Source organism: Anser anser (assembly GCF_964211835.1).
Source record: "Anser anser genome assembly, chromosome: 5".
Taxonomy (NCBI): domain Eukaryota; kingdom Metazoa; phylum Chordata; class Aves; order Anseriformes; family Anatidae; genus Anser; species Anser anser.
Window position 1 is genome coordinate 51,409,394 of NC_139725.1, and position 500,794 is coordinate 51,910,187.

The 500,794-nt window shown below is 40.3% G+C and overlaps 6 protein-coding genes and 3 long non-coding RNA genes across 23 annotated transcripts; 1 reads left to right on the forward strand and 8 right to left on the reverse strand.

Annotated features, from left to right (window-relative positions):
• Positions 1-631: 631 nt before the first annotated feature.
• On the reverse strand, positions 632-32,057 carry LOC310901172 (uncharacterized protein). The gene is made up of 9 exons (XM_083840301.1): positions 31,985-32,057; positions 29,361-30,006; positions 24,128-24,398; positions 20,370-20,517; positions 19,034-19,216; positions 4,354-5,011; positions 3,155-3,425; positions 2,342-2,489; positions 632-1,531 (listed from the first exon to the last, which is right to left on the reverse strand). The coding sequence occupies exons 2-9, from the start codon at positions 29,992-29,994 to the stop codon at positions 1,337-1,339; spliced, it is 2,508 nt and encodes an 835-aa protein (XP_083696427.1). The 5' UTR covers positions 29,995-30,006; positions 31,985-32,057; the 3' UTR covers positions 632-1,336.
• Positions 32,058-40,707: 8,650 nt separating this feature from the next.
• Positions 40,708-51,463, reverse strand: LOC310899782. 2 transcript variants are annotated; one of them, XR_014584661.1, is made up of 4 exons: positions 50,294-51,463; positions 47,478-47,584; positions 44,044-44,129; positions 40,708-41,154 (listed from the first exon to the last, which is right to left on the reverse strand). It is a non-coding gene; the product is annotated as an uncharacterized lncRNA (long non-coding RNA). The 2 variants fall into 2 exon arrangements; XR_014584662.1 differs by having other exon boundaries at positions 43,984-44,129.
• Positions 51,464-121,528: 70,065 nt separating this feature from the next.
• Positions 121,529-123,310, reverse strand: GSC (goosecoid homeobox). Its single transcript, XM_083838721.1, has 3 exons — positions 122,680-123,310; positions 122,207-122,466; positions 121,529-121,841 (listed from the first exon to the last, which is right to left on the reverse strand). The coding sequence occupies exons 1-3, from the start codon at positions 123,005-123,007 to the stop codon at positions 121,689-121,691; spliced, it is 741 nt and encodes a 246-aa protein (XP_083694847.1). The 5' UTR covers positions 123,008-123,310; the 3' UTR covers positions 121,529-121,688.
• Positions 123,311-123,418: 108 nt separating this feature from the next.
• On the forward strand, positions 123,419-124,518 carry LOC310900568. Its single transcript, XR_014585223.1, has 3 exons — positions 123,419-123,958; positions 124,054-124,145; positions 124,379-124,518. It is a non-coding gene; the product is annotated as an uncharacterized lncRNA (long non-coding RNA).
• Positions 124,519-149,469: 24,951 nt separating this feature from the next.
• LOC310900567 lies at positions 149,470-152,785 on the reverse strand. Its single transcript, XR_014585222.1, has 3 exons — positions 152,107-152,785; positions 151,499-151,671; positions 149,470-150,101 (listed from the first exon to the last, which is right to left on the reverse strand). It is a non-coding gene; the product is annotated as an uncharacterized lncRNA (long non-coding RNA).
• A 2,984-nt stretch (positions 152,786-155,769) lies between these two features.
• LOC310899785 (uncharacterized protein) lies at positions 155,770-238,821 on the reverse strand. Its single transcript, XM_083836687.1, has 5 exons — positions 237,348-238,821; positions 212,267-212,401; positions 209,106-209,234; positions 163,483-163,542; positions 155,770-158,775 (listed from the first exon to the last, which is right to left on the reverse strand). Exons 1-5 carry the CDS (start codon positions 237,638-237,640, stop codon positions 158,733-158,735), a joined length of 660 nt encoding a protein of 219 aa, XP_083692813.1. The 5' UTR covers positions 237,641-238,821; the 3' UTR covers positions 155,770-158,732.
• A 386-nt stretch (positions 238,822-239,207) lies between these two features.
• Positions 239,208-311,756, reverse strand: DICER1 (dicer 1, ribonuclease III). 8 transcript variants are annotated; one of them, XM_083836682.1, is made up of 31 exons: positions 311,278-311,440; positions 293,737-293,802; positions 292,763-292,863; positions 290,500-290,675; positions 288,734-288,836; positions 285,157-285,349; positions 284,091-284,253; positions 283,521-283,651; positions 281,736-281,870; positions 280,699-280,859; positions 279,289-279,457; positions 276,740-277,212; positions 272,492-272,624; positions 270,637-270,879; positions 270,385-270,539; positions 268,895-269,027; positions 268,328-268,403; positions 267,168-267,307; positions 264,621-264,800; positions 262,055-262,268; positions 261,506-261,659; positions 257,155-257,337; positions 256,732-256,837; positions 256,461-256,636; positions 255,409-256,192; positions 253,850-254,005; positions 249,112-249,994; positions 246,905-247,173; positions 244,505-244,667; positions 244,336-244,411; positions 239,208-244,049 (listed from the first exon to the last, which is right to left on the reverse strand). In XM_083836682.1, exons 6-31 carry the CDS (start codon positions 285,298-285,300, stop codon positions 243,884-243,886), a joined length of 5,766 nt encoding a protein of 1,921 aa, XP_083692808.1. In that variant the 5' UTR covers positions 285,301-285,349; positions 288,734-288,836; positions 290,500-290,675; positions 292,763-292,863; positions 293,737-293,802; positions 311,278-311,440; the 3' UTR covers positions 239,208-243,883. The 8 variants fall into 8 exon arrangements, with proteins under 8 accessions (XP_083692808.1, XP_083692810.1, XP_083692807.1 ...); XM_083836684.1 differs by lacking the exons at positions 288,734-288,836; positions 290,500-290,675; positions 311,278-311,440 and adding an exon at positions 311,642-311,756 and having other exon boundaries at positions 285,157-285,346; XM_083836681.1 differs by lacking the exons at positions 288,734-288,836; positions 290,500-290,675; positions 311,278-311,440 and adding an exon at positions 311,642-311,756.
• Positions 311,757-318,598: 6,842 nt separating this feature from the next.
• On the reverse strand, positions 318,599-396,372 carry CLMN (calmin). Of its 3 annotated transcripts, none has more exons than XM_083838723.1 (13): positions 396,163-396,372; positions 344,265-344,326; positions 341,550-341,645; positions 339,920-340,003; positions 337,001-337,093; positions 335,578-335,768; positions 333,641-333,834; positions 332,552-332,634; positions 329,845-331,152; positions 328,598-328,782; positions 327,600-327,660; positions 326,415-326,469; positions 318,599-325,273 (listed from the first exon to the last, which is right to left on the reverse strand). In XM_083838723.1, exons 1-13 carry the CDS (start codon positions 396,242-396,244, stop codon positions 325,119-325,121), a joined length of 2,649 nt encoding a protein of 882 aa, XP_083694849.1. In that variant the 5' UTR covers positions 396,245-396,372; the 3' UTR covers positions 318,599-325,118. The 3 variants fall into 3 exon arrangements, with proteins under 3 accessions (XP_083694849.1, XP_083694848.1, XP_083694850.1); XM_083838722.1 differs by having other exon boundaries at positions 318,599-325,272; positions 326,408-326,469; XM_083838724.1 differs by lacking the exon at positions 396,163-396,372 and adding an exon at positions 344,732-344,971 and having other exon boundaries at positions 318,599-325,272; positions 326,408-326,469.
• Positions 396,373-428,116: 31,744 nt separating this feature from the next.
• SYNE3 (spectrin repeat containing nuclear envelope family member 3) lies at positions 428,117-493,248 on the reverse strand. Of its 5 annotated transcripts, none has more exons than XM_083838124.1 (18): positions 493,001-493,248; positions 471,539-471,696; positions 468,659-468,831; positions 467,894-468,203; positions 463,159-463,320; positions 462,025-462,369; positions 460,679-460,815; positions 458,527-458,674; positions 457,580-457,762; positions 457,172-457,315; positions 456,231-456,365; positions 455,097-455,258; positions 454,227-454,390; positions 453,171-453,294; positions 452,837-452,992; positions 452,081-452,230; positions 450,690-450,728; positions 428,117-439,258 (listed from the first exon to the last, which is right to left on the reverse strand). In XM_083838124.1, the coding sequence occupies exons 2-18, from the start codon at positions 471,680-471,682 to the stop codon at positions 439,064-439,066; spliced, it is 2,871 nt and encodes a 956-aa protein (XP_083694250.1). In that variant the 5' UTR covers positions 471,683-471,696; positions 493,001-493,248; the 3' UTR covers positions 428,117-439,063. The 5 variants fall into 5 exon arrangements, with proteins under 5 accessions (XP_083694250.1, XP_083694252.1, XP_083694253.1 ...); XM_083838126.1 differs by lacking the exon at positions 493,001-493,248 and adding an exon at positions 492,700-492,937; XM_083838127.1 differs by lacking the exon at positions 493,001-493,248 and adding an exon at positions 492,252-492,410.
• Between the last annotated feature and the right edge of the window lie 7,546 nt (positions 493,249-500,794).

Genomic DNA, 500,794 nt, shown 5'->3' on the forward strand with positions numbered 1-500,794 from the left:
CTGAGTTCTTTGTTGATTTGGGACTTGCATTGCCTTCTCAGTGCTTACAACACATTGCCAGAACCACTGTGGAAATGAGCAATGTACATTCCAGAACACCATCTTCCAAGGGACAGGGACTAAACCCTGCTTGCAAAACATTTATCCAGGGTCACTGTGCAATGGCATGAATCAAAGGGTGTAGTGCAGTGGGAGAGCAGCTGTCAAAGCAGGAGTCAGCCTCTCCTTGAGACTGCAACTGCACAATAAAGGGTTTGCTATACAGGTCAGCAAGGCTGAGCACCAGGCCCCAGTGCACCTCTGCAGTAAGAGTGGGAGATCTGCAGACCTGCAATGGCAGTAGGGTGCTTATGTGTCTCTTGAAAATAGGTTTTACTCAAGAAAGCACATAAGGAGAGAGTACAAAGAATTGCTGTCTCCATATGAGAAAATATGGATTCACTTAACAGCATTTAAAACATATTTTACAGACAGTCTGCTATGTTAATAAGAGTGACTGAAAGCTTTCGTTGATTTTAAAAGATTTATAGCAAGATACCAGAGACATTGAAAGTCAGTCTGTAAGTGATAGATTTAAACGATAATGCTAATCTTATTCATTAGCCATAGCAGTAATTGATAAAGGATATTGTAGCAGGACAATTCTTTAACACTTTATGTTTAATGTCGTTGTCTTTCACTATTTTTTACTGACCTTTTGGGCTGCAGAAAGACACTTTTTGCTAAAGCAGAATGAATCTGTTGTCTCAGAAATTTTATATTTTTGTCAAAGTTTTTAAAAAGACTTTAGGCAAAGATTTGGCATGTGAGAAAGGAGAACAGGTAGCTTGAGGATTAACAACAATGGACTAGGCAGCAAAGAGATATGTAAGGGAGAAAGGACTCTGTAGGGGCTGGCCCAGGTGAGCACTGATCATCAGCAAGTCCCAGAGTAGGGGTAACAGAATGACAAGAGGCTTGTTACCCATTGGGAAAAAGCTTTTGTTGAGTAACACAGAACTTTAAACAGGCTGGGCAAAACTGCTTAGCAGAGAGAAATCACTTACAAAAACAACAGAACTCTCTTCCAAGGAAAATTTGGAAAATCTATTAATAACTTGAATTACTCAACTGTGATAATGTTACATTTTTAAACTGTCTGTTGGTTGTGGGTTTTTGTTTTTTTTTTTATTTATTTTTTTTTCTTACTAATTTGATAATGAAATTCTACATTTAACTCTGAATATCCCTTAATTACAGAGCAGTTATAAGAGCACTGACCAGCCCACATGTGCAAACACGGCTGCCATTATAAACCATGCCAAATACATGCCCAGCAAGCCCAATAACTCAGCAATTACTTCTTAGTAGGATCAACAATTTTCCCCATGAAAAGTGTGGTGCTGGTTGCTTTGTCACAAATCAACACAATGAAAGGCCTGTTGAATTTGATTGTAACTGAAGGATGGAAAACTTTGGTAAGGATTATGGCTGTGGCTCCTGCAGCCTCAGTTCCAGTCTCATCCACTTCCAACAGAGCCTTGTGAATTGCCTGTGGGGAAAAGGAGCAAAAGTAGTTGCTATATGTGGCAGCAAGAAGGAGGTAAAGATAAACTCTCATCTTATGGAATATTTAGGAGAGGAAAGAAGTGATAAAATCCAGCGGACAAAACTCTTGTATGGTAAATCTCCAACAACTTGCAAGGAGTGTTTTCTATTCCAGGACTAAATGGACAAAAATAAAAATAGACACACAGCAGATTCAGACTCACCAGTCCTGAGCAGAGAGGGGATAACAACTGTCTGGTTTATTTTCTTATATGGTTTAGACTTCTACTAGCAACACTTTCTCTGTTGTTCCAAAGTTTACGGAAGCCTGCTATTTAAATGCTAATTTAGGAGCAGTCTTTGCCTTCTCTATGACTTTAGATAGTAGCTTAAGCTGACATGCTGAAATTCTGCTACTGTAAATTAGAAGTTTCCTGGAAACTGAAAATATTTTTTAAAAATGAGGTATTTATCAACACAAATATCATAACACACATCTCATTTGTAGTTTTAATGACAAAACTGCATGTAAACTATTGTATTACAGTGCCAAAAAAGCATTCAAATCTTGTCCAAATTTTCCATGCACTTAATATCCAGCCTATTAATCATGATATTAAAATAATTCAAAGGTGGGACATCAGACCCCCTCTGCAGAAAAACACAATTATTAAGTAAGCCTGTGGCCACCATCACAAGTTTTGTTTATAACTTCAGTAAGACAAGGAGGGAAAACAAGTCATTAAAAATCCCAAATGTAATTGATCAGAAAAACTAACAACCACCCCATCACTAGCTCTGTCCATCCACTTACTTGTGAAACTCGAAGATCCCGGCTGCCGCTAATTCCAGACAGATCAGCATTACTAGAGAATACATCAGTAATGCCCATTTCCTTGAACAAACTTTTCACATCATAAGACCCACTAATAGAAATCTTTGGCAAGTGCAGATCTGCTCTTCTGTTGAACAGAGAAAACAAAACAGCAGTGAAAAAAGGCAGTCTTGTTTCAGCCAGCAGGCTGGATAGTATGCAATTCAATGATATTTGTCTGTATTCTTCTGATTGCTAATCTGCTTATTGGCAGCATTTGTATTTGGGCATCCAGAGAGATGCCCAAATCCATCTTCTTGTACATACACTCTTTCAATAGATTTATTTACCCTGGAAAAAACAAACAAACAAACAAACAAAAATCTTCATTGCTACTCTTTCATCCCAGTGTCAAGACATGCATACCCAGCAGGATTTTGTAGCGAGAAGGTTACAGAGAGTAAACAGACCAGTTGTGGAAAGCATAAAAGAAGGGTAAAGGAAGATAAAATCTAGGATACAGTGAAGCAAATGAATTAGGTTAGCTACATGAAAAAAAGAGGTATGGTGTCCAAAAGGTAGCCAACCAAGTCTTGAGGTAGTTCTTGCAATGTCATGTCCATTTCTGTCAGGTCAGAAAGCCTGTAGTTGCTTATCAATAATGTTTTTCTCTAGCTTATCTTGGGAATCATTTAAAACCCTGCTTTACGAAATCACTACATGAAATCCAGGAGAAGGATATCTGAAATTAATGCTTTCTCTTAAAAATAATTTTGTTTCTGAAATTATAGTAATTCACCTACGTAGATTTACCTGGTTTCAAGTTTGCTATCCCATTTACAAACAGCTTCCTTGGAGAGAGCATCTTCTACTTGTTTCATCTTCCCATCATCAGGCAGAATGAGCAATGCTCGTGCAGTGCCCTGGTAAGGCAGCTCTACCACCTCACAAGAGAGATCCTGGTCATAATAACTGTTATAGTCACTGTCACGCTGCATCATGTTGACTTTAACGGGTGTATTTGTGTTCACAAAAAAATCATCCTCATATGTATGTGTAGGATCAAAAGACTTTTCCCAGGCAGCTAGTGGGGGGAAGGAGACAAAGTTTCATTTGAATATATGAAGATCATAAAAATGGCTGATACAAATCAGACCAACTTAAATGTTAGGATGCTGGAGCACTGTTTATGGGAAAGGATTACTAGATCACTTCAACTTCCTGCATAACACACAATGAAGCATTTTAGCTGTGTGGTGAGTTTAACAAAGTTATTTTGACTAAGTCATGTCTTGCTGAAAAGCAACCAAAGTTTGATGAGGACTAACTGAGAGAGAGTCATGCTTCTGTTATAGCCATATGTTCCCATCACTCTCTTGTGCCTTTTATGTTATCTAAATTAATCTACTTTGATTTTGCCACAGGATCTTGCTATGCCTTTCCTGCCCTTCTATTTTCCCGTGTTAGGGGATGCCCCATACCAGATGCAGACTGACTGCCCTCAGTCCGATGAGGAATTCTTCAACAGAATAAAAGATCCTAGCATCCAAGCAGGGCTCCAGATGCACAGACCCTCAAAATGCTAGGTCTTAAATTTTTACACAGCATATCTAGTAGATATACCTTAATACTGGGGACCTTGGAAGTGCAAGCATGTAATTCCTCCACAAGTTTCACTGGCATAGCATAGAGATTTCTGAAACATCTTTAGTCGTTATGTCCCAGACTACTGAGTCTGCATGCTATGAAACATTCCTGTCTATTAGGCAACCTACCAGACTGGGACTTCTCTGTCCATAACTTTTGGGCAAATTAGGCCACAATCAAGCAATCAGTAGTTCTTAACAATCAGATACTTTGCTTCTGGCCACATCTAATCTTTATGTTGAAAGTCCTCCACAGATTAGCTCTTTCTTAAGTTGTCACAGTGCTAATAAAGCATCTCGAGTTTGCTACAATTTCTTTGTTTTGCATCAAAATTATCCATTGTAATATTATGTTATGTGTCTTACCTTTAAAATAAATGTAGTTAACAAGAACCAGTATAGTATTTGGATCAAGATGACCAATTAATTCAGGTATTTTCCCCTGGGTTTTCTCCTTTACATAATTATTGATTTGTGTCTTAGCTTCTGTTGGTTCATGGAAATTGCTAGTAATAAATTCTGCATCATAAAACTGTTTGGTATTTTGTAAAAATGTCTCCTGAGGTTCATACCCAATAGCAGTGAAAAGGGCATTTCCTATATTTAAAGTGATGTTAACATCAGTACAGTTCAGTACTGCTAAAACTTTATGAAAACTTTCATGTATATCATTTACCCGTGTCTCAGTCAGATGGTCAAAGCCCAGTCCTTCAAAAATCTGAGTCAGGGTGCTGGACTTAGCACCAAGAGCCAACATGGCAAAGGCAGTGGAGATACTTATAGGAGAAAAGAAAATGTTTTTATCAATTTCTTTTGATATAGCCTGCTTGTAAAATTTAAATACAAAGTCTGCATAGCTGGAGCCTTGGTCTTGACAGTTGTGCTTTAATAAATTCTCTGTTCCATCATGTAGATTTGTGTTATTGACTTCATGGCAAACATCTCTGCGATGGCATTGTGTTATGGCACAAAGATCAGCAAGGAATAAACACAGGTACAGGAGACACTTCATCCTCTTTTCAAATTATTCTGTCACAAAATAAACAATCATTAGTTGAACAGAAGGTAATGATGAGCTTGGCAGTAAGAAACAATGAATAGTTTGTTATGATAAATAGTATGTATGGCAACTGTAAATAACTAATATACATAGAACATTTAAAGTAGCCATGCAAACAATATCATGTCTCCAATAAATTCAACCAAATTATTAATTAAAACATCAGACAATGAAATTAGAATATTCCACTGTAACTTTCATGAAAAGGCAATTCTCTTCCTCTTTGACAAAGAAAATATAAAGTCAAAGTCTATAATAATCTTTATTAAAAATGACTTTTGCTCCCCTGGATCATATAGGCTACAGCTAAACCAAAAATTTACCATAAGGTAAGAAAGGGTGGGAGTGTCAAAGACATTGAATACTCCATGGTACCTGCCCAAGTGAAGTTTGGAAAATGTGAGGAATCTCAAGGCAGCTCACTTCTCACTGAAAGTGGTATGAATTCACTCACTTCCATAGTGGTAGCACACACAGACAAACAGCTGTCATGGACTATCCAGTAGTGGTGGTTTTACTCAGCTGGGCAGGTGCTCTCCACCACAGGGAGCCACCTCTGCAGCCCCCCACTACCAAAACCTTGCCACGTAAACCCACTACACCAGTGCACCTGACATTTACAGTTCTGTTTACTTCGTGGTTTACTACTCATGTGGCCATCCGATAACCACAGCTGATAAGTGATGGGTGAAAGCCATTTACATAAGCTTCAAGACAAAATTCAAGGCAAAGGCCAGGAAGCAACCTGTGCCATGGCAGCATGGCACTCAGAAGTGGGCATAAAGATGTGGGAACCAGAAGGTTTGCACTAGATGATGAGGGACTTGTTTGGAACAAAGAGAGCCCCCATTTTGTGGGCTGCACCAAATGCTTGTAGCGTGTTACATGGTGCAATGCCCTTCACCATGGGTTAACCTGCTAATACAGCCACAGGTGGATGGAATGTGTGGCTCCCTCTAGAGCAGGAGAAAGGACCTGGGTCCAAAAGGAAAAGAGGAGCACAGATCCCATTTGGCAATCAAACGATGCTCTAGATTAATCCCTTATGGGGGCTTCTTCTTCTAATACTGATAGTGTATGCTTCACACAAGCCTCCTGCCCTCCATAGGAGCTGGAACAAGTCTCTGTTGAATTTAGTTCCCTGTGGAGACATCTCACATAAGCCTGCCTCACAAGTGAGCATACCAGGAAAATGAGATTTTTGCCCTCAGAGCTTCTACATAAAAACTTTTCTAGATTTTTTCTACTGGTATATGGTTATTCTTCCATATTCCAGCAAACACAGCCTGTCTTTATTCTTCTCTTCTGGGAAAGTATTTTCACAAGTCTTGATAAGGTGAAGTTCTTTTTGTCTCTTGTTCATTCACGGATATGAAAGGTCATTGCACCTACTATCTAAATAAAATCTAAGTAGAGTTTCTGCTTTTAGCCCAAATTCCAGGATTCTTGGTCATAAACCAGATGATTTATTCCTTTATCTGTATAGTCGTCTCTCATTTTTTTTGTTTGTTATGAATATAGTAGCCCTGTGATCTCATGTTTGACATGATCTGAGTATGCTGAGTATGTGTGGGAGCAGACAGTAACTGTTGTGACCTTAGTAAGAAGAGAAAATACTAAATCTTAATGTCCCTAAACTAAAAGATGGAGTCTGGCCCTAGATGGAAATATGAATCAACTACTTGAATTTATTTTAAGCAGAACTCTCCCTCTGCCTTCCAGAAAATAATAACAATAATAATAAATCCTTATGTACTCCAGATAAATGAAACAACAAAGTAGTGCAGAGGGTGTTGCAAAAGTGTTGTTTAACGTCTCATAGACTATTTTTCTTTAGCTATTTAAGATATTACACTCTTAAGTGAAAAACAGAAGGATTTTTCTCTGTCCATGACCAGTTCCTATGTCCAAACAGAACTTAACCTAAATTTTAAAGCATTTTTGAAGCAAAGAATATGGTTTTCCTGAAATAAGCTTATGTTAGGCATGGCTCTGTTCTTAAATTCTACTAGTAACAGGTCAGTTCAAAACCTTCTCTTAGCATTACAGATCTATAGAAATATAAGAGAAGTACTTCTACCATAAATTGGACAACACTGAAATATTGTCATCAAGTTTTCCCTGCACATTTTTCTCTTTAGAGATGTTAACCACACTAACTTTAATATTTTAAAATTAGAAAATTCCAGCCACCAAATTTTTTTGGTTAATATGTCAAAGCCAAAGTAACCATAAAAGCTTTATTATATCTGAGATATATGTATAGGCAAATTTGAAATTCAGAAATTAATTCTGTGCCAAACCACAGATCAGATTGTCTATGAGAATAATAGGTGCAATTAAATTTAAATCCATCCACCCCCTACACTCACACCAGTCCTAATTAGAGAGCTTGGCCTCAGCAATTCAATAGTTGTTTTACACATTAAGTCACCAGAAGAGTTTATAAATTGAATGTGGTTGTTCAGTCACTCCTGGGATTATGTTAATTTTGAGTCACATCGAAGGCTATTTTCAACGTGAAAGGTGATTTCATCAGGGTTCTTCTTTACAAACATCTTTAAAAGTCCCCATGACTTCAATGGTTGTTTGATTCCAATTTGAGACTAACCATATTCCCCCAGAACAGCATATCTCACTGGTCCTTGCATATTAATTAATATTTCACATCAACATCCCCACACAACAAATTTACAAGTGCACAAGTGAAATAAACTTAACACGACAATTCCTCAGAGCACAGAAAGCATCACTTTCAAGTCTCTAAGAAAAGCGCCCCTGCAGTACTTACAAAATCAGAAGCCCTTCAGTGTTCAACTGACCATGCTGTTCTCCACACTGTTACTTATAAGGCTAAATCATCTTCTGCTTAATTTCCACTGTTAAATATTAAACAGACCTGATAAAGCATAGAGCCAAACCAAGAAAAAAAATAAAGGGGAAATAAAGGGGGGGAGGTGAGGCAGGAGGGGAGGGTAGAACAAACATTGATTAAATATGTTTTCTGAAGATAATGTCAGCCAACGGAGCTGACAAACTTTGACTTTCTGAATTGTAGCTGTGCCTTTCTGTCTGTTGCTTCTGACCATGTGGGGGAGCTTAGTGCAAATATTGTGTAATTAGGACCCTACTGGAAACCATGAGTTTGTGCCTGGAACCACTGGAAACAGATGTTAACACTTGGTGCCAACAGGCAGCAAAAGCCCGTCTTGTGCCGGAGCACACACAGAGCTGTCAGCTACACATCATAGCAGCTTGGCACTCTTCCAAAGTCTGACCAGAGCCAAATTTTCCTCCTGATCACCAACCTGAACATAGACTCCAAATTGCCTGTACCTTCTCAATCTGACTCCAGCTGTATGCCATTGAGAGGATGTATGTTAAATAAGTTTCCTTGATGGATTTCTTTCTCTGGCTGAGGTGGGCCCTGCAAATCTCTGTTCTGTGTGCTTCTGAATTACTGCTCCAGGAAGATGGTGGGAATACAAGTAGCAAACTGTTACCTTTGCTCCTGCACATGCAGCATGTGCACACCCACTTCTTGCCCCTCTTGCACAAACTGAAATTACTGGAATGGAAAAAAGTCATGCTTGTTACTATTAACTTTTTTTTTTCTTTTTTTTCCCAATAAGAATAAAATGCTAGTGGATTAAGCAGACAACATTTTTCCAGCTAACAAGAAAGACCTTGATTGAGCAGTGACATGAAATGTGTTTCCCCATTTGTGATGTCTATTTCTCTTATACTTGTTTACTGACATGCGTAATTTTGTCATTATAAACATAGATAAACATAGAGACAGGACATAGATAAACCTTGCCTTGACACGCCCCTTCTTTGTTTTCCTTTTTCCTCCCCTCCCCCCCCCCCCTTTTTTTTTAATGTACTTGTTCCTTCTAATTCTATCTGTAAAAGGTCACAAGCACAGAGATTATTTTACTCATCAAAGCCTAGATAAATGAAAGGTCATGGTGGTCAAGGTCAAACTGTGCTACAAAGTGGTTATATGCCTCTTGTTTTCTTTTTGTTTGTAAGTCTTTGTAATTACTGTTTTGTTTATAATTATGTTAGGCTACACTTCAACAAGGCATTTCCTTAGCATTTCATTATGGCAGTAGAAATAAGGTGCAACACCAGCTTTAAACTAAAATGATGAACATATGCATGGGTGACAGATGTGCCACACACTGCCATGAGCCAAATACAGTCCCATCTTTCTGCTGATCACAGTTTCAGCTCTCAAATTATGTCATGAAACCATATTAACCACATTCATACTGGTCATTCATCTACTGCACTAGATCTTGCTTCTCTAATAATTATTTTTAACAGGAATTGAAGTCCAGAATACTGAAACAACCAATCAAATGTGGTTTATTACTTCTGTTGATTAAGATGATAATCTACCAGTCATGAACTCTACATAACCCAAGTCTATGCTATTGCTGGGTAATTCATGTAGATCAGTGTATATTCCATAGTTCATCTCACACTTTGACTTCTTTACAAGAAATTTAATCACATAATATTTCATGTATTTACCAACATTTTGCAGACAGATTCTTGCTAGTAAATTTTTTTTTGAAGAAATCATTCCAAAGCAAGTTTAAAGAAATCTTAAACAAAGGCTGGTATAAAAGCTTGTTCAACAACAACAGAATCATGCACTTTGTCTAGTGTTTTTGTTATGTTTCTGCAAGGTAGGTCAGAAAATTACAGTTCTGACATTAATTTAGCAACAATAATAACTGTTCTGGGATTATGACTTGCAGACAGACAAGTTACTTCCACTATCAAAAAGTCTTTTTCACTATGGGTCTATTACATCATAAGTAACACAAGGTTTTGTAAATGTAAAGTGCATAGCCCACAAATATTTTGACATAGCAGCAAAGTGAAGGAAACTGAGAGTGGAATTAGGAAGGGAAATGAACATGCATTTCCCCTTCTTTTCACCTGATAGTTTTGAGTTATACTAGTCTCTGGGAAGGATCAGGCAGTCAAAGTTGTGGGAAAATTAAGACCAAAGATGTATGCATGTCTGGTAAACTATGGTTCTTCTAGCCTGGATAACATATATAATGAAGAAGAAAGACTCAATCTTCACTCAGTGACCATACCATATCCTTAGTACTTCCTGGAGAACTTCGTCCACTGTCCTGCCAGGAAGGCAAAATGGGTATCTGGGGCAATGGGAAATGGGGATGAAATACAGTCTGTATACAGTGACAAGGCTGTTCACTGGAAAAGCAAAGTTCTGCTCAGAGAGCTTCATTTCATTTGAATTGGTATCACTAATTATTTGTAAGAACTATGTAGACAGCAGGGACTAGAATTTAATATATTCATATACTATACCAATGATGATCAATATTTACAGTAATCCTCATTTTTAAGTTACAAGACCAATACTAGTTACAAATTGCCTACTTAAACATAACAGGTGTCTTACATGTGTGGTATACGAGTAACAACTATACCTCCTACTGCTGCTTCAATTATGCAGGTTGGCAGATATGACACAGGAATTACAGACAACAGGAGCCCTCCTGAAAAAAGAGCAGAAGACTAGGCAATACGTTCTAGCATTAGAAACCTTTATTTAGACTCCAGGTTATTTCAAAAGATGTCTAGTTTTTCATTATTTCTGCATGTAACAGCTTCCCTGTGGAGATTCTTTTCAGACTGGAGAGTTTAGTAACAAACAAATATTAGTAACAAAATAGTCTTCTGAGATTTTCATATTCAAATGATTTCCAAGACAGGGAGAAACAAAAAACAAAACAAAACAACACAACAAAAACAGTTGACAAAATAAACATGCTGAAATCATCAATATGCTGAAATCTTACTGAGTACAAGGAGCTCCAGGAACTGTTTCCATTGCCCAAATATTGTTGAGAATACTGGAATGACTTCAGAATGGAATGGACTGCCTGATGCGTGAAGAACTGGTTTGAAAATTTAAGATATATTGCCAGCTCTGTTGAGCAGCTCAGCTTTGACCTTGGGAACATCACTAACATTGTTGGACTTCAGTTTTTTCATCTGTAAAATAAAAACAGCACATTAGTTTCCTCATTGATATAGGACGGAATACAATGTGAAAATACAATGTTACCCTCAATGGACTTGAGCACCATTTTAGTTCTTTACTACTGAGTTTAATGAAGACAGGTTTATCTTTTAATCTGTTTCAGACCATGGCACCTCCCTTGGTATCAATGACACATAGTTTGAAAATCTGTGGTCTGCAGGACTACAGCTTCATTTATATAGATTCAAAGTGAAGCTAGAAATGCTCTTGAGTTGCAAATTTCCATAAATAGTGCTCTGAACAGAAAGGGGAATATTCTGATGCGCTTAGTACCTGCATCCAAGAGGTGCTAGCTACATTATAGCACGAGAAGAGGAGATTAAGCACACATAAATTGCAAGTGTTAATAATTTGTATGCATCACACAACACTGCCTGAGCCAATGCTTTTACCAGATTTTTTTTCTTTCATGACCAGAAAATGTTAAATATATGTTGCCAGTTCATAAAGCACAAGTATCTTATATGAGAAAATAAAGATGGATATGACTGTTGTGTTCACTAAAAAGTTATTTTTCACCTTCCAGTTTGACACAAATACCTTGAAAGCTGGAATCATTTCACCTGAACCTCTTCATCTACTGCCAGTCTTGTGTAGGTTTTGTGCTTTTAAAATCATATTATTTATCTGTGTTTAGGCATTGGAATCCTCTGCTGACTGTTTAAACAAAGAATGAAAGGACTGCCACCCTCTGCTGATAGCTATATGCAGACAGGAAGCTAAGTTTATATGAACTGAATCAGTGGCAGAGCTGGGAAGGGAAGCAGAAATTTCAAAGTCCCAACCCAATGCTGTAACCACTGGCCCATCCTTCTTTCTTAATAATGTTCTTGCATTAAAGAAAGAAAGAAATTAATCAATTAATTATGGGTTTCAAACAGTAATATAGTACTTAAAATTGTAATAAATGTGTGTCTATACAACATGAAAATATAGTTAACAAGAACCATCCCAATGAGTAATTCAAGGCTTAAGCAACTTAAATTATTTTGAAAGCCTTCATTAAAAAGTTCTTCTTCATCTTCCCATTTGTTCTACTGACCCTACTATCTGGGACCATCTCAGCTGAACTGCTTCCTATACCTCCTCTGTACCTCTGAGCAATACCAAATCAAGTGCCTACGTTTAACCATGCAGCTGATCAAGTATAACTGATCAAAGTAGATTGAAGTAAACTGTAATGACATTATTGTGTGACTCAGAAGCACAGCTGCCTAAGCACATAATATGGATTTTGGCTAATGTTCAAAGAAAGGTCCCAGAAAGTGGTCTTGCAAACCATGGAGGCAATTTGCCTTGCTTATTACTCCCTGTCAGTCTCTCTATTCATACGTAACAGCTTAGTTGGAAATATAGGGACAACACCAAGAGTCTACCAAGTAACAAACACAGAAAGTAAACAGGTCTCAATTTTATTTTGAATAGATACAGCATAGAGTAAGCTTTGTTCTGATTGCTACATTCAACTATGTAGGAAGAAGACTTAGGCCAACACCACATGGCTTATAAAAAAAATCCTACTCCAGGTCTATGCAAAAACAGGTAACGAGCCATTTTTTCATGAATTGAATCATTACACAAGCATCTCAGATTGGTTAATTGTAAAAGAAAACTCATTGAATTGTGACTACTCCGGTACAGATACCAAATTTCCCTACACAAAACTAGTCAATACCCTATCTGGTGCTGGTTCTTACATATTGATATCTGTTCTGACATTCTTTTTCTGCCTTTCTCACGTCATCCAGAGTCACTCTGATCAGCAAACCACTCTCATCTCCTTGGCACACCAGGCCTCTCTTCTCCATTCCCTCCAACACCTTAGACAGAAATGGTGAATAGAGCCAGTTGAAGAATCAAAACAGGAAGCATTCCCAAAGGAATCACAACAAGATCCTTCATCAAAAGCAAACCTTTGGGGACCAGGAAAAGCCCAGAATGATTTTCACCAAAAAAAAACAAAACAAAACAAAACAAAACAAGTATCATCTTCCACAGAGAAACAGAGCATTACAGCAGTCTTAGGGCTGGTGTAAGCAAGAATGGGGCCCAGCCATAAAGAGCAAAAAGGTTAATCAGGTCACAAGAACTAGGTGACAATGTCCTGCTCTCAGGTTCATTGATCAGGCAGTGAGAGTTTTGCCTTGATTTTTTTTTTCCTGGATGATGCAATTCTTTTAAATTAATGCCTTTGGTTGAGCTTAGGTGGGTGGGGATTATGGAAACCAGTTTGAACTGGTCTCCAGCCTTTGTGAATGCTCCAGCTCTCCTACTAATGATGATTGAATTAATCTCTTAACAAACACGTTTGTTTTTCTAATTCGCCTCCACACTCATAATTACTATAACTTCAAACCCAACACTCAAATATTACAGCACAGATGACACTTGGCATCCCTTGCTCTTCAGAGATCTCTGAACTATTGAGATTCCTGCTGAGGTAACTTGTGAAGCACAACAGCTAGGATCTGCTTATCAGAAACCGAATCCTGGAAGCCAGGAATAAACCTTAGAGGATTCGCTGTCTCCAAAGGAGGCAAATTTTACTGGCATGTTCTAAACACACTTCCCTTCATAGTTTACTATAAAACCAGTCATTTCTACTATTAATCTATGGGGGCACAGTGCAAAGTCAAAGCTAACAAGTCCATCAGTTCTGGGGATACTGGTCCCTCCTTGTTTATGGTAGTAGGCTTATAACTGAGGTACAAGTTTATGATCTTAAAATTACTCACTGAATACAAAATGTGTCACAAACTTCAACTTCTTCTGCATCTGAGATACTTTCAGGGATTATGCAAGTACACAGAGTCTTCAGTGTGCCTGTAGCCCTTATTGCCCATTATAGTTCCTTTAATAGTCCTTTCTCAGAAAAAAATTGGAAGTTGTCTGAGGGAGCAATGCAATGTTTATTTAAGAAAGCAAACTCGGAGAAGTCAGAACATTTTCAGGAATGTGTTGGCTTTGTCAGCATTTTCAAACAGAGATTATGAAAATGTTCCTCACCGGTTTATTTGGTAAGATGCTACCGAGTAAAAAACCTTTCTACCACTTATCAAAAAAATGGAAGAAGACAGTTTCAAAACAATTTTTAGGAGAATTGTTGAGACTTCAAATTTTTGCCCCATCTTTGGAAAAATTAACGTTGGAATATCTCTTGGGCTAGAAACATTGTTTATTAGAAGTAAATATAATACAAACATGGGACTATGGTCATTATCCATACACTGCTGTAGAAAAAAAACTGACTGGAGAGACAGCCATTGTTCTTAGTACAGTTTAGATCAAGAATTTATTTCAAGTCAGGATTGAAAATCTTCTGCAACAGTTATAGTGGACCTGAACAATGAGGAAGACATCATTTTGGCACTCAACATTTTATTTTCATTTGCCTTTTTAAAATGACTTAAATGTAGATCTGTCATATACTGTAAAAACAAGGGTGTAGAGGGAAAAGTTTAGAACTAGTATATTGACAGTTAATTCACATTAAAAAATCATTTTTAAACAAGGAAATTTGGAGTGAATCTGAGGGGGCAGGCTGGTAATGAAATCTTCCCATCAAAAAAATAATAATTTTTGATCGATAAATAAAAGAATTAAACCCAGAAAGATTAAGAGATGTGATGGACTGGTTAGACTCTCTTTGTGAGCATACATTGGTAAATAGCAAGGCCATCATTCATGGGATTGTAAGGAGCCAATGGTTGTAAAAAGACCAAAATAACAAAACAACATACAAATGAAAGTTCACCTACTTCAATCATTCAACAAAAGTGATGAAAAGACCCATGTAAACTACCAAAAATTCTGCAGTCATGTAAGTCAGCTTTGATTTTTATTTCCTACTGAATCACGGATCTGATTAGAAGTGTTGCTGTTGTCTTGGACACCCTCAGGCACAGCAAAATGAAATAAACACTTAGTCTTGGCTCTGAGTTGAGTACATACACACAATATGTGGCAATGCCTGATTTAAGAGACCACCATGCCATATAAAACAGGGGCTTATTTCCTCATTTTCTTTCTTTCTATTTATTGACAGCCATTTTCCACTGCCATTGTATCAGTCAGTCACTTAGTACAGTGAGGTCCTTACACACAGTTCATTTTTTAAAACCCATGAACAAGGTGGGACTATCAGAAAAATATATGACCTCACAATACATTACATTCCCAAATCATCTGAATTCTCTGAAGGATACATGCCTGAATTTATTGCTTATAAACCCATCTAAAGGGTTTCCCTCTTCCGTTAGTTTGTGTGTTTTTTAAAGATCCTTCATGGAAGATTTCTTGTCTTTTTTGTTGTTGTTGTTGTTGCTTGTTTGCTTTTTCTCTGTGTTATATATGAATCAAATTTTAATCCTCTCACACACTCCACAGCACTTTCAAGGAATTCTTCAGCAAAGCCATATTAGTTCTTGAATATTTTGTCATGTGTATCCATATGACTAAAAATTCTACAGTTTCCAATATTCCAAGGTTGGACTAAGTGATTTTCAATTCATTGCATGATTACTTGCATCTTTTTTTTTTTTCAGTTGTGTCACATTTGTAACTTCTTATTACTCTAATACAGTGACCAGTCTAAGTGATGCATCAGAGTGAAAGGTTTAACATTTTTCTTCTTGAGACAGCTCAGAGCTCTTGCTTGAATACTAAACAGTCCTGATGCTTTGTTGTTTCTTGATCTGACCTTTTTTTTTTTTTTCCTACAATCTCTTCTACTGTTACTTCAACTTGAAATAGTTCCTCAGGCTCAACTACTGCAAAAGAAGTACTTGTGCAATGGATTGAGCTTTTTCACTCTGGAGTTACTCCCCCTGAGCACTCCTTTTACACTTTGAACATCAGTTGACCCCTCAGGCTCTCTGGCAGGTTTCTGATGTCTTTGAAAATGAATGTATTATTTAGCTCCTATGGCAGCTAATAAACTTATGCAGTTTATTTTTTTTTCTCAAAGTAGTCTTTGTCCTGTCTTACTGCAGCTTTCTATTTAATGATTTGGTATTCCATTTTCTGAAGTTTTTCTTCATAATTCTCATTTACTTTGTCATGTGAACATGCCAAAATTTTCTTTTTTTTTTTTTTTCCCTTTTTTTGCCATTCATTTTTAAGTCAGATTTTTTGGATGTACATCCATTCCTACTACATATTTTTAAGGAAAGAAAGATGGAAGATCTGGTTATGTCAGAACACTGTGACCTGGTCTGCAGTGTCTGTAGATAAATATAGAATCACAGAATGGTTTGGGTTGGAAGGGACCTTAAGGACCATCTAGTTCCAACTCCCCTGCCATGGGCAGGGACACATTCCACCAGACCAGACTGCTCAAAGCCCCATTCAACCTGTCTTTGAACACTTCCAGGGATGGGCAACCTCTTCCAGTGTCTCACCACCCTCATAGTGAGGAATTTCTTCAAATATCCAATCTAAATCTATCCTTTTTTAATTTAAAACCATTACTTCTTGTCTTATCACTACACTCCCTGACAAAGAGTACCTCTTCTGCTTCCTTGTAGGCAGTTTCCTTGTTCCTTGTTTAGGAACTGAAAGACTGCAATGAGTTCTCCCCAGAGCCTTCTCTTCTTTGTATTCTATATTAGAATATAAATATTATGAGATTAGAATACAAAATTAGAATAATATTTTACATTAGAATACAAATTTCAGAATTAGAATATTTTATATTAGAATACAAAGGTCTGCAAGAGCCTGTAGAAAAATGTCCTCTGTTAAGGTTTGCTGTAGATGCAGTGATATAGTCAAAGACAAATGAAAACAAGTTGATTATATCTAACTTTTAATTTGTGAGATAATGAGCTTATTCTTCCTTATTGCCCAATTTAAATGTCACACAGATGAGTTTTTCTTCTCTGTTGTATACCTGTGATATTATTTGGAAATAAGTTCCTTTACAAAAAGCTCATAGATTCTACGTATTTCTTTCATTTTTCTGTCATAATCTATTAAAGAAAAAAAAAAAAAGAGTATGATCTAGGTGGCTGACTGAATATCACTCTATCACTCAGTATAGAATTTAGGAGCAAACATTTTGTTTATGGAATGAAGTAGCTGAAGGAAGAAGAACTGCAGCACAAAACACATGTCAAGACTGGTAACATAACAATCAGACAGAGTCAAGTGAGACGTTTTCAGAACAGAGATGACGAGGGACACATATAAATCTATACATTAAATAAAGTAGAAGCAATATGTTGTGTATAGCCTTTCAAATAAACACTGATGTGTCAAAGAAATGCCCAACCTTCCCAGTAACTGTTCCTCCTAACAGAAATAACCTGCTATGTGCTGAATGAGATTTAGTGCTCAGGCCAAAGAGAGAGGACTTTCTGAAGTTTGTTACTGGCATTATCATGCTGAGCAATATATGCTGGCATATGAGCAATATATAAATGTTTGTTGATACTGGTGAAAAAAAATGCTGGAACCGTACTTCTTAATTCTTAACTCTGAATTACAGGAATAAAATAGCAAAATTAGAAACTTTTAATGTCATATTTATTCATTGTTGTTCTTCTACCATAGTACATTTGACTGTGTATTTCAAGACTGTACAAAGACTGTTGTTAATGCTTAACACCCATTAACAGACTAACCCATTTTAGTCAATAATTTACCCCTCCTGCAACCAGAAATCAGATATATACCTTGAACATGAGCACAGAAATAAAATACTGATAGATGTTCTGAAACAAGAAGTAAAAATAGATAGGAAAGTAAACTTAAGAAAAAATAAATAAGCTTGTGCATTATGAATGTGGCTTTTGGTATTGTGTATCCTAATAGTGAAAACAGATCCTATAATATTGCTGCTATACTAACTATGAAGTAGATGATAAATAGAATACCAATGTTGTGTTACTGGACAGTCCGGGAACAGAAGGGGTTATATCAAGACATGGTAAAAGTCACCAATGGGGTATAAGGTGCTACTGGTAGGGTGCTCAGTCCTACAAACAATACTGCAATGGTGCTTACTACCATGGGTAATCTCCCAGGGCCAGATGGTAATGCTACAGGCACTGGCACCACAAGGAGATGGCTTATGTTTCCTCTAGTAGCTGGTTTAGGTGCAGGCACAGGCCAGAAGATACTCTGGCTGCTCTAAGCTGTATATCAGATTTACAAAGGTCTGATCCAGGAAGCTGTAGAGATTTGATCTATGTCTTCTTTTCTTAGACCCAAGTCTGACACATCTGCTCTGGGATGAGTTTGGATTGGGAACTCTTACAGAAACAGTGGATAGACAAGTATATATCTGCAAGGGAAAAACACACCTTCTCTGTGACCCCCTTTGCAGCAGCTTAGATGCCAGAACAGCTGAAAGGCAAGGAGCTAACAGACTCACTGAACAATGGTATTATGCAAGGTAGTAAGCACTATGTATGTTAAAATCTATTCTAAATTTGAACTTCATGTTGGTAGGAAAATGGGGACAAGTAGTAAAGTGCGATAACTTGCACCTATTTGTCAGTCAATGAAAAAAAAAAAAAAAAGAAGTGGTGAGAAGGCAGCCATGAGGGAAGAAGCAGGCTTACACAATCCTCTCCACCCACACGCTCATATGCTCCTCATCTTCCCTGCTAGAAAATGTATATATGCTGTCGGTATTACACAGGCCTACTTTGTTCCAGATCTAATGACAGTTTTGCCTGAATGTAAACTTCTTTAAAAAAAAAAAAAAAAGGCCCAAACAAACATGCAACTATGACAAATTGTTGAAGTGTCTCATCTACAAAAAAACAGTGAATAACATAGTTAAGAGGTGGAGAGCCCTCTGTAGCCATGCTATGCTCATCAGGTGAAACGTTGGATTTAACAGTGTTGATAACTGCGTACCTAATATGTACATCAATTTAATCTTTTTTCAGAGGGTTCACAATTTTTCCCATGAAAAGTATATTGTTCTCCAAAGTTATGACCATTAGGAAGGGCCTGTTCAATTTAATAGTAACTGGAACAGACATAGGCACTATTTCCATGCCTGTGGCAGCTGCTGCTTCGGTGCCAGTCTCATCCACCTTCACCACAGCCTGATGTATAGCCTGTGAAGAAACAGACATGTTACAAGTCAGTGGGGTACAAAACTAGTTACCTAAACAAGAACTTGAGCTAAAAGTCTGTGAAGATGTTAGTAAGAAATTATCATCAGAAAGCATGGTTTTCTTAGCCCTAAAGAGAAAAAGCTCAACTCCGAGGTAAGAACATCTCTCTGCTCATAAAAACTTTTGCTTTGTTTCTTTTCCTGTTTCCTGTTGTCTCTAATGCAGATCCTTGGAGCTAGAATAAAGCTTAAAAGAGAGCAGAATCACATTTAATTGTCTTTGACAAGTTTGTATAGTTGAAGAATTAACATGCAGTATAACACAATGAATAGCACCCTGAAATTATTTTTTTTCCATGTTCCTTAATGTCTTTGAAAAAAAAAATGGGAATAAAGGAGGGGGCTAGAAATGGAAGACAATGAATTAGAATCTCTGAATGTCTTGATTTTGCAAATTGAAACTTATGGAGAAATGTTTAAGTTTTAGTTTCCAAAATCAAGGCATTCACAAATCCTAATTCATTGACTTCCACCTGCAGTTTGTTGTTTTTCTCATATTAGACAATGAAATTGGCACTGCCTGTTAGCACTGATTGTCATCTTTAAACTGCCTGTATCTTGAAGTATAACTTATCTGTAGCTTTTGCCTGAGACTGACACTAATGGAACTCATTGCTCACAGGCTTGAAGCCAATTGTTTTCAGGAACTGCATTTTCCTTTCTCCCAAAATGTTTAAAAGCAAGCATTGTTTTTCCTCTCCCCTTCCTACCATAAAACACAAGCAATGATACACCCTACAGTCCCTTTTTACCCACAGACAGGCAAAAGAAGGTAGACATAGAACCATAACAACACAGTGCATGAGGGCACCAAGATGTGGGGAGATGATAACTTGGTCTTGTCTGTTTTATAAGGTGGTACCAGCAGAACAAAAATGACTCCCGGATTAAAAAGTTATGGACTTGTTACCTGCTCCATTGCAATGTGAATGACAGCCCAAGTAACATGGGTGAAATACTCCGTATGTCAAATTCTGCCTTTTCATGTGAAGTGAATCCTTCTTATGTGAGTTTTGCATCATGGGTGTTTAAAAAGAAAGTGATGTGAGCATCAGTAACCGTGGGCCCATAAAACAAAAAGCAGTATGACTTACCTGGGAAATTCTGTGCTGGGGCTGTCCAGTGATCCCAGAGAGATCAGCCTTATCAGTGAATACGTCCATGATGCCCATTCTATATAGCATATTTTTTAGGTTATACCTCCCATAAAGAGTGAATTTCGGAAGATAAAAATTTGCTGAGCTGCCAGAAAAGAAGCACAAGAATATGATGAAGCTTTTGGTCAGATATCATGGTTTAACAGAGTCCTGAGACACAACTCATTTTGCTTCAGGCTTTCTCTAGCCTAGATGGGAGATTATAGAACCATAGAATGGTTTGGGTTAGAAGGGATCTTAAAGATTACCTAGTTCCAACCCCTCTACCATGGGCAAGGACACCTCCCACCAGACCAAGTTGCCCAAACCCCATCCAACCTGCTGATGAACATCTAGGGATGGAGCATCCACAACTTCTCTAGACAACATGTTCCACCCTTATAGTAAACAATTTCTTCTTAATATATAATCTAAATCTACCCTCTTTTAGTTTAAATCCATTCCCTCTTGTCCCATCACTACATGCCCTGACAAAAGCTTCCCCCCCCCTCCATCTCCCCTCCCCCCTCCCACTTTCCTGTAGCCCCCTTTAGGTACTGGAAGGCCACTTCCATAAGGTCTCCCTGGAGCCCTCTCTTCTCTCCAGGGCTGAACAACCCCAACTCCCTCAGCTTGTCTTCATAGATGAGGTGCTCCAGACCCTTGATCATCTTTGTGGCTCTCCTCTAGATTCATTCTAATACTTCTATGTACTTCTTGTGCTGGGTGCCCCAGAGCTGAATGCAGCACTCCAGGTGGGGCACATGAGCACAGAGTAGAGGGGGAGAATCACTTCTCTTGACATGCTGGCCATGCTACTTTTGATGCAGCCTATGATATGGTTGGCTTTCTGTGCTGCAGGTGCACATTGCTGGCTCATGTCAAGCTTCTCATCAACCAACACCCCCAGGTCCCTCTCCACAGGGCTGCTCAATCCACTTATCATCCAGCCTGTATTCATGTTTGGGATTGCCTTGACCCAGGTGCAGGGCCTGGCATTTGACCATATTGAACATCATGAGGTCATGAGTGGCATTAATTAGGGGAGAAGAAAAAGTTTATAACAGTGTTGCAAGACTAGTTGAGAGGCTAAGGTCTCTAGTCTGCAGAGTGAGCCAACACAACAGTACATATGTACCTCTTTAATGTTCTTCATCTGTCATTTTCAAATGTTAGTGATGCATTGTGCATTCTGCTGGAAAGATCTTAAACATGCCCCATTACTGGAGGATGCAGAGGTTTCACCTTGTGAAAAAGATATTCTTTCAGGTGTCCCAGGCTGGACACAGAAAATCCAGCACATCGAAGTTCACTGATCACTTTTGAAAGAAACGTTGGCCTTGTAAGTTTATCATATAAAATCAAGGACAGAGAAGATATAGCAGAGAAGGACAATATCTGGCTGTGATTGTACAGATGACAAAATAACAAAAAAAAGCACTTTGACAGAGTCCAGCTACTAAATAGATAATTATTTAGCTGTGTCAAGTCTGCTGTCTGAGTTACTCAATGTTATTTTATTTTATTTTGGAAAGTGACTAGTTTGATGCTTTCAATAAATTAATAAGAACCCCATATTTCTGACTAATTTCTTCCTTGATCTTTCAGTAAGGATCTAACAATTTATTTTCTAAGGTTAAAAGGAACATCTACAGCTAGAAGCAGCACTTGAGTTAGAGACAGTGATGACAATGTTGATTGTAGGTACTGTTTTCTGGTCAGAAACCAGGAAAACTGTTCAGGATTTCAGGGCAAGGAGAATGTGGAGCACTTAATGAAATTTGCCAAAGAGCAAATCATCCAGTGGGCAGGTGGAAAGTGAAGGGCTCATACTTTCACAGCACAGCATCTCCATAAATCTAATGCAAAGTCTGGCTGGTAGCCAAAAATGAGAGTGCTAGTGGATTGATAACGGCTTGCTGATCTCTTCTGCTTAATTTGTGATGGCACTGATTGCTGTCTCAAGTGAGGACGCAGCAATCATTGCATCATCTGTCTATCTATTACATAAAGGCACTCATTTACAAGCCCCCACTTGCTTTCAACATGCAGGAAAGGGAAAGCTGTAGGCATATTGCAATAATGTGACCGGACAGGAAGCACCGGGATAGACTTTCCAGAAGAGAAAGGGATATTTTCTCCACAGTTCAACCATTAAATAGATCTAAGCTGTCTGTACTCAGCTGTGTCAATACCTTGGCACATTTGGAACTCAACAATAATGAACAATGCTCCTCACAATACTTTTGCGAATTGTGTCAACGTCAGTTTGCAGGTAGAGAAACAGGGACAAAAATAACTTGCCACAAACTGTTATATCATTCCCCATCCTACCATCAAACCCATTTATTGAGACATCCCATAGACTCCAAAGGATAGAAAAAATGCCATCAGTTGCTTTGAAAACTACAGGAAAAAGGAGAAGTCTGTCTCATTATTTTGCGGGAGAGAGCTATCATGATGAAAAATGGGGACCCGTGTGAAAGAAGCTCAAGGTCTTTGGTAGAGTTGCCTTTTTTATAATATAAGTTGTGCGCCTATTCATCTATTTCAGTTGAGGGTGGGGGGGGAAGGACTGGGAGAGGAAACATAAAAACTCTCATTTGTATTTAGCAAATTTTTTGCTGGTTTTAAAAGCAAATTGTGTTTCTTTGGCAGAAATGATTCATAAGTAACTTGATTCAGTTTCTGATATGTCTTATAGTGATTTTAGTGACCAACCACATAGCTGTTCCCAGGAAGTTAAAAACTGTGAAGCTGCACTGAGAATCGGACATTCTTCTTCTGTCCTTTTTTTTTTTTTTTTTTTGTCTTTTTTCCCCCTCTGGAAAATAGTTCAGAATTCTTCGAAAAGTTTTGACTGTGAATCAGGGTAAAGAGCATGACACAGTTTGACATATTAGGATGTCATTTGCAACTTGAAAACTGATAATTTAAAACACCATTTTCAAATGTGAATGTGTGAAGGTCTCTTACATATTCATAAATCTGAGGAACACAGTGGCTTAATTTTGTAAAAGTTTTGCCTACACTTGTACACATATTTTGTCCTATCAAAGGCTACTCCTACTTGTGAAACTAATGAAGCAGGAATCTAAATTTTACATATATATATATATTTAAAGCATATGAACTTTCTGTCTTCTACTCTCAAAGTTACCTTGAAACAAATATTTGTTAATACAATATCACCTTCCTATGTCTTCAGAGAGCATGAATACATTGGCTCTGCAAAGTCAGATGCTCTATACACTTATCACTTAGTTTTATCCCCACAGTGGGCAAATGGAAGGTGCCATTTCAGCATTTAATGTGTGATTACCAAAAAATATACAGAGAGAAAGGAAGAAAAAGCCAATAAAAAAGCTGAAGGAAAATGGTAGTAGTTTAGCTGTAAACAGAAGACAGAAGAAGATGACAGGAGAGAAAAAAAAAAAAAAAGCTAGAAGAGGTATTAAGACAGAGAATTGGGGGCTATAGTTGAAAATAGGAAATAAAATGCAGGATCAGAAAAGTCCCATAGCAGTGAAAGTTTCCACTTCATGCAGTACTAAATTTAAAACCACAGGAGCAGCAGAGAGCCAAATTTCAGCTTTGGTCAGTGGGAATTCTTCCACAGATTAAAATAAAATTAAAAATAATATCCTGATCTGTATCATAGCCCAACTGATGGGCTTCCTTGCCTACTCTCTGACCCAAGAACTGCAGAATTTTACCTTTTTGAGACTAATGTCCTCCATCTTGCCATACGTTCACAAGACAATTTTTTCTCCAGCTTCCTCATTCTTCCTTGATCAGGCAGAACAAAAAATGCTGAAGCACCTCCTTTATAATCCATTTGCACAACTGTGGAAGACAGCTGTTCATCATAGCCATGCTTGAACAGGCCCATTCCAAACATCATTGGGACTTCAACAGCCTTGTTCCCATCCACAAAGAATTTATCCTTTTTAGTATACTTTGGGTCAAATGGTTTTTCCCATTCAGCTTGAAATATAAGAGACAGAGTTATAGGATATTTTGAGCACACTAAACCATAGGACACATTCATAGAGGTAGAAACTGTTACACCTGGATCAGCTTGAAAGATAAACCAGTTTGCAACAAGCACTTGGTCTTACTGAATACTCATAATAGTTCAATAGCAAGGAGACTGTGATGTACAAAACCCCCTCATTTCTTTCAGCAGGATGGAATGTACTTAATTTAAATTTGTCACCAAATATTCTAATATATAAAGGGATGTGTGCACTTTTCCTTCAAAACAACAGTTTTAAGGTGCCTATAAAGCCCTCATATGATGCAGCCTTTAAACAGGAGCTAAGAAGAAAGATTCTCCCTTTTGTTTGTTCCCACCAAAGGGACTTGTGAAGGGAGAAATGAGGGTTAAATTCTCTAGAGAAATAAAGAGATTCAGGTTACTTCCAGAATGAAGGGTTTCATATGGCACTTTACCTGATTGCCATTAAAATCACGAAGAACCTAATCATATGAAACTGCTGGGGTAAAAAATAAAATAAATAAATAAATAAATAAACTAAAAACATTAAATTTCCAAATGCTCTTCACTTAGTCATAGTGAAACAAACTGTCTACATTGAAACTCTGAAGGATTATTACTGGGGAGAAATTTCTAAACTGAATTCTAGATACCCACCTCATCCATTTCAGAGGCTGAGCTAGATATAAATAAGGAGGAAGAAGGTTTTTGTTTTTTTATGGTGCTTGTTTGGTTTGTTTGTTTGCTTGCTTTTTGTTTCATTTTTAAAGAAAGAGGCATTTCTCTGTAGTAAATTTTGCTTTGAATAACAAAGGTCACCTTTGATCAAGTTTAGTGGGTAAAAGCAGAACCACAATATTAAATCAAGTGCCATCAAGAAAATCATGAAACAAGATGCTATTATTTTTGATTTGTGTTTGAACAATGATTACTAGGCAGCTTAGTATAAATGAACTTATCACCTGCTGTCTCTACCATCTGTGGAATAGACATGAACAGCACTTATATCTTACTTTGAAAAAGTGAAATGAGATTTAATTAGTGCATGTCTTGGGCTACAAAAATATAAATTGACAACCATCATTACTCTTAAGACAAGACAATTTACTGCTTTCATGTTTCTTCATTAGTAGTGACCACAATAACATAGTTCTGAAGTTATTGGCTGACTTGCTCTGAAAATTTCCCCCCAAAATGAAGACTTCTTTCATCAAACATATAACAGGCAGGACTTCTGCCTTGATAAGGTTTAAGGAAAGAAAAAAAAAAAGAAAGAATCAAAGAAACTTGAATGACACAAGTCCTGAAACACTCCAACAACCTTTACGCAATGCTCAACTTAGGGAAAACACCCACTGATTTCAAAAAGAGCGTTGCTTGATTAAAAACTGGGTAGAATGTTAGAATTCAACACACAGGTTTGAGAGAGACGATATTCAGTAATCCACTCCTCCTCTTTCATAGGAACTCTCATTCCTTACACTCTCCTCTTTCTTATGAGGTTACCTTCTAGGATGGCATCTTTCTCAAATGCTTTACAGAGTTCAAGTGGAAAAATTAACCTCACTGTATGATACTTCATGGTGATCAGCTCAACTAGGGAATGATAAGGGACTGGTGTACTGTGGTAGAATAGCATGTCCACTGGCTGAGAACCAGGAAAACATTTCCAGACTTCTGTCCTTAGGGAAGGACTTCTAAACTAAGTTATACCACAAAAAACAGAGAGGACAGTCACCAGTACTGTGCAAGGAAAGCTGTAATGTATACAGAGAGAACAAGACTCCAGAAGAACATTGATAATATGAAGTTTCTCTGTCCCCCATTGTGTATTAAGTTTTCCCTCTTAGAACATTTGAGGTTTTACTAAATCTATTGCTCTGTCTGCAAACACCTTTCAGAGGAAAAAATTGTCTTTTTTTTTTTTCCCTAGTTTTGAAAGACGTGACATATGGTACTTAAAAACCTCTCTTGAAAACATTATTTCAGACAAATTAGTATGTATTCAAGAGAATTAAGAAACACTAGTCATCTGGATTCTAAACAGCTTCATTTAACTCTGGCCAAACCTTCAGAGATTAACACAAGGAACAGGGGCACAGACGAAAAATAAAAAAATAAAAATCTGATTATGAGTTACTTTGGGGGAAATCGTCATACTGAGGACAGAAATGGAAACACCTAAGTTAATAGTTTTAAAAGAATATAATTTCTAATGCATGCCTTCTCCATTTCAGTTTAAAAGCTTAACAATATTTTAAACAGATAAATTGCATAATATTATTTTTCTGAGTGTAATTGTTTTGTTTTCAGAATGTGATAAAATGAGTAAGAGAGAGGTTTGAAAGAATGAGAGTAGAATTAGAATAGTTCAGTTGGAAAGGACATGTAAAGATTGTCAAGTCTAATTTCCTGACTACTTCAGGGCTAACCAAAAGTTCAAGCATATTATTGAGTGCATTGTCCAAATGCCCCCTGAACACTTATGGGCATGGGACATCAACCCTCTTTCTAGGAAGCCTGTTCCAGTGTTTGACAACCTTCATGGTACAGAAATTTTTTCTTATATCTAGTCTGAACCTACCCAGGTGCAACTTTGTGCAGTTCTCTCACATTCTGTCATTGGTAACTAAGACGAAGAGATCAGCCCTTCCTCTTCTCAGGAAGTTGTAAAGAGCAATGAGATCACCTCTGAGCCTCCTCTTCTCCAGATCAAATATCTCAAGTGTCCTCAACCTCTTCCCATACAACCTGTCTTCCATCCCTTCTACCAGCTTTTTTGTCTTCCTTTGGATGCATTCAAGTACCTTAGCATCCTTTTTATATTGTGGAGCCCAGAACTGCACACAATATTCAAGAAGAGGCAAGATCAGTGCTAAATATGGCAGAATAGTGACCATCTGCTAGCCCCATTCATTACAACACTTTGAGCTCCACCATTGAACCAGTTCATCACCCAGTGTAGCATGAACCTGTTTATCTCACAGTTGGACAATACCTTCAGAAGGATACTGTGAGGGACAGTATCAAAGACCCTACTGAAATACAGAAAGATTACATCCACTGCCTTCCTTTCATCTGCTAAGTGGATGACCTTATCAAACTACTAAGGCAGGATTTTCCCTTCATGAACCATGGTGACTACACCTGCTAACAGCTTTGTTCTTTAAATGACTTTCAATAACACTCAGGACAATCCTCTCCATGACTTTTCCAGGCACTGATGTCTATCATTTCCTGGGGCTTCTCTCATGCACATCTTGTAGAATAGTATAATGGCCAGTCAGCAGAGACCTCTCCAAACTCCCAAGACCTTTGGCAAACTGTTGAGAGGGGTCCAGCTATAACATCCACTAACTTCTTCAGTGCTCTTCCAGTACACTGGGGTGCACATTAGGCCCCACAAACTTATGAACATTCAGCTGGTGGAACATGTCCCTTGTAATTTTGGTGACCACAAATGGAAAGACCACTGGTTATGAAGCTTAAAGTCTACTCTCTTCAAGTCCAGGATGGCAAATCTGCTGACCTTTTTTTTCTTATGACACCAAAAATTTTGAACTCAACTATTTCATGATCACCGTGGTCAAGACAGCCACATACCATCACATCTCCCCGAAGACCTACAGAATCAGTGAATATGATATCAGTGCTATCATCCTGGGTGGGTGGTTGATAGCAGACATCCAAAAAGACATCTGCTTTGCTATCCATCCCTATAAAACCTCAGCCAGAGGCTCTCTACCACATTATCCCAACCTAATTTCAGGCCGGAAATTAGGAAAAATTTCTTCTCAGAAAGAGTAGTTGATCTTGAAGGTTTTTTCCAAACTGAATGATTCTATGATTATCCCTAACTACAAGGGCTATACACTCTGATCTCCTTCTTGCATACAGTGCAATGCCTCTGTCTCGCCTACCCTGCCTATCTGTCCTGAACAGCACTCCATCCCAGCACTCCAACTGTGGGACTCGTCCCAGCAAGTCTCACTAATACCAATGATATCACAGCTCTAGGAGAGGACCAAAGCTTCCAGTTCATTTCCTTTGTTCCTCATACTGCACGCGTTGAGATACAAGCATTTCAGATGTGCTCCTAGAAAGAAGACACAGTATCTGTTATTAGATAACTGATTAAGCCTTACAACCTTGCTTCTCTTCTTCTCATTAGAGTAGCAGACTGAAAAGCTCTGGGAAGATCTGTAGACTGTATCTAAGCAGACTGCATAAGTTAATTAAGAAAAACAAGCTTATTATCAGAAAGCTTGTATTTGATACTGGGGGGGAGGGGGGAATCCATTTCTTCACTGGAAAATATTAGGATCTGTAAATCAAAAAAAAAAAAGATAGGTTGAAGACCTATGCCTTTAGGCACATCAGCACTACATCCACACTATTATTGAAGGTATAGTGAAAACAGAACATCAGCGTGAAAGTAAAACTATTTTTACACATTTAGCTTTGGATACATAACTATACTCAGTAACTGCAGAAATATTGAGTAAGTGCAAGGCTTTGCTTTTAGGTAACATCTTGCTTTACTTTAACAGTGTTCTTTGAATTTATCTCTCAAGTTGTTAAACCAAAAACCCAAAGTGGAGAAGAAAAATGTCTTACTAGAAGAATAAATCTTACTAGATTGTAAAGGACTACATACCTTACTGCATAGAAATGCCTTCCTGAAAGTATATTTCACTTTTTATCGGGAAAGAAATGTATACATTAAAATATATAAGGAAAATATGCCTTAAATTTTGCTAAAAACTATCATCAGCATTAAGCAGAAAATAATTTCCAGTAGCTTTTTTTGTAATTAAGCGTGAATGAGGACCAAAAGGAAAACAAGATATGATTCCCTGTGAGAAAACATATTGCAAAAAAAGGTGAAGTCCAAGACTGACCTGAGGAAATAATACATGAAGTAAGAGAATAAGATATGTATGTCTTACCGTTAAAATAAATATAACTAATGAGGAGAATTTCAGTAAGTGGATCAAGGTTATTTATGAGGTCCCTGATTTTCCCATTGGTTCTTCCTGCTACATATTCATTGATCTTCATCTGGGCTTGATTAGCCCTCTTGAAGTTCATAGGATAAGCTTCTCCTTCATAGAAGTTTCTGAGATTATTTAAAAATTTATCTTGTGGTTTCAACTGGTCAAGCACAAACAGGACATTTCCCATATTCAGCTGTAATGCCTCATTCTTTCTGTTTACCATTTGCATGAGTTGACGATAACCTTCATGTATTTGGTTTTCAGAAATTTCACGTGGGTTAAAACTAAGGACCCTAAGAATCTGTGTCAGAGTGTCAGATCTGGCACCGAGAGTCAGCATTGCAAAGGCAGTAGAGATGCTCAAGGGAGAAAAGAAAATATTCCCACTGTTTTCACGAGAAGAAATCTCCTTGTAGAAACAGCATGCAAACTGACAAACGCTGTTCCCTACAGTCTGCTGCAGCATATATCGATTTTCTTGGCCTCTTTGATTCTGGTTTCTTACACCTTGGCGATTAGGCTCATAGAGATAACTGTTGGAATGAATCCCAACAATTAAAAGGCACAGGAAAAACAACAGCTTCATGTTTGTATAAATCTGTAAAAGAAGAAAAGAAAAATAACACTTGGCTTACAGATCTTTTTACCTCACGTTTTCCAATAAGTCAGCCCCTTCACTGTACAGAGTCGGCTTAGTACCAGTGATTCCAAGCCAATTGAGTTCAGAGATACCAGCTTTCCATTTCAAGGAAGCAGGCTTTTGAATATTACTCAATCTACTGAACAAATTATGAAAGAATAAAAATTAAAATCAAAGAAAAGTGAAGTAATATGAAAAGCGCCCTCATTAAGGATAGGAAACTTTTTCTTTGAAACTTGTTTTTTTTTTTTTTTCTTTTTCTCTCCCCAGAGTTCTGTTTTTAATGTGGTTTTAAGTGATAAAAAAAACTGTAAGTCAAAAGTACAGGTCTATAGAACAGAGGGTAAGGGAGCCAGTCAAGCCTAGTCAGTTAAATTTAGCAAGATGAAAATAAATAAATAAATAAATAGAGTGAAAGAAACACACAGTATTCCTCCATTGTGACAATCAAAATACTACACATATTTTTAGATAGGCTATGGGTAAACATATAGGCAGGCACCAGAGAGAAAGTAAATGCACTTCTTAATGAGGAAGTGATGAAAATTTACAGTAATTCCATAAAGCTTGAACAAATAAGCACTATTTAAAAACAAGCACCCAAATAAACTTCCATGTAACTAATGAAAGAGAGAAATCTGCTTTGAGCAATTAGTAAATCATCAAGACCATTGAAAGACAATATTGGTTATTAAAAAAGGGAAAATGAGTTAAGTATGCAGAAAAACAAATGGAATCAAGTGTGCCTGCTGCATGCAAAGTTTCAGATTTGTGATTGAAAATAATCGTCAAAACAAAAAAAATAAACAGAGGAAACACCTGACCAATCATGCTTTTATCATCACAAATCCAGTGAGAGGTGATTTTAGGATAGAAGGCTGCAATGCCACAATGTGAAGATGAATGAGTGAAATCTAGAGGAACAATACTAAAAGATACCCACAGAACAGGAAAGCCTTTTCCAAAGTAGCAAGAAAATAATCCATTCACATCTGTAGCAATACCTTTAACTCTAGAAATTAGTATTAATGGTACCATAATTAGTTCAACAACTTTTGTCAACAGACAGAAGAAAGTAAATATGTGGAACATATCTAGAAATCCAGAACATCCTCCTGTAGTATATTGCTTTACCTACATAATCTTTAATAAAATAAAATACTCCCTACAGTAAAATAAAAGGATTTTGAAATGGAAAACCTAAGCTAGGTTTCCAAATCAGACACCTGTCTGATTTGCAATGTGAAACGATATTTAGACTCTCATGCCTTGTAAAATCATGTTGACTTGTTGAATCTTTACCAGCTCCCACCATGACTCTGCATTTGTATTCTCCACTTTCCTATGTCTTGGTTCTCCAAAATTCAGTGAATTCAGAATATGGATCTCTGCTTTTATATATTGAAACTCTTTGAATATCATGGTTATAACAATACTACTATTGCTAGGAAGAGCATCTTCCTGCATCCAACCTGAACCCCTTGCCGAACAACTTTCAGAAAGTTTGTTTTTATATCTACATGGTTAAAACTGTACGCTGATTTGTTTGTGACCTGCTCCACTGTCACTCTTATTCTAATTCTTTCAGCCTTTCACTTTATCCATTTTTTTTCCTGAGATCTCTAGAATCTTTAGAAAGTAATACTTAAATCCCCACTTCTGCTTCATTTCATGCACCTTATTTGTTATTTATCACACCTTTACTTCATTTAACTCTCTCAAACATTTCAACGTGTTTTCCAAAAGAGGATTATGCTATACGAATGTGCCCTTACAGAGGACATATCTTTTATATTTAAAAAAATAAAGTAATAAAAAAATGCAAAAAGCTTTAAAATGCATTTTGAATAAGAAAATACAATTTATCAATTGATTATTTAGAAACAGTTGTAACAGTTGACAGTAATTCCATAGCAAAAAAAAATGCATGACTTACGGTACAGTCAAAAGGGTCTCCTGTTGTGTTCGCCAGGTCTGCACAGGTCCTTGCTCAGTTGTTTATGCTGCTGAACACAAAGCAGGGTATCCTCTAGTAAAGGTTAAGATCATCTAAGGGCTGTGACTCACACATTATAATTTTAGAGATTAGGCAGAGCAAACAACGTTGAAACTAGTTTTACTGGACACCTAACTTTGCTGAATATATGTCTCATGTGACATTTTATTATTCATGAATATCTGATCGCCCTGGTTAGATTCAAACCAATTTTCTTCAAACTGAACCTGCTGCTTGTTAATATCAAACACTCATACACAGCTCAATTGCCAAAATCTATTTTTTCTATGAACAAGAGAGTCACCGGAAATAGTAATCAGAGTGATAGATCGTGAACACAACTTCCAATGACTATAGCATTTCTGCCACTAAGGTAAGAGAACAATTTTTTTTTTTTTTTTGTCTCTGTGTGTGTGTGTGTGAACTAGCCTGTTTGTCTCCTGCATATCCATGCCTGGGCATGATTGTCTCCAGATGATCTCAGTGATGGTTCTAATAGTTGCAGAGCTTAAAACACTGTTTTGCTACATTAGCAAATGCAGCCATAAATGTACCTCACTATCCACTCCCGCATGGAGAAACTGCTAGCAGTGTGAGCTGCTATAGCAACTCCGGGGCCACTTGCACAGCCGTGTGCCCAGGTGAAAAGGAATGCAGCCAGGATGCCATTGTATGCAGGTGATCCCAGTTACAAGTATGGCCTAGGGACAGGGGGTGGAAGCCTGGGAACGTGGGTGTTGAATAGCACAAGCCTTTAGACCAGCTTACTATCTTGTGATCTGGCATGTGGGGAGCAGGCCCCTCTGATCATGTGCCAAGTTCAGCTGGGTCAGATCAGACAGCCTGGTATCCTGAGCTCAGCCCTACTCACTACAGTAATCTGTGACTGCTGTGGCAAGCCAGTGGGAGCACAGTGACAGCAGTCTTGAAGGAGGAACCTCTGGAGATCACGTAGTACAACCCATTGCTCAAGGCAGGGGGATTGATGCTTGCAGGGAGGTACAGCAGTTTGCTCAGGACTGTGTCCAGTAGGGTTTTGATTGTCTCCAATGACGGAGACTCCACAATCTCTCTGGGCATAATGTTTCGGTGTTTGAGTACACTGACAATAAGACAGGTTTTCTCACATATTTAAATAGATTTTTTTCTGTCTTAATCTATGCTCATTGAAGCTTGTCCTGTCACTGGATGCCACGGAGGAGAGGCTGGCTCTTTCTATACTCCTCCCATCACCAATCAGGTATTTATTAGGTGAGCTCCCCCCAGGCCTTCTCTGAGCTAAACAGTTCCAGAACTCTCAGACTCTCCTCATATGTCAGATCACCTTTCTTGACCATTACTGGAATCACTCCAGTATGCCCAAGTCCTTCTTGTACTAGGGAGCCCAGCACTGGTCACAGCATTTCAAATGTGTGCACAAGCAGAGGGGAAGCATTGCCAGTCATGACCTGTTGGTGATGATCTTCATAATGAAGCAAGCATTTTAGGGCAGGGATTAACCTTTACTACACACAAAATAGATTGAGTGCTGATCTCAATGGTGTTTCTAAACACCATTAAAATACTAACCACAACAATAACTCAGTAACATTTTCTGGGAGGAAAGATGCAACCAGTGAAAGTCATTGATGATTACCCCTTATCAAGCAACTCGTAGATTAGAGAAGAAAAAAAAAACACCTCTTAAACAGGTTGTGTATAAAGTCTGAGAAATAGGAGGCTTTGCAGTTGTATACTGGACTCTCATATAATTTATTCTTTTTATTCTTTAGGCATAATACTCACGTGAAAGAGTACTTAATATATTATTTTCAATGTTTCTAGTAGAGTCAAGAATCTCACCTAGAACTTACTTTTAATAATGGGCTGCAGCTTTCACAGTGTTTGAATACTGATTTCTGATGAAGAAAGGAAGGAAGGAAGCCCAATTAAATACAGACGCCATGCTAATGACAAGGTGACAGATGAATGACTAAGCTAGATTTGAACACACCTAGACCACACCTCAGGACACTTGTAGGAGAAAGCCTGCTAGTGGACATGGAAAATCCTGTCCTACAATTGGAAAGAAAGCAAAGAAAACTAATACAGGATCGACATATATATATGAAGAATGTGAATCTCTTGACACTAGTACTAAAGAAGGTCCAAATCTGTTTATCACATCTTTCTAGTGTCAAGCTATCAGAGAACTTCATATAAAGGAACAGTTTCTAACCCAACTGTATAATTTCTGTATTTGAGGAAAAAACTGCAACCACAAGCAATTATTTATATCTTTATTATAAACAGAACACTGGTTTAAAAAGAATTCAGCCATTTAGTTCAATTTCAAAGACTGGGATATTCCAGAGTAATGATGAATGTGTTGAAGATGTGATATTGCTGGTGAAAGAGGAAATTGCCTCATCTATACTTGGAACTTTTTAAAAAGTCCCCACATTTCCTAACACAACTAGCACTGAATTGTTCATATGTGATTAAGCACCTGCTGGCAAAATTTAGTGTAAACACATCCATTTGAAACAAAGATATTGAAATCAAGAGGTTTATTTATGCAAAGGTCTTCTCTGCTATACCTAGCAACCACTGGTAGCATGAGTAGGGAATTCTACTTCATAAACAAAGCCCCAAAGCCTCTCTTTAGCCTGTGCTAAACCACAGATACCAGGTGTGTATATACTTTCAAAGGGACAGAGGAATCTCTTAATTTGTTGTCCCATTGAAACTAAAGCACCATAATTAAAAAGGGAGGCAACAGGGACTGGAAAACAGATTCATAGTAAGTTGTACCTTTCTGGAACTGTCAGTACTTTCTCCAGAAAATTTAACAGATTGAGAGTATACAGCCTGCATAATCTGTATGGTTACACCTAATTTAGTACACCTAGTTCCCTGCAACAGCAAAAATACTGCCTTTCAAAAGTGGTTCAGAGCTTGTAGGATTTCTCAAAAATGATTACTCAGGAGGTAGAGCACTGTTAGTGATGACCTACAGAGACAGAAATCATTCCAAGGCATCTCTGTTTAGTTTTGGGATTTTCAACAATCATTTAGTTCCTACCATTGCACTACACAACAAACAGGATGAGGAATTCACCAAGACTGGAATAACTTGGAGTGGGCTGGCAATTCCAGAAAGCATACAGCTATACTGTTGCTGGTCCCAAAATCATCTGAAGTGTTTGTCTACCTGGAAGAAAACATTTAACCATAAATATCTTGAAATGTCAGAAAGCTATGGCAGATCTCTATCACAGGCTGGACAGCATCATTTGGACTAGTCTCACCAGCATTCAGTGTTTGAGTACAGTAGAATGGATTTGCATACACTAAGCTGCCTTTAAAAAATGAAAGGGAAATAAAAAACAATCAATAAACAAAACAAACTAATTAAATAAATAAAGGCTGAATTTTTCTCTTCTTTCAACATCTTAATTATATTTCCAAAGATCTTGCTCAGTCTTTCCCTCTCTCTCATCTGCAACGGAACAGACAGCAACCCACATATGTCCTCAGGATCCTGGTCAATACCTCAGCTTTCAATCTCCTTCCCCTCTAGAGCCCCTCTTCTCCAGAGCCCCAGATTCAAATTCACATGCTGTCCTCATTTACTCTCCAAGGGCCTATGCTAATCACAAATAAGTAGACCCACTTTATTCTTCAGCATTCCTTAAATATACTTACTATTACCTAACCTATCACTGTGAATGCATGGATGTATGTAAGTCTTATAATAATAGCTTTTCTTGAATTAGGTTGCTATCCTCAAACCTAGCAGTGTTTCTTCAGAAATGGGAACACCTTTCAGGAAAAGGATAGAAGTGGCTGTGGTTTGGTAGCTCTTCTCCCTCCTGCCTCGCTCACCACCTCTCTCTTTCCCTGGAGAGGAAGGAGGGAAGGATCCCACTCAGCTTCTCCTGACATCCCTTCTGCTGAGGGTTCAAACGTTCTGACTCAACAGAGCCATACCATATTCCTGAGCCTCCTCTACTCTTTTAGCTGTTCTTGCTTTCCTAGCCTGAAGTAAGGGCTCCAGGAAACTAGCAGGAAGAGTAAGGCAAAAATGTTGGACAGGACAGGCCTCCTCAGTGCAACACCTCTCCTCCTGAGTTAGAGGGCAGTCTCTCACACTCAGCCTTACCAATGAAATTCAGTGTCCTTTCAGCCCTCTTTTCTTGTGCCCCTTCAGACCCCTCACCCCATACCACAAGCCCTCCACACAACACGTTTCCAGTCACCACCTCCTCAAATGACTTCCTTCCAAGTCCCCTTCAGCTCCACTAACACCTCTTGCCCTCACCTCCAGCATCTCCTTTAGCATCAAAGAGGCTACAGGAGAGGAAAAGAGGAGACAAAGAGGTGAGGACAAGAAGTAAATAGCAGTTTGTCTCAAGAAAGCTGAAGAACAATCACTCTGAAGAACTCTGGTGTTTATTTACTCTTCGTGGCTTCTCTTCAAAGCCAGGGAATTGTTTCTTCTTCTGAATTAGTTCCCATCTACCTCAGCAGGTCCTTCAGCTATTTATGAGTTTCCTGCTACCAAAGAAAATTCCTTTCCTTTTTCTCCTCCTATGCAGTCTGTCTCACACTTCATAACTTTTGCAATTTTAATGGCTTGCCCTTACAAATTCTCTTTGATCTGTCTTTTATGAAATTATACTGCTTTTAGGTTTCTGCCTGCTGAGAAAATTGGCATAATTCAGTTTTTCTCTTAGCTTCAGCCATCTAATTGTCTCAAAACACTAACACCTTGAATATCAGACATCAAGGTTACTGACTTTCTGTGGTCAGTCCTTATCACCAGCTCTTAAAATTTTAATTAAAAGAGGAGGCAGAAACACTATAGAGAAGAAAATCTTTCTATATTAAAATGAGATTCACAGCTCAGCACAAAGAAAAAAAATCAATATTAAATTAATAAACCATAAACGTAGACAACCATCCCAATAATGTCTTCAGTCTTGTTTTTCACTTCCTCCTCCCTGGACTGATCTCCTTTCTGCAAGACATTATGTCTCAAAATACACAAAACTAAAGAATTTCATGTGCTACACAGATAGAGAGATTAATGACAATCCAAGCTGTAGTACTCTAGAAACATGTACATGAAGAAAAAAGAATGTTTATTCTGGCACCAGACACTAACACATTTTTCATCAATAAATTTCAACATGCTTCATATTGTCAAAGGTACATCAACATCTGTTTTGTAGAGAACATGTAAACAGCAGCATGTTTGTTGTCAGTACAAACAACAGAAACCAGGAAAGAGGATGACAGGACAGTTGTCAGAACAGATATTGTTTGTTTTACGGATTTTTTTTGGACAAAATCAAGTTCAGGTTCATTTGGCTAAATGCTGGGCTATCTAAATACTGCTGACTACCAGTTACCTAAATATTCAGACAACAGGTGTAACAATTTAGTTAATTCTTTCGAGGGCTGGGAGGAGAACATAAGAGATTAACATAAACTACAGCATGCATTCTCAAGGTTTTCCAGCTAGACATGCAGTAAGACATCGGAGGTTATAAACTGAGGAGGGCAACTAAGCAGTCTCAGAAAGTAAGTACCACCATCCTTCATGTATGACTGATACATGGAAAGGAGAATTTTCATTGTAGGATCAAAGGGAAGATAAAACTAAAAAAAAAGAAAATAGAGCTGTGAGAAAATAGGGTTGAAAAGAAAACTTTTCCATTTTGGGAGCTAGTCCTAGAGATTGCTATGCTATGCAACAGATTACCTGATGGCACCAGAACTGAAAGCAAGATAAGTGAGGCAGACAACACAATGCTGAAGTGGTGCAGACTTCTAGAAGTCAAGCTAATTATGCTGCTGTTGTGCTACTGTTCAGACATGACAACTCAGCTCTGCACATCATATTGGTATGCCATACAATTATGCCAGTTTATTCAGAACAAACTTAGGTGTCTAGCATGACTTAACATTGCACAAACTGATCACAAACACCAACTCTCTCATCAAAAGCAGCACAAAACACCCACAACTCTGAGTGGAGTTCAATATGCACAAAAAGCTCAGAGAGCTGAGAATTAGCCATAGGCAGCAGTTCCAGCATTGCATTAAAGGAAGTTGCATGGTCCAGAATTAAGCTGGAAAACACAAACGGTACTTTGCATACTCTGTTTCTGACACGCCTGAGAATCCAGAGTGCTAACAAAAAAGTGAGGTCCAACTAGAAAGACACATCCTGGGAAGCAGCATGCATCAGAGTGCCAAGCAGCATGATTCCACTGTTTCTGATATCTGACCTACCCCATCCAGGATTTCCTTAGACACGTCTGTGAACAGCTGCTTTGCATAGTGTAGGCAAGTTCTGGGAAGTAAGCAACTCTGCTAAGAGTAGCTCATGATGCATCTTGTGACCACGAGCCCAAAGCAATACAGATGTTATTATACAATAAATAGATAAATAAATGAAAAAGAAACAAAAATGTAAGCAATACAATGCTTTGGAAGAATTTACAAACCACAGCAGCTGTATAGTACAGTAAGATCCTCATTCTTTCAGAGTAATTCAGAAATGTCTTTTCACTAGACAACATTACACCATAAGATGAATTACTGATAATTAGAAGACAGAGAGGTCGTCGCTCATTTTAAATTGGATCCTGGTGCACAGACCCTTCTGGAGATTAAAACTCTGAAATTACAACTAAAGAAAAAACTATACATAGTGGAAATCGAAGAGGTAAAATTCAAACTTTACACCAACAAGCTGCTGTACACAGAAATTGTGTGAATTAGAGGTATAGATAAATAAATGGAGGAAAAATAATGTATTCTTTCCTGAAAGTAGAATCTGTAAAAACATATCATACCCTTGGTCTCATAAATGAACTGGAAAGGGAAATAGGACAGAACAACTGAGAAAAAAAATTCATTGTCTCCCCTAGAACAGAGCTCTCACTGGAATACAGATTAGATCTGAGAAGTGACCTCTCAACCAGACATACTTCAGACTTAAATAAACATACTTCTTAACAGGACACACTTCATACTTCAGCAAGCACTTTCTTCCCTTCTGGGAAGATGCAGGTGAAGATTGTTTTTTTTGTTTTGTTTTTTCAAATGATTATTTTTCAATTCTGCAAAATAGTCTTTGGGTGAAATACTGCAGCTGCACAGGTAGTTGTTCTATTGGTGCATTGCACTGGGCCTATTGTTCAGCAGACACACAATTTCCAAACACGCTACTGCAAATATTTGCAGTTGTATTCAGAAGGCTAAACTCCATTATCTCCATTCTGACAGACTGAAAAGCTGAATTCTGACCCGAATCTTGCACTCTTTACTAAAAAAAAAAAAAAAAAAAAAAAAAAAGAGCAAGTCAGGGTTTGTCAAGTGCGATATTTAATTTAGCAGAAAACAGACAGTAAAAATGCCTTTAATGTCTTTAAGCTACAGTCACGGCAGCTGTAGGTCTGCACAATTCTACAGAAATTAAATTGTTTATTTGGGATCCTGGCTGTGTCCATCACTTCACACTCATGATGAAAATCACAGTAATAAAATGATCATAATGAACATGTGTTCAGTGAGCTAAGGAAATCATCATCCAAGCATGGACTTTTATGCTGAGGATTAAACAACACCTCCAAATTCTGAAAGGAACACAAACAAGGTACATAGGATTTGCAGCTTTTCCTGAAAAGGCTTCTGTTAGGCAATTTTGACCACAGTCCAAAGAAAATGAGCTCTAAGACAATAAACAACAAGAATCAATAGTCCTGGTACTGGAAGAGGGAGCCATAGGTCCAGAAGGCAAAGCACATCAGAGATTACTGAACTTGGTCAGTCCATTTAACTGCTAAACTGCTTCTGGGTGACTGGAGCTATCTACAACATCACTGCATGGCTAATATATTTGAGGTTGGGATAAAAGATGCTGAAAATTGTACCCATAAGGGTTCAGCTCTGTAGACACAGATAGTGTGGGGTGTATCACTGGAGAATCAGTGTGAGCTACCACTTGTGGCAATAAAAGAAAAGGGAATTGCCTTCACCTTAATGGCCACATAACACACATTAGATGGTATATGCTCCTGTTGTGGTTTAACCCGGCTGGCAGCTAAACACCACACAGCCGTTCGCTCACCCTCCCCCCTCCCTCTCTGGGATGGGGGGAGAGAAACGGGAAAGTGAAGCCTGTGAGTTGAGATAAAGACGGTTTATTAAGACAGGAAAATAATAATAACAATAATAATAATAATAGTGATAATGGTAATAGTATTAACAATAATAATGTGTAAGAAAACAAGTGATGCACAATGCAATTGCTCACCACCCGCTGACCGATGCCCAGCCTATTCCCGAGCAGCCGGCCCCCCCACCCCGGCCAGCCACCCCTATATATTGTTTAGCATGACGTCAGATGGTATGGAATACCCCTTTGGCCAGTTTGGGTCAGCTGTCCTGGGTCTGTCCCCTCCCAGCTCCTGCTGCACCCCCAGCCTGCTCGCTGGCAGGACAGAGCAAGAAGCCGAAAAGTCCTTGGCCTGGTGTAAACACTGCTCTGCAACAATTAAAACATCAGCATGTTATCAGCGCTCTTCTCATCCTAATCCAAAACATAGCACCCTACCAGCTACTATGAGCTACTTAACTCTGTCCTAACTGGAACCAGGACAGCTCCAAATGATTCAGCTCAGTTGTTACACAATTTTTTAGTTTTTTATTTTTTTTTTGACAGTAATCTGTGAAAACCTTCAAAAGCTAAATATTCCTTTAAACCTTTTGGGAAGCAGAGAGATTGTAAGTGTGTCAACACTGGACATGAGAATGTAAGTTGGCTGAAGATGTTCTGTGGAGACGTGATGGCACACCAGTGGCACAGTGCAGACACTGTGTTTCTCATGTCAGTGCTGGAACGAGGATTCAGTATCCTCACTTAAGGCCATTGCTCCACAAACAGCATGCCCTTTGTCAGATCCTGCACGCATACATACTGCGTCACCGAGCTGGGCACGTGGCACCTTTAGCATTCAGCTCCTCTATCTGACAAGCATGATACAGAACAGCCCCCACATGGCACATCTCCGATGGAGTGACATTCAGGATGAATCTTCTCCCCCTGTGAAAGACTAACACATGTGGATACCAGAAATGTTGATTTGCTAGGAAAAATCCAAAACAAAACAACAACAAAACAGCACCATAAGGGGAAAAGACATACTTTCTAGAGAAAGAAAACAGAAAACAGCAAGAAGCTTTGTTTTCCTCAGGTCATAACCAGACCGAAACCTCCTACAGACATGTGTCCCTTCTACCTCTTCAATCAATGTACAAGCCAGTCATTGAAGACATGTATATATTATATATATATATATGTATGTATGTATGCGTTTTTAAAGTTGCTTAATAATGGGCTGTGGCATGAAAGGAAAGAAAAAAAATTAACAGTTGCTCAAGAGCTCTTAATTGAGGAGACACTTTGTAACAACTACTAAAGCAGGAAAAGCTTTGGCAACCATGGAACACAAAAAATACAGAGGAACTCACATTCTGGATTGGTCCCATACTGGCTGCTGCTTCCTGGAAAGAGCCTCATCCAAGCAAGCTAACGACAACAGGAGCCTTCCTCCCCAGTTTCAGTGGGATCTGGATCAGGTCCCTGCTGCAGTGCCCACCACACCCCACCACTCTTTCTCGCCATCTGCAGGGCAAACTGCAGGTTCACAAACTGTTCGTGCAATGGCAAAATGATGACAAAACTTTATGTTTGCCTCGGTCTGCATCACCTGATGCAATCTCATAACATTATCTCTAAATTCCTGCAAGATTGCCATAGCCTACTTTTGTTACTGAAGGACAAAAGAAAGGGCCTAATCTAAACACAAATGAAGTCAGCAAAGAAAACACCAGTTGTTGCTTTTTCAAGCTCATAAAGGGAATCAAGCTCCAATGGCTTGGAGTTTCCTTCATATTTCACAAGCTCTCTTCATAAATTTACCTATTGCTATGGTTTTCTGAACTTATGGGAATTAAACAGGTTACTGCAAGATAAGCAAGGATGCAAGTTTGTATGTGCTGGATACTTTCCTGTAAATCCCTACATGTATGCTCAAATCCTCCGGTAAAAATGCACTAATTTACTTCTCTTTCATGTAGGAGCAGGTTACCTTTCACTTATTGCAGGGTAACAGTGGGCACTCAAGTGAATATATGTTGGATAGTGTCCAATGAGGCGGCTCTCAAATTGCAAGGCAAACAATACAACACAGAGAAAAAGCAGGCACCTGCTTTTGTGGTGAGATCAGTTCTGGAGATACTGGTTTTGTTTTTACTGACTCCTGAAGAAAATGGGTTGTACATTCACACATAAAAAGCTATGGTAGCGCTATTATTATTATTATTTTTTTTTTTTTACATCAAGTCATGATTAATTTAAATTTCAACTAGCTATGAGCTCTAAAAGACACATTTTGTTCTTTACTCCCAGTTTTAACGTATGTATCCGATGGGTTTGGAAGTTTAATGGGATTCTCTTCATAACTCTTCTAAAAATACCATTCCAATTTTTGTACTTTGCTAAAAGAAGACCTGTGCTTGCCAAGGTACACACTCTCCAGATAGAGCAACCATTGTCAGCAGTCCCTTCAATGTAATTTTCTGCAGTTTGGCTCAACATGATAAATTTTGATAGGAAGGCATAAGACAATATTTTCAGAAAAGCCAAAATGTTTTCAGAATCAAAGTCCCATATTTAACAGTGAGTGAAGTTCTAAGGATACTCATTTTCAAAGGTATTTAGACAGCAAATAAAACAAAGAGATTTGAGTTTTCAGCAGTGTATATGCAGGCTAGTAGACAATTTGAGTACTTTAGAAAAAGGTAGTTCTTTTTACATCCATTAATATTTTTAAAAATCTTTTCCTTGACAACTGTAGTTCCAATGTTTTAAAGAATTGAATATTGAAATATTAAAATATTTTATTGAGACATTACTGTGTCTATCAAAAGTAAATGAAAACAAAAACATAAAAAAAGAAAAACTAAAGTTATAAATACTGTTCTAGCAATTAGATACCCACAGTATGTAGGGTTTAATAATTAAAAAGATACAGATATATCAGGACTAACAACAAAAATCTCAGTTTTCCTACCTGATGAACCAAACAACGTTAGGCAAGCGGTATATAAAAATTTCAGATGAAACGAAATGGAACTACCAGAAAAAGTGAGCAATAGCAAGTTAGATTGAATAACAGAAAAAGAAGGAAAAAGTTAGAAGGAGTGGAGACAAAGAGGAGACAACGGGCTTTTCAAAATGAAGTTAAATACATTAACCTAGTTACAAACAGTCAACCTTCTGTCTACACAGAATAAAGTCAAACTATTCATAGTGATGTTACTTTGTTAAAAAAAAAAAAATCCAGTGCTGAACTCTGTAAAAGGGGATAAAAATAAAGTTAAAGGTCACTTTCTGTTTTAGAGGCAGAATTGCCTCTGAGTCTCTCAGTAATTCATGAAGTATATTAACTACTTCCTTTGCCTTCCTGTACTAGCTGAATAAATCAATGATGCCTCCAACTTAAGTGCAGAAAAACGTTTCAGTAAAAAGTCAACACAAAATATTATTTGCCTAAAACATTCTTCTCCAAATACTCCTGGTGGACATTTCATGACACAAAGGAGTTTCGCAATAAAAAAAATGCACTAACCCTTTGCCTCTTATTAAGATGATACTGAGTACTGAGTTGTAAGTAATACCCTTCTAAGTTTCCTTTCTGTTTATACAACCTTTTGCTATGGTAAATGTATACTACACAAACAAGTTGCTAAGAGATAACACGAATTGTGAAATTATGGTACATTAACATCAACTGCTTGAATGCCCATGTAATCTTACCCCCATTGAGTGAAATGTAGTTTGCACCTCAATGGATGGGTGGCAAAGACCTTACATGTACCTTAAAGAGAAGCCATTGGGTGGAGTACGTAACATGCTGTAAATCCACACCCCAACTTGCCTCATGGTAATTTATCCACGCAGGTATTCCTCTGGTTGTCTGGAGATGGATATCCTTTCCTTCTCTAAAGGAAACAAGGAAACTGCCTGGTAAAAGACAAAATGAAAAGTTTATATAAAGTGCAAGATAATCCATTATTGCAAATAATTGAAAGGTTAGAAAAAATGTTTGAAAATTTTAGCTATAAGCAGAGTTATTTGAAACAATAGATTATTTTCTATTCTGTTAAAATTGAGTGCTGATTTTAAATTCTTCTAATAGAAATCCATGGTCTGATTTTCAAAAGTAAAGGTCTGATTTTAAAATAGTTTTGAACTCAGAACTCCATTGTATAAAATAGAGCTGAGATGATCAAGGACCTCAGGACTGACCTCTCAAAAAATGAAACAAAGTCTTTACCTGAATGACCTGGAGCTACTCTATGTAGTGAAACCTAGTGTAAATAGAGTTTGGGATTCTGGAACTCCGTTAGCTATGCAAACTATATAGTTTGCATTTTTTTCTTATGATTTGTGTATGTATTTCATCACATAAATGAGCCAAAGAGAAAGATCTGAGAGGGTGTTTTTGCGTTTTGGGACTGTTTGGATTCAACTTTTCTTTCTTTTTTTTTTTTTTAACTAAACTTTATTAAGCTAAAAGAGATTAATTTTCAAACACAGTTTAATTTGTAAGTGGAGCATTCCAAATCAACACTGCATGTATGAAATGAGTGTATGTGTTCATTTTTGTGTGTTTTATGTTCACTCTGCAGTTAAAGCTATCCATGTATGTGTCTTGTTGATATACTAAGTTTTATTCTGCTGAAATTTAGTTCTAAGATCATTTTCCCATTAAAAAGCAAACTCCCATGATCACTCTTTTAACAGTGTGTAGTTCTTTAGATAGTTTTAACTCTTGAGAAAGCAACTACTTCAGCTAAGTAAGATTTGCAGGAATTGTAATGAATATTTTTAGGTAGAAAAGACAGTAGAATCACAGAAAGAAACCACTCCATATAGTTTTGGAACGATGTGTTACTGTGTTTTATCTACTCCTTCCTCAACATAAATCTCAGATAAAAGGCATACTCTGTAGAATATTACACCAATTAGTAGCTAACTGGTGAAGGAAGTCAGGAAAAATAAAAGTAAGATGGAGCAGAGAAGGATTAGCAGAAAAGTAAAAGAGTGTTTATTTGAATACCTGAATCTTCCAGCCCACACAGTCTTAAACTGTCTGACTAAGTACATCATGGCATTCACTTGTTAACTTTACTTTTTTCCATGAGGATTAGTTTTGTGTGTTCCAAGAACTCTCTCTTTTTGAGCTGGAATTTTGTAGCTTGAAAGGCAAATAAATGTCTGGTCATTCAGGAAATTTCATGATGCAATAGTACTAAACACAATAACTACTTTGAACTACATGGAGATCCATAGTATGGAAGGCCAAAGAGAGCAAAACCTGCCATGACATCAACAAAGCTACAATGATCTGCTTTGTGTCAATTCAAGGGTATAAAGCAACAAGCTCAGAGCCAAGTTCAGGCTCTACAGTTAGACAGGCAATCCCTACATACAGACAAAAGGATCAGCTCTAACTCCCTCCTGATGCAGGAGCGAGAGAGACACACCCAACATCAATGACTGGAGAGAGATTTACTTAAGTGAGGCATGCAGGGCCAGTACAGCAGGATAAGTGCAACAGCACAGTACGCATCCCAACAGACAAAACTCCATAGCTATTTGAAGAAGTTCCTATTAAACTCTTGCCTCATTCTCAGTACCACCCTGAAGGAAGGAATGTGTTTATGGCACAAGTTAACAGGCCTGCCCACACACTTGTCATGGGTGAAGGCACAGCCCAAGGAAAATGAAAAGAGGTCAAGCCACAAGATAAAGCCTGTAATAGAAACAAATGGTAAAAATACAAGACACTATCAACTTCAAATGAGATAAAGCAATGTAAGGCACCAACAAAATCAGGCCCAAAGACATCATCTGATGCAGTAAATGACCGTAGTTTGCTTGTTAGTATTACGGTAACAGCAAAGTAGTCTGTATGTTCCCTAATAAAGGACTTCATGGTTCTCATAAGTGACAACTCCAAACCAACAAGACTCTGGTGGAGACTGATGTATGCCTGGAGAGACAAAGGTACTACTCCAAAAGCAGAGAAAACAAAACTGTCCAGGTCAGCTTGAACAAGAAAACTGCTGGGGAACCAGTGCTCCCTCTTCCTGTATGCTCCTATCTCCACCTGCTTTTATAGCATGGTCTTCTGTGATCCCCATCAAATTCTTCCTCATCACTTCCCATTTATCACATGTAACTTCTCACTCTCCTTCCAGTCATTTCCTCACATGAGCTTGCTTTGGTCACTCCCATTATAAAAACATCCCACTTAAAGCCAGCTTGTCTCATCACTATCACTTCATATTTTCTGTTTGTTTTGAAGCTCTTAGAACAAAACATTTATTGGTTCTACTTGGGGGTTTCTCTCCTTGTGTCATTCCTTCCTTCTGCAACTGAAGTTGTTTTTACCAGAATATTTAATAATACTTCTGTAGTCAAGAGGTACATCAGTAACCTGTGATTTGTGGGAAGGGGGTGGTGGGAATCTGTGTACCTTATACTTGATGCTATAAAGTTGTTATGAAACTCTTGAATCATGGAAGGCCTCATTAAATAGGGAATCCACCATTTGTTTACAAAGGCTGTATCACAACCCTCCCAGACAAAGCACAATAATGGGTTGTTATAACCTTAATGATAACCTATTCAAAGAACCCTAGGACAATTAGTTGGATGAAGTCTAAAGAAATCAGCTGAATAACTACTCTGCATGAAATACAGAGTGGAAAATCCCCAGGAGGAGAACAAAAGAAATCAGGCCTTCAAGGAAGGAAATCAGACTTAGAGGCTGGATAGATTGACATTAGTAATGAGTGGGGAACTTGGCAGGGGTGGTGGGTTCCATGTAGCTGCAGAAACTTAGCTAAGTCAGAACAGCTTGAGAGCAAAAGATAATCTTCTCTTTGGACTTCTCTGAGTTTCCCCCAGTTCTCTTCCTGCCTCCTTGAACACTCCTTCACTATGATGTCCCTCAAAGGCATCCTACAACAAAATCTAGCTGCACATTTGCTTTTGGCTACTCACTATATTGATGTTTGTAGTCACAAACACTAGATCTTTGGCTTAACAAGTTCCTGAGGAATCTAGTCAATGCATTACAGTTCATTAGCCTGTACCAAAGGTACATGCCTTTAAAATTATTCTATGACACAAGGATAAGGGTACCATTTTACAGATTCCTACTGGCAGTACAAGCATTTATGTTTGCAGTTTTACTCCAAACAAAAGACAGAAAAGGTAAGTGTTTCACTAAGCTTTTACACATCATTGTTTTGCTTAGCAGGAGACACCCAAAGGTTACAAATCCTAAGAAAAACTTACTAAACACAGTGACTCTTCTGCTAATTCTCCTTGTCTTTCAGAAGCTCCAGAAAGTCCATCTGTGCTCACCAAAGCTCTTTTATCCTGCAGTGAACACCTGAGCAGTTCTTGTAAAAAAGAGAGAGAGAACAGCTCCGTTTGTTTTCATGAATTCTTTTTTTCAAACTGTCCTTGAATTTGCTTTCTCATAAGAATATACAGCTGACTGTTTGTAAGATCAAAGGCAACTCACTACTCGTTCTCTTACTATGATTAGCATTGGCTCTTTAGAGATACAACATAAGAATGAGGTCAAATAAATGCTGACACTTCCTGGTTTATCCTCCCACCTTGTGGCAATCAGTATTTTAAGGATTTCCTGAGTCAGGGGTTGCCTCCAGAGTTGACTAGTCCTTGGCAGAAGAAAAGCATCTGAATTTCTTCAAAGAATTTCTGAACCCATTTACACTTCTGGCTTCCTATCGCAAGGAAGTTCACAATTTAATTCCGTGTTGTCTGAGGAACTATTTCCTTTTGATTGTAAACCTGGCACCTAGTAATTTAATTGGGTTCCCTTTAGTTCTTGTAGTAGAGAAAATACAAAGGAAAAGATATTCTGAGAAATTTGAGTGGAGGGAATAGGATGGCTCCCAAATTACACTCCTGCCTGTCCTCCCAGGTATTTGAGCCTTCCCCTTCATTCATTGTGTAAGTTTCTGCATGAAAGACCTGAACCATGGAAGACCTTACCTATACCTCTTAATTGACAATAGCTTAAAGAAATTGAATGTCTCTACTGAGAGACTGTCACATACGTTTTAGAAGTTCAAATGCAGTATATCAACCAGATGTTTTAATCTGTGAAACACGATTCACTTTTAAATAAACCACACTGCCTCTTCCACAAGACATCCCAATTATTTCTATATCAACTAATTTTATCCTTTCTTATAGTTTCTAATAACTTGCTTGGTATAAAATTTATACTTGATAGTGCTCACTGTCCTGGATCCTCCCAAAAACCTACAAAAAAAAACTTTAAAGACTAGGATTGTATTTGGATGAAGGTGTGGTGATATTCTCACTCATTTTCCCCATTTGTTCCACATCTTCCAAATGACTCAGTGTTCTAAAATCTTTCCTACAGCATTTTTAAGTAAATTTGTTGTCAGGAAGTCTGCTCTCTTGAGAAACTAATTCAGTGGATTTGTTTCACTGTGCAGGATGCATGTTAATATTAACTCTGTCTAATCATCCTCTGTTTCTGTGTTTGTGCCATCACTCCTAAGAACTTGAGCCCCATAAGAATTCAGAGAAAAGACAGGAAGATCATGATCACCACTTAGCTAAAAATAAAACTTTTAATCTCAGTTATGAATACAGGGAGTTCATGATACAAAGGAAACACTTTATCTTGAGGAACTTGTCTGTGATACTATCACCCTTCCAATTTCTAATATGGATTTTATAGAATAACAGCTTTAATTTTCCTTCTCTTCTGTGCCTTTTCATGGGATATTTCATCCACAAATAATAGTAGATACACTACTACTGAATGTGAGATCTGCCCTTTTCAGTCAATCTGGAATCTAACCTTGTCTAACCTGACTTATTGTCTAGACTCCACATCAAGCTCAGAGCAACAACAATAACAAAATACTCTAGAATGTTTCTCAAAAGGAATTTCTACTACTGCCTACCATGAACATACCAGGGCAAGGACAGCTATAGCCTTAAATGTCTGCACAGCCATGAAGATAGGGCTCTAGTGGGAGACATGGAAGCACACACCTTGCCGGCTAAAACTACTGTGGAGATTAAAACTGCCATAGTCTTTCCTCCCAGGAAATATGTGCCTGGGCACCACTATAACCTAATTCTTGTTTGCTAGTAAGACTTATAATCCGCTTCTTTTCCTCTGATCTCCCTAGGGCTTTCACAAGCAGTGCAGTTTAAGTCCTGGAGATCTCTCTCTCTCTCTCTTTTTTTTTTTTTTTTTAACATAACATTGCCATTGTTGTCCGTGCACACAGCTAATTTTACTCAGATGTACCACCAACTCCTTTTCTCTGTTCCTTAGAAATGCACTCCCATAAGATTTTTTTTCCAAAGAGTAACACCGTCCTTCTCTATGCATCTCTTCACTCTCTTTCTTATACCAAATATAAAATGTTCATCTTCTCTTTCAGAGCCTTTCGCAGTCTTTCTGCTCCCAAAATCTATCATTCAGTGTCAAGAGGACAAATTCTGTCCCTGACAAGCCCTTGTGCCCCTCCCCGTCACTCCCATATTAAATTTTCAAACAAGCACTTTCATATAATCTCACATCTTGACACTAATGTTTTGAGGGAGTTCCCTATAATTATCAAACACAGCAAACATTTAAGCATTCTTCTTTAAATCTTCCTCATGCATTCCTTTGTTACGGTGCTTCTAAGGTATAGAAGAGCAATTACACTGTTCATACAGTTATGATTTTGAGTGAAAACTCTAAATCATACTAGGCAGTAGGGTCTCATTGCTGCCACTGCTACTCATCAGCCTGTATACATTCACCTTTCCTCTCTTGTCTGACTAAAATGAACATTCTTTTATGTATGTATTTGTGATTAACAAAGTCAAAACCACAATAGTTATGAGATACTACTACATATAATGCACTAGAAGCAACTGATTTGTGTAAGTACACTAAACATATATGGCACAAGAACCCTGTCTGATTCACTGCAGATAGAAAGGGAAATTAACTGATACCAATATTGCTAGATGGCATCTTTAAACACTCGAAAGCAGCAACAACATTCAGATGAGCAAGCATCTTTGTGATTCATTCCTACCTGTCTGTTGATAAAGAATATTACAGGTAGCTATTGTGATTACCACCTTCTTCAACAAACATCTGTAAGAATTCCATCCTCACCGAGGCGTGACAGTGAGCACAGGACAGCCAAAGGACACAGGAACCTGACAAGATCTTACACTGCTGCAGCAGATCACCAAGATGACCCTGAGTCTTGTGCACTCTCTTCTCCACTGTCTGCTAATTATTTTGTTGTTTCCTATATTATAATCTTACTGTTTTTCACATTGTGCAAGTTAATGCAATATCATTGTAATCCTTTTTCAACACAATACTGTTTGCTCAGTTAGATCCTCTCTACAGCCCCATTTTTTCCATGTTATCAAAGTTAACTGGGAGAAGGAAGCACACGTGGTGAAGCTTCTTCAAAACATCACATACACCATCATTTTTTTTTAATTTTTATTTTTTTTCTAATTCACTGTGGCACCTGCCTTAAATTGGATTGCAAATTTACTGGGTCAGGTAATTTGCACTTTGGTCAAGTGCTCTGTGCATCTTGCCATTCTATGGAAATGGTAAACATCAATCACCACCATAACATAAATAAATGAAAATTAAACAATGCTGCAGGTGCTATGCCCTCAGAAAGTAACAGTCAGCATTTATGTGGTTTTTCCCCTCCCTTTCCCCCACCCCCCACCTGCAAATACATTACTTAATTAATTAAGGGTGAATGACAATGTCATAATTAGCCTAGCCCAGGGTGCTCTTAACAGTGATGGGGCTACTAACATAATGAAGGCATTCACGATTCCAGGAAGGTACCCATTGTCATCTCACTGTACGAAACTAAAACACTGTGCATGCACAGAATGATCAGAGTCTTGTGACAGCACCAAGTCTGTACAGAATTGTAACAAACATGGGAAACGAACAGAAGGAGCTTGCAGCTTCACTCAATAGCAGGTAACCACTATACAGGATCTATAGAAACAGTATCTGAACAGAAGTCCCTAAGTCACAAACTTAGGGACAACACACTGGGGTCTACAGATCAACTGTTGGAATACACATAGTATGAGTTACAGAATTAAAGTCAATAAGGAACTATACGTCAGCTCTATCCTGTACTTGGAAACTTACAGAAAAAAGATGAGTTACTGCCACTCTGTTAACCACAGCCTACCGATGAGCAACAATGCCAGGAAAGTCCCTTCTTTTCCATATACCTTTTATCTTAAGCAGTTAGATGTAAAATAACCAACAAGATGGTGTGTTTAATCACTTTTAAGAAAACAGGCTCTTTAGTTACAAAACTGGTTTCATCAAAGCCTCTACTTGAAGTAAATCAGATAGAAGCTAAATGAATCATCTATATAGCCCACCAAGGCCTCCAGAAGCAATGTTCTCCATGACAAGAATGTGTATAGTCTACTGCTGTCTCCTGAAGTGAGTCAATAGCCAATCATATGTGGGGCATAAAATCTACAAAGTAAGGAATACTGCAAAAGTCAAGAGAGAAAAAGAGTGATTCGGCCTCTGATTTCTCACTAACCCAAATGAAACAGCATGCTGTCTTCAGTCATCACTTTATGCACTATCCTCATGCTCAGCAATGCATGATTGCACAGGGGACAAGGAAGGCCATGCTACTATGCTACAAAAATAAAATAAAATAAAATAAAATTTACTCTCTTGAGATTTTTGATCAGTGTCACAGAAAAACTACCTCAGGACTGCCCATGCACTGTCAGCTATGTGAAAACTGCCCAGTTACACCAACTTTCCCCCAAACTATGATGTGTAAGGCACAAGAGCTCTGCGTCTGCCTGGTGAAGGTAGTCATGTGTGCACAAGTTGCTAACATGCCCTATTTCCTAATTCACCCACCACAGGCATATACATGTAAACCTGCTGAATTCCAAGGAATAGCACTGTGATTAAGAGCAGAGGGCTAAATTCTGTGCTATGACTTAGACTGCAGGAGTTAAGGAAAAACGACCTGAACCTACTGCAGCTAGAGTGATCCTCTGAGACGGTTAGGAGTCCTAAGGCTGTTCTAATTTCACAGAATCACAGAATCGTCTAGGTTGGAAGAGACCTCCAAGATCATCTAGTCCAACCTCTGTCCTAACACTAACAAGATCTCCACTAAACCATATCACTAAGCGCAACATCTAAACATCTTTTAAAGACCTCCAGGGATGGCGACTCAACCACTTCCCGGGGCAGTCCATTCCAATGCCTAACAACCCTTTCAGTAAAGAAGTTCTTCCTAATATCCAACCTAAACCTCCCCTGGTGCAACTTTAGCCCAATCCCCCTCGTCCTGTCACCAGGCACGTGGGAGAACAGACCAACCCCCACCTCTCTACAGCCTCCTTTAAGGTACCTGTAGAGAGCGATGAGGTCTCCCCTGAGCCTCCTCTCCAGGCTAAACAACCCCAGCTCCCTCAGCCGCTCCTTGTAAGACTTGTTCTCCAGACCCCTCACCAGCTTCGTTGCCCTTCTCTGGACTCTCTCGAGCACCTCGATGTCCTTCCTGTAGCGAGGGGCCCAAAACTGAACACAGTACTCAAGGTGCGGCCTCACCAGAGCCGAGTACAGGGGGACAATCACCTCCCTAGACCTGCTGGCCACACTGCTTCTTATGCAAGCCAGGATGCTGTTGGCCTTCTTGGCCACCTGAGCACACTGCTGTCTCATATTCAGCTGCCTGTCAACCAGTATTCCCAGGTCCTTCTCTGCCAGGCAGCTTTCCAGCCACTCATCTCCCAGCCTGTAGCGCTGCTTGGGGTTGTTGCGCCCAAGATACAGGACGCGGCACTTGGCCTTGTTGAACTTCATACAGTTAAATTTACCATGGTCTCAGAAAAAACATCAACCAGATGTCTCCCTGTCTTTCGCTTTCCCTGATCTTTCTTTTCTCATCTCCCAGAGAGTGGTGAGCTGGAAACTGCAAACAAGCAATGTGTGCCATCTCCAGGCTGCTTCTAATATAAAGAAATATCCTTGGGGATGCAGTTTTTTGAGAATCCATACATACCACTTCTAGTTCTGTAATTTGATCTATCGTTCAGATCTTTCAAATAGCAAAAATATTCAAACATTTAAGCAAAAGGCAAAGGCTTTCTGTCACTGGCTTCCAAAAAAAAAAAAATTAAGAAATTAAGCTGTTATGTTTAGTGCTTTACAGATTCACTTCAGAATACGTCATAAATATTGGGGGTGAGGGGAGAATACCTCCTGGAAAACCTTGCAATTCTCAGCATCCCCTTTGTTGATAATATCATCAAAAGCCATGAAACAAGTCAAGTCTGGTGATAAAAGCTATGCCCATACAGTTATCAAAACACCATATCGCTGCTATCACCAACTGATGTTTATCCTGGGCACACAAAAACATCTAAGCAACCAGACCTCCTGAGCTAACTACCAAGCACAGAATTAAGTCAAATATTTTGCGTACACCTGCTGAAAAAGTATCTACTCTCTATCACCTGTCTGCCAAAGAAAATGAACTGACCAAATATAAACACCATGCACCAGAGATTTATTTGTGCATGAAAACAACTGAAGAGTAATCTATCTGTTATTTTTAATATATTCTCCTCCCTGTGTGTTGGCTCACTGTTTATCATACTGCTTCACTACTTCTTCAGCTGTAGAAGTGGAAGAAAATCAGCTTATCTAGGTGCCAGTCATTTTCCATGGACTGCTGTGTGAAAGAGCTGTGTTGGGAGACAGCAGGGAGGAAAATAGTCTGTAAGGCAGTTTCAGTGGAAACACCTGCCTTTTTCCTTGCTCTCAGCTGTTTCTTTCAGTAAGAAAAGGGATCTGGCCACTTTTACAAACTTCCTATCACTTTCTGAAGGTCCTTTTTCTTCCCAAAGGATAGAAGGACATGCAGCTACATCCAACCACTACCAGGTGAAAGGGTGATATTCAGTTACAGCAGCTTAATCAGCTGGACTACTATGATAAGAAGAAGAGAGCTACATTGGAGTCTTCATTAGTTAGAAAGAGGTTCCCTATAACCATTTGATGCATGAACATCAAACAATAAGAAAGGAAGTTGTACTGCAGCAGTCTAGTGAATAAGATGGCCTTAACAAACAGAAGCTCAGCAAGCAGTCCCACAAAAGAGTAGACTTTTAAAGAGACACTAAGGACAAGAAGTAGGCTCCTCTCTCACCACTCATTCAATGCTTGATACATAGTTCTTTGCGAAACCTGTATCTGATCTGGCATGAGAGTTTAGACCACAGCACAAGTGCAGAGACAATAATGGAGGTGCTGATCATGCACGTGTAGTTTGATTGCCATTTGGATAACCACACCATCACAATATGAATGAACTAATTAGAGATGGGCATTACATGAGGATTCTTGCATGTTACCAATAAGTCTCTTCAGCCTGCTCCTAGCAGCCTACTGGGAAGGAGTAATTGCCATCATTGCCAGATAACTGCAAATCTATTATTTTGAATTTCAAGAGAGAAGGGATACATGGGGCACTGCAGAATATCTATGCAGATCTTTTTACTGTAATATCTTGCTTTATGGTGCCCACAGTGAAAATTATGTTTTGGTTGTTCATGTCTTGCAATGAACCCTGGTACACAAACATGCCCATATGACCCATTGTTCAGTTTTACTTAAGATCTCGTGGTATCTGCCATGCCCTATACTGTATGTGTGTGTACATACACATATACATATATATGCACAATCTTTGTACAGCACTTCCTATGAGTTCTGCTGAGTATTTGTGTGACATTCTCCTTCTTACTCTCTTCTGCAAACCCTTTTGTTGCATACAGAGTAGAAAAGACTCGTGGATATCCTGTTCAACTGGAACCTTTGGGTGGAGCAATACTGTTGGCAGCTGTACCTCCTGTTTTCTCTTCTTCTTTAGGCGTAGTCCCATCACTGGTTATCTACAAGGCTTTATCACAGCTATTCCTAAACTCTGGCATTGCTCATCTATGGATGACTTACATACAAGCCACTGCTGGCTCCTCAGTGTTCTCCTGCACAACCCTTCTAACCAGAAAGTCAAGCACTGTTTGACCTTACTTCACCACTTCAGGGGCACTAGGAGCTAATGTATTGCTCCCTTGCTCCCTGGATATATGCTCTGGAGCAAGAACAATGGCAGGGAAGGCCCAGCTCCTGGGATACAGAATTGTGTCTGATAGACACAATGACAAGCATGCTTGGTGTTGCTACTGAGAGACTAAAGTGACCATAAAATTCCAAGAGTGCTTTCTGCGCTTCTGGCTTTTCACATTCCTGCTCTCCAAGATTGCCTTTTACTTTGCTTCAGTTTTCTGCCATATCCCAAGCTTCCTCAAAAAATCCTCATGCACTTTTTCTCTTCTCAGAATCACAGCATCACAGAATGGCTGAGGTTGGAAGGGACCTCTGGAGGTCATCTGGTCCAATCCCCAGACTCAGTCAGGGTCACGTTGAACAGCTCCAATGTATCTATCTTCTTTAGAGCCATCCTTCATGTATTTAAGTACATTGATGAGATTTCCTCATCAGAGCTTAGAAACAAGCATATGGAAGATGACAGGTGGACAAAACAAACAAACAAGTAGCAATACATCATGTCAGTTGTGCTGCTGTTAGTACTAGACAGAGTATATCAAATGGTTAGTCTTAGCACATAATCCTGGACTATTAGAATACCTCAAAATCATTGTATACTACTTTTTTATGTGTACTATATGTAATACCTGTGTTAATTTAAAATTATTGCACAATGAGATATATTATTATTCTCCACTGGTTAAACATAGTGACATTTAAGTATCAGCACATAATATTTATAGACAATCACTACAATATACTACAAAACATGGAAATTTTCTACCTTAATAAATCCACAGATCTTCCAAAAAAGACTATGATATAAGAAACAGAGTTTAAAAATAATAAATAGAAAAGTGGGTTAAAAATAAAATACAATTTAAGATTGGATAGATTACGATTAAGTGATAATTAGACAAAATTATTTATAGAGATTAAACTTCAATAACAGACCAGGTGTGTACCTAACAGCTAATCTACGCAGGAGGATTTTGTGTGCTCATACCATGGGAACATTCAGAGCATATCTAACACAAGAATAGTTTAACAAAATAAACTGGTGTAGATTTAAATGTGCCAGTACAGCCTTTCAATGCAATGCATCTTGATTAGGCATAATTGTGTAACAGATTGTATAGATTAAATATATTTTTGTGTTATTGTAAGCAAAATCTGACTTGGAATATGCCAGTTCAAATTTTACTATTATTTATTTTAATTTATATTTACAACTAGCATAGCCCTACAAATACTATGTATAGATTAGGCTTTACTTTTTTTTTTTTTTTTCTAGAGTGTTAGAGATCATAAAAATGAACAAACTACATAACTTTTTGTTTTTGTTTTTGTTTTATTTTGTAATTTCAAGAAAATATTGTATTTGTGAAACCAATTACCTTTCTAAAAAGTCTTCAGTTTTGTTTTTTTTTTTTTTTTTTAAATATTGTTAACTTTTAATTTATTTTCTCCATCCCCAGTTTTTTTTTCTTTTTTTTTTTTCGTGGGATGCAATAAATGAGTTTTGGGATTCATCCTTGCTCTTGCTTTTTTTTTTAGGCTGATGGATTTTGAATACTTTCTCAGGTTGGAAACATCCAAAGAAAAAACTGTAAAACCTTCAGGGAAAGAGAAACTAATTCTGCTCTTCCAGAGGTTTAAAAATATATAAGAATTACAAAAAGTTATATAATGAATGTTATAAAATTACTACTCTCTCTGTATCTTCTCTTAAATCAGAAAAGCTTTTAAATAAATTTCTTGAATGCTTTAGAATGTTCTGGAAGAAGAAAACAAAAATGAAGAGAGGAATAAAGGGGGAAAAAAGGAAAAAGAAAGAAGGGAAAGGATGCAAAATAAACTCACATTCTTTTGACAATACTCAACTTACCAAATGACAGAAAGAAAAATATGAAGGAAACAAGATATCAAAATTGAAAAAACTCAAACCATCTGGAAAGCACGTTTTGTGAAAAAAATCTACACACTTTCCTTTATCAACCATTTTGAGAGAACCATCTTCTAAATTTATATATATTCCCCCCCCCCAAAAAAAAATGACCACATATATCCATAAATAACTCTATCCATATATATCACATATATATATACCACATATATCCATAAAACCTCCTAACAATGTCTCAAAATTCTGTCTTATGTCCCGTGGCCTTTCATACAAGGTGAATGGAGACAACTCTTTTCTAGCCAAGTGCTATTCCATATAAGACTCTCATTTTGATAGGAGATGACAGAGAGATAAAATGTATGGAAAACAGTACTTGAATGTAACAAGCCCTGGTTCAGTCTGGGTTAAAACAAATGACCATGAACAAACAGACTTGGGGTGGCTGCTGTCAGGGGGTCCTGGGAAGTCATTTACCAAGTTCCAGCTTTCTCTGTTCCCAGGAAGGGCTCTGGTAGAGCTTCTCTGGTTAGTATTAGCTAGCTGGCTACTTGGGTATGGAGAATTTCGGACCAGATATTCCATCCTGGATGAAGAAAATGGTGTTTACTCTTTGATGGATATTGAGACAATAACAGCATCAAAATTACTTCACTATAAATCCCGTATCAGTTCTCTGTTAAAAGCACTGAATTTGTAAAAGGACAGAAATCCATTCTACCATGATTAGATAACCCACACCTTGATCCCTAAAGTATCTTCACCAAGGTTGTTATTTACAACTACAATAAACCTGACCCAAAAACACGCAGACAGCCTTGAGCTACAAATCTAGCACTGCTATAAGATATCCTGCTTCTCCAGATTTGCCCTGTGGCAGAAGACTGGATGGCAAGTATTCAGAGGCATTAAAGTATAGCTGAGACAGCATTACCTTTGCAAGACAAATTGTTTGGTGACTTCTAAGAGTTTTCTAAATGTTACTTGAACTCTCAGGAAGTACTTTTTTCTTTTTTATTTATTATTTTTTTTCACTGAAATGTCAAAGGTGAAATCTCCCCAGAGGGTATCTTACTCCCCTTCCAAAACTGCCCTCCAAAACTGGTTGCCATATAATTTTCTGGGAAAGACCAGGGTTGAGTTCATCATCAATGTAAATGCATTCACTCCTTTAAATAAATACCCTTGTATTAACTAGATAGCTAATTTCTGAATTAACCTCATGAACATAACACTGCAGAAAAGGTGTTGTGAGCACAACATTAGAGACAAAGATGCCATGTGTACCATGGGTTCCCCTTTCATGTGTAAGATGTGCATGTTTGTAAGTTGTGTGTAAAAATTGTTTCAGTGCTCAGAAGCAGATTTGAAAGGAAGTCAGTATCCAGTCTGCATGACCTAGTCTGGATTTTCAGTCCTGTGGAAGGAGAATGAAGGCAGTGCTTTGAGACACAGCCAGAAATGTTAAGAGTGATGTTCATACTCCATAGCCAAAGTTAAATGAGTATGCATTAGCCTGGAAGACATGAGAGGCAAGATGGAATCTTCCAGACCCTGCACAAGTCCATCCCTGCCTACACCCCCACTCTTAATTCCTCTTATTCTTCATTTCCATTATTAATCCAGTGCCTCTGGCATTACTGCTTCCTTGGTAACTCCCTCTGCCTCCACTTCCCAGCTGCTCCTTGTACATGAAACTCATTCTAGCTCATGGACAGGGAAAGGCAGACACCCTCTTTTCATCTTAATCCCTTCTAAAATACACACCGCCTTTTACTGAGCCTGCCAATGCAATCAGAAGTGGAGCTACACAACTAATAAAAATAATTACCAAGCTTTGATGATCATCCAGATAGTTTTTTGTCTGTTTTCTCTCTTCATTAACATAGTAAGTCTCATACGACTGAATTTCATTTTCTCTGCTTCCTATCAGCCCTTAAAAAATAATCTCATTGATAAAAATATCCAAAGCTGTACACAGAAGGGCTTTTCTCGTGTGTAAGCTCAATCTCACCCATGCAGGATTTCTTGCAGGGCATATGTAGACTCTATGCAATGTCACAATAGCAATTAAATTTGAACAAAATTATTTACCTATAAAGAATCAGAACAAACCTTTTAAGTTTCAAAACAAGAATATACAGGCTCTAGTTTGCATAAAGGAAAAGCCATTTTCCCATCCTTAAAATCCTTTCACAAAAACACTGGCAAGTGAGGAAGCCTGTTTCTGTATATATGTAACTGAGGTTTCCTTGTGCTTTCAGAACAAGCCAGGTAGGATTCCCAGAAGAAATCCTTCTGTAGAGCCCTATCACCACTGCAACGCAACCATCTTCTAGTGCCATCTAGCAGCCACCTGAGATACCCACATCAGTGATGACAATTTTTTCACCCCATTGTTTTTGTAGCTCCTACAACACATCCTGCCTTCCTCTTTCATTTCAAATCTCTTTTTAATTCAAAGTCCAGTTCTCAAAAGCTGAGACAAGCCTGAGTGGTCTTCCAAGAGCTATGGAAGACCCATGCTGCTGCAGGTTATTGCTTTCAGCAGCATTCTCATGCTTGTGTTATCTCTTTGGGGGATTTTTGAGTCACGGTGGGATGACCAAAGGTCTTGAACACCTCTCCATTGGCACCTAACCTCCTCCAGGATGGTGTTTCACAACTGACAAACGCAAAGTGGCTAACAGCTACCTCTAGAACTTCAGAGTAAAAGAACTTTCAAGTTAGCATACCTCAAACCCTACTTTCACATGCTGTTGGCTAAATCCTGCTTTCCCCACTGACTTCATAAAATCACAGAATCATAGAATGGTTTGGTTTGGAAGGGACCTTAAAGATCATTTAATTCCAACCCCCTTCCATGGGCAGGAACACCTCCCACCAGACCAGATTGCCCAAAGCCCCATCCAGCCTGGCCTTGAACACCTCCAGGGATGGGGCACCCACAGCTTCTCTGGGCAACCAGTGCCAGTGCCTCTCCACCCTCTGAGTGAAGAATTACTTCCTAGAGTCTAATCCAACTCTCCCTTCTTTCAGTTTAAACCCATTCCCCCTTGTCCTATTACTCCACTCCCTGACAAAGAGTCGCTCCCCAACTTTCCTGTAGCCCCCTTTAGGTACTGTAAGGCCACAGTGAGGTCTCCCTGGAGCCTTCTCTTCTTCCCAGGACTGAACAACCCCAACTCCCTCAGCCTGTCTTCATAGGAAAGGTGTAGGAAAGATGACCCTTGATTATCTTTGTGGCCCTCCTCTTACTTCCATGTCCTTCTTATGCTGGGGGCCCCAGAGCTGGACACGGCACTCCAGGTAGGGTCTCAAGAGCACAGAGCAGATGAGGAGAATCACTTCTCTCAACGTGCTGGTCACAATTCTTTTGATGCAGCCCAGGATACGGATGGCTTTCTGGACTGCAAGCACACATTGCTGGCTCATGTTGAGTTTCGCATCCAACAACACCCCCAGGTCCTTCCCACCAGGACTTCCTTGGCCAAGGTATAATATATTCATTACATAAAATGGAGTTAGAGAATAAGAGATAAACATTTTTTTTTCTGTTATTCAACATCATGTGCCATTTTCCCCGGTAAGGAAACCTCCTTATTTAATAGCTCATAACTGGGTAAATGTCTGTCCAAGTTATATTGACTCACTACAGTTCAAAGGAGTTTTTTTGTAATTTTATTTATGAGGGAAGAAAGTGACTTTTTTTTTTTTTTAACCCCGAGAATAATTAGCTATTGATCAGTCCTTCAGTTAATAAAATATAAAATTGTTTCAAGATCCTGTGTTGTTTTTCCAAGTCTTTCTCCCAAAACAGCTTTTTTTTCATCAAAATATTGGTGATCTCAAACAGAAAGCTAGGCTGAACTGGAATTCTTTTTGTGCTGAATAAGCAAATCAAATTAATCTCATAAGCCTGGCAAAATCAACTTTCAAATAAAGGAAATTAACATATCGATTTTTTAAATTTCTTACATTCTCTCCTACTGCAAGAAACGGCTTCAGCTAAGTCATAAGGAGGCTGTGGCCTTTTAAGAAAGAATCTACCATCCTTACAGAACCTGAGGCAAATGTGCCGTGATGCACATCAACAGTGAAGAGACCTGGTAAAAGAAAAGAGAGGGACAGAGACAGAGAGAAAATGGACCATGACTCTCCTGGTTGCCAGCAGGGTGGAGGCAACACCTGGGAGGACAGGGAGGCTGCCGGCAGATCTGTGACTGCCTTGTTGCTCTGTAATATGTCCCTGTTTTATAAAGCAAGGAGTCAATTTGTCCAGTCACCAGGGCTGGAATTCCCCATGGAAAACGTGGCCAAATGTCTGGCAAGGGAGGGGTGGAGGATGAGGCAAGAGTTTTGTCGGAATCACTCCTCCACATCTCAGTGTAGGATGTGCCTTCCACGGAGCCGTCCTCCAAATACCAAATGCCCTGAGCTAAAATCAGCCCAATTAAAAGAGTTGGCAATTTAATAGATGAAACACTTTACAAACTGGTATTTAAATGGCTAGAATGAAAGATTTAGTGTAAGAGTGTATTCTCCCTCGGAAGAAAAAACAAACTACCCTACCAACAAAATAAGCAAACCAAAATCTGCAACTCTGTTCAGACAAAGTGTTTAGAGAAATGAAAAGGGTTCATACTCATGAAATCAGGACCAGATCCAAACCCACTGACTGCCTTGGCATTTCTGCTTAGGTCTGAATAGGCCAAGATCAAGTAAAAATCCCTGAGTAAGAGTATAGAGCATTGGTGGATAAACTATTTTAACCAAAAAGCCACCAGGGCAACATAATGAAAAATATCAATGTTGCTTTCCTGATCATAATTTTTGTCTGTCATCCAGTCAACATAAATAGAAGAACTTTAATACAATTTTGATTCAGTGTTTATTCAACGTATTCTTTATACACGTTCTGAAACCAAATCAAGCTGATTTGTGCCATCTACTGGTAAAGAAAGGTTTTCCGAATCCTAAATACTTTACTACAGAGATACAATTTGTTTTAAAACAGTTTATTATTCACCCTACACAAACATTAGTTCATTGCACGCAATCCTATATATGATCTGTCTGATAAAGAAGATCCCATTCACATTGTCAGAGGATGATCAGCAGCATTATATTGGACAAATTAATCCATCAGCAGCTTTAATTAGAGTGATGATTTTATTGTGATTTTACTGAAAAATCTCAAAGGCACATTTTTTAAACTAAAACTTTCATATAGTAAGCCTGAAAGTTTTGGGTGCATGGTAAAACTTGTCTTAGCTTGCAGTGTCTTTCTGCTTATGAAATATAATGTTCATTTTGTCACATCTGCAGGCACGCTCTTTCACATCTGAATTACCTGTTTAACATGGAACCCTTACTCTGTTTACAACAAAGCAAAGGGTGTGCTGCTCCTTTTGTACAAGGCACTGGTAAGACCTCACACTGAAACACCGTGGTCAGACCTGGCTATTCACAGTCAAAAAGGCAGAACTCAAACTGTGACTAGCTCGTTCAGGGAAGGGAGTCTCTGGAGAGTGGAGACGCCCTTACAAGAGAAAACCCCAAAGAACTTAGCTTGTACAGTGCAGCAGAATGAATAGATGGGACATGCTATCTCCTTCATCAAGGGGTTGAAGTGAAGGAGAGTTTTTTTCAGCTTCAGGACAGTGTTGGCAAAAGAATAAATGGGCGTCAGCTTGCCATGAATATATTTAGGTTGGAAATTAGAAGGCTTCAAACCATCAGAAGAAAGAGGTTCTGTGACAGCCAGCCAAGGGGAGCTGTGGGGGCAAACTAGTTTTAAGATAGATCTTGGTAACTTAATGAAAGGGATCATGAAACATGGACATCTACAGCAGTAGGAAACTGGATTTAATGACCCAGGCAACCCTTTCTAGTCCTCTGTTCCCACATTTCCCAGAATGTTCCTCTTTGACTTCAACATGGTGCCCAATTTCTGACAGGAGCAGATTTAGCTGCCTGTCAGGAGACTCCAAATTACCAAAGAGTTCTGTCGATCTCAAACCCTCTCATTAGTTGGGATATGATTTGGTAGGAGTGGCCAATTGCCTTTTGTCTCTAAATCCTATGTTGCATTTGTCAGATCTGCCTTCTAAAGCTTTTAAACATAGTTTGCATTCATTTTTATTGTAGGCTGCAGGCAACTGGTACATTAAAAGTGAATTAAGCAAAACCAACCACTTTTAAGTACAATAGCCAAGGGATCAAGTAAGATGTAATTATCTGTTCAACAGATATGTTTAACAAAATCACCATAACACAAAAAAAAGGGGGGGGGGGGGGGAAGTCACTAAATATGAGTTGCAATGTAAATAACTTAGTAAAGAATGATGATTAAATTTTAAAATGACTTCACATGGCTTTAAATTTGGGGTATTCTTCAATACATGAGACATTAAAAAGGCTAATACATGACTCAGTATCTGCAGACACTGGTTAGTTACTGTTAAGCACCAATGACATGCTGTTTAAAAATATTGAGCCCCCAGATTTTCAGCTGTAAATTAATACAAACAGCAAACAAAATGAAAAAGTCCTAAATGTCTCAAACTGAGCTGTAAAAAGTGTAAGTCCTTTTCGAAAATACCGTTCAAAAGTAAACATAAAATTAAGGTTATCAGCTGATACTGTTAAAAATAGTCCTCTACCTTTCTCTCTCTGGTTGCTGTTTTACCCTCTCCAGCTGTTGCTGAGATAATTTGAGTATAATAAAGTAGCAGTGTAGTGCTCAGGAAGCGATATGGAAGTGTGCATGCTTGTGAGTCAGTGTATAAAGGGCAGAGAAAACACAACATGTGCAACTCCCCAGGCACTGCTGGAATTCTGCACCTCCTGCTGCCTACGATTAAGAACACTGCACAAGGTTTTTATGAGGATCCTCTGAGAACCATTTCATTTTACTTTCCTGAAGTAGGAAAATGTCAAAGTTCTTGAACTGCTTCATTCAGATGTCCAAGTGAATCATATTTAATTCTAAAAAAGTGGAAATACAAGAAAGCCAGGACCTCATACAATTTCAAATTGCATTTAGCTGATCTTCCCTGTTTTGGAAGGATTTGCTGTTTGGAAATGTTTAGCCTGGTTAGACTCTATTTTACAGCCAGAATATACTAAAAGAACAATCAATCAGACGTCTCAAAAAACATTCCTCTGGCATTCCTCTGGTGTGCCTGGCTGTACTTTCCATACAGAGTTGAATCATTTGGGAAAGAAGAGGAACTATGTAAAACCAGCTGTAGAGGATGTCCTCTGCCAATATCTCTATTATATGGCTATGTAGACTAACTTCTTACATGACTAAAGTGAGTGAGGTCAAGAAATTTCCATTGAGCACAGTGGGAAAAGTACTACAGGCAGAATATGCATCATAATATTTACCTTTTTAACCAAAGGTGAGTGCCTTCCCCACTGCTGCCCCAGGGCAGCAAAAGGATTGAACACATTAATGACAGCCTGGTCCTAGCCTCTGGAGAACAACCCTGGGAAACAAAGTAGATGTATCTTTCTCTTTTTGATGAATTAATTCCTCCCTCCATTACATGAACTGCAAAAAGCTTCAATATATCAGCATTCCTTCCTGTTGGGTTTCTACTTTCAGCCTTCAGACTCAACAAAAAGGTGCCGTTGGGAAATATAATGTAGGCAACAACCAGGTTGTAAGAGTGCTCCCAAATGGGTTTTCAAAACGGTTCTGCAACTCTGCTTGTTTTCCTCCACTAATGCAGGTGTACAATATGCCATTACCCTACAGCTGTTGATTATTCATGTTCTCAGGCAAAATCTAAACTTTTCGCATTAGGATATAACATCATCTAAACATCAAGTAAAAATTTCTAATGATGTACTGTTTCTTCAGATAGCCACTCCACTGGCTATCTGGCTAGCTGACTGATATCAATCTGAACTTTAGCTTTTCTTGTTGTTGTTTGTTTGGTTGTTTTTTTAATTTTTATCAGACCAATTTCTGTCAAGGGACTACAGATTCCTCAAAAAAATCCTTTATTTAAGAATGAATAAAATCTTTTTTCCAACTTGTTCCTTTCCCCTTCCTGCCCTCTACTTGCTCTTAAAATATAAGCAGCAAGGTATTGAAAAGAGACCATGCTGCAGTATGCTCACATTTAAATACACATTCATTTGGAACCGTTTGCAAGACTGAGCCTAATAAGCCATGTGGCTAAGATTCCAGTCTTTCCAATAACAGCAGAAGTTATGCCATTTCCTTCAAGAGGTTCCAGATTTCAAACGTAAGATGTCAGATTCCCAACATGGAACGATGTGCCGTTTCTCACTTGCCTAATCACTGATTCTCCTCTTTTTCCTCCTTCAGAAACTGTTTCTTTTTCTACTAAACACTCCATAGCATCTTTTTTTTTTTCCTACTGAAAATTCATTTGGGGATGAGATTCTGGAAAATAATTCACCTATTTCATTGTACTTTTTATATTGTTGGGTTTTTTTGTTTGTTTGTTTTTCACATTAGCATGCAAACAGTTTATGACATCATTCCCAACTTCATTTGATTTTTCTTCCTCAGATAAGATGTTGCTGATCGAGGGTAGTTTTCTTGGTCTTTAATACTACAGTGACCTAGAAGACTGATTGTTCCCTTTGCAAAATGGGTTATGCCATGGATGTTTGCTTGCATGTAGATCTTATGATTTGCAAAATCAATAAAAGAAACATACAGCTGTGATCTTCCTATATAGTACATGCAATAATTTTAACTTAAGCCAGGGTAATTGCTAGTTAATACATATTTAAACCATTAGTTTCACTCCCACACTGTGATCACAGTAACAGCAGCTTTCCACTTTATAGCTTGCGTGCTTTTTTTACTTCCACAGAATTGCAAAAACTGGCAATTGTGTGGTATTTTTCTTTTTTGTTGTGAAAGAAACTCAAGAAGTTGCATGGTACAGATAGTTTTCTAACGTCTCAGATGATAACTTTCCATTTCTTTATTCCACTCCTAAATTAGTGTTTACCATTAATTCAATAACATTGTTTCTCACTTCAGATATTAAGACCCTGTAATCTTGGGGTGTGAGCAAAGGAACAAAACCAACCAAGTTATCTAAGTTTAACAATTTACCACTCATCATCTCAGCTATGCTACCTCATCTTGTGCTTCTAGCCCTTTATGTATATAAGGAAACACATGCTAGCTCATCAGCAACAGTTCTGGATACTTGCTTTTGCAGCTCTTTGTATCAAAAATGAAACAAATCACAGATTCTGGAAAATCACAAAAGGAGAAGAGAGACTGGAAGGAGAATGTTGCAATGATAAAACCACTCCAAACTGTTTAGCAGCAGAAAACGCCTACACAGTATACCCTCTTTTTCCGGTAGACACAAACTTCTTAATGCAAAGGAAGCCATCCCTTCAGATGGTATGTATTCTGACCCTTTGCCACTATAACCATTGAATGCACCCACAATGATTTTTCAGGAAGAAAAAAATGTTTTGCTTCCCTGACTCTGAACACTGTGTAGATAAAAATGTACATATGAACAGTAAGAAATATTCACTGCATAATGTCAGTATTCCTGACATGAGCAGGGTACTTTGGGGATTGTTTCTTAGGCAAACCACTCTTAGTATTTATTCACCTTTGACAATGTAAGAATATTTCTACCTGCAGAGAGATAAAACTATATTTAAAAAAAAAAAACTATAAAAAAGCACTATAACAGCTCCACAGACATAGGTTAAAAGTTCCCTTTAACTTATTCCATCTAGCTGGGCAGTCTGTACTTATAAAGTGCATGAAGCATTTATATTATTTGTATGTGAAGCAACAATGATTGGAGTAAGTGGAAGTCAGGGGATTCGTCTCAATGTGACTTTTGCTTGACGGCAAATTCTATATGCAAAATTAATATGGACCTGAAAGTTATAAAATTCTGTAGTTGCACATGTTATCAGGCCATGATTTAAATGGGCAGAAACCCAGATGGAGTATGAACGTGTGGTAAGGCAGTTCACTGCATGGAGCTACAGAACTTTTACAAAGCAAGACCCTCATTTTGAAATTCATATTGGTTCAAATAATCACGTCTGGTTGAGTATTACTAGTGAAAAGACAGTCAAAACTTCTGGATCAAGCTCCAGATAATTAATTTCAAGTAGTTTGGTTAGCTTCTACTTCTGATCTCCAGCCAAATACATGAGCAGCAGAAATTCATTGGCGTGGGGGGTTTGACGGATAAGATTCCTAATTACCCAAAGAAAGTGCTTTTACACAGGCACTGCATATTTACATAATGTTCAGTCAACATCAAAGTATAAAGCACTTGTACTGTAATGTGCTATTTAGACTAGTGTGCTAAGTTGCAGCCACCTCCCCCTGTAGCCACAGTGTCTGAACAGTGTTTGCAATCACCAGTTTGAAGCACATAAGGGTGCACAGCACTCCCATCTAGGCAGGCTGCAAAAACAGATACAGCTCAGAGCTTGATGACTAGGTTCTGACTAGGTTCTCTTCAGCTTGTTCACCACTGCAGAAATCTTAGAACTGCACACTTCTGCTGCATCATAAGAAACAAAATTTACACCTCACAAAACTATACTTAATTTGAGTAAAAATACTTTAATGATAATGTGGATATTTTCATTCAGGCCAGCAAAAATTGGTGGTAGGGAAGATAAAATGAGAATCCAAAGTCTATGTGGGAACTAACTGCTTCAAATGGAGGGATTTTATTGACAGCATCATGTTAAACAACGTTTTACACAATGACAGGTCTGAAGTAGTGTGTTGATGGATGGAAATGTGACAGATCTGCTTTTTGCCTGCAACATGCCTGAAGCTCACAAAAATCCAATGAAAAACTATATTTTTTTCTCCTATATGCATATGAAAATTCAACAGCAGGAATATATGAACTGTAAAAATGCTGGGATAGCATTATTTGCCCTCACTCACCTTGAAACCTATGTTTGAAAGCTGCACTAATTTCCACCCAAATACCTGATTTTAAAAAATGTTGTTGCTTTTTCCATTTATTTCCCATTTTCTTCTATATGCACATACAATCTAAGACCACACATGATCCCTTTTTCTAATATATGGACAAAACTGAAACAATTTATTCAAAACCATTTATCAACATCAATACCATTTATTGCAATTGACATGTTAAATCTCACAATACTGGATGGGATTTGGGGGAAAAGTCCACTCAGTTTCACCCAAGAAGCTACTTCTACCTTCAGTTAATGGAAGTATAACTCAGAGCAAACTTTAGTCCACAGGTTAGCTCTGACACTATTTGGGGAAACTCCTTTCCTCAGTATTCAAGACCTTCTTATGGTTTGTGGAAGAACTTTTATGGTACAGTTGTTAAACTAATGACACAGAAAGTACCTGCTGTGGTGGCAGACACAGCATAGCAGCTTTTTGATGAGAGTGTTTATCACTATGCTGTGGTCAACAGAGACTGTGAGAATTGTTACCTGTCAGCCTCATTTGGGGGGGGGGGGGGGGGGGGGGGGTTGGGAACGACACAACACAGAGAGAACACTGTTCTGCCCAGAGAGAAACTTAATTCTGCCCAGTCAGAAACTCCTACCTGATACATATTTTGTGTCTCCATAGCACTTCCATCTTCCCTTATATGTAACTTAGAGTTGTTTCCATTAAGTCACAGAAGTATTTTCAGGTTTAATTCATGTCTGCAGGAGCAGACAGCCATGGAGAGAATGTTTTGTGTTGTGTTCTACATTGTAGAAGTACAAGAAAAGGTGAAGGATCATACTGAGCCCTCAAGACAGTAAGCAGAAGCAGCCAGAATCTAGTCCATCATTTTCAAAATTTCAAAATAAAACCACCACACTAACCAAGAGAGAAAGGGGCACAGGACACGAATTCTGGAGATCACAAAATTTTTACACAGTGAAAAGATGGTGTACGAGTAAAAAATACAAGGACAAAGGACAGCATGAATTTCCGGCATGGAAAATTGTTCTTTCAATTGCAAATGGATCTATATGCATTTAGAGACATGTGGGGTTTGGAAACAAATAGGAAAATATAAAGCAAATGAGCATATGCAGAACTGAAAGGTAGGTCAAAAAAATCAGATCAGAAACCCATCAGCAGCCTTTGTGCATTAGAAATCAAGAGGGAACTTAGTATCTGCCAACAAAATGGTAGGTGGGAGCTTGCCAAAGAGAGCCACGTGCTGTTGCTGGAAAAAATCTTTCATGACTGAGCTTGGCATACATGTCTGAATCTGCCATTCAGGGAGCAAGATAGACTAGCTAAACTGCAAAATTTTCATTGACCACAATTAGCATGAATATATTTAAAAACAAGAATGTGAATGCAGGCTATCAGAAGCCCTGCATTTCATCTGCATGCACCTGGGTCTGTAGTTTAAGCACTATCAGGGTAACGCACCCAAGCAAATGAACTGAGATTTATAGAGCAAACCGGAACACAGGCCAAAAAGCTATGTGACACAGCAGTGCCAAATCCTCCTTCTTTTGAGAAACATGTTTCAGCTGGGAACTTGCAAATAGTGATAGGGACATGTAATCATACAGGATCAGAATAGCCTCTCCCCTGGTATCTGGAGAACATACTGACCGATAACTCAGACTTGGAGCCTCTGGTTGTTGTGGGCTGCCACAGATGCAGGCTTGGCTTCAGAGGTGGGCACATGGTAGTCACCACCCAGGGTTCTACATCTCGTTCTTAGTGCAGGGGCTGCCAGAGCACAGATAACAGTGGGAGTTCCAGCCATGGAGAGATAAATGCTTTTGTATTATATGAGATTGGGATGAGGAGTTAATTCTAGGTACTTGGAAGTTTTCTTTCTTAAAGCTATATACATAATCTTCTAAACTATGCAATAATTTGAAACAACCTAGTTTTAAAAGTCTGAAATACCAAGAACATCCCTCAATTTTATTCCTTTGGTACTGTTTAAAAGAACTGTCTGCACAGCCGATATGGTTGATATTCTTGTATCAGCTTCTCTGTTCACATTCCCTAACACGATGGAAATAAAAGTAACCAAAATAATTTCCAAAGACACAACACAATAGCTTGAGGCAAAATGACGAAGACTTGAAAACTGTTCCCTGGATAAAGAGGTTTAATTGGAATCACATGAAACAGATATTGCTCTAGACTTAAAATCCTTGAGATGCATGTAATGAAACATGGGTCATTTAGACGTAAGAACAGAAGATTGTAGATTAGATCACTGGGGAAAAAAATTAACCACATATATGAGGTGCATATAAAATATTTTCAAATGAACTTAACAGGAAAAGTCTTTTTGGCTTGATCTCACAAGCAAAGCAAATTGAAAATCTAACAGGATATTCTATTTCTTACACTTGTCAAGATCCCTTCCATTCTGAAAGACTAGAATACGGTAATTTCTCTGCCTAGACAGAACAACTTCCACTATTACTAAGAGGAAACAGTCACTTCAGGTTCCCATCTCAGGAACATCAATCTCCAAAACCTGTCTCCAAAACAAATTATTCATTCATGACATTCATTAAACAGTACCTATTTTTCTTGCAAAATGCTCCAGACATGACTTCCAGGTCTCAGCTACCCCCTTCCTGTTGGAAAAAGCTGAAGTCTCTTTTACCTTTTGAAAAGAAATTCCTTCAGAATAGATTAGTAGGTTCTGGAGGTCATCTCAAAAGAGTCCTGAATATTCTTTCCTGGTTCTTTTGACTGTACTCAGGTAGAGTGCCAAGTCTTCACTCAGAAGTTGCTGAAGAACACTCTCAAAGAGGGCCATGAGCAAATGTTCCAGGAAATGCACAAGCATAAGTCCAAGAACATAATAATACTTCCAAATAACAAAATTTTTGTCATTCATCTTCACTAGTGTTCTCACTTAAAAACGAGCATAACAGTCGAGATTCATGGGGTTCCTGGCCTTAAGCTTGGATGTCATTTTAAAAACTAGCTTCATTTCAGCTGATTTATATTATGAGTTATTTTAAATGATTACCATGAAATAAGGTGCTAAATGGATACCAGAATATGCCTTAGTTCAATTATATGCCTAATAGTCATCATGCTATACTAAACTTGCTGAAGTTTGGAAAATAGATATGAAAATGAGCCCATATTTTTCCTCTCAAAATTTCCAGGGCCTTTCTTATTCTAAGTGAGCAGATATTACCACTAAAATACTTCTGCTCTAATATTTGGTATAAAAGAGGACAGACATACAACATTGGAATTTTGTTAAAACCACAAATGGTAGAGGCCAGTTGCAGTACAATAGGCAATGGTTTCTAGTCATCATCATACTGAAGGAAACATTCACACTGATGACCTCATTCTGAATTAAAATAACCAGATCTATGAAATGCAACTTTGTATTCTGTTAAACATGCTGTTCTCATTCGGAGCATTCTAGGTTGACTTAATAGCCTGGCTAAAGAATACACTGTGATGTTTCCCAGACCCACACCAAAGTGATTTTCTCCCTCAAAGTGCTCATATGGCTGAATTGCAAAAACCAAGCAAAGAGGCTTCCCAGCAATGCACTTACACACCTGCTCTAGCACTACTGATACTGGTGGAACTTAACTTTCTGTTTACACCTTTTCTTTTGGACTAAGCTGGAAAGAAGAATTAAAGGAGGCACACAAATGGAAAGCAGAGGGGAAAAAAAAAGAAAGAAAGAAAAAAAAAACTTTAAATCAATGATTATAGATTTTTAAATCCTTAAAAAGCAAATCTTTAAAAAGTTGTGGTAACAACTTCATTTTTCATCTTTAAAGCATCTCATAACATCGACATTTTTAGTCACTGAAACATCGGGTATTGCAGAAAAAATATATTACTAATATTTAACATAATGTAGAAGAGAACTGAAAGTGACTTGACTGAGTGACTAAGTTGCTTTGCCAGAACTGTGACTGGAATTCAGGAGTTTCCAATACCTGATACAGTAGTTGTATTTACACTTCATACTCCTCTGTTTTGGTGCTAGCTTGCAGTACAGAAAACAAAGTAATAGGGCAATATAGTATACATAATCTGGGATAAATTTTCTCTCTAGACCAAGCAACAAATCCTGCCTGGCATAATAGAAAAGAAAAAAAAAATGGCCGGGCTTCCACTTAATGAGTGATAATTTGAGACAATTTCTCACAAAAGCTGTTTAATTTCACCTGAAAACAAAAACAAAAACCACAACCAACTAACCAAACAACCGACAACAACAACAACAACAACAAAAACAACCAGTGTTAACCCAGACAATAAACTTTATTAAACAGAAATAATGAGGGGGAAAAAGTAAAGAAGTAAGATTCAAAACAAGAGAGACTTAAGTAATGCCATGTAGCAGTATGAGCATGGTAAGAGATGTAACTGTCTGACAAAAATGAGTTAGCAAGATTATTTACAAATTGTAGGATTAATATTATAAAAATATTCTAAAACTTTCAGAAGAAATCTACAATTATCACCCACACAGAAATGAAATTCAAAGAGAATTTTTGTCACTTACCAAGGGTGTTATGTAAATTGCTAAGCACACCATAGACATAAATTCACAACTACCTTAAATTGATCTACCTGCAGGCTACTGCAAAAGGGTCAGTCCCACCCTTTTTTGCAGGTCCTATTGCAGTCCTTGCTCATACTTTGTTTCAGCTCTAGCAATGATTCAGTTTCATTGCACATCAGATCATCTTGCTGATCATATTTGAAACACTTCTTGTCAATTTCCAGTTAACTTCCAGCCTGATGAACAACTTCTTCCACAGCCTCAAGAGTTCTAGATCTGATATAAAGGAAGAGGCAGGAGCACACGGCCAGGGCAAAGGTGGGCATGCACACTGCAAGCAGCATGGCCTTACATCAGCCTAAGATATTTATGAAACACTATGAGAGTATGAAAACAATGCAGTTACAATGAGAGGAGAGACAGATGTGAAATCATGAAGATCAATTCAAAAATACGTCTTAATTGATCTTAATAGCTTCTGACTAAATATACTTTATGTCACTGAAATATTGATGAGTGTTTGTGTATTACTATATTATGGTAGTTTTGGAACTGAGTCAAGGCATTCGGACATATAGTTACTTTACACAGGAGGAGTTTTCTTGAAGTCTTGTTGATGTACTTATATAAGCCACCTCCCCAGTCTGTCTGCCCTGATTTTCATTTCTTCACACAGCTTTGCAAAATCAGTAATAAAGTACTGGTTATTTAAGAGAAACAGGAATTAACTTCTAATAAGAGATTCATAAGAATAATCAGCCACCTTCTAGTGAGAAAGACTTTCACCTTTGAGATTAAGCTATTGGAATCTGAAACTGCTGGTTTTAAGAAGATGGGTTTTTCCTAAGTTACTTAATACGTATTACTTATAATTAATGTAAGACCTGAGCTGCTAACTAGAAGAGGTCATGGTTATATTTATGTCAACAGTAAATAGATAACATAAAAAGGGCTAAGCAGTATTGCAAAGGGAATATTTTGGTAAACAGAAAAAATCCCAGAAAATTAAGATAAACTTTATGTGCAGCTCTGAACAAAGAAACAAACAAGTCCAGAAAAGAAACATGAAAAAAAAAAAAAAAAGATGAAAAACAATGGGAGATCTGCAACCATCAAACATCTGACTCATTGGCATCAAATCACCCAATGAAGCTTGCATCACAGAGATCCAGCTAGATGACATTTCAAGCCCTGTACTAACCAATCTACTCTCCACCCCACATGGGCAGGACAAGACATCTCCCAACACACTGTCTTCCTCACAAACATCACATTTAATAAGATTGGTTTCCCTTACGAAAGACAAATACCACTGAATTCATTTATTCAGCAACAGAAACAAATTTAATGTAAAATCACATTAAATTATAGACAAACATAAAATAAGAATTTAAAGGTGAGGTCAGTGATACTTTAATGGAGATACTCAAGAAAGATCTGTCATTCTGGGCAAGTTCAAGACACATGTTATCAAAGCCAGATGTCTAAACTCCAAAGTTCACTTCTCTCCCTCTTACTTTCACAAGGCACCTCTAGTCCAACACAGTAGGTCTTTCACATCTGTGTTTTTGTCAGTGCTACATCTCCAGCACAGTCTTTCATAGGCCTTTAAAACATTGAGATGATAGAGATCATCAAACAACAGAAATGTTAGGTGAGAAGGGACCACAGGAGATCCATTTTAATTTCCAGCTCTGAAAAAAAAGAGAGTAATTTTAGACTATCCCTGACACTCCAATGTTCTTTAAAAAAAAAAAAATCTAATTATGGGGATTCCTCAATCCCCAAAATCTTAATCTTACCTGTCTCAGTATTAAAATAACCTACAAAAAGAAAGTTGTTTCTAATATTTAATCTCAATTTCCTTTCAGTGTAAACTGATTTACTATTTACTGTTTAAAACAAAATCAGTTTAATGTTATCCTTCTTGTTATAATATATAAGAATTGCAACATCTTTCCTGATTGTTCTCTTTCTTAGACTTGCATAGAGTAAGATCTGATATTAGATCTTTCATTTATTTTATTTTTCACCTCTGGACACCCTTAGCTTTTTTACTAATCATTCTCACAGTGTGATGCTCTGCTATGGACAGTTCTCCAGATGAGATCTCACCAATGCCAAAAGAAAGCAACTATTTCTTATTCTTACATATGCCATTCTGCTAAATTTATTCCAGAACTCCTTTTGCTTCTTTTGAAAAGACATCACACACTTGACTTAAATTTAATGAACCAATAATCCCAAGGTCCCTCCTGTTCTACTGTGGCCTATTTTTCTAGGTTTATTATTATATTTCTGTGTAGGATTTTCTCTGTCCAACAAGAAGAATTTTGCACTTTTCTCACTCAGTTTCAGCCTTTTGAGTTGGTTGAGTTGTTTCTTCAAATGATGAGAATTATTCTGCATTCAAATTTTGTTTTCTCCAAGTTTTTTTTTTTTTTTTGGCTGTGCATCAGATTCATTCCACTGAAATCCAAAGCCATAAACTCTGATTTGTCTTACAGTTCTAGGAAGAGACTGAATTAATAGATGACATTATGGAATGATCTCCCAACCAGTAAGACACATTCAAGAACCTAATAAGAACCTAATTCAAATAAAGACTTATGGACTCCATCACTTTTTCATTTCAAGGAAAGCAACACACTCCAGATGTGAAAAAATACAGGACACTTTAGTCTATTTAGATGATAGGAACATAGAATACACACAGCAAGGAGTTGATGATTTGGTAAATCATTATTATTGTGTATGAACTACATAACCCAACTCCAAAAAGCTCCCTATCTCCTCATTACCCACATAGGTGCATGACAGCTGAAGACAAAAAATTACATTCAAATGGTTATAGCAGAAAGCAAGAGCTGAGACAGGCGTGATAAAATACAATGAATTTCTCAAAATATATAATTAATTTGCATCACAAGCCAAGGAAAAAGTCCCATCAGCCTCCAATGTAGCAGTTAAACTGTCTGCCCATGGCACTCACAAGAAGATACGTATCTAATGGATCACAACAATTTATGCAGTGGAATATAGCAGTATGAAGAAGTCATGAAGCAAGCACTGGAAATCCATGTCTCTCCTCACCTATAAAACAAAGCAAGGAATCTAGTGTGTGTCAGGTCTTGAAGCAGTCACCAAGTCTGTCAGAAAAAACCTTCCTTCATCTTTCAAATGTTCAATGGGCAAAGAAATAAGAAAACACTTTTTGATATGATAGTCCAAACCTTTCATTCCTAAGCAAGTTCTTAGGAGAACTAACCCTAGACCATCTTCAGAATCACTGAACAGATTATGTCCTACATAGCACACAATCTGGATTCAAGACCTGGAACTGAAAATGTCATTTTAGTGACAATGAGGTTTTATCTCTTCCTGTAAAGGTACGCAGGATTCAATAAATACATAACTCAGTGTGAAATATTACAGACAGATATGAGAAAGACTAGCAGTCCAGGTAATTCTCTCAGAATTATTGGACTTCTCAAGTCGGGAGACGCATAACAACAAATATCGGTAAGCATTTGTTCATCATTAGAGCTACCACTTCCAAAGTTGCATGAGTTCACTCTATTTCCAGTCCTCTATACTTGTTTTTTTGTTGTTGTTGTTGTTGTTTTTTTTACCTCTATGTGGGTTTTTTTTAGAAGCTTAAACTGCACAATATATTAATAGGCATCCTATGAACAGTACAAGCTACCATAAAAACGTCACACGCATCCTCCCCTCTCTTCACCGGCTACATCAGTTTTCTGCAAAAAAAAATCAAAATATTCATCTTTTACCTTGAAATTACTCAGCTTTCTGGCAATGTAAAATAACAGATTTCAGTTTTAATATGCACATGTAATAATATGCTCTAAAAGAAAAATAAAGATTCTTTATATGTGATTTTTTATACTTAGAGTGTTCTGAATTTAAAGTGACTTTTTGAGAAAAGTATTTTGACATGCTGCATACAATTCAGCTAAATTGCAGACAAGAACACAGATGCTATTTTGCATGAGGGATGGAACAGAGCAAACAATCTTTATAGGATCAAGGTCACATCTGATATACACTGAACATTCATCTCAAAGGATCCTGCAAAACAAACAGGTGAGAAGGAAAAGAACAAAGAGACACAGGCTGGGAAATTTAAAAGAAAGCAGCAAAGAATATCAGCAATAAGCACAGACCTGGAAAATCCAAGAAAAGAGAGAAGACTAATTATTTTCAAAAGGAGGTGAAAAAAAAAACACATAGTAAAGTAGCAGATACCCGTGGACTTTGTGTCATGTCTTGTAACAAGAATAAACATTTCAGTAAATTAAACAAGTATTAGGGGAAAAAAAAAAAGAAAAGAAAAACAACAAGAAAATGACATTGGGATTTTTGTCCTAAAGAAGGATAACGAGACTGAGAAATTATATGAAAATCTATCTAGGTATTTATGTCAGAAACAACAATTCCGTAGGATGATGCTAAAAAATGTATGAAGAGCATATCACACTTTAGGCCTTAAACAATCTCTTAAATGCTAGTAGGTAAAATAAAATCCAATGATGTGGCAGACAGTACCATTTATATCTACTGTGGGGTGTTCCCCTTGTTCTTTGAAACATCCGGAACTCACTGCTGTCAGATCTATCCCCTTGGAGCAAATGTCTGAGCCAGTATGGTATCTCTGAAAATCATGAACAGACAGATTCATAAAACCATAATGCCAACTTACAATCACATTTAATTCAGCTTTGCAAAAAAGGAACACAAAAAAAAAATTTTACTCTTGAGTGGTAGCTGCGCTTCCTTCTGCTTATGTTCAGTGTTCTCCTGCCTATTTCTCTCCAACACTGCAGTTCTCAAAAGGCTCCCTTCTGTCTAACCCTAGATGACTTTCTGATACTGCAGATAGTTATCCAAACACTGAGATATATTTATAATAGGAAAGCACGTTAAGTGAGGATCAAAAAATGAGTTCCCCAATCCATAGAATTTCTAAATAAGCAATTAAAAGGCATCTGGACCCCAAAAGACTTTGCAACTAAACATGCGGTTCTTAATTAATTCTGAGGATGGTTTTGATTGGAAAAAAAAAAAAGTAGAGTGAGGGGAAATGTACTGTTATTAAAACTTAGTCGATTAATAAAAACGTTCTGTTTATTAAAAAATAATAAGATTCTTAAAAAAAGGATTTTTTCTTAAAAAAAAAAAGATATTGGATATAGCATGTATAGTTTACAATTCATTCTCATCCATATGAAGTTCATTTCCAAATTCACTTTGATACTATGTCTGAACTAGAAAGAGCAGAGGTTAACTAGGAATGAAACAGGAAATGGAACAACAAATAAAAGCTATGAAACAAAACCCTATGTTTTCTGTAATTTGGTCACTAATGGCTTTATGCAACAGGAACACTATACATGGGGGAGGCCATGGAAGGCAGCAGACTGTTGTGTATCCAACTCCTGTACCCTGCCAACCTACTCAGCAGAAAACTGGCTTGAGTCCAAGGGTCTAACTAGGAAATACAAAAATGCAGTTCTGAAAATACAACTCTTTCAAGCTCCCTGAATTTTGCTGAGTTCAGAAAATTGCTGAATTCCTCTTTTGGACATCTTTTATTTATTTATTTTTATTTTTATTATTATTTATTTATTTATTTTGGTGCAGAAACAGCTGCAGAAACCTTTTTTTTATTACTTCAGAACTTTATCCTAAAACTAGATTAGAAATGACATATCTGCTTAATCTTGGACCAGAAAGCTTAGAGCAGATTCTTTATAGACATTTCTGGCTACAATTCATGCCCCCACAAACACACGATGCTCATGCATGGTCTCTTGGCTGCCTTTACATATAACCATCTGTTAGGCAGAATCACCCATTTGCAAACCATTTCAACCTGTTTCACAATAGTTTCAGACCCAAGCAAAAGCTGGCTGAGATACAGAATTGTGTTGTTGTCACTTGCAGGAAATATCTTTTGCCTGACTGTAATGCCAATCACACTGATCCCACATATTTCTGTAGATTTTATCACACATAGCAGAACTTACAGCCAAAATGAACAATGAGTGAATAATGGGAAAAGTGCTTTATAGGCGCTTGCAGCTTCAGTGTTTTATAGTATAATCTGTCTAGTAATGTAGGGAAATTAGGTAGAGAAGTGGCCTCAGCTTTTGCTGATCAATGAACAATGATACTCAGCTAATCTCACCTTCAGCAACATCAGACTTTTAAGTTTGAATATTCCAATCTCACGTGGTTACATGCAACATGAAAACAAACCATGAGCTGTGCAAGCATTGACACAGGGCCTGAAAATATATTACATACACATATAGGATGGAACCTTGTTAATGGAGGCATGGGAAATATCCATCAAAACTAAATGACCTAAAGAGACCCACAATCATATTTTAGTCCAAATCAACAGCAAATCTGTCTACAAGACTGCTGTTTCTATTTCTTTGAAACAGGTAGATGCAACTCCAGATATAACAGTGATGCTAAATAACTAATCACTATTAGCATTTATGTCTTCAGCAGTTTTCTCTGTAAGAAATTTCTCAAACAAGAGAGGGCAGGTATCTGATAAACTTAGAACAGATCCATGGGATAGTAAGTGAAATATTTTTTATCATTTCTCTGGGAGAGAGCATTCTTCCCTATTTTTGGTGAGGTAAAACTTGCAGAGTAAGTTAATACCTTAATTAGACAAAACGGTATAGCTGTAAAAACAACAGCAAAAAAAAGGAAAGATTTTTCAGCCCCATTGCTGGGTACTTTCAGGATCTGCCTGTAGCACATGCTGATAACCATCAACTATTATTTTTTACAGAAACCTATAATTCTGGAGACTCACTCTTGTCAGGATTGCCCAAATTTAGTAAAGTATATGGGCATGTGTCTGAAATCTCAGTGCACATTTTGCATGGAAGTTCTATTACCTTAAAAATGAAAAATAAATTATAAAAAATAGGTAAGGAGGTAGCAGCCATACTCAGATAGCTGATTCTGACAGGGATCAGAGACCCAAGGTAATCCTAAGGCCCAGCTCCACCAGTCTGTTTTGTTCTTACAATAATTTCAGCTGCTTATAAAACCTACCTAATTTCTAAACAGGAAACGGTGGAATCTTGCTACTGTAGATTTCAGCCGTGACTTTGTCCTATCCAGTCTCTGGGACATCCTTCCTGCCCAACATCAGTTGTGCAATATCATTTCAGGACCAGGTGGGAAACACAGAGAACAAACTTGTTCTCTTCCCAGTTGTCTCCAAACCTGACTTCAGTGAGATCCTATCAGTAAACAGTATGGATGAACAGTGAATTTGGCCTCAAGCCCAGCCTCCAGGTCAGTCTTAAAAGACAGTGAAGATGTAGCCACTATGTTTTGCTGGACTGGGGCCAAGGCATTCAGTACTTTGCGGGAGTACCCAGACCTTGAATCAACTTTGAAAATTACCCTGAACTCAAAATCCAGACTCCCTAATATGTCTTGAAAAATGGACTGTTCTATAGGTTATTTGGTGACATAGAAGTCAATACTGTCATGTCTGATGTCAGAATAGTCTTAAGTCATTCCAGTTAAATAGTAGAAACCTACAGTGTCTCAGCTGCCAAAACTCAGATTTATTTTTTTTTATTAAACACAGCTCTACATCTTTCATTTGAGCATGCTAATAAGCATCCACTCCAATTCTTCAGAAAAAAAAAATATAATATTCCTAATTGCACACATCAGCTTGATATTAATTTTTATTGGAGTTTTTTCCTCATTTACGATATAGTCAGTCTATTCATCTGCACATTTGAAAGTATTGCACTTTTCAGAGTTTGTCATCTGACTTCTTGTAAACTTTTCAGTTGGCACTAAATGCAACGACCATGTTGATTAGAGAAACTGTATGACAGGGGGTTGGAATTGCTGTCAACTCATTACAAAAATATATAAGACCTCACTTTTAATTACTCACTTAGTAACAGATTAGTTCTTATTGCCTGCCAACAGCATGACCTCTCTTTCTTTCAAGGTCAACATAAATCAAAAGAAATCAGATGAGCTGGAACTTGTCGTTTATTCACTTCTAACCCTTTCATAAGAAAATCTGTTTAACAAAAAAAGCAAGTCTCCATTCAATAAAGAGACCATTATTAGGGCTAAAGAGTCAAATTTCCTGTTGTGTGTTTTTTTTTTTGTTTTTTTTTTTTCTGAATAGCCTCAAGTAATATTCCAGGAAAAAGGCCCCGATACTGTTTTCTTTGTCGAATAAAAAGAAAATCAGCATTAGAAACTTGAGATTGCTTACAGGTTTCAAATACCAGTACGAATAAGGGTTTCTTGGTCCCATGCTTTAAGGATTAACAGTATTAAGCACTACAGAATGACATTTGTCATGTTTACTTTAGCTGTCTTGATCTGACAAACCATTGCAAGACTTATAAATAGGGTTTGAATGTAGCTGTTTTCTGAGATGGCTGTCAAATAGCGCAAAACTGAAAAAAAAAAAAAAAAAGTATCATTTCACTTTCAAGGGAAATCCTAAATAAATAAAAGTTATTAAATATAATTAAATAGTGCTGCTTTAATGATTAATTATGACTTTGGGATATGAAAGACTTGGCTGCATCTGTCTGTGTCAGTAATAATGGCTTCGAGGTTTTGCTGTCACTTCAGTGTTCTAGCACCTACATTTTCAGTAATTATAAAATTATCTTTGTGGGCCTTCTGGCCACAAAGAATGTGTTTTACTAGCCATCTAGAGCAGACTACTTTAACAAAGAGCTGTGTATTTATGCAAGTGCCCAGCCAGTTCAGATAGAGGGCAGGTGCCCAAAGGGCTGGACCTCATGACATTTTTGTATTCCCATAAATATTTTCAGTAGGTTTGTCTTTTTTATTATTAGTAGTAGCAGTAGAATTTGAACAGAAGTGCTTACTATGGCCTATTCCATAATGTGCATAAATTCCACGCTCTGGTAAGTTGTGCTTCATTGTATTCAAACCGACCTCCAGTCTCCATAAAGAAAAAAGCTACATCAACAGAAATACATACACAGCAGTATTTTGCACTCATAAGTGCCTCAAAGCTGGAACTACATTTGATTAAGCATACACAGAACAGCCTTTACTCAGAGGACTTATTTTGTTGGGCCTTATTGCGGATATCCATGAAGCTAGAAAGAGAAATGAGCAATTTCCCAAGCTTCAGTACCATTTTTCATCCACGAGACTGTATGAAGGGCAAATCTGCCTTTGTCCTATGAAGAATACATTCCAGACAGGTAACACTGGATGAGGTAGTTTTAATGTTAAAGAAGACATAAACGTTCCCTAAGAAACAATACTGGTGATATGCAAAAAAACTTTAAAGAATACATTCATATTTATCATCTGAGATATATGAACAATTATTAAGGTACAATACATTCCAAACATAACCTTCTTCAACTCTCTATTCAGATGACAAACTATTAGCAGAACATTTGACTAATTCAGTCATCCATAAATATTTCTGCAGCATGATTTGTGGGCTAATTATAGCAGGAAAATTATAATGACAAATATATAGACAAAGCAATATACATTATTCATATACGCAATAAAAACATCAGTTGTATTGTCATGACTTATTGCAGTGCAATGTGTATGGCCTTTTTGGCCAGATGATACACCAGATGTTTCCTTTCCTTTAGATTTGAAAAGTTCACATAAAGCAGAAGTCAGGTCCTGAGGGTAAGGGTGGAGTTTAACTCTTTAAAGTTAAATGTGAAAATATTGACAATTAATAAACTGTTAAAGTCATATAATTCATTATCTGCTTAAGTGTTATTTTGTCCTGTCCATATCATTATCAGAATGCACAAACTGCTCAGAGAGACTGTAGAGAAAGTCTTGCTTATGGTTTTGCCTTTCACTTTCTCCCCACCTTTCCTAATTTAAAATAAATTTTATTAAATTTTTAAAGTGTAATAGGATAAGAACATCTAACTATAGGATGCATTACAAGCAGAATTATATCACTTATATAAAGCCATTCTTCTGACCAGAAAACCACCACCACCAACAACAACAAAACAGGGAGATAAAAAGTTACACTTTATTTTTAAGTATCAAAGACATGTTTGCTCTCTGAATAATTTTGTCTGAAAACAGAAAAATACAAATAAAATATTGTATAGGTACCGACTTATCCCTTATGCCTTCTGTGCTTGGGTCTTCTCGTGTATCTCATGTTTAACTGATGTTAAAAAAATAAAAATAAAAAAATAATGGGATCAGAATTCCAGACAGAAATACATGAATAAGGAATACATACAAAAAAAGTACAGGTAAAGAATGAAGGAGTGTGCTGCCAACAGAGTAGACAATGCATTCAAATCTTTACTGAACCTTTGGACATAGCAAGAATATTGCTGAAGATTTCACTAGAAATGAAACACTTCAACTTGATTTTATTTCTTTTTAGTACCCTTCCAGCTCTCTGCTCCCTTCCAACAAAGCAGCAGCGTTTGACTGGCCCATTCCCTCATTTTAAAAACAAAAAACAAACAAACAAAAAAAGGCAGTAGCCACTAGTTCTCCCATCAGCTCCACAGAATTTTCATTGAAAGTTTAGCAATACTCAAGGGCATGGTCCAAACCTGGGCCAACCCCAGCAGGTGCAAAGGGACTATAAAACCCTGCAACACATAAGGATCCCACCTTTCTTTCCTGCAACAACTACTGACCTCTCAGGAGGGAGGCAGAAGCAGTCTTGCACAGTTTGAGATTTTATGGATCTGAAGGGGACCAGGGAGTGTAAACTGCAGTTAGACCTAGTGCACTGTTAAATTTTAAAAAGATAGTTCAGAAGGATTTTCTGGGTCTCACAGATGCCTGCATACACCCTTTATAGGCATCCCAGCAGATTTGACTCAAGAGACGGGGAACAGATCAGGTTGTCTTTTCATTTTCTGATGCTGTTTGCCTATCCTGAGCCCTAACAAAGTAAGAGCCTGGAAACTGAATAAACCACAATGGAAACTGTATTAACACTGCACTCTGCTGTATGTTATATGCTATACATCCCTTCTATAATTTCTTCTGTGCAACTCTGTTTAACCTCGGGAAATAGTTTGAGCTCTGTTTTGTATGGTATCTGCTATTAAAATAAAATAAAAAATAAAAATAAAATAAAAAAGGAAGGAAAGGAAGAAAGAAAGAGTCATGGAGCACATCTGTGCTTGCTTCTTTAGATATCCAGAATGTATCTTCACTCACTAAATGGATGTAGACAGTAGACTGAAGAATTGTGAAAAGAAAGCCACAGACCAAAACCATCACTTCAGAACAATAGGTCTCCTTTGGGATTGTACAGATTGTTCCCCATTAACTACACAGTCATTTGCAGAAGAGTCTTTGATCATCTTCCTCCATGATCATCTTCCGATTGTATTTCTCCTATTATCCCTGTAGTGGATAATGAGATCAATTTTCACTTACATTTTTCAAACTAATAGAAAGGCTTTTTTATATGTCCAGTGTTTTTCACGACAAAGGAAACTTTGAAAAGCAGAAAGAAAGAAAAAAAATCGCTTTATGCACTCAAAATTGAAGCAGCACGTTTCAAACGCTAGGTGGCAGCACAGCAAATATTTTTTCTTCCCAGAGATGAAAATTGAAAACTTAAGGGTAATACTTTACAGTCCATTTCTTCACAAAATGACATGGCAGAATTTTGCTCAACTATAAAACTGTGAGTTCTACACTGGGCACAAGCCGCTTCTCAGGTGATTTGAACAATATGGGTATCTAGAGTTTATCAGCTCTGCCTTCACCAGAAGGAAGTTGTTCAATACACAGGATAGCACCAGAAGACTGGGAGGAAGCTAGTAAGTACCTACAAATGTAGGTCTAAAGAAATATGTTGCACATACTGTCTTGGACTGGACCAGAGGGAGATGCTTTTTTACATCTTCTCAGCTTTGCAGTTCCCTATGCTTTCTTTTTCTTGACTATTCAATATGTTTCTTGTAGTCTAGTATACTCCAGCAAGATGCCTGGATTTTTCTGAAATACGCTGAATGCTTATATGTAACAGCAAGCTATGATCATTCTTGTTTCTGACCTAAAAAGAAACTCCTCTGGAAACAATTCTGAACTTCAGTCTCATCCTTTAAAGAGTGCATGAGCACCCACACACCCATACATAGACACATGTACAACCTTTTGGTTGGTGTTTAGCTTAGCAAATTAATTCCACTGTTCCTGACCTTTTTTCAACTGTTGACTTGGTGTTGTAGAGGGTCCCAGAGCATGAACTTGACTGGAAAAAAAAAAAAAATCTTAAGAAACTGAATGTCTGAGAAACTGAGGAGCAAATGTAACTTAATGTTAGTATATGTAACATGGGCAAGGGAAAGAACAACCACTTAAACACTCAAAATGATAGACACAAAGTTGTTATAAAAATTTCATTAGCTCCCTGCTCAGTGACAGTTAAAAAGGAAAAAAGGGGGAGGGGGAGGGGGAGGGGGCGAATAGAAAAAAATAGAAAATAAAAATAGAAAATATAATAATGACCAACCCATAGCTCAGCCTCAGGACACTATGAGCCCTGTCTCTCAAAGACACAGCAAAATCAGGAAGTGCACAAAATTTATAGAGATGAACACATATATGAAACTGTCTCCGTTTGGTGAAGGATCAGCTGGTATATGAGTCTTCAGCTTGGAAAGAAAACAACTGAGAGAAGATATGGTAGGCAACCTTAAAATCATGAGTGGTATAGAGAATACAAAGACAAAATGATTACATTTCTCAGCATCTTGGAATATGTGCGCATCTCTGCAATTATCAAGCATCTGATTTAAAATGAACAAAACAAAATATTTTTTGACACCATAATCAGCTCTTGTTATCACAGAACATTAGGGAGACAAAGTATAAAAGGATTTTAAATGGACTTGACAACTTCAGGGAAGACAGGACTAGACATGATCCTAATGAGATGGCCCAGATGCAAGCTCCATCTCTTGAAGTTTATAAAACACCAAATACCAGATGCAAGGAATGTCTACTACGGAAGGATTACTATAAAAATCCCAGTGTTAATAGCTTCCCTCAGTATCAAGGACAAGACCCTGGCCTGGATAGACCATTGGTATTGCATAATAAAGCTGTCCTTGAATGCTATGCTAGAGCAAACAAATGACTTGCACAGCATACAAGTCCTACAAATTAAAGATTACAAATATCTGTACATAATAATAATAATAATAAACCAACAACCTAAACAACATTGAGTGTGATGTGCTGCATTGACCCATTTTCCTCCCCTGTCATTTCCCTGCCAGGGACTCTTCAGCTGGCTTTCCATATATCAGTACTGGCAGTGAACAACTAGAGACATCATCAAAGGCTTCTGAAAGCATTGACCTTATGAATGTCAGTGGGATATTTTTCTTATGTTAAGTAAATGTCACAAGCTGCCCAGAGGTTGTGGGTTCTTCCATCCTTGGAGATCTTCAAAAGCCACCTCGATGTGGTCCTTGGCAGCCTGCTCCGGGTGGCCCTGCTTGAGCAGGGGGTTGGACCAGATGGTCTCCAGAGGTCCCTTCCAACCATTCTGTAATTCTGTGACCTGATTCTTCAATTTGAATTCCAAACATGAATTTGCTCTACCATTCCCAAATTTGAAAATGAAAACATCTCAAAGAAATATAGTAGATTCCTTGCAAATCCAGATGTTACACAAGCTTGAGAAGGACATAAGATCATTAGTTCCACAGTATATCGTCCCTGATAGACACCCCAGTTAGTGGTGATTAGGGGAAGAACTTGCTTTTTCAGCCTTTATCCCTAAGCAAACAGAGTTTGTGTGATTATACTCTTTCCACATGTTCCACTTGTGCAAATTTTATGAAGACAGGTGCCAAGCACAGACAGAGCCAATTTATTAAAGCCTCCACAAAAAGGAAGGGTACATAATGAGAGGAAGTATCTTCTTACATGCCAGAGGATCCACACGCAGGATAGCTGCAAGAAGTCTGCTCATAGAACTATCTGGTTTTGCAACACACTCACCACCTGGAGAAATCTGAATGAAGACGATTAATACGTAGGAGGTTGGCTGTATTTCAGGGAGTAGACAAACATGTAGAATATGATTAATTGACTTGAAGACCAGAAGAGGTTACAGTGATAATCAGACAATCTCTTGTATACAATAGGGAAGCAAATTTTCCTAGACCTTGTGCCTTTGACCCCAACTTCTCTGTCTGAGTTACAACATGATCTTATGAAAAGCATCCACATTTCTATTTCACATTTCCAATAATGAGGAACTTGGTAGGCTGCTCCAGTATTTAATTACTACTAACGAATTTAGAGCCCCATTTAGTTTCATTTGTATACTAAGAGTAAGTCTAACTCTATACTCTAGAAATGTATTTTATTGTTTAATGAATAAAGTAGGATGAACTCATTTTCAGAGTAAAATGCGTATTTTCCAACTCTTCCAATCAGGTTTGTAGGTTCTTTTTGAACATATATTGTTTTTTCTTGAATTGCGGTTACCAGAAATTGACTTCATGATCCAGGTGTGATTCCAGGTACCAAAGAGTGAGGTAATAAAACTTTTACATAGTTACTGAATATTCTCCACTCTATACCTCCAAGAGTTGTTCTTGTTAGCAACTTCTCTATCCATAGGTGAATTAAATCATTTCCATAGGCAACAGACTGCTGGAGGAGACAGACAACCATAGTGATACTAATTTACTACAATAGGACCTTGAAAAATCACTTCTGTTACTGCTGCTATAGCCAAGAAAGGAAACATAGGTGCAATGTGGCAAAGAACATCGGAACAAAGGCTGGCAGCTCACAGCTGCTACCATACCTCCCTTAACTTCTGCATCCTTTCTCATGTCCCCCCCTCATCCTGCCTAAGGTAGCAAGAAAAGAATTGAATCTCACCTCTTCCAACAGTATTCCGTATTCACTTGCTCCACATCTTTCTTTGTCCTGACTGGAGTTAAGCCAAACTTGACCTGAGTTTGAATACCAGGGTTGTCATTATTCATCCTGCTCCCATTTCTGGTTTGGGGTCATTTGGCTCACCAGATATCCACAAAGAGCTGAAGACGCACCTGGGCTACTAGGATAAAAGCTACATCATGTAGATATGGCTCACTTGCCTTCTTTTCTGACAGGTGAGTCTATAATTCACCAGAGTAAAATTGCTTGTTTCTTTTCTGTAGCCAGAGCTGAAGGTAATTAAGACAGCAGCTAAAGAATGGGGAAGTGATAAATGGACAGAGCAATATGTACTAACAATAGTCTCATCTTCCAAACCAATGACATAAGTATGAAGTAAAATGTTTTTAAATGGTTAAGATGCAAAGACACTAAAATATGTATAGATGAATTATAAGAAAGAATTTAACACAGTGAAACTTTGGTTAGAAAGCTATACTGTAACAAAGAACTTCTCCAGAGCTAATTCTGCTTGAGAGGAATGGGGAAAAAAAATGAAGAAAAAAAATAAAGAAGAATTTAGAAATCAGATACCACCAGATAAGATAACAAACAGTTAAAAAAATGTAAGGAAAATGTAATTAATATATCTGCATATCAAGAAGTTGGGGTTTTTGTTTGTTTATTTTCATTTGTTTATTTCTTTTTTGCAAGATGAAACTGTACGAGTGATAGGAAGAAGAGGCTGTTCTGTGGGCAAGACACTGTCCAAGCTGCACTGAATATAAGTGGGAGATGCTACAGTCATCTTAGTTCCTGTTTTGCCTAAAATCTGGCCAGATCCACTGATGGAAGAGGAGCCCTTCTGCCCAGGAGTTTTGCTACCTGTGTAATGAAAATGATTCCAAACTAAAGCCAGAGAAACAGGATATCTGTGGGCCACAGTACCCAGAGGGATTCAAAAGAGGTTTATATTAAATGTTCCAGTTTTGGATTAACTCTGATTTCAAATGTAAGTAACTCTAATGCACCTCATGTGACTCACTGCATAAGGGTTCCTCCCTTTTTTGACCCAGTTGTTATTGGAGAACTAGTTTTTCAAGCTGTGAAATCCACTTTATAGCAAGTCCTTAAAACCTTGGCAATGCCTTTGAATGACAAATGCAGGCCTTCTCTGAAATACATTTCAGCTATGTGACCCTGATTTAAGTTAAAATTCATAGACTGTTAATTAGCATGTGGAACAGGAAGTTCCTAAATAGCTCACCAGGTATGTATTTGGCAGGCAGTACACCAACACTTGAAGTGTGGTTAAAAAAAAAAACACTTTTTTACATCACTGAAAGTTTAATAAATATTTATTTCTTCAGGGACCTCCTATGTTAATGAAACCTGTCTGCTCTTGTTTGAATCTTTAAAACTCGTGTTAAATAGTAATGCTGAGGTAGTGTCTCTGAAATTACACCACTAACAGCAGAGCAAATACAGAGTATAAGTGTTTTTTGTGTCTACTTAACAGCTTTTATGTGTCCATTAAGTGCTTGTTTTCTGTTTTGTTAATCATTCCAGCTCCCATAATAATTAGACGAAAGAGGAAATCACAATCTCAAATGCTACTGTTTCTCTAGTTCTCCAGAGTTAAAAGGAGGAAGCAGGATTAGATGGCTTTCTCAAATGTTTGCGTTTTTTTTTTCTTTTGCTAATCATGCCAAAATCACATTTCTGTGCACATTAAATAGTCAGATAGCCCATCAAAATATTGTGTTATTTGTTTAGTATCAGGAAGCAATTCCATTTACTGTACTAAGATAACATTCAATGACCTGAACTATTATTTTATCAATGTTATCTTATTCTAAGACCTTGTCCCCTGTCCTCAAAACTTGTTCAGCTACTGGTCCCACAATTTACTAATCTGCCGTTTAGCTTTCCAGCCCTGGAATGACATACTACATGGCAGAGCAGCTTGGCAGCCTGATAACACATACAGCAAAATGCTTCCAGTGCCAAGAGTTGTTTTCCAAGAGAAAGGTCACAAAGTCTCATGTTGAAAGGAGTTCTGCTCAGACCACTTTCTTTACAGGAGACCTACTTTCCATTTAACACGCCTCCCACCTTCAAATCATGTTTTAACTGGATTATGTATCGCACTTCTGTGTTTCAAGTCAATGTCTGCATACTTTATGTCATCAACCAACCTCTTGAGATGCCTTCCAACCTCAAGATCCTGTGAGTGTTACTGAAAGAGCCTGCAACATCTTAGTATTGTGGTTATTACTCTTGTTCATTATCCAGTTACATACGTTCATCTCATTATGCGACCCTGGCAGATGCATTCATTAGGACACAGAAAATGTAAAAGCCCACTACCATATAAATCTGCCCCAGTGAGAGATAGCACTGCTGGGCTTGGGCACTCAAAAAACTGTCTTCTTTTCAATTCTGTTCCCAGCTTTCTATGAGAGTACTGCACTTTTATTGTTTCTTTCAACCAAAACTTCATGTGACAGAAGATTCTGGGAGATTTAGAAATCTAGTCCTTACAATGACATATTGCTTACAGAATAAATCAAATTCCTATAATCCTACAAGGGGTCTCAAATCTTGGAGATGCAGCTTCATTTACAGGGCCTTTCCTCCAAATGAAACCTGGGAGAAACACTCAACTCTTACTCCCTACTCCATAAGAAACATTTCTGCTGGAGTTGTAAGGCTCATGAGGCAGTTAAAGTGAGAGTAGAAGACATTCCAGGAGTGCCAATGGAGAATAAAAGCCTGAAAATAGCCAATAATGGGAGGTTTTGTTCCAACAGTTCTACAGTTCTGATTCTTGGCCAAGCCAGCCAAGCCAGCTCTAAGGGGTGTTGGTGGTACCTCATATTTGCTCAATAGAGAATTGCACTTTCAGTCTGAACAAATGCATAAGCCTGCAAGGGTTTTGTTTTTCCAGATTGCTAGAAATCTACACTCTCAATATTTACAGTATACTAATCTTACAATTTTAATACCACATTCTATTATAGAAGATAATCTATTGTCAATGTAAAGCTTCAGCTCAAATCTAGATTGTCTACTGTTTTCTGAATTTCCAGCTTCATATCCTAAATGTGTGCCTCATTTAATTTATCCAGACTAGGAGTACATCTGTTCAGTATTTGGCATATAAAATATTAAGAAGTACACATTGAAGAAATATCCAGACTAAGTTATCAGCCCACGTACAAAAAGGAATTAAACTGAAATTTGAGAACTAATTTCACCTCTCTGATCTGTCTGGCAGATCTTTTCCTTTTTATTGTCTTCTCCAATACATTCATTCCCATAATGCCAAATAGGATTTCATATACATAAAGGCAATAAAAAGGTAGTGGTGAGATCCACCCAGCAGACACGGTACTAATGTCAATGGTCAGCTGGCACAGAACAAAAGAAAAGGAAAGTAAGATACTTTTGATGAGTTTTACCCTGCAGGTGGAAGGAAAGAATTTGGCACACATTTCAAAATGACAAGGGGGAGTAGCTAATTCTCTTTTTCAACATATGATTTTCCATTTATTAGCATGATTATTCTTTTTACTGGAAAAAATATCTAAACCCTGCAATCCATTTCATTGCCCTATTTCCTCTAGAAACACACTGATATATGGCAGTGCCATAGTGGCACTTTAAAGAGGACTACTAGTCCTTCCTGTGGGAAGGCAACTGGAACTTCACATATCAGAATGTCATAATCTCTATTGTAAGCATTATGTGTTTCTTTCACTTCCAAATAAATGACCTAGATATGGAATAGATGGAAAACAAACAAACAAACAAGAAAACACTCCTGACAGAACTTGACTGTTCCAGTGAAGAAAAGGGGCATAATAGCTTTCAAAACATTCTTCCTCCAATACTGTTTTCCCTCCCTTCCTATACTGCTTTCTAACTTCAAATACATCCTGTTCTGGGAGTCAATGCTGCAGAGATGGTTGAGCTGATTGCCTGCCTCCCATTCTGACTACAGGCAGCATCAGATCCTTTCCATCTAGTGTATCTATCCTGTCTGGCAACCTATCAATATCACTGTTCAGCACACTACAGATATGGTCATGACAGGTCAACACAGCTTATCATTGTATTGATGCAGCATTCTCCCTTACAAGAAGTATTAGGAAGTTCACAAGAATATAGATATCCTTAAACTGAACATCAATCAAAGCATAACTCATCTATCTTTCCTAAAGTCAAGCTTTGCAAATATCCTTAATAGTAAAATTCAGCCCATGAATGCAAACAGAACTGAAATGATGTTTCAGTAAAATCTAGGAGCTAGTGAGAAGTATACTGTTACTTGTACTGAATAAAGATGCCAGACGCTAAGGAATAAACAGAGCAAGATCCGTCTTTTCCAGCTGTGCAGTGATCAGATGGGGAGCAATTCAACAACTGAGTAGTATGGTCCAATTTCTGCCAGTAGCACCACCACAGTTACAACATAAGCATTACTGGACACAGGTTATCTTCTCTTGTGTTCATTTTGTCATAGCATCTATTTCTGATACTGAGCCATCCGCTGAACAAGCAAACTGCATAACAAATACTTCAGGCAAACAGAGGTACTAATTCAGGCTTGTTGTCTGTTAAGACCTGAAGAAAATTCAACTTTTATCCACCCCATTGAGGATCTAACAAACCTAAACTGTAGAAAACAAATGCTTCGATCTGTAAATTTTTATTGGCAATATGAACTATCTTAATCATATCAGTAAATCTATCAAAATATTAGCAGCTGCACAAAGTTCCTCAGCATTGTGAAAACATCAAACCACTTATTTGGGTGCTTACTTAGATGTGATCTGTCTAATAAACAAAAGATAACAGGACGACCCATGGCCCAAGTCACTACTAAAGCCCGCTCCAGTTCTCACCACTAAAATCTCTTTCCTTCTTGGGGTAGTTGTCTGAAGTGAACAAGGTTTTTGATTTAAAAAAATATAGTAATGTTCAGTAGTGTTTCATCTTATCATAGTGTACATTGTTGGACTGAATGGTTGTTTTAATAAAAAAAACAAACAAAAAAAACTTCATTTCAGAACCTCTTTCTGGGAGATAGGACACATTATCTGTTGATATAGATCTCCAAAACTCCACTCATTCTTTGGATTGCTTAATACAGATGGCTGATAACTATTTGAAAATTCCCATATTTACTAGTCAATGCAAGCCTCAATTCATGTCTAAATATATCCTTATACAGGAAAAGTACTTAAGCATGTGTTTAATTCCCAAAGTCCCAGGCTCAAACACTTTCTGCAGTAGAGTTGTAACTGTGATTGTCTAAAGAGACTGCTTTCCAGATTTTTTTTTTTTTGAATAAAGGCCACAGCTCATTTTAGAAATATGTGCCTGTCTTACCAAAATGAATGGCACACTGTTAGGGCCAATGCTCCCATACTTCTGTGAAGTGACTACGCTTCAGCAGCACTGGGCTTGCTCCTCACAGCAGCACAGTGATGAGGGAATTTTTTGTGAATTAAAAATCTTCAGCTTTCATGTCATCTGTAGTCTTGATTTCATAATTCTGAAATGTGAAAAAAGAAGTCTACATTTCTTAGCTCTCAGATTTCTGTGGATTTCCATGATTCTGGGAAGAAGTACAATTTTATGGAGCTGCACTAATCATTGCTAATTTAAAATGAATATAAAAACATATTTTAGAGCTAAATTACCTTTTTCAGAAGAAATGTTGCATCATTCTTTAACCATAATTTATATGATTTCAGATTGCAGTTCAGGGACCTGGAAGCCAATTTTTTATTATTTTTTTTTTTAGTTACAGTAAAAAATCTGCATTAACAGCATAGTTTCTGTTCATCAAAGTTCTAATTTCCATTGGTTTTTTGGTTTTCAGCTCTATAAATACTAAATGTGCCTTTCATTTATTTTTTCCACACTTAAAGTACATCTGTTCAACGTTTGGTTCATGAAATACTAGGAAGTATGCTCTGAAGAAACATTCACTTTACTTGTCAGCCTACAAAGAAAATGCAACAAATCTGTTCTAAAGTTTTTCTTTTCAGTAGCTCACTTAACCAGCTAACTCCCACACTTACTAAAAACACATCGGTAATTTACTTGACACAAGGATAGTCCTATACATAAAACATTTATTAAAATATGGTTTCCCATTTCTAGAGTGTTAGAATCAGAGAAAGCAATAAAACAATATTATAATGTCTTTAATTTATATTATGGCAAGGCAAGTTAGATTAGAATTTATTTGAATAGATATTTTGTCCTCTCTTATTAGCACTCCCATCAGCTTTCTCTTACTTAAATAGTGTAATATTTACTTTTTGCAACACTGAATTCTATACTGGGACAAAGGTGTTCCTACCTATTTCAAAAATTTCCTCCTATTTCAAATATATATATATACCTACTCCTCTCTCATAACTAGAGATAAAGAAACATTAAACAGAGAGCTAAACTACTTTGCTCTGCTACAACCCAGGAAATAACAGAGCAAATGTGTTAAATGCTGGTGGAAGCCATACTGCTTCAGATGAATGAGAATGCAAAGTGGCAATAAAAATGCTGCACACTTCATAACACAAATCATTTCAGCTCCTCAGTGATCTACTCCAAGTCACGCCAAAAGAAAAAGAAAAAAAAAAAAGTTTTGACCTGTTCTAGATTCTGTAATTTCTGTAAATTCTGATTTCAAGTGAGTATGACATCAGTATAAGTTTTAGTGGAGCTACTTCTCTCCAGTTACATGATGGAATAGCAAAGCTCAGTGTCTGGCCAAGGCACTGATTATTCTGCAGGCTGATGTAAGTAAGTTAGGTCAGCATACAAAAGCTGCAAACCAAACCTTTATGCACCAGTCAGACCAATAATACCTGCTGACTGACAAAATACAAAAAAAAAAAAAAGTTTTCTCTAAAACCCTTCTCTACCTTCATTCTGTCTAAATGTAAGGCTTCTTAGATTGATGCAATAGCAATGCCTCCAAGTGAAAACTGCATGCTAGCTATACAAGACACTGAAGTTCGCAGGAGACATTTCAACCCATCAGGCCGTGAAATAAACCCTAGTATCTTGGGAAGGGAAGGGAAGGGAAGGGAAGGGAAGGGAAGGGAAGGGAAGGGAAGGGAAGGGAAGGGAAGGGAAGGGAAGGGAAGGGAAGGGAAGGGAAGGGAAGGGAAGGGAAGGGAAGGGAAGGGAAGGGAAGGGAAGGGAAGGGAAGGGAAGGGAAGGGAAGGGAAGGGAAGGGAAGGGAAGGGAAGGGAAGGGAAGGGAAGGCTGTATGAGTACTTGGGGAAACACCATTCTTATTTAACAGTCCTGTATGCAATTTTCTCGGTAATAATATTTTTTTTAAAAAAATCTACATTTCCTTTCAATTACGCCAGTCTAACATCATATAAAAATAATTGATTTTTCCCTGCTGGCTGCAAAGCTGTCATAACTGATATATTTTTCTTTATTTTGATGTGCATGTGTAAATGCTCAGAGTAGTAACTGTGTGCTTCAAGCCTGTTATTTAAAACTGACTGATTCTAGCCTGTATCAGAAGCAGAAAACGTTAAAATAGATTTGAGTAATTTCTGCACAGGTATTAATGAGAATTCCAGTGGATTTTGACTGCTTGTTGAAAAAGTAGATTCTGAGCATCAACGTTTATTTTCTGCATTAAATTTGGCAACATCACACATTCAACAGATTGATAATTTTCCCTGATCTCCTTTTCCAGTTTTTTTGGCTTCTTAAAGTCCCTTATTAAAAGTGCTCAATCCATTTATTAGCTTATAAAAAACAGGACTGTTTTTGAATAGAACAGGTTAGAAGTGCTGGAAAGTTAGTAATCTGAACTCCCCAAGTGAAATGAAATTTGCAAACAGCTATTGCTGTTATGGGGGATAATAAGGAGAATGGTTTAGATATGAAGTTGTTTTCTTTCATAATATTCCACCAGGTGCTGTACAATCTGTAGCATGGGTTACTCTGTTACTGAATTCACCCTTGGGAGGTAATGATAAAGAAAATTAAAAAAAAAAATACCCGTGAGTCTATTGATCTGCTTCTTATTTGAAATATCTTTTTATTTGATCCCTAAAAGGTAACACTACTGGCACGCTCCCTCAAATAGCTCATCCACTAAACCCTTTATTAGCACAAGTGGCCTTATATGCATTAAGACCTAGAGAAAGAGATTTCTTTATCTTTTCTCATCACAGCCTCAAAGCATACTTTTGGTTCCTTATGAGAGTCATTGTTTCCCCAGAGTAAATCTTCAACAGTCTCTGTACTTATATCCTTAATGAGTCCTAAAACTGTCAGTACTGGCTGAAGTGCTGCATTGTAGAAGAGCATTAAAAGCTGAGCAACATCACCAAAAAGGCATATCTCAAATCCATACTAGTCTGCCTGCATGAGTCCCGGTAAAAATATTGACTTATTTCTGAAAAAGGAAGCCGCATAGGCAAAACCTCTGCAACCTATAAGCTATTTACGTGCTTAGCTTAGATGGTATAATATCTTAAGCAACTCATACTGAATTTCCATCTGATGTTGTTCTTGACCAAGAGTTCTTTTCCCTTCAGCCATTCCTACCTGGTGCCATCTATAGCAGCAAGGCCACCTAGGTGGGAGGTCCATTTAATTTATTATTCAAACACTGAGAAAGGTATAGGTTCAGTTTAGACGTTTGGTGAGCCAACAGTCACACCACTTCGTTGAAAGTACAAACATTTTAATGGTCAATATTTAGCCTCACGAAACGTAATCTTGGTAATTTTTCAGTGTTCCTTATTGCTTTAATTTTCTGTTACTATTTAGCCCCCAATACCAAAGGTTTCTGGATTACAAATTACCTGAAAGCCACAACATTTAATGACATTAGATTAAACTTACAAGATTTTTTCCCTGCAAAGCTAAACATAGTATAAATACTTTTTAAAAAAAAATTTATTGCACATTTTATACTTTGAGGAGCACTGAAAGTACATGGTTTCCACCAAACACACGTGACTCAGATGAATAAAAACTGCAGTTAGGCTTGTAAAAAGCATATTATTTTTAAAGCCCTAACCCAATGTAGCGGAAAAGTCTTGTATGTCTTTACCTCTTTTATAGGAGAATATTAAGTGCAACCCCAACCCTTTATAACAATGTATCATCTGTTTCAAATTGGAAGGAAATCAATTCTCTAATATGGTAAAATAACATATAAGTTAATTTTCTAATTGAACTCTCTGGTCTTAGACTGCCTGCAATAAACCTTGACAATCTGAGACCCAGGCAAGCTCTGGTATTTTGGAGAGTGGGTTGAATGTTACTAATTATATATAGCTGAGTATTTCCACCAGTATAAAGGAAGAGCAGTTGTCTGCATACTCAACATTCAGTGCAAAAAAATATACTAATGCCATATTATCTTTGAGAACTAAAACCTGCAACAGTCAGGAAATTTTAAGCCTTGGTTCTCATAGTAATTACAGCTCAGCAATATCCTCCCAGCAGTATTATGAACTAATTAAAAACTCACCATTAGCATATGCATGGGACAGGACTTTATGGACACTTGTAACCTTTAGGTTCTTTCTCCCTGTCCCCCTCTCCTCTCAACAGTGTTTACAGCAATCCACAATGGAATTCAAGTGCTTGTGAGCCAGCAAGATTTTGAATATTTTGGAATGGAGAAAGTTCACAACGTGAGTTTCAGTCATAAGGTTATATTATAACTATTCAAAGCCTGTTCTCCCAAGCCATAAGGAAATGCATTGCACCTTCCCCATCCCTGAATGCTTTATTATAAATGGTTATTATGAACAATGTGCACTTCACCACAATATTCAAGGGGCTATGCACAAACACTAGACAGCATATAGTTTAGGAGGTTTGAAGTCCAAGTTTTCGGACATGTTGACTCCCCCAGATTCCCGCAAAGTTACAGGTTGTAGGTACTCAGCACATGTGACAAATAGGACTGCAGTATTCAAGGCGTACAAGGAGGAAAACACTATTCTTTGCTGAAAGACCATTTCTATCTCCATTCAACAGACATGCAAGCTGTAAACAGCTTTACTTCATCTGATGCTTTGCTCTGTGCACTGGAACAGCTTTTCAAGAGAGAGTTGCCAGCTGAAACAAACTTGGGAAGTCATATCTTGAAAGTAACATGGAATTAGTCCTATAAATACTGATTAGTTATCAAGCTTAACAAAGCTCAGTTAGCAGGAGAGAAGCCATATTCAAATGATTACACTGAAAAAATAACACGTATATATATATATATGAGTTAACTCTTGTAGATCTGAAAAGAAAAAAGAAACTTTATTTTACCTCTTACCACAGTGTCTAACTCTCACAGTGGCGAAGTACACTTACAAGTCTCTCGAGTTATCAGGAAAGGTCTCATTATTATAGTGTGTGTATACAGAACAGATATATGAGAGCCTATATATACATATAGGCTCCCATTCATCTAGATTTTTTTTTCCCTGAGATCAGTGATCTTTGGTTACATCATGGCCAAGATTTATTCCCAGTTTCCATTCCAGCATCAGTCTAGTAAATCCATACTTCAATAGTGGGTTTTAACAAGCTTCAACCATGAGAAGAATGCCTTTATTAAAATATGAATATGTAGGCTTATACTCTGTACAACTTGGTTTTCCAAAACAAAACTTATTTTTTTCTCTACAAAAATGAGACAGTCCCAGAAATAGTCCAAGAAAAATACAAAAGAGTTCACTGATACAGCTGGTAATCTGCTCTATTCTTCTGAACTTCCTATTGTGTTACAAAATGATTATCTCCATTTTGCAAGAGATATACACAAAATGTATTTCTTCTTCATTCAAATAAGGGGGAAAAAAAAGTTCTGTTTTCTTTTAAATGAAAAATAAAATCTTCCTGTTAAGTTCTCTCTTCAGAATAGGTCTCCTGAAATCACCTTAATTTCTTACATAGCTAAGTAAAATAAAGTATGATATTAGTTGGACAGGCAAGTTATGCTCAGGGTGCTCAGAAAAAAAGGATCTTCTTTCCAAAGTCAGAAATTTTCTCAAGTTGCAAAGAAACCACAGAAATGCCTCTTCTAATGCCTACGGAAAAGAGGAACCTAAGCCAACCTTTGTTTTGTTGTTATAAGGGTAATTTTGTCACAAGTATCAGACTTTGACCATTTCAAGAGTCAGGTATGCAGCTGAAGTTGTTACTGTACTCTGCAGCTTCTCTCTGAGAAGAGCAGTATGGACTGCAGTGAAATACATGGTCGTCTTGGTTGTTCATCTTCAGGCAGTGGCAACAGGTCTCTAGTCTACTGACTCTAATTAAGGATCATTTTATATCTAGGAATCATTAACATAGTCCCAAGAAAGCTGTAGGGCTAAATTTAGCACGGCACAGCTTTCAGAAACAGCAACTGAACTAAGGTAGGGAAGATCAGGAGAACTGCACAATTGGAATAAGGAAGAAAAGAAAGTAATACATGGTTTAACATACTAAACAGCTGGAAAATAAACTTCCTTTTAATTAAGGATTCAAGTCTGGGAGGTCATCTCTGCATGAAGACTTTGTTTATTTATTTGTTTGTTTATTTATTTATTTTTAAAGGGGGAAACCAAATCTGATCTTGCAATACTCATGGTTGCAAATGCAGATAAAGTTGAGCTTTGCCAAACTGGAAGGACAAACATTCTAGGTGCAGAGCCAATTGTAATGCACACCAGTCATGACCTTCAGTGGAGAAATGCTGCAGTTCAAGAGATCAACTAGAGTTTAAAATTTTATTGCATGAGATTTTCTTTAAAAGCCCTGTTTGACTTTATGATTTCTCTTCAGTGACAACCTTAATATCTATACTAAGACTGCTGTAGCAATAACCATATACAGAAAAGTGAATTTTGAATGTGCTTTCAATGAAAAGCAATTTACAAGGCATCTTGGGGCGAATCTTCAGTGAGCTGTACAGGGTATTAGCCACCTGACTTGCATTAGCATCAATAAGAAATGGCAGTTAAATCTCTGCACACTGAGCTAAAAATAAAAAAATAAAGTAAAATAAAAAAATCTATCTGCATGTATTGAATCGTTAAAAAATGAAAGTGTACAGTGGTTGCAGGCAACATGAACTGAGAAGATCTTGTGGCTGCTTGGCATATTAGATATGTGTGGCTTAAGAGATGTCCTTACATTAATGTACAACAGTGGAAGGCCCAAATATCTATCAGCAGTAACCTCCACTGTTTGTGTTCCGTAAGAATATTCACATAAATAAATTTGACCATGAAGTAGACTCCAGACAAGGCTAAATATGTTCCTGATTATTATAGTTGGTTCTGTTCTGCAGTGACACCTCTTTTATTCTAAAAGAACATGACTGCACATTCTGCATCCCAAAAGCATATTCTGATTAACCTTTCAAAGCTGCATCATCTTGATATTTAAAAGGCAATGTATAACCAAAACTTTAGAGTGAGAATCCATGCACTGTAATTTTTCTGTAAAACGTTTGGTTTGAATTTCTGCCTTTAGACAATGTGGGCAAATATGATACTCCAAAATCATACATTTCCATCTGAATTAGGTATGCTCTTGAGGCAGGATGGTTGTATGGAAAGTTTTTTAACTTCTATATGCATATGCACCAATGAACTCTCTCAAACTCATAGTTCCATATTCTACCTGAGATAACTTTGAATTTCCCTCTTTAAATTATTCAATATACACAAAGTATTAAGTTTAGATTATCCTATGGACGTTGTGTCTTTCTTAACTGGTAGATGATCTCACTTGCTGAGGGACTCAAAACATATTTTGAACTGAAATCCAATCAGTATGTTGAAGGAATTGTTAGCATATGCTTCATGGTGTAGAAGCCATACTTTGTAAAACACCCTCAGTTAATAACTTTCATTCTCAAGAATATCTTAACATCTTTCTTTCACAGCCTCTGTCTACTTGACTAGACCTCTGATGACAAAGATGTACAATACAATCAATCAAAGAGAAGAAAGTTATTGTTAGGGTTAGATTTTTATGTGGGTTATAATTATTTATCTTTTTAATTTGGAATAGGAAATAAATTCTGACCTTTGTGATCAGCTCACATGATTATTGCTCTTCTGAATGGAGGAATGGGAGAGGTATAGAACATCCCAGTTAAGGCAAAAAAAGGTTTGAAAAAGTTTGATAAGAACAGATAATGAGAGTATGGAGAGAAGAACAACTCTGTTGACTACAAAGCACAACTGGTCAAGCTGATGTAAAGAAAATGGTTAGGAAAACTGAAACCAGCTCATGAGGAAACACTTCTGCTGTTTCTCAGCACATCACAAACATTCTGCAGCCTGATTAATCTGCCTGCCTATAATATTAAATTCACTGTATTTGTACTTTTTGGCCTGTTACACATAGTTACAAACTCAAACAAAAAAATAAAAACCTCACCCCCGATCTCTCTACTTGAGCAATGTTATTTAAAGAACTAAAATAGTTTTACTGTGTTTTCCCATTTTTTGTGTTGCATAAATATATGAACATTTATGCATATTCTAGTCAAGTAGTGCCCTCATCTTGCTTCTCACCACTTGAACACAAACATCCTTGTCTATAGGCTGACATGCAATACTCAGCTGAGTAGAGGGCCGAGGAAGAGACATACAGGAGAACAGTCCTTACATACCACCTATTATTCAATACTGACTTTTTAAAAAGTATTTTTTTTCCTCCTCCTGTGCTGTGAAAATGAAAGACAACATTTTCCAAATAAAACAAGACAAACACCAAGAGAAATGAAAGCACCCTCTTTTTATCCAATTATTAGGAAATTCCAGCGTGCAACTCTGAAAGACTTGTTACTAGCTCAAAACCCCCACAACTTTTCTCCCTTCAGTGATGCTCTTCTAATGTCTCCTGAGCCTTGACTACAGCACCCCACAGTGGATGACTGCAATGAAACCAGGATTTAGAGGTGGCAAACTGAAGATACAATCTCTATTCCTCTCTGTGTTGCTTCTCTCATCTACTTTGTGCCCCCACATAGCTACAAAACCTTTTTGAATATATTTTGAATATATTTATAGAAAATATCTGTTAAAACTTGACAGCCACTCACCATGTGGTTACAGCACTTCACAATTTGGAGAAGACAAAATAGCTTGCTACTGCTCAAGGCCTAGAGATCCTAATGAAACAAGCAGGATTTAAAGGCACTCTGCATCTTCCAACTGAAAAACAGATTCATAAGTGGAGTATGCAGCTTGCCCAATATTAAAAAATTGTGTACTCACCACCTTGTAATACTGAACATCTGTATATAAACAAGTCATTAAAAGGGGCTGTTTAAACAATATCACATTAACTATATCCTGTTCCCACTGAAATGATGAGGATTATAAATTAATCATCACTGCACAGTATTACTGCCTTTAGCACATTACCCAAATGGCCAGTTATTACTGAAAATATGTTTATTTTGGTTGACTGGACATGTATACCTGCTTCTCCTATCAAGATATTTATCTAGGGAGTAATTAAAATTAACAAACAATTATCAGAGTTATAACTGGAGACACAACAACTAGATATTTGTAATGATTTTAATGACAGCAACAGGTGCTTTTATAGGTTTTTTGGCTCCTTCTCACATAGAAATTACTGAAATACAGTTAGAATCAAATGTGATGTGGTATACCAGTCAAGTCCCCAAAATGTAAGATGTTACGATAGACTAAAAAGAAAGTAACTCTAAATAATCACCTAGTAAATAACCACTAAGTCCCAGTGCAACATTCACTGCAATATAACAGATTTGACATATTGAAATTGACATATTGACAGATTGAAATACTTTTAGGAAAACAAAAATACTTCGTTTCTATTTGTAGATGTGTATTTTTTTCTCCTCTTACCTATGGATTTAAGCACAACTGAAGTGCATTACACAATAAAAATAAGTCCTTGCATTATACATTCTGTTAAAACAAATGACAGATAATCAAGTGACAGACAGGACATAGCACTGAATTCCTCCTGTCAATGAAAATCCCATATGGTATCAGGCTTTTTGTCACACTTGGATAAAGCTATTTGTGAGAGAAATCTCCAGCACACAACGTCCATGAGCACCCCACAAGAACAGTTGCTGTGGATCAGGAACACCAAGTGATGGCCCACGACACAGTTGTATTCAGCCTCAACCAGGCCAACCACATTGCAAGTATGGCTGAATGTTGCTGTTTGGAGAAGGATGGGAAAGGGAAAGAGTGTGCATATTGAGACTGGAAGGTCTCTAAAGTGAAGTGGCTGTATCTGGTCTACCCAAAATACCTCCTTGTGAATATAGTGGCCCCTATAGAAAAGCTGGTTATCTCTGCTGTTCATGGCCAGTGATGGATCAGCCAATAGGCTGTGGGATCTGTGGCAGCATCCCAAAAGTTTTTGAGAATCTACAACACTAGTTGTGATGTGCTGCATTATTGCCTTGTGGCTAGTCCAAAGGTGGCTGGGTGTAGAAAGTTCCAGCCCAAGTTTGGGAATGTGGGAATTCACCCACCATTACCAAGCTGTCTGCACAAGTACTGTGTAAAAATAACAGACCTCAAGCTTTGTTAAAAACATCTCAGGGCTAACTACAGGAAAAAACTCTATGCACCATTAGCAGGCCCAAACCAACATGCATTTCTGCACTTTAAAAAACCTGTTAAGTAAATGACTATCAGGCTAAGGCAGTGTTCTGCTGGCAGAGAGGAGCAGATTACCCCTTCATACGGTGTTTGTTGAGCCAAACCCAAGTCCTCCGGGGAACAGGGATTGGGACTAAGGTCGATGGGTTAGGTAAAGTGCTTATTTTAACCAAGTATAAGCTAGCATGCTAACGCAAACCACCTACATTTCCCTACAAGGGGTGGGAAAGGCACATATGTTATTTATTTTGAAGTTCCACATTGTAATAGTCATTTATCTTCCCTATTTATGAGCAAATATAAATTTATATGCAGATTTAACATGTCTAATATTTGAGAAGGAACAAAGGAAAACAGGGAGGTTAAGAAAGACAGAAGCACATTGTGGCTTACACAATGAAACACAAGTTCAGAAGATAGTACAAGAGTTGAAATGGCAAGAAGCCAGAAGTTAGGACAGAGCAGACTGGTGACAACCCGTGTTTGAACAGGAAGGCACGGCAAAAAATATTCACGCATTGAGGAGCAGGACTGTGCCAACCAAAGGCAAAAATGGGAAATAGATGTACACAACAGAAATCTGAAACACAATATAGAAACATCCTAAAAAATGTTAAGCACCTGGCAGGGCTCCCTTATACTCAAAGGTGGGGCTAACGCTCTTGTGGCTCTTCATCCAGGCCCCTCCTGGTCACACTCTGCATGCTAACTTGCAGAGACACTGGCCGTTTCCAGCTGCAGCTCTGATGGCCTCAGGACAGCTTGCTAGGTGGTGTCAAGGATCATGTGTTTAGCTGTAGGCAAAGATACAACTGTTGTACTGAGGCTGTCATCATGGTTGGGATCTCTAGTAATAGCAGAGGCCCATAATGCAGCTTAATAAAAGAGATAATGTATCTGCAATGTCTTTCTTTTTTTTTTTTTTTTTTTCCTATCAGAAATACTAAAATACTATGAGGCAATTCACAACAACATGTAATTTAGCTGGTAGTATAGGGCCAAATTAATAATACTGAAAATCTTGAAGCAACAAGCCAACTGTTATAACCATGGGGACTAGGCCTAGTACTTTACTTACTTTCGATCGAGGGTATGTGCTAGAACTCTGGACTCTGCTATTAATTTCTGTGACATTGTCTGACAATTCCTGCTGTGATCTCATCTAATATGTCCTTTCTTATTATTATCAATCTTTACGTTACTTCTTTTTGCCTCTACTTAACAGTACCATTATTGCTTACAACTTCAAGCAACACTCTCAGTCCTAAGCAGCTGACAGTGTCATCAATTTGCAGCAGTGTTAACTTGATGGACTTTTTATTGCATATGCAGACAGAGAAAGCATCATTAATAAATACATTGCTAAGCTATAGTAAAAAAAAAAAAAAACACTGTGATACACAAGGAATTATAACTGTCTGCAGCACATAATGTATCAAGTGTCTAATAATTTTCTGTTTAGACAGCATTTAAAAGTATGTTTTACAGTTACTTAAAATCATGAAAGAAGCATGTCTCCATTGCACGCAAACCCTATAATCTGCTGATCAGGCCAATCCCATCTCGTTCACTCTCTCTGAACTAGTAAGTACTCCTTGCTAGCAAAGGCAGCAGGCAGAAATCCTTCAACTCACATGATCAGCCCTGCTGAAGTCAGTGAGATGATCAGTACAGGCTACAATGGGTAAGCTTGGCCCCACTGCACCTTGTTCAAGATGGTCATACATATGGTGTGTTGGCAAGATCAATAATGTGCTTCATGAGATAAAGATTATTAAAATTCACTTCTGAGGTTTTTCAATATTCTTTGTGGGCTTCACCCCCTATTTACACCAGTGAAAAGCCAGATTAACTCCAGTTTATAAATATGAAAATATTCCTATCTTATAGGTAAACGAGCTACAGTATACTAGAAAAGGTCAAAGCGATAATCCTCTGTAGAAAAGAAGTATGCAAACGAATATCAGCTAATCAAGGAACACATGCTGTTTTTCAAAATGTTAATATAAAGATTAATAGCTCTTCTTTGACATACAAGAGCCTTTGGAAACTCTTCATATTAAAACACTTTGTAAATCACTTTTAGAGAAAAAGCATTCAGGGGACCCTATTTAATCAAATTAACTACTAGGGAACCTTGATAACATTCAATAAAACTGCATGTGCTTAGAATTCTCATCACTGTTCCTAGGATATGTAATTATTTATGCTGCTTTATACCATTTTACATTGCTGTGAAGCCTTAAGAGAGAATTAGAAACGGTCAAGATGACTGTTCATTCCCCTTGTGTCTGCTCATCTTGGACACAGTCCTGATCCCAGTGAAGTCAAATGATTCCCAATGAATCTCTGGCAAAACTCCCAGAGACTGCACTAGGAGTAAGAACAGACACATAAGGCCCAATCCAAGCCCCATTGAAGTTGATGCAGGACTTTCATTCCTTTCTAATAGGCTTTGGATCAGGCCCCATCCACAAAACATGTTCAGAATCACCATTTCAAACAACGCTTACAGAGGCACAGAAGAGATTTCTGTCCTGCTGCATGCTACTGACAGACGGAGATTTCTGCACACATTCTGCCTGGCTTGGGTCACCCACTATGAACTGGGAGCAGCATCAGCGACTGGCCTTGTCTCGATGGGGCCATGAATAAATGAAGCTTGTGTCTAAAACCAGTCATACAGACAACAATCACAAAACAGCTCAGCGTGGAACTCAACTAAGCCTGTAAGATGTAAAACAAAGCCCAGGAACCAAAAAAAAAGGACTGCTTTTTTTTTTTTTTGGGTCTCCATTCTGTTATTCTGTGCATTCTCCAGAACCAGATGCAATGCTAACAGTCACAGGAGCCTGTCCAAACCGTGTCATGGCCCCCAATCTCTCTAACATCATTTGCTGGATGAGGCTTTAACAACACCCTCCAAGCTCTATTCAGAAGTTAGCCAGAGGACCCTCAGAAAGTGACCTTCTAGCTGTCCGCAGTCTATGTTGTTGGGGTGTGGAATATTTCTCTCATATCTAACTCAGTGTCTCCCACACATTCTCTCTATTTTATTCCCTGCAAGTTGAGGATTCACTCTGTAAATTACACCAACATTCAAACTGACTTCTTACTTAAGAATATAATTTACACAGAAAGGTTACTGATCCTTGAACTTCAGTTGTTCCTAAGAATCACAGAGCCATGGAAATCCTGAGTTCCCATAAATTTTGCCACTGAGTCATTGTGAAGTGCAAGTACCCTTTTAGCCTCCCCGTGACTCCATTTTTTTTCCAGCTGTAAAATAGACATGTTGATATAACATGCCTATATCAGAGAATTTTCAAGACAACTTACAAATTGTTTTGGGTATATGAAGTTCTACTTACAGATAAATACTACGTTTCACTCTTAGAGCCTACACCTGGACCGTAATTCTGAAGTCGCAAGACACATTTGTCTCTAGAATCTTACTTTAGCCAGGACCAAAGCCTGGGACACAGAATTAAAGTTCTGGATTGCTGGCATCCTGCAGGAGTACTTGGAAAAACATAGCCAGAAACTCAGAAGGGGGAAAGGTGACAACAATATTTTACCCCATCTGCAATTCCCACAACTGACATTAAAATATGCAGTGATGTATTCTTTACCAGTAAGCACATAATCATTTTGGGGTCTGATGTTCCTCCCACTGAAATACAAGAGAGAAATTATATATCATATATAGTGAAGATTTTGACATTTGATTCCTCCCACATATTTGAATGGGAGGAAGACATTAAATGCCAAAACCAAAAATGAGCATACAGGACCTATCCCTCAAAACTGTAATACATTCCAAGGCACGGCACTCATTTTGTACTTACACTGACCTCCATCCCACACAAAGCAAACCCAGTGGTTGTCCCCCAGAATACAAAACACATTTTTGCTATTTAAAATTGTGTGCAAGACCAAAGTTCTAGCACATCTTCTACAAGTGCATGTAGGTTTAAAAGTATAAATATCCATGATTTCAATTTCCCTTCAACTCTGATTATTTGTTTTACTTTGTTTTATCTGTAGAATTCCTCTGTTCAGGTTCTTATCAGAGACAAGATGAAATCACCAAAGAACCCCAGATTACTGATGAGCAACTATTAATATGGGAGCCTATTGTGTACACAGGCAAAAACTGCACACATGAGAGATACAGGCACATGCCTTGTGCCTGTAATCTACAGGTGGAAAATATTATTGTTTACATTACATAAATTCCCCTCACCCATCCCCCTTAAAACATGCTTTTTTTTTTTTCTTTTTTTTTTTTTTACTGAAATACACTCTCAGAAAGTTCACCTTGCCCACTGTATGCACACATTTTAACACTGGCACATATGGACACTATCTTCGCCACCAAAAGAGGCTGGTGTGTGGCTAACATCTCAATTTAAAGCTTCACTAACCAATTTTAAGATATATATTTTTTTTAAGAAAAAAGGGAATAAAGCATACCATCATGCTCCATGCCAAAATTCTATCTTCTACTTCTCCTGTTTTCATTCTACCTAGATGTTCCAGGAGCCTGACATTATATGTTGTGAGCTGTATATGCTGGGTGCTACTGAAGCATAAAGAAAACAATCTCAGAGACTCCATCATGGATCAGGACCCAGAATTTCTCAACATCTTAAGGGTAGGGACTCGTCTTTCTAAGATATATACTGTCATGGACACTTTGCCATTTACAGAAAAGTGAAAGCTAAAACAAAAGGAAAGTATCAACCATATTACTTCATTACAAACTTGTGTGTTTGCTAAGGTTGGCAAAAACAACAACAATAAAACACCCTGAACAATAACGACATGAACAGGAATAGGAAAATATAAGAAAGTGAGTATTGTCATTTTGAACTCTGAATGTCTTAAGTGACATTCCCCTCTTGTCTCCCAGGTTTGGAATAACACAGTAAATATAGAAATACTGTGCACAGAAATCCCTTCCATTTTGCTCTCATTGCTCTCAAAGCTCTCAGAAGCTACACAAAGCTGGCAGGTCAAGATTTAACTAAGAAGTCTCCATGACCTACCAGATGTGACAATAACCCTGCAGAGGATCTCTGCTAGGTCAGCTGTAGGCTGACATACATGTTGATACATGACTGTTTTCACACTACTCAAGTTTTAACACTGTCTTACCAAATTAATTTTTGTCTTTTGGAAGGTTCTCAAAATATCGTGCTATTGCAAATTTTGAATATACAAATTGTGCATCAACTGAATGTACCATTTATGACAGTAGCACCTTTATCACAAAAAGTGTCTGATGAAGAAATGGCTTTGGTGTGCCATCAGCACCTACTGCCCCTGTCAAAGCTTGAGCACAATCTGACTCAAAAGGCCACCGATAAGTTCAGAGTAATTCTGTAACTTGAAGTAGCCTAGAGATACAGAGGGGTTTGACACCCCCAACTGACCTACAGAGATGCTCAGCACTTCGAAACAAGAAACACTTATTGGTACCTAATTAAGATGATAAACCTAAGGTACCTGGATCTTAAAATTTAGACAGAACTTCAAAGAAAAAAAAAAAAAAAACAGTCTGCACTTGCTCCAGTAAATTATATATTGTTGTATTACTAACATATTATTGGGACAACATATTGTTCAATTGTTAGTCTCACCTAAACATTGGGTTAAGGCAAACAACGCAATATCCCTTAAAGTATCAACAAGTATCTGTGCTTGGATTGTTTGCCTTGCAGGTTACAGTTCTATTAAAAATCCTCCCCCATATACTCCAAGGAGATTCCAAACCCAATGAGGTTCTTAAGTACAGATGTTTACAAAGGGATCACTACACCAGCATGTGTATTTATAAAAACACATGTTAGAAGTTGGCCTTCTTATAACTGTTCCACATCAGAAGTGGGTGAATTTCTCCACCACAAGGATAAAATATCTCGCATGAGTAAACTGAACCTCACTGAAGTGGTTTGGGACAGAATAAATTAAATGAGCAAAGCACAGCACCAAACATGCCCTTTTGGGCCAAATCATACCCATTTCTGGAGCTGAACTATCTGAGAAAAGAAAGATGTGGATTTGGACCATTCCATAATTTGGAAGAATGTCTCAGAACACTAGCTGAGTTCTGTAACCACAACCAACATCCTTTTAGCTTCTTTTTAGGAGCAGCTATTGGAGACGTAACCAGAACGTCCCACTAAGAGAACACATGTATTCATCTGAAACCAATACTAGATTTGCAACACATGCACATGCAACAATAAAATGGAGCTATAGAAAGACACAAATATAAATTAGTGTAGAGAATAATCGTCTGAGGACATATATGTCTCTATTCTTAGAGGAGGCAAAGTCAGTCATTATTAATTCTGTCCTTTCACTTTCAACTGTCTGGATATAAGAAAAGCACAGGCAGTAGCTAATCTTACCAAATGTATGCATACTAAACCACTAATTACTTTTTTTAGTTGAAGCTTCCCCCTTCTTTTCCCAGACTCACACACAAAACAAAACTCCTAAAGCTGATTTAGACCAAATGGGTATAACTGCAAAACAAACAGAAAATGCAGCAATGTAAAGCTCTCCAGGCAGCAAAAAGTAAAGACACTCAGCAAATCAGTGACATTACTGGAAATGTACAAAAACCTCAAGACCTGCAAACCAGAAATGATCTGAAACATGACATGGCCCTGACATCCACCTGCACTTATGTGGTACTGGTAATGAAAGCACTAAATGTTCAGGATATTTCCAGTTTTCCTGTCTTGATGGAAGATGCTATGGACCATCTATCTTCTACCAGGACATATTACATGCCTTGGAAACTCTAAGTTTTTTTTTCGGGGGGGGGGGGGGGGGAGGTGTTTTTTTCCCCTGCACGCCTCTGCTTCACCTCTTCCCCTATTACTTTCTAATAGCTCAAATATACAACCACTAGTAACAAAAGAGAATCATTCAATACACAGAAGTTGTGTTTAAATCAATTTTTCTATAAACTGTATTCTTTAAATGCATAGGAGTATTTTTTGTCTAACAGAAACTATCTTTCTTGCCACTAAAAGACACAAAAACTCACAGAATATATTATTCTTTCAACTGATATTAATCACGTAGGCAAGACATTATAAGGAAAAGCATACTCAAGAGATGCTACAAGCCCACACAAGACACCTTAGTCACCATCGAGTGGAAGCACAGTTCAGTAAATGATTTAGTTCCTAAAGCATTTCCAAAATAAATGTCTTCATTGTATTTGGTATGTAAAGAAACTTAATTTGCTTCATAAAATTAAATAATAATAACTACTAATTATTTTTTACCAATTCACTTAATATAGACACATATTTGCATATGCTTACATACACACACAAAAAAAAGTTACTTATTCTTATCTATAATGTATATAGTTTATCTTCTCAGAACTTAGGGAGGGGGAAAAATAAAGCAAGTAAAACTCCACACTATTATGGAGAAAATAAGCAGCATTCTACTTATTTTTCGATTATGAGTTATAAAGTTAGATCACAGGCTAAAAGGCAAGTTACTATGAAGCTTGTTTCAGTTTAATTACTTCCTTAGGGATTTCTCTGGCATGGGGAAGTCCCCAGGTGTAATGGGGTTGATCTCCCTCTATTAGTGCAAGGACAAAGTAATGGCATGAGCAAGGTCAGCAAGCTGTGACATTTGACCAAATCCCAACTGCTGTGTCCCATGCCTTGGATCAAGAACATGGCAGTTCCAGAATACAGTCAGCTGGAAGGTCACGTGCAGCCAGTTCTTCAAGATCCCATGCTCTGTTTCTTAGGGTTGCCCTGTGGTCATTCCAAAAGAGTTAGCCCCTTTACAACCATTTTACTCTTAGTTGTTGCTTTCTCTGGGAGAAGGAAAAAGATGGAGGGACACGGAAATGTCGGTCAATAATGAACCATCCCCATAGTAAGAATTATTTTACATGAATAAAGTACACTTGATTTTGGGGCAAAGCCTCCATGCTACTTCACGTACCAACAGACTAAAACCCAATGTTCCAAATGGTTGCTCTGAGGCCACAATAATTTTCAGCTCAGCTCAACACCTGCCATGAAGTGGTTATCCACCTTACCACAGTGGAACATTACTGCCTTGTAATTTGTTTTGATAGGGAGCAAGTGACAAGCCAGAAAAGATTCCAAAACATTAATGAAATTACAATGTGTAATGATAACATTTAACTTTCTATTAGTGATTACAAGCACATTTGATAACTGTACGCTGTAAGACTTCTCTATGGGATGCTGACAATACTGAAAGAAAAGCTATTCTTCTTGAAAATGCAAAAACAGGCATATGTAATAGAAAAAAAAAATATCACTTGTAGATACAGATCAAGAAGTTGCCAAGCTCATTAACCATTGCCTGCACTGGCAGGTTAGGGCATATCAATGTATTTACTCCCCACCCTTCTGCCTCCACTCCAACTGATTAACCCTTTAATTCCAATCCCTCTCTTTAACAGTTCATTGGAAACAGTTCAGAAAAGAAACTGCTTCAAACTCTCACTGTGACAAAGAACACAGATTTATATGCTTCTGTTCCCCCCTTACTCTTGCAATCTCTTCTACAGCCTGTGCACTGTCCCTTCCCCTAGAACTGCAGAAAATATGGCAGAGCGCCAACTCGAGATATTCTGATTTAGGAATCTCACACTTGTTCAGATGCCTCTGTGATGAGTTCTAAAGTCATCTTATCCCTCTTTCAGGATGGCTTTTAAATAAGATTTTGGAGGGGAAGTAAGTTCCAGTTTACAAATCTATCTACTGCTGGTGACTCTACTGATGTTTTCTGGTTAAGTCATATTTTGCAGCCTTTTCATTCTCAAGAATCTCTTTGATCTGATAGTACAAATCCATCTAAATATTTTTATTTTCCAACCTAAAACATAGCTCTAACTACCTGCAGTGAATAGGGGAGAATACTCACCCAGAAGATACCCTGATGGAGAAATAATACCTAGTACCTCCTATCTGTGCGTATCATATAGAATGACTTCTATTTTCCAGATGGAAACATATGTGGCCTAGCTGAGATTATAGGCATCCATCAGTTTCTAATAATATCTCTTCTACTACCTTCATATTGGTGTTCTGTCTACTGAATTGTGACACTCATTCTTAGTTTGTGCTGTAAGTATTTTTCTTTCTTCATTGAAAAGTATCTGGCTAGAAGATCTCAAGAAGACTCTAGCCTGGAATGCCCCTTCTGGTCCTAACAAGTTTTCTAAACCCTTTGGTATTGTTACTGAGTTCCACTTCATATCTGCTCGTTATGGGTTCAAACTTTATGAAATGGGTAAATAACAACCTCAGTCCTTACAAGTGCTATGTGCAACAGTTATGTATCATTAGCCTTTGTGTGACCTTCCATTTATTTTTCTGTACAAAGGGCTCCTCAATACCAAAGATAGATTTTGGATGTTTTCAGTTTTATAGTAAATATCATCCCATAGGTCTCCTGAGCTGCCTGAAAAATGACTGGTTTATGTGGAACCTTACAACCTGAAAGTCACATATTTGTAACTATGAGCTATCAGAAAATCTTAGGGTTTCTAAAACGAGCAAGAATGCTTCAGTTATTTACAAGTGTAAATTCCTATCTTCACAACTTATGCTGAAACAACAGTGGAAGAACTTCCAGTAAAGGGAAGTAAAAATAAATAAAACGAAACAAAAACACATGATGGTATACAAACAAAACTGCATTTCAATTTTTTGTTCCAAAAATAAACTTGAAATGTATCTCATATTGTTTAAAAATTCTTAAAACATCAGTTGTACAAACATACTTTCAATCAAACCTTAAATGGTTTTAATCTTCAGCCAAAACTCCCAATAACTCTATTGGTTTTATCTGTGGTCCAAATCCTCTTAACAATAGTCATAGCCACTCATAGCCACACTCAGTTTAAATCTACTGTTGACTTGGAAAGCTGGGGAGACATCTCTTACCTGCTTTTCTTCCTTCTTGATCTAGAGCCATGAGTGGCTTGGCAATGTAGTTTGGAAGAGTACTGCTTCCAGGCCACACCAAGTCCTTTTTTGTCCAGAAATGACTTTAGACATTTTTCTGGGACAGCTGTTTCTACTTTGTGCTGATCCAGAAGTGATTTAAAGATTCAGATAAACTGAATGGGATCAGTAGACCAGTTCTAAGCTAGTAGCTAGTCATCATTTAAATGTCCAGTGGTCTTTAACCAAACTTAGATTTGTGACTGAGAAAAGAAAAGCAAAAACATGCAGAATTTGGCAAGACTAATACACTTTCAAGAAGATTATTTTTAACATCTGATCTAATATAGAAACTTTTCCTTTTTCTGTTTTAATTCTGAGGTCATCTGACATCCATCCAGACAAGACTAAAATTTTCAGCTCTCAAGAGAAAAGACTGTGAAGCTGCAATGGAAACTGATCCTGTTCCTAAGACAGCTACTTCAAAGAGAGGGATATTAGTAAGAATGATTCTAGTGCACCTAATGTCCTAGCTCTTAGTCCTCAACATGAAATCTACTTGCTCTTTAACTGCAATGTGTCTGGTGGCTGAACAGTTTTCCCAGTGATCAGTCAGCCATAGCATTAAACCATCATAAGCAATATGGCCATAATCAGTCCCTGTTTCGATGTTTTTTCTTCTGATGTCAGAATAATTTAGATGCCCGGATATCTGAAGCAGCTGCACCAATGAATACGTGAGCAGAGAAAAACACAGCTGCTTTCCAATTCAGCAACATTGTTCTGGATTTTCTTAAACATCTGGTAAATCAGCTGTTCCTCTAAGGGCAAGCATTATGGGTACCAGTAAACTTTTACCTTGCTTTTGTGCTGGTGAAGATAAACCTTACACAAGGCCTGAGAGCTTAATGTTGATATTAGTCAAGCCTCATTGCATGGAAAATACTTCTACATCAAGAATACACTTGCAACAATATTGCTGTCTCTGAAAAGCAGAACTAATTTGCTCATTTAAATACTGCTGCACTAGTATAATTATTTCAGTTTAGTAACATGACTTTTATCCCCAAATGAAAATGACTAAAATTTTTGTCATGAATACAGATACATCCTTAAACCTTATTCCGTTAACAATAGCATTAGCTGCAGTGACTTTAGCAATACAAACCCATTTCTACTAATAAAATCTACCCACCTGGACAAGGTGGGTAGAACCACTTCAGTTAAGTCAGTGCAGAACACAGAAAATTCTAAGGAGATAAAATTCCCCTAAAATTACCAGTGGTCCTATAATCATTTTACACCTTTTGACTAGGGCTTAGTGCCCTATCTTCATGGAATATATTACAAAATAATCCCATCCATTGACCTAAATGGGAAATATTACCAACCTGAGAAGAATATTTTCCATTAATTCATAAAAGCTTTGGGTCAGGCCTCCATTTTATCCTTTTGATTGGGCTAAAGGAGACGACAGTGAAAAAGCTTTGTCATGAAGATGTGTCTCCTTAGCATCAGGGTTAACCAAAATTAAAAATCCTGTATGTTCTAAAAACATGCACAATAAGCAGAGTACAAAAAACAATTGAAGTATTTTATTAAACAAATAAGACCTAATAACTCATGTAAATATTGCCTGAGACTTTCTGTACAGTGACAGGAAGCTCCACATAAAGGGTACTGGGTTCATGCCCTTCTGAATCGCTACAGTTTCCACAGAAGATATCAGCCTCCTTAAAGCTCTTAGGTTAGGGAGATTTATAGTGATAACAATAGCAGTAGTTTATTTGAGACAGTTAATCAAAATTCTAGCACTTATAAGCCCTCTGTGGAAACTACAAATTTAAGAAGTTGAAGACTAAATATTCAAGAGTAAGCTCACAATCTACACATGTACAGTAAATTTCGGTTATGTGTTTCATTATGCTGGTGCCTTGTAGCTTTTAAGGGGTTTACAACTTGGCTATAATTATCCACTATGGGGTGAAACTTGGCATTAAAATAACTCTTTTCCATTCTCTGTTCTTAATAGAATGTTACTCACTCTCTACTGGCACTGCATTCCTTGCACATGCAACACTCTCGACAAATTTTTGGGTGTGCAAGCAAAGCAAGTCAGGGATTTCATTTTGTAACTTTTTAAAATACATATTTCATACACCAAAAATATATTACACTTTCCTTCATTTATCTTCCATTAATTTAGCCTTCAGTTTGGGTTCACTCACATGGCAAAAATGTGCCATTTCTTCATGAAGCAGAAGTTTTATATATAATCACATAAAGCATAACCATGAAGGCTTTACTTCTACCAGAAAAGCCAAATTACCATCAGGATGAAAGGAAATCATGGTGATAGTATAAAATTCACCACCAAAAGTATGACATCACTTCTGCTTCTCCACACTGTGCCAAAAATTTCCTGCATGTCTCCTTGAGGACGGGGTGCTTAAGCTTCTCCAACAGTAAAATGGATTAATGCTAATGAAGTAGCTCTTTACCTTGGGACTACTCAGAAAAATCACAGCTAAATTATTTGACAGTTTGCCAAAAGTCCTAAATAAAGGAAATAGTTATAATCAGATTCTACATTCATAACACCTTGGAGTCATGAGTGATGCTAGCTTCAGAAATTCCTACCCTCATTCTCAGCAACTCATCCCAGCATTGTAGTTTGCAGTACAGAGCAAATGGTTTGTGATGCTATGTTGCAAACCAGATCACTGAAATGATACCGTTAGAGTCAGAGGCTGGCTCTGAATTCTGATTTATTTTTTTTTCTCCTAAGAAAAGAATGTATTAAATCTGCCTTGTCCACAGGTCCACCTACATTGCACAGGAAGGGAAGTCAAAGCCCTGCTGGAAGCTGCTCTTTTGAAGGAGACAGTTCTACATGGAGGAGTAAAGAGAGGAGGGGTTCCATATACCTAGGTTGTCCCTCTTGCCAGGGTGCAGCCAAGATCAAAACACCATGCACAATGTTAGCAAAGCACTCTGCAGTTACTGGATAGCAACCACTGAATAAATCCCCTCAAAGACTGAAACTCATGAAGATTTATCATAGTCTTTGTGCTGACGTAAATAAACACATGCAGACTCTGGTGAAGATTCAATGCTTAGTTCAGAAATCTGGGGAAAGGCCCTTTGTCTGGATATAATGTAAAGGGACAATTAGAACTTCTAAGCTGGCACACTTATTAAATATGTTTTGAGGTATACGAATTAGGTGAAGCTCCAAATCTCCAAGGTAAGCAAGCATGTTTGTCCAGATGAGGAGAAGGAAAGAAATGCAAACAGTAGTATTCAGACATCATTTAGAAGACAAGGATGATGTAACTTTCAACATTCAACTGCACAGGTACTTTCAAGCTATAAGTGTCGTGGCCTTTCTCCTGTTGAGGCTCTATACTATTCCATTCAGTTGTGCATTAGGTTTAGCTTTATGTCCTTGAGGGACATAGGCTATGTTTCTCTGCAGACATCTATTCTATCCTGAAAACAAAAAGTGAAAGAAGCCTGATTTTTTTTTTTTTTAATTTATTTTGAAACTTCCACTCCCTCTCTGTGTAGTTATGATATTCTGGTTTGCACCAAAACAACACAGGTTTCTATGTTTAAAGTTGTCAGAGATTTTAGAGATAGGTCACTTAAACTTTGTATTAATTGCTTACAATCTAAGGTATTGCAGCTACAACTGTTACCATGTATAACAGACTCTGTATATCAAATCATGGTAAGTGGCAGCCCCAGAGAAACAAAGTAATTTGACTGAACTTCTCTGTCTAGATTTAGTCAAGTCTCCGAAGTAGGAAAACATAAAGTGTAAATGGAATGAAACCCTAAGGGAGTAGAACACAAAACAAAAACTCTTTGGGTTTTTGTTCATTTATGCTCCATGGTGTATAACCCCAGAGAACCAATAAATGCAGACGGAGCACAAAAATATATGAACTCACCTTCGTGTTGCATTTATTTATTTATTTATTATGACTTTCACTAATCCAAATGTTTGCTTCACAAGTCATGTAAGAAAGAGCTTGCATGGTTTATACTCCCAGGATCCCATTATGGTAAAGCTCAGAAACAGTTCACTTGAGTATTAGTAAAATTGAAAAGGGGGCTGGGGGGGGGGGGGGGGGGGGTGTCGAGATTTTCAGATGATAATAAATCACTTTACGCCAGCCAAAATAATTTGACCTCTGCTTTCCAGTCTTACTTACTACAAGACTACTTGAATAGATGTGTTAAATAGTGTATTAAACAGGAACAAAATTTGGCCATCTAAAGACAGATGGCACAGATGAAGATATCCATCAGATTGCTCAAGCTGACTCTACACAGCAGAATGTTTCTGTCTTGTACCCTTACTTCAGTCTGCTCTCCCTAGCTTTAAATGTCCCAAGTTATGACTTTCCGTTTCAAGAAAATTTCATAACCTGAAACAGCTTAGTGTTAGGTAGATTTATTTAGTGTATGGTCCTATTGTATAATTATTCAATTATTTTTATAATGCATAGCATTATCTGGAATAATTCTTCACTACAACAGCATGCCTCTGAAGTAGCTTATATTTCTTCTTGTAAGCCTCCCCCCACTCTCTCTCCTGTGAGATCTGAAAGGAATATTATTCATTTTACAATCAAATTTAGAAATAAAAAGTCCTATGCTTCACAGAAAATTGGTGAAAGAAAATCAGTTTCAGCAAGAAACTGAACTTGTGTTCTAAAACCTAGATAGTATGTCAATACCATGAACCAAACAATGTGCCAAGCAAGTTCTTCAGTCATATTAAATCTTCTGAGAATGGGTTTACACCAAGATGTGATGTTGTAAATTACAGTGGAGGAGACACAGACCAAAGGAAAAAAAAATCTGTTTCAGACTCCTTATACAAGTATGAACATACAACACTGCAACTAGCTTTTTCAAAGCTCCTTTGTCAGAACTGAACCTGTTAGAACATAGCAAGTATTCAGGTCCCCTGCCTTGCCTTACCCTATTACACTTACAGAGAAAATAATGAAAATTGTTTTGTGGGATTTGCATTTTGGCATGTAGGAGTTCATCCAAAATAAAAATCGAGGCAAACATCTAGAGCCTGCTTATGCCTTTGAAACACAACAATTTAAAGAGAGATTTTATTACAATCATCTTCATCCTGTGAAGCATTTATTTTCTACTTTCTTGATCCTTTTGATGTCATCTTCTCACTACTTTTCAGTTATCAGGTTCTTCCAGGCTAGATAGGATCTGATTTGGTAGTGTAAGAGAGGGAGAACAAAACCTTTAGGTTTTTGCCACACACTGTTGAGAAAAAGAGTGAGAGAATACTCCTCTTTCAAAAGAGTAGCCAATACTCCTACTGGTTAATGGTACAAATACCATTTTTAGTAAGTAATCTAAAGCTTTTAGATCAAGATTAAAATTGCTTTTCAATTAGATTTTAAAGGAATATTATCAACTCTAATAGATTTACATCTACATGTAGTATTAAGAGCAGATACCAGTGACTGCAACATCAGGCTTTGGTAATCAAGATTTCATAGGAAACTCAGATATTAACTCAGATTAAGGTACAATATAATTTTAAAGCAATCACTGGTGATTTCATTACAGCCTCAAGCATAGAAAGCTAGTTTTGGAATGTAAGTTTTTTGTTCTAATGTAACATCATTTGCTTCCACAGAACAAAAAGTTGAAAATAAGTCCACAAATGGGCAAGTTCTGTGACCTGGAACTCCCACAGCTCTTGAGCACCTTGGTCCCCTGGAAAAGTCTAAACCTCTGAAGATATGAACTACAATTTTAAATAACTAGTACTAGTTATCAGAAATGTATTTAAATACCATCCCTTACAAATCCAGATCCAGTTTAAGTCTCACATCGAACTAAGTAGGCTAAAATCCTTAACAGTGACTTCCAAAATTACCATCCTCCTGTACTTGCACAGCAAAAAAGCAAAACAAAACTCTGCCAAGCTCCCAATGTAGCAGTGAGGCTATTTATACATGGGAAATAAAGGAAATATTTAAACATTTGCAAAATCCTGGTGAATGCTCTCCTTAGACTTGTTTTTTTGTTGGTCAATTTGCCACTTTAAAAACCTAATAATGACTAAATACATAGGAGATGATGGATTTAAAACATACTCAGTGAGACTTCCTGCATATAACATAACAAACACTTATTTTGAAAACTAATTTTCAGTAAATTGGAAAATAATTTTCAGTGCTGCTTGGCTGCAGTTCAATATAGTTTATGGAGATCAGATATGCATCTATAGTAATAGGGTAGCATCTCCAAAATGCAACAGCTCTGTAGAACCAGACTGTGATATGTATCAAAGCAGAAGAATCCATCGAGAAGTTTGCTCTTCACCTTCCTTCTCTGCTGTGCTAAGTAACAAAAGAGGCTAAATTTCTTTTTTTCTTCAAGAGAGTAGTAGCTATGAAACTGTAAGCCCCCTAAAGGACTGACTTGTACAAAACCAGAGTTAATTTCTTCCACGGCAGATATACCTACAGCTTGGTACACTGAGAGCTTGCTCAGAGATACCACATCTGTGAGGAAACGCGAGTATGTTAGGAAATGTTACCTGAGCAGATAACCACTGAGATCCTCCCCGTTCCACTAGCACCTACTCTATGCACCGTGATACAGTACCCATAAAAAAAAAAAAAAAAAAAAAAAAAAAGAGAGAGAGAGAAGAAGAAGAAAAAAAGAAAAAAGAAAAAACAAAGAATGCAAGGGGGAAAATGCATGAGGACAAGCAACACTGCTGTAGAACATTTCTGGTGTCACCAGAAGCAATGATGAGATCATTTGTACAAACAAATATTTTGTCTAACCTGGACAAGCAGAATGGATACAGGTGAGTTTAGGCATTGGCTGTAATTAAGGAAAATCATCTCACTTATTGCTAATTAATCTTAACTTCTGAAGGAAAGACACAACGTGCAGATTTCTATCTGGAGGTTTTCTGCATTGACTTCACACCTTCGTGTCATTTGTTTTCAATTTATAGTCTTCACTGACAAGGAGAGGGAAAGGCCTTTCTCAACAAAACAACCTGAGGAAACGGCTGTCTCGGAGAGGTAGCTCAGCTCTGGAGGGACGAGTGCTCAGAGTTTGGGAGTCATAGGAAAAAATGCATAGAACAAACAGGCATGAATTTTACAGTGAGAATAGGTGTCTCTACTACGAGGGCCTCCCAAGGGGAAGAGTCAAGTGAGACCTGCTTTCCTAATAGCGAAGGTGCTGCCTCAAAGGGGACTAAAAATCCATTTGTAACTTCTGATTGAACATCCCCCAAGAGCAACATGCAAGTGCTCATACTGTCTGTTACATATAGTGCTTCAGATAGTGGCTGAAATTTATTAACAGCAGATCTGAACACTGCTGTGTGCTCGTGCGATCGGGCATCAGAGACAAACTCTTCAGAAACTCATCAGGGCATAGGTCCAGAAGGCAGGAAAGAGTGAGAGAAAAGTGCAAGGAAATACAACAGAGTAACAAGTGGGAGGCTGGATTTGCTTTGCCTGCAAATAGTTTCGAAGACCGTTGCTTCCAGCTTGACTCAGGTTTGCGAGCCGGGAACACAAAGGAGGTGAGGGAGCAGCAACGGGGGCGGGGGATTACCCACCAGGGCTGTTAGGGCGAGAAAAGAAGAAAATAAACTAGAAGAGAGGCAGGCGTGCTGCCGCGGGCCTAATAAATCCCGGATCGATATGATCACAGGCGGCTGGAGCGAAGAAGGACGAGAGAAGGAGCAAAGTTTGCAGCCGCCCGCGGCCCACGGCCCGCAGCCTCGGCCCCCAAGGGTCCCTGCGAACAACCGGGGCGGGCCGGGCCGAGCCGAGCCGAGCCAAGCAGGGCCGAGCCGTGCCAAGCCTCAGCGCTCCGCCGGAGCCCTCCAAGCGGCACCTGCCGGCCTCCTCGCCGGGGGCGGCCGCTCTCTCGGGCCCCGGGAGGGGAAAGGCGGCCGGCCCCGGCCCCGGCCCCCCGCCCCGGCTCCCCCCCGGCTCCCCGGGGTCCCGTCGGGCCCCGTTGCGCCGGCTCCCACGGCGCAGACCCGCCCGCAGCAGCCGCCCCTCGCCCCTGCCCGCCGCCGGCCCGCAGACGCGCCGCCGTCTACCTGTGTAACACCTCCGCACCACATTTTATTTACACGCAATCAACTCGGGGTATTGTACATTATATACAGATAGTTTCCCCGTCCGACAAGGCAGAGCCTGTGCAAGATAGTAGCATCCTCCAGAGCGTATCCTACAGTCCACGGGAAGCGGCCCCCCGCGAGGTATCAGCTGTCGGAGTCCAAATCGCTTTTGCCGTCTTCTTGCCTCTTCTCCGGAGAAGTTTTGGATGCTTTATTCCATTTTTGCGCGTTTTCCGACTCCTCCGAAGACGACCTCTTTTGCCTCCTCCATTTCGCCCTGCGGTTTTTGAACCAAACCTGTCGGGCGAGGAAGCCGAGTGGTTATGTTAGGGGGACAGTTAGAGGACAGGCAGGTGGTTAGGGGACACGCAGCCCCCGGCCCCCTCCCCGGGCCCTGCCCTGCCTTGTTCCACCCGCAGCCCCTTGCAGGCGGCGGCCGCGCTCCGACGGGCGTTCTCCCGCCCGGGTTCCATTGGGGGAACGGCTGCCGCCCGCCGCCCCCACAAGGACACCCTGGGGAAACGGGGAAAAAATAAAATAAAATCCCCCCCAACCTATCTCAACCCCTCTCCCCCCGGCAAACCTGTTACTCTGGAGGAGCCGTACAGAGGCGCCTCCACCCCGCGCGTTTAAAGGCAAGGGGAGGGGGCGGCCCGAAATACCTCCACTTTTTCCTCTCTTAAATGCACCCTCCTGGCCAGCTGTTCCCTGGTGCCCACGTCCGGGTATTTGGTTTCCTGGAAGAGGTTTTCCAGCGCTTCTAGCTGCTCGTCAGTGAAGATAGTCCTGTGCCGTCTTTTTCGCCTGCAGTGCAGCTGGTTGAGTAACTGCAGCTCCGTCCGGGACAAAGTGCCCACGTTCATGTAGGGCAACATCTGATGGGGAACAGGGGACATCAGCACTGAGCCAGTGCCCTCGTAACCTACGGACAGACAGACGAGACGACGACAGGCTTTCGCATGAGACTGCTGCTCCCCCCGGAGAGCCCCCGCTCCCCGCCACCCCCTCCTAACCCCGCGGCTCCGGGAACAAAGAAAGCCCGTCCGGTCCTGTCCGGTCCCGTCCCATCCCATCCAGTCCCAATCCCGTCCCAATCCCGTCCCAAACCCGTCCACCACCCCGCCGTGCCCCTTACCTGCGGGGGGGACGCAGGAGCACTGCTGGGCTCCCAGGGCCGGCACGGCCCCGCAACACGAGGGGCCCACGGGGGACGCGGGCACATGAAGCTGCCCGTAGTAGTAGTTGTTGTAGCCGAGCCGGGACCCGCCGACCGCCGGCAGCGCCGAGGCCGGTGCCACCGCCCGGGAGTAAAATCCGCCGTAGTCGGAGGCGCTGCCGTAGAGCGAGTCCCCGTGGAGGCTGGGGAAGACGACGGGCGCGGCGCTCGGGGGCAGCAGCACCGAGTCCTTGCAGCGAGGTCTGGCCGCCAGGATGTTGTCGATGCTGAACATGCTCACAGGCATGCCCCAAACCGTGCCGGGGCAGGGCAGCGGGGACCGGCCGCGGGGGGGAGGGAGGGTGGTTGCGGTGGAGGGCGGGGGAGGCCGGAGGAGACGGGGAATCGAAACTTTTCGGAGGAATTTTGGAAAGAAAAAAAAAAAAAAAAAAAAAAAAAGAGGGGGCTCGGAGAGAAAAGAGCGGAGCTTTTTCCGAGGGCAGCTGGCGGGCAGAGTGTGCGTGTGTGTCTGCGCGCCGCTGTGCGTGTGAACGCGCGTGTGTGTGCGCTGGATCCACCCCTGGAACTTTCCCCCCTCAACTCTCGCCTGTTTACTGATCTCAACCCAGAGGGCTGCACGGAGTATAATCCATCTGAACCTCTTCCCTTTTTTATACCCAGGCGACGTCATCCTGGATTTAGTTCCTGGTAATATGCAGATGACAAACAAAACCAGATTTGATTTTGCACCCCCCCCCCCCCCTTTCGGTGGGGAAGAGGTGGGGGTTACACAAAGGAGTGAAAGGAGCCTGGGTCTGTGTATTGAGAATTAATGAAATTAACGTAATCCTTTCCATTAGTGGGCTTTTTTGAAAGGCCCCAGATTTAGGCTTGATCTCTGCTGCACCGGCTAATTGCCGAGGTTAATCTTATTAATGCCATTGTGCAGAAGTGGTTAGCAGCTCCTAGCCTCGTCTATTATGCACCTACTTTGCTCGTGTTAGTTCACATTAGTGGGTGCGATTTCCTCCGTCTGAAGCTCGGATTCATTATTTATGCTCCGAATTGGTTAAGAAGCAAGTTTTAAAAAAAAATAATAAACTTCGGTATAAGCATGCAATCCCCCCTCCCCCCAAGTGTTTCTGTTAGCTGGGTTTGAGTTTTGCGTCCCCCGGCTCGGAGAACTGAAGCGGCATTGAGGAGTGTGCGTTGCGCTGATTTAAGCTTTATGCACTGATGCAACAACGTCTTCTGCTGAGTAAATGAACTATTTTTTTCCTCTTTTCATAGATCACCTGGCGGAACTGGGACACGTGAATGTTGTAAACAGTTTTATTGTGTTTTATTCTGCAGATTCAGATCCAGACAGGTATCACTTTCTATTTTTAAACAAGCCAGAAGGTGGAAATGTTAATGACCACTGCCATCTCAAATCCCCGGGTCTGGTAGGTGTTCCGATTCGCTTTTGATGTCCATTCCGGTGCCTTTCTCTTTTCTTTTTCTAAGGAAAAATAAATTCTTTCCTAGCTTAGAAAACGAAGCTCATAGAGTTGCGGTATTACGGCAAACTTTATATTTTGCATGCTCCGAGAATTTAAAATGGAGCAGTTTAAAATCCCTAAAACTCTTCCTGTTAAGACGTTTGGCTCTCTTGGTAGCTGGCTCTTGTGATTTGCAGAATACTTCGTCTGTCACGACTGTCACTGGGAATCCACAGGAGGTGAACTGAATAAGATTAGACTATTTACCCCATCAGCCCTCCATCAAAGAAGGTAGGAAATTGTACGCATGAAATGAAAACAACCCATTAAGGTCCGTTTGTGAGGAACACATTATTTTGCCTCAACAAAGAATATCTTCGTTAGCGCTTACTCGCACTTTTATCCTTCCTTTCCTCGAAATTCCGGGATTTATAACTGCATCTGAGAATGATCTCAACCAAAAACCTATTTCTAGTAAAAGGCTCGTATGAACGTGGAGGAAGAAGAACCCCAGGACTTAATTCTCACTTTATTAATACACCGCGATGAGACAAATTATTAGCGTCGTTTGCTTTACTTCATTTATTCCCTGATCAATTTCTTTCCGCCCTCGGTATTTAGGAGCTGACCTTTGTGCGGATTTTGCAAATTTGATATAAAGTGAAACTATTTGACGTGGAGTTTTCTTTTTCTTTTAATTTTCCTTTTTTTTTTTTTGTTAGTTTTGTGTGTGTGTGTTCAAGGTTTTTTTTTGTGTGTGTGTGTGATTTTGTTTTGGGTTGTTTTTTTGTTGGTGGTGGTGGTTTTTTTTTTTTTGGTAAGTAATATTCGGGGTCTGGCTCGGTCACGCCGCACACAGAGCAGCGCGGGGCTTAATTCCTCCATCGGGATGCTCGTCCACGTCCCCAGCGGCCCTGCTGCAGCGCTCGGTAGCATCTCCCCGGCGGCCCCTGCAGCTCCCGGCGGGGACGGGGGCTTCGGGCGAGCCGTGACCCCAGCCCGAGGAGAGCCGCGGGGGCACCGGCGGCTCCCCCCGGGCTCTGCCTCCTCCGCGGGTGCCCTGGGGGCCTCCTCGGAGCCACCCCACCGGGCCGGGACGGGCCGAGCCGTGCCGAGCCCCAGGCGGCGGGGACACCGCGCTGTCGGGGACCCCCCCGGCGCCCCGAATTGCTGTCCCTCTCGGTGACCCCAGGTCCGCGGTGGGGTTCCCTGGGTGCTGCGCCCCGCTCCCATCGGGGAGTCCACGCCGCTCCCGTCCCGCTTCTCCCAGGTGGCAGCTGCACCGCGGCGCAGGGGCGGGCATCGCGGGACCCCGCCACGTCCCCCCCGGGGACAGCCGGGGGCTGGCAGGGCATGCACCGCTTGTGCTGTGCGAGAGCTCAGCTTCTGAGCTTCCCGAGCAGTTTTTCGATCTATGGGGCTCTGCTGAAGGATGATCTGCCACGCTGCAATGCTCACCTTTCTTCTCAATTGACAGCTTTTTTTTTTTTTTTTTTTTTTTTTTCAAGAGACCTTGTCACCCCCGTTGGGAAAGTTCTCGTTTTGTTTTGTTTTAATCTGGGAAATCTTGCCGTGCAAACCCCGGTTTTGCTACCCACTTCGCAAAACCTGCTCTAGGAGTTTCTCATTTCACATCCGCTCCTCGCTAACTTTGCAAACGTAAAATTGCGTTAAACAAACAATCAGTTGTCACACAATGTCGGGATGAAATTGTAATAACAAATGAAACGCAAGCAAATTGTGCTGCATAGTGTTGCTAAGCAATTGTTTGTTACCAGAGGACAGTCACAGCATGGGCTGAAAGGGAGATCTAAAGAGGAGGATAGCACCGCGCAAAACAAGCTGTTAGGTATGAAATAAAGTAAACACTGCACTGATTTTCAATATTATTACCCCAACACGATTTCATACAAAGCAATCACCATGCACAAGTCTATGAAAATGCGCTTGTTGAGAAATCGGCTGGGTTTTTTTATTTTAAGGTATTAAGGACTAAATGCCGGGGATGCGAAGCGCACCCGCAGGGCACGGGGGCTCCGCAGCCGCGCATCTCCCGCGGGGCCCCGCGCAGCCCCAGCGGCACAGACCGGGGCCTCCCGGAGAAGGCGACCGGGGAGCCTCAGCTGCCGCTGCCCGGGGGGATTCTGAGACGGAGCGGAGGGTTTAGTGCATCACCCTCCCCGAAAAACCTCTCGGAAAGAGCGCTTCGCAGCACCTCTCTCACGTGCGGATGCCATCGTCCTTCGGCGTTCCCCGAGTTTGTTTCAAATTGATTGCATCATTACTTCACCGAAAAAAAAAAGTAAAAAATCATACAATGCGAAATTACGGTAATTTGTTCCCAGAATAAACTTATCTTGAACTGATTAGGAAAGTCAGTCATTTGAAAACGAGGCAGAAACGCGTTTTTTTCTAAAGCTTCCCTCTAACAATATCAGCTTCTAAAGTTTTCATTCATATAAACTTTATTAATGAAGATCTTTTATTTAAATGTCAAGGGGATTTGAAATTTAGAGTAAATTATGAAGCATGCATGTCTTGCCAAGTCATGGGTCAAATGCATTTGTGAAAAACTGCTAAAAGAGCATATGGTTTTGAATTTTTCTACAATGACTAGTGTTTAAATAAATTGCTTGTACTGCTTAACTTCATGTATAATTTTGACAGAAATTGGCCTATAGCCTTTTGATATGTAAACATTTCAGGCTTTTATGCGGTATAAAAAGACACTTGCTTTTTGGGATCAGCTAAAGCAGTCACCCTGTAATTCAGAAAACTGGCACCTAACATTACATTCTTGCTACATTTCAACTTTCAAGTTGCAGCATAAGGGGGGAAAAGCGAAGGGACATTTCAAAAGCAATGTCCAATTGGAATTAAAATCTGCAAATGAGGTGAGAATGTGCCACTCACTATCTGATTGAATTGGTTAAACTATAGCATTAAAGTGAATTTTCTGTCTTGTTTTCCAAAAAACAACAGACGAATCAGTGAAAACAGGCTTCGACGCAGCACAGACCTGACTTGCAATTCAAATACATGCCTTAGAACAAAATCTGCCTGAAGTACAAATAGGTGTGAGAAAGGAAACCGAAATATCCCTTTTGAATGTATTTCTATGAATTCTTTCTCTTTTACAAACTATCTGGGTCTGTAAAAATCAAAACGGACCTTTAGGTATGGAACATTGCCTACAATGGATACTAATACACCATAATCCTTGGATTCGCCATTTAGCAAACTGCATGCCCGCTTGCATTTCACCAGTTCCCAAGTCTTTTGCAGGTATTCCTGCAGCAAACATCCCATCGACTTTTTTTTTTTTTTTTTTCCTGGTGAAGAGCAGGGTAGACCTTCTATAAGGGCTTCAGCCTACAGTGCATACAAATAGTGGGTCACTCAGTTTTAAGTCTCCTTAAACTTAAATGATTTTGTACATGTATAAATCCAGCAAGCTACTGAATAAATCCATTTATTACTAATATATCTGCCTCACATAAACTTCCTAATGTTGATTGGATGGATAAGCCTAGCCCAGCGCTAGACAGCAGAGGACCTGGATAGTTGCCTGGTGCTAGACAGCTCAACATGTTTATTTCCTATGTGCTTTAGCTGGGACTAAGCTGAAGTTGGAAAAATGTTCAAATGAACTATATAATTTCAATCTGTTTCTGTAGTAAAATTAGTATTTATTGTATATGTCAGTTTGTCATACACAGAGTTCTCAAGATACACTGCCCCTTTTGTTAGTGTACGGAGGTGATTTTTTTCAGAATTGTAATGAGTCAACATTCTGTTGTAGACGATTCGGATGCTATAACAATTTAAAAATCGATATGAATTCAGTCTGATGTGAGGTAATCTAGTGAAGAATGTAGAATCTCTTAAAGGTGTCCATGAATGTGAACAAAGGCAAAAGACTTTTTTTTTTTTTCCCAGCCTTTTCATATATTCCAGCATAAAACAAACTTAGCAAATGAGGAGGTGTAACACCACTGACATAATAGGAAAAAGATATATTTGTTTCCCCCTCTAAACAAAGGAATTATGCTACATATAATCTGTGCAGATCATTGCAAAGAAGACTCTTAAAGTATTTTTTTCAAGGGGACAGTGGGAAAATATTTCTGGTCCTTGACTGCACCCACAGGTGTCAATGAGCAGATGTCCTGGTAATTGGTAATTTTACTTTCAATTTTTTTTTCTTTCAATTTTGCTTTCCATTAGATGCAGTTTGGGTCAAATGCTTTACTCATTGATATTGTGATCAAATTTGTTTAAGATCACTAAAGTGGGATGATGTGGACATCAATGTTATGAAAAAGTTTCATTCCGAAGGAAGTGTTGTAGAGGCTGACACAGCACAAGTCTCCTGCAGAGACATGACTGCCCCACAATTAGGAAGAGGCTCTCTGTCACAGTAGAGCCAACAGCCAAGATTTCTCCTGAAAATTGAACCGTACTGTAACAGTACAGTTACAAGCTTCAAAGACAAGGTGGCTTCACTCCAACATTTTAGTATTTAGTACTTTGGTTTTCTCTGTAAGGATAATTCTAATTTTACCTATATTGTACGTACAGTCACATATAGCTATGCATAGGTAGACATTTGTTCATGTAGCTAATCCCTACATGTAATGTGCCTAAACTGCGCTCATTTTAAGCATCATTATGTTATTAAACCTCTTTCTATGCTAGGGTTTATACTAGTATAAGTATAGCATTTGAAAAAAAATACACACACACAAACAAAATAAGCCAAAAGACTTCTTTCCTGATTGACAAACATAAACCAAACTAAGACCTCTGTTGTTGATTTGCCTTTTTCCAGTGACTGAACTAAGTTTTTGGATCATCATGTAGCACACTGGATTTTAAACCACAAGAGATCCTGAGCACACACAGCTACAAATCAAGTCAACAGAAATTGTGTGTGGTCAGCACTTATCATTCTGCACAAGCATTATTATATTGGCTAAAGCTCTTCTTTGTAGTATAAACTGTACATACTTAATGTCTCCTCTCTCCAAAAAGGCCCTGGGAGATTACACCCAAAGTAGTCATTTATTTGTAATGCAAAGAGACTCAAAAGGCTTTTCTAGGGAGTTAGAGAAACAAAGTCAGCTTTAAAAATAAATAAGTGAACCATACAAAAGACAGCTATTGCATTGTTTTCTTTAAAGTATACATGATGTCTTTTTAAAACTTATACTTTTTTAGGAACTCCAGAGTTTATGAGTATCACTCTAGCATAATCTAATAGTTTTTACTCTAGTAGGACTAAAACTGGAGCTCATTCCTGCATCTGTGGAAGTCTGTTTGTTAATTGCCATGGATTTTGAATCAGAACTTAGAGAGAGAGAGAGAGATGGATCTTCCAACTAAATGTTGTATTATCATTACCAAACACCATGTAACTAAAACTTAACAGACTTCCATGACTGCTTGCTTGCTTGCTTCTCTTTTCTTTCTTCCTTCCTTCCTTTCTTTCTCTTTCTTTCTTTTTCTTTCTTTTTTCTTTCTTTTTCTTTCTTTTTTCTTTCTTTTTCTTTCTTTTTTCTTTTTCTTTCTTTCTTTCTTTTTCTTTCTTTCTTTCTTTCTTTCTTTCTTTCTTTCTTTCTTTCTTTCTTTCTTTCTTTCTTTTTCTTTCTTTCTTTCTCTCTCTCTCTCTCTCTCTCTTTGACTTAATTGTGCCAGATATATATCATGAAGGTTTACAATTTTTAAAGAACACAGGAAATTATATTAAAAATGAATGTTTGCAAAGGTCAAAAGTAAAATACTGGATAGTTATAGTAGAGAAATATATAATGAAGGATAATGGATTTAAGGCAAGTGAGGCAAATATTCCAAAAGGAATTACAAAATTGCTACCTTGGTTAGAAGTTATTTTGAATTAATGAAATTAATAATGTCACTATAATTGTTCTCAGTGACCACTGGTTACACTAGACAGATAAAATAGGATCATCCAGTGAAACAACTCAGGCAGAAGAATTATTATACTTACCTTCTAATGCTCTCAACCTTAATCCAGGTCTCTAGATTAAATCACACGACTGTCAGTCAACTATTTGAGTTCTAATTTATGCACTATGGGGAAAAACAGCCTGTTTACAGCAAAGTTAATTTGTGGAATTGAACACAAGACTCAAACCACTAGAGGACAGAAGTAAAAAGCTATGTTTATATGACATAATAAAGCTTGGGTTTGTTTCTTACTATTTCTAAACCCATTTTAATTTGTAATGTTAGTACATATAAGAGTTTTGATACCTTTCTGAAAGTTAACAGAAAAATTTTAAATTAAATAGGATTATCTTGAAGTCTAGATTAATTGATGGCTTTCCCCTTCCTACTCAACCATCCCCAGTCCAGGATTAGAGTTTCAAATTCCTGCAGTATATATTTAAATACTTGCAGCTAACACTTCTTATACTTTCAATCTGATCGAATGAGATAAGGCATTTTTATAATTGGGAATTATATCATGTTCAGGGGCAACAACTGTGTCAGCTACTCCCATGGATCAGGAATGTTATGCCAGTATCTACACATTTGTAGCTGTCTTCAGGACAAGATAATTTGTCCTTTCATCTTTCACCTTTCATCTTTCTTTCTAATTCTTATGCATAGCTTCCATGCAGTCTGGTCTTCAACCTTTTGGTTTGGAAGGAAAGTCTGTTCTTTTATGATAACTCTGAGTTTTCTTGATGGATTTGTTCCAAAGTTACAGTAAGATATGCAAGAACATGGTTTGGGCCTGTTGCCTGTTTTAGGAGGTTGGTGTGGTGTGTAGCTGGACCATGAACTTAGCTGAGAACTTGGTGCAGCAGCCAAAAGTCAAGAATAGTTCATATTTCAGAAGTTTTATCAAGGACATTTTCTTTGTTTATGTCCCAACATGATATAACATATGCTTTTGAGAGTAAAGATGAATTGTTACATGATTTTTGCCGTTGGTAAGATATTTTCAGAGAGGGAATACTGACTCCTTCCCACTCTGCTTCTTGCAGTGGATACATCAGCATATATCAGCAACTCATTTGCGAATTAAATGTGCTCAAAACTCTGACAGATTGATATCAACATTTCTCAGGCCACTTCTTTAATATGCTTTAACCTCAGGGTAGTATATATGCACTAGCCACCACGTTGAGAAAATCCAAAGGGCACAAAACATGCAGGGGCAGACCTAATAAAGAAAGTAAGTGTACATAGAATGTGAATTTATAGAGCTCTCTCAGTCTACACTATATTTGCACATGGAAAAGTTTTTTCCGACTGAGAATACCTTGAACCTTTCAGCCATCACATTTCATGCATGCCATGAGCACCTGCACAGCCATCATGATGAAGACAATGAGCTGCAAACTTATATCCAAATCTTACTGTGTGCTCCTAAAGAAAGTCCACAGTTTCACTGAAGGTGAGAAGACTTACCTTAAGGTAAAGTTGTGGGCTTCTGGATTACTTGACTATCAGAAATTACCTGAAGATAAGGAAATGCATTTTAGTAGCAATGATCTTACTGAGGTGACTTTTCAGAATTCAGTGACAGCTGTCATAGTGTCTGTCTGTGCCTCAGTTTTGTTGCTCCAGACCTTTAAACTTGATGTTGGTTACAAAATTTGCTGTTTTGAACAGGGCATGAAGATGGATTTGAAACAGCAGTTGGTGGCAGCAATGTCTGTTTGTTTTCATTGCTATTTTGTACATCTATCTGAAATCTTATCTGTCTGAATATCTTAAGGCATTGCAAAACCTATGTTGGATGTGATGTGAAGTTCCAGAATGTATATATTTTGTAATATACATTGGAAAAAATGGTAAAAAGGAAAACTTTCAGAATATTTGCAGAATGGTAGGGAAACTTTCAGAATATTTGCAACCCCTACAGTTTCCCCATTATACATATGCTCCGTTCATCCAAAACAGGTAGCAAAGTATTCTGGTTTCTTTTGATTGTAAAATATTTTCTTTACAAAGACTTCTGAAGTCATTGGTCACCAGATGACTAATGCTGTAGTCTAGCAATCAGAGTTTAAATCCCACTAATTTTAGGTTCTCTTAACCTCAGCCTGCCCTAATTTAGCAAAAGATGTCTGGCCTGTGTTGAAACATTAGCAGAATCTAGGGAAACCAGCGCATAACTCTAAATATTTTTCTACAAATATTCCCCAGCCTATACTCTGGCCCCAACAACTGGATTCTTAATACAAAGACGATTTCAACATGACCATCAGGCTCTTGAAAGAGCTATGTTAAAAGAAATTGACTATCTTGTGCACAGAGTACCTCGACTTCAAAACTGACTATGGTTAATGTAAATGTTGGCTTAGCATGACATTTGCTTGCTCTATACTCAAAGAGAGAGTGATATATAGACAGCCTTTGGATTGTGTCTTAAAAGTTTCTGGACTGTAAAACAAACTTTGCTGTGTTGTGTATTCTGGGGTCCCAAAGAGGAAAACTGAAACATTCACTCTTCCAAGGTAACCCAGGAGTCAGTCTACACACAGCAGCTCTACTGACAAATGTACTCCTTGATTGAACTGGTGATATTTCTCTGTGAAAATCCAGAAGAGAAACTTTAGCAATTGCAAAGTAATTCTGAATCTGCAGTTGGATTTTCTGCTTATTTATAGAATACAGAACGATTTTGTGCTGAGTGTTCATGAAATGTGGGATAGAATAGTCCGGTTCTTTCAATGACCAAAGTTACAGCAAACCACACCATTGTGCTCTGAGGGTTTCTGCAATATTAAAGATGCTAGTCATTATTTAAATGCTATGTCCAATTATGGCATAAAGTCACATAATTTTGGCATTTCTTCAAGTCACATTAACCCCCCCCAGCCTACATAACACTCCGCTTACCCTGCTGCTGCTTTCCCAGCCTGGCTGCTGTCTGCCTGTCACTTGAAACTGAGGGCTGATTTCAAACATTCTCAAGCCTGACTGGTAAAACACGTGCTTCTCTCTGATGTGTCGTTTGCAGTGTTCATTCAGTGGGATTTAAATGGAGCCTTGATCTTACAGCTTGAAGGAAAATAAAAGTAGAGGGAAAGTTTATTGTTTTGGCACTTGGCTAAGCATTGTATAGCAATGCATAAATGGAAAAGAAAAAATACTTACTACCAGAAACAACTCTGAGGTTTTTCTATTAAAAGCACTCATTGCTATGTAGCACTGTATAAATAGGGTAGAGTAAGGGTCAGTAAAAGTTGTTCAGGTCAGGGAAAAAAAAAAAACACATTTAACATTCATGCCTCCAACACAAGGCTGTAATACATAAACACGTACAAATATACATACAGAAGAGATTGTTACATTTCAGGCAAGAAGCAAGTGTCAGTGCATTTGAATTTATAGCACTAAAAATCAGCTCAAACGGCCATTGCCACAGATTTCTTCCTCGGATGATTTGGACTTTGTGTAATCATGCTGTGTCCATAATGCACCCCTTGAATTAAGTAATTCGGAATGCCAACCAGAGAAACTTTCGGCTGCAGTCAGTAATCCTCAAGGGCTACAGCAAGCGACGTGTGTCCAGCTAAGATCACTTTGATATCGTTGGTCTATAAACTCCACATGCTTTGCCAGATTAAAATATGATTCAGTGTTCCCAGAGGGAGCCGGGAAAGTCTGCGCCATCGTCTAGCAAGGGTGAGAGCTGAGCTCATCCCCTCTTGCTTTGCTGTCACTTTGTTCTCTGGGACTGCTCTGGACCAGGGCAGACAAGCCCACCGTGACAGGTCAGCTGTGCATGGGAGAAGCTCAAGCCCCCAAACAAGATATGCTGGCACTGAACTGACAGCAAGAGAATTTCAGCAAATCTTCAGCACCTTTGATTTTAACAGGTGTTGGGTCAGGTTTTATTTCAGATTACATTGCAAATACCTTCCCGCATGATAACAGGTTAATTGCAGGGATAGATGAAAACCACAGGACCTCTGGGGGAATTAAAACTCTCAAGAAATCCGTACTTACTCTCAGGCAAATTATCTTGTTGTTGACACTAGGGGTAAACCACAGGTCCTCCTATTCCTTGTTCAACGGGGCAGTAAATAGGTTGGCAAACATAAAAAGAGCCAAACACTTTAATACCATTACAGAAAGCTCTGCTAGACATCCTGCTGTGCAGGGTCCAAAGAGTCACTTTTGTTACTGAATCCTTGTTCTGTACTGACCCTTTACACTACTGCTGAAGCTGTGGTAGTTGAATACTTTTTCAAGTAATTTGTTCTACCTCAAGCAAATTGCAGATTATCAGTATAAAGTCAGCATGATTTATTTTAAAATGTTATTTTGAGATAGCTTTTACACTAGCCGAGCACTATGAAACACTGATGGTTGTTTTAAATATGTTTATGTTAGCTGAGTTCAACCATTTTAAGAAAGACTCAAATCAGAACGAGATATTCTAGAACTGAGAAAAATACTTTTGGGCCTATATAATGATTTGTATCAATTTAATTAATTCAAATTAGAGAAAAACTAAGAACATTTTAGTTGTCAGGCAGATTGGAAAAAAAAAAAGTATTTTTGAAACATTTTAGAGAAAAGCTTTTGGGGATTACTTTCTGCTAATGTATCAGAGGATTATTTCTAAATGCTGAAAGTATCAGAGCTACTTTTTATGAGAAGTGGGCCAAAATTGCAAGAACAGATTTGAACTCTTGAATTTGTGGGTTGGAATGTAATTCTCACACCTATTTATCCTGCCTTGCCAGACTTATTACCACTACTTGAGCCCTAGGAGTGAACCTACTTTTACAACTTAGTTTCCTGATCAGATGCAAAATTGCAATACGTGTATTTTATGGTTTGGGAGTAGGCAGAGCCAAAACCGTGTTCAGCATCGTTCCACTCAAAACCAAGTATTCTCATCAAGATCACCTAATAGTTGAGGTCTTCCATTTGGAACTTTATTTTGTTGAAGACACTTGTGGGAATTTAACATGATGTAAGTGAAGCACAGCTTAATGCAGATCCAACACCAGAGTCTTCAAACTCTGTCTCTGGCTATTCGTCCCAGTAGCTACAACTAGTCTGGAAAACCAGTTGATCTCGTGCCAGTTGTTCAGACAAACAAGTGGTGTTAGCAGAATTTGGTTTCTGAGCAATCTTTTAAAGAAAGATCATCCCTTACACATTCTAGAAACTAATTTTTAAGCCCATCAAATATTTCTTTCTAAAGTATATGCACATAAACAAAAGTAATCTTTACAGTCTTAAAAACATGGAAATTACAGAATCTCGGACTTCAAACTGTTCCTACTTGAGACACATTTGGGAAAACAGAATACACATTCTCCATGAATAAAAGCCAGTCGTTAAACAGTACAAACAACTGTAACCTAATCTATTTTTCTTTTCAAGATCACTGGCATCCTATTGAACACCTTTGCCTCCTATTATACAATTCTGCTGTAGCAATAAAATCAACTGTCTGCAACAGTTCTAGTTCGTTGTATGGTTAATACCAATAATGTACTCAAAATTGATGTTTAACAGAGTGAACTGATTTGTTAGAGTGTTAACAGCCACAGACTTTAACTAATAAACAGATCATTAACTGCTGGTAATAAACAACTTGCCAGGATCATTTATTATTTAAGAACATACTTTGTCTTAAGAAAAGATGGCCCCATTTAGGTCTATGTATGACACCTTTCTGGCTGCCATTCAAAGTGTGAGGCACAGGCAAGGCTACAGAGAAACCATTCCACACACACTAGATCAAAATACTTTAAAAAACATTTTTTCATCAGAAAGTAATTAGAGAGAAAAATATTAATTTCTTCCAGTGTTCAGTATTATAGTCAGCATATTTTCAAAGCTCTTTCTAATAATGCCTCTAACTGCAACGTGAAAAATCTAATTTCCAGCTCTGATTAAATATCATAACTTCCTCATCCTTCTTACTATATGGGATGCCACTACTACAAACATTTCCTTCTGGAATTAGTTCTATGTGGGAGATACTATTTACATGTGAAGAGCTTTCATAAGGGAGAAGAAAGGATGTTGAATAGAAGAGCCACATGGATTTTGTTCTGGGAGAGACAAGAAAAAAGTAGCTTGAAATGGTTTTTTCTCAACAAAAATATAAACAAACAAACAATAACAAACAATAACAAACAAAAATTAGAAAGAGAGTTTTCTTGTGAGGAGAACTTGTTGCCCAGAGAGGTCGTGGAGTCTCCCTTCCTGTAGATATTCAAAAGCCATGGTTCTGAGCAGCCTGCTTAAGGTAGCCCTCCTTGTGCTAGGAGAGGGTGGAGAAGATGACCTTCAGAGGTCCCTTCCAACCTCAACCATTCTGTGATTCTAAGGAAGAAGCTAAGAATTTCCAAATATATAATTATTTTATATGGTGACTGGAGATTTGCAAGGGACAAAAGAAAGCCCTTGTCTTCCTATGGTCTCTCCATTTGTAATGAAACAAAGTCTTTCATGAATAAGATAGACTTTGTATGTTGGGATATTCTAATTTTGTCAGTCTTTCAAGCTGAATGAGACAGTACCATTTCAGATTCCTTTTGGCCCTCACCCATGAAAGGGGTGATGTGGCACTATCCTGCAGAATACCACCATATTCTGCTGAAAAACAAAGATGCCTTCTAAAACTTACTGTTGCCATTAAATTTAAGCTACCAAAACAATCAGATGAAGGTGCCCTAACCTTTTCTCTTCATTACACCAACGACCTCATTACCCAGTCCCATAAATATGCAACCTCATGTTCTGAATAAAAGTGATAGGGAAGAGCAGCTCAATAAGTTTACTGATACCCACATCTTAGATTAAGAATTATATAGTATTAATTTATTTTCCAGTATCTCCTTAGATACATTGGAAAAAAATGAGATTATCTTGCAAGAAGCTGTGTAAATAAATTGCACAAATGCCCCTAAGAAGTTACAGGCTGACTGCAAACAGTCTCAAGGCTAGAATGGCACCCCTTAACAATTAACTTCAGATTCCTGCTGAGACTTACATATAACACTTTAATCGCAGACAGCCTATAGAGTAGACGGATGCCTTCTTTATGCCAGATCCTTTAAAAGTGAAGAAATGTCCTTTCAAGAAAACTTTTCACTACTTTTTTTTTTTATCATCCCCAAACAAGCTGGGGAGAAGGCATTTTAATATCATCATTAAAATAATTCTGACCTTAAACTAATATCACAAATTGGCTATTACTTGCAGTAAGAAACAAAAACGGTATTTGCATGCTGGTTGGAAAAATGCTTCCATTTAATTGCTTGTGGAAGAAGCACTTTATTTATAGACATACTGTGCAGGAGGAAATTTGGCTCTCCTACTATATAATAAGATGCATGGCTCCCTGCCAGGACGCTGGCTATCCCAGGACATTTGGTGTTCCATATACCAAGAATGTGGAACTGTGCTGCCTATAAACAGAAGGGGTTTTTTTTTTTTCCAAGGATACTTTGACATGCTTTTTCTTGGATGCAAAAGTGAAGAATTAGTGCAGCAGTTATGTGGTTGCAAGAGAAGGAACATTATTTAGTATATTTATCACCAGATGCTTTGATTAGCTAAGGAATTACTGAAATATTACTTACCACTCTTCCTTTTACCATTTATGGAAGCTGCTGAAAAAATCCTCCTGGATTTTATGGGTTTTGAATATAATTCTCAAAAATCAGGGTATTACTTACACAAGTATTTCCACTCAGCAGGATGACTCACATAAATAAGGATTGCAAGACTGGGATTTGCTAATCTGTGAGAGACAGAGCATCCAATTAATTAATCTGTTTATTTAAGTAGGAGTTTCTTGCTCTTTATTATCTTCAGTGTCTCTGACCACAGCGGAGAGAAGGCAGGGTGGGAGGGGGAGGGGAGTTAAAGACGGATTTTTGAAGGGGAGCCATAATTAGCTCAATCCTTGGATTGAACTCAGGAATGTTGTTGCTGCTAAATAGTTCCTTAAATGGAATATTTATAAACTAGAGGCAAAGCTGTAATATTAGAAGGGAAGAAAAACCCAAAATAAAATAAATTTAGATGCAAAAAACCCGAGGTTAATGCCCTGGCACGATGACATAATCCAACCCAGAGGACAGGGAATGAAAAAACGTGTGACCGACAGTAAATCAGTGCGTAGTGCGCAGCTCTGTTGGAGCCCAGAGGGGATCGTGAGACTTCAGAGGTTGGATCACCCCTGAAGATCCCCAAAACAGTGCCTGGCTCGCACACGTGGGCCACACAGCCTTGATGCCTCCCACCTCCCCCCTGTCATGCCCTGCAGCCAAGGTGCCTTAGGGTTTTCACTTGGTCACCCCTCTCCTCCCTCCTGCCCTCCCCAGCAGCCACCCCATGAGGGATTCCTGCCCAAACAGATGGAAACAAGAAGCTTTGCCCGGAAGCTGCCAGGCTGTTTTTTGCCTGGTCTTGCAGCCTTCCCACAGCAGGCATGGGGCTGGGGTCTACCTCAAGGCATGTTGCAGCTGCTCTGAAAATAAAAATATATTTTACATCCATGCCTGCCCAGCCATGCCCAGCCATATCCTGGACCCAGCACAGTTTATTCAAAGCAGATTTCATTTTTTATCACACAATCTATAAGGTCTGATCCAGCTACCATGGAAGTCATTTGGACTTAAATAGGGACAAGTTCAGGACCACAGTTACTTTCCAAGCAAAATAAATCATTAAGCTATGATGCAAAGGATTTGTGCCAGGCCTCCACACAAAACTGAATTTAATCACTGCAGATCAGGGTATTTGGGGACAACATCTATTTTGTAACTTCATAAAAAAAAAAAAGAAAGAAAAAAATCAAATAAGTGAGCCACAGCTTGTCCAAAATTTAAAATTATTTTCCACATTTAATATTTTTTCATAGACGAACTTTACTTGCACTGTAATATCCCAAGGAAGCTTGTTAAATGGCTTTCCAAGGCTATATGATCTTTATTAAAAAATTATAGCATTGTCTCCTAGACACAAGGAGAAAAAGGAATAATCTATTTTTCAGATCAAGCTCTTGAAGGCTTGCAGTAGTGGAAAATAAATCTTACAAATTCTCTCTCAATTTCCATTTAACATTTCCTGTTCCAAATGCAGAGACAGTTGTCTCCTAAATGCACTGCAGTGCGTTCATAAATTGCAGCAATACTCTTTCCTTGACAAATCCATTTCAAATCCAATAAAAAAATAATGGGATTAACTGCTTGGAAATTTAGTCAAATAGTTTATTTTAATAGAGCAAACCCCAGTATGTTAATATATTAAGAGCACAAAACAAAGTTAGTAAGGGGAAATGGAAAGCAGAGAAGTAGAGAAGCAATGGGATTTTCTTGCACCTGGGTGTAAGTGGTTGTGTAGGAATTTGATCCTGAAATGTGATTTCCCCTGAGTGGTGACTGCAAGCGATGCTTCACACAGAGCCCAGGGGTAACCCCATGAGGGAGAGGAAGGAGGGAGGACATGAGGCTGTATGGTCAAATCACAGCATGGGGAAGAGCTTCCTCCTGGTTGCACCATACAGAAAATATTACAAGCTTTTTGTCTGCTGTCACTACAGATGTTTGACCCAACCAGTGTACACAGAGCTGTGGTGGCAGCTCGGCATCTTCATCAGCGCCAGTGCTGGGAGAATACCAGCAATGGTGCTGGGAGAACTCTGCCACATCTTACAATGCCTTTCTGTACAGGAGAGAGTAGGGACACAGAAGTGTAACATAACTTCTCTGAAATACATGTACACATACATATACATACATGCACACATATATATATCCATGCATATATGAGAAAGTTTTCTTCTACATTTTTTCCCTTGACCATTTTATTTAAGATATAAAACTCATAGGGAGAGGAGGTAAAGAGGTAGCAGGGAGTGAAGTTCTGCTTCTTAATTGATGTTTGTGGAACAAAATGAGTTACATGGTGAACACACCATTTCTGACTAGCCCTGAGGAGCTATTGTAATAAATACAGTAGATAGGCTTTTGTGTGGGCCAGAGAAAATGATCAAAACACTGTAGCCAGCTCTGTTTGGTTTGGCATTGCCTAAACTACAAGTCCATTTTTAAAAACAAGCTATAATTATATTGGTAGAAAAACCCTAGAAAAGAAGAAATACACTTTATTTGGAGCCAATTCTATTCAGATATTTGAATGTCTCATTTTCTAGCAAGAAATTATTTTTAAACTTTTTTTTTTTTTTCTGTTCATCTGTTTCAGTTGCTTGGTTCTTCAAGCAAGTCACACACACACACCAAAAATACTAATAAAAATAAATAAATAAACTGCATGACTGGAATTTACCACATAGCTGTAAAAGCTTTAGTTGATTCAGATACATAAGTATAAATAAAACGTGGTGGGAGCGTGAGCTGAGTTAAATATTGATCGGTAAACTATAAACATGGATGGATGAGTAAATGTTGAAATAGTAACACACTGTTGTAATTTATGAATTTTCCGATCAAAGTTATTTCCAAAGTATTTTTATATTTGAAGACAAATACACTCCTAAGTGTTTATCATTTGCAAGCTCTTTGTTGTGTATTTCTTGCTGGTTGCTGTTCATGACTCATAACAAAACACCTCAGGCACATGGAACTGGTTTTTTTTCTCTTCTTGGAGGACAAAAAAATGAGTCCTTCAGGAACTGAACGTCATATTTGTAATGTATTCTTTTTTTTTATTTTTATTTTTTTATTATTTTGTAAACCCTCTAATTAGCACAAATGATTCCAATCACTTTTTGTAGAAAAGGAATTGAAACATTTCAAAATATCTTGCAAATAAATTCATTACGCTTATCACTCTCTCCCCGCCCATTCCTTTGCCATTCCTATGCAGCTGTGCACACATGGCCAAAATTAAAGGATTCTCCTATCACAACATATGACATCAGAATTTTCTATTAAAAAAAAAAAGTGCTACAAACACCTACTATGTTCAAAATAAGCTTCCTGGTAATGTTTTCATATGTTATGTTCATAGATAGAGAAATACTCCGGGGCAGAAATCTCTACTGGACATATGAATACGCTGTTCACCCAGCTCACCTATGATTGCTTCTGTGAAGGCTCAGCACCTTTCAAGTCAATCTTACAGGCCTTCGATCTAGAATAGCAAACATAAAGACTATAAAATCTTTTATAGTTACAAATAGGTATGAAATTTATTGAAAAAATAATAATCCATGAACTTAATAGATCTACTGCCAGCCTCAAAAACTCAGGATTTCTGAGTCAGACCCAATGACTGTAAGATTAATTTAAGAACTGGAATTTTAAGAATTTTTGGCCTTTGTCTTCTATTTTTTAAGTCTTTGGGGCTCAGACTTGCATGTTTTTCTCTGCAACCACAAGAGCTAAAAGCATCCCTTTTCAATGAAAGCTGAGAATCACAGGTAATGAGATGTCTCTAGGAGCTGGCGTTCGAAAGAAAAACACCAAACGTCATGAGACTTGTAATAAAATCAGAAGTGTTGGAAGCACTGTTATAGTCCTGCTTTCAGAATACAACAATTCTCATAAAGTACAAAATAGTGCATGCAAAACCATTTTATTTTCATATTAATACCTCTACATTTTGTACTTACAATGGTAGGCTGAGGGTCATATGGCTGCTTTTTTCATACCACAACAATTTACGGGGCCATGACAACAAAATTCAGTTGCTAAAAAACAATATAATTCGAAGACCAAGGAAAGGAAACAGACTAGTAAATCAAATATGATTCTTGTTCCTACTTACTATGGACATAATCTGACTTTTCATCTCAAAGCTTTACCTTACGTGACCCTCTCATGGGAAGGACTACAGAACTTCTTCTAAATGGAGAAAAGTGCTTTGTGGGTGGCAATATTTTCCCTGAAAGGGAAAAAGTTGCAAGCATCACGTCAGGAAAGTAAAGGAAAAGACATCACACATTTGGAGTGCTGCAAGCAATAAATTTATTGTCAATAGTCAACTTTAAATAACATCATCTGGGGAAAAAATCCCTATAGAACCACAGTGTGGATGAGAAGAGAATTTTGATCACTTGAGTTCTGACATTTTTATGAATTTAATTTAAGGTGGCAAGAAGTGACCTAGTAAAAATGGCTGAATGCCTACCAAAGGGGGAAATAAATAAATAAATAACCCTAAAGAAAATGAAACACTTTTTTTTTTTTTTTCAGAAGAAAGTCTTTCATAGCTGTTGATGTGTTTTTAGGTTTCAAGCTAAAAGTATTTGGAGCAATGTTTCAGAAGCGGGACAATAAGAAAAAACAGTCACAGAAACATTTCAAATACTCCGATCTCAATTGCTTTTAAATGAAGGGTGACTTTGTAGCATAAAATGAAAACTGGAGCAGGTAATTGGGGCTCTTGATTTGATTAATTTCTTTTGTGACTTTGGGCAAGTAAAGTGATTTACTATTCACCAGTTTTTACAGAGATGCCATATTTCTGTGAAGCAAAGAGATCCGCTACTTTCAGACGTGCACCCAGCATAGCCTTTGTGACCCTTAGAGGAAACTATATTTTAAAAAAATCTTGTATTTTCCTGTCCCTCCTTCTTCTGCCCCCTCCCACTCATACATATTTAATGGCACGTTGCAGAAAGGAAAAGATTTAAAGTGATGCCTTTGATATAAAGAGCATTTTTTAGGCAATGAATAGTAACTGTATGCTCTTCCTAGATGTGCACAGAAAAGGACAAGAGGCAACAAACATGAGTTGCAGCAAGGGAAACTTCAGTTAGATATAAGAAAAAAAATCTTCACAAAACACTGAAATGTGTTGACCAGAGAGATTAAAGCTTCTCCATACCTGTTGATCTTCAGAACTTGGCAAAGAAGTGAACAGTAAAATTGGCCCCACTTTGAGAGGGGAGTTAGATCAGATGTGATTATGATGAGTCAAGTCTCCTTTTCATGCCAAGGATAGAAGTTTGTGAGGTCTCTGGGTTGATGAGGTTTTTGTCTTTTAATTCTATGCCATTAGAGCAATCTAATTTCCACATTTTTTCTCCTTTAGAAGGATGATGGTTTTCATTCTAAGTGCTACTGCTGAATTTAATGTCCTGCCTTCACTGTGTACATTCAGCCCAAGGTGTGACAGTTGTTCCTATGGATAGGAACAATAAGCAAGCTTTAATCTACCATCTTCAAGACCTGCTAGCTGAACAAGTTATAACAGCATGGAACTATTTACGAATTTCCTCAAATATTTGATGTCATTTTTGATGCAAGATTTTGCAAATATTTTGCATTGCATGCTACCACAACCAAGTGTAATATCTAAGCTGTTTTGGATATACATCCATAAGCTGTAATCATGCATCTGACTGAAAGGTGCTAGCAAAATTGGTATGGTACTAGCCTGAATAAAGATGTCCTATGTAGAGTACCTAACAGATGAGGTTCCTGTGTCTTTATCCAGAAGCAGACCCTTAAACACTAGGAACAAATACATTAGTGCTATTTTTGTAAAGTGTCTTTCCATGTAGTCTTCAGTTTTGCTTGCTATTTGCAGTGGCATCTTGGGTATTTATCCAATAGTTGCCATCTTGTTGCTCTGCTGTCCTGCCTTCTCTGAGCTATCAAAGGTATCAAAAAGGAATCAAAAAAGATATGAAAAGCCCTGGGAAGCCCAGGAGCTGTGGGTGAAGACTCAACATCCACAGAGGAACATTCTCCTGTCAAGTTTTTGACGTGACAATCAGGGAGCACATCTTTAAAAAAAAAAAAATAACAAATATAAATAAACAAAAACAAAATCTGGGGAACTTGAGATACACTCACGAAGCACCTGAGATCATTTCAGGAAGGTTTTGGGGACCTTGTTCTGTACTAGATAACCTAACAAATTGCTGTTATTGTTGTTGAAATAATACACATCCTCTAGATATGCCAGACCTTGAATTTCCACAGGATGGAGCATTGGATTTGCATTGGGACAACTGCAGCAAGTGAGGTCTGCACTGTTTTTGAGATCCTGGGTAAGCAATCATGTCATCACATGTATGAGGATGCTGACCTTTCTGTGCTTTCCACAGTGAACACCATTTTGTGAGACACTGCACCATAAAAAGTGACAGCACTGCTCCAGTTGAAACACGATTATCAAATCATGTGCAGCTCCCCAGCTAGAAAGAGGCTCGTCATCCAGATGAACAAACCCACATGTCACGCTGTTAGTCAGTCACCTGTATATCTAAATTAATTGCTACATATGCCAAATAGGATTCCCATTTACCTATTTCATGCATGCAAGTAACTATCAGAAATCTTGAGCTATTGCAGAGTTGGGTTCAGAAAACTGTCAGACAAACCAAATAAAAGTGTCTGTTGTATGGGAAATACTCGCATCACCAGACGCTACTGTGATCCCACATGAACTGAAGTTGGATCTGTGAGGAGATCCATGGAAGACCACACTCCAGCTTGCATAATTTCACACTAGTCTTACCAAATGTGGTTGTGAATTCATGTATTCAGCTGGGGGCCAGTTTTGGAGAAGAACTTGAAATGTATTGTAAGTTTATGAAGCAGACCAAGCTGTGGTTAGGGCACCAAGTTTGTCTAAGTTGTAGACAAAACCTGAGTTACTCTTGATCAGACCAGATCTTGTCTGTTTTTTTCTGACTAGCTGTCCAGAATTTCCCGAGTGAATGAATAGACAGCCCTTTTCTCAAGTGAATAAGTCAAAGAAAATTCTAAGATGCTCCACTTTAGAAATTACTATGATCACTGGATATAAAAAACACTTTCCTTGGTAAATAGTGGCTTTTCTTAAAGGCATAATTCTGAGTATCATTTTACTCTCAGTGATGATTAAATTTTCAGATTGCGACACCTTAACAATTGACCTTGATCAAGGTTTTGAATTGCCCGTCATATGAAAAGAGCTTTAGACACCAAGCAATTATTTAGTGATAGCCATCAGGATAAATATTCACCAAAAAGAAAAATAGAATGAGTGCACATCTCAAATAGTAAGTGCAAAAAAATATAATCAAAGTCAAAACTTAATTTGCATGTGTCCACAACTCGGCACTGTAACTTTTCCCTCCTCAATTTCCATCTATTGGAACATACCAAAGGTAAAATTTAAGTCTTCAAAATAAAATTACATCTTTTCAATAGCTATCATGAAAGATGAGGAGCAGAAATCTAATGTCAAATCAAATTAAAGCACATTATGGTGCAAATTCTATTTGCATTTTTCACATTTTAATATCTTGACTACTTACAAGCTAAAGAGACATTCTATGTAGACACAGCTACTTCTGAAATCAGAGAAAAAGCACAAATGACTTGCTTTGTTTCAAAGCAACAATGATGTATTCAATTAGAATCAAGCTACTTGCTAAATTTATTACATTAGAAGAGTGTTTATTACAAACAGATTCTCTATCCGTTCTTTTATAAGGAAAGGAGTATCATATTCCAAGGAGAAACTACTCAAGGTGAAGTAAAAATTTTGAAAAAAACTTGGAAAGAATTCACGTACTGAAGTCCTGCCCACATGTCAGAGAAGGTTTTATTTATTCCTCATGACTACAGGGGGGGAAAAAGCAAATATTGCTTACTGGACACCATAAATCAGCACAATATCTCTCTATAGACAAGTGAAGAGTATCACCCTCTTTCCAGCAACAGTACATCGAGTTAGCTGGTATCTTTGTTATGTCCTCTACATACGCTTTATCCTAAAATACAAGAAAGGCTCTCCTCATATGCCTTGTTGCATTTCAGTTTAGAAGAGATAAATCTCTGTGTAGATGTTTCATTGAGCAGAAAATTTGAGTCTGGCCCCATCTGAGTTGTCATTTGCAAGGTGAAAAATTAAATACTACTTAGCTAAATGTTTATAATTCTTCTGGATGTGAGGAAAAGATCAAGGGCATAAGTAGAATAGTTGGTATGGGGACACATGAACACAAAGACAACTTAGAGTAAAGAAGGATAAACTTCTTTTGTTAATAAGTTGCTGGCTGCACCTATAGACCTAATGAGACCAACTGACATGTCCAAGGAATGGACTGGGACACTGTGTCGACCAACAGGAGTTTTTGTGCATTGTGAGTGGAGGGCACTAGGTTGCCTTAATCCCACTTCACCTGCAAGAGACCGCAGACATGCAACAAAAGAGCAGTTATGTAATTTGATGCTATGGAGTTATCTATATTGACATAACAGCATGCAGTTACCCTTAAAGTCCAACCTTGAAAGTCAGAAAAGTGAAGAACTGGAAAACAGATCCATACCCATCATATATGTATGTGTGTGTGTGTGTGTAAGTACACATTGATGACTTCTGAGAACTCAGGATAGGCCTCTGGGAGAACATGAGGCCTGAGCTCAGAACTGAGGTATTGGCCACTTGGATTCGAGAAGCATCCATGATCGAGCCACCTGGCAGTGCTGAGGACATCTGTCCCTCTTAGCCCACCAACCCTGACCCAATAGCAGACTGTACCTGAAATCTCACAGCTGTCAAGGCCTTCGGCACCTTGCTTTAGACCGCAAAGCCAGACCTGTGTTAGAACTAGGCTTTCTGTGGAGATGCAGACACACCCTCTTTAAAAAGTCTCATATCAACATCATCCCCCCCTTTCTTACCACCCCCCACCTAAGATTTAAGTACCTGTACAGATTTGGGCCTAACTGCTTAATTTGGGAAACCTACTGTAAACCAGCATGGCCATGAAAGTCCATTATTTTAAGCTTCCATTTTCTTGAAGATCTCTTTATATGTGTTGTGACAACAATAAAAACGCTCCTTCAAAGGCTCATCTCCATTTCAACTTTTTACATTAAACCTTTTTTCTTTGACATTTATTTTAGTTAATCTAAGGCATTTCACAAAAATACATAGTCCCACCATTTGTCAGGGACTCTCAAGATGTCTTTTCAAGTTGTTGGGTTTTTTAATATCTCCTTGTCTAAAGACCAGGTCAGGTTGCCCATATCCCTTTGTGAAACTGCAATACCTTTACTACACCTATCATCCTAGCATTGCTGTGTCCAAGAATTGAGCTCTTCAGCAAATATATCTCTAAGTACTACGTGGACTAATGCTTTGCTGAGTTACTCTTTCTCCTCACAGCAGAGATGGACTACTACTGTCCTTTTCTAATCCTGACAAAATCTCTTACTGTTCCATATTGCTAAGAACTTTTTCAAGCATTTCTGTGGTAATTTGTGATAATTTTGGCTGGAGTTTTGGCTAGAGTTAATTTTCTTCATAGAGGTTCACACAATGCTGTTTGGGATTTTTGATGAAAATAGATGTTTTGAGTTGTTGCAGAGCAATGGTTACACAAAACCAAGGACTTTTTTTTTTTTTTTTTCCTTCTTATGCTGCCCTGCCAGCGAGGAGGCTGAGGGTACCAAAGAAGTTGGGAGGGGACACAGACTGGACAGCTGACCCAAACTGGCCAAAGAGATATTCCATACCACATGGTGTCATGCTCAGCAATAAAACCTGGAATAAAGAAGGAGGAAGAGAGGGACATTCAGAGTGATGGTGTTTGTCTTCCCAATACACCATTATGCAGATGAGTCCTGCTTTTCTGTTTGTGGCTGAACACCTGTCTGCCAATGGGAAATAGCAAATGAATTCCTTGGTTTGCTTTGCTTGCGTGCACAGCTTTTGCTTTACCTAATAAATTGTCCTTATCTCAACCCATGAGTTCTCTTGCTTTTACCATTCCAGTTCTCTCCCCCATCCCACCTGGGGAGGGTGAGTGATCAGCTGTAAGGCTCTTAGCTGCCTACCAGGGCTAAACCACAACATAACTTCATCAATACCCCATGTCACCCTTTCTCCCTGTTACCCAGCTTACTTTTGAGAATCTTCCCCTTCATTTGTGTGGTCAACTCAAATTCTTTTGAGTTCTTGCTTTTGGGTAGGATTCAGAGTAGTGAAAAAGACAACATCAGATTGCATCTCTTTAACAAGAGGGCTTCTGACAAGCTACTTTTGTGCTTTAGAAAAGTTCTCTCTTCTGATACTTTCTCTGAAACCAGAAAAACCAGCCCAAACTGGATGCTGCAAAGTAAGTGCAACAAGCTTTGTATTACTCCAATGCTCAAAGCATTTTTTTCCTCACTGATTTTCTTGTGATTAAAAAAAAAAAAAGCTTAGAAATTCTCTTTTATTTTAAATTTCAGTCAATGTAACTGCAGATAGATACTGGTCTTTTTTTTGGCAACTTGCAGGTGGGAGTTTTGCAATCAGACTTCTGGCATGTACCAGTTCTGAGTCTACTCTGAAACGAGGAGGTTTGAATTTTGCTACTTGGAAGGCCAGAAAGGGTCAGGCTCTGCCATTCAAAAGCAGTCTCAAGATGTTTGGATAGCCATCAGTAAAGGATGCAGCAGTGGACATGGCCAGGCCTACTGTGTTAAGAACAGGGAGGTGCAGGGTCAGGAGCTCTGGAGCACAGCACTGACTCTCTAAGGGAGAGAGATAGGATCCCAAGATGAAGGGTCCACAAATATATTTCCCTTCTTCTACTTTGGTGTCCAAATGATCTGACAAACAACAAAGGCTTATTTTGAAATGAAGGATGAGAAGGCTTGACATTAATGTCTTTTTTTCTGAAGTCTAAACCATAATGGGCCACATAATAAACATAACTCATGGTTCTTAGATTCCTCCCAAGTTCTCCTCTTTAATAATGTTTTGCCTGTTGTCAACTGAACTGTCATTTGCAACAGGCCATCTAACTTACGGGTTCCAAGCAATGAATAAAGATTTAGCAAAGACTGTGTGTAGGACAGTATACAGGCACAAAGTATACAAAGTAGTATTTATACTCTGCATACTATTAAGACTTATCATTCAGCTATTCTTAACTGCATACTATTAAGACTTATCATTCAGCTATCCTTAATCTTATTTTTCCCTTTTGATTAGTGGGATTGGTAGGTTTAATCCACTTCATCTCTGTCCACCTCAGTGTTTGTCACTATAAAATAAGATAATGGGGGAAGTATAACATGTACAGTCTATAATACTTATAGCCAGTTCTTAATATTAGTGGGAATTTTGCCACAGAAAAAAATGTCAAGATCTGCTTATGATGTTTAGCTGTCTCATCCACTCAGGTAGAACTCTATAAAGTTACACCATTACAGGAAACACTCAAGAATTTGTCTTCCTAAACTGATTTGTTAGGGGTTGGTTTTGTTCATTTTCAGCAGCCACAAGAATTGTTTCTAAACATTAAAAAGTATATAAAACAACTTTTAATTTAAAACACTCCTGCAGAAAAAGTTCACAGAGAAAACAGCTGTTCTATGCACAATAGTGACACAGTGACTTACAATGACTAATTAATGAGAACACCTGGAGTATCTTTCAGAGCTAAACTGGAAACAAAATACTGGAGATTAGGTTTTCAAGCTACTGGTGGTCCCCACTAATCTCTTTCAGGTGTAAACCACAGTGTACGTGGAAAGCAAAATCTGACTCATTCCTGCGAGACAGGAGGTCTTCGGGCTAATAATTGCAGCATGTAGTTTCCATAAAATTTACAAGGTTGGCTTTAAATTTTAGTAGTGGCAGGCCTGCAATAAATGCCAATGAGGTCCATCAAAATGAGTATTTGTGTGTGTCCTCATAAAAATAGATCAATCTTTTTAACAGACTCCATGCAGAGGAATTTGTATAATTACAACACATATCTACAGCTTTAGAGTCCTTTCCACACCAAAAACAACATGCAAAGTCATAAATACAGCGGAAAAATAAACACAGGAACATAATAAAAGAGATTTGGTTGGGTTAAGTTGTTCTCTCTCAGCTGCCATGTTGTAGCTAACAGAGTTTCCACTAGGGGTGGGCAAAGGGATTATTTTCCTTGTTTGTCAGCTTTCCTCTCACCTTTGCCTCTTGCACTCTTGGGGATGGCAAGCGAGTCTGTTCACATAAAGGAAAGGAAAGGGAGAATCAGAAGGGAGGAAGGGTTCCACCACATTCATTCCCAGACCTTGCATTAACTCTTATCGTGCTGGTCTCGATAGAGACGCTCAGCAAGGAGTGAGGGACACAAAGCAGCCCAAAAGAAAGGACAAATTAAGTTCACATCTTCTGTGTTATGCCTATAACTTGCCAGCTCCACAGTCACAGCTGAATTGTCAACTCCAAGTAATAAAATATGGTTTATGTACGAGATTCTCTACCATGCCAAGTTTCCACACAGTTCAGCTGAAGAGGAGGAGAGGTTATGATTCACTGATTCTCTCCCCAGCCCTGCCACAGCTCTCATCCTAATGAATTATCCACCAGCAGGGGAGAGCTGGAGTGTTGTGTGTCACATATGCTCCTCATCCAAGCTTACCTCTGCTGCCAGGGGCAAGAGCTGTGGAGCATGGAAGCAGGAGCGGCCAGGGGTGCAGAAGCTGGGGAAAACGGCATTTGGAGACCTGTATATATTTTTTGTATAGTGCTCTCCCTAATAATACTAGAGACAGGGTTTTATAGATGTTTATATACCTCAAGTACAGATAGGCATTTAGTGAGATCTTCAATTAATTATCTCCTAATTTCTATGGGTCATAGGAGATTTAAAGGCTCAGGAGGCATTTTTCTACACCTTTAGACTCCTAAGTGTCTTTAAAAGGTCTGGTCTAAAAATTATTCAGTCCTTTCTAGATTGGTTTTCTTCCCCCCCCTCCCCTTTTTTTGGTGTAATTTGAATAACCACCTAGTATTGCATTGTTTTAATGGACTTAATGGATTCCATTTTTTTGTATAGCAGCCAGAAAACAGAGACTAAGTGTGGGATTCAATTTGACTTATTTCACATGTCAGAAAGTAAGGTGTATGAATCTCAGCTAGTTGCCTGATCTTCCTGTAATCACTGGATAGAGCAGACACCTCTGAAAGGGATGAGTCATCCCCTAGAGGTGCCCTTCTCCCTCCATTGACCACAGAGGGAGCATAGACAACAAACTCAGATTAGATGCCTAATTCATAACAGCTGAAGCCAGATGAGATGAATTCCTCCTCCTACAGTGATTTAGCCAAAGGCATATAGAAAACAATGGGAGAGCAAAACACTGAATTCAGTCTCCCAAACCTCCAGCTAGTGTTTAACCACTGAAGTGAACTTCCACTTGAGAGGAGGTGTTGAAGGCTCTTGCCAAAACTATTCCAATTTGTACATGACAGAAAACAATGAAAGTTGTGCTGACTAATAACTACAGAGTTGGGAACTGGAGGGAAGCAAAGGAAGATATTCAAGCTTGAAGCCCTTCCCCAAAAGACAACCAGTTCACAAGAGAAGAGGTAAGGCATGTAAATGCTATACCCACCCAAAAAAAGAGTGTTGCTAATGGAGGAGCAGGATGCTGCCCAGCCATGGGTCCCAACAACAAGAATAACACATCCAAAGGCAAAACCAGTTCCAGGTGACCATCTGTGCTATCTTGCCCCATCATGCATCTATCACACTACCCCATCAAGGTTAAAAAGCACACATTTTTACCTTAAAAATATAACCATAATTAATATTGTAAGTAACAATTGTTTTCAACTACTTCAAAATCCTAATTCTGAAGTCCTGCAACAATGTGCAATACTAACTCCCTGAGACACAAGAATGAAGAGCTCGTATAAAAGAATGAGGTCAAATATGATTTGCATTAAAACTTCCTATTTCATTTGAAGTTTCTTTTTATCATTTTTCATGACATCTTATGTTTGTTTCTCATTCTGACCAGGAAATTGTTCTCCCACCAATGAATCCTGTGGGAAGAGGGTTTGAAACAAACTTAAGAGGCAAGTCTCCTTTCTTATTTTTTTTTCTCCTTACATTGCCTATGAGATTTTAAATAACAAAAAGTACCAAAAAATACAACTTTTCATTACGAACCCAACTGATTCAAAAACAATTGCTTCAAAAGTTAAAACAGAAAGATACCTCTAATGGCTGCTAAAGGCAAGAGAAATTTTTCAAAGTCCCCTAACTGTATACTGTCTCCTGCTCTCAGCACACTGTAGAACTTTTTGTCATAACACTCCCCTGTCCCCCTCTTCTTCTCCCTCATTACTTTTAAATGATGTTCAAGAATACAAAACACCTGAGCATCTACAGCAGATGGGGAACTCACTAGCAAACCCTCTGTTGTCAGTCAGGGCAGGCTTTCTCTCCACCTGTGGCTTGCAAAGCACTGGGCAGAGCACAGACACAGATGGACTACAGACTTGTCTTTCAGGACTGGGGTCTGGCAGCAGCTATTCGACGTAGCCAATAAACTTATTATCATCTTCTAAACACTTATTGTGGTCACACTATGATCTCAGAAGTTCAGTACGACATGCAATTACTCTTATTCCAATCAGAAAAACATCAACCAGTAATTTTGTGTTATTCACATTTTACTTGTGTTTCTGCATGACTTTGAGCTTCTTAACACTGTCAGTCACTGCAGTGCCTGAACACCTCTCATTCAAGGTGCACTTGTAACCCACCATCTCCAGTCCATCTTTTCAAACCACTGGAAGAAGTATTCACCTTTAAATTTTCTGTTGGAGAGTTTGCTACGTAAAAAATCAAGCAGAAGTTATGCTAACTATGGTCAATACATAGAGAAACAGGCAACACCCCAGAGGGTTTACAAAATAAATAAATAAATAAAAAGCATCCTCCCTCCTCCACAGGGTCTTTGCCCAAGCCTTGTTTTGGTATATTTCATCCATGGTTAAGGGGAGTCTCTTGCTACTCCAACCATTCATTTCCAAAGGGAGCTTAGCTTAGTTCATCACAGAACAGGATTTTAACCTCAATGTCTGTTTCTCACAAGACAATACTCTGACACTTGCCTTTACCCTGGTGGCTTGGTATGGGAGGGTGACTTCTCACTAATTCGCTCTCTTTTCTTTTCCTACCATTTCATGATTTACAGCAGAAATAACAACGGGGAAATGGGGTACATCTGAGGTGTGTGTAAAGAATGCTATTCTTTTTAATAGCTTTTGACCTGGAACAGATTTGACTTAATTAAATATCAGTATTTAAACTTTCATTTAGCTGTACCAGTCTACCCATTTGCAAGATGCACTGATTGCTGTACATGCAAAATCTTCACATTCCAGTACAGTTGCATCTTTGAGGCAAATGAGATTTGCTTTCTGACATATTCTGAAGCTTCTTTACAGTCCAATAAAACAGCACATTCTCTGCCCACACCCTAAACTTCCTCCATTAGATATGGAAGCTTTTGAAAGGTGACTATGACATGTTTGATAAGCAAGTGTATTGTCTCTGGAGAGCAGTGCAGAGGGCCACCCATCCGAACTATGGGACAAAGCAGGGTGAGAAGACAACTGCCCACACCCCAACAGTGCATTTCCCCTACAACTGCCAATGCAATACAAAGAGGTATGGTCCTTTTTAGTCACACAGGCTTTGAACATGAAACATTGTAATGGAGGAAGGAGGAGACCTGGTGTAATGTCAAACAAGTTGTACACACAAAGCCATCAGCATTGATCTCTCGCAGCCTGGGCTGCATTTTAACAAGTGAGCTGAAGATGAAAGGATTTCAGTTTCCATTGTAAATCCTTAGAGCCATCCATTCACCCTATCATATGTTCACTATCAGAAACTGTTCTTCAAAGCTGAACAAAAACTACTGTGCTGCATAAAATTGACAAAGTTAATCGTATGCAGCATGTTTCCTCTACCATAAATATTCCCAAACACCATTTGTTTCTGGATTTCACTGTTCTCTTAACTAAAGAACAGCTACATTATTGTTTCATCTGTAGCCCAACTGTTTTCTTTACATTTTTACCACTAAATTGAATCTACTGCCAGTAATCTAATTTACATTTAAAATGCACAATATGCCAACATGACCAGACTTCAATAAAATTTTTACTAAAACTCATAAATGCCTTGATTCTGGTGTTTATAGAAATTTTAGACTGTTCATTCCCTGAATGTTATGTTGCTAGCATCCTGAAATCATTCCCATATGAAATAAGAAACATTCTTAGATTCATGCTGCGTCAGGAAATAAAAAATATATTGTCACTAGCCATCGCTCTCAAAATCAAAGATTTGTCAGCTTTCAACAAAATAATTTGGATGGTGTGTCCAGACTGCAGTAGCATGGGATATTAGCTCTACTCACCTGCTATGGTTACTGCCTGCTGGGCATCTTGATCCATGCATTTCAGACTACAAATGCTTTTTACCACCTTTGCTTCATTTACTTTTATTCCTGTGCATACAACTGCTTGGTTTCAATATATTACAGAATTCTTTAGGACCCTTGTGAGTACTCCCCGTCATGACAGAATCTACCCAAAGTTATCTTTCCTGCAGAGCTACTTGACAATACCAGGAAATTCATTCTCTAGATGTTTGGATTACATTTCTCAGCTGGATACTGATTGCCAAATTTGTAATTTTGGTGAAACAAAAACTTATCAGAAATTCAGGTAAAATTTGGAATGAGGTTTCATGGTTTCCTTCCTTCCTTCCTTCCTTCCTTCCTTCCTTCCTTCCTTCCTTCCTTCCTTCCTTCCTTCCTTCCTTCCTTCCTCTCTTTCTTTCTTTCTTTCTTTCTTTCTTTCTTTCTTTCTTTCTTTCTTTCTTTCTTTCTTTCTTTCTTTCTTTTTCTTTCTTTCTTTCTTTCTTTCTTTCTTTCTTTCTTTCTTTCTTTCTTTCTTTCTTTTTCTTTCTTTCTTTTTCTTTCTTTCTCTTTCTTTCTTTCTTTCTTTCTTTCTTTCTTTCTTTCTTTCTTTCTTTCTTTCTTTCTTTTTCTTCCTTTCTTTCTTTCTTTTTCTTTCTCTCTTTCATTCCATCTTTTTCTTTTCTTTTATTCATTTTTTTTAAAGTAGAAATGGATTATTTTGTAGACATTATTGTAGATAAAAAGATTTTGTAGATAGATTATTTGTAGATAAAAAGATTGTAGATAAAGATTTTGACTTAATTTTTAAAAGCAATGTTTTCAGAGAGTATTAGCTAAATAGAGGGGGAGGTTAATTAAAAAGGACACATTTGCCCACTATTAAATTACTTTTTATCTGACTTTGAAATGAAGTTGGTAGGATGCGTGCAGAGATCCTGAGAATTAAAAAGGTTTGGTCTTTTTGAGTCAAACCCTCAATTAGTTTTTTGTTTGTTTGTTTGTTTGTTTTTTAACTTCAGCAATCAAGACTACTACCAATTACTCTTGACACACTCATAGATATTATTATACCCTCTATATCTTCCAAATACTCTTTGATTGTGAAGAAACTTTTTTTTTTCCTTCCCTACTCATATCAGAATGCACACAAACTATATCAGTAGCAGGATCGATAACCAACTTGTCAGCATAGTCACAGTTGCAGTCAGTATCCACACGCTGTTCTACAGTGTGAATTCTCTGATTCAATAAATAGCTACTGATCCAAAGATACTTGCTTATCTAACACCATTTAGGCAAAGTTTTGCTTTGCAATTAGGATCAGTGATATGTGCGTCTTGATCCAAGTGGCTGAGAGAGAACACTGGGCCATATTTTACTTTACATCACATTTTAAAAACTAAAGCTTTATATGCTGACATTGCTCTACGGAGGGGGAAAATATTTATCTAGATTTTATTGTAAGGTTTTTTCTTTAGAGCAGCAAAATGCTGGGGAGATGAATTAAGACAGAGGTTCCTTCTTGCCTAGATATTGGATCATCGTTTCTTTAGGTAGAAGACTAGGTTGTAGCTGTTTCTTTCAAAGATGAATCAAATACCTTTGGGTATATTTTTTATGTCACCCCTAAATGCACATAATCAGCCTCCAAAAAAATGCAGGAGTGCATTATATTGCTTTGAAATATCAGCAGTTCAATTACGAATATGCTTTCTTATACTGGAGCCTAGGACTGAATTCTAAGGGATCAGTGCTGTATTTGGGTGCACACATCTAAAGGCACGATTTGGCTCTGAATGAAGAAAGGAGTGAGAAGGTCTGGTTTCATGCATAACAGACCATTGCTCAAACCAGGAAAGTTCTTCTCTCAGAAAATTTTAATAGGATTTTTGTGTACAATAGGATTGTTGTACTCCAGGGTGCAATTATTTATGTAAATATAATCATGCTATTTATGTAAGAAATTGAAAGGTTTACAATAAGAATCAAGAACGATTTCATCCTGAAGGAGTAATCATTTAATTGAGAATGCAGAGTTAAGGTTTAACATTTCCTTTTTTCCTTTTCCAAGTGGTTTTTGCTAGCATTCTTATTACACTCAAAGCTACATAAAGTAAATATACATTTTAGCCAAGCCAAAATTGCTGTGCCAACAGAAAGCAATACCCTGCACCTGCTGAGAAAATCTTCCTTCCCAGGGCCTGATCTCTGCAAAAGTCCTTGCTGGGACACAGAAGCTCTAAGCTCTCTGGCCTGATCAGCAACCACCACAGCCCTGCTGAAACCAAAGCACTCTCTGCATGCTACTGGGAGAGCAGCACCAGATACTTGAAATCATGTACAGAACTACCCGGGAGATAATGAGTTGGGGTTTTTTTGGTCACTTATTTAAATTTCAAGAGTCTGCTCCTATACATTTAGTCTACGTGACATGATAAACCAGATCCATATCGACATGTGTCAATGTGTCAATGAGTGTCAATGTGAACATGACTTCAAGTGTGTGGTTCATTCACTCAAAACTCCTCATTTGCTCCATCCACCTACAAGGGTCCAAGCTGCTCTGGTGCAGCCTTTATCCTCCCTGCAGGGAATGTCAACAGAGATTTAGTGGTGTCTTGAAGTGGTAACCTGAAGAGCAGAGTGATAATGTGGCACAGTTAGCTATACTACTGGACACCCTCTGGTGCCTGGGGAGAATAATCAAGGAAAAAAACTTAGAGAGTGTTAAGCCTAATAAAAAAGTTCCTTCCTACCCATCTGGAGATTTCAGCCTTGGTGTAGGTTTCCAAACAGGGTATTAAGGAAAAGTTACATTAAAAGTTTTAAGAAGAAATGTGATAACCCCACCAAGGCACAGAACGAGTCAACTCCTGGAAATAGAGAATTAAACTTACAGCAGAGCTCTCTGGATGTCCAGTTACAAAGGGGGCATAGAGGGGGGATTGAATGGTAGTAAATACTTAACACATTTATACATTTATATAATACTGAACCAATATTTCTGGACTTTCACTGATTACTTGGGAGACCAGGAAACCTTTTTTTTTTTTTTTTTCCCCTCCCCCACTTTTCAGTTGAACAAGTTGTTTCTGGATCGTGGTTTTCCCTACCCTTGAAGCACTGAATAAACTGACGGCTAGGGACAAGATATAGTCAAAGACTCTTAGTGTTCACACTAGCATTAGACCAACAGACCATTATTTCCTGTGATAAATATTGTAGGAATAGTGGAAATTTGATTTTGCTCAATAGCAAAAGCTATTGAAGCTTGCAACATGGGTCCACCCAGTTGAAGCTTAGGCTACTTCCCAGGAGCATCTATGAGCTTCAGTTCTGTTATGACATTCTCTGTTGTCATTGGGACGAAAGCTATTGGAGGTGGTCTTTTCTTTAGCTATGATTTCCATTCTTCCTGTACAATAGATCTCCAGTTTTTCACACAGTGTTGAGGTTTGCTGCTTTGAAGATCACATGGAGCAGAAGCTTGGTAGACCAGGGAGCTGGCTGTAGTTGAGGGCTTTAACTCAATGATCCAAAGAGTGTTGTGCATGTCTCTAGACCAAAGACACTAGACTAACATGTTAATAAAATAGAACTCTCTGTTAAATAGGATCTCCACTCCTGCTTGGCATTAGCATCAGTGGTAGAAGCAACTGCTCAGGATGACTCCAGCCATAATAAACTATTGGTTGAAGGACAGCATGTGACAAAAATGTACAAAAAGATTGTTTTGGAACTCCTTGCTCAGGCTGTAAAATCTAAGACAAACATTTCTTAAAAGAACATAGAGCAGCAGTCTAAATTTATTGGTAAATTTAGCCTAAATGACACATTTCAGTGCAATCAACTTTAAAAGTCAGACATCTAAGCACAAAATACATAGGTTTCACTTATGAGTCTGGGAAATGGCATCTCTGAAGAGACTTGGGGATCTTTGTGGATATTCAGATGAACATCAGCTCCACCACTGTCTCTGAAGTGTTAGTCCTTCTCTGGAGTGGGCACTGATGGGACAACTGAATGAGAGGTTGTAAAATCCTACGTCTGGGCACTCAGACAGCTACACAGCTGTCCAAGCTGCTTCACATCAAGTACCCATACAGGCCACACACATATGATGACTGGCTTTGTCAATTTTGGAGAGAAAAAATGTACAAGATCCACTGGATGAAAGAGGAATCTGGGTATTTAAAATCTTCAAATGAGACTCATCTGCCATGTGAGGGGATGTAAACTGTACAAGGGGACTCTGGCATGGGAATGTCACCATGCTGTGGGAGGCCTTCTGACACTGGAAACTGGAAACCAAGATTAGAAGGTTGGGTTTGTTTGTTTTTCCTAAAATATATGCTCTAGTTCAACTAGTGTTGTTACTGGTCTTGGAACTGCAGTCAAGCATTCAAAGTGCATTGTCACAGCGGTCTCTTTTGGTTATCAAAAACCTACAAAAAGAAACAAAGCACAAACAACACTTCAGAGGTTTATATTGTTAAAAAAAAAAAAAAAAGCCAGCAAACAAACAAACAAAACACACCAATTTCAACATGTAAATTCAATAATTAATTAGACTTCTCGTGCAGTACACCTCCTTGCCCTGCTCTCAGCCTACCCTAGGGCCAGGGGCATGGAGACTGGGAGTTATTTGACCCAAGGACTTCATATTGTTGTGAGTTTCTGTGACTGCTGATTAATCTGAAGACTGAAAAATTCACCATGAGTTTCAGAAGGAGATTCAGACTTAACTCTGCCCTGAAAATCCAGTTTCTCCATTCTCAAGGTGCTCGTAGACTATGGTGGCTGTTGGTGTTAATGAGACTGACACAGAGCTAAGCACTACTGGCTCTATCCAGCAGAGGGAAGCAGCAAAAAGAGAGCTTTTTTGTTGGTTTATCATTTTAACAATTACTAAACAGAATAACTAGTTACTGCCTAAAGAAATATATTCATAAACGGCAGCCAAAGTCAAACTCCTGACAGGCAGACTTTTTCATTTCTACCCATTTACATTTACCCATGTAAACAGTGGGACATTTTATTACACATAGATGTTTCCTCAAATCCCTGCAAGCAAAAAACAATCACTGCAGATGATCCTAAACTTACACTTTTACCTGCCCCTGTAAAATTAAATCAAAAAGTAACAGTACTACTATTGTGATTCACACATAATTGAGTGTGCCAACTAATAATCTTTAATATCCACTGCTGACAGAATGGAATTAGCTGCATTTTTCCCTGTCCAACTTTCATTTTTTTCCTGTGGTGTAAGCCAGTATCTAATCCCATCCTTATATCATTTTGGCTATATTAACTCAATTGAGGAGAAAGTACTTAGCCTAAAGCAGGTTAGGGTGAGACCTTCAAACAACAATGTTTACACAAGCTAAAGATGTCTTTTGTTGAAGCTCTCGGATGATGCTTGCCAATAAAAGCTTTTCATGCACAAAAGAGTCAATACCGAATTATAGTTAAGCCATGTAATAATTATCCTCATTAGACGTAACCAGAGCATGGATAGGATGAATTCAGTTATAAACTCTGCTAATACTCAGGAAGCATATTCTATATGTAATTTAATAATCTTGGAAATAAATACACAATTCTTTCTGTCTTTTAGCACAAAGTCTACTAATGCAGACAAGCAATTCACTGCACAGTGAGAACATGGATGTTTTTATTGTTTGTTTTTAACTTATTTTGGTGAGATCTTTTGAATACTGTATTTAGGCGAGGACTTTCTGAGAGCAAGAGAGCTGAGACCCACTGACCATCCCGCCTTAGGTATATCATCCTGATGTGGAGATGGACATAGGTAGGAACTTCTTCTGGGAGCAGGGAGTGTAGACAAGGGTGTACTTTCTCCAAAAGTGGTGCAAAGGGAGATGACTACCTGCAAAAACATCCCCTGGGCAGACCGAGGTTTCCAGTTCTTCTGTCCCTGGCTCATGATCTCTGCACTCCTTGATCCACCTCCTGTCAATTTTTTGGAGATCTTTTGTCTGTTTTTAACATCTGAAGTGGTGTTATCATGAGGAGCTACCATTCAGATCCTGGCTAGAGGATGTCAAACCACTCCCCAGAAAAATCCTGCTTGGTACGTCAGAGGCAGGTTATAGGACAACATGAGAGTGCTGCTGGCAATGCTGGCATAAGTAACTCCTCCTTCCATCCTGCATCAGAAATAACGTGACCAGCAGGACTAGGGAAGTGATTGTCTCCCTGTGCTTGGCTCTCTTGAAGCTGCACCTTGAATACTGTGTTCAGTTTTGGACCCAACACTACATTGACTTGCTCAAAACTGTGCAGAGAAGAGCAACAGAGATGGTGAAGGGACTAGAAAACAGGAATTATGAGGAGTGGCTGTGGGAACTGGGTCTGTTGAGTCGGGAGAAAAGGAGTCTGAAGGAAAATCTCATCACCCTACATGAAAGAAAGTTGAAGCAAGGAGGGTGTCAGTCTCTTTTCTCAAGTAACAAGTGGTAGGACACGAGGAAATGATCTCAAGCTGCACCAGGAGAGGTTTAGACTGGATATTAGGATGAATTTTTTCATTGAGTGGTTGGCCAAGCATTGGAATGAGCTGCCCAGGGAAGTGGTGGAGTCCCCATCCCTGGAGGTATTTAAGAGATGTGTGGACACAGCACTTAGGGACATGGTTTAGTGATGGGACTCTGTAGGTAAGGTTGATGGTTGGACTTGGTGATCCTGAAGGTCTTTTCCAACCTAGATAATTGTATGATTCTATCCCAGTTCTAAACCAGTTGTTCTCCCTTGCTTTTTCCAGTTTTTGGCTGCATGTTTTTCAGGTGGTACTGTAGGCAGGTCATCTTAAAAACCTCACTGAAAAAAAAAATAAATAAGGGAAGAGAATGGTGGAGGAGAAGGTTAAAAAAAAAAAAAAAAAAAAAAAAAAAAGCCTTTTCCTTGATCAAGCTTACATCATCTGTCCACAACAATGGACGGTACTGTTTCTAATATACCCATATTGACAAATGGTGGCAACTTTGGACATCTCACAGCATTGCATACCCTGTGTATGCACAGGTAGCATGACTGCTCTTTTCCCTGAACTTCTCTTCCCCTAGGGGAGGATGCCTGTCTCGGCTGCCTGAATACAGCATCAAACCCCGAGATGGTCTGGAGTCCCAGAGTCACCTGGGGCTGTTTGCCACTGAGCATCTCACATGCGACTTCTCTGGCTTTGCTTCTTCTTCCGTAGCAGAGGATATAACATTATCTCCTATCACAGAATTATCCAGCTGTGTCAAAGTGCTCTGAAAGCATGAAAATATCATGGTTTTCCTGTTCAGCATTTAAACCTGATGTCAGTTTGTGAATGAAATTTTCCAGAAAATTAGCTCATGGAGTTTAAGAAACTACAAGTGACAGGAGACCATTTCAATGCTGCTCTGGTTAAACCTCAAGACGTTCTAGAAGACAAGGGAAGCAGAGCAAATTTCAGCAATTCCCATCCTCACCTTGCTTGCTCCAGCCTTGGAAGTGCTGAGCACAGAGAAATGGGTATGTCAGTAAGATCTCAGTGGCAGTGGTTGCGAGACTATACATGAGCAAATATTTTTAAATAAATCAAAGAAAAACAGTGCTCATGCACCACATCACTAACAGCTACAGCATTCATCTCAGAGATGGCATGGCCTGTGGGTCAAGACCTGCTGTTTTTTATAAATGCATCCACTTCATCTGAAGTTAGTGGCATAAATCCCATAATTATAATGGGATAAAACTCTGTCCTTTCTAGTGGTGTAACTCTGACGTAGTTATCAAAATTGGTGGTAGTAATCTGGTGTGGCAATAATGCAATTCTGAGACTACCGAGGTAAGGGAAGCAAACTGAATGTGGAAAAATAAATCACTTAATGGATTTATTTTTCCCATGGTTATTTATTTACTTTTGGCAAAGTGCAAAGTTATTCACAGAAGACTGATTTTTCAAGTTTTGTCATGTTTTTAGCCTTCACATGTTTTACAGTGATAAAGTGATCAGCAGTTCTCAGATTGTCACGAAAAAAGCCCATGTTTCATGGAAAAATAATCTGTAAAATAACTGGTGTAAGTATGTGTTTGTGTAGTCTGAATATTTTTAAGCAGTGAGGCCAGGCCACTAAATTAAATATCCCATATTTTAAGTTTTCATTGCAGAAATAGTTTGTAGTTACATTTAAAGTTATCAACATTTGAAGAATGATATAAATAAGATCTAGCCTCCATGCTATTAAATTAAGCTGCTGCCAGCATTATTATTGGCAGTAAAATTACTTTGATTGCTATCAGCTATAATCAAATATAGGAAAGGCCTGGAATGCTGATATCTTCCACAGTAGTATGTTCTTCAACAGTCATGTAAAAAAAAGTAAAAACAATAAAAAGGCTCTGACATGACATATCCATTTAAAATTCTGCTCTACAGTAGCAGATAACATAATAAATTCTTGAGTTGCTGCAACCTACATGTTTAAGCTCAAGTTATTATTTTATTTCCATTTGTCTGTTTCAACAGTTTAATGTTGTAAGCAAGCCATGGCTCCGTATACTGAATTATTCACAAGCCTGATGCGTGCAGACACCTAACACCACAGCTCTGGAGAAACCTCTCCTAGTGCTCACCAGGATGTGCATGCAGAAATGGAGAGGGCATTTCTCCAGCACTGAGATCCCCAGCCCCTCAGAGCCCTGCCCAGGAGCAAGCTGAACCTCTGCTTCACCAGCACTGAAGCGCAGGAGCAGCTCAGAGCACAGCAAAGTGATGTGTAGCCCAAAGGGGAGAAACTGCACTTGAGCAGACCTTTAGGGCAGCTTCTCAATCAGCCCTCAGCTAGGATTGATGCAAAAAAAGCACACAGTTCCTGGGCTGAGCCTGGAGGTTTTCTCCACTTGTGGTTTTCATAGAAGCCAAGGGAAGATGGGACAAGGTTGTAAACACAGCTGGATACCAGGCATTTGTCCTTTTCCAGCTAGAGCACCGGTAGGGCTGGTCTTCCCTCAGCCCCAAGATACCCGCCTTCTCTCCTCACAAGGACATTTCCCCCAAAGACATCTAAATGTAAACAGCAGAGGGCGGGACTTGCTGGGCAATGTCCCCACAGGTCCCCTTGGGGTCCTGGGGATGTTCATATTCATCCCACACTCACCCTGTGAAAATCAGAAATCGCAGGAACTGGGCAACTTCCAGACTCCATGAAGACACGCCACTGGAGGAAGAAAAAAAAATTATTCACAAAACAAATAGCACAGGATTTCCTCGCAGTAATCCTCTGCCCAGGGTACCTGCATTGGTTTAGCTGCCTGCTGCTACGAGGAGTGTAACTGCTGGAAAAGCAGCTCTTTCTTGCCTGCTCAGCTCTTTTTCCCCCACATATTCTGGAAAGAAAAAAAAAAAAAAAAAAGAAAAAGGAAAAAAAAAAGAGAGAGAGAGAGAGAGAGAAGGAAGGTACCTCCAGATGCCCTGTCTCAGGATAAGGACATCTACATTTCTCACTGAGGTTCATGCTTTGTTGCTGAATTCCACCAAGAACTGTAGTTACTGCACTTGGACTGCACCACAGAGAGCTTCTTGCCTCCATAAATGTGGTTGAACTGACAGCTGGGATTTCCAGAGGGGCTGCACAAGACAGTGTGACTGAGTGCCTTTGAAAATCTCAGTCAAAATGCAAACCAAAACAGAGCATCCCTCCAACTAATTTGACGTTCTATCTGTGACCCAGCTATGGATACTAATTCAGGAACAAACAAGATATGCTTGTGCCAATTACGCAATGCACTTCCAGAGATAAACTAGCTTTCTTCTTCTATCTGGTGTTCAGTGTGTACCACAAAAATTCCATCAGATACCAGATAGTCAATACCGTATGAGACAACGGATGCCAGAGGGGCTAAATTCAGCCCCCAATAGTGCTACAGTGGTTGTTATAATTAAGCTTAGAATAAGAAAGGGCGGGTATTTTTAATAGTTTATTATTTTTATTAGGTGCAGTTAAGATTGTTGAAAGAACAAGTGCTATTTTATATAAGTGGTAGGGGAAGTGCCAGATACCATATTACTACTAAATGAATTGTATCAGCTGATTCTTTTCTTCAAAACTCTGCACGGCTGAAACACAAAGTCGCACTTTACAAACCCAGAGGGCTGCAGGCATGAGGTGCAGAGGGAGCAGCACCTGCAGCACTCATGCCCGTGTGTCCTGGGCACCTCCACAGGCAGTGCAGGCTAAGAGAGGGTTCCAACAGGGGCTGCTCAATCAGCCATGGCCAGGCACAAACTTCTGCCACTGCCCATCCCAGCTGGGCCCAGCTGATCGTCTCACGCTGTACATAAAACCAGCACCCAAGCATCCCTTCCTGCCACTCTACAAAGCAGGCAGGCACGGTGAAGAGGTCAATAGCAGCACGCTCTTTGCACCGATTCACGCTAAAAGCTTTTCTTTATGTTTTGAAAAGGAGGTTTATATCTGATCTCACTGCATGAAAGATAAAATTTGCTGCTTTCAGTTATGTCACTGCATGCTATATAGGAAAGCATGGACATTAGCAAAGAGCCACAGCAAAGCATTGAGTGCATCTGAATTCTTTGTCTGCAGCCTAGGCTTTTCCTGCCTCACAGTGACAGGATCAGGGAAGAATTTTCTGTGACTAATTAGGTTTTAACTTGCCAGGGAGAACATGGACATTGGCAGTCTATTGTATAATAGTGAAGCAAAGTTTGAACTAGATTGAACTTAATTTCCTTTTCACTGAAAGGAAAGAAAGATTAATGAAATATCCCCAAATCCATCCTGTTAGCTTTTATTAAATCAGCAAATGAAATTTAACCTCCAATTCTGTTATAAAATCTTTTCCTGTAGATTAAGTTTCTACAAACATAAATGAAATAGACATACTCTCCTCTGCAACATTTTAGATATGAAAATTACATTACTTCAATCAACATCAATGTTACTTTAGGCAAATGCCATATTAAGAAACAATTATTTTTTTTTTCACAATGTTACTTAGATTTTATTAAATGCCAGAACTTCACTAGCAATTTCTGAAGACCATTTGCTGATATTCCAACATCTCCTTGCTCCTGTTGCCAACAGTACAGCGTGAACCCTCAAGGAATACAGGGCTCTCTTTTATTAATGTTATACTTTTCATCTGACAGAATCTAAGTATTGTTTCAGCATTTCTACTGCTCCTCAGTTCTAGTTATTGCATTAACACCCTGCCTTACTCCTCTTCTAAGCAACTCCCTGAAGTCAACACAGTTACATCAGGAAAAAAAAAATAAGGAAAAAACCAAACCAAACCAAACCAAACCAAACCAAACCAAACAAACAAAACAAAACAAAACAAAACAAACAAACAAACAAACAAAAAGCCTCAGTAGATGAAGACAGGTACTCCCATTGGGTGAATACAGTTCTGAAGCACCCTTTATGAAGAATCATTCGGTCAAGCTTGGTGCCCTAACTTGTTTCCAGACAACGCTGATGAATCAATAGAGGTTAGATCTGACTGGAACACCCATAACTGTATGGTGACATCTACACCTTAGGAGTTATTTATCTGCAAATGTTGAAACAAAGGGGTTGGGGAGGGGGGGGTTCACTATTTCTCACCTGGTGAGTAAAGCAGAACTGCAAACAACAATGTAATGAGCACATCCTGCATGGGGACTGCTCCAGCCCTACTGCCCACAGACAAGGCCTTCATCCTGCTGGGAAGTGAGAATGAGGGGCTCTGAGGGCTCAGCAGAGCTACACAGTGCCTGGTCTCCGGGGAGGGGGTCCTGCTGCTCCTTGCAGGTGAGCACTCCTACCGTGCTCAATGTGCCCCTTCACCACTCAGCCTTCACAAAGCTCAGGGCATGAAGGGAGAATAGTGTTGCTGCCACAGAAGTTAAAACATTAACACTGTTTACATCAAACTGCCAATGCTCAGTACTTCACCAGACAACATGAAACTGTATAAAATATTTGGAATGATTGCCAAGAAAGTAGACGCTGCCAGTACTCCAGAGCACATCCTCTGGAACTGATTACTTCTAATCCTTTCGAAAATGTATAAATAAAATGATGCCAAGACTGATGGACAAGCCAGGGCACCTACTCATGTTTCTAATATATTGCTTTTCCTCCACCCCCTTCCTTTCTCCATACAAAATACTCTCCTTTTTTAGTAACTTAAGTTGACAATCATCAAAAGAAATCAAACTGTATATAAATGAACATTCTGAAGCATGTCACAGTATGTCAGAAGCTATTGAAATCTACTACAAGTCTCCAAAACAAGTATTTAAATCTTTCAGTAATGCTTTAGTAGAGTGATTATTTAACTTACTAGCAAGAATGCATTTAGCAGGAACACCAGAGGCGTTTACCCTTAGTATTAGCTACTCAATCACAGCCTAATCCCAGAAGCCTAATCTGCGCGTTAGTGGGAACACAGCAATTATCTACATTCATTAGAAATTAGAAAGGGGGAAGGTGAAGGAGAAAAACTCATTGGATAGATAATTAGCTTCACATACTCCCATTGTTTGCACAGGGCCAAATCCTTCAGTCGGCATGCCTGAATCCATATTGCCATTGAAGTCAAAGGAGCTTTGCCGAGACTGTCCTGCCCTTTCTTGCCATCCAGACCACCAGCTATGATCTGCAGGGCTGCTTGTCTTAGCTGAGGAGACACAACCTTGTCCTAGCCTTAAATGTGTTAGAATGGTCTTTCTTTCCCATAAGTGTCTAGTAAGCTAGAGCAAGTGGATTTCAATAGCCTGCTTGTTGGTACTGCAGCTGGTGCCTGCTTTGGGTTCTTTATTTTGTGCTTAACACAATACTGCTTTAGAACAGATGGATTTAGCAAAGTCTGCTAAGATACTAAATAGGAATAGGGTGTTCTTAAAGCAGCTGGACACAAATTGGGTAAGCATATAATGGAAGACCGTTTCTCTCATTCTCCATTTCCTAATAAACACGTAATGATTTATCATATAGCCAAAGAACTGACATTCCTCTCCATGGAAAGATAGTGTTATGCCTCTGTGTGAGTCCTCTTATACGTCAGCATGACCTCTCTCAACTATTTTTCAATGGCCTTGGGAATCTGGAGAGGTCCCAGTTGACTGGAAGCTGGTAAACATTGTTCCAATTTTCAAGAAGAGCAAGAAAGAAGACCCTGGTAATTACAGACCTGTCAGTCTCACTTCGGTACCTGGTAAAAATATAGAGAAGCTTATTCCGAGAGTCATTGAAAAACACCTGAAAGACAATGCAGTCATTGGTCACAGCCAATATGGGTTCACGGGGGGAAGGTCCTGTTTAATGAACTTAATTTCCTTTTACAACAATATTACCCACCTATTTGTCCAAGGGAAACCAATTGATGTAATCTTCTTGAATTTCAACAAGGATTTTGATACTGTTCCTCACAGTATCTTTCTGGACAAAATGTCCAGAATACAGCTAGACAAAAACATAGTGTGATGGGTGAACAATCAGCTGACTAGGTGTGCTCCAAGGAATTATAGTAAATAGGGTTATATCAGGCTGGCAGCTAGTCACTACTGGAGTTCTTCAGGGCTCCATTTTAGGGCTAGTTCTCTTCAATATTTTCATAAATGACTTGATGCAGGACTTGAAGGTGTACTGAGTAAGTTTGTGGATGATTAAACTGGGAGGAGCTGTTGACTCCATCAAGGGTAGAGAGGCCTTTACAGAGAGATCTTGACAAATCAGACAGCTGGGCAGTCACCAACCCTATGAAATTTAACAAGAGCAAGTGCCGTATTCTGCACCTGGGAAGGGGCACCCCTGGATATTCGTACAGACTGAGGGACAAGAAGCTGGACAGCAGCCCCACAGAAAGGGATCTGGGGGTTTTGGTCAACAGTAAAATGAGTATGTGTCATCAGTGTATCCTGGCAGCCAAGAGGGCCAACCATACTATGGGGTGCATCAAGCCTGACATTGGAAGCTGGTCAAGGGAAGGGATTGTCCTGCTCTGCTCTGCTGTGGTGCAGCCTCACCTTGAGCACTGTGTGCAGTTTTGGGCTCTACAATATAAGGACATATAACTGTTAGAGAGTGTCCAAAGGAAGGCAACTGAGATGGTGAAGGGCCTAGAGGTGAAGATATATGAGGAAGGCTGAGGTCCCTTGGTTTGTTCATCCCAGAGCAGAGCAGGCTGAGGGGAGGCCTCATGGCAGCCTGCAGCTCCCTCACGAGGGGAGCGGAGGGGCAGGCGCTGAGCTCTGCTCTCTGGGGACAGCGATAGGAACCGAAGGAATAGCATGGAGCTGGGATAGAGGAGGGTCAGGCTGGGTGTTAGGGAAATGTTCTTCACTCAGAGGGTGGTTGCGCACTGGGACAGGCTCCCCAGGGAAGTGGTCACAGCACTGAGCTCAAGAAGCATTCGGATAATGGTCTCAGAAAAATCATCTGATTTTTTGGGTGGTCCAGTCAGGAAGCAGAAGCTGGATCCCCCCATGATCCTTGTGGGTCCCTTCCAACTCAGGGTACTCTATGATTCTATGACTAATTCCAGGCAGAAGATAAAAACATGCTACTATTGCAGCATTATTTCTATAAGCTCATTATAATTACAGCTGTTTTCAAGCTGAAGAATTCAGACATATTCCATGTCTCCAACTTTTACTGTAGCTCTTTTTAGCAGCAGATCCATGTTCATTTTCAGTCAATGCCATGGTAGTAATAAGATGTTCTGCAGTATCCTGTAACACTATATGCAGATATTTTTTCCTTTACTGCAAGACATTGCTGAAACTGATGTTACTAAAGGTATTTGAACTCTTTTGTTGAGTGACCAGGAATCTGTGCAACATCCTTTCACAAATAGCTATCCAAAGCTAAGTGTTCCTTAATGCTCCGGAGACTGTTATTTAGAGAAGTCTTGTCTTCAGTGTTAACACATCATAAATTTAAATATTAGGTACTTTCTAGTATGAAGAGCTTTTGAAATGTTAGTAACTCCTTTTCCTCATAGAACATGTGCTGAAATAAGTCTTCCTTATAGGTCAACTGATAAAATCTACATTTAAACAGCAAAATGTGTGAACCCATCTTGAGCACAACTGCTCACTGAGATATAAAAACATTGCTCCACACATGTGATTCATATTCTCTGCTCAGCAAAATTCTGATTTTTGCAAGGGCTCTGCTAAGGAAAAGTGCTGAGATGAGAGGAGTTTAGGACCAAGCAGGGTGTGATGGATCTACCCAACATTATGTCCAAGGAAATGTTTGACGCCAGCTGCATTGTGACTGCAGAAATGACTTGAAAATATCTCTGAAGACAGTAAGGGATTTTTGTGACAGTGAAAGGCCTTCAGTTTCTGAATCCAACCAAAAAAGAGTTCTCAGACGTGGCAAAGACCAGTTACTTCAATTTTGCTGTGAGAGTAGAGAGAAGTGGAGGGAAATAATGCTCACAGAATGTTGCTGTGCTGCGCAGATGCTAATGGACCACATCCACTTGCACACCCAGATACCATAATGCCCAGTATGGCCTTCTGCAATGTGAAAGTTTGGCTGGCATTTCACCTGCAAGTGCTCAATGAAGAAAAATACCAAATGAAAACAACTAGAAAAAATATAGCCTTTAATTCATTTTCAGAGGGAGGGAAGGGAGAGTTTTGTTAAAATTCATGTAGGATCATAGGATAATTCAGGCTGGAAGTGACCTCAGGAGACATCTAACCCAGCATCCAAAGAACATCTCTACAACACAGACACATATATCCTCTTTTACCCAAAGAAACCCCTTGTAATGGGGAAACATGGTAAAAATACAGCATTGCTCAAGGATTACCTTTTGCTAGGGTATTGTTTCTACAGTTAAAACAGGCAGTGAAAGACCAGTCTATGATGACAAAGAGTTGCAATGGTGCTAGAGTCAAGTACTGAAACAAGAATTTAGTGGTGTGATTGATTAATTAATTTATGATGAAAACTATGACTGATGTTACCTCAGAAACTCTGTACAATTAAGTTAAAAGAAACAGGTCCCAAAAGCAAGAAGACAAACACCTTCCATGCTGCCCAAAAGCAGATAACCTTCGCACAGCAGAAAACAGAACTTGAAGATGCTTCCTGGAAAAAAAAATATGAAGTGCTCACTGAGAGTTTCTTTCCAAGATGTGTGTTGTTGTTTCCCTGCTTTCTGGGTGGTGGTGGTGGTTCTGCTTTCTCATGTATCAACTCAGCCTCAGACACAAACTCATTATTATGTAAAGTACAACATGCGAAGTCAGAATCTAAAACCCTATAATCTTAAAATCCAGCATATGGAAAATGTAAATAAGTGGTATGAAGCGAGAATTTGTTTTCATCTACTTCTGCCAGCAGCTGATGCCCAGAAGAAAAAGAACCACTTTGTTTATGTGCCATCCTTACACCAAAACAATTTTCAAAGAGCCATCATCTGTCCCAAATGAAGCCACTGATTGTTTCATTCACAAACATCTGAAAGTACAACTTCAGCCGTGTGAATAAATGAATTTAAAGAATTTTACTGAAATAATTCCATTTTTTTCTATGGGCATGGAAATAAAACCACAGACACTCGTCTTGTGACTACCACTTACTCATTGCGTAAGGCAGGAGTGACAGAGGGGTGGTCTCCGTTCCTTCTCCTGACGGAGGCATGTCTTTGGGCAAAGGCAGCAGGGGAGGAGATGGCAGCGGTGCATTTCATAAAACCACACATCTGGACAGGACGTGGAGGTCACTGCCCAAAGAGCTATGGAGACTCAGCTAAACAATGGCTGGGGAGTTGTCCTACACGTGGTGCAAGTGGTTCTGCTCTATGGTCACACATTATGGCCAGGTGGCACAGAGGGACAGCAGCCTCTGGCAGCCTGTGGAGGGATGGAGAGGAGCAGCCGGTGGGGCCAGGGACTGGCAGCTCAGGCAGGAGGAAGGGATTTTACATGACAACTGCAGGGAGAAAGTCAAGAGACAAGACTTTCAAAGTTAAGGTAAAAGCCAGGCCTCTCTACATGAGGAACCCCAGTCTCTGTTTCACAAAGCTGCCTTAAACAGTAATGCTGCAGGACAGCTATTGTTATGAGAGGCTTTAAAATGCAGCTGCTCAACATATCTACCCAAATTCAGTTGTAAACACAAAAAGCAATGTACTGCAGGCCATACATATTTCTACCAATAGCCTGGGCCCAAGCAGTAAAGGCACCTTTATAAAAACCAGTTAAAAGTATCCTGTAAAATAACAACTGTAGAAGCCTCCAGAGTTATGTCAAAAGACCAACATACAGTGTAAAAGGACACAGCCCAAGATTACAAATAGCATTGCAACAGCTATGACCACATTTGATAAACAATCTCATTATGTCTTTAAAAATTTCTCATAGGTTTTTAATTAAATTTTAGAGGATCCAAGTGATGGTTTTGCTGTTGCACAGTATATGTTTACCATGAGATTAGTTCCGGTTGATTGATGTGCATGCACTCGAGACAGTTCAGAATATTCTGCTTACAAGGCACGCAAAGTCTCCTTGTGCTGCAGCATACCTCAGCCACAATTAGCTGCCATGCATTTATTTCCAGGGAAGGACTACTTATTTTAATTATCTTTATGTTAAATGCCAGGTGAGCTGGTTTAGCAATGATTATATTTCACTCAAACTTTTGTCCATTTTTAGAAATGAACTAAGGCAGATATTAGCCTTCTTACCTAAGAAAATGAGGCTTTTGCAGTCAGTCAGGTTGTTTCTATGTGTATGTCTGCCTACTCATCCACGTGTCCCAGCCTTGGACCTTTTGAACTCCTTAACAGTGTTCAACTGAATTTGACAGAAGGGGAAGTTCTCTAAGACACTGTTTCCCTGTGTTTAAAGAACACAGGCAATCTTTTGGAGAACTGAAACTCTGTGAGAAAATCTGCATTATTAGACTAGCATTATTAGCATTATCAGTATTATAATTAGCATTATTTTCTCTGTGAGAAAATCTGCATTATTATGAAAGTGTCTTCCCACACTGCTGAGAAGAGCCTGGCCCCATCTTCTCCATACCTCCTTTGGGTACTGGGGGGCTGCTGTGTGGTCCCCCTGAAGCTGTCTCCTCTCAGCCAAACAATCCCTGGTCCTACAGCCTCTCCTCAGTGGGCCTTTGCTCTGCCTTCCTCGGGCAGCACTTCAAATTTGCCCTTGAAATTACAGAAACCTTATGAAATGCAATCCACTGGCCACCCAGCTGCTAGTGTCAGAGCCTGGCCCTCTGGGATAGTCCAGCTGTGCTAAGTGGCAGCCGTAGCTGAGTGGCTTTCCAGCACACCAAGAGCGATACAGGACATCTGCTCCCAAACAGCATGTTAACCAGGCTGGCTCTCATCTCTGTTGTCAGAGATACAGCATAAGTCTATTTTAATGTTTACTTATTTTAAACATATTTTGAAGGCAAAATTTTGCCCTCAGCACTTGGCAGTGGTTAGGAAAGTGACTGTCACATACTGACCTGCCATCCTGCAGGACTGGACACACACTGAGATGCTGTCCATCTGGAGCAGCACCCATTTCCCAGAGGTGTAGATATGGGGGACCAAGAAAGGAGAGAAGTGGGTTCCAGGTCCAGAGCAAACCAAAGCAAAGAGTGCTTCATACAACCTACGGGTAAGGAGCTGCAAAATGCTGATTTGAGTTCAAACAGCATCTGGATAAAAGAAAAAATGTGTTCAGAGAGATCACATTCAGAATTACTACTTTTGTCTCACAAAAAAAAAAAAAAAAAAACCAGTGGAAGATAGGACTTTATTCTGCAGAATACTTATATGCATTTTTGCCTTGTTCTTATACTCATTCATTCCTAGATATCTGTGCAAGGCTACTACCAACGATGGGACACCAGGTGGGACAGGTACCTAGCATTGCTCTGACATAGAATGGCTTCTCTTGTAATCAGCCAACACATGAGGACCATGCAAGCAGGCCACCTGACAAGGATAGGACACCATTCTGTAGCCATTGTGCCAGGGCATGACAGACAGGCCCCTCTGCATTGGGCTGCAGAGCGAGAATTGGGGTGCTGTGCCCGCTGCATGCTCCGCACCCCAACCCCCAGGAGATGGGGTGCTTTCCCAGCCTGATCCCACAACCAGACACATGACACTGCACAAGATCACAGTGCCATCCATTTTCTGCAGCTAGGCTTAAAGCTCCATTCCCATTCAGACAGTGAAGACCCCAGAAATTGCCCAATTTCAAACTGGACCAGAAGTCTGTCTGTTCAGTGGGGCTATTTTTCACTCTATCAATGCTTTCTTAAAGTACACGTAGTAATGACTTGCTGAAAAACTAGGCTATTTGACATTGTTTTGAAGTTCAGGCTGTCTTCAAGGTCCTTACCTTCAATTCACATGTTGTAAGCCTTTCGAGTCTGGTATTAATAATAAATATTATTGCCATGCATCCTTATTTTTTGCTTAATTTAATTACAGAAAATGTAATAGCCTTATGAAAACAATATATGAGTTTTCAAACCTAATTAACATGATACAAGTGCACAGGTCACTAAAACAGTTGTTTTATCTGGAAGCCTTCCATGCAAACAGATAAAAACAAAACTACATTTAATTCAGCAACTTCAGTTGAAAGTTAAATCAAAGATGACTAGTTCTAGCCTAGGGGTGCAGCCTTCCTGGTAATAAATACTTTCCTCTTGTCATGATTTTAGAAAAAGAGAAAGAGATATGAGAACCCTATCAAAGAGTTTAAAGTATATCCAAGTCAGCCATGACCAAGGCTTAGCTGTTAGACCAACCCTCTATCACCAAAGAGAAAATCAACCCAGATGTATCATATTGTTTTATTAGCCTAACAGCGAGTTTTATTTTTAAGGTAAACTCACCTATTTCCCCCTAACCCTGCCCTAGCATACCTACTTTACCAGCCTTTAATACTCACAATCTGATCCCACAATTGTTTTAGGGATATAATGTGAGTCAGTGGGGGTTCTGTGTCTGGTCCAATAAAAACAGAGCCTTATGCTTTCACTCTCATTTTACATTTTCTTGAATGTTCTTCAAGTGCTGTCCTGAAGGAAAAAAAAAAAAAAAAAAAAAAGCTTGATAGTGGCAGAAGAGCCACTTGTAATTCAGGCCTGGAGACCTGCATTCAGCAAGTGGTTTATTGCTCCCAGTACAAAGAGAGGCGATTCCCTCATTTCTTGGAAGAGGGGAAAAAATGGGTCTGGTATCCAGGATGTCACGTGTCTGCCTGCCCACAGGCATTTGTCTGTCCATCCGCCAAGGAGAAAAACTGCCCACTGACGAAAAGACAACACTGTTTGACAGGCACTAAGGCTGATTCATCAGAGGGCTAAAGCAGATAATTTTGTTCTCTGTGGCAGTTGAAGAAGGTCCTGCCTCCTGTAACCTTGGTTGCTGTTCCTGCTCCTGTACAGCTGCTTGGTGACCCTGCAGTGTCCTCCCCATGTCTGCATGCACAGCCACCCTGCCCCCTGCACTGTGGGAAAAGCCTCTCACCCAGAGGGCATCCCCTTGGGTTCTCCATGGGCTGTGTCAGAACACAGGGGTGAGAGTAGAGGCAGGGGAAAAACCACTCAAAGGAAACACTCAAAGACCCTTGGGTGCGATTTGGGAATCCAACCAGTACTGCTCAGAACAACACACCAGCTGCTGGGTGTCTTGGGGCTTGAAGAAACCTTCATCCTCACCACAGCTCTCAGGAAAACAAAGCTCTCCAATAAGCCCAGATGCACATTTATTGGGGCTAAGTGGAATTTTAGCACCTGTATTTTCTTTGGAGAGGCAAATACACTTGGGATTAAGAAATTAGATGCTCCCTTACTGAGAGATGCCTCCAGTCAGCAGGTTGAGCACACATTGGCAGCATGGACACAAGTGCATGGCAGCTGTTGACTACTCTCAGTCTGAAACAGCTGGGGCCAGGTTTCCCAAAATGCCTCCGTGGCTACAAAATCCACTCATGAAATGGGAGACCTGCTCTGCTGTCCCTCTCAAGCTGAAGGATTCAATCCCTCTCTCCTCTCATGAAACTACCTCAACCACCACCAACACAGCACTTTGGGCTGAGCCCTGGCAAAACAGCAGACCTGGCTTCTGGCACCCGCCTCCGTATTTATTCGTTTCCAAATACAACTGAAAAAGCTGCACAGGCAGAGCAGCAGGAGACGCAGAACTGCAGGTGGTTTCCCACCCCTGCCAGTGCCAGCCATCCTCCCGCTCGTGGTGCTCCCACGGCCATCCCTGCCTCGTCGTCTTTGAGAGGGGCCCTGTCTCTGCCTCACCTGCAGCTCCCCAGCTCCCCAAAATGTCGCTGGTACTTCTGCAGCAGAGCTGTAAATGATGCGAGCACACAGCTCCCCCCACTTCTCCAGGAGCTTCAGAAGATACCGAAGAGGTGCATGAAGACATAAAAATCCCCAGATCTCCGTATTCTCCATATTTCCATAACATCGACATTCCAGTAACCTTCTGTGTAAAAATCCCTTAGGAAATTGTTAGAAATGGGCTCACAACTTTGTGATTATAGAGCCAAAGTCACAGCCCAAAGCCTGTATTTCTCCTTAAACTAAAACATATCCCATTTTCACTGGGGTTCAAAGTTTAATGCTGTTTTTCTGCTTAGCTCAAACTCTTAAAGTATTGAAAGATGCTACCCACTAAAACCATTACCTCTACAATCTAGTCTGTAAAAACATATATATATATATATATTTTTATTTTTTTTTTAAGATCTTGATGTCAGGACCTTCTTTATTTTTAAACTTCTTTACAACATCTACACCTAATTCATAACAAAAATGTCCATTTTACAAGAGACCATAACAGCAGAAGGGCAGGCTTTGGATGAGTGCAGATTTACACAGTGAAACCAAACAGGGTTTCCCCAAAGAAAGGCTGGTCATATGGCCAGCAGCTGTGACTGAGCAGTATCCTTATGTAATGTGAAAAGTAGTAATAATTACCATTTCTAGTGCTCCCCATTTCAACAACAAGTAAATGATAGCTTAGAAGAAAAAGAAGAGAGGTAATGTTTCTTTGCAAAGATTTTTTTTTTTTTTAAATGAAGATTAGGAAGGGGGTAGGGAGAAGAGAGCTGAAGAATGAATGAAAGGAAAAATTCTTCAGATAGAAAAAGGAAGCTTTTGTACATGCTTCCCCAGACACACAGGGCAGATTTCAGTCTAGAATTACTGGGGACAATTAAAATGAAATAATAACAAATGTGTAGTCCAAGGGAGAGGCAATCCGCTTTCTTCCGATCGTCCCTCTCAGCCTGCATCTGATGCAGAGGGCACAAGGAGTTTTGTCCCCTGCAGGCAGCTAAAGACAAAAGCACAGGAGAGAAAGGCAGCATACGGTGACACCAAAATGTACATCGGTGCAGCTTTCCCAGCAAGCACAGCAGGGATTCTGTGGTCAAAGCCAACACTACCACATATAGGTATTTCTTCCATCTCCCCTCTTGCGACACTCCCCTCTTCAGATATTAGGGAAAAAGCAGCAACCCATCCTGGTCACACATAGGAGGAAGGGTAGAAGCTGTGAGGACTGATCAAATAATTAGAAGCACGAAGGAATAGTTACGAACACCCAGAAATTCCTCTGGAACAAGCAAAGAAAGACGTGACAAGAGCTACCAGCTGGGAGAGGAGACAGAGTGAGTGATGACAGGACCTAAAATGGCTTACAGTTGCTTCTGGGCTGCAGCAGCTACTTTTTGCTATATTTAAAGAGCCAATGGCAAGAACAGCATTTTGGGAAAACACTCCTTTCGCCAACGCGCTTCTGCATTAGAGAATGTCACTATTCATCAGGGGAAGGAGGCCTTGGGAATCTATTTGGAGAGAGAGGGCTGATGCTATGTAATAATACATACAGTGATGAACCCCTGCAGATTTAGCTTGTCAAACTTTTTGAAAAACCTCCTCCAAGCAACACAGTCTGAAGGAACAGCTCCTAAATTCTGGATGCAGAGAGCTACAGAGATTATCCTGTCATACATCGCCATGGCACTCTTCCCTCCCTCATTCTGTGCCAGCCCCAGGAGGCTAATACCCATAGCTCGGCACCTTTCTGTGCTCCACAAATACTCTTTGGCAAGGTCCTGATTTCCACCCAGGACCCCAGACTGCTACCACTGCCCCAGGGGTGCTCCATAAAGTTTTGGGCTCTGGAGTCCCTCAGTCAGTCCCTCCCGACAGGTGCTATCACATAGACACCAAGCAGGACTTCCCAACAGTGCCTGAGGTTGTTTACCTGTTTACCATTATAAACAAAACCCAAATATGCCATGGAAGCATGCATTCTGCAGCCTCGGCCACATCTCTGTTTCTATGGAGAGGTGTGGGGCAAAAAATATGAACGTAATAGGGCTACAACTTCTCTTCTCTTGTCCCATTTTGGTTAGGTATATGCCTCAAAGCAGCTTTCTTTAGGCAGTTTCCTATTCCCTCCAGTCATTTTGATGGCATTTCTATTTCTCTTTCTAATCACAATCTCCAAGGCCAGAACAGCAGGAAGAAATGAGAACTGCAGCAGTCTCGGATCTCAAATAGTGATGAGGAAGTGATGTGCAGGGAGAACGCTGTTTGCTATAATTCTGGCTTGCCCCAAATCCATAGAAGTTCAAAGATTCAGGCTGTGATCTCTTACACTTAGATTTTAACCTGGGATGTCATGCTGAAGCAGCGTGAAGGGCTTCAATTTGACAGCAACAAAATTTCAGGAGCATTTCTTATGAAACTTGTGATCAAGATGGCAGAAACCTCAATATTTTGGCCCTGTTCCCAAGAGGAACTGGATAAATTAAGGCCTGTTTCAGTTGTGGATATAACCCTTAACCAAAACCACAGGGATCTGACTCAAAACCTGCCTGCCTGAAATTCAGGCAGCTGGAATTCAGAGATGGAATTCAAAGACTTTCAAAGGGAAGGTCCGGGAGGCTCACAAAGGAAAAGCTAAATTTGTCAAACCCAAACAAACACACCTCAGCAACAAGATCTGAGCCCATCCTTTACTGTCGAAAAGCCCTGCGCTGCTCACTTCCCTCCGAAAATGCGGTGGCATCCCATTATCCAAGCAGCTGCTTGCATGGAGCCTCAGCAGGGTGGGAAGAAGTGGTAGAAGTGTCTGTGGGCATCATTTTGCTTTCCGGAGCCCAGCACTGCCCAGGCTGTGGTGACAGGAGGAGTGTGCACTGCAGCGGGGATGCACCTACTCGTGCTCAGGCACCACCAGTGACCAGCCACTGCTCAGAGATCTTCATGGAGGAGCTCAGTTACTAAGCTACCCCCTGAAGCCCAGAGTGTGTAGCACAGACAAGACATATCCTTATTACCCCGAACTCCATAAATCAACTGTGAGTTTGACCTGTTTTTCTCAGAGGCTTATTCATTAGGCATAGCTGGACTGAAAAGAAAAAAAAATAAAATAAAAAAGCTCTCTGCAGCTTTGTTAAAAATGTACTTTGGAAGCAGTTTAGGAGAGGGCATGTGGCTGCCCTTACAGCCCTCTCGGGATCTTGTGCTTGTGGGAAGTGCAGCAATTCTGGAAGACGTCTGCACAGCTCTAAACCTGCTGCAAACACCCCGCTGGTTCATGGCCAGGTGAGAGTATGGACTGAGGTACAGAGCTGGAGGCTGCCTCTGTATGTCCGTGCAGCAGGGCATGGAGCCCTCTCTCATTTAATCTCAAACAGATGGCCTTGCCATCAAGTGCACTGCAATCTTCTGATGACAACGCCTAAACCAAATGGCTCAGATCCTGGAAGGCTGGAAGCGTGGATCTCAGCTGCAAGTCATCATTTTGCCCTGTGGGGGCCATTGCTAGCTGCAGCGAGAGATGTGCCTGCCCCAGACCTGGTGCATGCATTTCAAACACACCCCACGCTTTCTTTTCAGAGCTGCAGATGCAAGCAGGGTGAAAATACGGGTCCAGCCTGCATATTTTGACTTGGACGCATTCTGCCTATTTCCACTTGGATCTATTTCTAGTTTTAACTACATCCATAATAACGTTTAGGGTTTGTTTTCCTTTTTAAAATAGCAGGGGTCTGAGCTCCACAGACACCCTCAGCTGTGTTTGAGTTAATGTGCAAGCACACCAGTGTATTTATGTCTTTGCAGACATGGGTGAAAAGGCCAAATGCAGCTGGCTGAAATTCTCACCCAAAGCGAAAACACTTTGTGACGTTACAGTGACACAGTGACTTTGACACAGGGCTGGCAGTCAAACTGCCTGTTGCTTTTTTTTAAGGCTGTCATCCTGCCAAAGTTTGATCAGAGAGGAGTACCCAGGGCTGCAGCAATTCCTTAAGGGAACGACAAAGTTTGAGTAAGCTGAGATCTGTGTGGCCAACAGACAGTATCGCTAAACACACAAGCATGAGGGAACATCCCTTCTGGGGACAGGATTATGATAGCTCCCCCACACAAAACCCCAAGGGCTACAAGCTTGGAGCTGACTGGCTGGTTATGAAGCCTGCCTCTTTGGTTTGGTCTAAATACAAACCTGGAAGAGAAGCTCTTCACATGGTTGTACACGTGCACAAGAATGTACAAGGAACAATGCATTCCTCTTATTGGCCAGTGCAAAGACTTACAGAGCCTTTGTTAGGACAAATCCCAGCAATTTTATTTATAAATGAGCTAAAATATTTCTAAAAAGATATCCCAATCCTCAATAAGAAATACGATCCTTTTCTATACAGACCTGCATTAACTAAATGTAGAGTGAATTTACTAATGTACTGTCCAACCACCATACAGGCTGATTTGGCCTGTCTGATCTCCTAAATTTTCCCACATCTGTCATCTCTTGTCTTCTAGGATCCATGTCTTTAGGGCATGGAATGTGTCTTCGTTCAGCATTTTTGCAGCACCGTGCAGTTCATGTCCACACCTGTGATACCTAAGTGCTGCAGTACTGCTATTGCACAACTTTGAACTGTTGAACTACAATATTGTTACCCAACCACACAAACACAAATAGTTACCTAGCTCGAAAAGTATGCATCAGCACCACCCAGACTGCAAACGATTCTAACTCTGCTACAAGTATAATACATGAGTGTAAAGCACTGCCACAATTGAAATCCTGAAAGTGGCCTCAGTTTCCTGAAAGACTGCCCTGTTGTCTCTCTACAGCCAGTGCCTGGCCAGTTTGAAGTCCTCATGTTTTAAACCTACATGCTTTGCCCACAGTGAATGGCTTCCCCTTTACTCCCAGGGGTTTCAGGTCTCACATAGGATAACTACTGAGTCAGGAAATGAGTTTTCTTGTCAGGTTTATAATATTCTAGACAAACTGAGGGTGGTCATGGGTTAAGGTCTGGTGCACTTCCACCCTTGGAAAATTCAGTCTTGTGTCTTGAGATGTGGTACTTCCATATGTACACATTGTGTAGTATTTCCACTTAAGATTAAGGCTACATCAATTTTTCTAGGTGCTATGTGTGCTCCTGCTAATGTTTGACACGAACTATGCACTGATCTCAGTCCAAGCCAACAGGCATTACCCATCATATAGACTGGCCTGTAGCTCACCTAGAGCTTATATTCCTTAGCCAAAAAAACAAATGTTGTACATATTAAATGGTATATATAACAATTTATATATATATTTAAAGGACATGATAAGAACACAATCAGTGTTTTAAATGAGACTTTCCTCTCTGATATGCATATCGGAGAGCTAGTTGTAGATGTCATTGTTTTCCTTGTTTCATTAGAGGACATCATGAGGCCATGGTAAGCGATCCACGGCTGGACTGCATTAAGCAGGGGATTTAATCATGTTTCAGATTAAAGTTTTACTGGAAATATGGGCTGTGAGCAGTGTTGACGATTGATAGTGGTCTGCTGATCCAAAAATTTTAGAAAGAAAGTGGGCCAAAACCGATCTAGTGTAAAGAACAACCATGCCTTAAGCTAGAGCTCTAACCTCTGGTGGGACTGGGGCCACCTTTCTATTTTATGTCTCCGTTGTGCCCAGCACCACAGAGCTGACTGATGGCTGCTTCTTCAGTGCAAATTAACAGCGATAGCAGCTAGCTGATCCATGTGAGTGCATTCAGGACAAAATCTTCACAGAAGCATTTACCGTGCAGTCAACAGAACCATGACGTTGTATCCTCTTCATTCATCTGTGGAATATATGACTGCATCATAATGGGAGTTTCCAAGCTATTCCCAGAAGTTAAATATGCATTCAAGTTCTTTTATGTTCCAGAAAAAATGACTGTCATGGGAACAAAGTCTTATCCCAGGACAAAGATAGAAGCACCCCATTTAAAGAGATGGATTTCTTCTTTACAAACCTGGACAATGAGATTGCACCCTTCCTGAAGGGGAATTACAAAGCTTCCACAGTGGCTTTTACACTGCACTGCAGCTTTTAGGCTGCATCTGCACCTACTGCTAACACAGGAGGGTGGAGGAGATTAGAGACCAACTACATCAAAATTTAAATTAGCATTATAAAAGGTTTCCAAACTGATTTTGGGAGATTGACTCTGATCATATTTACATGGGTATTAATCACGATAAGCAACAGAGGCTGCCTAGAGGATAATAATGTTACTGCAGGATTTAAACTGCTGTAATAGGGATCCAAATCTGAACTACTGAAGTTACTTCAGTTTCATACTCGTGGAACTAAGCAAATAATCTAGGTCTTCCTACCCATATTCTAATGGAGTTACTCCGGTCTCATAGCAGGGGAACCAAGCAAATAATGTAGGTTTTCCCATCCATATCCTGCCATTGAGTGTAATGCTGAGCCTAAGGATTCCTTAGAATTGTATAATCCAGGAGATGGCCAAGTAACTACACTTACACATTTTCTTCTTGCCCTAATCACTTCTGTTTTCATGGTTATTTAGTTTATATGCTGATCCTGTCTTTATTTGCAACAAATGTTAACAACAACAAAAAAAGACATTTATTAATGTGAATTAATAAAAATAAACACAACCAAAATATCCTCTCTTAAAATAAATAAATAAATAATAAAAAGATAAATCTTAATTTCTTAATCTGTTACTCTGGGAAATATTTTCACTACAATGTCAAAATACTTAAACACATTTCCAATACCCCCACCTATACCGCCTCCTTTCCCCGCTGAATAAACAAAGGCTTTGTGAACAAGTGAGAAGTTACTAGACTCTAGTAAAACAGAAATTAGCCTAAAGGAAGCAAGCATTTTCAGGTGGAAGTAGGTTTAAGACCTGCTAGAGGCCCCTGTTCTGTGATCAGCAGATGGAGGATTTACTTCTGAGGACTGCTGAAAAGAAGAAACGGGCAGAGTGAGGATACTGCCCCTAGGGGTAAGTGGGCACCCACTGGTGGTGTATGTGTGGTCTCAGGGGTGCTCAGGCTGGGCCTAGGCAGTGAGCAGTGAGCAGAGTGCTGAAAACCCAACTGCGGGGCATGGAGCCGTCCCTGTGCCACCCGGCCAAGCACCTCCTCGTCTGCTGCAGAGCTCCGCTTCAGAAGATGTGTGATTGCAAACTAGGGAAAGGTTTTCTAATAGGGGCAAGTGGTCAGAAAGGGAATAAATCCATCAGCCTCTCTTCTGCTTGTGACACAGGCCCTGGTTCAGCAGAGTCCCATGAAACTTGTTAAAGCCTGTGGCTGAATATAGACTGTAGGTAGGTTTTGAGCTACTCTTGTTCCCTCTGAAACAGATGGATAAAAACCTTGCTGAATTTCAAGAGTTTAAGGATCAATGCATTAAACGCCTTGCCCTGTAGTGGTTCTGCTTTACAGAAGACAATAAAGTATCAATGCTTGCCCAAAGCACAGGCAAGTCAGCTTGTGCAGGCTATAGCTAATTTTCTTGGGTACGTAGAAGTACTTTGTGTCACTCTCCCCATTTGCCTCCTAGCTCCCCCTTAAAATCTGAAACTGAATTCACTCACTCCACCATGCCAAGTTTTTGCAGGAAACAGTACAGCTAGTAAAAAATAAATAATTTGCACTGTTCCCAGCTTCCCATTAGAGCAGGCTTCTCCTTTCCTCCTCCCTGTGAAGACAACCTGATCCAGTGGGGATCTCAGAGCTCATGCCTTAGTAAAATCGACCCTCTCAGCCTCCCCTGGGTTGTACCCATTTTGCAGGGCCAAGAAGGAAAGCTGGGACAAAACAGGTTCAGATTTTTTCAGGCCATGCTGTTCATCAGTATGACAACGGAGGAGAAGCCAAAACTGTCATCTGACTGTTTTCTGTCCCACCACTGCAAACACCAGGTCACCCAATATTTTTTTTATTTTTTTTTTCACTAATAACAGAGTCTTTTTTTGAAGAATATTGGAAATACTTGCTAGATAATCTGTTTCCATTAGAAGGTCGTGGAATTTTGTAATATTCCATGCATCAGTTGGTATCTTTAACCCAAGGATTTTCTGGCTTTGGCATCACTAGAACTCTTATTTTTGAGACCTTATTTCATGATATTTGGGAAAGCTTATTTATGAGACTTGCCTTGGACGTATTGTCTTAAGTCTCTATTTGGTTACAGTCCCAGTGGATAGCATTTTCCAGAGGCTACCAAAGCATACAGAAGGGGCCAAAATGACAGTTAATTTGATAAGCTTAAAAAAACCACATATATTTCACTGAAGAGCAAAATCCCATGAATTATGTTTGTATTTTCAATGTATTCTGAAATATATATATATGTATGTATATATATATATCTTTTTTATTTTATATTTAAAAGTTCTGGGTTGATCAAATTGTTACATATTTCTTTCTGGGTAAGTGGTAGTGAGTAGAGATTTCTGACAGTTGTATATTAAATGCAGGTGGCTCTGTGAATGCTATTCCTGTCTGATACACTACATTAACCATAACCTGCAATTTCTTCCAAAAGAACTGGAATGAATTAAATTGTTTAATAAAATGTTACTTACCTGGATAAACTCATTTCTAGTTTGCATTTAGGTTCCCCTAATGCATCTTTCCAGATTGTTATTCATAACATAAAAACTAGAAGTGTTTACTTAGAAAACCAAACATCTAGTGTAATCCTGGTAATTGTCCAAGATTTTCCTTTTTAATACTGAACTTTCTTATATATCTTGCCTTGCCATATTCTGAATTGCTGAATATTTCATTTAGCATGAACTGATAACTCCAGTCCCACTCCACAGCTAAATTCAAAGCTCAGACACATACCCTTCTGCATAATTTACAGTTCAATAACCTCTTTTGAGCCTGCCTATATACATGGATTCAAACACTAAAGACATGAAGACATTTGGGGCTGGGTGTATTTGGATTTGAGTTTTTTGCTTATTGCTGTTGTTCGGTTTAAAGCTAATCTGCAGGGTAGAGTAAAATGCAGTATCAAGGATCTATACCTTAACAAGATCATTTCTCATTGAAAGAAAGGTTTTTAACACAGAAGCAACACAAAGCAGTTAAATTTTATTAGCAGAACAAATAAAAAATATTATTTCACTTTGTGTGTGTTGAATACAATGAACTTTAAAAAGTTTGCTGTTTTAAAACTTGTTTTAAATGCCAGAAGAAAGCACGCTGGGGAGAAGATAACAGCTTTATCTCATTTTCATGGTTAAAGCAAGCCATAAAGTTCTTCATAACCGAGAGTGGCTGAGATACAAAACGCAGCTCTGCAATTCTGAGTGCAGCATCATTTATATCCATAAGCAGATTAAATTTTAAAAGTTCTCTCAGTACCACTGACCAGAGGAGCAATGTCATTGTTAGAAAACACACGCACTGGTTACCTTATAATCAAATTTTCACTGCCCTTTCTGACAGGTTTTTAAGTTACTTAAGGGATCTATTTATATGTGGAAGCATCAACATCATGCAGTAAATCCAACCACAACTCAGTCACATATTTTATTAAGTTTAAGTTCAGTGAAAGTGCAGAGTAAACTAGGGCCCTATGTCTCTCAGTTACATCTGATTTGCGGTTGCTATAAAAAGGCCCACATGCCGCTCTTTCAGATGTGTTTTGGATTGAAAATAGGATTAATGTGCTAAAGTGTGATTAGAATGGTTAAACACGATTAATTGGAACAGACTTGTATTGCCAAGGGAGCTCCGCTGTTACTGGCCGGCCTCCAGTTTACCAAGTGAACAAAGCAGGCCAACTGTCCAAGTTTTTCCATGTCTTTGCTTATGTGCCTTTTCCTTTGCATTTTCTCATAGCCAGCTTGTCTCAGAGCAGATTAAATACAGCTGAGAATGTTGGTCTAGGTCTGCAGCGAGCATCCTCGGGGAATAAGCAGGAACCTCAGGCCCAGACTTGGCTTCTCCAGCGCTGGTTGAAAACTGCCATGCACCTAGGGCAAGGGTCCAGGTGGATCGACTGGGGAGTGGGAGTAATTTGGGGTTTTTAAAATGATCTATTAAACCCCTGAACTTTAATCAAGCTGCTACCACACTGACAGCTGTGATTTACTCACGCATGGCTGCGAGGGGTAAAAGGGGCAAGGACTAAGGAGGGCAGGCACTTGTCCTGAGTTTTATCCATCACACACACACCACACGTGCGTGTGCCCACCAAATTCGCACGCCGATATGTTTTTGCGGCGGGCAACTTTGCATGCATCAGTGCTGCAAAAAAATCTATTGTTTTTGTTATTAGATATTCAACATTCTCCACTAGCTGCCCTCCCCCGCCTGTTCCAAGCACAGATTAAGGATTTAAAGCTTAGGTAATCAAAGCTTTAAACTGATCCTGCCTGGAGAAGTCAGAATGGTTTAGTATACTGTTCTAAAAACAGAAATACCTCAGTGGTTTGTTGCATGCAGATATTAAAGTTTGCACAAATTAAACTCAGGAGTGCAGACATTTTGAGCTAAATTCCTGGCTATAAGCAACTCAAACCTTCGTAGCAATTAAAACCATGTTTGATATTTTTTTTTAATAACGCCAGGCGCAATTCAAATCACAATGGAATTGTCTTTCCCAATAACTAAGTCATTGAAGGGCTTGCAAAGTAATGCTTTTCTCCCTGGGAACAGGCTTGGAAAATGCACAAGCATACACATCTCCAAGACTGCATGCACATGTGTACACAGCAATCTTTCAATATTTAGTAGCTTTCTTTGAAAACTGTCTAACCACTGGGGACAAAAGGGTAATCACATATTTATCGGTTGGAGCTTGAGATCCTGAAGCAATTATTACTGTTAGAGAAGAAGTGGAAGATAAATTCGGGAACATTTCTTGCTGCACTCTAGTTCATTTATGTGACTGTACATAAATTCCTCTGAACAATGGTGAGACAAGCAGCATGCACTATCCTTGCTCATAATTTACAAACTTGCCTTGGAGTCAGTTCAGTGTCGCTTCCCCTCAGGGAGGCAGTGACAACCCTTTCACTTGCTTTCTGCTGACTTTCCCTGCTCTGCCTTCCCATCTCCCACACTCTCTATCTCACATACAGCTTCCCAAAACAGCCATGTAGCTCTGCTGTTTGCAGTCAAGGAGCAGCGCAGCTCAGACAGCTCGTTTTCCATTTAAAAAAACGGTCTTTGCTATGAAGTCCATTGCATTGGGTAGATGATACTGCTTTGGGTGCATAATGGTTGTCCTTCCACTTTCCTTCAGGAAAGGTGCTTAGCACACCATGGTACACCAGAATGAAGAGGGAGAAGATTCACAAGCCTCTTCAGGAGCTCTCTGCCTACCATCAGATTTATGCAGCAACCTCCATTAGTGGTGTGCAGTAAGCGCCAGTGGCAGCAACCACTTGCAGAGATGCATCCCATCAAAACTGTCTATTGAAAGTGAGTTTCCAATGCCTCACATATGGGTAGTCCTTTGGAGTACTCTGGTTTCCCACAAAAACAATGAAGTTACCATCCAGATGCTTGGAAAACCTCTCATAAGGACTTCTCTTAACACAAGCAAGCTCAGTATGCAATGCTGCTCTCTTTGAAACAAAATTTTATAGTGCACTTGCAGACACTCAGAGGCCTTTTCTCCCACCAGTGCACCCACGTCAGTGAGATATGGTTCCACTGGAGGAGCAATCTGTGGTTCACAGCTTGGGATGGATAGAGAAGTTTCTGCTCCCCACATGGCCAGGCTATCTACCCAGGTTACAGTACCTATGTGAAGATGAGATAACCAGACTGTCTACTTTTCAGAAGCCTTCAAAGTTTGCAGCCTGGTATACAAACAAACCCATAGATATATATTTCAATTTACACTGCTGTGTAGGTCTGTGGACTAATTCAAAGTCTCCGTCAGGTGCAGGTAGTCTGGTTGATGAAAGCGTCAGCAACTAACTACTTCAGTCAATACAGCTTGGCCCAACAGTGTTTGTGAATGAGAGCCCTGGAAGGGAATTTTGTCACACCTGTTTAAGTTTTAAGGGAGAAAAATCCCATTGTCAGATAGTCCCTCATCATGGTCATGTGTTTAATGTGACAACTACAAAGTCATCAGACAATAAGAGTATCTGTACCACGTCCAAAGGTCCAAGATGACCCATGTATGTTTTCAGCAGCAGACAGTTACTTTTTTTATACCCAAAAATGTTGAATAGTCACTTTCTAATTGAAAACTGATTTTTCAGTTTGTTGTGGAGCACACTAAGAAAGTGTGAGGTACAACCTGCCTTGCCTACACCCCACCACGTATTGGAAGCCGTCAGTGCTGAGAGGGAGAAAACTGCAGCTGTGTGTCCCACAGCACCGTGTGTATGCAATGCAACCGTCTGCACACTCAGCACCTTAATTATGCATTGGGGATCCTGCCTTAGGGGAGGTTTCCATTTTGCTTTTTTGTCAGATATGATCAGAGCTTGATGCATATGCAGACAAATATGAGACCACTTCCAGATCTGAGTAGAACACAACTGTAAACCTATGCGAGAGGGCTGTTTACTTTGCTATACCTAACTGAGCTCTAGCCATCCAATCTATCATCTCCTTATCACATGTGAGTTATGGCAGCAGAGAACTTGAAGCTGAAGAGTAAGCTTTCGTACAGGAGACATACAGCAGTGACAAGTAAATGGGACACACCTACAACAGCATGAGTGAGAGCAGAATGGGACCCAGGCTATTTGTAACTCAGCAGCATGGCACGAAGGCAATTCAGAGGGTGCAGCATGAGTAGAGTACCTGAGTCTCTGCATGGCCATGGATTGTTCTGTGACCTGTGGAGGTCACTTAGCTTCCCTTAGCTGTATGTCAATGAATCTGGGGATATTAGTGTGACCTTGCAAGGGGCAGTGAGAATAAATGTACAGAAGATGTAGAAGTATTGTGACGATTGCTATTGTTCAGATAGACTGAATATATCACATTTTTTTCCTACACTTCCCCAAAATAATACATTGACATTTACAATCCACTTTCCTGAGTTTTTCTTTGACATAAGCGTAACCTAACAAAATCCTTGCAAGCTGAGCATCATTACCTGAGTTTTTACAGACAGTGAGGGAAAGTGAGAGTTGCAACAGCCTCATCAAGGACTGGATCCGATGAGGTACCAAGTGCTTCATTCCTCTTCCAGAAAAGCACAAGCATGGGTTGCACTGAAGCCAATGAGTCCTTCCTTTGATTTCCATAGCACGCTCACATGCTGCTTGGGAGGAGGCCAGAGCTCTCAGCCCCTCGCAGGGCTGTGCACTGCCCGTGCTGCCCAAAGCCACGTGGCGAGGCAGCTGCAGAGCTGCTGTGTCGTGGGAAGATCTTCCCTGCTTCCCTGAGCAGGACAGCTGAGAAATTAAAGGGTGAGAGTCTGCTCCAGGTTTTACACAAAGCCCTGGGCATGCTGCGGGAAGAATTTGGAGAGCTTAGTGACTGCTGCCTAAATACATATTCAGAGCAAAATTCTTTTTCTGCATGCACCTGGTTTGCATGAATGCCACACTTGTGCGTGCAGGGGAGGCATGTGCGGGTCTGAAAGCAGGCATCTGAATAAAAATGACCCCTAATTATATATGGCACAGTGGGGGGAAAAGTCCAGCTTTACACATACAGGTGTATATAACTTTCTGTAGTTCCAAAGTCTACCAGATGTAGGACAGCAATGTCTGAATACGATCTCTCCGTTAACCGGAGCTAACATTTATGAGGCTTTTCAACTTGAGAGCCACGCTCATCCCTTTAAGCAGTGCAGAAGAAATATATTATATTAATCCTTTAATGTTCCTGCGTGGTCCTGCTAAATCCTCCCACTTTTGGCTGAACCACACCCGCTGGGAGGGGGAGGCTGGTCCTTACATGCGTGGAAAGCATGTGGCGGAGCTGGGGAGGAGGAGCGCTGACCCCATGCTGGCACAGAGCAGGATTGGGCCCTTGAGCAGGGGCCGAACGTAACGTGCAGGCGCTCAGCAGCTCTTTATACATCTTTATCTCTTCTGCCGTGAGCTGCAGGATTGTGCACAGATTTATGGGAATTCTTTCCATGTTCACAACTTATAAGTATTAATAGCCAGTCCAAGTTGGAAAATAATACACCATTCCTAACTCTATTAACTGCAGAAAATCTGGCTTTGGTTAAAATAAAATCCCCTTTAGCAATGCCCAATATACTATAAATATTATATATAAAATAAGCCAGGCCGCATCTTATCTGAGGTACAGTAACAGTAATGTTTTTGCCTGAGGCACCGCAAACTTCAGGCTTAAGAAGTCAGAATGACAGGGTGCAGATGATCATTGGAAAGTTATCATTTTTAGCCTAAGTAGTTCCTTTAAAGTCTTCTTTATCTAATAATGATTGTGGACAGGCAAATTCAGCATGCCCACAAATCTACACAGAGATATTAAAGTTGCAGAGAACTTATTCAAAAAAAAAAAAAAAAAAAAAAAGGGAGAGAGAAAGAAAGAAAAAGAGAAAGATTTTTATACTTCTTGTCACTGGTCTGCAAGAAAAAAAATGGCATTAGAATTTCTGCTTCTGTCATACAAAAGTTGCTGTGAGTTTCTCAAACAGGCAGTCTCATCCTGTTGCCAGTAGTTTTAAAACTGCTTGCCTTCTAATGGAAGACTAAACCCTGCACTCCCTACTCTGATAAACCTCCTGTTGCATGCAGTGGAAGGTCTTTCGTTGAATTAAGACTTCAAGACTCAGACTAAGATCTTCTAAGATATCTAAGTGCCAAATGTGCAAGTTTTCAGCAGAGATTTGGTAACTGAATACCTAGGTCTGGGCCATATTGGTACTCAAAAAACTACTTCAGTGTGTTATGGTATCTCAGTATCTTTCAGGGTTGATAAAGACAAATGTCCTCAGGGTTACTCGGTGAATCTTTGGGTTGGAAATGCTTCGGATCAGTCCAGCCTCACTGGAGCTGTAATAGTATGACTGTCACCCTGTCTTGAGCTGGCAGAAGAGGCTTGCTGCATATTCTGCCCCAACAGGGGTCACTTACAGAGTCAGCTGCCAAATCTGTGCCACTGCAACCCACTGGAGAATGTAAATCCATCAAATCATTTACTGAGAGCAGCCTCTGGCCTCAGTTAACCTGATATCCACTTAATCAAAGCTTAAAATGAGCCATCGTCTCAGGGGCTGTTCAGATCCCCTCCACCAATGCCTATGCCTTTAGCACGTTTTACCCTTTCCTGTTCCCCACTGCTCTCCCAGAGACCCATAAAACCCCCCGGCATGGTCCCTGAGGACAGCATTGGGATGGTGGTTGGCCAGGAGCCATGCCACAGACCACATACATGATCCAGCTCTCTAGAACAGCATTAGCCCACCTCGCTGAGCGCTGGGGCAGGGCTGAGCATGGACATCTATGGCATGACCCAGCACAGGGTCACAGGACCACCTTGGGGGAAGAGATGGATGTGGCCAGTGCCCCCAGGAACCTGGCAGAGGGACACATCATGGGCCACCTGGGGCTTTTCGTTGTTTGTTATTTCCAGTGATCACCCTGAACATGAGTCTCCCTCAGTATCCCAACCTCATCATCTGTGAAATGGGGATGAGCATATAAATATGAGAGTCACGGGTGAAAAAATCTAGTTAAAACCACTGCAGCACTACCCAGTGGGAAAATCTGTAAATTTAGTAATTATTGCATCTTTAGCTATGATTACCATTTGCTCCATTTGTGATATCCTTGGAAATTGATGGTAGTCATTCATTAAAATCCCCACTTTCTTGAATTATCTTCTGGTTTAGTGTTAGTCTATAGGCTACATGCCTGTTTGAAGAGTTCAGAACCAAAACTACCCAGAATTTGCTTTTATTTGAAGGTGTGGATGAAACATTCAAAGAAAGCAAGTTGATGCAACTGACAGCAGCTCATGAACCCTCCTGCACCTACAGAAGTTAAATCCAGAGTTTTAATTTGGTTACATTTTTGTTAAATGCATTGTCATACAGGCTGGCTCAGTATTGCTTTTTTCTAACAGTTTTTGTTTGAGCAGAGATAGTCTGAAAATTATCTCTTTGGCAAACAAGCGCTTTTATTCATTTATTTACTTACTTAACATCTTTGTCTGAGTTACCAGTCCAACAAGCTTAGAACAACTTAAAATTACAGTCAATGGAGAAATTGAAAGGTTTCACATGCATACCAGAAAGCAAGCTCATGTTCGGAATGAGATTTGGACACAGTTATCTCACTCTGAACATGACCTCATGAATCTGGCAGCTCTGTTGGCTTCCACCCTTCAGTGGAGTTTGAACTCTTTGGTGGATCAGTGGCTTAATCTCTGACTTGCTCTTTATTGTAGCAGAGGGGAAAACCTCAATAATTTTGCAGGATTTTGCAAGTAAGTGTCAAATCACTTATTCATCAGACTTATGAATAGCCTGCAACTGCTGTTGGTTTTTTTCCAGAGAGGGTCTGTTCTTTATCTAGTGAGCTTCTGATCTTTATATATATATATATATATATATATACTTTTTTTTTTTTTCTCTCTCTCTCTTTTGATTGTGAATGGAGTGAAGGATTGCATAGTATCCCCATGGATTCTGTAAAAATGGCACTTTCACCCCGGAAGTGTAATTTCAACCAGATTTCAAGAGCGCTGAAATCCACAGTGCCAGCACTTTCAGCTGAATGATGCCCATTTTAAACACAACTCATGTCACTGGCTCTGGAAGGAAGAATTCAGATTTGCACAGGTTTGGACAAGGAAGCAGGCATTCAAAGTTCCTACACACACCGCTCCTCTGGAGATGCCAGGCTTTGATGTTGGTCCAAGCCTTCCAGACTTAGCCAGAAGCAAGCGCGAGACATCCTGAGTGCATTAAGACACGCCTTGCTTTTCTGATGTGAAGTCTGGTAAAGAGAAAATCCTCACGATGCTTGATTTCCTTCCTATTATTCCACTTGATTTGCATGTTAGGGCAGAATAAATTTGAGCTGAGGCTCAAGCTCTGGTGGGGGAAATTCCCTTTGCATGTTACATGGCCCCAGTTCCTTTGTCCTTCTCTCCAAGGTCCCCTTCCTCTTTCATTCTGTCCCTTTCAGCTGTGGCCGCCAAAAACAGTGGCTTGGAAAACTTAACATTTTTCTGGAAGGTGAATGCCAGCTTTCTGGTGAATGTCCTAAAATTTTAATTGGCGTTGCCTCTTGGGCACATGCCAGTCAGGAAAGCCATGGTAGCCTTCCCCAGCACTGGTGCTGCGTGGGGGCGGTGGGATCCCTCCTGCTGCCGCACCACGCCAGCCCCCTATGCCCTTGAGGGTCTGCAGGGTGTCACAGATGCACAGCCTGCCACCCACGATCAGCATTTTAACCAAGCCAGAAGGGAGATCTGACAGAAAGATGCTTCCACCACAAATTCAACGTTCAGTGGTGTCTTGGGAAACAACCCGATGCCGAGCTGCAGGCGGTGCTGGGGCAGGCTGGTCTGGATGCAGCCCCTTCTGCTTTTAAAGTATTTTGAGAAAGAAACAAAGGGCTAAATAATGGGAATCCATCTGGGTGTGGGAAGCTCTTAGTTTTATTTCCCATTACAGTGTTCATCTATTAAAGAAGTTTGGCCAAACTCACTGCTTTCTGAGCAACAGCAGTCATATTTAGCGGAAAGATATTGTGAAAACTGGAAAAAAATGAAAAATACATTCTTTCATAACAAAATATGAACTAAAGGGCTTGCCTGAGTTTCAGTGTAATTGACAGAAATTTGTGAAACACATGAAAAACAGAAAAGGAGGGAGTTTGCTTTGATCATCTGCATGGGAGAAAAGAGATCTTCAGAAGTTTGGATTTCTGAGTTATCCTAGACAGTTACAGCAGGTTTTGAAAACCATTAAAGACTCTTTGCACAAAAAGGGTTTGGATTGGCATTTCCTCCAAACAGCAAAAGCTTCCTTTCTCAACCAAATTAAGTTTTAAAGAGTGTCTTCAATTATGAGCTATTGTTGTTATGGAGGCCTGACGCATTTCCCGTTAAAAATTGCAGGAAAGCTTTGATTGATTTCAGTCTGGGCCCAATGGCTGTATCTGCAGAGTGTTTAGGAGGGGATCAGACCTGGGGCTAAGTCCGGGGACTGCCTGGAGGAAGGCGGCAGAGAGAGATCCTCGAGCACAGCTGTGCCCAGGGCTCCGTGATCAGGGAACCTCACCTGCTCAGAGGAAGATGCATTTTGTAGACAACGTGAGTTAAAGATGACTTCCTTCAGCCTTGCTCAGTCTGGTTTTTCCCTTGGAAGCACAGATGTTCACTGAAATAACTTTCACATTAATTTTAGGGTCCAGACTAATAACACCTAACCCACATACTAGTGCTGCTGCAGTGAACTGGAATTATTCATTTGCACAGAGATTAAATCTCTTGAGGAACTGTGGAAAAAAGTTATGCTCTAAATAAATAGTAGAAACATCCAATCTCCCTAAGCACAGCTGGTTTTAGTAATTAATTCACCATAGATGTAGTTAGCTGATTTAAAGAGTCAGATTTATTCTGATTAAAGCATTTACTTCAGTATCAGCAGAAGGAAAATTTACTGCCTCAGGAAAGCATAAATGTCAAACGTGTACTTGGATATACAGAGTACGGTAGATATAAAGAAGACGATGTTTTCACGGGCCGTGTGCTTAAAGGTCAGGCAGGTTAAAGAGGACTTTGTTGGTATTTTAAAGCTGCCGTACCTGGAGAAGGAGCAGTGTAGCTGAAGGGAAAACAGAAAGAGGGAATGTGCTCCCGTGTCTGTGGGAAGAACACCAGCCACTGAATGCAGTGCATGCATGTAAACAATAGATGAATTTGGCACAAGACCCACAGAGAAGAATTTTATATAATAATGTTCTAGTGCCAGAACTACTGCTCTTCTTTTGCAATGCACATTGGCAGTTTTGTTTTTAGACAATGACAATAAGCATGGGTGCTCTTTTCTTCATAGAGTTGCAGTCTCTATGACCCATTAGACTTGTGTTAAAATTTGCTATATGTCGCTATGTACAAACCAGCTCTCCTCTGGGGATGATTCCAGCTTCCAGGGCTCTAAGCCAGCAACATTTCACTTGCATAAATGCAGTGGGGACATTGGAAAGGTATCTTTAAAATAAAATAAAATAAAACCTACCTCATCCATCCAGATATCCCTATTGGAATGAAGGGAGCAGTGGTGGTGCCTAGCCAAAGGCATTTAGTGCCATCTGGACCTCTGAGGACACCTAGGACATCTGTACAAGGACAGCGGAGGTGACAGAGGTCCCTTACAAGCAATTCGTGCCCTTATGGAGTGGCAGCTGGAAGTCACCTGACATAAGGATCTGAATGCATCCCTAAGTAACTGTAAGAATGGGAGATTTTAATGCAGAAATTTGTAATGAAGCCCATGATGCTCAAGCTGCACTGGACAGAAACTTGAAGGGGCTGATGACTCCTGGAGTTTTGTGTCCCAAAGATCAGATCCTATGCTTTTTTTGTTCCCAGGAAGGTCAGGTCTCATCCCCAAAAAAGCCTAGGCTTCTTCTGGCTGCTGTCAGTGTTGAGGCTGGTCACTCAGCACCTCTGAAGAGGTGTTGCAGGATGAGGCCATTAGCCTGTATTTACATTGCCTGGTAATGCCATCAAATGTACTACTTGTAGTCATTAGCAATCCATCCCTCCTGCTTTTCCTCTCCCTGAGGAAGTGCTCTACGAAACCTGCCTCATGAATTTCTGTTTTTTCATTATTGTTGTAGTCTCCCCAGTTTATCTTGCTCTTTCATTAAACGGCAAACCACAGATACGGTTTCAATCTAACAGCCTGTTTGCAAGAAACTAACCATTCAGGAACATATCCCCTGCACGTTCTTTAAAAATTCATTTAACATGATTCATTGCTTTATTCTTTGCTTGAAGCATGTTTCACTTACATTAATAATATTTTACCTTTCACTTCTAAATTCAAACACAAAAGCAGTTGCAGCTCTCCAAATGTTTATATTCATAAAATATTACATTATCACTTTCCAAAGGTCGTCTTTTCTTCTTCCCCTTAATTAGGATTCAAGATTTCCAACAATAACTTGTTGCAGCAGATGCATAGCTCTTATATGTTTACTAATTCACATCTCTGCTTTTTCACTTTGCAAAGAGGAAAAAGGAAATGGTTTTAAGTGGGATAAGTACTTTTTTTTTTCTAAACAAAATAAAAAGAGGAAGTTCCAAATATGGAGGAAGCAGAAGTAATTGGTGGTCTGATTCAGAAAGAATTTATGCACAAGCTTAAGTCCGTTACCTTTATACAGGTTTATTGGTCAGTTCTTGGATGAGCATCCATGCATTGTATCTTATGTGCCTGGATATGAATGTCTGAGTTCCTTATTAATGGAGCTCCAGTTGTGAAACAGGTTTTCTCACACTTAAAATGACAATATAATGTCAATATCTTGACCTTTAAGTCATTTTTGTGTGTGTGTGTGTGTGTGTTCTTGCAGGAGTCAATTTCATTTTCCAACTGACTAAAATAAGGAATATGATTTTAATAGGAAAATATATCGTAATTTGTCATATAATACCTGAATGGAAATAATTCATGTTTGAAGTGAAAGAGTTCTGTTAGATCAACCAACCTGTCCAAAAGGACAAAGATAAACACAGTGTGTAATTTTTCCTCCTGTGCAGCATTTGAGTTTGGTTATGTCCCTGGACCTCAGGGCCTGGTTGGATCACTAGCTCTGTCAGAAACTGTCTGTGTGACCATGGGTGCACTACACCTCATCTGCATCTCACCGAGCCATTTGCAGGGGCAGTTGTATTTCCTCCTGCTGTTGCTTCACCACAGCACTTTACAGCCCTGTTTAAACCAATCCTGGCCTCAATTTGCCTCCTTAAGCAAGCTGAAAATCGTACCAGTGCTGATGCAAGTCAAAGCCCTGAGTCACCTCTTCATGATTCCTTAGACATGTTTTAATCCTTCCACATAACTCAGTTCCCCTGGATTCCCCATCACTTCAATGCCTTCTCCTTGAAGCCCTTCCAGTTTGTCTAGATACTTTTCGGTAATTGAGTGCACAGCAGTGAATGTAATTTTGTTTCCCTATATATTTTCTAAATCCTAGCTCTTAAAGTATTATGGTTTTATGTGTGTATATATACTCTATTATGTATTATAGTATATCATATTATATATAATGTGAAGATTTTGCCTTCATATCAGTGATACCAATTTTATTGGGAGAGAAATATTAGCAGGATTTGTTTTTGAGTCACCAGCTGTTTTTTCTTTAAGGATATTTCTTTCTTATTGGTGTACCAGTGAGCAACTAAAATGCAAACTAAGTTAAGACTTAACAAAACACTGAGATGATTCATACAAGCATAAAATTATATTGGTATAAATTTTTCTGAAGTCTCTCCAGAATGGTTTGAATTTACTGGACAGATTTCAGAGTGCCATCACAAAAATCCAAAATGGGACTAAACCTTCTCAAGGCTCAGATAAGAGCCACCTCAGAGCAGCCAGTGTCTGTTGTTTCTATCAAAATCCACTTGCTGCTGAGATTGGGCAGAGGACATACAGCAGCAATGGTCATAGAACAGCCTAAATTATCTAATGCCCACTCAAACACTTTCACTCCAGATCTCAGGCAAAGCCCGTTGTATTAAGAGACTTTCAATCTATTTCAGTGAGCATTGGCCCTTCTGTACACAAAAAAGCATATATCAGCAGATGTTCATCTAATTATGATATCCAACACACATCAACCCACCGGTGGTTTGCGCTCCAGTAAGGGGGTTGTACTGATGTGGATAACTTAGGTGGAAAGGCTAGGTTAAAAAAAAAAAAAACAAAAAAAAAACAAAAAAAAAACAAACAAACAAACAAAAAAAAAAAACGAAAAAACACAAAGTGAGTTATGAACTTTTAGTTCAATTTTGAACTGTACCACAGACTCCTTGGTGATACTTCCTGACTTCTTCCAAGGGGAAGAGCCATAGGACCCAGTCCTTGCCTACTACAACCATCCTGATTATAGTGATGGCAGAAATTGACATCAGTTACTTGGTTTCTGGTATTATTTGTTAGTTTTTTGTACTTGTTAGGACAGAAAACTTTACAGGAACCAGACTGCCTTTTACCAGGTGAGATGACAGTAAGGTCCCCTCTCTTGGAGGCTACCACCACATGAAAGGCAGGGGCTCTGAACCTCCTGCCATGGGCAAAAAGCAGCAGGCAAGGCCCTACAGGGCATTTTGGTTGCTGAGGAGTGGCTGAAAAGGAAATACTGTCCCTGGGCTCTGTTTGGAGACAGGGTCAAGTCAAGAACCAAAACTGGTCTCAGGCCATCTCACTAGATGGATCATGCAGCTGGGGACCTGGAGCTGGTATCACCATGTGTTGGGGGCACCCTGCAGCAAAATTTAATCCAAAACATTCACCCTGAGTAGATCCACAGTTTGGTTGGGTTGTCCAACACAACCAACACAAGAGCAACTTGCTATAAACTTGTTATATGAACCTGGAAAATGACTTTGGAAACTTAATGATGTGTTTTATTTCATTTTCCAATTATCTGGGGGAAAAAAAAAAAAAAAATTGCTATCCTACATCTTGTGAAACAGCCCAGCTAAAGGCTGGGAGGCAGCAGTTGACACTGATTTTGCACTGGTGGAAATGGCACCAGAGAGTAATAGAAAATCTCCATGTACCTGTAAAATAGACAAAATTCCACTACGGCATTAAACAGCCATGACTGTAGGAGGGGATTCACATCACCTCCCCAGACCAATCAAGTGCTGCATGGAGTAAGTATTGTGATTTAGGCTGAAAATCTTCATCTTTACCAGAGACAACAGATGCTGCTGATAACTTCCAGGAGATGAATCAGTGCTGGGTATGTTTTTTGAATGTAGGCTCTGAAAGATTTAAGTAATTACATTTTTAAAAAACTGCCTCTTTCCTTTGTAAGCTACACAGTTACATACTGTTGCAACCCACTCTGAAACTATTAAGCTAAAGGCAAGAAATAGGAAAACATGAGGGCTTTTGAATAGTGAGAATTTGCACAGGGAATCAAAGAGGTTTCAAGTTCACTTAGTGCAGATGTTTCTATAATTGAGACACACTAGAAAAATGCAGTAATGCACAAATCAGTCTTGCCTACAGTTATCTGAACCATAAAAAAAATGTCCATACTCAGGATATAATTCCCTACTAAATCCTACAGGATAGCTAAAATATAAAATAAAAGGTTCTTTTTTCCTATTAAACTCTCTAGGACTTTTTCAGTAGGGGAGTCCACAGGGACCACAAACAAACCTCAAATCTGCTGACCAATTCACCCCGTAACCCCCTTTCATACACTCACACACAGATATTAAGGACCTGAACTTTAACGAGGCCAGCTAAGTGCAGCTGGTGACCTGAAAGACTTATTCTGGTCCTGATCTCACTCCCGCTTAAACCAGTAAGACTTCCTTTGGAATGGCTTGAGCTCCCTTTACTGCATGTGCCCAGTTAACCACCCAACCCAAGTGCAAATTCCTGCATGCAAGGGTAGGAATTGCACCTACTTATTACAGTGCTGATCCAAAATGCACGGCTGTTTCACAGGCAGAAGGAAAACAAGACATCCCCTTGGCTTTTCCCTTCTCAAAACTGTAACACTTGAAGCATGGATACCGTTCAAAGGAAAGAAAAAGTCTAGAGCAAGCGTGAGGCAACCTGAAAAGAATAATTGAGTCCTCATCTTTCTAAACGTGACATAATTCCCCACTTTTATAGTCCCATATATATAAAGAGAACTGGCATGTTCTCATCAACAGAGTGTTAACTCCCTGCCTACAATCAGCAGAGCCCAGCTGTGTCCTGCTGTAACATCCTTCAGGAAAGATGCCCCTGCTGGAAGCCCAAAGCACCCAGCAGTCCCTCCTACCCACAGGTGGTGCATCTCTTGGTTGCCCAAAAATCCCTCAGGCACACAGCCTCCTGCTGCTATGCTAAATTTTAACAAGGATCTCCCAACACCAAATCCAGAGATCACTTAAGATTATCAGGTGCTGGTTCACAAATATATCCATTTACCCTGCATTGCTCTTCTAAAAGAGCAACAAACACTACTATTTTTTTTCTCCTTAAGTCCATGATTGCCTTGATAGGTCAAAATAATTACACAAACAAGAAGGAAATTGTGTCTCTCCGTACCTTTATCTCAGCCCAGCGGGAGGTGGATGGATAAGTATGAATAACAAATTATCTTGCAGTGGATTCCACTAATCAGCCCCAGGGCTGGGCTAGTTCAGCATGAAGCAATTCTTAGCTCTTTACATTGCTGGTTTAGAACTTGGGCAGAGGACCCTACCCCCTAATTAAGAACCTGAAACAAATTGAAAACAGCTGTGAATAATTAGACAATTTAAGTGCTGTTAAGAAGGAATAATTTTTGTAGCCATCGTAATAAATCTTATGCTGTCTGAACCCATACATTTTATGTGAACTTTTTTCTGCTGGTAGGTTAGTGCATTACTCATAAAAGAAACAGTATCCCTTTTGTTTTGATTGGGCCTGTTTAATAACAAAAGAGCATATCACTATAAGTGGAAGTGTGATGACAAAGAGAATAGCCTTTACTTTCCTTAATTTTCAATCGTTGCGGTTCAGATCCTATGTCAGATTCCTGGCGTGTGGGTTTGGTGGAAGAAAAAGAAAAAATATCTTGATTTGCACTGTAAATAATACCTGAGTCCAAGCTACTTAACATTTTTCAGATTTCTCTGGAAAAATACGTGTCAGGAAAATACTTAAAAATTTAACAACTGAACCTTTAGCCTTATGTAACAGATAAGTTCTTGACGTATTAAATAAGACTTCAGGAAATCTATTTTTCTCTGAAAATTTCCACCTTTTTTTAATCTTCCCACTTGTCTGGAACTCAGTTAAAGTGTTTCACAGAAAGTACTTTACAGAAGGAAAGCTTTCATCATGCACTACCACACTATTCAGGGCCTGATTCTGTGAGCCATAACTGGCTTTGTTGGAAATTAGTTCTGCAAGCACCTAAAAATATATTTAATTTGTACATTATATATGACTTTTTTTTGAAGGCAATATATCTGCTCACACACTTAATGGTAACGACATTCTCACTTCCTTGTAGGATACAGCCTTTGCTTGGATGATGGCATTACCTGCAAACAGGATATGGAATGAAGTTGATTGTTTATAAGCATGGTTTGGCTCTACCACTCTCTTTGAAGAAATACTACAGTCCTCTGTCTTTTTGCTGGGATTATGTCACATTATTCAAATCTGGACACAGATTCTGAACACCCAGGTTTTAGAGGATTCACGAGATGATATTTGATTTTGCTTCCATTCCCAGAGAAAACAGACCTCATCATGCCCGCCTTGTGTTGGCAGTATTTGCAGATGAACCTGCAGTAATGCAGCTGCAAGAAAATATCTGAAGAAGCAAAGTACCCAGTTCTGCACTCCAGTGGTCCAGATTTGAGAACCAAAAAAAAAAAAAAAAAAAAAAGAGAGAAAATGAACCTTATCAGTGGATCAGTGGGGTAAGTGTTGCTATCTTTCTTTCTTCTATCTCACAGAGTTGCAAGTTCAGCCCCTGTTGCACACCTTTCTGCTGTAGGCCTTATGACACCTCTTACTTTTCTGCATCTGCCTGCAGATGTGATCTATGCCAGTTACTCCTGTAACTGAAGCTTTCCCCAGTCTTGACAATATTTAGCCAATGCCTTGTGGCCCATTTCAAGTCTGAACTACCCTTTGTAAGACTTATCCCCAAGGCACCTAATGTACATGACCACGTCTAGACACTGCTATGTGGTAGCTCCTCTTCTTTTATTTCCAAGCATTCTGTATAACTCTACTTCTGTCCTCACATTGACATATGGGTTTTGTTCATGTGGAATCAGTGGCCCATCTGGGACCAAGAGGAGATAAGAGGAGATAAGATTTACATTCCAGATGTTGTAGCACCTAGGAGCCTGAAGACTATGTTCACTAATTAAGAGTCTACTTTCTACCAAAATACATTTCAGTTGTAGAAAAGTCAGGATGACACACAAGCAAAAAACTCAGTTCTTTGCTACACTTACTGCACAGAACTGAGGCAAACATTTCCATCACTGAAGTTATTTACAATGCTCAAATTCATTTAGGGATATAAATAAATAAGTAAAAAACAATGATTTGGGTCCCATTTATACTTTAAAGAGCAGTGGCAATATAAATACGCTATCCCTACTTTTTCACCCTTCATTTTTCATTGATGTGCATGAATGAATTTCTTTTCCTGAGAACAAAGATTCAATGTCATCTCCAGAAAAGAAATGTACACCAGTTATACTCTTTCCATACTCTTTCCATACTCTTTCCATACTCTTTCCATAAAATGGGTTAATGGTTCCTTCCCCTGTATTTGGCTGCAAGGCTTAATTGATGAAGGTTTATAAGGCACCTTAGGAGCCTTTACTGCAAGTTGCTACAGACTAGCTAACTACATTATTCCAAAATAAAATAAACAAGTTTTATACAAGTGAAAGAAAAAGAAAAGAAAAAAAATCTCTGCCCCCTCCTACCCTAGAAGTCAGCTTCTCAGGCCTTCTCCAGCATGCATTACACTGTGCTTTGTGCATGAGGTTTCACAAATAGACATAGCTGGTTGGCCACGAGCTTTTTTTACTCTGGTGTTTATAATTCCAATTGGTGTAAAATTTCCTGATGGTTAACACATCCCGTTACAGACACTTTTGAATGAATGACTCATTCCCAAATAATTGACTAGCTTTGTAATTTGGGAAGTAAAAATCACATTTATGAGTCCCCAGGGGGAGGGCCTATAACGTTGGGCATAAAAAGTAGATAAATCATAAAACCTGATTTTTTTTTTCTTTTGTAAAATCTTCCATTAGCCTTTGTGCGCACATTAAAGCAATGTCCTCTAAATGTGTGCAGCTGCTTTAAATCACTGGTGCACTTTAAAATCAAGTCTTTTTATATCTTGATGTTAAAATTACATGTTGGTTACAGTAATTCTGTCTTGTTTTTTGTGGGACATCCTTGGATCAAATCTGCTTCTGGAGAGACCTCTCCCTTTGCGCTAAGTTTTCTAATCCATGTAAGCAGAACCAAAGAATCATGGAATGGTTTGGGTTGGAAGGAACCTTAAAGACTATCCAGTTCCAACCCCGCTGCCATGGGCAGGGACACCTCCCACCAGACCAGGTTGCCCAGAGCCCCATTCAACCTGGCCTTGAACACCTCCAGGGGTGGGGCACCCACAGCTTCTCTAGGCAACCTGTGCCAGTGCCTTGGCAGAAGAAGCCAAGGCATTTTGCAGCCAGGCTGAGTGGTGTTTAATATGTAAACAAGACAGACAAACAAAAAGGACCAGTCACTGCCGGTGCAATTAAGACCCCATCCTCACTTAGCAAATGGGTACATTTTAGATTGAGGTTTCAAATAAATGTGCAATGTGATTCTAATGGGATTTGACAAGGGTATGTGATGGCTTCAAGGCAAATCTATTATTATCTACAAAATATCTAGTTACAAACCTACCCCCCCAAAAAAGGTGGTACTGAAACTGCATAATATTGAAACTCCTGAGCAAAATGGCCTTGTCACTTGCCTTGCCTTAGCAGTCTGAAAGTCCCATATACCTTTTAGGCTAGCAAGGCCTTTTCCCACATTTTCAGAGTACTGTAAATTAGTTTAGTATGCTTGAAAGAACCTGTAATTGTAACTGCTCTTGTTGACACATCAGCTTGATGCCACACAGAGCACGACTGGGACCATATCCCTTGGTTTTGCAGCTACAGTGCATTTCAAGTGCTTGACAGGTCCAGCGCTAAGATGTTCTGAATTAGATTTGAATTACAACCGCTAAATGCCCTTGTCAAAGCTTGTTATCCCTGAAACTAGCCATATACATTTAACTGACTATTCCTATGGAAGGTATACTGCTTAAACAAAGACATACTCCAAAGTTTCATACAGAATTGTCAAAATATAATTGAGTTAAAAAAACAACTAAAGCATAAGAAGAGCAATCTTTACTGCCTTTTCCCCCTTCTACTTCTTTGAAATAAATCCAAGGGACAATTTAGTGGAATCTTAGTATAAAATAAAAAGAGCATATGCAGTTCCCACAGAGACATTGAAATCTATACGAATACCAGATTCAGCTATACAAGTTGATCCTAGTGTCATGAAAGGGCATAGCAAATCTTCAGGATCTTGCCCTGTGAAAAAGTTTTAGTATCACATTGCTCACATTGGAGAGTATCTGTTGCCGCAGGAATACAGTGCACTAAAGCTAATACATACACAAGAATCAGGATCAGGCCTGGAATTTCAGAGGAGTCCAAATTTGTGCTTCGTCAAATAAGGAAAGCATAATATTTATACACACACACACACATACCTCTATGCCCATGCGCGATATATAAGGCATGTATGCAATGTTTACACAGTTTAGCCACACATAACAGAAACTTCTTGCTAACTTGCAGATTTGTTCACTTTCACATACTGGTTGTGCAAGGCCGTAATCATACATTTTTAGGCCAGAAAATAGTAACAAAAGAGAACTGAACAGATTTAGACAGCGTCTATCAAGCTTTGCCATGGAGATCTCAGTAGCTCACTGGGGTGCATTGGGCTAGCATTCGGGGTCTCATTGCTGAACCCTGGGCTGCTGACACTGCTGCAGAGCTGCTGGAGCAGTCTGCTGATGCTGTCTTGGCTCAAAAAGAAAATGCTGGCTGTAAGAACTGCTTTGTGCAAAGAAACTAGCACAAAGCAGAATGATAAGAGAAAAAAGTGAGGATATGCAAACTAGCTAGCTATCTTAAAATTTCTTTGAAGAAACAAGGGACCTTTCCTTAATGAAAACCCACAAAAGCTCCCACGGTGCAGAAGAGGAGAAGCAGGCTACTGTACCTCTTGAAAAAAAGACAAACTTGGGCATACTTGTGTGTATGGTACTGCATCATGGGCTTCCCTTCCCACCTCTACTTCATGCATGAGTGAAACAAAACATCTTGGGCGAAGAAGTTGCTTCGCTACAGATTTCCCAGTCGAATTCAAACATTAACATAATGTTGGAAGTTGTCTAGACTGGAGGGCAGGTATATGCTATGATGAGATCCTGGATTTGTGTTCCTCTGCTGAACTAAAGGGGTGCCCTCCTTCACTGCCCCTCCCTCCTTTATGGTGGGAATGGTGAGCACAGGAGGTTTTAAGGGGCATTAGAGACCTTCCTTAGTAAGGAGCCAAACATGGCAGAAGGATGCCAAATCTACCCATCTGGAAGCTGCCTTAATATCAGCCCTCGCTTTCCAAAATAAGGATAATGGTGCTTCCTCTCTTTGCCTTGACTTGTGTGTGTAGATCAGAGTTTCTTTGGGGAAGAGACTTTCCCTCCTTGGGAAGGGCATGCAACACCCAGTGCAGTGGCACGCCGCCTCATATGGGGCCTCTAAAAGGTACTGTAAGGCAAACAGAGAACAGTCCTACCCTACAGAAGGACAAACGCTAGACAAAGACCAGGGCAGCTGCAGCAGGGCTATGTTCCTATCTCCAGTGGTGTGACAGTATAAACAGATTGGGAGTGTGCAAGTAAGATTTCTCCCATCTGAAGCTGCCCTAGGCATTACCTCAAAAGATGAATTCAACAACAACAACAACAAAAAACATTTCTAACTCCATTCCAAGAGCAAAATGTGGCCTGAACTGGTCAAAACCTGCTGACAGCCTTAAACAGCATGAGAAACCTGTTTCATGATGGCAGTTGGTTATTTTAAAACTGAGCTGAAAGATTAATGGTGAGATTTTCAAAAAATGTAGGCTCCCAATGACAGGAACCGACAATTTGCTCATGCAATTTCCCATCGCTGTGTGTGCAATAGGGAGAAATGGGTAGGCAAAGTGACACACGGCTATTCTGTGCCTTTACTTTTTCTGGAAACCTTAGCCCTAAAATGTCAATAAGCAAATAAGCAGAACATTTAAATGAAAGGCAGAAATACTGAGGCTGAGAGATACATTGATAGTCTTTGTTAATTTTTTTATTCAATTAAGAGACACATGATGATTATTTTTAGCAGTGTCCCCCTGATACAATTCAGATGTAAATCACATTTCTGTAGTCAGCTGCTGCTGTTTAAGCAGAAATATTTTGACACAATAATTATAGGGTTGAAACTATGCTTTACATTAGTGTATAAAACACTCATTAAATTAAAATTCTTCCATGAAATCATGAAAATAAACAGTCTGTCTGAACTAGCATCAACAAATTCACAGGATGCTTCTGCGTTTTCTCAGGGCTGGCCTTCAAGTGACTGTATTACAAGGCCCTTATTTAACTGTGAAGTGTTAAAGGTTCACATTCTTTTGAAGGTCCCATTCTGCTTATTTTTAAAATTATTGCTTTAATTGTTTTTACAACTTGTAAGATTTTAAAGCTATTAAGCCTCAAAGTTGTGGGAAAAATTAAAATGGTGATTATTATAACTTGCATAAGTCTGTGAGATGGCGGTGGCACTGCATTCTTTTTTCTAAGGGTGGGTTAAATAAAAGAGGTCCATGGCACCATATGTGGCATGTCACATTGCTCTATTATGGCTGAGAAGCAGGATACACAATGTATACACAGTGCCTTTGGGGACAGAAAAGAAACCAAAAGCTCGGGGTAGTAATGGTGTTCGGGGATCGCTCTTGTGCTCTCCCTTGCTCCCTGCCATGTTCCTGCCTTTCCGCCCCGCTCCCATCCATCACAGCCCTGACAGTCCCGCAGACGACAAGGCGGACTGTCTGTGCCCCAGTGCTGGCAGAAGTTTTCAGCAGGAGAACAAGGGCATCCCAGTGAGGTCCATTCATTTTGCAGTACAGGCAGAGAGAGCACAGGTCCTAGCACTGCCCTGCTAATACAAGGACTCGTTTCTTGGTTCTCTTCTCATTTACTGCATTCCCCAGGGATAAGAAGTCACTTCTGGCCAATCTTTCAGGTGTCCCACACTGAGGTCTCCACCACCAGCAGCCCCAGTGAGGTGTTGAGTCCTCACTGTCCATAGAAGAAGCAGTCTTCTCTGGCCCTACATTTTCATCAGAGGGACACAGCAATGGGCAGTGGTTCCTCCACCACCCACCCTTGGCCTGAACAAAGCCTGTGAGGTGGGACCACAGCCAAGACCCCCAAGCCTCACCCTCTGCTCTCCAGGCACGCAAGCAAACCTGTGTATGTTGGCACACTAATCCCTATAAGCCCTAATTGGGGTTTGTTTGTTTTCTCTTCATCTGTACAGTATCACTGATCTTTACAGCATACCGAGAGAGCTGTGGCTGTGCTGGGCTCGGGAGTGAACAGCACAGGATCTTCAAGATGCAGATGATGTAATCACAGTGGTCTGAAACATTTTTGCTACATCTATATTCCATTGAAATCCACAATTATGGTTGACTTTTCTTAGACTGAAGACATTCCAAAGATGGACTGCAATGGTAATTGCACTGTTTTATCTTAAGATACGAATCTGAGACTGATCCCTCTGGTCTTATGAAATTACAGTCAACATGTTATTTTCTCCATTTGTGCATGAAACGTATATACAACAGTGGTTGCAGCAATGTATATTTAGTCTTAACTTGTCAGAACCATCAGCTAAAAAATATTCAAACCTTCCAACCATTTTATTAACCAGGATTATGCACAAGAAAGTCTGTTTCAGAGTGTAAGTCCTAGTACACATTGTAATTTAATAGTAAAGATTTTTTTTAATGCTACAGTTGTCTTCCTTCAGCAGCCACATAGACGGTTTTTTGTCAAGCATTACTGGTATTATGGTTATCCCTCCTCTCCCACAGGATGAGATTTTCCACACTGGATAGCAATAACCTTCTTTTCAGAGCCTAGATACTATAGTCCAGTGAATTCAATTAAAGTTTTCCTTGAGATCAAAATCAATAAGAATATTTTATCATTGAAAAACTTTTTTCTTTTTTTTTTTTAATTAATTCACATTAATATGCAAACTTGTGGGGAACATAGAATCATAGAATATCCCGAGTTGGAAGGCACCCATAAGGATCATCAAGCCCAACTCCTGGCACCGCACACGTCTGCCCAAAAGTTTAGACCATGTGACTAAGTGCACAGTCCAATCGCTTCTTAAATTCGGACAGGGTTGGTGCAGTGACTACTTCACTTGGGAGCCTGTTCCAGTGTGCAACCACCCTCTCGGGGAAGAACCTCTTCCTGATGTCCAGCCTAAACTTCCCTTGCCCCAGCTTAACACCTTTCCCTTGGGTCCTATCACTGGTGATAATGGAGAATAGGTCACCTGCCTCTCCACTCCCCCTCGCGAAGAAGTTGTAGACTTCAGAAGAGAACAGACTTCAGAACACTGAGTGTGGTTTTGACAAATCCCACTAATAACTGAGTAGAAGTTACCCTTTTATTTTTGTTCCAGATCATTCCACAAAATATTTTTAGTTCTCAAATTAGATAATTGGCAGATGAATTTTTTTCACTTAATACGGTTAATCAGATGAATTATCGTAATTCTTGATGAACAGTTTTTCAGATTCTACTCAGAATCTCATGAGAATTCATTCAGATTATTAAGCACTTTACACAAAAAGTTTGGTTGTTGAAATAGCAACAAAAGGCCAGGAAAGAGAAGCATTTTTTGGTTAATATAGGCTTCTTCAGGAGAAGAAAAATTAAAAGCACAATAAATGTCTTTTCTCTAGGAAAAATGTTGTGTTTTTTTTGTTGATTTTTTTTTCCATCACAGAAGTGCTTCCAATGAGCAACTACAAATATCCAGTATTAAATTTATTGAACACATTACAGATTATCCTCTGCTTGGATTAACACAAGATAAGTGTTACTGCACACTCTTACATCGTTATAATTTATGTTCCATGCATAGTCTCTAGTATGTGCTTGGCAGTCATTTTTCCTGAAAACATCACTGTTAGCAAAGTTGCTCTCTTCAGCATTCACAGAAGACAAACACAGCTGAAGTGAACTCAGGACTTAGCTTAAAAAAATATTTTGCGAGAAAATATTTGCTGGGCCCATCACTTATTAAAGAGTTTATACATTTAAAATGTAATTTAGTGACAAGTAAGTGGTGACGCATTAGCATAAGAGTGAATGTGAGCTCTGAGGACAGAGTGACTTAAAATGGTGGCAACATAAACAGTCATTATTAAACACTTTCAGTGACCAATGCCCAAGTAAACAAGATGGCTCTACAGTACAATTGTTTATACAAATCAGTGCTTTTTGGTGAATTTTAGCCACTTCAGATAGCAACCTTACATTTCAGAGCTGTATGACCTCCCATCTTTGGCAGAGGATTTAACTGCCTGGTCCTACCTCTTCCAGCAGAACTTCTGGAATAGTTCTGAAGTAAATGAAGGCCACAGATAAGACTCCATACTCTTCATTTTCCACCAGCTATTCTGCCTCCCAGTTTCCTCCTCTGTGTCTGAAGAAGCTCTGGAACTACTTAGAAAACAAAGAGCTACTCAGGGTTAAAGGAGACCAGTCATTGACAACCAGAAATAAATATCCAGCCCCGTACATTTCAAGAAAGGCAGATTGACACCCTTCTTCATTCAGGTTCAGCTACCTCCATAAACACATTCCCCTCCCTCAGCAACAGGGCTTTCTCCTCTCCTGTGGTAGGCCAGTCCTTTTTTTTTTTTGGCCCCTTCAATCATCAGTGATGGAAACAACTGAATTTCTCAGTGTCCAGAATCAACAGGTGACACCACCATCACCACAGACTTCATACTTTTGTCAACATTTGCCTCACTTATGGAAGTTCAAGGCCTTGTGGCTTCCTCAGCTTCCCCATGGCCAGGAGGCCCCAGAATAGCCCAACCCTTCAGGAGGCATTAAAGCTTCCCCTACCTCTTGTACATCCTTCCACAACCACCATTTCCTTTTCAGGAAGAAATTTTCTCTCCATTTCCTTCTAACCAAGAAGTTAAAAGAGTCAAAGGAGGACTATTTCATCCTCCTTGTTAACATCCTAACTTACTACAGCTGCTACAGAAAGACTCAGGCATGTGGGTCATCACCATTAGCTGCTTTGCAGCCAGCCCAAGAGACCCATAGCCAAGGTAGGCAGGATGAGGAGCTATTAGCAACCAGCTGCTCATCCTTTCAGCAAAGTAGCTTTCCACAAGGAACGGAGTTCTGCATTTTTGATCTTGAGGAAGCTGGAGCCTCAGACTTGCAGCAGTACAGCCTACAACCCTGGGCTTAGTAGGATGCACAAACAGAAGTGGCCAAGCAGACAACTGGTATCTGGAAAACACAAACCTATGGCTGTCACCACCATGGTGAAGAAGACTGCTAATGGATGACCAGATCACTGGTTATCCCTATTAAAAATGGTAGCAGACTTAAATGTAACTCTTATTTTTCCTGAAAACAGAAAAGATGCACATCTGGGGAGCACCAAGCCCCCCCAGCCGAAGTGGGATCTAGCCATTGCTAGGTCTCTTGGCAGCTATCCATAGCCCCTTCTCTTCACCATCTCCATCTCCCTCTCACACATCCCCAGGCACACTTGAAGCCTCTGATCACTTTATTGCTTCCAGGGGGAAAACGTTACTTGGTTTTGCACAGCTCTCTCTGCTTTCCCTCACATCTCTCTTTCTTCTCATTCCTGAGTTCTGAATATGTTAGGAGTACTAAGCAAGCAACACTTCAAACGTTTTTGAAGCTTCCTTCGGCAAAACCATAAAATCTGTACTGGTAAAATATATATATATTTCTGTCCCAGATTCCCAATCTGTTTCCTTTAAATCCAATAAAATTTATATCATAGGGCTTAAGGGCAGAGGGCTTCATACAATTGAAAGTGATTCAGTAAATGCAAAACATAAAAATAAAGTATTGGTATTTGATATTCCTATATTTCAATATTGCTTTGATATTCCACTATGAAACCTAAACTGTTGGGGTTTTATGCATTCTTCCCCCTCCATCCCCCTCCCTCTTTGATTTCCCGCACTTTTTCCTTTGAATTTGGTCTCTTTAATCACTGGACCATGGATCAGAAATACTTGCAACTTGTTTGTGGAAGGCCAGAGTCTAAAGCAGCAGCTTGTTTAGAGAGTTATTTCACCATCTGTTCTCTCTTTTTCCATTAGATGACTGGTTTTAAATAGAGATTCATTTTATCGAGCTGTCATGCTCTCTGTAGTGCATCATTTTGTTTCATTCTCATGCTCACACAAATGCTCATCTATCTTTCTCTTTGTGCACTATACCTATCTGTACAACAACATACTGAGAGTACATGTACCTCTACAGGCAGCATTCTCCTCTGAATTTCACTCATACCATATGTAACTCATTGGAGCCAGGGTAGGATTTTTCTAAAATTGTATAATAGCTCCAAAGACCTGACAGCTGAAAGGAGCTGTTATGATCATCTAGTCTGACTTTTGACATAACAACAGCCGTAAAATAACAAAGGCCATGAAGTGATTCTTGGCTGCCCTGGAAGTTAACAGAGATCTCCAGTTTGGGCAATCCATTACAGCTTTGGAGAAATTGTTCCAGCAATCAGAGACGACTGATTTTTTATTTTATTTTATTTATTTATTTATTGGTGAGGGAAACATCACTGCCTTGGAAAGCTTACCTTTCCAGCTGCTGATTTTTATACCCTTTGCACTGACAAAATTGAGAGCTATCTGATATCCAAAATCTCCTCCCCATGAAGGATATTGAATATGTAGGTGGCCCTTGGAGACCATAGCATGAAGCTGGGGCATCCCTTTGTGCAGCAGTGAGCTGTTGGAGTGGCTCCTATGTCACCTGGAACCATGGTCCCAGTTTCTGTGTGACAAAATAAATAGGTTACATTTCTTTCAGTTTTTTACTCTAAAAAAGTTTTGAAGCTCTTATCAGCCCACACTTCATTTCTAGCTATGGTATTCCAATGGAGTGATAAGAAGTGATGTAAAGCACTCTCCACTCTGTGTTGAGGCAGCTCCAGCCTATATCATAATAACACAAGTTCTACTGTCTGAAAGCAACGCAGATGGCAATCGGTACAGATCTCTCACTTCTGATCATGTCAAACACCTCACCAAGCTCAGAAGATGTAGATTAGACTCCACACAATAAAGCTGATCCCTCCTCTGTTGAGACAGAATAGTTAACTTCTGGAGTTTCTTCCCAGACCATTTTTCCTTGAGCACAGAAGGCAAAAAATTAACAAAGCTGTGCAATTAATATTTATTTACCTACCATCACCTGCATTCATTGAGTTAGGCATCTTCTTACTGATTTCCCAATTTGTAAACAACTTCAAATAGCCATTTTTATACATCTACACCTACACCTATATCTACATCCACCTCTACATCTCCTTATATATGAGAAAAAAATCCTTTCTTTCTTTCCTCCAAAATCTGGGATTCTATATCAGTGTGATCATTTCTTGACATCTAATCTTGCCAACTTTTAATGTGAGTTAGTGACAACGTTTCCTTATGTAAAACTGCCATTACCTGAAAGCCTGACAGCTCACAGCCCTATAGGGGAAGATGTTGGAGCTGCATACTGCTGGAAGGATTGATGGAGCTGGAGCATGCCAGGATGAGCCAGTACTTGTCCCAGCCCTGGAACCATCCAAGGGATTAGACCTTAAAATGAATGGTTTGAGCTTTAGAAAAGCTAATTTTGTTAGAGCTGTTTGTTGTATTTATTGCATAGCATAATTTCCCACACAAAAAGCATTATTTGTCATTTTTCAGAACATCCATCTTTAGCTTCCCAAGGAGCTCTTCATAATGAGAAGATATGTATACTGTCCACTGCTAAAAGAGGGAAAAAAAAATAGAGAAAAAAATCAGGAAACATTCTTCTCCAGGTGTTTTCTGTGCTTTTTTGTTTGTTTGTTTTTTCTGTTGTTGTTTTGTGTGTGTGTGTTTGTGTTTTTCTTTTTGACTAATTCTTATTTCAGGATAATCCCCTTACATCCCTGTTTATTTAATGTTACTGATTATTGTTAGTGTTACTAAGAATACCACTTGGACTATGATTTCCTCTTCTGTGAAGGTGAAAGGATGTGTGTCACCCTCCTTATTCTGCTTGGTGGCTGTCAGAATTTTTCACGGTTTTATCTGATATACAGTTAATCTCAGAAAATCATTTTTCATGTATACACAGACATTGCACTATGGGGGTTTGAAAGGGACAGAACTCATTTGAAGTATCATGAATTCTGAAACATCCTTTTAACAGCCAAATAGCTGACATCTGATTATTGGAAAGATGCTCTAGATAATTCGGCCCGTTCAGTGGTCCCACTGTCATTTTTAAGTCATATCATGCCTGTTTCTTAGCACAAATTGCTTAACACATCCACCCATTTTAAGACAGCAAAAAAAATCAGTTTGACAAGCATTCATTATTCTGAAATCACATATTAAGCAGAGCAATATTTGCAAAAGTACCACAACTATTAAGGGAGAAGAAGAACTTACAGGAGGTATAACCTCGCTGTGCAGTGGGTAACAGCAGCATTAATAGGCAAAACCTAAGTGGAAACAGTTGACAAAATAAATTAAAGCACAGTTCTCCCCTGAAAAGTGACTAAAAATGGCATCCTAGGGTCCCATGTTTATTATGTGTTACCGACTCCAGATCAGATTTGTTCAGTATACAAATAAGGGGTGAAATTCTAGATGGGTTGAATTCAACTGGAGCTTTGCAGATGACTTTAGTGGGGCCAGGATTTCATTTTAAGAGGCTCTTTCTTCCTTTTTGAGCAGCCTTTGGAGATTTGACTTGGAGGATCACAAGGCTGGTTGAAATGCGAAACAGAAAAATCCTAAAAAATTTCAAAATTGTTTCCACTTTGTGGAGTTGAAAATAGGCCAGTTTTTCATTTCTGTGTTTTATCACTAAAAGTTTTGTATATGATGTTTCTAATCACTGTTCTTATCAAGGATATAACTGACATGTTTATTAGCATTCTTGTCTGCCAAAAACACAGCATTTGGAAAAATGGAAAATAGAAGCGAATCATATTGGCATTGATCTTGATAACACTTGTCAATAAAAATGTCAACAGAAAAAAGAAGCCAAATCAGGAAATGTGAAAAAGTCCAGTTTTCTCTAACAATCTTCACCCTAAGAAGAAGTTGGCTTTTTGGAGAGAGGAGGAGAGAGAGGTTCTCTCCGGTGCTTTGCTCACCTGGACCGGCTTTATGGGTGCCCCGGGCGACTTCTTGCGCCGACGCTGAAGGGGGCAGTGGCTGCAGCTCGGGGTGTTTCCAGTGGGGAAGGACAATGCGCCGTGCTTCCCTCCTCCCCTGCACTGATGGGGTTTGGGAGCAGGGCTGGGGAAGGAAGTTTGTTTTGCCATTTCCCGTGCTGTACTCTTTCTGCGGTTAAAAAGAGACTCCAGACTCCAGAGCTGTCAATCTGGCACTTTTCACTAGCACTTAAAAACAATCTCAAAATCTATTAAAAAAATTAGATCCCAACCCTGCTATATGTGAACAGACAACAGCAAAGACGTATCAAGGGCTTTGATTGTAGGCAAGGCTGGCTGGAGAGAGTCACTGCAGTGCGGATATTACATTTTATTTTTGATAGTGCAGGACCTCTGTGCTTCTGTCATGTCTAAGCTGTCTGTTTCCATCAGGAAAAGGTCTTATGAGCACAAAACACATGGGCAGCCTTTCGGCCCTGTTTCAGATTTCTGCAACACAATAAATCCGTTTGTTTTTATTTCTTCTTTCTGTAAACATTTCTCCATCTAACATAGTAACTGCTGTTTATACAGCGCAGTAAAAACACAGGTCAGAGCACAATAAGATTATAGTCTTACTTCAATATGTCCAATCCATAATAAAATAAAACCTTACAAAATATCCAGAGGAACAGTTTGGGGTTCTCTTCGTATTAATGTATGTCGTATGGGAGGGTTGTATTGGGGCATAATATTTTCCACAGCTGTCAGGACTTATTTAAAAGGCAATATCCTTTTTCTGGGATTTTATTTAGGTTCTGTTTATACCATGTGTAGGATTGTTAATCCCATGATGTATGACTCAGTGGTGTATGATTACTTGAAGGCAATATGTACAAAATGAGCTAAATATTTGGGGACAGATCCTGGGGATCTGACACGCTGGGCTCACCACAACAGAGAGGGGTGTGATAGGGAGGAAACAGAAAGGTGCCTGCAGACCATTTTTCTCTGGTGTGCTTAACCCAAAGGAAAACCACATCCATGGCTCCTACGCTTCCTTCCCCAGGGAGGTAATGGACAAAGGAGAGGGTCAGATGCTTTGGTCCCAAATCCTCTTTCACATCTCTTCATGTTACACCTCTTTGTGCAAGAGCAGGAAGGGGGCATTTATCCCTCTGCCCCAGCTCTACTCCACTGGGGCATCCCTGAAGATGCAAAAATCCCTAAAAGGCCACCTATTTTCACTTCCTTGTGCCGATTGCATCATGAAGGACTTAAGTAGGCTGAAATAGTTTTCCAAGGGTTATGTGATGTGAAATATGAAACACAGCACATCTTCAGATTTAAAAGACATGAAACACGGGTTCTTTTCATGGACTGTGGGAATGTGCCAAGGTATGCTTCCTATCAGCTGTGAGTCCTTTCACATGGAAAACAGAGACATACCTAAACCCACTGAGCTGAATTCGTCCCAAGAGCAACCCCATTGGCCAATCATCAGGAAAGCATTTGGCCCGATGACTCTATATGTATTCATTTTTGCCATTTAGTAGGGTTCTTTCCAAGTGAATAGAAATGAAAGGAAACCATTAAGAAGCTGTAAAGAAGCCGTACTATTATGTTGTTAATTTTCTCTTAATTATTCATAAGGTTTGGTAACTAGTTTATCTGATTAGAGAATCTGCAGGGATACCACCTACTTCTCTGCTTGCCAGCTCTGGATGCTCCTGGAAACAGATCAAATATGGAGAGATGAAACTTGCTAAGGTGCCAACAGGCCAGAGTTTCATAAGTATTTACATTTCTGGAGAAGTAGACAGGCTCCTAAGGGGATTTTTAAATGTGCCCAGGTGACTGACTCTCCCAAATCATGGCAGTTCAAGTGAGGAGGGAAGGAAGAGGTCAGTCTTAGGAGCAAGATGCCAAGCCAGGAAGATTTTACAGCTGAGATCCATTTAACGAGATGCCATTTTAATGTATAATATAGCCATTTTCTGAAGGATATGAAGGAGGGCAAGTGTGTCTTGAAGCACAGGACTTGAAAAAGTCTTATTGCTGGCTGAATCACCAGGAGGCAACAAAAGTGAAACCCTGAAACCTCTGAAACCTGGGCTTATCTAGGCCTGCAGCTACCTCAGAACACTTTTTTCAGCCCTGGATGTGCTGCTTTTCTTACATGGTTTACAATGACATGAAACTGCTAGGAAAAAAATGCATTGCCATAGGGTGATCAAGTTCTCCTACGAACAATCATGTGGCAAGAGGTGCCCCACCAGCACCAGGAGGCAGACAGGCATCCCTCAGCCCTTGGTCAGGCAGGCGTGGGACAAAGAAACAACAGCAAAGACAGAGAGAATGGGAGAAAGAGCAGATGAGAAGGACCCACGAACCTTGTGAAGTACTGGAGAGGTGTCTTTGTGGGGTGGCATGGGACCAGGCTGTGTTACCTCAGCATGGAGAAGCTGGGAGGAATATATCTTGTTTCAGAACAAATAGATGGCATGGAGGCACCTTAGTCACCCAGAGTCAGATTCGGAAATATTTACATCTCCCTAGGTAGAGATGTGAAACGTGACCAGAAGGGAAGATTGGAAGATGCCCAACATTGCACAGCTGGGGTAGGCTGTGTGTATTTGTACACACACTGGATGAAAATTAATGTTCCAACTTTGCTCTCATGCACTCCAGCTAACCCTGCTGAAGCCTGAAGCAACCATACCTACAGCCTTGGCAGCATACCTGAGGGCAGTAACTGTATGACATGGGGGAGATGAAGAAGATACTGGCTAGGCTGAACTTTACTGATATGGACAGCCGTTCTGCTGCAACATTACCGCATACATTTACAGTGAGTGCTTCACCAGCAATGCAAGCAGCAGCCTCAGTTACATACTGAGCATTGATGGCTTGGATGGAGAATGGTTCTTAATGGGGCGAATTGGATAACTGCAATTTTCCTGAACACTCCAAGCATGAAACTTACTCAACAGGAAAATGGTTCTTTAGGAGAGCAGGAGATCATTTCTCACACAGTGTTTACAATTCCACTATGCAACACAGGATGGTACTGACCCCTCTGCAGGTGAGAACCCACCCAGACTGCATGGCACGGGCCACTGGCCACCCAGGGGGCATCTGCTGGCTGCAGACTCAAGCTGCCTTCCTCCCTTTCTCACGGTTGTTATGTTGCATTAAAAGAAAGAAACAAAATGTGAAACATCACTTTTCTCACGTCAAAGTGTTTGATGGAAAACCACAGGGAGGCAATGTGATTCCAGAAAGAGGGCAACAGGCAATGGGATTCATCCTCTCTGTGCAACAGCAGCAGTGCAGCCCCTCTAAATCAGAACAATGACTTAAAAATTACCTGTAAGATCGATTTACTTAAAAGCACAGGGCAACTGCTGCCAGCTCTCCTGCTCTCCAGTCCTGAATAGTGAGCTCGCTTCCAGTTTTTGAGCTTTCTTTGTCACCATGACAGCTAAAAATGTACGTTTCTTGATTCGGAGGAGAAGGAATATTGTTTGTTTAGTTTTACTTTTTTCTTTTTATTTTTCTTCCTGCCCACAAAATGGGGTATTATGCAATGTAGTGAATATCACGATACCGGGTAGTTTTTGGCATAGTGTCTCCATTAATGTACAGCCACAGTTAGAAAAAAAATTGAGAAATCGTAGGTACACCTCATAATCTGACAGACCTATCCCATTTATCATTTCTATGGGCCAAATCTTGAAGATATTTATTAGCTATGGATACAATCCTTGTTTATTTTTCAGCACAGATAAAAGACCTTGTCACAGAGCAGGACATTCTGCTGGATGCTGTACAAACCTCCCTTTTAATTCAGGGGAAAGAACATTTACACAGTGTTCGCCAGGCAAACTCCAGCTCACTCTGCACATGCTTAGAGCAGGCTAAAACCAATGGGGTCGTATTAGCATAGTATTGTATCTGTGCTAATCTACTTCTCCAATAATTATTAGAGTTGCGCTAACCATAACTTCAGGTCAAGACAGGCCAAAGCAGAGAAAGCTTGCATTTGTTCAGAGCAAAGTTAAATACTTCAGAGAACAAGTAGACCAGGCTGAAGTTAGGAAGGTCTCTAGTGAAATCCATAGAAGTCAGTAGAAGTTTTGGCTAATCTTTCTGTAATTACTCTTTGATGATGAAGGGAATGCCACAATACCGTCTAGTGTTGTTAACTTTTGTGGATTTTAACATGAGTCTTTACAACTCCTGGGAGTTCTTCCCACCCCCCCAAACTCTATGGTTTCTAAAAAAGAAAAAAACAAAACAAAAAAAACCCCACTTCTATCCCATATTCCCCTTCCCACTTTTCTCTTGAACTGATTTACCTCTGAAAAGGAACTTGCCTGGAGAGCTGGTAGTTGGAGACTGATGCCATGACCATGCTTTAGGCCCAGCCAGAAGTCTTAGTTTTTGATTTTCTGCATTGTGTGACACAGAAAGTAGATTAAACTCCCATGCTTACATTTTTGAGGCCAAGAGGATCCATGGCGAGTGTAGCATGCAGGGCCAGGGGCTTTTATCTAATTCTCATTATTTGTGACAAGCTCTGGTTGCATGTAAATAACTCCTGCACACCATAACGCTATTATCCAGTAGTGTCTTTTTCTTGCCTTTCTATATCGTTGTCAAGTTTAGTTACACGTTCCCTTGCTCCTCAGTTAACACCCTTCCAGACATACTATTTTCCTGCTCTATAATTATCAAGCCATTGTAAAGCTAAATTGGCAGACACTATATTGTAATTCTGGCACTTTTAGCCTAATTGGGGATAACCACATCAAGAGAAGATGGTCAGTGACAAATGAACACTTTTTTTTCCTCTGAAAGATAATAGGTAGCTGCTTCAATCACTTTTTTGACAGCTCAACATTTCTCTATCTTTTTGAATATACATTTCTACAAGGAGAAAGCTATTACCAATACACCACACAAGCATCCCCATCCATAAATCTGTCTTTATTATGAGCAAGCTTTACAACTCAAGACAGTCCAGGCAGCTTTCTGTGTTGATATCAGCAGCACATCGGGCAGGGCCTGCAGCCTCTGCACCCTGTGAAGCAGGGCTGAGCCTTCCTAGACAGCCTGTGGGCTGCTAAAGGGCTCACCAAGAGCGTAATGGACAAACCAGAGAAACCAAAGATGACTCCTGGGATCAGGAGGAACATTTGATAGAAGCAGTGTAAAAATCCAGAGCTGCTGTGCCTACCTTTAAATGGCTTTTTCACACTTTGAAAAATATTTCCTCTCACTCATAACTTGCTAGTCCTGAAAGTCATACAAGGCTAGTGAGATACTAAATGTGCGTGAATGTCCCTCACCAGGACTGCCCAGACACCGTGTGAGCTGGGTGGCGTCCCAGGAGGGGCTGTCCCTATACAGCCTGCCCTCACCACGCTGCCCCACCAACAGTGGGGCTTCCTGGCAGTGCTGGGAGATGCTGGTGCAGACACCTAACCTGACCTACTCAGCAGCCAAGCCACCAGAGATCCCACAGGCTTGTCAGGAGAGAATTCAGATCTTCCAGAAACTGCCCCTGACACCACAGTGGCCAACAGCAACTATGGGATCATCTGCTCCTCCCAGGTTTCCCTTTTTCCTCAGGCCAGTTTAGAAACCCTTTTGCACTGTGGGAAGGTTCTCCAGGAGCCCAAAGTGCTCTTGATGAGCTGTTTTTTCATTTCACTGTTGTGTTGGTGTCTAGGGCAGGACAGGAATGAAAGGGCTCAGATCTTTCATAAACTTTTAAGCCAAGGGTTTCGATCTACAAATTTGTACCTCTCTTAAATATATTGCTTACTCCACCTCCAAATTTCTGCATAATCCATCCGTCCATTACACCCAATACCAAATGTTTTGCCTTGTCATCTCCTTGTAAATAGAGGGTGTCAAATACATGGCTAGCTCACTGGATACAGCTAGGGAAATAGTTTAATCTTCCCAGTGGAGTAATTAAAGAAATCATCCCAACTAGCCGGTCGGCTCTAGCCACACACCTAATCAGCACGGCTAGAAGCAGGACTCTTGTGATACACATGCACTGGGAAGGGGACATGCGGGACACGTGGTCTTATGTGGAGAATTCATGTCTGTAGCAGCTGTGTTCCCAAGAATCCAGCTGTGGGACTTGGTCTGAGAAAAGTGGTCCTAAATACTGGAAAGATGATAAAAAGCTTGTGATGGGCTCTCCTGGTAAGTGCCTCAGGAAAAGAAAATCCTTGAGTTCAGCTGGGGTTGTGTTCAACCCTACAGCTACAGTCATGAGCAAGGAGCCTTGCCCACCTAAATGAGAAAAAAAAATCTATGAAAGCATTTTTTTTATAAATATTTTTCTAGTATTGTTCAAGTAGTACAATACTTCACTATATCCCACCGTGTGCCTGTCACAAACATTGAGCAAAAGGGATCTGATAACCTAGAGACAGAAGATTCTTCTTTTCCTGACTTTCTTGAAGAAGTTTCTTTTTGGTCTAATTAGTTTTGTGGTGTGTGTTATCACTGTAATCCTTCCTAAAGTAAAATATCTCCAAAGCAAAATTGTCTGTCGTGACAATAATTAGATAACAAGCCTGGAATTTAATTAAAAATTCTGTTCTAGTCCTTCAATGTACAAGCTTGCAATCTTTGAACTTTTCATGAACTAAAAGCTGGTGGTTTTTTTTGTTGTTTTTTTGTTATTGTTTTGTTTTGTTTTGTTTTTTGTTGTTTTTCTGTTTGTTTTTTTGTTTGTTTGTTTGAGAAGTCTGGTAATTTGGTAGAGGAAAGAATGGAGATCAGTAAAGCTGAGAAGTGCACTGGTATTGTAATTCTTGTTGCTGTCTTCAGTCTTTTAAGGGGAGACAGAAAAATGAATTTTACCCAAAGTTAGAGACAATATAATTTTTTCCTATGTCCCTGATGACAAAGCAGGAATTGTTTATTTTCTGGTCTTTTTTTTTTTAGTCCTAGGATTTTAATGGCCTTCCCTATTTTTCTTGTTCATCCCCATAGGGAGGAGTATTTCTTTTCCTTACTGTTTTATTTCCACTTGCCTCACAAAACCAACCCTTCTTAGAAATGGAAACTACAAACAAAACTGTTCTTAGAGTATGCTTCCGGATATACAGATGAGACTTTACAGTGTTTCTGTTCTGTGCTTTATTTAAGCCAAAACGCAAAGCCCCACCATATCCAACAGACACCTTTGGCTTGGAAGCACGACAGAAGCCATCAAGGGAAACAAGGAATTCAGCGCAACTGGGTACTTATTACACTAATTAGTGTCCAACAGCTCAAGGAACAGCATCAGAGGTTAAAAAAGGTTAATGAGCCTGCAGCTGAAAGTACATGAGATGTTCCTTCCTTCATCAGACACGTGTACCTGTGTTCACAGCGGTACTTCGGAGGCTGAGGTCAATTGGACGAGGGAGTTGATCTGGCTGAAAACTAATCCTAAGGGAAGGTCAGAAAAATCCAGCACAAGGAGCAGGTCTCTGGGATGATGAAGAGTAGCTGGCTGGTTGTAAAACTACACCTAAGTATATGGAAAATAACATTTAAGACATCTGATCTATGATTATTTAATGCTGTGCATCAGCAGAATATCCTGTTAGCAGAGAATAAATTCACTCCAGAGTTCTCCTGTCTCAGTCCACCAGAAAATTTGTATTTTTAAGTTCCTGAAGACCTAACATAAATGTGTTTCTTCGAAGGGTGAAGTCTGCTTGGATTTCATAATACACGTTCTTGTATTCTGTGTTCTGATATTTATTTTAACTTTCTGGAGCACCAGAAGAAGAAGGTTCATTTATCAAAAGATTTGGTGCATTTCAGCAGGAGAAAGCTGCTTCCATAGGCGTGTCTGTCTGCTGCTGTTAGGAGGAGAAGGGCAACAGGTCTCAAAACCCAGGGAGTTTTGTCTGTTTATATTAGAGGTCTCAATTAGGTCAGTGTACCTCGTTTGCCGAAACAGGCTGCAATGAGATTTCCAAGCTGACATTACTAAAATGCTGTAACAGAAAGAAAAATTATCTGACTTGTGAACTGAAATGAGGCTTTTGATAGCTGCAGAACTAGAATACATCCTATTCATCAGTGACGTTCAGATAGGCCATGTGATGGGCCACTGTGTAAAACACGTCAACATCACTGATTAGACATCTGCCAGAGAAAGGCCAGCAAACCTCACAGGAGAAGACATTCTTCAATCAGCAGGGCTCATAACGTTCCCCACGGAAGCTGCTCCATTACAAACAGCACTGTTTCCTATACCAAAGGTGTGGTAGAAACATCTCATTTCTATTTAGCTAATCAGACAACCATTTCTTTGCGAACTGGAGTGTTGTATAAAATATTCAGAATAAGGTCTCTAAGAAGTTATAAGTTTTCTTGTACAGTTTTTAATTTTAGACCTCTGAGTCTTGTTACTGTCCAGCCAGAGCTTACTAGCACTTTGGGAGTGCCAGTTTCCTTAGTGTTTGAAGTGACAGCTACATGAACTGTGACATTTTAAAAGCATGATGTCTGCTAGACATGTCTCAAAAGTTGTGTGTGTTTGTTAAGCCCATAAATCCTGCATGCTCACTTGTTGCATTACAGTTTTAAATTCAGATTCCAACTTTTGCTTCTTTTTGCCAAAAAAATTGTATACGCCAGTGTTTAATATTTCACTGTAAATTTATTATAACTGGAAGAACTCATGTGGCGTAACACTCTCAGACAGAGGGGGTGTCTATACTGCAGCCTGGAGGTGTGACTGCAACTTGAGCAGACAGCTGAACTAGCTTTCATCTGGCTTGCTGGGTACTGATAACAGTGCAGCCATGGCAGCAGAAGGCTGAATAACCCCAACAAGAGCTGTGCACCTTGCCATGGTCTCCAGGTGCTCTGAGGCAGCTAGCTTCAAGCCAGGTTGGAGGGCTTTCACAAGCTGCAGTACTCTTGGGGTTCTGACATGGACAGACAAATGGACAAGGAGAGCATATAAGGAAAGGATATTTTTCAGTGAAATCATGCCAATAGCTATCTTGGCTATCATATGAATGAGCCAGGATTTTCCATAGAGGGTCAGAAACCAGGAGCTCCAGACCTAGGCTCTTCCAGGATAACAGTAGGTTACTCTTGCAGGTTAATAAATGGCTGAAATAAAAGGCATTCAAAATTCCATGAGAAAATGAGGAGAGGAAAGGTCCCCTAAGGACCAAAAATAGAGATGCAGCTTCCTGGACAAGAAGTTCCCAAGCCACAGGTTGGCATAATGTAGAAAGTATATACAGAAAATATCACAGTGTATAACCTGGTTCCTTCCATTAGCATTCAAGACAAGCTGCTCTCAGAGAGACTTGAATTTGGGCAAGATACAATTCTGGTCTGATCCAATGTGGCCGTAGTTTCATTCTTGTGAAAACAATAGAACCATTTTTCATTTCTCAATTGGAAAGAAAGTGCCCACAATGAGTTGTCCTGGAGCTGTTTCCTTTTCCTAAACAAAAAATATTTACGAAAGAGATCCTGGACTCATTGCAGTTTGTCCTCTGAAAGTATCAGTTCTGGGATTCACAGAATCCACACTACTTGCTGCACTGCTGTGTACATGTATGGTGACCCCTTCTTGTGAATCCTTGTGCTGTTCTTGTTGCCCAGTTTCTAACACGATGTGGCAGAACTACAGAAGGGAAAGCCAACAAGGGTATTGGAGAAAAGCCCACAGAGAGCAGTAAAAAACAAGGGTGTAATAAACTTTCATACATGGAAGCAGTTAGTGGGAAAGGTGCCTTGACTGAAAAGAAATGACAAGGTGTACTAGGTATGAAGACAGCAAGGAAATGTGGTAGAAGTGTTTAAAATTACAAATGCTACAGAGAAAGTAAAGAGTAAAAGCTCAGATCTTTAGCAAGGCCAAGGAGAAAAGGAAGTCAAACCTACTGCTTTGGAGGACAGGGTGCAAAGCAGAGAGAAATATTCCCCAGCACAAACGTCTCTAGCTGAGCCCATGGGGGACAAGGTGCCTCTTCCTTGGAAAGGAGCACCCCAAGGCTCTGAGATGTCCCAGGATCTGCTGGGTATTTAGCTGGCAGGAGGCAGAAGGTATACATGAGAAGCCCCTGGGTCCATAGCACCTTGTGGGAATGGCCATTCACTCTCACCCATCCCATGGCAGCTGAGGGAGCAGGCAGACCAGGCTCAGAAAACCAAAAGGAGACGCCTTCCCACCCAGGGTGCAAATACAACACTGGAAGTCACTGCCACAGCACATGGTGGAGGCCAAAATGTAAAAAGGGATCAAAAAGGAATTAAGCACTTCGGTGACTACTGGGTCTCATGTTTGGGATGCAGCCTAAAGCTCCAGGAGTCCACAGACCAGCAAGTGCCAGAATCAGATGGTCTACAAGGAAGGACAACTCTGTGCTTACTCCATGGCTTATACTCCTCCCTCAGACTCCTACAGACCACGTAAATATGCAGCTCGGCTTTTCAGTCTGACCTGTTCTGACAGTTTAATGTCACACCCGTACCTAGTTCACTCCCTAGCAGACCGGCTACCTTCGTTACAAACTTCTTCATTTCTAACAAACAACTTCCCACTGAGATGAAGCAACAGTGAATCAGTCAAACAATGACAATCTACAAGAGTGACAGATCTGGGATCAAATAAGATTTTTTGCTTAATCAGTTGAACAAGCAATTATTTCCTGGAACACAGCAGGAACCAAGGTGAGCACAGCTCTATTAGCTTTAGAGCACATCTGCAAGACCGAATATTTAATAGGAAACACGTTTGCCAAAGTGGATCAGACCAGTGCTCTATCCCTGCCTAGTATCCTGTCTTCATCAGTAGCTATTCCCAGAGGCTTCAGCGGAAGGCACAAGATATCCCGTAATAGACCACTAGGAAATAATTTATCCATAAGAAAACCATCTCCTTAACTCATTTTGGTTAATGATGTCCACCCTGCTTTGAAGGCTGATACCTTTTCCACTTTGGACCTCTTATTATTCATATAAATTCCTAACCCTGCAGAGCGGTTGGCCTCGGTAATACTTCCTGGCAGAAAGTTCCACAGGTTAATTATGTGTTAATTATTTCCCAAGTTCCCCTTAAAAAAAAACTGCATCCAAGTAAAAGAAAATCCTTGCCTCCCTTTGGTTTCAGTAGACTCAGGGGCTCTCCGACCTTGGCAGTTGGGGGTGGCATTGACAAGGTGGTAAAGAATCCAGCTACGCATGCAGTTTGTGTTAAATGGAGCATACTCCAGCTGCCCCCGTGTTCGATAGAGATCTGAGAGCTGCAGAGATTTAAAGTTCCCCGCAGTGATCCATCACGATTCGAGACGCAAACAGAGCTGCTTTCTGGGATGTGCAGCTCCCCGTGGAGCATTTTTCCACGGCAACAAAGAAGTCATTGTGCTGGTGGGTGGGTGGGTGGGTGTAATGGATGGGGAACGAGGTGAGCAGGAGCGAACCGCAGCACAGGGTTATATTCTCCAGAAATATTAAGTAAACTTCTATCTCACCACCAAAGTAAATTGCTAAATGCTTTCTGTATCTGATGTGAACGCTCTGAGACAGTGCTTTGATCCGTGCCTCCACACGGGCTAGGTTTCACACCACACTTAGGCTGATCCAACCACCAACTGCTCCTGAGATCTGCGGCTGGCTCTCTGTCTCCGGCCCATCGCCATCCCTTTCTGCCATTTTCATTGTGCTGGGACCGCGTGGCTGCACGCAGACACATCAGCTCATCAGACAATCTGAGCATCAGGACAGGAGCTGACCCTGGCTCACACAGCTGACACGATGGGAGACACGGGGTGGGAGAACAGGGGAGATGGTCTTGCAGCAGAAGACTGCCAGGGGAAGCGGAGACCGGGGTCAGCCCGCACTTGCCCTGCCTCCAGCAGCCCTGCCTTCCCCCATGGGCTGATGCTGGCGCTCCTGAAGCTATGCAGCAGGTCAGAACGACCCGATCCAACAGAAATATAATGTGACCACAAACCAGAAAATAAAACAAATATACACTCTGATGGGAATGGTTCCCTCACTGGTCTCAGTACGCAGTCTGCAAACACCGCTGCTGGTGCCAGGGAGTATGCGGGAACACAGTGCTGGGGAGCAAAAGGAAGAGCAGGAAAGCATGGTTTGGTGTCAGACGTTATCTTATAGGGACTGAAAAATCAACATTTTTTCCAACTTTTGGTCCTTACATTTGGAAAACTGTAAGTATTCTTCCAGCACAGCCAGCAGCCTTGGGTTTGCACAGCACACTGTTCACAGATGCCGGTCCATAGGCATGGCCAAGCACTCCCCTGAGTTGCTCCCACAGGCGCTCTCCGGCTGAAGGGGCAGGATGTGAGGGGGAAACTGAGCTCCAGCAGCAGTCCAGATAAAGGGAGCCTTACAAAGAAAATGAAAACAAACAGCACAAGGGGTTTCAGGGACATGAAATCACAAGAGGGCAAGACGAAGCAGAAGCAGGTCTGTCTTCCAGGATACACAGGCCTTATCTCAAGAACTCTGAAACATCACAGGTTTGCTGGGTACCTCTCTCAGGGGGCAGTAGCCATAAGTACGTGGGGGGAGGTGGCACTTTATGGACTAGAGTCTCTCACATGAGTCTGAGAGACCAGACAGACGTATTGTCCCTGCTAGACAGGATGGACATTGTTTTGCAACCCAGAACGCCAAAGCTATTAGCAGTGCTTAATGTCACCAGCATTTCAGTCTTATCTTAATGGATAGGAGGGCTCTATTTTTAGAAGGAATCAAGAATCTCAGAAGATCAGCTCATACAACACTCTCCTGTAACATTCAGATTACGTTGCTCTGGTTTTGAGGAAAGAGGATAATTCTGGTGAACATCCGGATTTCTATTTCAAAATAGAAACAAACAAAGAGGGATGTTTTAGGATATAATTTTCACAGGTCATGGCATGTTTGATGGATGTGGCTGAACAAGTGCTAGCATCAGAACTGCTGGCTCCTGACCCAGTAGCCATGTCCGTCCATATTTCCAGATGCAGAATACTTTTTCCATAGTCTTAGTGCTACAGTAAGGAGAGCAGCACAAGCACAAGGACAGCTGGCTGTGCACCTACCAGAGATATCCAAAGGAAAGAAGCAAAGACCAATTCACCCATTCCAGCTTCAAAGACAATGGGACAAAGTTTGAAAAACTGTCCTTTGTTCTTTCTCTCTGTACATATGGAAATGCGGGAGAGAATAGTCATGAAATATATTGTAATCACTTCTGTTACACCTTGGTATTAGTGGTGACTGCATTTCTATCTTCAGAAACTTCTGAGTGACAGAAAAGTTGATATAAAAATGAAGAAATAGCCAGAAATCGTATTCAAGCAGGCTGTAATAAAATTAAATACCATTTTAAAGCCCCTAAACTACTTTAAAACAACAAAAAAAGGGACTGATTTACAACCTGCTTCACAGTTGAAGGGTGGAGTCCAGTAGGAGTATTTGCCTTTGGATATGCTAGTAAAATAACAAACCTATATTAATCCAGCCTTTAACATAACTGCCAACATTTTGAGTGTATCTGTCTGTTAACAGTATAGCAAAGCAGTCAAAAGAGACTTTGTTTTAAAAAGGAATAAAAAGATGAAGGCACCACTGTGACAGAACTCAGTTACTCATTGTAATGCTTTTTGCAGCAGTATGTTGCATCAGAAGCTGAGGAGCTGGTTGTTTTCTGTGCTTTGTCATCAGATGGCTCGATGTGTAAATCATAGATGGACAGCCACACTCAAGATTAAATCAGTAAACGCTTTTACTTTGGGAGAGGAGAATGAGGTATAGATGCATATTCCAATCCACAGAAAAATATTTTTTGGTCTCAATTCATGGGCATACTGGTAGAAAAATGTATGTTCAAAACCATATTTGAACAGCTTGCACAAACATCATTAGCTAATGTGTATTAATCAGGGAAGCAACTATCTTCGAATTCATTAAAATTAGTAAGCATGTTTGAATTGAAATACCACATGCTGGAGCACAATTGTCTCTGGGCAGCAAGATGAAAAGGGTGAAGAGTTACCTCATGTCAGCAGCTCCCGAGTGTTGCTGCCCTGCAGGAAGACGATTAGTGCAAGAGCAATGCAGCTGTGAGCAACAGAGCAGCTCAGTGAAGTCTCTCTGCAAAACTCAGATGATCAGACCATGGTGCTAACAGGCTTGCTCAAAATTGCTAACAGCTTGGCAGACTATTCACACCCAACAGACTATTACAGGGGCTGAGCTGAGATGTCTCTTATGGAAACCATTATAGAGCATACTGTTGGGTTCAACAGACAGCAGAGGTTCCCCTTTTTACAAGAGTGAAGAATATGCCCCCTCTACTTTAAACCCTTAAACCATGCCAAAACTGTCACCTTTGAGGGCTGAATGATCAAGGCTTGGTCTTTGCAACCAAAATGACTCTTTCTGCAAGTCCTCGAACACACGTAAGGTAAAATACAATAATGGAAACATTCCAATCCATACTTAAAGGAAAAATAAATAAGAATAATAAAACAAAAAGACAGACTTAAGGCAAGAAAAAGGATTGCATTTGATTCTTGGTGCCAAAATCTTCCTCAATGAGAAGTTCAACTTTTTCTGGTTTGACACGTAGTTGCAGACATTGCGGTTGAGTCTCAGGTCTGCCCCAGCACCAATCCATACCAGCTCACACAAGACATGAGACAGGAGGGAAACAGCCGTCCACCACAGCACCATTCTCCCACTCAGCTTTCTGCTGGTACATCCACATGCAAACCAGGGTGATGTGGGCAGCCCCGCTAACTAGCTCAGACAGCAGTGATGAAAGTCTCAGCTCGGGGGCTTCAGGAAAGTCTGTGAGCTGCATGCTTGACTTTTCCGTCCTTGACTCCATGGGTTTTTAGAGACCCAGACCAGGATGAGATTCAGCATCACTGCTCCCTCCTTGGAAGGGAGGGTATTTTTACAGAGCGCAATAGACCCCACAGAACTCAGACAGGTCATAAGCTAGCTTCCTGTATCCAAAGCTCAGATATATGCCCTTAGACACGTTACTTTCCCCCCTATTTGCCACGCTTTTTAATGATCTCTTTGGTTACCTGAAATGTGACAAGAGTTCCTATTGCAAAGCCTCCCCCAGTTCTGAATCTCCAGAATGGGACCCACATGCAAGTGAGCAAGGACATCACACTCCAGCCAAACCCTATATCAGCAGAGACAGTCCACAAAGTCTACTAAAGCTCTGAACTTTTTTGAGAAAAAGTGTGCTTCGGTAGATGCTTACACCATTTTCTGAATGAGGGCCTGGATAAGCTCCAAATTCTCTCATCTTAATGAGGAAATCTTACAATTATGTGGTAACTCATCTGTGACTTGGGCTCCTGGGTGCTATCCTCACGTAAAGCAAAAAACATGCCAGTGAGCTCCCAACAAGTTTGAAGCCCACGGAAATCTCACAATCAGCATGAAAGAATCATGATTTCAGTCATGCTCATAGCTCAGTCTATATCCCTGTCTAGGCAAAACGTTTAATGAACATTTAACACAGCATCATTTAACAACTTATTGTTCTTAGTGGAGTTTCTTATCTATCTCTGCCTTTGTTTTGTCCTTTGACAGGGGTAACAATCAGAGCTTGATAGCATAATTAGCAAGTTTCAAAGGTACTTTGAGATCTTGAGATAACAGCACACAGCAGGTGCACAGGGTATTTATTTTTAATACTTCGGGCCAGTGGTCCCTGACCTAGGCACTGTGAAACCAAACCTTACAGAGATGGGTTGCGAGTTGAGCGGAAGTGCAAATGGCAAATTAGTGCCCACAAGTAGAAACCATGACATGAGCCCAGAAGTGTTACTGGAAGTGAGGTCATGAACCTAGTAGTGAAACCAGAAGACAGGTCCATCAGCATTTCAAGTTCCAGAATGGTTTGAAAAGCACATTTTATACTGATAAATATGTTTCCACTCAAGGCTAAAATGCAGTCTTCCAGACCTGCTTTTCTTTTGAGGTCTCCCTCAAGAACAACAACAGAAAGTTCCGCCTACACCAGCGATCTACTCAATTAGGTTTTACTTCAAGATGTGTTAAGAGATTGGAACATGATTTTAAACAAATGTTTACCCGCCAAAAAAAAGCCTTAACAGACTCAAACCTATATTCAAGATAGGTATACATAATCTGAATAATAACAATAAAAAAACTCTGGGACATACTGTGAACATCAGATTGGCTACAAACTTTGCTGAGTGGAAAACTTCCCAGCAGGTGGTTGTAATCTTTCTAGAAAGGATCAGGGCTGGATCAGAAGTGCCTTGGGAAGTTGAGTGCCCATCACTTATTGGATTTACACTGCGATAATCTAAACACAAAACTGTTGCTTTTTGGGTCACTTCATTAAAAAGACAGAATTTTGGTTTGGGACACCATGTCCATCTAAGCACTTTTCCTGTAGTCCATTTATTTTCTGCTTTTATCAATAGTAAAAACTATTGCCTTCAACGTTTGTAAAACTTAGTATTTCTTCCTGGGCACAGGACCCTTTCTTTGTCTGAAGAAGTGTATTTAATTTTTCAGGAACATTATGTGTTCTGGAAAATGTTTTTCATAGTGCTGTATCAAAAAAAAAAAAAAAGAAAAGAAGAAGAAAAAGAAAATCTACCTCCAGAAGGGTTTTTCATTTGTCAAATATAATTTATGCCCACATAAGATTCATTCCTTAAAATAAATACTGAAACTTCAGAGAAGGCCCCTGTGCAGGATTCGTGAGGGGAAAAAGTGCCCCGTGAATGTGAGCGGTGTTTCGCTTCAGCCCCGGCCCCGCCGGTATCCTCGGCGAGTAGAGGAACAGACCGGGGTTTTTACTGGCCTCTATTGTGTCTGTTGAACTGTTGCTCTGTCTTTAGCAAAATCTCAAGCAACAGAAATCTTCTATTAAAACCACCTGCGCGGCTTTGTCAGCTGAGCGCCGTGCTGTCAAGCGGCTGAGCTTCTTAAGCCAATACAAGTCATTAAGGAGAAGGTGAATTAGAGATTTAGACGTTGCCGATAGTAACTATCCATGATCAATTGATATCTTCCTCCGATAAAGCAGCACTCAGCAGCCGCCCCCTCCTCTGCCTCGTCCGCCCAGACTGTGACCACTGGATCTAATTACGGGTGAGGAACACCAGGCCCTCGTCAGCGCTGAAAGGCCATCAGTAGGCCTATCCATTAATAACTCTCCTGTGCGCTGTACATTGTAATTGTCAGACTGCAATTTACAGTAATCCTCCAATGCAAAAACTTAAATAGCTGCAGCTGATTTGAAATTCATACAACCAGTTGAAAGAGAGAAAAACAAGATGCACGGGTTAAAAGGCCAAATTGTGCAAGTGTGTGCGCTGAGTGACAGACATTTTAGTACTAGCCTGGGACCATATTTTAAAAGGTCACTGAAAACTTTTGGCTTGGGCCCTCTGACAAACAATGAACTTTCCATATATTTATTTGCCATCTCTTTGTTTTTACAGCAAGCAGAATAAATGAGTTAAATGACGTTGTGCGGGTCTGCACATTGTCAGCACAGGTTATAAGTCATTATTAAACTCCATCAAATCAGACCAAACCCGGTCTAGGCAATGAGACTAAAAGTTATTTGCATTCCTTCTGTCATAAAAAATCATATCCCCTTACCCAAGACTTTCGTTTCTTTATTAAATGCAGCCACAAGAGTATTTCAGGTCTGGCAATGTGAGCTCAGGAAAACCTACTCTGTATAACTCAGTGTAACAGCTTAGAACCGATTCCACTAAAATGTCCCAGTTGAGTGTATCTGGGCACTCAATCAAGACACACATATTACTTTTAAATAAGATTAGCCTTTATATTTTGCTGCTTAAGTTAAAACTTTTCATGTCATTCTCTCATTTTATGTAAACTCCAACATAATTCTGTTTTAGAGAATACTTCAAACAAATTAAAACCCTCGACTCGAACGTGTCTAGCAAAACTTGCCTAATGGCATAGCAAGCTGTTTGGTGACACTAAAACACTTTTAAATAAGATGAATTTTCCCTGCGTTGCCCTGGCTTTGTAATTACTGCTGCCGAACAGCATACGCCTTTGGTTACAATGGCAAAAGCAGCGGCTTGCGCTCTGAAACTTATTTGACAAATAACTTACAAGTGACCTGCAACATCTGTTTAAAAAATCGTCCTTCGCTATCTGCCTCGAGTCGAGTTCAGCATTAATTATGAAATGCAAACATATCATCTGGGGCCAAGGGCGGCTTTTGCACATAAGTGAGTCACGGCATGGGGACTGCGAGTGTGCCCCTTGCATGAGCCAGGAGGGAACAGAACGCGCCGGTGAGCCCCCAGCCCAGCTACTGGCTCGGCGGAGAGGGGCGGTGATGCCCAGCGCCTCCAGACACCCCAAGGACATCTGCAGCAGCGGTGGGACTGCAGCACCTCTGAAACCCAGCCCTGAGCCTCATTCATCTGGAAGGCGCCAGCAGTAGGCAGGGAGGTGTGTAAGTGACCCCAGGAGCTGTGAGCACCTACGTTAGCATGAGAAGGTCTCTTCCCCCCCCTCAAGGAAAACCAGCAATGGGCATTAATAAAACTAGCTGTGACCAAGCTCACACCCACAAAATCCTATAATGATTGAGAAGATGTGTTCTTCACCCACAAGGCTTTAAACCTCCACCCGGCTGTACCTTTAGATAGTTTAGTGCAGTAAAGTCTGCTTGGTGTAAAGTCAGCTCAGGATGAGATTCAGCTTGTAGCACAAAAGCAGATGGAATGGTGAATTGGAGTGCTTCTCTCTTCCGCAGAAAAGGGGAATATTTTTTCAAGGTCTTATAAGTCTTTTTTATGTGCAAGTCAGTAAAAAATAAAAATAAGAAATTCCGACCCTATGTAATCCTGAATTACATTATTTTGGATCTGATTTAAAAGCTATCCAGGAAGGTTTGATTCAAATAACATGTGCAGTACAGATATCCCTTCACATCGATAAATATTAAGAGTATAACTATCGAACATAAACTTTTAAAAACTATTCCATTATTGCAACTGCTTCTAACCAATATGGAAGCACATGTAAAATGCAGTTGGACAAAACTGAAACTATTGATTTCTTCAGCTCTAAAAGATATTTGCTCATAAGAGATCAAAGTCAGATCTAAAAGTTTACTTCTGCAGATCTCCGTTCTCTGCACTGCTTTTTCATTTACCTTGTTATATATGGACTTAATCAGCAACCAAGCTGGGGCATTCAGTGATAACATTTCTGCAGCTAATTGTAGCATATTGGAATCCAGCAAGGAATATTATTAAACTGTCCTATAATTCACATTTTGTGTGAAAACCTGGGACGTGAAAAACACCTGCCCAAACAATTCATAAACACACTGCACAGCAAATACCTACGGTAATTCACTGGATTTACAACCGTCATATTATATTAAACATACAGTATCAAAATTTATCACCCATTACGCAGATTCCTGTTTTAATAATATCTTGTACTCGTACAATAGCACCTTCTCTCCCCCAGGATCCCGAAGCACTTTAAAACCCTGCGTACAGGAATTGCTTCATGCGCTGTGGAAATACAGCTGCCTCTGGGGTGGAGCGGGGCTTAGCAGAGGAGAGACCTTGTACACAGCAGTTATAAACACTGACAGCCTAGAGGGATGGTTGGGGACGGGGAGTGGAGAAAATTATACCTAGGTCTCAGGAGCCTAATATAAAAAAACGAAGCAGGCGAGGGAGGTGCGTAGGCAGCTGTGCCGGGATGCGTGCTGAGGCAGGGCATCCTTGCCGTGGCCATCCAAGGCCCAAACTCCAGCTTTTGTCTCGAAGAAGGCTTCAGCCCTCACGCTGCCTTTGCCCCCAGGTGTCCCGTAGGCATCCTAGCTCACGGGCTACTCGCCTCCAGCATCACCACGCTGAATCCCCTTATACCCAGCAGATAACCCCAGACGCACTTCCAGGAAAGCAAGACCTCTGTGGTGGGCAGCTGAGTGAAACTGTCCAAAAATAATGCAACCTTAGAGAAAAATCAGGCAGATGCATGTATTTATGGCTAGGCATTGGCACAGTTAGAACCTGGCCATCAAAGACTGCCGTTACCTGTACTGCTGAAAACTGTTTGTGCTCTTCAGTTGATTATATTTGCAGCTTCATCTGCTTCTTTACACTTGCTATCATTGCCAAAGTAATCTCTTGTGGCTTCAAGTCAGCCCCAGATCCCTCTGGCGTGGTCTCACTCAGGATCTCCTCAGAATCTCTTTGATCACATTGAGGAATCAACTCCCGAGCATTAGGTTAGGTTTAGCTTTACAAGACGATTGGTCACTGATTAAAACACTTAAAGCTGTCCCCTGAAAGTCACCACCGAAGGACATAGTCCTGCCTGCAGGACTTTAGCCAGACAACTGAAACCCTAAGCTCCAATCGCTTCTCTCTAGTTTGAGACACATAATCTTGGGGAAGGCTCAGGGCAGAGGTTCTCCGTCAGAAAAAAAGCAGATTGTGCCAAAGCAGGGGATCAGGAAATGAAGCTCCCAATGTGAGCAGTCATAAGGTGGAGAACCAGCAGGGGATTTTGTGCTGAGTGGTGCCAGAAGGTTGCAAATGGACTACCTCTAACAGCAAAACAGTTTCGCACCCTTCAAACGCATACCTGCTGTGCCTGCTGACCATGCCAGGGCTGGCACTTCTCTGAAGTAGAAGCAGCCACTCAAACTGTTCCCTTGCTGCCAGCACAACAGACAGACCACAGCTCTTCTTGCCCTGAGGCTGCTTTGGCTGCAGGGCAGTTTTCACTACTGTAGTTAAGACACAGGGTCTGCACAGGGGTGAGGTGCAAACCAGCACAAGCTCTGAACTGCTTCAGGAAGGGGCAACGTTCATGGCAAGATGGCTCCTGGCCACAGGACTTGTCTTGCACCCCAGAGGACTAAGCTCAGGGATACTTGAGACTTAAAAATGTTAGAAGTGGCCAAAACTAAGTGAATTCTGGAGTGCCTGGTGGCTGAGCTTGACCACTGTTTTTTGCAAGGCTCTACCTTACGTGGCCTACTTCACTCGGCCTACTTCTACTTCACTCCTTCCCAGTCCCTCCTGTATGTCCTGCTCTCACCTGAAAACTTAATGCTGAAATAAGCAAATTCTGCCCATTTCCACCACTCTCCAGTCCCCTTCCACCATGCTCACCCCTTTCTGGGGAGCTGATTTATGAGCCAACTTACCCAGGCCCATTCCTTTTCCTCTCTGTATTTAAGCCCTCTCTGAATTGTGGCATTTCTTCCATATCATCTCTAGCCCACAGCTTTCTCCATTTGTTGACACATCTCAGGCTTTTCTGCATGTCCCCACCACTCCTTTCTCAGTTATTGCAGTTTCTGGGATTCCCTGACGTGCATCAATGTGCCATATCCTACACAAAATGCAGCTGTTATATATCTATCACAGATTACACGCTAACATTTAGTTCCTGCAGCCATGTGCCACGTATTTAGCTGCTGCATTAAATAAGGCCTTTGGCCCAGGAAAAAAGGGTTACTACATCTTCCAAGTGTCACAGATTCCTCTCCATCTCCAGTACCAGCAACTTCCAGACTGCTGTTGAGGCAGAGTCCTGAGAACTTCTGCCCTTGTTTTCAGGGAGCCTTTTTGGAGGCCCTGCCTTGCAGCAGCCAGTTGGACAGGCAGCGAGTACAGCTGCCCGTGCCACACTCATCTGTCTAATGAGGTCCCTCTTGCCTGGAACACAGCACTATGTAAAGCTGGGAGGAAGGTAATGAGTGTTGCTGGCAGGAATGTAATTCCCTGCTATTCCAGCTAGAATCACCCTGAAAACAATAATTGCCAAACAGAATTCGTTCCGCAAAATACTATCAATTACCATAAGCGTGTGAAAGCATGGCAGATCTCAGCTATCAAGATCCTGAGGCTCTACTGAATTCAGGCAGAGTTTTGTTCTGAAACTCAGGTCTTGCCTGAATTTAGATGACTGGGTAGTGCACAGCATGGAAGCAAAAATGACTGGTGTAGGTGGCTGTGGTATGAGAACGTGAAAGCAGATGTCTCTACTTAATGATGTCTTCACTGATGCCTCTGCTAATGCTAGTAGTTGTAAAACAGGCAACTCGTACAAGCACAGCTGCTCCTTCATCTATATTTAGACCTTCATTTATAAAACAAAGTTGAAAATGTTAAAGTTGATGTTGAAGTGTCACTGAAATACCTCTCTGAAAACTGCTTTCTGAGAGGAACAGTTGAGGACTGGACTGACAATCCCACAGTCCCCTCATGTAGCTCAGTGCTTCCGTTCGGTAAGTGAAGCGTGCAGACTTAGCATCCCGCCATTACAAATGCCGAAACAGCCTCAAGAGATCATACTCACCCCGAGTAAGTAAGAGGGGACAGACCTCACCTTGGCAAGAGATGAGTGCGACCATGGAGTTACTAGTGACTCACAGGACATGCTACACAAGAAGAAATCTCTTCCTCCCATTGCCTGTCATTTTCCCATAAGGGAACATTTCACCTACTAGCTACAGAGGGGGATCCATGTACCTCACTGCTGAGTGCCAGCCCTGGGTGGGGAGGAAGGAGCCTTTCTCTCATTTAAGTCACCTCATTTTGACAGGGCCACCTAAGCGCAGAACTGAACGGTGCCCCGTGGCTGCAGCCATGCCTTCGCGGACAGGGGAAGCTGGTCACAGCTGTCGCTGTCTGCAGAGAGCGTGCCTGGAGTAAGCTGACGAGTCCTGGACATTAATAAAAGCTCTGAGGATGATGGCCCTTGTTCCTTCCCTCTAAATCTCGCCCACCTGGCAAAGGAATAATGGAACAAACAGTTGGATATTCACCACAAGAGGTGGGTTATCTCACAAGTAGCTGGCTGTCATGCCACCCTTTTTGTTTAAGAGCCTGAAAAAAAATAAAAGCAAAACAGAAGAGGTTGGCTTTTTATATTGCTGCATTCCTCAACTCTTTCCATTTACTTTATCTGAAAGACGTCTGTGTTAAGTTCAAACGCACGCCAGTTACAGAGCCCAGGTGGATGTCTTCCCCATGACTTCAGTTGGAACTGGACAGGAACCCCAAACTACAGGAAATTTTCAAGTTAACAGAAGAAAATTACTTCAATTTAAGAGTTAGCATGGGGCTTCCAATAAAATATATATATATATAAAAAAGTAAAGTAATATTAAAAGAAGAGTATAAGCCAGGTAAGTGGAAGATGATTAAACTGCAAATTAAATGATACTGTTTTCATAACATATGGAAGGCCCTTGATTATTTTACTCAGCAAAATGAAAGCATTGTTCACATTCTACAATAAGGAAGGACATAATGATAGTTATGAGAAAAATAAAACACACTTACATGTCAGTACTGGCTCCGTCCGCTGACATGGAGATTTCCTCTAAGGAACAGATTCTGCACCTGGACTCTAGTAGAAGTGTTAGGGGAAGCCCAGCCAAGTACCAGATCTGCTCCTCCATGTTTCTGGACTCAAAGCCACGATTAGCTTTGTTACTACTTCTTTTCAGGGCAAGCATATTCAAAAACTTATTCCCCTCAGTTTTCACTCCAATTCCTTTCCTGTATGGTTTTACTTCGGAAGAACAGCAGCTAACCAAATACATCTTAGCCTCATTGATGTTATTATGAAACATTTATTCCTGTAATACAGAGTATGAGAAATCAGTACTTGTAAATACTTCTTTGGGTAGATATAGAGACATTCTCTTTACTTTCTATAGACTGGTCATTGAATTTTGTCAGGATGGCAAAGGGTAAATATCCTGAAAATCATAGAATGGTTTGGGTTGGAAGGGACCTTAAAGATCATTTAATTCCAACCCCCTTCCATGGGCAGGAACACCTCCCACCAGACCAGGTTGCCCAAAGCCCCATCCAGCCTGGCCTTGAGCACCTCCAGGGATGGGGCATCCACAGCTTCTCTGGGCAACCTGTGCCAGTGCTTCACCACCCTCTGAGTGAAGAATTTCTTCCTTGCATCTAACCTAAACCTCCCCGCTTTTAGTTTAAAACCATTCTCCCTTGTCCTATGATTATCTGACCAAGTAAAATAAAATGTGAAGTTTGATGTTAGCTTTACTCAAATTATTCGTTTTTTCATGACTTTTATTGTTCTTTTGCAGATCAAGAAAACAGGTTTATCATTAAGTCAAGCCTGATGTACCTTCAGGGGTGTGTGGGAATAACCCAGTCACTGCTGCCTTCTGTGTAGCTTAAATTTAATTTCATCAGCCATCAGCAGCAGGAACACTTTATTGATTTCACCCTTTGACTTTCTGGACAACTCCAGATGCTTCACATTACGAACCAGCATGGGATGGATCACTTCCTCTGAGACAAGTTTAGATGGCCACCCCACATCTTATTCCTCCAAGGTGACAACTTTTTTTTCTTTTCATTTCTTAATTTAATTTTCCTGTTGAAAAAAAATGGGGAAAGAAAGTTTTCTGATTTGAGTTGCTTGCTAGAACTTGGGGGCAAGGGCTGTGCTTATCTAGCCAACATATTTGAGCTTAAAGGACCTTAACTATCAGTGCCAGGTGGGGACCTAGGCGGGGAGGAGAAGCTGGAAAGCCGTAGAAGAAAGGTGCACGTTACCCACTGCAGATGCCAAGAAACTGATTGCACTGGGAAGCTTTCAAAAAGGAAAACCCCTGATCTTAGATTGGCAGGTCTACCTCGTCTCTGTGCAACACTGACATACAACACTGGTGCACCCACCACGTTACTACAAACATGTTTTCAATATTCAGGATACGTGAAATATTTAACGGAAAACAAATGGGAAAAAATAATTAAAACCAATTTGATTAATTTGGGGACTATTAGCACAGATTAACATGCTACTCTTAAAACATGCTGAACTGTGCAAAGCTGTGTTTCTGAACCCTTGTACTCTGGGGCCTCCCAGCTCCAGCAGGAATTTTGTAGGTATAATGGTCAACACAGATCAAATCGTAACATGTACCCCATCATTTTTAACCTGAGCGTCCCTTAAGAGTCGTCACATAACTATGAAGACACTTCATTCATCAGAGGAAGAAGACATGCAGACTTGTATTTAAACTAGGTCAAGAAATGATGTTTTCACTTTTTTAGATTTTTTTTTTTCAGATTGAGACTGAAAAGTAAGTTCTTGTAAACTCTAGAAGATTTATAAAAATATTAATAGGAACTAAAAACAAAAGCAAGAAGACAATACAAGGTGAACAGACCATAACTTTATTGGAGATATACTCAGCTACAATTATTACAAAAAACTATTAAAGGTAATTGTGATCCATAAGGTGCAGATTGCAAACTTCTGCAGCATGATTACAGTATGAATGAATTACATTTTATGTCCCTTAAAGACAGCTGCAGCATGTGATGGTAAATATTTTATTGTCCATCAAATTATATTTGTTATTCATTCTACTTGATTTCAACCATCTTTTCAGTCAAACTATTTACAATAAAAATGCCTGCAATTTCCAATTCTTGTTTTCAAACATTTTTCTCTCTAACTTGCTGCTGCAGTAAATTCTGAGTGCATCTACAAAGCAATTAAAGTAGTCTGTGGTTGCCATTCAAATAAATGAGGGAAATAAAAACAAGGAGTTTATTGGATAAAATTTATTTTTAAGAAATGTAGTTAGCTTTGACAGAAGTTAATTTTAACTGCTAGTGGAGTATACTACAATGACCTCTAGATATTTGCTAACATAATTCAGATTGAGTTACAGTTGATATTCAGATTACATTTCATGGTCATGAACTGTAGTGTTTTAAGTTTTAAACCTAATATGAAAGTAAAGAAATTAACTTCTTGAAAATTAGAGCAGTTGGGAAAGGATCAATGTCAGTAATTAAGTACCAAAAATCAAAATCCTTCTCGCTTTACTCATATAAAAAATACACAGATTTCCAGAAGAATGTTTTTGTAGGGAACCCCACCCAAAGCATACAAACCCAGAATACTGTCAGACAGAAGCAAGTGTAGCATCACAGCAGATCTCAGCACTATTTGTCATTGTCAGATTATGCGTAATGCTGTGACTGGGATACAACAATTTCATCTTCTATACAGATAAATGCATGTAGCATAGTTATCTCATATGCAGCAACATAAAACCCCTATTTTCCAGTTTATAGTTCTGTATTTACTTACAAGGAGAAGAATCCAAACTTTTTATATATATAAAAGCACAGGATCTTCAGGTTGTAAAAGAACGCAGTTCCATTAATTAAAATACTACTACATCAACTTGCACTAGCTGAGGATCTGGCACCTCATCCCTGGGCCAACAACATGTTTCTCCCCAGCACTGAAACTAGTCTGAATTCTTCTCTAAGTTCTGTACTCTGCAGTCACAACATACTATTGTGTAATGAGGCTAAAAAATAATAGGCTTTTTCTGTATGGACTTTAGCAGCATCAAGCTGAACAAACACTTCAGAAGTCACTACTGGACACTCGATATTCAGACAGAGCAGAGATTTAGTTGTGGCTGACCAAATTCTAGGGACTGTCATCTTGCAGAAACTACATTATACATATAATATGTCGGTTTGTTCAGAGATAATTAATTACTGGAGTGTCAGAGGTCATTCTAATTTTAATTACTTCACATAACAGTAAAATGATGTAGTAAAAAAACAATAGCTTTAAAATACAACCAAGAGTTGTTACACACGTTCGTTGTATTTTTCCACATACAGTAAAAATGCCACAGACATTGCAAATGACCTATTTAAGTTGTGCAAGTAAATGACACATTGCAGGCATTATAATTATCTTTTTCAAATTCAGTAAATCAGAACAGCAGCAAGGCCAAACCACATTTTTCCTCTCTGTTAAGCATTTTTTCCTTGAAATGAGGTAAAGCATGGTACCAAGTGCAATGCTTATTTGTGCTACATGAACAGAACAGCGCAAAAAAAAAAGCCATAAAAATAAAAACGCAGCATAGTTAGGAGGACTGTTTAAAGTACAGTATAACAGGACTTAGATAAAAAAAAAACAACAAGGTTCATGCCAACTAACCCCCACACTATTTATGATGAGCCTGTGTGGTTGCTTTTGAAGATGGGTTGCAACAGTCTGCTTACACTTGTGCTCACAGCTTGGCAAGTGATCTCTATCCCAACCTTCAAATGATCAGATTTAGGTCTTTAATAGCATACACTGTCCAATATCAAAACCATATCAACTGAAGGGTAAAACACACAGATGTACAACATGGAAACTAATATGATTTTTCTATCTCAAAGGATACAAAATATTTCAATGAGGTCACACTGGAAAAAATTACGGCATTTAAAACGCATTTAAAAACGCATCAGCAGCAGAAACTACTTTAATAGTCAGCCACTACACCTTTCAGATTTCCAATTCATAGGCTTTATCTAGTAACAAAGTGATCATTAAACTGTTCTGAAATACAGAGCAAATTCAGTTAATTTTCTTTGCATCAAAAACACTCTGTACCACTTTACTGCTAACAATCACCTGAAACCCCTGAGAATCTATAACCTTTCAACAATCAGTAAGAAATTTTAAGCATTCAAAGACTAACTTAAATTTTAGTTTCCTGTAATGCAGTTAAAACTACTTAAGACTTTCTGGATGGTCTGATTTTATCTGCTGATTGATGTCTGGTGAGAAACACATAATTGCTAACTTTACTGACCATGTATTTTCTCTAAGAAACTTCACTCCGACCCTCTAGGAGTGAGCTATAGGAGGAAGAAAGAGCTATAACTTAAAGAAAAAGCTAACTCAAAGCAATTTACTTTTGAAAACTTAGACTGCATGTTTTCACTGTTCCATCTCATTCACATTTTTATACACATCAAGACTTGCAGGTCTTATACTTTGCTGTTATAATTTCATGACTGAAGTACCAAAGAAATGCTAGAATTTGTTTACAAGCCAGTATTTTAATTCTCACTCTGAGTACTATAACAATGCTCTTTTCAAATACAGGAATGGTCCTTTTTGCAGAATGAAAAATGACTGAGATAGAAAATACACGAACATTTGAAAACTGTATTTCAGAAAAGCTTAATGCCTATCCCTTGCCACTAAGGCTTTTTTTTTTTTTCTTTTTTTTTTTTTTCTTAAGAAAGCAAGAGCTGACAGTTTTTGTTTTGTTTTAGTGTGCATTTTGTGAGGAAAGGAATAGGGTTTAAAAGCAGGAAATACAGTATTTATCTGTAATTTAATACATAAGACACAGCATCAAGTTCAAACTATTGTGCTGGAAAACGTTAAAACACCTTGCTCTGCTTTCTCAAACTTCAAGCATAATTAAACAGGGCAAAATTGCAGCAAACCTCTACTGATATTGGTGGAGTACAAGACCCACAGCTTTTTAAAAAGGTAAATTAAGAGGTATTACAGTTACAGTGCAAAAATTAAAATTTCAAGCATAATATATAAACATAGCACCAAAACAGAAAAAAACAATGCATGCAAAAAAAAAAAGAAGAAAAAGAAAAGAAAAAAGAACTGAGGTATTTAAGTGAAGAGTGCCTACATAAATCTAATTAAAGAAGTATAGGCAAAGCCTAAAAAATAAAAGTATGATTTCCCCCCACCCCCAGTAGACCAAAACATCAATGAGCTAGTTTCTCTAAATTAAGGACCTAAATCACAGATGTATCAAAAGTACGGCAGTTATCTCAAACATCAACTTTCATGTTATTTAACAGCACAGCTTTGGTAGGTGAAATATGCATGCAACTCTGAAAAGTACAGTAAGAAATTTACGTGGAAATATCTCTAAGTGTAAAGGTGCTCCGTTCATTAAATACGTAACCAATTGACTATAAAATCTGCAGCATATTTTAGGTGTGATATGTCTAAGGTTATTTTGTTAGAGTGACAACTTGCACTGTGCAATTATTCATTACTGTTTCCAGTATTGGAACTATCTAGCTTGCAGGTTTGTGTAAAATTGGAATTTTAGCCAAAGACCATATTTTGTTTATGGTATAAAAAAATCTGTAGACTAACCACCTCCTCTGAATTGTTAAAAATAACCTAATTACATATATATGAATACAATTTCTATTATAATCCTGTAATAACTCACAGCTATAGTAATGAGTTGTACTGTAAATATAGAGCTGTATCATTGTAAAATGCATAACAAAATGACGGGAATGTAAAACAGCTTGTTCCAAAAAAGATCAAAAATTAATGATTATTAATGAGGGTTTATTTATTTTTAAGGCAAGAACCTTTTTTTATGCAAGACTATGTGGCATAAGGAAATTGAAGTCTCATTCTACCAGCATGCCAGCCATTTCAATTAAAATCTGTCCCTAACAAATAAGTGCAATAATGATTGGGAATGTCATCTTAATGTAAAAAGATGACATGGAGGGAAAAAAAAAAAAAAAGGAGAATACTGGCACACTTATTCTTTCTTATACCCAATCATCCAGTACAGTTTATCAACTGCTTTATGACTGGCACTAGTGCACAGATTGAAGAATTTCAAGATTACTATATATAAATCTAGCAACTGCATTAGGCATAAGCTCCCTGGCCTTCTAACACTAAGCAAAGCTGTACTGACAACAAAAGTAAACCAAAAAGACCTAACAACAATTATTCTGAACACTTGCTAAATGTCATCATTAAAGCACTCTTGTGATTAAACAAAGCAGAAGTGAGGAAAGAAGACAAGATTGTGTTTGCGCAAAAAACTAACTACAATTAGTTCCAAAATTTTATACATGTTAAATGTTTTGTTAACTATTCTGTTATCAAACAAACTTTAGATTCTGTCTTCCAATTTGTTCCTCTCAACATCAACATTTTTAAAAATTTGCTTTTTTTTTCATATGTGTTTTTTCCCCATTTTATTTATTTTTTAAGAGGAGTCTCAGCTGTTTGGGACCTGAGGTTGATTTGCTTTGAGGCTTCGTAGTGCTCTTCTTGCAGCTGCAGATTTGGCAATCCTGTAGCTTCTGCCAACACCTTTAAACTTTCCCTTTCCTACAACTTCCACTGTTACTCTGACCTTTCCATCGTAAGTTCTTTCTGCAGGACTGCAAAAATATACACAAGAATTACTTACTGTCTAGGCAAGTTAATGTGAAACACAAGACCTACTTTCTCTTTTCTACAGAAGTAAAAGCAGCATAGTTAAACAGAAATCATTACTTTTCTCAGAAAGTTATACATGGGGAAAAAAATGAATACAAAGACCATCTTAGCTCCTTAGTGCAAATGAGATTAGAAGTCACTCATGACATTTAAAAATCTTCAGCAGTTTACAAAGCACAGCTTAAAACCATTTTAGGGCAGTCTATACCAAAGAAAGTGTATTCTTACCTAAATTTGGCCGTCTCTGGCTCCATTTCCAGCAGCTCTCGCACTGGGGAACGGGGCACATTAGCAGAAAATTTTTCTGTTAAAAAATAAATGATAAAAAAATTGATGCTTGTTCTCTTCATAACAAATGACACTTAATAATTTTTTATTTTCTGAAAGCTGACGATACCTATTAATGGCCTCATCATTGGATAGTACACTTGCCAAACCATTTCCAAAGACATTCCACTATCCATATAAATGGCACCAGCAAGGGACTCAAATATATCCCCCATGGCCTTTGGTACTTCAATGTCTTCCTCTTTTTCTTCATCTTCTTCAGATCTTCTGAGCTGTTTGCAATTACAAAAAGGGGGGGGGGGGGGGGGGGGAACGAGGGGAGAAAAGAGAAAGACATTTGCTTCTTTTAAAATAAAACAAAGATCTTCAGAAATGTAACCTCTCTTACATCCTATCCTGAGCTGCTTCCTTTAAGCTTTTCATTGACAACTTTCCACAGTGAAATTGTTCTTTTATTCCCCAATGAAACCATGAAACTAAGTTGCTGGATATATCATTTTTCAAATGTGGAAAAAAAATCCCAAACACCATTGTGTACAGAGGACTTATATGCTTTGTGAATTCCTCCTTTAATAAGTCTGTAGGATTTCACCATGGGTCTGTTTTTTTCCCGCAATAAGAAACAGACTTGGCTCTACCAGTGAATACTAGCAAGCTACTCATAACAAAAGAAGACTTCATACATTAAAGACCTCCTAGAAGGAGTCTTTAAAATCTCTAAGTCAAATCCATGGATGAAAGTTGGATGCATCTTTCCTTACCTCATCCACCTCAGAAGACACGCATAAAATAAACATTATTAAAATAAGCCATCGATAACTGATAACCCACCCAACATTCCTACCTAAAATCAATTAAACAAGTCAAACCTCATGTGTTAACTTCCAAATAGGAGTTTCAGAGTTAAAAAAAAAGAAATGGTTTGTGTTTTGAATACTGTATTTCATACCAAGTGCAAACTGAAGCACTTTAGAATTACACAGAACTTAAGTAATAGAAGGAGAGAGAAATTAAGAGCTATAAGGCAAGGAGCAACAGATGTTTCAGGAGTGAGATCTGAAAAAAGAAAAGCAGATGACGTGGAGACACACATGGAAACCAGTCTAGCTGGCATGAACTGCAGAAACAAAGACTCCTGCATTAACTGTGATGAAATAGGAGTTTCAGTAATTCAGTGCCAGACCAAGATAGGGAGCAGGCGTAGGGAGAGTGAAACAAGGATTTTATTTGAAACAGCTATCTCACAATTTGGTCGCAACTTCGGTGGAAGTTTTTAGGCAATCTTTTTGCATACCAGCTAGAACTGAACAAAGCTAAAAAACACTGTTATGAGCTTGTAAGTTGAGTTTCTAATCTTTTTACTTACATCGTGATGAACACAGATAATAGTTTGATCTCTGATGTGAAATAATCTGTATTATCTAAGTTTCAATGAAAATTTTTCTTAGTCAATACTTTCTCAACCTTCCCGTAAAACATATGGATTTCACTCTCTAACAGATGCAAGGGCTGTAAACACATAAGGAACTGAAGCCTTTTCATTCCCAAGCTTTAAATTGTATATCAGAAAGTAGAAGTTACTTAAGTCAGCGAAAACGTGTTTATCTAGTGCCAGGGTATTCTCAGAATATTTTCTAAGAGATTAGTCATAGTTTTTCAGAAGACAAACTATTAGGAATATCTATTTGATAACATTTTTAAAAAAGGATGACATCCATCTCTTCCAAAACCCTGGTTAGAATTTGACCCCGAAGGCCCTTGCTCTCACACATTTTCTGAGCAGCTTATCTAAAGGAGTTGGTTTTAGTCCATTCTTTAGTAAATTTTCATTATTATGTTTCCCATTCAGACACATATGATCTGTGCTTGCAAGTCTTCAGTTAACCTTTTTATTAAGTGGTTTATTTGAATGATGCTTATGTTTCCCTGTCTAGCGGATACAAAGCTTTTTGTTTTACATTTCAAACACACTGGAGTGCAATGAGATGACACCTGCTCCAGCAGAAATCATCCAGAATAAAGAGTGAGAATTTCTTATACAGTGTGCTAAATTAAATAATCCCAGTCATTGTGCCAAGATGGTATTGTTCATAGCATTGCATGAATATCCTATCCCGAGTCAGCACTATGCGACTTAGTGCCTCTTCGTTACAATTTTATTGTATAGTAGGCTTCCAGTTGATCAGAGGAGAAAGCAAGCTAAGAACAACACAGGGAAAACACTAATAACAATGACACAAAGGTGAAAATTAAATTGAAATTAACTGTCACAGAAAAATCTATAGGCAAAACTGGTCTCAAATTATATTCTGAATGTTTTTATGTACGTTATATCTTCTGAAGATTGTATTTTACTCTGCATATTGAATACTTTATTACTGGGAGCCACCTGCTTTTTTGGCTGCTTTGTGCTTAAAACTGAAACATTACAAAAATGCGCATCATGCTAAAAAATCCAATGCCATGCTATAAATCAGACACTCAAAACATTTTTTCTACTACCACTAACCTCAGAATCCATTCCTTGCATTTCATTCTTTTCCATTTGAAACTGCACAAAGTCATCAATAACATGAAACAGTTCAGGAGAGACAGCTTTGAAGTACTTATGGTAGTCGTACTTTACAGCTAGTGATGCAAAAATGGTATTATTGACTAGAGCAGATCGCAGGTCAGTAAGAACTCCTGGAGAATGTTGTCGTGGGTCTTCGTAAAGGTGCTTGGTTATGAGGTAGTCCAAAATTGCATCTCCCAGGAATTCTAAGCGCTGGTAACAATCTTGAAAGCATTGGAAATACAAGAATATATAACAACACAATTAAGTTTAGCACACACATTCTTTCCAGGCCTTTCTGGAAAGGAGGTTTGGTACGCTGCCCTGTGAATTCCACAAACTATCCAATGCTCACGGAAGACAATGCGTATTTTAAAACAGGTATCGTTATCTTTAAAAAGGTTGCTAGTGAATTATAAAAATAAGGAAAAAATACAAGTTTTATTTAAAAATAAAGCTACTTTTAAACCAAATGTTAATTTGTCAGGCTAGCAAAATACTTTTGTTTATAAACAATTAATGTTTATGCCCTTTGGTGCTGAGAAACATGCACAAATAAAAATCAAGAGACTCTACTAGGAAATTAATTTGAAAAGGATGACAATTAGTCTTCCAAAAATGAATAAAGAAATCACTACATTAAAAGCAGGGGGACATACAATGAGATTTTTTGGTGCAGTTGGCCACAAATTTAGAATTCTCTAAATGCACTGAACCAAGATTCCCATTCAGAAGGGGCTCCTTTTAAGCTGACAAATAAAATTGGCAAGCTTTCGCTGTTTGGAAAATTGACAAGGGAGAAGGGAATGGAGAGCTACGGAGGTCTATTTTTAGAAAATAAATAAAACTACCACCACCAACTAAACCTCTTGAAAGCAAATAGGGATAGGTGGGAAGAGAAGGAAGGAGTACAAAATTACTACTTGAGAGTGAAATGGCTAGTAGGAAGCTGCTTTTATAGCAACTGAATCTAAGATACTGCCACATCACAACTAATGCTTCTTAAGAAAAGAAGCTTTGCCTGTTGCAGCAACTCCAAATTATCTTATTTGGTAAATAGAAAAGGGACTGGGATCAAATGTTTTGGGTACGAACAACGTAATTTCATCTAGGCACTATGCCCCAATGTTACTGTTAGCATATATAAAAAGGAATCATCTACCTTCTATACGTTTTGTGAAGTTTCTGTAAAAAGTAAATGTACATGTAGGCAATACTACTTCAAATGAAAAACCAAAGCAGCATTTCAGTGTTTCGTCAGGACTGTTTCTCAATGTACTAAGTTTTCAAAATGACTTATTTCTTTAATTAAAACAGAGACTTATTACTCCTTGGAATAAGGAACCAATTCACTATAGGGAAAAATTTGGACTGGTGACTGCACAGGCATTTGCCATTCAAATAGGGTCGCATGTTATAATAGCAAAATATTTATAATTTTAGAAAGAATGAATAATTAATTAATTAGTATAAGCAAAAGTAATTGAAGATTACAGACATACAAATTTGGATTGCTCTTAAATCTTTTATGAGACATTAGGCAGTCTACCTGAAATTAGTATTTAGTCTGATTTAGTAAACCACTTCAGTATTTACTCAATAAAATACCTAGACTTAATTAAGCCTTCCAATTCACAACTTCAAATTGAAATCTCTGTATTTCACTATTTTAGAGACTATTGAGCTAATAAATGTTGTATAGTCTACACTTAGTCTTTAGAAGTACAGTCAAAGTGTAATATTTGGGGGATTAAATTATGGGACAAAACTGGTAAATGTAGTTGCAAAACGTGATCTCTACTTCTAGAAAGACTGATTTTCTGGAGTTATAAAGGAACTTATCACAGCTAAATGAGGATCTAACATAAGTTCTATGCAACTGGTGATACAGTGTCAGAGATGACACTTGTATCTGTATCAAGTCAAAATATGAATAATCGTTGAGATACAGCTTCAACAAGTATCCCCCCTTCTAAATCAATGCAAGATACTGTTTCCTAAGATTTTCTGTTAAGAGACTGTTGACTTCCTAAAGTAACGTGCCAGATATTAAAAAAAAAAAAAAAAAAAAAAAAAGACTACACAGAGGAACAAACACAACATAAACTACCTCTCTTACATTCATCATGTAAGAAAAAACAGTTTTCTTTAAGATAACTTACCAGTAATGGTATTATAATGGTATGAGGCATGAGTAAATGCCTGAAGAAGATAAGCCTTGTTCTTAAAACTGTAGTTTATTTTCTTCTCAAAGTTTTCGAAACCAGAAATAAGGTGATTCAGGGTTTTCTCAGCATCTGGGTGATCAAACATACACCTTGGTGGAATCTTCAAACAGCCATACTCCAGGTCTTTATAAAGAGAAGGCTCTGAATTAGCTACAGAAGCAGAAAGAGAGTTTGGTGAAAGATTCTTCTGCTCACTGTTACAGTTCTCTCCGGTGGCACACAAAGTGCTTTCCCAATCAGTCTTTTTAATTACAGGGAGCACCTTCAGCCCCAATGAACACAGGAAAAGCTGAGCAGCTCTTTCACCACAGCTGGTCAGATAGCAGCCCAACAGGGCTTCCACACAGTCTGCAATGCTTTTGTCAGCAATACACTGCTCTGTATGCAAGTCATATGAGATAGATTGTTTTCCTGCATCAACACCACAGTTTTCTTCTGATGGATTCCAGAAGCCCACTACAAAATCATCTTCTTCAACAGCCTTGCTAGGATCCAGATAGCACATAGCATCCCAAGAGCTATAGTCAAAATCATCAAAATCTGATGAAAACTGAACATTACCCAGGGATGACTTTTTGGGTGCTTTCCATTCATAGTTCGAATCAGTGGTTGAGAAGTGAGAGAGAGAAATTTTCTTCACAAAAGCCCCTGATCCCATTAACATATTATCAATGAATTTGATATGCTCCTGATCATACTCCAAAAAATCATCTTCAAAGTCTGGTTCTTCCTTGGGTAACCTCCACATTAGGTCTTCATCCTCTTCATCATCATCATAATCCTCAAGTTTACCATTGGCCAACAAATTCTCCTTTGTCTGTGAAAGAACACAAAAAATGTGCTACTGAGGAGAAAAATGAGAAGCTCTTATTCCAGAAGTGTCATAAGAATATGACTTGAGTAGTATCTGCTAATAATAAGCCTGATTTTATTTTTAGTTAATATTCCTAATGACACTGTCTAGTCAGATACACAACAGAATCTCAATTAACACTAGCATTATAAGACTGGAGCAATTGTCTTGGAATACACGGTTACAGGTTAAGTTATAAAGGTTTTGTATGTTTTATGTACAACACATGCACATATGAACATCCCACTGTACATCCCATTTATATAGGAACTCCTACCTGTATCCAATGCACACACAACTACTCAAAAACTACTAAATGATGCCTAATTGCATGCCAAAGAAAAATAAAGAAATAATTTTAAATTAACAAATTTAGAGACTTAAAAAAGGAACAGATTTGGGTATACCCTTCTCTCTGTCTACTAAGAAAGGCTACTGCAAACGTTTCATCAATGTAATTTTGAAGATTCTTTCTACATCCTTCTACGCCAAGTAGGAAGGGGCTCATAGGGTTCACTACAGTCACAATCACCATAAGCTCAGTTTTGGGACAAATAAACTGAAAACACATTTAATGAAACATTGTAAGAAACAACTTGACCCTTGTGCTTCAATAATAAACACTTGAAGTAGCAAAATATATTTATCTATACTCTCACATACAGTTAGTTGCAAATGATCTGCAGTGTACTCAGCAAGCTAATAGAAAGTAAGATTACTGAATCAATGTAGGTGATTTTTATATTACAAATCAAAATTAGGAGCCTAATACCAGTTGCCCAGAATTAAATGCTTGTGTGGGAGACTGTCTTGATTGCAAGCATCAGGGATTCAATAAGTGATCTTGCTGCTACAGAACCAAAATACAAGTTAATAATTTGTAATTTTAACAAATATGAAATCTCTCCAGTTTGTCATACATTTTATATTACCAGGATTTCAGCAGAGAACTTCTAAGAATGGAAAAGCAGATAAATGGCACGCTTACACAATATAAGTTTTTGTTTTGTACTGAATATCAACATAAACATTAAATCATGAAGTAAGATAATAATGCAATGTAAAGGCAACAAGGCAACTAGAATTATTCCTACCCTTTAAACAACTACTTTTTTTTTTTTCCAGGCTATACTTATAGCCTTACCTACTTAAAAGAAAAGCTACATTTGCCACCAATTTTTTAATACATAAATTCATATCCACAACAGTAGAAGTATATCTCATATCTCTTCCCTCCTCATATGGAGCGAATTGGTATGGACTGAAGTAAATGATAAATTGAACACAGATATGCCCAGGCTATACAATGCTGTACAATTTGCTATGGCCCCAATCCAGGAAAGCACTTAAACATATTAGCTAAATGCACAAGTAGTCTTCCTTACATCAAAAGGACTATTCACAGGCTCAACCCAGCATCATTGATGTCAATGGGAATTCTGCCACTGAATTTGATAGGAGCAAGATCAGATTCAAAGTGCTTTTCTGGATTGGGTCCTGAAAGCCAACACCATTTTGAATCAAGTGAAACAGCCTCTATCTGCCCTCAATCTATGTATGCTGTACCGGAGTCTCAGCTATCTAATTCTGTGAATCTGTGAACCAGATGCTAATGCTGGGGACACCTCCCTTTGGGCCAAACGCACCACTCCTTAGAGGGGTGGATGGCTGGCAGCCGTAAGGTGCACTAGCAGCACTTGAACCCACCCGCTGATCAAATGGATGGTGACCTTCATCACAACAGAGCAGGCTGTCAGGTTTAGTAAAGACTGAGAGGAAAAATGTTTCCTGTAGAAATTGATAGTTCGGATATATCTGCCAAAAATTTCTGCTGCTGTAACTACCCGTTTCACACACACAAAGCAGGGATTTCATTAACTTTAATTGTTCAGTACCAAACTACAAAGTTTGATTCAAGAAGTTATTTTGGACAGCAGTAGCAGCACAATGTTCAAGAGAAGTGTATTTAACCAGTCCCAACTCGAGCTAGTGCTGATTTTTTTTCTTATCACTCAACACCTGACCCATCTGTCACTAAAATAAAAATACACTCCCTGAATGAGATGTGTTAATTTGGAAGACTCCACTGACTGTTTTTGCAAACATTTTAAATTTGATAAGTTACTACATTTTCACTCACAAGTTAATTACAATTAATTTTTAAGAAACAGGACATCTCAGTAACCTACCCTAACATTGTCTGCACATCACTTCTAGTATTAAAAAGATATGAAAATGAGAAATCTAAGTGGTGAGAATGCTCAGTAGCTAAACGAGCCAGGAAACAATTCGGAGAGTTGAGTTTTTTCATAATTGAACAGCACTTCACGTAATAATCCAAAATTAACTCCAGAGGAGATGAGTTTTTCTTAAAGATCATCTGCTTCATTTTGAAGAAGTTATGGCCACTTCCAAGCTGAAGATAATTACATCATGTGTTTTTTTCATGGTTTTTGGAAAAGAGGTATTTGATAAAATGAACAGACCGATCTAGGACAGGGAAGATCTTAATGCCTGATAACACGAAAAATACTAACATTTGACTAGGATGTTTTAGTAATAATCTCTTATAATGATAGGAGATTTCTAGCTCCAGTCATAGACCATGACTCCATGGATAAAGAATGAAATTTAAATCTGAGGTTGCAAAACATCCAGTTGCCACTTGGCACAAAAAAAAACCAACCCACAACCTACTACTTAGTTGTATCACTGTATTTTGGTCTGAAATTTAATATTTTATTTACAAATAAACAGTGACTAACTAGCAAAGAGGAAAAGGCCACTGAAAAGTTATGGAGAAGTGAAAGGTTTTAAAAGTAATGATTAGCGCCTGTCCCACATGCACTATTTTATTTTGAGAAAAGTAGAACAGTAAGTCTCTTTGAAATGAAATCTTGGCACAATACAGAACCACAATAATCAGGTTATTTTATTCTGCAATAAACATTTATTTGCGCAGCACAACTACCTATCAGCCCTCTCATGTGCCCTCTGGTGGTTCTACAATCTGAGGGTGGTCTTTGAATGGGAGAAAAGAGCAAATCCTCCCACTGCCCCTAACCTACAAACTATTCTCAAACATTTAAAAATTAAGTTACTCACTGCTGTAATCAGTGATATTTCTTAAACACCCACTTTTAATCTCAGCATACAGGGAGTTTAGTCAGAAAATAATTGTCGTAGTTCCTCATTAAGATTTGCCATTCCAAAGCTTTTGGCAATGGACAGTAAGGGTGTCTACCCCAGCATTTTATTTTGGATGAGAAGTAGCTCTTGATCATCCCTGCTTTGTAGCTAACAGCAACCAATATTTTTTCAAGCCAGTTGCAAACTTTATTCTGCCAAAGCACTATGAAAAATGGCAACTCCTTTTCATACGTTCTGTAAAGGTAAACTCAAAAAGCAGACATACATAAAAAGGCTTTCTTTATAAATATTACAGCAAAAACAATAATGATAATTCAATTTAAAATTTCCAAGAGAAATTTCAAACCTGGCAAACTCATGACAGCACGTTACATGGAAAAAAGTTTGTCTTTCCTGCTTTTCTGTTAATATACACATTCTTTATTGGATGATGTTCAACCAGTTTCCTTAGTTTGGTTTCTAATTGGGATCAGTCCGCTCCTCATTTTCCTTAAGTTATGAAGTTTTTGACAGAAATGAAACAATGGTACTGATTTTATTTATTTGAAAATGTAGCAAAATACCTGACGGAGTGGAAGATGTAGGAGCGAAAGAATATAGACCACAGTCGTTACATTATCCTGATGCATAAAGATGATTATTTTTCAACATAGTTAAAGAAAGTCTTACCACGTCATCTTTCTCCCATTTATCAGTGTTGCTCTTGTCCTGGTTCACTATGTAACCAGGAGGAAGCCAATTGACGGGGGGATCAAAAATCGACACCACCATACGACTAGGCAGTCCCTTCTTTTTTCCAAGGCGATACAAGTTACAGTTGCTGACCTTCAGGAAAAATATTCTGATAAATCTCTGGACATACATTTATAAGAGAAAATGATAAAATATAAAAGAGTAAAACAATTTTACGTGGTCAAGCCAGATTTTGTATCATTAGGCACTTCCTCTAATTCTCTAAAGGGTGTTCAGCCTTCTTAACCAATTTACAGCACAGCAAATATTATTAATTTAAAGACAAATATATTAGGTGCAACAATTTCAGTTAAAGAAATCTGACAGTTTGAATTCTCTTTAAAAAACAAAATTACTGCTCATTTTAGAATAATAGTAAATATGACTTGGACAACTATCATTAATTACCTGTATTAACAATCAACATTTAAACTAGATTTGGAATGAAAAATGATTACTATTGTGAATAGACTGACTTAAACCTTGGCAATAGAAAGTGTTAACACAGTTCCGTAAAACAAATCTTATTAAGTCATAATCCAGATGTTATTTTTGAAAGATTCAGATTCTTTTAAATAATATAAATAGAAGGGAAAAAGCCCAGTCACATACACAAATATCTTTTTCCTTTTGAACTACCAACTTCTGGTCTTCATTTCTCATTTTAAACACACTTTCCATATTTCTTTTTAAAGTCTTGAAATTTGAACGTGAATATTCAATCACTTTTATTTGAACTGTGCAAATTATTTAGCCTTCTTTACTTTCCAAGACTAAACTACATTTAAACATTTAATCCTCTGTGATGCCTTTTATTAGAAGTAGACAATCAAATACTTAACATTTCATTCAAATTATCACATTAGGAGGAAAAAAAAAAGCATTTTTACAATCGATTATTCCAGAATTCTAAAACAGTAATAGTAAAGTGAAGACTGCTCACTACTGTTTACATTTACGTTAGAATACTTCTATAAGTTTTGATTCAACAGTTCTGTAAGATTTGTTTTTGTTTAATTTTACGTATTCTTGTAAGATTATGCAGAAAGCTTTCTTGGAAAGTAACTCAATGAAGAAACAAAGAGAAAAAGGTCAATAAAGCTACAACCAGATGCTCTGTGCTGCTAACTCTTGATCCTTCTTCATTCAAGTACTCCCATTAAGAGTTTCTACTCAAAGCAAGTCTAATGTTTGGTCCACCAAATGTGTTCTCACTAACCCAGAACTTTTAGTTTGATTCGGTCCTATTCTTTCTTAGGCTGGTAACCAGCTGGTTTAGATTTAGAAATGAACCATAAAAAACAGTTTCAATCAATTACAGCTATGGTAACATTAATTCCTTCAACCTGCATTTATATACACAAATATAGATACACACGCACAGAAACACACACATATATACTTTTTCTATATATAAATTTAATATTATATATACTATATATATAATATAAATATACATGCCTTCTATGTAATATCATTGGATTGTTACTACTTACTTTTTTGCTTCTCATGTATGACAGCCGTCCCTCATGTGCATCAGGGTAAGTGCAAAACAAGTATGTAGTGATGGCATGCTTTAAAAATGAATCACCAAGCATTTCTAGCCGCTCCAGATTAAATCCATCACTAGCATTTGAAAGAGTCAAAGCTTGAAGAATGAGACCAGGATTAGGACCAAGAGTTTTTGAGGAGTACCCACTGGAAGGGTTCTTTTCAGAATCCACTCTGTCTTTTGAAAGATTAAGAGCTGTTGAAGTACTGGTGGTCACTGCCATTTTGGGGCATCCATCTGAGGTAGATCTGTTAGCATTTCCATCAAGGTATTTATTACTCAGTAGAGTACATTCATTGCTGGGCTTGGGCTGGTTCTCACTGCTGTATAAATTCTGAATGGGATATGAGGTAGTTGGTTGTACAGGAATTTCCTGCCTGCAGTAATTCAGCTGATTTCCTTGGCAAAAGTCTCTGTTAACTAAATCACAATTGCCATTGGCAAGATTTTTATTATAAGAAACACCATTAATTGCTGCAAGTTCTGCCGAGACATCAATTTGGAGTTTACTGGGTGACTCATCGAGCAGTGTTCTGTAACTCACAGACATTTGGTCATGTTTTTCTGCAGAAGAGGTTCTATTAGCACCTTGATGTGCAGCATTTTCAGGGACTACAATTGTGCTGTGCTTACAGTAATTTTCATTCTCTACCAAAGAGGAGCTAGGTATAGAGATGAAGGATTTGCTGTCAATAGACTTTTTCCATCCGAAGTCCAAGTTGGGGTATCTGTAAGGATAACACTCTGGCTTTATTAAGAAAAAAATATTATGACAAGACGACTACATGCACCTGTTTAAGAAAGCAATGCTTTTCTGTAAAAAGTGTCTGCAGCATCTAACTTCACCATTCGCAATCAAGTGTTTCTTAACTACCATTTTGACTGAAAAGTGACATGAGTTAAACAAAGGGTATCAAATTTAAATTCTCATAACAACTAATTTTTTGCCTTGTTTTCAATGAGGTCAGTTATTAAACATAATGAAAAAATACATACCTGAAATCTGCAGGAAGTGATTTAACCCCTACACCAGCATCAGTGGCTGTTTGAGCTCTTAGTTCCTCTGCTGTCAAAAGGCAGTGTAGGCGATAAAGTATGCTGGGGAGGCAAACTGCTTTTCTCCACAGTGATGCTGGAATAGGATGTATAGCACAGAGCTCTGGAACCAGTATCTGGGGAAGCAAGAAGAAAAGAATTTTACTTGTAAAATTAGTTATCAAACCACTGTTAACGGAGAGGCAACTTTAATGAAATATTTGTATTTTACCTGCTTATTCTGCAGACTTTCCCATTTTGCTTTCCTCTTCTCAGCACTGCTCAGTGGAAGTGCTTTTCCCTTCTGATTCAAATGGCGAGGAGTCAAAAGATTAAGTCTAAAATACATGTGAAAAGTTTAATATAAGTACATAATTAATGAATAGAACTTACTGGCCTAAATTTTCCAAAGTGATGACTTATTCAGTATTCACCCTTATTGTACTGTGAAGTGACAGCACAGCCACTTCTGGAAAAAAGAAATGGATTCAAGTTACAGTTGGTATAACATAAGCTAGGTACCCCTCAGGAAAAAAAAATCAGTACTTTGGAAAACACAAGCCCTTAGCAATATCACATGGAGAAAAAAAAAAAAAAAAAAACAGTACTTTGTTCTCAAACTACAAACATCAAACAGAAATATGACTGTTGTTACCTTGAAGATGTGTGGTCCACATCCAGCAGTGGCTGGTTAAGATTGGTCAGGTCAAGATTATATTTTGTTTTATAATATTCAGCAAAAGTTTCATATTCAGGGGAAGGGAATTTACTGAGTGGAGTAAGATCAGTGTATACATCAGCTACATAGAATCGATGAGGCTGATCAAAATTTCGATACCTAAAAGAAAAATTCAACATATATTATATCTTTAAAGTAAAGCTTGTGCTAACTTCATGTTCTAATGTGGTCAGGTGACAAACTATTAAACAACTCACTTAAAGCCTCCCCCTCCCCAAACCACTAATTTAGCTAAATCAAATACTAAATGAGAAGAATATCACGGAAACGTGGTGGGACCACTCTCATGACTGGAGTGCTGCAATGTCTGGCTATAGGCTCTTCAGAAGGGACAGGCAGCACAGAAGGGGTGGTGGTGTGGCTCTCTATATTAGAGAGTGTTTAGATGTTGAGGAACTTGAGGCTGGGAATGATAAGGTTGAGTCCCTATGGGTTACGATCAGAGGGAAGGCCAACAAGGCAAGCATCCTGGTGCGGGTCTGTTATAGACCACCAAACCAGGATGAGGAGACTGATGAGGAGTTCTACAGGCAGCTGGCAGAAGCCGCGAAATCATCAGCGCTTGTTCTCGTGGGGGACTTCAACTTCCCAGACATATCCTGGAAGCACAACACAGCCCAGAGAAAGCAGTCTAGGAGGTTTCTGGAGAGCGTGGAAGATAGCTTCCTGACGCAGCTGGTTAGAGAGCCTACCAGGGGAGGTGCCCCGCTAGACCTTCTGTTCACAAACAGTGACGGACTGGTGGGAGATGTGGTGGTCGAGAGCTGTCTTGGGCAGAGTGACCACGAAATGGTTCAGTTCTCTATTCTTGGCGAAGTCAGGAAGGGGACCAGTAAAACCGCTGTCTTGGACTTCCGGAGGGCTGACTTTGAGCTGTTCAGGACACCGGTTGGCAGAGTCCCTTGGGAGGAGGTTCTGAAGGGCAAAGGAGTCCAGGAAGGCTGGGCACTCCTTAAGAAGGAAATCTTAATGGCTCAGGAGCGGTCTGTCCCCACGTGCCCAAAGACGAGCCGACGCGGAACTAGACCGGCCTGGCTGAGCAGAGAGTTGTGGCTCGAGCTTAGGAGAAAAAGGAGGGTTTATAATCTTTGGAAAAGAGGGCGGGCTACTCAAGAGGATGTTGCGAGGCTGTGCAGGGACAAAATCAGAAAGGCCAAAGCTCATCTGGAGCTCAATCTGGCTACTGCCGTTAAAGATAACAAAAAACGTTTTTACAAATACATCAACACAAAAAGGAGGACTAAGGAGAATCTCCATCCTTTACTGGATGCGGGGGGAAACTTAGTTACAAAAGATGAGGAAAAGGCTGAGGTGCTCAATGCTTTCTTTGCCTCAGTCTTTAGCGGCAAGACCGGTTGTTCTCTGGATACCTGGTACCCTGAGCTGGTGGAAGGGGATGGGGAGCAGGATGTGGCCCTCGCTATCCATGAGGAAATGGCTGGCGACCTGCCACGACACTTGGACGTACGCAAGTTGATGGGGCCGGATGGGATCCACCCGAGGGTACTGAGCGAACTGGCGGAGGAGCTGGCCAAGCCGCTTTCCAGTATTTATCGGCAGTCCTGGCTATCAGGGGAGGTTCCAGTCGACTGGCGGCTAGCAAACGTGATGCCCATCTACAAGAAGGGCCGCAGGGTAGACCCAGGGAACTATAGGCCTGTTAGTTTGACCTCAGTGCCAGGAAAGCTCATGGAGCAGATTATCTTGAGTGTCATCATGCGGCACTTGCAGGGCAACCAGGCGATCAGGCCCAGTCAGCATGGGTTTATGAAAGGTAGGTCATGCTTGACGAACCTGATCTCCTTCTATGACCAAGTGACGCGCTTGGTGGATGAGGGGAAGGCTGTGGATGTGGTCTACCTTGACTTCAGTAAGGCTTTTGACACCGTTTCCCACAACATTCTCCTCGAGAAACTGGCTGCTCGTGGCTTGGACTGGCGTACGCTTTGTTGGGTTAAAAACTGGCTGGATGGCCGGGCCCAAAGAGTTGTGGTGAATAGAGCCAAATCCAGTTGGAGGCCGGTTACTAGTGGAGTCCCCCAGGGCTCAGTGCTGGGGCCAGTCCTCTTTAATATCTTTATCGATGACCTGGATGAGGGGATCGAGTGCACCCTCAGTAAGTTTGCAGATGACACCAAGTTAGGTGCGTGTGTCAATCTGCTCGAGGGAAGGAAGGCTCTGCAGGAGGATCTGGATAGGCTGAAGCGATGGGCTGAGGTCAACTGCATGAAGTTCAACAAGGCCAAGTGCCGGGTCCTGCATCTGGGGCGTAACAACCCCGAGCAGAGCTACAGGCTGGGAGATGAGTGGCTGGAAAGCTGCCTGGCAGAGAAGGACCTGGGAGTACTGGTTGATAGTTGGCTGAATATGAGCCAGCAGTGTGCCCAGGTGGCCAAGAAGGCCAACAGCATCCTGGCTTGCATAAGAAGCAGTGTGGCCAGCAGGTCTAAGGAGGTGATTGTCCCCCTGTACTCAGCTCTGGTGAGGCCGCACCTCGAGTACTGTGTTCAGTTTTGGGCCCCTCGCTACAGGAAGGACATCGAGGTGCTCGAGAGAGTCCAGAGAAGGGCAACGAAGCTGGTGAGGGGTCTGGAGAACAAGTCTTATGAGGAGCTGCTGAGGGAGCTGGGGTTGTTTAGCCTGGAGAAGAGGAGGCTCAGGGGAGACCTCATCGCTCTCTATAGGTACCTTAAAGGAGGCTGTAGAGAGGTGGGGGTTGGTCTATTCTCCCACGTGCCTGGTGACAGGACAAGGGGGAATGGGCTAAAGTTGCACCAGGGGAGGTTTAGGTTGGATGTTAGGAAGAACTTCTTTACTGAAAGGGTTGTTAGGCATTGGAATGGACTGCCCAGGGAGGTGGTTGAGTCACCATCCCTGGAGGTCTTTAAAAGACGTTTAGATGTAGCCCTTAGTGATATGGTTTAGTGTAGGACTTGTTAGTGTTAGGACAGAGGTTGGACTAGATGATCTTGGAGGTCTCTTCCAACCTAGACGATTCTGTGATAAATAAAGATATTATAGATTTGCTTTACTTTTAATTTCCTCTGTATAAATGTTTAAATTAAATGGGGGATTTGTGTCTTCAAAATCCAATATATAGATAACAATCTCAAAAGTAATACTACAAATTATAATTTCTTAATTCCAAATACCTAACAATTGAACTTGATAACTTGGCTTTTTAAATCTGATCTCCTTTTTGTGCTGAGATCAGTAGAACTGGAGTTCTACCTCATACAAACATTGTACTACCTCAAATCTAAGCTGGTATTTTAACTAAGTCATCCTCCAACTAAAAGTAAAATGCAAAAATTCAAATACTTAATATGGTCAATTCACAAGCCTTTCAAGGACAGCGTGGCTCTTTTAACAGAAGTAAGATGTTAGAAAACTAAAGCCAGAATGCTGTAACACCTTTGTTAAATTTAGTGATGCTATTGATTCTATGTGATAAACACATACAAGAAAATAATAATTAAACAACAATGACAACAAAGAAAACAGGAAATCTAATTAAATCCTAACATCAGAAATTCAGACTTTTTAAAGGAGTCTTTACATACCTGGTTTCCTAGGTAGCCTCACAAGGACCTGACTGCAGTTTACTTACTATGCTTACCTACAAATCTATACTGCCTTAACTCTATGGATCAAGGCTTCTCTTAACCCTGAGGCTCTGAAGACATACCCCTTCTCTCTTTGAAACATGGCTGGGCCAGTTTAAGCTGTTGCTTAAACTAGTAACCCATAACTGTTCTTTTAAAGTACCGGAACAGTCATAAGTAGAGACTATACAGGGCAGTGCCTAGTTAGTATGTGTAATCATACTGAAATCTCTCTTTTACTTTGTAATTTGTTGACTGGTACAGCACTTGATCTGTGTTCAAGAAGGAATTTTTTCCTACATGAAATCACTAGGGGACCAAATAACATAGAACACTTTGGATAAAGTAACTGTACAAGATACATTTGATGTTTAGGTTTGCTTATTAGCTTATTTTGTACTTTGATCTACTTCATCTATGACTAAGCTTCTATTCAAATACCTAAATTGTCATCTCTAAATAAAATTAATATATTATTAATGAGCATTTTTAGCTTTCTTCCAAAGAGAAATTCAAGAAAACCTTATCCCCAGACTTTCTGAAATTCTTCATTGAAGAAAATCCTGGTTAAGGAAGCTCCCAGGAAATCTTTTTTCCATATCTTATTCACAATCAAGCCTATTTTGAAGAATGTCCAAATAAGAGAAATACTTGATTCTCACCGTGGAATGATAACTGCATCCTGGTAATCTTCTAACTTGAAAATGAAAGGCATTTCTTTTGTATATTGTGTACTGGGAATGCCTGTACGCGCTTCAGACTTTTCAATGTCTTCCATAAACTTAAAGTCAATGTCCAAAGTGCTGGAGTCATCAACTTCAAAAAGGAAAATGCATAACTCAGTTATTCAGGGGAGAGTTTTCCAGGAGGAACTTTTCTGGCAAGTTGTAAATTACAACACCTTTTTTTCTTATTCTGTACACATATTTGATTATTTTCATTTTACTTATCCATCCCCAAGAGATTTCAAAGGAGACATATATATGATTTTAGACCCTTACAAAGTCAGCTGAAATCTACTATAAATCAAGTCACATCGCTAAGTTAAAAGTAATTTGAATTGTGAAGTAATAAAAATTATAACTTAATACAATTCCATACTACCACATATGATATTATTTCTACAGCTAACCCCTGAAATTTAACAAACATTAACAAGTGTGTTAAAGAATTAAAAGTGAATATTAAAAAAGAAAACACTCCATTCTTACCAACATTAAGAGGTAGAACACAATAGGCTGAATCAGCTTCTGTGGGTTTGAACTCTAGTGCAGGTTTCTCAAGACGAAGAATATGTGAAAAAATGTACTGGTGGAGTCGTGTTATCAGCTCAAGCATTTGCAGAGACAGAGTAAAACCAGATTTCTTAAGCTCAATAGATATTGTAACCTCTCCAGAGCGAGTATACACAGGAAAGTGAGGAATCTAAATATGAAACAACAACAACAAAAAAAAAAGAAAAATTCAGATTAGGATTCCTCTACAGAGTACCAGTTGCTTAGTTCAGATAATGGTAATTATGCAAAGACTGGTACTAATATTTTGTTAATAAAAATGGTACTGAAATCAATTTAAGTGATTAAAAAAAATAAAGCCTCTCAGCTGTTTGAAACAAGTCATGTTTCAAGCACTTGTGCTAACTCATGCCCCTTTCAAGGCTGAGGGCAGACTACACACTAAATCAGCTAATGTCCCAGCCTCCTCAGAGAGTATGAAATTACTCCACAGGTACTCCTCTGTCAGTTGGCATTCTCCTGCCACTTTCCTACCTTAACATTTGTGTCAGAAGTAGTACTTGCAACAAACTGACCCTGCTCTCAAAAAACACCATAAAAACCACCAATCAGCGGATTCTACAATGAACTGCACTTCATTTGTGGCTGAAACTGCTGGTCACTATTTTCCATATCTGACAAAAACCATGCAGGATCTCTGTATCAGGTAATTTAGACTTGGACATTGGTTAGCCAAGGAAGCCCTCACAGATCTGCTAGTCCAGTGGAACTGTGCAGGACCAGGAGAGTTAAACAGAGTACTTCAGCTATCACATGAACCACCTCGACAGTCTAAATACTTTAAAATGCCTCACAGTTTGGAGCCACGTATAACTCTTCAGTTGCAACTCAACTGCCAAACAGAAGCAGCAGGGCTAATCTTCAAAGGAGCACCATTACTGAATCTTAATATGAAGTAGCTAATAAAGATCAAACAGCAGGACATCTGACGTGACTACATTCCATGACTACTACATGTTTCTGAGGACTGAGTGTGTTTTTGCTTTAACATAATGCCTCAAAGCAGCTGAAGTAAAGTGAAAGTAGGTGTAAAAGGAAATACTGGAAATGTATGGTATTTCAAAATAAGCACCCAATCTGAAAACCAAGTTGTCTTTATGTATGCTGCATTTTTAAAAATTTATTTTGTATATGATATCCAGGAAAATGTGCAAAAAATCACCTAATTATGCACTGAAGTGTGTTGTTTCCATCTCCTTAGAAAGTTTCACACAATGATATTACAGGTCTGTATGAGTCTTTAAGTGAATACTACTTATTTTTGATCAATGGATAAATGATTCTCTAGCTTTAAAAAAGAAACACACAAGCACTTTTTACTTCCAAAAAGCCAATTGATATAAAATGTTTTCATTATCTGGCAGAATATGAAAGCTACTGGTTCCTTCATCTCAATTTTGATTAAAATATAAATTACAAAGTAACTGGGTGTGTTAAGTATTACCACATTTCTTAGAATTCAGGTGAAAACATGCGATCAGAAGGCACTTTTGATTTGGATTTGTATGATCATGCAGACAGTCTCTCCATGCTGAACATTTTTAGAACTACACTCTTTAAGGCCTCTTTTCAAAACTTTGGTCCTAGGCTTTCCAATCTATAAGACCAATATTACTTTTCCTGCAGAACTTTGATGATAGGAACTGCTAATGGAGCATGCTGGTTTTAGCAGTGATAGTTAAGTAAACTTCAGTACTCACTTCTACTATGCTTCCGCTAAAAGATTCTCATATTTAATCACAGGAATCCCATTCATGTGCTTGGATTAAAACCTCTGTAGAAAGGTCTACAACATAGTTTTCCTTTGACTATAATCTGCTAGGAGTTTGTTACCCTTGTCACAAAAGATATTTTTAAGCCAAGATGGAAATTGAGTATTCACTTTAGGCAAGGGCACAGTCACTGAATTATTTCATTTGCATTCTCACCACACAATTCCTCCCAGATGTAACTATCATTTAGGGCTTTGTGCCAATTTCTATTAACACAGCCTATTTTTTATGCTGTAGCAGACTGTGAATGCTGAAAGGACTTGTTATCATAGCTTTCCTCTAGATAAGTTAGTGCTGCAGGCCATCTCTCTAGCTGAAACTCCATTCCTATCATACTTCATACAAAAAAGGAGGAACATTTTGAATTTGCCACTGGAAAATAATAAAAAATAAAATTGTAAAATGAAAGTGGCTGCAATAGAACAGCTTGTTCTATTAATAAAGTGGTGACTGGACTAGATATATTACTGCTTATTTTCCAGAGGTTGCTTGATACAAGCAGCAGTTATAAAACAGAGCAGTTGGAAGGGACCCACACAGATCATCAAGTCCAAGTGCCTAACCACTTTAGGGCTAACCAAAAGTTAAAGCATATTATTAATGGCATTATCCAGATGCCTCTTGCCTCTCATGGTCATTTCCAACTCTTCAGTCTGGAAAACTAGAGGCTGTGAAGCATGTAGATGAAGGAAAGGAGCTAGATTCATTACCTGAGGTATAGGTTTGGCTGTCAATATGCCAAAACATCTTGTTGTATCCTCAGGAGGATATAGCTTTCGTCTCCTGAAGTTGAGCTCATCAGGCAATGGAGTAGTTAACACCATTCCTATCACATACAGGTAACAGGGCTGATCGGGTTTGGGATAACTATCTCTCAAACATTCTGGAATCTAAAAATCAAAAAAGAACACAATATTAACATGATTAAGTTAGGAAAATTCACCTAAACATTACTCTTTGAACAAGCTTCGTGCATGTAATTGGAAAAAGTATTGCTAAAAATGAGGAATAAGAAAATTAATTTAGACTTTTGCTTTGTTAAGCAACGACATTTGGTCACCAGATTGACCTGGGAGTCACGAACTCCTGCAGTGCTCCAGATCTTCCTATTTGGTAAGGCAAATTCTATTACATACCTAACTTTTCACTGTATCCACCCTGTGTTAGAAACACAAGTCTAATTGTAGAACATAGACTTAACCTCACTATTAATAAAAGTGAAGTTTTGATGCCAATTACCATGTTTAGCCAGTATCTCTGGAACACCCTTTATGTCCTAGATCTTTGGACAAATAAAACAAATTAAAAACCCTACACTTCAGTAATTCAGCTTTCATATAAGCTTGGCTGACTTTACAGTTTTATAACACAGATCATTTTCCCCAGAAAAACAGTTTCAAAACGTCATTTTTTTCCCCACTAGGGATAAACACAAACAAAATTATATACATTGCCCCTGTTGCCCAGGCAGGCATTACAGTATAAAAGTTTTCCAGTAACAATTCTAGCTTGTAGATTTGAATACTTTCAACAGCCAGAAGCATTTTTAACTCTGCTGTTCATATTTCTCACAGACCCTAAGAAACCATGCTTTATGTTTGGTAGGAGTTCACTACTTTATAGGTCTCAGAAAGTGATCCTTCTGTTTATCTAAAAATAAACTGCAATACATGTAGCTGTGAATTTTAAAGTTATACTGCAGCAAAACTACAGCTTTGGCTTAATGGAAAATTACTCATAAGTTTAATAACTATATTAAGCCCAAGAGGACCTTGTAGACCTTAAACATTTGCCAAAGCTTCTTTTCCAGATGTGAAAAGCTGGGACAAAAGCAAGGGAAAATATTCTTGGATTTTGTATTAAAAAAATAACCGAGAAAGAACGATACATCACTTGACAAATCAACTCCTCCAAATGAATAATAATATCATGCATTTTACAAGTAGCCCCAATTCAAAAAAATGAATAGACAAGTAAGAGGACTGAAAAAGGCACTTGCGGTGACAAGAAGCACCACAAAACACATCAAAGATCCAAGCTGGTAAGTTTGTCAAGTCTTGCAAGAAAAAGTTTTTCTCATCTGACTTTCCCTCCATGATATTCTTTATGATGTCACAGTATCCTTTCCTTGGTTTTCCTAATAACTAATTATTTAAACTACTAATAAAATTGGAGCCTGTGGAGGATGCCAAGAATGGAATTCCTTAAGGGGTATCACCATAACTGAGGCTGTACATGAACACAGCACTGTACCCTACCGCTCTGAGTATTCATGCAGACATTCCCAGATGTGACCAAAGGCTACAGGCTTCTTCATGAAATGCAATTATCAGCAATCTATTCTCAATGATTTTTTCTGAACAAATTACAAGTTAATTCAAAGGACCTTAGACAGAACCCATAACAACTGCAGGGGAAGAAGGAAGGTTCCTGAGCAGTCACAAAACTTCTTTCTTACATTTCCTCTTATTATTACAAAAAAAAAAAAAAAAAAAAATCTCCACAAATAACATCTAATAAGTCCAATATTACAACCTTATATGACTGAAACCTGTTGTAAAAGATCTATGGATAAGCTACTTAATGAAACAACTATCAGTTATCTTAGCTAACCCTTTCATTATAATAAGTTTAATATTTAAAGCTTCTATTTTTTAAATAAAAATATTAGAAGTATATTATTTGATACTCTACGTTAAACAAAAAATTACCAAATTCCTTGCTCAACCACAAAAGTCACCAAACCAAGCATCTAAAAAAAAACAGTGTGTAAAAGAGCAATTTCTGCATTTAATTAGTGCCTTGCAGATAATTTTGAGTGCCTGGCAGATATATTTTGGCCTCCTGGACATCCCCATCCATCTTAAATTATCTTTTCCAGAAAGGCAATAATTCTTCCATTGCTCTAATACATTTACCAAAGAACTTAAATTTTTACAAATTACCAATGCAAGATAATTGTATAATTTTATCTCCTAGTTATCACTATACTAGGAAAATACAGTCAACTAGCTTTACAGAAAATGTACATTCTTTCAATTACAGGTGTGCTTCCATAGCATCCTCTCCCATAAGTTCTTTTGTAATAATAAGGTAATAGTGCAAGTTTCCATACAGCTAAAACTGCAAAATATTTCAAGATTAAATTAAATTGTAAAAGATTCCTATCAGGTAAGCATTGTGAGTTAGCAATTTTGTATTCTGATCAGTACATAACACATTAGATTGGAGATGTGGACAGCACTGAGTGTACTAACAGCTTTAGGATAGCACTGTCTTCTTTTTGTAGAGCCTGGCCTTCCCGGAACACTGGTTTCTTCTTCATCATGTAAATCAAGCTCTTCCTCATATTTAACCGTTTCTTTCCCAACTGGCATCAAATGATCATCCAGTTCACCTGAGTATTGTGAAAGATTACAAAGAAATAGCATTAAGAACAATCAAGCCTTGGTCTCTTCAAGTACTGTGCAAATGTGTTGCTCAGGAAAACACCTCAAATCATTTTTTTAAATACACTAATGCAAGGCTCCAAAAGTCTATCTTTGGGGAAGGAGCGAAAAACGTTAAATTATTAAGTACTTATTTATAGTAACGTTTTATGAATTTAAAATACTTAGTTATCAGAAATTTTAATTCACATGGAGTTATGCTAAGAAAGAGAGAACATTTATGTTCCTGTATCATTCTAAAAAGCGAAATACTACTGTTGATCGCACGGCCTCAATACCGAGTTTAGCCATCAAAATGTTATTCTTGGACAAATTTATTGCTTTGAATTCAGTGATCAAAAGGTGTAATTCATCAGATGGACAACATACAAAAGCCAAACTTGTTGTTTAAATGAAATATAAATATTTCTGTATCGCATTCAAAGCACTGATAACATGGAATTCTCTTTAAAACATTCTCTAAGAATATGCGTCATTACTAGAGACAACTAAAATAATCCTGCAGTGTCTTATTTCTGGACAATGACTTACAATGCAGTAAATACAATAAATTTTGGGCTCTATATTTTAAATATTTCTTTGTTAAGATTCATTTTAAAAAACATGAAATTATTTTTTGGCCGTGGTATGTAGTTCCTGATCTATAACCAACACTTTCTAGGGAATAAGATTATTTTCCCCTTTACCTTAAGTATATTCAATGTAAAAAATTGTCTGTGTCTTATTACTATTGCATTTGCAATAGAATATGTTAAATAAGAAAATTTCCCTGGAAAATGACTTTAGCTTAAAAGGTGTATGCTAAATTATTGACTACATGACGACATCATAGAGCAAGGCAAGAGAAAGGAAGTTACAGTAGATGGATACATCAAAAATCCATATATATGCATAACAGTCGCACCTTCTTCAATCTTTAATTATCAAAAAACTCTTTACCAAAGAGACATTGCTTTTCAAATTCTTACCAATTTTGTGCAGTTTTTCACAGCAAATAAGAGCTACAACTCTCTCAGCCAATCTTGCACAACTCATTGGAGGACCCTACAAACATAAATATTTCTTAAATACTTCAGTTGATTAGCACATTATTTATTATATGTTAGAAACGATTAGTTTAATTTAACATAAAAATATTAGACAAGCAAAGCTTAATAAAATATTACACCAATGAAAGTTTCATGAGGATACTTACACTCATTTTCTATGGAAACCAAAATTACAAGCTTTCAAACTGAAAACTATTATTGATCAAAAACAAGTACATGTTCCTTTGACTGATATATAAACATGCAAAAAAACCTCAAAGCGTTGGAAACGATATCTAAGTATTTTTGCCCATGGAAAAAACAGTAACTGCTGGAAAACAGGTAACGCAAATAGACACATTTAAATACAGTTACAGAGCACAATACAGGAAGAGAAAAATCATGTGATTTTCATTAACAACATTGAAAATAATCTAAAAGAGGCATGCACACATCTATACCAACATATTCATTTATTTCCATGCTTTTCCTTCCCCAAATACCTACAACAATGGAAGCTCGAAGAGGTGAGTTGATTGGCAGGTAGAGAGTAGAGTAAAATGTATGATCAGGTAGTTCTCGGGTTTTACACTTGGGAGCTAGGTGTGTAAATGGATCACTTGGTAATCTAGCGCAGTACCTAAATTGACAAGAGATTTTTCAGATCATCAGAACTTGCAGATTGAAACCTAAAGACATTTCAATGGACTCTTGCCTTACTGGCATAAACACTACATAACATCATTTCATGATATACTAAGCACTGCAAAGGGACATGCACGACTAATGTTCAACTAACTGCCAAATAGGAGACCACCTAGGGTTGGTCTCTAGGGTTCACTGGTGTCCTGTTTCTCCACTTTGACAAGTTTCCCCTCCAAACGGTAGCCCTTCCTCTGCTGTAGTTATGTCCCCTGCCTCCTAAATAGGTGTCAAAGGCAGGATGCATTCTATACTACCAGGTCAATGAACTGACCTGCATCTGATCTGCTAATGGCCCATGAATAATGACACACAAAACCAGATGCCAGCTAGCCTTTGAGTCATCTACCACTACACTCTGTGAATCTGACTGCTTTGCCATGTTTTATTTGCCAGGCCGTCCCACCCAAATGGTCTACATCTCACAAATATGGCTACTGATGTGCTATGGCAATTCCATCCAAAGCTTTACTTAAGTGAAGTAAATGATGTTCGCTGCTCTTCCCTTGTTCATAGAGTCAAACTTTTCAACACAGAAGACAACAGGGTCGGTTCAAGGGCAAAAACTGCCCTTGATGACACTGTGGGCTATTGCAAACCACCTTTTCTTTACACATCTAGGAACACATTCTACAAGGACTTGATCCATATGACTACGGGAAAGTTGAGCAGTTTGTACCTCTCTGGCTCGTCGTCTTTGCCTTTTTGGAAGAGGGTCACAACATTCACCTTTTCCTGTCTCTGAGGACCTTCTCTAACTGCCATGACTTTACAAAGATGGAATCAGCTTGTTCCCTTGGAAGCATATTATCCTGTCTTGTGGAATGGTATTATGTTCAGCTTACTATGTTTTTGTTTTTGAATACAACAACAAAAACAACAGCAACACATTGATCTGGCAAATGTGAATATCAGAATTGGAAGATTTTACTACAGTTTTAACATGCTACTTATCTATTTTTAAATCTAGCTTGGTAAGAGGAGGGAAAAAAAAGGACCTCTATCTAGTTTGAAATTAAGTTTTCAGGACAGCTTTAAATTACAGAATGGTTTTAATTACAAAGGAATCTATTATTACATTTATTGTATCAGAGCTAGAACCTCTGTAGGATAAAGAGACAGAAAGCGAACTATCCCTTCAAACCAGCGTGATCACTTTCTTTCGAAGAGAAGACCCTGTTCTACATTCCCAAGAGGAAATAGGTACAATGCCCCAGCCTATGCTCCCATGTTCCAAGACAAACTTACAAGCTTTTTATTCACAGACAAAAAGTAAAAACGAACATGCCTCCTACCTATTTATGTGTCCAATTGCAGTGTTAATAGTAACTCTTGGACTGTTCTCATCTGGCCTCAACACGTAGGGTGGAAATACATCATCATCATCAACAATGGGTTCAGTTTCGGTTTCGCCAGCATCAACAGATTTTGAGCATTTGTTTCTCAGGATCTTAACGTTTCAAGAACACAATATGATGAGAGATGTTTCCTTTAAAACATGCTATGATAAATTTAACAAAAACAGGCACATTCCTCTGGCCACATACCTTCTCAATTGCTTTGTATGTCTTAAGATCTTCTTCAAAACTTTTAATTTTGTCTGTATCTGCTAACATTATGTAATTGGAAATTGGTGCTCTAGCTCTTCCTTTTGACTGCACATAGGAACGGTATTCTGTGGGCAAATCAAAACGCACCACCAAGTTGCATTTTGGTATGTCAACACCCTCTTCTACAATACTAGTAGCAATAAGTAGGTTGGTCTCATGTGCTCGAAATTTTCTAAGAACCTGCAAAAGTAATGAAGATGAATTTGAGATATTAATCTGACACTTGACTGCATCACCCATTTCCTCAAAAGCTAGTACAATCAAGGAGAACTGATCAGACATTCCAAAAATTTGGCTAAGTATGCAGATACAAAGCCACTATAAAAAGTACTTTCAGAAACACAGCAAGACCATTTTGTAAGAATAGTCAGACTTCTAGGAATTATATCTGATATATATCTGAAATCATGCAAGTCTAATGAGATACTGCAGCCACTAGCAACAGAAGAACCCACCTATTTTTTTTTTTTTAATTTATTTTTAAATAGAGCATAACAAAATGCTGCCTTCAGGAGAACATTTTTTTTTTTTCAATCAGCTATTTCTAAGGTTGAAACATCCTCTTTGGGGGCAAAAAAGCCTCATTCTAGAGTTGGTACTTCTCATATTTATACTGTTTAGTAAACATTAAGGATTTTTTTTTTTGAGGTGGAAAAAGGAAGGGTCAGAAGAAGCATAAAAAATATTTTCCAGAACATTAGCAGTTGTGCCGTTATATTAGAAATTCTAGAAAAGAAACAAATATTTTAAAAAACCTAAAAAGTAAAATATACAGATTGTACCATGTTAATAAAGAAAGAAGATCCCCCCCCAAAATGAAAAGTTTATGTTTTAAATTTGTTATTGAATAGGTGCCAACAACATTCACTGATTTCAAGTTTTTGTACATGTGGCATATGATCAGCTAACTTTCATTAGTGGACTAAACCCATACTAGTTTATGACATTTTTAAAGGCTTTATGTTCTGTATGACAGATGTGTCTTTTTGCACCCCTTTCATGCGTGTAAGTTTATTCTTATATAAATGTGTGTGTAGGTGTGTTTGTTTTTAATCAGATTTATTAGGCATGATTAGCTTAATTACTTTTATAAGACGACATTTTTTCTTTTAAATACATTCACTATTCAACTCCTGATCTTCTACACTTCAGTTTTACTACATTAAGTTCTTTTTTTTTTTTAATGTGCATTTAAGTTAACATTCTTTATTTAACATTATTTTCTCCTCACCATATAAAAGGCCAAATTTATACAAGTACACAATGATTTCAGAAGGATACCAGATGACAACATCATCACAAAAGCTAGAAAGTTGACAACCCAGCTGGGGTATGGGGGAGGAATGCATTTGTCTTCAGAATACTTTACATGCATGTGAGGTCAAAATCATGGAGTTCTATGTTTATGTAACTTAGAGATTTACAAAACTCACTTTCAGCAAAAATAAACATAAAAGCAACTTAATAATTGTTAAAAATGCCAGGAACCTTGACTTTCTATACAGTATTACTGTACCACTATTAACCCAACGGAGAACAATTAGATGACTGATGATCTCACAAGACAGGAGCATAATTTTACATGAAGTTTTAATTTGTTTGTACAATGTGACATAGCAATTTATCTAAACATCTGTTATTTTTATGAAAAACATCTGTATTTCAAATTAGTATGCATACTTGTTAAACCATGGGTATTCCCTGAACTTCCAGTGACTGTGCCCAGACTCTGTTAAAAAAAAAAAAAAGTTCTGAAGGTACTGCTAGTTTCAATTATTTTTCTTGAAGTTACCTCTTCCTGTTTTCTGAATTCTACTTCCATCTGCTTGTTACGAGGCTGATTCTTGCCAATGCCATGTCCAGTTATAAAATTGCTACTGATGTAAGCCAGTTCTGGATCTTGTTTACCAGCTTCTTTTATCAACCTAAAAATATTACATGTGTTTTTAGAAGTCACACAAACCAAAAAAATGGAAGACAATCTTTTGTTTACAATAACTTATGTTAAATAAAAGTGGAAACATGAAAATTACGCATCTTGCTAGCACATAACCTAGCCTTAGATTTCTTTAAAAAGACTAATCTGTAGTGAAAACCTCTACAATGATAGTAAGACAGACCACGTACAAAGCATGCGACTGCATGCATCACATACATTTTAGACTTATCATGGTAAAACCTGTTGTTAAAAAACAGGTATTTTTAAACCAAGCTAATACTCTAAAGCTTCCTGTTGTTGCTAAACCCTATTCATGACATTTTAGTGAATTTCTTTTTCTGTAAACGACTAACCATAGCAGAAAGACCTTTAACTGCTCCCTCAAAAAGTGTGTTTCCTCAACATAAGGTGTTCATTCAGTTTATTCCCCTACATCTTTCTTTAGCTTACACAAGCAGAAAAGACTGACTAAGGCAATGCTTTGATTTCACAGACAAGCTAGAAGATTGTTTGTATAAATAAAGTACTGAATCTAGAATGAGGCATTTGTGGATTTAAGAGCATAATTACCTTGTGCAATCAAAGTAATTGCTTATGCCGTAGCATCCTTAGTTGATCTGTTTTCAGTATGGACAGAATCTGGGATTTCTCAAGCATAGCAGACTTATGAGCAGCAGAGCCAATAAAATCAAGGGGTCATATACAAAAAGTTACACCTCTTGCATCTCTCACTAGAGCCGTCCCATTACCAGTTTTCTCATAACACATCCATCTGTCCATCACCTGGTCCTCATGTGTAAGGACAACCTGCCTTCATACACCTCCAACAGAAATCCAAATTCCCCTCACTTACATCTCGAGGAGTTCTGCCTCACAGAAGAGGCTGGATGTTGTGCTAGCCTGTGACATACCTAGCACACGCCCAGCTAGCTGCTGTCAAACCAAATAGAAAATAGCAGTTCTCCTGCTCTCTCTCCCCCACTGGAATACTGCTCAAGTCACCGATTTTAATGAAGCTTATGCAAACATAAAGCACTTTGGAGGCTTCCTTCCTTTGTACTCTGTTCAAACTGGAATGGTCAGGGAGAATAAGCAAGGAAATGGAAAAGCAGAAAATAGTTTGGTATCCTTATAGAAACAGACAGCACAAGGACATGGGTGTATTAGAATGAGTCCAGAGGAGGGCCACAAAGATGGTCAAGGGGTTGGAGCATCTCTCCTATGAAGACAGGCTGAAGGAGTTGGGGTTGTTCAGCCTGGAGAAGAGAAGGCTCTGGGGAGACTTTACAGTGTTCACCCAGTACCTAAAGGGGGCTACAGGAGAGCTGAGGAAGGACTCATAGTCAGGTAGTGCAGTGATGGGACAAGGTGGAATGGCTTTAACTAAAAGAGGGAAGGTTTAGATTAGGTATTAGGAAGAAATTCTTCACTCAGAAGGTGGTGAGGCAATAGCACAGGTTGCCTAGAGAAGCTGTGGATGCCCCATCCCTGGAGGTGTTCAAGGCCAGGCTGGATGGGGCATGGGGTATGGCAGGGGATTGGAATTAGATGATCTTTAAGGTCCCTTTCAACCCAAACCATTCTGTGATTCTCTTGTACTAGAGTAAATGCTCTGTTAGCTGAACAGATTCCCATTTCTATATGCAGCCTAGGCTCTAGAGAGAGGCATTCTAAGAAATTAAGAGTTATAATAGGAGCAAAGCCTTATTTTTGTTTTATTTCTCCATGTGGCATTTCTGCCAAGCTGTATAGCTTCAATTTGAGCATCTATCTAGTAAGCATTCCAAACATTCCTACTGTGTCTCACTCATTACAGAAATGGACAAAAATTAAAAGCAACTGAATAAACATGTCACTGTGCACAGCTTTGGAAAGTTCTTGAGAAACATTTAAGACTTTAATATTGTGGTCAAAAAGAAAATTAAGTAGTGATAGCTGGTAGGTATTGTTTTCCAAACAGACCCAAATTTCTGCTTTCAGACCCTTCTCTAGGGAAGTTGTGAGGCACTGCAATGAAAACAGATGGACATGGGGCCTCAAAAAGTGATTTCAGGTTCCTCTAAGCTCCGTTTCAGATCAGGAATGAACTGTATAGACCAAACAAAACAGTAAATGAGCCACTTCATCAGTTGTGCATAGTAATAACCAAGAAAACAAAGTTGTTTGGGGGCAGGAGATGGATTGCTTTGTTTGGTTGGTTTTGTTTGCTTTTGTTTTTCTCCCGTCTCTAGTCGGTAGCATTTACAACATGAGCAGTGGCTGCTGCTAAAGATCTCTAAAGAAAGATTAGCCCTAATTACTGTGTCAGAGGAAAATCCTACCCCTTTCCACCACCAAGTTCAACACAGGCTACAAGTGTTGCCCTTCCCCATTCATCATGAACTACGGACTTCATAAAACAGGATTACAGTCTTGAAGTTTTACTGTGGGATAGATTTTTTAAAAAAATGATACTACTACTACTTTAAGTTAGTTCTGATCCATACTGGATTACTGGAAACTTGGGTGATTTTAATATACTAATTCAAAAGTTTCTGACTTCCTTATTCAGGAAACAGTATTTCTACCTGTATGTACAGAATCAATGAGGCCCTTGAACTAAATCCTCTCAGTTTAAGTGAGCCTACGCTAAGATTCTCCGTGGGAGACCTCCAGGCTTCTGTCAATCACCTCAAGGGTGCTGATCTTCCAGGAATTTTGAGGCCAGGTGTACATGAGGTACAGAAGCATTCTGAAGTTATGTTAGCTAGCTTTCAAAAGTGGATAAAAAGATGCATACAGTTTGATTTTTTGCTGCCCATAGCCTATACCAAAAGGGGCTTAAAGCTTAAAGATGGCAGAAATCGGTTACCTACTGGATCTAGATATCATTCTCTGTTGGTTTCAATAGTAGTTAGCATATAGTATAGTACATAAGTCACAGTCTACAAGAACAGACAGCAGAAAAAAAGTATTTCAACCTCATTCATAATTTAAAAGAAAATTTCACATTTCCATTCACTCCCTGTAGGGTAGTGAAATACCAATTTCAACTCAACGAAGTTATCAGGATCTATTAAAGTTATTTCTTCAAGAGTTAATAACAGAATACGTCATTTCACTGAATGGCTTAATTTGCATTATATAGCATATTTATGTAAACATATTTAAGAGTGCAGAAAAGCAAACAAAAAAGATGAAGTTCACAAAAAACACAAAGGCAAGTCTGCAGATCAAAGACTATATTATGTAATACAAACTATTCAGTCAGGCAAAAGGTAACAACAGAAGGGTCAGATTCAGAGGTATCCAGAACTCAATAAACAGATTGCACAGGACATTTAGCACACTATTAAAAAACCTACCTCCCCTCCCCACCAAAATCAAGACGTAAATAAATCAGATGTCACTCAGTTTGTGGCAAATGGCATTTAAGAATTTTAAATGTTATGTATAATTATCATGGATCACATTCAGGAATTAGAACTGATAAGGAACGAGAGTACTGCAAAGTGTATCTTGGCAAATATTCCAGGGTTCATATTTTTCTTATTGCATGCTATAAGAAAGTACTTAGTGTTTTACTGAATAGGCGTTTTTATAAACACCAACTGTTAAAGTAGTACTGGTAAATCTTAAGATATATTTGTGTAAGGGCAAAATTGATTTCTGCAGACTGAATCATATAATAATGTGATTTAGTAAGGTAATGGTAAAATTTCCAGAACTATTGCACTCAGTAGGCTAAAGGAATTTCCAGCATCCATTGCAAATATAAATTAAAAGACCGATTAGTACAAGTCAGTATATGTCTATTTTACAGTTAAGGTACAGTATTTCACCTTCTAAACAAATCAAATTACAAACCCAGATCCAAAATGAGCCCTTTAGTATAATTTTCAAAAATATTTGGCCCTTCCCATCCACCCCATATACACATAACCTGATTTTTTTGCTGTTATTCTTTCTTTACATAGATCCAGTATTGTCTCCTAAACCAACTTTAAATGGAGTTCTGAAAATACAAGATATACAATATCCTACATATTCACAATACTATCATCCATGTGCTGGCAGCTGAGTGTGTTTTTTAATTATTTTTTTTAAATAAAGAAGATTTACCTATTTAGAACAACTGCTGTGTATCTTCTTTCCACAAAAATAATTCCACATAAAATATTAGTAAAAGGAGATGGGAAATTAGTCTCTGGCTTCTCTTTTTCCTCAATTTCTTCATCCTCATCATCATCTTCAGAATCACTCCAGGACACATAATTATCCTGATTCCTATTGTTATACCATTCAACGCTTTCAAACTGCTGCCGTTCATATGGTTTGTATTTGCGCAAGATTTCAAGCAGCTTTATTACTTTTGGGGTTACAAATTTCAGGTCAAGTGAGGCAGGTGAGAAGTGCTCTTCACAGAGTGCATGTATTTTCCTTAGGAAAGTGTCTGTAAACAATAAAAATTTCCTGTGCAGCTCCTCTTGTTCATGTTTGATATACTTCTGTAGCTCTCTCACCATCATCCCAGCTACCTTATCTGCACACCAGGGTCCCAGAACAACCAACACAGCTCGACAGTCTGACAATATCTACAACAAATGAATTCAAATATCAGTTTAAAGAATACATTCAAGAATTATTCATGTAAGATTGGGATCTTGTTTCTCATATAGCACAATCTTTGTAAGGATTATGATACCTATTCTATTACAAAAATATTTAAAATTGGCTTCTGTCATTTAGACAACCTTGGGAACTTTGGTTCTAAGTCACAACTAAACTTTCAAATTCTGACATTTCTGAACCTCAAAAATAGTTTACATAATATTTTGCAATTTGATGAAATTGTTATTTGAAATTTACCTTAAGATAATTATGTTAAAAAGGAGAATACTTCTTGGGGCACCTCAATAAACAAAGCAGAAAGAATTATCCCTTATGTTTAACATTGAACTAATAACAAAGTAAATGCTTTAGCAGGCATTTTTCTTTTTTTAATTGTTAGTGATACTTCCCCTAAGCTTTCAAAAATATCTGAGCAGAAAGTTGCATTAGGTTAATCTTACTAAGTCTCACCTCTCAAAGGAAAAAATTAGGGGTATGTACGTGGGGGCCCAATAGGAAAAACAGAGGGAACTATACATTACTCAAAGAAAAAAGCATAGACTCTTAAGTACCATCAACATCTTATGTGATGGCAAGGTTATTCCTCCCACAGAGTCAAGTGATCAAACACTAAACAAATAAATACAGAAATGAGTTACAAACAATACTAATGATCTACATGTCCTATTACAACAGAAGCATCTCAAAATAGTCAGGATATTAGTTTTCAGTTGTCCTCGTCCTTAATTCCTCTTCCTTAATTCTGTGAAGAAATATAGAGCAAGATTTCTTTACACTATCTTCCCTAACATTTGTTAGCTATGGGACTTGAAGGCATTTTTTTTTCTAAACAAATTGTAACTGCATACAGACACTTGATTCTCCCCACAACCAAGACAAAAGGACATCACAGGTGGAAAACATTTCTTTTTCTTAATATGGGTGCCTCCATCTTCTTGTAGAGCTACTGGATCAGCAAACAAGCACAGAGGGCTACATGCATCAGAAGCATAGCAGTTAATCCACGCCTCTGGACTATGCAAATCCTTGGGATCACACCCAACTGCCAGTATTCCTTATTTATTTTACCCTATTGCATTTTAAGTTTAGCACAAAAGTAACCAGGACTTCCTCTTCTCACGCAATTGTGACAGACTGAAAAGTAGAAATATAGTCTGCCTTACTTATCATCCTTCTCTCTGGTGCAAATAATCTTTTTTTTTCTGGACAGTGCCAGAGTGCTGGTTTTCTAGAAATGTTTAAGGAAACTCTCTTCAGCCCAAAGTATTCCAGAAATACGATTGCCAAGTTCCTCATAGATTGCTATAGAAATACAACTCGCTTCTAACTTCTTGTTAAATAAAGAGACTTAAGTACTTACATAGTTGTAACCTCAGGAGGCAATTTCAAAGCCCAAACCCCAAAGGAAAAAAAGGGTGCTTCGACCTCAGACCTAAAGTGTGACAGGTCCCTGCTCAATAGATGCTCACCATGCCTTCTGTATTCTACTCTGCCATCCTGCATGACAACACATGGGCAAACACGCAGAAAGGTAGGGGCAAACTTCAGGTTGAAATTCCATTCCACTAATTCAACATTGTTCTAAAATAAATTGTGGAAATTGTAGGGCTATGGTTGGAATTTTTGCCTCTACTCTTACTTTATCATCTTGTAATACAACTACACGCAGCTTTTCCTAATATTCCCTGAGGCATTGTTTCCTCTTCTGTACTGAATTATTCAAAGGTCGCTGGAGATCATAAAGATGTCAAATTCTTGACTTCAGAAATCAGGGTGCAGAATATTTTTCTGCCTTAAGCTAATTTGAATACAAGATTCTCAAACCAGATGAAGTTCTGATCTAGGAATTGATGATTGACATTTAAGCCCGAATCATACCTGCACTGGAATACAAAAATAAGAAGTCTTTTTGCTTAGATACGCTAGGCTGACTTAGGAAGTTTCAGTTAGCTTAGAAAGTTTCAGTAACATATACTGCAAAGAAAAACAGTAGTATGATTTCAATTCCCACTTTTTTTCCGCACATGTTATGTCCTCACCTGTTTTGAAATTAATGTAGAATCTCTTTCCTTTGAATGCACAGATACGTTGCAGTCATTTAGAAAATGAAGCGCTTCATCCAATTCCTTTAATAATCTTCCATACAACCCACTTTTGTCAGTATATGGTCCACAGTCTACAACAATCTCACATGGCTGAGAAGTATATCTTAATTGAGGGCAAAGATCAAGTTATTTCAGCCTGTTAAGGTTACATGGCAAATAGCAAGGGCAATATGTAGTATAGTCAAGTACATTTCTCCACCATGAATGAATAGAGTTACACGGTTAAATATATAAAAAAAAGTAGAATTAAAAAAGTAAAAAGTAAAAAAACCACCACCACAAATACTAAACTACCGTGTTCTAAAATATTATTCTCTCATATACTTCTTAAAAAAGAGGTTAATATCACTATCTACACTTCAAATATCAGAAAATTTATGGCAAAGCAAATTGAATCTACTTGATCACCATCTTCACTTCTAGTATTCCAAAGTATACTCTTTTGATATGCCAAACAAATAAAATACACGTAACATAGATTTAGGTCTGTATATGCAGTTACACAAGTAAAGTATTTACTCTTCTTGAATGTCACAACTACAAGTGAGAAATTTGTAAAAGCAAATGGTTCATATCGGCTCAGAAAAAATACATTCAAGAAAAACAAACAAGAACACAAAGCAACTGTTCCAGAACATCTTTTTGACGTTATCTGAAACTCAGTTCATACAAAACAGTACAGCTGATGCAAGAATATATGTAATTTATTGTTTTACATTAATCTTCCTCCACAGCAGTCACATTATCACTACCTTTATTTAAAAAAAGAAAATTCACAGCATTTTATAGCACGTAAAAAACACAGTGGAAAACACTCACTCGCTATACTATTCCAGTAGTGTTTTTACTGCTTCCTCTTATCTCCCTCTGGCTTTCATTACCATCTAAACCCAGATTAGTCATTTAAAACAACAAAAAAAAAAAAATCCATGCAACTTCTCTGGCGTCTTGTACTGTGGATGCTGCAACGTTTTTCTAAATGAAATAGCAACATTACAGCATACGCTGAGCATAAACCAGCTACTCCAAACATAAGACAGTGAGTTTTACAACAAAAAATGTTATGGTATGATTTTTGTCTTTTTTTTTCCCCCAATGTAAAATGTCTGAATATTAAAGTGACGCACTCTTCATACTTAACCTTAAGGAAAGATGTACTTCAACATGGTTACTCAAAAAGCAATTTTATGTTTATCTTCCTGTCCATACCCCATATGGATGTAATGGCACCAGATACACACACTTTCCTTAAGGTTTCAACTAGGAAAAAACTCTACTGATTTATTCCTTATTAAATGAAAATGCAGTTGTGAATTAAACAGCTATAACTGTACAACAACATACCTGTCTAAGACCACCAAATCAGTTGCAGTTTCAGCATTGCTCTTTAGTATTTTCTCCAGTTTCTGGATCTTCTCCTCTAACTCAGCAGGATCACATTTCCCATTTAAAATGGAAGCTGTTAATCCCAGGATTCGAGGACATGATGGGTAATTCTCACAGATCTGTAAATTAAACCAGAATGAAATACCTTCGGACAGTTGTTTCCACCATTCTGCAAGCCTGCTATCAAGCTACTAGGCAAGAAGCTTAATAGGAAATTAGTATTTGAATAGCGAGTATTGGACAGGGAAACAAACACCCAATAGATATTTTCTACTCTACTGCCTGGAATTTAACCTAGAGAACTAAAGAACATTTAACAGCAATCACATTTAAAGATAAATATTTACTTGGTGGAAATATATAAAGAAATAGACTGTTAGGATTGCACAGGATATCCTTGCCACATTTACAACGCACACACACACATCATAATACTTACACACCATGAAAAAAAAAAGTATTATCTAATAAATAAAGTACACATGGTTTGGTTAAACTTGAAGAAAGATCTGGAAAGACATCTGTTATAAAGGTTAACCATATTATATAAACCAAATACCACACAGAGACAGCAATATTCAAAAAAAGCTCTACAAACATATTCAGAAATCAGTAATTTAAAAATAAAGAAACTGACTAGTACAGCCCATTTCCAAACACTCCTTCTCAAATATTTTAATCAATTAATTTAGAAAATGTATTTAATGCCATAAATTCTTTTTTTATGTTAATGCCAGGTTTTTCTTTAATCACCACTATAAAATGTAGTAAACACACTTTTTTCTGTCTCATAACATCAATGAAGTGTTAATTCATTACAGTAAATTTACAATTCCACAACATGCTAAAATATGGTTCCATTGACAAAATGGAACAATAAAATATGGTTCATCCAGTATCAAAAGCTGGCTTAAACGTTTCCCATTTCTCCAACCCTTCCACCACACTCCTTCTCCTCAACAAAGCATTAAAACGTTCATGCAGGGGAAACTGACCTTCATAATTTCACGGTATGGGTGGTCCTGGATTGCAAGATGGCACTCATCGAACACCAGAAGATTAATATTTGACAGGGATAAATATTCATTTCTCAGAACAGTCAAAGCAACATGACATGTCATAACCAGAACCTAGATAAAAGGGGAAAAAAGTGTTAGTAAAAAAAAAGAAAGTACAAACTGTCTGAGGTCAAAGTGAAATGGAAAAGCTCTTCTGCAGGTCTTGCTAGACAGTATTACCAAATGTGAATGGCATTTATTCATCTACATCCCCTTAGTGCATGGGAGAACAAAACATTATGTTCTTGAGAAAGTAATCTATCTAAAGGCTTTATACGTATCTCTAGTCACATGCCTAGAAAAACCAAATACAATAAATAAATGATATTAACGCCAGCAAGACTACACAGAACAAATGTCACTGAATTCAGCGTCCCTTATCTGCCCCATCATCATGTCTACAGCAAGAAAAATATTTCTGCATAAACTGATAACCACGTGCTCATGCAGCAAAAGTTAACGAAATTGTCATGGAAACGGTAAAGCCTACAGTGGGATTAATGACAGCAACAGAAGATCTTTAGAAGGCCAACCTTAAATTCAAAATTACCATTCAGAAGTAAATCTAAACACTTTAAAAATTGCACCCTGCCCTCTAGCACCAAAACTTCTGTAGAAAGTTAGAATGATTATTTACAATTTAAAGAGGGCATCATTTAGGCATCACAGTTAAATAAGTTTTAACAACACAGAGAGTTCTGTTAAATCAAAAAACAGAGGTGGGGGGGTATATATATTTTGTACATAAATTAGACTAGTTCATCTTCTTTCTCAGACTCTGGAGTTCTGAACTCATTACTTGACAACATCTATGCCAATACAAGTACTACAATTAGGCCCTAATAACCAATCCTATTATTGCATACTGGAGTAATTGGTAAGAAAATTTATCAAATGAGATAACAGAATAATTTTAGCCCTTCTGAAGAGCTTCAAGTTTATTTTATATTTCTTAAAAAAACTCATTTAACTAAAACTGTTGGAGTTAGAAAATAATAAAAGTTCTTCCAAGTAGTGGAGAGAGCTACTGGATAATTCCTTGCTGCTACATCTTCATGCTATAATCAGCAAGAACTGTCCAGAACAGTATCTCAAATTTCTCAGTTTAGGCTTCATGGATTTTATTAGCAGTAAACACATATTAAGACCATCTCTTAGTTTCAAGACTTAGGTTACAGAAATCAGCATATAATTATAGCATACTAGAGTTGAATTTCTTGATAAAATTACATACTATTTTTATGCTAACATTGAACCACCTACAAAAATATTACTATATTACTACTAAAGACAATGATTTTCCATCTGAAAAGAGAACTATACAGAAATCCAAAAAGGCAGAAATAAAAAGCGTGACAAAAAGATAAATGCTCTGATCCCTGATGTCCATTCGATTTTAACATCTTTATTTATTACCTAACATTTATACATATTTTAATGGCATTTAAAGTACAACCTGCACATTAAAAATTTATTCTGCAATCATCATTATGAACCACAAGGTAGGGAGACTGGAAACAAAGGATTAAAAGGGCAGGTTTTTAAAACAACCTGACTACCTTCTTCATGTGTTTTGTCTTAAAATTGATATACAAATCTCACCAACACGCTAAATTTCTTTTAGAACCATTAACGTATAAATGGAAAGAAACTATCAATTCTCACCAAGCCTAACTTACTGTAGACTCTGCTTATATTTGTAGTTTATACTTAATACATTACCTGATGCTTAGAGAATTCCTGACTCCATTTCTCTTTTGTCCATGATTCAGTTACCTCTAAACTTGAATACTCTCCCACTTTAAGATCTGAATGTGTCCTGACAGCTGACACTTGTTGAGCAACTTGATTTGCTTAAAAGAAAAAGACAAAAAACCCTCAATCACATAAAAATTAATGTATGAAAAAACCCTTAAGATGTTTGCTCTATTACTAGCACCATATTTCACAATGTGATCTTTGTTAGGCCAAACCAGGCTGGCTGCATGGCAACTACCTCCATGTAAAACTACAGTAAGGAAACAAATTGCTAATTAAACCGCACTTCGGATTTTATGCATTGATTTTAAACCAGAAAACAGGAGATGTCAAAGATAAAGAGTTTGTGTCAAGAGTATGATAGGCAAAAAGTGAAAGGTATCAATCACATTCTTCAGTCAGCTCAATATCCTTACCGTTAAGGACTTCATGCAAAAGTTTCTCCCAACTCTGCTTTCACACAACTTCTGTTAAGGAGTATCCCATAACAGTAACATTAGCACATTCGGGAACTTTGTATACTTCTCCTCTTACCTGAGTTGACCAAGAACACAGTTCTTCTTCCATTTTTGTTGAAATCTCCCCTGATCTGATAGGACAGCTCTTTAGTGAGTAGTACTGCAATAAAAGTCTTCCCTGAGCCAGTGTTTAAACAGACTATTGTATTATGATCCAAAGCTGCTTCAAGCAGTTCAACCTAGGTTTAAAAACAATATTATTTGCAGCAATGCAGTGAAAAGGCTGACAAAAAACAACACAAGTGATAAATAAACTACAGACAGACCAGTATTACCTCTTAGAGCTTTCTCCCAGTGCCACAGAATTAACAGTGTTCTTTAACAATGTAGTCCCTCATTAGTAACACGGTCTTGCTTCTAAAACTAAATTCCTCTAGTATCATAATTTATTCATGTTCTAAATAGCTTCCTAACTATAGCTTTTTAAGATATGATTATGTTACTAGACATACTGTCTGAAACAACAAGCTAGTGCTTTTAAATCTAATTATATACATCAATTCAGTCAAATATGCAAGTATGTTGTTAGCTCACTGTGATGTAACTTTTTCAGTAATACTAGCCAAATGCTAGCTTTCAGGCACCTCTGCAGGGCACAAAGAGAACTAAAATTCCAGAAATCAGAAATAGCTTTCTGTAGCAAACTGAAAATCAGAGTGCGCTGACAGCATTTCTGACATTACTGAAGTGTTTTGATACATATGTGAATCAAAATCTGTATTTATTATGTAGAAGACAGAAGGAGACATGACTCTACGCATATAATCACGGTGCACAATGTCCTATTTATTGTATCTGCCCCTAAAAGCATCTTGCAGAGAGCAGAGCAAGAGAATATTCAGCTTAAAAGTTTGGTTTATTAGAGCAAACTGAGAAGTGGGAATGGGGATTATTACAAAAGTAGAATGCAGCCAAGGTAAGGAAACAGAGACACAACTAGCTTCCAATAGGTGGAGCTATAAGAGACATATGCCTAGGCTATGTCCAACACTACTTTCTCCAGCTGCTCTAGTTCTTTTTCTATTAATGCATTTAATTTTACTAATATATCAATGTCAGAAAAAAAGTATTATCACTGGTACCTGATATTTTCTTGGCGTGTAAATGTTATCATGAATTGCTTCTTGTTGCCATGGTAGTCCAAAAAAAGGACCCATTGGGGAGGAAGCAGGGGTCATGAGCTGCAGTCCCGCCATGCTGAGGGATTGCAAAGCAGGGCTTTTCATTCATTCATCCAGTGTTTCTTTCATTGCATTTTTGTTCCAGCACAGCCTACTATGAGAAGAAAGACAAACAGTATTAGATATAGTCACAATATAAAGCAAAACCAAAACAAAATCTAAGAAAATAATACAACTTTACTCAAATTTTACTTCCAGCAAGCACCAAGTCTCATTACTTTCAGCAGAATATTTCAATTTCAAACTTAGAGACTCTTTCACTTAAAGATGCGTATTTATCAAAGTACCAAAGAAATTCAAAAGGAGCTGCACTTTACAGGGCAAAGTTCATTCTAGCCATGTGGACTTGTACATTTCTGAATAAAGTTCCATTTGTGTTCTGGTGACCCCCTTTTTAAAGTTTCTTGATTAACAAACAAATAAAGCTGTTCTAGCTGTGCTTCATGAAAGAAAATAAATAGATTTTCAAGATCACAGGTACTAAATAAGTCTACCACATTTTCCATTTTTCTTCCCATGCAGTAAGTCCTATAACCAGTCAAAGCTTTACATACACATACATGCACGCAACAGGGACTTCATTTTAATCAGAAGGAAAATGAAAGAGCTTCAAAAGAACCTGTTTTCAAATAAACTGCTAACTTAACCAAAATCTGTTGAAGAGCTGACAGAAATTTCACAAATGATTGCTGATGACGCTGATAAGAACTAATGGAGAATGGGTCCCCTGTCAGGTTAACCATAAGTTTCCAGAAAGAAACTAACTAATAGACAAACCATTCACAATTTGATGACAATTATGCACCAGAAAATACTTCCCTACTAAGGGGAAAGACCTCATCACTGAGGGCTTTTAGAAATGTTTGATAGGAATGATCAAGGTATAAATCAATTCTACCTTTCCCAAGGAGACTGAATAGACAAGGCATGAAGATATACCACAGCAATATTTGCTATAATACAAACATACTGCATCAACTCTGACGAACTTTTTGAATGCTTCCCCCTACCTCCAAAGCAGATACATATCCTATTCAACTAGATGTTTTCAATAGCTGGTTTTCCTCGACATTTCCAGATGCTTTGTGTTCATTTTATGCCTTTTTTTTTTTTTTTTGAGACTGATGCTAAAACTAACCATGGCTTCAAATTGAAGACTTAGAGAAAAAGCTAATTAACATCCTATTTTAATACCCTATTGTACAGAAATGTGCTTGCTATTCTGTAGAACAGGAAAATTGATTATGCTTTCCAACTGTTGCACTAGGAAAGAACATCTGTAATTCTGACACAAGTATGATATGGTATGTAATAGAAAACACTGACCTCTGAAGGTTATGAGAAATAACTACTTTGAAAGACTATAAATAAAGCAGTCCAAGTAAAAAGAAAAGTATTCATTTCTCTTTGTATCAAGACAAGTTTTTCTTTTATTTACAACAGAGTGTAAGCTCTTCATTGTATATTCATATTTCCAAGTTAAATATTACAATTTATACCACATCTAGACACTGACTTGTATTCTAATGTAACTAACATTAAGTAACTATGAGAAGCTCTGATGAGATCAGACTGATTCAGTCTAGTTTCCATCTCCAGTATATCTTGTAAGACAAAAAGAAGGCATTACATTGAATTATATGCTCACTCCCCTTGGACATTCATGCAGAAGTAATGCCACTTTACAAAAAAGTGATCAGAGACAAAGCTTTGTTCCAATTTTTTATTTTCCAAAGAGGCAGGAGAATCCTGAAGAACAGTGTGGTTAAGTTAAAGTAACACTGCTGCACTCCATTATAAAGAACTATTTCTGTTTTAAAGGCAGTCAGAAAAAAATGCTTAGTGAAAAAGAGGGTAAATTTAACTTCTTAGTCTTTGGCTCAGCGATCAATGCACTTTCCTCTCTATCAGGAAAAAAAAGTATTTCTTTACTAAAAGGAGAGTGCTACTGTTCCAGGAACCTAGTATGGTATTTTAATTTGATCTTCACAGAAACTGTCAGGGTTAGAAGATACCAGAAATAAGACGTGCAGTCAAAGGCTTACGGGGAAAAAAATAAATGTATTTTTTCAAAGGATGTACTAGAGAATGCTGTTGACATTTTAACTGATTTTTCCAGCTGCTTTTAAAAAAAATCTCTAAACTCAAATCTTGTGAGTTCTTCTCATTTACTTTTTCAGTCCTGTAACCTAAGTTAATGTTTTCAGCCTGGGTCTTTCAGATTCTCTAAATGGAAAAGAACAGATCAATACAATATTGCTTTATTTGGTTGCAAGTACAAAACCAACATAGGTTACACACATCATAAATTCAGAAATACATTATTATTAATTTCAGTTGTAATACAAGACGACTCCTGGAGATTTTAATGTTGTTTTTATACATTTCAGGCTGTATACGAGAACATGCAAGTTCTGTTCTAATAATTGGACTAGTCACTTTATACAGTCTTCAAATCCATTAAGGCCAAAAGAGTCTTTGGTTCACTCCCTCTTCGGAGCCAGTGGCTTCATGGACAGCTGCTCCTTCACTGAAGTTTCCACAGCTCTGTGCCACGTAAGACAAGCAGCAGGAAACCCATGTATGTGCTATACAGTTGCATGTCGTAAAAGATGATCATCCTTGACATTCTGATCTACTAAGCATTTACACATCAAATGTACTGATGTTAACCAATATGTAATTAATCAGATTATATCAGTCACGTGGCAAGGACTCTCATGCGATACACAATCTTCCCCAGCTACTGGTAGAAAGCACCCGGAAACTCTGGGCACTGCTAACATAGAAGCAGCTTCTGTATGAACTAACAGCTAAGGTGCATGAGAGTGGGGGGGACTTGTGGAAAGTTCTCCCCCTCTCAAGGTAATAGATGAGGCTATCCTTTAATGTATCTAGTTTTCTTTCTTTATATTCAAATGAGTAATATGCTATTCGATAACACACAAAAAATCCTTTGAAGAACGCAGAGGTCTTTCTGATGACTACAACATTTCATTGAAATGGCCTCAGGCACTTTTCTCTACTTCCACAAAGTAACTCACGTAGAAGCATAATTTCTATTTGCTTTTCAGTTTTAAAACAAGACCTGGTAACAGTCATAATTGCTCAAGGCTGGAATGGACCAGAATTTTTTTTATTTTTTATTTTTTACTAAGGTGATTTGCCCATCATTTTCATACCTAAGCTCAGCCACTTTGGTCTTATACAGCATTTAGGATCAGCTGTGCCTCCTTTTTGTTTACTATTCCACCTATTTTGTGTTTCTCTTCCGAACCATAAATACAACTTTGGGAACAAACAAATTAAATATTAAAATATTAAAAATTAAATATGTTTGAGAAGTCTTAGTAAAACAAACTTAGGATCTTTAGGATGTAATATTCAAAAAGAAGCTTATCTCCTTTTCAACATACTTCTCCATGACAGTGATAGCAGGTTAGCTATCCCACCGCAAGGAGCAGAGATTCATACTTACATACAGCTCCAGCTTGATCCTATGAACCATCGCCTTGCTCCTGGGAAACACTGAACACTGTAAACTAGTTCTGTTTTCTACATAGCTTCATGAAAGACCTGCACTAAAGTACAATCATCGAGATCAAAAAGCATTCTCATTTAAAATCACGCAATTTTTTGATGTGCAAAGGAAGAAGTATGTATGCATTAGTAACTTAAAGCAGTGTCGCCTTCTTCAGTTAATCATACTATTATTACCCTATAATCTGACCCCCAAAAAGCAGGATTTAGCTATCATGAACTGAGTGATTGATTAGCAAAATAACAGAGTCAAGCTCTCATCAGGCAGAGCACACTTGGAATAGCTTTGATTCCCACCCACTGTATGGTTACTCAGGTAAGAAGAAAGAAGTCCACCTCCGTAAACCACCAATGCTACTTCCTGGTGTGCTGAACAGTTTCCTAGTCCTGGCCTCCATTTTTATTATTTGTATTGGAAGTATATAAGATCTGACAAGACCAATGTCAATGTTATTATGGGAATAGGCCATAATAACGAAGTAATTATATCATTATAAGTCTCTATTTCAATAGCAAGGAAAAATATCAAGTTCTCCAATAAAAGAAAAGCAGTGCAAGATCATCTAGAAATAAGGAGGGGAAAAACATCTACTTGAAGAACAGGTTTTAAATTGGAAACAGTTGAGATATAAGTACATATGTTCAGAATTTGTGGACAGAAGTTAACTGAGCCTTGAAACTAGCTAAAAGGGAAGCAGGAAAAAACTTATCCTGCTCTGCCAGTATAAGTAACAAAGATATCTGCAAAGATGTTCTATCTTTACCAACTGTGTTATTTGGATATTGATACAGCAAGAAACTAAGAACTTGCTGAAGTCAAATTTGGAGGGAAAACTACAGGAAACAGAAGCCCTGCTTCCTGTGGCTCTAGACTAGGTTACAAATGCTGGACAAAGCAGCATAGTGTCCAGCCTTATCTGTTCTACTAAAATAAATACTGAAACGTCCAATTTTTTGGCCACAAGTCTTGATAGTTTAACAGCAAAATCCACAACTTGATATCCTTACTTTAATGTGTTTATGTGAACACACAGTGAACTGCAAACTTCAATTAAAACTAGCCCCATGTTGTACCATTTAAAGAGATGTATTTTAAAAGGGCACAAGGTTGGGAATGAACATTTAATAGCAGCTTCTTCCAGGCTAGAATGATTCTGGAACAGTGGTATAGGTTTGTCAGTCACAGGACCATACCCAAGTTGGAGCAGTCCCTTGGTGCACAAGAAAACTTCCAGTTTTACTGCACTAAGGAATACAAGCCAAACCAAGTAGGGCACTCACCTGAAATAGGACATCCTGGATCTAACCCTGGTCCAAGGACTGTTTAAAACATTTATAGAATGACACTGAAGTAAACAGAGAAGAGACTAGAGCCCCTGGGATTCATCTTTCAAGTTTTTAACCACCACTTGCATGCATATTACGTGTTACATTTATAACAAATTAATACAAAACTACACCTCCCTCCTATTAACAACAAAATCATTACTGACAAATACAACATATTTCCTCTGCCTTCAAGACCTCTAGCCTTGATGTCTGATTTTCTACCTGATACAGTCTTAATAATAAAAAACATTATTTCTGACGCTATAGGTTTTCATCTTTGCCTACAGATTTCTGATTTATTATCTAAAAACATTGTCAGCCTTGGAAGAAAAAAACAGATTAACCTCTGATAGGAAGAGATGAAATAACACTTACTTGAGAGTAAATAAACCACAACCCATACAAGAAGTAGAAACAGAAACTTGCTGCTTGTATATTCTCTCCCATGAGCACCTAAAGAGTCTGAACATCGCACTCTTTACAACAGATTACATGTCTGAGCGCTACATGAAACATGAATTTGTTAAAGATCTAATACAGAAAATTCTTTCCTGGTAATGGATGAAAAAACAAAAAGAAATTTGTAAAATATTAAGAATACAAAGTACAGAATCAAAGATCAATGTAAATGCTAATTTAAAAAAATGGAAAATATTCAGTTAACACTAAAGTTGTTGGTATAGTGACTTCTTTTTATACTGTAAGCTCTCTCCAGCAAGAATTACTTTGCTAAAGTGAAGGTGAACATACGAGATTCCTCCGTTATTTGGTTTCTAAATCAGGATCCAAAGTATACTTTCCCAAGTTTCTGAAGGACATCGCTTGGCCCAGACGTTTAAAGTAAGAAAATACTGTCAAACAGTATAATTAAAGAGCATGAATCAGAAATCCCTGCTATTGCATGCTATCTTTAACATATTTCAACATATACAGTGGAACTGCACAAAACATTCCTTATCAGTTATCCCTCAAAGACCTTCACCAGACGCACTAACAGTTTTTGTGGTCCTACAATATTTTTAAAAATAAAAGTTTAGATCTATTCACTTTCAAGACATATAAACAGAATGCATAAATGCTTACAAAACTCAAACTTAAGTATTCCTCCAAAAGCCAGCTTCCCTGGTTTCCCTAGTACAATCAGTATTCACTGTGAACGTTCATCTTGAACTAGATTTTATTTGTTGTAGTTTTATGATATAAAAACGACCTTACAGAGACCAATGTTCTGGTTGTACTAACAGCAAGCCAAGGGAGTCAGAGGTTGCTTTTTGTTATTCAGAAAACTCTAATTGGAAAACCTAGGAAAATGAAGATTACACTGAGGCTCCACATTTGAATGAGCTGCTTCCAAAGCACTTCTACATGCAACACGATATAGTTAGCAGCTGGAATGCCTGCCAGACTCCTCCTAAACTACTGACAATAGGAGAGAAATGGAGTATAATGTGACACTTAGCAGATTCAGATAAATGCACAACCCCTGAAGTCCTTCAAGTGTTCAGTCGCTGGTATGTGCAAACCTAGATTTGAGGCAAATGCATAATAAACGCTTTCTGTTGCAATTAGCCCAGCTCTATCAACAAAGGCAGCAGGACACAGTTCACACCAACAAACTTATGCTGCTGTACATTGTAACAGACCCCAAAGCAATAGGATTATACCTTGATATATCAGCATAGTGTACATGGGCTCTAAGGTATTTGCTAGTCCAGAAATGAGAAAATGAAAATGCGTCTGTTTTCTAGCATATCGGTACTGACACAAGTATACGAGGCATTCAGAGTAACAGTTTAAAAAGGAGACAGTTCTCCTGTAACAAATACAGACGTGCAGCCAGACACTGGGACAAACTATTTCATCGTTTAAAAAGATGCATACAAGTCCCAGTGCAACTGGCCCATCTATACAGTTCATTAATCAGGGGTGTGGAACTGCTGGGATGCAGATTCCTCCTTTCACCCCCTTAACACAGAGAGCAAGAGATAAAACCTGAAGCACACAGCATTTAAATACAAGGCAAATGGAGGTGAGGGCAGGTGAAACTAGGTACATGTATGCCCTCACTATGACATCGAGCTGCATATACATTTTTTTTTTTTTAATACGCAACTTTAATCAGATAGTCTCTCTCCTGTTTTTGCTCAACTATAACCCAAACTGAGAGTAAAACCAAAACTACTTACCTGCCATCTACTTTCCTCATCAATAACTTTTTATCTCCTAAAACATATAAACTTAATTCTAATTCCAACACTTTGCATCTTCCCTCTTCCCCTTTCTTTTCCTTTCTATTTCACCTACACAACTATATTTGAGTGTAAAACCCACAAAAAATGTTAAACAATAACCGCTTTAAAAATACATTTCCAATCATATCCAGTTTTACAGAAAATATCAAAGCATGTGTTGCGTAGCAAACACCTTTCTTTATGCCATTGCTTTACCTAACCATCCACGGATAACATAATGTAGGTATTTTCATTATTCTTTCCAAAGAAAGTCAACATAAGTTTCTATATCCACATGCACAGCAGTCACTTAATGGTCCTGAAGGAGCTTTAAATATAAACCAGGAGAATATACTGAAGCGGTGCACAAAAATCTGTTTCTCCCATACCACAACGCACAGACTTACCGTTTTAATTTCTGCAGCCTCTGTGCTTATGCTTTCCAAACTGCATTTTGACATCATGATATCAGCTTGTAGGTTAATCACATAATTTGCAAGCTTCGGCTCTTAAAAAACAACAAAAAAAATCTCTCTGAAGTATAAAAATGATTTGAAAAAGGAACTACAATACCAGGGTTAACTGTGGAAATTCATTTGGTTATAAACATTATAAAGGTGTCAGTGCTATAATAAAATAGTTCATTTCTCTTGGCCAGTTAAAGTCCATCCTGAACATGAATTATTTTACTTTAGTAGTAGAAACAAAAAATTAAAGAGTGATTTAAACACTAATTTTCGATAGTTTAAATATGCGAGGAAAGCATATTTCTCTAATCCTTCTTAACAGGTTACTATGATTAATAATTGGTTCATATGAGAAATACAGTAGAAGTATGTTTTAAACGATTTTCTATCTTTCAAATGTAATGTTTTTTCCATGCACAAGTACTTTCATTCACTTAGGTTAAACATTAAAAAATCTGAATTTCATTTAAATTATTTCAATTTGAAGCCACAATACAGTAAATTGATAAAAAAGCCGCAACAATTTCTAAGCACATTAGCACATATTTAAAGTAATATTTTGCAATTATTAAATGTCAATTTGTATAAACACATTTAACTACACATGTAAAATCAGTAATTCATGACAGTTTCATAGATACGTTAGCAACTTTATAAAACTAAAAACACAAAACATAATATATCTAAGCAGATTTACAATATCCTCAAAGCTCTGAAGCACAAAATTTACATGAGATATTCACCTAAAATATTAGTTTTCCCAGACCTAGAGAGATTCTGAAGTCAATTTTTTTTTAATCAATACTGAAAACTTAAATGTAAAATGAATCTTGATGAAAATTTCTACTCCAATCAGTTCCATAAAGTTAACAAGAAGGACACTCCCAAGATTACTTCAGTATGTTCATTTTTACCTCAAATGCTGATGCTGAGCTTTTCCAGAGTTTCCAAGCCTGTAATTTTGTTTCACCCTAGGTAACCTAAAAAGCAATATAAAAAGAGAGCATTTTAACATGAACTGCCATAAAAATCAATTGTGCCATGTGGTAGTCTGCTTTCTTGCATTTTAATATTTAGCTCTGTAGCAACAGCACATGGTCCTTCAAAATCTAATTATCATATGTCCTTTTTTGGCTAGGGATACAGACAGTCAGCATCTGAAAGCCATAAGTGCTCAGGAGATATTTGCATATTTTCTGTTTTATCTGCTAAAGTAATTGCTAGCTGAGTACAACTAGATTTACAGTTTTCTTCCCCTGCGTTCCCTCCACAGGAGTTTCACCTAATACTGTGATGAGGTCTTCAAGCAATTTATCAGCTGACACTTTTGAAAAAGCTTAAAGAATACGCACTTCTTTTGAGAAAGTAAAATAAACAATTTTTGCTTTATTTTACAACAAGAACATGTAGGGAGTGCAAAGCAGAAAATCTGATGAGTACCATGTTAATGTATAAAATAGACCAACACAAATCTTACTGCCAGGGATACTTTTCAAGTTCACGATTGCATCACACACACCTTTTTCTGCACAAAATACAGAAAATTATGGGTAGGATGTAGTGAGTAGAACTTAAATTGATTACAATATATATCCCTGTTATGTCTAGATTATTCATCTATTCGCTGCCTCCAAAACATGAACCAGAATACGTATTGCACTGAACCAGAAAATAGCCTAACAACAGAAAACTGTCACTTCTGCAGGAAAAATACAGAAATAAACCAGTTTATATTGTTTCTTCCTGCTTCTCTTGCAACTACAGCATTTAGTTACCCTTCCACGTAACAAACACGAAGTCTCAATTATTTGTCAGCAGAGCTAATGCCATGTATTGCTTCACACAGCAAATACACTTTATTCCATAATCATAGATGGCAAGCAAAACGCAAACAAATTGGTAGGTAAGATTTGGGAGAACCAAAGAAGTGTGTAATTCTCCACCAAGCCCAACGATTTCCTTTGGCACATCCCAGCTGTAAACCCGAAGACTGCAGCTTTAATCGACTGGCAGGCAGGAATTACAGTAGGCCCTTTTAATGCTGAAGCTAACATATAACCAGACAGGCCACATTCCTGAGATGCAGTCAAGTTCTCCTACAAAACAGCAAACTTCGATGCCATTAGCATCTAAATGGTGCTGGTGCACCCGCCCAGACAAAATCCTGGTGCAGCAGTCAGCTGGGCCTGCAGGCCCAAGGCATGTGCAGCTTGCCAGTGATCCCAGCCCAACAAGGGACACAGACAGGGCTTACCCCCGTAAATAACAAAATGAACAGCCAGCTTTGATTGCCTACAAAAACCAGAGCCCAATCTGATGTGATTTTTTCAACCACAGAATACATGTATATAGTATAATATATATAATTTTACTCTACACTGGCTGTAAGTCTTGTTAAGAAAGCAGAGGAGAAAAAGGAAAAGTGACTTTTTAAATGACACTGATACCACTAACAACAGAAGACATTCTAGAAAACTCAGACTTAACAGTAACAATTTTTGAGAGCTCAATATTCACATATTTCATCTAAAGGTAGAAGGTAAGCATTCCAAAACAGCTAGTTATTTTGTCTAACTAGGCACACTGCAAACACACCAAATAATCAAAGTATAAAGCAGCAACGTGGAAAAAAAATCAGGTCCTATAAAGATGTCAAGAAAAGCATCCAAGAAGTGACACAAGTTACTCCTGCAGATCTCCAATGCCCTGGCAATCTGCAAGCAACCACGCATCTCTGCCAAACTCAGCCAAGACCTTCAAGTATCTAGGCTATTTGCTACTGCAAAAAAGGCAAGTATGCAAATGTATTATGGAGTATACAGAAAAATATATCAACAGGTCTCATTTTTACTTTTTTCATACTGTGGTTTTGTAATTCAGTATTTGAAAATCATCTTGATGTGATACCTAACTGCTGCTATTTAAAAAGAGAAAAGATTGGAAGATGGATGAATGAAATATTAGAAACAAAAGAGCTGGTGACACACAACAGGCAATGGACTGAATTTGAAAAAGATTAGTGTTCTCTCTCCACCTACAGTTTGAAGTTAAACAACTATTCCTTCCATCCACACAACGATATTAATGCCTAATTAAACTATTATTCATGAACTGTTACCAGCTTGACAATGAACTTCTTATCTTGTAAGAAGATCTATGCAATCAGACTGAAGCTCACAAGAGAGCTATGAGGTGAACCATCTTGATGCAAACACAAACAAATTGTAGTGTGATTCAAAGTCCTGCAGCATCAGAGGGTAGAAAACACCATTATGGTTAAGAGAAAGTCCTTTGGGCTGGCATCCTGTGTGTGTGTACATGTTATAAAGTGGAGTCAGTACCAAGTGGGAGTCAGCCTTCTCTTCATTATCCCAGCAACCTTATATTTCAAATATTTTTCTTTGGTTTATTACACTGCAAACAAAGCTAGTCAGGAACAACAGTACAAACTCCATACTACCTCAGATTCACTCCAAAAAAAAAAATACTCTTAGCATCTAAGGAACTAATAAGCCTTCTCCATGGAAGTCCGGAGGAAAAAAAACATACTCAGAACATCCCTTTAAATGAGAAGCCAAGTGTAAGAACACTGAAACATTTAATAGATTTAACAATTAAAGTCAAATTACTCCATGTAATACTTATCTCACCTTTTTTTTCAAGCTATACTTGAAAACTTACCCATTTAAAAATCACAGTTAAGTGCACAGATCCTAATTTATGCAGTTAATAATATTATGACATCAATATCAGAAGAAAACATAGCCAAACAGATCTATGAATTTATTATGTGGTCCTTTACTTGGGTAGCAAATTATTTACTGGTAATTATTTAATTTAGCTAAAGGTTACGTTTAAGCCTCTCAGGCAAGTGTATGTTTTGACAGGAAGGCAATTAAGCAGACCTTAGGGCAGGGATTTCTCTTTTCCCCAGCCCAGGGGCAAGCTGTGAGGCAAGTACAGTTCCAAAGCACCAATTATTCTTGCTTACGGTAAGTAAAAGCAGCAGCTGCCCCCTGAATATAACCCCACGTGGGGATTTCAAGCCTGTTATTTGCGTAAACAAAAACATAAATCCTTCCTCCCCGTGTGGCAAGAAGTCAAGCTCCCCAAAACACAGGTGTCTGACAGTTTTCTGTACTTTCTCTGCCAGAACATCCAAAGTTATTAATGGAGTCCTACAACACAAGAGGTCTCTGAAATTATTAGCATCACAATGCAAAAAGTCTATGGATATCTGGGTTTTAAGCCATTTTTTACAATTTTCACCAAGTCTAAATGAGAGTTCAGATCTCTTAGCGTTGACTATAATATTAATTCATCTATCACCCACGAATCAATGTGGAAATAGTAGGCTTAATTTCCCCAAATTAATTTATGTATCATTAATAGTGCAAATTAACTTACCCTAATGAAACACACAAAATACAGAAGTATTACATACCGATTACTACATTATTTAATTACATTTTGGGCTTTGTGGTTTTTAGTCTATTTTCTTAAAAAAGTAAAGCTTCTCACTAATCACACTACAGGTCTGTGTATACTCTTTCCTGGCCAACTACCTGTGGGCACACTACTGGAATTTTCTTTTATGTGAAGCTGGGATAGAATTAATATTAAGTTCATACAAATATATTATAAAGACAGTCACCTAACGCTCCCCAAATTAACAGACCTTTGATGTCTTTTTGCATTAACGCCTTCATGTCTTCTTGCCTCAAAAAGAAAAAACACCCCACCACACCTTCTCAGATGCCAGGAAATCCAATCTCCAGACAGATATCTTCAGATAGGGGGAAAAAATAGGGGGGATGAGGAGGGTAGAGGGAAGACTTCATTTTAATTCATTTTACTGAAGAAAAAAACTGCATAATCTGTAAGACATTTCTATATGCCTGCCAGTTTTTACGTATTTATTTTAAACAGACTATATAATAATGTGTAAAGGAGTCGATGAAAATACTCTGTGGAATCTTAACAGTGTTTCAAGTGCACTCACACAAAATATGAAGAACAGCACTCCCCACTGCCAGACAAGAATACATGTGCCTGTTTGCAGAGCGAGCTGAATAAATTACAAAATGGAAAAGATCATTAGAAAAGGAAGTAATTTATACATCTGGCTAACCAACTTACTGTGCACAGCACAAGAAAATAAAGATTTTTATAAAGCTATTTATTGTTTTTAGAGCTGAGAATCAATGAGGCTAACATTAATTACCTGGATGATAATCTCAAATCAACAAGTGCAGTGCCTTTGGCAGTGTTAACAAAACCAACACTAGAAAACTTTGCATACCATGAAGCACTTCACATGGATTCCAGATATTTTGAATTTTTTTAAGAATTGAAATAACCTTTCTTCTAACAGTAGTTATTACTGCTTTCTATTTGAGTCACACTGAAAAAATTGCAATCCTTGGGACTTGGGAAGGTAGTAGCTTTTATATCCTACAGAAAGACTGGGTCTCAGCCCCTGAACAGCTACGTACCTGGAGGAGCACAATGAACAATGCATTAAAAGCTACAGCATTTTATATATAATGCTATTCCCTCCATATAAACATATGCATATAAATTAGAACTTAATTCTTTTACATTACTTACAGTTAAACAAATTAAGAATAATAAGACTTCAAGTTATAATGAATTAGCTATTTTTAGTTATTTTAATACATTGACCACTTTTCAACATTGTCCAAAAAGGCACATATATTTGCATACTGCCTGGCATTCAAAGAAGCCTTTAAAATTACATTTTAACACTGTGAAGCTAGAAGTTTCATACAGTATTTTTGCATCACAGGTTATCTGTAGTACTGTTGGCTTTCAAAAATAACTGGTGACAAGAAACCAACTTAGATATTTTATAAAAAATTACTTGGTGAAAGGATGGCAATAGGACAGCTGAAATCCTTAGCAAAGGTGAAGTGGCAAAAAATAGCAGCACAGGACAAGAAACGTTTGTCTTGTGTATTTTTAGCCCTGAACCAGAGGTAAGAAAAACTGGAACGGTTTGTAAATATTATCTTGTGCTCTACAACTTAAGGTTTGCAATGAATAAGAAAAAAAGAAAAACATCTTTATTTATCAGATGTCTCAAATAGAAATCTTAGGAGTGTAAATATTGCCTTACTATTGACTTCGAAAAATAAAAATATTTAAGATGCACAAAATGCAACTGGAACACCTTGTGCACTGTGCATGGGATCACAGATGCCTAACAGTAACGAGCTTAAAATGTAAAGCCCCCCCCCCCCCCTTAAATGCCTTTCACTCTAACTATGAAAGACAGAAGAAGGTCAAACAAGATAGACAGCCAAACACATTAGCGAAGTTGTGAAGTGCCCTGTTCATCATAAGGGTCCCCTAACTGCAGTGCTGATGCAGCTAAGCACCAGTAGCACTCAGAGCCCGCACACACAAATCAGAGAACAGACCTGGTCTGGAGTCAGCCGTCTGTGAACCTTCCACAGGAGCAGAATGAATACAAGGTGACAAAGAATTAGTGCAGATAAAATAGGTATCTGTGAGAGATTTCTCTGTGTGTATGTTCGCAAGTATTTTTGCCTAATGCCAAGTCTACATTATAGGTAAGAATCTTTCTAATCCAGTGCAGCATTAGTCCAATTTTTCATGTTAGCTTTGTACATCACATATACAGTAATGTGTACTTATACTATTCACCTTACCAAAAAAGGTAACCAAGCTGCTCCTCCTTGCTGAATAATAAAAGAGCTTCAAAAAGTGAAATAAGCTGTTTTGCTACTACCTATGTGAGCCATTAAAAAAATAAGGAAGATAAGCACATCACAGAACATTTACCTTTTACTTCTTAAAATTGGAGTGGAAGCTATCCCAGCCTATAAACAACAGCATTACCCAGCTATGAACATAAAAGGGTGGTTCCAGATATCAAAGCTATTATGGTTAACTGAATATTGCATCGACTCATTTAATGATTATTGAAAAACGTTAGAAAGCAAAAATAATTGAATTTTGCTAAACAATTCCACTTTTTCTAAATTCTTATATAAAGCCATTCAGGGCTGAGAAATAGCGTTTTAAAGCAGTTAAATCCCGGTAAATGGTGCAGTTGAGAGTTTCCAATGTTAGTTTGGGTTCTGGAAGCAATATAACACTGTAGTACTCCACCTGGCAATTAACCCTTCTGCCCAGGGGAACTCAGAATTAATATATTCATCGAGTTCTTTCAGTTCCAGATCTAGCCTAAATAACCGGCATAATATTGCACTGGGAAGACAGACATACCTACAGGATCTTGGTCCACATTCATCAGTTAAATGGAATTCCTCTCTTCTGTAGCACTAAAGCATAGTCCTACAATTCAGTCAGCTCAGAATTGTATTTTCAGGGCAGAACAAAGATAAAATTCAGAAGAGCTTTTATAAAAAAATACATATATCAGTGTAGATTTTGCTCTACCCAGAATTCCAGCTCCACAGAACTGGTTACCAAATAACAGCAGTTTTAAAAAAAATAGAAAGATAAGAAGCAAAGGAAAAAGTTCTGTCCTGTTCATACCACATCAGTTCTAGCTTGCACTGAAGTTGTCAAACCACCTACAATTATGCCTAGCATCATCTGATTGCCGGGGAATAAGCAAGCATTTTACAGGTTGCTTGATTCCAGCACAATTAAGCAGCCAACAGCAGGTAGTTATCAATAAAACTTTTTTTTTGGTGATTTTGTCAGTTCTGAATTTTTAGAAAAAGAACGAACCACATTCTGTGATGTCCACATGGCAGCTACATGAGCAGAGCCTAGACTGTCTCTCCCTTCCACTGGTGTCCTAAGCTTCTACTCTGGATATTATCAGGACCTACCAAAAAAATCTTAGCAGGTATATTCACTACAGAAATCTTGGGGGCATGGAGGGAAAGACAAACGGTAAGGAGTGGAACACATCTCCACGATGCTGACTCTGGCAAAAGAAAAACAGATTCACACGTGAATCTCTAATTTGCACTTATCACCATATCATTCTTCCAACCTGAGTTGAGAAAATTCAGTGTTTGACATTTATGACTCATTCTAGGGCAGCACATTGTGGAAACATTCCTAGACACCTTTTGTTATCTGACCCTTGGGCAGCTCCACAAATGCTTCAACACTTTCACTTAACAATGAGTACTGGATGAGGAATATTTTCTTGCCCTCACTTATCCTCCCTGTGCCCTGCAGATGACCAATTCCATAGGTCAGACTGAGCACACAACTCTCCAGAGGACAATCAAATCCAGACTAAAGAGATCCATGAAGCAGCATGCAAGAGGGTGGAAGAAGCAGCAGCTGTAAGGAACACAACCTTTTAGGCAGTATCAGAAGAAATGCTGCCAGCATTTAAATGACAAAGAACAATGAAAGCTCAATCTAGGTACGAAGGAATTAAAGGAAAGAAACGGGTTTCAAGAAGCACAGAAGAAAAACATGAATGCAAGCAAAACATTCGAGAAGTAGAGATACTCCTTCTCAAATTAAAAAAAAAATATACTGAAAGTCATAAGACACCAAATAAAAGACATTTAAAAGCAAGGGAATAATACACATTTTAAGACAGAATAATTATTCCACCACAGCATTCCAATACAGCAGGTCTGATTAAATCCACGGTATTAATACCCCTTAATTCAATACTGACTTTTACAAGGAAACTTTAAATAATCAGTTAAAAACTCATTTAGGTTTTGAGGTTTCCTTTGAAACAATTCCTTCTTTACTGATATTAATTACCTGGGTCTACAACTGATAAACATGAACCTCCAATAAGTTAGGAGGGTACTGTTACCACTATTATGAACATTCACTTACTTCATTTACCTTGTTAATTGGTATTTTCCATTATGCAGAACAGCTTGTTTGTCTGCCTCTTACATGTATTGTGGTGTATTTAGAAAGAATTTAGAACTCAGTTATACACAAATTACTTTAAACCATCATTAAACAAAACTTTACATTATGTAAAGTAAATATTTAAATATAACTGGCTTTTAATTTCACTGAATAATCATTTGATTATATCACCTACAGCTAATGAGCTGATTTATTTGAGTGGGCATGAAGAGAGGCACCAACACGTTGAAGGAAGAAGATAATTGAGTGGTATGACTTTCAGAATGATTTACACAGATGTAGTGCCTAACTTTCAATGGAGATTTGAAGTTTTTTCAAAAGAATTTTTTTCTTAACTCTTTCTTAGCTCTAAAGAAGGAGGCAAAGCTGAGGAAATCTAACTTCTCTTTAGTTAACAGATTAATTACAATACCATTCTTGCATAAGAAAAATCAGAAGTACTGTTATTTAAAAACTAATCTCTGCATTTGTTCTACCACTTTAAATACTTAGACATTTGCTGAACACAATACAATACTGACACTCAAGCTCATTTTTTCCTCTAACTACATATAATGTATACAAAAGATAGCCATTTTCAAAATTTACAATTCAAGCTATTTCAGCATCTTCCAAACATACACTAAAACTGAGGAAAAAACAACCTGTAGATTTAGGCCTGTAATATTTGTAATAAGGAGTTTTGAAATGAGATTGTAAAGTTATAGTTATTAGAACTGTGACACTGCTGGACAGATAAGACCTTAGAGAAAGTGAGTCTAATCAATCAAGGCAATGAAGTTAATTTGGAAGGTAGAAGTGAATTAAACCCTTACAGGCAAGCTGTCGCTGAGGAGAGTGGCCCTAATACTTTTCTTCAATTAGGATTAAACACAGAACATATGCATCTTAGTTTCACCAGTGGTGTTTCGTTTTAGCTCTCAAATACTCTCACACAAGCCCATGTCTGGTTGTACAGTCAAAGTTTTCTAGAATATATACAGAGGAAATGTGATATCCCTGGTATAGAAATATGAAGTGTCTCCAGTATTTTTGTCATCACTTCTCTTCCATTTTCACTCAGAAGTGAGACAAAACGCTATCCTCTTGTCAGCTTAACATGCATTTAATAGAGACTGCCATACATGCAAGAACATCCCTCTTCTATTCACTCTTCAGCCCACATGCTGTCTCCCACTCCATCTAATGCTGGCACAACCCTTTCCAGGTAATTTGTGACCAGATCTAGAACATAACAGTAATAAAATCACACAGAAGAAAGCTGTTTCTTAGATGAAGCAGTTTCCCTAATGCACCACACAGCTTCAGAAATGCTTGCACTCAAAGCTTCATAGCAAGTACCATTAAGCCAGGGGACACACATGCATTTTCTTCCTAGGCAGGAATGGCAGCTCAAATGCATGTCCAACTATATACAGCCTGGCATACATGAGAAGCCAATACACCTCAGATGCTTAAACGGAAGAAGTATTTACTGTTTTGAGTATTATCTCCATGGTCATATAACACCTAGCTAGAATGAAAAATATAAAATGTTTGTTTTCTTTAGAAGTTAAAAGTAGAAAACTTGTCTTTTTAGTTAACCCTCTAGACAGTATCATAACACCAATTGCAAATACTCCTGTATTAATTATTGGCTAAAATTTCATATGAAAATTATACATAGTCAAATGATATTCTAAATAGTATGTCTGTTAATTGAAACAGATAGATATTCTTTACCCCATAAATATAGTAGGATAGAAAAGTTTAGCCCCTACTTTAAGTGTGGAAAACCAAAGAGTGAAAGTCACTCTTCGCTTTTTTGGCCATTCTTGCTCAAAGTTTTCATGCATCTTAACTGTACTATCGCCAATAAATTACATGTGTTTTTAAAAGCTGCAGTCAATATTCACCCCTAAACCAAGAGTAACTCAGAGAAAAACACAGCCCAGATAACTTGCATAGCCTAATCTCTACCTTCCATATAATTTTACAAATCATTACTCAAATTGAGGGAAAAAAAGAAAAATCAGAATGTTTTCCTGGCTTACAAAGGTGACTTGCCTTTTCCAACTACTTCAACCTGTTAATTATGTGAGAAGTTCAGAAGCATTTAAAGATTTGTGTTGTGGATAGTGTGAGGTCCTAAAGCTTTGATTTCAGATTAAGGATTACAAATCTCTATCATGCTGGCAGTAAACAGACTAATTTTTTATTTTTTTTTTTTTAAGTCAAGACAATGTTTTGCCCTTCCCTTGCTGAAACCTAACCACTCTGTTTCCAAAAGCTCCCAAGGTTAACCAGACAAAGACTAAAAAACTCAAAGTTTCAGAAGAATGTGAAACAGCGTAAAAGAAAACACTCATCTTCAAGTTATTAGACTTTGATTTGTATTCAGTTTTACTACCACCCTGGAACACATAATCACTGTTCGATGAAAACAGGAAAAGATGTTCTAAAACTTAGACCATTTTCTTGAATGGCTTCTGAATTTTTTCTTGAATAGCTCCTGAATTACGGAGTCATGAGATGAGACTATACTATCACTAGATAGAAGCGATGGGTTTTATACAAGGCATAACTTTGGATCTGAGTTTTCCAAAGCTAATAAGCTAGAGCACAAGTGTTCCATCTTGCTAGCACATTCTGGTGGTATTATCTTTGTTTAAAAGCTGTTGAAACCTCAGAATATTATTCAGTAAAGAAATGTCATTAAGTGGAGGTTTGAATCCATTAGACTTTCCACACCATAAGCTTTCACCCCCACACACTTTGGTTCATATCCTATATTCACCCCAGCTGATTTTCATACACAAAACCCACACGATAACTATAATAATGTATCTGATTATAACAACACTTATTAAGAAAAGTGAGAAAGTGGAATGTTGAAAAAATATGAAACAACTTTTAATTAACATGTGAGAAATCAATATTCACATAATATGGAAGTATTCACTGATTCAATAGGGAAGACAATCAAGTGGAGGGTAGTATTTTGGGATGAGACCTCATGAGACCGCTGATCCAATCCTGTGGCAACCTAGTGCTAGACAGAGGAACCCTGCTCTTCTCACTGCTCCTTCCCATCTCTAAACAGCTGTGCCCCTGGTCTGACTTGGAAAATACAGTTCAGCTCCCTAACCATGTCATTTTTCTCCTTTACCTAGGGACGCTTGTGCTTGCTGAACCAGCAGAAATCAATTGTGTGCAGGTGTCAGATGAGTATTAGAGCTGGCATGAGGAGACAGTTGTCATCCGTTTTGACAGCCATCATACGGTCTACGTGACAGAAAACAAGCAAATTGGATTCAAGAGGTTTTTGACTGTCACTCAAAAAGAGAGACTAACTTCTTCATTGCCAACTGTTGCTGACCTGTGTGTCACTAAGTGACAAGAAACCTAAAATTCCAGCAACAGAACTTCTTGCTCTCCAGTCCAAAACCAATTAATCGAATGCAACAAAAGAAAACATCTAGTGGCAGCAGACAGCAGTAACAGGATGACCAGATAAAAGACTTTTAACAACTGTTAATAGCTGGCAGTCAATGTATACATTAGTAGCATTATTGGCACATTACTCAAAATGCTTGCCAGAAATCAGCACCTGCTTCATCATTATGCCAGTCACTACATGCCCTAAAATCATCCAGCAGTTTGTTGCATGCCCTCATCCACTGAGATGAAAAACAGTCGGTGGACAGTTTCAACTAATCATGGATTTTGTTACTGAAAACTCATCTTCTATAAGTAACACAGACTTAAGATGACCACTTTTCAGAAAATTCAGTATTAATCAAGGCAGGTTTCACATCTCAATTTCTACACAGCAGAGGATTAACTATGCAAAGATTACCATAGGGAAAATTACTCATCTCCTGGAAGTTGATTGTATGTCTTTCAAAGACCCAGGGAGCTCATAAATGTTTTTGGCATTCTCCCAGTCTTTTTTCAATGAACTACTTCAAGGTAAAAATGCAGGCCTAGGTTGTACATTACCTTTGTAAAACCTACACCTCCTCCTCTGGAGCACTGTGTCACAGCTCAAGCTCTTTCCTCTCAAATCCCAGGACAGGAATTCTTTAGTGCACATTCTAGTCACACTTCTTCAGAGAAAGATTTCATGAAATTGTAGTCTTTCTGATTATACAGCAAACAAATCAACTGATGTATTCAGCAGATAATCATATAGACTTGAATAACTGGGTATACATTTCTTAATTATTTATAATCCTTGAAGGCATACAAATAAACAACTCTCTCTTGCAGTGTCAGTTACAGCTTTCTATGTTTCTTCAGTGTCAAAATAAGTCAATTCAGGAGGCTCATGTTGACAGAGTTCAATGTTATTTAGAGCAATGAAGAAAGGAAAAAATTCATTACAAGTGGTAAAAAATTAAAGTGAGGTCCCTGGGATCCTGTTTAATTTTCCCTAGCAAACAGAAAATGCAGGCCTTGCTTAGAATAACTGTAGAAATAATGAGAAAGAAAAATAACCTCTAGGCTCTTAGTAACATGCCCGTGTCACTTTCCTCTTACAGTCTCTGCCATTCAGGTTGACTCCAGGTTGAAACTATTCATTTCCTCAGGTCAATTTTCTCCTTGTTTAGCACCACAGAAACAGGAAAGCATTAGTAGTAAGAACAATAAATAAGTAAGAAATACACACAGATCTTCCCAGGGACTCAGAGAGCATATGGCAGAAACAACAGATCTAATCAAGTTTTCTTTTTGACGTGGTGTACTTTTCATGCCCATTATCCACCTTCAGTAGTCAGCTTCTAAAGCCTTGGAGATCGTTTTGACAGTACTAAGTCAGACAGCAATAGTAACTAAAAATGATCTTCAGTAATGGGAGGGGCATGTGCCGTCCGCCCCCCCAAGTCTTTTCGAGAGATCATATCACTTCTTGATTAATAACTTCACAGGGCAGATCAGCAATACGGGCATTTAACTTTAGTGCCATGGTGGCAAAAGGTTGTAGGTAACCAGAGGAAAAAAAATAACACCCAAGGCTAAAACTCAGTTATACTGAATGCATTTGCTTTCCCCTCGTTTTTCTTTTTGGAAGAAGACATAACTATTGACCATGAAGTTAGCAAGGCAGACAGATTTGCCCACTAAGAAATACAAAACTTAAGCGAGGAACTAAGAGTCTCACTTGAGAGTGATTATACTTGGTCACCTTTAATGATAAGGATATTAGTGCCAAGGTGACTGAACTTTTATAAAGCCAAAGTAAGTCAGCTTAAATGTATCTAATTCTCTTAATGTACAAAGGCAGAATACAAACATCTTGTAACTGTCCTTGATTTAAGCACTTGAAAGTTAAACTGAAAGAATGGGGTGGAGAGAGAGAGATACCTGAATTAACTCTGGACCACTACAGATCATCTCTAGAAGTTCTTAAGCATCAACTATGAAGCAAATTTACATTGTTCACTTCTTTTTGAAGAAGAAAATACACAGCCAAAGAGCCAGCAACAGTTACAAGAAAGCTGTAAGAAACTTGATCTAGATCACAGATGAGGGAGGGAGGCTGTTGCAAACAAAAAAGAAACATGAATTGCAAAGTTAGCCAGCCCAGACACGTTTGCATAGCCAAATCAGCTCAAGGGAGTCAAACAAGTTAACTTCAGAAAAACTGTATTTGCCTCTCTTCCTATGGGGAAAGGAAATTTATGTTATCAGCAAGGAGGTCTAAAATTCCAGCCAGCTTTCATAAAGATTAAAAATATAATCATTAATTCTTGCATTTTCAAGGAGACCGAGTGTTTCCTGCTACCCAGTCAGGTTTTAGCGTCTCTGCTGAGGAAACTCTACGTGGGTTGACATTTTATCAGGAATAAGAGACTCCAAAAGAGAGACAGGCACTGGAAACCAGGTTTTAATAATTAACAGTAAGGGTTGGGGATTTTCTTGTGTACACAAACGGTAAAGAAAAAACAAGAAAAAAACAGGTACACTGATGAGTGATTTATGAAAACTACAAAAAGAATCTAAAAACCCACAATGCCAACTTAAATAGTCCAAACCTGTCTACCTCTATTCCCAGCAGCCATCCCACTGCACGTCGGACACAAATGCACACTTATTTGGTGAACTCAGTTAAGGAACTGATCCTTTATGAATGGCAACAAAAGATGCAAAACATGGGCAGAAACTGATTACACCTTACATGGCAGCATTTGCAGTACTATGTGATGGACATAAAAAAAAGCAGAGCAAACAAGTTTTTCTACAAGACTCTTGAATTTGCACGGATGAAGAGAGAATGATTTTGGTTCTAATGCCTTGGTCAGAAGGGACCCACCTGTCCCACTGTCTCAGTCAAAAAAAATAAAATAGAACCTGCAGATTCGTGTATATACAGCTACATAAAAGCCACAACAACAGGTACAAAAGACCCTGGCTTCAGTAGTATTTATGCAAGGAAAAATTGGAGAATATTGCTCTTCCTAGTTCCAGTTCTCTGCTTCACAATTCCGGACCATGCAGCAATTTGAAGGTAAGAAATACCAGGGAAAGTGTCCTTAACTCAGTCTGCAATAAAGAGCAGAAATAACAAGGGAGTTTGAGATACGCTGCTTAAGTTCAAACTTGAACATTTGTGACATCAGTAGGTAAGGCATGGAAGAACTAACAAAACCAAGAATTCACCTAACAGAGTATCAAGGCATACTTTAATAAAATTGCATGCTGCTGTGTCCCATTGATTCCATCCTTTAGCATGGTTATTTAATGACATTCCTACACCTGCCCACCCCCTCAAATGGTCAGCACGCTTTGAACACCAAACTTTCAAATTCAAACCAAAGATTGCAGTAACTTCATCTAAAAAGTGAAGTTTTAGTTTTTACTATATATCAAGTTTTTCTTCTGGTTTATCACAATCCATATGGAAGTCATGAAAGGCTGAAGGATGAAGAAATAATGGAGTGGAGAACGCATGATTTTCCTTTACTTATTATTTGCCTTCAAGATAGCGTGTTCAAAGAGCACATTTCACACAATTATACAGAGGTCACTGCTCTGTACAGTACTACAATTACACTTCTACTTAACTTAAAGGGAGCCACTTCTGAGGGAGGGGAGCTGAGAGTGTAAAATAATTTCTGTGCTATCAGTATGAAGAAATTACTGCTGAAATACGAAGGTGATGGGACACAGATGGTCAGTGGCTACAGAGCGAGCCATTACGACAGGAGGGAAGTGGAGCACAGCGGCCACCTTACTGCTCTGCCAGCAACCTATCAAGCTCCATATCCGCTGTTTGTACCACACCAACTGCACGAGAGAAAAAGAAAACCACATTTTCTCTCCAATAATTATGAAATAATGGTATAATCCATGTCAAAGTATGCTTTGATGCTTGATAGATTAGATGAAGGCCATAAATAAAACTTGTCTGTAGTCTTCGCATTATAATGCTTGTCACTCTATAATGCTCGTCCTTAAGCATAAAATCTTTTCAAAAAATCTTCTTGAACTGTTGCTCTCACTCACATTCTACAGCTTACCCGAAGAGAAATAAGTCAACTCCACGTTCACCATATCCATTTTACCAGGTTGTTCCTTGCTCTACTAAAAAGTATAAAAATGCTTTCTGTTTGTTTTTGTCAGTAATTTGCATTCAGTTACAGATCAATGCATATACAGAAAGTGTACATGGGCAAAGCAGCAGTACTGAAACTCTGTAATAAGGTGCACCTGAAGCAACTTTGTGTCAAGGAAAAAGGACCTTACAAATCTTTGAAACAGGAAATGTATGGAATACACAAAAAATGTGTTTTTTTTTAAACTGTAGATTCTGCTTTTTTTCTTCCCATAATCTACAGAGCATTAAGGTAGATCTCAAAAACAAAGTATAACTCCTATAAAAAAAGGTTTGTATAATATGTCAAACAAAGTATCTTTCCAGCTTGTTGGCCTCCCTCTGCCAGTATCCAATGGAGGACATATACGAAGGAGTATAATAGTAAGGGAAGCCTTGAATTTACATAATTTACCTTCACTGACCAGTCACCTTGATGTTTGCCGAGCCTGAGAAGATATTTCTGTGTTTGATAGTTTCTGACCCCCCCCCCACACACACACAAATTAACTGTTTCATTTTTCAGGTAAACTTTTGGCATTCCTAATATGCTGCACCAGGTATTTCAGTTACCCATGATATAAAGTAGTAACTCCTTTCATTTGTTTTAAATCTGTAAACTACAGTAACCTTTCAAAAACAGGTGAAAAAAAAGTTACTGCACAATGCCCCTTACCCCTCCTCTGGGGACTCTTTCCCCAGGTGAAAAGTCCTAGTCAACTTTGCCTCTACCTTTTTTTTTTTTTTAGCCTAACACAGCCTTTTTCATGTAGAATAGACAGACAGGAAGAATACCCAAACTGCATTTAGCATTAAATATATAGGCCAAACAAGGAATTAAACTCCATCATACTGATGCCAGTTTATTTTCATTTAATTGTTAATTCCAACATTTTTAGCTTTTTTGGTTGCTGAGTACTGAGCTGCCACTTGCACAGAACTGAAGCATCACCAAGACACTTTCATAAACAGCAGTAGCTAATTCAAAGCTTGGCACTTCTGAATACACAGGTATATACTTTTAAATCCTATGCATTAATAAATAATGAAGTAGCAATCCAATGAGGATATACATATAAGCACCTTCCAGCTGCAACCTTCTAGGAATATCTCCAAACCTTTTGTAGTTTGGAAGACTACAACACATCTTGGAGACACAGACAATGGGAAAGCTCCTCTTCATAGAGAGACTTAGAATAATTATGGCATATTAGAAGTCATTCCTATTTGTGTCTATATCAACTGGTTAAAGAAAAACACCACACACACTCAACTCACCAAAGATATGCATGCAGTTTGCACTTCACCACAGCACCCAGAATGGTTTATATAGCAAAACAAAAAACAAAGTAATATAAAGAAAAGAGTGTCTAAAAAGTTGTTTTGATTTTTCATTTAAAAGTGGTCATCACCTTCAAACCTACAACTTGCACCACTCTAGCTCACGGTATAACTTGATGTTCAATACCTTAGCGTAAAGATTGCTGATATCTTATAACCTGAAGTACCAAACAACCTCCAGACTTCCAGTATTTGAAGTTAACTGGTGACTTACTTTTTGGAAATAATGATTTATGAGGAAGGATAATACACTAAGAAATCCCTCCAGATGTCAATATCACAGTCAGTTTTCTACCCATTCACTCCTTTTTCCAGTTTTACCCCCGGCACCAACCAACCCCAGCGCAGAACTACGCCTTTTTCCCCTCCTGGCCTTTCTCAGCCCCGAACCACGCGGCACAAGGCACGCCTTCACCACCCTGCCGCTACATTTTCCCCCCTTCTACAAGCGGTCGGGGAGGGGAAGAGCGGCGCGGGGCCGCGCTGCGGGCACGCTGCGGGCACGCCGCCCCGCACACCGCCTCACACACCGCCCCGGAGCGGCGCCCCGTGCCCCCCCCATCCCCCTCAGCGCCCCGCGCGCAGACAAAGCCGTGAGGGGCCGGAGCGCGGCCCCCGCCTCACGCACCCGCGGGGCCGGGCCGCGGCCGCCATCTCCTACCTGCTGTGACGGGAGGCGGCCCGGCGCGTCCCCCCGCTACAGGCCGCGTCTCATTGTGCCGCCGCCGCCGCCATTTGCCCGCCGCCGCCGCGCTGCCCCCGGCTGTCAGGTTCCTCCATTCACCTGGGCCCCCGCGCGGCCGCCTCCCCCTGTCTGCCCCCCCCCTTACGCCGCCGGCCCTACGCAAACGGAGCACCTCCCCCAGCCCTCCCACCCATACCAACGGGGGCCGCCCAACGCCCGCGACGCAAGCCCGCTCCGAGAATTCCGCCCTGCGCAGCTCGCACGCTCCCCATCGCCGCGCTGTGAAAGGAGCCGCGCGATTGGCGGCGGGAGGCGGGTAAAAGGTGAAAGGTTCACCGACCGGCCAATCCGCTCGCCGGACACGGCAGCTGCCGGGGAGCCGCCGGGTGGTCCCGGCGCTCACGTGTGTGCGCCCTCCCCTCCCCCGCCAGAGCGCCGCGAGGCTCTCGGCCCCGGTTGCCCGGCCCCCCCGCTCCTGCCCTGCGCATGCGCGCGGGCGGGGCTCGCGCGCGCGGGAGGTGGCGGGCGCAGCGCTGAGGCGAAGGGCGGCAGCCGCCATCTTGGCGGGGTCGGAGGCCGGCGGGGTCGGAGGCCGGCGGGGTCGGGCTGTGTTGTTCGGGTCGTAGGGCGGGGAGGTGGTGAGGCCGCCTGCAGGGCACTGCTCTTTCCTCTGGGGCAGGAGTGGTCTTGAAGATTTGAATGTCACTGAACGGGAGGCAAAAAGCAGTCCTTGATGACTTAGATCAGTCTCAGGGCACAGCAGCGCTTCACCTCCAGTGCTTCTGTGTAGTGAAATTCCACATATCCATACACACAGGTGGTCATAGTGCCCGTTCTGCTCATCAGGGAGCTGGCACCCACATACCTTGCTGGTGCTAGGCCAGAAGGGGGAAGAAGAAAGTGCCACTGGAGGCAGTTGGGTCCATTTGTGTGCCCTCAGCAGCATCTCCTTTTGCCATTGCGTGGGACAGCATTGACTAACTGGACCATTGGTCTCCATCTCTTGTCAGCACACACTTGAGTGACATTACAAGCTACAACTATATTTAAAAAAAAAAAAAAAGGAAACAAACAAAAAAGCTCTTGGATTAAACAGCTGATTTAGATCTAGAGTAACTATTATTTGCACCATCAAAACCCTTCAACCAGAGGTGAAGAAACTGAAAAATGCTTGGTGTACAGACAGGAACACAATTTCTCTTGCACCTCATATGCTACTGTTTTCCAGCTTTTATTTCCTTGACACAATTGACATCAATATCTTCAAGTCCTTGGAAAACTGGGGGGGGGGGGGGGGGGAATGGCAAGACAATAAAAAGCCTTGAATTTACCTAACTTACCTAACCAGGGCTGCAGTGCAACAAGACTGCCAAATAATACCTGATGTAGGGGAATGTTTGGTTGTAAGTGTGAGGAACTGGTCGGTAAGGTAGGGCGCAGGATTGAAATGAATTACTTGATCAGAACTAGCCCGTTTGGAGTTTTGTTACAGTTTAATTTCAAATCCCAGGTTATATTAAGTCCCTAGTTCCCACCTCCCATGGCATCACCTGCCAACACCGTTCTCTTTGTGACTGGTGAGAAGACTGAACCTTCCTCGCAGAGATGAAGCTAATAATCAAACCTCCAAGCTTGATTACAGCATCGCTTAGATCCATAGCTGCAGCCCAGACCAGAGAGATGCAGAGGGCAAATAATCATAGAATCATAGAATTATTAAGGTTGGAAAAGACCTTCACCTGGTCCAACCATTACCCTACCACCAATATCATCCACTAAACCATGTCTCTAAGCACCACGTCCAACCTTTCCTTGAACACCCCAAGGGACGGTGACTCCACCACGTCCCTGGGCAACACGTCCCAATGCCTGACTGCTCTTTCTGAGTAGAAATGTCTCCTTTTCTCTCCTAGAAATGTCCATTTCCAACCTAAACCTCCCCTTGTGCAACTTGAGGCCATTCCCTCTAGTCCTATCACCAGTTACCTGTGAGAAGAGGCCAACCCCCAGCTCCCCACAACTTCCTTTCAGGTAGTTGGACAGAGGATAACTCTTGTACAGTCAAATTTGGAGTTTTAAAGTCCCTTGGCCTAATGTAAATTGAGGTAGATCACCACTGAGCTGAAATGCAATAATCACATGCCAATTTTGTTTGGTCTTATCCCCACATAAATGGCAGTTTTATGGAACGAGAGGGGAATCATCCTACTGAATGTCCAGTCATCAGTTACAGTAGGGTTAGAGCACAAAATTGCCGCTTCACTCTTGAACAGCTGTCTGGAAGCGACCTTGAAAAAGCTGTATCTGGCTCATTGACAAGCCCCTACCTGCTCAACACGTTGTGCTCACCCTTTGCAGTACCAGTCAATGTTTTCAGTGTCAACACCAGCTGTTAAGACTATCCTGGAACTGTCCATGGATTTAGTAGCTCAACTTTTTTACTTTGGTGCCCTCTTCTTGGGGTTCATTTACATTATCAACAAATGAATTGTTGACCAACAAGAGAGGTTTTGGTGATTGCTGTTTTTTCTTCTAAGCATGGTAAAAAGAACTGTGCCAAAAATGGAAGTAAGCAGTGCAAATCTTTACTGACAACAGCAACAGTTTGTTTTGTTCTCATTTTGTCTGCTAAACGCAAAAAAACAGTTTTTCTGTTTAACTTTTCTTCCCTGTCCTTCACTCACAAGTGTCCAAAAACCCTTAACTTTGCATATTTTCCTACTCTTTGTGCAAGAAAAATGTGTATTTACCATACTTTACCACAGCGATGGGATACACTTAAAGCTTATAACAGGCCTACCTACAGTGCTAGTAGTAAGTAGTCAGATCTGTGGACTGCCCATACGAATCACCACACCAGTGATGTAAAGATATAGCCACATCTGGACAATGTGGTCATTTTTGTGGAAGGAAACCTTTAAATAACGTAGATATACACAGCTGGCCCCGTTCTGCCTACTCCTGGCACCTCGTTTTGACAGTGGATGGATTTAGTTTCATGCTGTGTTTCACTGATCCTGTTTGCCGTGCTGCACAACACTACAAGTTGTTTCAGGCATGCAGTTACACTTGTGTTAGTCCAGGACTATCCTAAGATCACACTTCCTGACAGGGGGACTGGAGATCATCCTTGTTGCCTAACGAAGATGGTAAATGTAATACAAAGCCACTTCCCCCTTTTTAGTTGGGCTGAATGCAATGGGTATACAGCAACGGGTCTGTCACCAGAGACCCAGCTTTCCTCATCCATCTGCACTCTGCCAGGGACTTACCACTTCCTTAGTATGACTGTGCCTACTAAATCAGTATGAGGAGATAAAGGTAACTGGAGCACGCTAAGATTCTTTTAAACCTCTGCGAAATGATTTCAGATAAAAAGTGACAGAGAGGCCTATGGTTTTACCACATTAAGTGTTTCCTTTACCTAGCTCAAACCTCGGTTCTTCTTTAGGGCATGTCTTTTGTAATGCCCATATTAGTAAATACCACAATATTAAGCATTTTTATACTATTGAGGGGGCACCCTTCTGTTTTTTATGGATGGAAGAATAATTATATCCCATGACAAAACCTTAGGAAGAGGAGCAGCTGTTCAGCCTTATCCAGTGGGAGCTGTCAGAACATATGGGTCTATTTTTCCAATTTTAACTGAAGTACTGAAGGAAATTGGCATTCTTGATTATTTCTAACATAAAATAAAGCAGAAAGAAACCCTCCTTAATCCTCTGCAGGCCATGATTAAATAATGAATTTTATCCAATTCAAGGAGGTTCAAAGAGAAGGCAAGCAGAATGCTTAAAACACAGAAAACAAAACACAAATGCCAGGAGAATTCTGGAAGTTATTTTCTTATAAAGAAAAGGGTGTCTTTCTCCACAGCTACTTCCTCCTTGAGCATGCCAGCTGACAGGAGTTTTTGATTTAAAAGCACAGTTAGGATAAAACCTGTGCTATCCTTTATTGTTCTATCACCACTATCCCCTCCTTTGAAGGAATGGATATTTTTTTGCTATATGCATGTGTTATGACAGCTATTCTTCAGAGTTTAAGGCCAAATCAAAAATTAACCTTTAATTTCACAAATTTCTTACCAAAAAAAAAAAAGAAGAAAATTATCAATGTGATAAAAACTCTAAAAAAATGCACTAAGTTCTTGGCTTTCAAAGTTTGATTAAAAAAAAAAAAACACATGCAACTATAAAAACAAAGCAAAGAGGCCATTGGATTAAAGGAATAGAATAGCCCAACTAATTAAAATCCAGAACACAAACAGTGATAATGCACTAAATTACAGCTTTCAAAATATCTTTAGTGCTGGAATTATAGATGGTTTTCTCGATGGGATAACTGCCATAAGACAAAACCAACAACAAGAAGAGACATTTATCTCTCCCTTTTTAAAAAATCATATCACAAAATGATGCTTTTTTATTTTTTTTTCCTTCTGTTGGGTGAGAGAAACAAAATTTGTATGGGTTAGAATGGAGGTAAAATTCAATTAAAAAAAAAAACTCACTGTGTGACAAGTAATTGTCTTTGTTCATGCTACAGAACTTTGAAATTATGCCAGTGGAAACCAGGCTTTGTGCTTTTTGGCTCTACACACCTCATCACGTTCCAAAATGGATTCTGAAGAGATTCCTTCCCGCGTGTCAATGGTGACCTCTGTTGTTCCCTTCTGTTGATACCAGCCACGATGCTGTTTTGTCATTGCATCACACACTATTTCAATAATGCTCTTCGAAACAAGCTGGCACTGATCGATAAAATATGGGCCAGAGTGTTGCAAGCAAGTTTCTGGCCAGGAAAGAACGTGTCTATTCTGCACCCCGCTTGAAAAAATTTAAATTGAGACTTTCCTCTCAAACGGCCCCCAGCCTGGCTACCAGTTTTTTTAGTTCATAGTTGTGAATCACTGCAGAAAAGAGCAGTTACAAGCACTTTAAACCACAGCGTTAATAATAACATCTGCAATGTATTATGAGAAAAAGCTGCAGGTATGACTATGGAGGAGGAAGCTGGAAGAAAGAAAGAACCTCTATTCGAGCAGAGTCCATTCTTAAAACTTTAAAGAAGGTGTTAGGTTGCACAAACGTTTGGTTCCCCCCCTAGGGTGCTATTTAAAAAAAAATATCTGAGTGCTTTCACACTTCAGTGGCTCAGAGTTCATAACTCTAAATAAGGATGTTTCCCCCAGCGCAAGCAAAACTTTAATATTTTCAACTGCTGTCGTGTCTTTTCTGACCTTTTTAAACAGCTGGTTTACTTTTCAAATCCATATTAAAAATGAGATATCAACTCATTCACTCTCCCCATGCAGAGAGTCGGCATTGATGACTGCTTCTTACAAAAATAATTGATAATAAATGTTGCTATTCATTAATGTGGAAAGCCATTGCTTAGTAGGAGCATGACTGGGAATTTTTTCTCATCTGTCACTGACTTAAAGTTAGTTTAAGCAAGTCAGGTAATTTCTGGGTTCCACAAGCAGCTTCAGTACAAAACATCTATTATACCTAACAAGCAAATGTTCATAATATCCTTGAAATACACACTTTTTGCACTCCATTTTACCTGAGAATCAAGAAATAAGACTTTGCAATGTAAAATGTGCTTAGCTACTATTTTTACGATGATTCTTGCTAACGTGCAGAAAATACATATCAGCAAAGTGATCACTCGGTTCCCCCGGGTGCAGATCAGCCATAAAAGTAATGCAGAAATAATCAGTTCAAAGTATTTACAGCAGATGGAGCTATATATTTTGCTTTGATCATACGTTACCTCAGATTCCAAGGTAAAGTGTACAGTTTGGCAAGGACAGAGATCTACCAATGGTACAGTCTAGCCAAGGAACAGACCTAGTCACAGAAGACATTTCATGAATTACTGTGATGAACTCTCCTGGAAATAATCCTTGTAACATCAATACAAATAGCAACTCAGGAAAAGATTATTGCTATTAATATTACCTGGCTATTGGTGTTTTAAGAGAAGGGGCTCTCACGTTTTGTTATATTTGCCCAGCAAGTGGAAGGAATTCCTGCTCTTGCTAGGTTTTGTTTTCCTGTCAGGTAAAATAAGCACTGAAGAGAGATCACAGGTTTCAACATACAGTACCAACCAGAATATATGCCTGATGCCCACAGGTTATCCTTAGGAGGGTCGGGTTTTCTCACAACCACGATATGCATACTGGTTCCTTACGTAAAATGAACCCTGTGCTAGTTTTATTGTTGTCATGATCCAGACAGATGGTTATGTTTCCTATGCTGCATTTCCATCTTCTTTAAGCTACAAAAACTGTGTTTACACAGCAAGGATAAGGGAGACTGTTTTTCTAGTTGCTACCACAATGACTTTTCTCCCAGTGCACTCAAAAAAATCGAATCCAACAATTCCTGTTCTCACTGTGTCAGAGTTTGTACAAAAGATTGGATCCCATACTCTTGTAAAGACTTATTCTACTCTCACTGGACCCAAATATCGCAAATTCTCAATAGCATTATGAGTATTCTCTTACCGTCTACAAGCATTAGGTGTGGGGGAGGATGGTCCACAAAATAAGTACCAGCTACCGCAGGGGTGGTGAGAAAAACACTGGAAGTATGTGAGGTGATTTCGTTTTGTAGCAAGGAATGGAGGAACATTTACAAAAAGCGTGATGCCCACCAGCCCTTAAGTTTAGTTCGGGAAGAACTCCTACGCCATCCCCCACATACTGTTTATCCATTTTATTTACATCTTTCAGGAGGCAGATCATGGGTCTGATTCTGAATTGTGTTGGATCTCAGTTGTACGTTATTTCCCTTTGCCCATATACTGCCAAGGGAATTAAGGTGTAGAGGGAAGAGCATAGTAAATATGAATCAGTTTTGCACCTAGTAATTTACTAAACCACTGGTCTAAACATTTAGACACTTGCCTAGAAACAGGCCAGATACACTGAATTGTAAGAACAGTATATAATTCAGCACAGCTGTTTTTGTAAGCTTGCCTTTTTAATACCAATTTCTATGCATTAACAAATTTAGTAATGTATAATCACCTTCATAAAAACTTAAGAGTTCATTCTGTTTGTTGACTGGAATTACAGTTTAGCTTCTTCCTCCAAAATTAAAAGTCACTTGCTGGGTAGATGGGGAAACAATACATTTTATGAATTTACTCTGCTTACTGAGATCTTCTCTGCTAAAAAGTGAATAGCTTCTGGGCACTAAAGTGCATAATAAGAACAAAATGGTGATTTCTACTGAAATCAAGAGGAAAAGGACAAACCCACAGATGACAGATAATATACAGGAAGCCTGTCCATTTATTTCAAAATAAGAGATTTTATAAAATAAAGTAGAACTATTCACTAATAGTGAATACTAATTATACTAATCTTATTACAGAGTAGCAGTTTCTGAAAACATTTTCTTTGCTATTTTACCAACTATACACAAGAATACATTTCTTCCTCACAAAAATTAGCTTTGAGCAACAAGTGCAAATGTTCAATACATACCACTGATTGAAAGCATTTAGAAGAAACGTATTTGAAATTACACAAAAATTCATCTCCTTCAGTATGTCTTTTGAAGCCACTCACATCCACGTAGCATGTTCTCATTTTAATAACCATTATTCCTCACCACTTGCCAAAGAGAAACATGTATTGTACATATTACATCCCTTACTTATAAATGTTTTCTTCAGCAAAAATGTCCCTCATTAACTCTTTAGCAAACTAGCACTTTACAAATTAAATTTTAAACTAGAGAACTTTAACAAGAAGGGTAAAACAGGTTTTTTTTCAGCTTTTTCACAGAAGAATAAAATAGCTCGAAATTGTATGCCAAACTAAAACTTGTTTTGTTGAAGAAAAAGCAGAGGTTGAATTTTTTATTGTAACAAAAAGACATTTGACTTGTGTAAGTTATTTGGCATTAAAAAAAAAAAAAAAAAAAGCATTATTTCTCTACCCTCCCCCCCCCAAAAAAAAATCACCAGCACATAATTTGAAAGTTAATTTACTTAAATTGGGCCAGTCATTTCTAACTAAACACTGGTATCTGTGATAGCCTAGGGACAGCTGTGGATCAGGACAGTGCTCCATGAATGGTTCCTTGGACACAGAGCAAACATACTCCATGAATCAAAGAGATTCCAGGAAGGCCCACCGAAAGCAATGAAGCTACTTTGGGAATAAAATATTACCTGACTTGAACACAACAGTGAAGGCCACGATCTAGCCTTTCTTGGAATGTTATGTTTTACTATTTCTCACTGAGGTAAAATTAATTATTTTTATTGCCCCTTCTAACCTTTTCATGAGGAAAGAATTGTAGTAGTCACCCAGGGGCCAATTTTATGTTCCAGAGACGTAGACTTAGACATTCCCCTCACGGTGAGAAAATAATACACTTCTCATTTTCCATTATCAGCAGTAGCAGCTGCCTGGAAAGGAGTCACTGAAAGTGCCACTGAGATGGAAGGAAGCTTTCCATGTTTCACATTCAGAGGAAGAAAGAAATGCTCTGATGTTCCACGATTTCAGTTCAGATAACCTTGAAATAGACGTGGCACTTGAGAATAAAAGGTTAATTTTTCACCATTTGCGAGCTCTAGAGTTGTGTGTAAAGAGATGGATGGAGTAAGCAAGCGATCCCATTCAGAGTATGTCTTTTCCAGTATCCTTTACATGGGCATATAAATGCAATGTTCTCTGGCAAGAACAACTTCACCTGCATGGGGTAGGAGCTAGCCCTAGCGCAAGTCCTGGAATGTGAACAGTTGTAAGGCCGCAGCTGTAAATTAGTATCATCGGTAGTATGCAGAGGGGAAGAATTTGATGTTATCTACCTAACAAAAAATCTGCACAACATGGAAATATAAAAATCTAGTGTTTTTTATCTCCTTTCAGATTCACCACCTATTAGCCCAGTGGAAAATGGGGTGACCAATTGTTGGGGTAGGTACAGCTTTCATCTGTAGAGGTTTGGGAATTTTCCAACCAGCAATCGTACCATTGTGTTCCAGCCATTCATTCTGCACCGCTGTTCCCTTAATAAAAAATGGCAGCGCATGGTAACTTCCTAGAAAGAATAGAGGATTGATCCTACAGAATTTATGCAAACAACTGTTACGTGTGCAAAGGGGTCAACTGAAGTCTGTGGCATTGTTTGTGTACATCGGATTGGAGGAGTTCCAGCCCTAAGGTAATGCATAGGGTTTGTGGCTACTTCCCGTCCTATGTGATTAAAGCTGACTTTAGTCCCCTCAGGGCCAGATCCTGTAGCGTGTGCTTAGCACACAGATGTGTCGCACTGACTTCCACGGAAGTCAAGGAACTGAACACATCGCTGGATGCATTCACGTTTGTGCTTGGCAAGAAGGGACTCCAAGTACTTAAAGCTAGCATAAGTGATAATGCACTATTATACCTATTGTCCCGGTAGATTCCTGAATATGAGAACACATACAGTGACCAAATTCATCTTCTGAAAGCTCTGATCATGTACGGGTCAGTACAGAAAACCCTTAAAAAGAAGTGAAAACCAGAATCACACAACCTAGGTACCCCAGGAAACTCAATGGCACACTACTTGGATAAAGAAGTTAGAGTCATACTGAGCTGGAGCAAAATGACCATCACCAGAAGATGTAGAGGATTTAAGTGTGTTTAGACACCAAATATCAAGATGTTGAAATTTCAGCCTCAGGAAGTGTTTTAATGGAAGGAAGTAGCTTAATCATTCAGTATATTTTGCAACTTTAGCTGAAAGTTAACATCACAAAATAATATATTGCTATGCGGCTTGAAGAATCACACAATTGTACTCAAACCATTTCCCGTGTTTTTCAAGTCTGCTGTTCATTAAGAGCTCTTCCTCTCTTTGCAGTTTCCAGTTTTCAAGTGGATGATGCAACCTATGCATAGCTCAATGTTCATTCTCATGAGTCATAATCAATAAATAATCATATCACATACACAGAATTTTACAGGTATTCTTAAAATGGTTTTACAGTTCTATTAAATATATAGATAAAATAATCACTGCTATATAAAAAAATCTTTTTAAAACAGCTGAACTCTGAAGCTTTGCATAAAATTCTGTAGACACATTCATTACAATCTAGAAACTCAATAAAAATACATTTTAGAGCTCAATCTATCAAAAATATTCATGGCATTGAAAAGCGATTGTCATTTTTTTTTACTGCAATCTGTATTTGCCCCGTCTTTGTACTGATAATGTCCTACAATTTGGCAAAGGCTGTGTTCATTTCATTTTCTGTTTAACCCATTTCTTCAACTCTAAGACACTTGCCCCATAAATATCTAGTGATGTTCTGTCTTCAATACTATACCTCTTCTTGCACTTTCTTTGCAATGAAACACTTTGCAGTGAAGTTACGCAACTACAATAACATTGAACCATCCCCTTATAGCTGTCTCTCAGTCCGTAATGGTGCTTTTGTGAACACCACACACCCTTATCCAATAATCCTCAAACACTTCCCAACACTTGCACTTCCCAATACTCTGCTATCCATACATTTGCTCAGCAAGAACTGGTCTTATCATAGAATCACAGAATCCTTTAGGTTGGCAAAGACCTCCATCATCATCAAGTTAACCTGGCACTGCCAAGTCCACCACTAAACCCTGTCCCCAAGCACCTCATCTACACGTCTTCTGAACACCTCCAGGGATGGTGACTCAGCCACTTCCCTGGGCAGCTTGTTCCAATGCCTCACAACCTTCTCAGTGAAGAAATGTCTCCTAATATCCAACCTAAACCTCCCCTCGTGCAACTTGAGGCCATTTCCTCTTGTCCTATCACTTGTTACTTGGGAGAGAAGACTGACCGTCACCCCACTACAACCTCCTTTGAGGCAGTTGTAGAGCATGATAAGGTCTCCCCTGAGCCTCCTGTTCTCCAGGCTAAACAGTCCTGGTCTCCTCAGCTGCTCCTCATAAGACTTGTTCTCTAGACCCTTCACCAGCTTCATAGCCCTTCCCTGGACACGCTCCATCCCCTCAATGTCCTTCTTGCAGTGAGGGGCCCAAAGCTGAACACAGTACTCGAGGTGCGGCCTCACCAGAGCCGAGTACAGAGGGACAATCACTTCCCTAGTCCTGCTGGCCACACTATTCCTGATACAAGCCAGGATGCTGTTGGTCTTCTTGGCCACCTGAGCACACTGACATGGACTTAACAGATCAGTACCCATATATGTCTGAATTCTGCTACCAAGCCAAAAGTATCACATGAGATCAGTTCAAGTTTAGTATTCTTCAATACCCCAGGCCTTTCAGGAAAAAACTTCCTTATTCAGACAGTGCACAGATCTGTCAGAAAAAATGGATAGATAAAAGATTGCCCACCAGCCTTTAAAACCTCAAATGCCTCAAGACAGTTTTCTAGCCAGCATGTTAAAACGGGTTTTGCTGCAGTGAGTGCTTCACAGTCAGGCTTTTAGACTGTAAGCTAAGAGTAGGACACCAAGTCCAAAAAGGAGCAACAATTTCAGAACAGGGCACTTGCAGTGAGAGATTGGATCTTGCACTGTGGAAGAACGATGCAGGCTCACAAGTCTTTTTAAGTGGGAGGAGTTGCTGCTCATGCAGATATCTTTTTTTGCAGGTCCAGATAATGTCAGAACTCCTGGAGAGCTCAGTCTCTTTTCATGCATAGCTGACCATACCAGCATAATCACTCGTAACTCTATCCTGGATCTTCTTACACATACAATGGCTGACTAAGGTAGACTGTTTCTGTTATATCTATATTATATATGAAGCAGCCAAATACCAAGTATCATGTACTTATTAATTATTATTTTCATTGATTTTACATGGGAGAAACAATCTCCATCTTTTCACGGGCTAGGCTATCTGGGAGGCACACCTCAGTTTAAACATTGGGTGAAATTATCAAGACAATTGCTGCATGCTGTTTGACATTAAACAACTCATTTCACTGTTTCAGCTGTTGATCATCAGTGGGAGGGAAGAAAGAAAACCCTTGGTTTTGTCTTTCTTAAAAGACAATATTGTGTAATGAAATTGTGCATTATCAGCACATGCCATTCACTTTTCCATTTGTTATGGATATGAGTGGTTTAGATGAGACATCTGAAGATCTTCTCATTAATTTTCTTGGGAAGAGGGAGAGAAGACAAAAGGAAACTTATTTTCCTTGATTGAACTTTGACAGCTGTAAAGTTCAATGAAGAGGCTGTAATCCAACTCCAGATGATCTCTGTTGAAGAATAAGAAGCATGGAAGAAACAAAGGAAGAGATGCAAAAATACAAAGAAAAGATTGTCATAAACCAAGGGAGCCTCTGAAGACTGGCACATAGTGAAGAGCTCTCAACACTGTTGCTCCAATATACTGTACATTGCTAGTTCCTGCTAATAAATAGGTGCCGTGGTATTCAGGATAAGAATTTTGTATTAAGATTTATTTTTTTTCAGAGAAACAGCACTATCCCTAACATTTCAGTGTTATCTTTTAGCCTACTTCAAGAAAACATCTTTAAAAATTCTAAAATAGATTTTATTTTGGAAGAAAGTATTAGTGTCTTCATCAACACACACAAATAGTGTGAGACACAAAATCAGATGACTCAAAATGTTGAAATTTTTCACTGGAAAGATAAAAGACTTTTTTTTTTACTTATGTTGGTTTACACTAAATTAAGTTGCGAAGTTTGGATCTGCTGCTCACCAAGCACAAAGGATCTACTTTTTATGTTCAAGGGGTGAATCCAGCTCCAGTCAAGACAGAACAGAAAAGATTTCCATTTTCTATCGAATGAAAGAGATTCCAAATTCCTTTCTGTGTTAAGGATATTCTACCATGCAATGTTGCTATCACATGCTAACTTCTCCTCTAAAAAAAAAAATAAAGGAAGAAGAAAAAAAAGCTTACAAAGAAGAATGAAGCGTGATAGGCAGTTAGGATTTCACCAGCAGATGACCTGACTACAAGCAGGTTTTTAAATACCTGCAAATAAAGCTTCTTGAATACCTTTTCAAAGATGGCCGCCATCAGTAACGTACAAAAAGCAAACTTCTTCAGGTATTCTCTACAGAAGTCTTTAGATGAAGATTTCCCTTACATTCCCTCCTAAGCAGCCACTAGCCTGTACGTTCTTCACACTTCTCCACACCCAATTTGTTCCTGCAAACTAAACATAACAGGTGCAGGATAAAAGTAAAATCCTATCCACCCTCCACAAATAAACCCTCCACCTGACTTTGTTGCCCCACTAGCTTGCCATGAACACTATAGTCTGTTCCTGTGGTGAGCAAGTTCCACCATCTCCAACTCTGCTCTACCTCCAGCTCTCCCAAAGAACTCTGGAAAATGTGAAAATGCATCTCAAGCATCCCAATCATCCCTTGCAGGTGGGCCAGATTCATGGGCAAGCCAACAACACATCTTCCACAGCTGTTGGACCCTACCTAAGTGAATGAAGCCAGAAGAATTATTTTTGAAGACTAGAGCTCTGAATTGTTCATATTCCTACTGATAATTATCCATTTTTATTTAGCATCTTATAAAGCAAGGCACAAATGTACAAAATCGCAGCTACTAAATAAGGTCATTTTTATATATATTTACACCGTTGTTGTAATATAAAATGTGCTTCGACACTGTCATAGCACAACAGCAGAGGAACTGAGGAGGACCTGACAGCGAACACAAATACCAGGTCCTATGTTTCTGTTTGTGCTTCACCTGAAGGTACATACTCGTATGCAGATACACAAAGCAATCAGGCCACTGTCTTTTATTTTTCCACACCTCGCGGAGATCAAACCTTGCTACTAAGAAGCTGTGGAACGACTAAAAAGCAGTAGATCAGCAACCAGAGGAAAATGATGAAGTAGAATAGCTCTGACTGATCAACACTCGGAGCCTGGTGAGTAGATGCTGGAGTCTCACTTGCTTCCATGTCTTTTTTATTCCTGAAAATAAGAGAGAATTTGATAAGAGACAGGAAAAAGAAGAAAAAAACTTCCACTGTTAACATTTTCTCTAAAGATCACAGCGTCACTAATAGCCAGCAGTTAAATGAACCACTTCAATCTAATCACTTGGAGCACACGCTAACTTTGAAATGCATAATGGGTTTCAGCAGTGTGTTTCCTTAGGAGTCAAACCATAGCAATTAATCCCCTGAAAACTCTGGACAAGTTCTCAGGTAGCTTAAACACATGCCAACGTAGTACACTCCTTTAACATAAGCTGACTTCCAACAGTCAAAAAGATACCTCTTTATTTTCAGAAAGTAAACACGGCTTTGGGCAACACTTATATCACACTTTTATTTATACAGTGTAATCTGACTTGATATACTTTCCCCAAATCAGCTACATTTAGAGTTTCTCACGTCAGATACACCAAAAAAAATTAAACAGAAGAAGCCCAAGACTTCCAGAAACAAATTAGCAACTGGGGGATTGTAGAATAACTCCAAAAGTCCAACTGCAGGTCTTAGGGGCAAAGCCTGATGGACTCTACCACTGAGCTCTCACAAAACCAAGAAAAGGTCTTCTTTAAAATGGTGCAAGCCAGTAATATTATAAACTGAGTGTACATGTATCATGTTCTTGTACACATTTTTTTAAATCTTATTTTCAGGAAAACATTTTTTGGCCTGTTTTAATGAGTCTGGCATCCTGCTTGGGCATCCTGCTCACTCAGATATGGTACTCAGATATGGTATGGATATGTATCTGAGTATTACACAGAAATTGCTCTATATCAGCTATATGAGGGCCTCATATATGAAGTCCTTCCACCCTTTACATGGTCTGAAATACCCACTGTGTTGAAAAAGAGCTAACAATCCTGCTAAGACAGCTGAACCTTTCCTCTCAAGCCAACCAAAGACATTTTAATGAAGGGGGAGATCTAGCAACAAAGAAGTTTTGTATCTTATACCTATGGGAAATATGGACTCTAAACCAGTATACAAGATGTCCAGCCAGCCTACCATTATAATTATTTTTTTTTCCTTTGTAACATTATTGGAAGCTATAACTAACTAGAAGTTATAGATTCCTTGCAAAAGATTTTGTCTGGATAAGAAACACTCACCTGATGATTGGTAGATTTTCACCCACATCTGTCATCGTCTGGTTGTTTTCACCAAAGATTTCCTTAAACAAACAAGTGACCAGTAATGGGAGAGAAAAGGAAAGGGAAAGGGAAAAGAGGAAAAAAAAAAAAAAAAAGAATATACAAGAAAGGAGGGGAGGGGAGGAGAGGGGAGGGGAGGGGAGAAAAAGTTCATTGTCTCACAAAGATGGTAGTTTTGTGTGCATTCTATGCAGAACATGTCTAATGTTTACTCAAATAAAATGAAAGTGTGCTTCTGAATTTATTCTGCACCCATACATCCACCACTGCAGTCTAGTATATACATAGAAAAGGAAAAAACCTCTCCTCCTTCGTATACCTTTCTTTTACAGCATTGCAAAATCAGAACACCTGCGTGAATCATCAGTTTCATTGAACGTTGGTGGCAGCATTTCTTTATAACTCCAAGAAGGTCCAAATTTTATTTTGTGCTGAAAAGAGACATATTCCTATCCTTGCTCAGCATGCCCAGACTGCTGTTGCTAGCCTTTCTGAGTTAAAAATCCAGAGCTCAGTCATGGAGTATGTTCTCAAGAAATCAATATGAATTACATCTGCCATTAAGGATACAGTTTCACATTACAACTACATTTATTTAAGGGTTAGCTGATTCTATTTATATATATATATATGATATGATAATCGTATATATGATATATATATATATGATATATTATAAGATAATACACTACTACTACAAAGGAGAGGAAAAAAGCCCAATCTTTGGTAAAAAGTGCATTTCAAGAGACTCTCAGCATTTCTGCGGGGCTGTGACCAGGATGCCTACATGTATACAGTGAGTGAACAAACTAAAAGAAATTGGAGCTGCAAGTAAAGGCAGCTTCAAAGAAGTGAAATATTTCAACTATAGTTATGACAAAGTAAACCTCAAAATTAGAATATATTTAATTTGAATTTTAAGTAGTCCTTTGTGGTTTGCTCAAGGTTCAGTAAGGCTCAATTACATTTATTTTGAAGAGTTCAATAAAGCTTTTAAGTTATTCCTGGTTTTAGTACTAAAATTCTTAGAAGTCTTAGGGCTTTTGTGTTATCATAGAACATATAGAGAGTAGACCCTTTTACAGTCTTTGACCGTTTGGAGTTTAAGAGAAATAGTGAAATAGCAATAGAAAGGTAAATTTCCACTTACCTTCTCAGAAGTATTAGGAAACCTTTTTCGGAGATAAATATTGGAATCGTTGTCACTAGTCCTGAAATGTATGTAAAAGCAAAATATTTTAATTTATAAAGCTAATTTTTGCTTTGAGTTCAAAGAGAGCCACTACAATTGCACGTGCTAGTTTTAGATTATGTGAAACCACAAACATTCATTGTTGTATGTTTTAGAATATAGATTTGAATTTATCAGTAACATTATAAACAATAGCTTTGGGAAAATCTTAGAATTCTTTTTTGATTAAAAAAAAATCCCAATGCTCAAATTTAAATCTCTTCTGGAAAATAGTATCTGATATGTTTTTTGCAGCTTTGACATCATATAGATTTAAGTGAAACTTACAGCTAAGTGAGGTTCTATGGTTGTGTACTTATAATTGACAGATTGCAGGGAACAGAAAGCCTGACAAAGGAGATGTATTTTTTCTAAGCAAATACTTTCAAATGCATTAGAGTGCTATAGTGACAAGCATTGACAAATGATAGTTCATGTCCCACTCAAATGCATTACCTAAGAACTAAATTAGAATGTAAGAGGGAAGAGAAGTGAATGGATTAAAATTAGCAGCGTGTCTCATTCACTTCTTCAGACAGAAAAAAGGCCAACAAATATCTATTGGAATGATGCAGTGTTGTGCTCGCACATGGCATCACAATGCACGTGCATTATTTCATCTACATTGCAAAACACTCCCTTGGAAAAAACGTTTACAACACAGCCATGCTCAAAATGCACTGGGATTCTAGTTGGTTTTGTGTAGCTAAGATTGTACAGCAAAGTCAGATCAAGTCCCACTGGCACTAAATCGCTTGATATGTTTAAGTGAAACACAGGAGGAAGCCAATGACCCAATACAATGCTCCTAAAGGAAGTCTACAAAAAACATCCAGTTTCAACATCCAAACATCAGGGCACACTTTAGAAGCCCAGGCATTCATATATATATTTAAGAGAAAGTCAATGTGAAATACCTGGTAAATTCATGACAATTAGCAATTTCTTCCAGTTCATCTTGTAACAGAGTAGTAGTCCCAACTTTTGAGATCTGTAAGTCTTCTGCTTTTATCATATCTTTGTTTTTTTCCTCCCTATTACTACTTTCTTTCAGTATCTTTCCCATTGTTGTTAAATCATCTAGATGGTTGAAATCTACAGCCTGTTGAAATTAAGAAACATTTTGTGTTAGACAACAAGACTGATTCCCCACCCTTCCAAATATCTTAGTGGTACAGCTTACTCAGATGCTAGATTATGTGTCATACAAGATTGAAGGTGTCACAAAAGAGATAAAAACTTTTTTTTTTAATTATCTTGAAAAGCATTTTGGATACATTGAGCTATAAAATATCACCAGTTAAACTTACATGCAATTAATTGACAGTTCTTTTTACATAAGAAATCACAACATGACATGACTCTTTGAAGTAATCCATTAAGACTTTTTTTTTTTAATCTATCTCAAATTAGCCTGTTGGAGATAACAGAAATTTGACTTCATTACCCTAATAATTGCCAGGATCAAAACAAGTCTAAGCAACAAATAGAGTGACATACAAACACTTAAATGGACACTCCTTCCAGAAAAACTCTGACTAAAATTGCTACGCTGGAAAATGTGCAAGACAATTCAAAATCAGTGTCTGCAAGAATAAATACAAGAATAAATACAATGCTGCACTTTGCCTAAATCCAAAACACGAATAATTGCCCAAAATCACCTCTCCCTCCTTCTGCAGTATAGATAAATCTTGATTTTATCCACGTGACTTAACCTACTCAAATTGGTTTGTTTTCATAGACAAACTTATTCAGATTCAGACAAAATATACCTTTAACTGTATCCTTTCTATATCAACAACACTGCTTCCTGTTCTCATTACAAATTATTTTCAAAAAATACTCTCTGTGGTAATCTTTTATACCCAGGGATTACACAGGAGCTTCAAAATTATTTTAAAACATCAGTAAAATTCACATTTCTGCAGTACTGTTTGTGTTTATTCTTTCTTTTGATAATTTCACATCTTCTCAGGAAGCTGCAATTCCATTCATTCCAGTAGAGGGCTGTGGCAAACAGTGTTACGGGACAGAAGACAAAGTATATTTTACATATTTCTCCAAAGAGCATGCAAAATGAAAAGAAATGGCAGCCATTCAGTTCAGATACTAGTCCCCCCATATATGCACAAAGAAATGCAGTTAATAAAAAATGAAATACCTCAGAATGTTGTAGAATCGTGGTATCTTCATTGCTGGTGGCCTTTTGGCCATCTTTTTCACTTTCTAATTCTTCTACTAGTAATAGTACTTCTTCATAGGAAGAATTCCCGTGACCATTAATATCCATTGTTTCCTCCTCTCCATTCTCAGTATCCGCTTCTGATGCAGGAACTCCTAGCTTATTCCCTAAGCCTGGCTCTGGAGCATCTTCCAAGTAGTCCTGTGCCGGTATCCCCTCCTCATGTAAAACATCCGTTACTGTTTCACAAGAGTTTTCATTTTCAGTATCATAACCTTCAAGACAAGGCTCAACATAAGCATCCAGAACTGCTGATATGGGAACATTATAATGTGGATAATAGAAGAGATCATGGGGTATTACTGATACTTTTGAAGAACTGGGTAGCACTTCCGCTGAAGACTCATCTTCATCGTAGCTGTCCAGGTCCTCTGCATTTTTGGGCACATCGGAGAGAGAGTCATCAGATGTTTCTAGCGGTGTAGATAGTTCTTGGCTTTCGAGATTAGAACCATTCACTGAACAGTGGTTAGATTCTGTTGTCTCAAAGACAGGCGATTGCTTTGTATCTTCATTTTCTGGCAGTTTCAGTACTTCCTCATTTAGAAGATGGAGAACATACTTATGCGTATCTTCTTGTTTCGAGGTATCTTCTGGTAAAAGAATTGACGTTTGGGGCTTGCTCTCTTCTACTTTATTTATAGATTCATCTGTAAGTATACCTGAAGTCCAGGACAATGGACTTAAAGAAGAAGTATTGGCTGAAAGGCTCTTAGTTTCATTGTCGTATTCAGTATAGGTTTCTTTAGTTAATTCTTCGGAGTAGTCTTCAAAAGAGTCAACAGAATTTTTCTGGTCTGTCAGAACAGCTGGAGAAAGGTCATCATTCTGTTTCAGTGGGTCATCAGACATGTCCCCTTCACCTGGCATCAATTTATCACTAAGCACTTGCTGGGAGGAATTGGATTCAAAACGGATAGATCCTGTAATGTGCAGCGAGGTAGGCCTTTGAGGCTCCTCTTCCGAGGTTTCCTGTGAATCATCGAACACTTGACTCGATTTGCCATTACATTCTTCAGGAGCGGTTTCTGACAGGATTCTCTCAGGGGTGTCATGAATATGAACCTTTGGAGGAGCAGGGTGACTCCTTTCATGATTAACAGTATACATGTTTTCTTCACTTTCACTTAAAATCAAGATTTTGCTTTCCTTTTCTGAAGGTGTGTCTTTGATGTGAACATACGTGGACTCAATTGGAAGCTCCTTGTCAGGATCTGTAAAGTCTTCCTATAAGTGATGATACACCATTAAAGAACAAATCATACCTCACGTATCATTTTACTTCTCCCAAATGCTACAGTAACTAGCCCATCACCCACCCCATTACCTTTTGAATGGCCAATTAATGACTCGTTTATTTTGAAAGTAGGGAAGCAAATTTGGCAAGCCAAGTGAGTTGAACAAAGCTCAACATGAAGAAGCCGCTTGCACAGGAAGATTAGAACGCAGACAAGCCTACTCCTCAGTTGTTAACGTATTCATCTCTCCCTGCTGCACCTGTGGAGACAACTGACTTGGCTTTTTTGGGACACAATCCCCAAATCAACTACATCTACTATGGAACATATTCATCTACTAGATTATTCAGTTCCAATAGACTGCATTGAAAATAAATAAATAAATAGGCTTTTTCTTTCCCCATTAAAATGTCCATAAGTCTTAATGCCAACCAATCTTAATGCTCATCTAATGTAATAATCATGATCAGATTATTTTAATAATTTTAATTCCAGTGGCTTTAGTAATGTCCACCAATTCTGTAAGTTATGAAATACATACCAAGAGGAATTTTCAGTCAATGAATAAGAAGAAATACCTTTAATGTAGGAACCATGATTTATGTACATGTACTCAAGCACAAAAAAATAAATAAATACTCAAGGGACACTGAGTCTTCTGGGAACCCTTTCAAACCAAAAAGACTATGCTGAACTAGGTTTGCCTAGAAGTACGAGCAGCCTCCAGAACAGTTTTTCAACGTATGCAGATCTTTTCTAAAGTTCTTCGGACTTCTAATTTTTCCTCCAGTTTTCAGTGTCATACTCTTTAATTACTCTTTAAGTTGATCTTCTCTTTTTCCAAAGGGCCTTTGTCAGGCCTTGCTGAGGCCTGCTCCTCAATCCTTTATTTTTGATAGATCTGCCTTAAGTCCCTGGTCCTTGAAGCTGTAAATTATTTCATACTTACAATGAGTGCTTTTGACTGCTGAATTGGTGAGATTCAGTCTCTGGTATCTTGTGTCTGATACAATATCTGCTAAATTCAGGTTGATTGTGGCCCTCAAACTTGAGAAGACTGAAGTCAAAAACAAATTTAAAGTCCAACAAATCATCATAGATGAAGGGATAAACTTCAGCCTTATTCTGAAACTAATATAGCAAAGTAGCAGAGCCTATGTAACCATTTCTATCCTCTGAAAGCCATAATTAGATGTAAAGGTTTAAAAGCAGAGTTCTTCCTGAAAGTCCACCTGACTGGATTTAACAGAAAATGTGAACAATTAAAACTGAGCTTGTGGCTTATTTTGAATAGCTCAGAAAGAAACCTAGAAGATAAATGCAATATCTGACTTAATTAAGTATACCCAAGCAAATAAAAGTGACGTGCCGTAACAGTAAACACTTACCCCTTCCAGCTCGGGGAAGTGTTCCAGAAACTGCGCCACGTAGGTCACAATTGAGTGCTCATCGGGGGATTCCACCATTATATCTGTGGAGACAGACGCAAGGTACGTCAGCATGCTGGGCCTTAAAGCCTTCTTGCAGAGCAACAGGCCACCAGACATTAGTCTGCCTTCTTGATGAGAGAATAGCAGCTACAGACACTATTCTTTTGCTGACAGATCAGAGCAGGCAGTATCCTTTTCACTGTTGACTGTACTCTTTAGAATTCTCACCATCTTATTCACATTATTTTTTTTCCTGTTTCCAAACACACACTGAACCCAGAACAGGGTCATTTTTCATCTACTTGGATAATGTCATTTACAGTATATATATCACTATCACTAGACAGTGATCTTGCCGAGTGACAGCACAGAGACTTGTTTGTAGCAGAACCCATTCTTCTAACAGGTGACCCAAGAAAGCACAAATAACCAAACTGTCCTTTCAATCATAAAGTCAAGGCCTAACACCTGTGTAGCAGTGTTCAATAAAAAACAGTGCAAGAAGCTGCTCCACTTATATACATATAATTATTTGCACGCTTAAATATGCTTATGTACACATATTTATATATGCAAGTATATATATGAATTGTAGAAAAGTAACTGGGAAATGCAAATACATCTGAATAGGTATCTACCCATTTTCCTAGTGTGGCAGCTCACCCACTTCGTCCTGGAGTGACACTTAGACTCTGTAAACTGTAGGCATTATGAAATGCTGCTACTGCCCTGAGACCTCTCAGCTCAGCAGGCTGGTGATTAATGCCCATTAGTAATACCAGTGTCACGTAGCATCTAATCATTAACCAGGACCAGTGTATGTAGCTAAAACTACGGTGAGATCTCTGTCCCCATGAGCTTACAAGTATGACTGGAAGCATAGGACTACTAGCCAGGGACCACTTCATTTTTCTTACCATTCAGCCCCACACAATGATCACATCGACAATCTAATCACTGGGAGGTTTTAGTAGGTGTGATGATGCAATATTCATTAATGCATTATTGTTTGAATGTTACCCAACAACACCGATGTAAACATTTTACCTTCTGGCTCTAGGAGCCTAGGAACACCCAGCTTATTTTGTGCAATGCTGAAAGCATCCTCCAAGTTTTCTCGAGCTGATTTCTCCAGTGCTTGCTTCATGTCTACCAAAGTGGAGTCTATGGCTTTTATGACAGCCAGGAAAGCCAGGCCACTCCTCCAACTGCTGGCAAAGTCCTGAACTGCAACACCGTACCTAAACAGAAGTACATATAGTTTACATGGCAGTCATGTTACGAAATCCAAAATAAAGGCATCGTCATTTTCAAAGGTAAAAGTAAGGTTGTTGAGTCACACTAGTCACATTCGAGGTCCTTTGGAATTCAAAACACACAAAATACTTGCATAAAACACAAGGATTCATAGGTTGGATCAGTGTGGCCAACAACTGACATCAGCCTGCTTGTAGGAAGCAGTTAGTGAAAACAAAGGCCTCAAGTACTCAGCAACCACATTTAACATTCACAAAACCAAATGTCTGTGTGACTCCTGTTTCTGTTGCGTTCCAGCATTTTAATGCCATAGCTTGGGATGACTGCCAACACTTAAGTACTTAAAAAACATAAGCATAAATGATTTGCTTTCCTGTGTCCTTGGCCTTCTGTAGCAGAAAATCATGCTTTGCCAGGTGCAAAGAATGCCAGTATATGTACAGATCACGAGTACATTAGATGTCCAAATTTTTGCAGGAAAATTCAATCACTGAACTTGCAATGAAGTCATTGCAGCCTCAGAATAGAAAATTCTGCACAGGTCATCGGTTAAGGTGGTTATAATGATGCAATTATGTTTTAATAGCCCGGTTGCAAGAACAATTTTCTCCTATTAAATGTTTCGATTTGTACACCTTGACTAGAATGAAAAGACTATGGCCTTTATTTCTGTCATTCTAACTCTGCTTGTGCCACCTCCCTGTTAATGACATTATCAGCATTATTTTGGGAGTAAAACTGCACTTCCTCTATGGTCTGCATTGGCAGCAATTAACTACGGTTATCAGTGGTACAAGTTTATCTGCACAACAAGCACCATTAGCTTCACTGGAGATAACCAAGGGATGTGGCCCACAGGACCAAGTATTTAAGAAGCAAATTTGTATCTTCAGTACCATACACAGAACATCTGTGTTCACAGGCAGATTTGGACATACAAACCTATCAACAGACAAAAATGGCAAATATACAGCTATCGAATTTGCAAGCTTGTCCCATGCCCTCTGTAAAAATCTTCGACAGTCACCCCTTCAAGATAATAATACATGTAAAATACATGCCAAGCACTTATGTGTGCATTAGACATCTTACAACAAAGTATTTTAACTCAACAGTAACTTTGCGTGGCATTACTAAGCAAGATGCTTTGGTGAAAGAATTGCTTTTTATTAAAGATGAGAGAGATTTGTTGATCAATGGAAATGGACCCAAAATCTAGTAACATTCACAAGAAACAATCTAAGATTTGACCTCTTCTCCTCCTTAGTTTTGAAGAAATGAAACTTCTAATACAAACTCTATCCTTCAAGGCAACTCTGCAGAGAAAATCCCTCGGGGCTGCTGCTTAATTTAAAAGGCTGTTGTTAAAGTCTTTCAACATGTGGTTGTTTTATTTCTTCATTTAGTGAAAGATACCTAGCAGACTACACAGAAGTTGGGAGGAGGAGAGGGAAGAGGGAATGATCCTGTTTTAAATGGTGCCAAGCAGATTAGTGCAAGTTAACGTTTAACACTCAAGTCACGAAGCCAGCAACAGACTGCTTCAAGGTCAGATGGTTGCTTTAGACACAGTTATGCAGTGATACACTCAGCTGCAGATCCCTCGTGCCTGCAGACTTCAAAAGCAGAAGAGCCCTGGGCCGTGGTAATACACACATTAGGCGAGGGATGAGATCTGGCTTCACCAGGACAGGTGGACGCAGTTTTCTAGGACACCGCTCACTTACTTTCTGGTTTTCCTCTGAACCCAGATTAAAAGGGCTCTGATGGCTTTCCGCTGGTCTTTCACTGTGACAGACATGTTCCTCTCCACGCTGGGAGTGCTGGGGTGAGACGTGTCCGACTCTGGCCCGCTAGGCCCGGACGACAGGCTGGACGAGGAGGAGTTCCTGTTGAGGTTGCCTGTCAGCTCTTTAATCTGTAACAAAAGGTGGAGTGCACGGCGCTTCGATTTAACACCAGGTCAATGGAAAACCGAATGTTTGTTTTTAGGCAAATTAGCATGCTTCTAAGATAACGGGGCAATAACTGAATTTTAAGAGGTAATTATAGGCCTGTCCATTACAACTCCCAACATGACAACAGCAGCAGCCCAGCTGGCAACCCCAGGAAACAGAAAGAGCACAGGATCGGTTAAGACTAAACTGAAAATATTCATAGCAAACAAAAAGCAAAGAAACGTGTCTTTCAGTTAGTTTAACTGAAATCATTCTTTCATCTGCAGGACTCACTCAAGTGAAACATTTTTAGTCAAGAAATGGTGACCCGCACCAGATTCCCATCCTTGGTGTGCACTGATAGTTGAGTCCAGATTATGCACCATGCTGCTTTCAGGTCCCCTGTGCTTCTGTTGCCAAGTCCGTCTGGTCAAACTGCTGTTGTACGGCATTGTACAGCTTGAAGTGCTCAGCCACAGAGAGAAACCCCAGTACCACTTCAAGACAGACCTTATTTTATAAACCCACAACCACTTTAGAAATGAGCCCAAGAGAATGAAAGAACATGTGCGCCTCACAGTCTTACTAGAGTTGCAGAGACCCTCTCTCCATCTCTCTCTTTTCATTAAAATTTGGTACTGTTCAGAAGGTTATCAAAATAGATGTAGATTAGTGAGCTGTTTTAATCTGACTAAACCTGCGACGAAATCAAATTTCATGTTTAGATCAGTTCTATCAGTTCCAAAACTTCAGGCCCTTCAGCATCTTTCATTTGGCCCTCTACATCAGTTGTGAAATTTTGCCATGGTAAGTAGGTCCCCAGAGATCAGTGATTCTGCATGGAATTTGCCACCACACTGGACCAGTTCCAGATAAGGTTATTGAAAATAAACTGTGACCTGAAACCAAATCTAGGACGTTGATTCAGATCCAGGGAACCTGGAGCAGAATCCTGAGAAGGCACAGGAGAGAAGGGAAAGGAGTAATCTGAAGCTCTAATTCTGGTCCAAGTCAAACCAGGGCTTAAACTGCCTCCTATTCACACCAAAATAGGTCTAATGAAATAAAATGAAAACAGCTGCAGGTATTAAATTAACCTATATCAGGAGGAAAAAAGCTCAGGTTTAGCATGCTTAATTATGTTTTTTAGGATTAAAAATCAATTTAAAAAATTGATTGTTCACTTATGATTAACATATTCGAGTTTTATTACCTGAAAAAACAAGATTATGTTCCATATTAGTCCAAGTACCAGAGAGGAATTTCCATCTGCTATTTCTGCTGCATCAATGCTAACAAGCTTTACCTGTAGAAGAGATCATAAATTCACAGACAAATTAAAAAAACAAAATGTAAATGCAAAAAAAATGCACTGGCTTGAACTGAGACTGCTGGATATGTCCAGCACATTTCTGCCACTGACCAGACAGCCAAAATGCAAGATGGAAATCTTGTGCTAACAATAATTTGCCCTGATCACAGCCACTGTGCTCCCTCAAGTCTTATCTCAAGCCTCCCCAGCCTGTAGCACAGTCTGCAGAACAGGAGTGAGCCCAGTTGTACGTCTTAAGACCACAAATGCATTTCCTCCACACAACCATGGAACAAGAATGCCCCCTCCGGTGGATTCTATTCTTAAAAAACAGAGGGCAGGTATATACCTCCTGTCTTCCTCTGGCTAGGTTTCAACAGATTGGCTGGAATGCACATAAACCCCAGGGAAGAGGGCAAGATTGAAGCCACTTCCCATAAAAAAAAAAATCTTAAAATTGTAGTAGGATCTGCCCAGTTCTGTTTTGCTATGCATCGCCAATCTCTTTGCTTATCTCACCTTACACTGCTTGTCACAGAGCTCTGAGGAAATCAGTTAGCAAAGGATAAGTTTGCCTAATCCAAGCAAACTCTAGGGTTTCCCACACTGAAGTCTCTTCCACATGATAACACCAGAATGTTATTCTCTTAGACAACACAGACTTGTTTTTGGAAAAGGTCACGGAGAAAGGAGGAAGCAAGGAAGTTGTCAGCACTGCACATGACACTCAGAGTGAGTTAAAGCCCAGCATACAGCCCATTTATCATTTATTTATAAATTCTGTACATGATGAATCACTTAGCAGAGCTTTACCCTGCTGCCCCAGTTCCACAGAAGCGTTTGCTGATGGGTTCCACCCATTGTGGTTTAATATCTAACCTCAAAGCTCTTGGCAGCCAAGGCATCTTGCCAGCACTTTCATCACTACCCTTCACTAACTGGCTTGGTTAAACTGAAAAACAGAGAGCAGAATAACTTTTTATCTAGTGGTCTGCACAACAGTTTTCAGTCCTAGCGAGAAGACACCTCTAGCTGTCATACTTCAAGGCTCAGATTTTCTTACTAGCTCCAAAGTATTTGGCATGGGAAAACCTTTAAGGCCTAGTGTGTTTTAATAGCAGTTTGTCCAAAATGGGGTGCAAGTGGCATTTACCATTAGACTGTTCTCAGTTAAGCTCTGTTTTCTTGCTGCTGCTTGTCACCTGTTCCAGCAGAGCTACCTGCAATAAGGTACCAGCTGCTTACTCTCAAGGAAACAAGAAATCCATGGAAAAGTAGTTGTTTTGGCACAACTAATTAAGAGGCTGCCTGTGTCTAAGGCTCCTCCTGCCTGGCCTTGCTCAATGAATTTCCCGACTGTCACCTGGCGAGGTCCTGGCAACCAGACATGCTTCAGCAGCAACTCCACAACGTTGACGTCAACAGAGAGAAAAAATCTCGTCTGCCAGCAGGCCTTAGCTGGCTTTGCGTGGAAAGCACGGTCCGAGAAACTGTTAAGAAAGCTAAGAACTTGTAAGGTATTTCTTAGCAGTTCTATATCAGGCCAGGTAGACCTATGCATTTAGGGCCACATCAGCCCCTGACTGCAACACCTGGAAGACGGTGCACAAATTTTTGACCTTTCACATCCTGTTCTGGGGAACAGAACTACGAGGTCATAAGAGATCCACTAATGCCTCACATCATGCTCATTCCTGCACTGGAGTTCTCGTGACTCCCTGGTATAACTAGCACTTCTGCAGCATCTCTGGAGCAAGACCTAAGCTCATTAAAAGAAACCAGCAAGTGACAGCAGTCACTGATATGGAATCCCCTGCTAGGCATGGCTTTGCTCCTCCACACGCACACACACAAGATCCCTCTTTACCTATAAAGCTTAATCCTCTAGAGCATTCATGCCCTGGAGTTAATAGGATCACAGGATATTTTATCCTAAACACTATCATGGAGAAGCTGTAAAAGTTTATTTCAGATACTAGATAAAAAGATCTTCCAGTACAGCAAGAACGCTGTAATCCTTTGTAAGCCATAGTCCACTGCTTGCTTTCTCATTCTGAAAGATCTGGGAATACTATGCAAATAAGTTGTCATCTGGCTGGGGAACTTCTCTTGACACCATTGATTTTCATCACTTTTCAAGAGCTCTCAACACACAGACCACATCAATATTGCTTTGGAAGAAAGCTCTAATGGGAGCAATCAAAAAGGATTGAATTATTTCAAGCTACAGGGCTGATCTTGCTGGGTCACTTACAGCTGTGTCAGTTTTTAGGAAGTGATGTTGCAGTGGTGCCACACTGACTATCAGGAAAGTTATATCCTTATAAGGTTTTGATTCCTGGAATTATGCATTTATGTCATGTTCCCAGATTTAATTTTCTCTTGCCTTTGACTCATGATCAGCTGCTGCAGCAGTTTACCAGATAAATACATGATCTGTAATACCGAAAGTATTCCTGATGAAAGGAAAGAAAGCCATCTACCTTCAAAGTAACTGAAGTAATGCCACTAATACCCAGTTCATAAAGATTACTTGCATTTCTTTTTATTTTCTTTTAATATTGGGTTGCTGATCCTTTAATCCTATTGAACTTTTACATTATAATATGAACAAATAATCCTTGTTTTAGACTCTGTAGGTGTTCTCTTTGTGGATTTTTACGTGGCTTTTCAGCCTTGCTGTTAAGGTAAGTCAAGATGCCTAAGCAGTATATTCCTCTTATATACATGCCCTGCATCAGACTAGTTACAATCACAACAAATACAATTTGCAACATGAATCAAGAGAATAGATTAATACCAGCCTTTGGAAATACTCACATTACTGTCCTCCAAGAACTTAAGTGCTTTGGCTATGTTGTTCAAACGAAAAATGCGATGGGTTGAAGACTTATATTCATGCATCTACAAAAATAAGAGCCAGATCAGTTTTAAAATGCTGGAATTATTTACCCTTTCACACAAAAATTAAAAAAAACCTACAAAATAAAGCTAAGGAAATCAGCCTATATAAAGTATTACCATCTCTTCTGATCAGTGAAGAGTTTCAACTATGGGATCGGCCCAGGCTGTAGAAAAACAGGGTTAGCAACCAGTTTTCCTGCTCTCCAGATTTTACGTCTCTCTTGGACCTGCCAAGTTGATTATTTATATAATCACTCCCCAACCACATTCGGTCACAGGCACAAATTTACCTGAAAATTCATAATAAGTTTTTTTTTTTTCTTTCTTTTCTTTTGTCTTGAGTTAAATCAAATGATCCTAATTGGGAAGCATGAGCAGTTTTGCTACCAGGGGCAGGCAGGTGGGAGGCAGCAACCTTCATTTTGGCAGAGATGAAACAGATTTGTTGCATGCAACAAATCTGTCACCCTGCAATTCCACTTCGGCACACTGTTTGTACCACCTGTGTGCAGGAACGCCTAACTGCCAGCACACATTGGCCAGTTAAATTCATCTCCTTTGTTGCCCTCCTCCCTGACCTCCCAGTGCACAGCCTGGGGTTTGCTGTTAGGTGTCTCCCCCTTCAATTCCTTTCCAGCCTGCCTCTGCTAACTGTGTGAATGCAGACAGAAACACTGCTGCTTCTGCTACAGCCCAAACTGCATGAATATTACAAAATAGGCTGTTCTGAATCTGTGACCACAGTGAGCACTCACGCTGTAGGATGCATATGGCTCGGTCACTATGGAGCATCACCGTGCAATTACAAGCTCATCTGCAGTGGTGAGATGGCTGCAGAGCAAATCTCTCCTCTTATCTAAAAGCAAGCATGGTACCCACACAGAAGAGAGTACTTGCTGACAAAGCTGAAGTAGAAAGAAAATATTAAAGCCAACTGATGAAACATTGGGTATTTCCATTTCTGGTACATGGAATTTTATACAGGTCTTACAGAAAAAGAGAGAAAGAGATGCTGGTAAGTGAAACTTTGCCAATCTGATTTAGATCGTACCAGTAAGACTAAAGAAATCGGAGCCAGGATACCGGAGCTAAACTCACAACTACACCACACAAAGGCATCCAGCATCAGCAGGCCTATTAAGTGTCATAATGTCTTTAGACAAAATAAAAACAGAATTTATGGATTAAAAAAGCAATACAACTATCCCCAGAAATTTATCTTTCCTTCATAACATGACTTGTGTGAACTCCAGATGAAGTAGGTGAGCATTAATATATTCAAGCCTTAAAAAACCTGAGGGGAGGAACATCTACACTAATCACACACCATTCATACCTCAGGGTTAGATATTTCCTCGAGATCTAAGTTACAGCTCAGGACACCAGCCTGTAACATGAGGAAATCACAACAAAACTGCTGAAATGCTTCTCACTGTACCCAAGACAGGGGACCAAATTCTCCCTTACTGCTTGAGTGTCAGTACGTCGGTACTTGGAACATGCAGAGCTCCATGGCGAGGCAGGTTCCTTCCCCTCGTACACCTACCAGCTTTTGTCCTGACAGGACTTCCAGCAGCGCCATCAAGATTTTGCCATCTTGTATATCCATAAACAAATCTTTCACTTTCAGAGGAGGCTTGCACTGTGGAGTAAAGAAACCAGGCAGATTTTAAAACAGATTTTCGCTTGGTGAGTCACCATTATTGCAGAGAACAGGAAGGAGAGTTTTACAAGACAGAGATACTAGAAATAAATTTCAGCCTGCAGGAAGAAAGGACCAACTTTTCTTCACAACAGTGGCAATTCTGCCCTAGGGTTATCTAAGCTAAAACTGAGATATAGTGATCACGTAGCTGAGATCAGAAAGGATTTATTCCAGATCTCCCATACCAGAATTTCATCCTAAGGCTTCTGCCTGGGAAGCGAGCACCCAAGGGCTGATGCGGATCCCTCCAACTGAGACAGCTCCAGCAGAAGTGAATCCCGCTTCATACTGCACTAAACAAGCCTCAGATCCAGCCAACCACAACGTCCTGTCTCCTCTGTAATGTTTCTGGTGGTGCCATTCTGTTTCCCAGTATTTTCTCAGCACTTTAACTAGCAACGTGTTACATTTTGTCTCTTTCTTCTCAGCAAACTCCTCCAAGGGGAGCCACCTCCCCACTTCACAGAGGTGTCTGATGCTGTGAGCTCTGTGAGGCACATGCCAAGGCAGCACAGCCCTTAGGCGTAGTCTCAGCTGCAGCAATTAGGCTCCATTCAGGTGTCACTCACGCATGTGTCCCTAAGGAGCCAGGCCTTTTTATCTTTGGCTCGGCAATGCACTGCTGTTTGGTTAAGCACCGCTTCTGGCAAGCCAGGACTATGCATTTTTGTACCTAGTCTTTAATCTAGCCAAGACTACTAAACAATGCTGTACTGAAAGAAAGAAAAGCACTGTTCATTTCAGGATTAAATAAGCTATCTGAAAACCACAAATCCAACGCTTTTTCATTCGCTCATAACAAGACAAGAACCACCAGAAGTCACAGAAATGTGGACTGCCCCCAACCATCCCATGAACATCAGAGGTATCCTCCTCTCAAAAGGTGATCCGAATGGGATAGTCTGCTCCAAAACGGGACACATCACACCACAAGTTTCCTGAAAAAGTACAGGAGGAAGACTTCACTGCTGCCTTTATAAGAAAGAAGCCCCTCTGCAAGAAGTGCTTCTTCGAGGATAAAGGCAGAAGCCGCCTCCCTCAGTGGGTGTCCTTGGGGAATCACCTGTAATTAGAGAGCTTTAGCAATGCTCTCATTATTTACAGGGATGTGTTTGTTATGACACTTCCAGAAAACAAATAAATAAAAAATGACATTAATGTAGCAGTAGACTTTTTCCCTTTCTTCAGAAAAGCATTTTTCTTTATTGAATCAGAGAGGGAAAAAAAAAATTATGCACTCCAAAGAAAGCAGTTCACCTACCCACAAAGTTTCTGAGACTTCAAATGTTTGGCACGGCAGAATTAACAGCACCCTACAACCTTTTTCATGATCTAATTCCTTTTGTAAATTAAAGACCTTTTCCACAGTCAAATATTTGACAAACCTTTTTGACAACCTTCAAATTGTGTTAGTTTAAAGCTCTAGAGCCTGATTCACAAAGGAATCACATAACGCTGTCTTCATTCTGAGGAACCTTTGGGAGCAACTGATAGTCAAAACATTACCAGATGGCCTTATTCTGATTTTCCAGTGAGATTTAAGAGGGTCCATTTATTCCTTCAGGAACATTCACTGCAGAGTAGTGGACTTAACAACTATATATGTGATGCCTTTCGTCTTAAACCCTTTTGCTTCACCATGTCAGAAATGCAGTCACTTTCCAAGAACTACGAGAGCTAGTCTGTGAGTTGACTTGTAGCCCAAACTTAGTCCTGGTCTGTACTTCATGAAATTTAACCACAGACACTTACAGCACTATGAACCCAAACTCCAGTCCAAGTTAGGACAGTTGGTTAGGAAGGTTAGCTTCCAAGTTAGGAAGCTGCACTAAGCATTGCTGCTGTCTCAGTAGTACAAACTTTTTTTTTTTCTTTTTTCCTTTTCTCATCCTCAGCAACAGGAAAATCCTCCTCTGGATGGCAAACTGCTCATGAGAGTTAGTACTTATCTATTATCAATAGCAACAATAAGTTAGCTTCAATAGCCATATTATGGTATGTTTAAGAAACAACTGTATATTAAAAATATGATGGGATTTCCAAGAATTAGTTCCCTAACATAAGTGAGGATGTAAAGATCACATTATACAGACCCTCTGAAAATGAATGATGAATAATTGTTTCCCATCTGGAGATCTGTGATGAAGCCAGGTTCTGAAGAACCATCTGACTTTGGCTGTGGTATCTCAGATACTTGAACTTCCAGTCCAGGGAAGCACACAGTTATCATCCCTTCAGAGCAGCCTAAACCACATTTGATTTTATGTGGGTATGTGGCATTCTGTGGGAAAATTCTAGCCTTGCAATAGCAGTCAGAAGCATTAAAGACAGAAAGGTACCTGAGATGACTTAAAGCCAGCAAAGCATTAATTGCACCTGAAATGCAATATTCATTTACCCAGAAATGTACTTCCAGCTTCCACTCACTCTCCTACAAACCTTCCCATATACACAGAAGTTATTCTTGATTCCAAATTCTAGCTCTTTTTAAAGGAAATAACATAGTCTGCCTACTGTTGTGTCCTTGTACTTCAATATCAAGACCGTCAGTCTTACCTTTCCCAAATGCAGGTTTATCCATCTGGTAAAGGTCCTCTTCTGTACATTTTCCCGTTCCACTAGATATATCAGAAAAAAAACACAGCACTTAAGTTTCCAGAAGAGGAAATGCTTACAGGAAATCTCAAAAACTTATGCACAAAAAGTTCAAAATTCATGAGGGGCCTGTGAATAAAACAAATATATTCCAAATCAGGAGACATAAGGTTGAGCTATGGTATTTCGTTCCATTTCTTCGCCCAGACATGAGCTATGCACGCATTCTAAATTACGTAGGAAAAAGTCTCTGTTGGTTTTGCCATCTTCAATGTAGCTTTTGAGAGATGGACTTTTACATGTTGTGCACAGCTCTCCAGTGGTGTTAGACTCTGAGCAGGCAGCTTGACCCTTCTGCGTCAATTTATAGGATTCTTGTCCTGACACCGTCACGCAAATTGGGCTGCTGTGGATTCCAATGTACTTACTTGTAAGCACAAGGAAACAGGGCCACATTGGTCAACACAACAATTTTGTCTTCATTCTCATGAATGGAAAAGCTTCCTCAAATCTCATCTTCCCAATCTCCCAACCAGTGCATTTCAAATCAAAATTCCAAGTCTCTACATTGATGAATCATTTTATTTATATTGCAGCAAGACGAGAAGCGCTTGTTCCTTGCCAGAAGTGCTGTATGCTAGGAGCTGTACAAATAGCTCCTGTGCCAGCTGAAGAGTTTTTAATCACATATGCCATTTCCCGAATCCATTTCCATAGTGAACTACAGCAAAAGTGTAAGGGGAATCATATTTCTGACCAAGTTTCATTTAGCTTCTTATATAAAAGAGAAACGTTTATATTTAAAATAAATGAAGTAGACTGACAAAGTAATATTTCATTTTAGAGACAATTATTCTCAAGTGGTTCTCCAATTTCACCTGAATTAAGGAAATCCGGCAATTTATGAACAAAAAACATTAAAACTAGTTATATGATGTATTTCAATCTACTCACAGAGCATATCAAATATATTTTAAGGCCATTTTGTGTTTCCTTAGCCCTGCACAAATAGCTAACCTATCTACTGGGAAATCGTATTCTGTAAAAGTCTGGTTTGTTTTTATTGGTCAGGCTAATTATAGGCTAAGTAGTAGCTTCCGTAAATCAAATTTTAATATTGTTCTTTTTGATCACTTTAAGTGAAGGGTCAGCAGCCTCTAATCATATATATAATTGCTTTCCGTATTTTGATGTATTGGAATAGAGCTTTCAGCATGAATTACATCTGTCACTGACAGCCATTCAGGCCTTCTCAGTCTTCTTACTCCTGTAAAACCTGATTTTATGTAAGATCGGTTAGAAAAAGTGCTTACCCCTTAAGTGCTTCACAAAACACGGAAAATGCCAAACTAATTATTGCTGTTGGCTTTTCTTTTAAAATATCTTAGAAGAATCTGCACAGATTTGAAACAGCTCTCTACAAATAAAACTGTAAATTATATTAGGGTCTAGAATATCTGTAAAAAAAAAAAAAAAAAGGCAGCATTTACTCCCTACAGATCTCAAAATACAACCTACAAGATGTGTTACATCTTTCTTGGGCTTCCCTTCCTTCAGCACCTCAACCCCAGTGCTGGCTCTCGACGTGCTCACACATCCACATCGGTACAGCACTCAAGAGTCAGGCGAGTAACTTCAACAACTGATCTGTTGAAATTCACTTGGAGGGCCAGTGGACATTAATGTTAAGCCAGATCTGTTCCCAGATACACTGCTTTTTGTTTAGATACCAGTGTTAATGCAAAGGGGGAGGCAAAACAGCAGGAAATGGGGCCACCTCTTTCTCAAGCTGGTCTGAAATGCTCAGGAGCGCTGGGGTGGGCAGTGCCAGGTCTCAGGGAGGACAGGAGGCCTACCAAATGGGCTGGCTAGGCGGACTTCCAATGGCCACCGAAATCAAGAAACACAGAAGGGTGCACAGAGGTGAATTAATGTTTTCTAATATGTTTTCTAATTTCATCACAGGCTTGGTTTCAGTCAGGTCCTATTTTTCACCAATCATTTTGGCAATCTTCATTTTAAAATAAGGTAAAGCTAAGGTAAATAAGGTTGCAAAAGAGAGCTACGTTTATGTACAGCTCACTCGTATAACTGAGCGCACTGTGGCTCCTATTTTACTGTAAAAATTCTGCCATCGATGTAAATTAGAGTTACATATATGCCTGAAAAGATGGGCGAGCCAAGCTGGTATTACTGCTTCAGGAAGTTCACATACCAGGAAAAAAAAAAAAAAAAAAAAAAAAGGGAGGCACACACAGGAGAGCACTTGCAGATAGAGAGAAATTCCTGACACTACTCAGTGAACTTCTCTACAGCAGACTCCTTGCAGTAAGAATGATGACCCCAGAACAGACACTGTTTGATTCTGTACTGGTCTAAAGTAAGAGTAACTGGATGGGGAGGAGGAAAGGGGAGGAAATGTATTTATAAAATCCCTGAGGCAGACAAACCCCTAATGCAGGCCATATGCTTGCCTGTAGAGCTAACAGGAAAAGTTCATCACAGGTATCTACTGATGTGTGCCTTTAACGGTTATTTTTCTCTGGCTCTGTAGACCTCCCAGTTTTGGTATAGCCCCTCCTCTCCACAGCCTTTTCATTTCCAAGGATTGTAGAAACTCTATAAACTTTATACAGTTTCTATAAATTAAATGGAATCTTTTTTTCTCCTTCGCACCTACTATTGTATAAAAGTGAAGAAAATCATTCAAGTCTAAAGTTCATACGCTGATGTATACAGTTTACTGAAACTGCACTGGGTTTACTGGGCAGCTAGAGAGCAATAACACCATTATAAAATAATAATTACACACACCATATGGCTGGCCTGCACACAAATCCAATGCATTATACTGGGAAAGGAGGATGCCTGCTGTGAGGGTTGGATTCGAAGATGTAATGCTGGAAGGCAGTAAAAAGTTAAGAACAGTTGTTTCGGTTAAGCTCAGCTCAGGCCTTGATATAAGAGACAAAAATATAAAGAGGAATTTTGGCCACTCCACATGAGCCAGGTCCTCCATGCTCTTCCAATAAGTTCAAATGCAGTAGTCTTTCACAGTAATGCCTACAGTTTGCAGAGGCACGGTATTTATACCAAAGCACACAGGCTCTGATAGAAACTCAGTAACTTGCCAGGCAAATCATCCCGCATCCACTTCATCAGTAGGCCATGGCCACCACAGAACCAGCTCATGTCCTTTATGGCTCTGGAGGCATCAGAGTAGCAGTACAGTATGTGCACCCCAGTCAGATTGCCAATAAATATTCACAGAGATATATATTCTGGTTTGTCAGATCTAATGGCAAAGGCAACTCATTTGTCACCGAATGAAACCAAGCTAATTCAAAGACCACTTGGGCAAATTCAAGGCTAAGTTGATACAAACAAGAGAGTTCAGCTGGTTCCCTTGTTGCACCATTTCTGTCCCCACCAGCCTAGAAATTCCTCAGGCATGTACTGCTAATGCCATTTCTTCCTCCTTCACGTCTCCTCAAAGGCCACTGCTGTTGCAATGCATACAAGAAGCCAATCCCCAGCCTCTACTTTCAACAGCAAATTGGAGATAGCAAATATTGATTTGCTTTTAAATACTATTTATTCTGTTGTTGTAGAACCAGTTATGAATAATCCTCTGAGGCACACCACCATGGGGCTGGGCACATGAAGGAAGTACGATATGTGGAAACTGATTTGAGTGGAACACTTGGCAGTGTGTAATTACACAGCTTCAGAAAATTGCTTGATTTGCATGTACAGATACTACTCCCAAAGCAAAGCAAAAGGCCACTTAAATTTGTTTCCAAAGCTATTAGCATTTCATCCAGGATATCATCAGCAGATGACATTAAAACCTCACAACAGGCCAGGCTAGCTTTCAGAATCGCTTGTTACTTACCTTCAAGACATCTTGTTAACTACTAGTGTTATAACATGCACAAAAGCCAGCTTCCTCATTTCTACCAGAGGTCATAACCTCTACAGATACAAGATCTACGCAAGTTATTAACAACAGGCAAGTTTTCAAGAGGGAAATGGTGGTGTTGGCCACCTAACTGTTTAGGGGGATGCTTTGACGGCCCTTGGCTTCAGGCACCATAACTTGCCAATGGCACACAGAACCAGCTCTTACCCGTTCTGGCTCTGGAGGTATCAGAGTATCTGCCAAAGTCTTACGTCAGGATAAAGTAGCACTTCTCATTGAACGAACAAACAAACAAACAAAAGGCAAATACATGATTTTCAAATACTACAGACTAAGTCCAAAATTAAACACGTGGCCCAAGCACCCTGAATCTTGGGTAATGGAATGCAAATTCCTCTCCTTCTGCCTTCCTCACCCCAAAATCCCACCTCATACAGTCAAGCAATTAATAAGTCTTTAATGAACATGCAGTGAACAATCTACTTGAATCACCCAAACTCTAGGCTGCTAAATAAAACGAGAACTGGACTTTAAGCTGGGTTTCGTGGTGTTCCCACATGGTAACTCAGTCTAAGTATTTCTGATTGCTAGTCCTCATGCTATCGAGGCAAAAAAATATTCACGCTTTCAATGCAAACTTAATGTTCATGAAGGAAGCTGGGCTGATTATCTTCAAAAATGGATTTTCCCAACACTTGCTCGTGCTGCCCACAGTGTTCCAAGCCTGCTTGTACTACTACTGTCTCAAACACCAAAGAAGAGTGTGTCCAGACATAAAAGCCCATCCTGTTTTTATGCCTAATGATGAGGCTGCCAGCAACAGCATTAGCTGAGAAGAATTTCCTAGGTTTTTGTTTTATCACGTAGTGGTATCTCTGTATAGACCCAGACTGCTGGCACTGAATAGCCAGGCTGACTTACTGTCAACTCACCAAAACCAGTGTGATGTCTGACCGAGGCCTGCCTCAGTAAACTTCTGTATACGGAGCAGCTGGGACACATGAATCCTACCGTGTCATTCCACCTTTCCTGCGAGTAGGTGCGAGTAATTGCATATGTCATGTGGGCAAATAAGGGCCATGACATTATTTACAATAGGCAGCCAGACATTGATACAGGACATTGATGTTGGATACAGGATGTCAACAGAGCTGGAGAGAAGCACAGCTCCTTGTCCAGGAGAGCTTTTACTGTTTGAACACGACATGTGGGACAAAGCTCAGACAGAAAGAGAGAAGAAGGAGGGCAGACAAAAGACAGGGCACTTGCAAGAAACAACAAATCCTACATGGGAAGGGTGATTGGAAGTGAGCTGTAACAAAAAATAAAATAAAATAAAATAAAATAAAATAAAATAAAATAAAATAAAATAAAATAAAATAAAATAAAATAAAATAAAATAAAATAAAGCAAAATAAAGCAAAATAAAGCAAAATAAAGCAAAATAAAGCAAAATAAAATAAAGAGAAAGGGCAGCTGCTGAGGTACAGCAACTGACAGCAAAACAAATGGAAAGTTGAAAACGAAATGTGTAAAGTAGGGCAGGGAAAAGCGCAATTAAATTTTCTAGCAGTGACTGGTTCGTCCAAACACAGAGGTACATTAAACACATTGAACTATAAACTTTCCGAGACTCAATCTCCATTATATATTTTTACAAGAGGCTGAAAAAATAGCTCACAACACGATGTAAGACAACATGTAGGAAACATATTCCTCTCAAATCTGTATAGTACAGCCCAGCTACACTGCCCAGTAAGTACTCGTTACTTACAAGACAATCTCCATATTTGTAGGAGTGTGAATTTTAATGGCATAATCAAAGTATAAGGAATAATTTTATCCAAATTGCCCACAAAATTCATTTTATAAGCTTCTGAATTCCTGGGAATTGTATATTTTCCTTGTGCTTAAGGACCCCCCAAACAGCTTAGAGGATTAATATAATTTTTCTTTTTGATCTATATAGGGGATGAAGGCTTTGTTGTGTACCATATGCCAATTTGATGTAATTTGGAGTACATGAAATATTAAATCTTAAAAACTCTGGTTTTCTAAAGGAAACATTAACTACACTATATAACATGAGACTGCTCTCAAGTTACCTCCTATGAAATAGGGCCTCTAAGCCTTCCAGATGAAGTTGTTAAGTTAATTGTTTGCTGAAACTGACCCATTTATTAGGGTCCTTATTAAATTTCTATGGCAGGTGTTGAAAGCTTGAGGCTTTTTCATTCCATCAAAGTTGCAAAGTCTTAGTCTCACTGGCTCAAAATTCCTTAAAACTCGGGTTGGTACTGCAGAATACAAACCTGGCAGGATCACAGGCATGACGTTTTCATTAGCTGCAGTTAAACAGGTTTCTCTTGGAGTTCAATTTCTGGCTACAGCAAAATATTTAGTGCTGCAATTGGTGTATTAGGATTACATACACCAAACAAATATTGCAGGATGAGTAGGAGATTTCTAAAAAACTCTTAGTATTTCAATCCTCCCAATGTCTGAGACAGATGTTCCTCTTACCAAAGCATTAGATGGATGAATTTACTTGTAAATTCTACTAGGCTCTGGGAGAGAAATCCTACATAAAATATTACTATTAGAGCTGACCAAAATAGCTTCCAATGAGAGGGATTTATTTTTCCCCCTTGAAAATTAATTTGGTAGTGGCAGATGGTAAAGATTTCTCTCCCCGTACCTTTGGCTACAAAGTAAATATCTCTGTTCTAATGACTTTTTAGATGCATTGAAAATGTTACTGAACAGATTAACATTTTCCATTTACATATCAGGAATGTTCTTATAAAAAAATGTCATTTTTCAAAAAAGAGATACAATTATGTTCTGAACACTCTGAAAGAAACAAACATCGGTGTTTACTGGGAATGTTACTGGACCCCACTAAGTAGTAATAAGGTTAAATTCAATGGCTTTGGAATTGATCTAAAAAGTGATTTAAGCATTGATCCAGTGGGGCATTTTGAGACTGTGCGCACCACCTCTTGCGGTATATTACATGCTGTACAAGGAGATTAATACCTCCTCCAGTACCTGAAAATTAACAGGATTTGCTATTACCAGCAGTAACCAGTAGGAGCAATTCACATTTACAACATCTTGATTCGAGAGTTTCTCCTGGCCTGGGGTTCACTGTGTCCCAATGCTTTTTGCAATAGTAGCACCAGTTTCTGAAAATGGTTCACCTCCTGGGGCTCCTGATGTTTCTCAGGGGTGTTTAAGTCCTAGGTATTTAGAGGTATTTTTTACCCCTTCTCACCAGCGTGGTTTTACCAGCACTGGCACTGCCGTTTCCCTCCCACTGACACGGAGAAGGATGCCCAGTACTGATACCAATACCTGCACCAACAGCATTAATATCTATATAACACTCCTAATTGAAGGTCTCGTTGATCATCCCGTAGCACCTAAGAAGAAAACAACAGCAGCTTCCTACCTCAAACAAGTAAGGGCAAGTCACAAAGTCCATACATCTCCATTTACCCTTACTTGTTGTGGTAAACCTAGAAAGTCTAGACCATGCAACATTCCTTATTACTTATGTTTTTTTCCTTCCAGAGAGAAAATACATCCTTTTGGCTGGTTAATTTTGTTGAGATGTCAAAAGCTGAAATGCAACAAGATACTCTGCTTTACATCAGTTCTGACAGCAGTGCTAAAGCCTGAATAATTAGAGATGAGTAAAGAAGCCCAACAAAACCCACACGGTGTGTAAGGGTTACTTGTTGACACTCAGAGCTGGAGATACGCTGGGGTGTGCTCAGATTCCCACAGCTTCCCATACACAGCTCAGCAGGTAATGGTAATGGGTTGGTGATTAACTGTGCTTGTATGCACTTGAAGACATTGTAACTGCATCTGTGAGTAGAAGGAAGAAAATGCAGGCACAGGAGGCCATCAATACATCTGCTTTCAAGCAAACATCCAGGACAGCTTCCTGAGGCCGCAGTCAGCCTTTAACACAAAATCTGAACGCTGGCAATTAATAGCCAGGGCCTTCAAAGAACTACGAGATGGAACAGGAGGCCCGAGGAGACAGCTGCCAGAGACATGTAATCCTGTCTGGAATTTGCCTGTAACTGTGGGAAATCGGTACTTAGAAGACAGTGGTTTCATTTTCTAAAATCAGGTAAGGAAAGGCAACCACAAACATCATGTGGCATGGAACTATTTCGCAGATGCCGTGAAATCACAAAGAATTGCCTGCTGGGGTGTCTGTGACTACTGTGACTTCTGGATTTCTCCCTTCTGCCCCCCCCCCCCCCCCCCTTTGCTCTAAAACAATCTGGGGACACCACCCTGCCAGCACATAATCCAAACCAAGAAATGCTTCTGATGCCTTCTGAATAGGACACCACAGCACTAGAAGAAGTTCAGAAGTAAAACTTAACTATACTTAACGTAGTACTGCAAGAAAAATATTAAAATCCACGAGTAACCCACCGCACGGGCCACCAAAACACTGTACGCTCAGGAAAAGAAGGGGCCTCAGACAGGTCTCCCTAGCAAAAAATGTAATGACTGTAACACTGCATCCTGCCTTCCTTCTACTTTTTCAGCCCGCCGATGTCTGTTATCAAAACCACTAAGCAGCACTGCAGAAATAGTGAGGAACATGGTGGTCAGATGAATATTGGAAACATGCAGAAATAATGCAACTCTGAGATCAAAAGCTTGAAGAGATTTACGGAGATTAATATTAACTAGCACAAAATCCTGTGGCTTTAGAGGAATAAGCAGATGCTTTGTCCATTGTGGGGCAGACACATGATCTAAAGGAGAGGGTATGGGACCGTTCTTGGAGACATGGAGAGAAAAACAAAAACAGAAACAAAAACACACCATAAGAGATTGGAGCTACACTGGAATGTGCTGTGCCGCAGAGCAAGGCAACTACCATTTAAAAATGGATGAAGGCAGAGTGTAAGCTGCTAAAATTGGATGAAAATGGCTAAAAAGATGAACTACAGTAGAGGTCCTTTTTGAGATTCATTGTAAAATTCAAGAGCCTAGCAGGGACAACTAGATACCCCAGAGGAGCTGTCATTTGTCTTATGTCATCTGCTTGGAGGAACGCTTCAAGAGTGGTACACCTGCTTTTCTAAGACAAGGGTTGCTGCTGCAGAACTTGCAGGCAGACCAAGGCTGGCAAACTTCTGAGCGTTCAGCTGTGTTGACCATGTAGCCTTCCCCATGAGACCCTGACCCTAACTCTGGCCCCTCTCCAACCCTGACATGGGCTTCATGGGCAGCACAGAAGAAAGCCTGTGTCCCTCTGAACATCAGTGAGTGTTGCTTTAGGCAGCACAGGGAACCACGAGTTGGGAATCCTGGGCATGACTCTGGGTCATGCTATCCAGCTGCCAGCAGGTACCACAAAAACTATTTTTCCCTATGAAGAAAACAAAATGAAGTATAAGTGCCTTCTGCTCCCTGACTCCAAGAGATTGTGAAGAAATTTTTAAACTAAAGTAAGTGGCAGTCTTCCTTTTGTTCCAGCAGGCTTTGAAACCAGGTTATAATGCGTGTAGATCATTCAGAAATAACATCAGCACAGTTTACCAATTAATAGAAACCAGAAGTTGTCAGACAAAGCCCTGGCTTGGGCTTGGATAGAGGTCTGTGTAGCACTCACAATCCCAGTCTTCCCAGTCTTCCAAAATGTGACAATGAAACCCTCAAGTGACTGTAGGTCTTGAAGGAATTACACATTTTTAGCTGCATGCCTGAAGCCAGGTTTCAGCAAAATCATCAGAAGGAAAACCCAAGGTAAATAAAAGTGTATACAGGTTCTCTTGTTCTGAGGATCCAACACCAAAATAAGGCCATTTTCTGGCATTAAACCAATGCCTCCAAAAGACCAGAATGAGCTGCAGACATTTCACGTGTCTTCCACACTGACACTGTCATACCTCCTGACTCCTTTATTAAATAGTTCATGATGATTTTTTAATTTTATTTTTTTGCAACTGTTTTCCAAAATTGAAATGAGGACACTACAGAAACCATGAAAACACACACCTGTTCCTTCATGCCCCACAGGAAACATCCACAAAGAAAAAAAAGCAAACAAAAAGACATTAGACTTAATTTCCAAGCATATGTTTATGTTATTTATGGACACTTCCAGATGTTTCCAGATGTAGAATTTAGCAGACAGGCATTCCGGACGTGCAGTATTACTCACTGCAAGACAGTCTTGTTTCAAGCAAAAACCTGTCCCTATACTCTGTGTTTGCACAGTATCTTCAATCCAATGAGTAATGTGATCCTCCTTATCAGCGCTTCACGTCACTGGGGACAAGACACAGCTTTATCTCCCATTACAGAAGAGAAAATGGGAGTACCAGGAAGTTTGGGGACAAGCATTTTCTCTCTAAGAAAAAATGTGAGCAACCCCCAAATGGCTGGCCCTGTGCGCAGGTCTGATTTGATTTCACTGTGCCGGACACTGAAAGGCAGAGGTTCACAGAGGGCTGTGATGGGACAGGATCAGGGACACCAGAGCAGTGCCAACTGCTTATCCCAGAAGCATCAAGCCCTTCCTTTAATACACCTAGTGGTGCTCACATGGCATCACATCTTTCCAAGAGGCATCATTTAAAAAAAAAAAAAAAAAAAGAGTGTGGAAAAAACACGTGTTTTGTTGCTTTGAACTGTGTTCAACGCGCTAACGCTCCCTCCTGAGATGAATTTAGGAGACATACTTCAAAATGTGAAGCAGGCCATTTGATTTGCTCAGAAGAGCAGTGATCAGACATTCCAAAGCAAGGCAGACCTTCAAATACATGCCACACTGCACAGCACAAGAGGAAAAAAGACACCTTGAAAACTGAGGGAGCTTCTAGTCAGAGGGTCTGCAGAGTTTCTGCAGCCCTTTGAATCACTTTTCCACTTTAATTTTTCCTTTAATGCCAATTGAAATGACTTATCGGCAGCTTCCTGGTGCTCTCAGCCACTCCCCGAGACTGTCAGGACAGGAGAAGGAGCGGTGCTTGGTGGCCCTGCAGCCACAGCTGTGCAGAAGCAGGGTTTCACATACCCTTTAACCCAGTGTAGATCAGCACTGCCACTAAGGAGCTTAGCAAACATTTCAGCCGGCACAAGGGAGGGCATCAAGCAGCTTCTTGGCAGCAGGGCTGGCCTATTGTGTACATGGACCCTTGGCTTGAGAGCACTTGTATGTCTACACAGCACCAGCAGATGAGCTCGCTCGCTCCCCCGACGCTGCTTTCGCACTGCCTTGCACCTCTTGCCTGCAGCCAGAATTACAGGATTCCGGTGGCTGTGTGCTCCTCACGCTTTTTATCCATGTGCCACATCAAACCATGAAGGTTGTGCAATGGGAATAACGCAGAGCATGAAGACTGACAGCATTCCTCCTTCCGTAGGAGTCAGAAAAGCCCTAATCAGCCTGCTCCTGTCCTGCCTCTTCTTCTCACTGTGACAGGCACACCTGCCAATTTCAGCACAGAGGATGGCTGGTATGTGCTGGATAGGGTTAATTTACAATATATCCATCTCATTTTGGCCTGAAGATACTGACAGAGCTGGAATACGCATGCTGTCCGACAGAAAAATCGCTATTCAGCCTCTGTTTTACTTTTCTACATCTGTGGGATGGGATCTGTGTGATGAGCCTAGAAGAGGGACAGCAAGGACGCTGCTGCTTTCAGCTTTACATCCTTGAGTTCCTCAAGGAAAATCCAACTTAGGTGGACAACCCAGTAAAATATGAAAAGATGCTAAAAGCAACAGGAAGGCCGCCCTGCATGCAGCCTTTGGCAGGAGTGGGCAAGTCAGCAGCACCTTCTTATCAGCAACACTGGGATCAGCTGAGCTAATACAGGCATGGGCATTGGGTTTTGGGTGACAGAGGACGATGAGACGTTCTCTACACTAAGGCCATGTCTATGCTTAGACCTAGAGACTTCAAGGATGTTTAATTACAATGACCTTGACTATTACTATGACCTAGGACTATCACTTGTACACTATTCTTACTCAAAATATAAGTATGTATATATATTTCCGAATCTCATAAAGCCATATTAGAGCCATATCAGAGTCATTTTGTCTTCACGTGGTGCTTTAAGTTGAGAAGTTTTTGCAGGTGGTAAAGGTTCCTGCATTGCAGGCAGTGCCCTGCCTTGCTCACACCATTCAGCAACTGCTTAGTTTGGTTTTATGGTGTGGAGCTTAACTCTTAGGAACAGTGTCTACTCTTTACAGCTGTACGAAATGACCTAAGGCAAACCAAACATTTCAGGAATCTGAGACCTGACTCATGGGTTTAGAAAGCCTGAGTCTGTATATCCCCAGTGTCTGTCATTCCGGGGTCATGGAAAAGACATCATTAAGTGCTTCAAGGACTCTGCAGGCCTGAAGTGTGCATGGCAATGAGCTTCATCAAAGTACTCGCCGCACACAAGGTACAGGTGAAGTCAGACCAGAGAACCGAGTAATCATGACTAAAACACGATCATACAGTCATACACTTCCCCTCAGGATTAGAAACACAATGAAATCTTCATTGAGAAAAAAAAATCAGGAACCCGACTACCTGATTGCACCCTCTTGCACGGCAAGAGAGAAACACTAAGTCTTTAAGCATAAGAAGCTACCTTGAAACAGAGGTATCATTAAAAAAATAAAGGAGTCTCAAGGCCAAACAGCATTTAGACTCTACTATGACATATTGCTGGGAAGGTCATGTATATCACAGTGTGAGCTCAGGAAATTATATGTAGAACACAAAGAGGAGAAGTCAAACAAAGTCTTAAACTCAAAGTCTTAAATGGACGAATGACTTCCTTTCAGACCTTGGGCAAATTTCCATGCTCTCTGTGCTTGTCATCTTTAACAGGGGAATCATTCATGCTTCAAAAAGATCTTGAAATTAAACCCACATACACTGACTGCAAAGGCATTCAGACACTTCGACAACTACACAGCCAGGCCCTGGTGTTCAGAAAATAACCTGTTCATCGGGTGATTTTTGTGGTGCACCCATCCAACACTATCACAACTGCTGTTCAGTAAGATCATTTACCCTGCCAAGAAAGGACTGTCAACAGGACTTGATAAAACCGTGTGCCACTCACTTCTGGATTTCATTGCAATTGTGTAAAATTCAAACGCAATGCCGTAAAATTGTAAAGACAACAACACCTTTTACCTACTAGCCCTATGATACTGGAAGTAACTGAGGGGGAAAAACCACGGCTGAACTCCATCACAGCAGCCTGCTCTTCCCCTGCTCATAAGCATTACTTTTACAAGCCAGTCTCTGGAAGAGTCGGGATGGGATTTTTGTTCCATGTAACTTCACTCGGAAGAAGAGACTGAAACTTTCCACGATTATCTTTTAGTTTATTTTTCCCTTACTAATAATGGCTGCAATTTAGCTGTAAGAACGGCATTGAAAATACACCGCCTCTGTTTCAATTTATTTCTACAGCTGCAGAATTACATTGTTTAACTTTTCTCTCTTAAGTGGATTTCCTTTGGCTTTGGCTGCTATTTAATAAAGTGACGAGTTTACTGAAAACAGCCTTTGCAGTTTCAGTGGATTAGTACAGCAAAGCCTAACTTGATTGAAAAATAACTTCGCTCCATGTTGTTTTACTGCCACTCAGCTCACGCTATTGACTACAGCTGTGCCTGGCCACCAGACCAGTTGTTTCACTTTTTGGTCGTTTTCAAAGGGTCAGAAATAGCAATACCAATAACATGGATGCTCTTCATTTTCATGGTGTGTGCAGAGAAGGTAGGGACCATCTGACTGGAGACAGGTCGTCAGAAAATGGCTTTTCCTGCTTTTCTGGAGGTCAGTGAGCAGCACCACTGATAGAGGAAAAGCAAAGAAAGCAACTCTGGACCAAAGAAAGCCCAGTAATTATTCACAAGGAGATATGCCAGATGAAACACGGGGGTTGAATTTAGGAAAAGCTTGTCAGAAATCCCTAAGCACGTAGTTTAATCGGGATTTGATGCTATGACACCACAACATGCTGCACGCCTCTTCTGGAGGGCCTTCATTGCCCACTCACCTCGCATCCCGCAGCGCCCCGGGTACCACGGGGTCCCACAGGGACTCCTCGTGTCGGTACCACAGCAAAAGATAGGCATCAGGATTTAGCTTTCATTTGTCTGCTAAAACAAACAGACTTAATCTATAGGCAACTTTATTACAACATAAATAATAGTTACTCTGTTCTTTTGACACTGAGAAGGTTTAAAGGTTTAAATTTAAGGCTGTTTTATGGACACCCACATTAAACTGCATACATGTAAGCAAACAAAGACTCTAACATTAGCAGATGAGAAGCAAGGAACCTGAGCCTTTCAAATTCACAAGACAACCTTTATTTGCTGCTGACTTTCACAAATGCCAGTGTTGGCCCATATGTCTCTACTAGAAAAATAACCAGTTTATTTACTTCTGTGTCCACTGAACATAGGATTTTAAAGCTTAATGATATAATTTCTTCCATTCATATACTTTCAGACCACTCTTTCCATTAAAAAATAAAATAAAATAAAATGATAAAATCTAGCATAGAAGTACAAGGGACATACTTCTGTCACTGACAATGTGCAAAGAAGAAAAAAAATTAGTTTCTGAATAAATTAATTACGATTTACAAAATAGTGACAGAAATGCAAGTACACAGTCTCTGATTTTGATAGAAACCTCCTTGGTAAAGAACATAGACTCTGCTCACTACCTGAGAGTGAACAGTCGTATAGAGAATTTGTCCTGTAAGGAAGATGTCAGCAGGTTAAGAGAAGAAACTTTGCCTGGTTTCAGGAGGAAGAGCTACTCAAAGGAAACACTTTTGGCCAGTACAAACTGGCCCTTTTGATCCAGATTTCTAAAAGCTTAATAATTGATCCTTGCAATTTTAGGAACAAAGGCAGGGAATTATCATTATACAGATTTTACAATACGCTGTAGTTAATTGACTTGCCTAATGTCACGCACAAAGCCAAGCTGCATCTCGAGCCTTGCTCTGTAGGTCCCATTTTGCACGGCATGTAGGGATATGCTTAGCAAGTGCACATTTGGCTGCAGTTGCTATGCAAGAGGCAGATCTTTAAGCTGCAGCCTGCATGGGGCCTTTTCTCAATGAAATCCACTGAGATACTGGACTCCACGGTTAAAATAGGTTTTACCACACAGGTCTGAAACAGATAAATCTGGAGCAGAATGTACTTGCTATATAAAGTAGGGGGGAAATTTCTTCAAACTCATATTTGTCCCAAGAGTCACATAAAATTTCATGTCTCAGGGTTGTCTTCCAGAGAAACTAATGTTTCCCTGGAAACATGTTTCTAAATACAGTTGCTCTACTCATCTCTCATACTAACAGTTTGTTCTTCAAGTACAGAGCCAGGCTAACCACTACTGAGTTTGTGTCCCTGAAACTTGCTTGCTCTGGTCGAATCTCATAATTTCTCAGGACCCATCTATTTTTAAGAAATGAGACAGCAACGGAAGTAACCCATGGTCCAAGATATTCCCAAAAGTTAATGAATGCAAGTCCCTAGTGGACGAGGAGGAGCCCTAATGCATTTTTCTCCTCTGGAACAGGAAAGCAGATGCCCTACACTTAAACACTGCTCAATCTGAGACAGCTGGTGCTTCAGCAGGCACTGATGGCACTCCAGGAAAGGGACTGCACCCTGACTTTGTACCACACCTGGCACACTGCAGCACCAATCACTTATAAAAGAAGGATCCAGAACTTCCAGTTGAGATGCAATGGAGCTCCAAGGAGCTCTTGGGAACCAGTGGAGCAAATCTGTAAAGTCACTGTGGTTCTTGGATTGTGGAGATGGGTTCTCTTCTTGCTCAGGCATTAGCATAAGCATTTGTCTCTCTCAGTTTCTTCAAGAAAAAAAAAAGGCATAAATGCTGATGAATACTTCACTATGAGAGCACAAGAAGAAGGAACTGCATTTCCACCACCCTCTCTGATTAGCCTGCATTGAACTTCTTGCCAATATCCACCTACAGCTACACGGCAGTGCTGGTCCTGGCATGCTTCCTAACATGATCTCCAAGTTGCAGTGGGTTTGGCAGAGTGTTTGCTATTTCATGTCTCTGCCTAGGAAGAGTCGGCTCTGAAGAAAAGTGGGTGGATGATACCAGCCTTTGCCCTGTCTTTATGCTTTACCAGAACAGAGGTGCTAGAAGGCATCATGCTGATATCTGTGACTACCTACCTGGCAGATGGATTCTTTTTTCTGTGATAAACAATTCCTTTTTTCTTTGATACAAGAAGAGATGGCAAGAGAAAAATTACTTGATCTGAAGAAGAGAAGCCTTAAGATTTGACAGCCAATTTTTTTTCCCTATGTGTGAGGTCTGTAACATCTGAGTGGCACTGACAGAGACTAACTGGTTGTTGTCTCTTCCAGCAGAAGAACTATGGGACATCAAATGAAAACATCAGGAGGCAAGTTTAAAAACAAAATTAAGGGAAGTTCCTCCTCACACACAGAATAGTCAGCTTGTGGAAGACCTCACAGCCAGAGAACTGTGGTCTTAACACACTTAGTGAGGACCTAGGTGGAGACAGGTTCACAGAAGAGAAACCCACCCTTGTTTACCAAGTACAAGGAACCCCGTCCTGGCGCTGGAACTCCCTGGACTGCAAATGGCTGCAGACTAGCTGAGGAATTTGTGAAAACTCTTGCCCAGTTCTTTTGACCACTGTCAGAAAGAGACACTTGGCCAGACGGACCTTTGGTGTGACATATAGCCTCCAGCACATTCTTCCATCATGTGTTGTGGTGGACAGCTCTCAGCAGTGGGACAGGCCAGAGAGAAGCTGGCCTTGAGGCATTGTATTATATCCCTAGGCTGAAGTAAGAGATTTCTTTGGAGAAAAGGTCCTGGGAGACAGAAATTAAAAACTTTTCTGGTTTCATCCCATGTTCATCCAGCAATCCATGTGCTCCATGGGAAAGCGAGAGGTTTGAGCTTGGCTTTCTTTTGGACCACTGCCCCCTCCGTCCAACCTACAGCAGAACTTCCACCACTGCAGGTGAGGAGATGACTGTTACCATATCTATATATACAGCAATTTACAGATGTTTTTGAATAATCTTGGACGGTCTCACCCTTAGACTGATAGAAACATTTAAAAAGGGGAGAGGGGAAGAAGGGGGGACCTGGATGAGACAACCCTTTTGGTTACCTACTCCAAGAGCTTTTCACTCACTTTTGCTGGTAAAAAGTAACACCCCCTGTTAAAGCCAACTGCTTTAAAACACGACTTTATTAATTTAAAGTGTATTACCCTATTTATAAAACAGCCGGTCTCGTTAAACCAGCTGTCTGCTAATAAAACAGCCAAGAAAACTTTCTGCAGTGTATGTCTTACAGGGTGTAGCTATCACTGAGCCCATGGGTGGGAGAGAAGCATTGGCATCCAGAGCTGGACACACAGCAGAGAAACCCCTACAGCAAGCATAAGAACTAAAGCAAGCAAACAGGCCTGCTGTCACACCCTGAAGGTTGCCACCACCCAGCACTCGCCAAGGAAAGCACATTCCAGATCCAGGGCCCTTCCTTGCCGAAAAAGACTGCCACAATTACTCCCAGCAACAAGCCTAACCCATCAGACTGCAGATCTCTATGGGAAAGCAAAACCCAGAAATAAAGACAGGAAAGTGATATGAAATTATTCTCAGATAGGTCACCACAGAGAATATTTTTAGACTAGAAACAGTCTGCTTGGTGTGGACTAGAATACAGAGAGCGGTTCCTTTCTCCTACCCACGGAGCAAGTGCTTTTCACTGACGCCAACATCCTCGGGAGATTTATTTCCCCATTCCCTTAAAGATCTTTTATTTCAGCCTCCCCACCCTAGTTGCACCTCAGAAATCATAAAATGCCATATTTGCCCATTTTAGGTGTCTGTTTTTCCTTGGGCTGAATAGAGTGTATGAACACTCTTATTTTTCCTGGTCCTTCATCGGAAGAGATTACTGTACTACGGTGTATGTTTGCTGAACAGCCAGAGGTATGGACTATGCTTCCATTAGTTTCCTAACAATGTATTTCCTTCATAAGTAAGGCCACTATTATATTTACTTGCTATAAAAAAGAAATATCGCAATATCAACTGAGTGTATTCAAAGGAACCTGCAGCTTCCGGGAATGCTGGCACTTACTGTCCAGCATACTTGCCTTTGGCCCGTAACAGCATCCTAGGACTTTGTACTCTGAGGAGAGAAGTTATCTATCTGTCAAATACCAAGCTAACAATTCAATTCTGATAAATTCTGTCAGTGTGGTGCTACATGAGAGTGCTCTTTTAATTCAGGGCATCTCACTGCTATTCTCTGAAAAAAAAAAAAAAACTATTTCTTAACTGGTGTTTTTTCAGGAATTGCAGCTGGAGCAAACGAGAAGAACCCCACAGTTACTGAAAAGGGATCTGAGTTCTTACTGTGTGAGCAATTCAGTCCCCACGTGCTGCAACTACCATCCTCATGACATACACCCAAGGTGCGGATCCCAGCATTTTGTTCACAAAGCCACCTGTGCTGCAGTCCCAAGGACACCTACCCTTTAGTGTATCTGCCACCACCTGCAGTTTGTGGGCAGGAACCTCTCGTGCTGTAGTCTTTAAATGTCACATGATTTGCATCTGTCTGAGAACATGCTCATCAGCAGTTTCCTTGGGCTTTGAGACTCCTTTTCCACTTCAGTCACAGAGGTGAGGCGGCGGAATTGTTCCACACCAAGGAACACGGTCAGCAACCCATATATTTTGGAGAAGACATTTTATTAATAGCTTATTGTTTTTCTGATTGTAACATGGATCAATCAGAGTCAATGGCCAGTGTGGCACACCTGAATTTCCCCGTCAGTTTGGCAGCATTCAGCAAAGGGCTTCAGTCCACATGCTTGGCCAGTAACACGGCCATGGGCTGCCCTCTCTCACAGGGAGGGAAGCACTAGCTTTCTCTTCACATAGGTGTCTTCCTGGTGCTTGCTTCACATTGTACCAAACATCCATGAAACCATGTTAATGTCTGCAGCTGTCTGTACTAGGAGGTTTATATGTGATATCAGGCAGTTCAGCCAGCTCTGCAAACCAACACACACTGTCCTGGTTTAAGCTAGCAGAACCCTCTGTCCTGAGTAGAGTTGGCACTATGAGAAGTATCAGGTATATCAGTCCTTAGAAATGGACAATTTAAGTCCTCTACTTAGTAGTTTTAGGTGGAAAAAGAAGTTTCATCACAATGTTACAGATCCAGTGAGGCCTAATTCAAACACCACGTATCCCCTACGTGCCCATTCGTAGACGCATGACCTTGTGCTCCATTTTCCTTCCGTCAGTGTCCCAGATCACTGTCCCAGATTTGCACCCTCTTGCCAATTCCCCTCAGAACTGCAGCCAAACTCGCTCCTGCCCTAGGCCTGCTGAAATGGTCCTTGCTTGCTGAACCACCTGCAAAGGAGGTCCCACAGGGACAGCAGGACAGCAGTGCATACCACCGGCAGCAGGGGCGCCGTGCATGGGCCTGGCTGCAGACACCCGGTGCTGCCCCACTGGGGATTTCTGCGAGCCTGGGACCTGCGTGGTGCTGTCCTCCTGCCCTCCCGTGCTCCCTTGCCACACCATGCAGGGAGGAATTTTACTTTAAACCCTGTGCGTCACTGTCTAAAATATGCACAGTGGATAAGATGCTACATTTTCTCTTTGCTAATCTCTTTGAGCTCCTTTAATTGCAGCCTGGAAGCTTCTTCCACACTAGTAACTGGTATTATTTTACCCTTTCTCTTAGGAGTTCAGCTGGCTTTGCTATTTACAGGCATTTCTCAAGGATTGAATCTGTTCCTCAATTTTTCATGGGATACAAAGTCACATGTTCCACAGATTATCCCACCATCCATCCCTCTTCTGCTCTTTGAGTCAAGTCAGAAAAGAAAAAAACAACCTGCATACCTCTTCCTCAGAAGTACAGCCCATTAAAAATTAATACAATAAATACTTTAAATAAAAGAAAAAAATACTTTAGATTCACCATCTTGTCACCTCCACCATTCTACTACTGGACAGTACAATTAAATAAGGCTTTTTAATGTTTTTTTTTTCTCCTATGGTCCTCTCTGTACTCAGGATCCATTCTTGATTCCACATGCTCACAAGTATTTGTTGACAGGAAAACCGTTTTTCCAGCTAGTTTATGCTGGATGTATACTCTTCTAGGTATTGCTACTTTTCTTTCTCTTTCTATTCTTTATTCGCTAAATTGACCACTTCAACTCTATTACACATACCAAGTACTGGAAAATACCAAGTTTCAGAAAAGATGAGTAAAGGCTACTTTCAGAAAGATCCAGGCTAATTCCAAGACCAGAGTGAGGAAGCACTGCAAGGATTTTTTTTTATCTTACCAGGGGCACACAGTCTGTCTTGGTCATACTCCACCAAATTCCTCCCCTCTGTAACTTGGGTTTCTTCCTTGAAATTGAATGCAAGTTGCTCCAACTTGCTTTTCAGCAGTTCTCATGCTTCTGCATAAACCCGGCACTTCTCTGGCTCTTTCTCCAGCATTGGTAATTTGACTTCCACTAGGAATGTCCCTTTGCAACATTGTGACAAAAAAAATCATCTCCTTTTATTCAAGGAAGATGTGAATGCAAATCACTGCAAATCACAAGTATTTTATACTTCATTTTTTCTGCATACATATGAAATCTGGGTAAAAAAGCAAGCACAGCAGACCAGCATTGTAAATAATTCAGTGGCATGAGCAGCTTCTCTACAGAAGCAACATTACATTTTAAACTTTAAAATATTTCACCAATTAGCAAACAGCTGTATCTGCCACTTCATTTAAAAAAGCCCCACTGTCAACTGTGCATTAGTCAATTAAGTGCTTTTTATTGAGATTACCAAAAGGATCACTGACTCCTGCTATATAATTTGGATACAACTCCTTATAAGATTAGTCAAGAGCTCAGAGCTTCTGCCCCAAAATAAGTAAAGGAGAATGCATCAAAAAGGGCCAAGCAATTGCTAAGTGACAGAAAGTAACACTTTCCATGCCAAGAGGATTCTGGATGGGAGGGAAGAAGAGAGAGAAGGAAGGATTTATGTACGTTATTAAAGATGTATCAATCTCTAGATTTTCTTATCAGTGTCAACATCTCATGTATTTTTGTAGCTCCAAAAAAATATACAATCCAACTGCACTTTACTGAAATATTAAGTTTCTGTATGTTTTGGTTAAATTTATACTATGTTTCAGAATTATTTTCAAAAATGTGAAGTATACTGAGTTTTATTGAATTATAAGGAATGAAGAAATCTGTTGAATCTTTAACCATTTTATTCTAACTATCAGAAAGATCTTTTTAAATTAAAAAACAAATAACAACAACAACAACTAATCCTGCTAGTGGCGAAATATCTTCAAACTGTGAATGGGATATAAGCCCTGCAGCCATGTTTGCAGACGGAGCCCTCAGACTTTCCTCTCCCAGCACACAAACAGGAAGGGAAGGAGGTAAGAGGCTGCCACGGGGAGAGCTGTAGTGCTCGTGGGACAGGGCACATACCTGCTGCACCTCCTGAGCCCCGAGCAGTATTTGGAGATTCCAGATCACCTGGATGTTAGGAGCCTAAACAATATACCTCTTCTTTAACAAGCTGTTGAGATGTCTTACTGGATATTTCTTTAGTAATCTGCCAGAGTTTTCTGGCAGATTTTTTAATATGATTTTTTCCATCATCTTTTATCCCCTTGCCAGCTAAAACAGCCACTCTGAAACAGCTGAAGTATTTGATTAATGTTTTCAAGAAAAAAACACACCCCTACACTTATCAAAATCGTGCTATGTATTTTAACAATTATCGATGCTTCCAAGACACAAGACAAGAAAAGAAATTACGAACAGTGTGGTTTTTCCCCATATGCATTCAATTTCTGCATTTCCCACAATAATTTGGGGCCAAGATGTAGGTTTTATAATTTTTCCTGAAAATACCTAAGAATAAATGTATTTTCTTCAAATATCCTATTCCACCTAAGAGTTGAGGCTGTCTTCCCTAGACAAGAGTCTGCCTCCTAAAAGCTTCGCAAAGGAAAATCAATTTTAGTTCATTTTCATTATCTTCAGAGATAAACATAGTAACTTAATAGCATAAACAGCAAAGAACAACACTGTAGTTCAACAGTACAGCAAATCCATCCTAAAGCTTGAAGAACCAGATTTTTTTAAAAAAGCCACATCATACAAAATGCTAAACTAATACAAACCTATCCTACCTGCTTTATTACTTAAAACAAGTTGCAAGTTAACTTTGTACGACCAAGTTTTAGACCACATCAGTTATTTTCTGGTCTTTAGCAGCTGGCATATAAGGATAAAACCACCAAACTCTTCGTTTGCACATTCTGGTGAATTCATCAGAGCAGGAATTGTGAGCACACGTGTGATATGGCTCACCTCTGTGTTGCTTTATCGTACAGTAACACCACACATTCAGTATTAACAGTGATGAGCCAGGTAGGTAGTGTTAAAATCCCCCCTAGTTTTAACAAGCTGGGGCATTATGAGATGCTTCCTGCACGAGTTGGGCTATTCCCCATTATTCCAAGTACCATGTCCTGGCATCAAGCAGGAGGGAAAAACCTAACATTAAGTTTGCTCTTGGTTCATCTTGTATTTTAGCACAGGCAGCTGCCATCCAATCCAGGACAGCCTCATACCTGCTTTCAGAGCCACCATGGGTATCAGAAAGAGAAACAAGAAAAGCAGATTCTGTCCCACTTTGCCCATCGAAAAAGGTCTGGAAGCAAAGCTAAAGCCTATACCCATACCTATCTTGGCTGCGGAGAGCCTGGATCAGAGCTTATTCTCAAGGAAAGTAATATTCTCAAGAAAGGTAGTGAGAGAGAGTCTTTAAAAGCAAATAGGTTGGATCTACTACTTATAATATGAATATCATATTTGAATAGGTTTATAACTCAATTACAAGTCATCCAGTATTACCTGGTCTTGTAAACAGCAGACGGTAACTAAAGCATTTAACCATCACTATGACTTAGAAGTGTTAATGTGGATAGATTCAAATCTTCATCCTGGGAAGTAATCAAAAGCAGAAACGCATAAATGGAGAACTAACTGCCTACACCGGGCTTCACCAGTCACATAACATTTATTTCACTCACAACTGCAAGTCTGCAATAGCAATCAGTACCTCTTGAGGAAAAAGAGCCCTAGCAGAACAGCAGCTTGCTTTCTATTTTGCCCTTTAGTACTACACGACTGAACTCGATGTGTAGTGCCACATCTGTTTTTTCCTACCTTTATCACAGATTCACAGTTTACATACCCCGTGAGGGCATGCAAATAGTCCTTGCACAAAGATTTGCTTAATGTTCTCCAGCAGTTCACAAACCCAAACAGCCTAAGCAAAGCGGGAGATAGGGAAGAGCGGACTAAACCTGTCTGTGACTCCATGGGAAACCAGATGCAGGATTTGATCCCAGCTAAAATTAACCTGGTGGACAAAAGGGTTTATTTTAACTCGGTCACTCGATCCAATTCACTGCACAGTCACACAAACACTTGTGCCTGTATGAGCCAAGGGGGAAAAGGGTGTGTTAGAGCTCTGCCTCTCTTGGCAGCAGCACTGGTTTATTTCTATTTAAACTGTATGTAAAACTATGTCTTAATAGCCCTTGAGCCATTTTATTTAGTCTCCTGAGTCACACATACATCACACAGATTTTTGCTGCTGTCCAGACTGGAGACACTCAATAAACAAAGCATGAGTCTTCACCCAGGACTGAAAACTATGATACGTTTAATTAAATACTCAGCGATCCAGTGGATGTCTCTAATAGCTGCATTTTTGGAAATATTTGTAGTTTGGTAGTTAGAGCAGAGTCTTGCCAAGATATCTTGCCAACAGGAGAGAAGCAAACAAGTTAATTAGTCTTTGTTCCCCACTGCCGCTACCTTTCATAAGTACTTTGTAAGATCTCAGCATGAAAGCTAATATTTTGATTGCATGTCTGTGAAAGAATAACTGACAAAACCTTAAGATTCTTGAGACTCTTAAAAACATCTAAACATGTAACAGACAGCTGTGGTACAAACCTAAGAAGCTCAATGAATGTGAATAGGGTGACTGTCCATTCTCTCCTGTGTCTTTACAGAGCTGCTAAGAGACACTGTGCCTGCATTACGAGAGGTCCTCATTTCAAGAGTTTATTCATTTTCTCTCTCCATTCTATCCCTAATCCTTAACCTCTGCCTATTCTGCGGTTAGCTACAGAATATGGTATAGACACTGTTGGTTTATAACAGTTAAATTACACAATTTGTTAGCGGCTCATCCCAATTCTACCCCAAAGATGTAAGAACTTGTTTTTCACAACAAGTGGCTGGATACGTAAGGATCGAGAGCCACATTCCTCCTTGCCTTCTTTGCATTTATCTTCCCCCCACTGTTTTCCTAATGCTTATTTCCCCATTCAGGCTTTGATCTCGTCTGTAATCTGGGTACACAGTTATCTGTTCCTCTTCCTTTACCTGTTCTTCCTCTCCTTCTCACAGGAGATAAACCAGCACAGATCTGTAGAGGTAGTTTCCTTACCAGACAACAAGCTAGAGAAGCAGGACTACGCACAACACATCTGTGATGCTGCTCTGAGATAGCAGTGGTTAGCGGAGCGTTGCACATATCCAGTCACGCCAGCTATAATATTTCAGGTCAGGACAAAATGAACAAAATGCCCCTCAGGCATCCAGGCATTACACTGCCCAAAGGCAGCTGATGCACCATCTCGGGAGGCCTGATAGCAGGATTTAGTCCCCGCTCATGCATTAAATATCAGAATCACAAGGGGCTGCTGCCTTTTCAATCCAGCTAACCATAAAAGGATCCTCTATATTGGTTATTTCAAATCTGAGGGAATGAATAATTTAGAGGCACTACGCACTCTGTACAAGAATTAAATCTTTAGTTAGGACCAGGAAAACATCTAACAGATCAAGATTTTCATGTACAAAAAATAGAAGAGCAAAAGATCAATCGCCCAGACGTACGCAGAGCAGGCTGGCACTGGGGGCCTGACGTGCAAAATGCACACCCACTGATCCCAGATCACCCCGGCTCCAAGCTGGGAAACACGTGCAGCGTGCAGGCACGTCCCCACCTTGCACAGCTGGTCTCACAGCTGTCCTCACACCACGCTGGTGGCACGGCACGGGCAGAGGAGGATTCCCTCTCCCTCAGACTGATTTCACAAGCAGCTCCAGGATGAAACACGCCACACACAGCCAAACGAGAGCAGCACACAGGCTGTGGGATTTGACTTTCATTAGCTGCAAGATGCCACACCAGTGGAAAACAAACAATAAACTTATCTTGTTCCAGTGACTTAATGCTGCACAAACAGAAGCTGGCTAAATATAGACCGTGCCTGCAAAATCTGCCTCCACAGGTGAAGCCAACTGAAAACCCTGCTTGTGCCAAAGCATGAGCAAGCTTGCTGCTGGTGGTGGTCCTGGGCAAGGGGGCTCGCTGCTGCCAGCCCAGCCCACCGCTGCTGGGTTCACTGAGACCAGGTGGGCACGCACCTACCAGGCAGGATGGCAGGTGGAACAAATGCTCCTTTGCTCCAGAAATCTTTGTTTCACAGCCCAGCGATGAAGAAGGGCTCCACTGCCCACATGCATGTGCGGGGTCTGTAGCAGAGCGGGCGGCTGCACCTCCCTCCCTAACAGCCTGACAGCTTTCATGTGCCAACATGAAGTCCTCTTAACCTTAGGAGTGGGAGGAAAAGGTCTACGAATATACCTCAGACTAAGAGGTGGATCTATAATTTCGGGTAAGGACATGAAAAAATTAGAGGAGAGCTTCTGAAGACAAAGCCTTTTTGAATACTCAGTTCACTATGCTGAACTATAACACCTGAAGACATCATGGAGGAGTCTCTGCCTCCACTTACCAACGAGTCCTCGCTGCCGTAGGATGCAGCGTTTCAGCATCAGTCACACCAATACTCTCCAAGGTGAACCTCCAAGGTCCCATTGCAGTTGGGATTTGCCAGGTGTGGGAACACCAGCCCGAAGGTCAGCGTGTGGTGAGGGCACGGTGCTCAGGCACAGTTCCTGGCCTTGGGGGACAAAATCCTGAGCACTTGCAGCATTGCATTTCTCCAGAGCAGGGTGGGCAGAGCTGTCACAGCAGTAAATTAGGTGGCATAAAAATCACTTGTATTTCCTCCCTTAGTTCTTTTAAAAGCCGGGCTATTTTAGACAAAGAAAAGCCATTGTTTTAACAACTGGTAATTGCCCATTAACATTTTTTCTGCATTAGCACATCAATATTTTTTCAGGTCTCCTTTGGAACTGTGAGCAGGCAGAGTTCAAGAGGAACACCATGAAAACACAGGCCAAATGCACATCGCATTGCTCCTCATGCAGCCACAGGTATGCCGGATGGAAGGGACCTCTGGAAGTCTCTCGCCCAACCTCCTGCTCAGAGCAGGACTATTCCCAACATGAGATTACAGCTTGCCAAGCCTTCAAAACCTCCAGAAATGGAGATCATGTGGCCTCTCTTGGAAGCCTCCCAGTGAGGAAGCTCTTTCCAATGCCCAACCAAGCAACCAAGTGAGGCCATTGCCCCTCCTTGCATTGTCTGGCACCACTGGGAAGGGTCTGGCTTTCTGTAACTGCTCTTCAGATAGTAACTGGATTCCTCCAATTGCTAGATTCCTCCCTTAGCCTGCACTTCTCCAGACTAAACAAGCTTATATCCCATAACGTTTTTTCCTGGGATGTGCCCTGGTCACCTTACCATCTTTGCAGTCTTTCACTGGACCTTCTCCACATCCCCCTTGACCTCGGGGGCCCACAGTCGGTCACAGCATTCCTCACCAGTACCAAGCAAGCACAGTATCTTCCTGAGCAATGCAGCCCAGTCGAGGATTCCTGTTGTTTGCAGTCAGGGTGCACTGCTGGGTTGTTTCCTGATACCTTCTGGCATCCACTGTAGTACCCACATCCTTATCAGCAGAGCCACAAGTCATCCAGCCACTTCCCAGCCTCTACCAACACAAGGGCTTATTCTGCCCCAGGTGCAAAACGTTATACCTTTTCTTACTGACCTCCACGAGCTTCATGTTGGCCTCCTCCCCAGGTTTATCCCTCTGGATTTGGGCTCTCCCACCTCAAGTCAGTTGCTCCCCCTTAATTAAGTGTCATCAGCACGTTTGTGGAAGGCACACTGACTTCACCAGCATGATGATGCAAATGTGTAGCACCATGGCTCCCTGAAAACTGCTCACTACTTGGTGCCAGCTGGATGTCAACCCTCTGATCTCCTGCACTCCAGCCAAAGGTGGTCCCGGCAGTTTTCAACCCACCTAACCATCTGTTCATCCAGGCTGTGTCTGCAGTATCGGAAAGGCCATTTTCCACTGGCAGAATTTGGCAGCTTTGAATCTTTCCTGGACTGGCAAGGCTGAAAATACACAGATGAGATAAGAAGCCATAATATCTCTGAATTAATTTTTTTTAAGTCCCAAACAATCTGAGATTACAGAGTGCAGAGGCTGGTGTTGAACAGTACCATCAATTTATCAACCGAAGAACAGCAGTCTGTATGTTCTTCAGCTTACTGAAAACTGATGGTAGTGTTCACAGATGAAATCAATGTCCAACAGAACTTCAGGTGCCTATCTAAGTGCACTTTCCAAGAATTAAGTTGAGCTATTTTCAAAGTCAATAGCTGCCATTAAAGTCTTACTTCTAAAACCAAAGATTTTCTCTGTACTGTGGCCTTGTTAGCAGTTAACAAGGTCACGCTTTCAAGACAATCACAGCACTTGGAGGAAAAGATTTTGTAGCTTTCAGAGAAGCCACTAGAAGAGTAACTAGCATGGGATCCAAACCTGAAGTAAAAAAATGATGGCAAAAACACACTGACTGACGTCAGCGAGAACTGGGTATTCAGATAAAGAGATTACCAATTTGGGTGTACGTCCACAAATTAGCAATTAGGAAAAATTGCTTTCAGCTGCATTTTGCTGTTTTTAAAAATTAATGACATGTAATTAACACTAATTTAAGGACAGATGAAAGCCCGTGTTGGTGCTGAGAGGAGACACGCCTGACACAAAACAGCTACCTCAAACACAGCTCTGGTGGTGTCAGCTAGAATACTTCCACCGTGTTCCCAAACCAAAATTACAACAGCTTTAATCTCCCTGCCTTCTCAGGCACTTCCTGCCCATTAATCTTTCCCATTGCCCATGGTCTGATCTTCAACAAAGGTACAAGAGAAGAAGAAATTCCTTGTGCTTCTTATTACCGTACAGACTGCCAGCCATCAGCCAGCCGCTGCTCCTCGGTACCCACGCACACCCTCACGTAATGGCACGGATCTACTGCCCTGATATTTGTTACACACCTGAACTTGGAGCAGGAGCCTGTGAAACACCCGTGACGCGTACACTGCTACGGCTATGTGAAAACAGATAAACGTATCCAGGCTCAACGGTAAAATGAGTTCGCTGGAAGATTTCCTGGCAATTTCACATAATCTACCCTGACAACATTTCCTGCCTTGAAATAAGAGCTGCCTGGCTCTGTGCAGCCCTGTTCAGCCCATCCCCTTGCAAGGCTAACCCCTGCACAGGACGCACCATAGGAAAGGTATATGATTGCTGTCTATGTGAATCTCCAGTTGTTACAAGCAGGCAAAACAGTAAAGTACCAGGGTGATGCAAGGAAAAAGCTATTTGGCATTACAGAAGCGTGACTCCATGTTTATCATGGGGTCACTGAGGAGGTGCACAGGTTAAGACCCCTGCCTGGTCAGCACCTCAGCCAAGGCAACTCCTCTCACAAGCACCCTTCCCACAAATTCCAGCTCACACCACAGCGTACTTTGAAGTGATATCGTCAAAGTTAACCTCTTCCGATACCCCGCCCTGTAAAAGCACGTGCCTGTTACAGGCTTAAACGCATCAGGCTTGCAGACTTATTCTTAAGAAATTTGCCCCCAGCATTTGGCCAACCAAACCGTAAAACCCTCATGCAGTGTGGTTTACCGTGAATTTTTCTGGACAGTGATCGGGCTGGATCTGACCTAAGTGTTGGTCAGACCTAGCACCTCATTTGCAACAGTGGCCAATAGCAGATATTAGTCAATACACATGACAAAGGACAACAGGGACTGGTTCTCAGCTGAGCTTCAGATTGCCAAACACCTCGCATGTCAGAATCCAAACCAGGTGTCAGTGCTGCAGCCCTCTTGTATGGCCAAGGCATGCCCATTTCTCTTAACCATACCCCCTCCTGTTGACTACCGTGGTATTCTTTGTGGATTTTTTTTCCCTCAGTCTAACCAGCATTTATATCTGGTCAACACCAGTAAATTATGTCATAGAAACATTCTCAAGTTCTCCAACCCCAACTTCATTGAACAGGCACTGAGGTTCCCCACTGGGGCTACAGCCAGGACTCGGGTTAATTGCCCAGTTACTGCACGAAGCCAGCACACCTCTGGGTTCACCACACATCACTTTTACTAGTGGAGCTTAGCAGATACTAGCCCCTGTAGTATAACTGCTTGTGTATAGCTCATGTGGCTTCCTTAAAGAAAGGTCTTTATAAGTCTAACAATTATTCTGGAGCCCCAACCAGGCATCCCCATTCTTCAGATGGTGGAGAAGCTCAGGGATCTCATTTGATTTCTATTTCCTCCAACTCTTATCTCTACAGTCTCAAGTTCATCAATCTTTTATTAATAAAATGTTAGTTCTTTTAGCCACTCTGAGAAGCTCAAACAGACTGAAACCAGAATTCAGTCATTTTATCACCAGCAGAACTTCACAGCAGAAGTTTTACTGCAAACAGGACTTGCACCCCCTTACCTGTTACACGCAGTGTGTGGCCACCCTGAACAAAGCTTCCTTTTTGTGCTTCCTCGCCCTCCCCCACGACATTTGGAAAAATGCTGAAAAGCTTTAACCCTCCTCTGACTTGACTGCAGCAGGTCCCACCGTACCAGGACCTGGAGAAAGCAGAGAAGGCATCCTCTGCAGCAGCTGAGCAGAGGTGCAGGGAAACAGGAATTTCCCTTTAGGGACAGGCTGCAGAGAATTACCTGGTTGCTTAGAAACACACGATTAAAACCAGCTCAGTTTTCCCCTTCCTTCACACATGCACTTAGGGAGAGGCCATAAATTGGCTGCTTGAGAGACTCAGGACGGACCATCTGTGGGGTGAGACTTGGGGTCACCGCTCCAGTCAAACAGCAGGCAGGGGGGCAAGAAGAGTCGTGTGCTCCCCCTTCCCCATCTGTATTAGCTGCCTTTGATTTCCAGCAAGAAGTTTCTCCTCGCTGAGTTTTATCCATCAGAATGAGACTCAATCGTGCAGCTCAGCAGCCGAGTCGTGTGTGCCAGGATTTTGGCTCCGATGGCAATCAGTTGAGGGAATGCAGTCAAGGCAAAGGAAGCAAGAATGAGCAGCTGATATTTACAGCAGATTATATTTAAAGCACAAATTACATTAATTTCTGCGCCTCTTAGTAATGTTTCCTACGTGAGCTGCCAAAGCATCGGTGATCGGCAGCAGTACGCAGCCTTGCCGCCTGTTTGTGTGTTACATACCTCGAGAAGTCTGGCAGAAAGACTGACTAAAAACATAGAAATCCAACTGCTGCTTTGCCTACCCACCTTCACATGGCATGGAAGTTGGAAAAGCCATCTAGATAAAACAGATCTGGACTTAATCTCACGCAGTTTATGGTCAAACCAGTTTAACATGAAAAAGCACCATCACTAATGCAAACATTAGAGCAGGGCCCGCAATGTGTGCTCAAGAGCTTTAATGAAGTCTCTGCAAGAAGAAAGCTCTTCAGGGCTGGTGTAACAGATCAAAATACAGATGAACTGAGATCTGCTTATAAAGTAACAGAATTTGGAAAAAGATACTGGGAAGTGCCCAGAATTTAGATGCTTTGACATTCATTCACATTTGCAAACATCAACTCCCAGACTTAAGTGGACTAGATCTGCCATGTAGTACCTAGTAACCTTGTGGACAAGAGCCAGTGGTGTGGTTATCATTATGCTGGATAGTTATTACTAGCCGAGGGTTAATTATTAGCAGAGCTGAAAATCAGAAAGAGCTTGATCCAGACTGCATAGCTATGCGCGCACACACAAAGCCGCTACCCTGAAGCACTTCCAGTCTATTTCCAGACAAGTTCAACACAGTTCAGACATGTACAAGGTGGCACATCATGTTTGGGTCGAAGTGACAGAGAGATCACAGCCAGGCTGCTCTTGAAAAGAGTTAACACCTTCATGAGTAGGAGTTGTTGGGGATTTCCACTGTTTTTTTGGAATACCACTTCAATGGTTGTTTAAAAACAGTTAATATCGCTAGAACAAAGTTACATTTTGAGCATTATTTAAGTGCTGCATAAGTAAAATCTCTCTTTGACACGGGAAGGATTTTTTTTCAGAGGAAGGACTAGAGCTGGCTCCTGCTCGACGCTATGTGCTTTGCTATGAAAGCAACCAGCTCTGCAGGGACAGGTTTGCAACTACCGTACCTCTGATTTTGTCAGAAGTTATTTAATGATTCTGGCTGGTGGGATGGGGAATAGGAAAAGAAGGGAACAAAGTAAGAAAATGGGTAAAAAACACCAAAAACTGAAATCACCTGACAACTTATTTTGAAATCGATGGAAACTCAGATTTGGTAGAGACGTTTGTTCTTTCCCACAGCAAAATGCTTTCTGGGCTTTCTACATGAAACATTAATGGATCTCATCCAAAGAAGTCAGAGAATCTTGTCTTGTCCCAGGGATGAACATCCCGACCACATCCAGGATTTTTTTCACTCAATTGTCCTGTTTCCCCTAGAGAGAAATTCAGCATTAACCCAAATGACTCAATTCTAATAAATATAATTTTGTTGATAAGCACTGGATACTCAATCTGCATTAGGAAAGAAATCAAGGAACTCAAATGTGGGCAGGCAGAGATGGCTGAATTCAGAATACAGTGGCAGGTAGGAATCGGTGCTCGCCAGTCGTGTCAGCCTCCACCCAGGAGAGTGCAGATGAGTAAATCTGGAGGTTTCCACGGCAGATGCAGTGAGCGAGCAACACAAGTGATTAATGGGACCACAATCTTCTGTAAACACCATGGGAGAAAAATGAAAGGAGTTTATGCTGGCAAAATGAAGTAAAAACAAATAGCCAAGCTGCCTAAACAAGGCAGCATTTATACATGATGAAGGAGGCTCTGCGGAGAACACTCTGCCCTTTGACATGCTCTGGTAGCGTGCGCGGCGCGTAAGGGCAGGCTGACGGGACCATGGGCTCCTCCTGAGCAGGGCAGCTCTTGTTTGCCAGAAAAGGATTAGTGTTTGCAGAAAAGGATTAGTGTTTCCAAAAGGAAATCGGGGTGACCTCTGCATTCCCCCCATCCCCAAGATGCAAGGAAATAGCACAGGGAATGGGGAAATTCTCTTCTTTGTGTGCAAGTCAATTTGAGAAAAAATGGAGGGCTCTGTATTACAGCCAGCCTGCGGGCGGGATGGGCTCCGTGTGACCCAGCATGACAAGGAGAAGCTTTCAGGTAACTGAGCGGTCAGACAGCCACGGCAAGAGAGGGCAAATGCTCCTGTTATCTCCTACCCCCACTGAAAACAGTGACTCCCAGATCATGGCCTGTATCAGTCCATTTCTAAAGGACTTGTGTTTGGTACCACGGCCGGGATAGTAGCAATGCATGTGTTTAAAATCTGGGTTTTACATATCTGCACAACTATTTTGTCAGTAACTGCAGACAATGAAAAATCACAGCTCCAGAGGAAATCTACGTGCTTAGCCTAGAACATCCAACTCACAGACAGCTTGGGACTGAGAGGGAGAAATGCCAAAATGGTAAAGAGAGCCCTGGGGGCCTCATGAGCCAGGATGGCTAGGTGCAGAAATTGCACCCAGTCACCGGAAAGCACCACAACTCAAGGTGTTTGCCATTAAAAGCTGCAGCAATGATAAAGACAACTTGAGTGGGGATGAAGGCAACACAAGGGACCTTCCTGGCATGTCATACGAGCAGTTACAGTGATGGCAGATATGAGCAGACCGCATTTTTATCGAGGCAGCCCTTGCCAACATAGTTTCCCAGTGAGCCTTCCAAACAACCCCCCTGCTATTTACACCGAAGCTCTCCCAAATGTGACTCTCATTAGTAAATTGAATCTCGCTCCAGTAAACACGTTTCCACTTTGACTGCTCTCCTGGCCTCGGCAGGAGCAGGAAAGGTGAGTTCAGTCCTGCGGCTGCTCCTGTAACTAGGCCGGCAGCCTGGCGAGGCCTTGGTAGGCCCTCACTTGTACCCTCCTGGAGCGTTCTCCAGGTATTTGCCCTGCATGAGCAAACCCAGGTAGGCTGAACTTCAAATAGGCCTCACCCTACAGAGTCAAATGAGCAAGGGAAAATGTTTGTGTGCTTTGTAGTATTTACATTGCAAGCAATGGAACCTCTTGTTTTGACGCATTACACATGCCTGAATCGCTAACAAGACTACAGACTGCACAGGCACATTTTATACATTGTTTTTTGTCGTGAAACACTTCTGTGGGGCTCTGCTCAGGGACCAGAAAACTCAGGTTATTGCAGCATAACTAGACAATGCCATCCTGTCTACGGCTTTATTTAATCCATCCATCTGCTACCTATCAAAGCCAAAATTTCACATTTTGCAACAGCATTGGCTTTAGTAGTTAGACTAGGCCCTGTCTGTGATTTGCTAATTTTTTATTCTCAGTCAGTCACGGCTGTAATCTTATTTATGTATAGTCATGCTATCAAAGCCATGATGTATTTTCAAGAGATTACGTGTATAAATGAAAGAACTTTTTTTTTCCCTCCTCAATAATAACAAATTAAAGAACAACATATGCAAGGCAACAAATAATCTGGATTTATTCAAACTAACCTTGAATTTGTTTGTTTGTTTCATAGTTTGCGGTCAGCAAAGCACAGGGCTAACTTCATTGATTTCTATTACAAAGATAAGTGCGCCACAACAAAGAAGACTGAGGTGAGGTAGTAGCTTTTATTAGGCCAACAAACAGGAGCTGGAAAAACAACAGAGCAACTTATCAGTCAGCCTAATAAAAGACATTACCTCTCCCTGCAAACCTTACATAGCTTATACCATGGCAGCAACTTTACTGCTCAAATATTTATCATCCTAACAATTAAATTCTGCATTGACTGGGAGTCACAGAGCAGCCTCAGTTTATAATTTACTTTTGCAACTAAACAAGGTTCTCAGTGCAGAAGGACAAAAAAAAAAAAACAAAAAAAAAACCAGACGAGCACCAGGACTGGAAACACAGATGATAGCATTTTGCTGGCGTGGGCATTGGATCTGCAAGTTCCTCCACCCACACACTGCAAAGCCAGCATCTGCAGAGAACCCCCAGCAGCAAAGCCACGGGCTCTGGGACCAAATTACCGCCAAGATGACGCTGTTCAGAATTACCATCACCAGTGTAGGCGGGCCTGTGCCCCACATAACTGATCTGGGAAGTGAGCAGCTCCCCAGTGAGCACGCAGGGCACCTTGGGGACCCCTGCGAGGCAGCAACAAGCTCCTTGGGCAGTGAAAGCGATTTCTCATTCCACATTCGCTGGCATGACATTGAATTAGGACAGTGTTTTCTGAGAGGTTGGAGGAATAATTATATGGCATGGATCACCAGGCAAACAGGTAAGGCGTAGCCATGGGGTGGTGTAGGGATACCCATCAGAGTTTAGGGAAGAGGAGGTTTCCCTGGAGCATCCCCAAGTCTGGAAAAAGATTAATAAGCTGTTTCGAGGGAACTAGCACATTAAGGTATATCACTCTGCCTTGTCAACTGCACAGTAAACATACCCCTACACACAGATGTGGCCCTCGGTAAGCATCCTTGTCATTAAAAGCTCACGCATCCCTCAGTGACTTTCTTGTAGAGGCAGAAATGCAGGGAAATGCTCTGGAATTTCTTTCCTAGCCTGTTTGTGTTTAGAGGAGCCACACAGCAACTCCTCCTCACTGCCTCAAGGCAATGACAAAAGCAAGAGCCAGAATTACACACACATTAGCCTCACTTCCACCGCTGGGGCAGGACAGGGCTCTGTGCTCAGCCTTCCCAGCCAAACCTCTCCTCTGCCAGTGCCTCTGGGCACAGCCTCCAGACACTGTCTCTGGGACCCAGCCCAGCTCCGAAGGCATTCATCCTGCTGCAAAGCACACACACTTTTCCCCATTCCAGGTCCCTGTCACTGTCCCCCACCTCCCTCAGCCCCGCTCCGGCTGGTGACATGTCCCTTGGTGCGCTGCTGGCCTCCAGGCAGGTGGACATCACAGCTTGCCTGGCATCCACCTCCTCTGCCATGGACTTTGGTTGGCTTCAAGTGGGCAGTGCCAGCAGCTGGGAGCTTGTCTCAAGGAAGACACCAACAGAGGTAATCTGCATCTAGAAAAAGCATCCTTAACTCAGTTTACATTCAGCCATGAAAAGTTAAAGTAGAGCCACCTTAGTTCTGCAGAGGAACGTCATGCTGACATCCAGAGTGGTTTAGCTGGTCAACTTTCAGGAAAGTTAATTTGGATTCACTTTGGAGTGTACTCATGTAAGACACATGCTTTGTTATTCCTTAACTACATCATATCTGTGGCTGTAGCCAGGCTCACTGCTCTGTGGCACAGTAAATAAATGCTAAATCTGTGTTTTAATAGCATCAGGCAGGCAGCAGCTGTTACTGCTGAATGCCCAGCAGATTGCTATTGCTCTCAGGATTCTCATCAGTGAAGGTACTGAATAGCCTTAAGATATTATGGTCTGGAAACAAATGTTTCTTTCATAACCAGCACCTTAAAAAAAAAAAAAAAGTTGTATGTTGCGAAGAGATGACAAAACAACTTTCCTGTTCCCCTGCTATGGGCACTAGGCTGTTGAATTTTTATATTTAAAGGGGAAAATAAGACATTACACAATCTTCTGAAAGAACATGTTACAGAAATGGAAGACAGGATACAGAATTAAATGTTTAATTCATGGCTTGTCAGAGCCTTGAGGCAAGACCTTTCGGACTTGTTAATTGCTCTTCTGAGTAGTCCAGAAGCCATAATAATGTCTCCTACAACTAGGCAAATACACACAGCTGTAGTAACATCCACCTAGGGGCTTCCACATCACTCCTGCTGCACAGATGGGCTGCTGCCCACCTCACAATACGCCAACCAAGGCCCAGTGTACAGGGATACAGATCTACGTATCTGGATCTTGTTCTGGTATGCGTTTCTGTATATTCAGGTTTTTGGAATGCAGACAGATACATAAATTGCATGTAGCTGTATTGTGGCCCATGGAGGACTCCCACTGTGTGCCCTGCACCTTTGCATGTAACCACTGTGCATGTAACCACTGTGCACTCAAGACTGGCAGAAATGAGTGGCTCCGCAGCTGCAGCAGCCTGATTTAGCTCAACTGAGCTCAATGGCAAAAAATTCAGTGGGTGCAAGATCAGATCCCAGTTGCAGGCAAGGATATTAATATGACAAAAAGGGAGGATGAAGGCATAACAGTTTCTATATATATGTTACACAGATTTGCATAGGTACATTAATTTGGCAGATCTAAGTCATCAAAAATATTCATCAAAGTATTTTTTAGTTTCCTATGCCATAACTAACTCTTTTTCCCTGTCCCCATTGAAAAACCTAGGATTTTTCATCCCAGCAGGCAAAATCATAGGCTTTTATCTAGCTACTTGTTCAAGTTTCTTCTATTCCCATGCTCTAGTGCAGTATATGCTACTCCAGCCAATTCTCCGATAATAGTCTGGCAAGCACTCCTAGCCACTACTGCTTCTACTTTGTTAGACCCCACCAGAAGTTAACTTCAAGGACTTTAGAAAGGCTTCTCTATTGCTGTTTCCAATTTGTTATATTATCCAGTTAGAGGCATTCACTGAGTCGTCAGAGAGATGAACTTGCCTCTAAAGCAGAGGGATCAGTTGCCTTCCTGCTCTGTCAGCCTCTCCTGCTCCAGCCCTTTTGGAAACTCTGAAACTATCTTCTTCTTGTCCTGTTTTAATCATCTTCCCCTGCAGCTCCCTTAGAAGTCTTGACTGATAACTCTGTATCACTTTTTACATCACATCTGAAAGAATCTCTTTTTTAAGCCCTTTCCTTCCCCTTTGGTATTATTTACCGATACATCAAAATTACCTTAAAAACTCGTTAATAAAATGTAAATCAATATCTTTTATAAAGCAGCTCTTCTCCACAAGGCTGAGGTCTACTTCTGTAAAGCTAGTGGAAGAGCAAGAAAACAGAATTTGTCCCTTAATTGTACTGTTCTAAGTCATACTCTGTTCGTGAAGTTATTGAAGCAGATTACATTTTTACTGCTCATGTACTTTCTTAAAGATAATCCATTTATTCCTCAGGGTCAAGAATATGAAAAAGCAGAAGGACTCAGGAGATGTGAATGAAAAACAAGGTGGTTAAAGATCCCTGGTTTAGACATACCTCGCCTGGAAACCATCAGTATTGTCTCATATAACTCAGTAGTATAAATGAAGCTATCAATTACATGATAGTGGAATAAAGTTTAACAGCAAGTGAAACATCCTTTGAGTATTTCAAATCACATTACAGTGAAGAGACAAACTGTTTTGCAACATCATCTGTATAAAAATATCAACTATTAATTAAGTAAATATAACAGGCCTCCCATTGAGGGCAGTTCAAGTCAGTAGAAAAATGCGATGAAACTGAGGACCCCCAGACTTAGGCCAGACTCAAAATGCAAATTCCTTGCTCAGAAAATACATAATCTCTTAGCTACTTTAGAATTGAGAAGGAACATGACTCAAACCAAGATGTAAACCATTCAATGTGCAGCTCCCACCTCTGACATTTTAATTCTAGTAATGTTACTATCCTTTACAAACTTATGAATTTAGGTTTTGACATCTACAAGGGGCATACACAGAATTCACAGTTTCCCCAAGACCCGGGGTTTACAGCCCAAGTAAGCAAACTAAAGGCAAAGCATGAGAAATGGAAAGTGTGAGCAACAGTAAAATGTTACTTAATCTTGTGAGTTCCACTTTTAATAAATTTTAACAGCTCCCCCATCGGAAGTAAGGTAAATAACCATTAGCAATAAGTACTGTTTGGTGTAGTCTTTTCTTCTGTGACCTACTCATTTGGTCCAAGAGAGACAAGTCCTAAGAACAGAATGGGTCCACTGCAATTGCAACACAAAGGGCAGTCTTTAACTTCATGCAAAGAATACTAGCACAGATGGTAAATCAACATTTTGCAGGAAAATCCATGTGCTTCTACATTAATGAGACACGGGTTACAAGAACACAGTATTATACATTGTCGTCACTATGTCACAAGCAATTTGTTGTCCAAGCCTAGGTATCCAGATGGTATCAAAAATACTCCAGATTTTTTATATGCACAAAGCTTTCATTATAATTAAAAATGGTTTCAGAAAACATACTGTTTTTTCCAAGTATTCCCAGTTCACTTTTAACTTCTGAACATGTCCTGCATTTTGCTTGCAGTGGATTAATAGGGAGCATGTACATGCATTAGAAAACCTCAAAGGCAGTGTTGGGAAGTGCTAGCACAGGAGAGCAGAGCTGCGCAGAACCATCACATTCCCAAAACGCAGAGGAGAAGGAACTGGGAAGCAAAGAGCTGCATGGTGCTTCCCTGGTGGGTACACCAGCAAGGACTTCAGAGAAGATCTGGTCTCTGGAAACCATATCCATAGACCTGCATGTGGGTTGGCACCAAAGCAGAACTTGGGAACTACACGATCCCCGTTCACACAGATAAAAACAGCTCAAACTAGAAGCAATGGCTGCTTCTGCTTCAGATCAGGTTTAACCTTCTCCACCCATGACAGGGTTTATCCGTTTTGGAGCCAAAGCAACTGGACTTGATGCCAGTTAACTAAGTGCAGTTATTAGCACACTTTACTTTCTGACTGGAGCCTCAGAAATCTTTATAAAAAGGTCCCAGTGAAATAATTGCTTTCTTTTCACTTCACCCTAGCAGACTCCCACAGGTTTGACTATTTTCTCTCTTTTAAGTAAATTGTGCAGCCTCTCTTAAAAAGCTCACTTTTTAAAAAAGCAGCCTTGAAAATACCAGTCTAAATTTTACATATCCTTTCCCATGTTTCAAAGCCAGAGAAGGGTTTTTCTAGAAGATGACACCTTTTCTACTCAAGTAGATTGAAAATCTGCTACAGGGAAAAAGAAAAAAAAAAAAAAGAGAAAGGAATTAACTGCTGGGAGAGTATGTGGGTGGCAGGATTTGGTCTTTAATCTGAAAGATGATGTATGTCAGCACTTCTCCACAGACATACCTATAGGAGATCTAGTTGTTTTCCTCTTTGCATTGCTATAGGCTTGTACTGCTTTCTGATGATACCCCTTATTTTTAGGTTAGCTTCCTGCTGGTCTCTTTGCATGAAGTCCAAAACACTAAGAGGTTACCAGAGCACGAAAAGCTTCAGTCCTTTTTCATCAGTGCATTTACCTTTCCAAGTGCCTCAAACAAATTCCTCTCAAAATTAAAAATCGTTTTGTCAACCATGCAGCAGACCACGTGGCTGAGAGACTTACACACTGGTAACCAGGGAGCAGGCAGAGGAGGCGGCTGCTCAGCTGATGGATATAAATAGTAAAATCCTAGTCAACAGGATATTATTGTTCTTTGGGGTTCCCAAAGAAGCCTTAAGCAATGGATCAGCTCCTACGTGCATGCTGATCGCAAGTCAGCGCTGGGGCGCAGTGGGCAAGGCAGCATAGGAGCAGCCCTGCCCTGGGAAGACTCCGGGCTACTTCAGGAGTGGCCAGGAGTCGGTACTGCTCACACTCACGTGGGAAGAACAATTGAAAAAACAGGTGGTAAAAGCCTCAGCAAAACACCAGTGTTAATTCCTTTACATATTAATAACTCATCTTTAACAGTCATGAGACTAGAGAGCAGTGCTTTCCCCTGTTCATGCCATGAAGCCAACCAAGACGGACATCATTAGATAAATTCCAAAGATCTTGAGAAACTGAGAAAAGAAAACAAAGAAGTCTTCCCAGAGAAGATCAGAACGGCTTATTTATCAAGTTGCAACTCCACAAGACACCGGCTTCAAATGGCTCCGAGTCAGTACAGCTTACACTCTCAGGTGTCACAGAGCTTCCATTATAATCCATATTGCAAGGTGAGGCAATTCATTGCTTCACCCCTCTATGATGTGATTTGGTTTTGAGCAATTTGATTGCTCTCCTATTTCTAATTTTTTGTTAACTCTCTCACTTCCTTCTCCTGCAGAACATACCCTTACAATAGGGCAGACAGATATCTTTGGATAGATCTCTCTCTACATTCCGGCAGGATGAATACCTCATGCATGCCCTAAGCAAGCTCTCTGTTGGTCTTTCTCTCCACCCACAACTGAGCTCTTCCAGACCCACACACAAAGGAGACATGGTTTCATGCCACTAGACACAGCACTGCTCTCTGTTAAATTAACATTTGGGTGATTCTGAGAACCAAACTTAAGAGTACAATTTGACAGCTTGGGATAAATTTGATCTGATTCATTTATACATGCAAACGGAAAGCTTTTAGTATACATTCCCCAAGAAAAAGAAATCACAGTTCCTGGAGATGTTCATGATGAAGGATATTCTTCTGGCTTCTAGTAGGAAGTTTACTTCCTTCCCCAGATCCACTTTATCTTCTTTCTAGCAACACACACTCAAAGCAAAGCAAACAGAACTCCTGGAATAAACTCAGGGAACTGAAAGTACAGTAAGAAGAGGCCAAGAAAGCACAGCTGACTTGGCTCTTGACTGAGATAATTCCAAAGCATTCAGAGGAAAAAACTTTTACCTGAAGATGATAAAATAGTAACTCATAAAGATGGTCAACATAAGACTTCAGAAAATACATCTTCCCAGGCAGGATGAAGTAGAATAAAGAAAGTTGTCTACATTCCATAAACATTTCGCTCTACTTGTACCATAAAAACCTAAGCCAAGCCAAAATGAAGTATGCTTGCACTCAGTTTTGACCAAGTGTGCTTGCACTCAGTTAGTCTTGACCTACCAACTTGTGTGCATTGTAGAGAACACCAACAAACCTGAGTAAATCCAGAAGGAAACAGCCCGCAGCCAAACCAGGGAACAGCACACGCTGGGACGACAGGTGGGTTGGTGGCTTCATGTGAGTTAGCAAGTTGTAAAAGTTTATTATAGTCGATATACATATTACAATGCATGTAAATTGTTAGGTGACATTAGGTATTGCTGTCAGGTTGTGAAGGAAAGAAAAAGAATGTGTAAAAGGAGGAAAGTGGTCATGTAGTTAGAGTGGTCACACTGGAAAGAGAAGACCGAGGTTCAAGGCCTGCTCCACCAAAACTTTCCATGTTCACACACAGAAGAGTATGTCATTAGGCTGCCTGGATAAGTTTGAAATAATTCCTCTGGCTTTCATGTGCCTTTGTTCCCCAACCCTGAAACAGGGATGCATCTAGACAAATACATCAAAACCATGAGACACTCAAATACTAAAGAAAAAAAAATAGTTCCCTGTTAGTATGTATTAAGGACACACTTCAATTTTCATCAAGACAAATGCAAAGCTGTGGGAAAAAAATCCTACCAGCATTAATATTATCTGAGTACCAGAACACAAGCTGGGACCCTCTCTGTAAAACCACAATTGCTAAATGCTACTTCCACATCCCTAACAGCCCCATCCTTCTCTAAGAATGCAGTGTGCAAGAACGTCCATGTGTAACAGGACTGCCAAGCCCAAATGAACCGGCAGCCTCTGCAAACCTTTCTGTCACATGGACCTCACGTTCGCACATTATGCTGTTTTCCAAGCAGCTCCTGTGAAGCAGCCCGTGTTTAGGCTCCAAAACTGATCATTAGTATGATAAATGAAATGAGTGGAAACTCCTGCTCATAGAGCCCAAACTACAGCAGCTCTCCCATCAGTCGCTGCTCTAAGTTTTGTTTCGTTAGTGAAACGAGAGTATGAGAGGTCAAGTGAGTGTTCAGTTCATAATTAAGTGCCTGAATGACAAAGCTGTCTACTGGCTTGAGTGACACAACATCGGTGTCTCAGATCTGGGCTTGCTGTAGGCATCCAGACCACCTCTGCAAATGGCTTTCATCAGTATCAGCAGAAAAGTGAAGGACTAAAAGATGAATGAAAGAAAAATTGCTCTAGAGCTAGTTGTGGGATAAGCAAAGAAGCAATGTTTAGACACCCCACCAAATTAAAGGAAGTCAAGGACTTGAAAGGTACCCAAGACCTCAATGGGCTGAAACTAAATCTGAATATAACTGGCTGTGTCAATTAGTTTCAAATCAGTCTTAAGAAACATGTGCGTATCAGCTTTCCAGACCTCAGCAGCTACACGGGGATCTCTCAGCACCTGAGGACAACCCCCCTTGGCTACATCCAGGACCAGATGGGAAGTACGCCTGCCCTTCTCCTGATGACACAGGCTACCACCTCCAGAGTCATGGCCACTTCCTGACTTCAGAGCAGTCACAGTGCTGTGACCTCCAAGTTCTTAAATAAACTCATGACGAGTGATACTGTCAACTGCAGCATTACAGGCAAAGGGGTTTATGGCATTCCTTAACTGTATTAGCAACCAAAACATGGTGCTTCCTCTTGATACACGTGGTTTATGAAGACAATTAAATCTCCTGTCCTTTCTGATCCTTCTGATAAACATGCAACGTTTTAAAGTTTTGAAAGACCAACATTGAATAGATCAAAAAGACCTTCTACCTTCAAAAGAAATGCAGCTTAGCCAGCAAAAATTCATGCTCTGTCTTCTTTCAGCCAAGGTCAATAATTATATTAACTTCTGAAAGACGGCTGAGCACAAGTTCTTTTTAACCACCATTACAGCCCCTTTAAAACTGTTTCTTTATAATGGGCAGAAATGAAAGAATTCATGCAAGAGTCCCTGTAACTTTAAATCATGCCTTGTCCTGTCTCCAGGGAGATCTTTAGAAGAAAAAAAAAAAAAAAAAAAAAGAGCAGCAGGAATTGAATGTTGTTAAGTGGCATTAATCATCAGGGATGGGAAGTCCCCAACCCAGCGTGGAAACTGGGAACAAGGATGGGGAACAAACGCTTCCCCAGTGACTCTAAGTGATAACAGCCAAAGTCGCTCATAATTCATGACGGATATAGGCCTACTGAGTACTTGTCAGAAATGTAGATGGGGCAAAACATATCTCAACACATTGTTATCAATTTTATCTATCATATGCAGGTGCTGACCGCAGTCCCCCCCGTGATGTCGTTAGGCTCCTGAGGACCACGATGCTGGAACCAGGTGCTCCCCTTCCCTGTGGCTCTTCCCCATCTGCCCATTTTTGTTTGCTTTCTTACTCCCCTTGGGCAAAGAGCCCAGGCAGACTTATGTTTCGTTCCTGACATATATCCCAGACAATACTTCTAAAGCAGACATTTCATATGCTATTTCTAAATGCTATGTCTTTATTAACTTGTAACTGCAGGTCATGTTTACAATGACCATCAGTAAGAGCCAGAAAGTTTTAGCCATGTGTCCAGATGCAGTCATACACAGGGTGAGCTTTTAACAAAGTTATTTTCATTGCCGTTGCTTTCATGTGTCACGGTGCCAGGAGCCTGTCGCCTTTCTTCTTTCTCACTGAGCTGAGAAGCACAATCAGCCCTTAGTGGTGAACTACACTGGCTGCATCTGTAAACACCTATTGACATACGTTAGTTGGGGGTTTCTTTGCAGGCTAAAACAAAATGGCAAAGCACTTCTACCTGACTGCTAGAGCACAACAAGAGAGGCCGCGCAGGTAACCAGAGCCCATGGTCTGGCAGGAGCGCAGGGCTTCCACTGGAGCCCCCTGCAACGGGCAGCCCTGGCCGAGACAGGGGCTCTCGCAACCTGCGAGTAACACACAGAGGACAAACCATCGAGCTGTTTGTTGTACTGTTATTTGAGTTTCTCGAAGAAAACAGAGAAAAACATGCTGAGAGATTAAAAATGTAGCTTATACTAAGCACTAGAGAGTTATGAGACAATAGCAAGATTAGTGCACGTCAGGTTTCAGAGGGTTTAATAAGTGAATTATTCTGAGGGACGGTAGGACCTGCAATTTCACCATTAACAGTGATGGTAAGCTGGGTGGGGAGGGAAAAAAACGCACATAGGCAGTTTATTTGAACTGCATTTTCTTTCCTGTAAATACTTTCTTCCGGGTGCAGCGTATTAAATGTTTTCTTTTAAGGGCTCTTTGTTAACCCAGAGACTGCAGCTGGCATGCCACGATGAACAACAGCCACCTGAGCCACTTCAGTCCCTCTGGGGGAGAATCCTGGGTGGGAGACCTAAACCTCAGCTTCGGTGTAAGCCTGGCTAAAACATGGTCACCCACCCTGGGGGTCCTGCTATAAGAACCAGAGCACCATGGCATCCACCATGATGGAGGTTAATTAGACACCTGAGACTTGTTTCACAACCACGACAAGAAAACTGAAAAGTCCAGTTGCCCAGAAAAACAAAATTCCAGTCCAGATGAGTATGATTTATTGCCAGCAGGAGAGATTTGTCCTTAACTTGTCTTTGCACTTAAAATACCTGTGCACATGGAGGCCCTGCTGCTGCAATTTGATCTAGCTGGACCATCTCCTGGTAGAACATCCCTGACTTCAGCAGGGCTCTGGGTGGACTCCGGGGTATGGGGCATTACCAGAGAGTGAGGCAGCACCGCAGCCTGTGGGATCTGCACTGCAAGATTGGGGTCTGGCCGGCGTGTAAATCTGACCCACGGGGCACCGACCGTGTTCTCTGGTAACGGGCACTGCACAAGAGCAGAGACTTCTTTGCCTGATTTGGGACTTAACCAAAATGCACTCATCCCCAGTGTTAATTAGGGGAGGGTGAAGATCCAACGGGATACATGCATTAAAGAAAACAAGGGCTGCAATATAAATATTTCTATTTGAAATAATCCTGTGGTGCATATTTAGTGAGCATGTACTTTATAAACAACCGGAATTATACTTCCAAAACAGAAGAACATGAAAATCAATTGCTATAATGAAGTAAATCAACAACACTGATCAAGAAAGATCTCATTTCTGACTAAAAACAGTAAAAGATGATAATATAAAAGTTACAAGAAACAAGGTAACTCCTTGTTCACAGATGCACTGGGTCTGAATTATGTACACCAGGAGTAACTTCCAAGATACTGCAATACAAAATACGTTTTTTCATATTTAAGTTAGTGGAAAATAGTTAACAGAAGCCCTCTAACTAATTCATTATTTTAACAATTGTACCTTGAATCACACCATGAGATTGAGTAATTGGTATAGAGATTAGAGTTAGCTTTTTAGTGTCTTTGATAACGTATTTTCAGATTCAATGGGATTTCTGGATTTAGAAAGAAATCCTTCCCGTTTGCAGGTTACATGTCCGCAGGCACTCATTCTGTAGACATGCAGGCTGTAGCTCTTATGATCCTCCTTAGAAGATGCAGATTTAAACTTGTGTTTGTGGTTATGAAGCTTCAAACTACAGCTAAAACACCGCTCAGCCATTTGCACAGAAGTATGCAGCAATTATAATGAAGTAAAATCCATCCTGCAATCCTCCACCTACAGTCCCCTGCACTTAACTGGGTGGAGAGAGACAAAAATAGAGTAGTAGGTAAAAAGACACGCAGGGAAAGACTGTTATTTCTTTAAAAGTGCTACGATGCCCTTCACCACACCAGTACTGACACAGATGTGACTGCTTATCTGGTGATTTCTTCTCGTGAATAGATAATTTTGAGAATTTTTTTGACTTCTACATAGACAGATACAATTTGGCTCTTGCCCTTTAGACATACGCCCTTAACAAGTATTCTGCAACAACACTAAGTTTAAACAGCACAGTGCATAACCAAATAGTGCATAAATGGACAATGACAAGTCAAAATGCCCAAGGTTGCTTCCAGTCCAATAGAAAGCTGTCTTTAAAAGGGAAGAAGGAAACAAAGTCATTGCTTTGTAATATTTTCAAAGTAAATGCTACAAATATTTCAGGATGCAAGTGACATAACCTTGAAATTGGCTTGGAGAAAGAAAATTGTTTGAATTTCTGTCCAAGCTTTGTGGACAAACCAAAAAATAAGCAGGAGGAACTATGAGAAGTACATAATATCTTTTAACTGGCATTAGTTTTAATACAGTGTTTTGAAGTCTGTCATTTTTAAACTAATGCCATTCAACCTGAGGCAAGCGATACCTTCTGAGATGTCACCAGCTCTCAGGAGTAACGCTGAGGCTGGGCCCTGCCTGAGCAGCAGCTCTCCAAGGAAAGAAAGAGAAGGTGACGCTGGTGAGTGACAGCAGGCTGACCCCATGTCTCCAGCCAGGTCCATACGTGGAGGCCAAACAAGAAAAGTGTCTCTTATGATGTAGTGCTAATACACGGGTGTTAAAGTTCATTTGACTGTGGAGCTACTGGGCATGATTTCAATTTGGTGTAATTTCATCCTTGCAATGGGACAGAGAACCCAGACTTCTAATTTGTTAGAGAAATTAGGCATTGACCTTGTTAAAACTGCATGCTGAAACATGCAATCTCTACTTTCTCTTACCTCTCATGGCTCCTTCATTTCACTGCCAGTGTTTCCTGCATTAGGAGCAGGTAAGTCTTCCTGTCATTGCTGACAAACACTGTAAGCCATCCCCACCGGTAGAATTATCTTTCCAGCATCATCTTTAGTTTCTTATACTTGGATTTGAATCTGTATTTTAGGGTTTTGCATTTATAATTCCTATTTAACTTGTATACAGAATAACTTGTATATAGAGCAACATCACTTTGTGGTTCTACCTTCATCTAAGGCTCTCCAGGCAGTTTAATCTTTCCAAATGTCACCTTAATCCACAAGGAGCTCCACTGAAATTAGCATGCCTACGGGCAGAATGAAATGCCACTGAATATGGGGACAAGTTATGGAAGAGTTGAAGTAACGAACTGTTACAACACCTTACTTTTGTCAGAATGAATGGCTACATTAAAAAAGGTTTCCTTCCATTTATAAAATTTCCATGTGTTTCAAAAGCATGTCAAACTACAGCAACCCGGTCAAATGCTGATGCGTCTTGTAATTATAAAATAAAAATAAAAATCACTCTCTGCAGTTAAGTGCAACAGTTGTAGTCATTATGCTTTATGCATAAAGAGATAAACAAAAATATATAGAGAGAAACATTTTCAAGAGTTCCTGACTGACTATGAACTGTGAAGCCTTTGGATGTCCATCAGAGATACACAAGCCCCCAGATGTAAAGAGATGTAGACAGGCTCACTGAAAGAGAGTTAACTATCATGAGTTAAGCACCTGTATTACCTCTGAAGACATAGGCTCAGGGACCCGTTATCTCAAAGGAAGCTGGGGTTCATATCATTAACAACTGTAGTTATCGCTTACAACAAAAGCTTATAAAGATATATAACAAAAAAAGCTTATAACATTCTAAATCTTAATGATCCAAATGTGAAGGCAAGCAAAATCAAGGAGAGCTGTGAGTTTATGACCGAGTGATGAAGCAGTATTACAAACCAGGGCAAGGATGGGGAGCTCGCAGGGCTGGTATGGCACATATTATTTCTTTCAGCCTGTAATCACTATTTTGGAATTATTTCTGACAACACTACAACATGCTACTGTCTAGCACTCAAAATGTGCTTGAAGACCATGCAACCTTCACCAGAGAAAGCCTGAGACACAGGAAAGTATTTAAATGCAGTGGAATCAAGGAATATACACCCATGGATTTCTGCTGGATCTGGATCAAACCCTGAGTAAACAGAAAAATGACAAGTAGCAGGACTTTGGGCTCCTTGTCTTGTCCTGATAGAAGAATAGCAGACTTCTACCATCCCAGACCATGTACACTATTATAAATACAAGAAATGAGCATTTATATCATAGTTATTTTTAAATGGTTGTAATAGCACTCATTTTCCAGAGATGGAAAAAACTTCTGACTATACAAGAATTCACCTCTACATATTCCATTCCAAGGAATATAAGGAAAGAAACACAGTATTGAATATACATTTGGACTATTGCAAAGTACTGAAATCAGGACCAAAATATCATCTAAAAGAGAATAACTCCTGCTGCTGAGGATGCTGCCTCTTCCTAGCGAGTGCAATTCACCACGTAAGGAAGTATATTTTTGATGATCCTAAATCAAGCTTCCAGTAAGGAAGATTTTAAAATATTCTTGTGTTGTAACAAAATGTTCCCGCTGGTGGTATAATGAAAGAAAGAAAAAAAAAATCTCCTGGCAGGAAATTAATTATTGAGCATTCCACTGCTCGATGATGTGCTCCTACGTTCTGTGCGGGCTTTCCATTTTTCTCTCTCAGTATGTGGAGAAATTCAATATGGAGAATATACAAATAGAACAAAGAGCAAAAGAATATCAGTTTATTAAACGCATTTAGAGACCAAAGAGAACTGGAGTGAGGAACTTGGTTTGCGTGTCACCACACCTGGTGCTTACTCCCTCTTATGTTTACCTCTTCTCCATCAGATTGCCACTTTTGCTTCTGTTCCCTGAAAATACCTCTGTTGAAAATGGAAGATATACTCCTGGATTTAGCATTGCTCACTTACAACAGGTTAGAACCACTACTTCCTTCATTAAAATAAATAAATAAAGAAAGAAAGAAAGAATTGAAAATCTCAGTTCTTCATGGTAAGGGACAATAAAAGTTTATCAACATAAGCCTATATCTAAATAATCAGCTGTAACTCCATTTTCAAAAGTATCTGTTTTTGTTGTTTTTTTTTTTTCCTCTATGTCTAGTCACTTTAGCAAATTACACTACTGTCAATTTGGGTCTTCGTGAGAAACATCTGAAAAAACATGCATGTTATAATTTCAACAATCTGTTTTATACCAAAATGTATAGGTCCTGGGGCTACTTCTGCACCCAGCACATGCACCTTGAACAGTACCTGACCTGAGTGGGATCGCACTACTGCAAAAGCACCCCCATGAGAGCAAGAACTTCCCAGTAACCGGCATCCTGGATCCTTCAGCGGTGTTTTGTGGAGCTACCACACGGAGAAGGAACATGCGGCAGACTGAAACCACATATGCCTTCTTCAAATAGCATTTTACGCCAGCAGTGCACTACAGCTTAGCTAAGGAATGCTGAAGAACTTTTCAAGAGAAATTAATACTTTTAGCTTTTAAAAAAGGAGGCAGAAAGAGTATGGAAAGCTGCTACAGCAGATGGTTGTATGATGCCTGCAGGAGCTTGGATACCAGATAGATGGTGAGGTGCTAGTGATAAAATTCCTGGTGGTCATCACCACTGTTTCCTTGGGCTCTTCCATCAGCTGCTGGACAGGATGGCTCGGACACAGCAGGACAGTAATGCCTCCATCTGCCTTCCAGACCTGAAAGGGCTCCCGTTTGGCTAGCTGCCTGCATCAGCAGAAGACAGTCGGTCTCCACCTCTACATGCAGACATGCCAGTGTTTGCATGCATTGTTCATAACTGCAAATACCTAGCTGCTGCCTACTGAACTCTCTTTACAGCATACTCTCTGTGCATCGCAGACACCTCTTCTTGGGTCCATATTCACACCATGAGGTCCCCAGAGACTAGCAAGCAACTTCACCAATTCAATACTCTCCATTGAAGGGATGCGCTCTGGAATAAGGCAAACCACCAACTTCCTAACACCTACTCTATGCACAGCTGGTCTTGCAAGAGTGAGCGCAGCGCTGCAGCAGCAGGAGCCATGGCAGCAGACAGGGACCTGGCCACCCAGGCTCCTTCATGGGGCCCAGAGCAGCAGGGCCCTGCAGGGGCTCTGCCAGCGCTGCTGGAAACTCTGCATCAGACCCAGCTACTTCTCATCCTAGAGTCCTGACTTTCTGGCACATCAAACCTGTTATTGATTCTGCAACCGATAGACAATGATACCAGAGATGATTCAGATTGCATTCTTTTGGGAGGATGCATTTTGAATTATAAAGCAGGAGCAAGTTTAATTACTGCGTATGAAGACAAAGCATATGCTGCCATTTTACAAGAAAGCATACTGAAGAAAAGCACCATGCTTTGCCACTGAGCTCCTGCGTGACAAAAATCACACTCTCCCAAGTATCAGACTTACCATCTGTAAAATGTTTTCCATTTCTAGAAGATAATGTGAGAGCTCTGTGTTACAAATCATATATGCTGTAAATGAAAGATATTATCACTTGTTTTGGAGCAGCACCTTAGAACAAATACCTTTTCTCTCCTGTAAGGGCCCACACCAGGAATAAAACTTCTTAAATTCCTCCTTAGTAGCGCAAGCAAGGTGACAACTGCTAGATCTCTAAAAACTCTTCTTGTATGGCAAGAAGGAGACAGGAGTTCTTTTCATGAACATAATGTTATTCAAAGGAATTTGCCCTGTAGGATGACATTCTCCTACAGGACTATAGGAATTTTAGAGAAGGCTGTGTGCGTCCATATCAATGCATTTTAAGTTCCAGAGAGGGAAAGGAGTTTAACTTCTTAAAGAAACGATTGAGAGGTAAAGTGAAAAATATGTTGTTGTTGTTGTTTAACAAAGTATTTCTTTTCTATTCCTTCTCATAAAAGGAGATGGATTAAGGATTAAACCTCCTTTAATCACTAGGGTTTTGAGCAACAAGAGATCAGATGCAGGCCATCCATGCTAACACACAGAAACAAAAGAGACAGGGACGAGTCAGAAACGTAGAATTATACTGCAATGAAAGACTGGCAAAACCCATGGGGAGTTCAACCTGGCATTGCCTGCCCTGGCCAATCAGAATCTGAATTTCAGAGGTTATAAAGATGCCAGTCAAAATGTTGAGGAATGACCCCATCCACTGTTAAATAATGAGCTGGAAGAATGGCTAATTTGGGTCTCCTTTCTGATAAATTATACATGTTCTACCATCAAACCCAACCAAAAACTAATTTCCAGCAACTGCACAGTCTCTGTCAGCAGAAAGAGCTTTAACACCATTATGCAGAAACAGCGAGATAATGACCTATAATTCAAGTCTATTATTTTTATGGGACATGAAGATGCCTCACGGTACATTGCAAGCCGTTGATTAAGATTGGTATGCAGCACTAAACAAATTGTTCTCCCTTGCCTATAAACCAAGGATGCTTTTGATTCCTTCATCCGCTCGTGCTGCCCTTGCCCACCACGAAGAGTTTGCTGGCGAGGGGCAGCGAGAACTTGGAGGACCTGAAGCACGGGCACCCAGCTGCGCTCAGACCTTGCCATTTGCACCCCTCCCGCCGGCACAGCCCGCGGCAGAGCCTCCCGTGGACGATTTCCCCCAAATCCCTGCCCGTGTTTACTCAACGGCGGCCGCTCGGGAGGTGCGCTGGGTGGGCGCGGGGCTGGCCAGCAGCCCCCCTCCCTCCCTCCCTCCCTCCCTCCCGGCTGCTCGGCACCGAGCGCTGAGCATCCCCAGCCCGCGGCATCCCCGCATCCCGCCCGCTCCGCGCTGCGGGGGCGAGAGGCCGGACCCCCGGTACGGGGCGAGCCCGGCACCTCCCCGACGGCAGCTCCGACGGGGCCGGGCTCGGGCGTCCGCCCCCCGCCCCGATCCCCTGCGCTGGGCTCCGGGGAAACTTTGCCCCCCTGCTGGCCCCGGGGGAGAAGCAGGGGAAGGGGAGCGGGGCGCCGTGGGAGGGGTTTGGGGGGGGGGGGTGTTTACCTTGGAGGTTCTGCACTCGGATGTCGCTGATGTGCCCGATCAGCTCCTCGCGCTGGAACCAGTCCCACTCCTGCCCGGCCATGGGGCCGCGGGGGCGGCCCGCTCCGTGCCGCTCCGTGCCGTGCCGGGGCGGGGTGCCGGGACCCGGCGGCACGGCCACCGCCACCGCCACCGGCAGCGGCACCGTCGGCGGGCGCGGAGCGGAGCGCGGAGGGGAGGGGGGGGGGGGGAGGCGGCCGCTCTCCGCTCCCCGCCCCGCCCCGCGGCCCTCCCTCCCCCTGCCCTGCCTCCCTCCCTCCCTCCCTCCCTCCTGGCCTCCCTCCCTGCCTCCCGCCTCCACCGGCCGGGCGGAGCGGGGCAGGGTGCGGGGCCGTGCCCCCGCCCCCGTCCTGCGCCCCCTCACCGGGAGCCGACCCCGGCCCGGCCGCCCCCGCAGCCCCCCCCGCCCCGCCCCGTCCCGTCCCTCGGTGCCCTCACAGCCCCTGCCCCATGCGGGCGCCCCAAAGCGATCCCCCCTCTCCCGGCAGCTGCTGGTGGGGCTGAAATAAGCGCCGCTGTAAACGGAAAGCCCTTCCAGGCTGTTCTTCGTGCTCCTTTAGCCCGCTTTTAGCAGCCTGCGCGGGCTGTCGGATTTCCTTTGCGGCGGTTCTCCCGTCGGATACCCCCCTTCACGCCGCCCTTCACCTCAGCCGCACGGTGACTGTTAGCGTGGCATCCTACGGCCTGCCTGCTGTGAGCGTGGCCCTAACACGCAAGGCATTTTGTTACAGCCATCTGTAGTTGGGTGCAGGTTTTATTTGCTTCTCCAACCATGAGGACTGTATAATGTAAACAGAGAGAAATTGACACAATCCAGTCAGGCTAGTCCAGTATCACTGCTTAGACTACCAAAACACTCGAGCTGAGATCTGCAGAGTTAACTATAAACAAACTAGGAGCTGGAGATTGTGGCTCTTTCAAGTGGGGAGTGTTTGTGTGATCCCAAGGGAACGCCTGCGCCCCGCGACCCGCTGTGTCACCCAGCAGTGCTCTTCCCACAGCCCGCTCAGGTGATTTTCTCTGTTACACGTCAAACAAAATAAGGTGGAGATGGTGGAAACGTGACGTCATCCACAGAGTATCTAATACGTGAGCTATTTATTGTCGCTCCAACAAGCACGGGTTGATTATCCCACAGCCCAGCCCACAGGAGCCCGGGGCTGCCCTCAGCTTTACGACCGGTTGCATCTCAAGGCTCCAAAGTTCTGCACAAACGTAAAGGCAGGTGAATGCCATGCCATAGAGCTTATAAGCCTGGATGTGGGGAACAGAAGAAACAGTTGTGAAAAGGAAAATGCATCTGAACTCCAGCAGACTTGCCCCAGTGGCGGTGCCAGGCTCTGACTTCATCTAGCGCTGGGAAGTCCTGGTTTTTCCCAGGCTGCTGCTGTTGACAGCCACCAGCGCCAGGTGGGGATGGCAAAGGAGGCTTCATCTCACCGTGTGTGGGCACCCTGCAGGAGCTGGTGTTCCCCGAGCTCTACAGACGACAGCTCCCAGTCTCCGCTAGCCCTCGTGAGACCTCTGCTTGCTCCGGGCAGTACGGGCAGCTGCAGAAACACAGCTGGGATAAGTCACAGGTAAATGGGCGAGGAGAAAAAGAAAGCTCTGCAACCTTCAGCAGCGAAAGGTGCACACAGGGGTGCAGCAGAAGGAGCAAAGGTGAAGAGGAAGCAATAAAGCCAGTCCTCGCTGCCAGCCCTGCCCGCCGTGCGATGTTACAGCTGATTCATTGCTTCCTGCACCTTATTCTGGGGCTGCCTTCTCTGGTCCTGCCTTCAGCCTGCACCCTGCCCGTGTAAAAGAGGTGCCCGGCTCCATCACCAGGGTGCCTGAGGGAGCAGCCCCGGTGCCTCTGACACCTCCAGGCCCGCTGGGCAGCCAGGTTAGACCTGCACAGTCTGGGTCTCAGGGTCAGGCTGGGTTGAAGATGTAAATGATTAACAGTGTGGCAGTGTGGGCACAAGGAAGTTTAAAATCCCATTTAGGGGGAGGAGAAAGCATGTTAAACCTTTTTTTTTTTTTTTAACCTAGGAAAACATTTGTTCTTTGTAGCCATTTCCCCTAAAGGAGGAAAACCCATCAAAATGGCAACAATGAGGACCAGCAGGTAACGCTGCCTGGGACCTCCTGCTCATCCTGACTGATGGGAGGTGAGAGCAGCCACATGGCAGCCGGCCCTTCTGCTGGGGGGATCAGGCAGGACCTCAGCCTTGGCCAGGGCTCCAGGCCCATCGGCAGGTTGGCCACTCTGCTTTCTAGCCCAGCACATCAAGATAAGCTGCATCAGCCTCGTCTTCCACGAGGACACTGGTCTGTGAGATGCTGTGTCTGAACACTGGGGCAGCAGGTGTGTGGCCTGAGTTTACCCAGCCAAGCCTTTCAGACAGCCCCTCAGCACCTTCCCCAAACCAGCTCTGTGGTGAGCAGAAATCCTCCTGGGTACAACCTCCACGGAGATGGCTGTAACAAAGCGCAATATGTGCAGAACCACATGCTCCAAAATGAAAAACTTAAGCCCCTAAAATTGTAAGGACAGTAAAATTTGTGAGATGAAAAAAAAGGCATCTTTTATAATCATTTTTCTTTATGGTTTTTTTTTGTTTGTTTTTTTTTTTTTTGTATTCAAGTTCTTCCCTGCTACCATGTGGTCTATGAATCAGCTCTAGAAGTATGAAATCTGAGATTCTCACATAAAGCTAGATCTCCAAACGTTATGTTACTTGTCATAAAATCTGTAAATGCTTGTGGGAAATTATCTGTGAAAATACTATATGCCTACTAAGAAGTAACTGATTATATACAGTGAGGAGTAAAGAACTTCTCTTAAACAAAAAGTGATTTCAGATTTTGTTATTGAAGTTCGTTTGCCTTTTGATGTTTAAGGACAATTCTCTAACTGAAAAAGCAGGTTACATTTAATTAAGTCCCTTGGCTCAGACTTGTTACTCAGGGCAACACTATAAACACTTGGCAGAGACTCTGAACTGTAACAACAGGTTTATTAAAAAAAGATTTTGGTCACGTACAAGAAGACAAGGAGTCTAATAGGAAGTTCATGGGGAACTTACCATTCTTCATCGCCTTTATCTTTTTACTTTCTAGTGTATGCAGAATAAAGATATTAAAAAGCTTTGTTTGCCATCTGCATTTGTTTCCTTTGCATATCTTACCCGTGAGTGATTTAATGAGTTGAATTCTCAGTTTGAGAAGAAAATTTATACTTGAAGATTGTCTGATACTAGAAAAAAAAAATAATAAAAAAACAACGGACCACACAAATCCTACAGCTAGGTTTTGTGCCTGTCCAGATCAAGGGTGCTTTGTGGCTCCTGCTAAAACATCAAGGGAAGGTGTCTGCCACAAAGGAAACCATAGATATATTTATGACATTGTAACTACATTACTTTGGTTTATAAACAGAGTTCCCCATATGAACAGTCATTCCAGGTGCAGATTATTTTCTGGCTTTGTTTAAACCAGTTCCAGAGCAACGAAAACCAGAAAAAGATGATGTCTCTCTTACAATAGGCACGTCCACGCGAGGGCACTGTGAATATTCACCCCAAACCTCACAGGAGCGTAACTTCCTATACAGACATGCTGCTGGCTATCCCTGACTGCTCTGGTCAAAGAGCTACAAAAATATCTCCACAGCAAACCCTTCTAGACCTCCCCCGACCCACACTCCCAAAATGTCCTTGTTGCACTCCCCAGGCCTGCTCAAGACAAATATGGTGTTTCTGGAAAGGTCTTGGACGTTTGGGTCCTGACCCTACACTACCAGCACAGCCCTCAAGTCTTCCCACACTCTTCTAGCTCCTCAATGGGGCTACAGAGAAGGCAAGGATTTCTCTCAATTTTTAATACATTTAGGTTTTTTTAAGTCTTCCTGGCTGAAGACTAAAAACAGAGACTTTCTTACTTTACAGCTGAATGAGGAAAAGAGAAGAAGGTTGAAATCTGTAACCTTCAACCAAAAGCAATCCAAATTATCATTTAACTCTCACATTTTACAGTTACAGTACAACCTGACCTGGATGGTGACTCCATTTCAAGGCAATAAGTATGCCACCACAGGTCTCATCAACACTTCATTTTTCTTGTTTAGCCTATATCTGAAACACCTAGGAGTGCCAACCATGAGAAAAGATTCATTAACTGTGCCAGATGAATAGTTAAGCAAAGATTTTGCTTTTATTACCCTGTCCGACAGCAGCCACCCTCCAGTCTGGCTCCTCCACCCACACACATGTAAACACTGGGAGGGGTACCATGTAAAGTTGACTTTCAAAGCAAAACGCAAGAAAAGTCAGGAGAAAAAAGACAGTCTAATTCAACAAAGTAAGCAGGAGACACTCAAGAAAAGGTGCAAAAGGAATGAGAGAGACTGTATTAAGAGGATTAAGCAATTGGAAGAAGTGAGGTCATATAAAAAAATGTATAAAATGTAAGTGCTCTATGAGTTTTTCTTCGAAGGCAAGGAAGACCAGTAAAATATATATTCTACTTCCACAACAAAGTTCAGTAACAAGCAGTGAATTAATTGGTAAAATTAATATAATCAATAAAACGAATATCAGCTTCAAAAGCAGAGTGCTGTGCCCCACTAAACCAGTCACAATCCTGATCCCTTTCAGCTGCTATCAGAGGAAGAGGTGTGGTGACTCGTGCCCGGCCTCCATGTATTGCTGAGAGTATGGACAAACTCTGCATGTTGAGCAGCCTCTTTTCTTCTGCTCTGTTGTGTCTCCTCCTTCCTTGACTCCTAGAAAACCCTAGGCCGTCAACTGCCACAACTTAATGGCAAGAAGTAGACTGCAGGATTTGCTAAAAGGTCTCAGTTTGCTATAAGTAAGTTTTGCCATACACCACTAACTTGGATAGGTTGAGCTGGATTCATATTATTTGCTTGGTGAAATTTGTATATACAAACCTAGCAGCAAAATGCACTTTCCAGTGAGCAGTAGTATTTTCAAGATTGTGTCTTTTGGGGTGATGGTGTCCCACCAGGAAAAACTTCCACATGAGAGCCATGTAGGTGAAATCCTTGAGATTCTGCCCCAGTGCAGGTGCTGTGGTGGAAGCAGGGCTGTGTGGGTCACTCCCTGTCCTTCCTCTGTTCTTGGTTTGTTGGGTTTTTTTGTTTGTTTGTTTGTTTTCCTTTGTGGGTGAGCGTGGTTTATTTTAAGGTGTGATTTACTGAGAATTTGCGTGCTGTATTTGTTAGAGGCAGTAGGATAGGCCCTTTCCCTGGCCTGCAGGCTGGCTTTCTTACATGCAGTTTGATTTTCTGTCTTTCTTTCATGCAGTCTGAAGGCTGGAAGAAAAGGAGGGTTGTTATGTAAAACTCATTTGAATATTATGCACTTGTGGAGCTGATTTGTTTCTGTTGCCATGGCCCTTTTGTTCAAAATCTTCCCCTTCACTAGAGCAAAACTCTTCCTTATATTCACAGAGTACTTGCCATTAAAAACTCGATAAAGTTTTTGGAAACTTGTTCATTATTTTTCCCTTTTTCCCCTTCCTATTATTTTTCCTTTGTTTCTGGTGGACGCAGGACGCAGTTGATCTCATCCATTTGACAGTACTGTGTAAATCTCTCCTTTGGGACTTACTTGCTCTCAGTTGTGTGTGACCAATTGATTTTATGACCTTCAAATTTCCTTCTGTATGTTCCAGCATGTAATGAAGATTTGTTGCCCCAGCAGATACTGAACAAAGGCTGCAATGTGTAGCTATAACAGGACCGGTTTTCCAGGTATAGATGGCCTAAAGGCCAGGAAAAAGACCCATGAAGTGAGCCTTTCATCTTTGGAACATCTGTGTGTCTCCCAAGAGTTTTCAACTTTTCCACAATCTGTTCCCATAACATCAATTTCATCATTTCATCCTACCTGATCTCAGTGCAAGGGTAGAGATACCAGCCTGGTGCCAGCAGTGGCTTAAATAATGTCCCAAGAAATGGAAGAGCCAATGCCATGCAAGGCTTTACCGTGATTTGGGATGGTGGATATTTCTGTAGATAGCAACAACTGGTGAAGTTGTGCAGGTAGAAGCAATCCAAACCACATCCGAATGATGCTCTGGGCAGGACAACTCCCTTTGCTGCACAATGTTTGGCTCCAGGTGACCTTAGCTGGCCAGGTGACCTTCATCTGCTTCAATTATCTCGATTAGAGAAATTTGAGGTACTTTCACTGTATATACGATAAATACAAGTCAAGGGTTCTGGAATAATATTCACTGGCAAATACTATTTCTGGACAGAACTACGAATATTTAACATGGTGTAAATGATAAATCAGCTGTCTCCTACGCCAACCAGAAATGAATGCTTCAAGTGGAAAATGGAGATTGCATAGTCTATTTTTTACCCCTTGAACACTAGGATTGGAAGTAAGGCAGCAGGTAGTCATTACAGTGCTTAAGCGCTGTAGTTGCAGATGCTATAAAAATGATGATAACGTTGCTGGCTTTTATACACAGCTTTCCATCTGTAGATCTCAAATCTTCTGTATATTGCAATTTTGTGTAATTTCCTGACTTAACATGCCTGAAACAAAATCTACTAGCCCCGAAATAATATTTTATATTATAGAAAACAACCTGCATATTCTTGCAATAAAATGTTTGTAGAGCAATGAATTATGTGTGATCTATCCTGCTTACTTCATCATAACAAAACAAATTAGTTTCTTATAAGCAATCAAGCAAGAATGCTCCTTTTAAGCTGCCTGACCTCTTTTATAACATTGGAGATGTCAAACATTCTCCAAATACAACATTCAGCTAAACTGCCTGTCGATGCAGCTCACTTCAGAAGTAATTCCACCTTCCTTCTATTTGTTTGTTTCTATTTGAAGAAATGGTTTCTATTTTACATCCAATGTCAAGTCAGCCTGACAGAAGAGATTCCATCCCTGGCCTCCCCAAAAAACATCAGCTTGGCAAATAGCGGAAATACATAAATATTTCAAACTGAGGGGCAGTTCCCTGTAGCTGATGAATAAGCTGATTTTTTTTTTTTTTTTGGAGTTAAAAGGTGCATGATCTGATTGCCTAACCTGCCAGGCTGAGGTTTTTGCAGTAAAAGATGTACTAATGTTTCCAAGCTCTTCAGGAGCAGGCATTTTCAAACCTTACTTGTATTTCACTGAATATTTAATGTAGCGGTTCTGCCAGAAGCCTCTGAAAATAGGGAGAATTAAAACCCGGCAGCCGTTCCTTAGCAGAAGGAGGTTGGTGATTTTGAAAGTTTGTCCTTACCATATATCAAAGCGTGACCTTGAGGAGCCCTACCAATGTCAAACATGCCCCTGTGGTTGCTGCAGCTGACAGTTTAGAAGTTGTGGCCAGTGACACTTCACCTGATCACAGCTAACTGTAAGCATCTAACAGGGTTTATCAACTTCTTTACCAACCTGGATTGTAGATGAGAGTTGAGGGGCTACGAAGTTTATGGATTTATATGAATTTTTGCTTTGTTTTGCCTGTTTGATAACTGTAAAAATGATCAGCAGTTAAGGAGGAAGACAAGGATATGAGGCATTACCACTTGGCTAGTGCTCTTAACTCGGCTTTGATGGGAAAGTCTGTTACTTTGCTTCTGAGAAAGACTCAGGAATACATCTATTTATGCTATAACTCCATTGACTCCGACTGGCAGATGATGTCGTAGTACAAAATTCAATTGACGTTGAATTCAGGTCATGTTTGGGAATGGAAAACACCCTGTAAGCCCCCCCTTAGAAGAACTGGTGAAAGTAAAGACATTTGGTGCATCTGCTACTGGCCCAAACCAACACAGCAGAGATGGGTTTGAATGGAAGACCCCCCCAGTCGTAACTGTTTCCAAGACTGTAGAATTGCCAGTGTAAAAATCTGCCAAAGGAAAGCACCTAGGTTTGGGAAGATCTGGCAGGTTGTCCAGTCCAGTCAAGGATTTTCTCTGTTACACCCCACAGGTTTTTATACAAGTCAATGGCTTATCGCATTTAATTGAAACAAACTTTTAGAGGCACTCTTTGAGATTCCAGGAAGAGGTGAAAGCCTGACCTCATGCCGTCACACTGGCGTGTTTTGCATTTTGACTTCAGTGCTTTTTATCTGCTTTTACACAACTCGCTGAGTTTTATTGCACAATTGATTGCAAAAATATTTATCCATCCAGGAGCTCTTTCTTATGATGACCACTGAAACACCACTGAAGTATTTAATGAAGAGGCAAAAGTGTTCGGGGCTCTTCATGCGTGTAGTTCATTTTCTTTTTGAGAAGAAAACACCAGCCATCAATGGGTTTTTAAATGCAGTTGGGACAAGAAAGACAAAAACCAATGGTTGGAAGCTGAAGCCAAGACAAATCCAAATGAGGAGATTTTAATAGTGAGTCAGTCATCCAGAGAAATGATGGTTTGCCAACTCCTAGTGTCTTTAAAGAGAGAGCAGGCCTTTCGAGATGTGCCATAGCCAAACACAGTACAGTTTATTCAAAAGTGGGTTAATTGTGCAAAGTGTAATGGTCTGCAACGTAAAAGCCAGATCAGAGGGTCCGTCTAATGGTCCTTTGCCTTTAGTTTTGTGAGGCTGATCTTAAAAGAGTATTGTTTCTCTTTGCATTTTCCTAGCTTTTACACAGACCAGGTCCAAGAGTTTTAATGCCGCTCCTTACAGATTTCTACCTTGGGAAAAGAAGCCATTGAGTAAAGCAAAAGTAGTAACAGCAACTGCAAAGTGATAACAGGGTGCAGTTAGTGCTCAGCCGCTGGGAACTAATGTACTCATTCACCAAGCTGCAAAGCTGCCATCAGGCAGCATTTTTTGTTGCTATCAAACAGCTTGTGCTTAGATCCACTGACAAAGGTGAATGGTTTGATGGTCATAATTTAATCCTCTGCTACCAATACAGTAAGACAGTTGCTAAAACATACAGCCCAGTCTTTCAAGGCTATCCTGCACTTAAAAACAAAAGCATTGGCATATTTGAAAACACGTGTTGCTAGATGTTTGTTGCAGTTCATACCTCTGTATGTACGGAGCCCATATGCCCTCTCTGTCACGAGTGTGTGTAAAATTATAAATGTATGTGGGACATGAATGTGCGCACACATCTGCATGTGACCAGTGCCATCTCTAGCAGTTATACACATCCACACACAAGTCACTGCCTCATGTTCTTCACATACAGCCTCACAAAGACTCATCTCTTTCACACAATATCCACAGAGAGAGGCTCGGAAACGCAGACAGTGGGTGCCCTGCTACTGGGTGACACTTTTAGAAAGTTCCTTTCCCCCATTTAGATGTGTTCTGAGAGCAAAAACAAATAGCCACAGAGTTTCAAGGAGTTATAGTTATTCACTGAATTCAGAGCACCTGAATTTGGAAGATCTGGATATCAGCCTTTGGCTGTGGCTTAGGTTGTTACATGATCACATGTAAGTCACTTCTCTGAATTTATATTTGCTTACTTACAGGACTGGATGCTGTTGCTTACCAAGCCCTGCTTCTCCCAGCTCTTGTGAGCTGGTACTCACTTTATCTTCACATAGAGGAAGTTTCAGAAAAGCTATGTGGTTTCATTATCACCTGTGTAAACAGAAAGCAATGGCTGTATTTTGACTGATGAAAGTGAAGAGACAGCAATCAGGTTGTTTTTTATTTTCATTCATATTTGCAGATAGGGTACTAGATACATCCTTGTTCAACTCTTACATTCTTTCTTAAAGCAACCCAGTTGGTACTGCATGTGCTTAACCCCTCTACCCTCACCAGGAATGGTTCAAACGGTGCTAACCTAAGGCCATCAATGCAGGGAAAGGGTGTTACCTCCCCAACTTCTGGAAGGGGTTGCAAACCCAATACCAGAAATTCTCACTGTTTTCTTCTCATTGCTGTTGTAAATTATGTTCTCTTAAAAGTCCAGTTCCTCCCAGGAAGAGAATCCCAAATATATTAAATGTTTTGGGGTTTAGGAGGGAAAGGGAAAGGGAAAGGGAAAGGGAAAGGGAAAGGGAAAGGGAAAGGGAAAGGGAAAGGGAAAGGGAAAGGGAAAGGCCACAGTGCTTAGTGTTTAAAAAAGAAAAAAAGCAGTTTCTGAGCTGATTTCAATGATTTTTGAGTAGCTGCAAGTGAATGTATGCTCTGCACAGCTGAGCCAAAGTCATTTCTCAGCTGACGGAGGAAGGATACAGTCTGTTTAACAGCAGACATCCTTTCTGAAGGAAAACCTTTGGGTGCTCAGCCCACTGCCTGAAACCAGAGAAGAGATCCCTGCAGCCACCAGTCCCAGGGAGCACGATGCTGTGTGTGCGGATTACACCCCGCAGCAGCATCCAGGAGCGCACCCCCACGCCTAGGGGGATACACTCCCACCTGCTCATTTCACCTACAGCACAACCCTCAGCTTCGCTCAGGGCCCGGCCCTCGGCTTCTGACAGCTCGGTCTCTTTCCAGCAGTCTAGCAGCAGCTAGCAATGCACAGCGCAGCCCGGCTCACACTGTTTCTGCCCACAAAACAGCCATTGAGCACTGGTCAGGAGCCCTTAGCACCAGTGAAACGCGATGTAAATTCTCGCAGAACTCATTGTTTTGACAAAGATCACATGCAATTTGTTGCCAAGCAGCCTACGCAAATATTTAAAGCCTGCCTCTTTCTCCAACACAATTTTTTAAAAAAACAAAACCAAAATAACAAGAGCTTTTAATTTGTGCCACGTAGGCTGAGAGAGAGTTAACCCCTTCCCGTACAAACCCAGACCCGAGGATGACGGGATTACTGCAATGTGTTTCATGGGGACGATGCTGGGGAGGACTTGACTTGGAGGTTGGCAGGGGATTTATTGGCTTGGGCTGAGGTTGTCATACATTGTCAATGCCTTGTGGGTCTTCCCAATTCCCTCCCCTCTTGAGAGGTAGTCTTTTCTGGCTAACATTGATGTAATTATCTAATTTCTAATTGCCACCTCCTCGTCCCAAGACCCTTCCAGGTTTCTGGCCCATTTAGGTAGAACTGCTACATTTGACCTTGTTTTTCTTCTTCCCTCCCTCCCTGCCCTCATTCATACCTAAGCACATGCTTAGCTGACGTGCTGAATCTTCAGATGGGAACAATGTCCAGTCTGTTAAAATGAGGCAAGAGTGCCAGCTCTAGATGTTTTGTGTAGTAAATTGGATGTAGATACCATTTTAAAAATACTTGTAATTATTTTACTCCTACCAGACTTCAGTTTCACCAATATGAGCCATCATGTTAGGTTTTTCTGTCTCTGGAAACAGTCTCCAGGCACAGGACTGTCTGGTCACCCAAGAATTATCATCAGTATCGCACAGGATAGACCTCTTATGAAAAATAAACTAAGCACAAATATAAACAATGGCTCAAATCCCAACTGCATTTTTCCACAGGAACAGGCCTTCAACCCATGTGCATCTCTGTGTTCGCAACTGCACTACTCAGGAGGAGTAATTTCCCAGCTAAATGATGCCCTGGACCAGTGGCCCCAGGGTCTGACTGCAAGGAGACATTTATGATCTGTGAGGATTATAAAGGTAATGAGGATGGCCCTGAGAACTGCTTTGAAAGTTCACCACTCATATCCCTTGCATATGTCAACTAAATTATTAGAAAAACTGTTTTCAGGACATTTTCTGACCACTTCTCTCTCATATTTGATTTATTAGGTTCAGGTATTATTCTGCTTTTTAAAGCCAAAGTTTCATGTTCAGAGCAGAGTCACATAAATACAATCTGAGCTCCCCGAGATTGTACTTAATATTCTACATCTCATGCCAGTTTTAAATTTATTCCCCCAAATTGATTTCAGAACTGCCTAGAATCAGACTGCAAATACCATTTATGGTGGCTTGACCTATATTTGCCAAACAAAATTTAAAACTGGTTGAAAAGTATCCCCATTTTAGCAATGACCTTGTTATTTATAATCAGGTCTTGATCCTGTAATATCTGTTAATTGTGACCATTTCCATCAAAATGTCATTTATCCACACATTCATAAGGATGTAATATCCTACAACTTGCATAACTGAGGTAGAACTAAAATAGCTTATCTTATCATCTGGTTCTGTAACTATGCAAATACCTACAGCAAATGTGCCATGATGGGATCATCATGGTGGTAAAGTTAATTATGCACATAACTGTTTTCAGGATCAAGAGACTAACGTGTAAAAACATAAACAATTTTAGATATTTATCTTACTTTTAGCTATATTTACTAGCTGTGATTTTTTGTGTTTCCTTCAGTAAGCACAGGAAGAGTAGACTAATAGACAGGTTTTCCTTTTGTTTCCAGTTTGTTTCACCTGTGGTTCTCATGCATTGCCAGCAACATTCCTTGTTCCCTATGGACAATGGGAGCACGAGGCTGGTCAGACTGGGAGAACCAGGAGGGGCGTCTTGTCCAGCACTCACTCCTGGAACTGTGACTAGCACCAGAGGAGTCAAAAGGCACAAGAACCTCTTGCTAAGCAGATGAGCGCTCATCTGTGCCCTGTGTTGGAAGCCTCCTTCATTTGTTAAATAGAGATATTGGCATGAAAGCTGACACACTATGTTGAACATTGCTTCTGATGTTTTTTGGTCAATGCTGTTCCGGGTATTATTGTTACCTCCGCACAGATCTGCTAACAGGCTAAATTGCACTATGGGGAGCTTTTTAGTATGTCCTAGGAGCAGCTTTTGTGCTGCCTAATCGTGTGAAGAGAATGGCTGGCTTGATCTCACCACCTCCAGCTCCCATGCAAGGCCCATTTCTCTGATGTTACAAGATGGAGAGAAGCAGAGCTCCTGCAGTGGCCCTGATCCATCGATACCTCGGTTGCATCCACCTCGCACCCCGCTGCCTGCCAGCCTGGTGGCTTTCCTGGGAGGGCAGCTACTACATGGGCTAAAAGCCACCTTTATTCTCTTTCCGTCCTCCCGACCTCCTCTCCCTGCTCCATGCTTGCCCATGGAAGGGCCACGCCAAGCCGTGCAGCCCTGGAGGACCAGAGGAGAGGCGAGGGCATCAGAGGACCCCTCATCCCCACCACACATCCACCAGTCATCTCCTTAAGAAACGGCTCCTGCTACAACCGCTGATGGCAAGGCGTTTTTCCCCGTGCCTGATCGCACCCTCAAACCGTCGAAAGGAGCCTGCGGGGCCCGTCAGGCAGCCGGCCGAGGCCGAAAACCCCCCGTGCCGCCCGCCGCCATTTGGGGCCCGGCCGGCGGCGCCGCCTCAGGCCTGGGCAGCGCTGCCCTCTGCTGGCGCCGCCGCGAACGGCCGGCAGCGGGGCGCCATGGCCCCGCGCCTCAGGTGGGCCCCTTGCAGCCCTGCCCAGCCAAAACCACGAAGGGTTGAAGGACGACGGCTTGGGTCGCTGTCATAAAGCAGCTTTTCGGTGTTTCCCGACGGGAGGGCACCCCCCCCGTGCCCCCTGCCCCAGGCACGCAGCCCGGACGTGCCGTGGAGCTGCCACCGCCCCGCTCCGAGGAGCGCGGTTAATGGGAGAGCTCCGTCATTAGGCAGAACCCCTAATTTGGGGGTGGCGTAAAGCGTTTTCCCATTCCTGTAGTTAACCCGAAACCCCTAACACGTGCACTGCCTGTCTCTGCGGAAAGCTAGGCGTATGTGGAGAGTTGCAGTGCTCCACCGAGACCTTGGGGAGAATTTGTCAGCGCAGGACCGTGGACGTACACAGGGCCTGTTTCTTATTTCTGCCTCGAGCAGCCGTTTGTGGCAGTGTCAACAGAGCACAGAGCTCTGCTGCCCGCATTTTACAGCACCAGCACGTTTGTATGTGTGAGGTGCAGGGAACTTGCCGTCATTGAGACCGATCCCTTCTCTTCATCTTCTGAAGCAGGGCTTTGGTTTTAACCGTATCGCTCCCTGTTCTTGTCACTCTATTTGCGGGGTCCCTGCAGGTGTGAGAATGCTGCATACCTCCAAAAAGTCAGATAACTTCTTCAGCCAAGTCCATCATCAAGGTTCCTGCCTTGCCTAGGGCACCTTTCCCTTCCTATGCAGAGAATAAAACAAGTGGAGAGAGGAAAATCTTTTTTTTTTTGCCCAGCTCCAGCCTGGGGTGTGACCGCAGGAGCCACCAGTGCATTAAAGGGAGATCAGAGGAGAAGGGGAAAAGAGTCCTGCATGTGGTACACTGCTCCTCGAGAGCATCCCACAGCCCTAACCTACGGAGTGGTGAAAGAAATGTTCACCATTCCCTGCATTTTTATTTTCCTTCTCAAGGAACTTCATATAACTGGAGAAGGAGAAGAAAAACAACCTTCCTAGGTATTATTTCTGTACCTTAATTTTTATTTCAAAGAATCCAATTTATTTAGCAGCAATACCTGAGATTACACTCACCAAGCAAACTCTCAAAGGAAGCCTCACCATCTAGGTGTATTTTTCATTATACAATAAACTCTGAACTCCACCGAAGGTGTTTTCTCGTAATGTTAAACTCAGTGCCTGACAATTATTGTCCAGCTCCATTTGGTGCCAGAAGTGCATTCAGAGGAGAAGTAATAAATCCTTTCATGCTGTTTAATAAAACAAGAAAATGTGTTGCTCACACTTGGATGCTAGACTTTATTACACAAACACAGCTAAAAAAATAAATGGAGTATTTCCTGTTTAGAAGTGCCTACAAGTCACATGATGTTGATTTTCTCCAGGTGTTGCGATTCTAAATGAAATTTTCACTTAAGTTTTTCTTAAAGAACTAAGCGAGTTATTTCAAAATGCAATAATCAACATGTTGTTAAAGGTGCAAAACCATTGTAAAAAAAAAAAAAAGCACTAAATGTACTGCAATGAAATTAGATGTGGAACGTGATGGTTGCCAAACTATACAAGATATTTGTGAGATACTTTGCCATCCACTTGAGTGCTTCTCTGAGTTTCCACACAGGAAAAAAAAAAAAAAAAAGACAAAAAAGAAAAAGAAAAAAAAAAGAAAGAAAGAAAAGAGAGATCCTACAAGGTCTGAGAAATCCTTTCAACTCATCAGTTGATTTTGTCTCTTTGTAGGGAGGTGGAGTTATTCTCCACTCTGGTGGCCTGGTCTTGGTTAAAGGCATCACCGCTATTGTAAAATAAGTGCCTGATAAAAATAGATGTCTACAGCAAGGTGCTCAGCACTAAGTGGAAACAGGTCCTTAAGCAGGATTGTTTGATCCTTCATTTCCACAAGCTTAAATGAAGGAAAAAGTCACCCACACATTGTCTTTTCATAGATAAATCCTATCTTTTCTACACTACTTTTACTTGCATAGCCTGTGTAAATGATCACTGTGTAGTGATGCCATGAGGGACGTGACTAATATCAGTCACACACGCTTCATTCCTCCTCTCATCTGCTCTCTGTTGAAAGACTTGTGTGGGTTGCTCTTACCCCTTTGGGGATCTGGGGGTGGGGGTGCATTTTGAGGTGCTCAGTAGTCTGTGTTTCTGTAGATGACAAGGTTAAAAAGTGCTCCTTACATTTGGAACAAGAAGCATTAGGAAGGAAGGACCTTTCATCTTTCTGGAGTTTCTCCCACAGCTTCTGGACAGCCACCAGAGTTGGGACTTCTTCCCAGGGCAGCCCTACCTGCAAGCTAAAAACTCCATACACCGGAGAGACAGCTCTCACCCCACAACTGTGGAGGGGTCTAGATGAGCTCTGGGCCCCAACCATCTGTTGTACCCATTGTAATTTTTAGATATGCTATTATATGAATTTAGCACTGCATCTTTTGGATTCAACAGCTGAAGTTGAATCTTTCCTCTGTTAAACTTGTTGCTGTCTTTGCCAGTGCACAGTGACTGAGCACACTTATTCCAATGCTGTTAATGGCTCCTGTTGATGCTTCTCTTAGGAAAAATCAGATCTCCACCTTTGGGTGGCTACACCTTTTCTACAGAGACCAAAAAAAGCCTGCATAGCCATAGGAGGCACTGGTGCTGTGAATCTCAAAGAACACTCTCCTTAAATATCCTCCAGAAATTCTCCTCTATCTGAAGGAATGACTGCGAGAGACATGGTTTCACATACAATACAACATATCAGAAATGACTGCTGGGGTGAAAAAGTTTCCAAATGACCTGAACTTTGTAACAAGCTGTCAGGGCGCATGAGATTTCCTTATCAGCTTGGCTGACTGGAGCTAGTACCCTCACCGAAAGTGGTGGGATCAGCCCTGTCCGCTCACCCCTCTGTCTTGTGGGCTACTGTCTGCAGTTGCATGGCTGTGTAGTTATATGAATCAGAGAACATACCCATCTGAAAACTATTAAATTTTTTTTCTTTTTTCTTTTTTTTTTTTTTCATCCAGATCTGTTTGCTGATGCAACTGGCCGAACAGCCAGATGATTGCTGTGTTAGGAAAGCATGGCAGGGGCAAGAGGTGGGACGTGCCTTTTTAATAACAGTGCAATCATCAGATGGCTGAAAGTGCTTGTGAAACCATCTCAGAGAGTTTTGCAAGATTTAGCACTATGTGCATCTCCCTACATCCTTTTTTCCCCAAGGTCTCAGTTCAACATTGCATTTAGATGACTGAATTTTGAGCTCATGAGTGTTTTCCAAGGAAATTCATATTTAATTTCAATTTAATTTTATTTTAAACTTAAACTTAATGATAAGCATAGATCTACTTGCATGTGCAAAGTTAGGTATGTGTTCATGTTCTTCACTGAAATGAGAATATTTCTCATGAGGAATGTCATAATTGCATGTATAGAAAGGAATTGATTTTTCCTAATGGGTGTGTTGGTGGGAATGCATCTTCCAGTTATGAATTTATTTGTTTCATTAGCTGAGAGATGATTTATTCATACTTTCTCATTACTGACAGTGGCAGGTTTCCTCCCACCTGGATGTAACTCAGGGCTCAGAAGTTTCCAGCTAACTCACTGCAGATTTAGTGAAACCCTCCCTTACCAGAGTTGGTCCTACAAAGTGCTTGTTCTTGCTTAAAATTTTCCAAACTCAGCAGACTCATGTTTAGGCTCTGTATTTGAGATCCTCAATGTGCTTCAGGGGTAGTGAGCTCCCCACGTCATTTCCAGTGAGACGGAAAAAAAGGAAAGTTACATGAGTGTGGGGAGCAGGAAGGCACAAGCACAGCTCTCAACGTGTCTTCCTCACCATCAACGGGATCTCAGCATGATGCAGGGATCATGTCTTTGTCCTGGCGGGGCTCGATGAGAGCAAGTGAGGTAGGCAGCAGTGACAGTAATAGAAAAAGAAAGGTGAAAAGACTTGGGATTTAAGAGGGATTTCAAAGACACTCCAGGAATACTAAGTATTGGGTATTACGCAATTAAGTGAAACCTTCTGCTGGTATAAAATATATTAAAGAAATCAGTCTGGGTTGAAGTGTGATGCCATGCTGCTTACATTATATATGAATAGTAATTGGAAACAGGACATCTGCAGAAATTAACCATTAACTGTTGAGCACTAAAATCTTTAATTGAGTTTGTAAGCCCTTAATGGCACAGTTAACCTTAAACATAGCTCAGTGCACGCACTACCTGGTTAACACTGGTTAATAACTCTAACAGCTGATAATATTTCACACCCATGAGAGCTCCAGATTAGCAAGAGACTTGGTGGAATGAGCTCAGCTCACCACTCTTTTGGACCACAGATATAACAGCTTAACCTTTTTGCTGGAATGAGTCTTTTCAGGTTTTCCTCCTTCAAGAGCTGCGTGTGATGAGAGCACCCCTACACGTATGGTGCTGTGAACTACAGACACCACCGTGTCCTCTGAGCAAGTCACGGCATGGCAGCAAATGGAAACAACATGGGTAGTGGTGGATAAATCCTTGACAGATGGAAAAAGTGGCTGTTCCGTGCTGTTTCCTTGGCAGGGAGTGATGCTGTGAATAACCCAAGGAGGGCAAATCTACCCCAAGGTATCGATGGGAGCTGGCTATGAGAGATCTAGGCTGTGAGGAACAGCCTGCCAGGCTGAGGAGTGATTTGGAAATGTTAAAATACCATCCTCGACCATGAAGCCATGTGCCAAGCAAATCCTAGGAATGTTGCAGCCCAGGAAGTCCGGTTCAGGACGTCAGATTTCAGGAGTGTGGGCAGTTTAGATGGATTGGTGCAAGCAATAGAACTAAGGAACAGGTGGAAGCAGAGCTGTTGAAAAAGCACCTCTTTGCCAGCAAAGCAAAATACAATTTGACAAGGGGATCCATGGGTGTCACTTGGCACTGTCAGTGCTAGGTTTCCTAGTTCAGAGGCTTGTAAACAAGGAGGAGCTTTGTTACTCGCAACTTCTAACACATTTCTAAGCAAGTTAAATCCAAGCTTGTTCCAGAAGCATATGCGAAAGAAAAAAAAAAAGGCAAAACCTCTGGGCATGGGTAGAATGATGCTTTAGATGAGACTCAAAATCCCAACACATTCCAAAACATTTTTTTTACCATCTGAACAACAAACTCTATTGCCAGGAAAGACCGATGCAATTCAGGCGGGAAGCACCGGATCTCCTGCCAGCTGCAGAGAGCCGTATCACGTGTGTGCCACCCTCCTCCAGAGCTGGGGGAGTCCAGCTGACGTTGGCTTGTTTTGAGGGCACCCTTGCTCAAACACAGGCAGAGCTGCCATGCTCTGCCCTCGCTCCCTGCTGACAGAGCTGGCAGCGGTGATGGGAAACCCCTGCGGCAGAGCTGCCTACGTCCAAATGTCTCTGCAGCAAGGCACGCTTCGTAAGGTGGAAAATATGGGCCTGTGACCGGGAAGGAGTTGAACAGCACAAGGAGAGAGGCAAACAGACCTTGGAGTCTGTGTGCTTTGTGACTTGGGGCTCCTGGAAGCTATGTCTGATACTCTGTGCAGGGAGTTCCCTGAATTAAAAATTGCCACCAGACGGAAGACATGCTTCTGAGATGCAGTGCTGGACATGTCCTGCCCGTACAGCCTTCCTGACAGCACAGCCTGAGGACACTGATCCTCGCCGTGCGCTTTTATGGCCACGACCTGCAGCGTGTGGCCACGGCCGGGCAGTGAAAACCACCTTCTTCCTCAGCTCACTCATTTTCCGTAATGAGGCACAAAAAAATCATGCTTAATTGTATGAATCCCTACTTGTAACGTTCATCAGCTGTTGTGAGCATCACAACAACTCTGGCAATAAATAATTTTTAAAATAAATAAAATGAAAAATATATATTTTTTGTATGCTTTTATGGCTCCTAAAGCCTCACCATATGCAGGTACAGGTTGAACCTTTGAGCCAACAGCTGCCTCAGAAACCCACTTTGCCTGTCCCTATACAACAGGAATCCTCTGACCTCTCTTTTCACCTACAGAGAAGTTTTCTGACCATGATAAATAAAACAGAAATCAGTGCAAGGTGGGGTTTTGCGTTTAATGCAGATCTCCCTCCGACGCAGAGGTTCAGGCCCTCCAAGGCCTCCGTTTTGTCACGTTTTGCAGATTTGTCTCCCAGGCACCCTCAGCCTTTACTGCCGCTGACATTGCTTCCTGTGGACTTGCGGTACCTGCCGGTGCCGATCTCTTTGCAACCATTATTCCTTTCCTATTTTCCCATGTGTTTTTACGGCAACTTGTGCTGATTTTCTAGGCTAGCTGGGGTATCTGGGGCTGCTTTGTGCCTTTGTTGGATGTTTTGTTTTTCTTTCTTTTTCCCTAATGGCAGTGACTTTATTACATCCCAGCCTGCGTCTCCAGGCCTCATGCTCTGGGATTCCTGTTTGGTTTCCTCGCGGAGCAGCCCTTTTCCCTTACCATTTCCCTGATGCCTTGTATTGCGTTTTTATTACAGCAGAGGCTGTGTCTACGGGTCCTTCAGGCTATTTGTTCTGAGACTTTTATTGGATTCTCAATAAATATGTTTGCCATTGGGGGTCCTTAGCTGGTTTCCTTACCTATTTTATTGAAGCTGTGCTTCCAGACAAAACGTTAACCAGCTATTTCAACAGCAATCTGGTTTCTCTTCTGAGCCCTTGCACGGTTTCTTACATGTTTGCCTTGGCTGAGTTACATCTCCTGCTTTTTTTGATGTTTCCCTCACATTCGGGGCCTTGTGTGCAGGCAGTCTGGGTGTTTTTCTTCAGTCGTCTCCATTTGGCTTGGTAGCACAACCGAGCTCTTGTGGCAAGTGGCAGGTGGAAGGGAGAAGACCCTCTGCAAGACTGAGAAACCCAAGATTTCAGCGAGTCAAAGAAAGGCAGATCATAGGCCTGCAAAGAGCTGCTCCTTAGGAAGCTGGCAGGATGGGTTTTGCTTGGGATAGGCCTTGCTCCACGGGGGTACACTGGGAGTGAAGAAAGATGGAGTTGGTGTCTCACAGGCTGTAGATTTGTCATCCTGGGGATTATCTGTTGGGAACACACCATGGTGTGACCTCTCAGGTACATCAGCGGGGTTCGCAGTTCCCTTTTCCTCCCTAAACACAACAGTTGCACCCATGCACTAGTTCCTCGTGCAACGAGGTGGAGAACGTCTACTGCTCCCTGGGAGAGAAATCACACAGCCTGAGCTCAGCTCTTTAAGACTTCAGAGAATCCACACAGGAAAGAGCCACTCTAAATGCTTTAACGGCAGGAAAATGTAGATCACAGTTAATGCTTTATTAGACATAAAAATCTACCTATCATTCAAGTTGTCTTTCCTAAATGAGGTACATATCCTGTGTGTAATAAAAGGTAATTCCAACGAAGCTTTTTCCGGTGCTAAGGGCATTTGTAAAGTCCTCTCTCCTCTCACAAACACATGCTGCAGCTTCAGTCTAACTCAGTTAAAAGAAAAAAAAAAAAAAAAGCAAGATGCAATTTCACCTGAAACCAGGATTTGCTTCTTCTGCTGCTGATAGACATCCTTGACTTGCTGGGCGATCTGACTGAACCATACCCAGGTCCAAAACATGACTGGAAGGATCACAGGAGTCACAGCTAGACACAACTACTGGGACACCACCCCTTGGGGAAATGCTCATTAAAAAAAAAAAAAAAAAGAGTTGTTTTCCTATTTTGCAAACAAGAAAAGAATTTGAACCAATCTACCTACAGAAATTAAAACAAGCTGGAAATACCTAAATTTTATCTGCTCTATTCAGATCAATGTTGAGAGCTTCATGGTCAGCTGTTAGAGACTGCTTGGCCCAGTAAATCCAAGGCTCCCGAACATTTCCTCACAAGCCCTTTCCTGCAGAACCAGCGGGGTTGGTGCTCGCTTCCCCCAAGTGACCCAAAACCAAGCTTTTGCCTCCCACTGGGAGGGCCACGGGCTCTGGCACAGCAGAGGAGGTGACCAGGAGCCATCCCGGGCACCTCTGTCCCTAGAACATGAACTGCATGGCTCCCCAGGATGGTGTTGGTTCAGGAGGGATACTGGGCTCAGGAAAAGCTCTCCCACCCTCAAAATTGGATTTCTTTTGAAGGACCCATCACACCAGCCTTGTCATGCTGGTCCTCGAGCTGCTGGGTAACTCCAGGCACAGCACGAGGTCACTCCTTGTCCCTCTGTGAGTGAGGACAATGACACAAACCTCGAAGAGGATCTTCTGTCATGTTCCTTATTGTTTGGAGAACCAGAAATATCTAACATAAATTCACACAGAACAGAGTAAGCCCATCTTGCTTCACGCTAGAGTTTGGGGAAACCACAAAATGACAAGGATAACATGCCTTCCTCCAGGCTGCACAGACCATTAATAGTGCTGGTGTGAATGTGGGACGCTGAATATTTCAGCACAGCTGGGGAGGCTATCATAACTGATAGGTTATAACAAGAAACATCTTTTAAAAATTATCAGAACTACTTTCTGCATTTCGGTGACTCTTTTGTTGCAAAGATTTTTGTTTCATTTTTCTTATTTTTTTTTCTTTTTCTTTTTTCCTTTTGTTGCAAACGTGCAGTTGGAAGATGCATCACACATCTTGGTGTGGTGTTTCATACCCCTGTGGGACGGAACTGCCTGAATGCTTTACAGTAAAAATATCTCCCCCCATACCATTACGGTTGACTAAAATGTGGGACAAAATAACAATAGCAATTTTAATTTTTGTTAAATGAAAGCGGGTAGCTATATTCTTAAGGGCACAGCTCCCATTTATGAGTTATTTTAAGCAAACAAAAGGCTCACTCTCTAAGCCAAAAATAGTGGATATTTTTTTCCACTCTTAACAAAACTATAATCTTTTATTATTGTGGCACTTAATGTATCACGAAGCAAAGCACTCAAATCCAAATTTAGGTATCAGACACCAACATATGTACCTGAACCTGAGGCTCTGAACTGTGTTTATGTAACATCTTGTCCGGAAAGTGTTGGGACGGCCCAGAGCTGGGATGCCGACTATAACACAGCCCTGAGCAGCTGCTGGGAACAGCTCAGGAGTGAGGGCTGGACAGGGATGTCCCCCCTTAGGCGCTGGGCTGCAGCCACCTGCTTTCACGCTCGGCTGTGACATTGCCCTCAGTGCCAGAGATTTGTCCTGCAGACGTTTCATTTGCTTGTACAGACACAGTCAAAATGCTGAGCATGTTCAACTTTGAAACATGGGCATAAATCCTTTTCGGAACGATGGCTTCTAGTGTTCTTTTTTTTTGTTGTTTGTTTGTCAGGAATTACTGTTACCTGACTTCAGTCTAAGCTTACTCCCTATCAGACACCAAAGTTTCATGATACACAAGTCGTGCAGTGGTACAGCCAGCTGGGATGACTCGATTATGTTAAAATTCTGCAGACACGCTTTGAGAGCTGTTTCAACCTTTTTGAGGTGTTTTTCCTGAAGTTCAGTTTTCTTTTTGCTGCAGATTTCTTTCAGAAAGACACTTCAGGTGGTGTGAATTAGCCTAGCTCCAGAGGGGCTTGGTCTCGAGACATGTTGTTTGGTGCCTTTGTGGCCTCCATGAAATCAATAGCAAACCTCAGATGTGTTTTAGCGAGGGAGGGAGCAAGTCCAACACCTCCATCACTGGGGAACAGGAAAGCAATTCTGAAAGAACTCTAAGTTTTGCTTACTGAAGAAAATTTGACATGAACTACTGAATAGGCAGAGTCCCATAACTAAAGGCATCCTGAAATGCGATAAGGCAGTCAGAGGAGAACTTACTGCTTTTCAAAAGAGCACACTGGAACTATACAAGCAGAAAATGTATTACTTGATAATGGATACGCTTTTTGGCAGAAATATCGTGCGAGTCTACAAGGTCATTTATGTTCTGCAATAGTCGCTTTATAATGAAGGGGAAAAAACAGTAATTAGATCCCCATGCTTCAGGAAGGCAACAGATCCCTCTTTACTGGAAGATTTCAGATTCCTTTATCCTCCTGTGAGTCTCCAAAATCCTCGCGTTTCTGTTAGATTGAGATTCTTCTCCTTGTCCCTTCCTCCTTTTTGCCCACAGAAAGAGGCACACTGGACTTTTATCTGCTTTTGTCTGAGCCGAACCACTCGATTTCGTTCTTGTGCAGCACCAGCAGCTGTGCGTGACACTGGGCGGTTTCGGAGCGCATGGGAAATGAGGAGTCCATCCCACAGATTATCTGTGACACTCTCAAGAATTAAAGTAAACACTGCTATTTCAAACAAAAGAAGAAATAGCAGCTGCTTTGGGCTGGTTGAAACAGAAGAGGTTTTGCAGGATGTGATGGAATTTAAACACAAGTGTTGCGGGCCTTGGTGTGAGAGTGGTGAGGGAAACGGAGCCTGCCCTGGTCTCCAAAGGAGCACGCACAACCCTGTGTGCGTCCACACGTGTGCCCCAAAGATCTTCCTGTAGCAATGATACATGCTGGAGGTATGAACTGGAAACCTGACTGCATGCACAGTCAGCAGCCGGGCCCCTCCAAGGAGGTCTGACCAGCCAAGTCCTCTAAAAATAAATAAAATAATAACATAAATTTGGATAGCCTCTTATTCTGCAGCTTGTAGTTCAGTCCCAGCTGCCCCTTTCTACTGAGTGGATGGCCTCGTCGCGAGGGTTCCTGAGGACCACAGCTGCCCCTGACCAGGCCATGGCTTGCACATCTCGTGGGCTTCTCCACTTGTGAAGCTGCCCAGTTTTTATTCCTGTTGCTTGTGTGCCCAGGCTCCTTGCAAGTAAGATACTAACAGTGTATAAAGATGCACATAAAAACAGACATGAATCCATTGCTTCTTGCATGAATTTGAGCAGAGGGTGAGCAGCATGGCATGCACGCTAAAGTGTGATGTTTTTACATGTTAGGTGCTTGTTAGATGCCAGCAAAAATGCTCTGGTTCTCTCCCCTCTCCAATACCAATGGATGTGCACGAATACAAACAAGAGCTGCCTGTGCCCTAACACAACTAGCCTTGACTTTGTAACTTGACAGTTACAAAGCTGCCACTCCATTTGTCATTTACCCTTTCGCTATCCATATGTAAATGTTATTTTATTTATTTATTTATTTTAACCTTGCTGCTGCATCTTTCATTTATTTCCATTTCCTCATTTTTACATCGGATAGTTTGGGTTTGGAGCGATTTTTGCTTTTTCTTGAATTTCTTTTAAGTTTTCTGGGACCAAATTGTCACCCTGTGTAAACAAAGTGGTAATGCTGAAGTGCTCATGGGTCTCATCATCTGCTCCAGCTTTTTGAAGTGCAACGAGCGTAGGCGAGACAGAGAGGGACAAACCTCACTGCTTTTATCTAATAAAATCGCCTAGTCTCTGTGTACATCAGGAGTATCACGGACTATATATGCTATATACAGAAATAGTATGTATGCATATAGTATCACAGTATCACAGATTTCTAGGTTGGAAGAGACCTCAAGATCATCGAGTCCAACCTCCGACCTAACACTGAGTACTCCACTAAACCATATTGCTAAGCTCTACATCTAAACGTCTTTTAAAGACCTCCAGGGATGGTGATTCCACCACCTCCCTGGGCAGCCCGTTCCAATGCTTAATAACCCTTTCGGTAAAGAAGTACTTCCTAACATCCAACCTAAACCTCCCCTGTCGCAACTTACGCCCATTCCCCCTCGTCCTGTCACCAGGCACGTAGGAGAACAGACCAACCCCCACCTCTTTACAGCCTCCTTTAAGGTAACTGTAGAGAGCGATAAGGTCGCCCCTGAGCCTCCTCTTCTCCAGGCTGAACAACCCCAGCTCCCTCAGCCGCTCCTCGTAAGACTTGTTCTCCAGACCCCTCACCAGCTTGGTCGCCCTTCTCTGGACTCTCTCGAGCACCTCCATGTCCTTCCTGTAGCGAGGGGCCCAAAACTGAACACAGTACTCGAGGTGCGGCCTCACCAGAGCCGAGTACAGGGGCACAATCACTTCCCTAGACCTACTGGCCACACTGCTTCTTATGCAGGCCAGGATGCTGTTGGCCTTCTTGGCCACCTGAGCACACTGCTGGCTCATATTCAGCCGACTATCAACCAATACTCCCAGGTCCCTCTCGGCCAGGCAGCTTTCCAGCCACTCATCTCCCAGCCTGTAGCTCTGCTTGGGGTTGTTGCAGCCCAGGTGCAGGACCCGGCACTTGGCCTTGTTGAACTTCATACAGTTGACCTCAGCCCATCGCTCCAGCCTATCCAGATCCTCCTGCAGAGCCTTCCTGCCCTCGAGCAGATCGACACACGCACTTAGCTTGGTGTCATCTGCAAACTTACTGAGGGTGCACTGGACGCCCTCATCCAGATCATCAATAAAGATATTAAAGAGGACCGGCCCCAGTACCGAGCCCTGGGGGACTCCACTAGTGACCGGCCTCCAACCAGATTTGACTCCATTCACCACAACTCTCTGGGCCCGGCCATCCAGCCAGTTTCTAACCCAGCGAAGCGTACGCCAGTCCAAGCCCCGAGCAGCCAGTTTCTTGAGGAGAATGTTGTGGGGAACTGTGTCAAAAGCCTTACTGAGGTCAAGGTAAACCACATCCACAGCCTTTCCCTCATCCACCAAGCGCGTCACTTGGTCATAGAAGGAGATCAGGTTCGTCAAGCAGGACCTGCCTTTCATAAACCCATGCTGACTGGGCCTGATCGCCTGCTTGCCCTGCAAGTGCCGCGTGATGACCCTCAAGATAATCTGCTCCATGAGCTTTCCTGGCACTGAGGTCAAACTGACAGGCCTATAGTTCCCCGGGTCTGCCCTGCGGCCCTTCTTATAGATGGGCGTCACATTGGCTAGCCGCCAGTCAACTGGGACCTCCCCCGATAGCCAGGACTGCCGATAAATGATGGAAAGCGGCTCGGCCAGCTCCTCCGCCAGTTCGCTCAGTACCCTCGGGTGCATCCCATCCGGCCCCATCGACTTGCGCACATCCAAGCTCCGTAGCAGGTCGCCAACCATTTCCTCATGGATAGCGAAGGCCACGTCCTGCTCCCCATCCCCTTCCACCAGCTCAAGGCACTGGGTATCCAGAGAACAACCGGTATTGCCGCTAAAGACTGAGGCAAAGGCGGCATTAAGCACCTCAGCCTTTTCCTCATCCTTAGTAACTAGGTTTCCCCTCGCATCCAGTAAAGGATGGAGATTCTCCTTAGTCCTCCGCTTCACGTTGATATATTTGTAAAAGGATTTTTTGTTGTCTTTAACGGCAGTATATATAAACATATATAGGTATGTAAAAAAAAGCTTGTTGCATAGATATGGTTGTCCCAGTAAAAACAAATTCCTGCCAATATGTCTTAGTTCTCTACCGTAAAAATAAATTATGTTGTTACAAGGATGCAGTTTTGCTGGCACAAACCATGTCCTGTCACCGAAGGTTTTGCCAGTAACGTATAACCCCAACCCAAAAGCTGTGCTCAGCACCATGGCACTGTGCAAAGCATTTTGTCTGCTATCTATCTGAAGGCATGAGCAAAAAAGCAATACGACCTGCAGCGATTTCATCCCTAACGGGCTGAGATGCTCTTGTTGAAAGCAGCCATGTAGGGGTGTGAGCAGTATTAGGCTAACTTCTGCCCCCAAGCAGGCCCACCCGGCTTTCTCTGCATGGATGAAGAGCTGCGAATCCTCCTTTGGGGGCTGGAGGCTGGGCTGCTGGCACTCGCCGTGCCTGGTAGCCCCATGTTGCTCCTCAGTTTGTGCCCTGTGGCACCCGTGCAAGCCAGGGGGGCCCGATGCACTAGGAGGAAAGGGCTGGTGCCAGCAGGGGAGTTCACACTATTTTCCTCTTCTGCATGATACCATTTTATGAAGAAGCCCAGTACCTAGTGCGGAACACAAAACCTCTCAGTGGGTACCTAACTCATGGTCAACATAAAGGCTGGCCCTGCAGGCCGCCACAGGCCGAACTGACTCCTGGTGCGGCACAGCAGCCTCCTGAAGCGGCCCGGGGAGGAAATCCGGCAGCCACAGAACTAACCGGCTGCTCCTGAGGGCCTGTTGCTAATTACCATTACTGGTTGTTAACAGCACTAGAGAAATATTGAGAGTGCCCTATATATAAAAATATTTTCGTAGCGGCTAGGGTCATAAATGACTGTACTAATTTCGGCTAAAAAGCAGAAGCCGAGGACCGGTAGGTTTGCCTGGGGGCCCCGTGCGGTGCCGTGCAGATCAGGCCGGGGCCGCTGCAGCCTCGAAGGCACCGTTCGGGGAAGAAAGGTGAGTGCTGGTCCCAGCCTGCCCAGCCTTCCCCTTGCACTTCCAAGTTATCTGCAGCAACCTTTCTTCCAAGCTAAACAAAATCAGGGGCTTTTAGGAACTTAGAAATGTCTGCTTAATTTCAGCGCCGATAAGCCCCTGCTCCATCTCATTCTTAATGTATCAAAATTAAATGTTTTAAACATATTTATCTAGTTGCTATGGCTTTGCCCGGTGTGTCAGACACTTTATCCATCATATACGACAATTGAATAATATTTTTATTTTTAGATATGGATCGCAGATCCTTCTCATCATACTGGTCCCTCCCCCTCCTCAGCCTCAAGTTTTGAACTCATTGGAAAATCTGTTCCATAATATGGTGGGTAAATGAATTACAGTCACAGATGGCCTCTGGAGATTTCATACATGCTGCAATTCATTTGTTCAGGAATGAGGAAAAAAAAAAGACCCCTGTCTTGTGAGGGTATTATCGGAGACAGCAGATCAGACGCTGTAATGCTGCCTTGCACTCTGGATTCTCCCCATTTCCTAGGCTTTTATGACTCGGCATTTGCTATTCCTGGGTTTGAAATTTTGTAAGTGGAAAGTCAAATTCCACAATGAAAATGATTGAATGCACGGGACTGCAGCATTTAGAAGTTACAATTTATTTTTACAGTCCCAAGTGAAACTATTGTGTGCTATCGCAGAGAGATGCTCAAGAACTGCAGCCTTCTGCTGGGCAGTAGCAATTAGTAAAAAGAACTTAAGTCGCAGCTGACTGCCGAGAATTAGTCGAACTCTCAGCCTGCCTTGAGATCCTCAGGAAGAAAATGATAGGAAAAAATAAGAAAAAAAAATACAGAAAGCAGTATATAATTTTACTGCTCGAATGTCTTGCTCAGTGTAAGTCATGAAGCCTATTTGTAGGCAAGCAGTGGGGTCAGTGCTGGCTTTTGCCTCAGAATTCAGGCCAGCAGCTGCAGGAGGAAGGGATGGGATGTCCGATGCATCAGGAATAGGGAAAAAATTCATCCCACAATAACTACAGAGAATTCAGCCCCAGAGTAAAATCAACAAAAATTTCTGTTTATGCAATGATAAAAAAAAAATAGTACTACAGAGTAAAATTTAGTGTGTTTAAGTATCTGCACTGACACACTGTCACCCCCTTGCAGAGCCAGGTTGGGAGTGGGAATACTCACCTTTTCTGAATATTTAGCCTTTTCTGAGTGACATTTTGTACCTTACAACCCCCTGAGATTAGGCCTGCTGGATGAGTCAGCCTGATGGGCAGCTGCGGGAAGCCTAATGAAGACATTTTACCAAACATCGGGTAAAACAGCTGATGCTGCCATTGACGCGGAGAAGCAGCTGAGAGGCCCCTCTCTGTGCCTGGGCTTGCTTTGGATTTGGAGAAAACCACCTGAAGTCTTAAACTTTGGTCTATGTATCTACAAGCAGGTGCCTAAGGGGAAGCTGCGCACCCCAGCGGGGTTCCTGGCCTCCTGGGAACCCCGCACAGGGCTGGACATGGGGACAAGCTGCTGTACTGCTCTCCTTCACTCGTGCACCTCATCCGGATTGGGCAAAATGGGAGGTTAAAATGCTGGTGGAGGTTAAAGCCGCCGTGCTTCCAGCCAGAGACAGCTCCCTGGGCAGCTGACAAGCAGTCAGCGTCTGCTCCCCGTCTCTGTTTGCACTTCATCGAGTTATCTCCTCGCAAGCAAAGAAATCCCAGCTGATCGAACAGCATGTTCATCATCTGGATTTCCCCGGTATCTCTTTCTGTATTAATGGTGCCATAAAAAGCCCACCAGAAAAGCTGACGGAGATCTGTTCTATCTTCCACTAAAAGCTTTTGCAGAGCCACTTTCAGATCTGAAGTGAAAACCAAACCAAACCAAACCCCAAACAAGCACAACAACGACATGCACTAACCCAAATCTTTTTTTTTTTTTTTTTCCTCTGCTCAAATGTCAATCAAGGAACATTAAACAAAAAGATTAGTTCTGCCCTTATTTGTTTGTAAAACACAGAGCATGAAATATTTAGCAGCATTGTAATGCAAACCAGATGGGAATAATGCAGGCTTTCAAGGCCGCTGCCGAGCACCCCTTTCATGCTGCTGCAGCAGCAGGACGGCGCAGGCAGCCCATTAGGACAATTTATGAACTGGATCGCCACAGAGGGAGTTCTAGCAAGAGGTCCACAGCTCGTACAGAGCAACCCTGATAACATCTGTTAGGGTTATTCATCGAAGAGGATTATATTACAATCCTTCTTAATACCACGAGTGCTACAGTAAAACCGGATGAAACTTCAGTTTCATTTGCCCCAGCAATATGTGTTTATCAGAGCGTCTGTCTGCAGTTGGGAACCGAGGCTGCATTCGTGGTATGTCAAGGAATGAAGTTTAGAAAGCTTGAAATATTAACCTGGGAAAAAAAAAAAGGCTTTTAATCTCTCACAACCATAATGCTCAGGTTCGACACACCATCAGCCCTTTTTCCATAGCAAGCCACTCCCTGTTAACTCTCCAGGGCTGAGATTGATTTTATTTAAATAGTTCTCACTCGGTAACCTTGCTCCATCCTCTTTTATTTAAGACTTTGCTAATGATGTTTTTTTTTTCTTTTTTCTTTTTTTTTTTTTCCCGTAGTTTATCTAATCATGTAATGAACACTCACATCCGAAATGGCCTCATTATACTGGTGGGGGCTTTTGTGTGGATACAGTTTAGTGCACAGGCAGAAGGCAGAGGAGAGCTCTCTATATGGAGAGGTTTTAGGCATTCTGTAAAATCCCTGCTGACCACAAGCCAGATTCTTACTGTTGTAAATTGACTTAGTTCCAACAGCTTTAATGCAGCTACCCTGATTTACTCCACTTAAGGGTCTTACCTTATTATTTTTATTTATTGAACTTGCCACCTTTTGCTGTTACAACCTAAACAGATATTTCTATCCTCCAGCAGTGAGGTTTCTATCTGAAACAGGTGTTTATCTAGTAATATATGACTTAGGAGATTTATAACTGCTCAGAGTATTTCACTGTCCTCTAAAAGTGTTTATAATAATTCTCATTGACTGTACCAGCTCCCACTGATCAGCTGTAGAGTTACTTGCAGCCTGAACCTGGTCAACAAAATATTCGTTTACCATACAAGAATGAGCTATTTTGTTTATTTTTAGGCACTTCTTTCTCCTCCCTGCTGGAAGACAGTCTTCCCTGGTCTATGTATGGTGTCTGGGACAAAATAAAGTCGTTCCAGGTGTCCTTAGTGTCCCTACCAGTTCCAGAAGAACTGGCCTAATATACACAAAGAAACCTCCATAAAACAACAACAAAACAAAACAAAACAAACAAACAAACAAACAAAAAACCCCTGCAAGATGAAAATATATTTTGCAAAGGAAAAAAAGAAAAAAATTTTGTTTGTGCACTGACTGCAGCCCTTAGAGCAATGTAACTGCCCCCGCTTTATAGTTTTCACTTGTTTTACCCCGCTCTCTTCTGGGAGGGATTTGAGCTGCTGGTCAGATCTTGACACAGCTATGGTCAGCTGAAGTGTTTGCATGTGTACTTTTGGGGGCTTAGTGGGAGACAGCTCATGGGTAGCCACAGGACCACATCGCACAAATACCTGAGAGACGTCACGAAGACCTGGATAAAGATCAGTGTGTTCATAAAAGCGACAGGGAACTGAGCCCATAGGTTAACCAAAAAATCGTAGTGGTTTCCCACTCCTCCAGAAGTAACTGCTTGTGGAGCCCTTTCATGTCAGAGAACTTGGCAGACTCTGTCTCATAAAGATTCAGGAAAGAAAACAGCAATTACTCGGATGCTAATGAGAGCTGTGCATCCGCACACACACGTTGCGGTGATTAGCCTTCAGAGAAGTCAGCAGCAGCTAAAGTAACACACTGCTCGCTCACTGGAGGTAATTCCAGGTTTGAGGTTCTGAAAAAATTCCCCTTTGTCTTAGCAGGTTTGGGACTGAGGGGAACACCACAGAGAGGGAGTGTCAGAGGCTAACGCTGTAAGAAATTATATTGAATCATAATATGGTTTAGCAAATTCACATTTTCTTTGGGTTCTGAAGAATTCTATTCAAACAGCAGCACAGTCTTATAGAAAAGATGACATTTTCTATTAAATCTTACAGGGCTAGAACGAAGCAGGTACTTTCAGCACAACCTTCCTCCAGTGGTACCTGAGCAGAGAGGCAGACAGCAGCAAATTTTATCCTTGCTTCACTTGTTCTGGGTGTTTCTAGGTCAGTCCAAATACTCTGATGATAAGAAATAAGCACAGTGAAAATGTGAAACTGCCCCCCAGAATAACTTAAAAGTCCTTACAAAGAAAAACATGTTTATTTATGTCATTATAACTGCAACATCAATTTCTTTTTTCATTTTTTCATTACAAAAAAAGGATACATGCAATAAAATAAAATACTCTGATGTTATATCCAATGCAACATAGTTCATTGCAAACAGTGGAGCGTCACAGAAGTCACAAGGCAAGGGCTTGGGGTGATGAATTTCCAGTCTCTTTATCCCCCTTGCCAACAACAAAACCACATTGTATTTTATTTGTCATCAAGGGATAAGCTTTCAGAATAATGTGGCCTGATCGCAGGAGGTCCCAGCTGCCATTTACCTATCCAAGAAGAGTCCCGTGGTATCAGATTCTTTTACTTGGGAAAATACGCTTCTGGCAAGGCTTAGGAATAGGCAGTGTTTTTGCAGGCAGCGTGCAGAAATCCTGCCACGTTACACCACGGTCACGGCACGCAGCACGGGCCTCTGCTTCACAGGTGCACAGAAGCCCTGGCTGCGAGTGACTCGAGCCCCCAGTGCTGCTCTGCGGAATGAAATCAGGCCATTTTCCACAATATTGCACCGTAGGTTTCTATTAGGCTCATCTGCCCACGCGGCTTCAACTGATTTAATCTGGTATTTCAGCTGTGGGGTAAGCCCAGAGCACACAGGAGGCGCCCACAGCCCAGGAGGGAACCCAAAGTGCTGTCCTGAGGCACTGAGATCATAACCTCCTCCCCGGTTAAAAGTCCCCGTCCTTCGTTAGAAAAGGGCCTCACTCTGCCACTGCTATTCACACATCATAGGCTCTTATTTTTAATATTTCCTGTGAAATTTCACAGGACTGCTCGTGAAATGAAGTTCTGAACGGTGTGAATGAAGTACGGAGTCAGGCCCCGGACTGGCACCATTTCTAGGATAAACTCCTTTGACTTGCAGTCAAGACTTTTTAGGAAGTGCTACATAACGCAGTCCAGGCTTTCAAAAAAATGACCTGATTTCTTTCCGCACATCTTACGTGGAATAACACTAAAGACGACTTAGCTCCAGCAATTCAAATAAAAAATAAACTCAGTCTTTTTTATGCAGTTAAATTTTTATATGATTTCATAGAGAGTCAGTATACAGAAGCTTCCAGCTCCTTGAGATAATTCTAGCAAATAGGAGGACATGTATGAAAACAAAGAGCTTCAAAACTACATGGAAATCTGTAGAATAAAAAATATATTTATATATATTATTTTCCAACACAAGCAATAGGCAGTTTAGAAAAATATGAGTGTTACAGTCTTTCTGAGTCAACAGTTGTAAAAAGAAAGGATTCAAAAAATAAGTTTAGCTTTTCAAAAAGCCACGTTTTTAATAAGAAAATAGACTGGTCCGCATTTCCCTGAATAAGCCAGAAAGGTTAAGGAAAGGTCCAAGCAAGACGAGGAGTCTGACTTGGACTTGATATCAGCTGTGATAACATGCACATGTACAGAGACAGCTGCTTGGCTCCAGTTTTGTTTACCTTAGAAATGAGCCTAATTTATCACAAATGTATTTTAAAATCATAAATAACATGACAAAAGTGGAACTGGTCCCTGCAATGCAAATAATTGTATTCATATAAGCAAAAAGTGACATCAATCCAGTTATTTTCTTGTGACACTTAAAAGGTATTTTGCAGGCAGCGGTTACATTGAACAGCACATGTATAAACACAGATTATTATTACAGACTCTGCTATCAGCTACTACACATAAACAAGAGGAGATGTTCGTGCTGTAATTGCCTCTAACATTTTTGTTCTACTTGGATATTAACATTTACAAGAAGCTGGGCTGGGGACGCCTGAATTCGAGCCAGGGTTTCAGCAAGCAGAACGCACAGGGTTCACGGGAAGTTGTCTGATCCTCTCCACTACCAGCCCTGGACCCGCAGAGGAGCTCTGAAGACTTTAAAGCCATTCACAACATGAGTTCCTGTTGTGAACAGCCTTGGGTTTCCTCAGCGCCCCAGAGCAGGTGATGTAACATGGGACATAATGGTGTAATTTAGATCTGTATCAATAAACCTCTAATTCTGGAGAATTCCCATTTTAGTTCCATGTCACTTCTAACAGAATACCACAATATTTGCTGACTTTTATATTAAAAGCAGAGAATGGTTCAATTACAGAAAAGTTCACCGCAGGCTGTGCTTAATAACTTTAATACATTCATTAGAAGTTCTTATTAATTTTGTTCAACGTGAGAGTAAATCCCTTCATTTTGCCATAATTTTTGTGACGCACATGGGATATTTATGCACCCTTGAAGGGTGTCTCAGCATATTTCTTTAAATTTTCCTCTAGCTTAAGACTAAACAAAAGCACAAAAACTGATGGAAGCAAGATTAATGGAGTGCTGGTGAAGGGGTCCAAGAGTGTTTATAATCCAGCCTTGTTAATGAAATTGGGCCCAGGACAGCCAGCTGTTTTGAGAAGTGAGGACAGGTCCTCTGCAGAAGCACTGTACGTTGGTTATATTGCTAGTAAACAATAATGCAGTTTCTGGGTCTCCTACCACTTTTCAATGTCAATGCGGTGTTACATCTTACAAAAGCAATGACAGGAAAACGCAACACCCGCGTTATTGCTTGTGTAATTGTTTCACAGTGGTCCAGCACAGCCCGGTAAACAGAGAAGAAGGTAAGAGGCTGGGAAGGTAGCTTGGAGGCTGGGTAGGTGGAAGATTCCAGGATGTTCTCCTGAAATCACCCCATAAACTGAGTGAGCACAAATTAAAAGGAAAACACTGAAATAATGACTCCAATCAAAAGCAATACATCCACTGAGACAAAAACAGTTGGGGTCTCAGAGCAAGACAAAGAGGGGTCTTCTGATTTCCAGTAAGCCACATGTACAAAATGGGGGTTGGTGTTTAAGAATGGAGTCGTTTAGTACCTCCAGCATCCAAATACCTTCAGAAACAGCCAGTGCTCAGTCCATGACTCCCAGGTTAAACTCTTACAAGGTCTGATCTGGGAAGGTGATGGGAAAATCGTCTTGGGTGCTTTTCATCTCGGAGGCTGAAGTCCTAACTCAAAGCTTATTAAAGCTCATTAAAGCTTATTAAACACATACCTCTAAACTTTCCCAGCTTTCTTTCCAGACACAATTTCTTTTAAAAGCTGCACTTGAGAGTTACATTGTGAAGTGGAATGTCACCTTTCTTTAAGTAGGACAATAATTACGCGCCCCATTACATGTATACACACATACATATATTTCTTAGCAGTGGACAGTACCATACAGAGGTGTTCGTATCTGTAGCGAAACCAAGCCTGTGGTGTTCAACGCCTATTGGACTTGACAAAAGAAACAATTTAATTTTGAAGGTGGGGGCCACTTTAGGAACAGTACCAGCTCCTAACCCCAAATCCGAGCTGGAGGCCTCACTGCAACGCCCAGATAACGGCGGGTGGCACCGCAGCCTCCCCTTGGCTTCCAGCCTCTCCCAATTCCCCTCCCTTTTTTAATATATAGCTTATGATTGAACAAAACAGAGTTAAAATAAATAGTTCGCTAGAGGGCTTGATGAATGAGTTGTGAAATCAGCTTGCTAAGTGTGACCATTTTCTTTTTCTTTCTTTTTTTCAACCCCAAAAAAAAATAAAAAAGAAAAGAAAAAAAGAAAAAAAACTGTCCTGGCTTATTCTGATGTCTAACAGCAACATTCAATCCTTCTGGGCAGCTCTGGGGCAGACACCTTTGAGCACACAGCCCTGGGCCCAGTGGCACATGGCAGTGCTCGTAGAAACAGCAGCAGCACGAGGGTAACAGAGCCGAAAACACCAGCCCTCCGTGCTAATTAAGGGGAAATTTTCTGCATGCAGTAATTGGATTACCCATCAAAACCTGCTTGGAGAGAAGGAGAGAAAAAGGGTCTGGGCAGGCTCTGAACAATGCTAATGGCAGGGCTTTCATCGCTAATAACTGTTTGTTAAGCGACACCTTGCACTCTGATTTGCAGGTGTGAATGTTAAGGACGGTCCCTGAGCCAACACGGAAGGCAGATGAGGGCAAGACATGGGCAGGAGACTCGGGAGAGATGGCAGCAGATATGAGCCCCCTCAGAGAGCTACAAAGGCTGTTTTGCTACAGGGGGTGGTGGAAAAAGGCAGAGGATCTGCAGGAGGAGCTGCAAGGGGGGAACGACAAGGCTGGCCACTGTGGGACCAAGACTCTGACCAGGACGTTGGGCTGGAAGAAAACAGAGAGGAGGCAGAATTGAGCGCAGGTAAGGAAAGGGAATGCGCTGCGATTTGTCGTGCAGGCTTCTGTTGTGAAGAGGCGAAGACACAAAATGAAAGGGTCAGGCTGAAACCGAGCTGTGCTGGGTGTGGGCATGAAACTTTCCAATAATCCTTGGCAGGGGGGGCTGAAGACAAGCAGAGTTTGGCAGACGGAACGAGAAGCCTAAGTGCTGCAGCAAGACCGCTGCAGGGAGAGAGGGAAGCTGAACAGGATGGAGAAGTGGAGGAGTAAAAAACAAGAAAAGTGGCCAATAAGTGTTTCAATTTGTTGAAACCAGACCTTATTTTTTGCTATGTGTATCAATGAAGAATTGGCTTTGGAAACATTTAAGAGAAAGGTGACAGGAATGATCAAGTGCATGGGTGCCTTATGAAAAGCAGAGAAGACTGGGTTCATTTACTTTGCAAGTAAACAAAGCAAGCAGACATGATAAAAGAAGGGAAGATAACAAATGGTCTGGAGAGGGTAACACTGGTCTGTCTCTTTCCTTGGATTTGACACACTGGGGCCAGAGAAGGAAAATCAAGCAACCTCCACAAATTTGAAACCAAATTCAGTGGGATACTTTTTTCACCTGGCAGGAAGGATGTGGAACTCATTGCCCTGATGGCTTGGGAGCCAGAAATCCCCTGGTATTCAATAAGGCATCGACTAGGCTCATCCCCAAACCCAGAAGACTGAAGGCCACACCTCACAATTACTTGGAAAGGAACAAAAAAACTCGCCTACCTCAGTTCTATAACGAACCTCTAATTCCCAAGGATCGAACAGAGACCCTCATTATCTTTCTCTCCACAATAGCATTTCCTGTGTCTTTTCCTGGCACGTCGGCGCCTACCACCTACAATTAATCTGTCACTGAGGCGTTTGAATTAGCAGTTCCTTCTGTATTTGGTGAGGAGAAAGAAGCACCCCCAAGGCTCAGATCTCAGCTAGAGTGATGCCCTGAAGGAAGCCTCCTCCACGGTCAGTGAGGTGAAGCTGGACAATGCTGACGGCCACTGTCCCAGTTTTGTCTGGCAGAGCAGGCTGGCAAACCTTTGTTCCTGTGTCATTAGTCAGGGTTGCTCTCATTACGCCAATCCCACCTGTTCGCTTCTTGCACTGAGATAACAGGTTGCCTTTTGAAGGCTTGATGTCTCCTGCTGCTGCCATCGGGATTTGGTACCTTCAGCACAGCAGGTTCACCTCACCCACGGTCTGACAGGAGGAGGGGGGATGGCTCACTGATACAACCAGCTCACATCTGGCGCTTCCTGAAGTAGGATAGGCAACAAAGGTGCCATTCAGGCTGCTGCTCGACTTGGTATATTCCTGACATATCTTCACTTTCTTTCCAGATCTACTGATATCTGTTAGATGCATTCGTATTTCAGATTGGACAGACAAATTAGAAAATAATTAGAAAAAATAACTGTATGACAGTTTGACTGTATGCTTTATATATATACAGTATGACTGTATGTTTTATATATATATTTTTTTGAAAAAGGTATATTCAAGCTATATATATATATATTTATTTTTTTTTTGAAAAAGTTGTATTCAGGCATCTCAGCTTTGTTTCATTTTACCATTGAGGAAATGCAAAATGAACCCCTAATTGTTGTACATACTTCTGCCAGTCAAAAAGTGACTAAAACCTTCTACACAGTTACCCAATATCTATGACTAATCTGATCTGAACCCAGTATAGCCCATTTATAATTGTGTTTAAAAATGGCAAAAATAATAAGATTGGTTTCTGAATGAATCACGATGTCTCTACCAACATTATCTTTAGTATTTTAATAAACTGGCTTCTGAGAGTTGCTAAGCACTGACAGCTAGACTGATGCAATAAACTTGTAATGGCTCAGAACAGGTCAATGATCTGAGCACTACTAAGAATATCCTTGCCAGCCCCCAGTGGCTCTGGAAGAAGCTGATATAGTTCATTGAGTAAAAGTGTTTTCAGCTGCAGGATAGCAAATGATGCTATCCAATGGACAGGAAAGACTCCAAAAGCAGCTTTTACAGCCAGCTGGGTACATAACCTATGACCTGGGAGACAGCTGTGATGCCTGGCGAAGATATATTTGTTGGGATATTTATAATATTTCTTGAAAGTCAAAATACTCTATACTAGGGTGGATAATAAATCAGTTTCAGTCTGTAACCTTCTGCTGACATGCAGAGGCTACCATACGTACATTTGGTGGTGGCCATTTTTTTGGAGACATTTGTTCTTTCTGAGGTCTTTGACTCCCAGTGAAGACGACTATGGAGAAATAGAAATTCTAAGCGTATCCAGTGATCATTAGCTGTTTTTATTAGCTAGGTTAATATCTCAGTTAATATCTCAGTCAGGGCAAATAAGCTGGTACTCGGTTGAAATGATTATCACTCTGCAGATTCTGTGCTAACTGATGTGATGATTTTTATATGCATATAGAACTGAACACTTTTCACAAAAAGATTTCTGGAGAGGGCATATATGAATAATATTTAATATAATCTAAATTGCTAGTTGAAATCAGAGACATGTGGCACAATAGCAATTTTCTACTTCACTGTATTGCAGTCATGGAAAATTCTGTTGAAAGCATCTGGCTACAAAATCAATTACAATTTATAAATTAGGCTTGCTTTCACTCCGAAGGCTGGGTTTGAAGTATGCCCTCGGGGCTGTGCAGAATTCTTACTTTAATGCTTTGGCACCCGACTGTAGGATTTTGCCTTCAGCACTGATGGGTCATTAATATGGTTAATCACCTACTGGGTCCAATAAGGCAGGCAAGAGAGCTTGGACAGAAGCACAAGAACTCTGCTCTGAGAACAGGCTGCGTATCTACGTGCAGTGTAGGCTACATGGCCTGAGCCAGATGCACAAACAATTTATAAGCTCAATCATTTTCAATCTATTTTATAGGGCTTTCACACTCTCCGACAGTGGCTGGATCTGCATTAAAGCAGTGCAAGCACTCAGGTGTAGACACTTATCTGTTTTGCACATCCCAGGTTTTTGGCAAGGGATGTTTTAAGACAGCAGCCCCAATCTGAAGCTGAGCTACAAAACATCTCAGTTAAATAGATGTCAGAGGTGCATGAGCATTTTATAGGCACTAAAGTGAGGATATAATCCCCAAATCATCTGTGATCAATGATTCTGGAATGAAGAACAGTGCTCAAGATTTTAAGGACTGATTTAGAAACAGTATGATTTATTTTGTGTTTCGAGCAATCTGGCCTTTGCTCTGTTTCCTGGAAATTGAACTGAGCATTTTGTTTTCATTGTTCCCACTACTGACTTAATTAATATTTATGCACACCTCCAGCTATCAGTATCTTAAACTTTTCAGAAGAAAAGTTAGAGAATAAAAAAGAAAGTCAACTTTGGACTTACATTTCAGGCTTACTTTTGCTATTTCTAAAATTCCTTAGAAAAATAAAGGGAGTAAAATTCCTTAGAAAAAATTTCATCTCATTGGACAGGTGAGGTCAATAAAAAGCAGTGAAATTGTTCTAAGTGAGATGGAAATCAAAGTCTTGTGCTTCAAGTGGTTTCCATTGCAAAGATATAGAAAGATTCATCACTTAAGTGAGATATTCAGATAACACGAGTTAAAGAGAACAGATTTGCTGTGATTTAAAGCAAAAAACTGCAAGATAACAAAGGATTTAAAGAAGAAAATGAATGTAACCCAGCAGCACAAGAGTGTTTCTCTCTCTCCCTTTTTCTTTTTTTTCTTTAAATCCTGCCACAACACTGAAACATCAAGGTGATGATGCAGTTTTCTGTTATGGTCCTTTGTGTAACTTTTTTTTTATCCAGTTGCATGCTTCCGTAAAAATCATCCAGATTAGAAAGGCTGGGCAGAAAGAAATCTGATGTGAGATTATGTGCTTTCACAGTCGAAACTTGTGTATGCCCCTTCTGATTTCCTCTTGTGGCTATATTTTTACTCATTAAATTTCTTTTTTTGCTGGCATATATTTTCATCACATGGAGAGGCTCAGCAAAACTCAGAGAAGTGCAACATAGCTACACCAGAGGAAAGTGCGTGCACAAGCACACGTATACACAACCCCATACAGCAGGTTTTGTCACTGCCCCTCTTCCCCCACACATCTTTTCCGCTGGAGCATTTCATTAGAAATGGAGCTGTGCCTGATGATGATTAGCTTCTTGCTGCACAGCCACCGGGTTCTTCCCCTGGGGCTGGCAGCAATGCTTAGAGAAGCGTTGCGGGACTGTGCATGGCTCCTGAGCAGCTAATCGGGGGAGTGGAGGAGGCACGTCCTCGGCCTCCAGAAAGAACAGTCGCAAAGAAGGAATTCATTTACTCTGCTCTCTGATGAATTATAGCTCCTCTCCATCTGGCTCCTCCATGAAAGAAGTGACAGGCCCTACCTTCCCTCACTTCTGGTTTAGCTGTGAATATCTTTAGTTCTCCCTCAGCATACAGCCTTTCCCCCCACCTCTCTGTTCCTCCCCCCCGCCTGCTCTCTTACTCTCTTCTGCTGCCTCCTGACACTCAGGCTTTAATTTGCTTCAGTTCAGATCCTCCTCACACTCCCCTTGCCCTCTACCTGAATACCTTCACCTTCCCTGCTATCCTTTGCTCTTTTCCACATCCTCCTCTTCACTTTTTTTTTTTTTCATAAATCTGATGTTTTTATGTAACTCTAGCAAAACCAGGTTAGTTGGAAGCATTACTAGGAAGACAGTGCAAGAGTGCTGATGGCAAAAGAGCCTCCTCAAAACGCTGGCAGAGTCCCTGTTACTTGCCCCATTTTAAATCTTACTGAAGAAAGGGTGTTTTAATATGCAATAGTATCAATACTTGAGCAGGGAGAGGGAATCAAAAAGATTCAGAAATGTTTCCTCTTTAGAGACTGTATTCTTGTCCTTTCTGTTATTCAAGAGAGTTCCTTTCTTAGGCTTTATAAGTTGTTGGACCCCTCTCTTCTCTATCTACTCTTCTTTGACATCTGCTTGTTCCCCTTCACTCTGTGCCCATAATGAGCTCCTTGCTGCTCTGCCTTCCTATTCTACTCGAGTTATTTTTATTTAACAAAACATTCATGGGTTTGTTAAAGAAAAATGACTTCCTCCTCCAATTTCTCAGCTACTAAATAATTTACCTGTGCAACAGATTTAATATTATTTTGGAACGTATTTGGGAAACACCAAGTACCACACGCTGGTATGGACAAGGCAAACTTCTGCACCAAAGCCAGGATGGGAAAAATAACTGTTTCTTCTGTCGGTGTCCCCCCCCACCCCCCCCTTATTACTGAAGCTAAATGAAGGGAAAATAAGGTGTTGCTCTCGGAAATGGCACAAAATTTTAGAAATTACCTTTCCTTTCAGGAATCAATTAGGTAAAACACCACCAAGAATGGTTTCATCACAGTAAAGCTGAGGTTTTACATTAAAAGACAATGTTAAAATGTACATTCAGAAATTTGATAAATCAGGCATAAACCTAGGTAAATAGATGATAAATTGTTATCACCTTGGCGTTCAACCTATATAGAAATCCATGCTTGCCTGCCTTTGATACAGTCAGTTCACATCACAGCAAAACATTAACACATTAACATAAAAATAGACTATGAAAGAGATTTGTTTTCAGGGAGGTATTATTAAAGTAGTTCTGACTTTTGCAATGCTGACATTGAGGCAGGTTGTATCCCACTGTTCAGGCTTTATAATCCATTCCCAAATGAGTCTTTATAAAGTTATAATAATAATAATAATATTAACAATAAAATCTCCACTGCTTTTTTAAAGACAAAATCACTGATATAAGGTTTTGTTCAGTGCTCACAAATTTGTTCAGAAAATTATGACCTGATTTTACAAGTTCTCTATATAGATGTAACAAAAAAAAAGTCTTTTTTTTTTTTTTTTTCCAGCTTTCCTCCTGCTGTATTCTACCTCTCCTGATTCAGGTGGGCTGGAGAACACAGTAATTGGAAAAGAAATCTGGTAAAAAAAAAAAGAGAACAGGAGAAGGCCCACCCCCACTTCTATTTAAGTCAGCGGAAAAATTTCCATTACCTTCTGCAATACCTGCATCCAGATACTGAAAAAACAGTTCAAGATTTTAAATAGAATTGTCCCAATTTTCCTCAGGCTGAGTGTCAACCCCTGCATTCCAACACAATTCTGTTCTACCTGCTCCCCGGTTCACACTCTGGTGCATGTTCGCATCTTCGCATACTTGCTGACTTTGGTTGCAAACATCAAAAATCTGATTTAAAAAAACAAAAAACAACCAAAACAACCACAACAACACCACCATTCAGTGTTCCTTGCTGAAAGATGGTATAAACATAAACATTGCAGGATTATCCCCAAACAGTGGATGAGTGGATGGAGATGTTAGTTTGACCACAGATATGCATTTATATATACTTTTTATATATATATACACACATATACATAATCTCTATATACACTTTATAAATATTATAACAAAATATTGTAAAAATATTATTTTTGCTCAAATACTTGATTAATGTGGACTAATCTTATGCTGCATTTATGTGATATACCCAGTTGATAAGATGGCCCTATTAGAAGCCCTAAAGTCTACAATACTTGCAGTTGTTAAAATTAAAAAAAAAAAAAAAAAGGAAAAAAAAGGAAAAAAAGAAAAAGAAAAAGAGTCTGTATTTCTGAGTCACCTCTTGTCATGCCAAGAAGTTAGGTTGGAGGTGGGCCCTCGTATCTCAGCATCAGGTTGAAGGACCGAGCAAAGTTGTTGGCCAGCGTGCAGCTGTGGGTGTCCTCTACCAGGGGCAGGAGGAAGGCCAGGAGCAGAAGGAACAGGAGGAGAAGTTGCAGTGGCAGTGCTGCCCAGCACACTCGATGCAGGAAGGAGCACACTCCAGAGCGCTTCTGAAAGACATAAACCAAACAATAACTCAGACTGCACTGCAGTATGCCTCAGTTCCTCTTACACCTTCCCAGGCACATCTTAAACTTTTATGTGATGCAAAAGAATGGGAGAAAACACAAAACATTTATTGTTGAACAGCCACAGAAGAGATGCACACAAAAAAGTTACATCACTTTTCCTTATGCTGGTGCAAATCAGGAGTAGCTCAGTTAACCTCATCAATCTAATCTGGATTAACACAAACAGGAGAGAACATATCTGGGGCTACAGAATTCAGGAAATATTAATTAAGAAGCAAGATCTCCACTGGCAGAATTCCTGGATATCTCCTGTCAATAAGAAGAACTGTGTGTGCTTTGAAGAAAAAAAAAAAAAAGGAAAAAAAAGTCCTGAAAAATATGACTCAATAACCCATTAATTTCATCAAACTTGGATTTATACTCAGAACACAGAAATAACACAATGCTGCTACAGCATTAGATAACAACCTACATCACAAGTATGAGCACAGAACATCTGCTGCAGTGGGATCTGTGTTTTTCACAAAAGGAAGTTAATTCGAAGGAGCTTAGGTTGTGTTCAAGCCTCAAAGGATATCAGTACTATAGCAAAATCAGGGCTCCTGGCCTCTGCTGGATGTATGACTTAACAGGCAATGCCTTTGTCCCACTAAAGCACCATCAGGTACAGCCCATGGGAAACATCAGCAGAGAAGTTGAGAAGGATGATGGTAAAGGAAAGCAATCACTCCTTGTTATTTCTAAGGGTCTCTTCTACTGCTTTCTAAATTTTCCAGTCTCTTGCAGCTCTATATAAATGTTTACAGAACTGATTATGAAGGCAAATATATTGTTGTGGTTACACATCACAAGACACTTGTGTTGTGAAATCCTCTTTCAGATGCAGTCGGTTTCCTTCCATTACATCAAATGGCTGATGAGATTTAGTTATTGTATTGGGCAGAGGTAGAGGCAGCAAAGCAGGAGCTGCTTGCTCTATCATTTCAGACCTGCACAGTGTCTCAGCTGGAACTTGCTCACCGACCCCAATGAAAACTCAGGTCCCTGGGCACTGGAACCGTCAATGCGTAAGTGTCAGGGTGCAAGTGGCACTCTGACTGTAAGCACGCTTGGGAACTTTCCTGGGTACAGCTGGCATTTACCCACCCAATTAAGGCTTCACCATCCTGGCTGGATCACAGGAGTCATCTGTTCCTACTGTGTTCTCTTCTCAAACACCAGCCAAAGTACGAGGCGTAACTACCAGTACTGGTGGCACTTTCCCTTCTCAAGTACTGGAGCCCAGACCTGAAACCCTTCATCTCCTCTGCAATTTTATTTATTTATTTATTTTTTTAATTAACAGGTGTAGTTCTGTTGATGGAAGACCAGATGGGAGTTGCATCTGCTCTGGGACAATTCAGACCACACTCCTTCTTCTACCATGAAGATGTAATAAAGCTTAATGGAGATGTTAATGGGTAGGACCCTGTGACCTGTGACTACTCCACAGTTCATTACGGCTATGAGTCTCAGAAAGGTCCTCAAAAACTCAAACTGGGGATCAGAAGCCCAGCTCTAAATGACACTCAGCTGTGTCAAGGACAGCCAGTCTTTCTAACAGCACCTAAAACCTACTTTACAGCTATCCATCCACTCGGGTTTGTCTGGCACCCTACGATGGCCCCACTTCCAAAGGCACTCATGTTGTTCCTACCCCAGCTCTTTTCCTGATCCAACGTCTGATTCAGAGCAGGTCACTGACTCCGCCCTGAGCTCTAAAGCAAAGGCTGTTAATGCAACTTTAAAAAATAAGATGAGATTGAAATGTCATTTGTCAAGTGTGCTGTTCTAAGATCTATGGGAAGGAGCTGTAAAATTGTACTGCCTTTCAAAGTTTATCCTGCAGAAAGAATTAATATGAAACGGCCTTATTACCAAGCTATCGTTTGCTCCCCTTGGAGCTTTCTGCAGGGTAAGATACTCAGGCTAACCACAGAAGATCCTAGCATTAGAAAAATCAGTGGAGGAACTTGTGCCTGGGGGCAGAACTTCAGAGAAGGAGAAATATTTTGTCTTTATCCGCTGTTTCTCTCCCAACTCTTTGCTGGGGTTGTAGGCATTTGTGTTTGATGAACTTCTGTCTTTGCTGCCCAGCTTCTCTGTTTTGTTTGATCACACAGCAAGGTCAGAATCTGTATTTTTGATTCCATTTGTTGCCATGGAAATGCCTCTCCTATCACACACATGGCATTACGATGGCTCTGCAGGGCTGAAGATGAGGCACACAAGCACTGTGAGAGTTTGGTGGTTACAGCAAATTTGCAATGATAAGCCCTTAATATATGAGGGCCCCAACCTGCACACACCGAAATCCATGGGAGATTTACCATTAACGACAGTGTCTGCAGCAGGATTATGCACAGAGACAACTAAATAAAGTTGGGATTGAGAACTACTTATTCATGGAGTTCAAATGATACCCTTACAAATGGATTCATTACTTACACATCCGGGTTCTGCTATTCTTGTGCACATGAATCCTACAGTAATTCTGTTGCTTTGGGCTGGCTGGAACAATTTCTTTTTTATTATTATTATTTTTTATGATAGCACTGCTAGAGTTGTAATAATTTAAGGATAGAAAATTTTGAGAGAGACAGTAACTTTGAAGAGGGGAGATGATACAGTTGGAAAAAGCTCAGAAGCTTCCAGGCACTGATTCCCTCTCCTGGGTGTGAACAAAGCAGCACTTCAATTTGGCTAAGGCTTTTTAAGTCTGTACTGCAAGAGAGATGCTTTCAGGCTGCAGTGACCTGAAAGTACAGCACCAACAGGGAATTGAGGAGGCCAAGGTGAAAACCTCTGCTATGCTGGACTTGGAGTGATCAGGACTGTACAAGTCTACCTGGAGTCAGGACCACAGTCCCAACCCTTTAGCACATCACTGTGTGTTAGAAAAGGACAGTCTGCACAATTCCACCTTTGCAAAAGCCAGTTTGAACATTTCATTTCCATGTGAGATCAAAAGTGGGAACCACAAACCTTGCTACACAGTGGATTTCCCCTTCTCCCCTCATTTCAGCTACTGGTATTAGTACAGTTGCTACCCAGCACCCACGGTGTCTGCAGTGTGTGTGTCAGATCTAGGCTTCACAAAATACTCTGAAACCAAATCCTCCTCTAAGGAAAACTGGCAGAACTCCACTGAAGTCAACAGAACTTTAATTTCCACCATCTTAGAATAACAGCTGGAATACCTGGGTACCGAGCCAAAGCATTAAGACATTTTTGAAACACACATGGAAAAGGAATAGGTCGATATTTAAAATGAAAATATACTTTTAAAGTTCACCATCAAAGATAAGCGCCTGTTCCCTGCCCCTTATCCCTCAACGTATCAGGAGAAGCATGGATTGTCAAGAGGCAGACAGCTGTGTTTTGTGTAATGCTAAATGCATGCTTGTTACCAAATGAACTGCACTGGCTGCGAACATTCACATTTGTGCTTGATTCATGCTGGGGTGTTTGAATGACAAGCATCGGTTTAGATCTAGGGAGTCCTCAGCACTTAAATCTGTTTGCAGTTAATAACTCCTTACCCAGTGCACCATGAAAAATCACTTGGATGAGAAACAGCAGAAAAGCACTTTAGAACTTGCTACAGAATATTCCTCTATAAATTGCTGAAGTGCTTTGCTAAAATTCAGTGCACTCCCTGGTTTGCTGTTGACCACATTCCAGGACGTGCAGAAACACCCAGTTAATCTGGCTCTATGAGGAAGCAGAGGAATACAGCATCTGATATCATTCTCATTAGTGGGTTTTGGCTGCTGCTTGTATGTCACCAGCATGTCCGATAAAAGTCATAACTACATCACTGAATCAGGGATTCAGTACAGAAGATCAACTCTGGATTTCTTCCTCTGACCGTAGAGCATTTCACTGAGATACCATCTGAGGAGATGCACTGCTATCTGAAAACTCCTGTTCTCCCCATGGATAAAGGAACCAACTCCTTCATATTCTCAGCCTCCAACCGCTTTCAGCTCTGGCACTTTCCTGAGCCTATGTAGCTTGTCTACCTTGTTAACAGACAATCTTTCTTCCAGGTACCTTATCCAGCTTCTCCTTGAACCTATGCAAAATTTTAAAGTCCAATATCCTTCAGCAAGGAGTTCCATGGGTCAACTACTAGAGGCATGAAGAAGTCAGCCTTGAACCTAGCTCCTAGTTCTTTCTTGTGGAGAATCTGTCCCCACCTAAATTCTCTGCACCGTGCATGACTTGAAAGCCCCCTGAGCCCACTGCTCAGACAGGATGAATCCAGGCCTGTATCTCCCCAGTGGGCAGATCACAACATAATGGGCTTAACCTATAGTAACAGGGACAGAGGAAGAACACCTTAATAGGAAGAACAGACCTTGGAAGGGATCGCCTACATGGGTGTGATTTCTGCCACCTCGTCATTCCTTTGAGTACAAGCAGAGCTGCCAAGAAGGCAGGAACAGCAGTTTACCATACTTCTAAATGGAAGCATGTCATCATCATGTGCCATCGCTTTTTTTTTTTTTTTGGTAAAGCAGTTGCCTCTGGGAGGCCATGGCTTTCTGCCACTTGAGATACCACTAGAAACATAGTTGCTGCTTACAGAGGCAGGTTACTGCCAACCAGAATAGATCAGCTCCAGGGGGAGCAGAGGCTACTCTCTCAAACCAAAGCAAATTGGACTTTTACCTCTGTGTGAGACCATTTATAGGTGGGCTCCTCATCAGTTCTCAGTTCAGAGCCCTGAATATCCCTCTCTGAGATAAGCAATATTGCAAATCACAGCTTGTCTCTTCAAGAGAAAAGGACTTTTTTTTTCCCTCCTTGCTGAGGTCCCAATTTGGGGGAGTTGGATAGCACTGCCCCTACAGAGCTGAGCATCCAGCAAGCTGTAGGACAAAGCTATGGCTCACTCCCACACACCACAGCAGAAACCCAAGTGTCGAATGCTGTCAGTCAGGCCTCTGCAAAAGGACAGTGAGCCACTGGGTTCAGAACCATACTTTCCTAAACATAAACACTGCCCAGGGTAGGCAACCAGCAGTGAGGAATGAGTGAGGATGGCTGGGACCCTTCAGAGTCCTGTGCTTATCATTCTCCATCTAACAAAGGGCTACCAGAACGTGTGTGCTGAAGGAGGTTAACTGAGGTCACACAAGCAATTTCAGCTCTGACATTTTCTATCTTCAGTTTGCTTGACTTTGTAACCTCAATGTTCTTCTCAATTTTGAAGAGGATAAGTGTATGCATGTAAATAAGTAAGCATACAGGCAAATTACAGGCTTTTGTTTTCTCCCTGAGGGGAAATCCTGAGTACCTCAACACGGATGGATGGTTAACTAGAATCTCTGATGAAGGCTTGATTTAAAAGAAACGACAAACACGGAAAAGCCAGCAGTTCAGATCTGAGATTTCAGCAATCACACATGGCAGATATTTCAGATTTTCTGCTGCGAAGTCACTTAGAACTAAGTCCGGTGCCATATGTCGCTGTGACACAAACAGATTTACAAAGGTTAGCTTCTGCATGCATAAACAACATGCATGCTTTTAGGATGAGCATGCCACTGGACAAGGGCTACAGCCTGATCCATTAAAGCAGCACTCATTTCTATAATTCTCCAGGCCTGTATTTCTATAATTCTCCAGGCTTCTCCTTAGCAAGCATAAAAAGTCCCAGTTTGGTCCCAGCAGTGGAAGCTGATTTCTCTTTACCCAGGAAGTGTTTGATGTGGGGTAAAAGACAGAAAGCACTGTGGAAGACTAGTAAAGCAGTAGGTAGGATGGGTCATTAAAATTTTCTTAGTTCTATGTTATGAGAATATGGTGGGCCAAATTTCCAGCAGGGTAATTTCGAAGCACTTTTTCACACCCAACAGCAAGGCAGTGAGTTACACTGAGTCCCTTAAGTATCACAAGGGAAGCATTTGAAAAACTTTCAGAACAGGGTAAGAGGTTTTTAAACCAGTGCTACACAAATCCGTGCTCTGGAAATCCAGTCAGTATCAAGGAAGGATGGTGGTTCTTTACTTTGATTTCAATCCCTGACAAAAAATACCTCTAAATAACTTTATTAAAAAGATATTTAAATCAAGGCTTTTAGCTTGCAATTTAAAATCATAGCTAAGGTAACTGTTCTAAAAATCAGCTAGCAAGACACTTGAGGTAGTCAATTTCAACTTTTTAGAACAAGCTTTTCTCATTTTGTAAAATAACATTGATTTGCAGTGTATTTACCTTTAAGATATATTTATTGGCAGTGAAATAAAATCTTTGCAGTTTATTTTTTTCCCTTAATCCCAAAGCGTTATGTTAAGCTACAAAGTTGTTTCTATTTGTATGCATCTATTTGTATCTATACAGAATACATATAGTCAGTTTTAATTCTGATGTATTAAGATGTTAGAAAATGGTGAAGAGTAATTCATCTTTACTAGACGATGAATACTTTAATCATGATTTGTGTCAAGTAAATCATGAAAGGAAAATGGAATAATTAAAACCACAAATATACCACTAGCTTAAATACACTCATAAGCAACATGATTTATCCAAACATACTTAAGCAATTTTTTACTACTTTTGGAAGAAGAGTCTTAGGCAGCTAGTAAACTGGATTACGTTTTTGTTATGCCTGAAAGTTTAATATTAGACATCAGTATCCTGCATTTATACAGGAAGGTAGATAAGGAAAACAACTCCCAGTTTCCAACTTCCACTCAGCCTTGCAATATGAAATTAATTAAATTTGGCATAGAAAGAATAAAAACTGAAATAAAGACAACATTTTTCTGAAGCTGTAGAAGAGTTACTAAGGTCAGACATTGGTCTATCCCATCAACAATGCATGTTTCCAGCCGCTTTACCAGTGACTTCCCTCAGTTCAAGATTAAATTTACCTGAAATTTCAGTCATCGTGCATAGTTTGAATATTATTTGTATTCTATTTAAATCACTTTAAAATGTGATTGTTTGTTTTAAAAAGCCACTAAACTTATACAATGAGATATTATTATATTTTTTCTTACTGTGCTTTTCACAGTAGTTTAAAAATATTTTTTGTGTGTCTAGTGGAAATTGGTTTTATTCTGCTGTTGTCAATAAATCTCTCCCTTGATACCTTTGAATTAGTAAGTAAAATTATATCCACTGAGAAACATCATTCTAAGATATCTGCTCAGTGAAAATCTGCAAATACTTCACAAAGTGGTAGAATAATTGAAGGACACATCTTTTTAACAAAGAAGGGGCCAACCACATATTCACCCACGTTACTGTCAACAGAAGATGAGAACTAGGCGTCCTGGGAAGCAAAATGTCTTCTCCACCTTGCACCACCACCTCTTTAGAGGGAGAGCATCAGCAAGGCACAGAAGTAGAAGAACCAGGCAAGAGACAAACAAGGAGTCCCTGTTTTCTAGCATTTGTGAAAGTCTGCAATGTGGATTGTTGAAAAACCCAGACCCTACAGAAATAAGTGCAGCCAGGCAGGCAGTCTCAGTTGCAGTAACCTGAAGGGAAGGTAGTGGACCTGTTGGAGAAGGAAGGTGACGATGCTGTCTGGCCAGCATACTGAGCAGCAGGTCAGAATTAGGAAGAGGAACGGTCAGGATTTTTCAGCTTTTTTTTTTTTAATTATTATTATTTTTATTTTTTTCCTTATCCCTAAGAAGTTTCCTTTCTGAGCAAACACCACTGCTGAGTGATGTTACTCCAACTGGAATTGTTATTAATCTGAATGGTGAGATGCTCTTCTCCCTGTGTTTGGGCCATATTATAATTCCTACAGCAGGCAGGCACAGCTGTATAGACACAGTGATGGAAAAAATATGGGCCATTTCTTCAGAGAACAAGAAAGCAAAGTGTCACAGCAAAACATCAGATCCTGACTGACAAACTGGGCTCTAGCTCTTGGCTCCCCCCACAGCCCTGAATTTGAAGCATTTTGGCTTCATCTTGGCTGACACCTAACCTTTTTTGCTCAGCACGAAAACATTTGCTTAGTCAAAAGAGATAAGAAAAGCTGAGGAAAAGATACATTTTACCAAGTCTTTTCCATTTTACTATTAATGTACCTGCACAGAAGATTTCAAGTGATTAAAACCCAGCAGGACTACAGGAAAGTAAACAGTCCACATACTTTCAATAGAAAGGCACCATTAACACAAGCATGTACATATGATGCTGAGCATTTTTGTAATATGAGTTTCTGCCTTGAAGAATTCCTGTCGTACCTGCACTTGGACGGAGCAGAACGCATTACTGTTTTCTTCCTGACAAGCTGTGGCAAGCTCTTGCTTTGCACAGTTTCCTGAATGGCTGCATTAATTTGATTGACTCCAGATCAATGGTGTTTCTAAATAAGATTAAATTACAGGCTCCTTCTGTCCATGTGTTATAGGAGATTATTCTTAGCAGAATCTCAAAGGAAGCAATTAGCTGACCACTGATGTAATGAATTCTAATTATTTTGTTTGTACAAACAATAAAGCCAGAATCATTTTGTGTAGCAAGGAAGTGTAATTACTCTGAGCACTTGAGAAAATAAATCAAGCAGTGCTGCCTAGACCTGTAAATAATGAGCTTTTGACTTCCTATTTTTGTTAAGAATGTCCGTGGAATATTTTCAGTTAACTCAGAGCCAACCTTTGAATGTAACATTTATCATAGCTATTATTGAGCATTTGCTTGATTACGTCCTTGAATGTGCTAGGTGCCCTGCAGAAATATCCATCTACATTGCCCTGTCACTGGCACCTGCTAAAAATTCACTACAGCCAGTGCAATTTCCTGCAACTGTTTTTTGTTAATCAACAAGAAGCTGCTCACATCCCAGTCATTAGGCCACGCTGTTCCTTAAGGGCACCGGTGGCTAGGGGCACGTCCTCAGCGAAGGATGAATGATCAGAAAAAAGCTCATTAATAAACATGGAGTAGGCTCTATTCTGGCCAACACTTTGCCACGCAGGCTAGAAAACGAATAAAACCAGAGGGCAATGCAATGAGACTGGCTGCCCCTGGGTCTTCCCATTTTCCAGGTTGATCTGTTTCTGCTGCAAAATATTCATATCTCAGACTTGGAAGACAAGCAGAGCCACCGGGGACCTCATGTTGTAGAAGCAGAGATCAGTCCAAAATACCAGAAAATTTGGCACCTCCCATTGCATGCCAACTCACTGGATATTTCAAGTACAGTGAAGCAGCCCCCAACCAGGTGTCCTTTCTGCAGATACTAACTCCTGAGATCAGCCACTCTGAGTGGTTTCCTTCATCACAGATTTGAAAGGATAGTCAAAACATACAAAAATATTTTACCTTATCTTTCTTTCATTTTTCACACTTTAAGTGTTACATCTGATTTTAAAATAAACTGCAAAGCTCCCAATTCTGCAATTGGTTTGCTTTTCCTCTTCTCTCAGCCTGAACAGTGATGCATCCACAAGGGATCAACGTTATCTTCTGGTTCTCCTAAATGGTGTTCAACCACGTTATGTCAAAGCAGGCTCACATCCTGATAAGAGCCTTAGCCTGAGTGAAAGAGACACCTCTGCTTACGGCACTTGGATTCTGATTGTAGACACAGTTTAAATCCAGAATGAATGCTCTGAAATCTGCAGAATCCCACTGAAGTGATTAAGGTGTAAGTTACAACAACATTTGTACTGGCTGGGGGAAAACTGCACATAACGTTGGTGCAATGGGAGCCATTTCCTTTGCGCTTATGCGTTATTTCAGTTCTACAATCCTTCTCACCCCGAGCTGTTTCTCTTTGTGTTCAGTAGCTATTAAAAACTCAGAGAATGCTTTTTTGTGCTCTTGCTGTAGGCCTAATTGAAAAATGTTTGCTGTCTGCCATTATGTTATTTCAGTATCCTTGAAAATTAACAGAAGACTTCAGTCTCTTTTAGAGAGGTTGAGGAACAAATACCTCCTACCCCAAGGCAGGTGGGAAAGATGAATTACAAAACAACATCTAATTGCTCAGTGAAGATGGGCTGATGTCCAAAGGGATTTTTTGTTTGTTTGCTCATTTGCTTTGGTTTGTTATTGTTTTTGTTTGTTTGTTTGTTACTTTTTTTTTTTCCTCACTCCACTCCTCTCCAGACAACTCTAGCCACCTGAATCATATGAAAGCAGAGAATTCCTTGGTCAGTCTTCTGGACTGTCCCTTTAGGCCTCCTCTAGGGGAAGGCAACACTACTAAATGTTCCCTCTACACCGAGTATTAAAATGTCACATTGTTTTTCCAACCTGCAAAATTCTGTCAACTTTTACTGCATCACCAACAGTACTAAACAATTAATGCTGAGCCAGGCAGGCAAGACTGGAAAGTCTTCGGGGGTTTTCAGGAAGGCTGAACTGTAGACAAAACTACTCAGGTGATGTGTGAAAACTACCAGGAATAAGTCACTGTTTCACTGGGGAAAAACATGGGAGTTGCTTCTCCACATTTGAGCACCAAAGGAATATCTCTGAATGAAGAAATCTTGACTTCTCACCATACTAGAGCTGCACTGTATTGCACTTTAAATATTGGTCTTTTCAAAAGAGGTGTTGCAACAGGAGAAATCAAGGGCTTGGTTTAGTTTAAGATGATTATGTGATTATGTTCATGCAACACTTTATTCATCCAATTTACCTTGTGTTGGGCAAATAGAGCCTTATTCTATTCCTTCTGAAAACACAGTGAAAGTGAGATAACAGTGCAAAGTAGAAGCTAACTCTCTGTAAACTGAGCAAGGTCTGACATAGAGGAAGGACTGTTCAGCACTGTCCAGCTCAACAGAAACACTCCCTGACTTATGAAAAGTGGATCAGAAAAGCTTCTTAGGTTAAGTAAGAAGCTGGCAGTATTTTGTTTTCTTTAAGCTTGTCCTTATCATCTGCTGTGCTGCTTCTGTTTCTTATGTCATCACTTCCAAAAGAAACTCTTCACAGGAGGAATTTTGCTGCTTAGAGTAAGGATTTAGTCTAATAACATTAGGCAAATCTCTTTACTTTCTGTTTTTCTTGCATTAGTAAGAAAGTCAGCTCAATGATCCAAAGTAATTTTTCTGAAGTGTCTAAAAGAATCAGAAGTCCCATTTTCAAGGTTATTTAGTCACTTGGTCCCTAAATCCTTTGGAGAGAGATATTAAGTGTTCCTTAGTATCTTTTGAAAAATGAATTAAGTTCATATAGCATAGCATATAGGAGATGGACTCTATGGATAAAGGAAAAAATAAAAAATAAAAAAAAAAGAGAAAACTTCCTTTTTTTAAGAGACATTCCTGAAATTATTTGATTATTAAGAATCTTGCAAAAAAATAAGTTAAAATTATTATCTGTGAAATGTCTGATAAAATATATTTTTTTTTAGTTTAATGATAAGAAACTCTCATACCTTTCTGGATCTGTCTGGTTCTTCCAAAGATCTCATACTCTGTTAAAAAAAAAAAAAAAAGGAAAAAAAAAAGTGTGAACTTAAGATCCCAGTGGAGCCTATAAATGAGTATTCACCTTACACGGGATGTTTCTTTAAATTCATGGTCATCTGGATAGAGTGAACCAGCAGGTGATTTTTTTTTTAATGACCTTTTTAACACATATTAGGCAGAAAGCTAAAATGCTTTCAGGTTCTTGACTATTTGAATCAGATGAAATGCTCTCCTACCAATAAGTTTGATTTTACTGACACCTATTGACTATACTTATACTTACATGAGGGTTTGTTCAAAAAAAGCATTACACATTATAATCAGTGGCAATGAATTCTAAGAAATATGCTTTTGATTAACAGAGGTCATGAATACCTTCTGTGAACTTTAAAGGATTTTTGTTTTAAATAATTTCTGGATTTGAAACCAAGGTTTCCTGAAGCAGAAAATTTGCTGGGGTTTCAATTTTTTCAGGTGTTCACGTTCTGTATAGAAAGTGCCAAATGCACAACTGGAAAGTCAAGTACTCTGATGAAGGTATTTTGAACAGACAATGTTAAGTTAGAAAAAACACTTAATAATTATGTATGTTTATGCTAAGAACATGGGAATACCTTTAGTATGACTCACAATATCTTACATATTGGGATGAATTTTGCCATCCTTAGTATGTCTTAAATGTAATAACTCTATAAAGTCTTTAAACATTTGGTTCACACATTAAAATATACTGCATTTGTCCTTTAAAAATACCTGTCCTTATCCCATTCTACATCCTTAGCTCATGAAGACAGTTTCAAAAGGGACATAGATAGGACAAGGTCCTCCTGTGCATTGTTACTTTCTGAGTTAGTTCAGTCAGTGGCTATTCTGATCACCGTCTTCTAGTAGGAGAGATGCAAATAATGAACAGTAAATATATTCTTACCACAGGAACTGTTCAAAAAATAATTCAAGAGAACACGCTGCATAGAGAAAGGGCAAAAATGCTAGAAATCCATTTGCCCAGAACAAGGTATATAACCAAAATACTCACATGCAAAAACCTCACCATCCCCAATTGTGTGCATTTTTGACAATGGCCAATTACTGTTCTGTTTGGAACCTTCCACTTTAAGAAATATTCTGAGCATTGCTTATAAAGTGAAAAAAACTAGTGCGCAACTTTTATTTTAATACAAGAAGGTTCATGCTTATGTTTATAAATACATAGCTATATTTGTTCTGTCTTTTATGGCATTTACTAAGGAAGGTTTTAATTAAGCACACATAAGTGTACAGCTGAATTGGAACTAGCAATTTGCAGCAAACTGAATGAGCAAAGGCAGAGATCAGCAAATTGAGTGCTGTCACCTACCGGCAAACTCATGTACTCTTTCAGTTGAGATTTGTAAAGCATCCATCGGTAACGCAGGTCCTCCAGACCTTCAGAGTCGCCAATGGCAGGATAAAGATGAAGAAGGTCCTCAAAGTGACGCTGACCATCAGGCACACGAGCCTGCAGTTCCTGCAGGCAAAGACAAAGTTACACCAGTAACTCGGAATTCAAGAAGATCTTACTTTTTAAATCTAACACTTTAAAAACCAGTGGTACTAAATCAAACTACTGGGTATTCTGGAACAGCATGTTTATTTCTATCCTTGTTTTTTTTTTTTGTTTGTTTGTTTGTTTTGTTTTGTTTGTTTGTTTTGGCTTGAATTAATGGTCCACTCATCTGCAGGACCCCTGCAGCTTTGGATATTTTTGTTTCATTTCTTACAGCATGTTTTGTTAGTTCATTCAAACAAATTTAAAACAGTAATGTCAAATACCAAACCCTGATTTTAAATCAGCTTCTTTTAATGAACATCTTTGCTGTACCACGCTAGAAATGTTCAGTCCAACATCTACAGGCCAGGCTGCTCCTTTCCCTTCTACCACTTTGGCTCTGGCAGATCTTTCTTATTAAGAGCAAAATACTTGTCCTAAAGTCCTGAGCTTACTAGTTTCTCTGTAACACTGGAGTCTCCTAACGCAGGAAGCGTAAGTTTTTTTGTTTGTTTGTTTGTTTTTCATTTTTTTAAGATTCTTTATGGAGATGCTTTTATTTCAATCTCTGTCTGGAAAACTAACCTCCAGTTTGCTATGGCGTGCCTTGATTTTCTCTGTGGAAGATGAAGTCGTAGCAAGAATTTTGGACAGTTTGTCGTTTTCTCCTTGTAACCACTCTTCAAAGTCATATAGGAGGTTAAGGGGGCTACTTGTATTTTGTCCTTTTCTTATCCTCTCCTAGGTTACAGAACAACAGCAACAAAAAAAATCCATTACTGTTAAGTCAGATGTTTCTTCTGAAGGCCTGATTGCAAGATCTCAACCTCCAAGCTTATAACCCGTAGTATCAAATGAAGCCAATGAAATTGTTCTTGTGAAACTGATAATAAAGGCAGACTCAAACTCCCCCTCTCACCTGCTTATGGTTGGGATCTAAAAGATGGAATGCAGGTCCAGAGATGTGTCTGCTGTCCACAAATGCTATTTTCTTCTTCTTCTTATCAGCCACTGGTCTATTTAACTGCCACCTTTTGAGAAGACTTGAAAACACAAAATCAAATGTATCAGTGCAGTGAGACATCTAACAGTGAGATGCACACATTTTGACTGGGGTATGGGGGACGTCTCTAGTGAAATAACACTATTACAATTTATTAATATTACAGTTATTTCCAACATCTTTTTAACAAAATAAGATAGGATTGTCTCAAAGCAGCACCAGTCCTCTAGTTCTAAATTTTCATTTGAGTGTTTTGTTTTCCTTCACTGGGTGGAGTGAGTGTCCAAAAAATATACTTCCTTGACAATACATCTCCCAGTCTGGAAACAGCAAGAAGTAAAATTAGGCCTTCCTCAATTTAGGTCATTTTTATGCTTATCCTGTCACTACGTATGAATACACACACACACTCACAAGTAGCACAGTATTAAATTTTAATACGGACTAACAGGCCTGAACAGCAGTTTGACATTGCACCGTGAGGGCAAAATAAATAAGTCCACATTTGCCAGCTAAGGGAGGGCTTTAGCTCTGCTTGGACTCCTGCAGGTTTGCAAAAGTCACAAGCTGTCACAGACATAGCCTCCTTTGAGGTATCTCTGGACCAGACAGCAAAGAGAATGGGCAGGTGAGGAACAACAGCAGAAATCACCCAGTCTATGTCCTATTTCCTTGGACATGGACTGCTGGACAAGGGTGAGCCGGACCCTAAGGAGGCACTGCCTGCTCCAAGCATGAAAAAAGGCAGCTTCAGAGACTACTCTGGTCCTTGGATTTTCTAAAATGATTTTCTTCAAAGTTGTGATTTCCAACTTACAAACAGTGAAATAAAATCTTATCCTGCTTCCCAGCACTGTGACATAGTTGTTCACTTTTACAGCACAGAGCATAAGGCACCAAGTATTTCTGGTCATACAGCAGTGAGGAGCAGACCCTTGAAGGGACTTGAGGAAAACATACACGAACACTTACCCAGTTGCCATTTCTTTCAGTGATCTCCAAGACTCCTTCAGCTGATCCAGCTCAGCCTGGACATAGGCGGTCTCCTCTGGGGAAGACTTCTCCATGACCAGCTGGCCATGAGCTTCTACAAGGTGCAGCTGGATCTCCTTATCTGGAAACTCTGCTAGCCATCTCTGAAACGCACAGCCCTTACAGTTACTTCTAGGTATCCTGGGTAAAGCAGAGGCTATGTCAGACTGAAGGCCATGTTCAGTCCAGGACTATGCTGGTTCTGTTGGCACTAGCTAGAACATACCTAGCGGGAAAAAAGATATTCTGAGGATTCTTGCAAAAAGCCAACATAAGTCAAAGAGCTGATGGCAAAACTTAAAGGGCCTAAGCTGTCAGTGCATCCCTTCTGTAGACTTCCCTTGAGATATTTTAGTTTCCCATATGAAGATAAAGGCTGCCAGCTAAGGTAAGCTGGCAGAGTGAGTCTAGCATGCAAAATACTGCTACATAGGGAAAAAAAAAAAAAAAAAGCAACTGTGGAATTGCTTGGTTCAACACAGTATAAGGATAGGTAACACGGTAATGTTCAATGTATTGATGCATACATACAGACAAAGATAGGTATAACATTTCAAAACCACTAGTCCTTTGATAAAAATTTATCCATTTCTACAGTTGTCTATTTCTCACTGTTCTTGTCTTGTACCTAGTTCCATCTCCCACAGCACGGGGCAAAGCAGGGAGGCAGCAGCAGCAAAAGTTATCTCAGGAAGAACAAACATCACCACTCTCCTCAGCTTAGAGCCCCTGGCTATAAAACCCCTTCTCATAATGCCTGAATATTACTTATTCACTTTGCAGCATCTTACACTAAAATGCCTTTCTCACCTCGAGGTCTGCCATCCTGCTCTCAGTGATCTGCTTTCCATCAGCACCTTGGTAGGAGCTGATCTTCTCTGTGGTTGCTGTGATCCACTGCTCGAGGTCAGAGAGTTTGTCATTAAATGCCCAGTGCTTCTGAACATGCTCTTCAGTCTGCTGGATCATCATCTGCAAATGATAAAAATATGTCAGCAATAGAACACAGACAAAAAGCACTTTTACTGCTAGATCTAATGCTGTGAGTGCTAACACAGAATCTCATGGGCAGAAAGGACACAAACAGCTGTTAACGAGACACAAAAAGCTTTTAGTATCAGTTACGTAGCAGACACCTAAAAGCTCGTGCAGACCTGAATTCAACCACATGGGGGCATTAAGCACTAGCATAGCTCCTTTTTTTTCAGCTGAAACAGAATAAAGGATATGATTTTTTTTTATACCTCAATCATTATTAAATACATCTTTTACTATTTGAAACAGAAATGACTGTATATACATTTTTTTTCTTTTTCCCTCAAAAGTCCAGTTCAATGATAAATGAAATATTCAGATTGAAACTAAAATTCAACAGTGCATATTAGGGTAACACTTTATTACACGTAATTTTACGGTGCTCTGCATAACTAAGGTCATTTCATAAGCTCTTCTGAGACTGTTTTGAAAGGTCGTTTTATAACTACATTTACAAGCTACAGAAAGTCTCAGGTCAAAACTAGTACTTGTGAAAGGGCAACACTTATCAACTTTCAGGTCACAAAGCTACACAAGAAAAAACAGTTGGTTTAGTACTACAGCTCTGTCTAGGAATCCATGAACAAGTCCAAGCACCTCCATGATAATGTAACTATCAGATCTATTTGTCAGAAATCTCAGACCCGCTCCAGAAATAATTTATCTATATAAAAAAATACACGTGGAAGGTAGTCTGTGCCGAAGGGAAATTACATTACAGATAACCAGAGAATCCTAGAAGGGTTATCAAAGTCATAAGAATGTAGTGCTTTCTTCACCTGAAATGAAAATATCTGTCTTTCATAGCTTATAATCTCATATGCTCAAAGATTTTATGTATTTATTTCTTTATTTTAAATGGGGCAACTGGTAACTCCTCCTGCAACCAAAAACTCTTCTGTACGTTACCTCCAGTGATCTCTTCAGGGCCTGAGCATCAGATAAAAGTTGATTCATTTCATGCCTGTGTGTCGTGTTTGACTGAACCAGCTTCTCTACCTCTTCCATTTGAATTGCAAGCTCTGCCAGGTCATCTTGGATCATCTGCAGTGGAAAAGACAGACTGTGTAAAGGCTATGTGCTAGATGTGGTGTGGCCCTTTACCAAACATTCACTAAAGGAAATTTCAGTTGAGAGTGTGAAGGAACAAAAAACAAAAACAAAAAAAGGCATTAAGAAAATTGTTTGTTTGATGTCTAGAAGTAAATAGTTCTGAAAGAAATGGTTGGATGTTCTTACATGTCGCCTCTTGATAACAAAGACAACAAGATGCTGGGAAGCTGCCAGAGGACACATAATACAATCAGGTAAGTACTGACAACTTTACAGTCACCAAAGGTGAAATGGCATAGTATATCTGAATCACCATAGGTCACCACGGCCAAAAGGAAGATTGATGCTCCCTCTCTTTTCCCTTTCAACTCTTCTGTCCCCTTTCCCAGCTATCTAGTCCCACTGACCATGCTGGACCCTTTGCTGAACCAGTTCAAAACATTAAACAGATGGAAAATTATAATATTTTTTCCAATGGTTATTATTTTCCCTATCTTAGCCAGCTGAATTAGCACTTGGTGTAAATCGGGCAAGTGTCAAAGCTGTGAGAAGGTAAACAGCAGGAAGAAGTGATGTGAAGGGAGGTGAGACAATGAAAACTCCCTGTTTATGAAGGGAGTTAGATTGGTTCAGTTTATCTTAGTTTCATTCTCAGTGGTTAGCAGCAGGATACATTCTCTTTGGTGAAAAAAATTGCTCAATTTAGGGGAAACAGTCCTGAATTTCTAACACTAATAAAACATGACCAGGAGCACTATTAACTGAGGATATCATGGTCAAGCATTGCTGTAAAGTACCTGGAGTCTCTGGAGTTGTGTCTTTTTACCCAAGAGGTTTGTCTGTGGTTCATTCTCCAGATCTAATTTGGCTTTGATGGCAGATAATTTCTTCTGCAATGGTGCAAAACCAGCATCGAAGTCCTTATGTTGCGATATCAAATTCTAGGAGGAGAAAGAAGAAAAAAAATCAGCGTTCAGTGTACATCCCTTGGCATTATCTTTGTTAATGTCCATTTCATACTTAGAACAAATCCTATGCCACACTATGCAACAGGCCATAAATTTATTTGAATATTTGATTAGCCTAGGAAAATAGATTGGGCATAACTGGTTCATACTAAATTTATTTCTATAAAGCTGACTTAGTAAAAAATTGATCATCATCTTTGTCACAGGCAAAGTCTGCATATGGGCTTTGAAGCTCACCTGGAGTTTGCTTTTGGTTTGTAACAGACTTTTGTGTAGTATTTCTCTCTCCTTTGAAGCTTCAGCTACTTCTGCTAGGAAAGATTTAGCTTTTTCCTCACCAAGGATATTGTTTAGCAAATCTTTCTTCAGCTGTAATGTCATCAACTTTTCTTTGAACTGGGAGCTTTCAGCTAGAGCAACCTAAAGGAAAAACAATTTTTCCAGTGGAATCATAATAAACAAACAAAAAAATAATAACATAACTGTATTATTCTCACACAAGTCACACAACCAAAGCAGTATGACAAATTCAGGTAAAAACAGCATGCTGGGCCGACAAGGGGTAACAGAAGGTACCTGGACAGTGCCCAGTTAAAGGAAAAGTCTTCCTGATAATGTTAGAAGCACCAGGGCTGCATCCATTTTGTGAACAGAAATAGAGGAAAGCTGAACTATGGAAAGAGTTGTCTGTGCAGAGGAGAGGCCTAAACAACCAACAGAAAGGACAGCTTGAATGCTCATCCCAAGGGTAAACTCCATCCCTGTTCACAGACACATCTATTCTGGAGATTACAGGGATGACAAAGTAACAAACGCACCTTTCCGGGTGCATGCAGAAATCATGCATTTTAATCCCACAACTACATTACTACATGCTCATTACAGAGTCCACAGACTTCCTGTCCAGGGAGATTTGGGTTAAGGCTAAACAGTATTATCAACATTGTTAAAGATACCTAGCACTTCAGTCTATTCAGTTGACAACTCCAATTAACCAGGGAAGGGCAGAAAGTAAGACATTTCGCTACAGCTCGAGTTGAACTCGGTGCTGTGGGGTTTCATATCATACAGGAAAGACCCTTCCAGCTGCTGCTGGTTGGCAGCTGTACACAGGCAGCTGCTGGCATAGCTTGGACAAACACATACCAAGTATCAGTTTCCGAATTTAGTAACAGGTTTACTACCTCAATCTGAGCCAGCAATGGCTCTGGAGACTTCAGGAGCATCTGGACGGAAGGCTTCCATTGTTCAAAATCTTGCAGGGGATTTTGGAAAAGTTTCCTCAGTTGAGTTTCCGTGTCGGTACTCATTTTAGATGTCTTCCCTCTAACACTGCAAGGATAAAGTGCCAAAAAAAAAAAATTACAAAGAAATCCAAGTCCAAATATCCCATTCATCAAGGCATGAATTAACACAGTCTTTGGGTGTAAACCATAAGCAACACAAAAGCCTCAGCCTTTTTTACTGCCTGAGCCTGGTGTTACATACTGACAGCTGTTCTGTCAATCAGAAAGGTCTGACAAAACTTCATTTAGATGCCCCAAGACACATTTTTCTTTTGTACAACTGTGTATTAGGAACTACTTTGTGTTTTTAGCAGTCAGTCATTTCTCCTTGTATGCCATCTTTCTTGGCTGATATCAACAGCATGATTTACCAAATTATATTACCAGAGCAGTCTCATTGACTTTTTGGAGGAACAAGCCAAGAGTATCTAGAATTTAACTGCAGTTGTCTGTAGTTTTACATATAAAAATTGTATTAAGAAAACTGTGATCACCCTAACTTACTTATAACAAAAGGAAAATAAATAATCATTTTTTGTCTTCAGATCTAGATTTTTAAAATTTTGCAGAACCACATTTGCAGAATCTCTTGTATTTATATACATTTATATATATGATTCTGGAAAAATATAAATATATATATATGTATACACATACCTACCTACCTCTGTGTGCGTGTATGTGCGTATATATATAAAACTAAATCGGCACACATTTATTTAGTATCCAGGCTTCTCTTACAAAGGCTTATCCAAGATACAGCTGAGTAACAAGGCCTAGCAGAGACACACCCCATGCAGCTGCCTCCTGTTTTTCTAAGCTTTCCTGACTTCCCAGTTTTCTGAGTCCTGTTTGACATGGCAGAATGCAGCCCAAACTGCGTGTGCATATGGGAACCATATCCCGAGAATTCACGGGATAAGTAGTCAAGAACAATGCCACAGGCTTCCAAGGTAATCATGATTAATTCTGCCTGTCCATAAAATCAGAGAGAATAATCTTACTCGTGTCACCGGGACGTCACAAAGCTAAACAAAGACAAGTTTGCAGAAGCTGAAAGCTCCGCAAAAGGAAAGCACTGACATTACATGTCCCTTGCCATTTGCTCTGCTGCCCCTGCCAGGCTCAGCGTGAAGCTGCCAGACTTTGCGAAGAAGCTTTGGAAAGAAGCTGGAGAAAGAGCAGCTGCCATTTTCTACTCAGACGCAAGTTCTGCTTTCTCTGCTTTTTTTTTTGACATCATCTACTTGCTAGTTTTTAAACTGAAATCCTTTTCCATAACCCTCCCAGCTAGGCAGCATACTCTGCACTGGACAGAGGAAAATAAGCTTGTATACATTTAAAAAATACCACGAAACGACAAAAACTGACCTTTCTTTTCCCTCAAAAAAATGATCCTTTCTTCTAGTTTGCAAAATTTGCTGCAGCTTCTTTACTTCCTGATTCCAGGCAGCCTGGAAACGGAAACACTGAAGTCTAGGGAGAGGCTAAACTTTCAGAGTTTCCAAACCAAGGCAAGTTGAAAACAGGAATCATGCATGCATGCAGCCAGGAGAAGGGGAATAAACTCTGCCAAGTAATTGCTAAGGCCGATGAGTCATCACAGCAGACTCAAAAAGGAAGGGCCATAATTCTTCTGAACCGTTTACTACTACAGCTCCTGTCCTGATTTTCTAGTTGCTGTCATGAAAGGCAAGCAAAGTACATGAATTATTATTATACAAGACTAAGAAGATCAAATTAGCTGCCAACAATCTAATTTTCTTCGAACCGTATACAACATCAATGACACAAGATCACTGCCTGAAAACTTCCAGAAACCTACAACTCCTAGCAAATGGCTAAAATTACAGGCTTACTGAAATGTGGAGGCAGATGTAATTAGGAAAAAAAGAAAAAAGAAAAAAGAAAAAAAAAGGAAAAAAAAAAACACTTTTTTTCCACCTGTCACCTACAATTATATGGCTTCTTTCTTTTTTACTAGGCTCCTCTCAATCCCTTCAATGCCTGAGAGATTGCTCCCCCCCTCCAGAGTCAGACTTCTCTCTACCTTTGATAGTCCCGTATGGCAGAGACAACACTCTCAGCGTGTGGCTGCACATCTTGGGAAAACTGTAGCAGATCCTTAAGCTGAGCCTTCAGCCTCTCAATCTTCGACTCTTCTGCAGCCAGAACTGCTCTTGTTGCCTTAATCACAAAAATAACAAACATGTCACACCATATGTACTGTCTGGAACATGAAATGAAGTGCTAAGGCTGCCTCTCAAGGTATTCACATTGCTAACCAAAACTCCCCCTTCTGATGCCTTTATTCCTGGCTGTAATGAATATGAAATTTGATAAAGTAAAAAATATTCTCAGGAACTGTTTTGTTCCTGCAGGTGCTCTCTGCTCTCCTCACTCTCTGCCGCACTGCCTACCCTCTGGGATCTGATCTGCAGGGTTTGCTGTTTGAACAGTGAATCACAGCTAGACCCAGTTTCAGTTCACTGATTGCACTATATAACAAGATGCATATCTGGAATAATCTTAACCACCTCTGTTTGCAGGAACAGATCTTTCTGAAACATCCATAAGTATAGAGCTTAATTCTATGCTGATGTAAGGAAACTAAAACAACAACAAAAATGTAGCTGTAATTGGATCAAACTGATCTGTATTTAGTGGATTTTTTTTTTTTACGTGTAATTTTCCCCATCTAGTCCTGCTGACTTCTAGACATATGAATAGCTACGGAAAGTATTTTGGAAAGAGATGATAAATGCAAAACCAACCTTTCAAGAGGAAATGACTGGTAAAGATTCTTATGTACTTTATGTGCAAATAACTTTTTGCACTCCTTTTTCCAACAGATTGATTTTGCTGTAAATACTGGATTATTACAAATGTAGGATTTCTTTTAAAAAATAGATGTGTTTGATGGTAGGGGAATACATGCACCCACCTTACACAGATGAAGGATATAACATAAAAATTGCCTTCCAAAAACCCCCAAAGTATGTGTACTTGTAGGGACACATTTGTATGTATATGAACGAATGTATATATTTGTATATGCAGTGAGGCATTATTTTTCCTACTTCTTTATAAGTAGAGCAAATTGTGTTGTTTGTTCTGTATTGTTCTCCTTTTGCATATTTTCCCTATGAACTCAAAATGCAAAACTCCAAATCATCTTCCAGTCCTCCTCCCCACTGTGAAGAGTGAGATAAAGGTTAGAGTAGTTGATTCCATGGTTGGTATTCACACTTTTGTCAGTCTGTTTCATATACACTACTACTCTTTCCTTATCACCTGTAAACAATGGCACAGGCAGCTGGATGTGACTATGTGTGTTCAATCTATGACTGCATTTGATACCTTCTGTTGTTAAGCATTCGAAGGACAGCAACTTACATTGCATTTTCTCCACTGAGCTACAAACTCATCTTCAGTCTTTTCCCTTTCCCCAGTGTTCAGGTCATTTTCTAGTTTCTGTAGGTCTCTTCTGAATTCCTGGATATCTGCTTCTAATTGTCTGGCTTGGGACTTGTAGGCACTTTCTGACTGTTGGATCTTGAGCAATATTTCCTCCTCCTCACTGCTCAGCAGTTTCAACTTCTCCAAGGCTTTTTTCAGCTCTTCGAGTTCATCCTTCATTCTCTCAGCTCCCAATGGGGAGGTATTCTGAATCACCTCTGCACATTGATTTTCAAGGTGCTTCCATTTCTTCCCACCACTCTTGATGGCTTTGGTAATTTCCTGCAGAAAGAAGTTACATAAACATTAGCTGTAGGAATTGGAAACTAGGGAAAAGGTAAAAACAGTAGGAAAACTAGACCACTTCTCCTAGTTGTACATATTTTCTTCTTCACTTCTTATTTCAAGTTTGGTATGCTTTTTTTCAAGTGACCAGAAGCCCGGGTTGGTCATCTGACTGCCTTCTGAGTAATACTACCTGCCATAATTCTGAAAATATTGGCTTGATTTTCAGAAATGCTTGTCATCTGAGGTCCCTGATGGAGAAAACAGGAGCTGCAGGCAAAAAAATCTATGAGATTTAAAGCTGAACAGTTTAAGCCGTGGTATTAAAATATTAAAAACTGTTCTCAAAACTGTTGTTTTTATCACCAGCTCTAAACGCTCAAGACCTGTGTGCCCTCAGGCTCTATTTGGAACATATTTACCAAATATAATTTCACTTAAAAGTTTAAAAGGGCAAGCTGCTCAAAGAATCACATAATTGTGGAAGAGCTGGCTTTAAGGAAAACAAAACAAAACAACAAACACGACCACAAAACAAAAAACAAACAAACAAACAAACAAACAAAAAAAAAAAAAACAGCCTGCAACTCCTGATACCATCAGGAGAACCATATATACTAATGATTTTCAGACCTGCAATAACTCTTCACCAACATTACAACAACTACCACCTTATTTTGTTTGTGTAATTCTATTCTTAAGTACATCCTTGTGGTTTGAGAAACATATAAAGGTATGGAGAACACACAGTCCTGCTTCATTGTCAGAATTATTTCATTTAAGGACCTTCAGTGCCTTTAGCTTGTCCTCTGCTGAAGACTTGGTTGCTTCCCCAATGCAGCAGTTTAATCTTTCTGTCACACCATTCAGCCACGATTGAAACTGGTTGACGTTAGTGCTGTACCGCTCGTGCTCGTTGGTTATCTTTTCAAGCAGTTTCACTCTACTCTGTAACAAGAGACATCAGAAGCAGTGAGGACGGTGCTTATCTGGCTCTTTTTCCTTTAAACTGTAACGCAGAATTTATAAACAAGAGCCCCTTTCCATGAACCCTGATAGCACTTGGCCTGCAGAGGAATTCATGGTTCATCTCAAAAAGCAGGACACGAGGGTGCATAAAGGCTTGTCCCAGTTGTCCTGCAGGGTCTCAGTGCCTTGTCCCCCCGCAGACAAACTGCAAGGTCTTCTCTGGTGATCTCCTAGCCTCCCCTTTCCAAAACTTCCGATTCTCTCATTAGAAAAAGAGAAGAGACAGAAGTCCATTTCTGGTTTGGACTTTGGGGGACAAGCAGAAATGATCCTCATGCCAGTTAAAAATAAAGTTGAGCACACAACACATTAACTTTATTGATCTGTCAAAATGAGAATAAGAGAAATTGTGCTATAGGCACACAAATTATTTCAGTGATCGTTATTTAAACAGGCTGCAAAGAAAGTGTCCATCACCTTCAAAATAATCCTAGAAATCATGTAGCCCAGGAATATAATAATATAATATAATATAACAATATTATTTATTTATTTATTTATTTATTTATTTTCCCCCACTGTTTGCAGATCACAAACCATGCTCTGGTGCTAGTGCAGAGCCTGGAAGAAAAATTAAGTCTATGGGAAGCAGGCTTGATTTTCTCCATGTATCCAGAAAACAATAATCCCCGAACTTAGCGGGGCCTGCACTTCAGGAGTTGCTCCCCACTGATCCAGCCTGGCACCACTCACAGGGCAGAATCACATCGCTCAGTCTATCCTTCCTTGTCAGCTGAGGTTTTGTGTTTGCCGAAGGATATTTTACATGAATCATAAGCAATCTTGTTCTGTTGTTTCACTAATATAATATCCAACCAAGTACTATTTCCTACAAATCAGATTGATTTTTTCTTGCCCTTCAGCAGTTGGCGTGAAACGCAATTGTGTTACGCTATGGGGAAAAAAAAAGCCCTCTGTGGAATACACTTGGTGCTTGTAGCAGCACCCTTGACAGGCTGTGCTGTCATTGACAGTAGGGTGAGTTTCATTTTGTGTAATACGGAATTCGGAGTGGTGGTCCCACTGGGCCTTCGCCCTTAACCTTGGGACAGGTTATGGCCACGGCGCAGCACCAAGCTGCCACTCTGCAGGTGGCAGCACAGCTCTCTCTTTTCCACGCTGACTTCTCACCTCTGCTGACTTATGCAAGCACAGGTGTGGGTGACAGACCAAAAAGCAGAATTATGACTACAGACTTCTGTGGCTGAGATGTATCCAGCAAAACTCTGCACCCGTTTGCTGTGTCCCCTTGCCTTGATTCTCAAGTCTGCAGAGGTGCATGGAGGTTAAACTTTGGCCTGAGTTAGGCACCTGAGGAGTGCAATCGTTATAGTGGTGTGTTGGGTCCAAACATCAAACTGAAGTACGTGAGCCCAAGTTTATTGTTTCCAGGGAATTAGGCTAATGTAGATAGAAGCCCCAAAGGGAATGAACCAGAATAACAAAGCAGAGCTATTATTAAACTCAAAGGCCTGGTGATAACATATAGAGGGTTAAAAGGGAAGTAGAAATGACCCACCCTGGCATAGGCTATTCAGTCAAAACAAAGAAGTGCACGGTCCATAAGGAAGAGATGACACATACGTGGACAGACTGTGCTAGCTGTCAAGCAAAAGGCTAACAAAAACTGGCTGAGGTCCCCCTACCAAGATGTTAGGCAGGGAAATAATGGGGAAAATGATGGGAAAACTAACATCACTTGCTTCTGTTAGATTAGCTGTTTGGGGAGTAGGGCAGCGTTAAACTCCATCTCCACATACTTGGTTAACGTGAGGAGATATATTCAGCAAGGACTTGGCCCTGGAAAGAATGAGAGCATGGCAGGAAGAGAATGGGTCCACCATGGGCTGCAAGAGGAAGAAATGTGTCTGGGCAGGATCCGCTCAGCCCTGGGTATTCACAGAGGGTGGACGGAGCCATAGGAAACACTTTCCCCTAAGGTCCCCTTACAGCCAGCAAAGGCAACCAAGCCTCCTCTGGAAGGCAATTTAGAGCATATAAAGGAAGTTCCTGGTCTAAATCCCTCTCCCAAACTGAGTACAGAAAGCTCCTGTAGCCTCTCCTGCTGCTTTCAGTCTTAGTAGCTCTGAGGTACAAGAGAGCTGGCATTATAAATATCTAGGCTTGAGTTAAAAGAGACAACATGGATAAAAAGCAGTGTGTTCAGACATATTTGATATATTTGACTAACTACCTTTTCTTATCATCTTCAGTCATAATTTATGCTAAATCCCACAACCATCTACATCTGCATATTGATATTTTATCGGGCAAGGGAAAGCACTTAGGGAATGGCTGCCATATCTAAAAATATCCCTGTTGATTAATTAAAAGAAAATGATGACGTTCTAAAATTTGGAAATAAGGGCACATGTTAACACTACAAGGAGGAAAAAAAAAAATGTTTACTCATACCAGAGAAGCAAAGCAATGTCACAAGAAAACCATTAAACTGTTTAATAATCTCTGTCCAAGAGCTTGTATTCGATAGGGCTGGACAACTGCACGAGATCTAAAAATGCTCTTCAACACAAATGTAATCTACAGATCCCAGGATTCCTCCTGTGGCAGGCAGCTCAGGCATTCAGCTGGCATCTGCAATTCACATTTAGCCTGGCCTCTCATCATGTGAGGGGCTGAAACAATCCCCTTACAACTCCTGCATCTCTTTCATTCATTCCTCTCTCCTGGTGGAAGAGGTGGCAGGGCTTCCTTAACTATTGTTCTGCTTTCCAACGTGCCTTTAATCTTGGCATTACCTAATGAACTCCACATTTACCTCAGCTGCAAAATCCGAGTCTTCCCAACCCCTTTCTTTATTTCATACCTCCTGAAAGGGATTTTTAGCTGGATTTTCTCACCCCATCTTTCTGTGAAATGTGGTATTTGTAACCAATGCCAAAGAAAAGCTTTTTTCTGGCTGGAGACATAAAAACATATTTTATGTACTGTGAGACACTTCCTGATCTCATTTACACCAGCATGTTTCCAAGTCAGTCAGAGAAATTACACTATGTAAAACCAGTCTCAGAGAGGTCACATTCAGGCTTTGAGTACTCAAATCACTTGTTTGAAAGAACAGCCTTATTAAAATGTCTAATGACTGTCTCCTGCTTCCAAGCCAAACACAAATCTTGGTTAGGAGGGACTGAATGAGAATTTTAAATGGCAATCTAGATAGAGAACACCTGAATTCCAAGAAACCTTCTTATTCATAAAACCAATTGCCTCATAATGAAGAGACAGACTTTTAAATATAAATAATCAACATTGAGTTGCAAGTCTGTTGGTGGTTTTACAGCCTCTCTGCAGCAGCTGCAGATACAAAATTTCTTAATACTCTGTTTTCTAGAGAGACTTGCCAGCTGTTTTTTATTTTTTCTTTTTTTTTTCCTGTTTTTAATTTTTTAAACAGAAAAAGTATCTATAGAGCAAGCAGAGTAAATGGTGTGAGCACCCCAATGTTGTTCTTCCAGAGTGATCCAAAACTAACCTTTGTTACAACAGCACCCAGGGAGGGATAGCGTACATTGCTCCAGCTCTGGGCTGTGTTGTGATGTGGGAACAAATAGAAGGCAATACTATGTCAGGGCCAGATAGAGCAAATGAGATGGAAATTATCTGTATTTGCATCACTTAAATCCAGCCCATGGGTTTGTTGGAAGCAACTATGAGGCGCAAATTAGATTTTAAGAAGCTCTATATGCTATATGAGTTTATATTTCAAATATTCTTTTGAGTATTTCTATTGATATGAGTTAGGAAGCAACTGAACTCTTCTGTCCACGTGCAAGTCTCTGCCCCTTAGCCGTGCCACATGGTCCAATCCTGTCTTTATCCTAGTTTCTTTACCCAGGAACAGGGTCAAAGGAAATCACTGGCACTGAAAGATGAATTACAGCATCTTATACCAGCCTAATAACTGGTTAAGCTGGAAGATTAGCATCAAGCACAAATTAGTATTTGTGTTTAGTGGAGCTCAGATCCTGGGACTGGCCAGCTGAGTTCAGTGTCGGGCTGCAGCTGACTCCATCTCAGTGCTTCCCAGTTCTACAGGTAGAGAGTGCAGCTCTGGATCTGAAACCAATTCAACAACCACCAACTAGTGCTCAAGCTCGTGATATTCCCTGGCCCTGTGAATGCATACTTTGTACCAGGCAAAAAGATCAGTGATGCCCCAAAAATGCCCCAAGAGATGAGGAGCAATTCAAACTTTACATAAACCTAAACCAGTGTTGACCAGATCACAGCAAGCAGCTTACAATCACTTTACAACAACATACTATAAGGTACAGCATGAGAGCATCCCAATTAACAGCTTATTTTGGGACATGATGACTGTTACAACCAGCCCACTGACTAAAACAAAAGGGATCCTCAGCTCTGCTTCTTTTTGCAGTCCTATCAGGTAAGCCCACCAGTCAAGAAACAGATAGTAAATGATACTGCATATTGATGAAATCTGAACACCTCCCGTTGTTAATAGGTGTACCTGAGCTTCTTCCCTGATTCCTTCATATTCCACCCTCATTTTCTTCTGAACATCCTCATCAACGCTGGGATCACCTATCCTGTTGAACAAGGAAGCAGCTTCTTCCAGCAGCCTCTCCAGCAAGACTGACTGATTTAAGACATCATTCAGCAGAACCTGAGCGTGGCTCAGCTGCCACTGCTTCTCCTTTAAGCCAAGCTGCAACTCAATGTCAGGCTCCAAGGTCACCCTCATGTTGTGAATCCATGCGTAAAACTCATCCTGGGCTTTCAGGTACTCACTCCAGTGCAGCCAGACCCATTCAATGCGGCTGTTGGGGAGAGCAAGAGAGATGAGTTAAATGAAATCATGGTGGGACCAGTGGAAACTGGCAAGCTCAAAAGGCATTCAAAGAAAAAATGCTGAGAGCCTTGTCCTTTAAGATGTTCTGATTTCAGAAGGTCACAATTTACTTTCCAGGTCCTCCCTACTCCGTGGGGAAATATCCTGTACAAGGAAGGTATCTATGCCTGGCAAAATTCATTGTCCAAGTCCGTGAGATGGGCTGGCTATGAAGGGAGAGTGAGCTGAGTTTCCACTAACTCTCTCCCCACTACTTCCCTCCAAACCCCCAAATGCTCGTGGATTAGCAGCGATTAGGATTAGCAGTGACTGCTACCTGCAATCCAGGCAGAAGACAGGGGCAGAATCACTTTACAAAAGCACTGGATGAAATAACTTGCTTCAACCCAAAAAGCAGCCTTGTGCAGAGTACACTCGTCTTACCTGTGACAGTGAGTGATGTATATGGCTGTCTCTTCCCACAAGGCTTTAATGTGTCTCAATTTAGATAATACTTCACGCTTCTTATCCTCACTGATGCTACGAAGAGCAGCATCTGCCTTCACAAGAATCAAGTCGATTTTCAAGCTGCCTTCTGGTTCCAGAGCACATATTTTCTGTGAGAAAAACAAATGAGACTGAAAATTTGAAAAGAAAGCAAGCATAATTGATGAAATTTAACTTTTGCTTTTTCTAGGAATCCTATAGTCCCTGCTGCAAAGTTTTTCCTGAGTGGAAAGTAAGAAATTTTCTTCAGATTTGTTTTTTCTTAACCATCCTAAAGGACTGAATTGAATTGAAAACCATGTAGGAATTGAAAAACATTTTGTTAGCTAAAAAGTAGCAATCTCCACATCTCCATTCTAAGCTGTACTATAAGACATCATGAAGTGTATTCAAAAGGCCTCCTATTGCAAATAAAGGTTGGCTCAGAAAACAAACCAAGAGAAGCTAACTAGTGGAATTTCCTGTCTGCTGCCAAATTTTGCTTTGACCCTAAATTGCTAAGTTATGAATTGCTGAAAAAATGTATCTTGTACAAATCAGAAAGCCAAGAATTGAAAGTTAAGCCATCTAATCTGAAACAAACTCTCTTTCTTTACCTGAACACAGAAAATTAGCACAACTTGTGTACAATATTGCAGAATAACTATGTCCAAACTTGGATGCCAGCTTTTAGCACTATTTTATCCAATCCTCTGATACCATTGGATTGGCTTTTCCTGCTGTTCTTCCACAAACTCCTGGCACGCTGCAGGCTCTCCAGTTTGAAGGAGAAGGCTTCTGTTTTGAAAATATGGAGAGGTTCAAACTTAGCAGCTACTTTTGGAAAGATAAGGCCATGGGATTTGTTCAAAGGAAAAAAAAATAAACCAAGTCAGTTATTGCAAAGGTGAGACCAAATCACAGGCCTTTGAACTTCCAGTCTCACATTCTGGGAAAAGACTGCTCTTCTTGCATGACCATGGCACATCTGCATGTTACTTACGAGCAGGTGTTTCAACCAACCATGTGATTAAAATAATCCAAGAAAGCAGGTCAAAGGGTAGGCTAGGAAAAGAAAATAAAAGCCACATCTCTCACCCAACAGGAAAAATTTAGAGGAAAGCTGTGTTCAAAGCCTGACATTTTTCCAGCACTTGAAGTGAAAGCAAACAACAGCCAGAGAGAAAGCAGTGGCTGTACAGGCATTTTTCAAATCTGTTTAAATGATTGCTATCGTTGGCTGACATTTTCATTAATAAATTAACCGAAAGTAAACCACAGGAAGGAAGCATGAAAAAAAAAATGCAAGCCAGATGCAAAAAAGGAACTGAAAAATGATGACAGGATTTAAAAACAGCCAATAGGTGAAGCGGTGAGCACATTGTGAGGAGACAGGCAAGCCAAGCCCACCAGGAAGGCAGGATGAGAGAGCAGGAGGTGGCTAACGTACACACAAAGAGAGAATAGACACTTGTTTGTCTTTAGAATGACGAGTTTCTGAAGTCTGAATTAACATAACTTGATTTTGTGCAGGTTACAAACTTCCAAATCACACAGAAGTCAACAGGATTCAGTTCAGCCATATTAAATCACCACAAACGTCTAAGCCTTACATCTCTGCCATGACTGCACCCCCTTTGCCAGACTACCACTCTCCTTACTCAAGTTCCTGTGCTTCCCACATATTCCTGGAGACTGTAGGTGTCAGTTTCCCAGACAAAAGGAAAGAATGAAAATTATTTAAAGGCAGAAATAAATCCATAGCCCATGAGGAAATACTTCAGATTCTCATGACTGACATATAAATCTAGCCATCATCCATCACTCCATGAAGAGTCTCTAAATTAGGCCAGAGGCAAGATCCAGCCTTCAGTGAGCCACAGTTAGGGAAAAAGACCAACGACATTGCTATGCCATTGCGTAAAGTATCTCGCTCTCTGTGTAAGCCTGCAAGGTTTCCTTAGAGCTGTTAAACTTCAGAAGAGGCTGTCCAAACATTAGTAGATACAAAACCAAATACTGTTGGGTAAATAACGATGGAAAAGATTTGGCTGATTGATTTAAAGAACAGACTAGTTAGAATTGAAGGTAATGCAAGTACAAAAATAGTTTCAGTGTTAATCACAGAAATGCCACCACTCCCTCTAATCATGAATGCTATTGATGGGACAAACAGGAGCGTTTCATTTTTTGAGATTATAAGAACAAGATAACATCTAATGAAACTGAAGTTAATGAATGCAAAATCACAGTAAGAGAGCTGGCACAATCTGCAATGGGATCTCTGTGAGGGAGTTATACAAGAGATTAAGCCAGAACAGAAAAAATGAAAACATTTGCCTTTTCATTAGATGGATTATGAAGGGGAGCTGTAAAGCCTCTTATTACCAGGTCTTATGGAAAAGGACAAGTAGATTACTCTGGAACAGCCATTACTAGGACACCTGCAATCTTTCTCTACCAGTGTTAGAGTCCTGGAGGAGATGGGACACTGATATCATCCAATTCTCCTGTATGATACCTGACTTTTGCAAGCAGCCACTCAGTCGTCTTTTCAGCATGCACACAGAAGTGCACAGACATTTTAACCTGCCAAACCTGCCGCTCATCTTCTGAAATAATCTGAAAAGCTTGGAAGCCTGTGATAACAGATTGCTCTCCTCTTTTTCTACAACGTCTGTAAACATTTTGCAGATGGAAAATAAGAAGCCTGTCCACACAGGAACGATGTTCCATCAGCCATGGGTAGCTGAGAGTTCCTTAACAGAAAACTCCAGAGCTCACAGCGATAATTGCAACTGTTAGCATCTCTGACCCATTACATCACTCTTCCCTTACCTCTGTCTCTCTTAGTCTGGCTTCTAGGGCAGATCGAGGTCCCTTGGTGTTGTCATTGATCCTCAGTCTCTCTTGGATGGCCTTCATCCAAGCTTCTGCATTCTCCACGCTACTGTCAAATTCATCCTGTAGCTGCTGAGTCATTGCATTCGAAGAAACTGAAAGGGTAAGAAGCAGGAAAGTTATAAGTTTTTAGGTTAAAATCTAAACAGGATTGCATTTAAGGGAATCTAAGGAAGCAAGGAGGGAAAGCTAATGATCATGTGGCTTTCCTTTTTAATAATAATACAAAAAATTCACCCATATAGCAGTATCGTGATTCAGTACAGCACAAAGACGACATTTGCACTGCAACTTCCCCAAATGAAAATCTACCAGGAAACAAAAAAGAAGGCAGGGAGTTGTGGGAGGCTCCATTACAGTAAACAGATTTAATTCAAATCTTTCAAATGAGATGAATCTGGTATTTGTGGTATATTCCAGACTGGCTACAGAAATTACAACCACTGTGTCTCTTCCCAGAGCCTAGTCAGTACAAAACTCTCCTGATGCCCTTCCTAGTTCATGTATGGTGCAGCCGACAGACACCAGACTAGCACAGCACTTGGCACATGCTTAGCTTGGATGCATATAAACCTTTTAAAGCTGGTGAAATCAGCATCAGATGCTTAGATGAAATCAGCATCAGTTAACTTGTTCTGCAGAGACCACAGAGAGGTTATCCGAATGCATGCTCAGTGTCTGGGAAAGATCCACACAATGGGAATCAGCGAGCACCTGCAAAGACAAACCACGAGCAAGCCATCACGTTGCAATCTCAGCACTTACAAATTTCTTCTTTTGCCACCTCTCCTATTCCATAGGAGGCTCTCGTGTGCTGCACCAAGCTTCTAATTTTCCCCTCCCTCCTTTGTTCCCCTTCCCAAACAGCAACTGCATGCAATGGTTGCTGGCTCTCTTGATGCATTCTCGTGTCTTCTCTGTTCAGCCTGCAAGCTCTCTGCTGCCCAGATGGCTTATCTTGTGCCTGTGCAACAAGGGAGAGCCATCCTCGGCTAGCCCTTAGGCACTGCCATACTAAACTTGACTAATAAGGACGAATCATAATGAAGCCCCCGAAAGTCAGCTCTACTGAAGTGAACAGAAAGATAACAATAGACATTAAATGGTTTTGGATCGCATCCTACAGTTACTGCCAGCCAAGTGTTCAATGTTTCTTGTAAATTAAAATATTCTTCCTCTTTGTTATTCAACACTGAAATATTTTCTCAGCACAAATCATGAGAGTTAATTACTGAATCAAGCTTGCTGCACAGAATTCAATGCCAGAGCAGCCCCTTCGGTTTCCATGAGATGATTCATGTGGAAGAAACCGCTCAGCGTGAGCTGCAGAGCGCGGCTCTTGATGAAGCCGGACCAAGGGAGTTCTGTAACCATTTCAACTCCTGGCAGTTTCATCTCTACACAAAGGAGAGCCATCCGGTGCTTGTCCACTTGCAGAAAGCTTCTCACCATCCTGCTGATGTTCTTGTCCATGATGTAAAAGGACTCATGCCATATTAGATGTCTTCCCCTGTAGCTCCCAGTGTATTTTGTTCCACGTTAGAGCAGAGGAAATGAGCCATTTGTGAATACAACACTGAGGTCTGGCAACAGAAACAATATAAATTGTTGCTCCACAGCCTTGAGTAGGCTTTATGCTCAACAGCAGTAGGCTTTATGCTCAACAGGTCACAGTAGAGAAGAGAAAGAGAGAGAACTGCGCCTACAGATGAGGGCAGGTGCCCTGCCTGCTACCCTACTCACAGGGGCTGCTGGAACAGAGGATGGTGCAGACGAGGGGAGCTGCACTGACATGAAGGGGGGAATTCCTCTTGGAAGCAGACAAGGCAAAATCCAAAGCTGTAACTCTCACAGCTAGAAGGCAATTTTAAAAAAAAGTGTGACCTCACCTTGAAAAGATTAAAGAATAGAACAGGATGTACTGGATTTAGTGAGGGTGGTGTGGTATGGGGCAGCTACTCCCTCTCTCAAATAAACCATATGATAGGATATATAATTAAAGCTAAAATCATCGTCGTACGTCACAAGAGTCCTAAAGGATGAAGCAGGTTCATGGAGCAATGTTATTTTCAGAAGCTTGCTAGATAGCTGTGTCTTTCTCCAATGCCTGGTCCAGAGCTGCTGTTTCCCAACTGTCTAACTCGCAGGCAAGAGCGCACGTCTCTGCAGCTGACTGGTCAGCTCACTTGCACATTAACATTTCTCATTATATCCAGTAGCCATACAGGGAACTGTCCCCTAACACTTCTCGTGTTAAATACATACGTTTCTGGGCAAATGGTGTCTGAACGCAGGAGTGTAAGCGGTGCCGATTCCAGGTAGAATAGCTTGTGAAATGAAAACTCCCGGTCTGTTTGCTGGAGAGGCTCCGATGAGTACTGACATTCATTCCCTAGGAGAGGATCTATTCCTGGTAACATCCATATCATATTTAAAATTGGCTTCAGGACTCCAGTCAGGGACTAGCCCATAGAGGCCATTTTGTTATCCTAGTCCCACTCCCTACACAAAGCACAGGGCAATCAAATAGGCCTAAGAAACGCTGGAAAACCTACTGTCATCTTACATGAAGAAAACCCTACTCACACTCTCCCCTCAGGCTGCTGTCCTCTGAAAGCGAGGATTTTCTGGCCAAAAACCAGCGACACAGACCCCCATCCCACACGCAGGCAGTCCCTGTACGCAGCCAACAGGAAGCCATGGAAAATGTTACTTCCATATTAAGATCACCAGTGTGCAAAGGAAGAGAAGCACTTCGTTACTCCAGCTGCCTGCATAACATCATTTACTGATTTTTACCGACTAATTCGTATAACGTAGCGCTGTAAAGACAATTAAATTTAGCATGAACTTTCACCCAGTCTGCAGGCGGATTTCACGGTGGGTTTGAGCTGCAATATGGGACAGGTCTGGGGATAGCCTGTGGAGAACGTGCTCTCCTGCTTCCTCTGCACTGGGCAGTCCGTGCCCAGCTGAAGCAATCGGCTGCAATGTCCTGGGGACTTCTCTCTCCAAAGCCCTCACAGGCATTAAAGGCATGGATGAGTTTCTACAGGGGAAAAGTATATTTTCTGACTTACTTGGAAGGAAGAACAGCTGTTAAAGCTACCTGAAATCTGGCGATGCCTGTAATTTTTTGAATTGTAATTATTTATTTTTGCAAGTAGTCCTAAAGATGGATGATTACTGGATGTTATGTATCAAAAATACAGAAACCCATTTCTTCTGCATCATTGTGACTAACTGATTGAGCAGTTCTGCAGGTGAAATACAGGTCAGTGCAAACACTACAAAGCAGACATAGCAGCTCCTGAAGCAGCCCAGTGGTGCAAAGCCAGCACTCGCAGACCAGCCTGCAGCAGCAGCAGGCCACTGCGGCCACCTGCGTCATAGCACAACAGCCGCTGCCCCAGGGCACAGGCACCTGGACCCACTGTGCCAAGGAAAGCTTCCACTTCAGCACAGGTGTAATCCCCTGAGCAATTTGTACAGGATTATTTTTATCACAGTCTTTTACAAAAGCATGTAGTGGCTCAAAACAGCATTTCATTTTAATGCCACTTGAATCACTGTATTAATTCATACTGTGGAAGGCATATTTATGCTGCAAAAAAGCATTTAGCTTCTCTATACATATGTTACTAAATGAGGGTAATAACTAAGCATAAGAAATTCTGGCATAGATAATGAGACACTGAGCAAAACCCACTTTTATTTCTCCAAATGCAATAACGCAGTCACTTAGTAGAAGTAGGGAAGAAGCACGTTTCCAGGTGCTGAGCATAACCGCCTGACAACAGCTCCTGCAGACTTTACATAAAGCATGTTTATGTTTCAGGAACAGGAAAATATAAGGCACAGATCAGCTCCAGAGTCCTTAAGTCCAATATCTCCCACAGCAGTAGGCTTCCTATTTTTTCTAATCTCCCTCCACGGCTCCAAAATGCAGCTTGGCAGTGCCTGGACAGGCACACGAGTTTCGGTGCTGTAGAAGGCACCATGCCTCAGCCCAAATATCCCAAAGCAAAGGCAAGTCGCCAATCTGCTCAGCTTCTGAGCTGTGGCCTGCCCGTGTTAGGCTCAGCTGATGACAAGAGATACGGAGGCAGCCTTGCACCAGCCGTGATCCTCGAGCTGTCTTGGAGAGGACAAATTAATTAGCCAACTGCTCGGTGTTTGTAGCTCCTTGAGCCTCAGGTACGTGGAGATGCCTGGGTCTCCATGGCAGACCCAAAGCACTGAAAGGCACAAACCATCCTCCGCGTGATCCACTTGTGGGGCCAAATTCCTCTGAGCACTTCCTCCTTAAGTGCATCTACTTCAGCATTCATTCTAGTGCATCTAATCACTCTCACTAGGGTACCATGAGACTGACCTATTTAACATTTGTAATTCACTACCAAGAGCTCTTATTTTGCAAGAGCACTGTCTTTTTGGTGGTATTATTCTACTATTTTGCAATGTTTCATAGCATACTTTTTTCTCACTGCCAAGTCATGCAGCTTTTTTTTTTAAAAAAAAAAAACTTCTTAAACATTTCTTTCAACTACTCCCATTTTAAATGTTCTTTTAAAAACCTACATTTATAGAACACAGGCTCTTAAATGGTTTCAGTATGTCTTGGCTTCCTATATTCATGTACTACTCGACTAGTTTCCAGAACCCAGTTCTTACAAAAATAAAAAGAATGAACAAAAATGCTGCAGGAAATTCAAATCACTCACCATTAGGGAGACTGTTTCCCAAATTTTGAAATACTTCAAACTTATCATAACCTTTTCCATTTGGTTCCGGGATTGCACGTGAAAAAGATTTGGAAAAACCCCACTTGGAGTGTGTTAAATTTTATACAAACGCACGAGTGGGGAAGCAATTGCGGTTCTGGGAATTGTTTGGATCCTGGGATAATTTAATAACTCTTCAGTTTCTCTGGATATTGTAAAAGGAGCTCTGAGAAGGTGCAGAGCTGGGAGCTCTGGCTGGCCTTTCCAGAGCTGAATTATTGGTGGTCCGCTCTGGGAGGTGCTGTCTGGAAGCAAGACACCAGTAGCAGATGCTTTGCCAGGGGAGGCACACCCACGCACAGCAGAATTAACCTGCCTGAGTAGGTGCAGATGCCCTCCAGGTTGTAAATAAAAGGTGTTGTTATTTCCAGCATAATCTTTTAGAGGCTCAAAACATTAATCCTATCACCTTGGCCATCTTCCAGCACAGCCCTTTCCTGTGTTATTTGCAGCGAATATTTATGACAGCCAGCAATTTTTTGCCCTAATTAAAGAGCTAGAGAATAAATAAGGATTTGTTGTTTGTTTGTTTGTTTGTTTTTTGAATAAACACAACCATAGGCAAGTTACAAGCATCCCCTTCAACCAAGGAATGCAAACATCATGAGTGCATGCAGCATTCAAGCATATCATAATCATTTCTTTTCCCTTACAAAAAGATCGATAGGAATCCTGAGGCTAATGCATGGAATTCAGCTTCAACATGATCACACCAGAAAAGTTTCTATTTGATTAAAAATAAAAATAAACTTAAAAAAAGGAGAGGAAAAAAAAAAACGTTTGTCAGACATGTTCTGAACCAGGCTAACTCTGAAAAAGCCTAGTTTTTTCAACCATTTGTTTAGAAGATTAATTTCAGACTTTGGTGAGAGCCAAATGGGATGTATTTTTGCTTTACACAGCTCCTCTGGAAAGTATAGATTCCCAGATCTAAGAAGTTATTTCTTAAAATTTTGATCCATTTTTTTAGACTAGTTCTATTTTTGAATGGAATAATCATGTGCAACTCAGGCAGACCTAGGTGCTGGGGCTATCCTTTCACATCTGGGGCTATCCTTGTCCACTAAGGACATCTGCAAGAATGACGTGCAATAGATCTGACCAGGGCTCTTTAATTTTGTCATTTCAATCTTCAAGTCATATGGGATGAAAGGGATGTCGTAAGAGATGACTCAATTGCAACTCTTTGCCCCCTCCCTACACTCCATGCCCATGCATTTCTGTATTCCCAGGTCAGCCTTGGAGACAGGCTGGTCTTCCACGACTCAACTAGATTAGAAAGATACAGCGTTTAGTCCTGGTCTAGAGTTCATTCTTACCACCACGGAGAGAGCGAGTATCTTTATGAGGTATCTGTCCATTTTAGATTTTGATCTTCTAGCCTCACATTACTGCAGCGTTAAACAACCATTTGTTCAGTCGGTACTCCATGCCCTTTATGTTACACCTCAGGTTCAAAGGTTTCTTGCCTATAGGCAATAAGGAAATCCTTAACCAGACAAGAATGAAAATAGTATTTCAGATACTAGGCCAGTGGTCTAAACACTGCAGAGAGTGGTTTCAACCTTTTCTAATACATATCCCTAGAAGTTTCTCCACAAAGATGCAGATCTCTGTTTAGTGACTTCAGACCTAATGGCAACAGGCTTGCTTTTCCTGGTCATCTTTCACAGACTCTTTAGTCTGGGAAATCACAGGTTAAACACCTCTGCTATAAAACTTCAGCAGAGATTCTTCAGATCCAGGGTGTCTGCTTCTGAAATTGCCAACAGAGTGCATCTGCTGCCCTGTGAGTAATCTCCATCTTGTGAACCCCAACCCAGCCCTTGGAATAGGCTCAGTTTAAGCTTTGCTCAGCTCCTGAAGAGTTTTACCATCAGTCAGCCAAAGAAAAAGCACTACAAGCCAACAGCATTAGTCTCATGGTCTCTGGAGGCTGGAATTTATGTTTTTAATTATTTTCCATTTGTCTTCTACAGTCCACATGATCCCAAAGTACCGGGTGCCAGTCACCGCACTGATATACTGACTAATAAACCTCTGCGATGTCTGGATCTTGGCTAGAGATTGGTGAACGATTCAGAGTGAAAAATATACCTGATAAATTGTTCCTCTTTCACTGGTCATATATTGTGTACAGACAATGTAGTTTTCTCAAAGGTATGGCTATTCTTTACCATTTGCCAAAAAGATTCTGTAAATTAAGTTTGCTCCGTAGGCTATTCCCAAGTAATTCTTCCTTGAGACTCTTCATACCCCAGCTGCACCGCTTAGTTTTGGTTCCCCGTCACTACCCTATTGAGAAATTGTCATCTTCAGCTGGCTAGCGGTGGCTCATGTCACACAGAAGCTCCCAAGGGCCATTTTCACCATCAGGACCCCAGTGGGACCTTAAGCCTGGGTTAAGTACAACCAGTATGCTTTCACAGCACCCTGCAGTGGCCAGAAATGCTCCACAGTTAGAAGGATAACACCTCTGTCCCAAAGAGATTACAGACAACGTGTTAGAAAGGGATCAGCAATGGAAGCGTGCTTCGACTGTAGTTTGTGGTTCGACTCAGCCCTTCCCCTGAAGGCAGAGATCCTCACACATCCTCCGGCCCTGCTAGGGCAGGCAGCCTCAGCAAGGGCCTGCAACATGGTGGGACTCCGAAATGGGGCTTGCACCGCAAGAGAGGATTCACGGCACTGAACCTCAGGCTGTCTGTGGGACACCTTGAGCTAGGAGCATGTCAGCCCTGCGATTCCCTGGGAAGCCAGGGTGAGAGGGGCACTTCCAGGCAAGGATCCACGCCAGAGGTGGACGACTTCCTTCTGCGGGAATCCCATATCCTGAAGAAACCTGAGTCATGATGTGGGTGCTCAGGGCTGGAGGCTGTCAAACTGTCTCAAAGTCTGCACCCTTTTCTGCCTCCTTCCCTCTTTCACATAACTGTTTCCACGTTTGGCTCTAGGGGTTTTGTGCCTAGAATTTCCCCCCTCAAACATGTTAAATCTTATTCAACCATCAGTCAAATACCTCTGCCTCTGAGTGATGAATTGTGTCCAAACTGGGAGCATTAGGCATAAGACCTTTAAACTAATAAACCTTGTATGTCAAATATTTAGTAGCAATATTTGTTAGAAATAAAGTTATTTGCAAACACTAAACAAATATAACTCTATGGGCATAGTACCCTTAATCCCCTTCAGAAGAACAGCTGAAGGGCTAACTCCCCAAAACATAAAATTTCTCAGATCTATTTTTCAAATCATTATCACCAGGACGATGCTAATGAGATATAAACATGGAAAAAGTGAGATTCACTGGAATAAAAACTGGCTGAAAGTAATTAGGACAATCCTACTTTTAAATACTGTTGATACTTTTAAATACTGTTAAATAAGTTGTTGATTAAAATAAATGTGAGATTTCCATAGTATCAAAGTAAATGACAATGGAAAAAACTTCTTATTTTAATTTTACCACACAAGAAGAGCTGTTTATATAAAGAAAGAGAAAAATGGTCACTGCAAGAGCTAAACCATTGAAATGCTGTCAAAGAGACACATCAGGGTAAGTAAAGTTAGACCCAGCCCGCCAGCATTTTGGACATAATTTGAAGTAACATTTGCACTAAGCTGATAATGCCAGGCTTTATACTGCAAAAAGGCACTGGTTTGTGTTCAGACAAACCCAGGCTCTGGGGCAAACAAGGCCTGCCTATGTTCTGAACAATACACGGTTGGAACTGCCAGCAACCTTATCCCCAAGCTTGTTACTCAGAAACAAAGTAGACCACTGCAGATATGTGGCTCTAAATTAATTCGGAGTGGTTGAGAACATTTGGGGAATTGAATAAAACAGGCTGTTTTCCCGTGACTCATTTTTGCCTGAACTCTTGCAGTTTCCATGTCTTTGTCACCCTCCCACTGCACGCATTCGCCAGGCGCTGTGGGTTACAGACCAAGAACGCATCTCTGCTTTCAGCTGCAGGGACCACTCCTAGCAGCTGCTGAAGCTTTTGTTTCTGCAAGGAGACCAGCGCCTCGACAGCACACGTGGAAACTGGGATTTCACAACTGGGAGGAAGCATGCCTCCTGGATGAAGCAGCGCTGCTGTTTTCGCAGCCTCGTTAGCCTGACTGAGGACTGAAGTCCTATATTTATAAACCTAAAGGGGATTTCAACCTCCTCCTACTGAGGTTAATTAAAAACCAAACTAAATGTAAAGTGGCAGCAGCAGAAAGCTGTGTTGGTCAGCAGTCCACCTCCGGTGAGAAGGACCTGAGCTTATTTAAAGCTGCGATCACACGTAATTACCTCGCTGAGCAGTCAGGGTAAAGCCGATGCTTATTATTCTCACTCTTACATCATCCAATTTTAATCACCTTTTAGAAATGTAATATTAAAAGAAATCAAGACTCTTTTTTTTTTTTTTTAATCCCCTTGTGAACATCGGAAAAGATTAGGCAGCTCAGCTCTACTTAGACTCCACTGGGAGCTCAGGGCCTACATCCTCGTGGCAACTTTGAAAATCCCACCCTAAATACGATGGGACACATCTCTGTGGCTGTCAGCCACCAGAGATCTAATGCAGATACATGTTCAGAGCAAGTGGTCACATCAGCAGAGGATTTACACGCACACACTGGCGCATTTGACATACACACACTTCCTGAGTGACGTGTCAGAGCACTGATGATTCTCTAACACTTAAAATCAGGAAAAGAGTGATATTTTTTTATAACCCGAATAATTTATAATTCTTCTACGAGGAGTAATATAATTCATGGCACAAATTTAACTTGGATCTAAAAGAGAGACTCTTTCCTCAGAAATCTCCAAGGCCATCTTTTAAAGATGTTATTTTTAAAATACATTCCATGTCACTTGAATCCCTCCCCCCACATTCACTATTTCCCCTTTGAATGCATAGTTCATGGTGCAGCAGAGCATTGCTAAAGGTTGATACGGGCAACATGGGGAGCAAGTTATCACCTTCCCTGAGGAAAATGCACGAGACTGTGACGGGACCACAGCTAAGCTGCAGCCCAAGAGACTCACAGTAATCCGAAGGTTTGCACAAAGGGCTCAATGAGCATAACACAAGCGACCATGCAAGATGGGAATTACACCTCCTACTTAAAACATAACTTTGAATTTCTTTAATCACTTTTTAATTTATCGCGTACACCCAGGCCATGTTTTGACATGTCAAATACTGTGGTCTTTAGTTCCCAAACTTCAGGGAAGGGATCCCAGCAGTCCCAATGTTGGTGAACATTTTGAGGCTGTAAAACCCGATATCATGTCCTGCATGTCAGCAACGGCCCCAGCAGACGCTCTCTATTAGCTTCACTGGCTGCCCCTTATCTCCAGTCCCCGGCCCTGCGGTGAGCACCACAGCAGGGATATTTTCACTGCTTTTTTTTCCTGCCCTACATGAAGGAATTCCTCATCCTGGCCTCAGAATAATATATTCAGCCACTCACGAAACAGTTTATCTGGCTGTATGTCATCACATAGTGCTCTTGTCCTCTCGGCCACCGCCCTGGGGCACTTCCACCCAGCAGTAGATGAAGCCCGGGCTTTCCCTGGAGACAAGTGCGTGAATGGGCTGGTCTGCGTGAGCCATGGGCAACCATGCGGATGCTGCCCGAGTGCTTGATCATCGCCCTCCCCCAGCAGAGCACTTGCTTCTATCTCCTTTTCATTACAATCCACATCCCTGAAATGTCAAGGCACTTAATAACTTTGATGCTTCTATCTCTCTGGCAAATTTAACGGAAAGAAGAAGTTCAAGAAGTTACTAGGAATCAAAAGAGAAACATAGGCAGCATGGGCTCAACAGTCACACTTCCTTATGAAATAAAAGTAACAAATCCCACAAAAACCTTACCAAAATCCTGGGAATTCTGGAAAAATGATTGGTAAAAGTCTGCGGAGATTTCCCTGGTGTTCCCCTGCAGGTTTGCAGCACCTGAAGCTCAGCTTGTCCGCCGCTGGGTTTTCGGCAAACAGTTCAGCATGGCTGGCAACGCCAGCAGGGTTGGTGCAAAGAGAAACCAGAGGCTTCCTCCTCACTTGTGTCAGAGGCAGTGCAGGATTTCCTCTCTGCCTCCTGCCGCATGGTAGGAGTGAAAGAGGGGATGAAAGTATAGAGATAAAACAGTCCAGAAAAAAAATAAAAATAAAGGGAGAAAACAAAAGAAAACCATCACGGTATGCTGCCACTGTTTCAAAGGTAAGATTTAAATAGCAATAATCCCCAGAAACTATCAAGAGTTCAGGTCATCAACTAATAAGCTGGTTAATTCTGGAGGATTAATGCTTGAAATTGTTATGCCTGACAAATGTTTGCTGAACAGGAGCGAGTCCAGAATACTTGGCATGAAAACAAAAAAACAAAGCAGCAAGAAGCAAAAGTGCAGACAGGTACAGATCAGCGCCAAGATTTTTTAGAAATCATTAGCTCAACCTCTGACATAATTATAACTTTATCTTTCACTTTTTTACTCTCAGTTCCCCAGTCCCTTCACAGACTGACACACTAATCTGGATTCTGCTCTCAGTTACAACTGTGCAATGTAAAGAAGAGGTCAGATGATATTTTCAGGCAATCCCGCTGCAGGCACAATTTGGCTGAATGGAGTACATTTCGTATGCATTAACCATCTCTCATGCTGGAGCACATGATGAATTCTCCATTCCTGATTCCTCCAAACTGTTGGAAAATATTAAGCAGCATTTTCCCTCAATTGATTATGATTCATCGGGGTATTCCTGCTGTTAGATATCATACAAATTGAAACCCACTGCAATTTAACCATCCTAATAACGTCAATCTAGTTAATATATGCCAAGGCCAAACCAGATCTCACTTAAACTCAAACTAGTGTAAATCCAAAACGAGTGCACGTGGCCAACAAATCTCTCTAGTTCTACAGTTGCTATGCGTCCAAATTTGTGCTACACTGATCGGCATTCCTAAGAGTACAAGAAACATAAAGATGAAGGGTGAAGAAATTGGTGAAAATGAAATGCAAAAAAAAAAAGTTGGTCCAAATTCTACTTCCAAATTACAAGTTAGATACAATCATGACCCTCTCCTTCCTTTTCAGTGGGCAGAATCAGTCACTACACACAAACAGCATGGGGAAAAGCTGAAGACAGCAAAAAAAGTTGGAATGAAAATCTAAGTAGAAGAAGTAGAAGAATCTAAGCAGAAGAACAACAACTGGATAGAAACTGTCCATCAGGCTCAGCCTGTGGAGTTGCTAATACAGAGCATTACCTGAAGACCAGTGATGCAAGCTAGGCCACATCCATCTGCAATGGTGACCCCAGCGTAGCCAACTGAGCCCAGAATTTTGCCACCAATGGTAAAATGTTACAAGGGAGAGAAGAGGAGGAACGTCTTAGGAGTTGGTGATGATGCCTGTGTATTTCAGAGAGGGAACTGCTATACCAGTGTTTTTCCAACTGGCTTGTTAGCCTTTTCCTAACTTGAATAATCCTCAGAAATGATAAGAACATCTAAAACCATGTCAGCCTGCAGACTAAATGGTGCAATGGATGAATGTGAAATGGAGAGCAGGTCCACATATCCAAAAGTCAAATCAGTTTCATTTTAGGATGTGTTGCTGTTTGAAAGGCAGAATTTAAAATGCCTACAAATGAACCTCTTTGCAAGCTTCTTCCCTATTCTCTCTCTCCTGTAGTAAATCCCATAGTTGGTGTGCATTTGCCATAGTCCTGTTAAACAAAAAACCATAACAACAACAACATTACTAGTTTTGAGGAAACAAAGCATATATATGGCTAACGTCAGCTGTACACAGTAGCTTCTAAAACACAGTAAGAAGCCTTCTCTTCAGATGACAACCTAGAAAGCAAAGGAGCCCAGCAGCTGCCCTGGTGACTACAAATAGCCACAACCCGGAGGCAGCAATGAATGGATTAAACTAACAGTCAGAAATGCAGCAGTCACTGTAAAACTTTCAGTAAGTTAGATCAAAACGTAACATATTTTGAAAGAAAACTGCAGCTTCAGAAAAACACTCCAAATGTTCCTACAACAGCTAACTTGCCATTCCCTTCCTTCCCATCTGAAGGATGATATTTTCAGTTTAGCAAGGGATGGATGAGTTTTTCCCATCCCTCAGACCCACTATGGTTTTTGTTGTGTTACGAGAAAGCATTTGAATGGCACCTTCTGTAGCCAGATATCTCCTTGTTAGGTCATGGATTCAACCATATCATAAATAAAATAAAATAAAATAAAATAAAATAAAATAAAATAAAATAAAATAAAATAAAATAAAATAAAATAAAATAAAATAAAATAAAATAAAATAAAATAAAATAAAAATGTTGGATGACTTTAGATTACCTGACAATCTGTACACACTGCAAGGAGAACATTTTTGCAAATGCAGTGCAACCCATGGAGTCAAAGGCCTACACTGTCCCACTGATAAAGTGACAGCTCATGATACTCATTGCAGAGTAAGCGTTTGCATGTTGGAACAGTTCGTGATGTGCTAGGACCACCAACTGTTGGGTTACAAGGACTACAAACTATCAAGTGTTGTCAGAGATCTGACAAAGAGCTATGAAACAAACCCCTGAGGAAGGAAAAGGAGAAGCAGTGTGAAAGATTTTCTTCCAAGAAGACCAACATGACTGTGGCACATGTTTCTACTATTCTGCAGGAGCTGAGGTCCTAGCTGTAGGTGACACAGGTAGAGCAGCAGCAGGATCCCTGACTCACAGAGGTTACCACTGAGGCAGAAGAGGCAGAGCATGGGTACAGACAGAGGAGGAAGGCGCTGGAGCAACAAGGCAGTGTTAGTTGGTGTGAAGAGTCACAAAGAGAGCAGCAGCAGCCTAAATGCTGTCAAATTTCCACAGACATGAGTTTTGAGGAATCTGAGGGATGGTCATGACATGGATTTAGGAATGATTACACACGATGACAAGAAGTGCTCCAGTGAAAATCAGCCGGCCATCAGTTAGTTAGGCTGGCCAGAAGTGGAAGCTGGTCTCTCAGTAACAAATGAAACGTAGCATGGGGATGTATGGGAATGAAAACTTCTATCACGTGGGAAAGGCCTCTTTTAGCTGTATTTTAATTCTGAATTACAGTAACATTGGGATAAAAGGACTTTTCATGCAGTTGATAGTCCCTAATGAATCTCTTTTGGAAATGCTGTGAAAGGACTTTCCAGAAAAGGAACACCTACACCGAATATTTAAGTTGTCCTAAGTACAGGGCTTGGAGGTCCTGGTGGGGTGGCACAGGCAGGTGTCGGGTTGTAGGTCTCCTTCTGGTACAATTTCCCACTGTGGAAATAATGAATCATTAAGCAGAAGCTGATCACTCGGCAGAGCCTAATAATTCAGATGTCCCACCTCCAAGCTGAGCAGCTGAAAGATGAGGCTAAGGCAGGCATTACACTTTGCCCCATTCAACAAGAAAAGAAGCATTTTGACTTTGTTTCTTGGCACAAAACCCAACCAAACAAAATACAACACAACAACCCCCCCAGTACACACACCAAACCAAACCCTGAAAAATGTCAGATCAGATCTGAGCAAGATGTGGGTTAGCTGTTGGTATAGTTGCTTAACTGAAAAACTCATCCACTTGCAAATCCCCAAATTAAGGTGTAACCTAAAAGAGCTTCACAAATACCACGGTGATAGACAACACAGGAAGGGGACACTGCAGAAAACAATTACATGTGGAGCACTGAAGCTGGTTATTAGCATTCAGATAAATTCCACAGCACTGACTAACAACAGCTATTCAACATGAGCAAGACTAAAAAAAAAAAAAAAAAAGGATGTGACTTTTAAAGTATTGGGATTAAGAGGGTTTATGTAATTACTTACAAAAATGTTTTTAAGCACCTTCAGCTCTTTCATCACGTATCAAATGCTTGCTCTGCAGCCCCAAACAACACTAACAGCTCGCCTCCATAATTAAGTTTTCTCACAACACCCAACGGCTGGAAAAGCAAGCAGCAGAGGTGCGAAATAAAGTGATGCTGAAAGCAAGAGCATCTCTAGGGCTGCTGGTAGCTCCTGTCCCAGGCAGCTCCAGCTAAGTGCCATCAGGGTTAAGGATTTACAAGCATTACAAGCGATGCCTCTAAGGGAACATCTGAAGAAGAGAGATTTTGCAAATTAGGAGAATTTGCAAAATTTGCAAATGCTGTGGACAGCCAGGGAGGGCACAGCTATAACCACACTGCGTGACCTTGTGCCTGCCAGGCAATGCCAGCGACACACTCCTGCTCATTACTTCGTAGGGCCATAGTACCACAGAATATCCTGAGCTGGAAGGGACCCACAAGGATCAAAGTCCAACTCCTGGCTCCACTCAAGACTTCCCAAAAATCAGACCATGTGTCTGAGAGCCTTGTCCAAACGCTTCTTGAACTCCGGCAGGCTCGATGCTGCGACCACTGTCCTGGGGAGCCTGTCCCAGTGCCCGACCACCCTCTGGGTGCAGAACCTTTCCCTAACACTCAGCCTCCCCTGTCCCAGTTCCACACTGTTCCCTCAGGTCCTGCCACTGGTCACCAGAGTCTACTTCCCCATCTTTCTCTTTCTTCTTTCCTCTTTGTCTCCCTAATCATTAATTTATTGATTCTACAACTATACACGAGCTTCTCCTCAGGCCTGGAGCAACCGTTTTGGGGATCTCCCTACCAGGACCATTTTTCTGCCAAGGACCTGCAGTGCAGTACCGGGAGCTTGGTCCCAATGGCATTGCATTCTCACTGAAGTGAGAAGCAGTTATGCCTGGAGCAAGATTTGAAAAGCCAGAAAATCTGGATAAAGAAGTTATTTCTACACTGGAAGGGTCTTAAAAAATAATGGAGTAACTAAGGACCAAGGACACAAGGAGAGGGAGAAAGGTTCTGTAATAATTTGAAGCTTGAACAAATGAACAGAGAGGCTTGAACTTATTTTCCTTTCTATGAGTTCAAAGGTGTTTTTTGTAACCTGGTGTCTCATGCCAATAGTATGCACCCTCTGCCATAACAACTAACGCAGTCGGCAGGTCTATAATCTGGGAACACGGGAAAATTCAAAGCTCTGGTGAAGCCAATGGCAACATTGCCACAGAGCCAAGATTTCTCCTGTGGACTTAAAAGACAAGCTAGCAAGATTTTTTTTTTCTTTGGGTGCTCTCTTTATCTGGAGATCTAAATTAACACAAGTGGTTCTCTGGCATTTACTGAGCTAGCATTATTAGCTTTGTACGCTACAAAGAGCCCGTGCTTAGCCTGCTCACTTCCACCACTGCAGCTATAGAGTGTTCTTGCTGACTTAAACACAGAAAATCACCTGTATTTGTCATACACTGTCATCTGCCATTCATATAACCGCTACCACATTCCCATAGGGCCTCGAGAGCACTTAAGCAGAGAGACATGCATCAAGAGAAATCAGTCATCTAAGTTACAGGAAACGTACAGCTTGGGGAAGAACCAACGGCTTCAAAGATTGGTTTCTTTTATTTACTCATAGAATTTCCTCACAGGGTGCTGCCTTTCCATCTGACAGACTTGAAAACACAGCGGGTACATCAATGTCTGTTCACTTTCCATCTTCAGCTTCCCTGAGCTTCTTCAGGCAGTACTGACAGTGGGGTGCAAAGTCTGGATAACGACTAGATATTACGCCTCTTAAGCTATTCCTCTATCAGAGACAAGACATGTTTTTCTGCTAGGATTGCCTCATTATAATGGCTGGAAAATAAATGACAAGCACGTAATGCTTTAACCATGTGTCACTGCTATGTAAGGTGGAGAGAACAGTCAAAAGTAACCCTTACACTTTTTTTATAGTTTAACTTTTTATTGCTGTTGTGTTCATCCAATGGAGTGAGTAGGTGAGTCACAGAATCACAGAATGGTTTGGGTTGGAAGAGACCTTAAAGCCCACCCAGTTCCACCCCCCTGCCATGGGCAGGGACACCTCCCACCAGCCCAGGTTGCCCAAAGCCCCATCCAGCCTGGCCTTGAACACCTCCAGGGATGGGGCACCCACAGCTTCTCTGGGCAACCTGTGCCAGGGCCTCACCACCCTTTGAGTAAATAATTTCTTCATAATGTCTAATCTAAACCTACCCTCTTTTAGTTTAAAGCCATCCCTCCTTGTCCTATCACTGCAGTCCCTGATAAAGAGTCTCTCCTCAGCTAGCTCCTCCCCAGAGTCAGTGTTCAATAATCTTGTAGAGTAAAAGCTCTCATTTTGGTTTTTAAATCCACTATGGGTTGTTTACTCTGTCCTACCCAAGACACCTCTGACCTAGACCTAGCGCTCACAACACAGGTGCCTCACATGCCGGACATGCCCTGTGAGATGCTAACCTCCCCTTTCACAGATGGGGATACCGATGCTCTCAGTAGGGTCTGTCTTCCCAAAGTAGCCTCTAACAGGTGGTGCCAGACCCAGTGACACTTTAAGCACCCAACACCACTGGTCCTACTTCAAACCTGACTGTACGTGCTCACCCAACACCACAGAGCAAACCTGGGGCATTTCTGAGTCAGTCTAATGCATTAACAGGAGAAGGATGACCGTGTGCTCAGCAAAAGCCAACTTGTACGTGTGGGAGTCATGAATTACGGCCTTGAGGTCTGCACTTCTCACTCAGCAGAACCACACAAACACTTTCAGGAGAATTCATGAGAACTCAAGTTGTGTATGCCAGCCTGGATCAAAACAATACTTACAGATACAATTAGTCTCAAAAATCAAGTATTTTCAAGGAGTTTTGAAGAGCATCTCTCACTCCATTAAAGACAACTTCCCAAATATTCTTTTAGTCCCACGAGGTATGACAGTGAAGGAGATTACAAGCTCCTATTACTCTCCAGCAGTGGGAGGAACGTGTCTAGGAGAGGAAGCCGGCAAATTGGGCTACTGGTCAGACTTGTCACAGCTCCTGATGAATTCCTGCCCTGCTGGGCAAGCAACACAGCATTGCATGCTCCAGTTTGCTCAGCTGCCCCCCAGATACAACAACACTCACCTGCCTCAGAGGAACCCAAAGGTGGGTCCGATTGCTCTTCTACTAAAGCCAGTGGTCCCTTTTAATAATTATTATTATTAACTAATATAATAGGGGTAGCAGTGTGAGGTCCTACATATACTACGTCTAGGATTCACTGGTGACAGGCACTATATTTGTATAACAGAGATATTAGTGCTAAGTATAACAACTCTCCCAGCACAGGCTACCCCACATGGGCCTCTCATTCGTCCTGTGCTCTCAAGTATTGCTGTCATCATTCTGAAAAGGCTTCCTGCATATGACAACAGTAAAAATAGTTGTTTCATCTTTTTAATACCACTAAAGAAGCACCAATCAAGAATAAAACAAGGAAACCACAACTCGGTATCTGATTTCAAATTTCAAATTACAAATTACAACCTCATGGTTGTCCTCGTTTCTTGCAATCTCCTTCAGTTTCTCCCAGTGCATTATTTCATGCATCTGTTCAGTGATATCCCAAGGCTGAGATGGCAACTTAATCCTCAGCCTTTTAAAGTCAAAGCATGAATCCCCCTGAAATCCCTTGCTGTGAAGGACTTCATATCAAGCCCATGTCTTCAGTTCAAGTGTAACATAGAGAAGATCCTTGCATCAACAGACATGAAATGTCAGCCCTGCCAAAAGAAACTAGCAAGTCCACATCATGTTTAAAATCACCACGTTTTTCCCTTGTAATACAATTAAGCCATGTTCAGACAGATAGAGACATCAAAGATTGCTTATTAACCTTGCGTATGGGGTCAATGAGAACGTCCTTCCCTATCAAATAAGTTTACTACCCTTATCTTGACATTGAGGTGGGGCAGCTTTGGGCAGCACAAGTTAAACACCCCAGAGCTCACAGCTCCATGACTCATTTCAGTTGCACGTCAGCGTGTTGCGGAGTCATCAATTCTCATTGACACCAATCACTTACTTACAAGATGCACGTGCACACAAATAGTAAGGGAAAAAAAAATAAAAATCTTGTTTCCAATAGAAATTATGTTGAAAGATGAAGGCCAGTTATCTTTTTGGAAGATGCAGGTGCTAGGCCTAGAGCATCTCCCCAGGTAGGGGCACCGCTCTTCAAAGTCACGTACGTGGAAGTGCAGCTGCATCCCGAGACTGAGCACCCACAAGTGTCCACAGAAGGTTTTTTTCAGGATAATTTAGGAGCCACAGAGAATTGGAGGGAAGAAAAATGGCTTACACAAAAATAAAGGGAAGGTGTTCTTTTCCATGAGGTCAGTGCATGAAGGCCAGACAGAGGTCATATGCGCGGTGAACTCAAAGACATAGTAAAAGTCTTGACCAGGATGGGAGGGAAAGAAGGAGCAGTGAAATACGAGACTGAAGGAAAGAATTGAAACTAACACAAGAAAGGGCAAATGCCACGGCACCACTCCCCGAAAGGCAGCAAGTTCTGCCTTCCTTGGGAGCTTGAGAAGGCTCAGGATCTGATACTTCACGAGGAACATGAAAACAGCACCGTGTGTAAGGGAAAACTGTTTTCTTATAGCGAGCCCACCAGCTTTGCGAGGTTCCACTTCCCGACGGACAGTTTGCAGGGAACAATGCTCCCGTGACTCACTGCAAGTTTGCTTCTCCTTGAAATAAAAGTTGCCAGGGGACTGCAGCGGGTTACATTTCCTCGCTTGCTCACACACTCGGCAACCACAGAGACCATGCCAAGCCAGCGTACGTTTCAACAGCTCACGGATTTGAGACACTTTTAGAAAAAGAAAGAAAAAAAACGGAAAGGCGACCAATGGGCTTTTAAAGCGTTGCTGCGTTTTTTAAAATTCCTTCCCCAAAACCCAGCCACTGTGTACAAAGGTTTTCAGATGGCACGCAGCCTGCCAAGGGCGAACAACTGACATCAGAAAGTAGCAGCAAGGGGCTGGGAAGCTTATAGCAGTGATGCTGTTTTTCATTAATGATATAAGATAGCCAAGCTTAGATCGAAGACGAAGGGAAAGGGAGGCATTCATTGTTTCGACAAACTTGTAAAGGGGAGCACAGCCCTGCAACCCTCCTTTGTGCAATTAATCCTTGTGTATACGTGAACGGTTCCTGTCTGTGAACACGACACGAGCAAAGCTCTTCCCAGGAATTAAGTTTTCCTGGACTAAGACCTGAGTTCACGTGGGTCGAGCAAATAAACGTTTGGAAACGAAATCGATGGCGGGAACAAGCCCATGGGAAACCGAAGCCTTACTGCACGTTGGGGCTGGGGGTCATACCACACGCTCCGTGCTGTCATACTGCATGCTGTCATACAACAGCTCCCTACTGCCATACCACATCCTGCACGCTGTCATACCACAGCGGTGCGGGGGCTAAAAGCGAGGGCAGCGGCTCTCTCAGGCAGCCCGGGATCCCTTCTGATCGCCTAGGGGAAAGGGAAGGGGGTCGGGGCACACCTGGGGTACCTTTAGCAGCCGCGCCGAGCACCAACAGGCGGTCACAAACCGCACCGGCGTCCTGGCCGCGACGACCGCACACTGCCGAAACGTGACAGCGACCGGCCCGGGGCAGGAGAGCCCGACACCCGCGGGGCGAAGCTGTGAGCCGCTGCCGGGCGCTCCCACCGGGCTGCCGCTCCCTCGGGGACGCGGCTTCGGCGCCGCGGTCGAAAGGCGCTCGGTGGAAGCCGTTACCGGGGAGCTGTTACCCGGGGAGCCCCGTGCCGCCGGGGGGCCGTGCCTCCGGACCGTTACGGCTGCCGGGGAGCCCCACGGAGCCCCGGCCGGGTCTCGCCGTCCCCCCGCTCCCCCCGGGCTCCGCGCGGCGCCGCAGGCCCGCTCCCCGCTCCCCACTCACCGCCGCGGCGCCCTCCGCCGCCGCCGCGCGTCCCCCGCGGGCAGCCCCCGAGCAGGGGCGGCGGGGCTGCTCCTCTCGGCTCGCCCTGCGCCCGCCTCGCCCTCGGCCGGGCCGCCCGGCCCCGGCGGCCAGCGCGGAGAGAGCCCGCCCCCGGTACCGCCGCCGCCACCGCCTCGGCTCGGCCCGGCCCTCCCCGCCGCCGCGGCCCGGCGTTATGTAAGGCGGGCTGCGGGGAGCCCTGGCGGCGGGGGCAGGCCCCGGCCCCGGCCCCGGCCCCGGCCCCGGCCCCGGGGGCAGCTCGGCGGCGCTGACAGGGCCGGGGCAGCGGCAGCAGCCCGCCTCGGGGGCCCTGAGGGGCCGCGACCCCGCGCCCACCCGGCAAAGTTTGACAAGTCGATTAGTTGGAAAATACAAGGAGATCGGACCCCTTCCCTCCCCTTCTCCTCACCTCTCGTTCTTTAAGCCTACAGGCTTCGTGCTGCTCGGCTAGTAATAGCTAAAAGGAAATCCGCTAGGAAATGAAAAGGTGAATTTCTCACAAAATCGCATTTTGGAGCTATGAGAATCACCAAGCACCCCAAGACTCGTCACGCAAACATGAACGTGCATTTAGGTGCAGGGCAACCCACGGCCAGGCTCCCGGAGAAGACCCCCTTTCTACCGAAGACAGCAGGCACGGCCAGCACTTTGCCAGCTGCTGTAACCGAAATAACCCCAGGTCGCCGCAGGCAGTGCGAACAGGGATTCACCTGGATGCACGGAGAGTTACAGCTGGAATCTGAGAGCAAAACAAAGCCCAGGGAGCAAAAACGTGTGCGCATCAGGTGATTCTGTCTGCTGTAACCAATCCAGGGAAAAAGTCTATTATATATGCCCAAGTTAGTCTGGAAAAATCAGTTAGAACAGAAAGAAAGCAGTGGTGGTGGGCTGCCAGCCACGGAGCAGGCTCTGTAGCCAACTGAAGGCAGAGGAGCGAACATTTTGTACTCAATCTACCGCAGCAAAGTAATCATTGCATCAAAGTATGCACTGAGCCACGGGGAGGGAGGGAGGAAGAAAGAATGAACAGCTTCTTCATATCTGAACAATAATATAATGTAAACAAACCGAGCGTGTGAGGCTTTTCTCTATTTCACAAGGCACAAAAATGTACTCCTTGACAGAGGCTATCTTACTGCCCCCTGCTGCCGAGACCTCGCATAGTTATCCGCATAACGAAGCAGAAAAACAGGCCACCAGCGATAAACGTCCCTGAGCCACACATAGCGTTACTGCGGCCAGGAGCCTCAAGACACACGGTTCGGGAGTGAGAGGCGGGTGAGCTCCAGGAGTCAGCGGGAAGCAGGGGCCGAGAGCCCTGCCGTGCTGCCAGCCCCCCTGATGCCAGATAGGTTCAAGCAGGCCAGCTCACACCAGTAACGTTCCCTGCCTTTGGGGACTCACTTCGACCCACAGCTGGGTGTCCAGGATGATCAGCTGGCCACGTGCCAACCCAGCCTTACTTGGAATAACACCATATTTAAGTTGCTCCCAAGCCATCAGGAACCCCTGTCCCTCAGTGGAAAGGTGAATGGAAATTTTGCCAGAATTTTATGGTGAGGCACATACTGTTTTGTAGCTGGTTCTGACCTTGAAGCTCTAATGCCTGGGGTGGGTCCTGTACTGGCACACTTTGGGGTTATTATGATCTTTTAAATTGTCACTGGGGGGGAACTGAATGCTGTAATCGTCCTGTGTTTGCAGACAAGCTTGTCACCCGATGTGGAAAATCTCATTTATTCACTAGCATGGTTTTGACTTACTGCTTACTTGAAGTTTGTATCACCAGTGTGTAAAATTGCATCTGTGCAACCACTTGCCTCACAGTACATTCAGAGTCGATTACATCTTAATAAACTTTAGAATAATGAGAGGGATTGCACACAGTCCAGAGGGCTGAACTCTACAGGTAGATGATACAGAATAGAAAATCTTATCTGTGAATTTGCCTTGGGAAAACTGGCTCAGTCACTAAAGTACAGGAGCAATCCTTACTGGCAGCGATTCATTTGTAACAAAAACACACCCCCTAAGAAATGACTTTGTGCACCTAGATCTTTTAAGTTCAACCTAAAAACAGTCCCTTGTGTTCGGAAAGCTTGCTGATGGTGGACAATGCATCATTGTACTTAAAAACTGCCAGGATTAAGTTCCTCTTTTGCATTTCCCCATGCAGAGGCTTTCATGGCTCTGATTTTACTACCTTAAACAGCTTTGTACATGCTGAGTTAGAAAGACCAATATACACAGGCAAACAGCAGGCATTAGGTAAATGAGCATTCAGTGCATTACCCAAACAATATAAAGCTGCCCACACACAGCACCTAAACAACAAAGGAGAGGATAGAATGACTGAAATTAGAATGGAAAGGTGGGGAAGCTGCTGAAAAGGAAAGAGCAGCAGCTCTTTTTCCTTGGAAGAAAGGAATATGTATTTAGAAGCCATTTGTTCAGCCTCTAAACCAAACCACAAATGGTTGTCAGTGAATATGCAGCATTTTCAGACATTTCCTGTGATGTGCAAAATGCCCATGAGACTGGGTGGGAAGCACCAAATACTGCTACTGACATGCGAAAGCAACAATGGCGTTGGCATGGTTTACTCTGCAGGAAGAACTGCACAATATCTTTAGGACAGCAGAGAAGCAATTATAATGCCGCAGGGTAACTGCGCTCTCATTAGCGTAACACACCCATTTATCCCTACTCATAACCAACAACGAACAAGTACTACAAGATATTAAGATGCTTCCCTTTATTCTTGCTTGGGTACAGCAACATAAACTTGTTATTCAAATAATGAGTCATTTGGCAGTCCTGTGGTGGGAGGAACAGCATTTATTGGGAGAATAACATTCGTGTGCAGCATACCAGTGACATGTGTCTTTGGCATGAAAGGTTTTAACCCTGGTAGTTCTCAGTTATTTTGTTTGTTTGTTTCTTAGTAGTTACTAGAAGTTGCACATTGCTTGACACAAAGCTTCAGTAGGTGGTAGTTGCTACAGAAGATCTCTTTCCTCAGTGGGTGAAGAATGAAGAGACGTAATAAACTCCAAATGCTGACATCAAAGCAACGTATTTTCAGAAGCACCAGTGGAAGGATCCCATCAGTTAAACAGGCTAACTTCTTGCTCTGAATTCATGCAGAAATCATGCAGACTCGGCATTTCATTCTCCCAGCTGAATATTACAAAGTTTACCTTTTGTCTGACCAGGCTCCACATCCTGGGCACAGACTGACCACCTCTGCAGGGAAGCGGGATCTTGTGATAGAGGATCAGTTCCCTCCACACCTACAGTGCTCAGTGCCAAAGGATAAAGTTACAACTAAATGTGCTTGCAAAGCACACTCACCTGGAATCAGCAGGTCACCTGAAGAGCTATACACCATAAGTTTTTCTTCAAACAGTTCCTTTAACGCAGGAGAAGCACCACTGAGCAGAACATCAGCAGTCTCTGAGGCAGAACCCCAAGCCACAAGTCCCCTTGCCCCAGGGGACATCCTCAGCAGCAGGCTGTGAATGCCAGCACGGTTTGTGCCCCTCACTCCCTGCCCTGACCTTTTTTTCTAAACGTTGCCTGTAACATTTAACCATGGGCAAGATTAGCAGATAGGCAGGAAATACAGTTTCTAAGTTTTGTGCTGGGGACAAAACGTAGACCAGATTGAATATACTTTGTTTCTTTGAGACATCTTCGCAGCTGTCAGCTACTTTCTTTGCAATACATTTTGAGATACACCATTCTGTGGTTGTTTTTTCTTTCCCCCAAGTGTCTTTAAAGAGCTTGGTGACCTATTTAAGTCAGGAAGAAAAGTAAACATGGAAACAGGAGGCTGAAAACTGGAGGAAAGTATAAAAATATATTTTGAGAAAGGAGTGGGTAAGTAGGGGGTGGAGAGAAGAGTGGTTTCTCCATTAGTAAACAGAAATGGAGAAGCTTGCTCAGAACATATGGCTTTCCAGGTGAGATAAGAGCGGGATGAAGGTGGAAGTGGGAAGCACCCACAGCTTACTGCGTTCAAGCCAACTGCAGGGCTGCTCAGGCTTGTATGCTTTGGAGCACTGCACACAGGGAGCACATGCTATTTGTGAGTCCCGTGCAATTCTCTAAAATATGAGAAAGGATCCGGAAATCAAACAAATTAGTGTTGTTATATTTAAACCAGAAACCATTTCTTACCTGTAAAACTTCATGTTATTCACCTAAGAAACTTTGATTAATTGATCTCATTTAAACAAACAACACAGGCTTGACATCCATGATAAACTGGTGTAGGAGTAAAGACTTAGACAAGTCCAAATGTCTTCCCACAGCTTGAAATGAAAAATATTCTCTATTTAGCATGTGCTTCATACTTTATTTCGATAGAAAAAACAATACACAGATTTCTTCTAAACAAATACATGAAAATTCATTAGGTTTATAAATAGTCCTATATATAAGCAGCACTCAAGGGACTGGAGCACAGTGAAGAGAGGCTGAGAGCTGGGACTGTTCAGCCCACAGGAGGCTTGGGGGGATCTCACCCATGGGTACAAACACCTGAAGGGAAGGTGCAGAGGACAGAGTCAGCCTCTTTTCAGTGGTGCCCAGTGCCAGGACAAGGGGCAACGGGCACAAGCTGGGACACAGGAGGTTCTGTCGAACACCAGGAAGCATTTTGTTGTGTGGGTGGCAGAACACTGGCACAGGCTGCCCAGAGGCTGTGGAGTCTCCCTCCTTGGGGGACTCCTCCAAAAACCACCTGGACATAGTTCTGGGCAGCTTGCTCCGGTGGCCCTGCTTGAGCAGGGGTCAGACCAGGTGGCCTCCAGAGATCCATTCCAACCTCAAACATTCTCTGCATGTTTTTTTTAAGCCTCAGATTTTATGTAATTACTGATTTATGCTGTGAACTCTCCACAGGCCAAAAAATGTCTAGTGACTGTATTACAGTAGTACCCAGAGACCTCCAACCATAGCCAGATTCACGGTATGCTGAGGAGTCTCAATGTACCTGGAAGACTAGATGATCTGGAGAAGCATCAACCTAAACACACCAGAAAGCAGAAGTGGGGTATGTTGACTTGTGCTTTGAAACTGCAGAGGACACAGCACCAAAATGGAAGTTAATGTTTAGGAACATGCAGTGTTAACTTCTTGCAGTTAACTAACAGCAATGACACAGACGTAGTAGGAGACAAGCCAGTGGGAAGAGTCAAGACCAGTTGGGGATTCGACAGGACTGATCTGAAGCCATATCTCCTGCGTCCAACTCAAGTGTGATAGATTATTTCCTTGCTCCTCTCCCTGCCTCGTGTTTTTAAGTTAAATAGGGATGTCAGAAGCTGGCTTTAAAAAAATTCTCTGAATTCCTCAGTATAAACAGCAAAGACAACAGTGGAAATATAACATTCCACAAACTCACTAAAATTAATCACAAGTAACTACATTTGATTCTCCTTGCTCCACTCAGACTACAAATGCAGTTTTGCTATTTTGATTTCCCTGAGCCTCAGCGGTCTGGAGTTATACTTTCATCTGTACCAGTTTCTGCTTCTAGACATGCCAGCTTTGTGAAGCAGTTTGTATTCGGTCTTTTAAGGGGCAGGAAACATGCTAGGCAAAATGATTGTCTACCAGTGTTTAAAATAGTTCTAGAAGTCCTTAATTTTACTTCCCTCCCTGGCACACGGACCTCAGCACAGCAGCCTAGCATGAAACTACAACAGAGCACAGATCAACTTTCTGCAATCGAGTGTCTTAAATTCAAGCACAGAGATAGAAAGTAGCTGCTCAGACGTACCTTCACCTCTTCAAGCTTCCCACAACTTGAATCAAAAATGAGTATCAAAACAAATTTCTAGACTAAGAGCCAAAGGGCTACTGATTGGGAAGGGAGCCCAAGGATGACTCAGAGATGCATGCTCTACTGCATTCTGCAGAACTCTACTACCACAAAAAAGTGATTATGCTAAATATCAGGGTTTTTTTCAGGAAGTTACTCATAGGGTGCAATGTAAAAAAAAGAAACTGCTCATTTTGGCTCAAAGAAAATAGGCCTCTGTATAAGCCCAGTGAGTGTTACAATTAAATATCACATCTTTTCAGTACACTTCATTTTTAAATCCTGTAAGTCCATAGGTATGTCCAAGGAAGCTGCTAACCAGTGTGCGACTCACGTTTAGCCCTTTCTGTCCTACTCCCCTCCAGCTTGTTCATGGCAGAGCCTTTTTTTTTTTTTTTCTTACCCAAAGCTCTTCTATTCCTGTTTTTATCCTGCGCTGCTCCAGCAGTACCATCATAAACCCTCTACTGGGGTTTATGGAAGCAGACCCTAACCCAGTCCACAAAAAATTCAAAAACACAGGGACAATACCACAGAGGAAAAAAGTTAGCTCAGTTTAGTTTGCACATATACAAGTAATGTTCCCAGAACATCATACTGCAGCCAAACATGGGCAGCTTTCCAGGCACATTTCTTTCGCAGAGTTCTCAGGGAAGTTCCAAGCCCTCAAGTTCCACACCACAGCTGTCTTCCGAGAATCAGCACATTTATCATTTACCTCATCCAAATTTCGGTTCTTTAGTAGAACAAAGAATTGCTCAACACCCACAAGAAATTTCAGTCAAAACAATTCAAATTGACAAAAACTTAAATCCACGTGAAAAGATGTACACAAGCAAGGGAGATTTTATTCTGCGCAATACTTCAAGTAATAGTGGGACTAGATTTTTATAATGTCATTGATCATATTGGTTCATTTTAGTTTCTCACTTAAGCCTCACTTTCTTCATTCCTGCAATGTCACTTCTGCACTGCCACAAACGTGTATAGCTGAAAATTAGCCTCAGCATTTCCAGAGCTGAGAATTACCCTCAATATATATATACATTTACAGAAGTGAGCTTATTTATGCTACATCTAACAAAGTTAGATTGCTAACAGTAACAACTGAAGACAAGTGTTTAAACAAAAAACTTCCATGCTCCCCAGAATTTAATACAGATTTGTCAAGCAAAGATTAAGGAACAGCAATTCACATGATTTATGCTCACAGCACAAGTTAGACTGCAGTTCTTTTTCAAAGGGAAGTTATAAGTAGTCAAAAATCTGTTAAAACGTGTAAAAAATTCCTAGAAAAAAAGACAAAAGGCTGTGTAACAGAAGTCACAAATCTTTATTGAAATGTCACAGCACCAAGTTTATACTGCTAAGGTAAAAACATATTTAAGGTTCTCTATAACAACTCCAGGTACTTTACAGACATGCTGACATGTGCAAAACACTTGAATTTTTATTTGGAGAAATTTCTCATACAGCTGAAATCCCCATGTAATGACATGTTGGGTAACATCTGCTCTCTCCCATGGAAAAGATCATTTACCCACTGCTGTTATTAAAGCTCGGGAAATGTTTTTTCCAATAAATGTAGTATTTCTTACAATGAGCCAGAATTACTTTGCTGTAAATTCTTTTTCAAACTTTATGTAGAAGAGAAAGAAATTGAAAAGCAGAACAGATTTAATCACCCCAGGGGCAACAGGCATCCAGTTGCTACAGCCTGCCATTTTACTGAAGTAACTCAGTTGGGGGCCTTGAGCATTCAGCCCTGACCTGCCAGAGCCCCCTCGTGGACAGTAAGTAAATGCACATCAGAAATCTTGCCTCTGCAGCTGCACATTCTCAAAACAAACCAAGCCAACAAAAGCACTCCTATCATGGCAGCTGTGCCATGAACATGCTCTAGGGCTTTACTAGGAAACAAGAATTCCTTACAGGGAAAAGATGCCCTAGGGTTTTCCCATGCTTATGAAAGACCAGACGCCACTTCCAGCATTTTAAGTACATAACAATTTGTAAAGATTACCATACGTAGTTAGGCCTGATGCTCAGGGCCCACGACCCTGTTCTTCAACACTGGCCAAAAGTGAACACAAAGAAGAGGAGATGCATGTATTAGAATCCAAGTCTCTTTCTATTACTCAATTCCAAAAGCAGACTTAGCAGGAACTGGCATATATTGGGAAGTGTTATTGAGTCAAGCTTGAAATCTTCATAAAGAGTATCTAGTTTCAAGGTCTGCATTCAAGCTTGAACATTCTATTTGTTAAATGCTGGGCTCAAACATTTTTGCTTTGATTACCAGCATGACTTCTCCCTGCCAAAGACATTCTTACATGATCCAAATCAACTCATTCAGATCACATACATCATCTATCTGTTAAAACTGACTTATGTAATTCCATATATATCCTTTGCTTTTGTCAATTATGAAGTGGACTGTTAAATTTTAAACTAATGCAAACACCCTCTTGGGAGTATCCTATGAATGCATAAGTATGATCCAATTATTCATCTAGTTCAGAAACAAACTTGCTTATAGGTCACCTGGTTAAATCCAGAACAAGTTAGATACGCTTCAGATTCTAAAATATCAGTCCCCCATGAAACTTGAGTTTTTACCAGAAAAAAAACCATAGCATTTCAACAGTTCTGCTGCTTGTTGCGCAACATCTTC

Excerpts from the sequence above, each read along its gene's own strand:
- LOC310901172 (XM_083840301.1), bottom strand. The coding sequence starts at position 29,994 with ATGAAGCTGTTGTTTTTCCTGTGCCTTTTAATTGTTGGGATTCATTCC. Across the intron at positions 19,217-20,369 it reads CCCAGCACAGAATTTCCCAG|GCTATACATCAGGCTGTGGT; the intron begins GTAAGTCATACT and ends GTTTCTTCACAG. Across the intron at positions 1,532-2,341 it reads GGGATCTTCGAGTTTCACAA|GCAATTCACAAGGCTCTGTT; the intron begins GTAAGTGGATGG and ends TTTTCCCCACAG.
- CLMN (XM_083838722.1), bottom strand. The coding sequence starts at position 396,244 with ATGGCCGGGCAGGAGTGGGACTGGTTCCAGCGCGAGGAGCTGATCGGG. Across the intron at positions 340,004-341,549 it reads TCCTGTCAGGACAAAAGCTG|ATGCATGAATATAAGTCTTC; the intron begins GTAGGTGTACGA and ends TTATTTTTGTAG. Across the intron at positions 325,273-326,407 it reads GAAAATCTACCAATCATCAG|GAATAAAAAAGACATGGAAG; the intron begins GTGAGTGTTTCT and ends TCTTATTTTCAG.
- LOC310899785 (XM_083836687.1), bottom strand. The coding sequence starts at position 237,640 with ATGTTTCATAATAACATCAATGAGGCTAAGATGTATTTGGTTAGCTGC. Across the intron at positions 212,402-237,347 it reads GACGGAGCCAGTACTGACAT|GTCTAATCCCTTGGATGGTT; the intron begins GTAAGTGTGTTT and ends ATTCATTTTAAG. Across the intron at positions 158,776-163,482 it reads CGATTTCTGATTTTCACAGG|GTTTTTGATAACCAAAAGAG; the intron begins GTGAGTGTGGGA and ends TTCTTTTTGTAG.
- GSC (XM_083838721.1), bottom strand. The coding sequence starts at position 123,007 with ATGCCTGTGAGCATGTTCAGCATCGACAACATCCTGGCGGCCAGACCT. Across the intron at positions 122,467-122,679 it reads CTCCTGCGTCCCCCCCGCAG|GTTACGAGGGCACTGGCTCA; the intron begins GTAAGGGGCACG and ends GTCTGTCCGTAG. Across the intron at positions 121,842-122,206 it reads TAAGAGAGGAAAAAGTGGAG|GTTTGGTTCAAAAACCGCAG; the intron begins GTATTTCGGGCC and ends CTCGCCCGACAG.
- SYNE3 (XM_083838123.1), bottom strand. The coding sequence starts at position 472,223 with ATGCTGATTTCATCTAAGCATCTGATGCTGATTTCACCAGCTTTAAAA. Across the intron at positions 453,295-454,226 it reads CTGAAAGAAATGGCAACTGG|TCTTCTCAAAAGGTGGCAGT; the intron begins GTAAGTGTTCGT and ends TGTGTTTTCAAG. Across the intron at positions 452,231-452,836 it reads CACGCCATAGCAAACTGGAG|GAACTGCAGGCTCGTGTGCC; the intron begins GTTAGTTTTCCA and ends CTTTGCCTGCAG.
- DICER1 (XM_083836684.1), bottom strand. The coding sequence starts at position 285,300 with ATGAAAAGCCCTGCTTTGCAATCCCTCAGCATGGCGGGACTGCAGCTC. Across the intron at positions 277,213-279,288 it reads CTACATTAATTTCAAAACAG|ATATTGTCAGACTGTCGAGC; the intron begins GTGAGGACATAA and ends CATTTGTTGTAG. Across the intron at positions 244,050-244,335 it reads CCAGAGACGGCCAAATTTAG|TCCTGCAGAAAGAACTTACG; the intron begins GTAAGAATACAC and ends ATATTTTTGCAG.